At 39.6% G+C, this 493,318-nt stretch overlaps 29 protein-coding genes and 3 long non-coding RNA genes across 63 annotated transcripts; 16 read left to right on the top strand and 16 right to left on the bottom strand.

The window, feature by feature from the left end:
• Positions 1-4,899: 4,899 nt before the first annotated feature.
• Positions 4,900-10,115, bottom strand: LOC143146144 (uncharacterized). Its single transcript, XM_076310154.1, has 3 exons — positions 10,056-10,115; positions 9,918-9,948; positions 4,900-5,997 (listed from the first exon to the last, which is right to left on the bottom strand). The coding sequence occupies exons 1-3, from the start codon at positions 10,113-10,115 to the stop codon at positions 5,624-5,626; spliced, it is 465 nt and encodes a 154-aa protein (XP_076166269.1). The 3' UTR covers positions 4,900-5,623.
• A 13,119-nt stretch (positions 10,116-23,234) lies between these two features.
• LOC143146315 (monocarboxylate transporter 12) lies at positions 23,235-82,552 on the bottom strand. 10 transcript variants are annotated; one of them, XR_012991895.1, is made up of 14 exons: positions 80,282-80,395; positions 56,175-56,307; positions 50,819-51,023; positions 49,494-49,634; positions 48,823-49,011; positions 47,919-48,162; positions 46,618-46,816; positions 46,077-46,253; positions 45,290-45,512; positions 44,398-44,637; positions 44,186-44,311; positions 42,538-43,612; positions 24,311-24,610; positions 23,235-23,621 (listed from the first exon to the last, which is right to left on the bottom strand). XR_012991895.1 is itself a non-coding variant. In XM_076310480.1 (12 exons), exons 2-12 carry the CDS (start codon positions 56,289-56,291, stop codon positions 43,452-43,454), a joined length of 2,022 nt encoding a protein of 673 aa, XP_076166595.1. In that variant the 5' UTR covers positions 56,292-56,307; positions 81,793-82,552; the 3' UTR covers positions 40,523-43,451. The 10 variants fall into 10 exon arrangements, 6 of the variants coding, with proteins under 6 accessions (XP_076166595.1, XP_076166599.1, XP_076166594.1 ...); XR_012991892.1 differs by lacking the exon at positions 24,311-24,610; XR_012991894.1 differs by lacking the exons at positions 23,235-23,621; positions 24,311-24,610 and adding an exon at positions 40,523-42,362.
• On the top strand, positions 68,291-70,664 carry LOC143145695 (uncharacterized). The gene is made up of 2 exons (XR_012991751.1): positions 68,291-69,764; positions 69,845-70,664. It is a non-coding gene; the product is annotated as an uncharacterized LOC143145695 (long non-coding RNA).
• LOC143145215 (uncharacterized) lies at positions 75,323-76,296 on the bottom strand. Its single transcript, XM_076308386.1, has 2 exons — positions 76,197-76,296; positions 75,323-75,675 (listed from the first exon to the last, which is right to left on the bottom strand). The coding sequence occupies exons 1-2, from the start codon at positions 76,229-76,231 to the stop codon at positions 75,333-75,335; spliced, it is 378 nt and encodes a 125-aa protein (XP_076164501.1). The 5' UTR covers positions 76,232-76,296; the 3' UTR covers positions 75,323-75,332.
• Positions 82,553-85,820: 3,268 nt separating the features above from the next.
• LOC143145301 (monocarboxylate transporter 9) lies at positions 85,821-97,399 on the bottom strand. Of its 5 annotated transcripts, none has more exons than XM_076308540.1 (11): positions 96,534-97,399; positions 88,883-89,183; positions 88,660-88,803; positions 88,372-88,577; positions 88,032-88,260; positions 87,482-87,930; positions 87,173-87,401; positions 86,926-87,101; positions 86,621-86,843; positions 86,272-86,519; positions 85,821-86,188 (listed from the first exon to the last, which is right to left on the bottom strand). In XM_076308540.1, the coding sequence occupies exons 1-11, from the start codon at positions 96,624-96,626 to the stop codon at positions 86,039-86,041; spliced, it is 2,448 nt and encodes an 815-aa protein (XP_076164655.1). In that variant the 5' UTR covers positions 96,627-97,399; the 3' UTR covers positions 85,821-86,038. The 5 variants fall into 5 exon arrangements, with proteins under 5 accessions (XP_076164655.1, XP_076164656.1, XP_076164659.1 ...); XM_076308541.1 differs by having other exon boundaries at positions 87,482-87,912; XM_076308544.1 differs by lacking the exon at positions 96,534-97,399 and adding an exon at positions 95,459-96,205.
• Positions 90,261-104,860, top strand: Lbr (lamin B receptor). The gene is made up of 9 exons (XM_076308546.1): positions 90,261-91,297; positions 102,115-102,272; positions 102,347-102,527; positions 102,610-102,890; positions 102,971-103,334; positions 103,418-103,716; positions 103,794-104,047; positions 104,114-104,238; positions 104,311-104,860. Exons 1-9 carry the CDS (start codon positions 91,198-91,200, stop codon positions 104,592-104,594), a joined length of 2,046 nt encoding a protein of 681 aa, XP_076164661.1. The 5' UTR covers positions 90,261-91,197; the 3' UTR covers positions 104,595-104,860.
• LOC143145654 (heat shock factor 2-binding protein) lies at positions 98,976-101,338 on the bottom strand. The gene is made up of 6 exons (XM_076309229.1): positions 100,911-101,338; positions 100,559-100,748; positions 100,361-100,479; positions 100,177-100,281; positions 99,848-100,113; positions 98,976-99,535 (listed from the first exon to the last, which is right to left on the bottom strand). Exons 1-6 carry the CDS (start codon positions 100,965-100,967, stop codon positions 99,214-99,216), a joined length of 1,059 nt encoding a protein of 352 aa, XP_076165344.1. The 5' UTR covers positions 100,968-101,338; the 3' UTR covers positions 98,976-99,213.
• A 536-nt stretch (positions 104,861-105,396) lies between the features above and the next one.
• On the top strand, positions 105,397-106,617 carry Psmg1 (Proteasome assembly chaperone 1). Its single transcript, XM_076308428.1, has 5 exons — positions 105,397-105,601; positions 105,682-105,761; positions 105,833-105,996; positions 106,070-106,265; positions 106,337-106,617. Exons 1-5 carry the CDS (start codon positions 105,504-105,506, stop codon positions 106,519-106,521), a joined length of 723 nt encoding a protein of 240 aa, XP_076164543.1. The 5' UTR covers positions 105,397-105,503; the 3' UTR covers positions 106,522-106,617.
• Cyck (cyclin K) lies at positions 106,302-108,873 on the bottom strand. 2 transcript variants are annotated; one of them, XM_076308426.1, is made up of 8 exons: positions 108,686-108,873; positions 108,247-108,474; positions 108,046-108,177; positions 107,870-107,975; positions 107,711-107,768; positions 107,472-107,644; positions 107,244-107,393; positions 106,302-107,155 (listed from the first exon to the last, which is right to left on the bottom strand). In XM_076308426.1, exons 2-8 carry the CDS (start codon positions 108,463-108,465, stop codon positions 106,758-106,760), a joined length of 1,236 nt encoding a protein of 411 aa, XP_076164541.1. In that variant the 5' UTR covers positions 108,466-108,474; positions 108,686-108,873; the 3' UTR covers positions 106,302-106,757. The 2 variants fall into 2 exon arrangements, with proteins under 2 accessions (XP_076164541.1, XP_076164542.1); XM_076308427.1 differs by having other exon boundaries at positions 108,715-108,870.
• A 1,203-nt stretch (positions 108,874-110,076) lies between these two features.
• On the top strand, positions 110,077-114,199 carry LOC143145117 (ribosomal protein S6 kinase 2 beta). Of its 3 annotated transcripts, none has more exons than XM_076308147.1 (13): positions 110,077-110,452; positions 110,566-110,763; positions 110,848-110,929; positions 111,147-111,307; positions 111,393-111,499; positions 111,580-111,757; positions 111,833-111,998; positions 112,084-112,248; positions 112,322-112,464; positions 112,647-112,895; positions 112,980-113,218; positions 113,292-113,553; positions 113,652-114,199. In XM_076308147.1, the coding sequence occupies exons 1-13, from the start codon at positions 110,324-110,326 to the stop codon at positions 113,778-113,780; spliced, it is 2,208 nt and encodes a 735-aa protein (XP_076164262.1). In that variant the 5' UTR covers positions 110,077-110,323; the 3' UTR covers positions 113,781-114,199. The 3 variants fall into 3 exon arrangements, with proteins under 3 accessions (XP_076164262.1, XP_076164259.1, XP_076164261.1); XM_076308144.1 differs by having other exon boundaries at positions 110,078-110,452; positions 112,322-112,581; XM_076308146.1 differs by having other exon boundaries at positions 110,079-110,452; positions 112,084-112,239; positions 112,322-112,581.
• Positions 114,200-115,375: 1,176 nt separating this feature from the next.
• LOC143145883 (guanylate kinase) lies at positions 115,376-119,688 on the top strand. 2 transcript variants are annotated; one of them, XM_076309666.1, is made up of 5 exons: positions 115,376-116,127; positions 116,946-117,213; positions 117,306-117,529; positions 117,644-117,754; positions 117,841-119,688. In XM_076309666.1, exons 2-5 carry the CDS (start codon positions 116,957-116,959, stop codon positions 117,846-117,848), a joined length of 600 nt encoding a protein of 199 aa, XP_076165781.1. In that variant the 5' UTR covers positions 115,376-116,127; positions 116,946-116,956; the 3' UTR covers positions 117,849-119,688. The 2 variants fall into 2 exon arrangements, with proteins under 2 accessions (XP_076165781.1, XP_076165780.1); XM_076309665.1 differs by lacking the exon at positions 115,376-116,127 and adding an exon at positions 116,698-116,837.
• On the bottom strand, positions 118,211-123,047 carry LOC143145882 (uncharacterized). Of its 2 annotated transcripts, none has more exons than XM_076309661.1 (3): positions 122,996-123,047; positions 121,635-121,674; positions 118,211-121,224 (listed from the first exon to the last, which is right to left on the bottom strand). In XM_076309661.1, the coding sequence occupies exons 1-3, from the start codon at positions 123,045-123,047 to the stop codon at positions 120,180-120,182; spliced, it is 1,137 nt and encodes a 378-aa protein (XP_076165776.1). In that variant the 3' UTR covers positions 118,211-120,179. The 2 variants fall into 2 exon arrangements, with proteins under 2 accessions (XP_076165776.1, XP_076165779.1); XM_076309664.1 differs by lacking the exon at positions 122,996-123,047 and adding an exon at positions 121,912-122,034.
• A 20,210-nt stretch (positions 123,048-143,257) lies between these two features.
• LOC143146143 (uncharacterized) lies at positions 143,258-207,709 on the bottom strand. The gene is made up of 7 exons (XM_076310153.1): positions 207,501-207,709; positions 207,032-207,270; positions 179,516-179,606; positions 146,368-147,593; positions 145,608-145,906; positions 144,907-145,170; positions 143,258-143,571 (listed from the first exon to the last, which is right to left on the bottom strand). Exons 4-7 carry the CDS (start codon positions 147,588-147,590, stop codon positions 143,258-143,260), a joined length of 2,100 nt encoding a protein of 699 aa, XP_076166268.1. The 5' UTR covers positions 147,591-147,593; positions 179,516-179,606; positions 207,032-207,270; positions 207,501-207,709.
• Positions 188,386-210,159, top strand: LOC143145919 (G-protein coupled receptor dmsr-1). The gene is made up of 4 exons (XM_076309755.1): positions 188,386-188,882; positions 207,047-207,158; positions 207,577-207,761; positions 209,034-210,159. The coding sequence occupies exons 1-4, from the start codon at positions 188,386-188,388 to the stop codon at positions 209,440-209,442; spliced, it is 1,203 nt and encodes a 400-aa protein (XP_076165870.1). The 3' UTR covers positions 209,443-210,159.
• A 9,764-nt stretch (positions 210,160-219,923) lies between these two features.
• Bbs4 (Bardet-Biedl syndrome 4) lies at positions 219,924-235,411 on the bottom strand. The gene is made up of 11 exons (XM_076308982.1): positions 235,299-235,411; positions 234,347-234,489; positions 234,145-234,257; positions 233,672-233,766; positions 232,982-233,144; positions 230,841-230,994; positions 229,815-229,937; positions 224,216-224,387; positions 222,828-223,021; positions 220,170-222,759; positions 219,924-220,044 (listed from the first exon to the last, which is right to left on the bottom strand). The coding sequence occupies exons 1-10, from the start codon at positions 235,381-235,383 to the stop codon at positions 222,664-222,666; spliced, it is 1,338 nt and encodes a 445-aa protein (XP_076165097.1). The 5' UTR covers positions 235,384-235,411; the 3' UTR covers positions 219,924-220,044; positions 220,170-222,663.
• Positions 235,412-235,783: 372 nt separating this feature from the next.
• On the top strand, positions 235,784-239,098 carry LOC143145296 (solute carrier family 35 member F5). Its single transcript, XM_076308535.1, has 9 exons — positions 235,784-236,166; positions 236,949-237,165; positions 237,249-237,386; positions 237,461-237,517; positions 237,608-237,871; positions 237,942-238,124; positions 238,231-238,547; positions 238,628-238,873; positions 238,959-239,098. The coding sequence occupies exons 2-9, from the start codon at positions 237,004-237,006 to the stop codon at positions 239,026-239,028; spliced, it is 1,437 nt and encodes a 478-aa protein (XP_076164650.1). The 5' UTR covers positions 235,784-236,166; positions 236,949-237,003; the 3' UTR covers positions 239,029-239,098.
• A 2,187-nt stretch (positions 239,099-241,285) lies between these two features.
• On the top strand, positions 241,286-245,162 carry LOC143145526 (uncharacterized). The gene is made up of 11 exons (XM_076308988.1): positions 241,286-241,349; positions 241,417-241,471; positions 241,540-241,683; positions 241,765-241,884; positions 241,956-242,096; positions 242,185-242,257; positions 242,347-242,628; positions 242,723-243,077; positions 243,150-244,440; positions 244,540-244,751; positions 244,843-245,162. The coding sequence occupies exons 1-11, from the start codon at positions 241,286-241,288 to the stop codon at positions 245,055-245,057; spliced, it is 2,952 nt and encodes a 983-aa protein (XP_076165103.1). The 3' UTR covers positions 245,058-245,162.
• A 670-nt stretch (positions 245,163-245,832) lies between these two features.
• Ras (Inosine-5'-monophosphate dehydrogenase ras) lies at positions 245,833-249,080 on the top strand. Of its 3 annotated transcripts, none has more exons than XM_076308978.1 (3): positions 245,833-245,966; positions 246,040-246,372; positions 246,840-249,078. In XM_076308978.1, exons 2-3 carry the CDS (start codon positions 246,046-246,048, stop codon positions 248,082-248,084), a joined length of 1,572 nt encoding a protein of 523 aa, XP_076165093.1. In that variant the 5' UTR covers positions 245,833-245,966; positions 246,040-246,045; the 3' UTR covers positions 248,085-249,078. The 3 variants fall into 3 exon arrangements, with proteins under 3 accessions (XP_076165093.1, XP_076165095.1, XP_076165094.1); XM_076308980.1 differs by having other exon boundaries at positions 245,867-245,966; positions 246,053-246,372; positions 246,840-249,080; XM_076308979.1 differs by having other exon boundaries at positions 245,873-245,966; positions 246,021-246,372; positions 246,840-249,079.
• LOC143145528 (uncharacterized) lies at positions 247,759-251,416 on the bottom strand. The gene is made up of 3 exons (XR_012991712.1): positions 251,247-251,416; positions 247,912-248,000; positions 247,759-247,809 (listed from the first exon to the last, which is right to left on the bottom strand). It is a non-coding gene; the product is annotated as an uncharacterized LOC143145528 (long non-coding RNA).
• Aimp3 (aaRS-interacting multifunctional protein 3) lies at positions 249,246-250,510 on the top strand. Of its 2 annotated transcripts, none has more exons than XM_076308986.1 (4): positions 249,246-249,441; positions 249,523-249,726; positions 249,847-249,942; positions 250,040-250,510. In XM_076308986.1, the coding sequence occupies exons 1-4, from the start codon at positions 249,358-249,360 to the stop codon at positions 250,169-250,171; spliced, it is 516 nt and encodes a 171-aa protein (XP_076165101.1). In that variant the 5' UTR covers positions 249,246-249,357; the 3' UTR covers positions 250,172-250,510. The 2 variants fall into 2 exon arrangements, with proteins under 2 accessions (XP_076165101.1, XP_076165102.1); XM_076308987.1 differs by having other exon boundaries at positions 249,349-249,483; positions 249,573-249,726.
• On the top strand, positions 251,011-261,166 carry Klp31e (kinesin-like protein 31E). Of its 2 annotated transcripts, none has more exons than XM_076308974.1 (16): positions 251,011-251,357; positions 252,704-253,088; positions 253,166-253,612; positions 253,693-253,801; positions 253,873-254,076; positions 254,171-254,472; positions 254,579-254,822; positions 254,909-255,810; positions 255,875-256,227; positions 256,309-256,497; positions 256,609-256,731; positions 257,897-258,065; positions 258,127-258,232; positions 258,316-258,870; positions 258,946-259,216; positions 260,418-261,166. In XM_076308974.1, the coding sequence occupies exons 1-16, from the start codon at positions 251,323-251,325 to the stop codon at positions 260,494-260,496; spliced, it is 4,473 nt and encodes a 1,490-aa protein (XP_076165089.1). In that variant the 5' UTR covers positions 251,011-251,322; the 3' UTR covers positions 260,497-261,166. The 2 variants fall into 2 exon arrangements, with proteins under 2 accessions (XP_076165089.1, XP_076165090.1); XM_076308975.1 differs by having other exon boundaries at positions 259,414-261,166.
• Positions 260,908-264,852, bottom strand: Psr (bifunctional arginine demethylase and lysyl-hydroxylase PSR). Of its 2 annotated transcripts, XM_076308983.1 has the most exons (8): positions 264,747-264,852; positions 263,464-264,620; positions 263,117-263,383; positions 262,433-262,638; positions 262,062-262,344; positions 261,597-261,952; positions 261,244-261,479; positions 260,908-261,091 (listed from the first exon to the last, which is right to left on the bottom strand). In XM_076308983.1, exons 3-8 carry the CDS (start codon positions 263,187-263,189, stop codon positions 261,064-261,066), a joined length of 1,182 nt encoding a protein of 393 aa, XP_076165098.1. In that variant the 5' UTR covers positions 263,190-263,383; positions 263,464-264,620; positions 264,747-264,852; the 3' UTR covers positions 260,908-261,063. The 2 variants fall into 2 exon arrangements, with proteins under 2 accessions (XP_076165098.1, XP_076165099.1); XM_076308984.1 differs by lacking the exons at positions 263,464-264,620; positions 264,747-264,852 and having other exon boundaries at positions 263,117-263,440.
• On the top strand, positions 264,491-273,353 carry Gpp (DOT1 like histone lysine methyltransferase grappa). 3 transcript variants are annotated; one of them, XR_012991711.1, is made up of 12 exons: positions 264,491-264,622; positions 265,639-265,818; positions 265,908-266,234; positions 266,327-266,594; positions 266,674-267,352; positions 267,426-267,897; positions 267,974-268,597; positions 268,757-269,181; positions 269,271-269,504; positions 269,584-269,834; positions 270,393-270,542; positions 271,400-271,535. XR_012991711.1 is itself a non-coding variant. In XM_076308977.1 (12 exons), exons 1-12 carry the CDS (start codon positions 264,545-264,547, stop codon positions 271,910-271,912), a joined length of 3,912 nt encoding a protein of 1,303 aa, XP_076165092.1. In that variant the 5' UTR covers positions 264,491-264,544; the 3' UTR covers positions 271,913-273,353. The 3 variants fall into 3 exon arrangements, 2 of the variants coding, with proteins under 2 accessions (XP_076165092.1, XP_076165091.1); XM_076308977.1 differs by lacking the exon at positions 270,393-270,542 and adding an exon at positions 271,899-273,353 and having other exon boundaries at positions 271,400-271,759; XM_076308976.1 differs by lacking the exon at positions 270,393-270,542 and having other exon boundaries at positions 271,400-273,353.
• Positions 273,354-273,924: 571 nt separating this feature from the next.
• Positions 273,925-280,043, top strand: Stl (ADAMTS metallopeptidase stall). Its single transcript, XM_076308991.1, has 4 exons — positions 273,925-274,328; positions 274,442-274,654; positions 274,734-275,506; positions 275,961-280,043. Exons 1-4 carry the CDS (start codon positions 274,203-274,205, stop codon positions 277,147-277,149), a joined length of 2,301 nt encoding a protein of 766 aa, XP_076165106.1. The 5' UTR covers positions 273,925-274,202; the 3' UTR covers positions 277,150-280,043.
• On the bottom strand, positions 280,034-283,688 carry LOC143145524 (dnaJ protein homolog 1). Its single transcript, XM_076308985.1, has 2 exons — positions 283,516-283,688; positions 280,034-282,049 (listed from the first exon to the last, which is right to left on the bottom strand). The coding sequence occupies exon 2, from the start codon at positions 282,036-282,038 to the stop codon at positions 280,971-280,973; it is 1,068 nt and encodes a 355-aa protein (XP_076165100.1). The 5' UTR covers positions 282,039-282,049; positions 283,516-283,688; the 3' UTR covers positions 280,034-280,970.
• A 697-nt stretch (positions 283,689-284,385) lies between these two features.
• Positions 284,386-287,228, bottom strand: Atac2 (Ada2a-containing complex component 2). Its single transcript, XM_076310733.1, has 6 exons — positions 286,587-287,228; positions 286,282-286,430; positions 285,983-286,210; positions 285,552-285,905; positions 284,956-285,477; positions 284,386-284,811 (listed from the first exon to the last, which is right to left on the bottom strand). The coding sequence occupies exons 1-6, from the start codon at positions 286,988-286,990 to the stop codon at positions 284,456-284,458; spliced, it is 2,013 nt and encodes a 670-aa protein (XP_076166848.1). The 5' UTR covers positions 286,991-287,228; the 3' UTR covers positions 284,386-284,455.
• On the top strand, positions 284,477-293,687 carry Tous (testes of unusual size). 2 transcript variants are annotated; one of them, XM_076310732.1, is made up of 5 exons: positions 284,477-285,131; positions 287,775-287,898; positions 287,971-289,474; positions 289,545-289,718; positions 289,787-293,687. In XM_076310732.1, the coding sequence occupies exons 2-5, from the start codon at positions 287,846-287,848 to the stop codon at positions 291,548-291,550; spliced, it is 3,495 nt and encodes a 1,164-aa protein (XP_076166847.1). In that variant the 5' UTR covers positions 284,477-285,131; positions 287,775-287,845; the 3' UTR covers positions 291,551-293,687. The 2 variants fall into 2 exon arrangements, with proteins under 2 accessions (XP_076166847.1, XP_076166846.1); XM_076310731.1 differs by lacking the exon at positions 284,477-285,131 and having other exon boundaries at positions 287,567-287,898.
• Positions 291,661-293,253, bottom strand: LOC143146429 (very-long-chain enoyl-CoA reductase-like). Its single transcript, XM_076310738.1, has 5 exons — positions 293,126-293,253; positions 292,986-293,033; positions 292,486-292,796; positions 291,994-292,403; positions 291,661-291,918 (listed from the first exon to the last, which is right to left on the bottom strand). The coding sequence occupies exons 1-5, from the start codon at positions 293,192-293,194 to the stop codon at positions 291,791-291,793; spliced, it is 966 nt and encodes a 321-aa protein (XP_076166853.1). The 5' UTR covers positions 293,195-293,253; the 3' UTR covers positions 291,661-291,790.
• Positions 293,688-294,485: 798 nt separating the features above from the next.
• On the top strand, positions 294,486-296,236 carry LOC143146432 (uncharacterized). The gene is made up of 4 exons (XR_012991935.1): positions 294,486-294,534; positions 294,649-294,750; positions 294,850-295,144; positions 295,260-296,236. It is a non-coding gene; the product is annotated as an uncharacterized LOC143146432 (long non-coding RNA).
• Positions 295,120-477,769, bottom strand: LOC143146430 (mediator of RNA polymerase II transcription subunit 20-like). The gene is made up of 5 exons (XM_076310739.1): positions 477,592-477,769; positions 477,160-477,302; positions 302,079-302,335; positions 295,580-295,690; positions 295,120-295,456 (listed from the first exon to the last, which is right to left on the bottom strand). Exons 1-5 carry the CDS (start codon positions 477,603-477,605, stop codon positions 295,364-295,366), a joined length of 618 nt encoding a protein of 205 aa, XP_076166854.1. The 5' UTR covers positions 477,606-477,769; the 3' UTR covers positions 295,120-295,363.
• LOC143146431 (uncharacterized) lies at positions 296,084-297,629 on the bottom strand. Of its 5 annotated transcripts, none has more exons than XM_076310744.1 (3): positions 297,118-297,229; positions 296,931-296,984; positions 296,084-296,679 (listed from the first exon to the last, which is right to left on the bottom strand). In XM_076310744.1, the coding sequence occupies exons 2-3, from the start codon at positions 296,972-296,974 to the stop codon at positions 296,547-296,549; spliced, it is 177 nt and encodes a 58-aa protein (XP_076166859.1). In that variant the 5' UTR covers positions 296,975-296,984; positions 297,118-297,229; the 3' UTR covers positions 296,084-296,546. The 5 variants fall into 5 exon arrangements, with proteins under 5 accessions (XP_076166859.1, XP_076166858.1, XP_076166857.1 ...); XM_076310743.1 differs by having other exon boundaries at positions 297,112-297,226; XM_076310742.1 differs by having other exon boundaries at positions 297,060-297,192.
• LOC143146428 (facilitated trehalose transporter Tret1-2 homolog) lies at positions 318,371-469,081 on the top strand. 2 transcript variants are annotated; one of them, XM_076310734.1, is made up of 10 exons: positions 318,371-318,473; positions 318,577-319,334; positions 335,637-336,151; positions 453,647-453,748; positions 464,165-464,298; positions 465,933-466,179; positions 466,804-467,088; positions 467,213-467,465; positions 467,593-467,933; positions 468,814-469,081. In XM_076310734.1, exons 3-10 carry the CDS (start codon positions 336,128-336,130, stop codon positions 468,949-468,951), a joined length of 1,524 nt encoding a protein of 507 aa, XP_076166849.1. In that variant the 5' UTR covers positions 318,371-318,473; positions 318,577-319,334; positions 335,637-336,127; the 3' UTR covers positions 468,952-469,081. The 2 variants fall into 2 exon arrangements, with proteins under 2 accessions (XP_076166849.1, XP_076166850.1); XM_076310735.1 differs by lacking the exons at positions 318,371-318,473; positions 318,577-319,334 and having other exon boundaries at positions 335,112-336,151.
• Positions 477,770-493,318: the final 15,549 nt, after the last annotated feature.

Below are 493,318 nucleotides of genomic sequence, written 5' to 3'. Positions count from 1 at the left end.
TCGCTGCGACCGAACTTCGAATCATTTGAACAACTTTCGAGAATTTTTAACGAGAGTTTTTCAACAACTTTCCATCAAACAACCTTCCCGATAAATTCGCCAAGCCTCGTATTTTGTTCCACGATCATCGTCAAGCGCCATTACCGTGCAAACGTCACGAACGGTCACGAAAGGTTCGTCCGTGAAAAATGGCCGCCGCGTTCACTGTCGCGTCGCACTGACGAGATTTACGACGACAAACCGTCACCGTAATTCAGAAGCATCCGCGAATTCGAAATGAAAAACCCTCGATGTCCAGCCGCGGCCGAACTCGCCAAAAATCACGCCCGTGGAATTTTTTGGCAATGGCCGAGGTCCGCACGGATGCCCGGATCCATCGTTCACGGGTCAGCGAGCATCGCGACGACGACAGAAACGCGGAAAGAAATCGGTCGTCGTTCTCTGCGACACGGTCCTTTGCGCTACGTGGAATTCAACGAGCTGGTCGCCAAGTTGGCACGACTTTCACCCGCGATAAAACACGACCGAATGCTGAACCTGGATGGCCTTTGATCTATCCACGTCCTGGGTGCAGCCTGCTCTGGTGTACCGCTAGTTAACTATTAGGATTCCAGTCATGTTTCATTCTTGAGTGGGTAGTCTTGTTTCGTGGATGGAAAATTAGGCGTTCTTTGTAATTCTTTTCTTTTTTTATAATTTTGATAGGTGGTAATTGTGATAAGCGAATGACTAGAAACGATTGGTAAGGTGAGGGAAGAATGGAGGAAAATTTATGGTCGAGGGTGACAAGTTGAAGATCTGGTAGGGTATGTGGTTAATGGAGTCTGTTTCTTGGTTGAGAGGTTAAAATTGAATAGTATTTGTGATCAGCAAATGGGTACGAGAAAAATTTATAGTTGAGGATAACAAGTTGAAGAGCTGGTAGGGTATGTGGTTAATCGAGTCTATTTCTTGATTTAGAGGTTAAGATTGAGTAGTAGGTACGAGGAATTTTTATTTTCTTTGGATTTTAGAAGATAATAATTGTAACCAGTAAATGGGTAAGAATGATTGATGAGAAAAGAGGAGCAAAAATGGAGGAAAAATTGAAGAGGTTGTGAGAAGACACTTACACGGTCTATCTCTACTATTTATGGTCACTATACCAATCACTTTCCCCCTTTATCTTAACTAAGTGACCATCCATTCCATTTGTCAACATTTTGCAACGAACGAGGCTCTAGTGCAATAATCGAGGTCGCAATTATTCAGCTTTTCCTGTAATTGGATCAGAATGAAGATTGATGGACACTTAACCTGTGTAACGCAGTTTACAGAGTATAATTCCGTGAAATTATGTTTCATTCCTAAAGACACTCATGGCGGGAGAATCTTCAAAGATCTACACAACGATTCAAAGCCTGTTGAGTACAGAATTATTATTATTATTTTTTTTATTAACGGACAATAATCCTTTGGTAATCAAAATTTACAGTAAACACATTGAGCCAAGATTGTTCAGCTGAAAGTCGTGAAGCTTTGTAGAGAGTTGTATAATAGTCACATTATTTACAGTTATCTAACTATTGTTAGAGTAATAATTATTTATAATTGATAAATTATTTCACCAATTATTCTCCAAAAAATTTCCTAACCTCACTCGAATCTACCATCTACTTACAATCTCTCTACTACGAATGTATCCAGTTATTGTCATAGTAATAATTATTATAATTGTTAAATTATTCCACGTATTATTCTCCAAAAAATTTCCTAACCTCACTCGAATCTACCATCTACTTAAAATCTCCCTACTACGAATGTACACTATTATGCAAACAGTTTAATCAGTCGACCTGCGCAATCGCTATAGACAACAGTTAGTAATCTCCTCAGCGAGCGTATCTAATACCGCTTTGTCAAATCGAGTCCAATTCGTCGGTGCCTAACTCTATCCTGACACATTTAGCCTTACATGCTACGAGTCCTTCCGGGACAAGTGAACCCTATATCGATCACTCTCGTCTCGAGCGTCTCGTGCTTTGTAGAGCCTCTTACGCAAATTCGGGACGCTAAACGGAATGGGTAAATGCTCGACTGAAAACCGAGACAGGAAAAATTCCAGCCGCCGGTTTGATTAGTCCCATTCACCGACGAGTATCATCTTCCACGGCTGACATGTTTCTGTCCGCGCTACTAGTCCGACTGCTGGCGTATTCCACTGCGAGCCTCTAACGAGCAACGCCCTTATTCGTACCCAGCGGCTCTGCATCGAACATGTTTCAACATCGTGTTACTTTTCATCCTTTAATTTCCATGTAAACATTCTAGACGATATTCCAGTGTAATTCCTGCGACTTACTATAGATTACCAATTCCAGCCACAGACCGCTAGAGATTATTAATTCCAAGTGCACACCTCAAGTTCCATTCCGTGGTATCAATATGTACAGGATGGGTCAACTTTGATCGATTGTTTTCTAACTTTTTAAATTAATTTTTATATAATTAATAATTAGTTAATTAATGAGTAAAGTAAGTAAAGTAAGTAAGTGAGTAAATAGAGTAATAATTAGTTAATTAATAATTAACTTTTTAAGTTAATTTTTAAGGCAAACAGGCGTTGCTCGTAATTTTTGTAGGATCTAATTGTTATTTTTTTGTTTTGGGAGTTTAAAAAGAATTTCATAAAAATTTGTAACCACTACCCAGTGTCCTTTCCTAATGAAAGATTAAAAGTCAATAGAGCGGTCAATTACCAATAAAGATCTGCGTCGAATCTCCGACTACTTACTATTAGTATTCGACCTCTATAACTTGACGAATTACAACGTAAAAGAATTCTAATTTTAAAAAGTTGCAACGCAAAAAAATCCCAATTTCGTAAACTAATTCTAATTCTTTGTAAATTGCGGCGTGACGCAATTTATTAAAATTCCGATTTTAAAAATTACAGCGTAAAAAGAAATAAAAAAAAAAAATAAAATCAACTTTAGAAACTAACATCCCCTCCAAGTTGAAGTCCACCGTATTTATTTGTCTCACGTACTTCAAAGAAACGTTCACTCTCTCGTGACATTTGAAATTACAACGAATGCATGTAAAATTGATGGCTCTCTAAGATACTCCCCCCACTCCTCGATAATCGAAAGTAGCAACGACGAAGTACACGGTGGTACTAAAAATCAACGTTTGTGCAACGTTCTCGTCAAGATCGATTCCCTTGCGAGCGTTTTAGCGACGAAACGAGCCCGATATTATTTACACGATACAACCGGTATGTTTATTCTTGGCGTTCGTTTCGAGACTGAACTTACCGTACGTATTAACGGCGTCCTGGCGGTACGACAAAACTATGAATACTTCAAGGCGGCCGCCACGGAAGACCCGGCCAAGCCGCGAGTTCAGTGCAGAAATCACCGGAACGCATCGATCTGGCAATGTCACGGCGATCGATGGGCCTTGATCTACAGGCTTATCGAAACGAAACGACTTCGTTAATCTCTCTAATGGGCACCGTTCCGCGTTTTCCAGCTGAACGATCCTCCTCCACGAACCTTTACCGTTTCCGTTTCGCGGATTGCACGCCGCGGGGTCACGTGACCGAGAGATGAATCCACCGATTGGACGAAGGATAGAAAACGGTGTAACGATGTTAACCTAACCTCCAAGCGAACGCGATTATCGTAAATAGAAATGGAAACGGAGGAGAACCGAATAATTACTTAAAGAGGAAATTATAGTAAAATCTGAACAAGTTACACGTTTGTTGGTTTTTCTTTTTTTTTTTATTTAACGATGGAGAACGTACGTGTAAATTTACGTTCGTGGCAAAATTGAACCCTTGAGATCGAGAGAGGTTATGTCGGTTAGAATGATTTTTTGTTATCAAGTAAACCTTGTTTTATTTTAATGTAATACAAGTGTGGGGATATTGTAGGTTAGATTTGCCTTTTAGGTTATCTTCATGGTACTTTTATCGTGGAATATATCGGATTATTTATCCTGTAGAAGTAATTCATATTGGTTTGATAAACTGTGAAAGAAACAAACTAAGGTTCAGACAAGTGAACATTTTGAGTAACAAATTGAACTAAATAATACTAAAGTGGAGAAACCAGCGTTGAATATTAATCAATCATCGAGAGAAAAAGTGTAATGTATAAAAAAGTTTAGAAACTTTGTTATAAAATATCGCATAACCTTCAATTTTGATTCATTGCCCAGCAAATATCTACCCGGTACGGGTGAAATAATTTTGTTCGATTTCATTTACAATTGTCGAAAGATAACTGTACGTACACACTGGGGATAATGTTTTGTAACTTCGTTATGGAAAACATTACGCTGAAAAACGTTGAATGTTACCGTTAAATAGTTTTTTACGACCGTAACCGACGTTAGCGATAAGAAAACACGGTTCACGTGCGCAGTCGAGAAGCCTTCCCCTTGCCTCGCCATACCCCTCGGGAGACATCTCTTTCGGTCCCAACAGTACATGTACGGCCATTTTTTGTTGGGGAATGTTTCGCGCGAAAATTTCACCGTAATGTTGTCGCTTAAGTGACTCGATAACAGCAGCCTAGGTGCGTTTTAACGAGGCACGTAACAACTTCTGGTAACCCTGCCCAACACCCGGAGTTTCCGACAAGGAAAGTAGAACAGGAGAGTTAAACTTGAACCCGGGGTTCAAGTACGTGGGTTCGACCATTTATCGTTAATTTCGTCACGTAACAACGCTGACCGTTTTAACTGGGTCAACGAACCCTCGATGCAACCTCGTTGCAATCTCCTTTTTATCTTATTGCCGATGTTATCGTAAGATAATTATTATTATTATCTCCGGTGACTCGAATAAACGAGTCCGCGAGGAAGGTTAGATTTTAACTGGAATTTAAAGCCATGTAAAAATACACGTACATTATTATGTAAATAATAATTATTGCGTAAATTTATGTTCATACATAAACTACATAGGTTTCGAAATATTTTTCAGACGGTGATTTAAATTTTCGTGCAATTAAACCGGTTAGTATGGAAAATACGCTTATATTTTTGTATAAATATACTTTGATGTGTAAACTAGCATTTCGATTGTTTTTTTGCGATCAATTTTAAATAATATTATGGAAAAATAATATTATTAAAATATATTAAAATTTAATATAAAGGGACGATGGTCTATGGCCATCGTGTAAGAACTATTCGAGTACTGCTGAGAAATGTTAAAATTCAAAGTCTCGTAACTTTGTTAATATCCGTCAAAAATTGCTGTAACGTGAAGCAAATTAAAGCTTGAACCTTCTATTTTGTGATCCATTTCATAGAATTTACTTCGATCGGTGTACAAGTGACGAAATCCTCCCTTAAAGAAGGGTCAGTCAAACCACACAAATTTCTCGATGTTTGATACAGAATGTAGCCTATAGAAAATATAGTTAGCAATTTATCGTTCACAGAGTCGAAAAATATGATCATTTATCTTGAAAATAAGCGCAACCACGTTAAAAAGGAACGAGTTTTGACGAAGTTACAGCCATTCAAAGAAATGTCTGCACGTGGTGATTTAAAATTCATAACTTCGTAGATGGTCCACATTTAGGATCGAGATGTGTTTTATGTACGGATGAAATTTGAATAATATTTACATAATGACCATGGGTGTAGAATTTCTTGGAATCCTCAGACTTAAACTCCAATATATTGGAACTCGATTCGAGTCCAGATATCGTCGAGTGTTTCCACCCACGGATTCGAATAGTCGATCGCTATCTCCAAGCTGCGGAGAGTTGGTTCGTCCATAGGTGCACGGATTCACTCGCTGGCAAAAAGACGATCGCGAAACTCCCAAGGCTACGTTTCCAAAATTATCAGCCGTCTCCATCGGGACGTACTTCATCATTGTCAGGATGTAAAAACAAACAGGCAGGACGTAAAACATCTGGTAGTTATCCGTGACCCAAGAGGCAGAAGGTCTCGAGCTTAGAACAGTCTTCAGTTTGCCAAATTCAATGTGATCTGTCGGAAACCATCACCAACGTGTCCGAATATGCTGTAAACGTCGTCACAGAGAGCACTTTTTATGGAAACGAAAGAATTCTTACAACTCGATTTAAATCTACGAACGATACCTCTACGTTAAGAGCTCGGTTTCACCTGCACGTTGAGAGTTGATCCTTCCCCTCGCCAATTCCGACGAACGAGAGCGAATCAGGGAAACCGAGAACGAGAAACTGCTCCGAAATGTGTCCTCTACGTTAAGAGCTCACGGTAGTCCCCACGCGCTCTTAACGAACACACATTGTAACCGATACGACAACGTTGCTTCTTAACAAGCAGTGTACCTTTTACCATTCAGTAATTATTAACGAATACTTGTACACTCGACTGTACACGAAATACGAAAATATTGAAACACCATTTGAATATTCTCCAAGCAAAATATTGTCTCTCCGCGAACGTTTTTACACGTTATGAATCACTATTGCTACTTCGCTAAACGGAGATCGCCTGTACCGTTAAGAATTCGTTAAAAATTTTTTTTTCTCGAAAAGAGTTTAACATCTTCCAGGTCACCAGGTACATCGCGGTGCACCGAGGCGTGTAGCAGAACACGCGCGGAAGCGTTTAACCCTCTCCGCGCCGAAAAGTCGTGTAAACGTTTGATAATCGATAATCGTCACCGGCGACGTCCGCTCCGCTCGACGCGAGCGGCGCGGGCTCAAAGGAGGCTCGGAGTGAACGACACGGAAAATTCGATTTGTTTTTACGATGTCGACCAGGTGAGTAAGGAACGACCGTGGGATCGATATTACCGTCGAGCACGCTTGCGAAACTCGCTTCGATCGAATCCGCGTCACCGCGTGCCACGGATCAGGGGTATGCCACGCCGCGCGTCGTCACGCGGAAACTCTCGCAGGGGGAAAAAAAGAAATTGCAACGCAATTGCACCTGCGTGTGTCTGCATTCCGTGGCTGGCGGCCTTCGAGCGAACTTACCACCCGTTGCTTCGCAATGGCTCTGCGCAATTACATTCTATTTTCAGTACCGACACTCGTTTGTACGCGAACAGTAACACGTGTCGTCGAGTTACGATTTTCGTGGCTCGAGCTCGACGCTGAAAATGGACACGAAACGTCGAGATTGATCCCGGACGGGGACACGGGCGGATTCCTACGGCGAAAATAAGACGAAAACGTGGAATAAATTTTTCGCGTACGGTGCTCCGTTGTCGAGAAAACTCGGCTGGAAGAACTGCCGCGTGCGCGAAAGTTTAATTGGCCGCTCAAGGTCGCCCGGGGATCAGCCGTATTAGTTCAATTTAACTACCACGGCGGTTTATCTCTCGTCCCTTGGCGATGTCTGTGTTGCAAATGGCTGGTAATAAAATGGTCGCGAGTGGAAGAAAATATCCGGAGATATTGAATTCTTTTTATTTTACGTTCCATCTACGTTGCCAATGGATACGTAAACCGGGTATTCGATTTTAATCTATAAGTGCGAATTACTGGTAAATTATTCATGGTATCAAAAATTATTTAGATAGGTATTGTACAGTTTCAAGGACGTAATCCGCTGTGATTAGTTTTTCTGTACGCACGTAGATCTTCTTAAATGGAATTGCATAATTTTTAATGGATCGCTGGATAAAATTTGTTCAAAGAACGAGTAATAGTCGGGATTACGGATAGTGTATTCGTTATTAACAAATAAATCCTTGTTCAACCGTTACCGTTTATTCAATATCCCTAATCTGTATTTAGATAGAAAATTGTTAACTTTCACTTCGAAAGACAGAAAGCGTGCGCCACATAGAATTACGTTTTCTGTCTCTTGAATCTATCAATGGGCGGGGCGAAGAGGTGAAAGGGGTCGGGGGAGCATCACCGTGGCCTTGAGCGGCCAGTTTCGTGCACCATTAAGTTCGATTTATTCGAAGATGATCCAAAGGTGCAAAAATGCACATAAAAATTCGCGTAAATTTCTGCTACATTGTAAAATCATTTATCGAGGTTAGGTTTAAAAGCAGCCTCCTGTGCGAGTCGTTCCTTGCACGAAAATATATCCAAGCAATAAAGATGTACAATAATGATAATTTACCGAGTACACGTGCTGATTCATTCGTCTCAAGCCGCGCGTAAAAGTAGGGTTATGTTCTCAAATTCCGCGGGAACTTGTTCCGTTTGGACGACTATTTGTATAATTTCGCGATGCTTTAAAATTCGAGCTCGGGAATCGGAATAGCCGGCTCGTGGCGAGCGAGGAAGCGGCCAAGAATCCAACGAACGTAAACTTCGGGAAAAAGAGTGAAAACTCGAGATCCACGCTAGTTTTAGCGCGGTCCCCTGTTCAACAAGTAGTAGTAAAACTGGTGGAAGCACGGCACAACCGGTGGCACGGGTTACGATTCGCTCGGAATTTATCGTCCAGAATAAATTCGCAGTTAAATATTTCGTTGCCAGAAGCGCGTTATAACTTACGCGTTAACCAATTATCCTCGTCGCATTGTTTCTCATTTATGTTTGCTTTCTGTTCTCGCCGAGCGAAATGGAAAAACGATACACGGTGAAATATAACCGGCACGGTTGCCAAACGAATCGGGACACAGGCTAAATTCTTTAAGGCGCGACCATAGATCTCGGTACTTCACATTTTCCCTCGTTTACGGTCCGGTTCAACCATGATTCTTTTCAGATAACAATCTTTTCTCTTTTAACCAACTCTGTGGCGAATTACGCGAAGAAAAAGTCTCTGTGTTTAATTAATTTCACACTTTATTTATTGATAATTATACTTGTCAAATATATATATATAAACATACGAAGAAAAAAGAATTTTTACTTTAAAATAATTACAAGTAAACTGAACTGTAAAAAATAAAAAAATATATATATAAAAATTAAATAAAGGAGTAGAAAATGGTGTAAAATTATCCATAGAAGATAAACAGTAGATTTCAGTATAAAATAAAAAAATATATATATATATATAAAAATTAAATAAAGGAGTAGAAAATGGTGTAGAATTATCCATAGAAGATAAACAGTAGATTTCAGTATAAAATAAAAAAATATATATATAAAAATTAAATAAAGGAGTAGAAAATAGTGTAGAATTATCCATAAAAGATAAACAGTAGATTTCAGTATAAAATAAAAAATATATATATAAAAATTAAATAAAGGAGTAGAAAATAGTGTAGAATTATCCATAGAAGATAAACAGTAGATTTCAGTACAAAAATTTCCATTTTTGATCTTTTACAGTTTAGTTTACTCGTGATTATTTTAAAGTAAAAATTTCTTTCCTTCCAACGATTTGAGTGATGAATCAGGTGGTGATTCAGTAATGAAATAGAAAAGCCTCTATGTTTAATTGAATTTTATAATTCATCCGTTGGTATTATACTTGTAAAAATATATATTCGTAAAACTGAACGAAAGAGGTAAAAATTATTACACACTTGGCCACAAAAGGAACAGTTCATACACTCGGTGTTCTCTTTAACTCGAGCATTTCTTTCACTGTTAGCGCAGTTTAAAAAGTTAAAGTTCGCGATTTTTAAAGGACACATTACTGTTTCAACGAACGAACAAAAAATGAGAAGAGATCGTTTCTTTTGGAATTAGCTCACTTTATCTAATTAATTCCAAAAAGAATTTCAATTTTCAATTTTCCTTTCGTTCGCTTGTCTTCGCAAAAATTTTAAAAAATTTTAAACACGTTCCGAGGTATCTCGTCTCGGAATCGATATTTAAATATTCAAAACGTTCTTCGACCCGTCCAACGGAAATTTGCATCGTCGCGAAAATAAACGCAATAACGGGACAAGTTACGCTTTCGCGGATGCATTCTTGGTTATTATGCTCGTAAACAAAAAAAAAAAAAGAAGAAAAAAAATACAGAACCGAGGTCGTGCGCGAAGACAAAACACTTACGAGATGTTGTGCCCTTTCGAGCGTCTTGAAACTTTTTCGAGCGTTTTCAGCGACTTTGTCCCTCAATTGGAGCGGGTTTTTAGCACTCTCGGTCAAGAGTATAATATTTTTGGCAGTGATACACGACTCCTGTAATACATTGTACGCAAACGCGATAAGAGACCGGCAGCCGGAGCCGTTAACCTCGATATTAATCATGCGTATTGGCCCGCTCGAGTGACGCTCGGAATCATGCGCCACGTTGAAAATAATAGTTGCGCCACGTTGGAGACTAACACTTGCGCCACGATCACGAAACAAAAACGAGAATGTCTGTTTCATCGTGACGGATCGCATTCGTCGCGATTTCTCATCGTTCACCGAATTTAGGAGCGTGAAACCGCCATGGATCAGTGTTATCCAAATTACAGGGCACCGAGGACGCAAGGGGGCACCATGGAACGAAAAGGGAGAAAAGATTGTTAATATAACAAAAAAAAAAAAATGGAACGTATCGATTCTTTTTACATCTATGTGTTTGTCGTAGGAGTTTAACAACCGTTTGAATATATTTTGCTCGAGTGTGCAAATTTAAATACACTCGTCTTGTGCAAGAAATAATTCTTAAATTTTAATTCGAGATAATTGTACACGTTGGTAGAATTTCCACGATATTTTTTCCTTTCTAAATGAATTGGTGTCTAGACGAAAGGTGTTGCAGATTTTCTTTTGAAAGATTGTTGCACTTTAGTGTTCAATTTTATATTTGCAGTTAATAAAGTGTCTTTTTAATATTGGAATCTTTTAATATTGGTGTTACTCGTTCTCCGGACACGTTTAAATATTTATTTATTATTCTGACGATTTTTTACATTCAATTGGTGAGAGATTCAATTTATCAAGATCAATGAAAGTGACTTAATTTTGATTCGATTGAAATAAACGTGAACAAATATTGAAATATTAAAACATCATTAAAATAAATATATAAAAAGTATAAAAATATTAAAGCACCATTAAAATAAACATATTAAAAATATTAAAATTCCATTAAAATAAGCATACCAAAAATATTGAGGCACCATTAAAATAAACATATAAAAAATATTAAAGCATTAAAACACCATTAAAATAAACATATCAAAGATATTAAAATATTAAAATTCTATTAAAATAAGCATACCAAAAATATTGAAGCACCATTAAAATAAACATATAAAAAATATTAAAACATTAAAACACCATTAAAATAAACATATCAAAAATATTAAAATATTAAAATTCCATTAAAACAAGCATACCAAAAATATTGAAGTACCATTAAAATAAACGTACGAAAAATTCCTTCGCGCAGATATTTTTTGTTTGAATGGAACGGCTTGCGAAAAACAATTTGGAAACCATTACCATAAACGGTGCCCCGTAAAGTAACTTTTCACCGTTTTCAATTATTGTCGTCATTCATCGAGTCGATTATCCGACTCATTGGCCACCTGTGATCGAAAGGATTAATTATAATAAGCGGCGTTGTCCATTTACCGGTACCGTAGCCAAGACCGTGACGAATTCTTTTACTTCTCTGGTCGGACACGACGATTATTTATTCGAAACGGGCGAAACCGTGCGTCAATGTAACGCAACACGATATCGAGTGTCATTCTCATGCATTTCGTTCCGAGACACCCGCAAAAAGAAAACGAGCAACACTTCGGAGATAAATAATCGTTGCACGGAAACCAACGGTCGAATGGCACTTGTTTATGTCCACCTGGAAGCATAAAATTATACCCGGAGTTGATATTTCCAAGAGATACTTTCAATGAGTTGAATACGCTCGGCTTGGCCCGTTATCTCGTTCCAACCATCTTAAGTGTATCACCTTCTGCATCAAGTGTTATTAATTCAAACAGACACACTCCACTATCGTTAAAATTTCAGATTACGGCACGGAGTGGCTGCAAAATTGCAATCTCGTGCTTAAAATATCATTTGAAACCAGCTGTTGACAAAATATATTGTTGAGTAGATCGTGGAATTCGTTGACACAATTATACCGGGTGGTCCCTTCGTGCATGTACTGTTCGCGGTTCAGAAGTTTACCTCTGACGTTTCAATCGGTCTTTGTAGGTCTGAGCAAACATTACTCGATGTTGTTCGTGTTTGTTTTCTGAACGGTGTTACGTTCCCCTTAATACAGAAGTCATCTTTCCAGGTTCTAGCTGTACTATGGTTCAGTGTTTCTCAACCATTTTGAACGAATGACACTTCGAATCGAATAAGATTCCTGCGACGTGCAATAATGTTTATGATGTTAAATGAGTAATGTTAAATGAGAGAAATTGTCACGATCGTAATACACTTTCACGTATGTTTCTGTTTATTGAAAAATATAGTGGAGCTAAGTATATTTAAAAAAGTTATTTATTTATTTGAATAAAAGTATCAGAAATGTAATAAAATTCTAAAGGTATAAAATATTCTCGAAGCACTACGGTACATGGGTTGAGAAACACTGCTATAATTAACTTTATATATTTTATCAAAGATTTATTTATGTTGTGTTTGTTTTTTTATTTTACGTATTAAATATTATAGAATAAACAGAGTGTTTGGTAAAGGGTTGTACAAGTCTTGGTATAGTTATTCTACGTGAGAAAATGAATTGAAAATGTAGAGATCAATTTTTTAACAGGACACGTTGCTTCCGAGAAAATAGACTTTTAATATTTTTCGTGTTGTAGGGAGAAAGATCGGTCCCAGGAGAAGTTGCAAGTCTTGGTCAGACATTTTAGTCAGCCTTCGTAAAGCCACGAACTAAGGAGAAATTACTCGACACTGTCCACATTCTGCTTACTCGTAGTGCCTCGTTCCTCTGAACCAAAAATCGATTTTTCTCCCTAGAATACTCGACTCCCACAACGAGACGGAGTTTGTTTTTATTTATGTCTTTTTTTGTTAATTCATTTCGGTTCATGAAAATACATAAAAAGCAAAACTTAATTTTTTAAGTAACTTATCGTATCAATTTATTTTCGATATTGTTATCCATTTAAAAATTGTTGAAAATATTTTTTAAGTAATTTATCGTATCAGTTTATTTTCGATATTGTTAGCGATTTAAAAATTATTGAAAATATTTCCCGTTCTACTGTTTGTATAATAACGTTCTTCTTAACCAATAATTGAATAAAGTCGTTTTTCTGAGAAACAAAGCCTTGTAGGAAAAAATTGTATTATACTGTAAAATTTTTTGGAGTGTTCGAAAAGGGCTCGTCTATTTTGAAAATCGAAGGGCTCTTCAAACTTTTGAATAGTAGTGTACATGTAGACCATAAACACAAGCACGTACGTACACAAGGAATAAAATTGTGTTCGTATAAATTCTTATACGAGTGAAAATGAAAATAAAATGAATATGTATTCATTTCACGTACGTACAAATATTACTTGCAATAAAAATTTATTCGCGTTACTTGTTCCACGTTATTGGAAATCAAATTTGTTTTACTTTGACGGTGGAACATGTATTAAGAAAAATGTATGCGTCGGAGAAAAGCTACGAGGTAGCTTTACGGTAGTTTCTGTTGCTAAATTTCTTTAGTAAAACGTTCGTAAATAAGTTTGTGTATTTGTTGTAAATACAAAAGTCAAATTTGTTCCACTCCGAATACTACAGTACGTATCGAGATAAATATTTACGAGCTAGCTTTTTAGGTAGTTTCGGTTGTTAAATATTCATTCGTGAATAAGTTTGTCTAGTCACTGTGAGTATGGAAATAAAGTGTGTTCTACGCCTATGCTACGATATGCATCGAGAAAAATATTTCCATCAGGGACAAACTACGAAGTAGCTTTTTAGGTAGTTTCGGTTGTTAAATATTCATTCGTGAATAAGTTTATCTAATCACTGTGAGTATGGAAATAAAGTGTGTTCTACTCTTATGCTACCATATGCATGGGGAAAAAATTCCACCAGGGGCAAACTACGGGGTAGCTTTTAGGTAGTTTCGGTTGCTAAATATTCATTCGTAAATAAGTTTGTCTAATCACTGTGAGTATGGAAATAAAGTGTGTTCTACTCCTATGCTACGATATGCATCGAGAAACAAACTATGCATCGATACTACGAGGTAGCTTTTTAGGTAGTTTCGGTTGTTAAATATTTATTCGTGAATAAGTTTGTCTAATCACTGTGAATATGAAAATAAAGTGTTCTACTCCTACACCACGATATGCATCGAGAAAAATATTTCCATCAGGGACAAACTACGAGGTAACTTTTTAGGTAGTTTCAGTTGTTAAATATTCATTCGTGAATAAGTTTGTCTAATCACTGTGAGTATGGAAATAAAGTGTATTCTACTCCTATGCTACGATATGCATCGAGAAACAAACTATGCATCGATACTACGAGGTAGCTTTTTAGGTAGTTTCGGTTGTTAAATATTCATTCGTGAATAAGTTTGTCTAATCACTGTGAGTATGGAAATAAAGTGTGTTCTACTCCTATACTACGATATGCATCGAGAGAAATATTTCCATCAGGGGCAAATTACGGGGTAGCTTTTTAGGTAGTTTCAGTAGCAAAATTTTCGTTCGTAAATAAGTTTGTCTATTCGCTGTGGGCGCGGATGTCGACCAACGTAAAGACATCTGCGACGAGTGCAGCTAGACGCGTGCCTGGTCGACTGCACCGGAATCGATTGCACACCTTGATGCGCCCATGCAAAATTTCTTTTTCTCCCTGTGTGCGGCCTAGTACGTATCAACTCCCCCTCCGTCGCAACAACCTTGACTTCCTGACGCATTTAGATCGCAAGCTAGTTACGTTTCTAGAGTTGGAATCGTTTACTCGACATACTCAAGAACTAGAGAGAATGATACAATTATTTTATTTACCGGAAGGAATTATCATCAAACGAAATCTTGTATACTCGAGCCCTGTCGTGCGATAAAATAAACAAACACGTGACATTATTGTCATATCGAACGTTAATGATCAATTATACATGTATTACATTATTTTTTGTCTGCTGTATCGTAAAAAAGATTTTCATGTATAAATAATATAATTTTCTTTTCCTTATAGAAATGACAATTTTATATTTAAATTCTTAAGAAACGAGTCAAAAATGTACGAAACATTTGAATCTACAAATGTTTATCAGTTCAATGGGAAACATAATGGGTGTTCTTTTAGTATTGAAAAAATTGTTCGTAACGTTTCTAAAAGTCCATGAATAGGATCGTTATATTGATTTCACCCCTGAATGTTCACCACAAACACTGTCGTTATTTATTTCCCAGGTTATCGCGTTACCGTGTTTGAAATAATGATTACGTTGTTGCCAATTTCAATAAATTCGAGGTATACAATTTACTAAAAATAACGAGTATAATGCTTCCAGCAGACTGTGAATATTAACGTTAACGAAATAAATCGAAAGCACTCGATAATATATTCTAAATAATCGAAACTGGCGAGAAACGAATCATCGTGTTTGCGGTGTCATTCGTTGGTACATCGATTAACGGTCAGATAAACAATTTTGACGAGGCGCGCTGAACAAATTTACCTGTTCTCGTTGACGCGTATCCAACTCGGTCATACGGGAAGAACAAATTTAATTTTCTGATTCGAAAGGTAATTTTCCGCGAGTCATTTTGCACGCGAGCAAACGATTGACTTCTCGGAGATTTCTATCAAATCTTGGAAAACTTTTTGTTAAAATATTTTGCCATCCTATGACCCGAAATTTTTTATCAAACAATTCTCAACATACTTTTGTCAATTTTATTTCATTCGGTCAATATCTTCTTCACGTAACGAGTGAAGTAACTTTTTTTCAATTTCGTTTGCCACTTTTGAAAAAAAACCATGGGTTAAATATACAAATAAAATAATTTTCCTCTCAAATGTTTACGAGAAAAATCGAAACAGATAAATTTCCACCGTCAGAGTAGTTCCATGATACTAAATGGAAAGTTGCTACTATGAAAATCAAATTTTTCATTTTTCCCCGTTAAAGGTATCCATGATACCCCTTTAAAAGTAACCACGTACCTCTTCTACCTCTTCTGTCACAGTTCTGCTAATACTTTACATGCTCACACCATCTAACACTACCAATTTCCCATTCTAATACCCACAATAATTGTCCAAACAGTAACCAGTAAAAATATTGAATAATTTGTTGTTGACTCGTTATTCTACAGTATTACTAATTACGTTAGTAAGGTAGTAATGTTATTCGAAAGTTTACGATTAAAGTTTGCTTCAGAGAAATATTGTAATTTTGGTGCACCGGTCACCAGTGACCACCATGACGTTCAAGGGTGTTAACCACATTGGACACTTCGACAGTCTCTCGACCCAAAGTTGAATAGTTTCATGCACTATAGTTGAGTGGAGTCTCTGCGACAAATAGTTATCCCTGCTTGGAGAACGATATCGGGAACACCTCTTGACTGAACAGATAGTTTCCTTAATTAGATAGTTCTCGCGTCGCTTCCAGCCTCGAGAGGATTTGTTTGTTTATTCCTGATGTTTATCGGGCGGTTGAAGCACTGCGGAGTTCACGTTTGCTAAACAAACGCGATGATCCGCAGTGGTCGGAATGAGAACAACCGGGCAATTAGCTCTGAACGATTGAAAGGGGCTCTTCAATTTTTCAATTTCTCATTAGTCTTACCAAGCTGATCCATCGATCGTTGCAATTTAGACTCATTGCCAATTAATCGGTACTTCTGTTTGACGAATAACAACCGTTTCGAAGGAAACCGTTTTCCTTCGAAGATATTGGGACGAATTCATTGCCACTGAAGCAAAACGAGAGATTTTTTTCCATTCGAGTTCTGGGACGATCTATATACATGGAAATGCACGATCCATAAATGTGGATTTATAGGGGGCTCGGTGTTCTTCGTTGCACGAGTGTTGGTAACCATTCTTCGTTGAATCCTACGACGAAACACGCATGAATAGAAAATGAGAAAACTTTGACACGAATTCGCGGCCAGGAAAAATTACTTCGACGTAGGTTTACGAGGACGTTGACCTTTGTGTCGAGGATGTGGAACATTTTATGGACTTTTCAACGAATTTTTCATCTCGCGATACCGGTAGGAATTTTCGTATCAACTGTGACGATTTTTAACAATTTATCATTGCGAATGGTTTACGAGGACGTTGAACTTTGTATGGGGGATGTGGAACATTTTATGCAATTTTCAACGAGTTTTTCATCTCACGATACTGGTGGGAATTCTTGCATTAATTTTGACAATTTCCAATAATTTACCATTAATACTATAGATATTATGTTTCTTCTCTCAAATTTGTCAATAATTGACTCTACTTAAAATATTTTGCAATTTTTGTCGTTTCGTTTATACATTTCCTTATGTCCTTTTTAAATTATTTTTTATTGTGTGTTTTGTACCGTCTCGATTAATATTACTACGTAAAATTTTAATTTAAGATTAATTTTTAAGATTAATTTTAGTACGTAAAATTTTAATTTTTAAGATTAATTTTAGTACGTAAAATTTTAATTTTTAAGATTAATTTTACTACGTAAAATTTTAATTTTTAAGATTAATTTTTAAGGTTAATTTTAGTACGTAAAATTTTAATTTCTAAGATTAATTTTACTACGTAAAATTATAGCAACGGAGTTCATACGTTGCAAAGATAAGAATGGAAAATGTTTCGCGGTTCATTTTTTTTTTTTATCACATCCTCCGACAAATTCTTCCCAGCACACGTTTAATCTCGCGGTGCTGGGCTCCATCGTGCAACCCCTCTCCTCTTTGTTTGCGTGTCGCCCATTCGCGAAATCCACTGATAAAGCGGATTGACGTATCTGTCCTTGTCTCGTTAAGTAACCGGCCGAAAAAGCCGATATTTACAGAAGCTGGTGCCAGGTCGCTTTCATTCGTCACGGTGCTGGTTACGCTTCTGTCGCGAGGCGTTGGAAATTGCAATTAATCCGGGAACACGTGGAAACCAACGCCACTAACCATCGTGGCGCATAATAAAACAGACGGTGAATGAAACATGAAGCGACACGGACTCTCGCGACGAACGATTATAAATTGCGTCGCTAGAGAGCGTTTGATCCAACTAGGGGAAGCCCCCGACTAGCGGTGTCTTTTTTCCCAAAAATTTATCATTATTCATCGACTTCGACCGTTAAAATTTTAACGCTCGAGATCTTCTACCCATCGTTTTTTTATTTACACAGATAAATTCCACGTGGATATTTTGACGAAAAGAAACAAGATTGATGGATTTTAGGTAACTCGAATCCAGGCTTGAAGAAGTGGGAGTGAAGTTGTATCTTTTTTTGTAGAAATGTATCGATAGGGGGAACAAAACAAATGGTTTTATCTAAGTCTAACCTAAAAGAAGTGTCTTTGATTGTATCTACTGTAGAAGTATCCAAACCTAACCTAAAAGAGTCTAAATATTTTGACGGAGAAACACTACTGTGACGAATGAATCTATTTTGGACCTAACCTAAAAACTATGGGACTTTGGTTGTACTAACCTAGACGTAATTTCAAAGAGATGGAACTTTAGTTGTATTTATTATTTTGGGTAGAAATATTTAGGCGAAGGAAGAGAATTATGATAGACCTAACCTAAAAAGAATAGAATTACGATTGTATTGTTACTTTATGTATAAATATTTTGGTAAGAAATGTAATTGTGACAAGTGGCTGTACTTAACGTAAACATAACCTCGAACTGAGGTTACATAACCTCGACAAACACAAAATTTGTCGTCAGATAAGTATCAGTGTTGTTTTCGACACCTTGTAGATGTCACAATTGAATTGTGTAGGGACGACCAAGGTATTAATATTAGATTTTGGTCCACGGCAGGCCCACAGTTGCCCCAATTGAAGAGAATGGGACTCATCGTCCGAATCACGCTGGTCGAACCCACCTATTAACCTCGAGAGTAGCCCAGAAAGTTAGGTTACACTCCATGTTTGCACGGTTTGCCACGTGTTGGCTGAACGCGCAACCCCAATTGTTGAGCAAATCGAGGAACCGAATTCTCAATTATGCAAATTCGAGCCGAAACATTGTCTAAAATCTGTCTGGAATAGCACTCGGAAACCATGTTACGTGCAAATGCATGCCCTGGTGAAAATCGTTCGATCTAACGGGTGGTCCCATAACACTTTTCTAAGTATATTAAAATCACATTTGTCCGGAAAATTTTGATTATCATCGGTAAATTTTAACTATCCAAATTTTATACTCGATCGAATTATAATTAATGAAAAAAATATTCTAATTCGAAATGTATCGAGGTTATGTCACGAGACAAAGGTACGACACTACTTAAGTACATTTAATTAATTCTTTATGTTTACACAAAATTTGTCTCGTGGCACATCATTTTGTCTCGAGAAGTATACTTAAGTGGTATTTAATTTTTCACACGGTACATCTTTCGTATGTTTTATCTTCCGTACTCTCGAAGCTCCCGAAAACCATAACCGAGTTACTCGGTGATAAACGAGAATCTCGGTCAGTTTCTTTCGTAGCCTCGTCACGGACACCATAAATTTGCGTTCGACGTCCAGGCTCGTTTATCATATCGAAGTTTTGTACACGTATCTCAGCCCAAAGGTCGTCACGCGGTTCGGCGGCGTGGGCGGTCAAGTTACGCCGGAAACTACGTCCAAACTTCGGCCAGGATATTCGCGACCAACGTTTCGAATCTCTCAGGAATTACGGCGATGGATCACGAGCACCAGGGAGTTATTGTTTCGTCGCCTATAATTAATCTCCGAGCGTAATTGGACACGTGCATGAGACGGCGAGAACTTTGCCCTCCGCGATGGTGGCGCCCTCTCGCGTGTAAACATAATCGTAAGCTCGTCGAACTAACCTCCAATTGGCGCGAAGATCCACTGGTCAACGCTACCGTTACCAAATTAATTTTATCAAAATCGTGGAACCACGTTTCCTTGTAATATACTCCGATCTGACCGTGAAGAACTATAATTCTCGATTAAAATTTAAGTGGCTCCATCTGTACACAATTTTTTCAATACCTATTGAGTCACTCAAATACGCGTCACACTGATTGTTTATTACCTTCTGGTCAGAAAAACGAGTTTATTTCAAAGTACGTTACTTGTTTCAGATTTTGGTTTAGAAAGAATGATTTTAGACGACAATTCGTGTAATTGCAACTACAATTTTTAATATATTCGGTTGTTCGGAAAGTCATTTCGTTTTTTTTGATGTAAAATGAAACACGATTTTTTTAAAGTGTGTAAACATTTTATTAAATTATATGTTCTCCATTTTGGAAAACGAAATCACTTCCTGAACAACCTGATCAAAATTTAGTCCAAAATGGTTCTCTACGTAATTTGTCCAATACTCATTAAGCGTCATCCGAGGGCAAGTCTTCCAAATATTAATGACACTAATTTTGTATCATTCTGTTAATATATAATATTTCTTTCGAATATTAGTGCAACTGATTTTGTACCATTCTTCTTTCGGGAAAATCAGTAGACTGTTTATTTAATTTTGGTTAGAAACAACTGAACGATACTTATGTAAATGTGAAATGGGTCAAACGCAACTGGACATGGTGCATCGTCATACGTAATTTGGATGACGGCGCACAAACGGAATAATTAGTGTCATTCGTGAATGAATTACACGGTGGTGGATGTGTTAACCCTTGAACCGGCAGGAATGAAAATGAGCCATACTGTACACCCAATAGATCTCCACCGTCCACTTCTTATTGAGCTTTGGCCAATGTGCCAAGAAATGGAATTTATCGCGCGTTGGCAGTTTCAGATTGATTTTACACTTTACCGTTTCGTAACAAGTTAATCTAGCATAAGCCCGGGTACAATAAGCGATATTTGATTGGGCTCAAATCGACGCCATTTTGTCAGTAACATAACCGTCATCCCCACCAGTCGAGGGCTAACCTCTTCAAGTATACTGTTGCACGTGCATGCTTTTCAAATTTAAATTATTTTGAATACATTCTAATATACAGTATACATGAAAATTGTGAACAATATATATATATAGGTATGAATTTTGGTTTATTTCAAATGAAAAACAATCAAATGGGCGCACGTCGCGTAAAGAGAAATTAAAATGATGAAATTAAAAACGAAATCGAAAACAATTATGAATTATTCATTGTTCACTGTGACAATTAAAAAGCTGGTGCAATCACTAACAGAATTTCAAAAGGCGTTAAAATATCTCATTCACTTTACAATATACCCCCCTTTTTTTAACACCCATTCGATTATTCATCCCTGAAGAGGATAAAAAAAAAAGGAACTCGTACAGTCGAAAATGCATGCGAGTGGTTCGCGAATTTCTCTCGCGAGCGTAATTAGGAAACTTCGCGGTTTTGTTATTCAGATGAACCGTGAGTATCTAAAGGCCGTTGCGCAAGTTCTCCTTAAAAGGAAGTAGCGATTTAATAAATATTGATGGTGATCGTAAGCCATGGAATAATCGTCTAATTTATGTCCCGTCGTAAATAATGCCACACAGCTTGCCAACCTCCTAACCGGGTATTCCCCCTTGGTTGGAAAATTTATTAAATCGAAAAATGGTAACCGACACACCTAATTAGAAATTGCTCGTTTTCACAACGTCGGAATACGAAGGACGTGTCCCTCCCCCTCCCCCTCTCCCGTGTCATTGTTTTCATTGTTCGTGAGATTTTTGCATGAAAACGAGAAACAAAACTTGTAGTCCCTAGGGATCCAATTAGCAAACACTAGCGCCACCACTTCCATGGCGACGCGGGCACAAAGGCGGTGTCGTTTCCCCTGAAAAGTTCGCGTCGAAAACTTATTTATTAGGCGGGCTTTATTAACTTGGCGGATATTTAGATGCAAAGTAACTCGAAAATCCCGCAAGTAAGGCCGCCGACAAAAGTGCCCGTTCCGATTCGACCGAAACTTTCGACCGCTATAGGAACCTAATTTCCTTTAGTACGAAGTACGACCGCCAAGTTTCGTCGGATCGGCGACGAGATCTTATAGAATACGCGGCCCCCACTGTTTGCATACCGATGGGCAAATAACAAGTAAGTGGAACAGCAATCGTAAGAAGACCCGGAGAAACGAGTCGAGGAAGGGGGGGAAAAGTCTACCGCGAGTCCCTCTTTTATATTACGCGTTGTATTTTCACGAGGAAGCCATTTTCTATCTTGGCAACTTTTAACAGGAAAGTTGTCACCTCTACTTTTAAAGTCCGTCCGAAAGGCCGATCTCCCCTTTAAACGTTCGAGAAGAATCGTACAGTGATTCATTTAGGGAACTACATTTCTTTTTATTCCTTTGTGCGCCACGACGATTCAAATTTCCCGCGCAATACGTGTTTCAGAGACCGCGAAGTTTTCTAACCTCTCGCGAGCGAATGTGTAGCATGCATAACCTAGAAAAACGCCAATTCGTATCTTTTGTGCTTTCTAGCCTATCGATAAGATTCTAAGGAGTGATTGTGCAACGAGAAGGATTTTTAATATTCGTCGCCGAATGGTGGTACTTCTTTTTGCGAATATTATTCGTTGTAAAGTCTCTCGATACGTTTCCATTACGAGATTTTATACCGCTACGAGCTATAAATTATCATTAGTCCCAATTCGAAACAAAAACTGTACTTTCTAAACTATACACAAGCCTTTCGAAAATTGTTTCAGTCTCGAGGCTAGTCCCGCGCGGAATAAACAATAATGTATCCTACAAAAATGATAAAATCGATTGCAAACCGAAGTTCTATTTCCTCACGATCGAAGTTAAGACGACTTTGATTTCAAATTTATTTCCGTTCCTTGAAAGTGACGTATCGCGATCATTTAAATAAAATTTCAATCGTTGATCACGAAATAGCGTTGAAGAAACGCTGCCCCGGACGCAGAGCTTACCGCACAACGCGAGAACGATTACGAATCGTCGGTACAGGATCGATTGGCCGCTCAAGGGCACCGCGCGCGCTCCCCCCCACCACAGCGGTACGGTTGACGCGAGTGGCCTTGAGCGGCCAATTAAATTCCGTGCGCCTGGAACGCAGCAACCTGTGCAACAGCGGCGTTCGACGCGGCAGCGACTCGTACGAGATGAGAACGTCGCGTTTTGCGGCGCGCGGGGTTGCAAGTGACGCGTGCGGTGTTGCAAATGACGCGTGTGTACTGTTCCAAACTGCTGAAAATATTTACTCACCGGTGTCGTAGAGCGGACAGGGCATGTACGCGTACCGTTGCTCCGGATGGACGACGGACTTGTTCCTCTGCCCGCTGGTCATGGTCGCGAATTTGGTCACGTACTGCAGGAACTTGTCATAGAAGAGGAAGAAGGTCGTTCGGATTATCGTTAAGGCGACCTCGCTCGTTCGATCGTAACTCCCGATCCCCGATACTGACGAGGCAACCGGGACGATTATCCTGAGACTGTCGCGGACAACTGCATCCTGCAACACTCGGTCCCGCCGCGATGCATCGGACGACGAGTCTCCTCGCAAATTAACCAATTAAGGATGGCCGTGCTGTTTCCGTGCCAATTAGGCACCGGTGCCACCGGGACTCCTTGCTTCGCGTCCCCTGTGCGTGGACGTCTTCACTTAATTAGCACAGAAATAACCGGCTTCTTCTTCCCTTTGTGGAGAGTGGCTTTCCTTCCAACGGCGTTCCTCCGTCGCGAGATCACCTTATGTGCAAGACAACACACGTACATACACACGGACAGGGCACGTCGGAAAAGGCACTTTGCGTTTCCTTCTAACGGTTATTTTTAGACGGAGCGGTAGACCCGAGCGTTCAGCACGCGCCGTGTTGGGAAAAATTTTTCACGCGTTGACCGGATAACTTTTGTTGGCCGATGATCCGGATTATCGGGTTCGAAAGTATAGAGCAATTTTAGAGGAGCGGTTGTTCAAGTTGCGCGACGATTGACTTGAAAAGAGACAAGATTTGTAGAGTGCTATAAGCGGGGAAAAAGTTTCCAATCGTTATTTGGTAACACCCTGTGTATTAATAATTGTATTGGGTTGTTCGGAAAGTCATTTCGTTCTTTTTAGTGAAAATGAAACACGATGTTTTTTAGAGTGTATAAACATTTTATTAAATTTGATATATTCTCCATTTTGTAAAACGAAATGACTTTTCTAATATATATAAAAATCGGTGACAGTTCAAGAACTGGAGGGAAAAGAATGCTCGAACTGCCCTCTGGTGGTAAGTGGGCAGAAGTACCGCAGCACAACAAATGGTGATAACAGTTTCTTATCAGTGATACGGGAGTACCTATTCGTTGAAACGAGAATCGAGATAACTGAGCTTACATCAGTTCGGATAAGGAAGTCCAGGGTCTCGTCGTTACCTAACTGATCTCCTAACCTCGAAGAGCACCATGTGCTCAAGATGGCGGGAAACACGTGATCCGTTCACTTTGAACTTGACTCGAAGTGCATTCGTCATTGGTCCGGATGAGTTGAAATCCTCGCGCGAGATTGGACGAGAAGTTCGTTAATTCGATTCCATTGCTGGAACTTCCCAGGAGCACGGAGATTACCACCAGTCTCTAACGATCAAGTTTGTTAATTGATCACTGGCCTATTAGCACCGCCCAAGTTCCCTTTCCAGGTGTTCCAAACTTTCATCGAGTGTTCTCAACGGGGGTTCAATGAACGATGTATTCTAGGGAGAAAGAAAGATCAATCATGGTCCAAGGAAAACGTGATATCAAGATTTGGATTGGATAAAAATTCTTTTTCTTTTAAAGGAATGAAAAGTAACGACAAAAATCGAAATAATCGTATTTTTTCTGCAAGATATTAAATGTTGATTATTAGGTTATGAATACATCTGTACACTTAAAAATCAAGTACAATTATCTTTCGTTAAGTAAACGTCGTCCATTAACAAAGACGAGACCTTCTGTCCAGCCCAATTATATCCGACCTAAATACAGAAATTTTTTCCAAGTCTGATTTTTCTTTCTCCCTAGAATACATTGGAACACCTCATGAGAAAACGACACGCACGGTTTCGTGTGCAACAGCTAACGGGTGTTTCCGTTAAATCTCTCACGAACGATACGATATCGTGCCAATTATCGAAACTAAACCTTGGTTCTTCGTGTCCAGATGTGTAATGAGTCCCTCTTAAATAACGCGAGATAATCACCACCAGGGCGGGTGAGTCGCGTTTCGAGGCGGTAATAAAACTCGCATGGTCATTGAGGAAATCGCCGTATCGACACGGTTATCGGAAACGGAAGCAATAAGCGACCGTGCTAAATTGCCCGGTGCCGTTTTTGCGGCTCGCGATATACAGGGTGAGCGAAAAGTTCGTGACAAATTACGAACGCTCGTCGAATTGAAAGAAACTCGTGCGAGGAGAAAGGTATTCGTGTCAATTGCTTGTGTTAACTATAGAAACATCTTGAAGGTTAGGTTCTACGATCACAAAAATGAACGAAGCGTCACAATTAACAACAAGAGTCAAATTTATGTTATAACGCAGAGTGGAAAGTCTCCTCGTTCTCTGGAAGAAATTTAACTAATATCAAATAGTAAGAAAAAATATTCACCCTTTCTTTAAAGTCTTCTCCAAAGATTTTTAGGTTATATTTTTGCGCGGCAAATTGAAACACAACCACGTTGCACTTAATAAACACTATCTGTCGAATAAAAAAAATGACAGTTCCTTTTGTTCAGCCACATATTTTCAAATAAAATTATTCACCGTTTGCGTCAGTGGTTTTTCAGTTCGTTGTAAATTATTGTAAATTCTAACATGAATATTTAACGAATTCAATCGGTATCTTCCTTTTCCACGTATTGTAGTACTATAATACTACCGCATGGTTCGTACTGAATGCACACTTTGGAAGTTTGAATTTCTAGCGAAACTAAGTCGACGGTTCATAACTCTAAGCCTTAAGGGAGCGAACCAAATCCTCTGCTGCCGCAGTCTATAACACGTATGGAGACCGCCACTGAGAGGTTAATAGTGGTGCCGGGTAAGCATACTAATGGCGCGCGTTATGTTTATCATGGTGCTTACTTTAGAATGATGGATAACGCATTAGCTGGTGAGTATCGAATACGGTTGTACTCTGGCTAATAGACGAATGGAAGACTATAATTGAGAATAACTCCGCAACTATCAAGTCTCTCCTTATCCTTGGTTCTACGTCTATCAAACCTCTACTGCGTTTACTTTATGCGTCCGCAGTGGCGTAGCCACAAATTTCAAACTATGATAAAAGTGATAAAATTTAATCCATTTCGGAGGGAAAGATTTTCTCTTGTTTATTTCCATAAATTTTCTAACAGACACCCATAAATTAATACTGTAATTAAACAACAAATGAACGAATCTTCAGAGTTAGTAGATGTGCCCATGAGAAGATAACTCTAACCCAAACCTAACTCTAATTCTCTATAAGCTTCACAGGGATTGGATTTTATTGGGTTTCCAACTAGGCATATTCTGCGATAATTAACCTCTCGAATAGGACACTATTTTGTTATTTTGAAGTTAGCTACATCGATAAAATATAGTGAAAAATAGGTACACGTAGGACTGCTTGCATCGTCCTTGGTTGTTGGAGTTGTATTCGTGGATGAGAGGTGCATACAGTGGTCGTGTCGGAGAGGTTAAATTTTTACTATTTATTCCGACGAATACCACGAGCCTTTTAAGTTCTCACACAGCCTTTTCTCACACACCCTGTATATGTGACCGGTGCTCGATTCGAGTGGCTCTTCCAAGCAGTACCCTCGAGTCGATTCCGCGACTTTATCGACGTTGATCTCTGTTTCGTGAGTGCCACGCGAGATCGTTTGTCGTGATCTCGGCTCCATCGACTATACGAGGCGGTAGAAAAAAAGTGTCCAAACTGACTCCATAAACAGTGACACGGTAAGCTCAGACTCTGGTCGCCAACCCACCAAAGTAGCCGTCTTGGGAGTCGAGGTCACAGCTATTCTGCCATTGATGGACCAGCTAGCTTCGTGCCTTTCAGCCCAATTCTCATCTCTTCCTGAATCTCCTCAACTGTGCCACGTCTCTTTTGAAAGTCTTCGTTCTGGAGAAGGTGGAAAACTGGCGAATGCTCGAATCAGAAAAATAGGAAGAGTTTCCATCTGCTCTAGAGATGGACCGGAGAGGTAATCCTAGAGACTCTGTCAACGTTCAATCATCTTCGTATTAAATTTTTACGGATGACCCGATCAGCAGAACAATGAGGATTTCCATCATCCTTAGAGGGAAGACGCCCTTGAGAAGATTCAGGAAGAAGCTATTAGGTTTATAGACTTGGACTAAGAAGAGACTACAAGAGTTCTACACCAATACTAAGAAGACACTACTACGTTCTAGACCTAGACTAAAAAGACACTACTAAATCTGTAGACCTACAGTAGACTACAAGGACTCTACTAGGTGTACAGATTAGGTTAACAAAAGGCTACTAGGTTTGTAGATCTAGACCAGCAAGGCTTTACCAGGCTCATAGACCTGGATTAATAACAGACCACAAGATTCAAGATCCTAGCAGTTCCGCAATCGCTAGACCACTTTCTGCAAGTCCTCTGCCCTGCTATCTGCGATCCTCGTTCCTGAATCCCCATAACCCAAATCCCCCACGATCTTCGTCCTCGATCCAAACGATATAAAATAGTCACAAACGATCCAAAGAACAGTGTTTCCATCGTTCCCGGAACGAAGACAAACCCCAAAGTGGATAAACCCGGGCACAATCGAGGAGTTCCGGGTGAAAGACTTGCGCTGAGCAACACGAGAAAAGAGGACCCTCCTAAGACGTTCCTCCAACAATGGCGGAATCCTAGCCACCTGGACTCCCTAGAGAATCTTCGAAGTCTCGGGTTAGTCACTTTTTATGAACCCAATTCGAACATTCTTTCGATACCATACCACCCAGCGCGACGTTTCTGATCCCTAGACCCCTTTGGAATTAACGACACTCTTCGAATCGAGAGAACCATGTTAATTGGCTTGTTGTTGCGTGCGTACGGGTACAGGGTTCCCCTATAGACTTGGAAGAGTTTAACCCATTACCTCCGCACTCCTGGGGCACGCTTGGCTGAGCATTAATGGCGCATTCTACTTCGCGAGACGCGAGCCCGCGAACTGCACAATGGACTCGTCGGATCATTGTGGTGTGAACGGTGGATTTCAAGTGACGAACGACGCCGACGTCCTTTGTCTCGACGGCTCTCCTTTGTACGATATCTTTTCATCTATTTTTTTCCTCCTTCTCTTTCTTTTTTTTTTTTTATTTTTTTCTTCCTCCCCTTCTTCGTCTTCCTCTTCCTTCACTTCGTGACTCTTCGAGCAGCTTCTGAGATCGAAGAACCTAGCTGGTGATTAGCACCAAACCCGATCCAACGACAAACTCCGACTACCCTTTTTCTCGATTCAGTGACGTTTCGTCGCCGCGTAAATAACACCGTATAATGCCTCCGTGTTCCACGACTATGAAAATTTTACGGTCGGTGATAAATTATTACACCGAGCAATGAGAAACCATCGAGGTGGACACGCGTCGAGTTTTAACGCGCAATTTACGATATAATGAAACGAACGTTTTCCATTCGAAACTATAATGCAGAAGAGTATGGGGGGGGGGGTTAGTGGAGTGGAGGGGGAGGGGGAGGAGGAAGGTATGACGCAAACCGAGAGACGATTATTCCTCGTTGGTAAAGCGAACGGAAAACGTAGAATAAAGTTTATTCGTCGGGTTGTAAAATACGTTCGAACGATTCCTGGATAAGTGGAATAAAAATTTTATCGCGTTAATAAGATCGCGAGTTCTGGGTCCCAATTTGAAATGAAAACTCACCGATGTGGAAAGTAGTTAAGCAACGTAGAATATTTCTCTCGTTGTATATTTTATGTGAACGAACTCAGCGTAGAATTTTCTTTTTTTATTTATATTTTGCAACGACCTTGACGTAGAACAGCAGTGTAGAATTTTTGTCGTTGTGTACTTTGTATAAACAACCTCAGGGTAGAATTTTTGTCGTTGTGTACTTTGTATAAACAACCTCAGGGGAGAATTTTCGTCGTTGTGTATTTTATACGACAACTCGAGGTGGAACTTTTGTTGTATATTTTATATAAATAACCTCGACGTAAAATTGTTACCGTTGTATAGTTTATATAAACGACTTTAACGTAGAACCTCAAAATAGAATTTTTTTTGTATATAAATGACCTTGAACGATCTTCAAATACCAAAGTGTTCTAAATCAATAAACACGTATTGGAGTGGACTGCACGTTTACTAAAATAAAAATATACAGTTTTGTTGAGAAAAAAAAAACCAAGGTCACCTTGAAATTTCGACAACACGTGCATTTATAGAAAATTTGTGACTGTAAAATGTCCTCTCTGAAATGGGAGAAATTTTATTCAAGGTATGCTTTGAAACGAGCTGCAGTTTAGAAGATAACTTGAAACGAGTCACCCTGTATAAGCACACAGTTCTCCCGAAGCGAAGAAGTCTTTGTAACAAGTGCTCCGACATTTTGCAAAAATTAATTTTCTCGACAAAACAGGAGCTCGCGCGACGTAAAGGTACTCTTCGTTTTCTTGGTACATTTTTTCTTTTTTTTTTTTTTCTTTTCGAGATAATCGGTCTCGGTTCGTTCTGCGCTGTCTGTTACGAGACACCGTGTATACGACGTCGCGCAAGAGAAAAAAGACGACGAACCTCGAGCTCTTTCGCGAAATTAAATTAAGCCACCGTTGGAAACGAAAAGAATAAACGTTGAGACTTTACGTAGCGTTGAGAAGCCGGTCACCGATCGTGAGAATTTTAATATGATTAATACTCCGTGGAGAGCGGCCAGGACCGAAGAGTACGTGGTCATTGTTCGTGTTTCGCCATAGAAGTGCTTGTAATTGAATTCTTTTGTGGGGAGAACGAACCCACCCGCGAGATTTGATTTAATTTGGACGCGATCGCTCGATTAATTTCCCATTCGTGCGTACCTATAGTCTCATGGTACCTGTTTGCTTCGATATTTACGATACCATCGATAGCGAGACGCGTTCGAATCGTTGAGTGGAACGTAAAGTCGAGATAGTCTTGCAAACATTGAAAGTCAGGCAAGTTCGACGAGCTTTGAAAGTCTTACGAGTCTTGAAAGTCTTTAATTTTATACGATCGAGTCTTGAAAGTCTCTATGGTTATTGCAAGTGATTCAAATCTTGCAAGTCTTACGAGACTTGCAAGTATTTTACAAGTCTTGCAAGTCTTGAAAGTTTTCCAAGTATTAAAAGCCTTGCAAACACTAAATTTTACACATCTTGCGAGTATTAAAGTCTGTACAAGTATTAAAAGAACTTATTGCACTTGAAACATTTACACGTCTTACAAGTTTTACAAGTCTTGAAAGTCTGGAGAGTCCTACAAGTCTTTCAAATTTTACTAGTTGTCCATAGCTAGAAAGACTTCACTTACTTTTGAAACTTTCACACGTCTTGCTAGTTGACCAAGTCGTCCAAGTCGTACAAATCACACAAGTCATACAAGTCACACAAGTCGTACAAGTCTCGAAAGTCCCCCAAGTTCTCCAAATTTTACAAGTTGTCCAAAGCTAAAGAGACTTCACTTACTTTTGAAACTTCCACACGTCCTGTAAGTTGTCCAAGTCCTACAAGTCGTACAAGTCTAACAAGTCTTACAAGTCTTACAAGTCTTACAAGTCTCGAAAGTTCCACAAGTGAAACCTTATCTCGAGTCTAACGAATCGCGAAAGTTCTACGCGCCTTACGATCCTTTCGATCATCACCGATCTCTCCCCTCTCCAACCGAGTCTCTCAAGTCCCGATAGTCCTGGCTCGGTCTGTCGTTGTGTCGCACGCTCCACTGTCACCAGATCGAGAACAAACGACTCTCTTCTCCATCGAAATTCCACCGACCGAGCGGAAAACCGAGCGAGGACATTCGTATCCGCGAAGCGCGATAAATTCACCACACTCTAAGCTCCGCGGGACTTCTGTATTTCGGGGAGTCCCCCTGGAAACGTGGAATTCGTGCGTTCTCATCTCCGCGATGGAAAGCTCGTAAAAGTGGCATTACCCGCTAACGTCCCTTCGAGCCTAACCCCGTAAGCTGCTTACGGATTTCGAGACCTCGATTCGACGGTTTGCCAAAAGAGGAAAAAAAGAAAGAAAAAAAAAAAAACAAAGAAAAAAATATGAAATCACAGAAACCATTTGTGGAAGGAGCGCCTGAATAGACCATAGCGATTTGAATAGTGGCCGCGATTCGGGATTCGTGGCACGCGAGGACGATTTTCAATTTCCACGCACGCCTGGCGAGGACCACGTTCAACTGGAACACTAGGGGGACTCCCCGTTAACTCACGTGCCCGTTTTGCAACGTGTCTCCGGATGTGGGAGTGTCCTGCGAAGTGTCTTCCTCGCTAGGCCTCCTTCGCCACGAATAGGTGTCTTGTAACATTTTTTTAAGGGGAGGGGATCTCTGGAAGACTGAAAATACATTGCTTCGGAATAATTAAAGGATTGTTTTTAAAAAAGAAATATACAGTATTTTTGTATCTTGGTAGAGAGGAAGATAAGTGTACTAAATATTCATGTGTGTACTAAATATCGAATAGGTTAGGTTTGAAAAAAAGTAAGAAGAATATAAATTTGAAGTTCTCGATTTGTTAAGTGACATTATTGGGGTACTTTATCTTAGTACGGATTTTATCACAGTTCACGAAAATTTCGAACCGAAGATATCGAAAATGTATTGTTGAAAATATTTTACACCGTGGAGGGGGGTACTTTATGGTGTATATAATTTTTTGATACTTATTTGTCCTAGATAATATTTGTAAGAAACTTTATTCGATAACAATATACTAACGATACTAAACATTCGAATTTGTGGAATAAAAGTATATTGTAATTAAAGTAAAGAGAAAACAAACTCATAAATTAGAGGTTAGAATAGGTCCTGGGTAATTGATTCAATAATTGTGTATTGGATACCGTTAAGTTTTCATTTTTCCGTGAATATTTGAATAAAATACTACTTTTTTTTTATATGTACGAACAATTCAATAATTATTCCAAGCAATGTATTGTAAAGATTTTGGGACCACGAAGGAAGTTCGTAAGGTTGCACGAATGCAAACGTGGAATAGTATAAATTCCATAATTTTCCAACCTTCGTGCGTACTCTCCACGTTGATGAATGTTTAATAATTAAAAAATCTACGAAACAAGGAGATTCCATTTCCTTCGCTCTTTCCGGAATTTTTCAACGTTTCCCGCAATAAACTGTAACATTAAATTCCTCGAGAGCTTCGCGCGCAACAACATAACCTCTTCCTCGGTTCGGAGCACCCTCTTTCGTTGCCATTGTGAAATAATGTTCCTCCATTTCACGGAAGAAAAGTATAGATAATTGAAACGGAAGGAACGTGTCAGGGAATCGCAGACAAAATGACAAGGAAACTATTTGAAATTCCAAAACTCCCAAGTTTTCTTTTCTTTTAACCTACGTCTCTCTTTTTTTTTTGCTTTTTTTTCTTCTCTTCTTTTCAATTGTATCTCTTCTGAATTTTTTGCAGATTCCCTCTATCCATGAATATTCATTCCAAAAGACTCGAACAAAGCATCGAATTGTAACGTTTATACGTTTTCATTTATTGTACTCCGGTCAACCGTTTCCATGCTGGAATCCAACCCTTGAATAAGCATGCTGGAAATGTTTCCTTTTTCGTATCTCCTACTACTTTTGTTTTTATTTTCGAAAAACATTGTTGCGATGGAGTCCAAAGGAGCTACTTAACAAGATGGTTGCGACTTCTCCAGAACAGAGTGCATCACTTCGCTTATGTCAAGACACGACGTACACTGACGTTCAAAAACTTTGGAACACCGTTCGTTTCGAACACGGTTTACCATTTGATGTCAATTTTTAATTCCGACCTAATTCTTCGACTTACAATACAACATAACCTTAAAGAACAAAAATACGATTGTTTCAACAACTTATTGTAACACTCGAAATTTTCGCAGATTCGTAAACACGACGAAATATTGATCTTGATACTTAGCTCTTTCGGTTCATTGAGGTTATGAAAAAAATAATCATAATACAACATAACCTTAAAGAACAAGAATATGTTTGTTTTAATAATTTATTGTAACACTGGAAATTTTCGCAGAGTTGTAAACACGACGAAATATTGATCTTGATACTTAGTTCTTTCGGTTAGTTGAGGTTATGAAAAAAATAATCGATCGAAATGGAAGAATACAAAATTAAGTAAAAAAGTTCCAAAATTAATCGCAGTTGAAAAACATATCGAGTAATACGTCCTATGAATGGAAAATTTTTATTTTTAATCCATTTCTGTTTTTCAAAATATTAAATGGTGTAACGTTCCAGCGAAATTTATCTCAGAGACTTTTGAACGACAGTGTACCTTTCTCGTAATGACAATGCGTCTTGCAGTTCGTGTTACCCTCGAGAAACAATGATTTCAAGAGTAAAAATAAATCGAATACGTGAAATAAAATATTTTTACACGAGACTTCATCCTCGAACAAATGTAGGATATATCACTTTATTAAATGTGCATTTGAATGCCAGTTTGGATCGAGTGGAGTTTAATATAGTCCCATTGATTTAGTTCGTTTTGCGATTTAGGTCGTAAAATAATTCCTATAAGGCAGTTGTTCACAAAGCTTGACATTTGCGTGCATTAATTCAAGAACATTTCAAGACCTCCTCCATGTTGCCATATACAAATTTCCATCCGGTTGATCAAAGACGGACGAAGGTACGCCAATGTGTTCCGACCCTTGAGTCGTTCGAAAGCTCGTAGAATTTTTTCATTCGTTGGCAAAAGATGTTTACCGTCAAACTTTCATTATATTAAGAAAGAAACGATAGAAAGCAAGTTCATACTCCATCGATATTTACAAATACATTTACAATACAACGAGCAGTTTATTCTCAATTAAAACGTTCTCGATTTTATTTCGTCATCGATATAAATGTGAGAACGAAAAATTTATTTCGAGCCAATATTAATTAATGGAATGAAATGCAAAAGAGGGTCCTATATGAGATTAATATCGGTAAATATTTAAACAAATTGTCAATCCTCTTCATTTCTATCCGAATAAATAAAGTTTAATATCCGAGTGATTGTTCCATTATCCAAACAAATTATATGTCTTTATAAGTTCGGATAAGGGAGGTTTTACTGTGTATAGAAGATAATAATGTTATGCAAAAAGAACTTATGTTACACGCATAGTTGTCGTGGGATAATAACCATCGAATTGATCAAATCGAATCGAAAGGAAATTTTTGAATTTTAGGTTAGAATAATCTATTTTCAGTGTGCACCAAAAGGGACTTGAAATTTGAAGATCGAAAGGTGTCTAGACTAATAATTTATGCTAATTCAGTCTAACTTCTCTACCCTTCTTTACTTAAACACAACGAGCGTAATATTGTAACAAAAATCAGGACGATTTACGAAACGTATTTAAAAAGCAAAAAAAAAAAAAATATTCCAATGCTTGAAAAAATCAACCGATATTTCGAAACAGTTATAAAAGAACATTTACAAGTCACGAGATACATTTAAAAAAAAAAAGTCCATTCCAATGATCGAGTAAGTCAACCAACATTTCGAAACAATTACTTTCTACATTCGTTCCCGCTAAAATTCAAACAGTAAAAGCCCGGACAATAGTCGCGAAAAAGTATCCGAGAAGAAAAAGAAACATTGGGTCGTTCGGAAAGTCGTTTCAATTTTTGTCGGTGAAAATGAAACACGATTTTTCCAGAGCGTACAAACATTCAATCAAATTACGTATTCTCCATTTTGTAAAACGAAATGACTCTCCGAACGACCCAATAAATTCGACGATAGAAAAAGTTAACCTTGCGAGAGTCGCGCGGTGGGAAAGTGACCCCTCTGCGGAGAAATCGTCGACGAACCGTAAACCCTAACCGGGTATAAACATATCCGAATTCTCTGCTCCCCTCCCCTCGCTCGACGAACTACCTCCGTCGAATTTTTTTTTTATGAAAATCACTCGTGGTAAGAAACGTTGTTCGTGCGCCACGCTACCTGCCACCGTGTCGAACGTGAGCCGTGGTTCCGTGTCGGGAACCGGTCGTCCAATAAGAATTCGCCCACGGAGCCCTTTCCACCCTTCCACGGGGCGGCGAGCGTTGCGTCCTCCCTTCTACCTTTCTCGACGCGTCGCCACACAACACCACGTGGAGATAGGATTCTCCCCCCCTCGATCGCGCACGACCGCCGCCGCGGAGATCCGGTACCGGCTGGCTGGTGGCTGGCTGGGTCCCCTCCGTCCCCCGCGGAGTCCGTGATCCCCCTCTGGATCCACCGCACGGTTTCTCTTTCTCTCTCTCTCTCTCTCTCTCTGGATCCTCCTCGACGTGCGCGATCCTGCGGCGGTAAGCCGTGGTGCGGTTAGATATCGTCGCACGTCGCGCGCCGTAATTGAACTGGAGGCCGAAACAGAGGGGGTTAGGTACTCCCGACACACGCACCTGTCGTGCGCACGGGCCACGGGGCGAACTGCTCGGTGCACGGGCCGACGCTCGACTGGACCGCGTCGAGGTGAAACCGGAGAAAGCGAGAGAAACGGAAGGGCCAAGGGTGGGGGGAGGCAGGCGCGCGGCGAGAGAGCGGCGTGGGAAAAGGGTGAAACCGTGGAAAAGGTGGGAGGGGGGACCGGAGTACCCCGAGCGACGAAACGAGCGAGCGAGAGAGCGAGTAGGGCGGGGGGAGGGATACCGGCGTGGAAACGAGACGGAGGAAAACGGTGAAAGGAAGCAACGGAGAGGGAACGCGGGAACGCGACCGAGCCAGACGGAGAGAGGATGCTGCGGATGCGGAGCGCAGAGACCCTCGCTCTCTGTCTCCGTTCGGCATCGCCGCAGCGTGTCGCGGCGCATTTCACCATCCCCCTTTTCCGAGCCTCGAGCGACCCGCCACCCGCCGGTCGCCTGGTCCCTTCGCCCCTCTCACGCTACCACGAAACCCCCTACACTAACCCCCGGTTCCATGTCGCAATGTATCTGCAGTCGGAAGCGGAGACCCCGGTGCCTTCGAGACACCGCCGCGAAAGCCGGCTTGTGCCTCACGGTTTCTGCCTTTACTCCTCTCTCTCGCCCTTGCGTCACCCACCGCCCCCTCCCCTCCCTTCCCTACCGATAGACACCGGCGTTGATGCTTTTTCTCCCGATTTTTTTTACGCACGCCACGAGTCCCTTCGTTGCTCCTCCGTTGGGTTCTCGTTGAGGTTATTCTACGAGAAGGGGGCCGAACAGAGGGGACCGTTTCGAACTCGACGAACGTTTGGTAAAGAGTAGGAGGGTTTCGAAACACTGTTTTGCACGGGACAAACTTCGATGGAGATAATTGGTTTATAAGTACTGGAGAGGGTGTTATTGTTTTTCTCCCATTGGGGTAGAGGGTATCAATATCTCTCGGTGAACGCACTCGATGGGGTTAAGGATTAAGGTCCAGGGTGACTGTTTGCGATGGGGTCGAGCATATTGCGGACTGAACGAGGGTGAGGGTGATGGGGTTGTTTTGGAATAAATTTTCAACGTCGAGGTGACAGGATCGTAGTAATCGAGTGTCGTTGGTGATTATTTATGGGGTAAAGGGTATCTGGTGTGTGCAGAATCTTTCGAAATAAATTATTAGTAAAGTGATTTCGTTTTTCAAAATGGAGAATGTGTAATTTAATACAATGTTTATACGCTCTGAAAAAATCGTATCGAACGATTTTTATCAAAAAAAAAAATACGAAACGACTTTACGAACCACCCAATATTTTGTCTTTGATCGTTCATCGATTATTATTAAATTACGGAGACGAATTAATTGCAGTAATAAACGCGAGGCGATAAATACTTTGAGATTTCGATCGACCACCCATTGATAAACATCGGAATTTTTTCGTAATTATTTATGGGGTTGGACGTATCGCGGATCGAGTACATGATGGGCATATTTCAGAATAAATTCTTTCGTTGGACAGACGATAACGATCGCGTACGCCAAACCGAGTGTTATCGTCTATTATTTATGGCCCTGCTCCATTGTTCGTAACAGACACGTCTTCCCAAAACTTTTTAAGGTTAGGATCCATACGGACACCACCGAGAGAATCGAAAATAATTAATCGTAACAGCTGGTTGTTACTGATGTAGCGTAAGATGGTGGAAATAATTTCTGTGGGCATTTCACGGTAACTTGGATGTTACTAAAGATGTTAAAATTTATGTTACAAATGACATTTATGTTACAAAGATTTCTGATAATCTCCTCGGATATTTTTCTAACAAAGTGTATTTATTCTTACGGCTCATTGACGGAAATTGATGCGTATTCTTAAACTGACGGCTAATTAAATCGAAGAACGAATCATTATTTGATCCAGAATTATGAAAGATTCTCATTAATTCACGGAGAATGGGGAATACCGTGTCTAATAAAAGGATTGCTAAGCACTGAATATGCTATTTTAGGTCAGCCGTTCTGACTGTAATTATGATAATTATGATTAAAATATTTCCGCCCTTCTAACTCGAATTGGTAATTAATTTAGTGAACACTCTTAGATTAATTAATCTTGCGAAAGAATGTTATCTTATTCGTGCTGGAAGAGTGACAATCGCATTAATTATTAAAATATTTTACAGTTGACGTATCTTGAGCCAAAAGAAAGCGTCGTACCTTGTGATTCATGATTGAAACATCCTAGAAAATAAAACTTTCAAAAAGTACAATTTTTTTTTGCAGATTAAAAATTGTATTAGCTTGTTCGAAAAGTCATTTCGTTTTCCAAAATGGAGAATATATAATTTAATAAAATTTTATACACTCTAAAAAAATTGTGTTTTCACCAAAAAAAAAAAAAAACAAAATGAAGAATAAATAATTTAATCAAATGTTTACACACTCTAAAAAAATCGTGTTTCATTTTCACCAAAAAAACCAAATGACTTTCCGAACAATTTAATATATTATTAATGTGTGTTCAGCGAAAAGATACTATCGTGCATTGTACATCTCGATCGAGATCTTCCAAACGAGGAATCAAAACAATAAACAACATGGCGTACACATTTTAAGAATTATCGAGCGTCAAATCTCGTACCGTATCCGCAGTAAAAACTGATTTTCAACCGCTGAAGGAGCACTCGAAAAAGAGGGTCAGCCCAAGCAGAGGCGAAGCTCAATGGACTGAAAGTATTCGCGAAAAATGCTCACGTGCTTCGGAGCATTGCTTTTCACCAGTAGATTCGGGGAAGAAAAGGACTCTACGATCAATTTTATCCGACGCGTCTGCAAGGAGAGCCAGTGCATCCGCGTAGAGCGTAAAGAATGCACGCTCGAAGTGGACAATTAACTTTCTCGCGCGAAAGAAATATCTCTACGATTTGGAACAACGTCACGAAAACAAAAAAGAAATGAAATCACTTCGTTCACGGAGAAATTCCGAAAGATTTACCGCTATTACGAATGGCAATGTCCTCGTACCCGGGGGTTGAAATATTTAGGATTTTTTTTCTCCGAAACTACCCTGTGTATCGAATCGAAATTTTTCCCATCGATGGGCGTATTTATGAAGACACCGTATGAATTTTTTCATCGAATTTACTCGAATAATAAACGAGTTATTAATAATACAATGGGGAACTGCGAGGAACTACGACGCTTTATCGTAGAGGGGCGATCATGTCGCCATTTTTTCATACTTTTCGTTCAAAATTTTCGCGAGTCTTCTTCAATGTGTACACTTTCGATCCCAGGAACCCGTGGAAACGTGTATCGATCGTACACTTTCGAAAAAATTTCGTAACGACGACCTATTTCTTAAAAGCTCGCACGTGCTCTTTAACGAGGTGTCACATTTTTTTCGATTGTCTCCTACGGTACGACAATGGTTGGAAAGAGCAATTTAGCCGGACCCAGGCGAAGTTCGGGCCGTAAAATGGGATTGCAGCCCTGCGGTATTTATGACTTTGTTCATTGCACCCGGCCCTCCACGGAAGTCGACGTGTCTTCTCGCGGCGGTTTTTTTTTTTCCTCGCGCGGCCATGCCCGGGCATAAATTATTGCCGTTCGTTAAACACCCGCCCCTCTTTCCGTCGACCTTTTTCTTTGAACTTACACGCCGGGCCGCGTTTTTCGACCGGAGCATACTGCGCCACTGCGGGGAACTTTCATACAAATTCCTCGATAGAGGTTCACCTTGGGCGGGGAAAAGTCCAGAGGCGCGATAACAGGAAGAGAACGAGCGAAAACGATCTGGTAAATCACGTTCTTTGAAACTGATACCGATTGTTCGTTAATTTAAAATACTTGCGTTCGCTTTTCAGGAGCTCTTATCGTATAGCAAACGAAGAATGTAACATTCGAGGGTTATTAAACGTGAATATGTAGATCCTGTTACGTTCGAGTGCTTCTCGATATTATTTATATACAATGAAACAAAAATTTCTTAGTTTTTCAACCTGGGAAAGATTTCTCAATTTTCCAGATTAATGAAAGAAAGATTTTTCTTAATCTTCCAGGTCAATGAACGTGAGCGAAAATAACGATTATAAATGTTTAAGTCCTCTCTCGATATGATTCGTATATAATAAAGAAGATTTTTTAATTTTCTAACTTGCAAAAGATTTGTTGGGTTAATAAAAGTAGTTGGGTTAATAAAAATTTCTAACAACGAAAATAATAGGGTGGATAGGTTATGTGGTGATTATAGAAAGTAGAGATCTGTAACGAAACCATAAGTGACGTCACGCGTAATCCAGAACGGTGACCTTGAGCGACCACTTGATTCGGCGCAGACTGTAGTTATAGCCGATCGGAACAGAGGTCTCTCGAGTCGATTTTTGTTCTTTCAACCGACTACAACCTATCATAAGAACAGTGCCGCTGTACCGGTCGGCTCGAGAACCATAATTTCGACGCGCACGATGCAGAGACACACACGCGTAACAAAATGCAACACGGGACGGTTAATGAAGCCGCCGGCTGGCCTAATAAATTCTAAAGCAATCGCGCAGCTAGTTGTTATTGGCAATGAAAGATAAGAAGGCGTAGCCAATTAGACGACGACGAGCGTTTCATTAATCGCGTATACGCGGCGAACGGCGCGCCGATAAATAATTTATAACATCGCGAGCCTCTAGAATTACGTTGCGCCTCCGAGACGCGAGATGGGAGTGGCAGGACAAAAGAAACGCAAAAAGCGACCACGATGAGGCTAACCGTTGCAAAATCAGTTTCTCTCGATACACTTTTTAGTCTTCGTATTTTGCCGCATTTCATTTGCATATCTACCGGTGTAATTGTATTTAGAAATCGCTCGTTATAAGTACAAAAGAGAGCGGATAGCAGGTGCACCTTGTCGAACGTCTATTCTCATGGATGTCGAGTGTTCAAGAAGTTCGAATGCGACACGAACGACATCAAACTGATACGTGTTCAATTTTGGTACCGTGTAGATGTTTTGCCACCGAATGAAGTATAAAAACGTTCGTATGTGTCTATTTTTATTGTGTACAGGGTATATTGCAACGTTCGGGCATCGCTTCGAGAAGCGGGCGAATGCCTCGTACTATGATACATTTTACGCAAGGCACATCGTGACTCACGGTACGAATAGAATTATTCCTCGTTCGATAACGAATCGAAATGGTGGGATACGTTTTTCTCGTAGGAGGCTTCGTTCATCGAGAAAATCGTGTTCGAAGTTCGTCGTCCGGGGCGACGAATCAGCGCGGCGCACGCGTCCCCACTCCGCAACCTTCGAGGTCACGTATCTCGGTAACGGTGGCTCGGACGAGAAAATGTTACTCCACGTTTTCGATTCGGTTTGTCGCGCGGAACAATATCCGAGAACTTCGAAAAAGATCACTTCGAACAATCGAGACGTCGACGTGAACCGGTTCGACGATTCAAGATGGCGCACGACTAGCGACGATCGCGCTTCGAGACGGATTGCACTCGGTTCTAAAATACTAGGGTAGATAATTAATTAGGAACAGTAGGAACGGATTTCATTTTTGAGCAACTTCTTACGCCTAAGGGGGCAGGACTAAAGGGGAGGATATATCATCCGGACCATTGGCGTCCGGGTATCGATTGTTAATTAACGCTGTAAATAGCACTGCACCTTGTACGAATGCACGGCCTATTGAGATTACGTGTACTTATTTGTGCAAGTACATACGCCTTTAACGTACGGGTCGCATGATCGTGAACTTATTCGTAATAGAAACATACTCCGTGAGGTATTCAGAAGGTGCTCCATCGGTTGAGTTTTCACAGCTTTTCCCATTTCGTCGCGTTGGGCTTCTGAGATACCTCGCGCTGTCACATCGAAATGATAACTAACGCGTTGAAATATACAAACGGTGGCAGGATAAAAAAAATGTCACGACTCGCACGGACAAACGAGTGTCGACGAAGACTACGTTGGAATTAAAATGGAAACTCAATGTCAAAAATTTTTTTTTGTATCTTCTACCTACTCTACTCACCAAAAGGTAAAAATTTGACAATTGAAAATTGCTCTCAGAAGTAAAATCTTCCCCACTGTGTCTCCTGTTACTGTGTTATATTTATTATGCGGTACGCCTTGTACGAGCACTGTGCACTGCAGACGGCGGAGCCGATCAAGACTCCGCCCACTGATGGCATTGGTGCATACGATAGCGGGAGACGAAGTGGGGGGCCAGGACTTCGTTACTCCGTGCAATATGATTGGTCAGGACGTCGACGACACTTTTACGGAGAGACAAATCGTTGATAAATACTCGGTTCTTTTGAAACTGTCCATCTCCTTGCAGAGTACACGAAAATAAAAACAATTCGACCTTGAATTTTATTTTCATCCGCGAGAGCCACGTCAAATATTATCTGTACACACTTCAACGAAAGCAAGGGACGTGGATATACGTAGACCGTTATAAGAAAATTAGAGTCTCGTTGCTCATTATATATATATATACATATATATGTATACTCTTATCGTTAAATAGATTTTAAATATATATATAATCTATTCGTTGCATTGCAAATAAAACCTCCTCTTCGACAACGTTTTCAATACTCTTTAAAAATTTCTCTGTAACAAGGGAACGTACGAATAAAATTTTTTAGTTCGAAACTTTTAACACTCGATAAATGCACGTACAGGACGTTTAAAAAAAAATGATCACGAAGTATTTGTGCGCGTGTACAGGTCAGCACGTTTTCCAAATCTCGCAGGCTGGATCTCTGACTGTAGTAGTTGGGTAAAAAAATATTTACCCAATGGAAACAAAACATTGCAACCCTATTGCAACAATACCGAGAGAAACGTAACTGGAGACCACCTGAAGAATATACCAAGAGCGAGTTCACAATAATGGCGGACAAGTGGAGACCCATTGAAGACGAAACGGCCAGTCATGTCCGTTTTGTGTCTTCGAAAAAATTAACCGTTCAAGTGTTAACACGTTTTCGGAGTGCCCTGTACGTATCTCTGTAGAAGATTTAAAAAAGTCTCACCGCCTCGACCAATCGTTGAGAAGAACATCCAACGGAAGGCACTTCGGTTACGTACACGTCCAGACAGTGTTATCGTCGCAGATTTCCGTTTGCAAACGGCGTAGGAGAGCGCGCGACGCGCCCGTCGGAATATAAAAGAAGTCACGTGTTTCGGAACTGGTTTCGTGGCGATTAACATTCTGCAGAAACGGAGAACTCGGCTCGGGAATCCGCGTTCGCGTAAAGCCACGTTTCCATCTGCGTCTCGGAGACGAATACCTCCTAACATCTACTGTTCGCACCTGGAAAGATGACAGGTTTCAAGAATACGGGTTTAGTATGGATCTGTGCTCGATCGCAAGACCAAGTGCACTTGGTGTCACTTGGTGGTGCGACGAGAGACACCTGTTACCATTTTCAACATCGTTGGTCATCTTTCCAGCTCGGAACAGTAGGTAGAGGCGTCGAGGAGAGCTCGAGCGATAATTGATTCCTCACCGATCGTTGGAAACCTAACCCAAACACCTAGATATCACCGTGTGCCGTACACATGGAAACGTGGCTTAAGGTGCTGTTCACCGAGCTAACGCCAGAACTTTCTCTCCGCGCGCGTTCCTCTTTGGAAGGGCTTTCGGTCCGTGACGCGCGACGCGTGTCCGTTCGTTTTGAAGTTAACCGGCCGTCCTCGGCGTCGCGACGTCGAATCCGGCTATTGCACTGGCTCGAACACACGGGTGGACTCATTAGGTTACCGAGACCCTCCGGTTTCTAGAGTCTCTTCGCTGGCTCGTGGATCGTATTGCGGATCGATATCACCGATCCGAGCCGTCTCGCTATAAATTATTACGCATTAGTATGTACAAAACACATCGCCTGATAGCGAACGGGAGTATAGACTTCAGTCTACGGAGGCGTCTCGACGGTTCCATCCACGATCAGGATTTCGATGGATCGTCGCCGACGTGCTCGCTGCTCTTCCTCGTCTCCCACACGTTGATCCTCTTCAGTGGATAACAGATCAGAGCAGAGAGGAATATCAAACTCCCTGACAGATAGAACGAGGCATCGTAGCTACCGGTGGCGTCCATGAACACACCTAAACAACATGTTCGACGGTATCGTGAGGAATCGGCTCTATCCGTGCGTGAGATAATGAAACGATTTAGGATGAATATTTATAGACCGATTAATCAACCCTCACTTGGTGCAGTCTCGTGAAATTCCTCCCGTACCGCGGATTAGATAACCGTGGAGCGTGTTTACGTGTCTCTAATAGTTTGGCTAGGCAGCGGTTTCATCTAGATCGTATCGTTCGCTATAAATCAAACGCTCGAGGAAATCATAATGTTATGCGTCAGGGACTCGCCTACAGAGTTAAACAAATATGCTTAAAATCCAACCGCTGCCGGATCGACGTCAATTGTCGCGAACCTATTATCTTACGACCGAGTCTCAAGGTAACGCGGGAACGTTTATACTAAACAATGTGATCCGAAACGATTGCGTAATCGCCAACGGGACGAATCCTGAGAGAATTAATCGCGTCGATTAACTGGCCGTGATTGGCTTCGCGTTTAAATCGAGAATGGTATCGACAATGGTCATCGAGACCGGTGCAGACGAGCCGGGTGGATCGCTGCGAGTAACGTGATCGATAGCTTTTAATCACCTGCAAGTGGCGCGCCTATGGCGGCTGCCACGCCTTGAAACAGAAGAAGCAATCCGAAAGCGTTGGTCAGTTTCTCCAAGCCGAGCAGGTCTACCACGAGGATCGATCTCAGGGAGGCGAAGACAGCTGCGAAACGATCAAAGTGTTAGGGAACCTTTTTCATGGTCAGGTTCAGGATCTGCAAGGTTGATCGATGTGTTGATTCCACTCACATATACTCAGACCGAAGCTGGCTGCGTAGAAGAACTGGTAACTCTGGGAGAGCGACAACCCGGAGAACACGGTCAGGAGTCCACCAGCGCTGATGAATATGTTGTTCACCACCAGAGCGTCAACCCCGGGTAAACTGCTCGCCATACCACAGACCACGCGACCAATGGTGTTGCCGATACCGATCACAGAGACCAGGAACATCGCCGTGGATGGCTCCATACCCGCCAACTTGGCTCGATCTGAAACAGTTCAACGCACCGTGTTAATTTACTTCATTCCGAGGTTTTCCAGCCTTCCATTCCGGGGTTAGTGCGGAACGTCTCAGGGATAGGGTCTCTGAAATTTATTTTTCGATTCATGACGCTTTTATCGGGACACCTGGTAAATTTAAAAAAAATCAATCGTACAGCTGCTACCGGGTTTCGAGATTTTACTCGTCGTAGGTACAGGTCATTTCGAAAGTTACGGTGACTCTTGTATTCATTTTTGTTCAGATACTGTACGTATGGTACACCCTATAGATTCTAGAAAGTGAATCACGACGCCATTACCGGTTTCTCTAGCCTCAGACTTCCCGCACCTCGTACGTAACACCTCCAGGTGTTATGGTGTCTTTTTTCAAACATACCTTTGGAACACCCTGTAGATTGGAAAACTATCAATCGTATCGAACGTTACGATTCGTCCCGGTATCAGAAGACCATTTTTCGAGTCTTCGAAGACTCTATTACACGGTAGTATAGGGCATTTCGAAGTGAACGTCCTCCAGAACTTACCTTATCGGCTACGATACTTTTCAAACACCGTGTAGATCGCGTGGAGTTAATTCCATCGCTGTGCCGGCTTATTGCGGACCAAATACGCACGATTTAATGAATCTTGATACGGTACCTGGGACATACATGAAGGGTGTATAGAAGCCCATCATCGTGAGTCCACCGGAGATGGCCAAGATCAGGAAAGAGGGGCTCTTCAAGAGGCTGAGATCAAGCATGGTGGTGAGGATGCGACGCACACTTTCAGGGCAGAGGTAACAACTTCCGCTTTCCTCTTCAGCCACGTCGGTAGCCGTCGGCAAACGGGTGACCGACATGTGATAGCCCACAGACGATTGCTGCAGGAAACGTGTCCAATAACTCGACCATTTTCATTTTACAAGTGCAATTCTTGGCTCCACTAGGGACTTCTATCGTTTCTTTTTATCTCTACCTTGCATACAAAACTGATCTAAGGTTTTGGCGGGAAATGCATATCGACCTTAACCTGCCTGCTCTGATCGAGAGTACCAGAGTAGATGGAATGTCCGAGTTGTTAATACTTTATCAGCATCGACAAAAGTGCATTTACAGAATCAAAAGTGTCTCTTGCTTTTTGTTCGAATCAAAGGTGACGGACTCTTCTTCTGAAGAATCATTGACAATGGCGCCCAACGGTAATGGAAAAGTATATGTAGTGTCTTAGAAAAAAATATCATCCACCGTTTTAAAATTGTTTTGAATAAAAAAAAAAACGTGACAGAATTTCCCGGCAAAATTGGCGCTTATCGACCGAGTTTTCGCAGAGAAATTTTTCTAGGTTAGGTCTTCAGAGGAATCATATTTTTCAGACGAGCTTAAAAGTATTCCTTCTATCTGAACAAAATTCTCTCTTTAAAGATTCGATGAAAATAGTTGCTCACCTGGGACTTGTAATGAGGCAGTCTGTTCAAAGAGCCACCGTAAAAAATATCGTCCCTGTAGAACGGTCGCTGCGGATCCTTGGTGAACGGATTCCGCTTGTTGCCCACCTTCAGGGATTTCTGGCTGCAATCCGAGTCCGCGCGAAGACGTCTGCCGCTGATCGTGTGCCTGCGAATCTGTCAACAACAAAAAACGAAATAAATCCATTTTATAAAAATCGAAACAGTATTACCTATTGCATAACTGAAATTAAAAACAAAAAAAAATCGAAAAACATCTTTAAAGACTAATAGATCTTTCGATAATGAAAAAAAAAATTGATTCGCACTAATTTTCACTTATACTGAGTAAATGAACTCGAAAAAAGTGGTTGTCACGTATGGTGTGATTTACGGTGGGGGGAGTGACCTTGAGCAGCCAATCTATTTTGCCTCGACTCAATCTTCGTTCGAAGACACCTTATCTATGCATACATAAAATTGATACCATCCAACGTTCCTCTGTAAGTGGATCAATGATGAACCAATTCATCAAACTCACCGTGGGTACTTTGCCATTCAATCTCTCCACATCACCACCAAGAAGATTGTTCTCCTCCTCGGCAATCTTCTCATCCATGGTGACCTCCAGTTCAGGATATATAGGGACGGATAGTCTCTTCTCCGAACTGCTCAGCTTCCTCTCCAACGTTTGCAGCTCCACGTGGACCTTGTGCAGCGAGTGCAGTGATTTCGAGGCACTGGAACAAGAAGTTTCCAAGATCAGAGCGCCGCTCGAACGACTTCATCCTGCTTCGCACTTTAACGGTTCTATCTTTACGACCCGACCTACGACCCCCTTTCACGGTCCTCGTTGAAAGTTCGGTTAAAACTACTCCGTTTAAATCCACGATGCAGAAAAGCGTTATCTTCCAGCGAGCAACGCTCTAGACGTTTCCCTCTCAATTATGCGAAACGTCGGAACACGAAATTGTTCCTCGCTAGAGCGCAGAACGGAAAGTTATACGTATGCAGTTTCTACCGATCCTTATGTTGTTGTTAGACTCGATTAAACTACACTCGATAAACTTGTGACACACGATGTACAGTTACCTAAAAAAATAAGGGAAGTACAAATACCGTGATGAGGGATCACTTCGTTGCTTGTAAACGGAGATTAAAATATTCCCGTTAAACTTACGTTACACATCTTACAGTAGGGAGATAAAAAAAGTTGGAGAAACGAGGGTGGGGATTACTTCGTTACTCGTAAGCGAGGACTAAATTATTCCCGTTAAACTTACACCACGCATTTTACAGTAACCGAAGATGAGGAAGGTAGTAAAAACAAAGGTGAGGATGACTTCGTTACTCGTAAGCGGGGATCTCGTTAAATTTATCACACACGTTTCACAGTAACCGAAGATAAAAAAAGGTAGTAAAAATGAGGGTGAGGATGATGGTATTGTTACTTGTAAGCGGGGTTTTCGTTAAATTTACGACACGCAATTCCGCAGTAACCCAAGAAGCTAAGAAAAGTAACAAAAATAATGATGGAAATTACTTCGTTACTTATAAGCGGGGTTATCTTATTTTCTAGCCAAGAGATACGAACGAATTGTACTTCGACGAATCAGAGGATTCAGTGTCGTAACGAGAGCCAAGGGGTGGGGAGTAACCGCAGGATTGGTCCGTGGTATGCCCGTGATGTGGAATGAGAAGTGGAGGGGGAAAAGAATCCTCGCTGGATCTGGAATCTCGCTTTCGCTTGGCCGAGCTGTACATGTAACTACTAATTTAGGGTTGCCAAATGTTTCAGGAACTTGGAAAATACTCAATAGTAAAGGAGATTCAATTTATTACTTTACTATGTTGGGATTGCTGCCCAGCAGCTCGGCAGCCGTGGGATACTCCGTGTTGTTATTGGTGCCAAAGAAACCACTCCTGCCAGGCTGGACGCAATGCAACGAAGCCGTGGACACTCCTCTGGCCATCAAGCTGCTCTTCACCTCTAAACCCGCGTTCTCGGGCGTGGACTTCACCTTAATCCTCGTTGGTTTCAGTGGTCGGAACATCGCACCGAAAATAGCGCAATTCAACAGCATCCCTGTAAAATAGACGACGACTGTCTGATCCAAAGGCTCGTTTATCGTTTCATCCACAGGGTGGTCGCAAAGTTCCGAATAAAGTCAAACGGGGTTCGTCGCTCACAAGGTATTACTGGGTCGTAATGTGGTTTTCCGAAATTAGTCTTGTCAGTTCACTTGTTTCGTTGGAACTTGAATATCGTTACTCTGACTTCGAAACAATATTATTTCAGGTAAATGTACTTAACATTGCAACAGATACGTATCGAACCTCAATAAATGCAACACCGACGATTGCACAAGAACCTCGTTAATTGTGTTGACAAGTGGAAGGCATAACCTTTCACCCAATCGGCGTCATAGTTGAAGTGGCAATGTTGTGGTACAGTACTACCCGGTTACAAGATATCAGGTGCGTTATTTTCCATGTATCCGGGGTTGGTAGACTTTTTTTTCAACGTTTCACCGAGAATCGCTCCTATGATTCTTATTACGTTATATTTACGTTGTAATGCCATTTATTGAGGTTTCACCGTATCAATGACCCCGACTGCCTTAAAATGAACATCTTTCGGAAAACCCCTCGCCCAACCGAAACCATTCGACTTTCCCCGACCCTCATGGGCGGCGAAAGTTTCGATCAACTACACTCGAGGTCACGGTTCAACGTTTTCGATTACCTGCTTGGAAGAGCAACGCGCCTCTCCATCCGAACTGCTTGACGAGCACGTCAGAGATGGGTGCGAGCAAGAAGGCACCGATCCCGGAGCCGCAGACCGCGATCCCCGTGGCCAGGGCTCTCCATCTTTCAAAATAAAATCCGGTAGTTATCACAGCCGGCACGTAAATCAAGCCTGCCCCGATGCCTCCTAACAATTCAAGACACAAAGACTCACGTAAAATGAGGGTAAACGATCAGACTTGGGTAGTGGAGTATTTCTTGGGGGGAAGGGAGGGGTATTCAACTGTGGACGTTCGAAACAATTATTCTTTATATTTTTTTTCTTTCTTTTCGAATCTTTCACGCTAGAGGATATCTCCAAATCGAATCGAACAATCCTAAATGAAAATAAGAAACGATAAATTAAATGATGCACCAATAGAAGCAAACTTCTCTTCTCGAGATTCAATCGGATTTATCAGAAATAGGTTCTCTTCGTTAGTTAGACACTTTCGTCCCGATCGAATTGTTCCGTCGTAGAAAAGAAGAAATTTTAAGGTACCCCCAATTTTTATTACCCCCGAACCGATCTCACCGCGCGCGTGAATGGGGTGCGAGGATAGAGGGAAACTTTTCTACTGAGGCGGCAGCGACACGGGCCGGAAGACATGTATCGGGCAAAGAACTTACCGAGGACACCGTAAGAGATGTAAAGGAACTCGATGGAAGTGCTGAAGTACGACAGGACAAAAGCACCGCAACTTATGACGCTTCCTAGGATCGCGACCAGCCTGAATCCATACCTGTTGGCCAGCGCCGAGACGAATGGACCTGCGTGCAAGGCGATGGAGAAAATGGTAACTAAAAATGGTGAACGGTCCTCTGACGATCTCGTACACGGACAAATAAATTGAGGCAAGTGACGGTACCAACAACGAGTCGATCGAGCAATATTAATATGTTATGTAAATAATTTATATACTATATTTATTTAGGTTGTTTGGAAAGTGATTTCGTTTTCCAGAATGGAGAATATATAATTTAATAAAATGTTTATACACTCTAAATAAATCGTTTTTCATTTTCATTAAAAAAAAACGAAATGACTTTCCGAACAACCCAATATTTTTGAGAATTAAAATTCTATCAGGAAATTGCCAGTCGAAAGGCCAGCAACTGGGCAAAAATTACCCGAGATGGTTCATAATTGATTCACAGATGGCGCCACTGTGTTTCTTAACACGTAACCGATCTTTCTTTCGCCTCGCAGTACATCGTGCTCGCACGATCGCGCGGGAAGCTCCGAAACGATTCATGTTACTTGTTCGAACACTGTACCTTTGCAAACGTGTAAATATTTATATACAGGGTGATTCAGAAATGCATGCCCATACTTCAGAGGGCGAATGCCCACGTTGAAATTAATAAAATGTCTTACGGACGTATGTTTTATATACCTTGATTTTCGAGTTGTCACCGAAGAAAATGTTCAGTGTCCAAAAAGAAAAAAATCGAGTTTTGTGTTTTGAATTATTAAAATACCCTCTTGAGGGGAATGTATTGGGTTGTTCGGTAAGTTATTTCGTTTTCCAAAATGGAGAATATGTAATTGAATAAAATGTTTATACACTCCAAAAAAATCGTGTTTCATTTTCACGAAAAAAAAAAAAAACGAAATGACTTTCCGAACAACCCAATAGTATCAATTTCTTCCAGAAGTCAATTTCTCAAGTTCGCACAGTACATAAATTCAATCGTGCATAACTCGAGAACTAAAGTACATAGGACGTACGTTCATAGGACATTTTTTACTCGTCTTGGTATTTTGATTCATCCACTGAAGTATTCGTTCACATAATCGCTCCGTGATTACGCTTGCGGTAGATATATTTTACGTTTCGAGCATAGATCCGTGTCTGAACGGATAATGTAAACCGAGGTTAAGTCGAGGACTCGTTGTACCGATAAGCACATCCAATTATTCGTCGCGAGACACGCGTCTTCTTGTCACTGACCCGCCATAAGATAAAATCCAGACTGTAACGAGCCGACCAGCGCTACTCTCGCCTTGGACACCGCGAATGCCTCCGAGATGTCGTTCAGGAACACCCCGAAGCTGAAGATGATACCATCCACGAAGAGATTGCACATGAAGGAGGCAGCAACGATCACCCAACCCCATCCTCCATCCGGCGGCACCACCATCTCGACTTCGATGCTCTGTCAACAAGTTTCCAAGAAATTCACACGGGAAAGCTCGCGCGTAAGAAGGAACCGAGTTCGCTGGGAACTTCTCTCGGTTTAGCATATTAATCGACAAGAACGAGACTCGTTCGCGGATCGACTTCGACGAGTGTCATAATTATTTAACGCTATACGACGCTCTGTAAATAGATCCATTGACCCTTGAGTCGACGAGCACCTCTCTTAGACCTTTTTTAACGAAAGTTTTGTAACTTTTGAGAACGGTGAATATTTTTCTCGATTTATTAATGATGCTTCGATTTGCACGAGAGATTGAAAAATTAGGGAAATATTAATATTAATTCAGCTAGAAATTGATGGAAGTATATTTAACTTACTCTGTATAGAGTAAGGGTAGATGGTCTTAGACCGATAGGGAATAATATTCTGTTTATGAAATGTAAATTCTATGTAATCTATAAATATTGTATTATATTAGTTGATTAATCTGTAAATATATTATAATATCATAGTTGATTAATCTAGTATTGGTTTTCAAAATTAAATTACACACATACTCTCCTTACATCTAGCTACCTTAGTATTTTTTTTTCATCTACACACTGCATAAACAACTAAATACTACACAAACAATAAATAAACAAATAAATAAAACTTCTCCGTAAATACATCGACAGAAGGTCTTCAAAATTACATTACACACTCCCTACAGCTACTTTAGTATTTTTTCTTTATCCACACGCTACATAAATAAATAAATAAATAAACAAACAAATAAATAAAACTTCTCCATAAATACATCGACAGAAGTTCTTCAAAATTACTTTACACACTCCCCACAGCTACCTTAGTCTATTTTCTTCATCCATACGCTACATAAACAAATAAATAAACAAATAAATAAATAAATAAATAAATAATAATAAATTCTCCGTAGACATATCGACCCAACGAGATATACGTACCCCGTTGGACTTTCAGAGTACGTCACGGGGCCCCGAAGCTTCGCGAAAAAAAGAGGGGTGGGGGGAGGGGCACCGCTTTTCGCGCGGCGCGAACGATTTCGGTGCGTCGCGTCGGTGAGCTCCATCGAGCGAACGAACGTTTCAACATCGGCCTCCGTGGAAATTCACGAGGTGCTTGAGATCAAGGCCGCGCAAAAAGTGAGCAACTTTCGCGTTTCGGTGGTGCGCGCGTGACCCAAAACTCCGGCAAGTTATCAAGCCCGCGGTGCCATGTGACGCTGATACCGTCCCCCCGGACAAAACCGCCGCGTATGAATTACTACTGCGCGTATTTTTAGTCGTACCGTGCAACAATATCAGCGTCGACGTCGGTAATCTGTCCGAGGAGCATCGAGTTCGACGAGCCTGGATTTCGCAAATTCGACGAAATTTCTCGCCTCTCGATCGAAGAACGAATAACGAATATTGAAATGCGTTCTCGTTTCGTTTCGTTCGTAACTTGCGCGCGAACTCGAAATCGAGATCATTTCGAGGATTGTATTTTACCCCGAGAATGGAAAATGGTACTTTTTGTGGTACGAATACTTTTTTATACCTTGGAAGTTTTCGTCAAATAAATTTTCACGAGTTGAACAATCTTGGGTAAGAATTGGAAATCAAGATTGTATTTTACACCGAAAATGGAAAATGGTACTTTTTGTGGAACGAATACTTTTTCTTCAACTTGGAAGTTTTCGTCAAATTAATTTTCACGAGTTGAAAAATCTTGCGTAGGAATTGGAAATCAAGATTGTATTTTACACCCAAAATGGAAAATGGTACTTTTTGTGGTACGAATACTTTTTCTTCAACTTGGAAGTTTTCGTCAAATTAATTTTCACGAGTTGAAAAATCTTGCGTAGGAATTGGAAATCAAAATTGTATTTTACACCGAAAATGGAAAATGGTACTTTTTGTGGAAGGAACACTTTTTCTTCAACTTGGAAGTTTTCGTCAAATTAATTTTCACGAGTTGAAAAATCTTGCGTAGGAATTGGAAATCGAGATTGTATTTTACACCGAAAATGGAAAATGGTACTTTTTGTGGTACGAATACTTTTTCTTCAACTTGGAAGTTTTCGTCAAATTAATTTTCACGAGTTGAAAAATCTTGCGTAGGAATTGGAAATCAAGATTGTATTTTACACCGAAAATGGAAAATGGTACTTTTTGTGGTACGAATACTTTTTCTTCAACTTGGAAGTTTTCGTCAAATAAATTTTCACGAGTTGAAAAATCTTGCGTAGGAATTGGAAATCAAGATTGTATTTTACACCGAAAATGGAAAATGGTACTTTTTGTGGAACGAATACTTTTTCTTCAACTTGGAAGTTTTCGTCAAATAAATTTTCACGAGTTGAACAATCTTGGGTAAGAATTGGAAATCAAGATTGTATTTTACACCGAAAATGGAAAATGGTACTTTTTGTGGTACGAATACTTTTTCTTCAACTTGGAAGTTTTTGTCAAATTAATTTTCACGAGTTGAACAATCTTGCGTAAGAATTGGAAATCAAGATTGTATTTTACATTGAAAATGGAAAATGGTGCTTTTTGTGGTACGAATACTTTTTTATACCTTGGAAGTTTTCCACGAATAAATTTTCACGATTTGAAAAATCTTGCGCAGAAATTCGAAATGAAGATAATTTTGAAAAAAAGTATCGTTGGAATATTTTAAATATAGGGTAATTTGGAAACAGGTGGGGAAGTTTATGTTACTGTATTTTACACTGAGGATGAAAAAAGGTATTTTTTGTGGCAGAAACACTTTTTGATCACCTTGGAATGTTTTGCAAACAAATTTTCACGATTTGAAAAACTTTACGTAGGAATTCGAAATTTAGATAATTTTGAAAAATATTTTCTTCGTAAACTGTCGTCGAAGCAATTTCGACATTCTTTTTCCGTTGAAAGTAAATATTGTAAACATCTGAAAAGTTTAGTTTACGATAATGCTACTATTTATAGTCCGATAATACTAAAAAAAACCGGATTATCACCGTGTGTGACAAAATTCGTAATACTCCCAGACATCGATACGAGAAGCGTGTATATTGTTGCAGAAGGAAATCATTTACACCAATTTCTTTCACCATATTTTGAACATTTTTTACGATACTCCGTCGTTGACCACAAACATTTATCTCTCGAGAAAGTATAGTTACCAGTTGTACGTTTATACGACCTATTTCATCCTTAGTGAGGGTGCAAGTATTCTGTACATACAGGGTGTATCTAAAATTTTTCCACCATCTATGAATGGAAAAATTATTTATACGGTACAGTATATATACAAGGTGTCTACTTTATCTCGAGGCTATGAAATATTTCACAAGCATCCAATGAAATAAAAAAAAATTCTTATGAATGTTATTTGCTATAGAGGAGGGGGTGGAAAAATTATTTATACCGTATAATCCATATACAAGATGTCCACTTTATCTGGACACTATGAAATACCTCATAAACAACCGATGATATAAAAAAATATCTTTACAATTGTTATTTTGTACAGAAGGGATGAAAAGAATTGTTATACTGTATAATGTGCCCCATCGTACTGAATACATTTGTTCACAATATATTTTTCATACTTTCGAAATTTTTTTTCGATATTCCACCCCATCGAGATGTAACAAACGCCCGGTATAAAACACTATACTGTCGTACACGTGACAATGTTTTATCACGTTCTATTAACGTGTCACTAGGTATGTCGATAAATGGAGACGGGCCAGCTGGTAGTTGTCTCGTTGACAAGTAACAAGCTGTTGGACAGTTGCTCTCGAGATTCCAAAGAGATACAATCTTCTATTCCTCGATTACTAATTTACATCGTTCAAAGTAACGCGTACCGTACGGTTACAATACTCCGCGATTGAACACGTAAAATAAACTCGTTAAATTCCCTGTAACCGGTGTGTGCATACCTCCGCGTTCGAAAGTTATAGGAGACTTACCCGTTTTAACAAACTTTGATTGTACAATGTGAACCACTGATATTATTTTACTACGCTTTTACGTGTATCCTTGGCTTACGTTCGATATTAAATACGAAAAGAAAAGAATATTTAATCGTTCGAATGTTTCAAACAACGAGAAAATAAATAATTTTCAAAGTCACAATATAAGATTTGTGTAAAATATAAGAAAAGTATAACCTTGTGTAATTATATCCTTACAAATTTCTTTGTAAAATCAGTATCAATTATTTTGTTTAAAATAAATTTACCATCGGTGTAAAATATAAGAAAATTATAACCTTGTGTAATTATGTCCTTACAAATTTCTTTGTAAAATTACTATCAATTATTTTGCCTAAACTAAATTTACCACCGGTGTAAAATATAAGAAAATTATAACCTTGTGTAATTATGTCCTTACAAATTTCTTTGTACAATCAGTATCAATTATTTTGTCTAAAATAAATTTGCCACCGGTGTAAAATATAAGAAAATTATAACCTTGTATAATTATGTCCTTACAAATTTCTTTATAAAATCAGTATGAATTATTTCACCTTTATAAATAAATCCAAAACCTACATATAAAAAACAAAAAATAAAACGCTTCAAACACTTCAACGATTTCCATAATTTCCCTTTCCAGGTAACCACGTACACCCCATGAAGTTCGTGGGGTTGTTTCTAAACGGCGATGAAAAATGAAATCGTACCTGATCGTTCGAAGTGTTCGTAGCACGTGCGAAACGGTGTGTCACCTGTCGATTTTCCGTCCACGTTTTTCATTACTCGTCGATTTCGCGTTCACCGATCTTCGTGCACGTTAACGAGCCGTGAAACCGACGGAGCGGCAGCGGAGAGTGGTGGGGGGTAGTGTGATCCCGTGACCCCCCGTTGCGCGAAGTCACGAGTGAAACCGCGGTTCCACGGTTACCGATTAAGTCGAAACACGAAAAAACCCGCGAGCCACCGCGTGACGGCGATTATCGTTGGCGCGTACCGTCGCGAAATAATGGCGACGATAATGGCTACGTGCACATTACACAGACTCCGCGTCGCGAGTAAAACATCGTCGATCGTTGGGACGTCGACAAACCGATCCCGCCCCGTTTCATTTGCATCCAGTGGCACCAGCGGTTGGGGGAGGGGGGCGGGGGAGCCCCGCCGCGTACCGATCTCACGCTCGTACACCTTACCTCGTTATTGTTGTCCTGTATGTCATCGAGTTGCAACTCCTCGCTCTTGCAACCGCGGCCATTCTGTTGCGGCTGCTTGGCGACTTGCTCGTCCGTTTTGTTACCCAGCGACGCCATCGTCGTCCACGGTTGACTGAAACGGAAATCGTACCGACACGGTTAACAATCGTATTGCGAGCCGGTGAGGACGGGGACGAGGTGGAACGTGGGGTGCCGGTTTCGGGTCTTTCCTGACCCGTACACGCGATACATTAATTTTCTGTAGTTAAAGTTGCGTTAACGAAGGTGACTGCGTTTGCGATGGAAGTTGAGAGACACGCTCGGGTCTTTCTTGACCCATACTCGCGATACATTAATTTTCTCGAGTTGAAGTTACGTTAACGAAGGTGACTCCATTTGCGATGGAAGTTGAGAGACACGCTCGGGTCTTTCTTGACCCATCCTCGAGATACATTAATTTTCTTTGGTTGAAGTTGCGTTAACGAGGGTGACCGTGTTCGTGACGGATGTTGAGCAACGCTCGGGTCTTTCTTGACCCGAGGAAGGGGGATAGACCTGGGAGAATACCCAAACGATTTGTCCTGGTAACTTCCTTGGGTCTTTATTGACCCGAACTCGCGATATATTAATTTTCTTTGGTTAAAGTTACGTCGATAAAGTTTGACTGCGTTCGTGGTGAAAGTTGAGTAACATTCGGGTCTCTATTGACCCGATACTCGCGATATATTAATTTTCTTTGGTTAAAGTTACGTCGATAAAGTTTGACTGCGTTCGTGGTGAAAGTCGAGTAACCTCCGGGTCTCTATTGACCCGAGGAAGAAGTAAACTTGAGAAAACATCCGAACGATTTGTCCTGGTACCTTTCCCCGGGTCCTTTTTGACCCGTTCTCGCGATACATTAATTCCCCGTAGTTAAAATCACACTAATAAACGTACGTGGCAAAAATATCAAAGGATATAAACAAATTGAGGGAAGAAATCTGTTATTTTTGAAAGAGAAAAATCTTTTCATTCGTTTGCGCAAAAATGAAGAAACTTCTCGTACAATCCTTCGTAGAAACACCACCTTACCCCCTCCCTCCTCCCCACAATTTATAATTACAATTATAAAATACAATACAATCGCAATTATAATTTATCGCGATCGACAAATTGTAAAATTCCCCTCCTCGTTATCCGTTGAAACGAACGTGTTGTTTAAACAAAAACTTACGGACGAGTACGAAGTGTAAATAAAAAAAAAAAAAATAAAAAAAAAATAAAAAATACCGGATAAAAATAAATAACAGAAACGTCGATGATCGACGGATTTCATTGTTCGTGTAAATCGTTTCGGCCGGTTTCGAAGCGCGGTATAATATTTCAACTCGTGCTTTCGCGAAAGTTATCAACGCGTCACGGAATGATTGATTTTGCAACATCGTGCTCGCATATGCTGCAGTCGCGTTATCCTTGCAAAGTTCGCCGAAGCGCAGGATTTTCGCGCGCCATGTGGTAACGTCTAATAATAATTCCAACAGATCCGGTCACTTATCGATCAATGCGTCGATCGAACGACGAACGTGTAAAAACGATCGAGGAACAATCCTCGTTACGAATGAATGAAATCGAAGCTTTCGCACGTGTAAACCCCGTGGAAACGCGTACTCGAATACTGGTATCGCTCGAATCGAACGCGAACGAAATTATTGTAAAAAAGTGTAGAAATACCTAGAGTCCGGGCTCTCGAGAAAAGGTACTACGAAATCCGTCTGTGCAGCCAACGTGTTGCGAAGAGACGACGAAGAGAGAACACAGTCCAGGAGGCGCGCGATTTAATTATGTTCGCAACAGTGGTCAATCCGTTAGACACGTCATGCAAGCTGGGAGGCTGGTCACAGCGTAAATAAGTGTATTATCATACTTGTAAATTATACATCTGCACGCGTTTTGAAACGAGAAAGGAACGAGCGCGGTTCGCGTATTAGGATTCGGTTTCACTCGGTGCTGGTTCGAGTATAGTATACGGGGTGTAAAAACGCGTACGTGCAAGCGCGTGAAAATAAACGAGAAGGAATCGCGTTATCGAAGAGTCGATTTTCGTTCATTCGATGCGTCCGTGTGTTCAATATAGATTCGCGTAAAAATTAATCCTCATTGGTTTTTATAGCCCTGTGTACGAAATACCTCTATGGAGTATGCACAGTGCAGAAATATTTGAACTAGAATGTCCTCCAGGCCAATTATGTCGCGGTGGTTGCACTAAAGTTATGCTATAAAGGCTACTTTGAAGTTGTATCGTAGAGCTTATTTTATAGTCATGTCATAGAGGCTAGTTTGAAGCTATGTTACAGGGGTTACTGTAAAGTTGTACTGTAGAGCTTACTTTATAGTTGTGCTATAGAGCCTATTTTAAAGTTACATAGACTACTTATTTTATAGTTGTGCTATAGAGGTTATTTTAAAGTCACAGAGACTACTTATTTTATAGTCATGCCATCTAGAGGCTATTTTAGAAGTGTTTTCCAAAGAAATAGGTTAAAAATTGACTTCAAGAAAACCTGGTGTTTTTGATGATTTTCGAAATCGAAACACCACACCTATTGAGTAGACTCACGTGGCCCAATAGTTGAATAGACTTACACGGCCTAATTGTTAAATAGACATATGCGACCCAATTATTGAATAAACTCACACGGCCCAATTATTGAATAAACTCACACGACCCAATTGTTGAGTAGACTCACACAGCCCAATTATTGAATAAACTCACACGACCCAATTGGTGAGTAGACTCACACGGCCCATTTATTGAATAAACTCACACGACCCAATTGGTGAGTAGACTCACACGGCCCAATTGTTGAATAGACTTACACGGCCTAATTGGTGAGTAGACTCACACGTCCCAATTGTTAAATAGACATACGCGACCCAATTGTTGAATAAACTCACACGACCCAATTGTTGAATAGACTCACGCGACCCAATTGTTGAGTAGACTGACACCACGAATGTTGAGTAGACTCGCGCGGATGACGAGTTGCTCCAACGCGGTCACCAGCACCGCGAACAATGTTTCCCTCCGATCAGCCGCAGCGAAAACAGATTAAATCCTAACGGGACGAATCTCAGCTTGGAACTGTACCGTGTCCGAATGCATCAGAGATATTATACGAACTTCCGCGTAGACCCTCGTAAACGCTTAGCAAGTCAACAGCGCCGCGATATCAGAGAGAAAACGTTCTGATAAACGTCATCGAGTAGTCCAGAATCTCGGACCAATTGGATTCGAAGAAATAAACGTACGAATCGCTCTTCCAAGCTGTCTTGAGCGTTTCAATATTCCAACGACCACCCTCTGCCGACTCCAAAGTAGCCTGGTGAGGTCTGACAGACCCCAGATGCCGAAAATATAGCATCTGATAACTCGATTTGCGTTCACTTTGCAACTGACTCATTGTGCAGGTCAATCTGTGCAGAGAAAAGATTCACTGATTTGTCAATGTGATAAGAATTGCATTTGCAAGCTGTCTCGATTGTTTTAATAGTGCAACAACTACCCTCTGCTGACTCTAGAGTAGCCTGGTGAGGTCTGACAGACTCCAAGTGTTGAAAATATAGCATCTGATACTCTGATTGTTGTTTACCTTACAACCAACTCATCGTGCAGGCCAAACTGTACAGAGAAAATACTAAACAGAAAATATTTTACTAATTTGTCAACGTGATAGAAGCCAGACGATTATACGAAGTGATATCCTACTGATTTGTCAACGTAATAAAAGTCAGTCTACCCGAGATGTCATTCTACTGATTTGTCAGCGTAATAAAAGTCGGACAACTCTCCCAGCATGGCGTTCTAATGATTTGCCGACTAGTAAAAACACGTCGACTATCCTGAGGTGGAATTTTAACGACTTGTCAACGTGATAAAAGTCAGATACCTATCCTGAAACAATATTCCACTTGAGAATTGTTTTTCATCTACTACGTAAGCTGGAATCTATCAAATGTCCACTAGACAAATTGTAAGCTCACGATTAACTGATAAAAAAAAAAAATGACGTAGATGTCAATACATTGTCAGTGCCCTACAAAATGTTTCTGTCAAAATATGAGGAGACAGTGAACCCTAACACAGAACACTGACGTAAGTTCTTTTCATCAAAGTCTAATTGCTAAAATGTATATATTTAAGCACACTTGTTTCTGTATCTATCGCAAAATATTTTTACACGTTTGGAGCAGCAGTAAACAGTATATTATTGTCGTGACTTTTGTAAACATACTGTACATTCTTTAGATAAATACTCCTTTCTCTCGTAATGATTTTATATCCCTTTGTATATCAACTGGAGAGGTCTCACGTATCAATGAAAACTTTCATCCACTTTATCACGGCCATGATTTCGTATCAAGAAACAACCTATCGGTAATCCAGATAAATATGCAATATCAGTAGTGACCAGGTTCTATCACGAAACGAGATATAAAAACATTGGTAAACTTGCGCAATGTGTTTCTTCAGCTTATACTATATACGTGACACCTAGTACGATCGGAAAGATTCCAATGTACACGTAAACAACACGTTTGTAAAAATTACTCTTGGAGAGGATCTATTTTGATCCATTTTGGAGCGAATGCAATCTTCTTGAAAAGGAACAGTACATATCGGAAATCGTTTCGGAGCAGAACTACTGTGATCCATTTTGGAGCAAATGCAATCTTTTTTTAAAGGAACAGTACATATCGAAAATTATTTCGGAGCAGAACTATTTTGATCCATTTTGGAGCGAATGCAATCTTTTTTTAAAGGAACAGTACATATTGGAAATTGTTTCAGAGCAGAACTAGCTTGATCCATTTTGGAGCAAATGCAATCTTCTTGAAAAGGAACAGTACATATTGGAAATTGTTTCGGAGCAGAACTAGCTTGATCCATTTTGGAGCGAATGCAATCTTCTTGAAAAGGAACAGTACATATCGGAAATTATTTCGGAGCAGAACTATTTTGATCCATTTTGGAGCGAATGCAATCTTCTTGAAAAGGAATAGTACATATCGGAAATCGTTTCAGAGCGAATGTGTGGAACGAACTTCATCTTCTGATGTCGCGGTGCACTCGAGAGACTATGGAGGTCGGAATTGACCTTGAGAAAATTTCTCACCGTCGATTGGTCGCACGAAGGGACTATTACGGAGGCAAAGAACGACAACTGCACCCGTTCATGGTACGAGTTGATACAATTCGGTCACGTGCCAATTGTTAGGCAAGTTTCGTCGACCTTGACCTTTCTCAATGCTCTTTACACGAACAATCGTGAGTTGAACTCCACCAAGGACCTAATTTCCTCGCTGTTTCGACCGATCTCGAACCACGGTCGCGAAAACGAACGTCTACGAGGCAACGATCGATGAAAAAATATTCGAACACACTGTAGATCGTTGAAAACGCATTCTTGAAAAACGATGACCACGCGTTTCGATCCTCGAGCGTGAAACGGGGACCTGGTGAAACCCGACGAGCTCGGTCGATTTAAAAAATTTTCGTCTGGAATTTCAGCCCCCTCTCCCTCACCCTTGGTAAACAAAAATCTACGACAGTATGGAAATTTAACAAGAGGAAAAACAACACGGAGAATTTTGTGTAGAATGTAACGCGCGCGACGAAAAATGAATAAGGAAAGTCGTGTTGCGGGTTGGTATACGAAATGTTGCTCGTTGGAATTTCTCTAAGGAATTTTTAAATTATTAAACCTGTAACGATCGAAGAAAGCTGGCAAAGGTAAGTCGAAAAATTTGCAAAGTTCGACGTGAACCGAAACCAGTTGTGTAATTATTGTTCTTGAATAATTATTGGGAGGGTTTGCCTCGAAATTAGAAAAATGGTGAGATTTGAAAGGCACTGTTTCTATCGTGAAACTTGATACAATTTGTCGGTGGAACATTTGTGTCCGCGGTCTTGTCAATTGACATAATCAGTCGATAGAGATGGTATAGTATCTATTGTTTTCTTTCGACGAATATGCCAGAAATCTCGCGAGAAGTTCACAAGTGTGTAAGAGGTGAGGTCTGGTTGATAATGCTATTGTTATGAAACATAACCTCGAATGAAAATCGAAACGCGAACCACCAAACCATAGTTGATATCATTGAGTAATACAGTCGTTATAGTTACCCAGTATATTTTATATACTTAAGAAATACTGTTGATATAGTTAAGAAGTATAGCCAGTACAGTTAAGTACAATTGACAGTTAAGAAATACATTGATATAATTAATAGAAGAAGTATATATGTAAAAAGGATATAGTTAGTTTATATAGTTAAAAAGTAATCGTTATAATTACCCAGTATAGTTTCTATACTTAAGAAATACTGTTGCTATAGTTAAAAAGTATAGCCAGTACAGTTAAGTACAATTGACAGTTAAAAAATACGTTGATATAATTGATAGAAGAAGTATATAGTTGAAAAATATATAATTAGTTGATATAGTTAAAAAGTACGATTAATACATGTAGTTACCACAGTCAATAAATCTGATTAATGTATGTAGTTGATACAAATATCCACTATGATTAATACAGTATGTTTAATATAGTCATCAGGTATAATTACATCGAACAATCGGCAAATTCGATATAGTAGACAATATATATGTGTGTGTGTTCGTATATTTATTTTAATAATTTCATATATTTCTTAAAATAAATAGTGACTGTACTTCGTTCTCCACGATGTTTCTCAGACTTAAAATACGCATATTATAAGTACAGTTACTATCTATTTAAATAAACAAAGATTCTTTCGAGAGACGTATTTTGATATTTACCAACAATATAGTACGAAGAAACGTAATCCCTCGACACGCGCAAGCGTGTGGTGACCTTTCGTATCGATACGCGCGTGGAAACTCCGACCGAAGCGTTCACCCCGGTTTCAAGAGAACCTCGACCTTTTAACGTTTCTTCCTTTTAACGGGGTAAGAGAAAAGAAACTCGTCGAGTACCTTGCGTAAATATATTCTACGTACCGTGGCGTGAACTCGCAGACCCAAGTGGATGAAAATAATTTACCAAGGATCGAGCGACGAGCTCGAAACGGGGAACACGAACGCGACAGAAATGTGCAACGTCCCTATGCGCCTAAGCGATCGGCCGAAAACTGGTCGTACATGCAGCCTCTTCGCTAATGAAACACCGCCCCGACTGTCTCCTTGCCCCGGTTCCAGACAATTGACGAACGAAAGTCCCGTTATTCCACCAACCGTCTTCACCAAGCGAGTATATTTTGTAAATCGATGATAAGATACGACCTATGTCAACGAAACAATTTCATTTGCATACGAAGCCAGAAATGGTATCTCGGCAAAAAACACACGGAAATTGCATTTTGTTTACCGCGCGCGGTCGCATACCATTTTGACATCGGCAAATCTCTGACGTTGATATCAGGTGGCATCAACCGGAGGGGGGGAGAGGGGGTGTGGGGTAGAGTAGGAGAGAGAGAGAGAGAGAGGAGAAATCGAAGAAATTTAAACGCTTCGAACGAATAATATTTTCGCCGAAATTATCGCTAGGCGAATCGAAGGAACGTTGTCGAAACCGAGAGATCTCGTTTGAAAATGAAATCCGGTTTCGAATTATCACTCGCGGGAGGGCGATCGATGAAAAATTCATAGTGGTGGACCGGTCGCGTTCTCGCCTATAGAACGTCATAGAAAGGAAACATTCTTCGATCAAAAACAAGAGTTGTCCGAGTGGTCGGTCGTTCGAGTCGTTAACTCGTCTATAAGATTAATTTTAAATCGCGGCTTCGTTCAACGCGGTGAGAAAAAAACTGAAGTCGTTGAGTATGCCGATACCTCGTTTAAAGATAAAATTCCGGTCACAGATCCTCTTCTAACAGGACACATCGCGAAAGTGAATACGATGATTCGAGCCAAGGAATGTCGAAAAGTTTACCGAACGGAGTCACTACCTCGCTTAAAGATAAAATTTTTTTTTTTACCGAAAAAGAGCTCGAGATCGGAAACGATCGCGTACCCGAACGTTCCACGTTAACATAAAACCGAGACGATAACGAATTTCGATCTTCAAACGAGACACTATCGGGGCACGTCCGTACCCTTGAAAGATGTTCGCGCCTCCTCGACGTGTTGTGTACTCGGCTACGTGTCAGGTTACAGACTAATCAAATTTTTTTAACAATCGATACGATTCTTAATTACGACGAGAGATCGTGCACGATCGATTACGATTAATTTCCAACGAATATGTTTACATTCTTGCTTGTTTAATCTTTCAAAATACTGCAATTATAACACGAGATTGGCTTTTATCGATCGAATTCTACCGATTACGAATCTTCGACACTCTGACTAAATAATAATAACATCTTGTTGCATAAAACAAATATATATACATATATACATATATATATATATTAGGTTGTTAGGGAATATATAATTTGATAAAATGTTTGCACACTCTAAAAAAATCGTGTTTCATTTTCACCAAAAAAAAATGAAATGACTTTTCAAACAACCTAATACATACATACATATATACATATATACATACGTACATATATATACATACACAAACACACATAAATTGTTACATTGAAAAAAATTAAATTGAAATCGAAAAGAAGAAAAGAATAATAAGTGAACAGAAATTTTTGGAAAGTGAGCGTAGCCTAACGAACGTATTGCAGTTATGCGATGTTTCTTGCGAACGATCGCGATTAGAATTCATCGGAGAAAACCATCGCGGGTCAACGTCCCTTTCATGTTCCCGTTCCTCCTTATCCCTTTTCACGATCGTTCAGTGCAAGGTCGCGGCAGACGGCTAAATACGTGTGTACGAATGGAGGCGCATAATTGGGCACAATGTGGCCCAGCGCGGGATTTCGACACTCGTTAAACAGCGTACAATAATTCCCGCGACACCTCCACGTGTAAGCGGCCACGCACGCGTTACGGTTGCCGCTGAACCTGTATTGTTCAACAGCACCGCGGTGGATTGTGCAAACAGGATTGTGTAAACTTGGGCTGATAGTGGACCACGGGCGCTTATTTTTAGTGAGTCTTTTTTTCCGCTTCCCTGAACCGGCCCGGACTTTTAAATCATCCGAGCCGCGGGATATCGAGCAGTCACCGAGGTCCAATTCCATTTCGTTCAAGAGCCAACGACGAGGAGCGAAATTCATTCACCGAACGTATGTAGTAAATCGAGCGCAATGGGAGCACCTCGCTTCACCGGTTCCCATTTAACTATGACACCTAACACAGACCTAACTCGGAACTCGGATTCGTTCACTGGAACTTGTTACGTTATAGATAGGGCAGATGATAGCATCTCGCTTCACCAGCTCCCAATTTTGCTAACTATGATACTTTGGTCGAAGATGTGACACCTAATGGGCCTAACTCCGAACCCAATTCTTTCACTGAACGAACGTTGTTAGGTGTATAAATAGAGGGCAATGTAATGTCTAGCTTCACCAGGTCCCACTTTCACTATGACACTTTGGTCGAAGGTGTGACACCTAACCCAGACCTAACTTTGAACCGAAGTTGTTCACTGAGAGTTGTTAGGTATACAAATAGCGTATTATGTAGTATCTAGCTTCACCAGGTCCCAGTTTCACTAAGTATGACACTTTGGTCGAAGATATGACACCTGACAGACCTAACTCTGAACCCAATTCTTTCACTGAACGAACGTTGTTAGATATATAGATATACCTAGGCAGACCTAACTCTGAGTCGAATTCTTTCCCTGAATGAACATTGTTAGATATATAAATAAGGTACAATGTAGTGTCTAGCTTCACCAGATCCCACTTTCACTAAGTATGACACTTTGATCGAAGGTATGACCTCTAACAGACCTAACTTTGGACCGAAGTTGTTCACTGAGAGTTGTTAGGTATGCAGATAGGGTACGATGCTAACATTTAGCTTCACGAGATCCGAATTTCACTACTCGACACTGTATTCGAAGGTATCATCAATGGTTGGGGTACACTACCTCGATAAACTGCTTAACGAAGCAACGCAAACGACAGTTGTGTGACGAGAACTCGAAACTGAATACTTGCGAGAACACACTGCGAAGGGCTCTTATGCCCTCCGGTGAATCAGTGAACACTGACCTTTGAAAGGTTGCACCGTACCCGCTTAATCTACGTGTGACGTTCCTGGGTCGCAAACACTGCGTCATTCATTCACGGGTAAACCATGCCATCCGTGCTCCACGAACCCTGCGTCATCCTTTCGTGTCCTTCTTGAGATTTACTAAACCTTAATCTTATAATAAACTTAACCCAATCAGTCTTTGTACTTCACGAACTGCGGCACGACTCTAAGATGAAATATTACAGTTGTGATCGTAATGTCTTTCACTTGGTACGTACAAATAGTAACAATGATTTAAAATCATCCAAGATCGATAACTACTACCAATCTTGTTCGAGTCATCTCAGCGAGTGCCTTGTTTAAAGATAATATTTCTATTGTGGATTCGAGATCAGGAAGTTTACGTTTCTTTTTCAACGATTGAACTTCAAAGCGACTAGTGACAACAAACCTCGATTTTCGATCTTTAAACGAGGCACCACTGTGCGCATTAACATACTTTCTCGAGACAGAGTACCAAAGCACTTTGATATCAGCTGATTTGTTCTCACTGTCGGAACTTCAAAGCGACTAGAGACAACAAACCTCGATTTTCGATCTTTAAACGAGGCACCACTGTGTGCGTTAACATACTTTCTCGAGACAGAGTACCAAAGCACTTTGATATCAGCTGATTTGTTCTCACTGTCCCTCGAAACTTTGTGCAAGCTCCTTTGAAAGTGTGCGTTATTGTATATCTTATAAACTCTGTTACCCAATTAGCAGTTCGTATATTTCTTTCCAACCATTGGACGGTTACTCATCTGTTTTCCGCGGGATGTCTCACTTGAGGCAACGAACTATGCATCACCGTAGATACACGCTTTTGTCGTGCACGATCGATGCGATCTATACACGGTGACCTATTCGACAAAATTTATTTCTATTTTTATTACTCGCTCGTGTTTGTTCTCCAGACATCTGGCAGGCGTACACCCGTACGGTGATAATCGACATCCTAATTGATAAAAATTCACGAGATCGATGGAAAGATCCAGGAGCTAACACGACCTAACCTGAACGATGATAATCGACGTACTAATTGATAACCGGGGAAGGTGTACGTCCCGGAGGTCAATTACCTGCTGGCGCGAGAAAAGATTCACTAGAACGACGTTGTTACGAAGACGCAGGGTGATACAAGAAACCGAGCACGTAGTTCCTTCTTAAGGAAATGGAGAGAAAATTGGCGGTGGAAAATGTTGCCCGGTTTAATGAGGTCTACTTTTCTACGTTCACGTTTTTTTTTCTCTTTTTTTTTTTTGTACGTAAGATACACCGATGCACTTGCACCTCTTTATAAATGGAAAGATATACATATTGAGGTTAAGTTTAAAAGCATCCTGCGGTCGCTCCTCACTTTCGCATAATTACAACCCACCGTCTTGCACTGCACGTAATAAAAAAAAACGTTACAATAATAATAATATTGTTGCGCATAAACTGATTCTCCTGGTCGGAACTAAATCGGTAGTGCAAACATCCGACAATAATTTACAAGATTTTTACAGTCGGTAAATTCACTCGGATGTAATATCCCTATATTTATGAATGCACATCGAATTATCGACGAACAGACTTAACCTTTTAACTGCTGCACTCGAGCAAATGCGCGGGCGAGTGATAATATTGTTCTAGTTGCTCGAGTTAAAGAAAACACCAGGTACATAAACTGTTCTATGGAAAATTCTGTAAGATTTCCTTATTCGATTTTTTGAGTGTATTTAAAGTAATTGAATAATGTAATTTTAACGTGTATTTAAAGTTATTAAGAAATTTAATTTTGTATTTGTATTTATAATTATTATAAATACGATTCTGGTCATTGATTCAGCAACGAAGAAAACTTAATCGGTCCCAGTGGTTTCGTACGAAATTTAAGTTTGTCAGCGTGTAACAACGAAATTAAGTTGGTAGCGAGTCGATAGACAGCGACAACGACACGAAACAGAATGATCGTTTTCGTAAAAATAATTGAACCGTATTAAGGTAACGCGTGAAGAAAAATTTCTCCCGTAATTGTCAGCTACGAACAATTCGAATCTTGTCGCAATAGAATTTATTTGTTCACGGTCAGATAAACGCCATGGAAAGTTTCATCGTCCGACGAAAACTATTGTCACGATCCCAGTTTCGACATCAGGTAAATACAATATAGAAAACACAAGTAAAATCCACAACGATCGAGCAATCAATGATTCGGTGATCTTGCGACACAGTTGTCACTTATCTGTGTTTCTGAATCTGGAACGATCCCCGGGACTCGATTTCACGTGTTTCTGGTACGCTTGTAATTCGTTTTCGTTTGTTATTAAGAGATACAACCCTCTGCATCGAATAATAAACGTATTGTATATTAACGAATCTATTCTTCGAATACCGAAGAATAAAATTGAATTTACAAATCGAACCCAGAAATACACGAGAAACTGACGTTTGAGGTTAGGGTGTAATAACAATGTTTCGCGCTTCAAGTCTCGCTCACTTTCTTACTTTATTACGTTCTTCGTCATTCATTTTGCAAGCCTTTGTTCTCGCATTCACGTAACGAGAACGTTGCGTAAATAAATCGAAATTAAAAATTCGAAGATCTCGACGATACGACGATGTTACTAAATCTAACCTTCGTTCGACGTCACCGAATCGTACGCGGATCGAAGACAACGAAATCGAACTTGTAATCGCAAACAGTGGCAATAAATAATTCGTTCGTGAAATCGAAAGGTGTTTTTCTGTTTAATTCTCGAAGTGTAAGGAAACCGTCGGGTATGATCGAGACGTGAAACGGTATATCGCAACGATACCGACGAGTACATCTCGAAATAATCCCCAGTTCCATGACTCGTCCGAGAATAACTCGTCGCTTAATAATAGCGTATATAAAAAGAGCGCCCATGGGGAGGAAATTCGTAAGGGGGAATCGAAACGTGCTCATCGAAGATAATCGATGCTCTAGAAACCAGAAGGAGCAATTATCTTCGGAAAACGACAAGATAGGCATTATCTTGTTGCGCTGGACACAATGCAGTGGCCCGTTTGTTCGAGAATTCATTTCTGGCTCGATACCAAACCGGTTCGGCTCTCTCTTTCCCTCTTTCCACCGGAGATAACGAAAACGATAACGAAACGAGGAGAATAGCGATGCACGCGAAACGACGATCTACACAGGCGGCATTAAATCCCTGTTCTACGAGCAATTATCATCGATGCAGTAACACGGACGCATTCCTCGCTTTATTTTCTTCCTCGGAGTTGCACGAACGTATTCGTGTGTCGAGTATCGTTAAGATTCGATGATTTCGGATGGAAGTTGCGAATCGGTTGGAGTATTCGCCGCTAGGTGGATACCGATCAGATTTTTTTCTCGATAGCGAGGCTGAGCGGAGCAATTTATAAGATCCGTTGTACGAAGAGCAACGGTATGTGTGGAATAACGGTTCCTTCGCGATTTTACTTTACTTTATCATAAGAATTTTTGTTGACTGTGCAAACTCTGCAGGGCGTGGAGGAAGGAACACTCCAGTGGGAAAAGTACTTGAGAGAGATTATTTCTGGTGAAAAATCTACCGCCCCTCGATTCGTTGGAAATAATATTCTAATCTGAAAGAGCCTACTTTTTATAAAAGAATAAGAAATATCGTTACACTTTTATCCAATGTTATTATTACTTATTTCGTTGTATTTGTCGCGCACTCGATTGAAATAAGTATTCTCGATATTCACCCTAATAATTGTCTAAATATAATTCTCGATACGTTACTGTTTACCATTGGTGTTTCTTAGAAATGTTTCTCAGGAAGTGTCTATCTTCCACTCAAAACTTTTCCAATCGATGAGTGCGTGCACACAGGGGCACTTATGTTGGTTACTCTCGTTTCTTTGTCTTATTGCTTAACCCAGATAAAAGCCACACGAGATGACCAAAGACATTAATGGTACCATAAAACGATTATTGAAACATCACTCTACAGATAAATGGCTATTACGCGTACACGGGCGCAGCTAAATGGTAATTTTAGCTGTTTGCTAAACGAACTATGTGTCGGATAAGTTGATCTCGGGCTTATTGGTGCCGGGGAGAGAGCAATCCGTTTCAAATACGGCAACAGGGAGGTTTCTGAATCTACGAAACCGTCAATGAAGTAGTAATTATAAACCGACAATAATTAAACAGTAGATAAAATGTTTCACGACTAAACCATTCAGAAATACATACTCAGTGTATTAATCGACTAAAAAAAGTTCTTCGCTCCAAATATTTTGTAAAAAAAAAATCAATACAAATGTATATAAAAAAAAAAATAAAGTATATAAACAAGCTTTCATTTGATTAATTTTTCCAGTACTTTTATATCTGTTATATATATACACGTATATTAAAATATTTCTAATTATATTTCTCTTTCGTGATTCTTTTTACATAAAAATAAATGTGTCGTACTTTTATATTTTTTATATATATATGTACATGTATATTAGAATATTTTTAATTATGTTTCTCTTTCGTAATTCTTTTTACATAAAAATAAATGTAATAACTTTAAGTCGTGAAAAACGTAATGAAGAACGCTCGAATTTCGAGCAAAAATACCAGACTGTCCCCAATGAGAGGAGGAAGTGCGTTTAGCTCGGTCCAAGAAGACGACAGTAGCTGCGACGGTATTCATCGCGACTTCCTGGAAACGCCGCGGAAACAAACCATTCGTTTTGATGTCGGGAAAGAAGCCCTCGTTACGGGACGACTCGTTCAATTCGATTTAGCCGGTGTATTGAGTTTAATTGGAAAATTGTCAGGTTTTCAATTGAATTTTCATGCAACGTTTGCTTAATTGATACCGAGCCCGACGTGAAAGAGCCACGCAGCGGCAAGAAGGATGTCAAGAATACATCGTTTATTGGGCCGCACGACGAAAAAGTCGAAATCCATTTTGTCATTCGCGAATCGTCCGAACGATTAACCACGTTGAAGGTAAAATTTATTAAAGTGATCTCGTTTTCCAAAACGGAGAATATATAATTTAATAAAATGTTTGACACGCTCTGAAAAAAATTGTGTTTCATTTTCACCATAAAAAAAAAAACGAAACGACTTTCCGAACGACCTGATAATTTAGATCGCATAAAAAAAAGAAAACAATTATCCAATTACCGTGATGCATAAAAATTTGCCCAACTTTGCCCTTGTCCTCTCACTTTGCCCAACGGAGACGTTGAAAATAATAATAACAAGGTTTCAAAATTGTTTTTAAAATTAAAATTTAAAAATCTTTAACATCGGTGCATTGAAAAATTCGAAACACCATTACAATTCCAAACTGAAAGATAGAAATTGCAGGGATAAAATTGAACACAACTGTCGATGTGCAAGTATTAAAAAAAAAAACATTTTTATAAAATATCGACCGTTGATAATTTTTTTTTTTAATTTTGAGCTTTAATAATTCACCGATGCGCATCGTTGAGAATCAATAATAAAATTCTTAATTTTTCCACACGGCGTACGCGTACCCGTGCATCGAAACTGTTATAATATATTTTTCAATTACTATACGTGTATTCGCGCGTGGAATACACGTTCCGTGGCTACGGACGATTCCGTTGACGGCCATGAGCTGCAAAAACAAACTCCTTTCGCCTTTATCTCGGCTCTTTCGACACTTGAAACAACAATCGAGTGGAAAATTATATCGTCGCAAATAAATATTGAAACGAACTACATAGAGATCGCCGCGAACCCCGTGGTGACGTCGCGAAATCGGTATCCGAAAATCGATAAATCGAACGAACCAGTCGCCCCAATATTTGCACGTTCTTGGCGGGAACGATGATCGTCGTCACGGTGAGCTGCCATCGACCGCGCGAAAACGGCTTTATCTCTGCAGCTATTTCGTAAATACTCGCCCAACGCAATGTACGCGTGTACGTACAGTGAATCGAAAAAGTATTCGTACGCCATACGTACAAAAGAAAATTTTCTTAACCCACAAGTTAGAATTTCGATTTCGACGAAACTTTGTGCGTGTGTAAAGCATACCGGATCCCGTAAGACAATTTTTTAATGAAAAATCTTCCCGAGAGGATAAAATCAAAATTTGAAAATTCAAACTTTCGTAATTTTTTTCATAAAATTTTCTTCGATCACTTTTTGCACCGTTGAACGACAGACCGCTGAAAACTGAACATTTCTTGTAGGAAAATTTTTCTTCTATCTCGCACGCTTACGAAGTTACGAAGGAAATAAGATTCGTTGTAAACCAGCCTTTACATTGGCACTTGGTTTTCGATTTTTCGAGTACAACTTCTCAACGGTGCGAGATAGAGCAAAACTTTTTCGACGAAAAATGTTCAGCGTTCGATGGTCTATCGTTCTGTTGCAAAAAAGTCCCGAGAAAAGTTGCGTTAAATTAAAAAAAAAACATTAAACAATTCGAGACTTGATTTCACCTTTTCGAAGCAATTTTCTACAGAGAAAAATATATTTCTTTGTATATACTATAGTGTTCCACGCGCACACTTTTTATTAACATTCATTTTTACAGTTAAGAATTTCCTTGTAACGTAGAAATACTTTTCAGAGCCATTGTACGTGTATCGAGCGTCACGAGTGATCGCCGAATTATCGGTTGTTAATCGCAGTTGAGCATCCGTACCAGCGAACACTCGAAACTAACGAAATACTCGTGCAGAGGAAACTTTTCGAACGTCTTTCGGGATCGATTCGTGCCGCGATAAGCAAATTCTTCGTACAAGTTCCCTTCCAGACGCAATAGCTACGATATCGGCTCGTGTACATTCTTTCTGGCTCGCAGTTGGTCCGTTTATCGTAAACCGTAATTATCGAACGTTACCGATCTCTCGTGTTTGACGAGTGGAGATCTAGTATCGCGACGAGCGGACGAGTCCGACGATAATGTAATTAGCGGGATCGCTATCTGTTTTCGAATACCGGGGTCGGCTACGAAATCTTGATGGATTTACGATATGTCACGTCCGCGCGGAGAAGCACGATGGTGGTGTTTGCCGATTTCGGGGCTCCGATCGATACCAGAATCGCGACCAAGTTAATGGGGATGTTGATCTAGAATTAATTTTTTTTTTTTTTTGGAAATGAATTTTTTTTTACCGGTCAATTGTACCGTGAATAAATTTTTTACTTCTCACTTTGACTCAACCAAGATATTGAAAATAAATCTTTTTTGTAAAAGGTAAATTGTACCGTGAACTGAATTTTTTTCTTTTTTTTAAGACGTCGTAAATTGTACCATGAATCGAATTTTTTTTTTTTTAAGACGTCGAAAATAAATTTTTTTTTACCGGTCAATAGTACCATAAATCAATTTTTTTTCTTTATGACATTGCAAATAAATTTTTTTACTGGTTAATTGTACCATAAATCAATTTTTTTTCTTTATGACATTGAAAATAAATTTTTTTACCGGTTAATTGTACCATGAATCAATTTTCTTTTGAAATGTTGTAAATAAACTTTTTTTTCCGGGTAAATTGTACTGTGAACCAATTCTTTTTTCTAAGCTATTGAAAATAAATTTTTCAACACAAAATTCTTTAAAAAATCCATTTTCTAACTTTATTTTCCAACCTTGGATCCATACCAATTAAAAAAAAATTGATTTTTTCAGCAAAAATCGATATCCCTATCGAACAATTTCTAACGTACCTGAACAATATTTACCGACTCCTCGAATACTTGAATTTCACGTATTTGAAACAGAAAAAGAGATCATAGTAAAATCTCTATCGGTTTAAATTTATTTATCATGTTCATCCACCGATCCGCTGTAAGCGAGTTCGAGCTTTCGAATTAACGAGGCTTTCGAACGATATCGAAATCTCGAGTAATTCGGGGGTTCCCCGTTAGTGCGGGGAAATTATTGAACCACTTAATGACAGATAACATCTCGAAACACTACTTAATTTTAAACGATCGATGGACGATTTTCTTAAGTAATGTTTCTTTACGGAACCGATCTTCCGCCATTTTGTTTCGAAGAACTCGAGAACTCGAAGATAAAGAGTAATCAACGCGCCATTTTGTTACGTGGGTAATTGCCGTTTGATGTTATGAGTTTTTCTATAATATGATCGGTAATTCAAGTGTTTTGCTTAGTTCAAGTTTAATTGGATTGTAAAGGAACGTGTTATCGTAACGGAACTGTAGCCGATAATAATATTAAACGACTTAGTAAAATTAAATTAAGTCATAAGATCATGGATCTATCGCATGGATCTGAATATAATAATTATCGGTCCGCCTACGACAAAAAAAAAAAAAAAAAGCAATCGTGCTGAAAATCTCGAGCAATTCACCGACTACCGAAAACACAGATGAGCGATAACAAGACGTTGAGTGTAATTTACGACACCCACGGTATGTAGACACAGGCGCAACAATTTCTCGAAATTCGTCGATTTTCTCGGTATTTTCTAAATTAATGAGCCCTGTGAACGTTCACCAGAGCCACGAGTGATTTACAATAGGTGTACGCTCACTTCTGAATACACAGAGGTGCAATGTATCAACGTGGCGGGAAACCGTACTAATACGTCGAATAATTTACAATGTACGTCTCTAGAAAAGAAACACGGATTACCGAGATTTGTCGACCAACAATTGTATAAAAATATGAGAAACTTGAAAACGACTACCAGGTTCGTGAAGAGTTTAGAATTAATATCGAAAGGTTTGATCTTAAATGGACCCCTTCGTGAATTAAACAAAATAGTAACTTAAGAATTTGTTCTATATTTTCGAGCATTGTAACGAAAAAACAATAATTACTTTGAAAAAAAGGCTAAAGGAAATTATTGTACATTTATTTGTCAATTAATGCATTGGATATCATAAACCAAACAGAGAAGTATTATTCTTTGGTGAACCTACTTTAAAATTTATTGGCTTCGATTCAACGTAATCTATCATTCGGGTACTATCTACATCTTTCTTATTTCTGTTTCCGGTCAGTGTTTCAAAATCTACCGTGAATAGAGTGAAGTAGGCCAATCGAATAGACCTCGAAACGGGAATCGATTCCGGGAAATTTTCCACGCACCGGAGCCTCGAAATGGAAATAGACCTCGATAATAGGAATCGAGAGATCCTCGAGATAAGGGTAGAACGACTCGACGAAAGAATCGCGTTTGTGGAGTCGAACGAACCGCCATTGACCAGGCTCTGATATATCCTTCTCAACGCGATACGCACGGCGGAAGGTCCGCGCCAGATATGTTGGCCGATCAAGGTCGCTCCCCCCCACCACAAGCAAAACTACCGCTTTCCACGGTCCACGCGTCTCGCCGTACGTCCCCGTACTAGAAATACAAAAAGGAAACACGTATAGCGAGAGACCTGCGCGAAGAGGCCAAAAATAAAATACCCAAACGATACAGAGGAACGTATCCCTCGATACTCCGGAGCAGCCGAAATATATGGCGCATTAATACGTTTTTCATGAATAATACAACCGCGAGGAGAAAGTTGCAGTTTCTGAATTTAATTAGCCGATATTTCCATGTATATACCTCGTTTTGTCCAACTTTCCGATACACAATTTAATGTTACGCAATCGATTCGTATTTATCCCACGTGGGAATATTATTACATTTATCCTTACGTTACGTAAAGTATACCAGCCGCGTGAAAATCCCCGGAACTCGTAATGTAATTTCAAATACAATAATTGTACGCGCGCGAACTCGGAACAATTCGCGATGAATCGGTGCATCGATAATTTCGATCTCTGCCGCGTGTTTCGACCAGCGCGATTAATCGACGCGATGCCCCCCCCCCCCCCCCCCCGCGTTACTCGAACAACGATCTCGAAAATATTTACGATATTCGCCGTGTTTCTCGTGCGATCCACCACATAGGGACTGCTCGACGGAACCGCGAGACGAACGGTGAGACCCTTATTGAATTCCTGCGCGCGCCTCGTCGCTCTCGTGGAATTTATTAGGGCGGACTTCTTCGCGTCTCGGCGACGTTACCATTCACTCGGTGTCCGCGGACGTGAATGGGACGCGCGAGATACAGTATAAATACACGATCGTCCCGCGGCAAGAGAGCGGCTCCCGCACACGAGGCGAGGGAAGAGACTTCTCGATCCACGTGCCTAGGGAGGGGGGAGGCCAAAGTTCGAGAGAACTTATCTGCCGATTCGCCGTGCATTTATTTACCAACATTCACGGTCCCGAGACGGCGAATCGTTCGACCGAGCAGAGTTTCAGAAATAACCGTAAACAGGCCAATAAACCCCCGGGCCGTCCCTGTTGCGGGCCACTCGACGACCTCCACCCCCTCTTTACCCCCCCTGGCTCTTTTGTTCGCAGCGGCAGTGAGTTTCACCCAGGTCAGGGGAAAGTGAAAGAACGGCGCAAACTCTGTTTGTCCGTGTCGGCTCGTAACGACCGCTTTATCGAATGTTTTTCGCTCTCAGAAAAGGAGGAGTGGTCGAAGAATCAGCGAGCCGTTCCGTAATGACTCCCGAGGCTAACCGCGGCGCGGAGGCTCGTAAATTCGGACGTGTCCCTACCTCGTGTTTCGTCGGGGACAGATAAACATGGTGGGGGAAACGATCGAGCGGTACAACAATCTCTGTCTCGGAACCTCGGTTTTTTTTACAGCTGCACGACGCAGAGTGCAAACGGTCGAGCGGTACAACAATCTCTGTCTCGGAACCTCGGTTCTTTTTCTTCTTTTTTTTTTTCCTTTTTTTTCTCTTTTTAGAGCCGCAACCACGCAAAGTGGAATTACGCTTTCGTATATCTTTCTTTTTTTTAGACGAATTTTTTTCAACGAAGGTATTAGTAGAACAATCTCTATCTTGGAACCTTGATTTTTTTTTTAAATTGCAGGGTGCAGTTACGCTTTCGTTTTTTGTTTTTTTTTTCTTTTTGGGGCGAATTCTCGTCGAAATTATTCGTACAATAATTTCTTGGAATTTCGTTTCTTTTTTTTTTTTGTTTTTGGGGCGAATTCTCATCGAAATTATTCGTGCAATAATTTCTTGGAATTTCGGTTTCTTTTTTTACAGATGCAGAGTGCAGTCACGCTTTCGTGAATTTGTATAGATAATTTCTTCTCGTTGAAGGTATTAGTACACTAATATTTATCTTGGAATTATAATTTTGTATTCTAGCTGCAACGAGGTACAATTTTACTTTTGTATATTTTTCTTAATGAATTTTTCCAGATTAAGAGAAGTATACCAAGTTTTGCAATATGTTTGGAATTTTCTAACGCAAGAAACATTTTTCGAATCATTTTACCGCGTTCTCTCGGTGGACGTATCTCTTGTTGGTAATTTCGCATACGAAACGATTGCAAAAATAATAATTGCGAGTCATAGCGACGAGCAATGTATTTAAAACGTTTTCGACCTTTGGTTTCAGGTCATCGTGAGTAATTTGGAGACGATAGTGCTGGAATTAAGATAATAATTAGAGCAATTGCACATTTAGAGTGACTAAAATTACCTCCCGCGTGTACGATACTATTAAAAATTCTCTGCGACCACTGTGACTTTCCATTATTATTTTTACTTGTCGATATATATACCCCCCCCCCCCCAAAAAAAAAAAAATACTTGTAAACCTTTAAATATCGTTACCCTCGTTGGTAATGTTATAAAATAACAAGTACCAAATTGACGAATATTACTTTTTGCACCATGGTTCGAACAAATATTGAGGGTATCCTTAACTATAGAAAACTATTGGTTTGTTCGGAAAGTCATTTTCGTTTTTTTGAAACACGATTTTTTTAGAGTGTATTAACATTTATCGTGTTCCAAAAAACGTGATTTTTTTAGAGTGTATAAAAATAAATCGTGTTCCAAAAAAAACGATTCTTTTTAGAGTGTTGTAACATTTATCGTGTTCCAAAAAACGTGATTTTTTTAGAGTGTATAAAAATAAATCGTGTTCCAAAAAAAACGATTCTTTTTAGAGTGTATGAACATTTATCGTGTTTCAAAAAAAAACGAAACGACTTTCCGAACAAACCAATAGTTTTCTACAGTCAAGAATGATTCTTTGGTAAAAATGAAACACGATTTTTTCAGAGTGTACAAACGTTCGTAAACTCTAAAAAAAGATCGTGTTTCGAAAAAAAAAACGAAACGACTTTCCGAACAAACCAATAGTTCTCCACGGTTAAGGATGTCCTCGTAATTCGTTCGACTTTCAATTTTTTTCCTTGTTAAACGAAACAGGAGGCACGTCCTAATTCCGTGACTCACTCTGTATAATTGTTCACGTCCCGTTTCCGCGATACCATTCTGATCGATTCGATCGACTCGATGTCTGAACGACTTGCTCTAATTGTACCGGGCAAGGACGCGCACGGCGATTATTGTTCGCGTTTTTCGTGCGAGCAGCGCGAAGAAAAATGCAACGAGTGACGAACGAACACGTGCGAATTTCCATGGAAAATCCAACGACCTCGGTGACGTCGCCGAATATACGCGAGACACGGGTCGATAAACCGCGAGGAAGACATCGGTGGACAGATGAACGCGGAAAGTTTCCGTAACGGCCAGAAATAGAAAACGACAAGGTCGGTGGAAGACTCGTTACGGATTCGAAATTAATATTCTAATCGGCCGTCGAGTTCCACACGCCGGTCGAGCCTCTCCGTATGGAAATTTCGGAAACGGTTATTTCCTCGACACGTCGTCGGAGAACAGAGGCAATGACATGGAACGAAACGTAATTGGAAAAAAAAAGAAAGAAAGAAAAGAAAAACGAAACGCTGAAACCACTTTTTCGCCAACACGGAACGTAAATACCACTGACGAACGCGGTGAAAAAAAATTAACAAAAACGAGAAACGAACGTGCATCGAACGAGAGTTTCACTTAATTTTTCCCCGATCGTGAAAAGAAACGTAGGATTGTTATATATTGCGTGGAATTGAATTCTATTCGAGGTTTGAATTATTATTTTTCAATGTGGTCGAATAACGAACGTGTCGCTAAAGAATCCGTGACAATTACGAGAATCAATCGTCATTATCGATATAAACCGATTTGATTGAAAATCTAATCGAATCTACCGATTACCGAATCACCGAGTACCGTGAAAGAGTTTCATCGAAATTCATTCGGTGATACGTGCATACCTGGGCGAGACAAAAATTTCGTTCGCGATAAAAATGCGATTAAAAGATTGCGGAACGCGTATTTCCTCGGGAAAGAAATTTGTTCGACGTTTGTCGCGATTGAAATATTTTCCTTCCTCGTGGATCGGGAAGTATATATATATATAAAAAAAAAAAAAAACTGTACACTCTGATCTGACGCAATTTAGAAACTATCGAGATCAGCGAATGGACTTTTCATACGATGGCTGTAGCGTCGAGTAACGCGATACTAAAACTATATCTCGATCCGAACGACGTAACGACCGTCGTTGTTTTTTTTTTTTTTTTTTTGAGATGTCACGATCACCGTATTTCGAGATGCCTCGGATGCGTTAAGAAATTTCCACCTGTTATTCTCTCTCCTGAAAAAATAAGTTTTCGATACTCACATCCCTCATTTCTATGTCAAGGCCATAGATTCGCCTAATCTGACATGCAAACGTACGCGATACATCGCGACGAGAAGCGTTATGAATCTGTGTGTTCTGCTTTTGTCCGCGTGGTCACCGGGAATGTAGGAAAATCGCGCACGTGTGCGCCCGACCACGTGTAAAGGGAAGCGGCGCGACGCGCGTGCGCGAACGTGAAGGCGGGAAGTGCGCGCGACCGTTCGTGGAATACAAAACATGCGAGGAGACGCGCGTATGCGTCTATCCGTACTCGATGCACACGCGTACGACAGGGGCGAGAAGACGATCGTGTGCGCGCGCGCGCGTGCTACGAGAAACGCCACCCGATGGGACAACGGTAAACGGTTAACTTCGATTGAGATTTTACCTTTTCTCGTGAAGCCACTGTCGCAGACTGCCGAAATTCCAGGAAGAGGGCGCGTATATACAAGGCCAGAGCGGAACGCGCGCGTGTTCGTGGCCGCGTGGCACGCGTGTACTAAGACGGGCCGCGCGATGTACTCGAGAGTCAGCGGCGCGATCAGCGTGTCCCGTCGGTCGTGCACGGCTTCCATCGGTCACCGATAACGGCCGAATGCCAGATTGGTCCGCCTCGAACGGAGAGAATCGTCCCGTTGGACACACGCTACGACTCGCAACCACCGGAGGAGGACCTCTCGTAACGAGGTGTGACGTAACGGGCGTAGAAAGCCGCGAGCGTGTGGAATCCGAAGGTGCTCGGAAGCGCCGATCCGCGACCTTTCCTCGTTGTTCGTTTTTGCGCGCGATCTTCGCCTCGCATCGATCGATTCGGGAGAGAGATTTTATGCACACGGGATCGTTCAACGTGACTCGTGTAACGATATTCCCTCGCGACGATTGTATCGATGTTCGCGAATCCGAGAACAGGCAAACGCCGATTGTGCACTGAACGAAAAAAAACGCGTCGGTCCACGATCACAGACGCAGCGAAGGTGTTCGTGAAAAAGGCGGTCCGTTGTGGGCTCCTGATGCGCAAGACAGATGCGCACGGTGTGTGCGTCCGTTAGTGGGTGGAATGAGATGTTTACGTCCAGTGCACCGCTTGGAAAGCCGGTGGATCGTGTCGAGAGTCGCCATCCAGGGTCACCGATGCGAAACGAGACGCGATTCACTGCGTCCGATCGAGAATGGGAAACCGATACACGCACTCTCTCCCCTCGCAATGGAATCGAATCGTCGCGCGCAAAAAATGCTAACGAGCGGCGTCGACACGCGCGGCGCAAGTTCCGTCGATCGTCGATAAGAACTCTGGAGGCGACTGTCCGATAACCCGTTTCAGCGGGAGATTGCGCGACCACCGAACCGCTCGACAACCCGTTTTCGACGGTCCCGGTCCGGTCACGAGACACGGTGATAGTGGACTTTGATGACGTAACGGTGGCATTAAAAGGATTAACGACAATATAAGCCAAATACACAGGTGGTGACTGATAACGGCTCATTAACATACTGAGAGAGTTACAGGCGTCCTTGTCCCTTCCATTTTCAGCAATAGCAATGTTAAGAATTTATCCGTTCGGACGTAGTTAATTGCGCCACTTCAATCTGCACTTGGCGAAAACTGTCAAGCACTGTGTGTGTATGTGTGTGTGTACGGGGCAAGCGTAGGCCCTGATATGAAAATTCAATTATTCAAATACCTTGTATAATTTCACGCTTAATTATTTCGAGATTCTGCTGCTTTACGCGCACAAAAGAATTCGTTCGATTTAAAGCGAACATCCGAGGTGTGGAAAATTATGTAAACGAGTTCGAATCGAGAAACGATGGATGACACTTTCGCGACACTGCAGGTGTTCATTTTTTGCACACGAATTTAAGCGGATTATCTTAGCGCAATAAATAAAATTAAGTCACCTCGATTCATTCGGATCTGTCTTCGGATTGAACGAAAATTCAACGGTCCACGAGTCGGATGATCAAACTGGTTCAAGTAAACCGCTCGGCCACATGCAAGTTTCAACTCTGCTATTCCCGCGTTAAAGGGCGGCGTGGCGCGTCCACGCTTGTATACACGTGCACGATACGTAACCTCGCATCTAGAAGCGCGAACTCGCGCTACACGTAGAAATGCGCACTAAATAACTCTCTTTTCGTATCGTTCACTTCGATTCCATCTAAGAATACGTCCAGTCCTTCTAGCGGCGGCATGGCGTGTTTCCTCCGAGTCAACGTTCGAAGCGAGTTAACTGGCGCGATAAGTTTCATGGTGAATTCTAATTACCCGTCAACAATAACCCCGCGCGATAAGTTTCGTTTGCAGGGATCTATTTGCTCTTCCAAACGGTGTTCTTTTTACCGATGATTGGTCATCCCACAATCGAGAATACATTTCTCCCGCACGATCTCCGTTACGATCACACCGAGAATATATCGACTTGTCACAGAAAAACAGTATATCTGTAACACCGTAAACCTCTCGCGCCGTCAGTAAGCCTCTACCGAACTACACTCACGTGTGTGTCATAATCGTCGACGAACTTCGGTTCACGCTCGCAGCTTGGTGTCGTCCGCTTCGCCTGAAGAAGAAATGAACCAACCGACCGAGGGGGCGAGTGCCATAAGGATGGAACGAAAGTTTCGGGCGCGGGAAAAAGAAAGAAGCCGAGATGGAGAAGACGCTGAAGGGGCGGGAGAGGGACGAAGAACACGCGGCGGCACCACTGCTAGAAAAACACGAGGGAGTCGCGGTAAATGTACGAGACGAGCCACTTGCAATTCTCGCGCGATAGAATGAAGGTGGCGTTCCTCCGAACCTCCGTCCGTTCGGTTTCCTGTGCTTCGCCCCTCCTGTTGCACGGTGGCGTTTGAACGAAAGTGTAAGTTTACTTTAAGGTAGGTCGTGCCAAGAATATACACCTATCGCGCGACGGAGTCTCGGTCCCGTTCGTCCGGAACCGAGGAAGGTGGGAAATGGAACGATCCCTCGGATCCGTGGTAAACGACCGCGAACACGTGTCCGCCCCGAAACCGAAGAAAACAACGATTTCTTAAAAAAAAAAGAGAGAAAAAACGAGAAAAGGTTATTCCTATGGTCTTTCTGTGTTCGCGACACTACGTTTCAGATTTTTTGGCGCGCTTGGCCTTTCACTCTTGTACCGTGACTATCCTTGATACCTTTTTAACGTTTCGCGTTGTATAGGGTGATACTTATTAAGCGATCGATGCGAACGATTAATGCGATAAACCGTAAGATATTCAACTGATCTGAGGAACTCTGCTTTCAACGCAGGAACGAAATAATGTCCCCCTGAACAAAATATTTTACACGACAATTCTTGAATAGGTTTTCAAATTTTGAAGATAATCGTATTGATCAGTTGATAAGAATCACTCTGTAAATAATGACGAATATTTATCAATCGTATCGATGGATTTTTAATCGCACTAAATATTAAGCGAAAATACTGATTTGGTTGCGTATCGATAGTAACGCGTCATTTGAGTTTTTATCCGCATAATTTTCAAGGTTATAATAATACTCTAAATGCAATCAACAACTCTCATATGTAGGACATGGATCAAACGTGTGGGATATGTATTAAAGTTTAAAATATGGTCACGAACGGTGTGCGATGAATGATTGTGAGTAGTAATTATCGGTAATTAGCCAACGTGGCAATAATCGAAACTGGTTGACGTATTACAATATTTTATTGCTAATCGTTTACTGCGCACTCGTGATTTACATGCGGCGAAAAAATTGCCAATATATAGAAAACGCCTGTGAACAAAACGATCGAAAAAGCGTAGAGGGCGCACGTGATTGGATACTCTGTGAAATACGTGCGCCTCGTAGTGGGAACGTGGGGAGTTACATACGTAAATAAATAAACAAGTCAACGCAAAGTTTCAGTAATAAAAATTCATAATTCCTCTTCAATTTCAATAAACGTCACTTAATACATTTGTCCTTCTTTGTACCATAGCATATATATACCTCACTTTTTTTTTTCATTTAACATATGCACAGGATTAAGAGTCCGTGCGCACGTGTGTTAAAACGCTCATACGCATGCATGCCTCTATTATGCACACATGTGACAAACACACGTTTCGTGTATTTCTCCTGCTAAAGTCCCGCCTGTTCCAACATACATACATATGAAAAAACATGCGTATGCGAAATGCCACATGAACACGCGCGTCGATAATATTTTATATACTCTATATAGTGTAACTGCAGGACTCGTCGCGACACGCGTGCACACGTCCACACTTCCGACTGAGTAGCATGTATACATTTTATATTTGATTCAAACCACAAGAAACTCGGTCTCCTGCCCAACGTTCATAAGAATAAAAATAAGTGTCGTAATAGTTGTACTAAGTAATATAGTGTAATAATAATAGTAGTGGTAATAGTGATAGCGGTAGTAGCGATGATAATAGCACTGTTGGTATTTTTATCGACAGCAACGGTTCTTTATTCTTTTTTCTTTCGAGTTGTAAGATTGCATATCGATAATTGATCACTGTAACCGTTACCAGTAACCATCGTATATACAATGTACACACAAGTACAACATTTTTTCATATGCCGTTTAACAAGATTTACAATTAACTCTTCTCTTTTCATTATGTATATAATATATATAAATGTATAAATTTATATACAGACATATAAATTTATACATTTACAAGGATCATAGGCGTGTATGCGTTTTGTAAATAAAAATTACTGTATTATAATCGAATAACGTTTTCTCTACTCGCGATAATCGGTAATTAATTAGTTACCTATACGATATAAGTGATACGACGACCTCTTTCACGTACGCTGGCGCTCGCGTAGTACAGCGTACATTAGTCGAAAATTAGTTTGTGTTAATTAATGTGCTTTCAATCGTTTTATACTTTCCCGACAGTCAATTCTGTTAGCTAAGGGATTAATTTACACAAACTAGCTGTGTCAAACGTGACGTTCTTTTTTTTTTATACATTCAGTGAAATAAACGTTCTAGTTGAATCGTTAATATATTAATTAGTCTCTACCTAGCAGTGTGTTAATTGTTCATTAATCAATATATTAATACAGGATAACCTCACAGTAACAAGGTCCCTAAAAAGAAATCATTCTCTACATGCCTAATTTCAAAATTCGTTATACACTATTTTACAATTGTCTATATATTATTTACAATTCTTTCCGCAACAGCGAATGTATTTTGTGTACGTAATCTAATCCACATACCATTCTTTTTTCTTTCGCCTATATAATATATACATTTGTCGTGTATGCAAGAAAAATATCTCTCTGAATGTAATCAATTGGAATTGTATCTTTGGATTGCGACCAAAAATAGATTTAAGTGACAAGTATATAGGTGGGATAATTCTCGATTAAGGATGGTCGATCGTGAAAGACATTGGCCGCGCTTAGAACTCTACAGCGTCGCATATGATGCTAACATAAATTACTTGCGAAACTTGACATAGAACATTAAATGTCTTTCGTTGTTTTCAACACGTAAATATTAGCTCAAAAATAGAAGCGAGTAAGTGTTCTTAATAGTACTAATGGGAGAGGGGAGACAAAGAGAGCCAGTCATTGAAGTTAAGATTGACCATCCTTATTCTAAATCATAATATTTATCATCATGTATATCTATGATGAAAAGTAATATTCTTTCAATTTTACTTGATATGCAAGTGCAAAAGCATTTTTTTTCACATTTTCAACATTTTTTTATACTGATCAATTTATACTGATTAAGTTAATAAATTCTTCTATCTATCATCTACTATTGACATAGGCAAATGAAGTTTTCCCCCTGATGGCATTTTTATATCGCATGTGTGTGTATATATGTATGTATATAAATGTACATATATATATATATGTATATATATATAAATGTATATATATATATATATATATATATGTGTGTAATTCATTTATTAGTTTTATAACAAAAATTAGATACTATCGCAAAAGTTCTAAATGCGTTAAAAATACCATCAGGTTTTACTCATTAATTTGTGCTTTATCCGTTAAAATGTATAACGAAGAAGTACCTTTTTCAGACCTTCTCAAAGCAGCAGCCCTATCACAGTGTGGCTCGGAGGTGAAGGCGATTCTCTCTCCTTAAGCGGACCAGACTTATAAAACAGACTCTATTTGCTTAATTTCTTTCTCGGGTGGTTCTTGCGGAGATGGCGCAGTTTCTACGATTTCAGGGATATCGTCCTCATTCTCTTCTTCGATATCTTCATCGATTGGAGTCAATGTATCTAATATCACAGGTTGAGTCTGTAACAAATTTGATCTCTCTTGTTACATCCAGAAAAGGTAAATAATATTTATGTCACACACTTCAAACATCTAATGCATACCTGCGGCGTTGTGCATCGTTTCATCGCTGGAGCCATGAAACTGGTAACAGTGCTAACAAAGAAGAAAAATCCTGCCATGAAGAATGGGATGCTGTAACTTTTCGTTGCATCGTAAACGGCACCTGCCAATGGTGAACCAACGATAGCAGCAGCTCCTCTGAATAAAATTAGAAGGCCAAATGCATTCGTTAATTTGTCCAAACCCAAAAGGTCTACCAGGATAATTGATGTCAAGGAGATATATCCAGCTGAAATGTTAAAAGAAAATAAAAAAAAAAATATATACATATATAGTCATAATAAAACATAAGGCAAACAATAAAACAATGCTATCACTTTAGATACTCACATATAGCTATGCCGAAGAAAATACTCATGATGATATAAGCAACAAAAGAATGGCAAAATGGAGTTGCTGCTACAGCAACTGTTGATATAATTAAACAAATGTTGTTCAACAACAAAGAGTCTACTTGTGGAAAATCAGCAATATATCCACAGACTACACGACCCACAGTGTTTGTAATGCCAATTATAGACAATAAGTATGATGCATAATTTCTATCAATTTTCTAAAAATTATATACATTTAAATTATTATCACACAAAAAATAGTTCTTGATAGAAAAAGAAAAATTATAATATTTAACTTACATCTTGAACTGCAGCATCTACTAAATATACGAAGGGAACATACAATCCAGCCATTCCAAATACGTTACTGATACCAATTAAAAGGAATACTGGATTTTTCAATAAAGATACATCCATCATCGTTGCCAAAGCCTCTTTAAACGAGTCAGGTAACACCAAGCAAGGACAGAGCGGTTCTGAAATATTTTTTAGCATTAATGAAAATTCATAAACAGAAATACATTTCTTTCTTTGAAAAACTGCTTACGTTCCGGTGCCTTTTCGACGTCAGTATCTTTAATATCTCCACGAACAGATTTTGGTAAAGAAATAACACTTTGTCGATAATTTGCGAGCGACTTTTGACTCTGATATTCTGGCAAATTAACTACACTGCCACTATAAAAAATGTCCTTTCTCGACAAAGGCCGAATAATCTGTGGCTTTTCCTTTGGAATACTAGATTTACTAGTGGTAAAAGTAATACTCTCACTGTCCTGTAAAAGTATATAATTTATATTGTAAGGTATATCAAATTCATTAAACATATATTCGATTGAATTACAACAATACGTACGTCCACTTCTGCATTATTATTCCGAGAGCCCATAACGCTGCTTGCAGAAAGTCTTAAGTGCAAACTTTTTCTAATATCGCCATTAGAACTCAACGTTGTTCTAGAATTCTTAATCGCACTAAGACTTGGCTTATATCTCTCGCCAGTACTAGTTTTGCGAATTCTATCGAAGAAAGGTACAGATCCATTCTTAGGTAAACCTTGCACATGAGTTGTGAAAGCAGGCTGCGAAGCATTTCTAGGCATAATTGGCTTGAATTCATTTTCAGACTTTTCTGATGCATCTTTGGTATCGTCTATATTCCTTTTACTCTTTGACTTGGTGGAAATATTCTTTAAATCCATACTGCCACTATTACTAGTTGCTCCACTGGATGAGTGCTCTTGTACTTTCACTTCCGATATAGTGGGGAGGGTTGGCACCGTTGGAACTGGTGTTAAAGGAGTTCCTTTAATATTATGAGTATTGAATGATGTGAATCTTAGAACACCTTACTAAATGTCTTTTCAATGGATGTGATTAAATTGATTGCACTAATGATTTTCTTACCAGGCACTAATTGGTCTAAATTGAAACTGGAGTGAACACCAGGATCAATGTTAATGGGCATTTTCATTCTTTTCTCCATGGATCCATCAGGAAGTTGAACCATGAAATAAGATCCTCCAATACTACCGCGCTCCATTTGAAATCTTTTCTCTTCTGCCATTCTTTGTAATAATGGTTTAACAGAAGATGGTTTTGGGTATTCTAATGGCCTCATTAATGCTCCAAATACCTAAAATTCATCGTTATTAACAAATGTAAAATTTATTTTTTAGAATAATTATGAAAATGTAACTAAGTGTTGCACTTTAATGTATATATTCATAGACAACATAATACTTACAGCACAATTTAAAATAAGGCCAGCAAGAATTAAATTTGCCCCCTTCCAACTATATGATTCTAGTAACATTGTAGCAAGAGGTGCAAATGCAAATGTGCCAAATCCTGAACCACATACAGCAATGCCTGTAGCTAAAGATCTTTTGGTTTCAAAATAATAACCTACACAAACTACTGCTGGTAAATATATTAGACCAAATCCAATTCCTGAAACAAGTGATATAATTAAACAAAAACGTCTATAACGTAAAGAGATAAATTACATAGCAATCTAATATGTTACACGCACCTCCCATAACACCGTAAGTCATCATTAGCATATTTACACTAGTTGAAAATGTTGAAAGTACAAATGCCGCTGCACCTAAAAAACTGCCTGCCATACAAACTGCTCTACATCCATATTTATTTGTTAAAGCACTAACAACAGGTCCTGGAAAAACATTAAATTTATTTAAACTAAAATCTAAATACAATTGAAGATGAACTACAATTAAAGTGAAGATAACTACCAGCACTGAGGTACATGCCAGATAACAATGAGCCAACCCATGCAGTTTTGCCTTTTCCTTCTTCAAAATATGTAACAAATTCTCCCAAAAAAACGCCAAATGTGTAGGCAATACCATCTACTATCATGTTACACATAAATGATGCAAATACCACCACCCAACCATAACCACCATCTGGTGGAGGTGGTATATCGTGGTATTCGCATAATGAGCCTCCTTCATCGTCTGGAGATGCTTCATCACCTGCTCCATCGGTACTAGTTAATCTTGTATGTTCTTCTACAGAATATTCGCTTTCCGTCTGTAAACAAAATTAACAATGTTTTTAGAAAAATAGTTGAACTGTACAATTAATTTTTTTGAAGTATCAATATTATTGTTATTAATTTTCACAATACACAAAAGAAAGAAAAATGAAAAAGGCAAAATAATTTACTTCTGCTTCTAAACAGAATATTTAAAAGAATATTTTTAGGATCTTGTTGCATTGTAGCATTGATATTTGTGTTTGCCTTGAGTAAAGTAGTGGCAGTTCACCTTGAGTGCTGCAAGAAAAAGCGTCCTTTTATGCCAGTGCATAAACACATAGATACTTAATAGATGGCTACAGTATCCAAGAGATTGATTAATAGATACTTAGTTAAGAATTCTTAAAGACGTCACAGAATCAAAGATATGCGATTAAGACCTTGTGCATTTTCCTCTTTAATTTGCAAATGAATTTTTTAACGAAAACGAAAATTTTATAAAACTAAAATAAAAAAGAGTAAACTAAATTAATGCAAACACTGATTCAGAAAATGCCTCTTCGAGCGTAGTGTGAAAACGAACGACGGCGTCGTATTATATGATCTTATAACGCAAACACAAGCATAGATATTATATGGCTACTGTGGCTTAACCAATATCTAAGGTATGTGCTTAGCCAAGATAAAATAGCTTTTTCCATGAATCTCTTAAAACAAATGATCCCTGTCATATAATGAAACAACCATATTTCACGAAATACTCTATCATCTTTATTTACATTTTCTAAAAATTACGAAATCTAAAAAACGTTGTTCGTAGAGATAATCCACTTGAATCGATAATTTCGTTCGCTCTTTACTTTGAAAATGTTCTGCGTATTAATATGAGGAGAGATCCGTAAATTTGTTTCGCAGTCATTTCGGACGAACAGCGGCGCCCCGAGCAATGACCTCGAGTGGCGACACATTAGTGAATTTAAATGTAGCGCTAACAGATACAAGTGCATCGATGGACTACTCGATAGTGACTTAGCCGAATGGAAGGAAGGTCAACTCGATCAGCTGATCCGCTGTCATTAGAATCGGCAAGACGTACGCCACCTAACGTCAAGGCGAAGGAACCTCACAAGAGTATATTGTTTTCGACCTTGTTTTTTCGAGACGATCGGCGTTGCATTCACTACGGATGCAAATCGCGCTCAAAGGCGAATGCAGTGGTGTGGACGGGTGCACGCCGTGATGCATACGTACGCGTACGGTGTGGAACTCCGTACTCGTTTCGTGTATTATCATTAATCCCTACGAAAGTGTAAATTACGCCGACTGTCAAGGCTAAGTCACGTGTCGTCCCCAAACGAACGAACGAGAGCGGTTCGTGACGCGGTCAGGCGAATGAGATCACCCGAGGATGAAAGTTGAGGGGCGCGTACTAACGCGCACGGACGGATGCACGCACGCACGCACGCACGCGATTACCAAATAAACACGAAACCTCGAAACGTACCGTGCTGATCTTCCGCACGCGACGCGAGCCGTACTGGCTGTACTGCGACTTGTTGAGCGACACGCGCGACATTCTACGATCGCCTTAATGTCACACTCCGCGCTCCTTCCGTCGTGTTGGCCTCCACACACACCGTGCAGAGTTCTATTTTCGTAGAAGCGCGCAGCTGCGCGCTGTATGTTCTTCCTCCTCGTCACTTTATTCCGCAAGGTTTCCTACGCTGCCGTCACCTCAGCGCGTTTTAAACTGCCCCTGTGCGTTTGCCAGGAGTAGCAGTATCAATCGTCAAAATCTGCTGCCATGTCCTTTCTTGAACACGCGCGCCCCGTGTTAACTTCTACCGTACTGGCATCCCGTGCCCGACGACCTACACGGACTAAGTGGACCAACGTCATCGAACGCAAAAAACAGTGGGTATAGTGGAAAGTACAAGTTCGCGATGAAACCGACTAAACGTTATGTTGTTCCTCGTGCCGCGACACCACCGGTCACGATGCACATAGGCGCGGTGACGCGTCCCAGCTCAGGTCTTTGACGAGGTCCAACTACAAAACATCGGATGCATGCGAACGAAGCGACACTGTACACCTCGTGAAACGACACAACACGCGCGAATTGTCATGACAACTTCTCCAACAGTGAGGCTGCTGGCTGCTCGTAAACGTATGTATAGCTGCTGCGTACCACTGCGCGCTACGGTGATTCTATTTATACGCGAACACCGTGGTATAGCGTTTTTCCTCGAACTTCCACGAACAAAGTAACTTTGTTTCCTCTATGCATGCAACATCCTTTCTTCTGTCATTGCATTCAAGTGATTTTCGTACAGCAGAAACGACGATCGATTAACAGGGAACACAGTGCAACGAGGTGTCAATAATACGGATCATCGAGTTGTTGACGGTTACGAATTCATGTACGAAATTCACTGTTTATCACGCTCGATTTCTGGGTGAATTCGAAACACACGACGATTGAATCCCACGGCCCTCGATGAGGATTTAAGTACTCGACGGACAAAAGAACTCCTCACGACAACGAGAGAGCACAGAGCCCTCGTTGAAGCGGCACTGATCGTCCGTGCGCGAAAAGTTAACCTATAAATGCAAAGCGTCGCACACGCGTCCCCACCCTGTCACAATTACGTGGCGCGACAACCAGACGATACGATACGAATCTACCATCGTCCATGGTTCCGAAAGACGCCTTGCATTTTCAAACGACCATCATTTTTCATTTCAAATACATGCCAGTTGAATAAACTAAAAATTACCCGTACTAGCGGAGTCGAACGAAAGCGTTACAATGCGAGAGGAACGACATTATCGATTTGACAGTTAACGGCCGTTTCGAAAGTTATGCACAACATACACGACAGGTTTTGATACGAAGTGATTCCCTTAAAATGATTTGTGACCTTACAAAAGTGTTACATAAACGAAAGCTATATAGTATTAAGAAGCTCAGATAATGATGTAAACAGTTCGAGTATGTCCTTAGTAGTCTCCTTTTGTTTTACATTTCTAAGATCACTAAGAAATCATTAAAACAAAAAAAAACGAAGATTAAGTAGTAAAGCCATGTTGTAAACATTGTTTAAATTCTTTGTGATCGTGAAGTAATCCCAAGATTCGAAATTGATCCTCAACGGATTAAAACGGAAAACATTAGATCGTGATCGTTGAATTATCTTCTACCGTGCAAGAAACATCAGTGCCGCTGCTTTAGCTTAGCGTATTCTCGGCAAAAAAATTGCACTAATCGCGCGTCTAAAACGATAAACAACGACACGTAATCGTCGATAATAATTTAAAAATTGAAACGCGATCGAGCAAATGAATAACGGGTGGTAAATTCTATTCGAAAATTTTGAACTGGGCCCCGTCAACAAAGGAGCACGAAAATAAAGCTGCTCCGTGACATTGGGCTCCATGCAATGCCAAAAACCTCTTCGTTGCCATACGCGCCCGTCCAATGAATCAATCATCATATTTCAAGGGTTACTTTTCGCGTTACAGGATGTATTTACCAAGTAATCGACACAACACGGCTCAATGTCACTCGACGTTCAACAAGAATGATTCACATTGACTGGTGTAGTAGCGCGGATCGGCAAGTTATTTACTAACGAAGCAGCAGCACGAACTTACGTTCAATGTATCGACGCGTTGTTCCGCGTAAGCCATTAGTCCGGTGTACCGCGTTAGAACGGTTTTTAACGGACACCGGGGAGACGAGCCCACCTCGACCACACCAGTTTATGCAATTTTTAGAGTTAGCCGTTTCGAAACGTTACCTCACCGAGCAAATATTTGCTGGCAACGCTCGTACTTCACGATGAAAGTGACAGTTTCCACTGTGACGGTATTATCAGCTGGCTGCGAGATGTCACGTTCAAGATCGAACGACCGAATAGCCGAACAAGAAACACCGTGTATCGTGAAATGGCCATATCGTAGTGTGACGCGAATGCTAATAATCTAAGTCGATGCTTACACCGCCATGAAATTGATCTCGCACGCGAGCTCAAGCTTACCAAAATATCATATTATCGAGATTACTGGCGGAACATGGAATCGCGGTTAATCAATAGCCATCTACGCTCCCGTTCGTCTACGAAAATCACCAACGATCGAGTTACAACGGCGGTCAAACATGGGTCGGGGAGGAGGGGTGGGGACAAGGAGAGGAGAGCGTTAAGTAAACATTCTGAAGATGATCTCGAGTCAGGTGACAGTGGTGGAAACACTCGAATAATCAGCGCACGACAAAAGGGAATAGGTACGCGGGAAGAGACTGGTACCACTGTACGTAACTTCTCGATCACGCGAACGACTGTGTGCAACGCGTTCCACGATGCTCGTCTGTCGGACGACGCTTATGAATTAATTAGATAATAACCAACGACAATTAGAGTCGGAGGCACGAGCGCATGAAAACACCATCTGCTTCTCATCTCCGCGGAAAAATTAACGGCCTAGCCATGCTGCAGTGTGCTCGAGCGAACCAATTCGCGATAATTGACGAAACACTGTTTGCTTCTAGTCTCGATCCCGGGACTCGATAACCGAGTTCTCGAGATAACCGAACAAACGGGTCGATCCCTAACGACGGACGAGCGCGCGGCATTTCCTTTTGTACTTCCTTGGTGTTACGCGCGTACGTACAAACGTTGATCAACAATTTGCAATAATCGACGGAACATCTGGTTCTCGTCTTCTTGGAAACGCTGGCAGCGACGCCTTGAAATGACTCAGAAAACACAAACGAGCCGCCTTGCGATGTTTTCCTGAATCGCAATGGGGCTATTGTTTACGATAGCGTTCGCCTCTTCTGTGTTGCCCCAGTTTGCCTAGGACCGCGAGATACTAGTAACTGCGATAAACGACGTGCAGAATCAGAAAGGAAGAGCAACGTTCCTGCAGTTTCAATGAATCACATTCGTGTTGTCCGAATACCCGCTTTAATTATCGTAACCTCACCGAATTTTCTCGTCGTTAATATTTTCAGGCTTTTCTTCGTGCGCGTTCGTTGCGTCGTGATAGATTCAGAGAATGTTTATTTAAAAAGATAAAGGCAGCAAAACTACAATTCAATGATTACGTGCTCGAAGAATCGATAAATCGGTGATAATACGTGCGACATTGCGATTGTACGTAATCGAGTTTAATCTGTTGAAAGGATTACGAAAATTTACCATGCGTAATCGCGACGATCAGTATTATTTGTTTTACCTTTATCATTGACAATCATCGCGACCAGGTTCATCGATTTCGGTAATTAAACATTCCACATCGTTAATGGAGGTTATGCGTTTAAGATTCAGGTAACGAATATCGAGATTAATCGACTCGCGTCATACTATAAATACGTGTAAACGCGGGGACCTTCGATACGAAGTAATTGAAACACGTACTCGTGTTGCGTGCTCTAATATTCAGTGACCGAATAGCCCGGGGATAAGGGAAATACATACTCGACATCGATATAAAACGATAACAAATTCAACAAACACTCTAAAGATAAGATGCGTGCACGTAATAAAGTATATACATCTTAATCCACAGTTCTCGGTGTACGCGTCCATTGTAAACTGGCACGTGATACGGTCTATGCCAAGAAATGCGATATAAAGAACAATATAGCTGCCAAAGGAAAACGACTCCACCCAACACGCAAGAAGATTTTAATACGTGAAATCTGCCCTCTGCATCGGCGTTATTAATATCAGAGGGGGCCGTCTGCAACCGTTGCATTATCAATGTTCTCGTCGGCCAGACTACACGCGGGCCACTTTCACTCGTGCGATTCGTGATTAACCCGATCGTGCCGTGTATTTTCTTATTTACCTTGAGATTCCGCGTTATCCGTGGTAACCAGCCGCGCGATATCGCGAACGTTGCGTGAAGTTTGTCGAGGATGCGACGTATCGCGAGAATTTCGAGACTAAGCAAAAATTCCGCGCCCGGAGAACGATGGGAAAACACGCCCACTAATCGTTCGTCGCGATTTCGGTATCGATGGTAGTCGAATTCGTGTTAGATCGATTATGTTACGGCGCTGTCGTTGCCCGGAAGATCACAATGGTCCACGTGGTTAACGGGTGTATCGTTTTCTGTGAAATTTAATAACCGGATTTATGCGCTTCGCGGGGGTTTTAGGCGCGGTCAGTCACGGACAGCACCGATGCACTGCGTCGCGGGCGTGATCGAAATTCACCAACAGCGGCGTTCAGTCTCTTAATCTTAACGATCGCGAAATTACATACGCGCGTAACTTTGCAAAAATATTATGTCCCGCCAGAATTGTAGAAATTTTACGTACCTTGTTCCTAGGCGACATCGCGCAATAGCAACGTGTGACAGATACGTTCTATCTGAATGAAGATGAATACACCCTCGTGGTGAGTGAGTGAACGAATGAGAGGGAGAAGGAGAGATGGCGGACTCGCGCCACCTGAGTGGACAGCGTCCAGCTACGGTACAAGAGACGAGCGATATGAAAATGCGCGCTGCTCAACCACCGGCTGACTTATCGCATCGCGGACGTGGAGTCCATCCCATTCCCCACTCTATAGAATCTCCATCTCACTCCATTTCCCTTGCCGAGTCTTCCCCGTGTCCCATCGTCTCGTTTTGCTTTATAGCCTCCCTCTTTGTTCTCCGATATCCCTCTCTGTGTGCCGATCTTTTTCTCTTTTCTTTATATCACGACGAGTAACCGTCTTCCTTCCGCTACAGATTTCCACGCAGGCATTAGTCACGTTGTCGCACGGATCCGAACGAACAAAGCGATCTATCGATAGGTACAAAGTTCTAGCCGCGTGCGCCCTGATACTCCAAGTATGCACAAGATATCGTACTCGGATGAAGATCTGCCCGCCGTTGAGGCCGATGATACACACCGCTAAACTGTCGCGATACGAGCGAACGTCACACACAATTCGATCCACGGATACGACGTCGGAACGGGGGAAAAAATAAATGAACACCGTTTACAAATGACGAATGGGCGTAGAATATTCCCGAAATGCTACGAAAACCGTTCTCGCCGAGGTATTCGTTGGAACTACGTTTCAACGTGAGGTTATTTTCTCAAGTTATACATTCGGGAGTGTTTCGTCACGGAAGGAGTTCTAGCGCAGATGCGCGAATACGTTTCTGTTTTATGACGAAAATAGAGTGCCAAATCGTGGCGTTCGGTTCTCCTACTTCATGTGTGGAAACACAGACCGAATTCAGTCGGAACTGTATTTCCAACGACTCGAACGTACCCACCCGCGATACTCGCGTCGGATGAACAAAGGGTTGAACCGTTCAATAATTATCGACAAATCGGACGAATAACGGGCTAGGAACAAGGCTAATGAAAACTGTTATTAACGTTCAACGAAACTTACGATGTTGTTGGCCGTAGGTTTCGGATTGATTTGCAGGCCGTCGTCGTCACCGATCTGCTCCCCAATCTGTTCGCGGCTGCTGGCGGGGCCCATCTCGGCGCCGCGGCGCCTACCCGGAAGTCGGTTGTCACTGCCTTAAACCGATTCGGGGACACCCACAGCCACCGGATCCCGGTGTCCGCGTCCCCGAGGACGTGGAACGACGCGAGATCGACGCGATCACGAGCCGGGTGACACCTCCTACGGGCGGTCCGGTGCGCCCGCTCTCGATTTATATGCCCTCCATCGGCGTTTTATGATAATCCTGGAAGTCGCCAAGCTGCTCGACGACAGCTCCTTCCGGACGTTTACCGCGTACCCCTCAGTCCATCGGTGTTCCACCACGACACGAAGATCCCGAACGATCCTCCCCCGAATCCGTGGACACCGTTCGTCGACCGCTGTCACCGGTCGTTTCTCTTCCTTTGTTTTACGACCTACACGACGAACCTGCGACACAACCGCCGGGCACGGGCCACCAATTTCGGATCGTTCGAAACTTGACGACGACGACGACGACGACGACGAGGACGTCGCCTGCACCCCGCACGGGCCGAGTCCACCGAATTCGATCCGCGCTTCGAACCTTCTCCCACCGATAGGGTCCGTACCGTATCAATTCCTCGGTTACAACGCGATCTCGTGGTTCCGTCACGAGCGTCGTTTTTTTTTCTTTTCAATTATTTCCCGCGGTTCAGTCTCCGAAGATAGACGTGAAAATCCTGTTGAAGAGAATTTTCTCGCAGACGATCCCGCCGCGGGTGGGTAGCGCCGCGGCGCCCCGGGATCAATAAAACGACCGCCCGGCCGTCGCCTTCCCTAGGTCCTGCCTGCCTGCCTGCCGTGATCTCCCGTTTGCGCGACGCCGGACGTCGCGACGCGTACCCCCCCTCCCCTTCCCCTCTGCTCGAAGCTCCCACCACCAATCGTTCCACTGCTCGCTGGACTTGGACGCGGTTACGGAGCAAGCGCGATCTTTCGTCGCGCACGCCTCCACGCGGTCTCTCCCCACGAGTCTGCGCAGGTCGATTATCGACGCGATGGCTCGCGTCGGTATTACCATGCGTCTATACGTATCTCTCTTCTCACCGTGTCCTTCTTTCTCCCGTAGATTCGGAATTCTGTCCGTCTCTTCATGCGGGATAATGAAACGGGATAACTCGTGCAGATTTATTCGTTGCTGTTTTCGCTGACAATTTTTTTTTTTATTGTTATTTGCTCCTTTCGTTTTTTTTTTTGTTTTTTTTTTTGCATCGAAACGATCGATAAACGTACACTGACTCCAGCGATTGGTGCAACGTTTCCTAAATGTGTGGGTCTTTATTTCGGGGAGGGGAGAGTGGACATACGTGTAACCAAACACGTTCAAATCCTTTTAGTACCCATTGCAGTTGATCGAGTAGGTTAAATACCGACGAATTTATTTATCCCTACTACTATTTACTATCTGAAAGTTGTTATTATATATGTACATATCCTTGCATGTAGAATATCGACTCGCCAAACGAATCGAAGACAAAGAGTGTTGCGATATTTTCCAAACCGGCGAAAATATTTTTACCGACTTTTTGTAACCAATTTCAGCTGTTCCTTCGTGGTTACCGAATCGGGTCAAACTTCTAACCTATTCGTTCCAGCTCGATTAACTTTGAACACGAAAAGAAGGCATTCGTTCGGGTCACACTGAAAATGATCTATTTCCATTTGGACACTTCGTGTAGTCTATTTATCTACCTGCAGACTACATCTTGGCGAATATATCGATCTGAAACGTATCGATTCAGCCCGTTAGCTGAAAGTTGCAGGAACTTTGCTACTTTTCAACTGGGCCATAGCTATAATTTAATGCGCTGGTAATTGCAGGTTTGTCGGTACGGGAGATCCGTATCGTTTAAAACTGTGAAGTGCACGTATGCACGTGTAAATGTTTTCACTGGGGTTGCGACTCGGAAACGAGTTACCGCAGTGTTCGGTGTTGTGGCGTTGCCGCAACCTTCGAACCCGAAGGCCACCCGTAGAGCACAATGAAATTTAAAGTAACATGTCGAGCGTTTCTAACGTGTTTCTTTACCGACGCATTATGTTTAGTAATATCAATTTTCTGATACAACTCGAGACAATTGAATGTACGAAACGAAAATAATGCAAATTGGTACCGTTGTGTACAATTTTTTAGGTTATGAGAAAATTTCTGTTAAACACAAATATATATATATATATATATATATGTATACAACTTTGGTCGAGTTATTTCAAAAATATTTGTACACCCAATTACGTTTCGCTGCACAATAACTGCGTGAGTAATCAATTTGGACTGTTTCGTACGCTATCCCACGAAATTGCTTTTATTTCATAGCAGCATAAAGCAGATCGATATTTGATAGTTCTCGGACCAGTCACGAACATGTTCCAAGGATATTCTGATGTTTGACATCACCACAGTTGCAATCCAACGTAACGTGTTGCTTCGAACGAAAACACGAGATAAAATTCTACGAATGTAAATATTATCATCGCTATTTCGTCGAAACGCGGTTCGAACGGCGGCGTTTATGGAATTTCGTCCTTACTGGCGGTGTTTAACTTGACTTACGCAATACATTAAAATCGACACACGATTCTGATTGGCAAAACGTATTTAATTCGAGCTTATGAATTTCTGCGAGTCTCTTAAGTGTTTTACAACTTGTTTGGCGCAGTTGCTTAATTCGTTTTTGTTCGAGGTCGCGACATCTTCTATTTTGCTGATCGGTAGGGTCGTGATCAAGTCGTGAATATATTTCGGATTGGTAATACCGTATGTAATCGAGTGCAAAACACGTAGACAAAGCAATTGTATTTTATCCGGTAGCGAATTGTTTTTCAGATAATAGCTCAATACGTCTCCTACTCGTAACTCGAATAGATACTGAAAACCAGTTTTATTCATACTGACGTTATACAATATCATGAGCATCAATCTGCAAAAAGATACGTCACGATTAGGAACAAGAGGAAATCAATACTGCAGTCAGGGCGAAAGATATTAGCCGCTCAAGGTCACTAAGTTGCCATCCCCACCACAGTGTTTGGCTACTCAGTCGCCCCACCTTTCGTTCCTGGGCCACTCCCCACCGTTGCGCTTAAGAAGCAGAAAGTACTAACCTGCAAACAGGGGTTCTCTATATTTCGAACAAAAGAGGAACTAACGCAAAAGTGGGGATTGTGTTTGACCGGTTAAAATCTTTTGTCAACAATCGTTTGTAAATTTGCATAATCCCTGGTAAACTAACCTTTTTAAAGAAAGTGAACCTTGAGAAAGAGGTAGAGTAGGCATGAGCTTCACCATTTTTTGTACAAAACTTCTTCCATTCGGATCGGTAATTAAAAATTCCCGTCCCTCGGGACCTGAGGATATGTTCGTTACAATGCCCAGCAACCCAATTATAAACTGATATTCAACATTACTGGTGGGCGGGAAAGCGTCTCGATAAGTATTTATAAATGCAACGAAACTTCCGTCCGTTATCGATAAAAATTCACCGATCTTATGCTGAACCTGCAACGGGACAATTATGAAGAAACTTTATTGTTTTCTTTTGAGAAAGAACAGAATTTTTACCGTGGAAAGCCATATATCAACAATCTCGGGAAATTTAGAAGCTCGCCAGGTTAGATGGCTCAAAACCGCTCCCAAACTTGTACAGTATGTACTCTGATTCAGTATCTATAAAAAAAAGAAAGAACGAATTTGTGCAAAGATACTACGAATTTTGATAAAAAGTTTTAAATTGTTCTAAAATCACTTGTTCTTTTAGATACTGTATTTCTTCTTGTGCTTTTTTATTCCCTTCTATTTGTTGCTGCAACTCGGTACGCAATCGTTCGCATTCCTGTTCCAAGGTAGATATTTTTTTTTTCTCCTCTGTGCATAACAAAGAAAAGTTTCGTTTTGTAAACTTAATTTACGAAATGCCATCTAATAAATTTGGCGACGTACGTACCTTCCTTATTTGTTTGGTCGGTAAACGTGTTCAGAAACAAATTAATGATACGCTGTATTTTCTGATTTTCCTGTATGGTTAGTTTTCCTAAATTAAAATCTAATCCAGAATCGGCGAGTACTTGCAAAACATCTTTTATAAAGTTATGTATATTGTTCTCCGCGGTAGTCAAAGTGTTCTCCAGGGAAATCTAAAAAAATTCAACGTGTTTATATTACGCGGAAATGAATTTCCTTTAGAGTTACTTCCGGCTACACTTTTATAACACATAAACCGCAGAACGCAGAAGTGATAATGTTGGCGAGCATTAAGGTTTAAAGTTTAAACGTCACGATAAATGTCACGTACGTACCAAAAATTCTTCTTCGTTCTTTAAATTTACTTGGTCAACGTGCGTATCTGTGTCCATATTTACTCGATTGAATTTTGCGTTGGTATAAATAATTTTTCTTTAAAATCAACGAATTGATAGCATTGAGAATACTTCCGTGCGTTAATGGTCTTTTCAACATTGAAAATACTCCCGGTACGTTAATGGTCTTTTCAAAACTTCATGTCATATCGTATTAACTATGATTCACTTTAGTGCAAATGTACTTAGTAAACTGAATTACATATTACACAACTGTGGAGGCTCGTGCATGAAAACGACACAATTAAAAAAGTTTAAAGACCATACATATTATACAAGCGCTTCTTTACAAATAATTTACCGCTCATTTGGACACGCGTATAACTCTTTTACGTATATTACATATATCCTGCAGAATCAGTTATTTAATTGTCTATTTAATATTTTTATCAAAGAAAAAAAAGGAAGTAAAATTGAAGTCTTTCACTTTATCAAGTATTAAATAAAAGTAGAGTGAATGTCATGTAAACGCACCCAAATCAGAAATCAAGTTGGCGACGAAACGTATTACAATTAGTTTTCCCTTACAATATATTCTTTTTATATTACTATACATTTTTTCGACAATCTTCAATTTTGTGAATCCAATAAATACCTTTAAAAATAGCTTTGCTCGAAATTCGATATTTATTTACAATAATGTAAAGAAAGAATCAAATACAAGATTGCTTCTTTGTAAATGCATCATAACGAATGCGACTCCTACAATTATCTAGCGTGGGCTGCATTTTATGCATCTCCGAACACCGTAGCGTGTGCGCGTCTTCGTGTTATGATGCAAAAAAAAGCGTTAATTATAACCTCGCGATTAGAAGCTCTCTTATTTTTAAACCAGCCAGAATCTCGTTATAAGATATTGTTGTTGTCTGAGTAAAATTACATGTAAGTTGTATAAATACGTCGATTACTAGTTCCATACGTTAGAATTTAATTCATGATTTCCCTTTTAGACAATGGTATTGAAGTGAATAAATTAGGAACAATATTTATTTTATTTTCTAATTTGAATTTTAAAACGTTGCTATATGATATTTTTCTATAAATGAAACACAATTTTCTTATATAGTAAAATTTTTCTGCATATTTGATACATTTAACTGTTATGTTACATAATGGTTCCTTAAAGGTCAATATTGATTTGTAGGTATAAAAATGAAGTTTTATGAAGGAGACGTTGTACTTGCTAAATATCCAAGCACAGATGAATATCTTATAGGAAAAATATTAAGTTCATGGGGTGAACGATATAAAGTGTTATTTGCAGGAGGCATTGAATATACTGTTCATTCGAATGATATCAAGGTATTCTTTTGTAACACTTCAACACCAAAAAATGCATTGTGAATGCTTGATCGTGAATTAATCTAAAATTTTAGATGAGTAGGCCATCTAGAAGCACAACAAGATCAACTAGTAAAGGTAGAAAAAGTCCTTCTCGATATTCACCTAGCAGAAAATCTCCAAGTAAACGTTCACCTGGAAGATCTCCATCATCTGGAAATAGAAAAATGCGGGGTAGATTTTCAAGAGTCTTGCCACGAGTAGAAGTACATAATGGTAAATGTATTCGAGAAATAATGTCACATTATTAGGAACTATATTCTTAATGGATATGATTATTTGTGGTTGCTATGTATAGATGCACCTAAAGATGAAAATATCATTAACACAAAAAGTACAAATGATAATGATAACTCTACCGAAACAATGCCTCTTCAATCTCGATTGAAAGAACTAGGAGTTACGCGTAGATCAACAAGGTTTTTCTCGGTTACACCAAAACCTGAATTAGATCATAAAATGGTTATGTTGACAAGAAATATGAATAGAGCTGTCTCACTTCCAGTAGAAAGGAAGAGTCAAGTGCATGATTTTAACATTGATGCGAAAGAAAGAGGTCACTCTGTACAAAGAGATCAAGTAATGTTTTTTCATTTATAAATTATTTATTATAAATTGATTTGAATTTGTTATATGTGTTTATTGGTACTTTGTTTCAGAATCTGTTAAAAATCATAAAGTATGAAGAAGATGCAAAACTAAATTCACACGTATTAGAGAAACGTGAGAAAGAAATAAATATGATTAGTGAACCACAAGAATGGGGTGGATGGTTTGGTACTCTTATTCTCATATTTTTCACACCTCTAATTACAATATTGCCACAATTGATGTGTACACAAAATAAGTGTAAATTTGAGTATCCTGATATACCTACAGATCTAAATTCTTACATAAATTTGAAAGCTTTTGTTACTTATTTGGGATTCTTCTTATTTGTGACTATTGTTTCAATTTCTCCAATTGGAACAAAGGTTGATGGACCTCAGAGTAGAATTGGAAGATTGCAATATCGTTTAAATGGTAGTTCTGCTTTAGTTTTTGAGTTTTTAACCATTTTAAAAACGGAATGTTTGAATAAAATTGTAATTTTTATTGTTTTCCAGGATTTTTATGCGCTCTTTTATCGTTAATTGTATTTATCACATGTGTATATAAAGAGTTTGAAGTCACTGATCTCATTATGCAAAATCATGTACAATTTTCAATCAGCGGTTGGATTATTGGAGTAATCTTGTCATTATTGTTATTCATGAAGGGAAACAAAGCCCCTGTAGTAAATCTCAATATACATGGATCTACAAATAGTGTAATCTATAATTTTTGGCAAGGAAGGGAGATAAATCCACGAATTGGTCCACTGGATATTAAAATGAACTTTTTCCGGACTGCCATGATAGCTATAGTAATATTTTCTTTCAGATGTGTTAACAATTATAAAGCATAGAAAATACATCTTATATATTTATATTCAAATTCCAGATTCTTATAAATTTAACTATTGTGACAAAAGCAATCGAAGAAGCCGAAAGTTATAGTGTAGAACACCTTAACATAAGTGTTATACTAGCTGCTCTGTTACAAATAATCTATTCAATGGATGCACTCCTCTTTGAATCTGCAATGCTAACAACTTTTGAAGTAATGTATGAGGGAACTGGTTACATGTTATGTACTGGTTATATGCTATTTCCATTTTTGCCAACACTTATGACCAAATATATATTGTATAACAAGTAAGTATTAAGAAGTGAATAAAAATATATAGAAAACGTTAATAAAATTAATTATTTCTTTTTCAGGCCACAATTCACTTATTTGCTTGCACTTCCTATACTGTTTTTTATAATTGGATATTTACTGTATAAAATTAGTAACTTGGAGAAAAATGAATTCAGAAAGAACCCCTTGTCTCCGACAGTATCGCGTAAGTATTAAAATCGTTATTCTTTTAAGCTAATATCGAAATTTTAATACATTTATTTATGTTTCATTATAGATTTAGAAACTATTCCAACAATTCGTGGTAAAAAGCTTATAGTGTCTGGATTATGGGGTCATGTAAGGCATCCTAATTACTTGGGTGATATAATGATGTGGTGGTCGATGTCATGTATAAGTTTGGCATGTGATATTCTGCCTTATTATTATGCGATTATATGCACAGGATTGTTGGTACACAGAGCAATTAGGGACAATGAACGTTGTAAAATGCGTTATGGTTTAGCTTGGGAACAGTATATATCACGTGTAAAATATATGATTTTATATCGTATATTTTAAATCAATATATTATATACGCAATATGTTTAAGGTATTTTTAGATACCAAATTTTGTCGTAAAGTTGTACCTTTAAATCTCTACAATGCTCATTATTTTATAGAATGACATTTTGATATGTTTATATATTAAATAATCAAAGTGAGGGTCCAAGTTAAAAAGACCCAAAAACCAAAAATAATCATGACATTTTATGTTAGCTTTAAGTATACAATTCATGTTTAAAAATTTCTAAAGTAATGAGGAAAGTGCTATTTTAGAAAGAGATAAGAATTATCTATATACAAGGTGTTTCCTTATTAATAAGACCTACTTGAATAATGATTTTAGCATTAAAAAAAAAAAATGTACATATTGACATATCAATGATGTAATTCAAAAATAAGATCAAGTAAGTTATATGTTTATATGAACTTTGTTTTTATTATTTTCTAATTGTGAGTGCATTGTTAAAGAAGGCCCTAGCAATAATGAAACATCTTTATTTGATTTTAGAAGAATACATAGAACAAAATACTTGTTAATACAAAATATATGTAGTGAAAAATATATTTCTATGATAAAGACACTAAATAAAAAATTTTATACTTTTATACAAATATGTATAATTAATAACTGACAAATAAATAATTTTTCTAGCAACTTGAGGTTATAAAATTATATAATTTTATTTAAATAGAGTATGTAATATTCTAGAAGAATTAATAAATGATGAAGTTGTATCTAAAAAAACGTTATTTCTTTTAATATCTTTTATTAATAAGCAATATTTAAAAAGTAAAATGAGTCATGACATGCTTGTTTATTTCGTTGCGTTGTGCATGGATGTGCTGTAAGAGCGTGACATAGCAATAAGAACACTGTTTTGTGGTTTTGTTTTGTAGTAATCTTTGCACGTTTAATTAATAAAAATGGTGTCTTTCTTCGGTGAAGTAGTATTCCCAGTTTCGCGAGCTTTTTGGGACGAAGACGATGAAAATGGACCAAGTGGAGATACAGTAAATCAATTGTAAGTTGCATTTTTATTCGACATAACCTCTTCGCAGTAAACATTCGAAATTTTTTGATATTTACAATAAATATTTTCAGAGAATTTTCTATCCGATGGTTGAAAGAAAAACCAACTCGAATTAATAAATTAGTTATGATCGAAGGGGAAATGTTACTTGGTAGTATATATTTATTTTTACCGGTATAATTGTTTCCGACTGTGTTGTAAATGTTTGTAATGAAATTATAGATTTTTCCAGAGAATGTTTGTGTCAAAATTTAGAAGAAGTGTGTCTTATCGAAGATGAGAATAAAAAAAAAATATGTATAATTTATCAAATTAACAATGAAATTTATTTATGCATGGTATCTCCACATTTTAATGTAAAATATTCGGGAAAACTTGTAGATAAGGTAAGTGCATTTAGGTTAAATAAGTGTACATAAAACATTTTGTATCTTATATTAATATTACTAATTTTGTTAGATGTCTGACATCTTATTGAACACAAACTGTATAATCTGTGTAACATGTCGTCATATGTCACAATTTAAACACAAAAATATACTAGCAGTACCATCTTTTCTACGAATGTTAGTCACCAAAAATGGAGAAAACACTTGTAATTTCAAAGTGCCCCTTTTAGAACAGCCAAACATTGTATATGGAGTAACAGCAGGAGGTTGGTATTCAAATAACACAATAAAACATTTTTTAAGATATACTTTTAATAACAAAATTGTTTCTTTTCAGTTTTATCATATGCTGAATTTATGGACCTACCTTCTGTTTTGTACATTTTGTATGCAGACAATTTTGTACTGGATTCATTGTCTGCAGAACCTCTTTTAAAGTTATTTAAAGAAATAAATTGTACATTGCATGATGTTACATTTAGCAGAGAGAACATTTTTAATAAAGGAAATCTTTACATTTAAAACTTCTGCTAATCTTTTATTTAGAAATTTTTTTGCTTATCTAAATTAGACTTTGATGTATGCAGATATTGATAATATAAAAATGTTATAATTGAATACTATTGTTGATAGCAAACCTTACTTATTTACAATATTTACAAAAATTCATTTAGTATTTCTTCAATAATACTAACTTTAATTATGATGACGCTTACATCAGTAGAAATTACATTTTTGTTGCCATAAGTTTCCATGTGTTAAGATTGTGGTGGATAGTACGTGCGTGGCGCAGGCGCTGGAGGCACGGGATTACTTGGAGGGAAATATGATGCATTTGTAGGATAAGGATACGGCTGAAATGGTGGTTGTGTTGTAGTAGGAGCAGGTGGTGCAGGTCTAATGGTACCAGTGGAACCAATATGATGCATAGGTGGGACTATATGATTCATTGTATTCACAGGAGGTGGAGGTACAGAAACATTTGCCGGAGGAAACGCTGGTGGATAGTTGGTACTATTAGGCGGAAAATTAGCTGGATATGTTGGAAAGTGTGGTGGTACATCCATTGGTTTTACTGTTTCTGTAGCATCAGTAGTTGGACATCCATTTGCAGAGACTGCAGTTACTTCAACCTTAGTAGACTTTCCTGGTGTAACTACAATGTAACATTAATATCTAGATAAATAAAGGGTTTATTTCTTACTTATTACACTAACAAAATATTACATTTTCAGTTTATATACCATTTGGTGTGGTAGATGCTGATGCTTCTGCAGGAGGTACTGCTATAGCTCTATCTCTACATGGTTCATTGGATGGTGTCATTGGTGGTGAATCTGGTGGTTTCGTGTTATTAGCTTGTGAATATAAATCTAATACTTGATGACATATATCTAAAAACAAAAAAGAGAAAGCTATATAAACATTGATGTACATATGTGTATAGTTTATAGCACTATAAAGTTAAAAACCTTCAAGAAGATCCATAGTAACATCTTCGACAAACATGTCCCACCAACGTAAATGTTTTGGTTGTCTTCCATTCCAATCTACTACTTCAAATTTACTAAGTTTTCCAGCTAAATACATAAGAGCAACAGCTATAATTTCAGGTTCCCACTGTAATGACAATGTTGTACATAAACTGTAAGAAAGAATAAAGATTACATACACTGTTTTAATTAATTGACAGATAATACTATATTATTACCTATCATTAACAAATGTCCAAGCCATTTGAACCATTTTTTGCAGTTTATTTTTGTCACCTATAATATATCATTGAAATTATCAATAATATGGTACTGTACATCAATATTTTAGGCACAATATCATATAATATAATATTTGCAGAAAATACATTAATTACCTTTAAGACATTTTGCATACTTTAATAAGTAGCTATATGGATGTTCTACTTGCAAATCAAACTTGATAGTTTGTAATAAAATTCTTTCTAATGTCATGACTTCTTCCTAGAAAGCAAGACAATTTAAAATTCTAATATTACTTTGCATATTAATAAATATAATTTAAAAGGCTTACCTTGGGATCTTCCCCAAATGTCATAAATTTTTGTTCAGTCAACAAAGTTTTTGCAGTCTTAATGATGTCTTTACATTTTTTTGGTGTTTCCTCTACTTTACCTGCCAGGAACAAACAACAGCATGCAGTCACCTAAGTGACATCAAACATATGAAATACACACATGTGACATTAAGAACATAGAAAGTAAAAGCTACTCACATATCGTGGAAAATTTTTAAATGAATGGAACATATAAAATCGGTGAAAATAAACAACACCAGTTGCCATTGTATTGTAACCTAAGTCCATCTTTGTGCCTGTATCTATTATGAAACGTGCACCTTCTTTCCTATATCTGCACTCAGTTTCATAATCAATCCCATCTTGAATTGATGGAGTGTTCCGCAATTCCTTCTTCTCATAATACCAGCATGGCATTTTTATGTCCTTGAAAAAGAACATGAACATGACACAATCAGTTGTGTTTACATAAATATAATATCAATGATATTATAAAATTAACTGCTTTTCGTCAAATAAACATTCAAAATAATATGAAATTAATAACTATTAAGAGGAGAAATTGTTGAAAATTATAAGAAAAAGAAAAACTGAATGATATTCTTTTACATGAATTGGTACAGGTTAGAATAGTTACCGATGCGAACAATGTTTTCTTTCACTCACTTATACTATCTTGTCTTACATATATCACAGAAATTTCTTAGTTCAAAAAATAATTTAGTAATTTGTCTTCAAAATATTCTTTATAAACTCGTTTGTATTACTAATAATAAACATTTGCCAATTTTTGCTTTAACAACATACACTCACGAACTTAGCCGCAGTTCGATGCTGTGCACTTACAGTTCTGTTCAAAAGTTTTTGTCACAATTGATGTTTAGCTTTCCATTCAAATAGGATAATTGTGATGAATGTTAGATGGTACGAAATTAAACAATGATGAGTAGAAAGTGCAGGATATGGGTATATTGTCATTAGTAGCATTACTGTTATAAAAGGTAATCGTTTCATTCAAGAGAAATACAATACGTCAAATATTATACATGGCATTCAAATTTTACAATAATAGCTTATCAATTCAACGAATCGATTATTACTTATTAAATAAATATCACTCCATTTTAATACCTTTACGTATATGACATTTAAATAAAGTGTGTAAAATATTGTTTATCTATATCAGAATTCATTCTCAAAATACGGGGTTACGTATTTAATGAATAATAATTTGTTGATTGAATTGGAATTGTATTACTATAAAATTTAAATAAGACCATTTATATAATTTTATCTGCATGACAACTAGAAGCTTGTTAAGAAGGGAAGGAGATGTGTTTAGCATGCTGAGTTTCTCCTCAAATGGCAAAATTTAATGAAATTTTCAATGGAAAATAATTTGTTCAAATTCATAAATATGTTTACATATAAAAGAAAGTTTTTCGACTATATTTCTGTTTTATCTGTACATCATTTAATTTCATATCAAATGAAATGTATCTTGAATTTTCTTTTAGAAAACATCTGTTCGGAATTTTTGAACGCGTGAGCAGCTGAGAAGTGTATGCATACAACTTCGTGTATAGTGTGGTATAGCTAATCACTTGTTGGATACTATGTTCATGTGAATGTATCTTATTATGAATAGTGTAAAATCATACGTTCGATCTTTCCGTAGAATAATATTCTTTTTCTTGTGTATTTTATTAGAAATATACTCGAGTATAATGTTTATCAAAAGAGTTACACAAATCGTTTCTTTGAATTAAGTGTCGTTTCAAATTCTTATTAACAAAAAATTAAAATAATTATAATTGTTTTGTAGTGTTTTAAATATATTAATTGTTTCCACGATATATCTTTGGTTTGTATTTAATTAACGAACTCTATGATTTCATACTTGGTTTTTGTTTGTTGACAGTTCAATCAATAACGTAGTATATGTTAAGGTGACTTCTTATATCTAATTACAATATAAGCTGATTTTAATATAACACACTACTTATTTATAGTATCTTTCATACGCTTTATATACTGTAATACTGCGTTTTGTGTATACATTTTATTAAAGATATGTGTATTTTCTTATTTATTACACGTTTTCGATGAAATTTATTGAAAAGCAGCCATTTCGCTTGGTTTTATTTAAGGTCGCAAAGCAGGTGCTTCCGGTCCGTGTCAGAAATCTGGTTTGAATACGTAGCGCATTATCTGTGGTTTAACGCATTATCTGTGGTCTCGGTTGGGTAAACTAAACGCACCTAAATGTTAATTTATGACGACCGCGCACGCGGGAATATTTTACGACAACGTCTACAGTTTCGCGAACAATAACGCGACATCGAGTATAATGCCGTTGGCGACTCTGACGGTCCCTTGGTCCGACCAACATGTAAATGAGAAGGTAATGTTTATGTGGTTGTCAAAACAATCGATTAATTTTAAAACGTTTTGATTTTAATTCATGAATGTTAAATTATAACTAAGAATTTAAATATAATTAACTTGATTCTTTAGCAAGCTGTAGAAATCCTTCCAGCAGAGGCTCAGGAAGAAGCAATGATTACCCAAGGAAATGTGGTTGAATCACGTTCCAATGGGTGCTCTGAATCACATGAGATTGAAGTACGTGAAGTAGTACGAGATGGTCATGAAAAGGCAGATCCATCTCAATTTGAGCTTCTCAAAGTTCTTGGTCAAGGTTCTTTTGGAAAGGTATTTAAATTTATTATACAATCAAAATAAAATAACACGAATCAAGGCACATTCTTTTATAAATAAAATTCTTGGGTTATTTAGGTATTCTTAGTGAGGAAAGTTGTTGGTAAAGATAGTGGAACACTTTATGCCATGAAAGTTCTGAAAAAGGCTACGTTAAAAGGTATTTATTAAGTTAAATGTATGAGGGTAGCTCTGAAAGTTTTAAAACAAAAACACATGTAACAAGATATTAATTTTAAGGATAGAGTTTAGAAATTATTATTTATTATGTCTGATTTTATGTTAAATGTTAGTAGTGATAATTTTCAGAGCCATTCTCAACTTACAAATTATTTCTCTTTTGTTTATAGTAGTTTAATGTTGCAATATTATCTCAGTTCGGGACAGAGTTAGGACAAAAATGGAAAGAAATATATTGGTGGATGTTGAACATCCCTTCATAGTTCGACTACATTATGCATTCCAAACAGAAGGCAAGCTCTATTTAATTTTAGACTTCTTAAGAGGTGGTGATCTATTTTCAAGATTAGCCAAAGAGGTAGATTTTAATTGCTGAAGTTGATTTGTTACAACAGCAGTAGCATGCTTATACATTTATAGCTTTTTTACAATTATTGTTACAGGTAATGTTTACTGAAGATGATGTAAAGTTTTATTTAGCCGAACTTGCTCTTGCACTGGATCATATACATAAACTTGGAATTATTTATAGAGATCTCAAACCAGAAAAGTTTGTATTATATTATTTATCAATAACATAAGCATTATAAAATTATGCAAACTTTATGGTGTTCGTTTTGTTTAAAACAGTATTCTGCTGGATACTGAAGGCCATATATCTTTAACTGACTTTGGTCTAAGTAAACAACCTTTAGATGACTGTAAGGCATATTCATTTTGTGGTACTGTAGAGTATATGGCACCTGAAATTGTTAATCGAAAAGGACATTCGTTTGCTGCTGATTGGTGGAGTTTTGGTGTTCTTATGGTTAGTCATATTACAAAGAAAGAAATTCTAATTTCAATTTTTATTTTTTATAAAGTATAAATTTTTAATTTTCAGTTTGAAATGTTGACCGGAGCTCTTCCATTTCAAGGTGTAAATCGTAAAGAAACTATGACACAAATATTAAAGGCAAAACTTAGTATGCCACTCAATATTTCACCAGAAGCCCAGGCGCTTCTCAGAGTACTGTTCAAGAGAAACCCTGCAAATAGACTTGGATCTGGTAATTATTTATACTCACCTTTAAGTGGGAAAAATAAGTTGTTGCATAACGAACTAATTATTTTTTGTTTTTATTATTATTTTAGGTGGAGTAGAAGAAATCAAAAGCCATGTGTTCTTCGCGACAATCGATTGGGATGCTCTTTATAAAAAAGAAATAAAGCCTCCCTTTAAACCAGCTGTTAGCCAAGAAGATGATGCATTTTATTTTGATAGTGAATTTACATGTAAAACGCCTAAAGGTAACATTGGTGAATAGTTTTTCTAACATTTATTGCTATCTGTTATTAAATATATAAATCTCGAAATAATAAAATATTTTAGATTCTCCTGGGGTGCCACCAAGTGCTAACGCTCACGAATTATTTCGTGGCTTTAGCTTTGTCGCACCATGCCTTCTTGAGGATCATCTTAAAACTCCTGAATATAAAAACTGTGATAGTCTCAGTGCAACTTTTCCAACTTATGTGAGTCCCATTTCTGTAACTGATGAATATGAATTTAAACAGGAAATTGGTAAAGGAAGCTATAGTACAGTCTATTTAGCTATTCATAAGGCATCCAAGACTGAGTATGCTGTAAAGGTAATATTACGTACTTTTTAATTTATTAGATCAAAATCTACAGATTGATAATTGTTTCATAATAGATAATTGAAAAATCAAAAAGAGATCCAACAGAAGAAATAGAAATTTTACTTCGGTATGGAAGGCATCCGCACATCGTAACCTTGAGAGCTGTTCATGAGGATGATAAACGAGCTTATCTTGTACTAGAATTGTTGCGAGGCGGAGAATTACTTGACCGCTTATTGCAAAGGCGTAGTCTTACAGAAAGAGAAGCTGCTGAAGTAATGTACACAATTGCGAGCGTGGTTCATTATTTGCATGAAAATGGGGTATTTACCAGATTGATTTATTTACTATTCATTTCAACTTGATGTTAATTTGTACACACTAAATCTAGTTTTTGCAATTAATAGGTTGTTCACCGGGATTTAAAGCCATCTAATATATTATACTCTAAACCAGGGGCTGATCCAGCTACACTTTGCCTATGCGATCTTGGTTTTGCGAAACAGTTGCGCGCAGAAAATGGTTTATTAATGACACCTTGTTATACAGCAAATTTTGTAGCACCTGAAGTATTGAAACGTCAAGGATATGACGCAGCTTGTGATATTTGGTCACTTGGTGTTTTATTATACATCATGTTAGCTGGGTAATTAAACGAGTATTAATTAGATAAAACTTAAAAATTATCCACTACTATTGATTCCATTTCTATGTCTTAGATATACTCCATTTCGCAATAGTCCTGGAGACAGTGCGACCGATATATTAGATCGTATTGGACCCGGTTATATCGACACTGAAAGTGGCATATGGTGTCAAATTTCGACCGAAGCTAAGCAACTAGTGAAAAGTATGTTACACGTAGATCCTAATCGAAGGCCTACAGCAACTGCCGTTTTAAAATGTTGGTGGATTGCCAATCGCCACCGTCTTCCTCAGAAAGTATTACCATATAGTACTAGGGATCCACATAGCCTAAAAGTATGTTGTTTCCATTCAATATATGTTTAAAGTATGTTGATGTCTATATAAATTATAGTGTTGATGTGGAAATGTTTTTTTGAAAAATATGTTATCAGAGGGCGGTTGCGGAAACATACAGAGCAATGTCTAGTAGTCCTAGGTCACCGCACATTGGCCCTGTTGTAATGTCTGAATTGGCTCGTCGAAGAACACAAGCCAAACCATCTGGTCCTACTGAAGTTTAAAACCTATCTTCCGTTTTATGTTGGCGAAAAATAAGACAAAACTAAATAAGGATTTAAGTTCAAATAAATCTGCTACGCACACGTGTACGTTACACTAAAGTACAAGGAGAGGACATTTAATGTCACTACTACGACTATTATTCTTACTACATTGCTACTTCTACTACTATTGTTATTCTAACATTTATCGAGTGTGAGTGAGTATCTATATTGAATTGATGAACATAATGTGATATTTATTTATACATTTTTTTTATGTTAAACGTGTATGCATGCATTTGTAAATGTATGCATTGCCATATTGACATTTAAAACACCTTAATCTTAGCAACCAAAACATAGTAATTTAAAATGAAATATATATTGTAAATTTTTAATTATTGTTTAGTTACTCTTTATCAAGGGAGGTGTTAACGAGCGTTTACGATATATATATATATTATATAAATATACAAAAAGACTATATTTTGTCAATTTAATCTAGTATTTCTTGTGCAATGTTCAAATGTAGCTATAGTACGTACTAATTTTATAAGAGTGTTGTTACTGATACAATTGATATAATTCAAAATCGTCTCTATTCTGGTTAAAATTTATGTATGTGTATAGAATAGGAAAAACATACTTAAATTCATATTTTCGATTTTAATATAATATAAAAAATGGGAATATCAGAGAAATTTTAAATCTATAATCTGTATTGTACATGATCATCATTTAAATATTAAAAATGAAATAAATATATGTGAAAAGATATATATATATTTAATAAAATGCAAAGACAAGATACATACATTTTATTTTTGGGTCATTGCTTTGTTAAACTAATTATTAATAACAATAATTTTATTTAACAGATTATGCTTAAAACAAATTAGTTAAGTACTTTCTTTTTATTTAAACATTGATGTTTATAAAACACAGTTTATTTTAGGTTTCTCATATTTTAAAGCAAAAGTAAAATGTGCACATTATTGTTATATAATTATTTACGTAAGATGTGTCATAGTATTGATATTTCCTCGAAACTTACGATATACATACGTTTTATAAATAACAAATAATATGTATTTGCTTTCTATATTTTTACAAGAATTATCTTCTCTTTTGGATATGACTCATGATTTTAAATAGTTATATAAACTTAGAATAACTTAAAAATTATTGCTTCTACTATGTAGCAAAATCAATTGCATTCCTTGTTAAATAAAAACGAGAAAAAAAATTTGTTTATCGCAATTCCTAGTAATCCATTCGTACAACATAAATTCAATTAAATTAAATTCAAACGGTCAAACGTTTTTTTTATTGATAGATGTATATATATATATATATATATTCTTAAAATTGGATATAATTTGTTGGTCACGTAATACAATGCAAAGTATTCTGATTTACAATTCGGTGATACAGAGCGCATGCGTTCAATGTTTCAGAAAGAGCATTTCAACTACCCAGCGCTATAGTAAATTTTCCCACCACTTACCTATGCATGAGCTGTCTGTCAAGAGTTCGGACAGTTTCGAGAAGTTGAGAAAGAAGGCGAATATAAGGCTTTCTCTCTTGTTTTTAATAACTGAAGTCTGATTTGCTAGTATTTACACATGTAAAGGAAAAGGTTTGACCAGTTGACCTTCGTTGACGTTTAAAGACAATGCTCACGATTCGTATACAAAGACAAATTTCGAAATAAAGAAAAATGTCAAATATTCTTTTAATGGAAAAATACTTTGTAAGACTTCTTGGTCACGTTTTGACCATAAAAAGAATATTTTTTGAATATGTTAACACAATTGCATCTAAACGGCTGAATGAATTTTCAAAATCGATCATTGTATTTCATATTTAGTTTCAACCAAAAAGCACTCTGAGGATTTGTATTTTAGTTCTGTCAGAAAATAGAACAGTAAATCGCAATTACATGTCATATATGATAATGGCCTTGTAATTTCCTCTCGTTTCATAGGACGCGAATTAGTAATGTCTAGAATATACACAATCGATTTTTTGAACATCGCTAAAATAAGCTGTTTGCCTGCAAGTCGGACAACTGTGTTAAAAACGAGAGAGAAAGCCTCATATTTGCCTTCTTTCTCGACTTCCCGAAGTTGCCCGAAGTGTCGAGCTCACGGATGCGATTGGTGTTGATGGTGGGAGAAATATAATATGGCGTCGGGTAGGTCGGGATGCTTTTTCTGGGATCAGTGGTGCGCTCTTTATTAGACACATCGTGGTAGCTGTTTTACAGTTTATTCCGAACGTGGATCTTTATACTTTTCATTATAGAAATATTCAGTGCATTTGGCTGTAGTTTTCATTAATTTTCCAATATTAATTTCCGGAAAAGGTGAGACACTTTTTGGTATTTTAAAAATTGTCTGTTCATCTAACGAAACAAGGAATACAAGAGAGAGATAGTTGTACATTTTTACGAACTATAATTTTCTTTTCTTGTTCATATTTGATGTACACCAATGAGAATAAAATAATATGTAAAGTTTGAGTAATTTGAATCGTTTCAAGATAAGACAACAGATGAACATTGTAGTATTTTTCTCATCGCAGTCAGTTAATAATCTATAAGAGAACTTATGGAAATCAATATTTCAAAGACCCTCTAATCTTATTTTGTTCTATGACTTGTAAGCATCACTTTACAAAATACATCAGTTATGTCTGTGAAATTGTCATTTGATATTATGCCCGTCTTTCCGTTACTTTTTGTATAATTTCGACGTTTCTGGCGTTTTTATCGGTTATTCAATTGCTCACAGTTGCGTTTACAACATCGAATCAAAGTAGTCTCGTGATCATCTATTTAGGCAAAATTTTTAATTTTGGTGTTTTTCAAAATTCAAGTGGAACTTATTTGCAAAAGTGTTAATAGACGTTTGCGTTTACAGTTTTCCCTCGATTTTGGAGTGTCATTAAAGTATAACACATAATGTGTGAATGTCTTTACTCTTTTTAAATTTCAAATAATAAGAAAGTTTAAATGACAAGGAATAATTCTTTTAAGTATGCTTCCATTTTCAATTTTTAGAACTTTTACAATAGGTATGAAATTATTTAGTTCAACAAAATTTGTATCATACATAGGCTATAAAGTCTATTAAGTTTAACAATAAATACACAAATCTACAACAATGTTTCAATTATTTTTAGGTTGTCGTAATATGCTCCAGAAAAGTCCACGTCCATTAGTTTTTTGTGGTCCCTCCGGAAGTGGAAAAAGTACATTAATAAAACAACTATTTGAGGAATTTCCAGAAAAATTTGGTTTTTCTGTTTCTCATACAACAAGAAAACCTAGGTCAGGTGAAGAAGATGGAAAACATTATTATTTTACAACTAGAGAGAAAATGCAAAAACAAATAGAACAAGGTGAATTCCTTGAAACTGCTACATTCAGTGGAAATTTATATGGCACTAGGTAATCGTTAATTGTAAATGTTAATCTTTTAAATATCTAAAGAATTACTGTAATATTTATTTAAATTATCAGCAACCTTTATATGTTTTTAGCAAACGTGCAGTGGAAGATGTGCAGCGAACGGGTAAAGTGTGCATATTAGATATTGAAATGCAAGGTGTGAAACAGATAAAACAAAGTTCTCTTGATCCTTTGTATGTGTTTATTAAGCCACCATCTATGGATGAATTAGAAAAAAGATTGAGGAACCGACAAACAGAATCAGAAGATTCACTGCAGCGTAGATTATCTGTTGCTAGCACAGAAATAGAATATGGTATGCATTTAACATATTGTACATTAATCTATTACTTTTTAGAATGTTTTAAATAATTTGTAACTAATACAAAAAATAACAAGATACAACATATATAATTAATATTTAATTTAGGTGAAAAATCTGGTAATTTCGATATAGTAATTGAAAATGACAACCTTCCTAAAGCATACATCAAGTTACGAGAGTTTATTCTCTCAAATTTTGATCTACAATGTAAAACAGGTACATTATATAATTCAAATGTATTTTTATATATATTATATACATCATTTATTATCATTAATGTTTATATTTCTAATACTTCACAGAATGCTAAATGAATGCTTCCTAAGGATGTATACATACTAAATATTAGTGTAATTATTTTTATTTATTATCACACGATTTATAATAATAGGTAATTATTACATGTTGAAAAGTGCACAGCAAACTCATGTCTAAAAGTCGAATTACTAGAATCGAGAATAATCTTAGGCAAATAATTTTTTATACAGCAGTAAGTTGGGTTTAATATTAAAACAGTAAATATATAAAGGATGCTTCAGATTTTTTATGCACATAATAATAGATTAATAATAAATTTATATAATTTTTAATAAAATTGCGAGTAAAGAAACAAAAAAATGTAGAATTAGTATGTAATTCGTTTCAAACCAATACTTAAAGTAAATAGGCGTATGTAAAATAATGTAGTTATCTGCTATATTTCGATTTATTTGCAGTTTTGTATATTCAAATTTTTATTCATTTTATACAAATAGTAAATGTATAGTATATTTTGCACATGACGTTGAGTCGTAAGTTTATAACAATTCAGTGTAAAGTTTTTATAACTTTAAGGAATTAATAGATTTTATTTTACTTTAATGTATTTTCCTTGGAGTAACGGTATATTATTTTGTTCCATTTAAAATTTGTCATGCAATATGCTTGTTGAATGCTTTTAGAAACAAAAGAATGTATTTTTACATTTGCAAAGTGATAAAAAGTGGGTGATAGTGTAAGTTGTATGGTTGTATTTACTTTCAAAGGTTTCACTATATCACGTAAGCATGAAAATATTTAACACGATATACGGTGTTAAACAAATAAAGATGTTTATGACAAGTTGTGGATGTAGGAATCTCAAAAAATTATTTATTATTCGCATGACTAAGAATGTTTTAAACTACATGAAATGTTGCTCCTATAAAAGTCTTATTGTTCCTTACTAATTTTACTGCTATTTAGATAATTATTAAACAAAATTTACGATTCACGATTCTAGGTGCTAGTTAAATGTTTTTATGATTTAAGTTACAGTAAATGAGTATTTGCATGTTGTACGAGTACAAGATAGGTTTTAATTTGTTTAATTCTTGGTAGTGTTATACAAGAGCGTGAAATGATTTTAGATAAAAGATATTTTACTGAATGTATGCGGAGAACCGTCAATTTGTGTGAAGACAGAACTTAGAACAGACTAGATATCCAAAAGAGAAAAAATGGAGAATTAAATATAATATACTAGATGTAGCTAACTGAGACTATTCACCAAACGAAGTTGTGTTCCAATAGTTAGGTTACTTATAAAGTACTTGTGGTTTTGTCCTCGTACTTGTCTTTATATCAACAAACATACAGTTAATTACAGTATTCAGAATCAATTCACAAATTCATTTGTATCAATATCATATTTATGCCTCATTGAAAAGAAAGGAGAATTATCGCGCTAACATTCCCTTCAGACCATTTGCTTTCAATCATAGGCATTTCATATATTTTATTTATTGCAAAACATTTTAGAGATAATCGTGTCTAAAACTTCAAATGAATATACTCTCATATCTTGAGGGATAATCGATAACATTTCCAAAGTTCTTCGTGTTACCTCGCATCATTTCGCGTTTCCATATATCATGATTATGTATTGTATTTATGTTTTAACATTATCTTCATTATTTAATTATCGAATTTGAGCATGTTGTTACTTCTATAATCGCGAAAGGTAAATATTTTCCTGTACATTGTTATTACTTGTTAATACATGTATGATTCATTCATATAATAATAATATGATATTTAAATAGATAAAGCGTAGTGACATATGTACACGTTGTTATAGAAAATTGTACTATTGTTGTAGCATACTATATTGAATAAATATTTAAAGCGAATATATCACTGTTACATATTTTCCTTAACAAAAACCGACGAGATATGTAATATTTAATTAATTAAATTTCATGTTGAAGCAAAATTATTTTGAAATATCTTGTAGTTTACATAAATTCCAGATATAACATAGATATTTTATGAAATGTGCATATAGCATCAAATACGAATTCAGCGCCTAAAATGAATAAAAGTATAGTGAGTGTTTGTAGGTTTGGGTGAAGAGACTAGAGATATAATGGCCCAGGTTAGGTGGGGATAATCCATCAGCGACCTTGAGCTGCTAGCTAGTTTTGTTCAGACTATAGCAATTCTTTTTACGAAACATTTTTTTATTATTTTTGTCCGTTGAATGCACATCTGGTGTTAATTGCGTATAATTAAACACTGGAGTGAATTTTGTGTATTAAATTTTCGAGTTCGAAGAAACCTCAGTTAAAATACCGATCTACAAAGAGTCCAATTTCTTTCTTTAATACCAACTTTCGATTATTCACGGTTGATGACGCCGAGAATAGTCGCGTTTGGGCCAATCTCCGTGATGATGACGAGTCTTGTGCCTAGGCACCTCGCTGACTTCGATGGAGGCTACCTTTACTTCCTTGTCCTCTTGCGTCTTTTTCATTTCCTCTCGGATAAGATTATCACCGTAATTTCTAGGCACAGACTCTTTCGTCGGTTCTTTCGCCTCGGGCACGCTCTGAGCTTTATTCTCCACAGGCATGACCGGTTTCCTCGAGAAAATGTAATTGATCACTTGAGGTCGCGGCGCAAATATATTCTCCGATGGATAAGGGTCCACAATTGATCTCGGATCCTGTGAATTCATCGGTAAAGGTACATTCGTCTCGCTCGATCCTCGAACATTGATAATATCCTGTTCGCGTGGCAATTGATTTTGATATCGAATTGCTCCGAAAGTTCTCATGGTGTCTCTGCTGGCAAGGTCACGTGCAGTCAATCTTCTCACCGCGTTCAGGATCCTTTGATCGTCCGTCGATTGAACTCGACTTGGTAAATCTGCAGGTACCTCTTGAACTTCCTCATACAATTCCCGCCTCAAATCGTGGCCATCTTTAAACGTGTTCGGTAAATTTGGTCTTATTTCGCGAACCGATTGTTCCAACCCGAACTCTGAATCAGGGACGACGATTTGTCGACGATACGAGGGATCCTGGTATTTAGCACGATCCAAGTAGCTCTCGAGGGTGTTCCAGTTCTCTAGGTCCCGGGAAATTGCTCTTCTAGCCAGACTCGAGATTTCCTTTATGTCCAGGGATTGTTGGTTCGTTTGTGGAGGGAAACGATCGTACCGTACATCCTGTGGAAGACTTCCGGTTCGAATTTGGTGGTTGTCCAATTGAATGACGTTGTTTGGGTACGCGAGGCGTTGGGACGGTACTTGATAGGTCTTTTCCAAAACCGCCCCACGGTCGAAGAAACGTTTGTCTTGATAATTATCACGGGGTTCATCGTTATTATCCGGGTAATAGGCTTCGTAGAACACTGGTCCTCTGTCGAGATCGTAGCTTTCGTAGCTAAGGGGAAAAATTAGAGGTTAGGTTTAACTTTTGTTGTCAAATCTTTTAACTCTTTCTAGGTCTCGTTTGTTCGAACATATCCCACGGGGTTTCGATATTATGTATTTGGTTTTATCGTCACAATCGTGAAAAAATTAATTGATTACTCCTACTTTATCGACGTGGTACATTGTTTGTACATCGAGAGTCAAGTAGCATGTGTTTGCAGTTCGCCTAAAGGTTGTGGTGGGGATAACCTCACCGTGGCTTTGAGCAGCCAATTGATTCGGTTCTGACTTCAGTGAAAGGGTAAAGAAGTCGATAACGATAGAGAAAGTTCGTTTTATCACGGAGTCGAAGCGTGATCATTGTTTTATCGAAGATTTGTACAAAAATGTTTGATCGAAAATAAATATTGAATTACTTACCGATGAATATCGGGATTCCACGCGAAAACAGATGATATTCCTAACAGAGAAGAGAAATAATATTAATCGGATGGAATTTTATTGGCATCGATTTAACATTTTTTTGCATATTTCATTCGATCGCGATTAACGGTAATTAAATATACATATTTGAATACCGCCATTCGTCTGGAATTTATTTCTCACCGTTTTGTTAAAATTTTGCGATGCGATATGCATTATTAAATGTTAAAATGTCTGGAATATCTCGCTTCTTTATTGTTTGTTGGTAGCTTACTCTTGCTGCTCATGCAGGGTACCTTTATAAAGCGATCGAGATGATCTACAGAGTTCAAGGACACTTAATGATAGAACGAGAATGTTTACAGATAAAATGTTTATTTGCTCGAAGATTTCGAATAGATACGAACATACGTTTCGTTTCTCCTTAATGGAATATATTTCTTTCCCCTTCTAATACGAATTCTAAAATCTGTATCAATAAATAAAATCTCAAATGTTCGGTGTTCAAATTGACAAAAATACATCAAAGACGACCAATGTTCGCGTTATTTTTTTGGAAGTAAAAAAAATTATTCTCAGGTTAGGTATACGCGCGCGAAACTAAGTACGGCGAATAAACGCCATCTGTTGCAAAAACAACAAAACTTCTCGTGCCGATAGAACGATCTGGAAAGTATAATTTCTTTGACTAGTCGGAGGTAAAGAAGTTTGAATATTTATTTTGAAAAATAACGGCACAGAATGTACGTTTAGCTCTTTCTCGTGTTTTGAATAATCTGAGAAAAAATCTTTCGCGATAAATCGTTCAATTCTCTCCATAAACATTTATCACTCATAGTAAGTAACGTAAATTCGTCCGAGAAAAGGGTGTCGACCTTGAAATCTTTCTTTCGCGAACCAATTCTTTTCCCACAGGTCCACGAACCGCGAAGTCACTCTCATTGGTCGCTTTGAAGTAACTTACGTGCATACTCGTCTACTCGGTGTAGTATACAAGCGAATAATTTAGGATATATTGTACACGTGGTGGTATTAAATTATCCAATGAATTTTATAATGGAGCGAAACGAAACGTTAGATCAAATTACTTCACGGTATCGCCGTTACAGTCGGCCGTTTCCACGTATTGATGGACCGCATATTAAATAACCGAAAAGAATATTATCCGTTATTATTAACCGAAGATAATTATCCGTAATTAATATCCATCATCGATGTTCCAAAATTTAACGAGAATCTTGCGCGTCGGCTCACCATTGTGTTATTATTTTTCACTCGTACGAGATAAGAAAAAAAAAATTATTAAAAATAAAAATAAATCACGTACGGATTAGAAGACGTGAGTTGGGTGTACGTACCTATCGAAATCGTCATCGCTAACGTCGTCAGCAGACACATTTTAAAAGCCATGATCCTATCTCGTAGCAACGACAACTGAACTTCTCCGAGGGACGTGCGCGCGTATTTTCAGATGTCCCTAAAATAAACCACCACCATTTCCTACGGGCCTCGCTGACTAATTCTCACGTAGAAAACGGTGCTGGACAACTCGCGGTTGCATACCGCGAATCTGTCGCGATAACCAGCGAAGAATATCCATCGATGGTTATCTAATCGTTTCCACGAATTCATCGTTGGAAAAATTTTTGCAAATTATTTCTTCGAGAAGATTCCCCCTAACAAGTACTGTTAAATTGTCCAACAAGTATTTACGTGCGATTTACAAATGTAGAATTTTTATTTCTCCATAATTATTTAACATTCTAGAGGACTAATTTATTTCTATCTCTTGTTTTTAAATCGAGCAATTGAAAATAGTAATAAAAATTGTCCAACAAGTATTTACGTGCGATTTATAAATGTAGAATTTTTATTTCTCCATAATTATTTAATATTATAGAGGACTAATTTATTTCTATCTTTTTTTTTTGAAATCGAGCAATTGAAAATAGTAATAAAAATACTCGACGATATTGTTCGAGATTCTGTACAGAGTACGAGCGAGAGAATTCAACGAGACATATTGGATTTGTCACATTTTAATACAGATTTGTGTATTATGGATTCGATTGAAATTTAATTCACGAACGATGTGTCGCGCGCGAAAATTGTTTACTAACCGTCGCTGTAGTGCGCGTGGGTCTTCTCAGACCCAGATATATTTTTTTATTGTACAAAATATACTATCGGTGCTGCTTTTCTTCGAAATGAAGAAAAGTACGATAAAGTAACAGAATCTTCGTTCAAAATATTTGCGCAAGCATGGTCCAGTGAAGGGTCCCTTTGGACCCAAGTGTGGTTTCCCCCATGATCGCTTGAATCACTGGTTCTGCGAAGATTAATATGGCCACGTGAAATAAATGAACGTGAAAACATCACGACGATTACTTAACCGTGAAGTCCGTTCTCTTGCTCGTTTTCCCGAAGCTCAGCCAGCCCTTCTCGCCGAAGAAGACGACAATGGACGACAGTAATCCTGTACCAAGTACTAGGAAGCATACTTGCACGTCGTTCAACTGGAACGGTGCGAATATGCGTTTCGAGTATTTGTGACCCCCGTGCAGGTTCACTTTTGTCCTCAACGCGATCTCCACGATCGAATAAGTCCTCCACTGGGTCGGCAATCCGGCTTGACTTAATCTGCAGATGATGATGTTGATTCTTTCGCGGAGAATCGACTTGCTGGGCAGCAGACAGGCTAAGAAGAACTTGGCTGCAACATTGCACTCTTTGTTAACTTCGAATCTGGATAGGGTGTCACTTGACGAGTGTATTGTAAGGATGAGTCAGGTCAGGATGGGGAGTCACTTGACGAGTGTACTCTAGGGTGTCACTTGACGAGTGTACTCTAGGGTGTTACTTGACACAGATGATGACGTTGATTCTTTCGTGGAAAATCGACTTGCTAGGCAGCAGACAGGCTAAGAAGCACTTGGCTGCAACATTGCACTCTTTGTTAACTTCGAATGTGGATAGGGTGTCACTTGACGAGTGTACTCTAAGGAGTCACTTGACGAGTGTACTCTAGGGTGTCACTTGACGAGTGTACTCTAAGGAGTCACTTGATGAGTGTACTCTAGGGTGTCACTTGACGAGTGTACTCTAAGGAGTCACTTGACGAGAGTACTCTTAGGTGTTACTTGACAAGTGTCCTCTAGGATATTACTTGACAAGTGTCTCTATGGAGACTCTAGAAGAGTTCACAGCTTCCTCTGCACAGTTACACGTACCTGGACACTCCTGCACACGATGAATCATGTGCGTGTCAGTTTTGTCCACCAAAGAATCCCTCATCAGAGAGTAATACTGTTTTCTGAGGAGTCCACTTATATTTCGATACACAGCTGCCTGTCTGATGTTGTCTGGCGCGTGTATCATCCTGTTGGCCAGTCTCCTCAGAACCGGGCTCAAGTCGGGATCATCTTGCGAACCGAACAGATCCTTTGTGCTGTAGGAGAGAAATCCTATTGGCAAGCCAGATGCATCCACCTCGGCCAGGCTGTCGATATCCTTATAGAACATGTCTTTCGCGAATCCCTTGTAGAGGACACCGTTGCATATACCCATAATCGTCATGCTACTGAAGAAGACACCTATCAGGAAACCTCTTTCTGCGTTCGAGCTTGGCAGAGATACCGGGTAGCCTGCGCTGACGAGGAACATGTAGAAGGTTGTGGATTGAATGTTGACCACCTGGGTCCTGAACACGAAAACAGTGAATAGTTTGTCTTGGGAAGCAGGTTCAGGGATGATTCTTTGGAAATCTGAACTCGAAACTGGGACACTCGTTTAGCAATCTTTAGGTACACGGAGTATAGATAAAATAGGCAGGGTAAACTGGCAGGATTTGTTTCTTGAGACAGGGTAGAATTAAGTGAGAATACTCGAATAGATCGTTTCAGTAGGTAGGATTTAATCTAGGCTTAGAGTAGGACAGGTTCTGCAACATAGAATTTGTCTAGGCAAGGTAGGTGGATGAGACTGATTTTCTGGGACAGGGTAGGTAAGACGCTTTGCTAGATTATTAGAATAGATATCACTTAGTGTAAGCTCGGAGCATGGTAGGGTTCTCTTCTGCATTATAGAAATAGGGTAGGTGAGATAAGTAGATAGGAATTACTTTCTGAGATAGGGTAGAACGAAGTGAGAATGCTTGGTTAGATCGTTACAGTAGGTAGTACACGGTATAGCCTCAGAGTAGGGTAAGTTCTCTATCGTAGGACAGAATTAGCATAGGTAGGGCAGGTAGATGGGATTTATATTTCGGGGTAGATGAAACGCTTTAACAGACCATTGGAATAGATAGGACTTGGTATAGGCTCAGTGTAGGATAAGGTTCTTTTCTGCAATATAAAACTAGGGTAAGTAGGATAGGTAGATAAGATATATTTTCTGTGATAAGGTAGATAAAACTCTTTGTTAAATTGTTATAGTAGATAGGAGTTAATATAGGGCTTTGATAGATTCTCTTTCAGGCTTGGAATATGTGAAACAGAATAGACTCTCGTGTCGATGGAGTAGGGTGTAGAGGAAAATTTGGTAAATATTTGACTTTGAATTTTCTAGTGGCCAACTTTCACGCGACAAAGAGTCAAGGATTCGATGACAAACCATGTTACGGCATACCTTTGTGGCGTAAATATTTGCACGCAGTACCATGCCAGGCATACCAGAATGTGCGACAAGAATATGCATAGCCACATTGACGACTCGAATATGTAGTACATCCTGAAACCCTTTGGTATCCTGTTCGCTTTTGGGACTACCACGCAAACATTGTCGAAGCCCACAGTTGTGGTGAATTCAATCCCACTCATGTCGTTCATGTACCTTTTCACGAAAAACGTGGCGAACGACGCGACCACCCTGCGGTACGCCACGTCACCTAATTGGCAATGAGAGAACGTCCATTTTGTAACGTTTCACGAAAAATGGTGACATTTGTGGGAAAAGAAAGAAAATTTTTTCCAAATAATAATATCGAGAAAATCTATTCTAATGGATACTAATAAAGAGACACGATGGAATAATAGAATTGTTAAACAGTAGAGCACGTGGATGATTTTGAAATTTTTGAGGTTATCTTTTGTATCATTTCGCCCATAGAGGGCCTACGAGTACCAACTGCTCTAATATCTGAGATAGCTTTAACTTATTCAACTCTGGTGTACTTATTCTAAAAGTTAGTATCGATCGTTATTTCGTTCGAACATCTTTCGAGGTTTGGCTTTGATCGCCGAGAAAAAAATACTAATTCGAGGTCTTGATGTAAAAAATGGTAAATTTTAAGAGTGAACTTTTCTATTACCTATGGCCCCGCTGATAGCACCGTTTTCTAATTGGTGGCCGTATTTTTCCTCGGTGTTAGGCTCGACGACGTTCACCGTGAAGTTCATTTTTTTTGCTACGACACCCAGTAGAATCCCACTGGGACCGTTGTAACCCCCCGAATAAGCAAAAATGGAGTCAGGATCTATCTTCCCCTGGACTCTGCTCGCCTCGTGGACCTGATCGAAGATTTTGGTTCATTATTATATTCATTTGTATAATATTTGTTCCACAGACATTTTTAAAATTAAAAATAATTTTACTCCATTGGATTCGAAACGGTACAATTTTATATACTCTTCTGGTTTTTACATACTCTTCTGGATTTTTAATCCAGACCTATGTATATTTTATTAATTCGACATTTAATTAACAATTTTGTTTATATCTGTACTTTACATTTTTCGGTGTTAATTTTTGTATAATTTTTTGAAGACTTCGATTCAGGATAGATACGTTAATTATTATGAATAACAATATACATACACCGACTGAAGATGATTCTCTATATTAAATTTTCAACAATTCTCATTCAAATTTAGAAAAATTTATCCGAGAAAAGAAAATTCAAACCGAAACGTCCATCACAAGTAACAATATGCAGAATTTTCTATTTTCTCACCTGATCGAAGATGCTCACGTTGAATTTGTATCTGTTAAAGTTGATGGTGCGCCTATACGTCAACGTCGACAGTAAGTGCAGCATGTGTCTCTTCGATGTTGCGTTGACGGTCTCCAGTTTCCCCCATGCTGCAACGATTGCTCTATTAAAATGCTAAACAAGTATACAGGGTGTCCTCGAAATACATCATTGAGAAAACCCGCCAGAAAGAATATAAAAAAAAAAGAAAAAAAAAATAATCCAAACGCGATCCAAAAAACCATCGTCGATCGATTTTCGACGGAAACAATTATCGAGACCAGGCACAATTATTGATTCTACGTCCACGTTTCACGAACACCGTGTACGCACCACGAATACGAGGACACCATCGCGTTCGATCGTTTAATAAATTCATTATTACGGAATATAATTCTCGTGAACAAAATACACCTCCAATGTCGAATATTTATTTTTAATTACGGTTTTCATCGTCAAATATTCTACCTGTTCCATTAATCATCGCGAACGGATTGTACGTGTATATAACGTTGTCGTCGTTCACGAGTGGTTCGTTAACGAATGCATTTTGGACTTGGTGCTCCAGCCAGAGTTTCTTCAACACACGTTCGATCGATGATCGTCTGTCTTTCGAAATGGTCTTCTCGAATGTATCGTTCCAAATGGTCAGTAGGATGAAATGTTCCCTGTTGGTCCACTGGAACGGTGACTCGAAGTCCAGCAATTCCTCGAACGAGTCGGTGTCCCCCACGAAGATAATGTTCACGTTCCACAGATCGAAGCAGTATGGATCGTTCGTTCCCTGTGTTCCACGTATCCTCGATTTTCGATGAAGAAGTTTCCCCGTGGACGTCAAACCACGTATACCTCGACGTTTCATCGCGTTGCGATCCAACGGGATTGAGTACGCACTCGAGTTTACGTTCTTGGGATACGGTTGCCCCGTGAAGTGAATTTTTAACAAAATAACCGGCTCGCAGTGCTCGTTGATGCTACGGAGCAGATCGTCGAAGAAGTTATACGAAATTTCCGTGCTGTTCGCGAACATACCATGGAAAACGAAGCTTTTCGTTTTTGGTAGGGTGCACAGAATCTCGGTCCAATATTCGATCGCGCGATGGAATTTAATCTCCAGACTCGTGCCTTGACAATTGTTCATCAGCAGACTTCCCAGTAGCAGTATCTTGAGAATGTTGAAAATCATCTGGAAGAGACGAGAATTTTGGATAATGTTAATTTTTCATTTCTTTTTGTACGAATATAAGGGTCAGGGAGGAAAATGTTTATTTCTTGCGATTTTTTATTTTTATTGTATAAGTAGAATATTTTAGGGTTGGGAGAGGGGATGTCCAGTTTTCGTGATTTTTTATTTGGTATAAATATGAAAATGAAAATCAATACAAATTTGAATGTTATGGGGGGAAAATGTCCCCTTCTTTTTCTACTTAAAAAATTGTCCAACTTTTCTATCGGTGACGAAACGTTTCGTTTAAAAACAGACGTATTTAAAACATTCCCTTTCCCCTGAAACGCCGTCAATTTATCAACTTTCAAACATTCAAAAAGTAACTACGATAAAATTTGATAAAACTCTTATTGCATTGTACTCGATGATACTCCAATGTTCAGCTACGTTTGTGCCTACTATTTTAATTCGTCGCTCGTACATTTCTTAGCACTCGAGTCCAATAATTTTTCTAAACAATCTACAATATACCCTCCCCTTGAGAAAAAAAAAATCAAATCAATTCATCGAGCGGTTTTCCAAAAAAAAATTCTCGAAAAAGGTCTATTATACGGTGCGGCTACACGTTCCCTTGCAATTGCATTCGTCTTTATTATTTTCTATCTCGACTTGTTGCGGTGTTAATTCATCGAAGTGGTGGTGGTTGTAAGGGACTTCGACGACGAATCCCCTGTCCCGATACTACGGGGTTCACTGGACTCCCAAGAATCTGAGAAAAATCTCATTCAATCGAACATCGATGTCCCGCGTCGAGACAGCCCAACCCACGGGACTCAAAATATCTCGTGGCACCTATCCATGGTTCTCGGGTGACAACACACTCCACGGGAGCGTGGAAACAGGCAATCACACTTTATTTACCCTGATCCTTATTTACTCGCGCCACAGTGTCTCCGACGATTCAGCTTCGTCGGGTTCGACCAGAAACTTACTGTCCCATTACCTTCTAACTTCGTTGACTCGCTGCGCACGTCTCGATCATCGTCGATGGTACCAACCCTATCGAACAGGATCTGGATCGAAACGTCGCGATTGTATCACGACCGTGATCCCTCGAATCGCGACGAACGTTTAACCGGCGTTGAAAACAACGTAGGCGTCGATATCTCGCACTTATCTGACGCGATCAGGTGCGAGGACCGATGAAAATTTAACGAAGTCACTTCAAAACGACACGATCATCGATAACGGGTCCCGATTATGCTCCGGTACGTGTATTTTTCGAGCAGAGACACGCTGGGGTTGTTGAAAGATAGGGGGGATTCTGATACTGCTCCGTGTACAGCATTTACGGCAGTTCGAAGACTCACCCCGCTTTCAAGAGCGACGAAGAATTTGAGAATGATCGGTAAACGCGTTGATAATGTATAATTTTAAGTTTATGTAGTTATGACGATCACGACGTCGTTGATTTTACGTTTATAGCATTTGTTCGAAGAGTCACCCCGCTATAGAGATCGAAGAAGGAATATTTGTTAGTAAAGGGATTGATAATGCACACTTTTGAGAGTATCAAGGACGTGTACTTCTGGAAGTGTACATACGTTGAATATGTTGGATTGATAAATAATTTTAATACTCGTTTGTAGATTAAATTGCAATTTAAGTAGTCACCCCGCTATGGAGATCGAAAAAGAAATATTTGTTAATAAAGGGATCGATAATGCACACTTTTGAGATTATCCAAGGACGTGTACTTCTGAAAGTGTACATACGTTGAATATGTTGGATTGATAAATAATTTTAATACTCGTTTGTAGATTAAATTACAATTCAAGTAGTCACCCCGCTTTGGAGATGAAGAAAAAATTTTCTGTAGAGATTTTCTCGTGATTGAATTATTAGTAAACGTATTAATAATACACACTTCTAAAATTACATTCGGAATCTTTTAGATACAACCCCGTTTATAGCGTTTATTGGAGTCCAAGAGACACCCCGCTTTGGAGCTCGAAGAAGTTTGTGATTTTTGTACGTATAAAGGAATTATCAGTAAATACACTAATGGTACACACTTTTGAGATTAGATAGAAAAAAGAAACGTTGCAAAATCTAATTCTAGTCAAAAGATAGGGGTCACTAGAAACGATCCCTCTACATAACCATAATAGACTGATGGGTCTTCGTAAAGGTTCTGAGAGAAAAAGACCATATTCTCGAACTGTACAATTGTCACTGTGTCAGATTTAAAGAAAGGTTACGATTCTGGTTTTAGGCGCCTGACTGTATAAAAAATTGGATCGACGATCGGAGGGAATTTGTCTACGGACCGATACGACTGGAGGAGTCGTTTCGGAGTTTCGAAAGGATGTTTGAACGGATTCTCGTAATTTTCTGCCGTCTAGAAACTTTTGAATTTGAACTACCCCATTCTGTACGTCAAATTCTGTACGATAGATAAGAGGCAGCCTTAGAGGGAGGCAATTCGTTGATAATGACATGACGGACTTATTCTTCGTCGTCTTGGATAGTATACTACTTTGAGAGTGATTCAAATAAAAGTTTTTGCTCCGAAGGTCGATCCAAAAGGTCGTGTTGTACGAGGGTGGCTGAATTTGATGTCAGTTACGATCTCTGTGCCCATCGAAATGTACAATTTCTGTAAAAAAAAAAAAGATTGTAAAAGATAACCTTGAAATAAAACGTTACTTTCAACCTTTTTTTTTTCCATCGAAACGAAAAGTTTCATTTTCAATTTCTCGTGTTATCGAACACGATCGAATTTTCGATTGTTATTCATTATCATTCCGAATGAATATCGTTCGCGTTTAACAGGCCACCCGGTACATACAAAGGAAAGGAACTTTGTACACATTTTGTAACGAGAAAAGTGTGTTTTATTTTAAATAAAAATGATCAATTTACGTTAATCAAACGTTAGAGCGAACTTTCTTCGATACACGACGAGGATATTTCGGTATCGAACAGGGATTCATTTAATTGGAAACTACAACATCCTGGAAAGAAAATTAACGAGTATAATCGAACTCACGAGAACGATCAAAAAGATTTCATAATCCATTTATTAATCCACAGAGTACACCGTTGTCGGAAATAAAAATATACAAGGACAATTTCTGATTGGAATTTTCAAATTACGAACACACTCTGAAATTCAAAGCCACGAATAATTTAAAACTGTTATTTATACCAGGACATTGTTAATAATTGCTTAAACTATTTTTATATATCATAATTATTAACAATCGTCGTAGGTTCATAGTTTAAATAATCATTGACAGTATCCTAATATAAATAATGGTTTAAAAGTCGTTAATTTAGCTGGTACCAGCGACGAACATTAATATTTCGTCGAGGATGGCATCGAGCTAATTGGCTGCTAATTTAGAACATTATATTAATGAAAGTTCTGTCGATTGAAGTCGATTAAATGGTACTTCATAGTTTGGTGACTGGTATCCATAGAAGTATATGTTAAAAAAGAGCAGAACCCTGAAGTATTAAACAAAAAATTAAACATTATTCACGTAAAGTGTTCTTTGAAAATTGAGAACGATAGAGCAATTCGTCTTTGGGATTCTTGTTTGAAGAACATGGTTCTACAAGGATCAACCGCTGGTTATTGTAAGGCAAAAATCGTGCCAGACAGTATAATAAATCTCTTTGTTCATCCTTAACCGTGCATGTACCGAATCCATCATCCCTTGACGAAACAAATCAATTCTCTGTAATTCTTAATTTTATTACACCATCCATCATCCTCGAGAAACACACACACGGTACGTTGGTCAAACGTTCTCGAGGATTCGTTAAATCGTGCAAAAGAAATTCTCGGTACATGAAAACAATAGTGTTCACGAGTTACGATTTTGCTCGAGGCAAAGGATACGAATACCTTCTATTCCCTAAGATTAACAAGCACCCTCGATTTCGTATCTTTAGGCGAGGTAACGTATCTGAATTTCACGATACTTCCAATCCGAAGCGAACGATTCTCGTCGAGTCTACAATTCTTTCTCAAACTTCGTCAAACCGTTCTACTCGATTCAGTACGTGTACCGTTCGAATCCCTCGATCGTTTTTTCTTTCTTCTTTTCTTTCCTCAGTTTCGTTTTCAAGCCGAGACGAAAGCCTTTGGCGAAACTTCGCGCGAGGCTCGCAGCTGTTAAAGCTCCCGTGGGGGGGATACGGTTTGCGTGGATTCGATTGGTCGCGTGACTGAAAAATTTTCGCGGGAAATTACACGTCGATTTATCCGTTTCCGTATCATGTCAGCTTCGTGGAAAACCCCTGGCTTCTCGAAACTTCTCGCTTTTATTGCTCGCCGACGCGTCGAACACAGTGATTTACGACAGTTTCGTCGCTCGAGAGCTTCTTTCTCGTTCGAGCTAGCCATTTAGCGACGAAACTGGATCTCTGGTGTTGTAGGCTCTCCTCCTTCTCCCCCTCCACCGATTCTAATCTCGTGACCTTATGTTCGTAGGCTTCCCGCGGTGAACGGCTGCATGAATATTTACACCGTCGTTTCGATGGTAGTAGCTTCAAGTCTTCGACTCTGATCTACTTTGATGTCATCTAGGACGAAACTCTCGAGAAGAAGCGTTAACACCCCCGAGACCATCCATTGCGATCAGTGTTACCATCCAAATGCCTGTTCCGTCGTCGTGGGAACTGTTCGTCGCCGAGATCACGAGTCTCGCCCCGCTTTCGAGACAAACACGACAGGAAACAAACATCACCCAAGGACCACCACCCAAGGAACACCACTCAAGGAACACCACCCAAGGAACACCACCCAAGGAACACCACCCAAGGAACGCTACCCAAGGACCACCACCCAAGGAACACCATCCAAGGAACACCACCCAAGGAACACCACCCAAGGAACACCACCCAAGGAACACTACCCAAGGAACACCACTCAAGGAACACCACCCAAAGAACACCACCCAAGGAACACCACCCCATCACGCGAGGTCACTGGAGGTCACGAGTGGTCAAGGTCACCAGAGGTCACGAGAGGTCACCGGGAGGTCACGTGAGGTCATCGGGGGTCAACGGGGGGTCACTGGAAGGTCACGGGAGGTCACTGGGAGGTCTCTGGGATGTCATGGGAGGTCACCGGGATGTCACGGGAGGTCACCGGGAGGTTACTTGAGGTCACGGGAGGGTCACGTGAGGTCACTGGAATGTCACGGGTAGGTCACTGGAGGTCACAGGTAGTACTGGGTTAGTTCAGGGATTAGGTCCGGGGTTAGGATTGGGTTAGTTCTGGGGTTAAGTCCGGGGTTAGGACTGGGTTAGTTCTGGGGTTAGGTCCGGGGTTAGGACTGGGTTCGTTCTGGGGTTAGGTCCGGGGTTAGGACTGCGTTAGTTCTGGGGTTAGGACCGGAGTTAAGACTGGGTTAGGTCTGGGTTAGGGTGGTGTTCCTTGGGTGGCATTCCTTGGGTGGTATTTCTTGGGTGGCGTTCGATACTAAACGGGGGATCAGCAACGATGATACCCTTATCCAGGTGGTTGACGCTAGTTTGCATCACGGTTTTAACGAAATCCTCCGCGTCTCTGGGGAACTCTCCCATTTGTAACGGATTCCAGCATTTGGAGACCCTAGCCAACCGGGAGACTCTGAACTCCAGGATCCTGTTGAATTTTATCCGGGAGTCACCCGAGTTTCGTCCATTGAGGTTGTCCGTAATCCTGCTCGAGTTTCCATCCACCTCCGTTGACTGCTGTTAGGCATCCTGTTCTTTGGACTCGTCGTAAACAGAGTCTATCAGAGCAGCTTGGTGTCCAGTCTCAGCAAATCATTATCCCCCTTCATTATCCCCAGCTACACACCATAGTAAACGTGATAGACTCGGGCAAGGTACTGTTCACCAAGTACGCGAACTTGAAGAGGGTCTTCCTGAATGACATGCCTCTGGACAAGCGGCTGAGTCAACAGATCCAAGTGGTGAACGACAGCCAACCGACCAAGCGCATAGTCGCATACAGAAACATGATCGCTATGTCCAGGTATTACACGATGGTGTTAGGGGATTACGAGTATTACGACAAGGAGGGTAATCCCCTGCTGCACGTGGTCGATGAGTGTCCCATGATCTACCGGGTGTCTCGATGCAGACACAGATGGTGAATCTCGTGCTCCTCAGGCTGACGGAGGCGGGACTGTTCGCTTTTTGATTCGAGAACGTAACGATCTTCAAGAAGTCGAGGATGGAGGATCGTAAGATCAAGTTAACCATGGATCATTATTCACTGACGTTTTTACTGCTGCTCGTCGGCCTACTCTCCTCCCTGTTCATGTTTTTCGGCGAGGGGTACGTGACCAGGCGTGCGAGAAGCACGGTAAGGGGGAGGAGCTTACCTCGTTCACTTTGAAGTGTATTTTCATGGCGGGAAATTCGAATTGGACACGAATATAACGGATATACCGTTCAACGGCGAAATAAAACATTTTATTGCTGCCGTGAAAGCTTTACGAATGTCGTTTCCTGAGCAATCTTGTCTCGGATTTGGGAGTTTGACGAGGGGTGGGGATAAAAAATGGCTGCTCGTTAAAGTATCGGATTAATGAGAATGTTCGTTCGCGTGATGTTTTTCTTCATCGGTAAATGGATTTTCGGGAGGATAAAATTCGAGACGCATTTAATCCAATTTGTAAGGTTTTTTGGAGATGATATTTTCCAGCTTTCGAGGCGTAAATGTGGCGATATTGCTCGATTTATGCCTCTGGGGAAAGGTTTCATTTAACGAATTTATTGCAATAAAATACAAATAGGACAGAACGTGAAAAGGGAAAGAAGGAAATATAAATATTGATCACGTTCTGCTTTACAACCTAACCTCGAAGATGAGTTACGATCTTGTATAAAAGTTTCTTTTGTATACGCTCATTTGTTTAGAAAAAAATTAACCAGCTTTCTCATCGACTCGATATAAGCGCGTACAAATTAATTTTACATTGTTTTCCCTATTTCTCATTATTATTTATTCAGCCATTTAATTCGAGCGTTTGTGAACAGAACAGCTGTTTATCGTTTACATCGACGTTCGTCGATCCTTTTTACGAGATACATTTACTACGTCGTCGTTAAAAATGTAGTTATACTTTTTGGCGCCAAAAGATACACGATCTTGTTTATTGTTCACCAGATTGTAGATGTTAAAACAAGAGGTGTCGGTTTCTAAAGAGCGTTTCAAAATGTTTTGGAAAAATAAATCGAAAACGTAAACCACGAGCCTTCGTATTTTGACATAACCTTAATATTGAGGTTAGGTCTCATTTTACGATACTTCGTGTTTCAATTTTATATCGTACACGGCTACCCTCGCGCAGTAAAGATATTGAACAAAAAATAATAATACACTTTGAGGGGTTGTTGAGAATATCCGTGATCTAGGTAACCTATGACAATTATTTTTTATTTTACTTTATATTTTACATCTCGAGATCGATCGTCTCGAAAACAAAGGCTTCTGAAAAAGGTTACGTTTCCCATTTATTTTTCCCCCAAAGAATTACACACACGTTAGAGTTGTACTGCATATTTTCGGGACACCTTGTATTTGGAATTAAGGAGTTGGCCTAGCCGCGAGAAAAATCAATTTCCCGAGACAGTGAATTGCGAGTTATCGGGCTCAGCTTGACATTGACGAATCACGAAACGGTTTTATCGAAATCCCCCACCTACGTTAATGTAATTAATATAATTTTAACCGTGCGACTGGGAGAACGTAGGGAGGGGGGGGGGGGAGGGGCCACGTGCTACAGGGTCATTAATTATCAATTTTATTATGTAAAACATTATAATTCGTCACGTTTATTATGCAAATTCAGCACTGGGGGATGATGAATTTCACGTGTGAAACTTCGTTAGTTAACGGTTTCATTCTACAAATTGTAAATGATATATTACGAACACGAGTGGACTGGAAATTCGAATTTAAAGTCTGAATACCGCGAGGGTGTCCAATGGATCTATATAAAGGGGAGCTTTTCTAACAACAATCGATAAACTAATGGAATAAGATTGTTTAAACTGTACATGGTATTCTGGGAACTCCGTGGAAGCTAATTTATAGACTTATAAATTATATTATAGGGATACTCGTAAGTCTCTCTTAACGATGTCCTGCGTAGGATTGTTCACAAGTGGGATCGCGACTTAAGGAGGTATTATCATTTAGAGTAGTCCTCGGAACAGTATTCGATATAAGATATTTCGTAGAATTATGAATCTCTGGTGTCTCGAAATTGTACAGAGTTGTTCGGTTGTCTATTCAAGATAACGCGGTTAAATTTCTACATTATTATCATCATTATTATTCGTTCCCAGCACTATATTATTTCAAACATCAGTCACGAATTGTGTCGTTCTATTCGTTCGAAATAAAAAATTAAATACAATTTTAATCTACGCATCAATGGCCATCGTCCGGAATAAAATGAAGCGAAAAAGATTCCCTCGACAAAATGACAATTGTACAAAATGAAAAGTTATAAAATTTCCATTTTTTTTTGAAAAATAAAATAAAATTTTCGGATATATTTCCGTTCACACTGTAAAAGACAAAAACGGTTTCTTAAGACGATCGTGATAGTCAGTTCGAAATACGGTCGAATACGATTTGAAATTCTTTCGAGAGGTCATCTTTCCAACCGCGAACAGTACATATCGCAGTGACGTGCATCGTTCTCTTTAAACTGTTGTAACTTCGTCGTTTCGTCGAATTAGGAGGTGCAATTTTGCGATTGGATGCTCGAGATAACGTTCTTTGAGAAAATGTACTAAAAAGAGCAATAAACTTTTTTATCACTCCAAACGAGAACAACCTTTAAAGTGGTTTCTCGTTGCACCATGTTTTTCTATAATCGATCGTTTTCGAGTGCGACAACAAAGTATCGTGCTCGCTAGGTTGCACAAGTGACACAGGGCGAATCACGTTCATCTATTTCGAGAGAGTGGGGCGCGTTTAATAATTATTATAAACGAGCCGTTCTCAAAGATTGCAGACTCTGGCAGAGGCTGAGGAGGGATTGGAAATTCGAAGCACGAACTTCATTTCTTCCATGCTGACGCTTCCACTAAATACGATTAAGTTGTACCTGTCGGCGTTACGAAAGTGCTCCTCCATCACTCTTCTCTATTGTTCCTTGAAACACTCAATTGGAATCTGTTGAAATAAATCGGGCCATTCGGTAAGATACATGGTGATCTTTTATCAGGAAGAAACTTCGCTAAAGAGATAGACAACACACGGATCGTTATCGTTAACGTGGATTTTGGTACAACAGGTCCTTGTGGTGGATTGTATACAGGTGTACGCCAGTGTGAACGCAGTTTGAGGATGTTTTGTGCTCTCGTAAAACGAAGCATCCGTTTTATACCTCGGGCCTGCTAATTGTGCTTCAACTTTTAATTGAAACAAAATATTGAAATAAATTACACGTTCTAGCAGACACGAGAATTCAGTTGTCCTCCATTGTACAAAATATTACAAAGCTTTCCGCTACTATCGTAAAACGAAATCGTTCGTTTCGCTAAAAATGACAATATCCTTTTTTTACGTTTCGAAAATCGTGAGGTTCGATTTTCTACATTTACGAGGCTGAAATACTAATACGATGAAGTACGATAAATCGAATCTACATAAATAAAAGCTCTCTAGCTCTGGCGGCCAAAAAGGAGGAACGATGTTGAATATTGATATTGGCTTTTTCAGTTACTTGGAAAAATATTTCGTATTTCTTTTGATCGTTTCGTTGCTTTCTGTTAAACATTTTAGTTCCATTTGCACTGCATTTTGACAGTATAATATTTCAAAGCTTTTCCCTCGAATTCATCTTATAATTAACTAAAGCAATATCTTGCTTTTCCATGATAAATTATCCTATCCAGCATTTCGAAACATCCAAGAAATACTGAAGTTTAATTACTATATTTTTCTTTGTGTCATCCTTCGTTTCTCTTCGTTCAGTTAAATAATAATTTTAGTCGTTGTTTCTTGACAGAATGCATACACTTTATAAATATGTATTACAAGAGGATTATGAATTATTAACAAAGATCAGTAACATCTCTTGCATTACTTCTCCACTTTTGGACTTTAAATACGTTTATTAACGCAAAGGTATGGAATTTTACATCCCCAATGTAAAAAGTTCCACATTTTTTATCGTTAATATTCGTTCCTAGTCTAGTTGAACAACGCTGTGTATGTCAGTTAGACATGAAAGCACCAAGAACGTGAAGAGTAAATTTTACTAATTGAATACAAATGCACGATATTCTGCAAACGTAATTACAGAATCGTGATTTACGCATGATATGGAAATGTGTATTGAGAAACAACCAGGAGCGCAGTGCAGGAGAACATAGAAGCTTTTACGGGTCCTGTCTCAATTACATCTCGTAACGATGCTTTTGCGTCGTACGAACTAAAGTCAACTTATTTTGAATGCGGTTCCGTGGTAACATACTTGATTTCAAGTTGCAACGTTGCAACCTACTCCATAAATTTGACGAGAGAATATCGCACGAGACCAGAGTGAATTTTTAAAAATATTACACTTATCGATAGTCTCGAATGACATTTATCGAAACCGAACGAAAAATGTCACACTTATCGGAGGTCTTGGAAGAAACTCATCGAAACCGAATGAAAAAACGCCATACTTATCTTCGATAACACTTATCGAAACCGAATCTAAAAATGTCACACTTATCAGAGGTCTTGGAAGACACTTATCGAACCCGAATTAAAAATGCCACACTTATCGGAGGCCTTTGAGAACACTTATCGAAACCGAATCTAAAAATGTCACACTTATCGCAGGTCTCGGAGGACACTTATTGAAACTGAATGAAAAATGTCACACTTATCGGAGGTCTTGGAAGACACTTATCGAACCCGAATTAAAAATTCCACACTTATCGGAGATCTTTGAGAACACTTATCAAAACCGAACCTAAAAATGCCACACTTATCGGGGGTCTCGGTGAACACTTATCGAAACTGAGTCTAAAAATGTTACAAACTTATCGAATAGTCCCCCATTTGATATTTCATGCAAGAGATAAGTCATTAGGCCATTTTTTCCATGAGAAGAAGAATCAAAATATTGTTTCTGTAAAATAAAAATAATTTTTGCAAATACTCGAGGGTCTATTTTTTAAAATTAATACCGGTTGCGAAGGATTTTTACCCTTTTTTTTTAGCAAAAAATATATAGGGTGTCATACATCCGAACGGAGGTGTATTTTACAATTGTTTAATCACGCGACAATGCACGGCGGGAAAAGTAATTTTATCGAAAATATTTCATCGTTAAAGACGAGTTTCCTTGTGATAGATTATTTATATTAAAAATTCAGCGTCACCTGCGCCGAGGATAATAGTTCGTTTTCGCCGCGAGTAATTGCCGGCGCGTTGAAAATGACGAAATTAAAAATAAAATTTCACACGTGAATGGTCTGGATTGTTTCGTATAAAGTGAACAAATTCCTGCCTGTTTTAGTCGACCGGTTACTGGAAACTAAAATAACATTCAAATACTTACGATCGTTGGTGGAAACGTTCGCGTACATTTTTCCAATTTTTATAATATTTGAACGTTAAACGAGAATACAACGGAATTTTTTTCCCTTTGATTAATTTTTTAGAATCGCTAGATATTTTTCTAAAAACACCGTCAACACGTGTGTACAAAATGCATTTTCGAAAGTTAATTGCAAATAAAGAAGAATATAACTGCACGCTGAATATTTACATAAATGCTCGCAGTTCGCGTGTATGGGTGCGGTGAAATGAATTTTTTTCTTCATTCTCTGGGAGTGCTGTCGATAAATTAAATTTACGTCCGCTTTTTAAAACTACCTTGTTGTGAATAAGCTTTTTCATACTATTAAGTGTTATTAAGCGCTGCACTTCAAATCTGTGAAAGTTTGATATTAAATTACTGTAGTTCCGCGTTTCTTTCTTTTCATCTTTCTTTCAGTAGCCTCGAGTTGGAAACATACGAAATGAGTTGCGACAGATAATAGATATATGCATAGCTCTTTGTACGTAGTCATATCCGGACTTGTTTTTAACATTACTTTAATATCCAGATTGTATCTCAAAATGATTTTTCAGACTTTCAGTACAAGACATTTTCTCTTGCTCTTTTGGAGCATATTGCGTATCGACACGAAGCGGAAATACGTTGCGAATATTTCATGTCTTTTATTTATTCATTGAGTACCAAGTTTGATGGTAACGTAGGATGAGACTGTATTATCCAGAAGATTCCCAGTACGTAGATGTGCGGTATCGAGTCGTTTTTAGAGGTTAGAAAATTTTTTATTAATGGAAAGAATATTTTTTCTAGATAGACTGTATAATTGACGTCATAATCGATGACCTTGAACGGCCAATTGATCTCGAGTCGACTGTAGTCAATGTACTGACACGATGCTTAAAGATAGCTTAGAGAATACACAATATACGACACGCAGCTTTCTAAATGTGGAGTGACCTTGAAAGGTAAACTCATTTAGATTCGACTGTAGTAAATACACTAACGCAATCTCTAATGATAGTTTCTTGATAAAAGCATGCTTTATACACGATGCGTAGCCTTTTCAAGACGAAGTGAATATACTCCCTCGGTGACCTTGAACGGACAATTCATTTTTACTCGACCGTAGTAAATACATTGATACGATCCTTAACGATAAAAATATGTATTATTCACAGTACGTAGCTATCTCGAGATGGAGTGGATATCACTTTGGTGACCTTGAGCAGCCAATTTATTTCTACTCAACCGTATCGACGCAATCCCTGACGGTAGCTTATCGATAAAAGTTTGCACTGTACACGATACGTATCTTTGGCGGCGGTAAATTAAAGTATGTTAGAGGAAGGAAAGAACGGAAAATAGGAAAAGGAGTGGGGAGAGGGCGTTTCATCCCGGGCCTGCTAGTGGACTCGTCAGTAAGGCATCCTAGCAGGCCCTGCCTTATTCGCCGGGACATTGGAAGATCGGTAAGAGGTCGTATATATAGCGATCGGAGCAGGTACGGGAACTTGCGGGAAACGGTTGGTGGTGAGTTTCCCTCTGGTGGCAAGCGTGGGTAGTGCCGCCACATAACCCCCTTGCCAGTGGTAAACGATACTTTGAAGTTCCGTCCTGATGTCCCAGTGGCGTAGGTATTTGTTCCGTAGTTCGGTTTGTCACAACAGGCACAGGAGGAGGTTGTCCAGAGCGGTGGAAGAGAAGAATGCTTCTTTTTCGTAGTAAGGCCCAGCTGCTGTCGATTGCGGAATACGCGTGGCGAGCATCGTTTGCTCAAGCCGCGTTTTCGCTTGTTGTCCGACGTTGATGCGTGCGCGTACCAGTATTTATGAAACGCATCGGTGTGGTCGGTGAATAATGTCGACAAGCTGCCTGCTGCTGTCCTCCTGGGGTTGATCCTGATGGTTAGCCGGGAGTATAGCGTTCGTGTCGTCGCTGGCAGGTCGAGGAGTCAACCCTCGGAGAGGGGGATTTACGAAAAATCGGCCTTTACGTTGCGTTCCTTCCATCGTCTTGTGCTGCACCTGTACTGCTGCTGTGCTGCTGTCCAGAAGGTTGCGTTGGTTCTTAGACGGGGTCACCACTTTGGCGGCGCTAAATTAAAGTATGTGAGGAAGGAGCGAACGGAAATATAAGGAAGTGGGGATAAGCGTTTCATCCCGGGCCTGCTAGTGGACTCGTCAGTAAGGCATCCTAGCAGGCCCTGCCTTATTCGCCGGGACATTGGAAGATCGGTAAGAGGTCGTATATATAGCGATCGGAGCAGGTACGGGAACTTGCGGGAAACGGTTGGTGGTGAGTTTCCCTCTGGTGGCAAGCGTGGGTAGTGCCGCCACAGTATCTTTCTCAAGATGGAGTGGATGTCTTTCGGTGACCTTGAACAGCCAATTCATTTCTACCGGACCGTATTGAACGTATCGACACTATCCTTAACGGTAGCTTACCGATCTAAATACCAACTATACACCACAAATAACCGTTCCAACATCTTACCAGATATCAGAGACTGCCCACTGACAATCCCTCCGATGAAGTACAGTCCTCGTTTAATTTTAACTCGTCCAAACATTCCATTCGTTCGAAATCGGTACCAGTTTCTCAACGATAAGTACACGAAACACGCGACACGATAACATTCGTAACATTCTCAAATCGTGCTCGCCTAAATCCGCGGGTCACCTTCGCCGCTGTCCAATACACGCACACGTCTGTCCGTGATGCAAAAAAAAAAAAAGTAAGCAACAAGACACATCGTAAATCCCACGTATTCCCGCGACGAAGACAAGCGTGAAAGAGGGGAACGACGCGTTTTGTTTTGTTTTCTTTTCTTTTCTTCTTTAAGCCGAATTCGACGCGTTCGTTCGCTCCATTTGCTCCGCCCCCGCGTCGAACGACGCATTTATTCGCGAGTACGGGTGGGGGGGCTGGCCGGTGGCGGGTAGAGGGGGTGTTCGACGTTTGTTTCGCCTCGGCCGGGGAGATTGCTTTTTTTGCGCTCGTAGATAAACACGATCGTGCTGGTCACCAGGCCCACGTAAAGGATCGCGAAAGGAATGAACAGATGTCTCATCGTGATCCTTCGATGAGAGCTGGATTCGTCCGCACTGTGGTTCAGCTTCTTCGATTGGAACACAGATCGGTACCATTTCCCGTAGAAGCCTCCGTTGTTTAATCTGCCGAGGATGCTATTTATACGGTCACGAAACGGCGATCCTGAAACAATATTTGCGTTTCACGATTGGACGTCTCACTTAGACACCCGACCTAACAACCCGACATGTTGGCATTCATTTCAGAGCAAAGACTGTCTGTTTGAACTTCGTTCAGTCTTGGATGGTGGACAGTGGAATCGATGTGGACAAAAATCCCCGAAAATTCATCGGTTTAAACGAACGGGTACCAATGGATCGTGAAACATCAGGATTTATGGATTTGAAGCATTCTCAGCCGATATGAAGAACTCTCCAGCTTGGAAAGATCAATTTCTTGGAACACTTTTTTTTGTTTTTATTTCGGGTTGTCCGAGTTTCGCGAAAGTAAACGATCGTCAGACCTTTTATCTTTGGTCTGGTAGTCGCGAGGTTATTTATCGCTGAGTTTTTAGCGAAGGATTGAAAAAAAAATTAATTGGCTCGTAAATTTCGGGAGCGATTATATCTGTGACGTGTGTCTGTTCGTGTTTTTGTCTCCTCGTCCTCGTTATCGCGGAGGAAAAACGCTGATTATGCGTGTGGAAAGTGCTTGGCTAACACAGATTTTTCCTCGTGGTAATTTGTGGTTTCCCCACCTCGTTGTTATCTAGCTTTGGTGTGTAGTTTGAGGATAAATCGACGATATTGTTTAGTACATCAAGTGTGTGGAATGTAGTGGAATTAATGAAAGGAATTGTTGTGACGGATGAGGAATTGAGGTTAGGTATTGAGGGGAGATTGAACGCGCGAGGACAATAGGTATCATGGCGTCAATAGTATTAGCTTGTTCGGAATGTCATTTCGTTTTTTTTTTTTGGAGAAAACACAATTTCTTTAGAGTGTGTAAACATTTTATTAAATTATATATTCTCCATTTTGGAAAACGAAATCACTTTCCGAACATTTTAAATTATACTGTATTCATCATTGGGATTGAAACTGTGTTTACTTGTTTCTGATCTAAAGTATAAAAATATTGTGTATAATCTCCAGCTGTTCACCTCTTTAATTCCAGGAATATTTCTTATAGTTCTAAGAAAGTTCTAAGGAAAAGAATACATGAGAATTAATTTTGAACAGTCTTTGTTCGACGATAGAAGAGACTATTACTTAAGTATAGTGATCCTCGCTTTCAAGTGAACGATTCAGACAGTAAATATAACCGGTGGTGTGACTTGAAAGCGGGGATTACCGTATACAGGGTATTCCATCTAAGTCTAGCACCTTGAATATTTTTATTATTTTTTCATGACGGGAAGAAAATGTCAAATTATTATTTAGTTCTAAGGGACGATCCTAGTAAAGGCACTGTCTTTTATACTTCACTGAGGAATGTTGGAAATTGGTCGACACCAACCTTTTGTTATAATGTTGGCGAGGATGTAGACTTTCGGACACTCCTTGACAACATGTAGCTTCTGTCTCTGGTACTCGTCGTAGGTAAAGGGCAAGGTTGTCAGTTGTTGAAGGGACGCAGCATCCTTGGTCTCGAACAGTCGTCTGTCGATCTCAGTGTCATTGGCATACTCCATCCTCATGTGAAGACGTTTTATCAACGGAGAGGTGGAGTCTGTCAACGCGTCGTCTATGATGTCTCGCCAATTGGTTAAAATCGTCAGACCTTGGAGCAAAAGAGTTAACCATCATCAATTTTGACATCCATAGTATACTCATTCACAAGTCAAAAATACACCTAATCGTAGACCCTATTACACTATTAGTGTTCGAACAATTAACACCTGGAATTGTCCATCGATCCTTTTCTTCGAATTGCAAAGATGAACTTGACCTTTTTCATCGTAAACCTACAGATTCGTTAACGTCGTTTAAAAGTTGCTGCGAAGACGAATTCGACAATGTGTAGACACAAGTACAGTTGAAAATTGAGTAAAAAGTTCAAGAGAAAAAAGAACAAACTTTTTCCTTCGCCCATGTGTCTCTTACATCGTTCGTTCACAGTAACAATCTCGAGTGTCAATAATTTTGAAGACTCTGTACACGTGATTTCTGACCAATCAGGTGGTAAGAGACACCTGGGATCAGAGATGAGTCTCTCACCACTCTCCTCGAGTTCCTCCAAAGTATCGATGTCGTTGTAATACAATCTCTTGCTGAAAGTGGACGCGAGCTGGGACGTGAACACCCCGTTCAGAATTAGACTCAGCCAGAGACTGCACATCAGCAGCAATCTCTCTGGAAACCATGGTTGGCTACGCTCAAAGGGCTGCACCAGTTGAAGAACCACCTTCATCAAGTATTTGCTCAGTGTCGTTAGGCAGGACAAAGAGATGCACTTGAATTGCTTCGAATGTCGAGCCCCGTTTTGAAAGTTCGGCGTCGGCTCGAGTGGACAAACTCTGTTAATGGAATGAGAACACACCGTAGAGATAAACAACCGTTGCGTTCGGGACTTCGACGTGGCTTTTCGACGATACAGGAAACCTCGGTTTGTTTTTCTCGTTGTTGACTCGGGGAGCGCCAAACGAATTTACATTTAGGACGGGACGAATTTCCTGGGTTACATTTTTTCTTTCGTATCCCGTGTGGGAATTTATCAAGGACAGGTATGAGGTTCAGGAAACGAAGGACAATAATTTATCTCCCGTTCCCTCATCACTGTATACGTGAGTAATGAGAGCGAGAAATAGGACAAAGTTCTGGGAGAATGGTGGTGATAACTACGTGACAACCTGAGGGACAGTTCTGCATTTAACATTGAGGAACAAATCTTTGCAATCTTACCTACTGATCTAATCCACTGAATTTAGTTACATTGTGACCAGGAAGAGTATCATCCTTGTTTTCATCATTTACTCACCCTGCAACTTCGTGTTCCTTCCTTAAACATCTCGGGACGACTTCAAACGTTGCTCGACTCCGATCCGAGGATCGTGTTGTCTCGTTTCTCCTCTCTTTGCTCGTCATGACCGTGTAGATGGTCGTGATGACGAAATGGCCACTGAACACCAACAACCAAGTGCCGAAACTGAAGGTCTTGAGGATCACCAGGTAGTCGGGTACTGACGGAGCCTTGGGGACCAGGACGCAGAGCTTGTCACTGGTGATTGCCTCTGTGAACTCTATCTGCCTGGTCAGGTAGTCCTTAACGAAGAACTGGTTGAACGAGACGTCCGCGAACTCGTACACCAGCTGACCCAACGCTCCGAAAAACACCCCCTTCTCCTCCCAACCGTACTTGTCCTTGGACGTGATTAGCACTGGGGTGACGTTCAGCATCCTGGTGACCTCTTCCAAGTACTTGTAGTCTATGCCTTCGTACTTGGTACCCTTCTTGAGCATCGTTGACGACGTGAAGATAGAGATCTTCAACGGATAGAGCTCGAAGTTTTGTTTCTGCGTGTCGAAGAAGTCCGTGACGTCGGTCGCGTTGGGGTAGTCGACTATCAGGAAGTCATCTTTGTAGGTCTTGAGGCAGTACCAGTCGCAGCTGTTGTTTAAGAGGTACTTGGTGTGTTCACCGGCGTACAGGAAGGGATCGTACCGGATCGCCTTATCCTCGGAAAAGAGGATCAACCTATAAACCCTCCTGAACCTCCAGAGTCTCTCCATCGCCCATCTGCAAAAACGTTCGTGCTCGTCCATATCGGACGTCTGTTGACGTATCTTCTGGAGGATGTAGATGTTCTCCGGTTGCCAGAACGAGGTCAGATGGGGCGATCCAAATATGTCCCTGATATGATCCGTGTCCGAGAACAGCAATAGCACGCAACTTCCGGGCTCGATGAACTGATGATCGTGTTTCACCTCCATCAGTTTGCTGGATATCAGATGCTTGAGGGTGACGAGTCTAACGGAGACGTTCAGACGATCGAGGAAACCACGGGGGACATCGAACACGTCCAGTTCCTCGAAGTCGTCGAACACTACGGTCAGTAGCCCCGTTTTACTCGCAATGGCCCATTTTTCCAGGAAAGAGTAGATGGCGGAGTAGTCATCAGTGTGATTCGGAGCGAGGAACTCGCAGGTGACGTAGAACAGGATGGTCGAAGACAAGAGGATCGTTGAGAGCTTCGTGGGCATTCTCTAGAATTTCAATAATTTTATAGCTAATAGAAGGTATTTTAAAAAAAATAAACGAAGAAGGAAAAATTGTCTCGAGTAAGTCACTTTTATCGAATACTAATCATCAAGATTGATCCAATTTTTTATTATCTGGACAACTCTGTTTGGATCGTTATACAGTAGTATTTGGGGTTAGGGATTTGTTTACGTTTTTGTTACACTTGTTACACTTTTTTTTTTTTGAAAATTTTCGAAAAAATTTCGAACCGTCGTCCAGCCATTTAATTCTAAAAATATCTGTTTAGTAGTGACTTCTCGCTTGATACGTATAAACGGTGGTGAAGATAATTCTTTTGCTAGAAACCGGGTTTAATGATTGTAGCTTGAAAGCGGGGTTTACCATTTAATACGTAGTGTTTGCTGTCCCCAGTATCTTCCACAATTCACTGATGCAAATTAATGAGTATTGGAAATTGGGGGAGGCGGATTTCTCGTCGCAATTGGTGACATTTTCTCCGAATACTGCTTAGCAAATCACACCGCAAATAGGATTTATCCGGATAGATGTGAACGTTTATCGCTTCGGAACAGTCGCTTTCGCGTGATTCCGTTCAACGATTGAGCGAGTGTTTTTATTTAGAATTGATCCCAAGGGGGTGAAACGTGATTCAATTGCGGCCAATTAGCATGAACAACGTGATTCAAATTTATGAAAACGAGTTGCGACTTATAAAAGCATCGTTCTGTTTTCAGTAGCATCTTTGGGGATGCGACCTATTTCGCTCGGTTTAACGTCACGAATTATTCACACCGGAATAATTGTTCCGATGTCTCGACGTGGGGTAATTTCATGGTTTCGCTATTCAGTGAATTACTCGGATGAAATTTCCTAGTGTTAATTTGCCGGGAGCAGAAACGTTCCCTCGTTAGCTTCTTGATAATTACGAACGAAACACGCCAAATGTTTAACTTTAATGTTTACTTTATTTCACTCTTTATACATTGTTTCTTTGCTGCGTTGATTTTCTGGTCTCTACTCTCTGCTTCGCACTCTATAGCCACTACGTATCATTAGTACTCTCTATTACTCACAATTTACTACTCATCATTTACTACTCGATACTACTACTCACAATTTACTACTCATCATTTACTACTCGATACTACTACTCACAATTTATTACTCATCATTTACTACTCGATACTACTACTCACAATTTATTATTCATCATTTACTACTCGATACTACTACTCACAATTTACTACTCATCATTTACTACTTGATACTACTACTCACTATTCGCTACTCTCTACTACTACTACTCACCACTCACCACTCACCACTCACCACTCACCACTCACCACTCACCACTCACCACTCACTACTCGTTACTCGCTATTCATTACTCACTATTCACCATTCTTATCAATTTTATAGAGTGCTAATTACTCGTGCGAAAAAGCAATCGAAATCGTTTTGCAATTTCTTCGACAATTGGAATATGACGATGCAAGAATTGTATCTGATGGAAAAACATATTGGTTCACAGGACATGGTACAGGTTGATTAAGACCATGCCATCCTCAGAAATGTGTTTGCGAACGGAAAATTGAATTTCTAAAGTACAAAACGTTTAAAATGCACAATGCGCAACGATTCTTAGGATTACGGTTTCTACAAATGTTGAGGTAAAGGAAAAACGAATTTCCAACGGTCTCGAGTTTTTCTGTCTCGCATTATCTCACGGAGCTCTTTGCGATTCTCTCGAACGAAACATTTCCACAGGATAATAAGAAATCGTAACGTCGCGAAACTTTCTAGTTGTCTCTTTTTTAAATATTTCTTCACGCGTCCTCAGCGCGACCGTTGTTCCTTTCTTTCTTCTTGTCGCGATAAATAGTTTGTACTCCTCGAGGTGCAATTTTCGTCGTGCTCCTCGAGACGCGCATCATCATGACAGATAAGAAACGTATTAAGGAAAGAGCTCGTTGTTCGTCGGTGCTTTTTTTACATCTTTCCGCGTCTCATTGCTTTCCCGCATAAATGCACATTTTATGGAAGAGTATAAATTTTCCTAGCTCTGCCAGAAGAAATAAAATAAATACGTGGAAGTGAGACAATTAAAGCTTACACTTTATAGTCCCTATTTTATACTCTATACTCTCTGGTCTGTATTTTCTACGGTTAGGTTCACTGCACTCTATTCTTTGATCTTTACTCTCTACTCTTAACACTGTATTCTACATCCTCTACTTTATAGTAGATATTCATTACTCTCTACTTTACATTCTCCATTCTTCACTTTATAATTTCTACTCTCCACCTTTTATATCTTGACTCATTATTCTCTACTTTCTACTCCTCGATTCACTACTCCTTACTGCCTACTCTGTACTTTCTACATCCTTACTCACTACTTTTCACTGTCTACGTACTGCTTTCTACACCTTACCTCGCTACTCTCTACTATCTTCTCTGTACTTTTCACACTTTGAGTAACTATTCTCTACTCTCTCCTTTCTACACTTTACTCGTTACTCTATACTTTCTACTCGTCGAGTTTACTTTGTATTTTCTACACCTTTACTCACTACTCTTTACTTTCTACTCGTTGAGGTTACTCTATACTCTCCATACCATTACTCACTACTCTTTACTCTTTACTCTGTACATTTTACACCTTGATTCACTACTTTCTACTTTCCACATTTTGTCTCGCTACCCCCTATTCTCTACTCTGTATCACTTACTCCCCTTGACTCACTATTCTCTACTCTGTATTACTTACTCCCCCTGACTCACTATTCTCTACTCAATACTACTTACTCCCCCCGACTCACTATTCTCTACATTCTACTCTCAATTGCATCGGGAAAATTATTCCAACTCTCTACCAAGCGCACAAGTCTGGAACATCGACCGCGTAATTAAAAATAATTTATAACAATTAACGTACACAGCCCGGTCGTTCACTTATCCAAGTGACATGTCAACGACGAATCCCGGAATTCGGTGACATCGTTATTTCACGACGAATTAAACGGCTTGCCGCCCGTTAAATTAAATTCTCCGCGTTGTTGATTGTTTCTAAAACAATCAAACGAACTTCAATGGATGTTTAGCCGTCAGAGTTACCGGGGATATATTTTTGATCCTAGTTACGTTGTCCGAGCGTTTCGCTGTCCGTTCTCCGTGAGAAATAACGCGCACGAGCGATTAACGTCGCAATTAACAGAAATATTAACAACGATCCAAATTATCCCCTCTCTCCATTCTCCACCGAGCGGTTCAATTATTGTCGGGTCGATACGAACACGGATTGTCAATTCACACACACGGAAGGTGGTCTCGTTGAGATCAGGATTTACATTAGTGTCGAGTTCCACGCGTTTTACGTCCACGCTACTCATAATTTACTACTCATCATTTACTACACGATACTACTACTCACAATTTACTACTCAACATTTACTACTCGATACTACTATTAACAATTTACTACTCATAATTTACTACTCGATACTACTACTCACAATTTACTACTCATCATTTACTATTCGATGCTACTACTCACAATTTACTACTCATCATTTACTACTCGATACTACTATTAACAATTTACTACTCATAATTTACTACTCGATACTACTACTCACAATATACTACTCATCATTTACTACTCGATACTACTACTCACAATTTACTACTCATCATTTACTACTCGATACTACTATTAACAATTTACTACTCATCATTTACTACTCTCTACTACTACTCACTACTCACCAGTCACTACTCGTTACTCGCTATTCATTACTCACTATTCACTATTCTTATCAATTTTATAGAGTGCTAACATATATTCGTAACAAACTCGACGTGAGATCGTTTCGCTCGGTTCCTCGTTCTTTTTTCCGGCAGGAATTCATTTGCTTCTTCGGTTTGACGCCGTCAGTTTCTCCAACTGGGGTTCAAGAGGGATTTATAACCACGACGGGAGCGTGAATCGATACAGAACCGAGTGGATGCAAATTTTAGCGACGTGCCGCCACGGAGAAATCTTTCCACCGGTCGAACCATTTTCCTCGTTCTCTCTTTTTTTTTTCCAGCGATCGAACACTCGGGTCCCGGAACGTTTCCGGAAGCAAAAATTTTACGACCACCGGTGAAAAGACTTCACGAGAAACCTAATCGAAGATCTCACGAGAATGGTATCACTCGGGCGATTAATTATTATAAAAACAGGTGCGATACGAAATTTTAATCAATACGAATTTTCGAGTATTGAAAATGGAGTATAATTCAAATATTTGGATAGTATATTATTGATTGTATGTTGTTGGTTTGTTTCTTTTCTCAATTGTTCAGAATTGTTTCAATTGGAGACACGAGAGTGTTTATAAATTTTCGTAGCGTTTGTGGTATTGTTTTTTCGACAATTTGCTATCTGGAACTTCGGAGTATGTATTTTCGAAATTAGTGTTGTTTCCCGGTGTGCGAATACGTCCGTCTGTTGAATTATTTTCTCTTTAACTTCTGAAACGGTTGACCTGTCTTTTCCATTTTGTTGCGTTTCGCTACAGATGTTGCTCCCGGCGGATTAAATGGCCAAACTTGAAATACGAATTTAGAACCTTGAAATAAAAAGGAAATTCCTCTGGAAGTGTGCTAGCAAACGCTTCGTTCAAGATATATACAAGGCTTCTGAACTTATACGACTATAGGAGTAACATTGTTATTTTACTCATTGTAATGAATAAAAAAAACAATTATTTTACTCATAACGAGTGAAACAAAAATATTTTACTTGTAATAATGGAAGGAAAAATTTTTTATTTATAATAATCAAAAGAAAAATATTTTACTTATAATAATCAAAAGAAAAATATTTTACTTATAATAATCCAAAGAAAAATTGTTTACTTGTAATAATCAAAAGAAAAATATTTTACTTATAATAATCAAAAGAAAAATATTTTACTTATAATAATCAAAAGAAAAATGTCTTACTTATAATAATTAAAAGAAAAATACTTTACTTGTAATAATCAAAAGAAAAATATTTTACCTATAATAATGAATAAAACAAAATTACAGATTACAAAAGATTAACAAAAATTATTTCATTTATTGTAATATTAGTTGAGGAACAAACTAAATTTGACAAAACTATGTTCTAGGAATGCAACATTAAGTGAGAAATGTGTCACTGGTATGTAATAACATCTGTGCAAATAAAAGATGAATATATTGCAGTTCTGCTACTATATGCTATTAAACATTGAAACAATAATATCGAAGAAGAAATTACAATTTTCTTTTAGAGAGAAAAGTAACAATAATATTTCCAAGGGATATAAAATTGCACCTGGTGTAAAAGTACTCTTCTATTTTAACCCATCTCGAACATTATGCTCAAAGGAGCACTTTTTACGTTATCTAACGAGTGAATCGACAGAGTCCCGAATAAATTAACCGAGAATGGTGGAATGGACGATACCAAAAATTAGCTGCAACGTCAGTGACCAACGTTTGTTCCCTTTATACGTATATCTCGTTCGAATGCAATTTCATTAAATCGTTAGAAGTTCCAGACTTTTCCCCATACAACTCTAACGAAGTTAAGTAATGCCTCACCGGTTGATTCAACTTGGAGCTCAACTTGTGTTCTTTTATGCGCGCGAATCGATCGTCCCCCTCTCTCTCTACTCCACCCCCCCACTCCTTCCCGTGACAAAAAGAACAGGAGCGTTGCAATTAATCATCCGAGACTAATCGCGCGATACTGCAACAGGCTTCGAGAATTCTGCGTCATTTTACATTTTTTCTCTCCTCCTCTTGTTTCTTTTGAAATTTTTTCGCAGAATTCCGGGGGATTAAAAATTTTTCTTCCTCTTTTTTTTTTCGTTCCGGTGTCGTTGCAAAGAGATTTAAAACAAAAGAAATAAAGTTTCGAAAATGTGTGTATACGCGTGCGGAACTTTTTACCTGAAATTAAATTCGAAAGAACACTATTTTCGGATATTCGTTACAGGCTCCATCCAAAAGAGAATTATTGAAAAGAATATTGCCCAAAATTAATTTCTCGCACGGCTAAAATTCATCGTGGAAAATTGCGTCAAAGTATAAAGTTTAAAAATTTGGCTCCAAAAAATTACTTTTTAAAATTAATTTCTCACACCTCTAAAATTCATCATAGAAAATTACCTTAAAATACAAAATTTCAAAATTTGATGTCAAAAAGCTACTTTTCAAATTAATTTCTCACACCTCTAATATTCATCAGAGAAAATTACCTTAAAATACAAAATTTCAAAATTTGATGTCAAAAAGCTACTTTTCAAATTAATTTCTCACACCCCTAAAATTCATCGTGGAAAATTACCTCAAAACACAAAGTTTCAAAATTTGGCTCCAAAAAATTACTTTTCAAAATTAATTTTTCACACCCCTAAAATTCATCGTGGAAAATTACCTTAAAATACAAAGTTCAAATTTTGGCGTCAAAAAATTACTTTTCACATTAATTTCTCACACCCCTAAAATTCATCAGAGAATATTACCTTAAGATACATTTCAAAATTCGGTGCCAAAAATTACCATTGCATGGCCGTTGATTTTTGCACGAATGCTTTCTCTTGAACCTCTCCTCAACCTTTGGTCCACCATTATTCACGAACAACATTGTCCCTAGCGCTGGAGGGTGGTGTCGCTTTGCATTCAGATCGACTGGAAGGATTGTGCGTTCGATACTGAGAAGTTGTGCTCAGAGTGGAGGGAAACTTCTTGGATTCGAGTCTCTTATTGTTCCTGCTCACTGCGAACCGCCTCGTCGTGACTAATCCCCGGTTATTGGAAACGGACGGTGATACTTATCCCAAAAGGGTCTTGTTAGGGCGTAACTTGACCCTCCTGGATTAACTACTTTAACGTTTTGTCGAGATCCGGATTTAGACCAGCGAGACACGCGCCAGCAGTTCTCACAGTGGGTAATTATTTCACCCCCGATGGGGATAAAAACTACGCCGGTGTGAAATTGTTTAATTGTAACTCTTTTATTCCACAACCTTTTCTACATCGATAATAAGGGTTTTTGTTCCTTGTAATTGTTACGATTAAAATTTAAATTTTATACATAACCTTTTAACCGACATACCGCACATAATAACCCCCGTAATGAGTACGATTAACATAACTACTGAATATAATTTAAATCTTCACGACGAGAATAATAGCACCGGTGATATAATTTTAGGTGCAGGTTATATTTGAATCCCATTATGCGTTCATCTCCAGGTTATAATGCGAGCTTTTACGCGTGGAATTCCTTGGATTATTGTTACTTAAATTGCAATTGTAATGAAAATGTGTAATTTTATTATCCGCTTACGAGAATTTTGTAATATTTTGAAAAAGTATTCATAACGGTGCGGGATTCCCTCCGAATAACAAATAGTAAATAAAACATGGTCAGTATTCAAACAGACGCAACTTTGTTAAAATTCATGTTTACGATGTTTACGGAAAAAGAACATTTTGAATTCCACTGAGAATGCAAAAATTAATACCATTTCCTCACAACACGTAAAAATGAATAATTAACGAACAGTGTATCAGAGAATAATTAAAAGAGAGACGTATACCATAAACAATCTTCACTGCCGACAAAGTACAACAAATAAATAAAAAAATAAATATTCACCAACTTGACTATTAAGATCGACGTTAAATTGATATGAAATTCTTTAAATCGTCATATTCCCAGCTTTTCAAGAGAAATACTCCACTGTGTTGCGTTGTTATTTTTCCGCTTCTTTTTTTAAATTTTCAAGCTACTTACGTGCAACGATAACAACGAGAAAATTGCGTAAAATCGTAAACTAAGATTTTATCGACGATAAAAAAAATTCTGTCGGTTGCAAGTGCACTCGACCACTTACAGAACTCTTTCAACGAGCCTCGTACACGAATCCGGGGGGAAAAGAAGAAACTTACGCGAAAAGTCCTCATTTGATGAGAAAATTGCACAAATCGTAAACGAAGATTTTTATCGACGATATTGCGTCGGTTTCAAGTACATTCGACCACTTACAGAACTTTTTCAACGAGCTTGCAACACGATACGAGCCTCGTACATGAATCCGGGGGAAAAGAAGAAACTTATGCGAAAAGTCCTCCCACGGTGAGAAAATTGCGCAAAACGTAAACAGAGATTTTTATCGACAATGTTGTGTCGGTTTCAAGTGTATTTGACCACTTTCAGAACTTTTTCAACGAGCTTGCAACACGATACGAGCCTCGTACATGAATCCGGGGGAAAAGAAGAAACTTACGCGAAAAGTCCTCCCTCGGTGAGAAAATTGCGCAAAACGTAAACAGAGATTTTTATCGACAATGTTGTGTCGGTTTCAAGTACATTTGACCACTTTCAGAACTTTTTCAACGAGCTTGCAACACGATACGAGCCTCGTACTTGAATCCGGGGGAAAAGAAGAAACTTACGCGAAAAATCCTCCGTTCGTTGCGAACGAGCTCTCGAATGGACTTGTTATCCAAGACTGTCGCGTCGACGGTGGAAAAAAGATGGTAAAAAAAAAAAAATGGTACCCAATATCGGTTCGAAGCCTCTCGAGACGAACTTCGTCGCGATACTGAAACTTAGAGCGAAATTCAAGGGGGAAAGGCGTTACCGTTAGAATCCAAAATCTGATAAGTGGCTATTAAAGAGGGTCGGTATCGTTTCGCATCCTTGTCCGTTTTCTCCATTGCGTGCCCACGTGCGTGTGTACATTTTAAATAGGATTCGGAGGATGTGTTCCACGTGACCGTACCCTAACGATCTGTATCATAATCGTAGGAGTTTGTATAATTTATTATACGTAGCTACGATCGCGCGACATATAATTTAGGATCGTAATCGACGAACGAATCCTTGAATTTCTAACCGTGCGTGCTAACGACCTACCGACCTTAAGTGTCAAGAATTTAAACGTAAGGTTTCGTGAATTATTTCTCGTTCGTTTACCAAACGGTGAAACGATACACAGGGTGATCCGATCGAATTTAATTTTTCTTGTCGGATCGAAGTGTCGAAAAGAAAAATATTTTCAAGGTCAATAGAGTGAGTGTTTTTTCTTGCAACTAATAGGAGATTTTACGTGAAAAAATTCTTGTTTTTTAACTCGATATCTGCTCGGAATACATTACAGGGGTGAAAGAAGTCGAAAGTGACTTTGAAAACTTGAACGAAAGAAAAATTTAAAACAAATTAAATATCACTTCGAAGGTCCCTCGAAATCGTATCATCGGTTATAGAAAAAATATCGATTCGTCCATTGGTTAGGAAAAAATTGAATAGTTCGGTTTAGGTGATCCATTTTGTGTAAATGATTATTGAAAAGAAAAGAAAATCGAAAGGACCTTCGAAAAATGAAAATAAAAAATTGCACTTACTTCTTTTGCGATTCTACGACAAAAATTGAACAAATTTTCCCTTCTGATGTTATTTCGTATACTCGATAGTTTTTGTGTTATCAGCTTGGGGCAATTGGAGATAAAATAAACAAAATTGACGGAGCAAAAATAAATGATCGATCGGTGATGATTGTGGAGGACGTTCTATCTCTGAAAAATTGTAATTATAACGTTAGAAAATTAATTTACGAGTACCATTAGTCGTCCATTTCAATAATGTTCCAAAGACACCGTCAATAATTAAGTAATTCCAAAAAGAAGTTCGAAACAATAAAAAAAAAAAGAAAAATTCATCCCTTTGCTGGTTTTAGTATTACGAAGTAACTATATTTTTCTATTATACTTTAAATATTAATTTACGAGTACCATTAGTCGTCCATTTCAATAATGTTCCAAATCTACCCTTAATAATCAAGTAATTTCAAAAAGAAGTTCGAATCAATAAAAAAAAAAAAAAAGAAAAATTCATCCCTTTGGTAGTTTTAGTATTACGAAGTAACTATATTTTTCTGTTGCAATACTCGAAACACGTAACAGGATAATTTTTAGCATCTGTGTAGATAACCGTGGAACAATTCATTTGTGTACAAATAATCGAATGTTTTCGTAACTGATGCCGATACGTCGACTTAATTGTTGTTTCGTTCATTGGATTGTTGATACGACGCCTACTCCATTTTGCAGAACCCATGCGAAAAAGTATCGGATACATTCCAACGTATTACCGAGAAATGAAGTCCCACGTGTGATTTGTATTTTATTTACGTTGTTATTACGAGCCACGGAATTTTTCACATACCCGTTGAAACGTATTGGCAATTTGTACCGTATTCGGTGGAGTTTTTTTTTTTTAATATTGAAACTTCTTCGAGGGTGTAATTTTTTTTTTCTTTTTTTTTTACGATGGAATTTCCGTGGATTCTTATCGAGTGGCGGCCATTTTGAATTATACGAAACTTACGAGTAACAGGGCCCGCAATGACAATCGTCGATTTTGATGAAACTCTCCCCGTACGAGATGGTTCTTAGAAAAATATTATACGCGTATCTTTTTTTATCAGAGCGTGTTCGTGTTAAAGGGGAGAGTGAACAACCCTCGCAGTTGGGGTGGAAAACATATTCGGTTCAATATCTCGGAAACTATTGAATGCAAGGCGAAGGATCACGCGTGAGAATTATGTATTTCTGAGCAACGAACTCGACCGCGTGAGCAACGTCTCGGAAACCTGATTTTTCGATATAATATATATATTAAAGATGGAATATTCACGCGCGTCGATTCTGAAAAAATATAATTTTTCGAAAGAATGCTCCCGTTTTTCTGGAAACATCATTTCCCTAAATAAAATATATATGTATAATATATAAGTATGAAAATTATGTAAATTATATAAATTATATAAATTATATAAATATATGTATATTATTACTCCATTTCCCTAAATAAAAAATATATATATATAAGTATGAAAATTATATAAATTATGTAAATATATAAGTATGAAAAATATTGTATAAACATACACGTCCCTTTTGCTTGCATCGATTACAAAAATGAAATTTCCTGGAAAATGTTCACGTTGTTTCTTTGAATAATATACAAAAAATAATGTACTCATACACAATATTGTTCGCTAAGAAAAGGAGCTATTAGGTTCGTCGTTTTATTTTTCCAAAGATGGTACTACTGTTTGATGAACGTGTGTGAATTTCCACGTAGACCAGTTCGTATATTTACAATTGTTCAAAGTTGAAGTGTCATAGTTTTTTTTTTTACAATGAAAAAAAACGTCAAAATTTATCGAACAACCTGGTGTGTCAATGTTTATTGTACCAGTTTAGAAAGTAAACGAGACCTTTGCGGAAGTTTGCTCACACGATATTTTGGCAATACCATTTCCCCGAATAATATACAACAAATATTGTATTGGGTTTTTCGTAAAGTGATTTCGTTCACCAAAACGGAGAATATATAATTCAATAAAATGTTCATACGCTCTGAAAAAAATCGTGTTTCATTTCCACCAAGAAAAAAAAAAAAAACGAAATGACTTTTCAAACAACCTAATACATTGCACATTTAGAAGTTTCTCGTTTTTTTTTATTGCACCAATTACAGTAACGTAATTCTTCGAACGATGCTTGCACAGCGCTATCGACCCTCGAAAACGATACACAATTTCCGCGTTGGAACTTTCTTTCGAGAGTATTACCAGATCCCCGAATATTAGGCCACAGTGGCCCTAAACGCGAGGGTTGTTTTCACCCCTTCGATACGAATATATTCGTATCGATATGAGAAATACGCGTCGAATATTTTTGCAACGAGCGCTAAAAATTTTATCGAAGTACGACGATCGTCGCGTCGGGACGTCAAAAAAAAAAAAAAAAAAATAATATATTTTCCCCCTCCGGAGATTCGATGGAAATTGCAGAATCTGCGATTTCACCGAAAAATACGAAAATAAGCCTCGTAACCGAGAAACCATAAACGCCTACGGTTTCGAGTCCCGCGCAGTGATTGCTCTTCCTGAATCGATCGAAGTTCATCTTTTCAGTGGGGAGGGGGTGTGTATTGAACTTGTCAACTACAGTGTTCGACGTGTATTTGCTCTATAGAACGTGTAAACAGAACTTGCACGTTAATCGAGAAGATTAACACGCTGATAGTGCGTTACGTGTTTACATTAACGAAACGTCAACGATGGTTCGGAAACTAGTAGTAGAAACTTGTTGGCGGACAGTGGTATAAGAAAATCATGGTCAGACGAGAATCCAGTGTTCGAATGAACAATCGAAACACTCTGTGTTAATACTAGAACTAACAAAGTGTTCAATTTAACACGTGTCGAACTTCTTTTTAAAATTGGTGCACAGTAGTATAAGAAAAGCATAGTCAGACAAGAATCTAGTGTTTGAATCCTTTTTCGAACAATCGAAACGCTCTGTGTTAACACTAGAACTAACAAAGTGTTCAATTTAACACGTGTCGAACTTCTCTTTAAAATTGATGCACAGTAGTATAAGAAAAGTGTGGTCAGACGAGAATCCAGTGTTCAAACGAACAGTCGAAACACTCTGTGTTAATACTAGAACTAACAAAGTGTTCAATTTAACACGTGTCGAACTTCTTTTTAAAATTGGTGCACAGTAGTATAAGAAAAGCATAGTCAGACAAGAATCTAGTGTTTGAATCCTTTTTCGAACAATCGAAACGCTCTGTGTTAACACTAGAACTAACAAAGTGTTCAATTTAACACGTGTCGAACTTCTCTTTAAAATTGATGCACAGTAGTATAAGAAAAGTGTGGTCAGACGAGAATCCAGTGTTCAAACGAACAGTCGAAACACTCTGTGTTAATACTAGAACTAACAAAGTGTTCAATTTAACACGTGTCGAACTTCTTTTTAAAATTGATGCACAGTAGTATAAGAAAATCGTGGTCAGACGAGAATCCAGTGTTCGAATGAACAATCGAAACACTCTGTGTTAATACTAGAACTAACAAAGTGTTCAATTTAACACGTGTCGAATTTCTTTCTAAAATTGGTGCACAGTAGTATAAGAAAATCATGGCCAGACGAGAATCCAGTGTTTGAATCCTTTTTTGAATAATCGAAACACTCTGTGTTAACACTAGAACTAACAAAGTGTTCAATTTAACACGTGTCGAACTTCTTCTTAAAATTGGTGCACAGTAGTATAAGAAAATTATGGTCAGACGAGAATCCAGTGTTTCAATCCTTTTTCGAATAATCGAAACACTTTGTGTTAATACTAGAACTACCAAAGGGTTCAATTTAATCCGTTTCGAACTTCTTTTTAAAATTACTTAATTATTAACACTAGCGTTTGCCTACAATATTCGTGGACAATTATCGATTGTACGATTTATGAGAAATACATTGTTTTTCTAGTGTCAATAATTTATTATCGTTGTAAGTTAATAACGTACGCCGAGTAATTTCACCGTTTACGTTAAATAATAAATATTCGCGATGAAATTTATTTCGTTTATCGACGATCGTAAAATATACCCCCAATTCGATAATCCTATTCGAACGATTGAATTTTATTGTACATTGAATAACGAAGAATGGAAATATTTTGCAATCCCCTTCGATTAACTGATCGGCTTAAATTTCAGGATTATCGAACAGCTGAATTCAACTTAAAAATTTACCACGTTTTTAGAAGTGGTAAAGAGACACTCTCGTACCAGAGGTGTCGATTTTTTCTCATCGATTCTACGATTGGACGATATCGAAAAGGGAACAAGTTTCAACAACCTCTGAGAAGACAATTCGCCAAATTATGGCGAATTGGTTCCAATCTGATTGATTGTTTCTTCAACTAGTAGCTCGAGGAAAAATTCTAGAGGAACTTCACGAATTGAAAGACTCGAACTTCGTACAATTTCCAAAGTTGAACGTTACGACGATGGAAACTCGTTCGTGATGAAAAATGCATCTTCGTGAAGATACGTCTTAATGCCAGCCACTCGTTGGCCTCTCGAGTATTTTGTTTTTCATTCGTGCTCAGATTGCTGAACTTCTGCCCGATTTGTTCCCTCGATGAACTAATATCGTTGTTGATGTTTGATCGACGAGCTGGATGAACCAGGCTGGCACAGCCCGCGTAATTGTAACTAAATATATACATTTAACAAGTACGTAACTTCTAACCGATGAAAGTTCCCGTACCTTCGGGAAAGTTACAGTAACCGTGTTTGTACGATAATTGGCACCTTATTTCGTGGTTGTAACGGTTAGGCTAGTTTGTACAAGGTATTTCGAAATATATAGACGTAACTTCAGAGGCAAATTCATTGCACCGGAGAAAAAAATGTTCACGCGAACCACTTTGTTTTCGAGTTATGGTTGACGTCTTAATTACTGCCACTTCAAATTTATCGCGTAAGTTTGTTTAATTATTTCGCAAGTTATTTGATTTGAAAATCGTTCCAGATTGAAGGATATTGTTGCTTAATGTTTTTTTTATTTATGAGAATTTTTTTTGACCAATAGATCATCCATTAATCGAAAATATACCACCAAGTCCAAAGTCCCTGATATTGTCACTTGGAATGTTGTCACTCTAATGGAAACGATATTTAGGTATTAACAATACAGTTTGATCCACGAATGGTAAAGTTATCGCCTTTGTCACATTATGATAATTTATGATAATTTACATTAGTTACATTTTTATGCTTGAACTATATTTTAACCTACTGATGTTTATTTTTACAGATTAGGAATAAAGAAATATGCAATGTCTGTGCATTGTTACGTGAAAACAAAGTCCAAGTCGATGTTTATGTGAATTATATTTAAATAACAATTGTTACATCAATTATATTTAGGTATCAATGTTTATATAAATTATATTCACTTATTAATGTTTACATCAATTCTATTTTGATATTAATGTTTACATCAATTATATTCAGATATAAATATTCACATCAATTATTATAAACGCTTAAAGGTATTGAAATGTGAAAAATATCAAATGCTCAGCAATGAATATTAATATTCTTAATAACACCATTTATACATGTATGTTCACGTTACACGTGTGTACACGTTTATGGCACTGAGTGGCAATTATCGTGAAATTTCTATCGAAGAATATTACTAGACACTGATGAGAAGCTAATACAAGACAAGGCCGATACTTCAGTTCAGATAATGATATTACACAAGGCTTTGTTAGCAAATAGAGTATTCTGCACTGTAGGTTTGATTTCAAGGGGCAACAGATGTTAATAATTTCTTAACGCTCGTTGAGCTTTATTATGACGAGGGTGGGGTAAATAATTTCGATTACATTCGGAACCCTTCGTGACACCATTGTGAACGTTCGTGGATTCAACGCAATCACCTTATAAGATTGCACGACAGCTGAGGTTGATCGTTCGACAATAATTCGTTGAAATTTCACGGGGACAACCTGGCCCCCGTGTGTATCGTACGAGAAAGACGTGAAATTCTCCGTAGGTAATTTGTTTGTGAAACTTGCTCGTATCTCTATTAGTTTTCAAGATAGAATCGAAGGGATGGAACTTGTAGAGGGTCGTATCCCTTTTAAACTTGAGCCACCGTGGTGGAAAAATACACGTAGGCGGGCCTTGGGTTCGCAAACTGGCAAAGTTTTATCGAAATCGACGACATTGCAGGAAAATTCTGACCGAAATGACGCAAAGAAGATACAGCGAAACGACGAAGTTAGCGGAGGGATCAACAACAGAACTATCGATGGATCAAGGTGTATTAAAATGTACTTTGTACACGTAATCTGTATCTAAGTATTAGTATCTATGTATTTAAGTATCTAAGTACTGGTATCTGAGTACCTGTATCTGATCTGTATCCAGATTTTTGTACCTAATTTGTACCCAAGTATTGGTATCTAAGTACTGGTATCTGAGTACCTGTATCTGATCTGTATCCAGATTTATGTACCTAATTTGTATCTAAGTATTGGTATCTAAGTATCTAAGTATCTAAGTACTGGTATCTGAGTATCTGTATCTAATCTGTATCCAGATTTATGCACCTAATCTGTATCTAGGTGTTTGTATCTAAGTATTTAAGTACTGGTACCTGAGTACCTGTATCTAATCTGTGTCCCGATTTATACTCCTAATCTGTATCTAGGTGTTAGTATCTAAGTATTTAAGTACTAGTATTTGTGTACCTGTGTCTAATCTGAATCCAGATTTATACATTTGTATCTAAGTATCTAAGTACCTGTATCTAATCTGTATCCAAATTTATACACCTAATCTGTATCTAAGGAAATTGTGAGAAAATATTGAAAATTAAAAAGATTTAAATTCAGAATTAAACTATGGATTCTTTATGTTTGTTTCAGCTTTAGCACACTGAAAGAAATAGTAAGAAAGTTAAGAATTGTTCAGATCCTAATACCGGTGATAAAGACGTACGTGACGAAGAGTCTCTTGTACCTGGTATACTTTTAAAGAATGAAATAAAAAGAAAATAGTCTTATTTAAGGTTTCAAAGTACAATACCCCTCTTAAGACGAAGATCGAATGACGACTGAAACGGAGACACAGGGACGAAGTATTTACTTTGAAAATAGTATTCTTGGTCATCGTGAAACATTCTTTAAAATGAGACTTCAGTTGCTGCGAGGTGCAGGAAGAGAGTTGTTCCACTGAAACAGCACAGAACGACACGAAGAAGTAGAGCGTAGGACAAAGAATATGGTTCGATCGTGATTGTTATAGTAACGTGAATATTATTTCTCCGCTTTAAAACGTACTCAGTTGTCTCGAAAATTTGCTCGACTACACTTTCTTTCACCTTTACATGGTCTAAAACTTGCCAGGTAGCCGAATATAATTTGAGCGAATTTTGTCTGCGGAGCGACATGACTGGAAAGCGACATGACTGGAGAGCGACTCGCGGGCGGTTCAATTTTCGGCCCAATTTTCGTTCGACTTAATATTTAGTTGGACTCGTTTCAAGACTTCAATGACTGTGAAGTAAGTTAATTTGCAATCTTATAATTCCAAACGACATCCAAGAATTCATTTCTGACAGCAAAATACGACCAACGACGTATAATTTTTTTTCATTTGTGGCTAATGTCGCCTATTAGCGAAGTAAGATTATCAGGGAGACCGAGGGACCCAATCAGGAGTATTCCGCACAGAAGTTTGAAATACGCTTTGATATTTATAAAAATAAAGCTTTTTTGCATCTGTATACCTCTCTCTTTGAAAATTGTACCGTGTCACATTGGAGGGACATTAATTAAGTACGGTATAAAATAAATAATACGATATAGGATCTACGGACGCTAAAAATTTTCGAACGATAGTGTATTTTGCACTGTGAACAAATATTCATTTCGAAATTTTTAAAATATGATTATATTTTACGTTTACTTCAAATATCTAAAGATGCTCCAAATTGGCGAGCAACAATGTAAATAGATAGCTTATGTCGTGAAGAAATTTCACATCTCGAAATTTTTCGAGAGAATACAAAAAACGAAATAATTTTCACGAAAAACGTGAGTGAAGTGTTACTTTTATTTAATTTTCTCATTCTCGAGGTGATTCTCATTCTCTCCCCTTCGCTCCTATACCACTCCGAGTAGGGTAAACTTCGTTAGTGAGAAACACGATAGACAGTGTTCTTCCGGGGATTTTTCTTTCGTAGAAATTCCTCGATCGTGCGTACAACTATTAAGGAGTCTCTGAGAAGATGAAGTTCGTCGACGATTCGCGTCTACCAGAGATGATCTGTGTCCGATAGAACGTGGTCACGTTGATATCTCGATTATCGAACGAAATCGATTCCATCGTCGCGTTCGCTCGAGTGCTCGGAATCGGCTCGAACGAGCGCCAAACGCACGGGGCACGTCTTTTCTTTGTAGACATCGTACCAACGAGAGGGGTGGGGGACATCCGGTGTTTTCAACGACCACGTTCAATGGACCGCGAAACAAAGACGTCCGTTAAACAGGAAACGCAATTTTTTTTTCATTCTCAGAGAGAAATTTCGTTAAATGAAAAATACATTGTCCACGTTGAAAAATATGTTTGTTCACTTTAAAATTCGATCCACGTTATTTTCTTATCAAAACATCGTAAATTGTTGGAAAAACAGTAGATAATCGAGGTTAGAAATCGAATTGAAACGATTCCGTTTATTTTTCCATAAACGTGATCGATGGTTGAGGTTAGGTATCAGGTATACAACGAAACGTGTACGCTGCGTGTTGTAAATTGATAAGTGAGGTTACGTATCGAATTATAATGGAACGATTCGTTGCTTGTTATTTCCCGTGTTAATATTCGGGGAATTGTTATTCCCCGCGAGTCTTGATTATTTATCAAAGTGATTGATAATTGAGGTTAGGTATTGATTTTACAGTGAAATGACTTGAATTGTTCTTTTGTTATTAAGATAGTCAGTCATCTTGTATGTGATGGACGCAAGCGTTGTTGATTGTTTGTCAAAATGATCGGTTGTTGAGGTTATGTATCGAATTGCAGCGAAACGATTCGTTTTCTGTTATTTTTTCCTTAAAACATTGCCTTAACTGCGAGCGTTACCAATATCGTTTGTCAAAATGATAATTGAGGTTAGGTTTAACATTTCAGGAGAAGCCAATTCCCTCTGTTTTACATTTCCGTCAAATGATTGCATTTGCACACGTTATGCGTGAGCTGTCCTGATTATTTGCCAATATTATCGATGATTGAGGTTAGGCTCATAAGCGGCCTTCATCTGTACGTCCCATTTATGCAGTTATGCAAGTCCCTTGACGCATATATATTCCTTCTACGATTTCACCGAGTAAATACAATGTATTATTATTAACAACAGAGCGAAATATTTTTTGAACGAAGATGACGCGCGAAAAAGCAAACATTGTTTATTATTCGTCAAACGGAATTAACAATTCTAACAACAAATCTAGACGAAATATTTCTCCTGGATGAAAAATAAACATTAAAGACGAAACATTGAAACAACAGAATTATAACTACAGAATCGAACAGATGAAAATTTATTTAAATAACTGTATACACTGTACTGTGACTGGATGACCAAATTAAAAAAGCTTATTTACATATTTTTCACCCTTGAATAAAACAGAGTACGCCCTCTCGATAAATTTCTCAATCTATTTCCGATTATCAATTATTAATTCGTATCGATAAAGACGCCCTCTGTTGGCACAGAGATTCCCTCGATACTAGGCACCGCGATCACCCCCGTTAATGATCGCGATAATTTAATCAGCTTCTCCGATTACGTTGGAATTTTTCGCGATTGGTAAATACCGGATGATACATCGGATTAAGATTTATGGTCATGGATTCAATGGAACCCCTGAACGCGTAATTTAATGCGCGATAATTCGTAATTCCACGCAGATACGATCGTCTCTCTAATCTGTGGGAAATTCGATCACAGACCAATTTGACGAGAATAACCACGTGATTGGCACTTGTGCGCAAAAATTAAAGGGTTGTGGATTGGATTTTAGTTGTAAGGAGTGGAGTGGCTCAATTTACACGCGTAATTATAGCTTATACGTTTGTGCGTCGATTGGCCATTTGATCGTGGTTCTACTAAAGCGTGAACGCACAAAACCTCGAAGAAGTGATGGTCGTTATCGGAAACAGTTCAATGGGTGTCTGGAAGACGTTACAAATTTGCTTTCCAGAACAGTGACACGTGCACAATCTTACATTCGAGGTTAATAAATTATTAAACTATCATTCCATTTTTCAAAATGGAAAATGGCTACCGTTCGACAATATTGGACTACTTAAGAGTAGTCGCTAACTAACGATGCAATGAAAATGTGTAAAAGAAGTGTCGAAGCCTTATATTTAATCTCGATAGAAATGATCAATAACAATGGTCTTTGATAATATTGAAACTATTGTTGTTCCACGAACAAAGGAACGTCGATTGATCTGCAATAGATTGGCTCTGGTAATTACATTTTCGTTAGAAGAAAATTACATTTTTTTCAATTTTGGTCTCGATGTTGATCCTTCTTTCGCGTTTAACCTACAGACCTAATCGAGTTATATTAATCGTCGTAGATAATCTTGTCAGAATATCGAGACTTAAGCTCACGAATATTCTTTTCGCCTCCTGGGGAGGGCTTAAGTCGCTGAGTACTCGCGAAAGTAATTTTCAGGGGAATTTAGGAAAATGAATAAATAATTGTGCGTGCGCGCGCGCGCGTGTGTGTGCGCACGTATTTGTGTAATGAAGATTTCCGCCCAGTGGTCTCAAAGGGAAGCGGAACATGGAGCAGAAATACCAGGGAAGCCGGAGAAAAGAGAGAAGAAAATAAATCAAATGTCATTTTATATTTGAGATAGTCTTTTTGCTGCGTCGTTAGAAGGTATCGTTATTTTTTTCGCATTCCAGGAATTCTTTCCCAGCAGTGACCTCTCTGACGTCAAAAGAGCGATGGCTGTTTGAAGTGTATTGTACTCCTGTGGCTTTACTAAGAAGTGTTTTTTTTTTCACTTGTCAAACACTCTTTGAGAAAATTCTCTAACGTTAACGTTCGAAAAATTGCAGAAAATATAATACGTGATTATTTTTAAATTAGATTCCGATCGACTGAAACACATAAATGTGCCCTGTTTGGCTTTTTTCATTCGAAATATACGTACATTTCTCTGAAAAATAAATTCGTCCTCTATGTTGTTTTATATTATGAGTTTTGAACATCAGATATGATTTTTTATATTTTGCATTTTATTTTAATAATTGAGAAATTGATTGGACGAAATATTTGATTATTCTAAAGGTGGAATTTTGGTTTTTAAATACACTTTTTAATATTTTTCAAAATAGCCTTTGTTAGGAAACTCGATAAACATACGTGTGCACCAATTAAGTTAAGTGGAGACTTGTTTAATTAAACTCGTTTGTCGACAGACTATTTAAATGCGTAGCTGAGAGATTTATTTTGCAACAAATGCGCACTCGACTTACTTTCACGTTGCCCAATTACTCTTTGTATCTTGAACAAAGAGTTGCCGTATCATTCTACGTTAATTTTAGACAATTTGGATGATAAGTACCTTGTAAAAGCTACAATTTACTACTCTCAGACCTTGCGAAATCCTTAAAATCTGGCAAGCATGATTCATTTTTGAACACTAGTTAAAGTCCTGAGAATTTTGAAAACACCGGCTTTGTTTATTCGATTGTGATTTACAAGTAAATTCGTGTCATTGAAAACCTTTTAATGAATTCACTTTAAGTTTGAACAGAAATTGGAAGTGGCTTAAAAACACTCCCCCTCTGTGTTCTTCTGATTAGACAATTCACGAACAATATTATATATGCTCAATATCTTCAAATTTAGCGAACATTCGACGAGGAAACTCCAACTTGTAACTTATAAACTCAATTCTGTAATTATTCCTGGAGAGGGAGAGAAGAGATGGTGTTATTATTATAGAACCAGGCTTTACCACATGCACAGCGATCAAGATATAAATGTGTCAAATTTACTGGATGTTCGGGACAACTACAATTATACAATCCACGACGAGACTCTTAATAACGTTTGGAACGGAACATTATTATTATTGTCATTAATTTTTTATGAAACAATTCATTCCAGTCTGTGTGATGTAGATAAGAGATTTTATATACAATTTCCAGGTTATCATTATATTATGGGTATTTTCACTGAAAAACGATTTCGAGACATACAGGGGGGATTCGAACCCAGGACCTCATTCGTCATAAGCAAGCGCAGTATCCATCGCGCCATTAAGGTCCTTCACACGATTTCTTTCTTTTGTAATATTTCTCATGAATGGATCTACGATTCTTTCTATAAGTATAAAACACTGTATCTGTCTCTGTATCATATACTATTCGAGAATTATGTATCTCCGTTCGGAAAACGAAGAATCTACTTTTGGTTTTTTTATTCCGATAAAAAGAGGTGGATCGACGAGGGAATCCTAGTCTAAGCTAATAAGTATTATCTTCACTGAACGCTCCGTTTTATTACTTCGATTATTCGATTCGTTTCTCTTCCAGTCGTTTTATGAGAGGTCACATTTCCACAATAAATTATACTCAATAAACTAAGAATGGCTTATAAAACGTCTGAAACCTAATTGTCTTACGATCAAGAAGATCATGTTAATCTTTCGGTTGTTATGTTTATCGATGAACGATGTTCCTAAAATAAGAAGATTACATTTGAAATTGTATTCGTTCCAACGATAACATTCCGTACGAAATCTACTTTTCTGGAAGTGGTCCATCTGACAAGTGGTACATAACTCAACTGACCTAACAGTCACTCTTATGATCTCCCTTCACTGACAGATCGTATTTTATCTGTCAGGTGTGAGTCTACGTGAGCTACACCGAAGTGTAAACACGTGAATTAGGACAAAACAAAAATTAAGGAGGTTCCATTTCCCGTTTCAGTTCCGTTCGTTGGAACCAATTTTTTTACAGTTAACCCTCCACTCACACCCTACGATTTGACACCTTATCTAATCACTTTATATTCTTGAGTACTCTAAAAGGTATCGTTATTTTTAAGTTGGCCGGAACGCTGGAAAAAAAAATTATTCACAAGTTCCTCGAGATTCCGAGAATACATTTCCGAGATTTCCGACCCTCGAGACTTCCAGGATATCCAATAACGAAAAATCTTCCATTTCTTGGAAAACCTGGTGACCTGTAAAGACTCAAGTGCCCTATTGCTTGTCACTTTAGCCAGCCACTGCTGCTCTATCCGTTAAGTTGACCCAACGCTAGAAAAAAGGTTTCCCTTGTTCCTCGAGTTTCCGCAAACTCACTTTCATCCATGACGCAATAAGGAAACGTCTATTGTACCTTTGGAAGACCCGGTGTGTCCACTGAAGGCTTAAGTGCATCAACCCTCCGCAGACACCACGTCATTTGGGACCTTAACAGACCACTGTCTACTTCTCGAGCTGAACCAAACACTACGGGAAGAACTCTCCGCAAATTCCTCGAGGTACCAAGATGACCGAGGTTCCAAGTCCTAGAGTAACCACCCCCGGGGAATTCGATAACAAAAAATCCACTGTTCCACGGAGGATCCAGTGTGTCTGAAGGTTTAAGTGCATCAATCGACGCCGGTACCCTCGTTGCTGGAACAAAGGACCTCCCATGGACGAGTCTCCTCTAATTGCGAGCGTGGATGCTGGGCGTTGTGGAGCGTTGGTATCGCGCAGGCTCCTTCCTGGGGAGTGAGAGAGACAGGACACCGAGAGGGAGCGAAGAATCCTCGTGAATTTTCACCAGTAACCCCGTGACCACCAAACCGTCCCCTACGTGTACCATTCCGCAGTCGTAGTGGTTCCTGGTAACCTGTTGCCCCGACGCGACGTTCTTGAACCCAAAACGCGGAGCATTGTGACACTTGTAAAGAAAACAAAATAAAAAAAAAAAACTACCCACCTAACAAGGTACAATATCGCACGAATTGTTACCAGTGAAGTAGTTGCAACGCTGCAACCGTATCGATAATCTCGAGTCTTTGGGTAGGATCCATCGACGACGATCACAGAGCGAGAGTACCAAGTGGAGCAAGTGTCGAAATTGAACAGAGACATCGTCACGATTTAGTGTCGTTATCTAAGTTCAAAAGAACGTTTACCTCGATAAGAGTGACCGACGCCTCCCTCGATAAAAGTAACCGTTCCAGCACTCGTCTCCCACGGTGTCTCCGTTCTGAAATCTTCGATCGAACTTCGATCCACTCCGCGGGGAACAATTTTCGAAATCGAGTTCGAAAATGTCGTTTCATTTCAACGCGAACGTGTCTCGTTTCACGATCTTTCTTCTCGTCTCTTCTCCCGCGACACACGCGTCGATGTAACCTGTTGCTTAGCAATCTGCTACCGAGCAATTTGTAAAAGAAACGAGGAAGGTAACGAGAACACCTCGTTGGCTAGCGACGGGTGCAAGTTTCGAGGTCGGTGACACTACCGGGGAGAAAGGCGCGCTACTAACCGGGGTATGGTTCCAACGAGTGAATTACGATTGAACTGTCATCTCTGAGGCCTGTTATTGTTTCCTATCGTTGGAAATGCAAATGGAACGACTCGGTGAGTACCAATCACGATGTTTATTCGTTCTTCGTTTCATCGATTCGTCATTTCGAAGATACACGACCGAGTAGGAATGTACGAACAGATCTCCCCTCTTTAAGAGAGATTTATGACACGGTAGTTTCGTCGTTGGTGTTCGAAGTTTCGAAGTAAATCTCAGTCGAGAAGGGGGTGCAACTTTTCCCTACACTGCTCCCTTTAATAATGCATCGTAGTTCTTGACCGAGTTCCTGGGCCGTCGCAGTGTTATCTGTTATGGTACCTTATTAAAGAAAAATCACCCTGATGCGAAAACTTGATAATTAAATTGCACGGCGCGTCTTCTTTCAAGATACCGGGGCGAGTCTCGATCCGCGAGAGCGTTAACTTGGTTTAAAAATGGAATCTCCGTTGATGGATCTGTCACTGTCGTTCATTTTTGCATCCATTGGTGGGGGAGTGAAATAAACGGTTCCATCGATAACCATTAACGTCACCCTCGATACGATCCCCGGATTCAAGCGAAAGTTGCTTCTCGTGCGGACCGTATGATTCTCTTAGACACGTGCTTAATACTTTATCTGTTACACTTATGGAGCCCGTTCCACGTACGAGATGATGAAGAATTTAGGCTTATTTATCAAGGTCAAGTAAATCTTTGTCTTCCCCTCTTTGGTGTTCTTTTAATCCCGAAGCTAACCCTTTCGAACCTTGAAAACCGTTTCAAGTTCCAAACGTGTCGCTGTATCTACGTCGAAGTTCCAAAACTGTTGTGAAATTTATGCAAATTTTAAAAACTTTCTTAATTCGTAAAAGAAGGACATATTGGAAGCTACTCTGATAAATATATAATTTATTCACACGTATAATTATTTCCAGCCGCAATTTTGTTCGATGCAGATTGAAGAGAAAATTATTTTAAAATTAAAGAACGCACCGAAATGCATGAGAAACGAAATATTATTTAATTAATCAAACTGCAGCTCACTAATTTATTCTTTTCCGCGAGACGTAATCCGAGAACTTCGCTTTCGCTTTCATCACGGTGCTCCTTTATAACAAAGCGTCGGAAAGGATTCTTTTGTCACGCATTCAACCCTCATGTATCTACAGGGTGTGACGCAAAGTAAGACCGCTGCGTCAGAGGTATTAAATTTTATTCTAAATAAAGGTTCTAGATTTTATTCTAAACATAAATTTAAGTTCTAAATATGAATTTAAGTTCTGAATATAAATACAAATCCTTAATATTATTTAATTTAGATTCTAAATATTATATTAGTTCTCGATGTTATTTCATTCAAGTTCTAGATATTATTCAATTTAAATTTTAAATATTATTCTCGTTTGAATTTTACGAAACGGAAATAATTTCGTTGACTCGTATTATTTAAACGACGAAGGAACTTTTTTAATTCAACGGAGAAATAATTCAATCTGACTTTCAGTGCAAACTAATAACCCACTTGAAAACTCGGTAAAAGTATTCCAACCGTCATTTCTCGAGATCAATTATCGAGGTACAAAACTAATTCTTACTTCGGAAATAATATTATAACTCTCGAGTGCTAAATTCATTGTCAATATTAAGAAACTCTCGTTGAGGATAAATCAACAATAACCTACATAGGTCTCTTTTATGAAAAGCAAACTTCAATCACGTCTAATATTAATTGACTTTGCCAGTTTTTCAGAAGCATCGCGATATTTTCCGTAAAAGGTATTATCACGATCCACCAGTTTGCCGAATCGACCTTCCCCCCCTCCCCCCTCCTTTCGACGAGAAAAATCTAACGCTTTGAATCTATCTCGTCTATTCGCGCAGCACGTTTATTTTGCGTTGAATTTCGTTGATAGAAAACATGAATTGGATTCTCTAAGCTTTGAACAACATTCGATAACCTAACCTACAACAGTGCGTTACTCCCTGTAGCTGGCTGGTAATCGAATCCCAGATTAAAAAACCCTGGTACTGTACTTTCGGTGTGTGTTCAACGCACACAGAGAAAAGCCTCGAGAGCTGATTGGTTCAAGTGGGGAATCAATTCCAGCACCCCGTGATCGCTAGATAGTAACTGGAATCGCTAATAAGATTGCCTTGGTCGAGTAGGTTGACCGAGACCACCCATCGTTGACTCGAGTGAACCAGAAGTTGGAACGACTTTCGCTTTAGATACCTTATCTAGGCTATGTAGAGGCAAAGTTATGTTCCATGATTTTTTGTCAGCTCTCCTGGTCATCTTTTTGGATCCTTGGCGGATACATTATCGTTGAAGGGTAACAAGGTCAGCAGAAATGCAAAAAGTTTCAACCAGGCCCATAAATCTACGTATAATTCCTAAACGAAGATATTCAGATGTCGTCAAGTAGGGTACTTTCAATTGAAAGATTGAAGATTCGTGGATCCTGTGACGCAGAGCCCGCGGCTGTAAAACTTCGCGTTTGCAAGCGTTGGATGGTACTCTCTTGGAACCACTACGATCTGGTGAGTTAAATTCCAGAGGAAGCAACGTGTTTGGAAACTTTGTTTCAAGTATGAAACGACCCAACAACGCGTCATCGTTTCGAGCAACTCGGTTCCGTTTCGTCCCGCCTCAATTGGCTGGGTAAGATCTCCCGGGGGTATTCAAGTGTATCGTTCACTTCTAAACCCACCTTTATAATAGTGCTCGAAATTCTCAAGATTTCGAACGGTTGACAATTTAATGAATCTTCATTGTCGTGTTTCATGGGATTCCAGTTTCCTCGGAACGTCACTTCCTTCAATGTGAACACGTATCTGGCTATCTATGAGCAATCCTCTGATAATCCTCCTCTCATAATCTAGTGCTTGTGAATCCAATCCTCGCGGTAAATTCTTTTCGGCGCGATCCACGATTGATTCCAAGTGTATAGTATAGCAATCCAATCAGCCTCCTTTCACCAACCATTCGCTTTGGAAGCGTTTTACATTCCGCGTGACATTCAATATACTTGCTTCTGGAAAATGAGGGTTGCGTGCAATCTCTTCCGATATTCTTACACGCTATAATAACGGAATAGCGTCCTCCCATAGCTTCCTCCTAATTCTAAGATGATTCTCTTCGTTTGAAGATTTTTCGTTCGGTAGGTGAAGACTTCGTGTTTATAAGTCATTGAATTGGCTTGGTTTTGGGGTATGGACAATGTGCCCCAAATGTGGTTAGGGTGATTGCCCCTTTGGTTGCATTTTACCGAAATTCACAGCAGTTAACCTAATCTCTAGTTACTTGGTGAATTGAGTACGCGAGTGGAGCATAACTTCGTCAGGGACCTTCCAGAGAGTACATTCTCATAAGAGGTGGCATAGTCATGAATAACTAAGACCAACACGAGTGTGACTTGAGTATTATCCTAAATTACTATGGTATCAACAAAACTCTCGTACAATCTAGGACTAATCGTTTCCATGGGTTTTGAAACTTTTAAGCTCACGACCACAGTTTGGATGAATATCATTAATGAAGATTATAGCGAAATCCCTAGTGACATAGATTAAGAATTAAATTTTGAAATGTTCTCATCTTGCAAACAGTTTTTGTTGCAAGTGTACATAGATTTACCGGAAAATTGCTGAACATAGCCGGTGCATAGTTCATCGATCAGGAAGCGATAGTATGTCCATAATGGTTTAGCACACAGAACGCTTCTCGTGGAGAAACGCCACAAGTGGCAAGGACGAGACCAGGATATGTGTTCTGGAGCGATAGAAATTACCAGGGTACGCAAGCATGCGTGGTTTATTGTCGTAAAAGCGTCCATGTGCTCGAACGTTTCCAAGCTGGATCGATCAACGTTAAGGGTTTAGCCTGGTTTAAAGAGCACTTCCTTTGCGTATTAAAAAAGAAGTATTATACTTGTCGATTTCAAATTTTCCATCCATATTTACCCGTACTTCGACGCAAATTATTTCAAGCAATAGCAATTGTTCATTCTCGGGTTATATATTATCCTGTCAGGAAACACAGACGAGAAATTGTTCGATAGTGTGCACGATTCATCTTATAATAACAATAACAATTTTAGATATATAACCGCTAGTGTACACGGTAGAGAAGCTTCCTCTTTATGTGCGTTTAAAGTTTCAAGTCGATCGATCGACTGCACCCCAAGATATCGCGTCCCCGAGCTTGAAAACTGCTGTTTCGAGATACACGGCTACAAAGTTTCGGCGCACCGTGTTACAGCATACAAAGAGATCCCGTTCAAAGTCCTGTAACTTTGTCAATTTTTCGAATTTCGTGGTGTTTGTTGTCGCTGCGTATTCTTTGGGCCTAGAGGTTCAAGAAAATATGAAAAAAGAAAAATCGACTTTTTCAAAGTTTCAAACCTACCCTCTTCGACTCTCCCAAGGGTTGATCATTGCCCCTAATGATCGATAGGCGTTTTCGTTATTTCCGTTACCGTCGAGATTCATCTGTCAAACGACCTGGGACCCCTTGTAGACATTTTTCACGGTGAAAAATGTTTCGGTATTCGCTCCACGTTGCAAACACGAGGTGTTTCATAATACACGAATACGGTAGTCGAAGTGGGGCCGCCCAGATGTTGAAACCGAGAATATTAAGACACGGTGGAGAGGTAACTTTAAGGATTCCGTGTGAGCCAGGTTGAAGGAATAATGGTCACCCTCTCCGTGAATCTCTGAGCGATTACCAAGCAGCGTGTTCCGCAACGATGAATAATGACGGGGATCAATGAGTGATGGATGAATATCGAACATACGTACGATCGATGTGGCTACTGCGAGACGTGAATGAAAATTGTACGATAGCTACTCGAACAGTCCCGTTAACTCCCAAGAAGACACCAGTACGAAACCAGATGGGACAGTAATGAAGGATTCTCGTTTTGTTTCGCGAAATAACGAGCGTGTAACATCCTCAAAGAGGATTCTCTTCCGCTAGCAGAATAACTCTCAATATGTCAGTGTTACACTTTGCTTTCGTACACAACCAATTATATTCTTCCGATCCTCATCTCTCACGAAGGACTCGTGGTTGTTTTTATGGTGGAATATATAAAGCTTCTCTGCCTGGAAAATGTTAATTTTCTAAAAATCAGTTCCGCAGAAATGCAAAATGTTTTAAACGAACCGCGATTGTTCCCACGTACCCGCTGATCACGTCTAAACGCAACATCATGAATAATTTATTCCTCGTTTATCCACGCGACGACACGGACCCTGATGTTCGACAAATTCGCGCGGAAGTTACGTTGTGGAATCCATGTGCTGTAAGTCATAAATCTCTGCGCTTGTTCGTCCCGGTTTCTTGCAGCATTTTCTCCAAATCTCACGAAACCACGTTTCGGGGAATATTCTATCTTTCAGTGGGAATTCACTGGCGTCGCTATGTTCGGTTTAAAAAAAACAGGAGAGAGAAACGAATACGAAAAATCGTACGACGGTTCGCACGGTAATTCCGTAACTTTATTTCAACGTATAAACAAAATTATGGAGGAACATTTTATGCATTTTATAACGACCACTTATTTCGTCGGAAAAAGATCGTCGAGGAAAATTGTTTACGATTCGTAACGATCTCTTCTATTAAAATTTCGCCCCCAAAGATCAGTGAGCTTATAACGTGTAGTTGTCGCGTTTTGTTTTTAAATGGAACTAAACATTACGAAACTACAAAGTAGAGTAATCATGAGCTCCCTCAAAGTACGATTGTTTCTTCAAAACGACGTGCTTATAAAGTGCAGGTGGGAAGCTTTTAAAGTAGAGATCTCGTAGGCTCTTTCTTCGAAGGGCTTTTCAATCGTTTTTATTATTTTGCCACTATAAATGATATAGAAGATATAAGATGGAACTATAGAGCTCTCTCAAAGTACGATTGTTTCTTCAAATCGACGTGCTTATAAAGTGCAGTTGGGAAGCTTTTAAAGTAGAGATCTCCCTACTCCCTACTCCCCTAAAATTACCCTACTCCCTCCTCTATATAATCCCACACAGTTGCCAGAACCACCTCGTACATCTTCTCTCGAAGGAAAAAGGTTATCCGAGTACCCTCAGCTTGGGTTTCGCGGTTTTGCTGGAATACACATACTTCATACACCAGACTCGCGAACAACGCGCAATCGTTGCGGGTTGGAAATTTCCCCCCAAGTTATTCACCGAAGGAGTAATTTTTTTACGCGATTCTATCTGCACGCAACGGGTCTGCTTATCCCTTCTTCTTCTTCTTCTTCTTCTTTTCTTTTTCTTTTTAATTCCGTGGCTCTTGGGACACGGTGAATTCAATTGCTCATTTTTATCACTCCACCTCTTCTCGACAATTCGTTTTTGTAAATTATTCCGTTTTCAGGGTGAAACCGGGTATCCGCCCACAGGTCGACGAAACAAACGGAATAAACAGCTTTACGAGGCAACGAGCCCTTGGGTTAGCGAAATCGGGCGCGAAATCGCAAACCTCGTAGAGCGTGGCGTTCAACGTAGTAGCGCGATCGTATCGGTGCTTTACGGGATACATTCAAGGGGATTTGTTGTTGCCGTAGCTATTGTCGTAGGGGGTTACATTACGGGGAAGACGAACCGTGGTGACAATGTGCGACCTAGTAATCGCATCTGGGTATTCGAATCGATGATCGATCGGTTATGTGAATTAATACTTCGTGTCACGACCGTTGAGGAGTTAGACTTAGGTGTTGTTTACCTCGAGGGACTCCGCGAACGAAACAATTGGCTTGCTCGTGACAACATCGATGTATTAACAAACCGATCGGGATGTAAATTGTTTGTTTCTCTTCACTTGGCCGGGTTATTGTACAGGACGGTTCAAAAGAGGGTTGCGAATTTTCAGAGGTGGATGCTACTATGTAGGTTAGAACGCTTACTTGAAACATGGTAGATACTCGGGGCAAATAACCTTGTCTAGGTTAGAAAATTCTACAGGGAGTTTCAGAAAAGGAGTTGCAATCATTTAGACCTTATGGTGGTCACTTGAAGAACGGTTAACAACGATTGGAATTCGAAATGTTGCGACAGATGTTGTTATTTTGATCAGAGGATTATACAGAGCGTTTCAAAATAGAAGTTACAAATTTTTCGAGTTCGTATCGATCGTGTAAACTGCTAATACTGATCGAAATATCTAAAGTTCTCTGTCATTGTGTACGTTAGAAAACTATAGAAAGACTTGATTAAAATATGGTAGATTCTCCGAGCAAGTGATCTAGCTTTAGGTTATAAAATTAAACAGGCGTCGAAAACGCACTTATAAACTTTTAAGGGCGCATAATGCTTGTGCAAGGGTAACATTAATTGAAATATGCAAGGACCTCGGCAACAGGTGTCCCTGTTTGGGTCGAAATATTATACAGGCTGTTTCAAAAAAGGAGTTACAAACTTTCAGGGCTTACAATGTTCCTGTAAACTATGATGAATGTTCATCGAGGTATCGAGTTTCGTTACGGTGACTTTGTCTAGGTTAGAAATTTGTACAGAGTGTTTCAAAAAGAAAAAAACTTACAAAACCAATAGTACACGTCTGACTAATGCTTTTAACCTATTCAAATAGTTTACCATTAAGAGGTCTCAAAATTATAATGTACTACGTAAAAGTATCCTCCTAACCTCTAAATTAGCATTAAGTCCAAAGCTTCAAGATTATTCGTACAAAATTATTTACTATTTAACTTTTCATGATTTTTTTCAAAGTCCATTTGCACTGTTCACTTTCTACAGGGAATTAGAATCCGACTATTAGACTTACTGCGTGACATTTAAATACAATTCAACTAGGTTAAGACTCACGGTGCTTATCTAAATTAGTATGAATGCTAATAATACTTACTGAGATATGAGAAATTCTCTATGTCAATGTTACCTCTGCTGTAGGTGTTCTACGTCACTTCCAGGTAAATTTCATCCCATTGCTTTAATCCTCCAGTCGTTCACGTTGTATAATGCTCGTCCCACTGAAATCATTATTATTTCTCAGTTGAAACAGTGACGCCGATTTTTATCTAAACGGTAGCTCAGACAATGATATTCAAAGGCGGAGATACAAAATATCAATTTAAGTTGTTTACCTCGTACAGTTCGAGTAACATGATTACATAACCTTAAAAACCTGATGGGAATGAAAATGTAGCGAAATATGATTCGTGCATCGGTGCACGTTGCTGTTTAAATATCTTTGTGTACAGATGAAATTCTGGTTTATTTGTTTTAGGATCGAGATGCAAATAGTCACCGAATAAATAAGTAATGCTTCTCAAAATTGTACTGAAAACGTAAAACGCTCCTGGGATGTTGGTTCTTGTTTTAATTCGAACGAAATAATACGTAGTACTTTTTCTTGAGAGTACACAGGGATTCGTTCAACTGACGACTACCTTTTATTACGAAAGGATGCGAATTGCAAACGCTTCTGACCAACTACCGCCATTTTTCTTCCGGGCATAGACTTCATCGACAAAAACATCGCAAACTTTTCGTTTCAGAAACATTGCTGCACATGGAGATGTTACGAACGTTACGCAAACCATCATTGCTCGTTCACAAGAACGGGTGAATTTATGAAAAATTATGAAAGTGTACCAGTCTACGCCATTGCATGCACTTAACCTCCTTAAGAGAAAATTATTACTTCGTTAGAATTACACGAAAATTCAAACTGACGTTTACCCATAACATCTATCAACTTTATGACTATTTTAATCATAATATATCTTATAATTGGCGAAATTTATATTGCGAGAAATTTTTTTAAGTACACCAGTCTACGTAGCTGCGTATACCTAACCTATTCGAGGAGAAATTATCGTTTGGTTAGAAGTACGCGGAAATTGAAACCGATGTCAACTTTGTGACTATTTTTCTATGTTACGTAATTGGGAAATTTATATCGTACAAATATCGAGAAATATATATTCCTATTAAATATTTGTTCATAAATTTAACAGTCCCTGCAGCAATGTAATCAGAGAAGAGAATATAGAAAAAAATATTGAATATTTTTCATTCAAATATTCGTGCCATTTGACGATGCAGAAATGCCATTATTTTTATTCGTAAATACACACAGAAACGAATTTAATCTCTGAAATATTGAAAAACAAAGGTATTCTACACTTCAAAGAACCTTTAAAATGGACGTTTCAGAATTTTTCAAATGACATATTTTTTTTGATTCTCGAATAACGAACTTATCGACAAACCAGTGATGGAGTTTTGAAAAGAGTCCGTTGTTTAGTCATAAACTTTCCGCTCTGTTTGATCCAAAGGTGAGAACAGAATTTGAAAATATCCAGTTAAGGGAACTTCCGGCCTGCCTCGACAACAGAGCTTGTTATTTTTTCTACTTTTTCAAACGGAATAAGTGTGTTACTTGTTTGGTCGTTAACTCTTGCCTCTGGACTACAGACAATTGGCTTTAACGCCGGTTGGAAGTTAATCCACTTGAAACTTTTCGGATTTAAATCACAGGAAAAATCCAAAACTTTCAACGAATTTTAACTAAACAATCCGATCCAACGAGTTATTTAACCGTTTCGATACAAATACGCGCAGGTTTTATTCCCCGATGAACTCGGTATTGTACCTTCACAACAATATCACGGATCGATTGCTGAATATTTCGACAAACACGACAGTGAAGACTATTTTCAATTACACATGCCTCGAAATTTTCTGTAATTTATTTTTTTCGTAATTTAAAAATTAACGAACGAAATGTGAACGAATATTATCACGTAGGAATAATTTTTTTCGAGCAACGTATAATTACAGTTGGAAACACTGATTTTGGATAAGTTTTCACCTGGAAAAATAACATGGATGGTTAAAAAAAAATACAAATGACCTTGAAATGACCTTTCGGTCACCTTTTCTCCTTCAACGTTCAGGTATCCCAATTTCAAAGTTCTTTAATTTTTCCATTTGTGGAAATTTATCTTTTTCAAAATACATGCATTTAAAGGACAAAGTGCACTCTGTAAATATTTGCAGCGAAGTGACGAATTACAGAACTTAACAGAGGAAAAGAGTACTCAGAATTAATAGAGAGAATTGATAAAAGAATTGATAGAAATTCCAAGGGAGAGGTAATGATTTTCGAAGCTACTCGGTGGAATGTTTAACGATTTATTCCGTTTGAGAAAGATGAAAAACAGCGGAAAGAGTCGCGGAACGTTATACATACGAGACTTAGGTATGCCGTGAGCGTACCTCAGAGTTTCTTATTTCGTTTTTCAACGGCGGAGTACTAGATCTTGAGTTGTTGCGAGTGGCAACCTTTTGCAGCGGTAAGATGAAGAGGGCGATTTGTCAGGAATGAAAGTTTAATACGAACTTTCGTTCTCGATCGACCGTAATAATTACAGAAGTTATATTTGGTCAGGCAGAGAACAGCCAGATAAATTTCACGCCATATGTTCGCTACTTGGACGCTTAAATCGTTGCCAGTTAATTAGAACTTCGACTTCGATACTTTGAAATTTTGGTACTTCGGTGTCTCGGTACTTTGGTAGTTAGGTACTGGAATATTTATTCAATTTAGTACCGGATACTTTGGTGTACAAGTACTCGAATACTATTTTAGGGTGTGGACACATTGGAACTCCGATACTTTGATCCTTCAGTATTACAATACAACTTACATACACTAATGTAAATAAAACAAAGCTCTTCGTCGCTTTATCCAGAGTGTTTCAAAGTTGATGGGGTCCCCCACATATCAGTATAGTGAATTAAACGTGCATTAAACGCAGACTGTGTACACGTTCAAAGGTCCTGAACAGTTACGTTACTAACAGAGCAGCGTCTTGATGTAACATTATCTCCCTCACCTCTCCTCTTACATTCCTCCAAAAACCTCACGAGGTATAGTTCGTAAATCTTTAAAGATACGTACAGTGCCAAGGATCACGATTGCTCGGATTGAATCACCAGAGGATCTGCGATCGCGATATCGTCCCCTGGCATTTCTATCCCCTCTCGGAGCGAACCTATTCAATTCTCTCTGCAAAGATGTCGTGCTTTTGTAGTTCGAGAAGCAAAGAGGATTAAATCCATCGTCTTCGGGTCGTAATGCTCTTTCATCGAAAGCAAGAAACGCTTCCATGGATTTTGAGAGAGAGAGAGAGAAAAAAAAAAGAAAACGAACATCGTGGACTGCGGATAGCGAGCTCGGGGACTTTTTCCAGGGGAATCCCGATGAAAATGTGCATTTAACCTCTCCGAGAGCAATCCGTTGTCGCACGCCATTTTAATCTCAACGAATCTGATTTTCAACCCCATTTGCATCATTTGCGTGTACACATTACGATTTTCCTGGCCGGGAACATCAAAATGGTGGCGACCGGGGACGAAACAACACGGTTAAATTGCTTTCGTTGAATTTGGCCATTCCATTTAGGGAAATCCCCGGATTTGTTGTTAAAATACACGTGGCCGTATTTTCCAAACGAGAATGAGGGCAAAAGAAGTACACGTGCGTGTACATACTCGTTAAAGAGTAATAGGACACCTACCGAAATGTTCTAAAAAAAAAGTGATGGAAAACGTTAAAGTTTACGCGGCCCAAAATAATCTCTTTTTATATACATATATATCCACCGTGTACCATGAACGTCCACTTTGAAAATTTATTAAAATGACCTTTCAAGTGCCTAATATAAAACGAAATTTACTTACAAACTCTTTATTTTCACTCTTGAAAAATCATTGAAAATATCAAGTTCGGGATATTTTTTCAAATACAGCCGTACTTTGATTTGCCAAAAATAAAAAATTTACCGATGATCTTTCATTCGTACGTACGATGCAAATAGGTCACGCGATCGAGAACACTCCTGAGCTCGTTTCGTGAGCGCCGCGCAAGTTCGCGGGCCGTTTACAACTCGCGAGTCCCAATTCGTAACGACTCTTCGAGTTGCAACGCTCGAGATCCGTGAAGTTCGCGCCGCACGCTTCGGGCCCGTACGGTGGGCGCGCATGCGCGATCGCGTTCGGTATTCCCCAAACCGTCACGTTCGGGATTCCCCGTACTCCCGCCTTCGGTGACGGGAGACCCGTTCTAACACTTACGACAGCGTTGTCGTTCGCTCGATGATCATTTCCACGGGCAACGTATCGGAAATCACTCGAGCGCGAGTTGTTAAACAATTGTCGCAGTTTTTGCGCTGTTGCGCGCGTTTTACTCGTCCCAAGTCTCCGTTTTCGATGGAACGATGTTCGCTCGCCGAAAACACGACGTGGCGTGGGATGCACCCAGTCGTCGCGCAAAAATTAACGCACGTCACGTATTCTCGGCCCGCTGTGGCTCCCGATCTGAAACGAAACAGGCGTTCCAAAGTTGCTCGAGATTGGCTGCAGGGACCCGGATGGAAATTCGGCGCAGCGGGGTGGCTCGATTTGTCGACGCAGGTGCGATAAAATACGTAACATTTTTATACTTCGGTCGATCTCCGGGGATCCCCCTTGATCGTCCAGTTGGAGCAGATACGCCGTAGAGAAGAATATCGACGCGATACCATGAAACCTACCGGTTCGTTTTTCTTTCGGAACGCGATCCATCGAATCTCGTATTGCACAGCTCTTTCACGGTGGCTAAAATTATTTTTTAAACATCTCGATTGCAGACACGAGTAACTCACGGAAATCTGAGATAAAAAATTGGGGTTAATGAGACTATAGAATTCTAGCTTCCAGACCATTTAATCCTTTTCGAAGTATTAAAAGCATTCAGTATGTTAAAATTTCCACGCAAATTCTTTTATGCTTTTGATTGTTCTCGAAAAATTGAAAACGTTTCATTCGATTTAATTTCCATCAAAACGTTTTTAATTCTACGAAAAGGATTGATGATTCGTTCGGGGAGGGGGATTGAAAGCGTTTTTAATTCTTTCGCGCGAAATTTACGTTAATAACTTCGAAATAAAGCCACACTCTCACCTCGTGTATTTTTTAAACTCTTCGCGATATTGACACAGTTTCGAAACAAAGTTTCACTCTCGTTCAATTCCCCTTTGTCGTGTAAATTTCAATAGTCTTCGAAGTAAAGCCACACTTTCACTTATGTATATTTATTCTTGTAAAATTGCCTCTAATACCTACCAAATAAAGCCACACTTTCGCTTAATTTCTTCGCGACAAATTTCCACGGACATCTTCCAACTAAAATTACACGTTCTTCCCTTCCATTTCGTCGCTTAAATTCCAAAATTCTTCAGTTACAAACACTTTCGCTCGACATGTCCATGCCAAATTTTCACCGACATCTTTGAAACAATGAACCCACACATTTGCTTCACTTTCTCTCAGACATGTTCCGTGGACAATTTCACCGACTACCATTTCGCGCGATAACACTTGATCAAACGGAAACAACTTTTTCCAGGTCCTGTCCCTTGAGATCGCCTACAGGGAGCGTTCAACCGAAACCCCATAAGCTCCGATCGAATCGTATACCACGGTAGTTTTCGACGCTGTTCGAGGGAGGATCGATCGAGAAACGAAGGGAACGTATCCAGAGACAGGATCGATTCCTGGATGATGAAACACCGTACTTCGTATCGTCTCTAATCCGTGAGGAGTCGGGCGTTAATGCTTCTGATCGCGTCCCGCAAGATTGTCCCCCAATCCTTCGGTTGAACCACCGTGACCTTCGAACGTGATACGGCTCGAGAATTCCACTCCTCTCTCAAGAAAACGAAAATTGAATCTACCGAAGATCGAATCCATTCCATCTACTAGATTTCTAACAGCCGCGAAGAGAATGAAAAAGATTCGAAGCCGATAGTGTTTCGAGCATCGAAAATTCCTCCAAAGTGGAACAAACTATAGATTCGATCTTGGAGAAAAATCGAGGAACAACCACGATAGTGAATCCCCGAAGACGTGGCTAGAGAGGTGACTGCAAACTGATTTATGGAACAGGAAGAATCCTCATCGGATGGGATTTGTCTGGACAAGGACAGAGATCTTCGAGTCACGAATCGGAGCGGAATGATTTTAAAAGGAGACTAATAGATTTCCAACTGGGCCGGGTATTCGCCGGGAATATAGATCACCGGATTAGCGAGACGCTGGAGGAACGCCGATCACGTGACACCGATACCGCGTCGTTGGATAATTTTCAAGGTGGCTGGGGACGTCCTCGCCGAGGCGTCCTTCGCGAACTTTTCAAGGCTCCGGCCTTCACGGGAGCAACGTAAGCGGATAATAAGGAGGGAAGCTGACAAGGATGCGACGGCCTTCGTGGAAGCCAATCGAGAAACGTGCCGGGCGTATCCTGAGCGGCGCGTCTACGCGAACGAGTCCCCAACGCGCGATAAGTTGGACGCGTTTCCAACGAGCGATTGCATTTTCCGCGAGAGGTACCAAGAAAATACGATCCGGCGCCCCGACAGAGTAGTTCGCCGTGAGAAACAGAGCGGATTTGTATCCCGGTTGCGAGGACACGCGCGAGCAAAACCGAGACTAACAAGGAGGAGTGCCCAACCTGGAAAATAGGGTATTCCCCGGACTGTGGTGCGGGCAGACCGCACAGAGAACCAGGTGCGAGGATAATAATTCGTCGCGAACCGGAGAAGGAATTTGTATTCCGTTGCGGGGACACGTGGCAGACAGGACAAAGAGGAAGACAGGGTATTCCCGAACCGCGGTGCGAGTATATTGGGTGCAATTAGGGGATATTACCGGGACACTGGATAAGGGGATTCGTGCAACGGCGGGGAGTGCAGAGAAGAATAATACGTTGTGAATGAGAACAATAGGTGCTACCTGGACTGACGAAGGACTGTTCGAACGCGGTGGGAGATAGGGTATCTCTGAACTGGGTGATCTTTGATGAGTGATAAGTGGGGCATATTGATGAGACCTTAGATATTCCGATGTGTCGACAGGTAAGGAATTTGTGTCTCGTGCGAGGACATATGTCTTGCTTCCTGGTTTAGCAGAGGACCATTTGACCACGGTGGAGGGCAGGAGGTATCTCTGAAGTGGGGGATCTTTGGCACATGGAGACCACGGAGAGGCTAGGATGCAATTATCTTGGGGAGATTGTGATATAAGGAATTTGTGTCCTGTATAAGGGCACATGCTTTGCTCCCTGATCCGACAAGAGACTGTTCGACCACAGTGGAAAATAGGGTATCTCTGATCTAGAGAATCTCTGGCACGCGGGGACAATATCGAGACTAGGATGCAATCTTCTCGGGGATATTGATGCGAAAAAGAAAAACTCATTGCGAACATGATAAGATATTTGTATCCTGTGTGAGAACACGTGCACTGGTCCCTGGTCTAACAAGAGACTGTTCAACGACGGTGAAAGGCAGGGAATCTCCAGGGAATTTCTATATACGGAGGCTTGGGTGCAATCGACTCGGAGGATATTGCTGAGACGTTGGATGTGTCAGCAGGTCAATATGAAGAACTCTTCGTGATCAAAAGAGGAAATTTAGATCCCGTGCGAGGACCTCTGCCTAACAATTCGACCGCAGAAGGAAATAAGGTATACCTAAACTAGGGGGTCTTCGGCACACGTGGGCTACATCTAGGATGTGATCATCTCGAGGTATTGCTGAGACGCTAGATATTCATATGTCAGCGAATCGATGCGAGGAAGAATAATTCGCCGTGAACGAAAGAAGAAATTTCTATCCCTTGCAAAGACACGTGCACGAACCATTGCCTACGTGACTCGCATCGAGAAGTCACGATTGCAGTCATCTCAGGGAGATCGCTGAGACCCTGGATATCACGATTCATACCGTCAGCGAGTCGTCGCGAGGAAGAATAATTCGCCGTGAATATATCCCGTGTAAATACCGCCCGCTTTCGTACTAACAAAGGACTGTTCGACTGCAGTGGGAGGTAGGGTATCTCCGGCATATGACTACCACTCTACAATCATCCGGGTGACATTCCCGAGATATTCTTATGTCAGCAGATCGATCTGAGGAGGAATAACAGCGGTCAAGAAAAGGAATTTACATCCTGTGTAAAGATCTCTGTCTCCTGCACCAACAACTGCAGCGGAAGATAAGGTATCTTCGAACCAGGTCTATCTCTTACACACCGCTGTAGAATCCTCCTCCCGCAGATACAAGCTTTCCGTAGACGTCGCCAAGAGGCTAGAAATTTACGGTAATCGCGAGAAGGGCATGTGCAAGAACCGTGGCGTACGTGGATTACATCGAGGACCAGTCTGCGATCGTCACAGGGACACTGTCAGGACCACCAGGTATCACGATTCATCCGTCAGCGGATCGATGTGAAGAAGAATAATTCGCCGTGAACAAGAGAAGGAATTTATGTCCCGTGTAAGGACCCCCGCCTCCCGGACTAACAAGAGGCAGTCCGACCACGGTGGTAGATAGGGTGTCCCTAAATCGGAGGATCCTCTGGCCAGGCTTCAATCGTCTCGGAGGATATTGCTGAGACGCTGGATATCGCGATTCGCTTGTCACACGGAAAGAAGAATAGCCCGTGGAGTGTAATTTGTCTTGGGTAGGGCGAAACGTCGAGGGCGTCCACCTCACGGTTCACCTAATCCTCACCGGACACCGGAATCCAGTTTACCCCGGAAACGTCTTGCGGTTAAATATCGGATTGACGTGAAAGGATGCGACCACCACCACTCAGGATGCGATGCTTCGTCACGTGTGCGACGAGGACACCTGGTGTCGTATATACCTGAATGCAACCCTGTTGCACCTGAGGTCACTGATCCGACGCGTGATAGCCATGAACCGCTACAACAACTACACGGACCTCTTCGGCGATATGAACATCACCAACGACGATATCGATTACGTGAACAATTTCGGCATAGACAACACCAGCGTCCCAAAGACCACCACCGATCAGGCTTCATGCTACTGCAACGGAACAGTCAGGGACTTGGCACTCGAGTACAAGAAGTACCACAGCTACGTGGCGTTGATCGTTTGTCTCTTCGGTACCCTGGCCAACATGCTCAACATCGTGGTACTGACACGTAAGGAGATGGTCGCCACGCCCATCAACCGTATACTCACAGGCCTGGCTATCACGGATATGCTCGTGATGATCGAGTACATACCGTTCGCGATTTACGTCTACATCGTGCTACCCAAGAGGCAGACCTTCCCGTACGGATGGGCGGCGTTCATACTGTTTCATATGCACTTCGCCCAGCTGCTGCACACAATCAGCATCGCCATCACCCTAACGTTGGCCGTTTGGAGGTACATCGCCATCAGGTGAGCGAAATCGTTCATTATCCGTATGTGATTTCGCGTAGGAGTAGTCGTGGGTGTGACAGAAGATATTAGGATAATTTTGAAATTGAAATGCACGTATACGGGTGTTGTGGAGGCGGTCGATCAGTGTGATGGACGTTTCGCAGTTACCGGTAAATTGTTCTCGACGTTCGAAGTTCGTATTTGAAAATCCTGACAAGCGACTCGTAATTCTCTATTCCGGTAATACTTGTTATATAATGCCTCGGGTATCGATCGAGTTCACTGCTCGGATTCCTGATCAGGAGTCATCCACACCGTCGTTCGCGTTTTCAGCTCGAGCAGATCGCAGGTGCGGAAATAAAATCCAACCGGAGGAACTACGAACGATGTATCATCGGTCGGTTTGATCGGTTCTAGGTAAACATTCGCCACGAGTACCTCGCTTAATGATAATTAACTTTTCGGTCCTGACTTTCGTACATCGTGCGGGGTGGTGCTCGGTTTCGTCGGCAAATGAAAAATACATAAATGCGGGGTACAAAGGGAAACCAGAGGGAGGAGATATTTCACACACCACGCACCACGAGGACGTAAACCACCCACCCTCGCATCAAGCAAGTACCGCGTATATCTTTGTATTTTAAATGAACTTACTGTGTCGTTGTACGAAACGACGGAGGAAATAATAAAAGTTTACGACTCGACCCTCGACGGGAAATACCCAACGTTTCACGAACAATGCGGATATTACATCCCGATAAAGGGGGACGCGGGTAATTCGCGTTAAATACGACTAAGAACACGACCGGTGCTCGTTCGACGATACATTATAAACGGAAATAACGATTCCCGATACGGTAGGGTTTCGTAAACGCTTCACCGTGAGATACTGGATACTACAATTCTTTTTTTTTTTCTTCTTTTTTCCCGTTACAGTGATGCGGATGAAATAAAACCACGCGGTGGTTCCTGTTCAATTTATTGTCTCACGTGTACACGTTGCTACACAGATTGATACCAATCTGCCAAACAAATAGTACACAAAATATATCAGCAAAAAACAGACGTTTTTTTTTTTTAAATACCGTCTGTTTGGACAACTATGGATGAAAACACGCTCCGGGTCAAAGTTGACCCGTGGCTTGATCTCGCAAAAAATATTTCAAAGGAAGATTTTGTTATTTTATCGCGCTTCATTTAATTTTTGAGGGAAGTTGCACCGACGGTGCGATTGAACGACGTGAGAGCCACTCTGGGTCCGAAGAGACCCACGCTTGATCAAAACGAAGTATCGACGCGGTCTCGAGGAGAAGAATAATTGTACGATCGTCGATGATACGACATTGACGCGACCTTGGCTATAAACATTTACATTGAAACGGTCCACGTAAATTCCAGCAGAGTCGGACAAATCCCTCGTCCCTTTTTTAATGGAGCACACTGTACGTTTTAACGAGATAGGCAGCGCCTTCTAACGAGCCCCACTTTTGGCGAAATTGTTGTAGTATAAAAGGACATCGTTTCAGCACGCGTTACGTTATATTACGCGACGTTAAGCGCAATCTTTTCGACGCTTCGTAAACTTCCGAGATAATATCGTCCAAGGCTGTTTCGTTTCTTCCCCTATCGACTACGAAATTATGCAAACGAAAGTATCGAGAATCGTTAAACGAGCACCCAGTAAGATTCGATTAAAAACATAATTGCGTAAAGGATGAAAATTTCTTCGCGAAGGTGAACATATTTCCACGAAACCAGAAATAAAAACATTTACTGGAAGTGTTCGTTTTATAAAAACATTCGCTCGTTATTTTCTACGAGACGGCTACGCGGTTAACCCTCGATTTACCACGCGTGGGTCTTTCTAGACCCAGAGAGTCTTTTACATCGCTCGTTTTCATCATAAATGCAACTGTCCTTCGAAATTAAAGAAATGTGTACGATAAAATAATCGAATTTTCGTTCGAAATGTTCGTACGAGCGAGATCAAGTTACGGGTCTGTTTTGACCCACGCGTAGGTATTTCTGGACCCAGAGAGACCTTTACATCGCTCGTTTACATCACGAATGCAACTTTCCTTAGAAATTCAAAAAATGTGTACGATAAAATAATCGAATTTTCGTTCGAAATGCTCGTACGAGCGAGATCAAGTTTACGGGTCTGTTTTGACCCACGCGTTGATATTGCAACGAGTTAGTAAACATCGGACTTCTCTTCGATTAATAACTTCCAACTCGTCCACTTTTTGTCAAGTGTTTAACGTTACCAATTCCCCAAGAATCGTTCTGGATAAATGTTGATTAGCAGTACCGATAATTAAGACGCCGAGTGTAACAGCTCGAGGAAGCTATCGATGTCTTTTTTCCTGCAACGGAGAAGATTGCTTTCTCGACGGTCAGTTTTAATCCAACGTGGCCGAAAATTACCTAGATAATCGATATTGCGAGAACCATCCGGAATCAGAGAGAGAGAGAGGGAGAGAGAGAGAGAGACACCGAAAACGACAGATCGAAAATCCAATTTACGTTCCTCGAGGTGTGGTTCGAATTTAACTTTGACGTATCTAATTTCCACGAAATGGCGTTCGTGCCTCGTAACCGTATTATGGTTCTGTTACCAAGTCGTGTAAGACATTTTTGAATTGCAAATATTTAGGTGTCGACGCTTTGGTAACTCCCAAATGCATAACCGTAGGTGTCTGGAGAGTGGTTAAGGGTCTGGTACAAATGCTAGGTAATACCTAACTAGTGGAGGGATCCCCCAAAATTAATTTTCGCTTCCATTTACAGACGATTAAAGTCGAGTTATGAAAACAAGAGAAGGGGGATAGTGGATAACACATAGAAGTCTTATGTGTCTAAGGAATTGTTAAAAAAAAATACCGGGTCCAACGTACAGTCCAGAGAGATAATTATTTCACTCGTGACATTTCTAAAAATAAATTTCAAATGAAACCACTATATTATATATTCCATGTTCGGTTACAAATTAACGTAAATGTCTTTCGCTGACATTTCCCAGGATTAACCACTTAATACGTAAAAATCTACTGAAAAAATAACCGGTAATTTAAAACCACAAAAACTACCAACGTTTTACGCGAATTATTAATCCTCATAATCAAATTCTCCTCTTCCGATCGAGTACCATTGATTGAGCACTTATTCGAAAAATAGAAACAAAAATGGTAAAATTTGTTCCCTTTCGATCCTCTCGTACACACTTCCAACACCACGAGCGTTCACAGTATACCTAATCGTCGACGTTCAAATATTACCTCGCCCTCTAACTAACAGGGAACGTAATTCTGTATAATATGGGTGTTCTGACGTTAACGATTACGTAACCACATTGAAATGACCAAACATTACCAATTACCCGATTATGATCGTTTTCGATACTTAACACGTACACAGTCGCAGACACGTATCGATCGAGCACGGAAGATCGTATGTCGAGATACCATCTAAATTCCCAATGGTGTACGTTTACCTAATCGATACCCTAACGTAAATCTGAAACCGTTGGGTTCCATAGCCACGTACTTAAGGCACACAGTGTCGTCCTAACTATTATACATTAAGTTCCACCTGTACCATTTTGACGTAACGTCGAACTTATCAATTATACACAAACACGATGTTAAAGAGATTGATAACCGTTCTACCACTACCGAATGTTACGTTTCGCGTTTGTTGAATAAACAGAACGAAGCTACCGTCGCAACCGCGATAACGAGACGGTTCATTAAAACAACAAAACAACACCGAATCGTGTTTGCTCGCTCATAATGTGTTTCCCCGTGGTAACACAAGTGGTACGCCTTATCGAGTTTTACTTAATTTAGGCCACAGAATCGACCAGGAGCAACCGCACTGAGTCCCTTCATTTAACGATCGTTCGATCATTTCTGTCTAACCATCGATCCACTCTGATTTTGCATCGTGATTCCTGTCCAAATATCGAGCAACTTTCAATAACAAATGTACATATTTACACACCGAGTTTCGAATCTACGAACAGGCAAACCTGCTGCCGTCGCCTGGGGACATCGGGCTAAATGGAGCACTCGAAAATCCATAAATAGTGAAGATGATTTATTCTTTCGTTACGCGCGTTGATCTTTTTCTGTTTGCTATTTATTTCTTATACGTTTTTTTTTTCTTTTACCAGAAATCGAAACAAGGTAAATGGGACTCCGAAATTTGGGAATATTCGGATTTTTTCCACGAGAACGCATTCGATTGCGAAACACAAATCTCAATCGCAGATTGAATCGAAAATGGAGCAATTCTTCGCGAAACAACATTCGTTCGTTAAATTCAAAGCACCTGGGACGAATCGAGCACCTAAAATGTCGTCTAAACTGCGAATCTTGTGAAATTATATGTGTATAATAATTGTTCAAATTTTGTTTATTAATTTGAATATATATTTAATCTGGAACGAGTCTTGTGAAATTATACGTGTATAATAATTGTTCGAGTATTATTTATTAGTTGTTTGAATAGATATTTTAATCTGGAACGAGTCTTGTGACATTATACGTGTACAATAATTGTTCGAGTATTATTTTTTAATTGTTTCAATGTATATTTACACGAGTATATTATTTATTCAAAGGGTGTCTGTCGTGTAAAAAATATGTTCTTAAAAAAATTATTTGGTGTGCAAATATGCCATTATATGGTATAAATAATTGTTCTATCCCCTTCTATACCAAACAACATTTCTAATGCTTTTTTTAAACATATAAAAAGTGAAGTATTTTAAACCTAGTAAATTGCTCCCACGTAGAGTCCAGATATCGAACAAAAAACATTTGTTAAGAAATAATAAAATATTTTCTTGTTAAATCTCAAAATAGAAATCGTACGAAACATGTATAAAAAAAATTATACAAAAGTATCTTGAAAATAGACTTTGAAACTATAATAAATTTTATGGTGAATGAATCAGGACTACCCCGTTAAAGAGACTCGTGGAACGATAAATCTACTACCCCGTTAAAGGGACTCGTGGAACGATGAATCTGCTACCCCGTTAAAGAGACTCGTGGAACGATGAATTTACTACCCCGTTAAAGAGACTCGTGGAACGATGAATCTGCTACCCCGTTAAAGAGACACATGGAACGATGAATCTCGTGAAATGCTCCAAGTGGGTTTTCGGACCTATTTTCTCTCGTTCGAAATCTTGTGCAATAACTTGTAATAAAAATCAAAGGATTCCACGACAGTCGGAAAAATGTTCAACTTAATCTGTCACCCTGTGGCGACATGACGAAATTTTAATTAACCGATCGTTGCGATAACAACCAACCCGTGTGACAGCTTTTATTTCATCACTAGGGATGGGAGGTGTCGTGTACGTGTCACTGAATCTGAAACAGAATATTTGGAGGTTTTACGAGCGCATGAAACGGTCCATCCATTGCTACGTATTTACTTTACGATTCAATGTAACTCGAGGAAACCATTCCGTTGGCCCTGCTCGTTTAAATTCATCGGTAACGAGTTTGTATTTCATTCGACGAGACACTCGGGACGTTAAATACTTTATAAATAAATGAGAATTAAAGTTGGACTATTAACGAGGAACCTAGCACCTCGATAAAAGGAATAATTTCTCAGACGTGGAAGATCTTAACGAATATTATACTCGATAAGAGTCACTGGTGAAACGTATCGAATTTTCGATTATTGTTTCTAAAGTTAAATACCATTTGGACGAGTTAAAATATATTTAACGTAATTATGTATTAAATCAAACTTATCGTAACGATGGATTAAAAAAGACTTATCATAACGATGGATTAAAAAAGATTAACGTAACGAAGAATTAAATAAAATTAGAGCAAGTGTTCAATGCGAGTGGTTGATTTGTTCATTCGAATTAAATAGAAATTATTAATTGGAAAAGTCCGCATACAGATTTATGAGATTTGCTGCATCAAGCCATGCAATCAGCATACTCGACCACGATTGCAAGATGATAACTGAACTTCTTATCTTTAGAACGAAAGAGAACTTTGAACGACTTAATGTCTCCATTTAAACTGCTGAGTGGTTTTATTTTCTGCCCGAAACTTTTCGAAGAGGTTAATTTTTATACCTCACTCGAGATCTTTCAACTCTGTATGCATATACCACTTAGTAATTTATTTCCAACCCTGTTACCCATTTATGTTAAACTCTTAATGCATGCTCCACACGCTTGAATTTCTTTAATGTTACTACTTTCAATACACGTGTTCCAAAACTATCATAATTCTAATAGCAATTTTCCACAAACGATCATTTTCCTTTACTTTATAGTTTCACTATTGGTATTGATATCAAGTATAATTTTCTTTGACATTCTATTTGTCTATTCTTCTACTGTACCAATGAGATATATCGTTTAAAATAAATAAGTAACAATTTGCAATAATTAAGACTAAATTTACGTAGCATTAATAATAACAGTCGAAGTTAACGAATGAATTATTTTTCTAAATATTACAAATGAAAAATGTTAATTTTACGCCTATTGGTGTACCATTTAGATCTTCGTATTTATAACAAATTAAATATAATTCGATCTAACAATATTTACCTATCCTTTAAATCGAGTCAATTGCTATTAATATCCGATGAATTTAATCAAACCATTACTTTAAGTATTTATAACTTTAACAAATTAAATATAATTCGATGTAACAATATTTATCTATCCTTTAAATCGAGTCAATTGCTATTAATACCCGATGGATTTAATCAAACCGTAACTCGGTTACCTTTTTACTTCGTTAATTTGTTTGTTCGTTTTCGACATTGTTTACTCGTTTCTGGATTGTGCCTTTTAATTCGCGAATTACTCGATATTCGGAAGAAACACGATACTAGGGCGTAAATGATTCCCCTTGTCCGTATCGAATTAGGTACACGGTTGTAAGTATGTGAATTATCGCGATAAAACGTGGCAATTTACTGGTTGATCGCGCGTCGCAATTTCGTTCGATGTACCTCGTTATAAGTCGGTCCAGGTTAATTTCACATTTCGTGTGTTCCGTGCAAATATGGAGAACGTTTATTCGTTGAGGTCAAATTCGGATGCTTAAGGGGATCGTTTAGTTTGATAGTTTAATCCCGCAACCGTGCTTCCTTACAGGAGGGAGGGGGAAACAGTGGTGCAATTGGCGTGAAATTCATGTCAAAGTTGCAGCGACACGGGACCTAGTTTGAGGTTAGGCGATTCAGTCAGATTGGGCAGCGTAAAACTGAAAATCGATTGATTTAAAAAAAAAATAAACTGTGGAGAAAATCAAAGGTTAATATTGATTTTTAAACAACCGTGTTATAAACTATTCTTTTTTTTTTATTTTACTTAATTTTACTTTACTTGTAGTGAAGAATCTTGAAGTAATTGTAGTTTTCGAAGCAATAGACGTGGTATTTAAACTTTTACTGTGTACTTTAACTAAATTGTTTTATTTACTTGTTCGTGGAAATTATATACTTTCTTGAAGGTTACTATTTTCGTGTTCGAAATAAATAAATGCAATTTAAACATTTTTATCGAGATAAAAAAGATACGGAGACTAATATTCTTCAATTGTAGAATTGTAATGTCAAGTTATATAAAAATGAGCTATTTTATATAACTATTTATTTTCTCGCTAATCAACAATTAAGCGAGTCATGTTACGTCCGGTCGTGTTAAAATGGCAGCCAATTCGAGCTCTGATTTTCCCGGAACACCCTATATAAGACACTTATATTGCGTCTATTATCGCCTGGAAGACTAATGAGCTTATTCGAAGACCGTTGCATTGTTCATCCAGTATGGAGAGACTAACCGAAATTAGTATTGCTCGGTTTGCCTTCCGAGAAGCTTATAAAACGAATCGAAGAGCTTACACGCGATAACCGATGACGTACGAACCGTAAATAAACAAACCCTCCACTGCTGTCTGCTTCGTAAGTCTAAAATAACAAATGCCTCTGTACGTCCAATCGTATCAAAATGGCGGCCTACCATTGCCCCCAATGACCAACGAAGCTTACTCGAAAATCGTTTCATCATCCATCCAATGTTTAAAAACACTCCAAAAGCGAGATCGGTCGGTTTAAAGTCTAAGAAGCTTAGAAAACGAATCAAAATGTTTACACGCGATAGCCAATGACGTACGAACCGTAAATAAACAAATCCTTCATTGCTGTCTGCTTCGTAAGTCTAAAATAACAAATGCCTCTGTACGTCCAATCGTATCAAAATGGCGGCCTACCATTGCCCCCAAAGACCAACGAAGCTTACTCGAAAATCGTTTCATCGTCCATCCAACAGTTAGAAACGCCCCAAAATCGAGATCGGTCGGTTTAAAGTCTAAGAAGCTTAGAAAACGAATCAATGGGCTTACACGCAAGAAGATTGCACCACCCTCGTTATAAACGGGAACATTCACGAGAATTGTCTAGCTGGATTCTCGTATTCAACCGATTACGAGACACGAGATTATACAATATAACAAAGTAACAACTCCGATAACTCTCCCGACACTGCGTGGTTGTTCGCCTTTTGTGGGATTGGACGTTGATGTGTACTTTTTGAGAGCTCTCACGGTTTTAGAACGATGTTACCAAGGATTAGAACCACTCCCGACACGTGTCGTAAGCTACTTCTATTTGGTTCGTAACTAGCACGTGCACCCGACGTGGATGTGGTTTCATCCTACTTTTCAAGTAGGTTACACCTAATACAAATTCGAATTACGAATTTAACCAACGTCCGTCCTATGAATAAACTATTCGGCTATAGTCGACGGGGCACGTAAGAAACACGATTAATCGTCGTGGAACGACCGCTCGAACAATAGGTTCCCAACGGTGGAAAATGATCGTTACGGGCTGACCGTGGTTCGTGTAGGGACGTTTCCATTTAACGAGAAATACTACTGAACTTTATACTCGTGACCGGGCCATTTGCTCGCGCAAATAAGGCATCTGCATAACCTCCCGCGAGGAAGCATTCTCGCCCCATTTGCACAGCAGCGAGAAATATTGTACACGTTGCGTTCAAGAAAAAAAAAACGTTTGAAACGTTCCTGCGGTGCCATTTGTGCGTCCAAGGCCACTTTAACACACGAATGCGCTAGAAGAGGCGTTAGAGGTCCCACGACACCGGTTATAAATAATTTTTCACCGTAGAATACATTCTTGTAACGATTAACTCCAAGCGGTCGCCTGTAAGGTGAATTTAGGGTCAATTTTGACCCACGCGGAGAAGTAACATACTTCTGCGATAAAAGTAAACTTTTATTGTCGAAAATGAATCTTTTTTTTATCAAATTTTCATTCTTCCTTTGGAATCTTGATCTTTAAGAGTATTATTATATTGTAAAACGGTTAGAACAAAATGAACGCATTTATAAATAATATTCATCGTGATTTTCACGATGGTTTTGTTATCGTTACTGAAAAGAAGATTGGGAACGACCGTCAGCGTGTTTACATTATATTATTCCCTCAACGAGTGTTAAATAATTTTATTGGAAGTATCCACGAATATGCGGTTAATTTTATCGACCATTTATATTTTTATTCTCGTTTCCAGCTGACCACTGGAACATTGATTCGGAAGTTAAATAAAGTTTACACTGTCGTTCGTAATGGAATTGTTGAAAGAGAAGTGCACGCTTTGCAATTCATTTTTGGTCTGTGAATTTTTTTCCAAGTTGGAAATAAATGCAAAAGGAACTCGTTTTGAAAACGTGGGAACCATTGAAAGGCAAGGGACCAGGATTTTGAATAGCATCTCGGGAACAGAATTTTCCAGATGCTTTCAGTGACCGTAGAAACATCACCGAGTGTGTACCGAGAGAGAAGGGGACTACGTTGAACACCGAATAATAAAATTTTGTCCACATTTAAAAGTTTCCCGGGAACAGCATCGTTCCGAGAACTTCTTAAATGCACTGTATACAATCTGTCCCGTGAACTTTCTTCATCTAAATTTCCACGTTCTTTTCGTACAATAAGTGAAAACGTTACTTAAGAAAGTTGTAAAATCTCGAAGAAAAATATTTCAGAGACAGGATCTCTCGACTTAATTTCATTAAGGTGAGTTCCCTGCACCGAACTCAACTCACACAGATTATACACAACATCGACGAACACCACTCTTCCATTCGTTACTTTAGAAAGTTACTGAAAAAAAAAAATTGTTCGTAAATAAATTTAGTAGAAACCGAGAGGTCAAGGTGACTCCCATAAAATATAATTCTTCTGTACACTCTTCGAATAAAAATGGCCACCTTGTGTCCTTTGAACATTATCGTTTTTACTCCAGTATATTGTTCCAATACGTCGAACATCGTACAATTTTCGTTAAAAAAATGTTCTGTCCTCCCTAACCTCGAATTACCTCTCGAGGGATTGAACTTTGGCGATCATCTCCTGAACTTGAGTCACCATGGCAAAAAACATACGCGTCTACTATTTTTTACCATTTTTTGCCATTCCACGAGTCCACGAAATGTACCCAAATCGGAACTGAACCGTGACTTTACGTTATTATAACCTAAAGCGTAGATATTAATTTCATTTAAGCAAACAGAATATTAATATCGAGTGATTAACCGAGAATCGTTGCCAGTAGACGATTAGAGGAAAGTTTGCTTGGAAAATGAGATTATACTTATGTACCAAATGCTTCCTATTCGTTCTCGAACCGTTTAAATTTACGGTTCGAACCTAACCTCAACCATAGATCTCTCGATCGTGGAAAATCACAGACCGGATGTGTTTCACTGACCACGTGAATTTACAATCGTAGAAGACCACTAATTTCGATGATTTTACAACCCCCATGTACTGACCAACGCCTCGAGGAATCCCCAAGCGTCACCTAATCAAATTAAAGAGGTTAGGTTCTAACCTACATGTAGTCTACAAACTTCTTTCCACAGCCTACAGTGAATGAACGTAAAGATTTGAATCTGGAAGATAGGGTTCAACCAAAGACAGTCGCTCACGAGATAACGTCTAGCAATCAGGTTCTCGAAATTCTCGTAACATAAATGTTCGCAGTCGGATCCCTACATTCCTCTGGAAGTACAGGTTAGGGTTGGCCGGTACAACCGAGACGAGAGTGATTGCTCTTGTAAAATCGAGTCTAAAATGTAAACGAAAATTTTTTTCCAGTAAGATTGAACAGTAGTCGAGCTACCATTTTTGAGGATTTTCAAATTTACAAACAGGAGAAACGTTTCACTTTTATCTTCTATCGATTCTCTTTAATGACACATTGCCTTTATTTGAGCGAAATTATGAAACGAAATAAAGTAGAACAGAGAAGGAGAAGAGATAGTAGAAAATTGTACGAATTTTGGAACAATGTTAAAATGAATATTTTTCACATGGTCAAAAGTAATAATGTTAATTGTTATATATAGTGCAAGTTAATAAGAACTGCTGTCTGTAATGCATTTTTAATTTTGTGTTTTATTTTTAGAAAGTGACCTTGAGTTTTTTTAAACGACACTGCATATTATTTATTCGGTGTTACGATCCACGAAACGATAAATTCAATGACCAGTGACAAAGTGAGCTAGATAAAAAAAAAAACTCAAAATGGAAAAATTTAATAAATGAAGTGCACGAATTGTATGTGAAAATAATGATCATTAGGAAATATTGAGCAGAGAATAATGAATAAATTCTTTCAAGGAAAAAATCAGAAAGTTATTTCTTTTTTCACTCTTTCTGAGCTTAGTAAAAAAAAAAAAGAACTGTCACCTTGGTATTTCGAAAATACAGAACGTAAAAAATTGAAAAAGCATTCGTTCAATAAGTCCTCTCGAATACAAATTGTGATTAATTTATCTTGCCTGTAACAATCGAAAAAATTAATAAATAAAGTGCACGAGTTGTGTGTGAAAATAACGCTTATTAAGAAATATTACAGGAAACATGGAGCAGAGAATAATGAATAAATTCTTTCGAGGAAAAAATCAGAAAGTTTTTTTCTTTTTTTTCTCTCTCTCTCTCTTTCTCTTTCTGTCTCTGTAATAGCGTAACTTTGGGGTTAATGCAAAAGGTGTGTTCGTCATCGTTCAACGCAGGGAACAAAAACGAACGAGCGAGGGTGACTGGATCTACCGATTTTATTTACTCACAGAATTCTCGAGGGTTCGATTGTTTGCGTTGAAACGAACGACGGAAAGAAATATGGCACGAATATCGGGGAAAAGAGACACGTAAGAGACGACTTTTTCCTTCGAGCGTCGTTCTACATACCTTTTTTGATACTTAATCTCGTGAATTTCTTCACCGGGCGGCAGTCGTCCTCCGAACTCCACACGGTACCCTAAAATTTTTTTTTTTCATCACCATGGTAACCGGACCGGGACGAAAACGGAAAAGCACGTTGTCGCGTTTTCCCCGCAAAGAGGTAACTCGTGTTTCCCCGTTACGTATTGATATCGTTATACAGGGTGTGTCTGATAACCGAACCGAACTGTGTCTCTATCGGGATGGAAATAAATTCTAGAGAACAATATTTTTTGCGTCGTTCGATAAGCTCTATCGCTCTGGGAAAAAATTGTAAAATAATCCGTTGTATCGTTTCACCGAACTCAACAACCGTGGAGAAAAAAAAAAGGAATGGTGAAAACAATGTTGCATTGCGGGTGAAAAATTGCAGAGAAAAGTGTCGTGTCGTTCGACAAGCTCTATACGTATCGCGTAGTGCAATTTTTTTGAAGGGTGCACCGGTGCAGTTGCAACGTGCAATTGCACTGATTCTTTGAACGAAAGGCTATAATTTTTCGTATGCGATTCTTTGTGCAATTCCGCATGAAAAATTATCGAGTTGCTCGATGGAAAGTCTCTCGGGACAGTTAATACTTTTTGTTTATTTTGATCGAGAATCGCACGAAGAATCGAATTTCGTAGAGAGTGTCTAAGATTACATTTAAAAAACAAATGCAATTGCGCGTTGCGACTGCACCGATGCACTCGCGATGAAAATTGCATCGCGTGCAAGTTTCCTCTACAATTCTTTTTTTTCTCTCTCTCCACGATGATGGAGATCGTCAAACGTGTAAATTTTCCTCGTTTTCAATCTTTGGTGGGGACAGAGATACACTCGGTCCAGTTGGACTCACCTTGTATACAGAGAGAGAGAGAGAGAGAGAATTGAAACGAATGTACGTCGCTCGAATAGCGGAGAAACATTCTTTGTCAAACCGAGACATTCCCCTCGTGAACGTCGTACGCAGGCAAAGAAACCGAAAAATCAGAAAGGGAATAAAAGTCGAGAACAGACGAGAAATCGAGAAAATAAACGCGGACGATACAGCCGGGCAATAGTTGCTGTTAGGCGAAACGTAAAAATGGAGAGATCGAATCCAACCTGACGCAACTGATTTGCAATTTTATCGAGGGGAAAAAAAAAAAAAGAAAAGGTCGTCCAGATTTGATATATCGTTCGATCTTTTCGTTCGTATTTAATCTCCCTCTGCACGGTGCCGGGTGATCCTGTTTGCTTTAAATGTTGAAAATTTAAATGGCACCAATATATATATATATATATCCGTCACTCGATCACGTGAAAAAACGAGTACGCAGTGTTTATTTTCCAGGCCCGAGCTCAATCATTTCACGAGTACTCGTTAATTGGCAAGGAGCGCAGAACATTTTTTAAGTACACATAGTTAACTACAGTAAACATAATTTGAGTTCATTTTACTGTGAATACTTTTCACGAAACATTTTCACCCATTTTCACCCATTTTCATCCACGATGGATAATCGTTCGAGGATTTTGAATTACTTGTAAGGTATGTTAAGTTTCGGTAAATTCTTTACTCTTCTTCGAAACTATTCTCGAACGAAGATATTTAGTATAATCTTTCGAGCAGTTTAAAGTGTAGTTTAAGTATTTAATTTTTAAACACGAGTCATTATTTCGTATTCGATGAATCCTTTGGCCTGCTTTGAAACTGGTATTATTAATGGAAACGAAATTATAATATCGATTAAAATTAACTCTGTCGCAACTGATTCGACAAAGAGTGGAGTTATTGTTAACTCTAACTAATATCGATTAAAATATGCTCGTGACTCCTCGGTTGCCCTGTCAGGAATTATTTCATAAGGTACAGACACTCCACCACGAAGATCTTTCGTTCATTCACTGTCATACAGGATCATACCACGAGTCCTTCGTCACTAACGAAGAATAATAGAGGGAACGTCACAAAGGAATTCACGAAAATTTCCATAACAAATGGCGAGCATTCCTCCACGACGATCCTGAATTAACGAAAATCTTGTCCAATGGAAAACAAGAACAATGCACGAAACAATACTTCATACTCGACGCGTCACAACCAACTCATTCAATATTCACAAGTTTAGTAAAAATAATTAAGAAATGAATTTCTTTCCCTCGAAAACATACGTGTTGTCCTTCTAATTACCATTTTCCATTGCAAAGTGTTATTAACCAATAACCACGTGTCATATTTAATAAAATAACTTGAAAACGAGAGAGAATTCTACAATTATTATCATTTTACAACGAATAAAATTATATTACGAAACACTTGAAATATTCTTTCTCGAATCACGAATTATTATGATCGTTGATAACGAATCAGTTTCATTGATATATCCAGATTATTAATACTACGAGGTTAAAGGTTTGTTCAATGAAAGGTAAAAGTCGTTGATTTATTGTTCGTTACTCGACACTTTTATCCGGATAAAAGCTTTCACTCGATGGCTGGAATATCGATGAAAAGTTACTCCACAAATATTAAATAATTCCCGGCCCGATGTGTTACACACTATATTTTCGCTCTGGGAATCGCGTTCAAATATTATTATGCTTATCGTGGGCGTGGATGAATCGTCGATCGAATTCAATCGTAAAATCCACCGAGGACTCCGCTCCGTGCCAGTAGAAAGAGTATGTTTAGAGTCAGACGCAAATTTAGTCACGCGTACCGGTAAAATTTAATAACGTTCCAAAATTTTCTGACGATATTCTCTCGAGAGTTTGCCTACTACCGTGACGCTCAGACAAACGATATCGTGTCGAGAAATGGAAAACAATTTCACATCTTAATCTTATTTCGTAGAAAAAGTATCAATGTCGAGTAAATCCCTCCGTGGAATAGAAATCAGGCCCGTTTCGAGAATTCAGTATCATTTTTGCTAATCGTGGAACTTGGATCGAGTAAAAAATTTTATTTTTATTTTAAATAAGAAATTTTCAAATATCGATCACTATAGTGTACAATGTACTTTAAAAATATATATTTTCCAAGAAATTTTATTTCCTGTTAGTATAATTCCTAATTTAAATTTACCAAAGGGATAATGTAGTTCTAAAAGTAGACTAAAAGAAAAATATCTATATTTTTCAAAAATTTCTATTTTACGATACAGTATCTCAGTTTTGTCGATATATTTCCTAATTTCAATTTTACCAGAAGAATAATATACTCTCGAAAGTAGGTTAAAAAATTGGTACCTCGATTAATATTTATATACGTCAATATTGTTCCCAATTTAAATTCACCACAAGGATAATATACGTCTGATGGTACGTTAAAAATTTGGGTGACTCACGATTATATAAATTTATTTTTTACGCACGATAATTATTGGATTGTTTAGAAAGCCATATCGTTTTCCAAAATGGAGAATATGTAATTTAATAAAATGTTTATACACTCTAAAAAAATCGTGTTTCACTTTCACCAAAAAAAAAAGAACGAAATCACTTTCCGAACAACGCAAATAATTTTATATTTGCGGAAACGGCTGACAATAGACGCGGGGCACGGGGCACCGGGCACGGGGCACGGGGCAAGTGAGAATTGATCGCGCGGGGCAACCCGGAAGTATCGTTGATAACGGTGCCCCGCGCGCGTCGACGTCAACGCGATAAAAGTGCAACGAAACGGTAACCATTCATCACGCGAGATATTCGCGACGCAATGCTCGACCGAGTTGTTTCCACGATGTTACAAAGAAAGAACGATCCGCGCATCTCCCGGCAACAACGTGCCCCCGTTTATCGTTAACATCGCGCTCACAAAGCGTCGACGAATGTTTCGAGTCGAGAACAGAGGATACCAGCGATGAACAGAAAGAAGAAAAAAAAAAAAAAAGTAAGAAAATCACGAACGAAACGCGAGAAAACGAACGAGAACTGTCAAAACATGATTTATCGATTTCATTCGTTCGATTCAGTTGCACCGGTCGCTCGCGTACGGGTACGTAAGCCGTTTAATTTTTCTCGCGCGAAATGTCACCTCGTCGAGATAATTTTCATTTTCGTACTATTGCACTCAACGATACGTGGAACGACCGGTGCACTCGCGGAAGGGAGGATTGATGCATCGACACGGAAATACGATTTTGAAACGAACAAAGGTTCTCGTAGGACCCTATTCGTACGACAAAGTGCATCAATGATTAAATTTTATCGCTTCTTCTCGTTTAATGCAGTTCACGTCACCGTGAAGTACGAGGGGTGTGTGTACGAGGAAATGTTGTTGAGAATGTTGTTCTTGACGATATATTTCAAGGTCATCGAAATCGGTAAGATCGTCTCTAATGTGAACAATCACGAATCGATTGAAAAATAAATAAAAACGAGCATTCTCTTCGACCTTTCCATCGAGTTGTTTTCCGAAACAAATTTAGTAAAAACTCGCGATAAAAAAAAGTATTTCGATTTGTTTTTCTCTGTGCCGGCGCTTCGGAGGTTTGTATCGCGATCCGTAGAGAATTGAAATAAAAAGGATCGAGAGCGTCAAAGGGAATTTATTGTGAAGGATTTTTAAATCGAGTCTCTTATGTCATTTTCGTATGGATTTCAAAGAATCAAACGTACGTACGAACGGTACGGTACGAACCGGGATTGCAATTTCTATCGAAATCGAATTTGGAAAGAATTTAGGAAGAAGTCGATTTAACGAAACCGGCACGAGCTACGAATAAAAGTAATGGAATGAACCCGGTGGTCGTTCGTGTGTGACTTTCGGTCACCAGATGTGTGCAGCTCTGTTATAAATATTGGGAAAAGCCATTGGAAATTTTCAATTGCGATTACGCGCTTGTACGGAACGTCACAAAGAGAGTGTACTCGCTACAGTGCTCCAACGATCCGATCTGGCTTCGATCCGCTCGATGAATGCCGGATGCTCGTCCCCCACCACTCCTTGCTTCGCCCCCCACCACGCGAAGGCGAGAGCGAATGGGACACGAGCAAGGGCACGGACAAGGTCTGGCATTGAGCGGGTCAGTGGATCGGTACGAGACGAAGTATCGGTACTTCGTCTCCCTCTGTCTTTAGACGTTACGATACACCATCCTTTTCTCGCAACGTGATTCGTCCGTCTCGTTCCCCCCACTCTCTTTCGTCCCTTCGACTAGCTCTCGCTCCGTCTCGCTCTCGCTTTCGGTAAGAAGGAACCGTGAAACGATTCCACGGAAATAAAATTGTATCCCCTCCACGCTATCTAGCGGCCGTAGTCCCGGACTAGCGGCTCTCGTCGAGAGTGTACCGTATTGAAACCGAAAAATCGTAATTTTACTCCGAAACGATTGAATCGAACGAATACGTACTCCGAATATATGAAATTCCATTTTTCAACGGAACTTCACCACCGAATATTTAGTTCACGTAATACAGAATAGCCTTCGATCACCTTATTTCAAGTAGGTTAATGTAGGCTAATAAGATTATCTTATTTTAGTAGATGATCCTCTGAGCGTTTTAAATTGGATTTGCTTCTCGCGTAGAGAAACGTTACGAAATCAAGGTGAAAGAGAAACGTTGCACGAAAAGGGGGGAATTATTAATTAATATATATAACGTGCTGCTAAAAAAAAATTTCACGGGTAAAATTACAATCTTCATCTATCGGTGTAGCGGTATGAATAATTATTAGTGCGTACCTATACGCGCTAACGTATTCTGTTCGTATAACTTCTTTTCCGGTTATTCGAAATAGAAAATATTACGTCTGGGTCTAGAAATCAATTATAAATGGGAAGGTTTATATATATTAATATATATATATAAATACTAACCATTACATTGGGTGTATTTTAAATTTTAACTCTGTCTCGAGATACGTCGCATTGGTTTCAATTGTACCTACCTTTTGTTGTCGCAGGTTTCCACAGTACAATCGTGCATGGTGCACGGCAGCTCGTTGCAGAATGGCTCTTTTCAGCAGCATCGTGGCACCTTTCTTTGCGTGCGCCCCTAGCTACCTGATATTTGGCGTAAGTTGGTCCCCCGTTACATAATTCTCGTTCACGGGTACGTGGTCTGTCATTGATCGTCAACTTGGACAATTAGATCGGACCTTGCACGATATTTCCCAACTTTATTCTCCTTGAAACGAAATAAACAATTTCACTGTTACCTTCGTCGTCGAGTCGATTAACTGATCGACACCTATTTCATTGGGTTGTTCGGAAAGTAATTTCGTTTTCCAAAATGGAGAATATGTAATTCGATGAAACATTTGTACACTCTAAAAAATAATCATGTTTCATTTTCACCAAAAAAAAAACGAAATTACTTTCCAAACAACCCAATACATTTATAAAAACAGTCGTTACCTTTTTCTCGGTCCACGAACGATGAGCAATTATTTTCTGCTCGAGGTGGATAAACACTCGAATCCTTGATCACCAGATAAGGGAGCAGATGTTGAACGAGAACGGTACCATGGAAATCGCTTATCTCGTCGACACCGATTTCTCACGGAACAAGGATTTCTTCTACCAACTGAACTTCTGGGTGCTAGCAGTGGTCGTGAAGCTGTTACCGTGCCTAATTCTCACCGTTATTAGCTGCTGGCTGATAAAAGCACTTTACAGGTAATCCGGTAACAATGGCCACTCCCCGGTAACGGACGAAAGTGTCTACCACCAAGTGTAATACACATCGCCGTGTCGTTAAATCGAAGCTTCCGTTCCCATTTCCGAAGGTCTAATCGCGAGGCTTTACCCTATCTTTGCCCAAAGATCACCGAACTGACCCTACATTTTGTCGTGGGCAAACATGGCGCGCGATTCTATCATTCGAAGGGATCGCTACGAAAGCTGCGAGGAAAAAAATTCGTTTCGTTCCCATTACGACGGCTTTGCTACGTGGAAAATTAATAATTTCGAGGGAACGTATCGCGGGATCTCTTCGTTCGATTCACCAGGTTCCCTCTCTGATAATTAATTCACTTTTCAAATCTGTTCTTTCTGTCGAGTTATCGAAAATCAAAATGAATCAACGGATTGGACTCGTCTCGTCGTTACAACGAGTAATGGTCACAAGGAGAACATTTTCTGGTGCTCTTTGTTACCAATTTTGACTCTGCATAATTCATTTTCTACGAATAACTGTATATATTATTATTCTTTGTTATTTTTTTCTGTAGAAAACTGTGTATAATTTCCCGTTACCTTTTTCATGGAAAATTGCATATAATTTCATCTTATTTTTGCAAAAAACCATATACAATTTCATCTTATTTTCTCAAAAAAAAACTATATATTACCTTATTTTTTCAGAAAAAAAAACTATATTTTACCTTATTTTTTCAAAAAAAAAACTATATTTTACCTTATTTTCTGCAGAAAAAACTATATACAATTTTATCTTATTTTCTGTAGGAAAAAACTATATATAACTTCATTTTATATTTGCAGAAAAAACTATATATAATTTCATCTTATTTTCTGTAGGAAAAAACTATATATAACTTCATCTTATATTTGCAGAAACTATATATAATTTAATTTTATTCCTTTAGCAACTATATATATAATTTCATCTTATTCTTTCAGAAACTATATATAATTTAATTTTATTCTTTCAGAAACTATATATAATTTCATCTTATTCTTTCAGAAACCATATATAATTTAATTTCATTCTTTCAGAAACTATTGATATAACTTCGCTATATTTTTTCAGAAACTATACCCAATTTCGTCCAATTTCCCCGAAGGAAACTCACGATCCGAAAAATTCAAACCCGAACGTGGAATCTCACTCGAGATCGCGTCGTTATTCTTCCCCAATTTCGTATTATTCTCAAGTTGTTCCATGTGGCGCGAAATGAAATGATTAAAAGGAGTTCGATCGCGTTCCAGAGCGAAAGGCAGGAAACAGGCGTTGAAGAGCTACAATCAATGCAGAACCACCACCACGGTTGGCAACGGACTGGTTCAACGTAGACCGAGCAAATCTGAGAAACGAGCAGACAGAACAACGAAGATGCTGGTGGCTGTCCTGCTCCTTTTCCTGGTCACGGAGATCCCTCAGGGTGTTCTGTATCTCCTTTCCGGGGTACTGGGTGACTGTTTCTTCCGCAAGTGTTACCACAATTTTGGCGAGGTGATGGACATCCTGGCGCTGTTGAACGGTGCCATCAACTTCATCCTCTACTGCTCAATGTCCAGGCAGTTTCGTACAACTTTCGGCCAGCTGTTTAAGCCCAGAATCATGAAGAAACGACAACCCGCCACGCAACAAACCGACGTACAGAGCACTTACGTATGATGTAGGTTGAAGGGTCTGGAGACCACCTGTCTGTAGATACTGGACACCTTATTAGTGAATATATTGAACTGTTTTAATCTTTTTTTATAAATCTCGAAAGCAGTGCCAAAAAATGTTAACCTCTGACTGGTGAGGATGGATCAGTTCTTGCACAAGGTGTACCTAATTGCAAGCAAACGATAATTGCATCTCGAGTATACCATTGGTTCAACAGAGCACTTATGTATGATGTAGGTTGAAGGGTCTAGAGACCAGGTGTCTATAGATACTGGTTACCTTATTGGTGAATGTATTGAACTGTTTTAATCTTTTTTTTATAAATCTCAAAAGCAGTGCCAAAAAAGTTAACCTCTAACTGGTGAGGATGGATCAGTTCTTGCACAAGGTGTACCTAATTGCAAGCAACTGATAATTGCATCTCGAGTATACCATTGGTTCAACAGAGCACTTATGTATGATGTAGGTTGAAGGGTCTAGAGACCAGGTGTCTATAGATACTGGTTACCTTATTGGTGAATGTATTGAACTGTTTTAATCTTTTTTTTATAAATCTCAAAAGCAGTGCCAAAAAAGTTAACCTCTAACTGGTGAGGATGGATCAGTTCTTGCACAAGGTGTACCTAATTGCAAGCAACTGATAATTGCATCTCGAGTATACCATTGGTTCAACAGAGCACTTATGTATGATGTAGGTTGAAGGGTCTAGAGACCAGGTGTCTATAGATACTGGTCACCTTATTGGTGAATATATTGAACTGTTTTAATCTTTTTTTTATAAATCTCGAAAGCAGTGCCAAAAAATGTTAACCTCTGACTGGTGAGGATGGATCAGTTCTTGCACAAGGTGTACCTAATTGCAAGCAAACGATAATTGCATCTCGAGTCTACCATTGGTTCAACAGAGCACTTATGTATGATGTAGGTTGAAGAGTCTAGAGACCAGGTGTCTATAGAACGAATGTGTTGAACTGTTTTAATGTTTTTTTTATAAATCTCGAAAGCAGTGCCAAAAAAGTTAACCTCTGACTGATGAGGATGGATCAGTTCTTGCACAAGGTGTACCTAATTGCAAGCAAACGATAATTGCATCTCGAGTCTACCATTGATTCAACAGTGGATCGGAGATAGGGTAAAGTATTTTAAATGGATGATCACTTTGCACGTTGTAAAAGAATTGTCATCTGCAAAGATAATTGTGACCTGGTTCCTGTCAGTCGAGAATTAACGACATCCAACATCCAGCCTACGTGTGACGTTACTAATTAATGGTTAGTAATATGTTCGTTGAACAAAAGAAAAGAATGAGGAAAAGTTACCAATCCGCCGATACATTTTAACATTTTGACTGCCAAGCTAATTTATAAAGTTTCCCTGACACCCTGAATATTTTCACAATTTTATTATTCTTCTACCGAGACTATTTCAGATCAAATATTGTACACTATAGTTTAAATTGAGAAGAGCCTATCCTCGAGTTTTTCGAATATCACGCTCTTTTATCATCGATCCTTGAAAATGTATTTATTCTCACTCAAGAGTGCACCATTCGTTTCTTTCGATTTTCGTTACGATCGATCTGGTCAGATTTTGAATAATGTAAGAACAGTGGAATATCTCCGTCTCCCTGGAGACTCGATTCGTTTCGATCGATACTATCGTGTATGTAGACGTACGAATATTTTTTGTTCTTTTTCTTTTTTTTTACAAAACTCGGAGTACGTAACTAAATATCAACGCATCGTCGTGCAGTGTGTAGAAGATAAAAAAAGTAAAAAACGAGTCCAAAGGTATAATAAGAATACGTGGTGCGTGTTGAACGAAGCTCGCTAATCGAGCTTAGGTTTGATTGGAATCCACCTAAGTTTCGGGGGCTGTCGCTACGAATTGTACCTGTTAACTCTTTGAGGTACAATGAGTTAATATTTTTCAACCCACTTAGTAAAATTAAAATAATTCCGTATAAATTGTACGACGAGACTGTTGATATTCCATCTCGTGATTAAATGTACAATTAATCTATTTTTTAGTTTCAGTTATTTTGTATCGTTTTACGTGTTTAGCAACTGTGCCTCGAAGAGTTAAACGTCACATGGAAACTCGTCGAACTTACGAAATAAATAATGGCACGCTTTTAATTATTGAAATTTAACACTAGAACTACCGATGGTGTATGTATTACTATTTGTATCAAATCACATACAAATTAATTTACGTGAACCGTTAGTTGTCTATTTTGATAATTGTCCACGAATATTGAAGGCAAAGACATCGTTAATAATTAAATTATACCGTTATAAAGAGTGCACTCTGTATAAGATAAAGAATGCACTCTATGTAAGCTAAAGAGTGCACTCTATGCAGGCTAAAGAGTGCACTTTGTGTAAGCTAAAGAGTGCACTCTATGCAAGCCAAAGAGTGCACTCTGTATAATCTAAAAAATGACACAGTTAATAATTTAACCAAAAAAAATTTGAAATCAAATTGAACCCTTTGGTAGTTCTGGTGTTAATCAAAGCTCAAAAAAGAAATAATAAAAAGAATCGACGATCTTAAATAATCTTCATTTGTAAATATCGCGATAATTTCGTTCGACGTATTAATTGCGCATTTGTATTCTAGTACCCACTGTAGAACCTGTGTACGTCTATTATTATTATTATTAATATAATATCGTTAATATTTGAACGATTGCGATAAATATCCGCGAATTAACCCAGTAAATACAACGAATTAGAAACGTGACAATTTGATATGCGAAACGTGCACAAATCGCCCGCATCGTGATCGATCAATGTTACTGTATTATTATGTGGTGCGCGCAATTTACCATCGTTTTAATAATTTCGAACAATTTGTTGTCGAACGATGCCGTAGCTCGTGTTTGAACGCGTTATTCGGCCACGTCGCCGTATAGACGATGTTATAATTTATTTATTCGAAATACACTTCGCGCCTGAAGCGTATCATACGATACTAAATGATCGCGGGGACAGGAAAGGAAACGACGATTCTCCCCGATAAATTAATATCGCGAACATTACTTAACAACGAACGATTAAGTATTACGAACGCCAGCGTCGTGGATTTATAACCGAGGCCTGCGCGCCATGTAGTCGCGTTAATTAATGTAATTAATGTAGCGCGAATACGCGGAATAAATACCATATATAGATCCTAAGCCAGTCGTACGAAATATAATACGCGAAACCCTGTAAATATGTCAACGAGCGAAACCGTAGTACCGATAAGTTGTTCCTGTGTTATTTTCCATTATCGAGGTTGAAACGAGACGAAGTTTCGGCCAATGAGCCCGGCCGAAAGTCTGCCCGTTTCGATGTAATCGTTAACGAGACATTATTTATATTATAGATTACGAATAAACGTTTCCGTATCGAGCACTGTTTTTTAATCGTACTCCTTTGATCAAATTTACACCCTTTAGTTCACATTCGAGTGATTCGAACGAGTGGTTCGAACGAGTGCATTCTTCGGTACGTATAGACTGATTCTAATTGATGCACTTTTTAGCTTGCACAGAATGCACTCTTTAACTCATATAGAGTGCACTTTTTAATTCATATTTCAGTGATTCAAATTGGTGCAGTTTTTAGATTATGTAGAGTGCACTTTTTAGCTTATACAAAATGCACTCCTTAGCTTATACAGAATGCACTCTTTAGCTTATGCAGAGTGCACTCCTTAGCTTATACAGAATGCACTCTTTAGCTTACATAGAGTGCACATTTTAGTTCATATTTCAGTGATTCAAATTGGTGCAGTTTTCAGATTATGTAGAATGCACTCTTTGGGTTACATAGAATGCACTCTGTAACTTATATAGAATGCACTTTTTAATTTACATAGAATGCACTCTTTACTTTGTACGAGATGGTTGAAACGAAAGCGAAGGTTGTAAAGTTTCACAAATTTGAAAAATAATTCATTTTCTACCTTCTCTTTCTTATTGCAGAAAAAATGTAGCTTATACAATGTTTTTTGCAGCCACGTGTACCAAATATAACATCCCGCAAATAGCCCCCATTTCCTTGCTGGAAAATACCAGCCCTTTTCAGAGAGTATTTTCCATTACCATACGCAAGGTTTCGGGCTGTAAATTTCCAATTTCAGCACGAATTTCATCCTCGAGTCGTTCAATGGTTTCAAATTGTTTTTTTTTTTTTTTATTTTATGTTTTTACAAAGTATTTCCTACACGCTGAGTGTTCCACTTTGATTTTGAATGCAAAGAAACCGCGAACCATAATTGCTCGAGAATATTCGCGTACGATATTTTGAATGTTATTGTTCGAGTAAACGCATTAGTATAAATTTCTGCGAAATGTTTCCACACGTATTCGTTCATCGAGCTTTAACGGAGCCTCGAAATCGGATTGATACAACGAAATTTATAATAAAAACATAAGTGAGTTTCCATTGATCGTTTCGAATACGATTTATAAAATTCACGAGAGAGACGAATCGAGAAATCGAGTGGCACGAACGCCCTTGAATTATTTCTATTCGACGATTATTGAATATAATTTATCGTGGACTCGTTTCGCAACGAAAATTCAAAACTTTGCTACCAAGAAATACTTCTGTACAGAATTAAAAACGAAAAGAAGATTGTTCGCGAGGAAAGTTAATTTTCATCATTTAACCGTGAGTATTAATTATTATCGTTATTACTAGTATTATATAATAGCAATAGACCGCCAGAAGCCTAATCAGTTCTCGATTCGTACATGACTGCACTTGTTTGATTTTGATCTTAAATGAGAGGAAACCGCGAACCATAATCGTCTGAAGATAATTGGAGCAGTATATCGAGTTTGTCTCTCAGTTATTGCTAGCAATGAACGGAGTAGCTGGCATAATGACAACCGTAGAAACCATGCTACGACCGTGCAGCCGGTTCTACAATTATGCAAACGATCGATCCGTTCGATGTTTCACCGGTTCGATGAATATGCAAAGGGTAACGCGTTAAAAAAGCAGAGACTCTCGACCAATCGGTGATAATTTTGCTTTTATCGTGTCTCCTATCAGGAATCGATTTCTGCCACCCGAAATTACTCCACTGTTATTATTGAACTCGCTTAAAATCATTTTATCGTCCGATACCTCTCGAAACAATACGTCTATCATTTGGAAAAATTGACAAAATTTCAACGATGGAAGGAATATTAATTTGTATAATTTATGTAATTTATACTTCGTCTAAAATGCAAAGAAATAATTTTTAACTGCGAGAAGCTAAAAAGAAAAATTTTTAAGAGTGAAACTACCCCCTGAAGTGTCAAGTACCATCTTCGAAATTATTGAATTATCGAATACAAAGTCTTTCTGAACAAGTTTTCCACGGTTTTCGAATATAAATACACGTTCCAATGATTTTTTTTAAATTTTCTACGACCTCAATTTCGATCCATTTTAATAGAAAGGTATTTCCCTTCAAAAAGTTTGAGAATAAACGCGATAGATGAGTCTTTCTTATTTGCTTTTCATACCAGCGCGTACAACGTGTTATTTTTCGCGAAAAAACCACAAAAAGCTTCTCAAAGAGCTTTCACGTATTTCCAATCATTTTCGAGATGACGTTACGGGCGTGAAACTTGGGGTAGTGTGTCATATTATGTTCTATCATGAATAAGTAGTACACGGGGTGAGTCAACAAGTATCTGAAATATCAGATAAGTGACTATCTTTTTCAGTGCTACGTTACAGTCCACAAAGAGACAAATTTAACGATCAACAATAACATAATCTTGAAAATTGACCTTCAAAAAATGTATACTTCTAAACAAACTCAAGATCACCTTGATACTTTTCAGAAAACTTTTTATAAAACCTAAAGATTTGAAAGCTAAGCCTTAGAATGCAATTGTATTTAATATGAAACCTTTTTTTACACCCTTTATGTACAGTGTCGAACGATTTTTGCATAATTGCATACCTAACGAAGCCTGACCAAATGTCTGATCCAATACTACAGTATTCTCCTTCTAGGAGTAATTTTTCCTCCCTCGTACAATACACAAGGTATTTTCTTGGGAGATATTCCCCATTAGAATAATTTTTCGAATGAAAAAATCGAGTTCCATTACATGCAAATAATCCTGACTCAAATGTCTAACACAATGCAGTAGTATTTTCCTTTTAGGAGTAATTTTTCTTCCCTCGTACAATACATAAGGTATTTTCTTGGGAGATATTCGATTAGAATAATTTTTCGAATGAAAAAATCGAGTTCCATTACATGAAAATAATTCTAACTCAAATGTTTGACACAATGCAGTACCATTTTCCTTCTAGGAGCAATTTTTCTTTCCTCATACAATACATAAGATATTTTCTTGGGAGATATTCCATTAGAATAATTTTTCGAATGAAAAAATCGAGTTCCATTACATGAAAATAATCCTGACTCAAATGTCTGACACAATGCAGTACCATTTTCCTTCTAGAAGCAATTTTTCTTTCCTCGTACAATACATAAGATATTTTCCTTCTAGGAGCATTTTTTCTTCCCTCGTACAATGCATGAGGTATTTTCATGGAAATTATTCGATCAGAATAATTTTTCGAATGAGAAAATCGAGTACCATTATATAGTGCACTCGATCGCAATTAGAAAGATGTGTCACGTAACACGATACAAGGGCTTCCTTAGCCAGCAGGCGTATCAAGTTCTAACGTTCTCTCACCCAAGAAAACGAAGATGAAACTCACGGTCTTGATGTACGGTATATCTCGAGATATATGAGCATTTTCGTTGTCTCGAACCGGTGCATTCGGATCCCATTTTATTTGCTGGTCCCTGGGGGCTTTTTCTTCCCCTCTGCCCTCATTTTGTTCGCTCACTGCGCTCCAGCCTGATCATTCTGAAAATGATATTCAACCCTTCGACGTGCACACGTCGGTAAATTATATTCAACGTTATTCCGATGAAACCGTGCGGCTGGATGCAATCGGGAAATGATTTCTAGCTCGAATTTATCATGATCTGAAATAGAAACACATAAACCTTATTACTCGTGGATACGTGAAACTGGACAAAAATATTGAGAGCTAGTCTGTTTCATCCTAGTCGATACGTAAAAGCGAATAAAAATATCAGAAACATGGAAACGTTTCGAGTTTGAAAAATAATTCGAAAAATCATAGGATCGAACCCAAGTTGGTACGAAAACTTGTTCGCGAAATAGAAATTTGAGAAAGAATTGCAACGAACCTTGCAAATTGGAAAGTATGCGAAATAATTAAGAATTGAAACACAAAAGGTGAGCAAATTAATATCTAATCGGTAGATAAGGAGACAGAAGTGTAATCATGTAAATTTTAGTTTAAAATTCATAGATCTAACTTGGAAGACTGAAAGTTTTCCTCGACTTAAAATCTTAGTGGATGTTCACATTCTCGAAAATGAATCTCTTAAGATCGTGTTTCAATTTTTTATTCGAAAACGAATAAGTACAATACTCCGTTTCGAGCATTGGTGTAATAAATGTTTAATCTGATCCACGTAACGTTGAAGAACGTATTTTGCTGTTACGTGGCAACGAGAAAGGAGCAGGTGGTGAATGGATAACTCGTTCCAACTAACAAACCAACATTACTGGTTTTATTTTGAGTTAGGCGACACAACACATACCGTTTTCCTCCAGTCTGGTACCGAACAGAAACAACTGTGTTTTATTTGAACAGATTCCTGTATATTTGCACAGTTGTTCCACGAAAGCCAACTTCCTGTCCTGTACAATCGTTTATAGTGAAAGTTTTCGATGGCTCTTTCGATTCCAGAGTCCTTCAAACTCCAAACTCAATTAACGCTCTGATTGTTCCGTTATATTTGGTAACAATCCCAGCAGATAAATGGTTACAATCGGTATTTCTTAGTTTTCAATCGGAGTAAACGTTGAATGAACATGTTAATCGATTTACTCGACCACATAGGTGTACAGAGTGTCCCAATAATCACGTTGCAATCGAGAATTAAACCATGAGTAATAATCCTATCAGCTAGTGGAAATTGGAGTCAAGGATCCTCCATACCTTTTCAATGATGGATACTAAGGTCTAGATACAGCTATAGTTCACGATCAATAGGATTAATGGCCACTGGCATATAGAATTTACACTCAACGAGTACAACCGAGTGAGAAGTAATAAAATAATTGAGCGAATAAAATAATATCGATTCTCTGGAGGTGAAAAGGTAAGTCGAGAATGTAATGTAAAATTTTGCCCTAAAGGGTTCATTTCCGAGAAAAAATAAATTTGAATATTTTCCTATTGTCTAATTATTTCAGTTTCAACTGTCAGTTTTCACAAAGCTGTTGTTACAGTGAAATAAAATAATTGAGAACAAATGGATACACGTCTGTTTTTATCGGGTTTTATTGAATCGAAATTTTTTTCCCTGGGGAACAGAAACGTTCGAAGAATTAAAAACGTAAAATACATTGGACAATATGTGAGATAATTTAATTCGAAGAGTACAGACCGTTTATGCACGGGTATCAAATGCACCGTGAGGATCATTTTAAACAATTTCTGTATGAATTTACAAATATTAATAATTACACGTCTTACTTATTTTCATTTGCAAGCTCGTTCTAAGCCTCGTGTTTAAAATTATTATTTTACATTTTCGACTTATTTCTTTCACGCGAACCCCATTCCTGGTTATACCATAATTGTTATATATTATAATAGTGTTCCCTGTCGATCACAAGCCAGCGACAATCTGAAACAATTACTCGCGTCGATGTGTTTTATTATACACAACCACCATCGCGCAGTTCTGTCAAACTCTCGTAAAGAAAACGATTATAATTTTAAATAATGTTACTTTCAATCAATCTTCTTGGTTGATTTTCTTCGCGTCTTATCGATCTTACTAGAATCTTGTTATAAATTCTTGATAATGTGATCAGAGTAAATTGTTGTTGTTCTTTTGTTGGCGAGACGGTAATTAAATTTGTAAGAAGAAAAAATGAGAATCGACAATGTCGGAAAATCAAGATCGAAGGAGAAAAGTTTCAGAAGGACAAGTTTCAAAAAAAAATGAGAATTGATAAAGTCAGAAAATCAAGATCGAAGGAGAAAAGTTTCAAAAGGACAAATTCAAAAAAAAAATGAGAATTGACAATGTCAGAAAATCGAGATCAAAGGAGAAAAGTTTCAAAAGGACAAATTCAAAAAAAAAAAAATGAAAATTGACAATGTTGGAAAATCGAGATCGAAGGAGAAAAGTTTTAGAAGGATAAATTCAAAAAAAAAAATGAGAATTGACAATGTTGGAAAATCGAGATCGAAGGAGAAAAGTTTCAGAAGAACAAGTTCCCTGTTAGGGGAGCGAATTTGACAAAAAATTTTCTCCGTGACGTTCGACTGTTCAGTCGAACAAAATTGCAAACAGATATCTATAAGATATGGAGGAAGTATTTGCGTTCACCGATTTTCTGCCCGCTCCTCCTGGCCTCTTGCAACGGTGCATCGTTCTGTCGTCTCTTCTAATTGAATTCTCTCATCAGCAACGAGAGAAGTGCGCACCTCCAATAGTCTTTCCGTACCACCTTACCGTGTGCAGTGCGCTTTCCCTTCAAGAGGCTTTAAATTAATTGTCCCTGGTAAATCCGATCGTATCTGGGCGGATAAAGTTAACGCCTCTGGTCCGTTCGTCGACTCCCTCGATTGTCTCGAGTACTTCGCGATTAACGAATGTCATTTACAGATCCTGGATGGATAAAAAATTGAATATCGTAAACCGATGGTTGTGGGTATTGGTAGGAATCTGAAGCACTTCGAATCTGTATCGAATATCGTAATGGTGTCATCGAAACACTTCAATCATGATTAACAGATTTTTGAAAGTCTTGGAAGTTTTGAAAGCCTTGAAAGCCTTGAAAGTCTTGAAAGTCTTGAAAGCCTTGTATCTTGATTGTCTTGGAAGCTTCAAAAGTCTTGAAAATTTAAAAAACCTTGGAAGTTTTGAGAGTTTTGAAATTCTTGACAGTTTAGAAAGCCTTGAAAGCCTTGAAAGTTTTGAAAGTTTTGAAAATTTCGAAAATCTTGAAAGTCTTGAAGGTTTTGAAGATCTTGAAAGTCTTGAAGGTTTTGAAAGTCTTGAAGGTTTTGAAAGTTTTGAAGATCTTAAAAGTCTTGCAGATCTTGAAAGTCTTGAAGATTTTGAAAGTCTTGAAGATCTTGAAAGTCTTGAAGATTTTGAAAGTCTTGAAGATCTTGAAAGTGTTGAAGATCTTGAAAGTCTTGAAAGTTCTGAAAGTTTTGAAAGTCTTGAAATTCTTGAAAGTTTAGAAAGCCTTGAAAGTCTTAAAAGTTTTGAAGGTTTCAAAAAATCTTGAAGGTCTTGAAGATCTTGAAAGTCTTGAAGATCTTGAAAGTCTTGAAAGTCTTGAAGGTCTTATAAGTTTAGAAAGCCTTGAAAGTTTTGAAAGTCTTGAAAGTCTTGAAAGTCTTGAAGGTCTTGAAAGTCTTGAAGATCTTGTAAGTCTTGAAAGTTCTGAAAGTTTTGAAAGCCTTGAGAGTCTTAAAAATCTTGAAGGTCTTGAATGTCTTGCAAGTCTTGAAAGCCTTACTGAAACAATGTCATTAACATACATGAAATATCGTTACCATACTTAAAATACGTAATTAACAAATACAACTACCACTATAATATGGAAAAAATTCCACACAATTGCAGGCAGAGTTTCTACTTACCTGTCGAGATGTTGTGGTGTTTCATATTACGTGTTGTACGACGTTACCTACGTTTATCACAGTTATTGAAATTTTCCAACCCCTGTATCCTCGTCTTACATCACACTTTATTGTATTTCAAGGAGTCGTCTACCCTCCATATTAATTATAACAATAATGGGGTAGCAGTATATTTTACCCTCTCGTCCTGTTCGCACGGCCCGACGTCTAGAGTGAGGACCAACGGACCGATGTATATTTCATCCTGCCTAAATTTAAGGGTGTCGTAGCTGGAACGTGTCAAGCTACTTTCGACCCAGTTCTCATCGCCAGTTTCTTATTGCGCCGGCATTTTTACAGTGGATATCCCTCGACGAGATCGTCGAGTGGCGAGCATCTACCTCTTCAATCTGACGGATGCGACGAAAATATGCAGGAAGGCAGAAAACACGTTAAGGCAAAAACTCTTTAAACTCTTCATGGCGCTACGAAAGATCTGGGAAGCAGCTTCTCTCTGAAAGTTTAATATTTGAAGCCGGGTCGAAATTGAATTTACATTTTAGAATTCAAACGGAATTTTATGACACATATGACAGAATATAAGAAGGTTTAACGTCTCAAACCCCTGGCTTTAAGCCCTCGCCAGTCTGATCTCTTGAGTCCCTAAGACCATCTAACGAGGGTTCAAAAACGAGGGTGTAAATTTAAGTTTCCATTACAAAACAATTTCACCTTTATGCATCGACTATAACAACTCTTCCTTAAACTACTAACATTCCCTATACATTGAAGAAACCAACTACGACCACTCTTTCTTAAAATACCAATGTTCTCTAGTATCTCTACAACAAGTATGACAGCTCTTCTTTAAAATACTAACGTTCTCTGATATTTGTACTTCAGCTACAACTCTTAAAATACTAATATCCTCTGTCTCGGACTACAAATCGGACCAAATATGCAAATTTCAATTTCGTGAAGGACACTCTAATCCTTAATCCTCTTGTCATTTTACATCCGCAATCGCGGGACAAGTGAGTGAGGAGTTGGCTCGATGGGATGCTCAAAAGCATCAGTCGCTACTGAATAGGAAATCCGCTAACGTATCGACGTTACAAAGAACTTTCTTAAACTTTTAAATAAGACGCTCACGAGCTTCACCCCGAGTTACGTAAAACCGATATTACGGGTGATAGATCGTCCGAAGAAACCTGACACGGCTTATCTCGCGAGGCAATTTACCAAGAAACAGTTTAATTACTTCCGTAATTGGCCGATTTCGTAATCACGGTTCACACGAACAAGGATTATAAACCGGGAGGTTTAATCGAAGAGGGCGGAGCTCGTCGGAAAGAAAGCATCGAAAATGTAGTTCAGTAAAACACCTCGTACAATTCGATCGTAATTATTCATACAAACGTAACAACGGACGAACGATCGGATAAAGTGTTATTAAATTGAGTCAACCATCGTGCTCTTTTCGTTCGATTTAAACAGCGCTGTTCCAGCCGCGAAATAAAAATTCTACCGCGCAAATTTCGAAAAATTGAAAATGGAACGATACTCGACGCAAAAATAAATCGATATCTCGGAACAACATTTTTTCGTACGAGCCTTCCTCGTCGAGATAATAAATTTGGAAAACTATTCGGGGCACGTGCGTCTTCGAGAATTCCTCCCAATGCAAACCGTTTCCAATACTTGAATTCTTTTTATAAATTACTACCTTCACGTGTAATAGACTATATCGTATACAGTGTACGCATAATACACATTGCATTACATATAGTATCATTTGTATCGTCACGTGCCCCGCCATACCTTCGAAATCAATTATCTCAGAAAGGAGAGCTCGTACGAGAAAAATTCACTCGACATTTTCCATTCATTTTTGAACGAGGAACTCGTTCTTAATCGCGCCACGAATTACAAGACACCGTATCTACCGTCCAACGTTATCTATCGATCTTTCGCCCGTCTATTATCCAACTGCTATAAATAACGTTAAAAGAGGGGTAATAGAAAAGGAGAAATGCCATTCCATCAATACGTTTTCCGGGCTTGTAATCCTCCTGCGTCGACCCTCGTAAATCCTTGACACTTTCGGAACGCCGCCCGCTGGGAATAGACGAATTAACGTACAATGGTTGTTCGGGAAAACTTGAAATGAAAAAAAGCCGGAGTCTCCTTGACACGTGGACTCCGTGAACAGCCACGGATCAACGACGGAACGGTACGCGACGATGCAAGGACCCCGTTCTACGTTATAAACACGAAGGATGAAAGTTACTCCAGGAACGAGGTTCCCGGTGACACTCCACCCTCCTCCTCCTCCTCTTCCTCTCTCTTATTAACTGTCAAACTCGTGAACCGGGTCGATGAATTTCGCGCAACCGAATCGTTCGTTGGAAAGTTAAACGGTGAGAAACGTGTTCGACGGGTTTTATAGAAATGAAACGTTTCCATGGTAATCCTCCCGATGAAGATTCTTGCACTCGACGACGGTGATCCAGTTTCAAACTTCGTCCGCGCTAAGGATCCTCTCGTCCTCGTTACGTACGGTCTTTTCCCGTTGAAGTTTCGTCGACAGTTTCTTCGCTGTCTGCGTTATCTAGAAAAACAAAGAAGAGAGAGAGTTAGATAAGCGAAAGAACTCGCGAGATCGTCGATGGGACTCGCCTGAGGATCTACATCGATCACGGCTGCGATGTCGTTCAACGAGGTTAAAAATTCAACGGCGCTGCTCCCGTTCCCCACCGCGTCCAGTATTATGGCGTAATTGATCAGTATCAATGGGTTCTGGGGGGCCAGCTCGTGGGCCTTCTGCAACACCTTCTCTGCACCCTCCAAGTCGTCCAAACGTTTTAAAGCGACTGCAACGAGAAACCGAAACACTTCGTCAATACTTCGTTCTCCACTCGGAGAATTGTTACGGGGATGATAGGCGAAATCGATATCGTTGGAATTTCTTATGCGACAATGACACACATAGATACACACACACATAGACAGAGCCATTATTTTCTCACTTTTGTGGCGATTCGAGCGTTTCACGAGCTCTCTCGCGTCTTTTTGTAAAGTCGATGCGAGCACGTTTCGCTGGCCGAGAGATTTTCTTTCTCGGGGAGAAATTATGGCGTCGTAACGGGCGAAAATGAACAAAGAGAAACGAAAAGGTTGAGAGTGAGTGAGCGGGGGGTAGAGTTGTGGGTCAGGGATGAAACGACGCGACGAATGGAATTTTTATTAATAACGAAATAAATTCGAACTCGAGGCCCGAGAGACACCGGGCTCGGGGAATCCCGAGGGATTCGAGCTCGCGATGGTGAATCGTGGGAAAACGTTTGTCGAGTCCCTGGCTGGAATTAAAATAAGTCAAGCTGTTCTCTCGAAGTTGGGTGCTTCTCTTTTTTATAACCTGACCACTCTCCGATTCTTTGTAACGGTCTATTTGAAACGGTCGTTTAACTTGCGAGGAAGTTGGACCGGTCGGACTGGTGTGTCGAATTTGATGTTTGTTCGCCATTTTGTGCGGTGATCCGTTTCCACAGGGACGGTGCAGAGTGTGTTTCGTAATTTGTGGTGGTTCGCTTAGAAATACGCGCAGAAAGGATGAAAATGTTCATAGAATAGGTTGCTCGATCTGTTTCGTCGTTCGAAACTGTTTCATCGTTTTGCCATTGTAAGAAAATACTGTGACATTTCAACTTTGAACAACTGTAAATCTACATGAAATTTCACACATGTTCATCAAACAGTAGTACCATCTTTAGAAAAATAAAACGACGAACCTAATAGCTACATTTCTTATCGAACGACATAACCTATTCTATGAACTTATTCTATGAGTAACCTATTGTATGAACATTTTCATCGTTTTCGCGTGTACAATTAACTTCTAAGTGGACACCACAAATTAATATTAAATGTAAACATAAAGAAGCTCGCTGAAGTTCTTCTTAAGAATCATTCCACGTATTTTGGCGCCAAAAAACGACAATATTCCATCCGACGGATATCGAAATAATAATTCTCGCTCTCCAGAAATGTAAAGAAGAGCCTCTTACGTCCAAGCAGAAGATAAGGCATAGGGTCCTTGGGATCAGCGCTGACTGCAGCGCACAAATAGATGGCGGCCGACGCTGGTTGTCCCGTGGTCAGAAAAACCATCCCCAAATTGTAGGCCGGCAGGAACGCCATCGGGTTCAGATAGTGAGCCCTCTTCAAACAGCTAATTGCCTGAAAACAAATTGGAGCGTTAAACCGATTTGTATCGACAATTCCCGGCCAGTCGAACGGTTGATAGCGCGGACAAACCAATGGAAACAATCGTTGCGTAAATATGTACACCTAACAATAATAATACGATCGAGCTCTGTGCACGTTAATTTAAAATTGACCGAATCGAACACTCCAATTGTGCAAACATGGTACGAGAAAACACCATATAAGGGTATCCAACGATCATCGGTTCGCGAGGAAAATAATCGAGGGTACCTTGCTAGATGCAACTCGACACCTAACTCGAAATCCCACGAAATAACTGGAATACATGTTTGCTAACTTTCAAACAATACAGATTTGCATATTTTTGTTTTTTAAGGCTTTCAACCCGATACAATTAGAACGATCCCAATCGATGCACTTGCACTTCCTTAGTCTTCTCGTTGCATCGTAAAGTTAAAAACCACAAATTTCAAAAACATTCGGGATCTTTTCGAACCAAAGACTATTATACGATGTGAGATTGTTCTTCTTGTCGAAATACCATTGTACATGAACATACTCAAATTCAAACTTTCGAACACCAATCGGACCCGAGATTACCGATGTCCAACTCACCGCGCACACTTCTGATAGAATCGCGCGCCATTTTGTACCATCGCGTCCAACACACGATTAAAAAATATGGTTCCACGAGTTATCGCACACTCCGTCCATGGTGAAAGATTCGAATCGATCAAGCGTACGGTATTGTTTAAAAAAATTCTCCATTCGTTCGCTCTCGATCTGACGTAATCTCTTGACTCATTCGCGTTATAGTACCCCGTAATAACCACGATGATCGAATATAAATATCACATGGTGAGCCAACGGTGCGCAGTTTTGAACAATTAAACGATAAATATTTTTGCGTTGAAATTCCACGCGCACCATCTCGAGACCGTGGACATCGTAAACAACACTGGAAGACCATTTTCCACGGTACACCATCGTTTCAAGGCAATGGCGCGACGTGATCCGCTCGTTGAACGAATCGACGATCCAACGATCGGATAATGAAAATTAAATTTTTTCTCGAATCGTCAATGGCGGGGCAAAACGAACGCGTGCCGTCGCATGCACATTTTTTCTTATCGGTGGTTCTCCTCGTGCCTCTTATCGGAGACAAGGTAACTAAAGCCGAGCTTTGAACTTAATCCACTTAACTTCGACGTCTCGGCCCCGCTAACAAGTAACTGCGCCTCGTGGAATAATGGGGGAGTGGATTAAGAAACTTCCGTGCACGAGCTCGTCCCTGCATCTCGAACACGGATCCGTAGACTTTCGCCAACCTATACTCCCGTTTCTTTCGCCCCTCGTGGAACGGAGTCTGCTACCTGTTGGGAAAATATTTAATAACGCTCGCTGATTCTATTTATCGCGCTACATCGACCAAGGGGAGGAGAATTTTTTCTCCGGCGTTCCGGTAATTGGGAGAAAAAAAAAAAGGGTCTCCCTTTCGTAAATATCGAACATCGTGCCGACACCGTTCGGCCACTTTTCGAGAGTGGATGATTACTTTGCAGAGACGAATCTTCGAATGTTGTCCAGAAGGAAAGACGATTTCTTTGAAGAAATGAACACGTTTTATTGAAAAGAAATTAATAATTTTTTTTCTGTATTATTCTTGAAGCTTGAAGATTCGAGAGAAAATTATTCGTAGGACGTGTTTCGAAGGGCTGTCGATTAAGGAAGCTCTGTCCGGAAGGAAACACCGGTAATTAATATTTCTTCTGTATTAATCTTTGTTCTGTATTATTCTTGAAGCTTGAAGATTCGAAAGAAAATTATTCGTAGGACGTGTTTTGAATGGCTATCGATTAAGGAAGCCCTGTCCGGAAGGAAACACGATTTCTTCGATTGAGATGAAATCGATAATCTTTTTTCTGTATTATTCTTGAAGTTTGAAGATTCGAAAGAAAATTATTCGTAGAACGTGTTCCAAAGGACTATCGATTAATGCATTAGACTTTAAATGCAATTATAATCTGATGGACGATTTTTTCGAGAAACTACTTTTTTTTAGATATTTGATTAAGACACGAATTGTTACACTGACACGATTTTTGCCTCGAAATGACCAGTGAGTGATTTTTGTAGAGCCACACTCACTAAATACGATTAAATAAAGTACAGAAATTAATTTCGATCGAGATTCGAAGTGAAAGATGGTTTCTGACGTGTTGTTTAAATAAGTGGGGTTTTAAATGGTGAAAAGCAATAAAATTGGAACGAAACGGATGTTAAATTAATGTCTCTAGTAAACAATTGTTACTTTCTATGTTTTAAAACTCTGCTAATAGAGCAGTTTTAAACAATACGTCAGAAACCACCTTTTAATTCGAATCTTCGTCAAAATTAACTTCCATAGGCAAATTAATCATTTATAATACATAGATAGGATGCATATTGTAATATTAATATTCGAAACATGCGTAAATGTTAGTAACAATCGCGGAAATGAACAAACATTGACCGAAACCGTTCGCCTTCGCAGATTTCGCTATATCGTGATGGTTATTTATCATAATTATTAACAACCGTCGTAGGACCATAGTTTAAACAATTATTAACAATGTCCTAGTATAAATAATGCCTTAAAAGCCATCAATTTCTTAAAATATTCGGATAGATCGAACAAAGACAATCGAAGTAACGGTACGTGACCTTGTGGTGGGTATATAAGGAGCCCCCGGTTAACGAACATTTCATTCCACAGGGAGCCTCCGAGGAGGAAGGATGTCTCCATTTTAGGTTTCTGGACTCTTCACGGACCACTCGGTACCACTCGGTGCCACTTGGTACTGACCGCTGGTAGGCGGTAGTCAGTAGTGGCGACCATTCTCTAATTTTTTTTTTTTCAATTTTTCTTCATTTGTTTCAACTTTTTTCTTTTGACAAATCTGTATTTATTCTCTAATTTTAATTTCTACTTGTTTTTCCATGTTTATTTTCTTTGTTACTGCATTACTATAGTCTTGTTTAATATTCATTATAAATTCAATTTATGTACTACCTCGGCTAGGTATATTAAAAAACGAAGAGGACTACCTCGTCGCATCCTCCGCGGGATCGTTAATTTTAAGTTTAGACTAAGTTAGTCTTAAGGCCACCATGTACGAATATCTGTAATCTGCCGAGCAATTAACCAATCTTTAGCTTATTTTTGCTCGCTTCCTTGTCTCACAGTCCGGCCACCTCTGCTTGTTGCATAAGCAAGTGACGGGCCATGTAGCTGGTCCGAACGGTCAGTCGCCGTCTCTTCCAGTGTGTCCGCTTCCAGAGAGGGCATGTTGCGAACACAGGTGCAGGCATTTTTGCTGGTCCCTGCGAAAGCCTCCAAAATAAGACCCTCTCGTCGTAAAGATGGAGAAACGGGGCACTCCTCTAGGGGAGTGGTAGGCGTCGTTCGTTTTCTCTGGAATCGGAACCACGGAGGGGAAACGGAACTGACCTAGTAAGACCAACTACACGGTTCGCGTCGCGTCTTTCCCAATTTTGCCTAATTTTTTCCACAATGTAATCGCTCGGCAGAACTAAACCAGGAGATCGAAGGAACTTTGATTCCTTCCATCTTCATGGTTTGGTAACTTCGTTTGTATGGCATGTCGAGAGAGATCGATGGAACTTCGATTCCATCTATCTCTCTCCGGGTCTCCGCTCGCAGCAACCTCCACGTGGTGAGACCTGGTAATCGGTATTACTCGCGACGAACAATCATTTTTCGTCGCGGGTAATACCGAGCTAATGGCAGCGAATTTAGAACATTACATTAACATTAATTACGAACCACCCTGTATATTACGTAAATCGTTCCACAATGGGTATCTCAACAGACTAAAATGTCCCCTTGTAATCAACAGAACGTTTGATGTTGAAATTATCGAAAATTATCGGGATTTGTTGATCGGTGCGTTACAAGGGCCACGGGGGAAGCTCAAAGGGTTGCAAACGTAGTATCCAAACATTTCGTCCCTCCAATTAATGCTATTAATCGAGGCTCCGCTGTCTCTGGAACTTGGTATCCCTCTTTTCGTAACCTATAGGTTAAATTTCGGTCGAACTGACTCTCCCTTTAGAACTGTTTCGCGTTCTTAGAGAATGGCCCGCTCTTCTCATTAGGGAATACCCTGGCGCGTAATTTGCATTCACCGATTTTCTCCCGTTCCGACTACACCTCGCACCGGTGCATTACGCGCCTCTGTCTTGTCCTCTAATTGAGTTCCTCCGGAACGCAAGTGTGCCCCGACCGTCATTCGAGACCCCGGTGGCGCGTGCACCGTCCCCTTTAATGGACTTTAAATTAATTATCGTCGTTAAATCCGGCAGCCTGTGCAGATCCACCTAGCCGCGGATAAAATTTACGTTGATTCGTCGATTGTTACTCCTCGTTTCGTGGGAGAGAAAAAAACTAACTCTGGGTGTACGCAACGAAGGTACTGCTTGGAGAAAATATTCGAGAAACACTATTCCTCGTATCTGTAATTATTTTCTTAAAATAATTCACGAATAAATTATCAAATACTTATCTCACGTATAAACCTTCCTATCCCCACAACTTTTTCCTTTTTCCAATACCAAAGAACAAAATAAATATGTATCGTCCCTTTCAACGTCAATTGTTCCCTAGATTCTATATATCTAATTCTAAACTAATTCTGGATGTATGCAACAAAGATACTGCTTCGAGAAAAATTATTCCTCGGATCTATAAACATTTTTCTAATATAATTGACGAATAAATGATCAAATACTTATTTCTCGTAGAAACCTTCCTATCCCCACGACTATATTTACTTATATTTATTTTGTTCTTTTTCCAATACCAAAGAACAAAATAAATATGTATCGTCCCTTTCAAAGTTAATTGTTCCCTCGATTCTGTATATCACGATTGCGCAAACATTCTTTGTTGTATGTACGTTCCAACGTTGGAATAAATTCGTTAAGAAATTCCAGTCGGGCGTACGCGAATTGTTCCGCCTCAATCGTGGCGTTGTGTACACACATTCGCCTATATACAATGTGCGCAATGTTTGCGAAACTTATTCAGAGGGTGCAAGTCGTAAAAGAGAAGATAATAATACCGGTAAAACGTAATACACAAATATTTTCATAAACCGGTATCTTCGTAGCCCAACTTCCGCAAAGTGTTGCCGCACAGAGGCAACCGGAAAATATCGGTGCACCCGGGTATTATCTACGGGTCGGCGCTGTTTCGCATCGGTGTTACGATTACGCTCGAATTCCACGCGATTCGTCGTATTCTGATCCAACGTGGAATTCAAATATCTGCGGTGCCAAACGGGGCGTCCCTTTCTCTCTGGTGGCCCGTAGAACCAAATGAAAAGGTGTTCCTCGTGATCACGTGGACGATTACGCCGATCCGAACCAAGTACTTACGGCAACGAATTTCTGCTTCCCGTAAAAGCACATTCCAACGTTGTTCCATAAAACGTGCGATTCCGGGATCGATTGGGCCGCTTGCTTGTACTTCGACAATGCCACGTCGTACTCCTGGTGATTCTGAAATGGACGATGAACGTTTCAGCAACGTCGAGCAACTCAGCGAGTCTCCGTCCCCGTTCATACCCCAACCCGCTCCAAAAAAAAAAAAAAGAAACGAAGTACCTCTAATTAAATTCTTGAAGAACATTGAAGAAACGGTACGCATACTTCAACCCCAAAAACGTGTATTTTATCCGTTACATCGCCCGGTACTTTGTTTACCAAGAATGCATTTCGAGAGGAGAAATTGAATCTTCCTACGAACCCCCCCCCCCCCCTCCTCCTCTCCCCTCACCTTTGCGATAACGATTCAGATAAACGGAGAACGTTATCTTTACGATTGAATTATTCAATGGATACGGGTTTTCTTTGCCTCGGAATTACGCACCGAGGAGGAATATTTTTTAAATAATATTTTTTAGTATTGAGTATGGAGTATTGTACGCTCGATCTTCTTAGTAACACGGTGTTCCGAGAAGACGGAACTTGGATGTAATGCAAAATTTGCTACAATTCTATCGCTTGTTAACAAGGGCCAACATTACCTGCATTAATTTTACCAGTGTACAAAAAAAGTCGAGTGTACATATTTTAAATTAACTAAGTTGATTTTCCGCGTTTACTATGCTTTGTATAAGAATTAAGGTACGATGAGTGACAAACGCTTCGGAAGCAAATTGTTCGTGAGGACCGCGACCAATGGATCGCGTGTCTGGCGTGGCTGCGCCATATTTTTACATTAGCATCTCTCTTCATCGGGAAATCTGTATCCGTAAAGTCTCGTCGGATGACCCAGACGAACCCTGGAGACGCCCGTGGAATCAATTATCCGTTACGCGGAAATTTCTCGTCCCTTTGAATCCACGAATCGAACTCGTGCCTTGCATGCCTCGAAAACTCGTGGCTCCGAGCGTCCCTCACCTGGATCACATAAGCAATCGGTAGAATAGCTCTGGTACAATCCGGAGAATGAGCGAGGGCCGTCCCGAATTGTTGAAACGCTCGTTGAACGTCACCGATTTTAAGATAGAGGAGACCCAGATCGGTCGCAGCTTCGACGCTCTCGGGATTCCCCCTGAAAACAATAAAACATTGAACAATGGTCAATAGCGGCTAATAAGAAGCAAAAAATATCGACGATCGTATTACATTTATCATACAGGTTGTTCGAGAAGTCATTTCGTTTTCCAAAATGGAGTATGTATGATTCAATAAAATGTTTATATGCTCTAAAAGAATCGTGTTTCATTTTCACCCCCCCCCAAAAAAAAACGAAATTACTATCCGAACGAACCAATATTACAATAATCACGCGGTTGAATATCTTAGAAAAATGAAAGAAAGATGACTGGATGGTTAAATAATTTTAAAGTGTTTGAAAAAGTGATTACAAGTGAATGTCAGTTTACGTGGTAAACTTTACACGGTAAACACTTTGCATAGCAAACTTTCAGTAGACAGAAATTGATCGTACCGCGTCATAATTTTCATCCTTTTGGACTTTCGACGTTGCAACGTTCTTAATCGATTCGTCGATTTACAAAATGTACGTGATATCATTTTCTATGTACACGGTATAGATCAATTTGCTGAACGTTCGTACCATAAGGTATTACAAGTAATTTTTAAGTAGTCGTAATTGTGAGTACTTTTTCGATGATTCTGCGCTTCGAGAAACTATTCAAATTCGAAATACGAATTCTCCATTTTGATTAACCGCCCTTTTGCTACGAGCAATCTTCACACCTACACGAGGAATTTCTGACAGCGAGATTGTAGAAGGTACATTTTTCGTGGATTTTCGTGAACGCTCGAACGAACAAAATTTCTCCCCGAGTTGAGTAGAGATGTATATCCAGCTACCGATAACTTGATAACCAGATGCAGTTCGATCTCTGGAATCAAGTGGCCTGAATATATCCGGGGAATTTTCTCGCCATAGTATCGAACGATCGAACGTCACCGACTACACTTCCGACGTCGAGCGGAACCGTGTAAAAAAAAGAGCAATAAATCGGTCAATTGCACACGCAGCAAGTTGAAATTCATTTTAAAACCGCAAATTCGAGATCACCTTTCCGCTACCGTATTTTAACGATTCAAATCCGTTAAGAAACATCGTTTAGATCGAACGATAAAATAAAGTATATACAATTAAAAGTTAACAGAACGAATTGAAACGACCCAGACAGTAAGCTATCGCGTTTACCGTTTCTTTTTACGGTACTCTAGCTAAGCATTGCAATTTTTTCGATGTTTCTTGGTATTCGTTAATTCTACCGATCGGAAGATTAATTGGTAAAGATAATTAGTAGAAGATTAATTAAAAAGTATTCTCGTATGCGCGGCGTACTTTGAGAGAACGAATTAGAAAAAAAAATCGATTCTTTCGAAGGTTATGGAACACCTTCCATAAGTTAGAAACTCCATCGAAGAAGATTCACGCGCGCGAAGAAATTCAAATTTTTCGAAAAATGTAGACTCTTTCCGAATCGTACTTAATTAGGTTAAACTTTACAATCGCGTTAATAATCACGGTATACAGCAATCTCCGGGATCGACGGTGCTCGAATCTACGCATTCGTCGACTGTTTCTCAACAGACGCGATTAAATAATTAATAGAGGGAAATCCCAGAGCGTCGCGGATCATTGGAGAATCTGTACCGATTCGTTTCGCGCTTACAAGAGGTAAAATTAATCGCCTGAGTGCAAGAAAAGAAAAGAGAAAAAAAAAACGCAACGTCGCCTTGAATAAAATAAAAACGTCGACGGATCGAGAAATAATTTCAAACAGACAGCGTTGTTCAAGAAGCTGGAAAAACGCGACGATGATCGCCATCCGCTCGAAACGTGGCCTGTTTGCTCGGCACATTTTTTAAATTCGAAACGGTGTTGCCGCGAGGAGTGGCGGGACACGGCTGAATCGTAAACAAGAGGAGTATTCGAGACGACGATGTTGCGGCGCGGAATGAAATTTGCAATACTCGCGAGGCGAGGTCAAACGAGCGTTAATCGTGGAATACATTAAAAACGGAAAACATCGCTCCGAGGTCTTCCGTACCCGAGTGCTGCGTTGTAAGCGTTCCGTGCCTCTGTAACGTGATCTTCCGTGATGCAGACTCTGGCCAAAGCGATGTACGGTAACTCGTTTTTCGTTAGCTCCATCGATCTCTTCAGGTGCCGTTTCGCTTCGTAAAGTTGGTTCAGCTTCGCGTGACACTCACCTAGAAGAACAACAATCGTAAAAACCTGACTTTACGCGAAGCATGATCCGTTATCGACGGATCCACGATGATCGATTGAATGGAATGTAAATCGTTTGGCGAACACCGACGAAGTTCTAAGACGGTTTCTGATCCATTTCTTCAAGTCGATTCGGTCGTCCAGCTCGAAGTGGAACAGCAAAATGATCCGCAAGCTACGAAACATTGCCTACTTTAATATTTCAAAATTAATTTGATTTATCGTCTCGTCTTGTTGATTATTTTAAATTAATTTGATTTACCGTATTGTTAATTTTTTACTTGTTAAACCGACTCGTCGAGGCCCTTAATTTCGAGATTACCTTGACTTATCGTTTCGTTGATTATTAATTTTGAAATTTACTCGACTTGTCGTCCTGTTGGTTTTATTTGAAAAATTGCTCCCACCCTGTTTGAAAAACGATGCATCGCGATCGGTGGACCACCTTCTATATTTTTGTTTAAGAAATCTGGTGGAAAACAACGTCTATGTGATAACAGTGACTCACCTAGATTGAGATAAATTTCCCAGTCGGGTACAGTCGATATCTTCTCAGCTTCCAAGTATACCTCGATTGCGCGTTTATGGCTCCCCATTATCAAGCTACCAAACAACATGAAATTTATCAAGACCGATGCAACGTTAACGGGTATTTTTTCCGCGTATTTTTCCGTTTGAATTAAATCGAAAAGTCTAAAATATAAATACAATTTTTTTCACAAAAGAATTTAAAATCTATTTTAAAAAGTAAGAATTTAATTTAGTTAATCTAGGAAGTCGACGGGATGATGAAATTCGAGACCTCTTGAATCACGAAATTATTTCATTAACGCGTTGTACACGGTTTTAATGATCGTGCGAATTAATATTTGATACCAATATTAATTGCAAACCAATATCAATATCGAGTCAACGGTCTCTACAATGTCCGAATTCAATTCGATTTCCAGCGCCCTCTGAAATCGAATATCGTTTACTCACAGTGATTTGGCAATTTGTTTCACGTTATTAACGTTCGTCGAATTAACGTTGTACGCCGTCTGAAAGCAATCCAAGGAATCCTGAATCCTCCCCTCACGTCTGAGTATCAAACCCTGCACGAATAAGAAAACAGTTCGATGCGGTCAATTCTTTTTTTTTTTCTTTTTTTTTTCTTAGTCAAACTTAAAATAATTTCTCTTACTTTCAAATAATTGGCGTATTCATTGTGTCCGTTTGATCTCGACAATTCCTGATCGATCAGGATTTTGCAGGTTTTGTACTCGTGCCGCGTGTAATGACGATGCAGCAACCAATTGTTGCTTTCTATCGCTGGTATTTCCGGCGCTAAACCGATAACGAAAACCCAGTATCGTATTACATTACAATCGTATGAGTATCGTGAACGAATCATATAGTATGTACGAGTCACGATTCTCGATGCATCGCGACAAGATTCGTATAAAACAATAATTGAACACGTATTTTGCAACAACAGTAATATCGGCTAAAATACTTTACAAAATGTTTGAGATCTGCAGTCGGTCACGTAAGACTACACGTGCGTTGATGCTTCTTCGTAAATGAATACAATAGGTGTTAGTTGTATTTCCATAATATTTTCAACTCTTAAATTGACAATTTGAAGTGAAACAATTCGATCTCTCGTAATTTCCTTAATATTTTTTACAATAACTTTACACGATGTACGTAGGTTATTGTGGCTGACTGTACGTGACTAATTCCTTTCAAAGTACATAATATGTGACCTTCAATCGGTATCTAAATACGCTATTTGAAAAAAATAACAATCTTCCTTTACGTCTCGAGAAAGAAAATATTTTTGTACGATTCTTGCGAGGAACGCACACTTTCAGGTTGTGTGGAGAGATCAACGATAATCGTTAACAAGAAACCGATTATCATTGCCTCATTATTGTAAAAATCGATACGATAACGAAGTATTATAATGAAGCTGTCTAAAATAATTTTATTACCATTTCGGATCCTTATTTTTTATCAATTCCGATTCCAATACAATTCTAATCGAACTACATCGACAAACTTTTGAACGTTATATACACTGTGTGTGCTCGCGCGCGTACTTGCAATGTGAGCGAATATTTTGCATAACTCATATGAATATAAAAGAACACCTTTCTTCCCTTTATCGCTTCTCGACCGTTGTGAAACAGTCATTTGCTGCTGAATACGACCATTGCTAAGAATATTGTTAGCCATTCTAAGAACACAAAAGTAACGTTGCACGAACACGTTTTGTACTGTTCATCCTGCAACGCTGCCTCGGAAGCTAGCGATATGTTGTCGCTGTTGTTCGTCATGACAACCCTTAGTTAAGCCCCCTTTACACGGAATTATCTTAAATGATTGTAAGCTTCTTCCACTGTCCACGAAAGTAACATAGACTAATGAAACAACGTAAAAATTCATAATGTTTTACCATATCTATTTACTTTTCGATTAAAATACAAACTTAAGAGAATCTATGATATCTATCATACTTTTTCAAAGATATCTCCAAATAGAAACGTACCATGTGATATAAAATATTATTCAGAAATATGCGCTAAAAAAATTAATGCTGCAGAAAGAATTTTTCGGCACAGTCACGAGAAGGAATTATGAATTACGAAAGAACGGTGCTTGAATTAAAATCAGATGCATGAAAAGTACCCTGTGCAAGACACGTAGCGCCATCGGGGTGATAACAAAAATTCGGGACGTCATCGGCAAATCAACATGGTTACGGGTAGTTGTTCCGACGCGATAACGAAACGGAAATGTTAAAGTGCTAGTATATTTGAATTACAGAGAAAAAGGATATTGCAAAAGAATTATAAACAAATTAAGTGTAAAAATTGTAAATCGGCGGCGTGAACAAACAGCTCGTGCAGTCGATTAAGCAACATGCGATACTCGTGGTTCCCTGATATCAAGATGTAGAGAATCTGCCAGTGCATGTATTAATCGCCAGTGCCGCAAAATTGAGGGTTATCGCTAATTGTAAGTCAATTCTCCGTTAAACTTATGTATGATTATCACGCTGGAACGTTGTTATTCACACTCGTTGCAACTTTTATAGGTTATCTTACGTACGACTATGGTTTCACACATTTGCCGCTTGTCCACCTGTTATCAGTCACAGACCAATAAACACTTTTTATAGATATATGTCCCTTATAATTTTATACCGCATTATATTGAACACTGTCAGACATAAACTTGTAGCCAAAAAAAGGACATTAAAGTAGTGAAACCTTGAACATTGTTTTTTTGTCCCTCGTTTTAATCCTTTGCTTCCTGTCTCTACTCTTTTTGTTACCTTCCTAACACACACTTGAGTGATTTATGTGACAATTATTGTGCAACATGTGTTTCATTTGTCTTATTCACTTTGGAGAACGTTTGTTATTAGAATAACGACGAAAGGAATTGTGCAAGTATTTGAATTTATATTTGTTACAGCACATTGTTTGCATATACTTTTTAAAGAACGTTAAACTCTTATATTAATCAACTTTTATCTTAATTTAATGTATCTTATTACTTAGTTTTTGAATAATATATATGTGTACTATAATATTTCTATAATTAAGGTATTATTGTACAAATAACAGAACAATATAAACTTCAGATAGTAATGATTTTGTGTGAAATTATCATTTTACTTCATTTGATCGTTTTATACTCCATCACAATTTCCATGCAAAAATAATTTAATATTTATAAACATATGTAGTATTTGAAATTTGTAATTTCTACTGATTGTAATATCAATTTTTCAGCAATGACTTTTATCATGATGCCATAATCAAAAGAGGAAAGAGTTTTGGATATATCATGAGCTGCTCTGTAGAATTACGACAGCGCAGACAGCAGGGGATGGCGGAGGATCCTCATAAACTTGCAGCAATGATGAATAAATCTCAAAGGCTTGTGCTAGGACTGTTAGTTTTATTGTTAGTTGATATAATTTGGGTCTCCAGTTCCGAACTAACTAAAGTAAGAGTTGCTTAAAACATTAATGTAAAAGTTACAATTATAAAATATAATTCATATCTAATATTATTTATTTTGTATTTCAGTATATTTATAGAGAAGCAGCTTTTGAAAAGCCATTTTTTAGTACGTACGTGAAAACATCCATGTTTACACTTTATTTGCTTGGTTTATGTTTTTGGCCTCCATGGCGAGACCAATGTAATAAACCAGCAACATACATGGTATATTTGAGTGTGTATAATTCTTTCAAGAAATTACTTTTATATTCTCACTTTCATCTCCTTTGTCTTTTTAGTTTATAGATCCTAATGTGGAAGATGATAACTTCTATTCAGAAGCCAATACAAGTTTGGTAAGTAAAAATTATTCTATTTAAAACAAATCATCATGAGCCACCAATTGGTGCTGGCATTAATAACAATAAAAACTTGTACCATTCTAGAGTGATCCAACATTTGTTCCAATAAAAACACCAGACCACTGTGATCGTTCTTCAGGTACAGAAAGTGATGATTCATCAATACGTTCTGTAAGATTTAGTAAGTTAGCAGAAGTCCGACATATGTCAGAATGTGATGCTACAGAAGCATTATTGGCAAGACTTAGTTACCAAGCAAGCTTAAGAGCCGGAGAACACGCGAGGCGACAAGCCAATAAGTTTTCTGTACAAAAAGTTGCAAAGATTGCACTTATATTTTGTTTACTTGTAGGTAACAATTTAGCAATTTACAATAATTGCATGTATATGAAACTAATATAAATATATTACGTTCTAGTGGTTTATGGCAAATTATACTTATCAAATATCATTAGCAAAAACTGAAGCAGGAGTTGTAACAGTATTGTCATCAACTTCAAGTTTATTCACGTTATTTCTTGCTGCAGGCTTCCCCAGCAATGGAGGGGATAAATTTACATTGTCTAAGCTGGTTGCTGTCTCTGTCAGCATTCTTGGACTAGTATGTATAATCTAACATTATCACAAAGTTCATAATGTAAAAAATTGAATAAAACTTTCATACAAGAATTCAATTTACAAAAAGAAACAAATCTTTTCGTTCCTAGGTGTTAGTTGGTCTTTCAGATTTAACAATAGAAACTAATAGGATACCTACAGGCATAATATTGGCGCTAGTCAGTGCATTTTTTTATGCAGCTTATATTGTATTTATAAAAAGGAAAGTGGATCATGAAGATAAGATGGATATTCCAATGTTTTTTGGCTTTGTTGGACTTTTTAATTTAACACTTTTGTGGCCGTTGTTTTTTATCCTTCATTATGGTCATTGGGAAGAATTTGAATGGCCAGATACTCATCAGTGGACATTTTTAATTATTAATGGTCTAATTGGTACAGTCTTAAGTGAAGTGCTTTGGCTATGGTACGTTCATAACATTAGCTTCATTCATTTACTCAACTTTTCTTATCTAACATATTTGTCTTATTACTTTGTACTTATAGGGGCTGTTTTCTAACATCGTCCCTTATAGCAACTTTGGCAGTTAGTTTAACTATGCCAATGTCGATGATAGCTGATGTGTTATTAAAAAAGGTCGAGTATCCTTGCATTTTCTATTTAGGAACCATTCCAATGCTTTTAGCATTTCTGACTGTATCTCTTCTATCCTACTATGATAATTGGGATCCAGTCATGGATTTAATTAAGAAAATTTACATTTGGATTTGTAGAAAAAACAGATCAACAAGGTATTACACATTAAAAATAACTAATCATAAGCGAATTTTGATTTAAATAATGTTATTGTAATAAACTCAATACCTTTCATTTTAGAATACCAGACCTTGAAGCGGAGCAAACAGAATCGCTAATAGGAATAAATAATGGTGAACACGAAGCTTAACTCGACAATACAAAGAACCTATGTAATAAATGTGTTTTATGTATGTATATTTCCTCACCTAACAACAAATGCTTCATCAATAAGCATAAAACGTTATCAATGTACTGTGTATATGTCTTCTTAATATGGATATATCCTTGGATGAGAGGATTCTGTATATATTTTAAACTGAATGATCTGCGCATATTTAACAACAAAGCATTTTCACAAAGACTATGCGAGCAATGTTAAACATTATAAAATAATAGTCATAGTTCTTCTTTATACGAATGCATACGTTACTGTGCTTATTTGCCATAAAAATTAGATTTTACCTTTATGCAGAATGTTACAATACTGCCAGACAATAATTGCGCATTGTTCAATATACACATTATTTGAAAACAAAATTAATTCTCAAACTTTTGTTTGTGCATATCGAAATGTCAACAACAGCCTTTTCGTAAATACGTTATTTTTTTTAGAAAGTTATAAGAAATCAAATCTACTTGATCATAATCTTATGAAACATACAGAATTAAAGCTATTAAGGAATGTATCTAGCTTTTGTATTCATTGTATATTTTTAAGAAGTTATAGTATATGAATGGAAAGTTAATTGTGATGTTTTATGCAACATAATATGTAGATTGTGATAAATTTGTTAAAGGCATTAAGTTTCCATCAGTAACGTTATACTCTTATCTAATTACATGCATTGTTAAACTGTTGTAACTTGTATATTAAGCAACGTTTAATAGAAATTAATTATTTACATACATAATTTGCAGAAACTTATAAAACTATCAGTGCTACCTACACTCTTTGGTTTCTCAATCTTCCTAGAAAAATCATATATACCTACATTCAAAAAAAGGCTGAGAAACAAAAGGGTACTTAGTTTACCTCTTGTAATGTACGTTTAAAATTGATAGTAATTATGTTATAATTGTTATTATTATTGCTTTGTTCAAAGTATTATTTTGGTAAAGTTTCAACATGATTACGTATTCTTGTTATTGTTTAAAAATCGCTTAGAAAAATTGTAAGAATTGTATAAGAGCTTAATTTATGTTTTATTATATATTTTGAAAGCAAATAACTTAGATTATATTGTTCTGTAAAAATATTTGTTAATTTTATGTACTTATTTGTTGTATTCAAAATGAAGTATGCCCTAAACTCTAAGACAATGTCAGTGAGATGTTTGTGCAATTTTAATGACATAAGACAGGAACAAGGGAGAATATATTTAAATCTTGGACCAATTTAAAATTCAGTAATACTAACAAATGTGGTGGTAAACGAAAAAATTGAACATTGATACATTTTATGGCATACAACTTTTATATAAGAGTGATAACTACATCATCTTTCTCAAATCTAGTCAAAATAATTGTACTGAAACATTCCTTCGTTAAAGTAGTTTTTACATACATCATAATGTCTGTAATTAATATATTTATTCATAAAGATACACACATACACATACGCATGTATACTTTATTATATTGATTATATGATTTATTGATAAAATATTAATAATTCTGTTTTAACTGACAATGCGCACAATTTTCTTTAATACATTACAATGAAAAAAAAAAGAAGTCTTAAACATTTATTACATGTTCATAATGTTTATACAAATTTAAATCTTGCACATATACAATATGCATACACATACATAATAAAAAGTTACATTTGTTAAATAAAAAATTTATTATAATATTTTGCAAATAAAATAAGAAAAAAATCACTACATAAATATAATAATATTAGCTTGATATTGTGATATAATTATTATGGTGCGCAAATATACTTGACTTTAGTGTAACATAAATCAAGCTATAAAATACTGATGTAGATCATAGTTAACTGTTCCTGCATCTACTACAGTTGTATATTTATTGTACATACAATATTTAAAAATTAAGATTATAATTATATACATATTATATAAATACATATGTCATTAATAAAACAAAATGACTGATTACCATGCCATCTTAGATCTTTTTGTATATGAAACTATTAATTCTTATTCAAATAAAAAATTTATTTGTTCCAAGCAAAGATTTTTTTTAGTATGTATAAACAGAACATCTGACTTCAGAAAAACAAGAATAGTGCCACTTGAAGTATAAAACAATTACTCCATGAAACATGAAATTAACGTTACATCTATACAGTTTTTGTATTTTTTCTAACATTAATAATTTAGACAATTAGTTCAGGAATTATTTTCACAAATGTTTTAAAAAAAGCAAAAAGTTTTGAAATGTGTGACTGTTTCAACATGGCATATCATGATGAAACAAATGCCTTGCAGTTGAATATAAAAGGTAAAATTGTTTTAAAACATTTTTGTTCAATAATAATGTAAGATGCATATGATACATATTATTTCAGTAAATAGTGAAAACTTAATACCAATTCCTCAAAGGTACCATGCAGGGTCATTGCGGTAAGTTTTTAAGTTAAATGCGCAGTGTTTATGTAAGATTTATTTTTATTAATTTTGAACAATTTTAGGATACCAGCCGATCCTTCTTGGCCAAAAATTCCACAACGAAAATTAGTTGATGATATCAATGATGCCATTGAACCTCCATGCATAGTTACTTTAACTGGAACACCTAAAAAGAGTCGAACTTTGGTTCAAACACCACTAAATCAGTAAGTATTGGTTTTACATTACCTGAAATTTTATATAAGTTACACCAACATTAAATTAAATGTATATATTTTAAAATTCAGATCTCCTAAATCTACAACAACTAAGGATAGTGCATATTCTTCCTTTAATTACCAAAGAGTTACTTCGAGTATGCATACTTTAAAAAGACTTCCTGGTTACGTCGATCCTCGTTTTAAAAAGTATCTTCTTTCTTCTCTATATAAATAGAAATGTGACCAACTTAAAAAGTCACTTATATATTTTTGAGCAGAGTGACGAATACTAAAAGGAATCAAGTGACATCAGTTGATTTATTAGAGAAGGAAGCAAACCAATCTGACTTTACTAGTTCCACAAAACCTTTGCATAATGAAGAAGTAGTGAAATCAATACCTGAGAGGGATATCAATACGTACATACAATTTTTAATAGAAAATAATATATTATTATTATTATTTGCATTCAGTTTGTTAATACGCACAATTAACATTTCAATACAGGCAACAAACAAAAGTACAAAATTTGGAAAAATATCATGAAACAAGAAAAATTGAGGAAATCAATTTAAAAATGGTAAGCATAATATATTCAAACTAAGAATGTTGAAGTCCTAATAAACAACATTAAATGTAATTATATTTAATCAATCTTATTTTTATAAGAATTTATCATCACAAACTCTATATGGGTATGAATCATTCAACAAAAAGAATAACTGCTTTCAGTATTTGAAACAAGATAACAATGTTAATGTAAATGCAGAATCAATTATAGAGAAACAGAATTGTACAAATAGTTCAGATTTAAAAAATCCGGGTAACATTTTTGAAGATATTGAAAACAATGAAATTGCAAAAAAGGATAAATGTATGAAGAACACGAGTTGCTATGCAACAATGAATGATGTAAATACACAGGTGGATGTAACTTCTTTACCAGTGCAAGTATATGTCCCCATGTTTCATAATCATACTCTTATTGGAAATATAAAAGTTAACAGAATAAGATCTCTCATTACTTTTATGTATATATATTTAGGAAAATAATGGACAGTTGTTTTTTGTGTTGGACAAGAAACTACAACCACATCCTTTAAATGCAATACAAGTTGATACAATTACTTTACCTCAAGAATATCTAAAGCAATGCTATAATTTACAAGTTCCAGTTCTTACTTATCAAAACATACCTATGCAAATACCTACTATAGGAACAAATAGTGTTATGCAGCAATGTTTAAGTAATTCAGAATACAGAAATCAAACTGAAACTGCATCTTTAATAAAAAAGGAAGCAGAACAATGTATGAATTCTTCTGACATAGAATCACTGAAACAATTCACACAAACAAATTCAAACCAAATGCAAAATGTGAATAAACCTCTCAGTAATGGTAATAATTATCCTGGAAACTTATTTCTGGTAAGTTTTAATTTCCATTATTTTTGATATCATGTTATTTTAGATGGTGAAAAAACAGTTATTGAAGAAAAAAATATCTATGATATTGAAAATAGGAACAGATTAAAAATACAAAATACTGTATATGATAAAAATAGAGAAAATTATTTAAAATCAGATGGTAATAGGTCTATTACCAAAGATAATCCAAATATACCTGAGAAATTAGAAAATACAAGAATTCAACGGAAACAACAAGAATCTAGTGATTCTGAGTATTATATTCCTAATTCAATTAAAAGAAATGTACATAATAGTGTTTTTCAACATTTGAATACAAAGAAAACTGTGTACAATACCAGTGGTGAAGAAACAACAGATTCTGAATTTATTCCACAGAATAATATTCAGAAGAAAGAATTTAATGATATCAGTAAATCTATAACAAAAATTAACAAGATTAATGCAGATAACTATGATCAGAAAAATATTATATCAAATGAAAAAAATGAATATTCTCAATCAGTACCTCAATCAAATATAATTAATAATCAAGATAGACCATATTACAAGGAACACAAAACAACTATCTATGAAGTAAAAGCAAAAAATAAATCTGAACAAAATTTACCTTGTACAAAAGAGGAATGCAATAAAATGCTTTGCCGAAATTCTGAACCACATATTACATTTAAACAAAAAAGGGCATCAGCTAAATTTTCTAGAAGAGCAAGATCTTATTTTCAAAAAAATTCACACTCTGCATTAGTAGACTCTGATTATACTTTAATATGGCCGAATTGTCAATATAATAAACATAAATCTAGTCAAATAAACATTCACAAATTTAATAATCATAGGACAAAAAGGATTTGTCATCATTCTAATGTTAAGTTACCTATGCATGAAAAAAATGGAAATTCACAAATTGAAAATAATTTAAATTTTACTGAGCAAAGTTATTTGCAACATGACGGGGACATAGATCCACATCAAGAAATAATTAGGAGTCTATCAAAAACAGGCTTAAAAAATAGTAAGTGTAAATATGAAATTTCTCCTAGATCAAATACAAATGATACAATTGAAAGTCCAAAAAGTATTTCTCCCAAAACCCAAGAATTATTGAATAAAAGTTATTGGGAGTATTATAACAAATTAAGGCACAAAATAAGAGATACAAACACCATGGAGCAACAATATCTCTATCAAGCAACAATAGATACACCAGAAACTAAAATGGAAAAAGTAGATGAAGTATATGATAAAGAATTACAAAATCAATTAAAACTAAATCCAGAACTTCAAACTTTGCAACAATGCTCAGCTCTTTCTAGTATGATTAATAAAGCATTGTAAGTTATATAAAAAATAACATTTACTATATCAAAAAACAGGTTTATTTCAGACTTCTTAAAAAAAGAATAATTGCATTATAATTTTATATTGTACAGGGATTCAAATCATCAAGCAAATATTGTAGAAACAAATCAAGTACACCTCAATGGAAATATGAAGTTATCATCAGATCCTATGGTTGATACCCAAAGCGTTACTGCAAATAATGTGGTTTCAAACTCGATTAATGGTGACCCTATGTTTAATAAAATAAGATGTAAAAAGAATAAAGAAAATGACAAACAATTTTTGGAACTTAAATCTATCAGTAAGTACTTTATTTAATAGTTCAAAATTTTTGTTCTTTATTATATTCAATTAGTACATTATACATGGTAATTTCTATTTTTAATTTTTAGTCTTTTTTGGCGGTATGATGTACATCTTAATAATATTTTTACCAATGTTGTATGAATATTTTTATCATGAAGAATATGATGATTATGAAAATTTGGGTTACCTGGAGTTGATTGTGGATTATGTATTAGCATCATTTCAAGAAGCATTTGGTGGCATCTTCAATGGTGTAAAACAAATTTTTTTCTATCCAGTAAGATTACAGACGAAGTTATGATATAAGCATGCTTTAAGTGAATCACACTAATTATGTTAAATTTTATATAATTTTGTATAATTTCTAGCATGCATGTAAGAAATGCAACAATATTGCATAAATTAATGATGATCACCGCACCATGTACAAGCTTAAAAATATTTTACTATGGTTTGTTCTTTGTCTATTGATTGATATGTGTTTTGTAACAGTCAAGTATTTTTGTAATTAATTCTGCATGTGTGTACTCGCATTTTGTATACGTTTGTTGTTTACAATTAAAACTTCATTTAAAGATTTTTTATTTTTAAAAATTATTAATTCGAATGTCATTGAATCATCGATTTGGATTATAAATTTGTGTACACAATTTTCAATTTCTTGTCACATTTATTTGTAAACATAACGTAAATTTTCAAATCAAACATCAATTTATTCGGTAATCTTCATGATACATCGTTCTAATAGTGCTTCTCGGATTCGCTATCTGAAGATTATAAATAATTATAAATTCTCGTAAGTTCTAAAGCATAAAATTTCTTCAAATACCAGAATTTTCAAATTAAAATTCACGTCCAAATGTTTCCGCGTTTAAGGTATATTCCATCTTTCTTATATATTTTTAATACTTCGAGCATCATTTGCGTTATAAATTTTACATCTGTAAATTTGTAGGCCACTACACTTGATAAAAATCTTATTCCGTTAGACAACTTGCGAGAATCGACTGTATTCATAGACCTCTAGTGGTGAGTCCGAGATAATGTCATACTGTAAACGACAATAGTGCCACCACTAGAAGAAAAGAAGAAACATAACTTACCCGCAGACTACAAAGACACTGTCTCCACGTTGTTCGGTCATTTCGACTGGTGATCTGCTATCAGGTGTCCACGAAAGACCGATATTCGCAACACCGGTGCAAAGAACGTAAGCGGTGTTATTAATTACAATTGAAATAGCGTCATAGAAAAATAATTAAAGTAATCGTTGATTCAACAAGCAAACGATGGCAGATTATGTGATCGGTAACACAAAGCCGGCAGATGTATCACTACCGGATGACGGACTTTCGGCAGCACAATTGTTTGCCAACGGCGATGGCCTCACGTACAATGATTTCATCATTTTACCGGGTTATATTGATTTTACCGCCGACGAAGTTGAGTTAGTGTCGCCGTTGACGAAGAGAATTTTACTCAAGGCACCTCTTGTATCATCTCCTATGGACACAGTCACGGAATCGGACATGGCTATTGCCATGTCTCTTTGTGGAGGAATCGGTATTATACATAGCAATTGTACACCTGAATATCAAGCCAACGAAGTGCATAAGGTACATTGCTTTCGATTCAAATTATTTTCATTTCTTCGGTAACAACCCGCGCAATTCTAATGCGTTTACGAAGGCTCTGTAAAGCACTTCCTCCTTCCTTCAATATGCGCATAATAAAAATACAGGTTTTATTCTACTTTTATTCCTGCATATAATTTTTATTCATTTGTGTAGTAAAAACAAAATTGCATAGGAGTAATGAATATAATTTATGAAACTAAACAATGGTTCAGTGTAAACAATTCATTTCTCAATAAACAAGTTTTTATTAGAGAAAACTTTTGCAAGAAATTTTTGTTACTTTATTAGATTATTTATTTTAATCTTATTTATGCATATATTTCTGTACATGCTTATTATATTATAAAAAATGAGACTCAAATTTGTGAATATTGGTATTTCTTTTCAATGTTTGAAATTCATTAATATTTGTAATTTGTAAACTATATTAATTCATGTATTTTTAGGTGAAAAAGTATAAACATGGATTCATTAGAGACCCGGTTGTTCTATCACCCAATCATACATTAAATGATGTTTTAAATGTAAAAGCTGAGCATGGTTTTTGTGGTGTTCCTATCACAGACACAGGAAAAGTTGGGGGTAAACTCTTGGGTATTGTTACATCCAGAGATATTGATTTCTTAGAAAGTTCATCAAATCAGCAACATACAAAGTTGGAATCAATAATGACAAAATTAGAAAATTTAATTACAGCAACTGCTGGTGTAACATTGCCAGAAGCAAATGTAATTCTTGAAAAATCCAAGAAAGGAAAACTTCCCATTGTTAATGACAAAGGGGAATTAGTGTCTCTAATGGCAAGGACAGATCTGAAAAAAAATCGTAGCTATCCAAGTGCTAGCAAAGACGAAAATAAGCAGTTATTAGTTGGTGCTGCTATTGGTACCCGTAATACAGATAAACAGAGACTGCAACTTCTTGCTGCAGCTGGTGTTGATGTTATTGTATTAGATTCTTCTCAGGGCAACTCCAAGTATCAAATCGATATGATCAAGTATATTAAAGCTGAATATCCAGAATTACAAGTAATTGCAGGAAATATTGTAACAACTTTGCAAGCTAAAAACCTTATTGAAGCTGGTGCTGATGCCCTACGTGTTGGAATGGGTTCTGGTTCTATTTGTATCACTCAAGAAGTTATGGCTGTGGGAAGACCACAAGCAACTGCTGTATATAAAGTTTCAGAATATGCAAGACAATTTGGTGTACCTGTTATAGCTGATGGTGGCATTCAGTCCATTGGGCACATTATTAAAGGTTTGAGTTTAGGTGCTAGTACAGTTATGATGGGATCTTTATTGGCTGGTACTTCAGAAGCACCAGGTGAATATTTCTTCAGCGATGGAGTGCGTCTTAAAAAGTATAGAGGCATGGGTTCTTTGGAAGCCATGAATAGGAAAGATGCACGTGGCTCTGCAATGGATAGATACTTTCATAATGAAATGGACAAACTGAAAGTAGCTCAAGGAGTCAGTGGTTCAATAGTTGACAAAGGAACTGTGTTAAAATTCTTACCTTACTTGCAATGTGGCATTAAACATGGATGCCAAGATATTGGAGCTAGATCTATTTCTGCTTTGAGGTCTATGATGTGTAGCGGAGAACTAAAATTTGAAAGGCGAACATATTCAGCTCAACAAGAAGGAAATGTGCATAGTCTTTTCTCATATGAAAAACGACTTTATTAATTAAGTTGGTATTAAATGAAGATCTTGAAAAAAAGTACCTGCATTTAATTGCATATTACTTGTCAATTTTAACAAATTGAGTACAGAATTATACAAAAGCACGTATGCACTTAATAAAAAGCATGTTATGCAAAATTTTATTTCATACATGAAATTGCAATTATTTCTTAGTAACAGACAAGTGAAACTTATTTCATGATGGTAACAATTCTTTTGAACTTTGACTTTGATTGTATACAAATTAATCTACATGTACTTACAAAATTTCACTAGAAACGTAAATACGCATAAAAAATACATACATAAAAAATTTATATGCAAATTAGTTCAAACAAAACTACTTTACAAATGTAAATTCTATGAAAAATGTTGTCAGTTCTTGCAATACTTGAATTCATTACCAGGTGTATGTATGTGTGTATATACATGTATATCATCCTTTAGGTAGAATAATCAATATATGATACTACAGCTATGACTGATTCCTGAAACTAATTGTAATTGTATGCTATTGTAATATTTTTTTCTTGTTGCATTCAGTGTACCTGATTTATCTTACTGAAATATGTAACATTTAAGATTTGCTGGAAATGATACATTTGTATTAAAATCTCAAAAAATTATAAAAAGTTTCTCTTGAATATTTATAATGCGGCAAGAGAAAAACAATAGTACCATAAAATAAATTTAGTAACTAAATGCCAAACTGTGGGATCATTACAAAATAGAAAATTAATCAGCTTAATTATTTATCGGCTGATTATTCATTCCTATTACAGCGTGATAGAAACAAAAACAATATACTAGATTTCTATGTTATTTTATCATGTATTTTAGTGTAATTTATCAAAATATATTTTTATGATCCTGATTTAATATGAACTGTCTTTTGAAACAAAAGATTTAGGTCAAAGTATTTAAACTAAGTCAACAATTTTGTAATCTTGAATATACCGAATAATACAAAAATATTGTGTCATTCTATTATCTTCAACTCACAAATTTTATACAGGTATTGTTATAATAAATTATATATTTGAAATAAACTCTTAACTAATGTTAAAACTATCTGTGTTATATCATAGTTACGTTACTTATATCCCATACAAAAGTTTGCCTTGACCAAGTCAATAAGACTTCCTCTGTACATATTACATGTCTTTCAAACTGTACATTCGGTATATCAAATATTGCGCTCTTTCCAAACATAACCTAAAAGTTCAGCGATCAAATACGAAAAGACAAAAGTTGAGCGTGTATAAAATTTGAAACGATGGTTTTGTGTAACATTCAATGTTTAGAAAGGATTTCAAATTATTTGGATGTTTCACCGGTGCAACTGGAGATGCACGAAAATGTATATATCGAATTTTTATGAAAATAAATCATGTTTTAAGTGGTACGTGTTTGATATGTCTTTTTTGTATAATATATTTAGGTAATTATTACCAATGAACGAACATCAAGTAAAAAAATTGAGGGTTTTAGCACTATAATTCAATCGTTAATCAAGGATTCGAAATGTCCTGATATACTTGGTATCAACAAAGAAATAGAAGCTTTGTCACGTCAATGGCTCGAATATGCAGTTGTCTGTGTCAATTATGCTGATACTCCCACTAACGCAAAAAGAGTCATGCAGGTAACATTAATCTATTTATAAAACTGTATTGAGAAAAAGTAGAAGTTACATAAAGAGTATTATAGCAACTATGTAGTGTGTTAATTAAATAATTATGTTATTTAATTATGTTCTTGGTAGGAATTAAATACTGTGCTGAAAGACAATACATATTTAACTGGTACAAGGAAAACCATTGCTGACATCACTCTATATTATGCTTTACACTCAATAATGGTAATAAAAACGAACACAGTATAATAAGTGGGACACAGGAATCCTTAGTAGATTGCATGGATCAATCTAATCTCGCTGGCCTATTTTTTTGTTACAGCGAGAATTTACTCACCAAGAAAAGGCTCAATACATACATGTATCAAGATGGTTTGATAATATGCAACAAGAAGAGAAATTAAGGCAACAATTAGATTTCATTTCCTTTGATCTGTTGCATTTATTCTTATGAATTAAATAAATATACAATAATAATTTCATAGCTGCTACACATACTTGTTAAAATAACTTATAAGTATGTGAACAAATTAATATACAATAATTATATATTTATTTGTCAGCTTATGAAAGAAAGAATAATAAAATGAGATAGAATGTTGAGCCAAAAATATTAAGTTGATAATATAAAGAATGATGTGTTTTCAAATACACTCCAGTTATGAAACTAGTTTAAAACTTGATGTAGGGTCTAATGTATACAGATCTAAGGTTCTGTATATTGTACAACAAAATTTGTCTAATTTATTGTAAAAAGGATAATAATGATTTCTGATTCTGTCTTAAAAATTAATCTAAACGTATTTTATCAAACTCCTTTTCCTTTAACATAATATATTACTATTAATAATCAAATATCATTTAATTTATATCACTGTACTGTAAAATTTAAATTTGAAAAACGATATTTTGTATACACTAAATTGATACAGAAACCATTAACTACAAACGAAGAATAAAATAAACCTACTATCTAATACTTTACACGGCCTGAAGAGGTCACTTCTCAACCATTAATATTTTACGAGTCAATATTTAAATTGTGACACCAAATTCTGTAAGATAAAATCTATAGATTGCCTATTCTATATCTTGTCTGCAAGTTTATATTTTGTTTGTGTCTATACTTTGTCTATATATTTACAGAATCGAAATATTGTAACTTTACCAACAATCGAAAAAGCAAAATCAAGAAGAATAATCAGTTATCTTCAATTGACCATATTCTTACAGTTCTCGAAATGGTCAACAGATGATGCTCGACACCCGCTTTATACCATAAAGAACCAAAGATGTCCGTCACGTATGATTCCAAGATCCGTGTAGTCCTTGGGCTGTCGCGACTAGGATAGCGATTTTCTTTTCGTTATGAGAAATGTTTGAGTGGATTTCACGGTCGTTTGTACACGCGTTCACAACGAAAAATGCGGAGTTTTCACGGCCACCGCATACAATAACGCGTGCGCATTCAGGATATTCGCATATCGAAAAATTATAACCATCGCTTAATAGTTTCGGCCTAATCATACCAGTTTCTTGACGATTTTTCCATTGAAGTTGTTCCGCTGTCAGGTTTCAAGAAGTTGCACAATATACAACGTTGAAATGGCCGATGACACGAGTGTACGCGTCGCCGTACGGTAAGTAGACAGATATATAAAATAAAGAATCATTAAAATGATTTCGTAGTATCGAAGACTTTCTTCCGTCAAGTAGATAGTATTATCACAAACTAAGACATCCTATGCGGTGACAACTTCTAACACTGATTATATTTGATTAATAATAATCGTAAAGTTCCCGCGAAATATCGTTCGAATTTAAAGTGTCAGAATACAATTTTTAACGACCCTATTATTTTTTGAACTTTTCCCATGATTTGCGTACAGCATATACATATACATATTTGTCCAGTGTATTTTATCCAATTTCTCGTTTTTTGTTTTAATGGAAATACTGTTGTTGCAAGTTTAATGATTAGAATTACGAAACATATCAGCCATGTCACACTTTCACGATTTTAGAAAATTCCAATATGTAGACCGTTTCGTTTTTCGAAAGGACTGTGGATTTCTCGCAGCGATCTTAGTAAAACATTTACACGAATTGCGATTTTTTATTTATATTTATCAAAAAATTATTTAAAATGACAATCAATCTATAATTTCGAAATATCGAAATTAAATTATCTGTTTAATTCTTCGCGTTTCTTACAGTCGAGAGTCCGTAAAATTATCTCTATAGAATTCATGTTTAAAAAAAAACGTTACAATAATACTTTTGTTTTGCTCGGTATTTGGCCTGGTCATATAAATTTTTCTTGCATTTTGATGTTTAATAATGTCTTCTAGTTGAGTCATTTTGTTATTGGAATGCCATAAGCACGTTTTTTCTACGCAGTACCGCATTGCAAACTTTAAGTGCATAATATCTCCTTTTAAAGAGCCAGGTGCGTAGGTTTTATTACCGGTTGTATAATGAACGCATATCACGATTTCCGATGAATGAATTCTATACCTCCCACCACATCCTCTTTGTTTTCGCGTAATCTGTTTAGTTTATGTTTGTTTATATTTTTTATATGTGTTTATTTTTGTTTTTCGTCGCATGTTTTATTTTTCCCACTTTTTTTTTATATGCGCGTGGTTTCCGGGAATGACACGTGAAACAGCTGATACACATGATACCGCCAACTCTTATAATACTTTCGACGTAACAATGATATAACACGCTTATATATAGATATACCGATCGATCGTACTTCGTACATAATAAATAACAATGGTTCGAATTTACTGAAAAGTTAATGTTTGAATTTATGAAAATATATTTAAAAAAAATGATATCATTTTTAATTTTTAACTATAAATATCTATTTCTTAGATATTTTTGTGGTACTTTCTTTACATATATTTTCAATTAATGTTGAGATGGATTAATAATGAAAGTGTTACAAAAATTAAAAATTTTTCTTTGTTAATTGCAGAATAAGGCCTCAAGTAGCACGTGAAGTAATTGACATGTGCAGAATTTGTACCCAAGTACCTCCAGGAGAACCCCAGGTCTTTCTTGGACCAGATAAGGCCTTTACATATGATTATGTTTTTGATACTGCTATTGGACAATGCACAATTTATGACACGTGTGTTGCACGTCTGATAGAAGGTGCTTTAGATGGGTACAATGCAACTGTACTTGCCTATGGTCAAACTGGCTCTGGCAAAACTTATACCATGGGCACTGGTTTTGATGTGGAAGTTGATGAAACTGTAATTGGAATCATTCCCAGAGCTATTACACATCTTTTCAATGGAATTGCAGAAAAACAACAACATGCTAGGGAACGTGCACAGATGCCTCCAGAATTTAAGGTTTGTAACATTTAATAAAATTACTCTCAGAAATGTTATACTTTTATTACTGCTTCTTATATATATTATCTTAATAGGTTACTGCACAATTTTTGGAACTGTATAATGAGGATTTGAAGGACCTCTTAGAACCAGGTGGACCAAGAGGAGGTGCTCGTATTCATGAAGATACTTCAGGCAATATCCATTTAGCTGGTGTTGAACCACGAATTGTAACTAGTCCAGAACAAGCATTAGAATATTTACGATTAGGAGCATTGTCACGCACAACTGGATCCACCCAAATGAATACTCAGTCATCAAGATCACATGCAATATTTACATTGTACATAAGGCAGCAAAAATGCATAAAAGTTGAAGATCCAGATGCTGATGTTGATACAAGTGGCACAGAACCAACAAGTGAATTTGAAACTTTAACTGCCAAATTTCATTTTGTAGATCTAGCTGGTTCAGAAAGATTAAAAAGAACTGGTGCTACAGGAGATAGAGCAAAAGAGGGAATATCTATAAATTGTGGATTGGTAAGATTTTTATAATTCCAATTGTAAATTAAAAAAAATAGTAACTAGCGTTAAAATAAATATACTTTTTGTGTTTATAGTTGGCCTTAGGTAATGTAATTTCAGCACTGGGTGACAAAACAAAGAAAGCTTTACATGTTCCATATAGGGATTCAAAATTGACTAGGCTACTTCAAGATTCACTGGGAGGTAATGTAGTCGTACATATCTTCTTGAAATAAATACTATTGCATTTAATAATATGTAATTAATATTTCTAGGAAATAGTCAAACTGTTATGATAGCCTGTGTATCACCAAGTGATAGAGACTTTATGGAAACTCTAAGTACTCTAAAGTATGCAAACAGAGCAAGAAATATAAAGAATAAAGTTACAATTAACCAAGACAAGAGTTCAAGGACAATAGCTTCTCTTCGAAGAGAAATACAACAACTTCAGCTAGAATTAATGGAATATAGACAAGGTAAATAAATAAAATATAAATAGATAAATAAAATTAAATACTGTGGTTCATAGAATTTGTATAAAAAAGTTAATTTATCTTATTGTTTTTTCAGGCAAGAGAGTTGTTGGTGAAGATGGTGTAAATGATGCTTGGCATGAGAATCAGATGTTAAATAGTGAATTGCAAAGTCTTCGTACTAGAGTTAAAGCTCTTTCAGAAACAGTTGAAGCATTAACTGCAAAAAATGTTCTTTTACTGGCAGAAAAAGCTGCTGGTCAGTGGGTATCGTCAACAGGTGGAAATACAGAAGTAACGAGTTTAATACAAGGATATGTTCAAGAGATAGAAGAACTAAGGGCTCGTCTTTTGGAAGCTGAGGCTATGTATCAACAACTCAAAAAACGGCAGATACAGGTATATATATATTTATATATGTATATAGGAATTTGTTGATTATAATAGTCATTTATTATTGTTGTGCATATCAAATAAACTTTTAATACAATTTTAACTCACACAGGTTAATGCAGCAAATCCTTATGGTGACTCTGGATATATGTTTCATAGTGATTCTACATCAGTATTAAACGATGCCAAAAAAGAATTGCAGAAGGAAATTGATGCATTAACTGCATTGAAGGAGCAACAAGCATATACTAGTAGTACTACCGGTAAAACAGGGGATGAAGGTGAGGGCGATGATACAGAAGTTGGCCAAGACTCTGCAAGTGAAGATGACTCAGATGATGATTCTGATAGAAAAGGTATATTTCAATGTATATCGTTAAAAGATTAACATCAGTATTACGAGCGAACTATGTCAGTAATTATTGCTTGCAATTTTTTGTAGAAGAAGACGAAGAAGAAGCAGCTATGGGTCGTGAATTGGAAGCTTTAACATCAGATATTGATGTAAAACAACGACTAATACAGGAACTGGAGCTGTCTCAACGACGATTACAAACTATGAAGCAACACTATGAAGATAAACTTGCCCAGTTGCAAGCTCGCATTAAAGATACCCAAGAAGAAAGAGATAAAGTATTACATTCTTTGCAACAACAGCCAACAACACCGACAGAAAAAGTGAAGAAATTGCGTGATGAATACGAAAAGAAACTTTCTGCTATGCAGAAAGAAATGCGGATTTTGCAGTCTGCTAAAAAGGAACATGCAAAACTGCTCAAGAATCAGTCTCAGAATGAGAACAGGTTAAGAGGGCTTCGGAACGAATTAGCAGAAATGAAAAGAGCAAAGGTAAAACTTTTGAATAAAATGCGAGAAGAAGCGCAAAGACATAAAGAAAATGAACTGAGACGCAATAGAGAAATAGCACAATTACGTAAGGAAAGTAGAAAAAATGCAAATATGATTAGAACACTAGAAGCTGACAAAAGGATGAAAGAGGTAGTGCTTAGACGTAAACAGGAAGAGGTTACAGCACTAAGAAAAAGAGACAGAGGCCTAAGTCAGAAAGTTGCAGGTAGAGCACCACCTAAGCCAGTTAATCCGAAAGCATTGAAACAAAGATGGCACACATTTGAAAGAACTATAGCAAAACAAGCATTAGCTAAACAAGCTGCTGCAGAAACGGAAAGAGAAATGGAAAGACTTCTTCAAGAACGTGAGGAATTAGGTAGAGAACTTGAAAAGCTTCAAAAACACAGGAACGCTGTAACGAATTCGAGGGGAGATACTTCTGATGTCGATGAAGAAATTGATAATGTGAAAAGTAAAATTAGTTATTTACAGGTAAATTTTTTTTCTTGTATCAACCGATATGTTTTCGCTGTGTTTTTCAAGTTGTTTTTTATAGGATAGCATCGCCGAGTGTCAACGCGATATGGTGGAAATGGGTGATGGAGATGCGGAGAGTGAACCCGGAGTTGAAGCTCTAATATCAACAATTCAAACGGTGGATGAAGCTCAGTACTTGTTGCAAAGAATGCTGGCATTTACCGTCGAACAAAGCTGTGTGGCTGCTCAAAAGCAGCTTGAAGTTCGAGACATGGAATCTCGATTAAACCAAGTAGCACAAGAAAGCGATGTGCAACATCAATTATTAGAACACGTATTACGAGACAGAGATCTCTTATCTCTTACAAACAATCATCATAATAATACATTAAATTATAGTCCTCCAAGTTCAAGAAGCTCATCGCCAGATAAGTAAGTCATGTAACATTTTTCTCTTTCAAAATAAAATAAATTTGATATTAGTAATATATTCTTTTTAATTTGAAATATTAGTGAAACTTTCAGTCAAGTTATAATTGGAGAAGAAAGACAGCGTAATAATAAAGTAAGGCGAAGAACTACACAACCTCAAGAGCTCCTTTATGGAGTTCAAGCCAATCCAGATAATTTAAAGCCAGAAGAACAAAGTCAAAATCATAACCATCCACTTACAAGGGTACCTAGTGCACCAGGTAGTTTAAAGTAAGTACAAATTCTTACAAGGTAAACATTTAAGACTAAAAAGAGGTTTAAATAAACATTATATTCGGTTAAAATATTTGAAACGCGCAATAATAAATGTATGTTTACCAGGGGATTGGTGTTGACGAGAAGTCAATATGGTAATGTAACTGGTGGATCTCCGACCTTAAGTCGACGTGATAGTACATCACCAAGGCCGCTGCGACGTCCATTACATCCTGGTGGAGGCTCCATGTGAGTGATAATCCTGCAGCACATCCTTATTTTTATATTTTTTATGTATCTTTGTCTTGACGCTCTGTTCTACGCACTACTGCCTAGATTTTTTTCTTGAAAAAAAATCTGTACCATTTCAAACAAGTGCATTAATCGGTGCCTTCGCCAAAAATCTCTTGAACCACAGCCAGAAGAAGGTAAATTAATGTGATATAAAGTTTCTGTCATAAACACTACAACACCAAAAAGCTATTGTTGCAACATTAGAAGATATTAACGAAATAACACATTTCTTTATTTAATTAATGAAAAAATTATTTTATAATTTTCGCATTTAAATTACGTAAATAAAATATAAATTTTATTTAAGTTAATGAACTGTCAAATAAGATTACTAACTTATATGAATTATTATATTAGGAAGAAAGATATAATATGTATAAAGATTTGTGTCGTGTTAAAAAAGCATTTCAAAATTCATTAATTTTCGTGCAAGTTGCTAATAATAACACGTTCTACACAATTATTACTACAGGTATTTCCATAAGTTTGTTTAACCTACTACATCTATTTAATGTATTATATTTATATATATTTCAATACATTTGCAATATAAATATGTATAAACGACACGAAAATTTCTATTTGTACGAAATATGTCGCTTCGTGCAAAGATCATGAATTTGTATATATGTAAGCAGTTATTTTGTATAGATGTCAGCTAATAAATAAAAGCACAAACATTAAACGTGCACTGTCCTATGACAACACTTTTGAAAAGGCCCTTCAGTGGATCATTGTTTTTCTATTGAAATTATTCCAATACCTTATATAATGGACTATAACATGTATTTTTTAAAATTAATTCTTTCATACATAAGTTACTAAATCCTTTAATTTTTGAATATTAATATTTAATACTCTTTTATATCAATGTATTAATGTGTTACATTTGAAACAGAAAACAAGTTTGCATATATGTGTAAAAAATTTGATTCTGCAGAAATTAATACACTTACAATTCAACAATATTATTACTAATTAAATTTCAGTCAATTATAACTCTGTTTTACAATGCACTTGCATGATCCATGGTTGTGTCTAAAACTAATGTAACTTAGCCTGGATTAGAAATGACGAGAACCCGGCTAACTAACACGCTAACATAACAAACCTCAACTAGGGAACAGGTAGCACATACAGATGTATCATCACCTCCTGGATCTCCAACCACGTATCGACGATTCAACAGTCGAGAAGAAAACGTTTTCTCCAGGCTAACTGCGAGTAGGCAACCAGCATCAACAGACCCACAGCCTATGAGAGGAATTATTTCTCAATATCAAGGCAAGGTAAAAGTAATGCACATCAATAAATTTGTTGGATGATTACAACGTGTGTAATGATTTTCAGACGCCACCACGAGCCGTTTTGCAATGCTCTCACGTAGCAGAGGGTCACAGTAAAGCCGTTCTAACTATATGTGCGACTGCAGATTTATTGTTTAGTGGTTCAAAAGGTACAAGATGCAAAACAATTTATACTAATGCTTAAAAACGAATCTTGACTCCAAATTAAGTTAATTACGTGTAATATTTTTAGATCGAACTGTAAAAGTGTGGGATCTAAGGACAGGAATTGAAAATATTACATTAAGCGGCCATCCAAATAATGTCGTAGCAGTGAAATACTCACCAGTGCACAACTTATTGTTCAGTGTTTCCGCAGCCTATGTAAAGGTTTGGGACTTGAGAATGGGTAATAGTTGTGTGAAAACTTTATTCTCATCTGGCCAAACCCAAAGTGGGCCAATTGCGTTATCAACACCATCTAGAATGCTTCAAGTTCCTTTTGGCGAAACAACTATCAATGATCTAGTGCTTAGTATGGATGAACAAGAGTTATACACTGCATCTAGCGATAAAGTTAGAGTATGGGATCTTCGCAAATTGACATATATTGGAAGATTAAGCACACCGCATACAGCAGCTGTAATGTGCTTAGCTGTCGCAGATGATGGTAGAGTAATAGCGGGCAGCAAAGATCATTTGATATCTCTCGTCGAACCAAATACATCAGGACAGTCCGTCAGTCTAGCACCCCCTCATTACGATGGAGTTCAATGTTTAACTACTTGTGATTCGACGCTATTTTCTGGTAAATATTTTACGGATTAAATTTTAATCTCTATTACGAACTACAATTGTACAATTTATTTTTGTTATATTACAGGCTCAAGAGACATGTGTATTAAAAGATGGGATTTGAGTAGAATGGAATTAGTCCAGTCATTGAATAATGCACATAAGGATTGGATCTTGGGCTTGTGTATGATCAACAGTGGATCTGTTATGGTATCAGGATGTCGAGGAGGAGTTTTAAAAGCATGGTCTGTACCAAAGGAACAGGGAGGAGAATGTGCTCCCATAGGAGAAGTTCGAGCACATGGTTCTGCAATTAATGCTGTAATAACTAATCAACAGCATGTTTTTACTGCGAGCAAGTATGTATATTTCTTTATATTATTACTTATACTGAACTGATCCAAAGCATACTTAAACTTTAGTAGCTCGAAGATATCTAAATATTTTCTAACATCAAATATTTCATTATATGAAATATCTACTTGAAACGTGTGCTTGGGCTCAGTATGTCTAATTATTTTCTTGAATAGAATAATATCTTGAATGTTGATTACAGCTCTGGAGAGGTGAAGCTGTGGCGTATCCCCGATATCTCATTATCCATGTCTATTTCCACAGTCTCCCTTTAAACTTATTTTTCTATATTGCTGCATATTATTGTTTTGCATTTATAGGTTGTTAATGTGGTAATGCGCATGTTTGTCGAAACACACTTTGCTATTATTGAAAAGTGTGTGGACATGTTTGTCATAAAAACTTATCATAATTGTAACGGGCAAATTTTTAAACCACTGATAAATGTTGATAAAAACAGTCAACATTATTTCAGTTATTTGCCCTTTTTGCTATTTGATATCTCGCTTTCTGATCTATGTAACTTTCGCAGATTCGAAATTTTGTTTTAAAATATATTTATGCATTTATCTATTCCTGATATCTTACTTGAAAAATTGTCTTTTGATATAATGAAAAAACAATATAAGTCTCGAAATAGTAATAACTTTTGTCCTATTATTTAGATATTAAATGTTATACAACATGCGATTACTAAATTTATGTAAACGTAACAGTGAAGGTTGGAAATGTACTTTTTATTTTTGTAATTTTGTGTTCAAATTTGTTATCAAACAGAGTTCATTTATTAATAGTTTATCCTCTCCCACTGTCATTTCTGTTTATAATCATAACATACTAGATTAGTATGCATATTTCTTGTTAGTAATAGCATCAGTTTTATACTTTTAAGATATCTACTTTCCTATTCAACTCTCTTTCATTTCTACCAAAGCTGTGTGTATGAAATATTGCTTCTTAAAAGTATTCGCGCGATTTTGTAGCAAAATTGGGCCAGTTATAGTGTGATTGCAGTCGTAAATGTATTGTATGTAAAAAATTTTGTTTAATTGAATGAGTTTGCAGTAAAAAATAATATTTTGGCGATAATCATAAACTTATGAGTCAGTTCAATATGAAAATTTAATTTAACTTTTTTATTACTTTGCTTCTATGTTGTTTACACTCCAATTTGGTGCTTTGCATGGTCACCGTGTCGACGTGAAGTGACGGAACGGTGAGGCTATGGAGCTACTATAAGAGAGATGCAAGAACTTTCCAGAGAAGCAACTCATTGAAAAGCTAATACATGCACCTATTGAAATATTGTATTTATTTCATAACTATAATGTTTTTATTTATTTATTAGTTTATATTAATTTATGACACAATTATGAACAAAATTAATACTAAAACTTGAAATGATAATGCACCTGACTTATTGCTTGTTGCGATATTAAGTTTTATATTTTATGTTCCTGAACGTACGATGTATCTATCTTCAAATGTTCTGCAATTTAAATTTCGCGCATTACCGCCTTCTTGCATATAGGCATTCAACGCGAATAGAATTTATAAGCGAAACATTTTAAATGACGAACAAAAACATTTTCTATATTATATAGAAATATTATAGTCCAAAAATGTAACATTACAAAATTAATTCGGCAAAGATCGAGTGCATTATCGTGAGACGCCTATGTGTAGGATTTAAACAAAGTTACATAATAAGAATAACTTTGGTATTATCTAGCATTTATTTTATTATGAACATGAAGGTGGTAATAATTATATTTACTCTTAGTACAAACAATAATTGTTGATTAATACTGTACAGTCTGAGGTCTCTGTAGGTCCCAAATGCTTGATATTGTCAGGGTTGGCTGTTGTTTAGTTTTCTTCTAAAAATTTAAAAAACAGTATTATTTCTAATTATGTTCATAATTATAAAAAATAAATGGACTAATAATATTAAATATAGTCTTCTTTCAATAAATTACTTTTATTTATAATGCGAAATACGTATAATACAAATACAAAATATTTTTAATACCTCTTCTTCTTTTTGTGTGCTGTCAATGATTCTTGACCACTGTCGTCCGCGCTTTCGTCTTCCGATTGACTACTAGTACTACTGCTCGAAGAGCTACTTGATGAACCACTAGAAGAATCACTGGCAACGCCCGTATCTTCTTTTACATCTATAGTTTCAGCTACTGCTGCTAGTTCTGGTTCTTTATCCCTGAGTACTTTTAACCACTTACGTGATAATTTTGGCCTTCCCCGTACCTGCAAAAAAATTATTAAAATTTGTTTAAAATCCTCAAATTGTAGATGCCACAGACGTCTGCAAAATATACGTTACTATGTTTTATTAAGTTCACATTTGAATGCGTAAATTCTTACCGTTTTATGCCAAACTACTGGAAAATTGGTACGGGAACAAAAATTTTGTGTAACTGCTATAGTTTCGTCAAGATTTAAAACAACATGCCACCAACCACCAGGAACAAAGACAGTTTCACCAGGATTTTGCAAAATCTCTATTGGCAAACAATCTTGTGGCCAGACAGGTAATTTTGTGTGAGGATAAATAGTGGAAAACCATGTAATAGCTTCATCCCTTTGTTTACCACCCTCTGCTGCAGATACCTTGAGAAGTTCTCGAGGAGTGTGGGTAGGAAATAGACACCATCGTTTGTGTCCAGAAATCAGTGCATTCCAGGCACTAGTTCCTAATGGATCTATATGTATACCTGTACCTGTATATGCAGTATTTATTTCTAACATATTCAAATGTGATATTTTTCAAAAACTAATTACTAAAAATAATTTCATAAATAATACACAAGGTTATATTTATTAACTTACCAGACCTTGCAGGTCCCATAACGAACCAGCGATATGGTGGCCTTCGATGCTCACCAGCAAATTGGAAAAGGTCATCACGGAAATATTTAGGAATAACATAATCTTCTAATAACTTTTTTCGTCTAGGATGTTCACCAAAGGAACTATCAAAGATGTATAAAGGCGAATCATCTTCATTATTAAGCATATAACGTACATAGTACTTCATCTTCATTTTAACACTATATCCTTCATTGTCTTCGCCACATTTAAATTTTTGATTCCTGTACTTCTTTACTAACCTCTGTAGTTTAATAGAAATTGATTAAAAAATGTATTCATAATGTATTTTGCATTTTAATAATACAAAACGTGCTTTACTAATTATGAACCTCTATAGTCCATTTGTATTGGGCTTTCCAGCTATTTTGAACACCTTGTATTATCACAGGCTTGTAGGGTTTCTCATATTTCTCTATAAATTCCTCTGCAGATACTTTAGATTCTTCAATACGATCCACATTATCCGCAACATTCCAAAAGGACTCAAATTTTTTACTGTAGCCATGTTGAGTCCAAGCTGCTTTATCTCCAAGTTCTAAAAAAAGAATTTCCTTTTTAAATAAATCAATTGTTATTTTAAGCACAAGATCAGGACACCTTAAAAACACAAATATAAAAAGTATACAGAATAAACACTGAAGGCTTTATTAACATCCAAATTCGTTATGTATTACTGATACTACATGATATAGAATATTTTATTCTTATACGAGAATTGAAACGGTAAACTATTTACTTGTAAGTACATCATAATACAGCGTTATATTATCATAATACTTTCAGTAAATTTGGAGTTACATCATCCAAGGTCGGCAAAGACAGTTCGGTCTTGTATCACATTTCCAAATTCTGTTTATAACGACGAGCGTCACAAGAAGACAAACGATGTCTCAATTACTTCTAGTCATACTATTAATATAAAATAAAACGTGAAGAACAATTGTTTGTTACAATTAATTTAAGCCCATATCACGTCAGCGTATAGGTTATGAATTAGGTTATGACATGTTTACCTGGTCTGGCCTTCCTTTTAACCTCTTTGATTCTTTTTTTTGCACGGTGATCTAATTTCAGTTCATCCGTCATGGCTACACTTTTATTATATTACCTAATTAACCTACTTTCGGTATATTTACAATTTACAAACGAGAAATATGCGCAACACGTCATTCAATGGTAACTGTACTTTTTAGTTCGCATAAATCCCGTGAGGAGTATCAAAACATTGTCCGATATTTTCACGTGTCGGAGAACATCCAATAGAACTTTCTGTTAATACGCTAGAAAGGACGCAAATATTTATTTTGATTTCATATTACGAAATCTTGTCAGTCATACTTCCGGTATTCCGTGCACTTACTTGTGATTATGTTGACACGACGACCTTAAGTAGCTACGTAAAGTTCTGTGCATTATCTACAGAGGCGCTGATTCTTGTATGTGACTGCCTACGTGACAAATACCATGTTCTACCAATAGGTCACCCCTTAGACGTATATAATTGCGCTTCTAGAAATATCGATATCGGAACTTTCATAGTCACGTGTATGTATGTACCACGTGCACGTATTATTTTTTTTATTCGACACAGATGGACTACCTCTGATAACAAAACAAGCAATTATAAACAATCTATGCATTGACAATCCAAGATTCTTTCATAAACAAAATTTTTCTAATCCTAAGTGTGTTACCAAATTTCTTCATCATGTCGTAACAAGTTATTAAATGTTGTCGTCTATAATGAACCTATCGATTTGTCGAATTGATCGTGATATTTCAAACGAGATCATTTACGCATAGAATCATTGAACGGAATGTCGTTCAAACAATACGAAAATATTACAACAACATTAACGTAACAAGAAAGTTGTATCCGCGGTCGAAAGTTCAACGGTTCTCAAAACGCATGCGCAGTGGGGCAAGTTGGCGCGGAACACCCGGATGTGCTGCCGCACGAGCACGATACGGTAGAAGGAAGAGGCATGACGCCATGTTTTGATGTCGTCATCCCCCCCCAAACCGCTGTTTCTCGAGCAGCACAATAGTCTGTCAGTGTTTTTCTGTTGTGCGCCTCGTGTTCCGTGTTCCTGGTGGCCGTTTTGGCGTGCCTCTTTGGCCAGCCCCATCGTCGCGTCGAAATTGGATGCTTGCCTTCGCGGCTGCGACGCTCATCCTCGTGGGTTGACGGTCGCTGAAGGTGGCCCCCTTCGTGTCTTTTTCATGTCCGGGCAGGTAACTGCGGAGCGGGGGGGTCCGCGAGCGTCGTCTACGTGGTGGTAGTGTCCTAGTGCGGGGAGGACGAGCGACCACGATCCTCCACCGAACGGTTAATTTGAGTGGTTACGTCACACGACCCTGAGCTGGGCTTACGGAGGAAACGCTTGGCTAAAGAAGTGGACGGCGACGACGACGGGGACGAGGACGACGGCCCTGCTAAAATGGAGCTGCGCCTGCACTCGCCAGCCGGAGCAGAACCGATCGTCTATCAATGGCCCCTCACCTCCGGATCCGGATCTGTGAGTAGATTATTTTCGTTAATTGCGCCCGACCCGCAGTTATTGTGTCCGCGAGATGTATACGATATATATTTCACATGAAGGCCTGGCGTGTATGACCCTGTCGTTTATCCCGCATACTCACAGCTGATCGTACATCTATCGCGCGACGTAAATTTTTCCCTCCGACACTTTGTCATGCTGTCACGTTTATTTTATTTACAAATGACAAAATATCTGGACTCCTCATATCTCTGTTACCGCGTTTGTCGTTAATAACTGTCTATATACGTGAATATTAATCGTGTGTTCTACGCGTTGTGCGTGTGTGCGTGTATGTGAGAGAGAAACCAGAAGGTAGCACAGCTACATAAAATATTTCTTTAAAATAGAAAATAGGTTATTTTATTTTAAAATTTGATTTGTTGTAAACATTATAATTAAAATAAAATACTATTTCATTTAAATTAGTTTTCTGACTCCCATTTCATTTTATTGTATAAATATGTTCTGATAAATGTCTTCTTATTATCATAACATTATTGTTTACATTAAAAAAAAAAGTTTTGATAAGAAGTAATTAACTCATTATTATATATTTCTTTCAAAATAAACAGTAGATTTGTTTGTTTACAAGTATTTCTTTATATGGATCCTAGTATACAAATGATTACTAAATAAGTCTGTGTTATAGCAGTAAATATAGACATAATAATTTATGACAGTAAGAAATGTCAAGAATTCAGAGATACATTTTATAGCATGTTGTAAATTTTTATTAGTATATAACTTGTTCCTTATTTATAGCACCTTTTTCTAAAATAATAACATCTATAAAATATATACAAGGAAAAAGTTTTTTCTCCTGATTCAAAAATATTGAATGACAATAAAGTAACTTGATATAAATAGAACTTTTACTTAAAAAAATTTTTTTACTTTTATAATTCAAATATTGTACATTTTGAAAATAGTTTAACAAATCTCAGCAATAAATTACAATTAGTGTTTAAAACAAGTTTATTAATTAATTATAGGATCGTCATGATGGTGCACTCGATGTTGTTGAAACAATGCGATGGGTCTGTGAGGATTTACCAGATTTGAAATTACCACTAGAAAATAACATTTTGTGTGATTATGACACAAGGGATTATGAAAGTGTCAAAAATTTATGTGACAAATTCAATAGAGCAATTGATAGTTTAGTTCAATTGGTGAGTATAGTTAATAATGATTCAATAATAATTTAACAATGTTGTAAATTAATTGTTGGTTTTAACAACTTGAAATTAATCTCATACAGGAAAAGGGCACTAGTTTACCGTCTCAGAGGCTAAATAAACGACCTAGCCGAGGTTTATTGCGACACATACTTCAACAAACATATAATCAAGCAGTAGTTGAACCAGACAAATTAAATCAGTATGAACCATTTTCACCGGAAGTATATGGAGAAACCAGCTATGAACTTGTATGTCAAATGATCGATCAGATTGATGTAACAGAAGATGATGTGTTTGTTGATTTGGGATCTGGAGTTGGTCAAGTAGTTCTTCAAATGGCAGCAGCAACATTATGCAAAATCTGTATTGGTGTTGAAAGAGCTGATGTACCATCAAGATATGCACAAGTATGTCATTCTTTTAATATGTTTTTAATGGTGTAGCTTATTAATTACAATTTTTTACATACTACAAGTTTCTTATTTTTGTCAAACATTAGAGTATGGAAATAAACTTTCGTAAATGGTTAAATTGGTATGGAAAAAGATGCGGCGAATATCGTTTGGTAAAAGGCGATTTTTTAGCTGACGAACACCGTGAAAGTATTACCGGAGCTACAATTGTCTTTGTTAATAATTTTGCGTTCGGTCCGACGGTGGATCATCAACTAAAAGAACGATTTGCTGACTTACGAGATGGTGCACGCATAGTATCATCAAAATCATTTTGTCCTCTCAACTTTCGCATAACAGATAGAAATCTCAGTGGTAATGTATTTCATTTATGAATATAACAAAACTAATATTTAAAAAATATCATGGATGTAATTTAAGTTTTTGTTTGCAGATATCGGTACAATAATGCATGTCTCAGAAATGTCACCACTGAAAGGCTCTGTCTCTTGGACTGGTAAACCAGTGTCTTATTATTTACATGTAATTGACCGTACCAAGTTAGAACGTTATTTCCACCGTTTAAAGAATAATAAACAAGGTGGTGATGAAAACTCTGATTCTGTGATAAGTAACACTGCCAACAGTAATAATAAGGTTACAAATAGGGGAGAGAGGGGTGACAGAGCTAAACGAGACCTTTCGAGGCAGTTAGATAGTCCAAATCATTCTGAGCAACAAGGGACAAATAGCGATTCAGACGCAGATGAGAATAACATTAAAAATCGTCGGCAACCAAACAAAATACGTAGAAAATTAAACCGAAAAACCAACGGTATTACAAGACCTCCAGCTAGAGGCAGACAGAGAGGAAGAGGTGTGAAAAAATCTAAGCCCAAGAAAGCAATTAATATTTCTGGCCTGGATTTGCTGCATAGTCAAACACTACTTAGTACATCTCCGCAGGCTCTGGGGAAAAAACCACCGCCCGCGCCTGGTTGCGTGGATCAACAGCTATCATCATTATCGCTCTCTTTGCAGTCACATTCCACCTCTGTACACGAAGAACTTAGTATACCACCTGCTCCGTCCGCTACTCCATATGCTTTACAAATACTTTTGGACTTATACAGGTATCCTTGTTTTTGTACAATGAGATGTATCTATAGACACAAAGATCTTTTATTCAACGGTATTTATTTACAGGGACCAATTTATGCTTATGTTAGAATCAATGAGAACTCCACAGTACAGAGTATCAGTCAATACAGATATTGCAAAAGAAAGAGAAAGAAATTCAAAACTACAATCAAGAGCCGCGCAATTAGAAAAACAGATTAAAGTATTAATTGATGATAGTGTAGCTCTTTTGAAAGCAAGAATGACTGAGTTAGGTATAAATGCTACATCACCTGGAGATTTACTTGCAAAAGCTAAGGAAATAGTTCTTAGACATAAACAGTTGCAAGCAAAAGCGAGTAAATTACAAGCCCAAGTTGCATCCATGGAAAGTGAACAATCAAGATTAACTGCACTTAGACATCAAGAATTGCAAGAAAAATATAGCAATATTACAAGCGCAAACAGCATATCAAATCCACCACAACCGCTCACGCAGGATTACATATTAAAGGAAATATCTGCGACTCTGTCTCAGCGTAAAAGATTACATTGTCAGGTTAGTAATATTTATATAAAATTGTTATATGAGGCATGCATATAAATATATACTTTTATCTTCGATATATTTGCAGGTATCCAAATTGGAGCATGAGTTGAATGTTTTAGAAAGAGCGAGCAATGAGAAACAAGTTGCCGCGATTGCTCAACAACAAAGGGAAGCAGTAGGCACTAAACATTCACAAAATCAACATCATCATCAACAACAAAATGGAAAAAGTGGATCAACGCGAAAAAGTAGAGAAGGTCGATCTAGGTCACAAGAATGGCCTGATGTTCCTGATATTGGAAAAATACAGGAAAACAATCCGGAAATACTAGCGCAAAAAATTTTGGAAACGGGCAGACAAATAGAAGCTGGTCGAATGTTAAGTAGACAAAATACTAGTACAAGTAGCAATTCTAGGACCAGATTGCCACAGGCATCTCTTAGCTTTTCTACTACTTCGTCATCTATTTCATCCTCGCAACCGCAGACGAATAATAAAGAAACAGCAAATAGAACTCAAGAACCTCCCAGAGTTGCAAACTTTGAAGATAGGTTAAAGAGTATAATTACAAGTGTCTTGAATGAAGATCAACAAAATAGAAATAAGCAACAACAAATGCAGCTACAGGTGCAATTACAAAATCAGACTGAACCAGATAGAAAACGTATTGCATTACCACAAAATGTTTCTACTCCTGATTACACACAGGTAATTCTATGATATCAAGGATTCAATATTTTTTATTTCTGTAATATTATCATTATTTAAAACTCAAAATCATGTTTCCATTATCCTTTGGAAATCATGTCCTCGACAATAAATTTGACGATGGCATACAAGTATGTATCATTTATACTTACATTGTAGGTTTCACCTGCAAAGTTAGCACTTCGCCGTCATCTCTCTCAAGAACGTCTTTCATCTCACTTAACACCATCTGATAGGCCAACAATCGACTCCAGGCAATCGAGTCATGACAATCGTATTGTAGCAGGAGGAAATGGATTGCTCGGCACCAGGACAATCGGTGATTTGGTCAGCGGAGAGATAGAGAGGACTTTAGAGATATCCAATCAATCAATAATAAATGCAGCCGTTGATATGAGTGCGATAATAAGACCGGAAACTGTATATTCTCCTATCAGCAGACCAGCTAGCGCAGAGGGTGATGCTGGTTTATCAACCCTCGCGCATGTAGCAAGTTATGCTCCAACTTCTTCTGCAGTTTCAACATGTACCACCGCTACTTCAAGATCGTCTGTATTATTTACTCCAGTAACTCAACCACAAAGGTATTATATAATACACTTATGTAACAATAGTTATTCCTATATTTATGAGGATTCACGATATTATAATTTAAATATCTTTTCTTATTTAGATACACACCGGTTCAATTACCTCGTGCAGATATTAAACCTTATCACGAGTCGTATTTCTCTGACAATCCTTCTCAATCTCTTGCACAAACCCATCCTCCGCCATCATTACACTCGTCACAGGCTGCATCGAATGGTGAACTTTTGCCGGTGGAAGGATTGGCAGCCTCTTTACATGCTCGTATATTAAATAATCACAACGCCAAAACCGAGGCAATGCTTCCTACAAATAGAAGGTATGGGAATTTCGTTATCTTCTTTATTTTTTAATTTCGTAAATGATCTAATTTGCATTTTTTTTTTTTTTTGTGATAGATTTCAACCATATCCTCGATATGCAACCAGTAGTAACAGTAATGGCAGTACGACAACAAATGGCATTGTAACAGCCATTTGTCAATCGCAGCCTTCGATGTCAGTGAAAACAGAGGCAGTCGTGTCGTCGATAAGCACAAGCGGAGCACCGTTAAGTCCTCTTGTAGAGCCACACTCTAATACATCTACTCCCCTAGTCGATGAACCTCAAATGACAACGCAGAGACAGCGAAACGGTATTGGCGACGATGGTAAGCAGAATGTCCCATATTTTTTATTTTATACCTCCTATTACGCGTTCTGTCAGAGTATTAGATTAGGAAATGCTTTGGAATGTACTCGTTCAAGTTGTTAAATATGCTTTCTATAGTGGCTGAGAGAAAAAACATTGAAGTATTTAAAATTGTAAAGGCACGTAAATAAAGCATACATATTTTCAATGTTGTATTTATAAGTAAATAATAAATTGGTTTGAATAGTATTCAATTTGGTAATGTAAAACCAATCCGACGATAAACTAAATAAAATTTTCAAATTTATGAAGTAATTAAATCCTATCAAACACCAAAAGTATGATTTTATTGATTTCACTGATAAATACTCTTTTATACCTTTACTATACAAACCTTTTACTAAACACTCTGCTTTATCTTTATAAACACTGTTGTATTAGTTTCTGCTATGCATCTTTCATTATTTTTTATGCACTAATGGTTTAAGATTGTTATCTATGGTTTACCTTATCTTACGGAGCTGGTACCTGATCTTTATTTATATTTATTTTTGTTGTTGTTTGCTGTATTTGTTAGATGCACTGTAGCTGTTTGTTGGTTAGCTCTGTCTGTCACATACTCAATCTCACTCACAACCCTTGAAGCTTGTTTTATTAGAGATTGAGACACAAATCAGAGGGAGAAATCAAAAAGTACGGCTGCCTGTGGGTTGGTTCGTGGTTGCTGGTGAGTTGTCCCACAGGGGTTGTTCAAAATTTTTTTTTCCTTTTTTTATTATCGTTATTACAGCCATTCAACAAATAAAAATTTAAATCCTCTTACTATACTTTAGCCAAAAATACAGTTGATATGCACAAAAAAAAGTATAAAATGCTAGTTAAAATATTTCCATGAAAATAAGCCAGACTCAAGAAAATGTCTTCACATAAAGTTATTTAACATTTACAGCATACTCGTGCATATAAAAAAACTAGAAACAAATGGAGCATGCTGAATTTATATGAAAACATTGTATCTTAGTTAATGGGTTTTTGTAATTTTGGTGCATGCTTTTTTGCATGAAAGTATATTGTATTAAATGCGATTAATGTAATACTTCTTGCATTGAGTACTTGTACGTGCTGTACAGGAAACAATGAAATGGATTTTAGAAAGTACTGTACTCGACATGTACACGTACTTATTAGTTCATATATAATTATAATTTTTCAATTACATTTACTAACTATATAATTAAATTAAACTTTGTTACTTCCCTCTTCTTTCAATGTTTTTCCTTATTACAACACACAATACAAAATACTTCACTATTAAAATACATATTGCTCTGCACTAATAGTTTTTTCACATATTTATTATATTTATACTCTTTAATACTATGCTTTAGCACGTACATGTTTACATGTACAAATATACTTGAATACATTAATAAAAATTACATATAATGAATCAATACTCACAAAAATTTCACAAACTATGCATACTGTAATTCAAAAGGGTTATTGGCTTATTTTTATGAAAATTTTTCGTGCGGTCTAACAATGCATAAATGGTACAGTAGCTGAGTAAACTTCTTTTTGCAGATGGAGAGGCAGATTGGCAAGACCGTATTAGTTCTGGATTCGATAGGCTGGTTGCATTTGCTTCCACTGAACTAGACAAGAGAAGAAGATCTACGGAAGGTGTAAACACAAGCCCTGATAGTGGTTTAGGATCAGATAGTACTGTAACGGGACCTCCGCCAGTGATTCCTTCACCCGACGAAGCGCTAGGACCTCCTCGTACCCCATCACCGACCAGCCCTCGTCCACCGAATCCCTCCAACAGTAATACAAGCAGCACATCTTCAGTGCCTCTAAAGTATCAACGGCAACCGGATCCTGAACGACACCATTTTAAGAAAAAGTTTTTTCATAGAGATTGGAATAACTCTGGAAGCACCAGTAAGTTTCGTCCTAAAGGCAAGGATTGGGATTGGAATCATTCAGGACAGTGGCCTTCGAATGACGAACAATCTTAATCTACTTTTTATACAGTATCTTTGAATCTGAAGCTTTTAACGATTTCTCTTACGGTTGTTAGGTTTGCAGAATTGAGAATGCCGTCTGCGTTTCTTGGTTGCGGATGATGTATCGTTTCTTTTGATGATAGAAATGTTATTGCCCCTGCTCCTTGTAGTATGGTTAAAGTAATTTTTAATTATTGATCGCGTACAATGTTGTAGTACATTGTATGCTTGACTCAAGCGCGAAGTGTAACTTGCGTTCGAGTCAAATTCTTTTTATTTTGTGTTGAACAAACTGATGCAACGTTTGAGCTAAATCAAAGAGCTCGATAATTTGTTTTCTTTCCGTATTTCATTGTCGGAAATATATTTATTTTATGAAAAACATTACGAGGCTAAATGTACTGCGAAATTGAAATTAATATTTCAATGGTAAAGAATCTATTTAATATTTAGCCGTATACACACGTATATTGAAAAGTGAAGGTCAAAGGAATGTAAAACGCACTGTTATACATGACTCACTGATAAGTAATTTAACTTAATATTATTAGCCACTACATTTTTTGGTGAGAAAAAACAATTTAGAGGATAATCATTATTGATTCAATATATGACATACGGTGAGAATGTGTTTGCCTTCATAAATATTTGCTATATATCATAGAGATTATATTCCCTGGAGAAAATGAACGACTTGTAATGCGCGTCTGTAATTATGGTACATGATTGTTACATGTGTAATGTAGTAGGGGATAAAGAGATGTGCTGTGTAAAGAATGTGCCATGTATTATGGATGTTGCAGCTGACGTTAGATGGTAAACAAACAAAAAAAGTGGAAAGAAGCTACCAAAACCTACGTGTGTTCGTAGCAAATATTCGCTGCAAATTTTATACGCGATTCTGTAATCTTCCATCGTTTCTGGAAGATTGTACATTGAAGTGTTCACTGTTGCCCATAGAAAGTTATGGCAACAGACGGCGAAGAATAGTCATTTCACTGGAAGTTAAATCTAATTCGTTTTTTTTTTTGTTTTTTTTTTCGGCACAAATTTACTCACTGATTTGTAGGATTGTGCAGAATATCCAAAGAATGATCTCTGCGAGTATCGAATAGATTTTCCCAGCGGTTCGATCGGACTCTTAGCAATCCCGCTGGTAAATTCGAAACAAAATGTAAATAGATGCGACGCGTCATCGAACACGCGTGTCTATGTATAAAAGATTTTTTAGTCATTGTGTCGTATATATAGAGTATCAAAAAATTGTAAAGAAACCACCGAGCAACCGTCAGGAATGAACTTGTAAAAAAGAACTTGATCGGCGCGCCGTATATGATTGTAATTAGTTATCGAATTATTTAATAATCCCCCGTATACATTAATGCATATAATTAATCACGATGTAGGCACCTGCCAAGTTTAGCGTGTTATATACACTGCCGAATCTTCTATTAATTTTATTATTGATCATGATTATTATTTATTGTTTTTATTGAAATATTTTAATACTAAGGTTTTTGTAACAAGCATATTTTCTCTTTCATTCTTACCTTCCATTTACAATAATTCACCGTCTCGATTAGAAATTTTACCAATCGCGATATAATGGGAATAATCAATTGTATTGTTATAATGTTTTTTTTTTTTTCAATTTCTTCAACATTCGAAGGAATTTGAAAACAGCATAGAATGGTAGATACCTTTTTAAGCGTATATCATCGGAGGAAGAAGTTTATAATGACGTTGCCTCATTGTGTTAATCGTTATTTATATACAATAACACTTTTGTTGTAAAAAAAGCTAGTTACTTTTAGGTATTCATTCATTTACTGTGTGAGTGAATAATGTTGAAAAATACTAGTGATTATCGCGTAATACAATTTTATAGGAACGAAAAACAGATGTAAACAGTATCTGTAGATGCAACAAAGTACAAAGTTCTGCCTGAACAGATTATATTTCATACAGTATCTGTTTTGTACATCGAGTAACCAATGCATTAAAATATACTACATTTTTATCTTAATTTATTACATTTTTAACCGTTCCATGACAATATTATTATTATATTCTTAAAAATATTTTCCATGCCAGCTAATGTATATACATGTAAAAAAAAAAAAAGAAAAAAAGAAAATGCATATCTTTCTGTAAATTGCGTTTCCTGTATGCACGAAATGCATTACTCGTAGGATCTTGTTAATTCATTCAAATCTCGGTGTCAACGACATTTGTGATACAGGTGCCAGCATGCACCTCGTATTGTATATGTTTTTGTAAAGATAAACGACATACGGGTTATGCAACGCGTATGCATCAACCTACATATATAAGAACAAGTTTGTCGTTCCTCCGAGTACTTGAACTTGAAATTCAAAATGCGCAATATGGCCTTCACGTTAGAAACTATAATGCTACTTTTACTGCGTATAGTATACGGACGAGTTACGCGGGACACCGAAATTGTTTTATTGCCGTTATGGAATACAGGAAATGATGCAGAGGTAGATGCACTACGCTTATTAATGGAAAGACTAACATTTGTATTTTCTAGATCAAGTACAACAATCCATCCTTTGTTGCACTATTTAAATACATTTGTATCAATAAATTACAGGTACCTTTAAGGTTTACGGCTTTCGACCGGTCTGTCGAGTTAATGTTACATAGAAATGATAAAATCACAGCGCCTCAATTTCAAGTCTGGAAACACACCGTGGAAGACAATATGGAAGAATTATCGGAACTTGGTAAATCAACACCTTGCCACTATCTTCACAGAAATGATTTCGGTTCGGCGGCCATAAGCCTCTGCGAGGAAGGTGGTGTGGTCAGTATCACGATCCAACAATAAATAAAATTATTACAAAGAGAGATCTCTCGTAAAATGATGCTCTTTTTCGTCACAGCGTGGTCTTATTTTCTTGGACAACATCACGTTGGAAATTACACCGCTTCAGAGCCAAGAAATTTCGTTTTTCGGCGATCATCAGCTCAGACAACGTTCAGACTCTTTGGGGCAGCCACACGTCGTCAAGAGAGCACAAACACCTTCCATATTTTTTGAAAACGAACCAAAACGGTACGAATACGACGAGGCAACGAACCCAGACCCGACCAGAGAGTTACTCGAAGAGCCAAGACCGAAGAAGTCCAATGATGCTCTTACGTTGGAGTTGGCAGTTTTCCTTGACGAGCCTGGCTACAATATTTTCTCGCCTTTCTTTGACAGGAACGATGAACAGTTACGCGACATGTTACTGGCCTATATAAACGGTGTGCAAGCGGTTTATCATCATCCAAGTTTAGGTGTTACAATCGATATATCTCTCGTGAGACTGGAGATCATGGAAAGGCAACCACGTGACCTGCCGCATTTTGACGGAGACCGAAGTAGCCTGTTGGATTCGTTTTGTAATTACGCGAAGAAACGGAATCCGTTGGACGAGTTTCATCCGCATCACTGGGACATGGGTTTGTACGTTTCCGGTTTGGATTTCTACGCAATAGAAGCTGGACGAAAGAACACTGCCACTATGGGACTTGCAACGGTAGATGGGCTTTGCATTGATCAATACTCTTGCGTTATTGCTGAATTAGGTGTGACCAATCAGTTTGGTAAACCGTTTCCATCAGCGGGGTTTACGTCCGTCTACATAGCTGCACACGAAATCGGTCACAAGTAAGTGAATATAATACCTCACATACATTTTTAACTATATCAATTTCTTATATGTTCTGTTCATTTCGCTGTTCGTCTGAATCGGTGAAGATTCGTAAACAAATCTGTCGTAAAGTTGCTTTTGAATTTTCACCTTGAAAGTTAAGGTCAAATTTTGTTTGTAACTTCTTTATTTGATAACTTTATCGTCCTGTAACGAAGTAGAAATGAAATAAAATATAAAAATTGCTCGTAAGAGCACGGGTTCAGCGATTGCTGCTTTACAACTTAACTGTATATTGTACCGGACAAGAAGATTAGAAAATCTAAAAAAAAATTATTTAAGTTTCACACTTTGCCTCCACCGATTCCGATGAATAGATTCCTCTTCGTTAGTAATGATAAATATTCTTCCACGCTCTGCACAAAATGCAGTGTCGCGACATTAAATCGATGACTGGCTCCATTTCGAAAGTCTAGGGATGCATCACGATTCAACGGGCAATCTTTGCCCGAAGGATGGCTACATAATGTCACCCAGCAGAGGTATGCACGGTGAGACAATTTGGTCAGAATGTAGCCGCGACGTGGCGCAAACGCTCTCATACAAGAAGCCGTGTCTGATGGACAGACCGACTTTCCAAACGAGTAACCGATTAGATCATACACGATTCTTCGATCTTCCTGGTAGAGAGTGGAACGCGAAGAAGCAATGCGAGATACTCTTGCGCGATAAGGACGCCACCGTCGCGACCCTGTACGGAATCTGCGATTCCTTGCAATGCAAGACTCCACACAGAAGTGGTTACTACTTTGCCGGACCAGCGTTAGATGGAACCTATTGCGCGTCAGGGAAGGAATGCCGTGGCGGTGAGTGTAAGAACGCGTTACAGATTCCTCCAGAAACGAACGGGCCCCTCGTTCAACCGGGTGGCTGGAGCAATTGGATACCAGGACCGTGCAGTAGCGGATGTCTTTTAAAGTCCACCGGTGCCCAAACGAGACGACGATTCTGTGACAGTCCAATTCCTAAAAATACGGACGCTGGTTGTCGAGGATTGCATTACGACGTGGTCCTCTGCAGGGACGACAAGCTCTGCAAGAAGAAACGTAGAACCGTCAACGAATTCGCGACACTGAGATGCGTCGAGTTCAGCGAAAGATTGCCAGAATTGGACGGCCAGGGTGGTGGGTTGCAGGCACCGCACGAGACCGAAAGACCGTGGATGGCTTGCACTATATTCTGTCGGCGAAAAGACATAGCATCTTATTACACGCCGCGTGTGGAATTAAACGACCTTGGCCTTGACCCATACTTTCCAGATGGGACGTGGTGCCACGCCGAGGAGGGACAAAATTATTTTTGTCGGCAGCATCACTGTCTACCGGAGAACTTTCGTTTCGAGAAAAACCTTCTGAAGGATCGTCAGCACGACGATATCGAATTTGGACCTCAGAACGCACATCCCAATGGGCTTCGTCTCGATGATCAGGTGGTTAAATATCTCAGTTTGGGACCGGACGGCTTGCCACTCTTAACCTCCCTTTCACACAGTATTGGATTTCCACCGGACGAAGAAGAATGGATCGATAAAGATTACGTAGAGTTGCCGAAACCGTCGGAAGAGACTATCTCTGTTGTGCAATATCGGATGAAAAAGTAATATAAATGATTCCAATATTATCGTGAATTTGTTGTGTTTCCTGTTTTGTGCGCAAAATATTTGCTCGTTATCTTTAAGGACTCTGTACTGCAGGGACAGCGAACTGACGCCCCATGAACCACATGCGGCTCTTTCCCCTACTTACGTGCTTCCACCACTATTTAACTCCGTTGTAATGTGGTGAGAGCTCGCGAGCTGCACGTTTTTTGTTTCTATCTACAATTATCGAACGTTTCTTTCTATCAGCTGCTAATTCAAGTCTTATTCGATACGTTAGAATTTCGTTACATCTTTTATTTTAGATTTATTAGATTAGCGGTTACTGTTTTACACTTATTTTGCCATATATTCGTTCGTTAAACTATTAAACATGTTTTGAAAATTATTTGGAATATTTATATTTATATAATGATATTCGTTGGTTATGGAAAAACTTAAAATTGATTGTTTCATTTAAAAGACCGTGTAATAGGATTAAAAAGAATAAAATTAAAGTAAATTAACTTTTTCTCTTATGAAATGCATAGATTAAATTTAAACACTGAACTAACTTAATACATAAATCGTTATTTTCTCTACTATGAATAGTAACAAGCCATATTTCTATTGATGTACCAGCACCCGTTAATGAAATGATCAATCCGTAAATTTCGCATTAATTGAATAAGAATATAATATATAAATCCTATTATGTGTAAAATAATATAGTATAAAAATTGATTGTAGGCCCGATAAGTTCACCTTCTTTATTTATTTTTTTCATTGATCCAAATAAACTTTAAATAATCCGACATATAGTTTGCGTTAACATTACAAGCGAAGTTGCCCAATAAGCACCTTGTCCCTTCTGTGCCCCATGAGCCCTATGGTTTTACATAATAGTGGAAAACAGTTTGACCGATAGTGGGGACCTTATGTCTTTTGGTGAAGAAGTTCACTGTCCCTGATGTTCTGAGGGTTATCAACATGAAATTGTTTAGTCTCATTAGAATCTCCCCCATCACAGGACGATAGGGGAGATTTAACTTTTGCACGTGAACAAAGAATACAACTCGGAATTCGATAGATAAAGTCACTATAAAACCGTAACTGTTTAAAACAAAACAAACAAAACAATGAAAAAGAATTTGCTTTTGTTGTTACGCGGTCCACCACTTACATAATTAAGAGTCGTTTGTACCTTGATAAGTGGTTGCAACGCATACAATTTGCACGTATTTGTATTGGAAATAATTATTCAAAGTGGAATTGATGCTATAGAATTCATACATATACATTATTTTGATGATTTCCACCTATTTTTGTTCGCTCTGAGTTATTATTGTATAACCCATTATTTATTTTGTACATACGTTATAGGTATAAATATGTTATAATTCTAGGGAATTGGGAATTGTCTATCAATTATATATATTATATTTTATATAATTATATAAAACATAAAAATGAAGTACACACAACTTTATATACACTGGATCAAAAAAGTTACCATACACTGGACTAGCATTTCTTAATTAGTGTATTGCAGTGTTACAATGTATTTAGAAACACTTTTGTATCGGTTACAATAATTAACGATAAAATTATATGATAAAACTACTAATACTAAAAAATTAACATATTATCTATTGTTGGTAAAATTTAGAAGTAAAAATATTAAAGCGGTTTATTCGACCGACAAAAAAGTGTTCATAGACTATAATTCAGAAATGAGTTTAAAGTAGTTTTAATAAGATATAATACGAAGAAGTCGCCAATAATGGAAGTACCAGTTGCAATTTACCAGCTAATCATTCTATTAAGAAATCAAGGTCAATCACTTAAAAGGATAACTGGAACAGTTGATACATTACATGTAACAGTTCAATATAATTCGCGAAAACTCACGTTAATAAACCGTGATCTTTTTGGGAATTTGTAACATTTAGCAACAAATTGAAATTTAATATTTTTGAATTCAATGGAAGAATAATGTTATGACAAAAAAAGAACGAACATCATAGAAATTATAAACATGTGCCTCGCAGTCAAGTATGGAGACGGTATTTTAGTCTGGGGATGCATAAATGCATCAAGAGTCAGAATTATAAATTTGTCGATATTATAATGGATCAATATAACTACTTGATCATATTAAAGGACAACCTAAAACATAGTGCAGAAAAATTAAATCTCAGACAAGAATTCATTTTTTAGCGAGATTACAATCTGAAATATACCGCTAAATGTGTTACAGAATAGTTGCAGTATAATGTACCAAAACTGTTAAATACATCTCCTCAATCGCTGGATATAAATCCTAGCATACAAAGATATAACATTAAAAATAAGAAACAATTAGAGAATACAATTACAACAAAATGGAATTCAATTAATTTAGACATAATGAAAAACTCATAGGAGAGTTAAAAAATAGGATGTTGAAGGGCATACTAATTATTAAAGATAAGATAAAATAGTAGTAGTTAATTTGTAAGTTGTTCAATAAAAATTATTGTGTATGGAAACTTTTTTGAGCTATCTAATTTTAGATAATTCTATTCTTTACATTTAGTACTATAAAAGCAAAATAATATATCAATTCCTTTAGTACAAATTGTTTTGAGGATTTTGTACGCTATAATCAGTTGAGAAAAGCTGTTTATAAATACATTTAATTATTATAATCAATAAAAAAGTTCTAATCGGATGTATGGAAACTTTTTTGATTTAGTGTAAATACACGCGCACATTTTGCACTGAATTCTACTGTTTCGCCATGCAGTTGTGTGTGAAAGTATCTCGGGAGATAGGACGATGACGTCACCTACTTCGGTGTCTATTTTAGGAGTGCCAGCGTAGGAGCGAATCAAAAGACAAAAGGATCGAACAAAAATACAGATCGTGTAACTTAATTGTATCGATATTATTTTAGCGTACAAATAATTAATCAACCATTAAAATTAAGAAGACGCATGACATAAGAAAACAATCAGCTCAATATTACAAATAATTATTTGTTTATACACACATCTGCTTTTACATGACAAAATGTCCCACTAATCACTGTAAACATGTGGACAACAACGATGAGATTTGTAAGTCTTTTTTTTTAAGAGTATTTTTTTAAATTTACTATTACGTATATTTATATTTTAATAGAAACAAAGAAATAATTTAATCATGATACCGAGATGGAAAAAATAATGGGCAATGACTTGAATATAATGACGATGAGGTCAATTTGTCATATTCCTGCAGAAATTATCATTTACCCAAATCAGGCATACCAAACACATTTACACTATCAACGTAATATTTGTATACCACGCATATGTTCGCAAACGTACATTCATTTACGCAAGATGCATACAGAATACATACTCTGAATGTACATAATGAACAAAGTAATCAAACCATATTCGCAGAGTTGTACAGTAACAGACTCTCACTGGTAAATTGCATAACTTAATATAATATATTTAATCTTAATCAGTATTTAGGATCGTTCTTCTCACGTGTGGAGGCAAAGTATATTTCATTGTACTACAAAAGCAACCTTTTCCTTCATTTTTTACTGTAAATCCTAACGAAAACAAGCCTTGCCAAAATTCAAATAAAAAAAATGATTTTTACATCTGACTGACAATGTGAAAATCATATTTTTCCTAACTATGAGATAAAATTATTATTTGCTTTGCCTCAACAAGTATTATTCACAGCTCTCTAACCACGTATTATGTACTAGAACGTACACGAGTGTTTACTCTCGTCAATTGGGACAATTAGAGGACTGTCGTTGTGATGACATTTATCCATATACTTTTCTTTCATCTTCCTGTTCAATTTGGCAAAGTATCATACAGAATGTCCTTAGCACTTTGCGATAATGTTTCAGGGAATTTGATGTCAAATGAAACCAAAAGATCACCTTTCCTTGATAGTTCTTTTGGGAATGGTAGACCATGACCTTGAATCCTCTTGACTGAACTGGGTTTGACAATTTCTCTTGTCAGATTTAAAGTGATTTTTTCGCCAGTAAGCGTAGGAACTTCAATGATAGTACCACATAAAGCTTGTTTTAAACTCATCTTGCAAGTATATCTTATATCGCTGCCTTCTCTTCTAAATAGAGGATGTGCTTTGTCCCTGATGATGAAAACAATATCTGCTGGAACTTTTCCACGGCCTTGATCACCTTCTTTTTGGAAGGTAATCTTTGTACCAGCTTTCCATCCTGGTTTTACATTAATTGTAAGAAACTTGTCTTCTTTTCTTGTACTGCCATCAGGTTGTACAACCCTCCTAGATATTTTCATTTTCTTTGTACAACCATGTAGAATCTCTTCCAAAGTAATACATAAATCATGCTCTATAGCAGGATCCTGAGCACGATCTTTACCACCTCCTTTAGCAGAAGTAGGCCCCACAAAGTTGAATGAATGTGATCTATAGGCACCACTTTGACCTCCTTGACGCGGGGGTAATTTCAGACCAAATGGATTGTCTGCATCCATATCATCATCATCAAAACTAAACACTTGATTCCCTATAGGGCCACCAAATTCGAAGAAAGTTTGGAAGGGACTAGCAGATCCAAAGAATTGGGCAAATGTTGCTTTTGCATCTCCATGGAAAGTGTATGTTGTACCACCTCCACCTCCTCCTGCTCCTGATGATCCACTTCCTCCCTTTAGACCTTCTTCTCCAAAAGTGTCATAGACTTCTCTCTTCTTTGCATCAGAAAGTACTTCATAAGCTTCAGCTATTTCTTTGAAGGTTTCTTCCGCACCAGGAGCCCTATTTTTGTCAGGGTGAAACTTTAAAGCCAGCTTCCTATAAGCTTTCTTAATTTCATCATCATTGGCAGTTCTATTTAGGCCTAATATTTTATAGTAATCCTTCCCCATTGGTGACTAATCTAGAACAGATCAAAGAAAATATAAAATTGATATACTGCTTTTAGATAGAATAACAGTACATATTTATATATGTGGAGAAAAATAAAGGACAAAGTTGACTAGGAATAAGAATTGTGGAATAAGTATATTTTATTATTATTAACATTTTAAATATATAATATATACATTGTTGTGCAAAGATTATTTGTTTGTATAATTGTTAAATTACGTTTGATTAATCTATTTTTATAGTATTTCTTCAAATTGTTATATTAATTCAATTATGTGCACTTATTTCAATCTACTTAAACTGTTTTTAATTAAATTACGGATAATTCTGTCAGATATAGATATAAGGCATTTCGCTATTTGTTTTCTTTTTTCCAGAAAAACACTTGGCATCAAAATAATCAATTTTATTTTAATCCAATTGTACACATCACCATCATTCGTAATACGCATAATATTCCGCGCCCTAATCGGAATGTTATTACATCATTACAGGTACATTTTTCGAGGGTCTGTACAACGGTCTATATCGACAATTTCGGAAACGTCGTTTAACGCGACGTGACCATAAAAGTACGGCTCTTTCAGAAGTTTCAAGTACGACTTCGACGTCATAGCACAAAGAACTTTTTTTTCGTCTTGTACGAATCACCTTCACACGAGTATGGAAATATTTTTTACCTACATACACGATTCAATCACAGGATTTTGAATCGTCGATTTTACTTTACATTCTACAAATCGGACAACCGTCGCGTAGTACAATTAGCATATATTTCAAAGTTTACCAACTTAAGATACAGAAAATGTCCAAAAGAGACCGTTTTCACAAATCTAATCTTCTACTAAAATCTATCTTGGTTATACTAAATTTTATTGCGAAGTAATGATTAATAACGTTATTATTAGATGACATATGCTTTCTACAATTGAAAAAACAGATAGTTGCGACTCGACATGACTTTCTAAATTCAAGAAGATTATGAAAACGCCGTTTCCGATTGTTAATCTGAACGGATCATTTTTGGCACCGAATTTGGTTCGTTAAAATCATTGAAATACGAAACGATGATCGGGCACAGGTGGAGTAATGGCACAGGGATACCAAACGCGATAATGCCAACGATCTGCCATTTTTTTTCGCATATTCTCAAGAAAAGAGGCATGGATATCTCTCTAACGCACACCCACGTACGTATTTCACCGATATCTATTTCTGGCAATGATGAGCGCGTATAAGCGACGAACGTGTCCGCTCCTACAAGCGTACAACGATATCGAGCAGCGTAAAAATAAATTCAACCATGTCCACTATGGCTGTACTGATCTCCACCTTGAAAATTTCTCTCGTAAAATAACGCGACGAATGTACGTGAACGACTCCTCACTGCGAGACGCCCATTTTTTCCCCCCTGTGAACATCTGACAGAATCGGAATTTGTCTAGAAATTGTTCATGATTTTCATTCGAAACTTACTGCTGTTATTCCTGCGATTACTTGACAAACCACAAAATCCAATTGGCACTGAATTCACTGAGCTCTTTTAAAACGTTATAAAGATTGACGAAACGTACGCTTCTGACAGATCGGTCGAAACAACATTTAACACCTCTCGTCACGTACTAAAGTGTCGCGCAAGCTGCGCAGTCCATATATACAAACTTTCCTTCTAGTGGCTTCCGGAACTTTCGAGAATGGGTCGACGGCAGTTCCGTAGCGCTTATTCGATGACGTCAGTAACCCAACTCTTGATTATAGATCGAAAACGTGACCGACAATCATGCGCGCGTTATATGAAATGTAATGTCGGGACACTGATAAAACGATAATACATTCGAATTATTGAAACATACTTATGGAGTAATTGATATTTTACTATTAAAGAATGGTAATTTTGTACAATCGATGCTCAAATAAAGAAATGCGCAATAAAAATACTATTCTTGTTACAACCTGAACTTAGCCGAGTATTGTATTGATATACACTGGGTAAACATATATCGTAGGTATTAAGAATTTTACGTATGCATATATACATTATGTCGTAAAATTTGAAGACATCTGAACACTGTAATCTAATTAAATATGACAAGACATGAAATACTTTGCCAACTAAAATTTTGCCTTATTGCGTTTACCAGTAATTAAATGTTATGTAATATTTATGTACAACGTAATATTTTTCTCAATGCTTATTTTTTACTAGAGGAGAAATTGCATTTTATTTAACAAAATTAATCGCTTAAATACATCTACTCTCCTTTTCAACCCCCCTTAACAGTTCTAATCTAATTCATTTATGTATAGAAACATATTATGGTAGGGATGTGATAAAAGTCAAACCAATTCAGTTAATATAACATATATTTTACATACATATATATAACAAACATATTACTCAAGAGTTGATTTGCATTCATCTGCTCAATCGCAAAAACAATGCATGTCTGCATTCCCGTGAATTTGAAGGCATATACTTGTCATAGAAATCTTGAACAAATTCTTCTACTTTAAAACCAAACTTCTGGTATAAAATTAATGCAGAATTGGTGGCCGAAACGTGTAATGTGACATCTTTGCCCATACATGTTTGAATTAGATGATAAAGCATAAACGTTCCTATACCACATCTACGCCATTCGGGACGAGTTAAGAAAAATGAGATGTACGCTTCATTGTAACCAACATCAGGAACTAAAATCGCAAATCCTACGACTAATTTTTTGTACAGAACGACGCAGCTAAAGTCGGGATATTGTAAACATTCGGTTACTGAAACGATATATCATTATTTTTTTTTTGTTGAATATAAATTTAAATATACAACGTATATTTACACATACTAATAAAAGTACAAAAATAACTGTCAAATATAACGCTATATATATTCGTTACGCAATTGCTACATTTACTTACAATCAATGCCAGGCCAAAAGAATTGACTACAGAGACTGTTAATCGCGGGAATGTGTTGTGGTCTAACATAAGAATAATCAATTGGTGCTGTTGGTGGTAACTTCCAGTTGGAATTTAATTTATTGGCTTTGATGCGAAGTTCTTCCATTACTTGTATCCACAAAGGACGGCATGAGGTATCTCTTCTTATAAATGGCTTCAAAAGTCTATTCGTATACGGACTGTGTACAGATGTAGGTTCATTATATCCTTGCAATCTTTGTTCAAATGAACCTATGTCATCACCAAAAAACCTGTCCAACACTCTGCCAGACTCTTTTAAAGGTTTATCAGGTATTTCTGTTTTAAATCCAAAACTATCAATATCGAGTACGGGTAAACCGTATTCTCGTTTTAGTTTTCGTACAGTTAATTTTCGGTAAAATCGCCTAATTTCTGGAGGAGCTGAAGTTAGAGCAGATTTATTAACTTGCTGTAATAAATATGTTTCCTCTTGATGTGTCATACGTGGAACTTTTTCTTCTGTAAAACAAAATTTTAAAGATTGTAGTATAAACACGAATTGTGCAACAAACTTGAAAACAAAATATATATACCGATAATATGGTTTTTTTGCCAAGGCCACGAACGCCGTTTTGTCACTTTAAATAAAGAAGTAGGTGGTTGTTCTTGAACAGAACTTAGACTATCACTACTTTCTTCTTCATATTGGTCTTCTTCCTCTTCTTCTTCATCTTCTTCTTCTTCTTCTTCCTTTACCTGGTCTGTATTAATATTAGGAATAGTTTCACATGCAGTATCTGTATTAGATGTCCAATCTGATGTAAAATCCTCTAGTAACTGAGAAAAGTGGAAATTATTAGTTTGATATTGGCAATCCCTTATTAAATCAGATAAAGACGGTGTGTCACTTTGCTCATTAAGAATTGTATCATCTTCAATTTCCATATCTAAAATTAAAAAATACTGAAAAAAAACATCTTTTTAATTTATAAATCTCTATACATTTCATTTGCATTGTACATACTACTTAATTCATCCTCCTCAAGTAAAAAATCTAATAATGTTTTATTAGGTTGTACATAGGCTTGTGAATATGCAGAACATCCTTGACTTTTTATCAATTCATTTCCACAAATGCTATCTTCTCCAACAGAAATGCTTGATTCTGATGGAGTTGGACTATGGTGCAATCTATTCATTGATTTTACTTGATTACCAACTTGCTTTTTACGATCCATTATCATTCTTTCATCTACAGAGAAAAGTTATAAATATAATTATGTTATATCTAAGGATTGAAAAAGTTGTATATTTTATTATTACTTTTAGCAATCAGAACTTCAGGTGGATCATTATCTATCAATCTCCACCAACCAGACTCTCCTAATTCTGTTGTTCCCGATTTAAAAAAAATTCCACTATAATGGGAAAGAGTTCCAGAGATTGTACCAATCCAGTTCTTTTTCCTTTTACTTAAAACAAAAGCAAGCCTTGAATGAAAAAATTGAATACCATACTTTTCCTTATTTTTTAATGTAGAATTATCCCCTGGGCGGTTGTACTATGATCTTTCACCCACCCTGTATATATGTATCAATGAACTTATTCTATTAACATGTATAACTTACACAGTTTTTTTAAATAAGTAATCCCAATTACGATCAACAAAAGTACTGATATCAGATTTCCAATGAAAGTATCCTCTTTTACTGATACCACTTGATTTCTCACGTAAATTATACAGAGTCAGTACAATTACATTAAGCCAAGGCATTCTGTTACGAGCTACGGTTTCTTCACCAAAAGGATTGCAATGATGGCAATTCAATTCAAAAAATACATCTCCAACAAAAGATACTGGTACGCTTCCTCTTCTCAAGCATTCTATATGAATCTTCCTTGAGCATCCATTACAACGTAATGCTGGTTTATTATATGGATCACTGAGATGTTCACAGTTTTTACAAATTTCTGTTTCAGAACAATCTAAAGGTTCTACTTTAACTTCTCCCCTATCAACTGTGTCTGTCATTGTTTATTTACGTAACAAAGTACAAAATTATTATTATTATAATATTTAAATGTACTTTTTAAAATTTAGGTTAGGCAGTTCAAATTAAACATTCTTCGTTCTAGACAAGTTATTATTTAAATTTTGTTATTAAGAAAATGTCATTAGTTACTAAAAAATTGCGTATATGAAAAAATTACATTAAAGACTTTTTGTCTACGCAATTATGCATTTGGTGGTTAGACATTTCAAATGTTTCGTTTCATTACTTCGTGTTTATCCACTGAGTATAACACGATGGTAGCAGGAACATTCAATAGCGGGAAGATTTTGAATAAGTATCGAAAGAGATATCGAAAATTGTAGACATGAATTCAAAAATTGTTGTTGTTCTGCCAATTATAAATCAAATTAGTTTTAATGTCGATAATCATTGTAAATGTATTTTATTGGCATTTCTATCGATATTTCAATCGAACTTTTGAAAAACTATATTTTAGATAAATTTATTTACCTTAGACGTTCAATTAATAAAATTTTGGAGACATTTTATGAAAATTATATAACAAAACAGTATTTTAAATATTTCTATAAACATGTCAAGTAATTTGTTACTATGGAAATGTAAACAACGCGTAGTATTATATGTACATATAACACGTATTTCGTTTATGGAAAACCGAACATATCTTTTATTATTTAATTAAATAAGAAAGAAGAATTTTCGAGATGACTGCTTCTTTGCAAGCTCGAATATTTTATGGTTTAAACACCAATATTATTTCAAACGCACATTACGTTACAGACGCGGAAATTTTATACCCTGTTGGAAAGGTAATAGCAATTCATAATATTCCGCAACGTCAACAAAGATTGATGCGTTTATCCGATAAGTGTGAGATAAATATAATTTCCGTTACACCTAATAAGTAAGTTACAATATAATTTGTATTTTTCTTTTATTACTGTATATAGAGAATACATTTTTTTTTTTAATAAAGGAAGTACCTTGCAACGTGCGAAGTTGGAGAAAAACCAACCATATCTATTTATGATCTTCAAACATTAAAAAGGAAGAAACTTCTTGGAATACCTTATGATGCTCCTAACGTAACTAAATTCACTTGCATATGCTTTAGTTTTGATAATAAATATTTGGCAGCAGTTACAGGATTACCTGATCAAACAATGCTTTTCTATAATTGGGAAAAGGGAAAAGTGGAATCTAGTTTGAAAGTAGGCACTTCTCAAAATTCACTGGCTGTTGTTGAATTATTAGCTTGTAATCCATCTGATATAGGAGTAGTTGCAGTTGGAGGTCCTCACACATTTAAATTTTTAACTCTTTCTGACATTATTTGGCGTCCATATGGATTTTCTAAAGCAGACAATATACTTGCATGTTCAATGACCTGGTTGAATTCAGACAGATTATTGCTTGGAACTAAAGATGGTAAAATACTTTATTTAGAGAATGGTGACTTAAAAAATATTTACAAAATGACCGACACAATGTCCATGAATCTTAAAATTCGAGAAGAATATATTATACCTACTAGTACTTCAATAATAGATGATGGACAAAATTCTCTATGGAAAAATCATATTCGTTGTTTACAAGCATTTTCAAAAGGATTTGTATATGCATTTGGTTTTAAAACGGTTGTTTTGTTTGAAAAAGACGGTCGACATAAATATATAAAGAGAAATATTTATATAATTCCAACACAAGTATCAAAAGAGGATAATCAAGATTTATATCGAGTCAATACTATAAATATTAATGTGAGTTTGGATCATCTGGTAATTACAACAGGATGGCTCCAATTGTTTCATGTAAAATTATGGGGACCAGATTTAAATGCAGATCCAGAACCACAGGAAGTAAAAATTATGGGTGAAGCATTACATTATGGACCTATAAGCAATCTTTCAATGTGTACTTGGAAATCAGTATTCATGACTTGTGGAGAATTTGATTATAGTGTAAGGCTATGGGACTTTGAGTCAGGAAGTTTAATTTTACTTAAACAATATGCTGAAGATATTTGTGGAATATCTTTACATCCTACAGGTCTTTTTTGCTTAATTGGTTTCAGCGATAAATTACGCTTTATGAGCATATTAGTAGATAATCTATTACCTATGGAAGAATTTCCTATAAGATGCTGTAAAACTGTAGCATTTAGTCATGGTGGTCACTTATTCGCTGCTGTTAATGGAAATATTGTGCAAGTATACACCACTATCGGTTTTGTCAGCTTTTTTATTTTAAAAGGACATACTTCTCGAGTGAAGGCCCTATTATGGTCACAAACGGATACAAAGTTACTAACATTAGGTACTGAGGGTGCTATATATCAATGGGATATGAGCACCGGTCGACGTTCTGCGGAAATAATTTTAAGAGACCATAATTTATACGATACTGTTCTATCTGCTAATGAATTGGTTTCATATTGCATTGCTGATGATAGTATTATACGCGAAATAAAGGATAATGTGGTAATACTCGATTCCATCAATATTTTTTGCTTTTTTCTCTGTGATTTTCTTAATGAAAGGTCCCAATTAGGTAGTACGAGAATATAATTTGCATGGAGTAACCATGCATAGTATGGTATTAGGTAAAGAGGATCAAACTTTATTTCTTGTTTGTACTGGAGGTACTATTTTATCAGTGAAATGTCCACTTCAAGAGCCAGTACATTATGCAGATTTTAACATTCATTCTGTTGATATTACAAAGGTAGAAACATACATGTGTTATAATTATACTATTGCGATAAGTTTTATTACTCGTTTTTCTTTTTATAGATTGCTCTTTCTTATAATGAACATTATTTAGTGTCTACCGGTACTAATGGTAGTTTATGTATTTGGAAAGTGTATTATCCCGAAGGAAAACGAACAATAGGTAAAGAATTAACATATACAAAAGAGGTGTTAATTAGTAAAAAAGATCTAGAACAAAAGATACAGACGATTGAAGATTTGAATGTAAGGAGGAGGGAATTGGAAACTGAACACGTGTACAAAATGCGACAGATAGAAGTTCAACATAATGACAAAGTGCAGGATTTGCATCGTGGATATTGCAAAGCCATTGAGGAACTGAGAGACAAGATAAGTAGACTGCAAGAAGATCATAAGAGCGAGCTCAGTGCGATAAATGCCGAGATAGTGCAAATGAAAGAGAGCCACGAGGAAATAATGAAACGAGTGGAAATTAATTACGATGCGAAGCTTATAACGGAATACGATAGGTATTTAGTTCTAGAAAACAATATGAACGCCATGCGACACGATTACGAAAAACGTTTAGAAGAATTAAAGCAACACGGAATAGATGAATTACAGAAATCGACGGCCAAATACGAGGCTCTTCTACACGCGAAAAAATTACAATTGGAAGAAACTCAAGATGAAATGGCGCATCATTTACGAGTGCATAAACAAATGACAATGCAAATAGAAGACGACGCCGATCAAGAAATACTGGATATAAGAACAAATTACGAGACGCTATTGCACGAGGAAAAAGAACTAAACGTACGACTGAAAGGAGAAGCTGGAATGATGCGTAATAGATACATGGCTAGTCAAAAAGATATTGAAGAGTTAAAGAGACAAGTACATCGAGTTCAGAGCGAATTCAGCTATTTTCAAAAATCTATACAAGAACTGGAGAAAGATAAAGAAGACTTAAGGAAGGAGATAAGCGAAAGAGATCTTACAGTTCAAGACAAGGAACGTCAGATATACGAGTTAAAACGTATAAATCAGGAACTAGAGAAGTTTAAATTCGTGTTAAATTATAAAATCACAGAATTGAAGAATCATATAGAACCACGAGACCAGGAAATTAGGGAACTTAAGGAGAAAATTCGAGACATGGAAACAGAACTTTTGAACCTCCATAAGACTAATGTCAGCTTGGAATTACAGCTGCATGAATTGAGAGAAAAGTTGAGTTCCGGGAGACGCGAATTACAATATGAAATGCAGAGGAACAAGAGATGTCAAAAGCTTTTGAAAAGGATTCAAGTAGATCTGCTTAATGCATCAGGGCTTGTGCAAGATCCACAAGCATTAAAAAATGCTGTAACGAAATTATATCATACATATAGTTCAAGTGATGAATTCTTACGCAGTCATAAAGCAGATTTAGATGCACAATGCGAGTTCTTAAAACATAGGGATCATCTAGAGAGGACAATAGTCTCTCTTAGAAAACAAGTCTTTCGCGATACATCTACAAGTGGAAAGGGCATAGATAAAACAACAGAAGAAAATATTACATTGATTGCAGAGACGAATGTTTTAAGGGAACGATTGGAAGCTGCAAGGAAACACATTGCACACATGGAAGGTCTTATAGGCTTAAATGTGAAAAATGTAAAACCATCTGAAGCAAAAAAAAAGTTAGAGATTGCGTGTTATGGATACGAAGAGTTGCAGAATAAATACAAAGTTCAGTTGCAAGAGTGTCAAAATATAATAAATGCATTGAAGGCTGACATAGTAAAATTAATAAATAAATTAACTTATAAAGAGACAGAAGGTAAAATAAATTTTTAAAAACTACACATATTTTAGTAAAACTGCTACTATAGATTAATTAAACTATAGTTATAATGATATAATTTTCAAAGATCAAATAAAAGTAAAATAAGTATGTAAGACTACTGTAAAATTTCAGTGGTAGATTATTTATTCAAAGAATAAAAATATTGGTAACAAAACAAAATCTAGAAGCACGATAATAATAATGACCAGTACCGTGTCTCTAAATTGATATAAATATTATCAATGAAATATTTACAGAATAAATGGAAAAATAGCTTTTCGACTTTTTGGATATTGAGAAAATTCCTTTTTATATGCCTTGTGCTTCCCTATTGCCCAGACAGTCATTTGGTATGCACCAGCAAGAGTAAACACAGCAGCTGAAAGTACAATAATTATAATACAATTGTATGTCCTAGATTTTTTCTTGGTAAATAAAAGAAAAAAATGTATACCTGGAAGACACGAAGTCATAATGGTAAAACCTATCCAACTACCAATTTCATAAGTATAATTTGGACATGACACAAAATAAAATAATGAAGTGAAAGGATTAGTCGTGGGTAGAGGTATTTTCCTTGTAGTAGTTCCTGGTTGCCTCAGGTTTCTCAAAGCAAAATGAATGCTCAGATTGCCCAGTTCACACAGTGTAAACACTGTTAGACCAACATAAAACTTAAATTCACTTGGAGCTATATATAATGGATGATTTACATAATATGCTACATATATAGCAGAAAACCAGTAGTATGAACAATTTTTGAAAAGGTTGCGTACTGGCATTGTTGCATGGCTAAATCGATGCACAAACAATGTTTCCAGTAGTCGTTTTGCATAATGTACTGACCAACAAAGAGCTGCCACACTGAAATTATATTCAGTTACAAATTTGCCATTAAATACTTAAATTTTTTGATTAAGGTTGTATTTGTATTATATGAACTTACTTTACAGTGCTATCAAACTTTGATGTATCAACAGTGCCATAAAACATCCATGGACGTTGATATATCCATAGATATAAGAATAATGGGCCAGCATATTCCACTAAGAATACAGTTTTCCAACTGATTTGAGGTCCAAGGTCTTTTAAATATAACTTTCCACCATCAGAAACTGATAAACTTTTCAAAGTGTCTGAATTAGATAAAATTTTTCCTTTAGGATCTAGTTTTAAGCATTGCCTTAAAATGTATGGTGCTTTCATTGTCCTATGCAATTCTTCTTTAATATCCTGTATTGTTGTAGTCGGTTTTACCTTAAAATTACAATGTAAAGTACATATTACAATTTCATTTTTTTCATGTTTTATTCGATGTCAGTTTATATATTTATTTATTACATGTATATACATATACATATATTTAAACATTGAAAAGACTTTCTAAAATTTATACGCAAATATTATTAAATAATAGACTTTTAACATTATGCATTTGTTACTTACGGACATATTAGCTACGAATTTCGATGATTTAGCGGTCAAAACTTGAATCTAAAAAACGAAAAAGTACATCATTTTGTGAAGTACTATTTAGACGTTCTTATTTCTTATAATTTACTGTATATATTTTGTGCCAGAAATACCTCCATTGTGTCTGATAATTGATCCGATCCTTGTGCTTTCCTAACTTGAAATGTTCCTTCAACGCTCATGCTTCAAACACGTTACAATACTGCACAAGTGGTTGCGATGTGGTACAACGCAGCGCTGTGATCGTTTCATCATACCACATACAAATTTCTTTCACTGGCCAATGAAAATCTTCCGATTTTCAAACTAAAGTAACACTCGAGACGAGTATTAATGAAATCGCTATAGGAAATGTACAGAATTATAGTTTTGAACTTTGGACACTCATTAGACTTTATAAAAGCTTCTTTTTAACGATCATTCGATTACGCGAAATATTTCTAGTAATTTATTTAGTCGAGATTATGCATATTTATGTAACTTCCTTTTTAAATACACACCATAACATGTTCATGCGTTTTTGTGCAATATAAATTTTCTTGCGAATTATTTGCATTGACAATTTGTGACTTAATTTGCATACTTTTTTATATATCTTGTTTAACAAGTAACGTTCACAAGTTGCACAACCTATATTGAAGTTTCTAATAACATAATGCTTATATATATCGTTATGTATATTATGTATGATTTACGAATAAGTTGTATGTTATCGCGTTCGTGAGTTGCGACTAGGTAAATTTTGTTTTTTGAAATGTATAAGTTACGTAAAGTAAGTAAACATACAAAAGTAACTGTACAAAAAGATGTTGAGGTAAAAACCGTTAAAGCAATTTATTTGTATAAAGCAGTTTTTATGGGAATAAAAGTTTATTTATAAACTTTCATTGTAATCTAGATTTGAATTTTGCAATGGAAATATTATGTTAATCGTATTACTCATTGAAATCGGTAATATCGATAAAATATCAATGAAACAACAATTCGGTACACACTGATATTTACGGGAGTCATTAGCATTTGTATAATTATAAAACTGCCATTTCATTCGTTTATAAATATTCATAATTGTGACGCCAGCGTGTTTAAAATGCAGAAGATTTAAAGGTGACAGATTATTGTAAAGAAGAATTAAGTTATATTTAATAGATCTTAATTTATTTTTCATAGATGAAGTTGTTGTACATAAATAAAAGAGTAATATAAGAAATAGAAATAAAGAAATAATTATTATCATGGTTGAATTATTTATAATATTTTTCTTTACATATTTTTTTGTTAGTGACAACAGTAATTAAAGTGAAAAAAAAAATGATAAAGATCGGAATATATTATTTTCGTTATTTTGCTAAAACAAAAACTAAAAAAGGAAAAAGCAAGAAAGTAAGTACATAGGATCGAATATTCAGTAGGAGTTTATCTCACTAACTGAAATACCGACTTAACGATCTCATAAAAAATCAGTGGTTTGCAGCGCACTATACGTTTACGAACGATAAATTCGGTCGAATTATCTAAGTTGGTACAGGCAATAAATGTAGAAAATTCATGTTTGGAAATAATTTGCGATTATATTAAAACTGTAGGTCTCAGAAAATATTGTAATAATAAGTTTTATTCATTTTCATGTGTGGAGTTTGAGACATAACGACGTGAAACTACATATCATAATAGGAAATGAGGTTAAGGGTCAACTCCATGGCTTACGCGAACATTATTCCATTTCTCAAGGCCGATGGTACGTCTGATTTGTGATTCTGATTGCTACAAAAATAATTAATTCTTGTCATGTTTAGTTTTAATTCCTACCTTTGATAGTGCTGAAACTTGATTCCAGGCAGAATCGATAACGTTGGAAGTGACACGAAACGATCGTACCGATTTGTGGGATATAAAAAAGTATTATTGCAACATCTATGCACGAATACCAGCATCAGTTATATTTACCGTTTGAACTATTCATTTTTGTTTTATCGACAAAATCGGCCGGTAATACAATATTACCGATAAAGTTTATAGAAAAAGGTTCTTGTTATATTTTACAGAGGTCGCAGTAATCATTACTACCGCCTGGTAACGTAGCGAGCACAAGTACCTATAGTTCGTCCGAATGAGACGAGTGCACGTGATAAGTATGTGATCAGATCAGGGCCGATTTTACAATACTCGGACCCAATGATTACGTAGAACAATTTTTTTAAATTTCATTTCTATTTTTTTTTGTAATTTAAATTATTCGATTTACAGGCCAGGAAATACATCGATTCAAGGAAATATTTTCGATATAAATTTTATTGGAAAAAAGGTATCAGGTGTTTAGTATACCAATGGCAATGCTGCGATTAATTTTCTTAAATTACACCCGTCGCTTTTCTGTACTGTCCAAAGTGTTCCAAGTATTGTTGTATAGTGTCCATGGGTTGATAGATGTCGTTCATTCGGTTCTACAAAGATAACAAATACATCACGATATATATGAAGATGATTGCTCGTATATCTTTCAACGTTTTGAATTTTCCATTCGAAGGAAAGAATATACAGTTGTTCAATGATCGTCGAATTATTACCTGCAAATATTGTGGAGCTTGATTAGAGACGGTAGGTCCCAGGAACCCTTGAAGAAATTCACGCATCAATTCCCAGGCACTTCCCGGAACGACGCAAGGTCTGTACTCCACCTACGCAGTAGAAAACAGCAATAATTTTAACGATTTGCGTTGTTGCAATATCAAGAGGTAGAAGTATGGTAATTTAAGCGGTGGTAGAAAGACGTGGTGCAAATCGATAGCGGTTAAATGTTCCGTCATTAAAACCGCCTCCCTTTTGCTTCCGGTCGGTATATGGATATACCTGAAGAAAGATATGGAAACAAAAACTTCACACAGCGCTGGGTATAGAATTTGCACTTTTGCCGGGCCATTGGTCGGTCAGAATGAAAGGAGAGGAAAAATGAGGATACGTGTATCAATGTGTGCCCTCAAGCGGCGCATTTTATTCTTCGCTTCGGAAAGGGTTGAGCCAGTCATAAACCGTGTACGTCAAATAATAGAAGACCCCAATTATTTACACACCATTAAAATTTGATTCTTCGTGGCAGTGTATGACCTTCGAGTTCGTTTCTTTTCACTCTTTTATCCGTTTCACGAGTTGATTTCACATATCTAAGACACTGAACACCGAACACCTATAACCTCTAAAACACCGATAACCTTTTCGATACGTTGAACGCCATTAATCGTCGTTCGACACTTTTCAACACTCGTGAGTCTTGTAATATTTTAAATATGTTTGACGCTTTAACAAGCGGAATTAATATTTTTACACTTTTACAGTTTTTAAATTTTTAATAGCTTTCACACTTTTTACAATTCTGACGCTTTCAATGCCTTTAACATTTTTAACATTTATTAAAAATGAGAAGCGAAACGTTCGCAGAGACAGCTAATTTTCGCTGTTCTTAATCTTTCCGTGATCGACGCGCAAGGAGGCTTTCTTTAGCCCTTGAAGAACACATTGATACCCCCGAGAGCTTCATTAGCGATTAGCTTGGGTATTAGTCGGTGTTGATGAGTTGCCCTGATAAGTGCTTGCCACTTCTGTGCAGCGACTTGGAAATGAGGGAGATAGGAAAACTTGTTCCACAGAAACATCGGTGGACAGTACGGATCTGTAATTCGAACAGAGCCTGGATAGTTAAAGAACGAATGAGGTCGATGAAAATGGTAAAGTCAAGGGACGGGAATGGAGGTCCACGACGAAATTAACCTGGCCGAAAATTAAGCTCAGGTAGTATTTTCGGTAATATAATAATTTTAAACGAATTGAAAAACTTGTCGATGACAGTTGATCATTGTCGGTATACATCGATAGATTTGATGTTTGTTCATTTTAAACTAAGAAATTAGAATTAATAATTACTTTTGATTTCCTTCTACCACGTTAGACAAGTTAAGAATCTTCATCTTAGATATTCTGAGAACATTTTATAGAATAGACATTAGACTTGATTTTTTATACATATATAAATACTCGCTAATTAGTACATACAGGAGATAGTTTCGGTAAAACACCATCTACCGGTGCTTTTTCAAAGACTTACACGTACTTCGAGTGCAATTAAAGAGAGCAGATAAGACTAAAAAGTAATCAACGGTAACACTTGGTTGTTCATAGTTTAACATCGGATTCGATCGAGTGACAATCGAGGTTAGAAACGAAACAGATTTCTTCTCCCCGATCCCCATAACGTGGAAGTTGTCTACGAAAGAAAGGACTGCTACAGATATCAGTGCCAGGAGTGTTGAACACGAAATGTTGCTCGGCCGGCCACTAGTGCCGTGACAATGGTACAACTTCCGTTCTACAACCTCGAAACTGCTCGCGCCGAGGAACGTGTTCGGCGACGTAACCTCTAAAGCCAGTGGTTCTTAATCTACGCGAGCTCACGATACGATCAAGAATCGGGTACTCGATGGCCACGCGGTCATCTACGCACAGTTTTCGCTTGACGACAATTTTTCGAATCACGAGGAACGAAAATCGGACGGATCGCGAGATCGCCAAACACTCGCGAGACTGCGCAGCTGGCTCCACGTCGCGGCGGTTAAGTGTCACTGCTCTAAGCGATCCACCGGCCATTCGTATCGGTAACGGCGCTGTTTGTACCCTCCTCCCACGACGTCGAATACGTTACGATAAACCCCTCGGTACCACCATTAATTTCACCAGAGAAATACCACGGCGTCGGACCACCAGCTCTCGCGCTAACTTACGGTCCACGTCCGTTTCTTGCCGCGAAACGAAAAGAAAAATGTCGCGAAGTACTCTACACGCAGTGTAGTTACGAGTAATTTCGTGGCTTCGGGACCGAGCGAACCGGTGTTTTCTAAAGTGGAGAGGGGGGGGGGGGGGGGAGAAGGTGGCGCGAACCCCAGCAGGATCGTCTTACGATCCGAGTAAAGTTTTTACGCCAGCGGATGATTAAAATATTTCTTTTTACTTTGTTATTATAATTCTTTTCTTTATCGCGAGATTCGAACGCACAAAATTTTTAGATGATAAAAATACAGATAAGTACCTTTTCTTTTGTAGAGGAAAACAGTACTCGCGAAGTATTTGTTTCTGAAGGTCGTTTTCCAGAGATTATTAAGGTTAGGTACTAGGAACCCCCACTCTTTTTCTCCACTTCCCCTCTTACCTTTAACGAGGTGGTTCGCGGCTCATGGTCTTTCTGGGGTTATCGCAAGCGTGTCTGTAATTTTAAAAGGCCACTAAATCATGTCGGGAGATAGAACACGAGATCGGGCCGGCGTTTATCCATGTTCGAAGACTTTTGGTCGAATCTCCGGCTTTTCCTTCCGGTTGTGCAACCGACGGAAGCGAAAGCTGCTCGATTTCGATCGGGGCGATAGCGTCGGGCTTTTTCGACACAGCCGGCCGATCTCGATCGGCGATCGCGAGGAAAAGAGAAACGACCGGCGAAGGGAGCATGCTGATCACTCGATATTTATTTCAGCGTGTTTTTCATGCTCGACGCGGAATTTTTTATAATTTCAATAATTTGAAAAATTATTTAATTTTAAATTAATTTAAAATTAATTTCGATTCAATTTTAATTTAATTTTGAATTGATTTAAATTTAATTTTAAATTGATTTCAATTTAATTTTAAATTGATTTCAATTTAATTTTAAATTAATTTTAATTTAATTTTAAAAATTATAAAAACTTTTATAATTTTTTAACCGCGAAAAACTCGACGAACAATCGCAACGAAAATCGTTTCAATTTTTCGATTACAGTCGGGCAATTTTTTCCTTGAATTTCAAGGTCATGAATACTTATCGGGTGACCTTCCCATTCAAGGTCATCCGAAAAACATTGTTCTTCAATACAATCGTCGCAATTCTTCATTTACAACCGAGTAACTTTTTCCCTTGGATTTCCGAGTAACGATGTTACGGTGTAATTTTTCTCCGTTCAAGGTCGTTTCAATGTCAACCTATGTTCTTCGATACAGCTGGCAGTGACCTTCACCCTTGGAACATTCATTATTTCTTTCGCATTTATACTTGTCGAATGATTACAATCTGAAGCACTATATTAATGGTTGGGCGGTCTCCTTCTGTCTATCGTGACTTATCGAAGTCACTTCAAGGTCACTTCGTTACGGATCATTGAACCCTTTTGTTCCGTACCGGTTAAAATATTACAGATCACGAACGGTATCTCAGATACGATTACGACACTCGGATGACGATTATTATTGACTCACCCTGTACGGTACGAATTCCCAGTGTTTTGGGTACGAGTGTCGGGTTAGTCACCCCGTACATATGGTATTAAAGCGATTACAGAGGGCTAGGGGGTGCACGCAGGTGCATCTGTGGTGCGCGCGCGAACGAAATCCTCGCCTGCGAAAGGATGAAACGCATACAGGACCGAATCGAGCGGAATCGAAACATGTTCCGGGACAGTTTGACTTTTAACGAGGTAACCATACGAAACCTTCGAACGATTCAACATTTATCACTATTGGCTTGTTCGGAAGTGATTTCCAAAATAGAGAATATGTTTAATAAAATGTTTATACACTCTAAAAAAATCGTGTTTCATTTTCATAAAAAAAAAAAAAACAAATGAGATAACTTTCTGAACAACCTAATAATTATTTTTCTCAATATCCTCACGGAGCGAAATTTGCAGTGTTGCACACCAGAGGTAAACATTCCTTCGGCAGAAGAAATTAAATACACGAAGACGGACCCTAAATGCCCTAAAGAATAGGGGGGCCAGGTTACGTGGACCCCAGGGGGGCCCCCTGATTGGAACTTTGGACAATTTTTGAAAATACCTTCCAAACGCGACGAAAAGATTAAAGAAGGTTTACAAGAATGTTTAAATCAAAGGTAGGACAAAAGGGGGGGTTCAGGGGGCAGGTGCCCCCCGTGTGAGAATTTAAGCAATTTTCCAAAATACCTTCCCCAAATGTTACAAAGACGATTTAGAGAAATGGAGATGTAAAAAATCTTGCCCCCCGGAACAAGAAAGTTTGCCCCCCTCTCGTTTGAAGTTTCAGGCCCCCCGTTGTGCCCCGTGAAATTCTGATTAACTGTTTATCGAACGTAAGTACCATCGGTGTAAAAATATCGCTCACCGTGCAAAGATTTTTCTTAATGTTCCAGAGGTAGAGGGGGGCTGAGGGGAGCACCGAAAAAAAAGTTCAGACCCACGAAGCGTGAAAAAAAAAAATGGTCTCTGAGATGAATATACTTTTCGAATTGAACCTCGTCGTATTAATTCTCGTTTCTTTTCCACGCGTGTTTCCCCTTCAAGTTTTCCAAACGGAAGCGGAAGAAGATGGTTCGTCCCTGGGCATATCCGTAAACCAATACACGCGGTCCGTGTGTGCATCGGGAATCTCACGGGCGGACCGAACTGTCAATCGATATCGCATGGTCGTCGTCACGTGATCGCCAAGGCGTCCCGGAAGCAGCACCGCTTGTTTTGCCAGTTTCAAACTTTAATCGCGAGTTAATTAGGTAACCGTGGTCCCTCGGGGTTCCTTAGCCACGGAGTTGGAGGGGGTTGGAGGGTGTTGGACGGGGTTGGAGGGGGTTTGACGATGAGTTTCGCGGAAATCACCAGAGACCAGACGTCTGCCGCAATTATTAATTCAACCGATTATCTACGCCCCCCTAAACTCGCCTCCAGCGACGCAGGGGGGGGGGGTGAAGTTTTCACCGGGCGTTTGAAAACTTGGAAATCTTCGAACGCGAAACTGTGATTTAAAACGGAACAGATGCCGCTTCCCCTTGTGAATCTTGCGTTAGCGTTGACCTTAATTGAAGGGTCAGGCGCGCGGAGAGAAGGTATCCCCGTTTTCTGATGAAAATAAGTTCAGCGGGGAGATACTCAACGGTGACACGAAACGAGTTTGGGAAAAAAAAAGAAAATGGAACGACGGTAATTGAGGGGGAAAACGAGAGATCTGGGCTATCGAGAGTTTCTAAAGGGTGAGATTTCGTTTTTTTTTTTTTTTTTTTTGGAATAGTATTCCAGGGAAAAAGAAGGATCGGTACTCGAAAACGTTGAGAGTCGTATTGGGTCTGACGTTGTTCACAGTGGTATTAAAGGGAGAAGGAGAGATTGATCTTGGAAAGAATTGAGAGCGGTGGTGTGTCATTTTTTGAATGTATTGAAGAGAGAAGGAAAAATCGATCTTGGAAGGAACTGAAAGTGGTGAGTCATTTTTGCAATTGTATTTAAGGGAGAAAGAAAGACTGATCTTGGAAAGAACTGAGAGTAGTGGTGTGTCATTTTTCGAATGTATTGAAGGGAGAAGGAAAAATCGATCTTGGAAGGAATTGAAAGTGGTGTGTCAATTTTGCAATTGTATTTAAGGGAGAAAGAAAGACCAATCTTGGAAAGAATTGAGAGTAGTGGTGTGTCATTTTTCGAATGTATTGAAGGGAGAAGGAAAAATCGATCTTGGAAGGAATTGAAAGTGGTGAGTCATTTTTGCAATTGTATTCAAGGGAGAAAGAAAGACTAATCTTGGAACGAACTGAAACTAGTTGTGTGTCATTTTTCAAATGTATTGAAGGGAAAAAGGAAAGATCAATCTTGGAAGGAACTGAGACTGGTGATATATAATTTTTGCAATAGTATTGAAGGGAGAAAGAAAGACTAATCTTGAACAAAATTGAGAGTGGTAGTGTGTCATGTTTTAAATGTATTGAAGGGAGAAGAAAAGATTGATCTTGGAACGAATTGAGTCCTGTTGGGTCAGACATTTTAGTCAGCCACCGTAAAGCTACTGTTGCACATTCTACTTACCAATGGGATTACATTCCTCTTAACTCGAGTCTGATCTTTCTTTCTCCCTAGAATACTTTGCATTCCAGGTGATAGCTACACGAAGGTGCTTCCATTTGGGTTATTTAAACAGAAAGATCAATGACTTGCAACGCTAGAAAAATTGGAGATATCCTTTGTATTGGAGAATCCCCTCGGTTGGTTATTCGAGAGCAATCTTTAATTTTTATCTTCACTTGGCTGCACTTACCTCGACGAGGACGCCTTTGAAATTCTGGTTGATCGTGACGCTGCCCAGTTTCACGCAGAAATCGCCTATCTCGAATCGCGGCCCCTTGGACTCCATCTTCTGCATCTTGTTCGTGTAGATGCTGGATATCTTGTACATCAGGAGATCGAAGAGACCATCCGCTATCAGCGGCACCACCTTGTTGCCGGATTCGAGGATGGCGAACACAGATGCTGGCTGCTCGGAGTTGTGGAGAACGTGCAGGGTCCTCTGAACACCTGGGGAAAAGATAATCGGAAATTACAATGTCATTCGGATAACTGAATCCTAATCGTGAGGTTAACAGATTTCAGAAATTCGTTGCATTTCGTAAGTGGTGATGATAAGTGAAGTGCAAGGGGAAATAAGTAAGACTAATTTTGGTTAATTCCAAGTAACATTATTTAATTTAAAACGAAATAACGATAACATCAATAATTAGTACTAATAGTAATTTTTTTTTACTCATGATAACATTGATAACAGTAGTACCTGTAGTTAGCAGTAGTTGAAAGTAGTTGGCAGTAGTTAGTGGTAATCAGTAGCTAACAGTAGTTGGTAGTGATTTAATAGTAACGAGAACAAGCAGTAGCAGCAGTTGCAACAATAATAATAATAGTAGCAGTTATTACGAAAGAGTGTTAATTGAAGCCTGTGAAAGAGCAACGAATGGAAAGTATTTGTTCAGCAAGTGCCCAGCATTCCTCAAGTGCTCTCGAGGAACTGAGTGTGAAATAAGCTCCATTGATTCTTCCTTTTATCGAGGGTAATATTCGTTCAGTTATCCGGGCAATACCGTATCCCGTCCGTTGTCGTCCCGTAGTACCGTAGGATCTCGTGAACTCGCAGAAAAGGTATCTCATGCATGGAGGAGAAGCACAATGGAGGCGTGCAATCGTGTACGATGATGTACGTCCGGCTCGGTGTGCTCGAACTTGCTCCTGTTTACACCGGCGTGCACGTGCGCGTAACGCGAGCGAGGGAGCTAAACTTGGACGCAACTTGAAGTTCAGCCGTGGCTACGTCGAACTTCTATCCTGGTCGTGTGTTGTCAACTTCCACGCTGAATCCCCGGACGCGAGAACTATCCGGATCGTTCGCCCGCGTAGGAAGGCCGATCTCGCGTTATCCCGTCTCGCTCTCCGATAAATTCAGAATTCCCTGGACGGCCAGTTAACGAGAACTAATATCCAACGTTACTCGACTCGTCCGTTTCCACCTAGCCCTCCATCCGTTGCTCTCGATAAATAACAAATCGCGAGAATATTTCTATTGAAATCGTTTCGACGGGAAACGAACGTTTTAACGAGGTAGTAGCTCTTTCTCGACACTCTTCCTGAAAAATTGGAGCACCATTCTGAGAAATATTTCTCTGTTACCGAAAAGTATAATACGCCTGCGAGAAGATTGCATCTGGAGTTACACGATTAAAATCACTTCGACGAGAAACGAACGTTTTAACGAGGTAGTAGCTCTTTCTCGACACTCTTCCTGAAAAATTGGAGCACCATTCTGAGAAATATTTCTTTGTTACCGAAAAGTATAATACGCGTGTGGGAAGATTGCATCTGGAGTTACACGATTAAAATCACTTCGACGGGAAAGGAACGTTTTAACGAGGTAGAAGCTTCTTCTCGATACTCTTCCTGAAGAATTGAAGCACCATTCTGAGGAATATTTCTCTGTTACCGAAAAGTATAATACGCCTGCGAGAAGATTGCATTTGGAGTTACACGATTAAAATCACTTCGACGAGAAACGAACGTTTTAACGAGGTAGTAGCTTCTTTTGACACTCTTCCTGAAAAATTGAAGCACAATTCTGAGAAATATTTCTCTGTTACCGAAAAGTATAATACGCGAACGAGAAGATTGCATCTGGAGTTACGACGAGTTCTTTTCATTCGGAAGTAATCCTCCCAGGAGTGTGTGCGGTGACCACTACGCGAGGAGGTGACCCCTGAACGAACAGAACCCGCTGTACTGTTGCAATCTTTACTGGATGTAATCTTTTCGCACGCGTACAGTACATTGTCAATTTTCGTTAGTATATTTGAATTCGTATATCATTCCGTAATCGAATTACCTGAAATTGAATAACAGAGTGTGCATTGTATGTGTTTCGCGTTGGTGTCGTTATCGGTGGGATTTTGTGTTTTCGGAAAATTTTTCGCGATATGGTCGGGAGAATGGAAAAATATATGGATGTAAATCCCGCGTGGACTGTAATCTGCTTCACTCTGCATTTTTGTTCCAATACGTTGCGCGCGCGCGCGCAATACTGCGAATGATGCGATTTCTATTTGGACCGTGCCATCGAATGGGATTGCGTAATTAATGGCAGCGCACGGAAACGAGTGGAGCTTTCGGATGTGCAACAATTTCGGGCGGAAAAAATGGTTTCGACGGGACGGGTGGACGTTAAACGAACGTAGCGTGTCGTAGTATCTCGACTCTCTTTGTAAGTGCAACGTCATGTAGTACTAATTTATGATTTACGAAACGCGACGTCACATTTCCATTTGTATCGCGGTGAGTAAACGTAGCGCTACGTTTTGTATCTCGGTAACAGTACATTTTAATTTAATATCAACGTTGCCTATTTTTCCTTTACGCGACGCGATCAAGCACCGTCAAAACTGCTCACTTCAGTTCCTCTTTTAATCACGTAGTACTACGTTTTCATCTCTGGACAGATACAGGTCAATTTAATCTTCACTCGATCTATTCTTTCACGGAATATTACTACTCGGTATTAGAAGTATTTATTTTATACATTTTCCCGAGCACGTAGTACTATGTTTCTCATACTTTAAGATATTTGACAGTGCAGTACTGACTTCGTTCGATTCGTCTTTATATTTAACTACCCGTATTTATAATTCACCTTTTAGGAGTGTTTTCAGCGATCACGTAGTACTACGTGTTTCATGTACCTCCAGTTTCAAATATGCCAGCGACACGTACGCTCGATTTTTAATCACACGAGGCAAGACGCCATTACGATTCATCGTTCGAGAATATTTCCAACGATCACGTAGTACTACGTGTTTCATGTTCCTCCAATTTCAAATATACCAGGGACACGTTCGTCCGATTTTTAATCACACGAGGTAAAACACCATTACGATTCATCGTTCGAGAATGTTTCCAACGATCACGTAGTACTACGTGTTCTATTTTTCGCGGTTTCCAAATATGCACAACGACACGTACGTTCGATTCTTAATCACACGAGACAAGACGCCATTACGATTCATCGTTCGAGAATATTTCCAACGATCACGTAGTACTACGTGTTCCATTTCCCGCGGTTTCCAAATATGCACAACGACACGTAAGCTCGATTCTTAATCACACGAGGCAAAACACCATTACGATTCATCGTTCGAGAATGTTTCCAACGATCACGTAGTACTACGTTCTTCGTAACAGTGAAAACGAACGAGTTCGCGGAGAATTATGACGTTCAACGTACGGGCAGTTATTCCATTTTGTTTCGCTGGGTAATAAAGCGTAACGTTGCCCGAACGAATTTTTCGATACACGTACACGATGGAAGGTGAAACGAAAATTCGATTTCGACGAATTTCTCCGGGGCAGGTTGAGTCTCGCGTGTACCACGGGGATTAATATTGGACACACCGAAACATACGATGTGCGAACTACGCTGAATATTCATAATTCATCCGGCAACCCCCTCACCTGGTTCGTCCACATAATAGCGGGGTATCGCAGCGCGCAACCACCGCCGCATGAATTATTTATGGGGCGAATTATCACGCACCCTCTCCGCGCCGTCAAATGACAAAATTCTTAATTGCAGATCACGGAAGCCGCGGACAGTTTTATGCTCTTTAATTGTACACCATTTACGGTCCTTATTTATTACGGAATTGAACGTCACAGTCGTACGTAGGGGGCATCGTTCGACCGCTCGTGGAAGTATCATTAACCAGTCAACTCGCATTCGAAACAATTATCGCGTATGCGTAATCTCGTATCGTCATACGTCGATCTCGATCCGAGTATCCTGTTGCTCGAGTTCGAGACTGGACGATGATTCCGTTCGTGTTTTGAATTATTATGCGTAATGCTCGGTACGAGTTTCTTATCGGTCGTGCTAATTCTAACTCGTCGCGACCTCGAATGTAAATCCTCCGGATCGCTTCGGGGTATAGTCGCGAGAGGATCGATATTTCGATTATCGCGTCTCCTGGTTCACAGGGGGGGGGGGGGGGTTCCCACGGGTTGTGGATCGAAAAATGGGCCGTCGTTTGTCCCCGTTAATTCATCTACGCGGGACCATTTCAGGAATTTTCCCGCGCCTACCTTTGAAACTCTAATTGTTCGGATAATTCGATAGAGAGGTTATCGATTTTTCACTCGACGCGAGGGAATACCCTCGATAACCACCCGCGGGAGGAAGAGGGCCGATCCGGTTGAAAATCGCGCTCGCGTCGATACGACGATAAACGCAGCGTGCGTGGTTTGGGCCGTGACCCATTTTCCCTCGTAATTTGCCGAAAACAATGCGAATACACGGTTCGCGATTCGGGATTAACGAACAGGCTGATTAGAAGCGTCCTTTCCAACCCCCTCGTCCCCCTACCCTCCCCCCGGCCACTCTACCGCCACTTTCTGGGGTAATTCGCACCAGCCCCTCGTGTACGGCCCTGTGACGCGCCGCATGCCGCATTCCGCATCGTCTGCATCGCGTGTATGCACCGCTACACGGATGCACAGGCGCCGCAGGAGCCGCAAATGTGGTCCTACGCCCCCTTGCGTTCGCAAGGATCACCGAGCAATAACATCTTATCGGTGCGATCACCCCGAAATAAATACACTGTGGATGAATGACGTGACGCGATCGGGACCGTATGGAGCGGTGGACGCACTCGAAAGCTTCGGTGCAAGTTGTCGCGTAGGCGACATTTCGACGACCACCAGTCATCGGCCGCACTCACGCACGCGTGACTTCACCGACCCACCACTTAACGGCCGTTGTCACGTACGCGTGACTTCGAAGACCCACCACTTAACGGCCATTGTCACGTACGCGTGACTTCACCGACCCACCACTTAACGGCCGTTGTCACGTACGCGTGACTTCACCGACCCACCACTTAACGGCCGTTGTCACGTACGCGTGACTTCGCCGACTGACCAGTTATCGGCAGTTGTCACGCACACGCGACTTCACCGGCTCATCGAGTGATTGACGTGACAAAAATCCGTACGAAGTGTCCAGGGAACGTTGCCTCGCGACGAGGAGAGACGAAAATTTTGTTCCCCACGGAAAATTTGTCCGGCCAATGAGTCGCGGTTGAGGATAAGGATTGCCGCAACGGTGGTTGAAGGTGAACTACGAGTGACCACCGACCATTAGAAGGCGGCCGTAATCGAGGGTATCGGGTATTCGATCGGGTGCTCGTGCTCGCCGTCCGTGCAGCTCGCAATTGAGGCTCGTTATCGAGCTGCACACGTCCGACAGCCGTGAAACAGGCCTCATAAAAAACGGCAGTTAGCAACGAATTACGAGATAAAGTCTGGTCGCTGGGATCGCGGGACATCTGTTCGATCCACGTCCCGCGAATCCTCGGCGACGTTCCTGTCGCGACTGTCCCATTTGTTATCTCACGATCACACGGCAACTCTGAGTTCTGTACACCTAACCTTGTTTCTCGTTTCTTGCCCCGTTCACCGTTTCCCAGGCAGTGGAACACCATTTATCCCGAACCTGTCTAGAGTAAGACGGTTCGGGTAACCGTTGCGCGTCTACACTTGGACTTCGGTCTCGCACCGAGCAAGATAAAGCCACTATTCCACGCGTGAAACGTGTACGTACTGACCTAGCGATCAGTTGCGAACACTAATGTCCATACGGTGCAGGCAAGTGTACCTCTGTCACTTGGACTATGATTGGTACCCGAGTTCCTTGTCATTGTTATTGTATTGTTCATTCACATCGTGAGAAAAAGAAGGCAAGTGGGATTGTGGCTTTAGGTAGCTCGTCTTGGGGCTCGACTCGAGGCAGCTATTCCACTTAAACGATACAACTGCCACGATTTTACAAGCTTACGATACTTCATAATCCCTTGTACGTTGAACCTTTAAGCCCTTCTTATACCTGAAAGGCGGTCATACCAGTTGCTGGACTGCATTTGGTAGACCATTCACATTTTCAATTTTTTTAAGTAGGAGAACAGTTAGAGCCTACGCCTATGACCCCAATGATCAGAAGATCGCTAACTGTAATCCCTGGTGTCCGTTACCATCAAGCTGTTTGACTCTAAACTAGTCCTCTCATCGCATTCCAATCATCCAGCACCGAAGCACTCTTGAGTCCAGTCTCCAGCAGTTGCAAGGATGACTCTTTTTGCTACTGGTGATCAACACAATTCCATGAGGGATAATACGTCCCCTGAGTCTGGACAGATCTTGGGTCGACTCTATTTCGTTTCACGATCCTCCTCACCGGGATGATAATTCTCCCGGTGTCGTCAATTAATCGCAAATTGAATTATTTCACGCAGCTTTCATACGAGAAGAGGACTTCTCGCGAGGAAAGTCTCCGTTATCCTTTTGTCTCGCGTCACTATTGGTCTACCCTCTCTCTTCTGACCGTTACGCGGTCCTTCCCCATCCACACGGCACGTTTTATCATTACGATGCAGGTCCGCGGCGCGGCCATTAATTACTCTCATTGAGCGATCGCGCCGTCGAGATTGCACCTGTCTTTGTCCGCGCTATCTGCCGCGCTGATCCAATTTCGACGAAAACGCGTGGGGTTGCGCGGCTACGGTGTTTCGCAGCCGCGAGAAATTATTAATGAAGCGTTACTATATGAAGGGGCGAATTATTTGGCCGATAAATCAGCCGCGTTTTCGGAACGTCGGTTCGCGCTGGAACGAATTAACACGCACTGGAGCCCCCAATTTAATTTATCGTTCCGTGGCCGCGGCGCACTTGCGTGAGTCGCGCCGGCGGCGTTGGGTTGCGTCGCCCCGCTTTTGAGACGTCTTTGATGAAATATCGGGCGATGTATCAAATCACTGGACTGATCTATTTTTTGATAAAATATTTGTATTATTAGCGTGGTGGTAGCATATAGAGCGAGGCCTGGATCGGTAGTCCAACCATTGGGGGCAAAGGGGCATCACCCCGCTTTCATGAAAGAGTTGAACGAATTTGTTCCGATATTCACACGAAAGAAATTTGTAAAGAAATATATACTGCGGACAAATGTATATATATGTATATACAACAATATAACTAGTATTAGAGGTTAGGTTACAAAACCTAACCTCCAATACCGTTACCCATTAGCAACGGAGCGTGAAGAACTGTGCAGCCAAGATCTTGTATCCGAATTTACAGGTGCAAGCAACATTGCATAGAGGATGTTTCTAAAACCGTGAACGAAGCTGGTCTCAGAGTACTCTTGGGTGAAAGAGAGAGAGAGAGAGAGAGAGAGAGAGAGAGAGAGAGAGAGAGAGAGAGAGAGAGAGAGAGAGAACTGATGTTTGTCCTAAGAAGGATCGATTCGAGGAATTCGAACCAACCGATAGAAGGAAGTGACGGACCGAGGAAGAGCGGGACGGAAGCGGTCGATCGTTAATCTTGAAACGTTTGGAGCGTATCGATGCTCCATTAACTTCGCGAGTCGAGGATCACGAATTTATGTTCTTCAACAGTCAACGAGCGGGGAAACGGAGACGTAAATTGATGTTCCAACGTTTCTCGTTCGACCTGTTCACCGGTGAGCTCTTCTAACACTGGGTCTGTGTTCTGTGCGTAGAGTCCATGTCTACCGAAGCTTTCGCTTATAATCTCATAGATCAGAGATCACGAACTATCCAAGTGTTTACTTCCTGGTAACCACCACTACCAGATGGTTTGACTGGGCATATCTCCTGTTTCTAGCACTTGCAAAAGTATTTACCCTTGAGTCATTTTACAAACAATTTCATCACGGATGAGACTCTTCCTCGATGTGGAACATCCATCTGACGTTCTCTACCGTAGCACCCACGGGTCTACAGGCTTTTGTCTATAACTCCATTGATCAGAGTTCACGAGCTACGGATATATCTACACCTGAGTATCTATCTCTGTCCAGAGAGTTTGCAAGGATGTTTACTCTTGGTTCCCAGCTGTAGCACTCATAGGTCCAGAAGCTTTTGACTATTACACTCCAGAGATCTATAACTAAGATCTCTGATCACAAACTATACAAGTATCTACACCCTGGTATTCCTCACTATCAAGTGGTTCGTTTCGGAGTAACGACCAGTCCTCTCATCATTTTCGAATCATTGAGGACGAAAGAAGTTTGTTCTTCTAAGCAGTTGCAAAGTATCCTCTGGTCATTTTTGCTGTCGTGGTTCAACGAGCGATTCTTCGATCGGAGATCTGACTTTCAGTTTTTCCGAATCTTGAAACTGCCTGACATTTGTCACTACCCTCGGTTCAGCGCGCGCCTCTTTGCGACGCGTCCGAGGGCGCGCCGTAGAATTTACGTGGAAGTTATCAATTCGATTCGGAACGCCGCGGGCATGGAACAGTCTGAAACGGGTTTAATATCGGAATAACGATCCGACGGGGCGTCGTTAAAAATATACGACGCGGTGGCGCCTTTTCGCGTTGAATGAAGACGTTTATGGCACGGGCATTACGATATTGGCGCGGAGGAAACAAATTACTAACCAACAAGGCAATCGAAAGGACTCCCGCCGGCTGTGTTCGTTTACCTCGTAATGCGACGGGCACAGTCGCGTCGCCGGGAACACTCGCCATTGTTAACGGAGTTATTGGCGTTGCACGGCCAGTGGATAGTCGTTGGTCAGCGGAACCTACATAGCAATATAGTAGTACTCGATTCCAGAAGCATGTGACAGAATTTAGCACCGTGTTGTTTCACTTTCGACGCACGCGGAATCTTGTATGCCATTATTCTGGATACTCGTAAGACGTAGTAATACGTTATTCTACCAACCCGTAGTACTAAGTTATTCTACACACCCGTAGAACTACGTTGTTCAACATACACGTAGCACTACGTTATTCAACACACCCGTAGCACTACGTTACTCTATACGTACGTAGTACTACGTTCTTTTACACATCTGTAGCACTACGTTATTTTACACATCCGTAGCACTACGTTAGTCTATACATACGTAACACTACGTGATTCAACACACCTGTAGCACTACGTTACTCTACACACCTGTAGCACTACGTTGTTCTACATATACATAGCACTACATTACTCTACACGTACGTAGTACTATGTTATTCTACACACCCGTAGCACTACGTTATTCTACACACCCATAGAATTACATTGTTCAACATACACGTAGCACTACGTTATTCAACACACCCGTAGCACTACGTTATTCTACACACTCGTAGAATTACGTTGTTCAACATACACGTAGCACTACGTTATTCAACACACCCGTAGAATTACGTTGTTCAACATACACGTGGCACTACGTTATTCAACACACCCGTAGTACTACGTTACTCTATACGTACGTAGTGCTACGTTATTTTGCATATCCGTAGCACTACGTTAGTTTATACATACGTAACACTACGTTATTCAACACACCCGTAGCACTACGTTACTCTACACATACGTAGTACTATGTTATTCTACACACCCGTAGCACTACAATATTCTACATACCCGTAACACTACGTTATTCTACGCACTCGTAGTACTACGTGATTCAACACACCCGTAGCACTACGTGATTCTACACACGTAGAACTACGTTATTCTACATACGCGTAGCACTACGTTATTCTACACCCATAGTACTACGTTATTCTACACTGTAGTACTACGTTACTCCACATATCCGTAGTACTACGCCATTCCACACACCCGTAGTGCTACGTCATTCTACCGTTCCATTCTACAGTAAAACGCGTTCACCATCGAACCAATCTCACCCCTTTCGCTATCGATCGTGAGAGTGCTGCTTTTGAGTTCCCCGACGCCCGAGTTCCTATCCATTTTCTCGCCGCGATACCGAAGATGCGCACCGGGACGTATTTTAAATTTTCCGTCCAGACACCCCTCTTCAACCCTCTTCAACCCCCGAACCTTAACCCCTACCATTCCCACCGAAACGTACCAGTTCACGAAGCAGTACCACGAGCGCGTTTGTCTACCGACAGGCTCGTGCCGCGAATGCAAACCTTTCACGGTCCACGGGGCCCACGGGAGTCTTTCCTTCCGTCCTGCCAAGAAGTATACGGATATCGAGTTTATAAACTTTCACTGAGCGCATCGTCGATCGGGCCACGGCACCAGCTGGAACTTTTAATAAAGCGATCGCAAATTTCGTCGATTCGTTGGAGTGGGCAGCACTCGGGGAGAAAAGTGACCCCACTCGATTGGCTACTTTCTCTTTCTCTTTCATCCCCTCCTATCTCGCCCCTTTGTCACTAAACCTCTCGTTCCCTTCGATTATACAGCGTAAGGGTGTTTGCAGGAATAGTTCCGCGAACTATTGACTTTGATAATAATGTTAGGGCTTAAGGAGGAAGTTGGAACGATGTCGGCGAAGTTAAACGGGTCGGTGATCGATAAAGAGCTCGCGCGTCCGTTCTGCCTTTTAATTTCACCGCCGCGAGAGGTGCTTTCCAGTATCTCTGTCGCCCGTTCGACGAATCGATAAAGAAAGAAAAAGGAGAAGTGGAAAAGAAAAAAAAAAAAGGAAAAGAAAGAAAGGACACGGAACCGTTTCGTATCGACGAATCGTAAGTCCGTATCGTTGCTTCCCGCGGACGAGAAAATTAAAATACGGTAAGTCCTCGACTTACGCGGTTAATACGTTTCAAAGCCAGTGATGTATTGCGGGGAGAACGAAAGATCGATTCTGAGCCCGAGAAGAATGCGGTACGAGGAGTATATTTGCCCGTATAATTTCATTTCATTCGGAATTGATTTTTCTTTCTCCGCGGAACACGTTCGGTGTACGATTTTAATTTGAAAAATTAATCCAAGTTGAACAGTCACGTGTGTACGAATATTTTTATTATTTTCAGTTCGATGTAACACTCTTCCTTAAATCGTATCCAAGATCGGAAACTCGGGTCAGAGCGTGTATCAATTACCGTACAGTGATCCCCGCTTTGGAGTGACAAAACTGGTACAGTCAATTCACTTGTAAACGGGGTAGAGTTCTTTATCTCGAATCGAGGCCAACGGGGATCGCAGGAGTTGATGGATCACTTTGCGAACATCAACAGTGAAGCAATTCAAGTACTTGTATCCGACGTAAACATTGTTACCATTTCAAAAATCACTTGTAAACGGGGTAGCGAATTCGATCTCGAGAAAGCGGGAATTAACGCGATTGTTCATCGACTCGATCTCAAACGATTCCTGACATTAAGCCAGATTCTACCAGACATTTAAAAAATGACTTGTAAACGGGGTAGAGTATTTTCTTTTTTTATCTCTAACCGAGGCCAATGGGGATCGCGAGAGTTGATGGATCACTTTGCGAACATCAACAGTGAAGCAATTCAAGTACTTGTATCCGACGTAAACATTGTTACCATTTCAAAAATCACTTGTAAACGGGGTAGCGAATTCGATCTCGAGGAAGCGGGAATTAACGCGATCGTTCATCGACTCGATCTCAAACGATTCCTGACATTAAGTCAGATCCTACCAGCCATTTAAAAAATTACTTGTAAACGGGGTAGAGTATTTTTTTTTATCTCTAACCGAGGCCAATGGGGATCGCGAGAGTTGATGGGTGGTCTCGAGAACATCGAACCTGTAACGAACGATTCAATTGCTCGTAACCGATGTAAAAATTGTTACTAGAAAGCGGGAATTGATGCGATCGGTCATCGATTCGGTGACTCGGACGCCACGAGTCGCCCCGGAACTCGTGACAAATTGGAGTCGATGTCGAAGATTAATCGGGAAAAGTACAGCGTCGGGGCAGATACCGAGGCTCTCCCATTCGTTCTGGCTTACGGAATTCGTTCCGTCGAAGACCTCTGTCCTCTGCTCGCCGACAACACAACAGACGACGGGTCCGGAGTCGCCTGCGCGCACCCTTTCTTCTCCATTCTCTCCCCCTCGTTGGGGAGACCTCGTGACGTAAACAGGCCGAGCCGTGACTCCATTGTATTTTGTATCCCTCCTCGGCACGGGGTCGAAAACGAAAAATCTCGTCCGGTGGGGCACACAGAGGGGGGGACTGCTGGGAGGAACCGGAGCTCATTGTCAAGCAATTTATCTCGCATTCAGGTTGCGACCGATACACGTTGAATCCTTTTTCCGGAGGGGGCGTGTCCTGGGGTCGGGGGACGGAGTTTTATTGCGGCGTTTAATTCGCTATGGTTTTGTAACCGTGGCCTCATGATTCCGCTCAATCGAATGTGTTAATACCATCCCGTTGTCTCGGTCGTGTTTCGACGTTCCGCGTTCCGGTTCTCCCGATGACGATAGCGTTCCTTTTTTTTCTTCTTTATTGTTACCTCTCCATCGTTGAGTAACGTAGAGAAGGGACACGAGGTACGCTTTCGAACAGGAGAAACCGTTAGTCGGAGTAGAGTACGCGACACACTTAGCGAATATATTTTGAATATTATTCGAATACTTGTGTACCATTTGAATGGTCATCAAGTATCTAGGTATTCGTAGTATTCGAGTACTGTGATAGTGGATTGTAAACTGGAAAAACTGATGGAGTAGAATACTCGAACACTTTTGGTTAGTAAATATATTTTGAATGTTACTCGAATACTTGTGTACCGTTTGAATAATCATCAAGTATCTAGGTATTCGTAGTATTCGAGTACTGCGACAGTGGACTGTGAACTGGACAAACCGATGGAGTAGAATATTCGAACACTTTTGGTTAGCGAATATGTTTTGGATACCATTCGAATACTTGTGTACCGTTTGAATGGTCATTAAGTATCTAAGTATTTGTGGTATTTGAGTAGTGCGAGAGTAGACTGCCGATCGAGTTCTCAAAGTTGAAAAATTACGTACTCTTTTTTTTTGCATAGGGTACGAATAGTAATTTACGAACAACGATATATAATAGAAGCATTCGTGCGGCGATAATATTCAAATACTCGGAGTTCGTTCGCGGTGTTGGAATACATATAAGATATTCAATCGAATGGCAGGATATCGACGCAATTTTGCGCCGCTTTGAACCAGTGAAATCCAATCGGGTTTATTAGCTCAGCCTGCAGCCGAGGAGCTTCGCTCGCTAATTACCGCGTTAAGTCTATTGTACCTGTTCCACGGTAATTTTATTGCTGCTTCGGAGAAACTTCGCGCCATACGGCTGCGACAGGATTACACTGTATCTCCGGGGAAACGCGTTTCGGAGACTCTTTGTTCCTTTATCAATAACTTCCCTTTACAGAACTTCCTTGCTCCCCTCGTAATTTTCCGTCATTCGTTTGTGTGCGCGTTTCATAAACGTAAGCGGAAAGAAAGAACCTAGCGCGCAGCTCATAAAAAATGATGGAAAAGTTTCCCCGCTGCGCCAGATATCAAAGTAGGAATCAGAGAAGAAATTGCAGCTCCGGGAAGCGCATTTCGTTTCTTTAAATTCTTTTGCGACGAATATCGCCGTACCCCTATTAGGCAAACATTGTATATTCAGTGCTGTTATTCGAAATATTCGAGTACTCGAATACCATTATTCGAATATTCGAGTATTCGAATACTATTATTTAAATATTCGAGTACTCGAATACCATTATTAAAATATTCGAGTATTTGAATACTATTATTCGAATATTCGAGTATTCGAATACGATTAGTCGAATATTCGAGTATTCAAACACCATTATTCGAATATTCGAGTATTCAAACACCATTATTCGAATATTCAAGGATTTGAATACTATTATTCGAATATTCGAGTATTCGAATAGGATTAGTCGAATATTCGAGTATTCAAACACCATTATTCGAATATTCGAGTATTCAAACACCATTATTCGAATATTCGAGTATTTAAACACCATTATTCGAATATTCGAGTATTCAAATACGATTGGTCGAATATTCAAATATTAAAATACCATCATTCGAATATTCAAAGTATTCGAATCCCATCATTCGAGTGTTCGAGTATTCGAATACCATCAGTCGACTATCCAAGAATTCTCACACTATCACTCAACCAAGAAAGTATCCATATTCACTACCTAATCAAAAGTCACGTGCATAGTCGTGCTATCCAAATTAAAATTTCTCATACTCCTACTGTCATAGATATCAGTAGCCCAAGAACAACTTCTTGGTTCAACGAGTGACAAAATCTACCGAATCCTCTTTTTACTCAACGAGTAATGCTTAAAGAGTCCATCGCAGTTAATTCGTTCCTCGAAATTTATCCGACACGTTCTGTACCCGAATAAATACTTCCCGCGTATCTCTGGCCCCGCAGTTACTGGCGACCCGTGCATCGCGTACGCATGTCGGCTAATCGGGAATCCCCTAAGGTATTTCTTCGTCCGGGACGTGAAATTCGGTGTTTCGTCGTTGAAACTGCACCGTTTCTCGCCGCGGTCTGGCCACCGGCGCGATCAGTGGGACGGGGCGAGCGTTGCGCAGGGGGTTTCCGTGCGCGATGCCACAGCCAACCGACTGGTAGTATCTAGGGGGCTGTTTTCTCCCTCTCAGTTGGCCGCGATTCAGCGCCGGGTGTATGTCCCGCTCGTCGCGGGCTAGACCGACGCGAAAACACGGAACCGGGGTAGCCAGATCTCGCGCGTTCGCTCCCGATTAAACTCGCGTCGTTTCGGGACAAGTTCGGAGTCCAGTGTTCACATTGTTCGCGGTCGGTTGGTACGACGGTGTGATAATCGAGAGGGAGAATCGTGATCTGGTAGGCGGGCCAGCCGTGTGGAGGAAAGGACACAGGGGAACGGGATCGAGAGGTCTTATTTCGTAGGATCAACGCCAGACGTGGGATCGAGTTCAGAATCCTACGTTAGACCCAGATTCCTCTACGGTAGACTCGAAAAGAGTCCGTTGTTTCGACACGACCACGGAATAAACGAGAAGCACCAATCGTCGTGGCGGATCGCGTTCCCAGGTGGCGATGACGAATGATTGATTGCGTTAAAGAGGAACTGGTTACCCTGTCCCAGCACTCCGATCGAGCTGTCGGGTCTACCTGATGTTTTCAACGAATCTCCTTGCAACAGACGTACAACAGACCCCTGTCGAACGACAATAATTAACATCTCTCGATCCCATTTCCCCCAACGAGGTCGAAGATTCCATCATGGGAGGATCTTCCAGGGACAACAATCCCTCTGGAAGCTCTACGGTCTGTAGAGGGTGTCGTTGAAAAAAATCGATGAACACCAGGTTCATCTCTACCTCGTCGGCCACGAGTACGAGTCGCTCTTGACGAAGGTTTTCTCGTCTGTTGGTCTTTTTACCGGGGATAGAGATGGGGGACACGGTGTCGGTACTATGGGGCAACGTTTGAGCCTCTTTCGAGCCAGCAGGGGACTACTCCGTCCAGGTGTTGAGGACACGTCTCCGGGGACCGACTGCATTCGAACGATCGATCCCGGTACTTTGACAATAATTGCTGTACCCATTGCAGCGAGTAGTCCTCTACGCGGCTAGGTAATGCATCGTGAAAGGGTGGCTGCGTGCTCGAAGATTGCGGCTGATCGTCCCAAGCATGAAAGGCACGCGTGACTCCTGAGTGAACCGGGTCGATGTTCAGCTGGCGTGCAATTAATACCGACAGGCTCCTCAGACGGTAGCCGTTCCGTGAACGATGACGATGCTCTCGAATGACCTGGATAGGTGTCCGATCGGTAATTAACGCGGACGTTGCACAGAGGTTGATTCTTTCGAAGGAGGATGGTCACGAGCGAACCGGACAGATGCCCGATCGTCGATTGATTCCGATCTCACCTGGTGGTCAGCTTCGTCGGTCGGTGAATCGTGGACGACGTTTCCGAGTGACCTGGATGGATGTCGAATCGCGGATTAATCCCAACAGTACCTGGAATCTCGCTATTAGAAAGCTGTGGATGATGTTCCCGAGTGACCCGGGTGTTTAATCCCTGATCGATGTTGACGGTTCGGTTCTGACGAAGGATGTGGACGATTCGGGATAGTCTTTTCTAAAATAATTCGCGGGTGATTGTTGAGTAGTGACCTGGACGTGTGATTCGATCGTTCTGCAATTGTTGACTGCCCCACGAGTTCGTGGACGATGTGCCCCGAATCGATGATCGATCGTAGATCGACGTGCTCAGGAAGCTCGACCCAATACACTTTTCTAGACACTGTTCCAATCCTGAACCGACAATAATTTTCATCCTAGCGGACACGGTCGAGAACCACTGGAATATGTTATTTTAACAGTCACCGGTAGACACACGCAACATCTTCCGGTTGCAAGTGCATTTTTATACATCGAGGAATATATTTACAGTACGGTAGGTGCTCGCGACGAGTCAACATATCAGGATTGCTCTTAAAGCTGTGGCAGAGGGATACACCGGTATCCAGCTGGAAGTGGTCTTCTTCCATCGAGCCGAGAAACAAAGTTAAAGACCAGTTACGTCGATCCTCCTTCGATATCAATCATCCTCGTTTATCGAAGCTTTGCGAAACCCCGTACCGTTCTCGCAAAAACTGGTCTGACCAAGGGGGAACATAATCCGACAATACCAGCCAGCAAGCACTCCGGAGAAAAACGTGTGTCGAACATGCATCGCTTTAGTAGGTCAACGCGGGCGGAGAAGAAAGTTCATAACTCGAGAACTTGAGGAAGATTCGTGTCAGCGAGTAGCAACCAACAGGGGCGTGTACAGACAACATTTTGAAAATTCATTCGCTCCGCCCGTTCAACGACGTGAGGATTCGACATCCGTTTGGGGGCAGCACGATTTTCGAACCAATTGGAAAGGAAACGTTGCAAGAGGGGTTTTTTTACGGATGCTGGTAAATCGATGATAAACAACGCGAATTGGCTCGTATGTGGATGGGATCGTTGCGCTGTCACCTTCTAGGTGAACTCTGATACTGATAGGGGGGTGGACGCGTCTTGTTGAAACCGGGCCGTGGTGATTAATCGGCGCTGCGGATACGTTGACGAGTCGATGCGGCCGGATCCCACGATTCATCTACTTCGTCCTCGTCTGGTCCGTGAACGGGGGGTACCCAAGGGGGCACGTGACGAATGCCAATGTAAAGGCAAGGACCTGGATAAACAGCGTGGAATCGCGAACGAGGGCTGACAGGTTCCTGAACGGTTCTAAACGAATGGTAGATTTCTGTTTTAAGGGAATGTGCAATTCTTTTCGTTTCATTATTTTTGTGCACCAGTGGAAAGTGATCTATTCGAAGGATATTTCGTAACAAAGGGGGGGGGGGGTAGCTGAGGGGGCTGAGGGTCGAAGTAAATAATGGTAGATCCTTGTTGAGGAAATATTAAGCTTCTTTAAATTATTTTTAAAAGAGTTTAACTTGTGTAGGTAGTTGTAGTAGTCTATTCGCAGGGTGTTTTGTAACATGGGGGCACCAGAGGGGACACGTGACGTTGTTGGAAAGGCGAAGATCTGGGTGAATAGTCTTGTATAATAATAATAAAAATGTAACAGTGTCTCGTGGTACAGGAGACGTGGACAGAGTGAACAGTGTTGAGGGATTATTATCACCTGAGGCAATTCAAGAGTTCGTTACTTGAATCCGGGGTAAAAGTAGTTACTCGAAACCGAGGTTGCAGAGAAATGTCTACAGCTTTGGTATAAGCGTACGTGAACTTTTCTCGTTCTGTTTGTATCTCTGGATCCCAAACGTTACGTAACACCCTGTATTGTAACATACGGTATTGTAGTCTCTGGGTGTAACGAATCTATTATCCGTAGAAATCAATTATCAACAGATTCTCGACACGGGGAAAAGGTAGAACGTGCAACGCAAATACAGGATGTTATCCGTGTACATCGATCCATAGATCCCATGATAGGTTGCACCGATTCTCTCGCTGGCGAGTTTCTTCGCTGTTCGGAGTCAGGGGCTTTGAGTTTCGTTCGAGGAGGATACAACGGGGGTTTATCGTACGATTTAATGGCGTATGAGAGGGTTATTGATTCGCGCAAACTTGGAACGTTGATGAGGCTGTGAGAACCGCGGCGTGAGCACGTAGCCATCTTCCACGCTGTGCAGGGCTTCGAGGTTTCCCCGTTCAGCGATCGATCGATATATTCAAATTTAATCTGCACAAACAGCGGATGGGTCCAGGATGTTATCGATAGCAGCGGCGAATCCTCCTTTTTCCTCTTGCTCGTGAAATGAGGATTGCCCGAACTCTAAACACCCCAAGCATATTTTCAATCTCGTTTTATGGATCCTATTCCTCTACAACCCTTTCCAGATACTTTCTAGAGGCTGTTCGAGCTTGATTTCTGTTCAAGGTTTAAGAGTCATTACCAGCACAAACTCTAAACACTCTGAGCACATTTTTGATCGCACTTCCAGGATTCTCATCCTCTACAATCCTTTTCTAGATCCTTGGATCATGGTAGAGGCAGTCCAAGCTTGATTTCTCCTCAAATTTTTAGAGTCATGTCCAGTATGAATCCTCAACATCCTAAGCACACTTGCGATTATACTTCCAGGATCCTCATCCTCTACAATCCTCTTCTGGATCCTTGGATCATAGTAGAGGCAGTCCAAGCTTGATTTCTCCTCAAGCTTTTAGAGTCATCACCAGTATGAATCCTAAACACTCTAAGCACACTTTTGATTATACTTCCAGGATCCTCATCCTCTACAATCCTCTTCTAGATCCTTGGATCGTATCAGAGCCAGCCCAAGCTTGATTTTACTCAAGGTTTACGAGTCACTGCCTATCGTCCATGAGCGAAAATTATATGTAAAATTGCGACTCGCTCGGAATGCCTTTGCGCCAGCGGGATTATCACAATTCTAGTCCGAACCCGGTTATTCAGATTAGCCTCTCCTCTCCCCCAAGGTGGAAGACAGAGACACCAGTCGTCAAGCCTCGACGAATCCAAGCGATCGGGCAACTTCCCGCGAACTTTTGTTCCAAAGTCAATTTACGCGAGACAGACTACGAACTAATTTCAACCGATTACGTATAATCGAGCGTATAGTTCGCGGATCCGTGGACTACCGAGTCTCCGCGTCCTGCTCACCGCGCCACACCTCTTGCCTCGAGATATTGACACACGAGGGGTCGCCAGTCTGCTGCTGACAGTTAAATTGTTTAACAATTAAGCGCGGACTATTAATCGGGATTTCGATCGACGTGTAACTGGGTCCAACTGTAGCGATTCCGTTACGTTTAAACGATCATCCGAGTTCGGTGCGCGCTGCGACTCGAAGAGAATGTTTATCAGCATGGAAGTGTGTAACGAGACGAGGGGTAGGAGAGTGGAAGGTTTCGCGAGAAATCGGAGCACAATGGTACCAGATTATGATTCTCCCTTGACAAATCGGTCCCGTGTAAAAGCCACGAGGATTAGGCGTACGACGAAACCCCGTAATTCGCTTGTCGTCTTCCGCGTGATTCAAGAACTCGGAAGCGAGGACCCCGGGCGCATTCCTTCGAGTCTCTTCGTTCCAGGCGCGTTTCACGCAGTTTTGTTCGTAGCACACCGCCCGGTTACCACCGCCTTTTGGGCGCGTTTTCATTACCCGGCCTCGACCACGAAATTCCCAGCCGCGAACAATAATTTAAATTAATCACCGGCGCAGATACAACTGATTTAATGCCCGGCTTAATCTAGGCGCTGACACGTTCAGCGTGCGACTCACGATGAGTTACGGCAATTCACGGGCAAGACAGGATCCATTTACAACGGAGACATTTACGGATTAGCCGTGCACAGGGTGTACCCCTGGTGCAACACCGGCGGGAATTCGCCGCGTTGCGTGTGAAACTCGAAGAAGCGTTAAATTCAACGAATTCCGTTGCTCTTGGGGGGTTTGATTTCTCAGGGGGGGGGGGGGGAGGTTTGCACGGAGGGGGAAGACGCAGCGATTTTTTTTTCAACGGAAACAAGTCGAAATTGGGAGGTGGGGTACAGTTTTTCTGTGCCTGGATTCGTTGTCGAGAGAAGTGGTTTTGAGGTTTTGTTAGATACTGGTGCTCTTAACGTGCACTTGCCTCGATTCTTTGTACGTTTAGGTTAGGTGATTCTTTATGTAAAATTAAGTCAAAGGAGTAGAGTATTCTGTACGTGGATTCGTTGTCGAGAGAAGTGGTTTTGAAATTTGATTAGTTACTGGTACTCTTAACGTGCACTTGTCTCGATACTCTGTGCAGAAATAAGTTGAAGTTGTGAAGTGAACTTTCTTTTATACCAGGCTTCGTTTTCTTCACGACTTTGAAATTTTGTCGAGTATGGAAGTATATATTTTCGTTCAGCATCTAATATTTTTGAGGTTAGGTGGTTTCCCGTGTAAGAATAATTACAAATTGTACAGTAAACTTTCTTCGAGCGAACTTTCTTAAAATGTCATCGAGCGTGGATCTTAATTCGATATTAAATTTTGAGGTTATGTCTAACGTAGACGATTCCAAGTGTAAATACAAATCGAAATCGTGGAGTCTCTCCAGTGCAAGAAACTCGACATGGAACCACCTCACTTTCGAATACAAATCTATCACGGTTGTTATTTCCCTTTTATTTACGTTATGAACGCAACGAAATATTATTACCATTATTATTATACAGAGATTCGAACGCGTCGCACCCGGTAGATGGGAAAATTGGCGCGCGACGCGTGTCCTTTCAGGCCTGCTCCCTTTGAAAGAGTCACGCGCGGGCTCGCGTAAGTGGACGCGAACGTAGGGACAATAACGCGGGATAATTTGCGCGCGTGCGTAAATCGCAGTCCGTGCACGTCGATCCGCGCGAGTCGAATGAGACGAATCGGGCGCGTTCGTGCGCGGGGAAATAAATTCTCGATTCCCAGCCGCCTTGTCGATTCCCTACCTCTCTCCCCCGGCCCTGTTGTCGGCGCAAAAACACTGTGGCTTTGCACTGACAGGGAAAAATGTTCGGACGATAAGAAGTCCCGTTTCCACCGGGGTCGAAACTGAAGGCGTATCGTTACGTGTCGACTTGGGGCGGGTCAAGATCATCGTGTCTCGGTCAGAAAATTTCTCCGATGACTCTTCCTCGGTCCGATACGATTTTCTTTACTCCACGCTACGCACAAGGTGTTCGACAATTATAAAAAATATAAAAATTGTATTCTTTGCGATAAATAAATATTTTATCAAATCTTTAAAATATTCCATACTCTATTCGATGAAATATTCGATATTTTTTTCGATGAGATATTTGATATTTTATTCGATGAAATATTTAATATATTTGGTAGTTTATTTCACGAAATAGTTCAAATACTATACTTTATATTCACTTTTACGAAATCTTTAAAATACTTTGGATATACTTTTACGAAATCTTCAAAATACTTTATATATATTTTTAAGAGATATTCAAAATACTTTATATATACTTTTAAGAGATATTCAAAATACTTTATATATACTTTTAAGAGATATTCAAAATACTTTATATATACTTTTACGAAATCTTCAAAATACTATATATCTTACGGAATAGTTTAATTCTATTCGACGATTACACGAATCGTAAACAAAGAGAGCTCCATTTGAGACACTTCGCGAAACATTTGATACTTCACCGAACAATATAATCTCACACCACAACACCAACGTTAAAAAAAAGGGACGATTCTCGCGCGAAAGTGAACGATGAAAATCAAATTCGCGTCTCGAATCACGGAAAACCGTCTCTCTCGCGTGAGTTCGGTGATCGATTCCTTCGACGATCTTCCGAACGATTATTCACAGATGAAACGAGACGCGCGCGTAAAAAAAAAAAGGAAAAAAGAAAAGAAAAAAAAGCAGCAGCGGGGTCGAGCGAACGTTCAATAAGCAACGCGGAAGCCGATGCGCGTGAAATATCGTACAACGTAATCGCGGTTTGCGTTATTTAGTCGACCGTGGAAAGAAAAAGAAAAGAAGAAAAAAAAATACTACGAACGGTGGAGTGGGGGGAGGAAGGTGCGCCGTGGTCAATTAGCTCCGATCAGGAAGCAATTTGAGACGCGCGTGGCAGATTTTTCCCCGCGAACGAACGACAACGACAACGACGTCGACGACGTCAACGACAACGACGACGACGAATAAACCGTTGCGTTATAGGTTCATTAAGCCGTTTCCTGAACGTCGAAGCGGTTCGCTTTTGCACCGGTGAATAGCCTTTAATTACAAATTTCACGTTGTCCGGTCGGATTCCAAACGAGTCGAAGACACCAATTCCCCGCGAAACATCTGCGTTCGTGTTTCGATCGAGATCGATCGATTTCGTTCGTTTCTTCGTTATTTAAACGCGGACGTGCTGCATTCGTCGCTAAGTTTTACTAGGCCAGGGCTACTTAGCCTCCATTCCGTTGGATCCTCCGCACGCGCAATTGTCGTGCATTTGGCAGAGCACGGAGCGAAATTACACTAAAAGTGTTCCTTGAGGCTTTCACGGTCCAGTTTATGCCGACTGGAGCTTCCAAATGTACTTAAGCCGCGTCGTTTTGGCAAAGTGTGCTGGCGTTTCGCTAGCGTGCAATTAGGTTCGGGTCTGAGAACGCGATAGGTATGACGGTACGTCGGTGTGGCGGGCTAGAAAAGTGGTATGGTAAGGTGGAGCTGCGCGATAATGTGATTCGATTGTATCGTAATGCGATGGTTGGATAGCGTGATCGGATAGTAGCATGATAGTACGATATCGTGGTATCGTGATGTGATAGTAGAGAATAGTAGGATAGTACGATATTGTGGTATCATGATATGATAGTATAGTGTAATAGGATAGTACGATATTGTGGTATCGTGATATGATAGTGTATAGTGGTAGGATAGTACGATATTGTGGTATCATGATATGATAGTGTAGTGTGGTAGGATAGTACGATATTGTGGTATCGTGCTATGATAGTATAGTGTGGTAGAATAGTACGATATTGTGGTATCGTGTTATGAGAGTGTAGTGTGGTAGAATAGTACGATATTGTGGTATCGTGTTATGGTAGAATAGTGTGGTAAAATAGCACGATATTGTGGTATTGTGCTATGATAGTATAGTGTGGTAGAATAGTACGATATTGTGATATCGTGTTATGGTAGAATAGTGTGGTAGGATAATACGATATTGTGTTATCGTCTTATGATAGTGTATAGTGGTAGGATAGTACGATATTGTGGTATCGTGTTATGAGAGTGTAGAGTGGTAGGATAGTACGATATTGTGGTATCGTGCTATGATAGTATAGTGTGGTAGGATAGTACGATATTGTGGTATCGTGTTATGATAGATAGTGTGGTAAGATAGCACGATATTGTAGCATCGTGTTTTGATAGTATAGTGTCGTAGTATATAGTACGATATTGTGGTATCGTGTTATGGTAGTATAGTGTAGTAGGATATTGCATCGTTATAATACGACAGTATTATAATATGATACCGTGGCACGATCGTATAGTAGAACGATAATATCGCAAAATATTAATATAGTAGTGCAATACTAGGATAGTATCGTAAAGTAAAAAGATATGATCGTATGGTAGTATGATAGAATAATAATAATATAATACCGTGGTGTCACAATAGCGTTGTGATGGTACGATAGAATCGTAACATAATGCAAAAATACCATGGTTGTACAGTGGTAGTACGATAGAATCGTAATACAATACTATGATATTATATCACGATATTATGATAGTATCATAATATAATACTATGATATCGCGTTATAGAAAGACCATAGCATCGCAACGTAATATAATTTCCCAGCATACGGTAACATATTTCGACAGTATGATAGCAAGATAGTCACGATAGAGTATCGTGATAATACAATCATATTCTCTGCTACTTTAACAGCGCAACAATATAGTAATATTATAATTCCAGTATAGTAGCATAATTAAAATCCAGTAATTTTCTAAAAAAGACGGCTTCGAATAAACTTCCGAACCGAATAAACATTGAACGGTGGCTTCTTACAAACACTGTTAACTCGATTCGGTGGAACCCCGTTATAAGTACGTGTTCCGTCATCCAAGATTGGAGGAATAGTAGACGGCGGTGATCGCGTTAAACGGGGGTTCCCCCTTGTCGTCGTCAGCTTTCATTTATTCGCTACCAACTCGAGTTATTTCAAGCGCATCGTCCTCGATGCAAATTCGATAGCCGATGTTATTCGATTCAGGTGAGAAGCTCGCCTCGAGTCTGTCCGATCGCGGTGGGTCCTTGATCCCCGAGGGCGAGAGCGACGTGGGTGCGGCTTAAGGTTCTCGTTGCGGGAAAGAGGGATCAAAACTTTTTATCCGGCCGGGCGTTTCATAACTTATTCCTGTACGAGTGACAGGGACACTTTGTGGAGGCTGCCAGCCAGCATAAAGACGGAGGGGGATCTCCTCTTTTTATTTGCGTCCCGCCGCGGCCGTGCCACAAATCCCACAAACGAGCCGGGACAAATTATGTTCGCCCCTTTTTACGTACAACTCGCCTCTCTTTCCTCTCCTAATTACCCATCGGAAGGAATTACTCGACCGACGTGTCGCGCAATCTGTTTCGGTAACTGGACGACTGAGAGTCGATGGTGCGTACAAAACTGAAAAAGAAACATCATACGAGATCGTATGAATAAATTGTTGTACCTTGTAACCTAGACCTAACCTCTCGGAAGGAATTATTCTACAGACGTGACGATGATTAGTGCAAAATTGAAGATGGAAATGATATCAATATGTAGGATACGCGATCGTGAAAAATTTGTAAATAAATTGTAGTACTTAATCTAGACCTAACCTCTTCTAACATAGACGTAACCTCTCCTAACCTAGACCTAACCTCTCGCAAGGAAGTATTCTACAGACGTGACGATGATTAGTGCAAAATTGAAGATGGAAATGATATCAATATGTAGGATACGCGATCGTGAAAAATTTGTAAATAAATTGTAGTACTTAACCTAGACCTAACCTCTCCTAACCTAGACCTAACCTCTCGGAAGGAATTATTCTACAGACGTGACGATGATTAGTGCAAAATTGAAGATGGAAATGATATCAATATGTAGGATACGCGATCGTGGAAAAGTTGTTGATAAATTGTAGTACTTAACCTAGACCTAACCTCTCCTAACCTAGACCTAACCTTTCGGAAGGAATTATTCTACAGACGTGACGATGACTGGTTGAAAAATTGAAAATGGAAATGATATCAATATATAGGACACGTGATCATGGAAATTTTATAAATAAATTGTAGTACATAATCTAGACCTAACCTCTCGGAAGGAATTATTTTATAGACGTGTCGATGACGAGTGAAAAATTGGAGAAAGAAAATAATAATAATAATACGTAGAACGCGCGATCGTGGAATTTTAATAAACAAATTGTAGCAAAAACGTGAAATCTTTGGCTGGACGTATTTAATGAATTTTCGAGAGTTTCGAATTTTTGCTCGATTGTTTATCGGCGAAATTTTGTTATGAAAAAAAATCAGGGCAGAGAGACGCTTCGAGTCGACGTGCCGGGAATTTTTGTAGAATTTTTTTTTTTTTTATAAATTAACAGCGAACCGCCGAGAGAATTTCCACGTCGACGTTGCAGAAAACACGCGTTGTTTCTGACAGGGTCACGTGCCCCGTGTAATTGATGGCTGATCGATGCAATTGCAGTTACGAAGACAACCGTGTTATCCGCGATGCCGTTCAATCTTTCATTATGCAAATTTCTCGGTCCACCTCGGGGGAAAATAAATATCGCCGTGGATGCGTCGGTTCGAATTAAATCCGCTCGATGGTTTCTTAAAATTCTGATACTTCGACTGGAAAAAAAAGTATTCGGCTATTGGAAAATTAAATCACCGTTCTATAAATAATTCGAATCGGCGCTTTCTCCCTAAGGCCGATTACTGCGGATATCTACTTACGAGCGCATTTCGTTTCGCTGCTCTGATGTTGGTTTCGCCCTGGAACGAATCCTTAAGCCACGTTCGCACGTATAGAAAAACAAAAATACGATAAACAATCGACGTACCTCGCCAATGCGACTATTTGTCAATCAGAGACGCACTTGTTATATTTTTTTTTACTTTTCTTTACTCAAATATTTATAATTGTATAAATACAAGTGTATTGCAATTTATAGTAATTTACGAATATGAAAAAACATATTATTCCATTTGTATTGTCTTTTTATCTTGTCTTTTAGTATTGGACATTTGAATAAATATTACGTGGAGGAAGTTTCTTATTTAAATAATAATACTCGAAGTTTATTAAATATTAAATTGTTTAATCATTGAGCTGGTCAAATGTTAAGTTATTCGATTATTGAACTACTGAGGTATTAAATTGGTTAAACAGTTTCAGCTCGATTTTAAAACGTTGTACGTTCCGTGTTACCTAAGTGAGAACGTGGCTTTAGACTCGCACATTATGGTCAATTCCACACCGCCCACGCTAAAGGTTACACACTCTTTTCTAGCGTCTCGATTTTGATTCGTCTCGAGTCGAACGTCCAGTAGAATCTTAGGCCGTAGCGAATACGGTAACGAACCAAGACGGTTGCAAAATGGTACGGGAAATCCTTTTCGCTCGTTAAATTTATGCCCGGTGTCTACCGGACAGCTTTACTCTCGAGAGTAAGACACTTTAGTGGAGATAGGCATCGAGAGTAAAGGTTTCTTCACACGGATACAGGGAAGATGTCAATAACATTAAAAAACTAATGACAGTTCGACAGCTCAGAGACAATATCATCAATTTTTCAATATACGCATACATTAGTGTTTTTCTTGTCTCGATACGGTGAAACATCTCACGATGAACCGAAGGTATCGAAAGTATATTCTTAAAAAAATTATTTACCACAGAGAGGAACATTGAACGGCATAAATAATTTTTTCACCGTAAGATCTTTTCACAGGATGCACCGAATAAAACACTTTGAAATTTTTCAAAGCCATTTTTTTCTATTCGGTTGTATCGACAAAATTTAAAAAAAAAAAAAAAACACTTCCCTACTTTCGTCTTGTATTTCCACGAGTAATCGTCCCCTTTGCGAATCGTGTAATCACGATTTCTATTAAAAAAAAGAAACAGAACATTAACAAACGGAAAACATTTTTTAATCGTTTCAATACGTCGTCGTAAATACCATTGACGAGACAACGCACGATAATATTGACCATGTGTGGGCACCTTTACCCTGGTTGCCGCAGTCTTGCACCCGAGAGCGAAACTCTCTCCGGTGGACATTGGGCGTTACGGTGGCGGATCTCGGTAGCTGGCCGACACGTAGCGAAGCCCACTCCTCTCCCCCCTCCGTGGCGCCCCGAAACGACTGCCTAATCCACCGGTAATTACGTTAAATTCAATCGAATCGATGCGTCGGTTGAGTTATCACCGGCTGCCAGAAACAGTGCCGGACCTTGTGACCCGATATCGCCTCCTCGTTCCGATATTGGCAGCACTTCGGCCTCTCAGGAACGAAGAACAATAGGAGCACCGGCGTGTGTGCCGCTCGCTATCTGCAGAGCCCTCCCGGTCCCGTTTTGCTTTCGCCCAACTTTCCGCCGAGTTTCCCCCACGAGTCGTCGCCGGGCGGGGCGGTGGGGGTACGGAGTGGGTGGGCAGCGCGGTGGGGGAGGGGCGCCGGCGGCGTGAACGCAGCCCCTCGCGTTCCGATACGCGGCATACATCACGTGACCTTCGTCGTCGCGCGAGACGATCGCATCGCGCGCGAAAATAGGCGACGCGAAAACGCTCCCGACCCTCTTTACATTCTTTCTCGATGACGAATGGATAACGCGGGAGAGAGAGAGTGAGAGAGAAGGAAAGAGAGAGCCCCCTCCCCCCGCCCAACCTACGTGTAGGTCCCTACGCGGATTCTTCCTTACAATGTTTCTTCGTCGCTTTGATCTCTTTTAAGTAAACGTTTACATCGCCCGCGCATTAGAAGCTTCGCGGCTGACAGCGCGCAATGCTCACCGGCTTGTTAACATCGTAAAATACCTGCTACCCTGGATGGTTTATCGCGGGGTGGTCGAAGGGTGGAGTGTGTTTCTCTTTCGCGCGAGTTTTTAACGCGCCCGATGAGGAACGAGTGCTCTCGTTCGAAAAGTCGATGATAAATGGGACCGGGGGGATATATTTTATTTTGTACAGTACGCGTCCGAGAAGAATGCAGACGAGGTTAATAACTTTTAATACGGTGATTGTTTTCGCGTGGGTGAAGAAAGTCACGTCGATGATGAATAACGGGGGATGTATTTTGTTCTGTCGCAGCTATGTGTGTACGTGTGTTGCATATATAGTACGCGTTCGAGAAGAATGCTGACGAGGTCTGGTAATTGTTTTCGTGGAAGTAGAGAGTCACCAGGTTGGGGAGAGGGACTCCTTGGGCGGAGTTTTCGTCGGTGTCGGAGCTGGCCACTTCCAGCTCACGCGGATAGAATTTACCGAGCCCAGCGGCATTCTTCTCAGGCGCCAACAGTACATACCGGAGCCTCTGGAATTATTTTTTCGTTTTCTGACCTACTGTGCATCTGGCAATCACTGACGCGACGCGAGTACACGGTGGACCAATGAGTCTCTACTCAAGGAATCATCCGTTGTTTACGTCCGGTCCATCTTTAACTGCTTCAAAGTAGATCTAAATTCTGTATTCGGGGAACGCTAAGAATTGAACCATCGTAACGACAATTTTGCAAACTGCTATCGTGATTCTTCGAAAACTTATTATCGTGATTGCACTGTATATTTTTATCTACCGATATTTAAAAATAATATTTTCAAGTTCGCAGTTCGAGAAGCTCTCTGCGTTTGGGAATGCTTACACTGGGTCCTCCTTTGTCGCGTTCCTCGGTCAGCGCTCCCGAATTTTCGACACACCCGGTACGTGGTCGCGGACGTTTCGTCGAAACGTTCAGGCCAGAGAAAACGTTATTAAGCGGCCTGCGGATTTTTGCACGCGCAGTCAGCTGCGGTGACGTTCGCGTCGTCGCGGGCACTAATGGACTGCGACGTTTTTACAGGCGGGACTAAAAGCTCCGGGCCATAAAAGTGACGTTTCGCGTGCAGACTATTTATTCGCGCACTGGTCGCGGGCCGGTTGTTACTCTTCGCTGTAACGATAAGCACGCGAAGAGCCGCGTCTCAGGGCCGCGATTTCCGCTCCAAACCGCGGGAAGTCCAAGCTGGAAATCGTTCGAACCGATTTGGCCACCAGAGGTCGCAGAGGTGGTACTTCTTTAACCTTGAAGGGCACTTTCGTTCGAGTGCACACTGAAAGTCTTTGGGTAAAAAATACTCCGCATACATGAAACTTGTATTTTTAACTTCGTGACAAATTGAGGGGACTGAGAAAATATAGGAGCATTTAGTAACTATATACTACAGTAACTTTGATTATAGAAAAATCGTACATTGGGAGGACCTGACGGGTCAAAAAAGACCCGAGGAACACATTAAAATCAGAGAGGGTAGTCTGATACGAAGGGCGAAAATTTAGATTTACTTTGGGAATTAATTAAATAAAAAGTATTTAACCTATAAAATTCAAACTTCGTACACGTGTTTGTGCACACTACGAGTACTTGCGTACATTTTTCCAAACGTAGACGATCCTTCGTTCTCGAGTTACTATCGCGTCGAGGGAAGTACAAGAGAAAATTAAGGCGCTTCTTCCGAAGTAAAACGACCAAACAGATTCTTGTTTTGCACGTGGCTATCGTAGGCACGTAGGCGTTCACTGCAGGAACTGCACCGATGCGACGGAGCTCTTACCGGCTCCCGAGGCATCGAAGGGATTAAACGATAGGAAAAAATTTAAGTTAACCGGGTTTTACGACTTACAAGGGATGGACCCAGCCTGTCCCCCTACGATTTTAATGTGCTTTCGCAGAATGGCTGAGCATAGGTCTCTATGGTGGGACGCGTGGGACATTAAATCCAGATACGCGATAATTTTAGAGATATAAGTAATCGAGGTTTAAGGTACCTTTTGTCATACCAAGGCGAAAAATCCATGTATACCCATGTTACAAATAGGAAAAATATTCTTAAGTAAATACTGAATAAGAAACCAAAGATATTCCCCTTGCTTGCAAGAGCTTTCGTAACATTTGTGATGTAAGTCTTTTGTTTTGTTTATATCTTAGCAATTATCGAGTATCTACACTTAATATTTTACACATAACGACAGAGGACTATCCTCTATCATTCTGCAAAAGTACGTTCAAATTGGAGGGGGACAGTTCGTGTCCTCCCTTTATTTGTGTCGCAGATCAAGACTTGCTTCGCTTGCTCACGACTCAAGTAACAAAGGCAAGAGACTATTATTATTTATATCTCAGCAATTATCGAGTATCTACACTTAATATTTTACATATAACGATAGAGAACTATTCTCTATTATCCTGCAAAAGTACGTTCAAATCGGAGGGGGACAGTTCGTGCCCTCCCTTTATTTGTGTCGCAGATCAAGACTTGCTTCCCTTGCTCACGACTCAAGTAACAAAGGCAACTCTCTATTATTATTTATATCTCAGCAATTATCGAGTATCTACACTTAATATTTTACATATAACGATAGAGAACTATCCTCTATTATCCTGCAAAAGTACGTTCAAATCGGAGGGGGACAGTTCGTGTCCTCCCTTTATTTGTGTCGCAGATCAAGACTTGCTTCGCTTGCTCACGACTCAAGTAACAAAGACAACTCTCTATTATTATTTATATCTCAGCAATTATCGAGTATCTACACTTAATATTTTACACACAACGATAGAGGACCATCCTCTATCACCCTGCAAAAGCACGTTCAAATCGAAGGTGGACAGTTTGTGTGCTCCCTTTGTTGGTGTCGCGCGAAGTAGAAACTGGCGAGACGATTTCCGTGTCATCGGGGTATCCCATCCGAAGTGAAATTCTTTCTCGAGAAGCGAGGTTATCCGTACAATTTCAACGTTCGTTTCTCCACCGTGGAAAAAAGGTATTTTTTCCCAGAATTCTATTTAAGAGAGGATCCGCGTACTTGGCGCGCGAACGCGCTCGCTGGAACGCTCGTAACACTTTCGAGGCCCGGTACACGTAGAAGCTACGCTGGTCCTTTCATATGCTAACTTCGAGACCCTCTTAACGACTATTGCCTCTGTTTGCGCGCAATCGTCCGCGCTCAATAACCGATTACACGTCCGTAGCGGTGGTACCTGTACCACCGACGCTTTCGTAAATTAAATATTCGCGGAAGAAGCATCCGCGAGGTTACGCGCTCGGCTCCGTATTTCACGCGGCTCCTTAAGATGCGTCGCTGGGATCCTCTTTCGAGACAAACGGCTTATTCACTTGGCCCGCGATTTCCCCATTTGGAAATACCGGGTGAATATGCATACCGCGCGTGTATCACGTTTCTCGGGGCTTTAAAATCGTTTATTCTGTCGCGCGTTCCAGGAATAGTGACAGGACCGAGACAGGTTTCGGTATCATAGAGACATCCACGTTCGGGATTGACATTATCGTGTCAAAGAATCATAAGAAATGTCTTCGGGGGATTTCAGTCACGGAGTAACTTCAAACAGGGGGCTGAACTTTCCATAGTATGGAGGGGAATACTCTTTTCGTTTTAAAGTACACTTCACGGTGGGTTAATATTTACAAAAGTATTTTTTTTTCTTTCGTAGGGGGCCTTAAATATTTTTAATTCTTTAAAAAGGTCCTAAATACTATTTTTTTTGTACAGGGCCCTAAATATTTTTTATTCTTTCCTTAAATATTTTTAATTCTTTAAAAAGGCCCTAAATACTTTTTTTTTTGTACAGGGCCTTAAATATTTTTTATTCTTTCGCAGGGACCCTAAATATTTTTTACTCTTTGCTCGAGGGCCTTAAATATCTTTTATTCTTTCGTAGGGGGCCCTAAATATTTTTTATTCTTTTGTAGGGACCCTACATATTTTTTATTGTTTCAAAAAGGGCCTTAAATATTTTTTTTTTCTATGCAAGGCCCTAAATTTTTTTTATTCTTTCGCAGACACCCTAAACATTTTTTATTCTTTCCTAGAGGGCCTTATATATTTTTTATTCTTTTGTAGAGGGCCCTGAATATTTTTCATTCTTTCGTAGAGGGCCCTGAATACTTTTTAATTCTTTCGTAGATAATAGGGAGGGCCTTGATACCCCATTCGTTGGAAATGAACGAAGCAATGCGATTCGTTTATCTGTTAAATATTTTTTCTCTAACTTTATACCGATTATTCGAGAAAATAATTACACTCACAGTGGATTTTTCTTTTTAACGAACTAACAATATACACTTTATTCGAGGGGAAGAATTAATTGGTTTTCGAAAACTTTGAATGACCCACTCGGATACTCGTTACGTTGTTGTCTTGTCGAGGGCCGACACTCCACGCTCGAATTGCATCGATATTACGATAAATGTCAATATTTTACAAATAACGACGGTGACTTATTTTGACGCGCCGATTCGAACACAACGAATTGGGAAATAGACGCGTTATCGGTATTAAAACTAAAACTACCAAAGCGATCAATTTGACCTGTTTCGAACTTCTCTTTAAAATCACTCGATTATTAACGATGCTTTCGCTGAAGTATACGGTGACAATTATGGAAATAAAGGTGTTATTATATTTGTAAATTAATTTGCCTCTCTCACTTTTTAATTTCAAGGATATGTACAGGGCAAATCAGAAATGTTCATATGTCGCATTAAGACGAGTAAAAAAGACGACTATATATTTTATTTTTCGAATTTTTGATGATTAAAGAATTAAATGCCAACAATGTACTGTGCGCAGTTGGGAAAATGACCTCTGGAAAAAATTGAGAATCCTATCGAGTCAAACGTTTTAATCAGTCTTCGAAGGCCTGTGATTAACAATGAGTAGAAATTAATTCCCTTGTAACATAGTACCACATTCCTTTTAAGAGTCATCTTTCCAGTTCCCACCTGTACACGATACGTAGAACTTTGTAACTCGGAAACTACAGTATATAGAAAATACATTTATAGGACACTTGTGATTCGTTTTATCGTGTAGATTCATCTCCTGAAGTATGGACCGCGTTTCTGGATCACCTAGTATATACAATTTTTTTACTTTAGGCACTGAACATTTTCTTCAATCCTCAACAACTCGAAAACCAAGGTACATGGGACATAAGTTCATAGGACACTTTTGACTCGTTTTAGCCCGTAGATTCACCATCTGAAATATGGATATTTAAAAATCACCCTGTACACGTGATCTGGTGCGAGAATACGTTCACCGTCGATGGTTGTAGCGTTAACGAGCGTCGATCGGTCCCTCGTCGATAAAAGCCAATCGGTTCGCGATTCCACGATACGGCTCGCGCAAGCTTTGTCAATCGGGGACGCTTTTCGCAGGAGGATCTCTCTCCGGGTTACGAAGAACGAAATCTGAGGTGAGCAACGCGGTGACGGAAACGAGCCGCAGCCGGTGACCCAGATGCGCGCGCGACACAAACGCGCCCAGGAAAAAAAAAGAAAACGACAATAATGAGGAGACCCAGAGATTGACTGGAACCTCGACAATAATCACGTAAGACTGACGCAAATCGATTAGCTGCGAGTGAAGGAAGACTCGAGAGAGAAAAAGAAAGAAAGAAAAAAAAGAAAAGAAACAGAAGGGAAGAGAGCAACGCGAGAAGAAAACGTACGTTCTCGTCGGTGTTTCTTCGAGTTCTCGCGTTTCGAAAAAAAAAAAAAAAAAAAAACGCAAACGAGGAGGGGTGGTGAGGGGCGACAAGGGGGAGAAAAAAAAATGTTCGAGTGCCTCTGAGAAGATCACCGCGCACTTCTGCGACACTTTCCGGCCGAGAAAAGGGTGGCGTGGCTGAATCCAGAGAAACGAAGAGATGTCACTGAATCACAGATATTACGTGAGTATCAGACATGCTGCCTTTCAGAGCCCCTGGAAGTTCCGGGGGTGGAGATCACAGGCTGGTTTTGATTTTAGCATTCAACTTTTTCCGATTAGAGCATCTCCCCTTTTCCTTTTTTCTTTTTTTTTTTTTCTTGTGGCACATCGCAGGAAAGAACATCCTTTGGGATGTTCGAGGGAAGCTTTGCCCTCAGAAGGGAAATTTAATTTTTGGTGTTCTTGACCTTTCTCTTTACAATTATCCAACCTTTTTTTTCGAATTATTTGTTCAGCACGTTCCACGAGGAGAAGGGAAATTTTGAAATTTTATTTTTCGAGAACTGACCAAGCTACCTTTGCAATTAATTTCCCAATGTAATCTTTGTTTCACCAGAAGAACCAGTTCGAACGTAACAGCTTTTCGTTTGGATTAAATGATTTTCGAATGAATTTTTCCAGGTGTTAATATTCAAAATATATATACGATCACGATAAATGTGATTAAATTTGTTCAAGAATTTGAACGTAATCGACTCGGTTAATAACGATTGTACGCTTGAATAAATAAAATTAACAGTTCGTTTTTCCAAAAATGACACTCGACGACGTTCAAGGTTTGTTGAAGGGTTCGTCGACGAAACGATCATTTTTTAGGGTCACGAATGATCTGCGAAGCAATTTTTCATTTCAACGGAGATCGTATTAATTAATTAATTTGGTCACACGTTTGCACGAGGGATGGTATCGTCTTTGGAGATTGTCGCTGGTCCGGTATTCGATAAATGTTACTCCGTTTCCGATAATATTTCTTTTCGCGGAGCAATCGCGCTTAAGATGTTTCCAGCGAGCCACGGACCGATAGGAGCGTTGTTATTTCCCTCTTTTTCCGTAGGCGGAACTTTTCAGTCTTAAGAGCCCCGAAGGAGCTGCAACGAACGAGAACGCCGGGCCAGCGCGAAAGTCGGTTACTGGGTTGAAATCATTCCGAAAGCGAAAGACAAACCGTCCGGGCTCGACCGAAATATTCTGCAGATGATGCTTTGGAAGCGAGTCGTTAACCCCTTGTGTCTCGTAATATCGAGTGAGACTACCCTCTCCCCTTCATTTTCGTTTTTTTTTTTTTACACAACCAGAAACAGACTGGAGATACAAGAAGTACATACGAGACGTTTGCCTGACGAGGGAACAGAAGTGCATTTAAAACAACAGGGGAGAAATATTAACTTTAAAATTGTTAAATTCCAATGATTAATAATAGTAGAAATTTTACTAAAATTTTGGTGCATTGTAAATTATCTTACGATTTCTTCTTCTAAATGTTCGATATTTACTTTGGTAAACATAGAATTGAGCGAAGTGAAGGGTTACGGAATTTAGTTAACTTAAAAGCGAACAAACTCGTAAAGGAATGTTCTTTTGAAGAGCCCTTTTTATTGCAAAGTATCTCGTGTTGATACAATGTGGCGAAACTTAAAAGCATACAAACTCGTAGCAAAAGGGACGTCCCCTTTGGTATTGCAAGGCGTCCCCTTTAATGATCAAACCGAACTTAAAAGCGACCAAACTGGTAGAAACATGTCCTTTGTTCCCTCCTAATGATTGTGACCCCTATTTTGGAGAACGTTCGATGAAATTGTAAGGCAAGGGATATCAACATCACAATTGGATTTAACCGAACTTAGAAGCGACCAAACTGGTAGAAAAATGTTTTCTCGTCCCCTTTCCCTAATGATCGCAACCCCTGCTTTAGGAAACACCGAATTAAATCCCAAGGCAAGGGGTCAACGATCATAATTGGATTCGATCGAACTTGAAAGCGACCAAACCGGTAGAAAAATATTCTTTCGCGCCTCCTACCTCGGAAACCCTCGAATTAAGTTACAAGTCAAGGGGTCAACGATGACAATTGGATTTAGGTGAACTCAAAAGCGTGCAAACTCACGAAAATTTAATCTTCCACCAACCGGAATTATTGAAAGTTATCTTAACCCTCTATTGCTTTCCACACATCTCGTCGCCAGCTCGGATCCTGGCATAAAGGAGTTAAAGCGGAACGCGTCACGATTTCCTCTGCACTGGGTGCTTCGTCGTTTGCATCATTTTATCATACATTACTTCTTGTTCTATCCTGCCGCAGAAATCCGACCTCCTGCGGAATAATTTCCGCTCGAGATAGAAAAGTTGCACGTCGCGATCACGGGCTATGATCAAAAATTATTTTCGAAAATTTTTCTCCCCGCGTCTTTAACATTTAGATGAAACATTTCGTAGCTTCGAAAAATATATGTATGTACGTACAGTATGTATATATATATTCTTTGAGGACAGCAATCTCGGAGGAATGACGCGTGGCGGACGATTTAATCTGCGTAACATTAAAATCGAAAATCGATCGTGGACGAGGGAGGGAGAGAGAGAGAGAGTAACATGAAAAATGTGCCGAGCACGGCGGTAAAAGTATTGCTGATGCGTTGGAAAAATCACTACCGTTTCTGGGGGAATAAATTATTGATATATGGGTCCCTCTTTCTCTTACGGCTCACCTCCTAGCCGAGTTCAAGAAGTTAAAGGGGACCGCGCGGTTCATCCTTAAGGACGTCACCTGAACCAGACCTAACCTAGCGATTTAAACTTCATTTTTTTTGTTTTTTTTTTTCACCAAAATTTTCACAATTTTTATCAACCGTCTCTCGATTTCGATATGTAAATTTTACCATCAAATTGTTTTCAACGTAACGAAAAGTAAGAACAACGATGTCGTTTTAAGGTTCCTCCATTTTGTTGAGCGATATTGTACGTTTTCAACCGAGCGATAAAGATGTATTATTATTATTATTATTATTATTATTATTATTATTATTGTCGTTGTCAGTATTTAACAAAGCACTTGCAAAGCCAGCGTGCGCGGAAGATATTTTTCTTCGAAACTCTGCAAACGAAATCTATTATTTACATTAGTCTGTTTACACAATGTCACGCAACACCTACGTGTATATTTGCATTTTTGCACGTGGACACGCGGAGGTATGCAATGCCATTCGAGGTACGAAGTTCTCGACGAAGTTTGCGACACGTAGATCTACCGAGAAACAGGAAAAAGGTTCGCGTTCTCTGAGTTCTAATTAAAACGTCAACTTTTTCCAGACGTAAAGGCGGAAGCACGTTGTTGTCGCGTCACGTGAACGCGCGACGTCGTCATCGGAAATCTGACGGGGAGTTTACAATTGTTTTTAAATTCCGAGTCGTCAACAGCAAAAAGGATTGAAGGAACGCTAATAAAAAGAGTGCTACGCGATACGAAATCTCGCAATTATAACGATCAGAATATTCGACGAACAGGCAGAAATACGAACAAAGGGAGAGAGAAAATAAATGGAGGTTATGTCATACCGTGTGACACTGGTGTCTTATAAAAGATTTCACAGGTTTCACTGATTTCTGTTAAATCTAAACAGAGATTTAAAAACGAGAGGTTATGTCACATATAACGTGACACTAGTATTCTATAAATGATTGTCACAAGTTTCAAGGTTTTCTGATTTCTGTTAAATCTAAACAGAGATTTAAAAACGAGAGGTTATGTCACATATAACGTGACACTAGTATTCTATAAATGATTGTCACAAGTTTCAAGGTTTTCTGATTTCTGTTAAATCTAAACAGAGATTTAAAAACGAGAGGTTATGTCACATATAACGTGACATATTCTATAAATGATTGTCACAAGTTTCAAGGTTTTCTGATTTTTGTAAAATCTGAACAGAGGTTTAGAAACGAGAGGTTATGACACATATCATAGGATACTAGTATTCTATAAATGATTGTTACAAGTTTCAAGGTTCGCGTCATCGCGTTATTAATCTGCCTAAGCGGAGACTTAAAAACGAGAGGTTATGTCACATCACGTGACACTACCATGTATCTTACGAGTTATAGTATGAGTTTCATGGTTCTCTGCGTTTCGTTGTGTTGCTATTCTGCTTGAGCAGGGGTGTGAAAATTAGAGGTTATGTCACATCACGTGACACTAGCACGTATCTTATTAGTCACATGATACATTTAAAGATTTTGTACGCCACCAGTGATCACGTGATACGACAATGATACACTCCCTGCTTACAGAACTAAATTCAAGAGTACCGAGGCGAAGAAACGTTTGAACAAAGTCCCAATATACGAAACACCGAGGGAGTAACATTGTCATAAATTCAATTCACGTCGCAGACATTGACAAAGGACTCTTCCAGGAATACTTTTCAAGCAGATCCTTACCAAGTTCTCCAGCGGATCTAGGACGAGGCGCCGTAATATTTTCACTTACCATAACCAAAGAATTCACTTCTTTTACGTACTAACCTCCATGACGAGCAAATAAATTACCAAGGCATTCTTTCCGCGAGGAAAACGGATTCCGTCTGAAAAGAACGCAAGTTAGTGCAGTACGAAAGGATTTTTATCGTATTTTTATTCTCTGTTGGTGGCCAAAGGATTACGTCCGGTAAAAGGATACAATAAAAGAAAAAGTGACGCAAAATCTTGAAAAAGTGTCCAAATTATAATTAATCAACGACGGGTGGGATAAATTTATAATAAATTTAATTTTTTCGATTTTATCGATGACGAACAAGACGATACAATTTTCTCACGAAAAGAACGCCATTGTTGTTAATTTTTGATAAATAATTTAATCAACGAAAGTCCCGAATCGATCCTCGGGTTGTCCACGAAATTGGACGCGTTCATTTCTTTTCGGTTCGAATCCTTCGCGTTTATTCATAGCCGCGCGGGCACGTGTGTCGCAGACGGTCGTAACGCGCATGCGCGATCGCGAATGCCACCGATATCGCGTCGCGGGTTCTTTTGTTCCACGCCGAACCATCGACCGCACTGAATCAGCTTCTCTATTCGTAGAGCGCACCTCGCGACGCCCACACCGACTCTGTTTTCCCTGTCTGTCCGGCGGTCGGTGCAGTTTTGTTGCGGCCATCAAGGCCCCGTCGCGGCCGGATGCCCCGCCGCGTCCCGACGCATTTCGCCAACTCGTTTTGCTCGATGTTCCCGCGTTGATCGACGCGCTCGCGAGTTACACTTGACGCTGGACGGGAAAATGGACGCTATCGGATGCACTTGACCGACCAGACGTCGAATTTTCGCGTGCAGGGATCTAGGGTATCGGCCACTCGAGAAACAGCGAGACCCGCTTTCAAGTAACGAGATCGGAACAGTCGCTTGCATGTAGCGCCAGGACCGATCGGATAATTTAGCGTTCGAGTGTTCTAGCGTCACGATTGTGGTATTGTGGAGCTACTCGAACAGAGAAATGATTTTTAAGTACTCCAAGTTTTTTACCTGAACTGAGATATTCGAAAATGTACTCGAGTGTTAGAACAGTGATGTTCGAAGAACTACTCGAGTGTTTGAATAATGATACATGAAGATTGACTGAAGTAATTGGAATAATGATATTCGAGTATGTGTTCAAGAACAGAAAAATCCGATAAGTAGCTTCGGTTGTACTTGAAAGCGGGGTAGGTATTTTTATCTCGAACCGAGGCAACAATGGGTCACTCGTATTACAGTTGTACAGTAATGTTCGTGTCGATGAACAATGGTAGAAATGATTCTACAATCCGGGGTAAAATTAGTTGCTTGAAAGCGGGGACGACTGACATTGTCACCCTTCAAGCACACAGTATTGAATTCCAAATAATTCCAAAGTATTCACTCATTGGTAGGTATATTGTTATTTCTTCTTACACTTGTACGTTAACTTAATATATTCCTACCCTCGCTATACCGTACGTTGCGTGATATTTAACGCTCTTAAGGGACACCGTTCCCAGTTTCACCGCGATCGAGTGTCCGAAAATTGTCCAAACAAATTTACACTTCGATCTCAACGAAACCGGATCGGTATTTTAAGCCTCTAGGCTCGGTCTCTATTTCATTCTCTAGTGTACAAGCAGCGAAACCTAACCCAGATGGTCACCGAAGATAAATATAATTTTGGATTTCCATCGCGTGCGCGTTTGCCAAATGGGATGCTGGTAGTCGAATAATCTATTATCGTCCTGGGTTACGACTTATTGTGAAGTTTTTCGACTTTGATAGAGCGGAAAGTTTCAGGGGAGGGTTTTCCCGCGGGAAGACGAACGACGATGGTGTACCCAATCGCTCAAGCGCTATCGAGGAAATATATCCTTTAACGAGATTTCCCTGTTCCCGGCGCGAATCTGCTCGGAAATCTGCGAAAACTTTTTTCATCCTCGTACTCGGTCTCCACCTCCCCTCGCTTCAGCGCTGGTCATCGCCGTGACACACGTCGACTTAATTTACGAGCGACCGTGGAACAATTCTCTTTAATGAAATCGAACACAATACACTCTCCACGGTTTCGTCGCTCGCGTCGAACTTTTAAAATGGTGGCTCGATATTCGCCTAGCGGAAATTCAATCTCTTTTGCGTCGTTTTCGGGGGACCTCGTGCTTATATCGCGAACACTTTTTCCACGAATCGAATCTCTCCGTTCGTTATCACTATTTTTATTTATTTTTTCATACTTTTTAGTTAAATTACACCACGTTTAACCCCCGATCGGCGCGATAAAGAGTGTGAGTAATTTACGGATTTTCATCGCCCCGGTTTATTGCAACCTCGAAGAGAACGCGAACTTTACGGAAGCTTTCCGCGGCGAGAAGTCGAAGAAGAGGGGGGTGGTGGCGTGATCGTTGAGCCGGTATCGGAGAAATACACTTTAACGAGATTTTTCAGCTCTCACGTTGATTCTTTCGTGAGTAAGACGCGTTCCCCGGAGCGTTTCTCTTTCGCCCCGTCTAGGTGATTGCGAACACCTTTGACGTCCGCTCGATGTTTCGAGATTATTTCTATGATATACCACCGGGATTTCGGGACGAGTGACAATTTTAATAAATAACGATCGCCACTGGGTCGTGACAGTTACGACAGCTCCTGGATATCCAAGCTTTAATCGAGATTATTGTTTGTACGTTTAATCAGAATCCTGTCGTTCCAAATAATTAGTGCAGTGTTTATTTGTTGCACCAAAACTACGATTAAAATCGGTGGCACCGAGCGAATCTTTACCCACGTTCGTTCTAAAACTTAAATACATCTATTCGTTAAGAGCTCGGGGTCCTCTTAACGTAAATGGAACACATTTCAATTACGAATTGTTCTCGTCTTTGCCAAAGCAGAAGTCAGTTAATAACAGTGGGGAGATAGCCAAGCTCTTAACGTGTAGATCGAACCGAACTCTTAACGAATACTGTGTCTCTTTAACTCGAAGCGTTCTAATATTTCTTTATCAGGGTTTTTCTAACACTTCTCGAAACATCTGTACAATACTTCACAGGAGACACTCTGGAGATCCCAGATTCTTCAGAGCAGTGGTTCTCAAATTTTTCCTGACACTTTTACCGGTCATTCGGTAGATCAGGTTCGATCTACGATAAAATCTCTCGACTTCTCCCGGGGCATTCTACTCGCCGAGGCAACGACACTCGAGGTCGTCGTGCACACACGCCAACCTCGAAAGGCATTATGGTTGAACGGTTAGGTTCTAACAGAATGAAGTTCCGCGATAGGCTGCATTATCAATCCTGATACGCAGAGATCCGCAGAACTCGGTCACAGCCGGTGAGATTCGACCGAGATTCGAGTCCCTCGAGCGATCTTGCCGATTTTCGATACCAGCAGAATCTATCCCATGTGAGCAACGCGGGAGCTGTCTACCCACGATCGGAAAAACGGTCGATCGACGGTCCGACTTCCTGTTTCCACGACGCAGACGACCGCCCCGGCTCGCGTAACTGTTTTTCCACGGTTCAGTTCCGGAGAATCATTCCTCTCGATTATTCCGCGGGGAATTTATTTGCGCCATTGAGACGGTCCTGAGCCATTCACTGGAAAGGTGATTTATTATCGGACGAGCGCAAAAGTCCGTCTCGATACTTAAAGGGGCGTTTCACTTTTCGCGCGGACAAAAACACAGATTTCTTATCGTTGCTCGCTCTCTCGCGGTTTATGATCCAGGGAACGTCACCGTGAAGTTTTATAGATATCTTCGAGCGTGATAAATTATCGATAATAAATTATTTCTCGTAAGAAATTCTGAAAACTTTTACGCTGGAATTATTACACTTCTCTATGGTTGCGGAGAAGTAAACAAATTTAGGTGAGTTCGTTCTTTTTTCAAACACTTTAGTTTCGACGGACGATTGAAAAATAATCTTCCATTTCTGAGGATTCGTAGGAGAACAATTCGAATTTGATCTAACCAGCCAGAACGTTTAGCGGCTATACAAGGAGCGCAGGTAAAAAATCCACAACGGTGATGATCTCTCCTTCCCTAGTAGCAGTAATCATTAATCTTGTTAAGAAGCTGTTTCGAAGTCTGACGCGTGTTCGTGAGGAGCAATCCGTTGGGATCAACAGCCCTTCGGTCCAACAAAATGCATTCTACGGGATTAGTTGTACAGCGTGAAATGAACGAATCAATAGACACGTAAACAATTTATGTTGTATGAAGATGGTGGCCATTCTTCGAACTTTGCATACGTGTATTCTTCGAATCGAACTTAAAGACGTAGTACTACGTTAAATGTTCCGAAGTTGTTCAGAACCTACAGACGTAGTACTACGTTAAATGTTCTGAATATTATAGAACCTAAAGTCGTAGTACTACGTTAAATGTTCTGAACCTGTATAGAACCTAAAGTCGTAGTACTACATTAAATGTTCTGAACTTGTACAGGACCTACAGACGTAATACTATGTTAAATGTTCTGAACTTGTATAGAACCTACAGACGTAGTACTACGTTAAATGTTCTGAACTTGCACAGAACCTACAGACGTAGTACTACGTTAAATGTTCTGAACCTGTATAGAACCTACAGATGTAGTACTACGTTAACAGCTTTGAACTTTATAGAACATAAAGTCGTAGTACTACGTTAAATGTTCTGAACCTGTATAGAACCTACAGACGTAGTACTACGTTAAATGTTCTGAACTTTATAGAACCCAAAGACGTAGTACTACGTTAAATGTTCTGAACCTGTATAGAACCTACAGACGTAGTACTACGTTAAATGTTCTGAACTTTATAGAACCCAAAGACGTAGTACTACGTTAAATGTTCTGAACTTGTACAGGACCTACAGACATAGTATTACGTTAAATGTTCTGAACTGGTACGGGACCTACAGACGTAGTACTACGTTAAATGTTATGAACTTTATAGAACCCAAAGACGTAGTACTACGTTAAATGTTCTGAACTTGTACAGAACCTAAAGACGTAGTACTACGTTAGCAACTCCGAACTTTTTCCACACACACACATTTCTCTCCATAATACATTCCACTTCGCCCCGTTCTCGACACCACAGTTCTGCTTCGCAAGATAAATTTCACCTATCGTCTCCAAATACCTAAACGTAACAAATATTTATCATAGAAAACTAAACCTGTTTCGCTTTCGATAAAATCGTGCGAACTTAACCCAGACCCGATACATTTCCACCGTTTCGCCAATAAATAACAAGAGGGTGGACAAGCGAGTTTCGGGGGACCGTAAACTTCGCGAGACGTCGATGGATCAAAAAGGAGAGAAGAAGAAGAAGAAGAAGAAGAAAAAAAAAAGAGAAGAAAATGAAAAAAATCGACAGGCCATCGACGTGGCGGCATCCACACGCGGAATTAAAATAAAACCGTGCCAAGCAGATCCGATAATCTCGACTCTCGACAGTTTCCCCGGGCAAGTCTCTCTCGATTGTTTACCGAGATTAATCGATGGCCGCTGTGGCGGCCGCCCTGCCAGTGAGAGGAAAAGAAGCGAAATGAAACTCTCTCTCTGCGTAAATCCGCAGCGGATATAGCACAGCGCCGCGTTCTGTGAGCGGAGGGATGATCGCCAGCGAGAGAGGGAGAGAGAACGAGAAACAGGGTGAGGAGAAGGGGTTGGTTGGGCTCGCACTGCCAAAACCCGCGACCCAGATACCGATCGACCCACCGACACACATTAGACGGGGGGTAGGGGGTGCAGAATGCACCCGTGAGCGAGACGGACAGAGAACTCACCCCTTTGGCGCTACGTACGTTGCGTTACGAGGTGTTTCTCTCTCTCTCTCTCTCTGTCGGTTGGTCTCGGTTTGTCTCTGTCTCTCTATGAGGTGATCCTCGAGGAGCGTGGTCCTGGTCGGTCTTGGAGCTATTTAAATTTTCTTCGTTGCTCTCTCGTCTCCTGGATCACCGTTTCCAACGTCGTTAGCTCGAGGTTCATTGTTTCGCGACTTTCTTTCAACTTTTGCATCGCTGGTGGCGCGTGGTTCGTTGCATCTTAATGTTTCCCTTCTTCCTGTTACCGTCGTTATTATTTCGATCCGATACAAAGACGAAATTCATGGGGTTCGTTCGGGAACGAAACCACCGGGTGGGGGAAACGTTCAGCGAGAGTGGGGACAAAAGTTTCATTGTTGCGTATTGTCGCAAGGAAAGGTCAATTTAGGGTCTTTGGAAACAATGGGTGAAATTAATCTGGAAGTGGAATAGTGTAGAGAATATAACGAAGGGAAATGTTTACAGAAGGAAGGAAATATTGGTGACGGGACAGTTCTGAGATGGTAACGTAGTACTACGTTCTTAGGTTCAGTAAGAGTTCACTACATGCTTAGGTTCTGTGAAAGTTTGTAACTTTTAACGTAGTACTACGTTTTTAGGTTATCTACAAGTTCAGAACATTTAACGTAATACTACGACTTTAGGTTCTATAAATTTCAGAACATTTAACGTGGTACTACGTCTTTAAGTTCTAGAAAGTTCAGAGCTGTTAACGTAGTACTACGTCTTTAGGTTCTGTACAAGTTCAGAATATTTAACGTAGTACTACTTCTGTAGGTTCTATACAGGTTCAGAACATTTAACGTAGTACTACGACTTTAGGTTTTATAAGGTTCAGAGCTGTTAACATAGTACTACGTCTGTAGGTTCTATACAAGTTCAGAACATTTAACGTGGTACTACGTCTTTAGGTTCTGTACAAGCTCAGAGCTGTTAACGTAGAACTACGACTTTAGGTTTTATAAAGTTCAGAACATTTAACGTAGTATTATCTCCTTCGTACCTCGTTAGGAACTGTTACCTACGATTATTTACATTAGAAATTCACTACGGTTATCAATACTCGTGAATGGATAATATTGAATACTTCCACAAGAGCGTGCAATTGTATTTTCCGAAAGTTCCGTTTAAAAAGAAAAAAAAATTCCAATAATTAGCTAATTAATTGCCTTCCTAATGGAACTCCCTCTACCTACCTTCTACTCCCCGTTAACGCGCCCTGTCGAGTACCGCGCATGCGTACACGCGTGGGCGCGCAAACACTCGCCACGGACACGCGCGATTCCCGACGGCTGATCCCAGACACAGGCTCGCCCGCTCTCGTGCACGGTTCCGCCTTGATGCGTCCGCACTCGGCGCACAGAGTGCACTTAAAGCGGAGCTGCATCAGCGACTGCTTCCTCTCGCGTTAAACGCGGAAGCCCGGCGAAGACGAGGCTTCGAACGGTGCGCGCATACCGCTCAGAATAGAATCGCGGTTACGTTGTTCCGTGGCACGAGCGAGGACATTCGAACGAGCTCATCGATGCCATCGAGCCACTCGTACGTCGTGTACCGGGGTTTACAAAATCGCGAAGCACTAATACGTTTTTAGGTTACATGCAAATTACCAACGTAGTACTAAATTCTTGAGTCTCATAGAATTTCGGAACGGTTAACGTAGTACTACGTTTTCAGGTTCCACGCAAGTTTGAAACTGTTAACGTAGTACTACGTTTTCAGGTTTCACGCAAGCTTGACACTGTTAACGTAGTACTACGTTTTTAGGTTCCACGCAAGTTCGAAACTGTTAATGTAGTACTACGTTTTCAGGTTCCACGCAAGTTTGAAACTGTTAACGTAGTACTACGTTTTTAGGTTTCTCGCAAGTTCAATTCTGTTAACGTAGTACTACGTTTTTAGAATACTACGTCTTTGAGTTCCATAATGATTTCAGAATGGTTAACGTAGTACTTCGTTTTTTTAGTCCTCTTCAAACCACGTGGAGTAATCCTTGGAACGTAGTACTACGTTTTTTAGTCCTCTTCAAACCACGTGGAGTAATCCTTGGAACGTAATACTACGTTTCTTATAAGGTAACTCTGAGCATATCGACGTTAATAATACGTTCTTCAGTTTAGTATTGGTTTCGAACGTAGTACTACGTTTTCTCAAACTCTAACGTGCACCCCAGTACAATGCAACAAATACTCGGCAGGAAAGCGAAAATTTCATCCGCATTGAGAAAGACACGTCGCTTTTATAAATCAATTTGTTCACCTGTTTGAAAATGTTTGAACTTGTTCGCGATTCCGCGTACAATCAAGTACCAATAACTTGAGCGATATCGAACGACGAATACACTCGTAACAGCGCTTGTCAATAAATACGCGATATTCGTGTTTCATATTTTTCTCGCAACTCCCTTACCAAACATTGTATCCAATATTTGCACAATATTGTTCCCCGGTTGTTTGTTCTGAAAATTTCCAAGCAATTCATCCGCGTAACTTTCCATTCCACTCGAGAGTGTGTTCGTCCCTTAGCTGACCAATCAATGAAAGCGGCCAAACCGATAACCGTAAAATTTGTTGTTCCAACACGGAAACTGGACAGAGTCCAGGATCGCGTACTCTCAACGTTGCACCGCTTCCTCCTCCCCCTCCCTGGCCGCGGTTAATCAGCCATCGTGGTAAACTTAACCCTTACAAGTTTGTGGGACAATCCGTTTATGCATATTACTGTTCTAAATGTGGCGCTGGGGTTATAGGACTTCGTATCTCGTCAAATTTAATGCGGTTACGAGAAAGTTCAAGATTCCGCGAACCCGCGATCGGGAGCACCTAATGAAATTTATTTCCTCTTCCTCGTCAGACGTACCTCCAGGCTGATCGACGGATACTTTTCTCTCTTTGGAAGAACAAACTCCGGAGGAGGAATTATTTACCAAACTACTTACGACGATAAGGAGCAATGGATCCTTCTTGGCTCTCTTTGTATCTTTCTTTTTATCCGCTGGAGTCTACGCCATTGCATTACTTCTTAAAAATATAACTCGTATATTTGGACATATTGGGAATGTGGTGGCTCCAATTGTTTTATCGATCTAAATTATATTTCCTTAAATGTTCAATAACACAGATGTGCGAGAGATAATACAAAGTAATTAATAGTGCTAAAGTGGTGCAATTTCTCTCGCCTTGTGTGTTTATATTTGTAAAATATCGTTCCTCATTTGATATCACAGTTTACTACTATCGAGGACTAAAATATGATGATCGAAACGATGGTACTAACAACATGCTTGTCTTACATCCAACCCTGTGCATTCGCCAAACACTTATAGGCGTTTACCGAGCTCCCATAGGCGTCGCCAGCAACGACAGAATTAAACGTTCTGCATAGATTGCGAATATCCTACACTCATCGACCATTTCTAAACTTTCGAATTGACATATGTAATAGTTTCCTCAAGAATAAATCTTAAGCGTCCCAATTTTTGCAACTATCCATAGGCTTTCACCGATCTCCCATAGGCGTCACAATCAACGATAGAATTAGATATCCCACAATCTTTTAGATTCCCTAAAAATGAATGTTCCTTCAAAAATAAATCTTAAACGTCCCAATTCTCGCAACTATCCATAGGCTTTCACCGATTTCCCATAGGCGTCACCACCAACGATAGAATTAGATATTCCACAATCTTGTGGATTCCTAAAAAATGGACGTTTCCTCAAAAATAAATCTCAAGTGTCTCAATTTTGGCAACAGATCCCTCCTCAGTCCCCTTATTCCTCACACATATTTATATTTATAAAATATCGTTTCTCATTCGACACTACTGTTCATAAAAGATCAAAATGTGGTAATAGAAACGATGTTACCAAAGACACGCTTGTTTTACATCCAATCCTGTGTATTAGCCAACCGCTCATAGGTGTTTACCGCGCGCGGTCCATCGAGCTCCCATAGGCGTCGCCAGCAACAAAAGGGTTAAATGCTCCGCATGCTTGTACCGCAGGATCGTCCACGGTTGGCGAGCCCCGTCTCCGGGGGGCGTGTGTCTTTAGATTTCTGTCGGGCGGTGCGGGCACGACGGGTGGCGACGACGTTTGGATTAAATTTAGGGCACGCTTTATAAATTTAGCTTCTTATGCACGACATCGCGCGGATACGTGACGCTTTAAACGAAACCGGAGAGCGCGAGAGCGAGCCTCCCGGGCGTTATTCCGCCTTAACAATCTGTCGATAATAGGCCTGGAGGGTCATCGAGCGGGGAAAAAAGGAAACCGTGGATTGGCCAGGGTGCCAAGATCCAGCGCAGCTGGGTCAGCCCGTCGAGAGGGTTGCTCCCGTTAACGTTCCGATGATGGTGTAAAGAGACAGAGTGCGAGGAACAGTGCCTCACCACGTTCTCTACGTGCTCCGGGTGTGTTCATAATTTCACGTAGTTCGGCTTCCGCTAGAAAGAGAATTCAGAGGCGGCCAGCATGCCAAGAACGTATCTGGCACCGTGTACCCTTATACCGGATTATGTCCACGATAAATGATGAAGTTTTCAAATTTGTTTGCACTCGACCTGATCGCGTAAACGTTGCGGTTGTATCGGGGATTAAAGGACGATGATTGGATCCAAGTTCAGAATAGAACCTAGTCTGGAATCCCCTTGTCTTTGATTTTTAACCGCGTTGAATGTATCCGAGTTGGACTCCGTTCAGGATCTCTGCTGGGTAGCTTCGAAGCTGCTCTGATGTTGTATGAAACTTCTTTGGTTACTTGTTTCTATTCTGAGCTAATACTGAGTTGATAAATCCTCATCCAAAGACACCTGGTTTCTCTAACCTTGTTCTGGCCTATGGTACTTCTTTCCTGAATCCTTCTGAAGGTTTAACCAATTGGTGAATGGACATTCTGACTCTAAATCGTCAATTGTATTAGTCCGTAGCGTGGTACTTCCGGGTTGTCAAACACAGTTACGTAGAAGATTGTCCTAGATATGGTTACACGATGTTCAGTTCTACGTCCTCGGTATGTTGTTTATCGTGCTACCGCATTGCGTTCGTCTCTGTTTAGGTTATAGACGCCTTGGAAGTTTCCTCGCATTACACTCCTAATGAATCTGAATTGCGTCGGGATGCAACGATGATTACTCGACTTCGGGCATGGCGTCACTGTGCTTAGCTTTGTCCGAGTCGAGTTTGGGTCATTTGCGACTACATTCCGCGGAACTTTAGACACATCGTTCAGAGGTCTTCTCGAATCTATTTAGAGACTCTCGACGAGTCTGAAAATTACTGCTACCCCCCGAATCGTGAATACTTAACTCCATCCAAGCACAGAATGGGCTCTTCGTTCCTGGATAGATTGAAAGAGTCTCTCACGGTTAGACTGCTTGCATCATAGTCATCTCGATCGGAGATCTACCCATGTAACGAGGTAATTGCACTCGTATCTCGAGGAATCCCAGTCGACGACTTGTCTTACGTGTCACGTGCTCAGCTTTACTCAACGACTACTGACGAATCTGGAGTGCCTAGGGGTGCATCACCCGCACCCTGACTTCAGACACGGATATCACCGTGCTCACGGCTCTACCTAGGTCAAGACTGGGTTGCTCATCCCCGCGAGTACGTTCTGCGCGACTCTGTTTGCATTCTAGCCAGCTCGTTCAAAGATCTCCCGGCGTCACAAAGGAGTTGCACTTGAATCTCGATGAATCCTAGCCGACAGCTTTCGTTGAGTCTTGCGTGTCACGTGCTCAGCTACGACCAACAATGGACGTGAATGCCTCCTGATGAATCTCGAGTGTACGAGGAGTGTATCAGCCGCAACTCGACTTCAGACGTGGCTAGCACCGTACCCAGTGCTCTACCCAGGTCAAGAGTAGATCCATCCCTACGAGTACGTCCCGTCTAACTCTATTTTCATTGCAGACGGTTCAGAGTTCCGTTCGAGTTCCCTCTGCCCTTCGACGACCACGTTTCCGTTTGCAGGTGATCGCTCACGGTTCTCTTCCGTCACGGTCACTTGCAATCCTCGTCAATGAACATCAATTTCGTCACACTGTCTGACTCCCTGTTGGTACGTTACGACGATTAAAGTGTGATGTCGAGCCACGGTGACGGTTCTGTTTACAGCAACCCGAGTGATTCACACGGTGGCGCTATCGTCGCGTTCTTGTAATTGAAAAGAACGAACGATACATGGTATCGCCTCTAATTAAGATAAACCACCCACCGAGCACGATACACGATAAACGGAGAAAGTATTGACGACGAGTTTGCCAACGACTCCGTGGTTCAACGGTTGGACAAGACCGCGTTTAGGACCGCTATAGACGGTGTTACGTCCCAGCCCGTGTGGCTGCTCGTGATAACTCCACTTTTCGTGGTTGGACGACGAATTCGAAAGCTACCGATTATGAGTGATAACAACGCCACGGTGTATCGGCAGTCGGGCGGTTTGTCATCAATTCAGTCGCGTCGGTGAAAGTGCGATTTTTAACGTTAATTACCGTTAAGTCCACGCGGTGGTTTGATTTACGAGCGGAGATTGTCTCTGACATAACTGGGTTGATTAGCAACCGGGACGGATCGGGTGTTCTTAAATACGGTCTCGAAGACACTTCGCGGACGATCCTTGCTCGCTTTCACAACAACAAGGCACAGAAGCCCCCTCTACCTCGTATTATCTCTACGACTTTACGTTCTAATTGATTTCTAGCAATGAGTCCCTCCGCCCCTCTCTTCATAAAACCAAACGACTCCGATTCGCTCACGGGGAAACCGTAACATTAACGATCACCATTTTCTGTGATTACTTTTGAGCTCGGTATATACGACGCTTTTAACTTCTATGGAGAGTATTTTCTGTTTTGCTAGTGATCTAAAAAACAATATTGTTTGTTTCTTTTTTTTTTTGCTCCAATAGTACCACATTTCGGTTACTCGAAGGTTGGATTTCACCTTCAGACCGTAACCGGGACAGTAGAATGAGAGGTAATAAAAAACGAGGTAATTAGTGAAAAAGAAAGAACAATTATGTACAATGATTGTGTGATCAAAAATTAGATGTATCTTAACTTTTCGAAGATGTTCTAGGTTGTGTTCTATTCAAGATTGAATATAAAATCTATAAAAAAGAAAACTCGTATTTGTAATGGAGCTTGATATAAACAATGATAAACAATACGAGTTACATGATAAACAATTAAGTAAATACGAATCCACGAATGAAAGAGATGTGTTCTAGGATTTCGAGTTTATTCAAGTTTGAGCAATCACAAAAAAAAAAGAAAATAGTTATATACAATACAAATTACGGTTTTGTATTTTCTTATTTGTTATAGCTCTTCGAAGATTGAAAAGGAGTTACGAAAACGTGTTTAAAAATTTCCGCTCCAATTTCACGTACACCTCTCCGTATTTTAATCTTCGACGTACCGTTTGTCGAGCATTGTTTCGGTTTGTTTATCTTGGTGAGTGTGTTTGCCCGAATTAACTCGGGCGCGTTTAACGCAAAGATTGGCAAGCGAGTGTAGCTAATTAGCGCGGGCTTTCGTGCTTTTGCGCGAAGTGGACCGAAAATAAATATAAAAAAAGAAAAAAAAGGAAAAAAAAAGAAAGGACCACGCGACAGGAGATCGCCGAGCGAATCTCTCCGATTCGTTGGAAACGTTCTGCGGACTCGATCAAACTTTCGCCGGAGGATCAATTAGATTAAAGGAGAACGTTAGAGGAGGCTGCTCGTTATCGTTTCCGCGACGAGGCGAGAACGAGGAAGTTCTGAAATCGTTTCGAGTCCAATTAAATCCGGACAATGTTCGGGTTACCGACTCCTGGCCACTCGTTACTCCATTTTGTTAAGGGAGAGAGAAGAAGTCTCTCTCTGACGACGTTTCTCGACATCTACAACACCGAGAGACTTCGATCCTTCTGGTGTTTACATTTTCTCAAAGATTCGAACCACGAACCCATTATTTGCAAACCATTGGGAAACATTTCGAAAAATGAACTCTGAAACTCTGAACTGAATTGTAAACACATATTCCAAGGGATGAATATATTAATCGATTCGAATTGAATTTTCTAAATTTACAATTTCCCAATATTTTAATTATTTTGTTTATTCTAGTCCGAACGATAGCCAAACGCGCAATAAGAATCTTTCTGATTTTTTTTGTTTGGGATTAAAAATTCTCGACGATGTATCACTTGGAAAAAATTGATAGTTGCGCTTGAAAAAATTCTGGTACTTTGGAAAAGTATGGATAAATATGTGTACCAAGTTTGAGATCGATGTGTTTTATAGTTGTCTGGGAAAAAAATCTTAAACGCCTCAAAAATTTTTGGAGCACTCATGTCGTAGGGTTCGGTCTGCTTAGGGTTAACCTCGAAAATCGCAATTCTCCGCGTAGCTGCACGCATATCTTGTAGTCGAATTTCGATTTCCATGTTTTTGTTGGATGGTCCGCGTTCCCGTATCGCGTTCGTCGATTTTCATTCGTTCGAATATCTGCGGTATTTCTGGAACGCAAGATAAACATTCCAAAAACTCGGCGCAAGCCGCGAACGAAATAATGGGAAGTGGAAGCGACTCGGCGAAAAACGCGAAATCCGATAAATTCCGTGAGTACTCATCGTGGTTTCCCGAGCTCAAGGGATTGTAGCCCCAACGCACATACGAACGGCCCGATCTCGCGCAGAACGATTTTCTATATAATTAGTCTTGAAATTTTTCTCAATTTCATCCAAACGAAACCGCAATACCTCTTCATCGACCTGCTAATTAATTTTCTATTCAAACATTTTTGCGAACTAATTCTCCAATTCATCTTTCAACTTGTAAATTTAATCTTCATTCCTACCTAATGTACAGTGCACACTTGAGAAGATTGCAGTTGCAATTATACGTTGTCTGCAGGTACGTTAACTGGAACGGCCCCTGAACGAACAGAACCCGCCTTGCGTATGCAATCTTCTCGAGTGCGAACTATAGATTTCTTTTTTTTTTTGTAATTCCAATGTTTCTCTGTTTTCTATTATATCATTTTTTTTTCTCCTACTATCTCTCCCTCTCTTTTTTTTCTGTACTTGTAAATTTAATCTTCAGCCACTCCTACTTAATGTACAGTGCACACTTCAGAAGATTGCAGCTGCAGTTATACGGGTCCTATTCAATGAGAAGTTGTTTGCAGGTGCGTTAATTGAAATGGCCCCTGAACAAACAGAACCCGTCTTGCGTATGCAATCTTCTCGGGTGCGAACTATAGATTTCTTTTTTTTTGTAATTCCAATGTTTCTTTGTTTTCTATTATACCATTTTTTCTCCTACTATCTCTCCCTCTCTTTTTTTTGTAGTACTTTCTCTTTTTTTTCTGTACTTGTAAATTCAATCTTCAGCCACTCCTACTTAATGTACAGTACACACTTGAAAAGATTGCAGCTGCAGTTATACGGGTTCTGTTCGGTAAGAAGTTGTCTGCAGGTACGTTAAGTGGAACGGCCCCTGAACGAACAGAACCTGTCATACTTGCGTATGCAATCTTCTCGGGTGGGAACTATAGATTTCTTTTTCTTTTTTTTTTATAATTCCGTTTTCTCCCTGTTTTTGGTTATACCATTTTTTCTCCCGCTATCTCCCCCTCTCTTTCTCTCGTAACATGACTTTCCCTCCTCCTCCCTTTCTTCTTCCTTCCATTTCGAATAGAACTTTTCCTCCTTTTCCCTGCTTTCTCTTCCACTCTCGTAATACCACTTTTTCGATCGTACTTATTTATAGAATCGTCATCCATTCCCGAAGTGGGGAAAGTTGATAATAATTTATTAACAACCACTGCGATTTATATACGACTTCTAACACCTGAACGGCAATCCACGCACAGGTTTTATTACTCTTCCGAAGCGATCCAGGGAAAAAGAGATTTCCAATGTGTCGTCGCGTTTGTGAAATTATCTGTGCGGTCGATGCGTCAGGTGTTACGGCATCGTGGGGTCATTGCTTGACCCACGAGTCATAGGTTGTCGAGCACTGCCCTATGCAACACTTACGTAATGGAAATCAAAGACAGTCGTTGGGCACGAATACCCGACGCAGTCTAGCTACGATCGCTAAAAAAAAAAAAAATTCGCTCGACGAGCACGTTGCATCCACCCACTGCATATCCTCGAGCGAACTTAGAGCCAGGACGACGTCCCCGTATTATGCGAGGGCACGCTAGGGCCCCCCATTGTCCAAGAGGCGGCTCGGTCGTTATCATCTCCGTCGAGTGGAGGGAATAAGAATCCTTTGAAAGGTCCAGGAGAAAAGGCGGGGATGATGGCCGGTGCACAGCCGACCGAGGGCTGCGATGCACCAGGATGCATCGGTGAAGTAACGAGGTCTATACAGAGAACGGGGTTAGGCCGTGCGAAGGTAAGACGTGATTTATGAAACAATTTCCCGTATCCCGAGAGGCTCGACTCTGTCTAGCTTCAAACTTATCCACCGGGTGAGCGGACAGTGGTTCTCAACGCGAGATCCACCCTGGGAGCTCCGGTCAATCTCTTCGGGGACTAATTGTTTCATCAGAAGTGTATAAAAATTTATCCTAGGGATGTTTTTTTTTTCATAAAATTAACGAACATTTTTGAAATAATATTTTAGGTTCAAGAGACCGTCCTTGGACACACGAAAGTCAATTTTCGGACCTCTTCAGGGAGGAACTATTTTATCAGAAGTGTATAAAAATTGATCATAGGGAAGATTTTTTTTTTATAAAATTATTGAACTAAAATGTGTTATGCACATGTAATTTTCAATATTTATTGCAACATGGAAGAATAATCGTGACACTTGTACTTGTTTACCCTGTAAAGTTCTATAAAAACATTGGTCACTCAAAATAAATGGCCTTCAAGTGTCCTCTAGGATCGAATTCCACGAAAAAATTAGTCATCCTATACCAAGAAACCAAGTGACCTTCAAATCTCCTCTACGTGAAGAAACTGTCGCCACGGTATCGTCCCCCTCCAATTTGCACAACTTTCCTCACCAATATTTGTTCTTTTCATTCAGTGTATCAAGAACATCAAGGTGTACCGTTCCTGGTGGGCAATCCTGTGCAAACATAGGTGACTACCTTCAAGATTCGGGAGCGAAAATATTTGTCCTTTGTCAGTTCTCAATGATATTAAGTCAACCGGTGATAACAGTGTTCGTTGATAAAAGCGAGCGACACTGGTCACTGGAAGCGATACGTTGTTAGTTATCGAGAAATGAGTTTTACGATCCTGGTCGAGCGTAATCGTCAACGGATGACTCAGGGGTCGGGAAAATTTTCAACGGCCCCGCGAAACTCCATTTTCCCTCGGCGTAAATTTCGTTTCGCGCAGGAAATGGCTTGACACTGAGCGATTTAGAAATAAATGGAGCCGCGAAAAAGTTTTCTGGCCCCCGGTACGCTGGGAATAGAAACAGTTATTGGAAGAGAACTGGTACGTCTACTCCTATTGCGCTTTGCGACAGTATTAGTAAAACTGTGCCCTCTAATATTATTTCCGTCGGCGGAGAGCCTGGGGATGCTTTGCACCGAAATCAATAAGACTCAACGGCGCGATGTGTCTGCGTTTCTCGCGAAAGTGGTCGCCATATTAACGTTATTAGTGCCCGAAAGAGGAACGAAAAAAATCGATAAACAAGGGAAAAATCAACCACAGTGGAATTTGAAACGAAAATAGAAAGTGTGTTGCAAAATTACATTATACGTGTACACTCATTCCACGAGAAAAAAAAAAAATAATAATGGAGCCAAAGTGGCGAGAAACGACAACGAAACGAAAATTCAGTTGGTCGTGCTCGATGTACGGTAGAAAGATATCGAGAAGATAAATTAAAAAAAATGTGGAACAATTTAAATTCCATTTACTTAATCGTTTTTTTTTTTTTTTTTTTATTATTATTAAAGTGTGAATCGTTTTATTCGTTGAAGCTACATCGCAATCTACTTTCGAATCCTGCAGGTTGAGAACCACTGACGTGTGTACGATAGCACGTTCGAAAAAGAAATATGAAAAATTATTGACTCGGACCACTTTCGTAATCACCGAAGCAATTAAAGAACAGACGTACCACGAGCTGACGAGAAGCTGCGGAAAACCCGGTGTTTGCGCGCGGTCCACAAATTCTCGATGACAATATCTGTTTGTCGAGTCTCCTTTCTGTCTTCGAGAAGACTGATCGCAAACGGAACAACAAAGAAGTCGGCTGGTTCGTTCGGTCGAATCGCTCGGAGCATTTCAGACGAGTTCGAACAGGGAAATCTTGTTTTGCGACTGCATACATCTACACCGCAGAAAGTTCTTGGTGAACGACCAGGACTGTATTCGGAAGGAGGTTGTTGACACACCCGGGGTGTACTATATTCACCGTGAGGCAAGTTCAAAGCTACCGTATTAAATTCGAGGGTAACCCCGCGAAACGGTGAAATATTTATTCGGTAAGTGCGTGCAGGCCGAGGTCCACCTACGCGGGCCTTCTTCTCTTTGAGGGAAAGCAACGAACGTTAATGCACGGTTAAAATATTCATTTTAAAAACCGGTGCAACCGTGACGTTGCACGTCCCATATAGAGCACCGAGTAACATTACACGAAAAAGAAATATATTACTCGCAGAGAGAATAAACGCGGGAAGCATTAAAATTAAATTTCATTCATCAATGCCAATTGAAATTTTCTTATTTCGCGTTGTATCTTCGCGAGAATATTACCAATGGATTACCGAGCTTCTCCCGATGAAAATGAGTACAAACACGACCGCATTCGGTCAAACTCGAATTTTTCGAGTAATAAACAGGGGGGACCGGGCCCCAAACACGTGCAATTAAAAGTAGTCGGAATGTAGTCGTGTTTGTACTCATTTTCATCGGGAGAATCTCGCCGATCTATTGGCAATACTCTCGAGAAGATATATCGCGAAAGAACCATGGAGAAAAGTGCACAGCTTTGTCAAGGGGATCGAATATGATTAAACAAATAGCCTACTTTGACGATCGAATTACACCAATAATCGACGTGGGTGTCGCTCGAAAGTAAAGGGTCGTAACCGACGTCAGCAGCTCTCAAAGTGACCCAACGTCAAAAGCTGACCCGTTTCTCTTTGCTCTCGAGCGAAACTGAAACATCAGCGCCGAAACATAGGGTGCGACAAGGTCGACGCGATTTCGATAGCGAGGCTACCGATCGCGCGCGTCCAAGGAGGATATTAGACGCGTCCACCACGGACGTTGGGTCGTGGAACGAAGTGGACGTGCAATTCCGGTGGACTTCCGGTTGTAAAACGGACTGGATCGATCGACGAAGGTCGAGTGACCCGAATAACCCCCCCGATTGAATTTCAGCGCGATTATTTATTTAGGCGGGCCTCGTCGGCCGTGCAATCTCGAGGCGTTCCGATGGGCAGGAAGATGAAGACAGAGGACGAATAGAAGGGCGGAGAAACGATCCGCTCGAGATACGGGCGGGCAATGATCGATTTTAATTTCCGCCCGCTCGGGGAAATAAATTGAAATTGTCTGTACCCGGGGCTCCATCGACCCCGCGCAGCGTGGCGCAGCATGTGTGCATTGCATACCGGTGCCGTGGAATTATTATGAGTTCATCCTGTTTGACACTGTTTGCACGACGCTTCTTTGAAGGTGGTAATCTCTTCGCAACGGCTGCGTCATGCATCATCTCGATCCTACGAAGAGTGAAACGGTGTCGGGGCACCTTTTTCGAGAGGCATAGTCAAGGCCTCGATATAATGATGCAGTCGGGTCTGTTTGTATACTTACATCGAGGGAGGATGGCGATTTTATTCTGGGAATTGTTTCATTCGTTCGAAAGTCGACAAGGTGAACACCGCACATCACAAGGTGATCATGGATCGTTCGTTGATCGGGAATAAAAATTTGTATATTTTGCAAAATATCTTCGGGAGATTGTCGATGGGTTATCGATGGATCATCGTTGAATTTGTGAGATTCTCCCGGTGAAAATGAGTACAAACACGACCTTGTTCGGATTACTTTTGATTTCACTTTTGATTTTTTTTTTGGAAAAATTTTTGATACCACGTGAGCGAAAGTGGTCCGAATGGGGTCGTGTTTGGACTCATTCTTGTCGGGAAAATCTTACCGATCTATTGACAGTTATCGTGCGAACGTACATTGAGAAATATAAAAAGTTGAATTTTTGTTACTGGTCGCTCGATCGGTCGACTTTTCTTTTCATTCTTTATGAAAGTATTGTCAATAAATCAGAGAGCTGTTCCTGGTAGAAAAGAGTTCAAAGACGACCTCATTGGGACTATTTTCCATTATACGTTATTTTAATCACTTCCTTAAGACTGCAATCTTTAAGAGAATGTAAAAAAGAAAAACCGATTTTTGTTTACTTCCAAACTAGGCAGACTCCTTAAGGACTCGAGCGCTCCACTCCAGTGTCCCAGTTTCGCGTCTCGGCGCGGAGCACCAATTTACGACAACGCGAATTAGCCAGCAATAATTAAAAGGGTTTCAATATTCAATAATAGGTGTCTGGAGTTTAAACGACTTTTCTTAATTCACCCGTCTCGTGCATATGCATGGCGAGACTGGTAATCCGCGCGAGTGTTTTGCCGAAAGACATGGAAACCGTGGATTTTCATCCTAAAGGGGAACGATGAATAAAACTGATTGTCGGGGGCGGAATTGGATGGGAGGATCAAAGCGGATCTGGAGACAAAGAATGGGACCGTGCTTGGTAACCCCGCGAAAATCGATCGTCCTGATGTCAACAGATGATTTGATATTTTCTCCCGAAGTGGTAGAACCGCCGCTAATTGCGAATCGTCTGAAAATCGGTATTCAAATTTTATCAAAATACGTAGCGATATGAAAATTATACACTATCGCTTGCAATTTTTCGACCGAATCAATAGAGTGGACATTTGGCTAGGGCTGGGAATATTCGAGTGGTTTACTATTCGAGTATTTCAATATTCAAAGATCATTATTCGAATATTTGAATATTCATAGATCATTATTCGAATATTTGAATATTCAAAGATCATTATTCGAATATTTGAATATTCAAAGATCATTATTCGAATATTTGAATATTCAAAGATCATTATTCGAATATTTGAGTATGTATTCGAAAATTACTATTCGAATATTTGAGTATGTATTAAAAAATTACTACTAAATATTTGAGTATGTATTTGAAAATTACTATTCGAATATTTGAGTATGTATTCGAAAATTACTATTCGAATATTTGAGTATGTATTAAAAAATTACTACTCAAATATTTGAGTATGTATTTGAAAATTACTATTCGAATATTTGAGTATGTATTCGAAAATTACTATTCGAATATTTGAGTATGTATTCGAAAATTACTATTCGAATATTTGAGTATCTATTCGAAGACGATCATTCGAATATTTGAGTAAGTATTCGAAGACGATTATTCGAATATTTGAGTAAGTATTCGAAGACGATTATTCGAATATTTGAGTATTTATTCGAAGACGATTATTCGAATATTTGAGTAAGTATTCGAAGACGATTATTCGAATATTTGAGTATCTATTCGAAGACGATTATTTGAATATTTAAATAAGTATTCGAAAACTGTGATTCGAATATAATTACCCACTCAAGTATTCGAGTACGAATTCGAGAATTAAATGAAAGTAAAGTTGAAGTTAGAGTACTACGAACATCCAGATTTGTTATAAATCCATAAAATATTCGAATAGTCAAATATACGAACAACACTATTTACTCATCTGTACGAAAAAACACCCAAACCCAAACTTTCGAAACTAGCATCGAACTTCTTACTCGTTTCAACAGAAATTCAAGGACTCGAATGGAGACGGTTGTGGAGGGGGAGAGAGGTATCAGTTCCAGCGTCTCAATACCTAAACAATACATCTAAACTCAAGGTCAATCGGTTTATCACAAACAACAGTGCGCTCGTACCTAACTTCTTACCCGTTTCAATAGAAACTCGAGGACTCGAGCGGGTAGTCGGATCCGCTCGAGCGCGGAGACGAAGCCGTGGAGCAAGGAACAAAGAGGGGGCGGCGAGATAAAGGGGAGTCCAGCCTGGAACGGGACACCGACTCGCGACCGAATTAATTATCGGGTTTTCCACGGTCTCTCCTAATTTTTCTCTCCCACCCTCGTCCTTCCGGTATCGTTCTCCACCGGGTCTCCTACGTCCGTTTCTTCCCTACTTTCGTCGGATGCAGTAGTTTAACCCAGAAAGACAAAAAAAAAAAACCTGCATCACAAAGCAAACGCGCTGAACGTGTCCCTTTCGAATTCGCCTAACGTTCTCGTTCCCCCTTTTATCGTTCTCTCGCTCTCCACCCTTCTCAACCCTTCCCCAATTTCTACAGCCACCGGTCCACCTTTTGTCCTCTCTGCAGGTCGTTCCAAATTTTTCGACTCCACCCTGAGGTACGTGGGCGTAAGCACTTTGACTCCGCGCTACATTGGCTCGTTTTTCACCGCGTGTCGCTTCTGCCCCGTCGCCTCATTTCGTCGTCCTTTGGGCCGCGATAAGCCGACCGGGGTGAAATCGTTATCATCCGCGCGAGAGGAACGTAAAAAGCACGTCGCCCGACACGGAACATCCACCAAATCCCCCCACTCGTTCCCTACACCCTAATCCAACCCCCTACGATTTTGATGAAACCTACCCGGTTTTCATTGCAGAACGAGGTATACAGACTTTAGCTACGATGATTCGTGTTCGAGGAGCGATGCTTCTCCCTTTCAAGGTTTCAACCCCTGAGTATCATGTTAAACAGTGGGTTCGAGACACGGGGTACATTTTTCATGAATTCTTCGAGTTTTGTACACGCTCGAAAGAAGAATTAATTAAGAAGGGTTGTTGTGTAATGATGTATCGGGTTGTTCGGAAAGTCGTTTGGTTTTTTTTTTTTTTTTGTGAAAACGAAACACGATTTTTTCAGAGTGTGTAAATATTTTATTGAATTATACATTCTCCGTTTTGGAAAACGAAATGACTTTTCGGATAACTGAATAATTTGTAATAATAACGATTGTGGAAATATACGAAGCTGCTACTTTCGAGGCTTTGATCTCCAAATGTTGTGTTAAATATTCAAAAAAATGAAATAATTTAATTTATAACAATGATCATTGTACAAGTATATTTTCGTACGCAAAGGCACTATTTCGATATTTCAAAAGGTTGGAAAACCCATTTCGCGTCTTTGAAAATTCCCCTCGACTTCGAAGCAATTTTGAAGCATCCCCCCTTCACCTCCCTGTAAAATATCACGGATGGAACTCCCCTTAATAATAACCGAAACGAACGATTTTAAATATTCAAGAAGCAACGACCTCTCGTTCTCGCCTCGTGTTCGATATAAAAATTCGACTAAAAATCTCGTAAACTAGCGAGCGCGAATTCTAACCTCAAAGTTCGCTGAAAACAACAATCGAACTTTAATTGCAATTAAGACGCACCCTACGAACGCTCCTCGCCGCGGAGAAACCGTAAACTCGTCGGCCACTCCTACGCGAATTATTCGATGCCCACGCGCACGTTGCCCCCTCCACGGCCCCCCACCCCCCTCTACCGTTGTTCGTTTACAAAACGCAATAAATTGTCGCAGTAGCCTTTTCGTTCTCGGTACACTCCTTTGTCCTCGACGACTGCCGGTGAAATTTTTTAGCTTTTCATCGCGAATTCAGAAAGAAGGGAGGGGCTGGGTGGGTGGGTGGGTGGGAGGGGTCTCGTCGGTGGAGAGAGAGCGAGATAGAGAGAGAGAGAGAGAGGGGAGGAGCGCGAGTGAGCATTCCAAGCGGTTCAACGACGGTTTGTTTTACACTTCCCACCCCGTCGCTTTCCCCCCTCCACCCGGGCTTTTCGTCTTCCCGGATCCCAACAGCGAGCGCGGAATGAGAATTACCGCTTACCGTCGCGATCCTGGGGACTCTCCTCTACCGCAGTGGCCGTAAAAACGCCGCACTGCAGAGCGCGAAGGACTTTGGAAAACGCTCGGATAGCGTGACCCAGATGCACACACACACACACATATACACACATACACAGACCCTCCCCTACCCGCCAGCCCCCGTCGAACGATACGCGCTGAAACACGTGTCAGATACACGGGGCCGCTGTCGGAGGGGGACACACGACGTTGCTTCAAACGCGAGTCATTTTTCTCTTGGCTTCTGCCTCGGTTTCTTTTGTACGTTTTCGTTAGTTTTGTTCGTCCGCGCGTGCGCGAAACGATGGTGTTTTGTTTTGTTTTTTTTTATCGTTGAAGAACGATGGCGCCGAGAGACTGAGCGGAGCACTCTTTCGAACGTTTCGTGGGTAACTGTTGCGGGGAGGAATCAATTTGGAGTGTTCGAGTGGTCGAATAGGAGAGATGAATGCTGAGGATTTGAGTAGTTGAGTAAGGGGGAAAATTTGGAGTATTTGAGTAGTTGAATAGGAGAGATGAATTTGGAGTATTCGGGTAGTTGAGTAGGAGAGATGAATTTAGAGTATTCGAGTAGCTGAATAGGAGGGATAAATTTGGAGTATTTGAATAGTTGAATAGGAGAGATAAATTTGGAGTGTTCGAGTAGGAGTGGTTTACTCCATAAACGTGGAGTGTTTGAGTAATGAAATAGGAGGTATAAATTTGTAGTATTCGAGTAGTCGAGTAGTGGGATAAATGTGGAGTATTTGAGTAGTCGAATAGGAGGGATGAATTTGGAGTATTTGAGTAGTTAAGTAAGGGGGAAAATTTGGAGTATTCGAGTAGTTGAATAGGAGGAATAAACTTGGGGTATTTGAGTAGTCGAATAGAAGGAATAAACTTGGGGTATTTGGATGTTCGAATAGGAGGAGTGGTTTACTCCATAAAGGTGGAGTGTTTGAGTAGTCAAATAGGAGGAATAAATCTGTAATATTCGAGTGGTCGAATAGGAGGAATAAATTTGAAGTATCTGAGTAGTCGAATAGGAGGAATAACCTTGGATTACTCGAGTATTTGAATATTATTATTCAAATATTTAAGTATTCAAACATAACTGATAGAATATATGGGTATTTGAATATTACTATTTGAATATTTGAGTAATCCAATATTACTATTCTAATGTTTGAGTATTCGAATATTACTATTGCAATGTTTGGGTATTCGAATATTACTGTTCGAATATTTTTTCACTCAAATGTTTGTGTACTCGAATAGTTGAGTATTCGAAAAATACTATTCCAAATATTACTATTTAAATATCGAAGCTTAAACATCCGAACCCCCGTATCCAGTGAAGAGCACTGACCCTTTCCCCACTTGCTGCAATTTTCGGAACAACCTCAAACTTCGTGTTCGTGAGCGTCTTCATTGTTTCGCGACTGCAATGCGGTTTCACATTATCACGATGCAAGAAAAAGACTGTTCGTACACGGACTAGACACCGACCCGACCCAGACCACCGAATAGCGGATGGTCGCGTGATTTTAACCTCGTTCTTCGCGGAACTCTGCGGACGCGAGACCTCGTTTGTCGAACCTCCTAATTACCCCGTACAATTTTCACTTAAAAACAAAATTTTCCATAATTGACAATAACAAAAAACATTCTTCCCAAAATGTTCATTCCCTCCTGATTTTTCAATTCTTTCAATTACCCTAAACAATCTTCCCTCAATTTTTTCTAACTGACACTAACAAAAACCATTCTTCCAAAAAACAATCTTTTTCATCCAATCTTCCAACAATCCCCCCTCCCCCCGTTCCTTCGAAACATGGAACAATTCCACTAAAAAATCATCGACAAATTCTTCGATACCTTCGATCGAAAATCGCGTAGAGATATTTTACCAGCGGATTAATTACCTGTACCGACACCTTGAAACTTTAACGAGGAGCGTCGAGAATAGAATCAGCGGGAGCAAGTCCGGCTAAAATAAGAAACACTACGAAATGAATCGTTCCGTACGGGGCTGCACCGTACCGACAACAGAACCGGATTAATTTCTCTAGGCTCTGCGACGAGAAGTCAATTAATTAGTAACGGGCAGCCAACTTGGTGAGAGGGGGGAGGGTGACGGTGACAGTGGTGGGGAGAGACGATCGGGGAGACGTGGAGGGCGAATAAGAACGAACGCGTCGACGTCGGGGAACACGACGGGACGGAATTAATTATCCGGCAAACCGAGGCGCAGTTGAACTCGTGTTAGAAGCGCGAAACAATTCCAGAGACACGCTCGTGTCCCTCTATTGTTCACAGTCGGATCGGATATCGTTGTTCCGAGCTCGATACCCCCCGAGTTGATCGGGGGCTTGCTTTTACGCGTGGACTCCGCCCCCTCCACCCCCTCCGTGTGCCCCGCATCCACGTGACACATCGAATCCTTAGAAAATGGATGCTGGAACAGAGAGACGATTTCTTCTCCCGAGAGAAGAAATCGTGAAAGAATCGAAAGGTTCCCTTTTTCTCGTGAAGACTGTCGTTTCGCGATACAAGTCGGGAAACTATGCATTACGAAAGAAAAACATTCGTAGAGGGGGGAGGGGCTGGGGTGGGGTGTTTTATTCGACGGAATGTATCGTCGTGAACAGTGTATTAAAAAGAGAGTATGCATGGGAAGGGGATCGATAGCGCAAGTAAGGACAATGGACTTGCCAATGGCTCAGAATTTTAGGTTATGGAACGGTTACGGTAGAGAAACCGGAACGGTCGGTTTTAAGAAAAAAAAAAACACGCGATGCACGATACTGGGTTTTATTTCAGAGAAGAATTTGCGTCGTACGAATCGCCTCGGTGATTGTCGCGTAACTAGGTTAGAAAATATGCAACGGTACACGTACGGTTATTATAGCGAGGTTATAAATGTTATCGCGTTGTCTCGATGATTGTACGCCAAGAAGAGGAGTGGAACTTTATGGGTGGAACTTTTAACTTTCGTGGCAGAAACGTTACAATGGGTTCGGTATTGTTGATTTTAGGTTAGGAATATTGTAATAGTATATTATCGGATTTTAGACTTGTTACAGGGAACAATGAAGTACCACGTTGATATATCTTGGTTATTTAGTTTCGAGGAAAGATAATTTTTTGATGTAGACTCAACGAATTGGAGGTTATGTAAGTCATGGGGTTGCACCAATGGTGTTCGTGTTCGATGTGAAAAGGAAAACTGTTATACTACGTTGACAATGTTTATACTTTACGAAGAGACGCTGTAACAAGTCTAGTAGTTTTAGGTTAGGTTTCTTTTTCCAAAAAAAAAAAAATACAATACCATAGAGTAATTACATCGAGGTAATCGATATTGTGCGTTGTCAATTCTTTCCACATTCAATACAAAAAGAAAACAATGCCAAAAAACTTGCAACTTTACGAACAAAATTTAATAATTCTAGGATCAAAAATGTTAGGTTAGAAAATTCAAAGACAAAACCCTGACTCATTCTTCGCGATTTAATTTCCATAATCGATACTGGAAGAGAACACAACACACAACATGCAAATTTTTCGAAAAGATACAATTCCAGTATGAAAGTTTGAGGTTAGAAAATGACCAGTTCCCGCGCTCGTTCCGCGAAACAACGCGTGGCACCACGCGGAAACGTTGAACGCAATGAAAGCGTTACGGAAATCTTTTACCACCAGCATCGAATTAATTATCGTGCAAATACTCCGTACCGCGGCTTTTCTACGTGCTTCCGGTCTCCCGTTGCGGTTCCGCGAAATTTAATGGACCGAGAGACGCGGTAGATTTCCGGGTGCGGTGAAACGTAAAAAAAAAAAAATAACCTAAAAATCGGACCGATCATCGTTCGGTTTATTCTTCGACACACTCTCCCCGATGAAAGCAAGCATCGAGGAAGGGAATGAAAGAATTCCACGCGGGAATAATTCCGGATAGAAGTTTCGAAAGAATTATTGTCGGGGACGACAAACCTGAACGGTTCGTGTTTCGTGGTGCGCGATATTTCCGCGCGTTTTCTTCCGTTCGTGATAAATAACAGTACGCATTCCCGTGACCCCGTTTTTAATAATTCCGCGCGAATCCCGATTCCCCGATGCGGTGGAATAAATTTTTATTCATTTTCCAACGCAACCGCCACTCCCCCCACTCCCCCCTAAATGGGAAAGCGCTCCGTTTTCGCAGTCGCGTGACACTACGGTTTTCGCCAATATGCGACCGCGCGGAGATTGCACGCCCCTAGTTTCGCCGATAAATGTGAATTCGAGCGACGATTGCGTGTCGACGCTCCCACCCGCAGCGTTAATTCGCGCCCAACCTACTCCTCCGATCCTCTGTGGCGGAGAAAATTGAACGGTTCCAGAACGAACGCTTTCATCTCGGCTACTCGTTGACACTGGCCCGTTTTGTTGATAACTTTTTAGCGGAATGTTCCCCGTATCGATTCGGTGCGAAAAATGTACCTCCGTAAGTCGGAAACGTGTTCACAGTTTTGGGCCGAAACGGTTGTGAACGAGCTTTGTGCAGTGTTCATAGTTTGGGGGAGAAACATTCGAGAACGATTTCGGTGTGGAGTTCACAGTTTTGAGCAGAACAGATTTGAGAATGATTCTGACGTAGACTTCACAGTTTTGAGAAGGACAAATTTGAGAATTATTTCAAGGTAGAGTTCACAGTTTTGAGCAGAATAAATTTGAGAATGACTTTGATGCAGGGTTCACAGTTATGAGGAGAACAATTTGAGAATGACTTTGATGCAGGGTTCACAGTTTTGAGCAGAACAGAATTGAGAATGATTTCGATGCAGAGTTCACAGTTTTGAGAAGGACAAATTTGAGAATAATTTCAAGGTAGAGTTCACAGTTTTGAGTAGAACAAATTTGAGAATGACTTTGATGCAGGGTTCACAGTTATGAGGGGAAAAATTTGAGGGCGATTTCGGTGTAGAGTTCACAGTTCTGAGAACAAATTTGAGAATGATTCTGATGTAGAGGTCACAGTTATTAGGAGAACAATTTGAGAATGATTTCGATGTAGAGTTCACAGTTTTGAACAGAACAAATTTGAGAATAATTTCGGTACAAGGTTCATAATTATGAGGAGAAAAATTTGAGGACAATTTCGATGTAGAGTTCACAGTTTTGAGCAGAACAAATTTGAGAACGATTTTGATGTGTAGTTCATAGTTTTGAGCAGAAAAATTTAAGGATAATTTCAGTATAGAGTTCAGGATTCTGAGCAGAAACATTTGAGAACGATTTCGATGTAGAGTTCATAATTTTGAGGAGAAATATTTGAGAGAAGTTTGAGATCAGAGTTCAGTTTGGAGCAGAAGAATTGAGAACAATTATAATTGGTAGGTTAAGCTAATAAAACAAATAGACACTTTATGTGGCTAGTTACATGTAAACTACAACGTTGTGGTAGGAGATGTTGCCCCAGTTAATTTATATGTCAATAAAGACTATGATCCAATTTAGGATCCGGTCCAAGTTAGGGAACTTTCCCTTACTAATTCTGAAATAATATCCCCCTCCTTCCTTCCCACGAAACAAACTCTGCGTTTGCAAGCTTTAGAGAGGAAAGGAACCGTTGCACATTGTTCACCTAGATCAGAATTTCAATTTTGATCCTTCGTTTGTCCCACCCCTGATCGGATCGAGCCAGACCTAGATTCCTCCTGAAACTAATATTCCAAATGGTCAGCGGTCGACGTTACATAAATTATTTTGGTAGATTCCTTAAATGATGGTCCATTTCAGTGTTGCAATAAACGCATACAGGTGAGTTGATTAAATTACACCAACGTCCCCGTTCAAATTCAAACCATTCGATTTGTTTTATTGGCTACCATTTTCTTTCAATGTTCATTTATTTCTTATATATATCTATTATAAATAAAGCGGCGATTATGGCACAAGGTCATAATTCTGAGTCGACAAATTTTACGAACAATTACATTCCAGTGAAAAAATTCTGCTCAATACCATGAACTCTAAATTGAAATTGTTCTCAAATTTGTCTGCTCAGAATTATGAACTCTACACTCAAATTATTCACAATTATTTCTACTCAAAACTATGAACCCTACACTGGAATTATTCACAATTCTTTCTACTCAAAACTATGAACCTTATACTGAAATAATTCTCAATTCTTTCTACTCAAAATTGTGAACTCTACTCTGAAATAATTCTCAATTCATTCTACTCAAAACTGTGAACTCCACACTGAAATAATTCTCAATTCTTTGTACTCAAAACTGTGAACACTACATTATAATAGTTCTCAACTTTTTCTGCTCAAAACTGTGAACTCTACATTACAATAGTTCTCAATTTTGTCTGCTCAGAACTATGAACTCTACACTGAACCTGTTCTCTTTTCACAAATGTTTCTCTCTTTGAGAGCTCGAGAGACCTATCCTTTTAGGCTCGGAAGGGGGTTGCAGATAAGACGAAGATGCAACGAGAATTTTTATAAAGGGTTGAACACGATCGTTCTGGGGGATGATGGAACAGGATAAAAGTTACGTCCACGTGACAGGAAGGGGTCGTGCAAAGACGCATTGTACGGGGGAGCATTACAAAGAGAAATAGTAAATCACCAGTGAAAATGGGTAGCTCATTAATAAGGAGATCGCGGGGTGGGGTCGGGGCAGCGGCCACTGTGCAGAACTTGCGACTGGCATGGTACCAAGTCACGAACAATACACCCTGGAATTCCAACGCGTTTCCCATTGGTACCGATCGAGGCTGACTCGTTCGTTGAAAAATATCCTGTTTCAACCGGTACCGTTATTTCCCTCGTTCGTGTAGGGAACACTCCTTCGTGACATCAACCACCCGAAGAGACAGTCGTGGTTTTCGATTAATTCCCACCAACCCCTTTGAACATCGATTCGCAATTCATGGAAAATGCTCGATTCTCGCAAAGTTCTCGTAAATTTCTCTACTATTTTGTTTCACGCACCGAAGAATTTTTTTTACAAAACAGAAAAAGAAAATCTCACTGTAAATTCCACTCGAAGATTATAAACTCGCGCTGGAAGATTTTCAATCGTGGCCTATCGGAGAAGAAGAGATTTCGAACTCTGCAAGTTTTAAGCCTTCCAGTTTCACGGTTGAAACGAGGAACTCTCCAATAGCTGGCTTTCAAACTTCCAGGTAGTTGGTAATAGTATTACCAGAATATGTAATTTTCCAAACTTTCCAACGGATTTTACTAATTTCTTTCGTGGATTTTTACGATGTTCGGTCCGAGGGATCATTTTAACGCGAGAATTCTCTTGTTTTTCGTATCCGATGAACTTTGTGTTGCATCCCGTTACGTATCTTGGCGGAATGTAGATTGTCGCGTTTGACAGTTCACCACAAATTGCCCCCGTAAAACCTGATCTTTATTTTCTCGTCCGAGACTGAGCTTCGAAAGCTATTAGTTCGCGCGAAGATATTATTACGTTTATCCATTCCGTATTAACGCGTCACAAAGCCACTGCCCTTGGCACCGTCTTAATTCGGAGTGCAACGAACAACGTTTCAGGCAGTCGTTCACAGGATCAATACGGGGGGTATAATGTTGGCCAACGCGGCAGATCAAAGCGGTCTGCCTCTTCTAACGCGCTGTAGCTCACGGCTATAATCACAGTATGCATATAAACGCCTTGCGCCTGCACTTCGACGCGTCCATACGCGTGCACTTCGATCTCACAGATCATTCTATATAGTGTGCTTGGCTAACTCCGCTGCGAAGAGCATTTCATCGGTATAATCGTACGAACTTTATTATACGGAGTATGGCACTAACTGTATTCGTCTGAGAAAACACTGCTATTTTCACAGATCAAGAGGAAGTGAAAATTTCAAAATTCGAAGTTCAATTATTGGGTAGAAATGTAGTAAATTGAACTACGATTGTTTTATAGATTTCTGTGTTTTTTTTTCGATTTTATTGTTCGATCGTAGGAATATAGGTATACGAAGGAGAAGAATTAACCTCAAATTTACATACTTGCAATATTAATAAGTGGATGGAAAGTTTAACCTTTGCGAAGATTGAAAGATAGAATTTTGGGATTGGAGGTTCAATTATTGGACAAAAATATAAATTTACTATTGAATGTTAAGATCATTTTATACATTTTTGTTTCCTTTGACTTTATTATTACGCGACTATGAGAATATGGATGTGTGAAGGATGAGAGCTAACTTCAATTTTGAATATTCGTAATACTAACAAGTAGACTGAGAACCTAACCTCTTTCTGTACTATCGATACTAGTAATATTTATGTCATAAATAAATGAATAGAAAATCTAACCTCGATATGTACAGCAGACAGCGCCAATTTGCAATGCTTACGCAGCAAATAAGAGAATTAAAAACCTAACCTCAATATGAATCGCTGATAGTACCAATGCCCACACTGCAAATAAGTGGACAGAGAATACTTTAATTTAAAAATTACACGAAACAGTACATCCTGTAAGATATTATCTTAAATATGGAATACTTATACCACTGATAATTGGAAACCTAACCTTATTATGTATAATACTACCGGTACTGGTAATATTTATGTCGAAAATAAGTGAACGGAAAACCTAACCTCAATATGAATCGTTGATAGTAGCAATACCCACACTGCAAATAAATGAACAGTGAACACTTTAATTAAAAAATTACGCGAAACAGTATATCCTGTAAGCTCTTAAATTTAGAATACTTACATCACTGATAATTGGACGGAAAACCTAACCTTATCTATAATACTACCGGTACTGGTAATATTTATGTCGCGAATAAGTGAACAGAGAACCTAATCCCAATATGTACAGCAGACAGCGCCAATTTGCAATGCCTACACAGCAAATAAGAGAACTAAAAACCTAACCTCAATATGAATCGTTGATAGTACCAATGCCCACACTACAAATAAGTGGACAGAGAATACCCTGATTTAAAAATTACACGGAACAGTATATCCAGTACGATATTACCGTACGACATGCGTGATTCAGCGACGAACTTAGCGAAACACCCTGTGGGCATGTAACATTGTAAATGCGCGCGCCATTCAACCGTGACGTGGGTGTCGCGAGCAGCCGGAGCTTTGTGCCAACAGGAAATAGAGCGGCGCTTTGAGCAGCGCAAACTTTCTTACGCCTCTTTCGCGTTTTCCTATTGTGCACACCGGGCTATCGTAACCGGAAGGCGAAAAGAGGACGGAATTTCTCTTGAGAACGAAACGCGAATAGGTGGGGCGAGAAGGGGGTGTGGTGGGGTGGGGGGAATAGAATTTTTTAGTCTCCAAAGGCTTTTGACGAAGAGTCCCTTCCACGGAGAGGGTGGACGATCGCGAAGGAATTCCAATGGCGTACGAAGATAGGAAATCTTAACGACCGAGGTTGGATCCTTCGGTTCTCCTTATTACTACGTTTCTGTATTAAAATACATTCGTGGTTTTATTCCTCGTTATACAACAAGGGGGAAACGATTTCGACGAAATTACAAAAGGAACCCAAAGTCAGTTTTAGGTTAGGAGGAACGCGATGGTGTATTTTAACGGGGTTCAAGATTTATTTCACGGGACGACGTGGTATATTGTCAACTGTTACAGTACAGGTTTGAAAATATGTAGCGTTCTGGGCTACTAGAGTTTGAGGTTATGAAAATCATGGCGCTGTATCGATGATTTTTATACTTAATAGGAAAATAATGCTCTGTTGGGAACATTTGTAAGTTTATGAGAGGATGTTACGGTAGGTTAGGTTGTACCAAGATCTGGACCAAGTTTTAGGTTAGTAAGGGGGGAGGGTGATGATGTATTACTGGGTTTTGAAATTTATTTTACGAAAGAATTTAATATCGTGTTAATGACCTGTTTATCTATGTCGAAAGAATATAGTAATATATTAAGGACCTTTAGATTGAGGTTATGATACACAAGGATACAAAAAAGTGGCTGGTACTAGGAAATTTTCAAATTGTACGAACAAACGTTACGATAAGTCCGGTACTATCGGTTTTAGGTTAGAAAGGACGCGTTGGTGTATTATCGATGTTCAAATTTATGTAACGAAAGAACTACTTCCATATATCTTGTTTCGAAAGAATGTAACGTTACTTACATTCGAGGTTACCCGACCGATGTTACGAAAGTTATGGTGAGCCGATGATTTCCCATGGACACCAGCCTTATCGAGAGCTCCGTAGACACTGAAGCAAGGACAAGGGTCTACGCGATACTGAGTACGAAATTCCGAATCGTTAAACCGCACGAAGCTCGCTCGAAGGTCGAATAACAACAACGATAGCTAATTCAACAATCGTCACGTTAAATGGTACACTTGCTCCAGGCTCCGTGCTTATTGTTAATTACTTTTACATTTTACTAAAAATGTAATTGTACTGCAGACCCAATTTGTGGTAATTTATTCTTGTACTAAAGAACATATTCTTGTAGTAAATTTAAATTGGAAACTACGTCGATAGAATTAAGATGTTTTGTAAAATATAGTTTCCCAAAAGGTATAACTTTCTAAAGTACTTTACACACCACCAAAGTATTTTAGAAGTGTTTCACACTTGGAAAAATTGTATATTTTTAAAGTAATTATATTTTTGGTACACTCGTACACTCGTACACTAAATGCAAATATTTAAATCCAAATTTGATTACTTTTTTCATACTTTTTCTAAACAGATAACTTTTCCAAAAAAAACTTACTCGTACTACGTTCGATACAATTATTTCTTTCACACATACAAAAGACTATTATAATTTGAACATTTTCATTTGTAAAATTATTACACTCGTAAGAATTTTATTAAATTACAAATGTTTCGACGAACGAACAATTTAAGAACACGAAGCACGTTACACTAATCGAAGCTCGAAAACGTTTTAATTGTACACGAATAGGAGTAACGGGCCCCGCAGTGTCTAATTACGGCACTGGTACCCCGTGCCCTGCAGATTCCACAAATAATAGCGCGACGAGAGAGTAACATTCCCGCTGGAGGGGCTGACGAAACGTTTATCGGGTCAAAGTTGGGCAGACGCGAAGGAAAACCAAAGCGAGACGTTGAGGGAAACTCGTTCGAATTTCCGCGCACCTGCGGAGATTCCGTGAGATCGAAAACATCGGCTGCGGATCGGATCGGTGGTTTTGGTTGCTCGTTCGAACTGCTGCCGCGTTTCCAAGGGATTTTCTCGGTTATTCGGAAACCGAGAGACATTCGAACATACGAAATTCCTACGATTCCCCTTCGTTTCCATGGGATTTTCTCGGTTATTCGAACATACGAAATTTCTCTGACCTCGATTTTCTAGGCTACCCAGTATTTTTTCGTACTTCTTCGTTTCTAAGAGATTTTCTCGGTTATTCGAACATACGAAATTTCTCTGATCTCGATTTCCTGGACCATCGAGTATTTTTTCGTACCCCTTCGTTTCTAAGAAATTTTCTCGGTTATTCGAACATACGAAATTTCTCTGACCTCGATTTCCTGGACCACCGAGTGTCTTTTCGTATCTCTTCGCACCGAGTCGGACCTTGGACCGTTATTCTCGTGGCTAATTAAATTCTTCGTTAACGAACGAGATAATTATAAGCGGAGGCTCTGCTTTTTCACCTTCCTGCCCGAGTGACTGTTACCTCCCTCCCCCCTCGTTTTCTTTATTCGGTTGTTGGTCTCGCTGAAGAATTATGCCCCTTTAATTCTCTCCTCGAGAGTGTTATTCTGCTTCTGTTGGAATTTATGACTTGTTTTTTCGCGAATTCGGTACTCAATACTTGGGTAATTAGCCGAGTACTATCGTCCATAAACGTAATTATGTCATTAATAAGAACGAGCATTTTACGCGTTTAATTCGAAACGATTATTCGAGTTACTTTTTAACCTTATTCTTTTATTCGACGAGAAGACTATGTTTGTATAACGTTGGAGCGTTAATATAATATTGGTTTATCGTTGCACGATCATCAATGCGAGTGAATATTATCAATATCCGAGGCACTATCCAAAAATCGTTTAATACCATGCGTAACAATTTTAATAATTTGAATACAATATATTCTTAGAAATGATAGTAACTAGAGCCAGAGAAACGCCCTGGTGTGGATGAGTCACGATCACCAATGCGAGCAAATATTATCAATATCCGAGGCACTACCCAAAAAACGTTTAATATCACGCGTAACAATTGTAATAATTTAAATACAATATATTCTTAGAAATGACAGTAACTAGAGCCCGAGAAATACCCTGATGTGGATGAGTCACGATCACCTATCCGAGCAAATATTATCAATACCCGAGGCACTATCCAAAAAACGTTTAGTACCATGCGTAACAATTGTAATAATTTGAATACAATATATTCTTAAAAATTACAGTAACTAGAGCCCGAGAAATACCCTGATGTGGATGGGTCACGATCACCAATCCGAGCAAATATTATCAATACCCGAGGCACTATCCAAAAATCGTTTAATACCGCGCGCAACAATTTTAATAATTCGAATACAATCGAACGAAGCACCGATCGATTCGCGACCACCCCTCGCGAGATTTACAGAGAATTAAGACAAATCGCCGTCACTTTTTGACGAATAGTAACCGCGAAGGGGGTGGTACCTACGCGATAAAGATGCCGAAAAGCTGGCTTCGAACCGAGATGCGCATTAGATCGCATCGTAAATATCGGGTAAATTCGATAATTACGATGTGGCCCGAGCCAAGGGGTCTCTAAGATGCGCCGCGATGGGCCAATTTGTCCAAATAGGGAACCCATTGGTCTTTCGTTTCTTTTGCTCGTCGAACGGGAACCGCCGCGAGGAGAAGCTTCGAAATAGCTGCAATTAGAATTGTCGGGGGCCTCCTTTCGGAGAATCTCCAACGCAGCGCACCGCCGACGGCGTTGTCTGTTACAACGCAGACCCGTTTAGAAGATTTTGGCAGTGGGTCACGTGAGCGAGGGTGCGCGAACTGGCTGCGCGCGAGCCGACGAATCGCGTGCGAGCGCTCGGGAACGCGAAACAAATGACATTCTCGAGCCGAGTTGGTTACCGTGGTGTGCAATTCGCGGCCCATTATTATTATTAAACGTTACGTGGAAAAGTGTGGAGAAAATATTTTACGCGGAATTATATAACCCAACTGTCCTGGCTGTAAATTCTCTTGGAAGAATTTTATAAATGAAAAAGTATACTCTCGGAAAAATACCTTTCCTAATTTTTTCTACTTATATTTCCTACGTAATTACGTTCACTACCTCCCCCCCTCACTCGAGCTCTTTCTTTTTACGCCGGAACGAAATTACGTTCCTTTAAATTATTACCGATGCCCCGAACCAAAGCTTTGCAATTTATGTAAACTGACGTGGATTTTCCAAGACTTGTCGTACATTTTAGAAACATTTTTCAAACATTATTCCATTCTACGAAATAATTTCCTCTTCATAAGTAACTAATCTTAAATTCAATTTTCTTTTTCTCACTCAATTTCTAGAAAATATTTTCCATCCTTTTTTTTTACTTCTATAATTACGTATACTCCCACGCTTCTTTTCTTTTTATCGAAGAACGAAATTACAATTTCATTACCTTCCCCCTCTCTCGACTCTTTTCTCTAATTACACATATTTTCTCTCTCTCTCTCTTCTTCTTTCTATCGTAGAATGAAGTTACACATCCGTAAAGTATATCCAAAAAATGCCTCGTACGAGCTTTTGAATATTTATGTACACGGTTGAACGTATCACTCGTTGAATTTATCCCTCGATTTATATTCTCCGTACACCTCTTGCAGATATTTTTAAAAAAGTATAAATTCAATCCGTTCGACTCACCCTCCCGGTACTTTTTCTTCTGAAAGAACGACTTTAAGAAAATGTTCCCGTGCTTTGATCGTACCGAAACGCTCGCCGGGAAGCACGTAAATACTTTCCTCGCGATGAAAATTCCACGATCCGTTATTCTTTGCGGAGTTGTTCCGTCACGGTCGGCGAGCGCCATTAAAATACAAGAAACTGGCTCGCGGAAAATTCAAAAGGACTCGAGCAGTTTTTGTTCATTAGCCGAACGACTCTTTCTACCCCCCGCGGGGATCTTATATTTTTTTTTGGTCTTTTTCTTCCTTCTTCTTCTCTTTTTCTCTTTCTTTTTTTTTTGCTTCTCAACGGGCGAGAAAAAGGCAGCCGCGATAAGAGGTCTCGCGACGACGTTTCAGCATTCAACTCGACTCGCGGGGCGAAGTTTTCCGCGACGGAAATTCCATCGACGCGGCTGGAAACCGGCGGAAAAGGTTAAGCAATATCAATCCATGATGCAGCGTTCCGCGTTCTCGATGCGACTGCACTTATCTTAATGAGAAATATTTCACGTGCACGTCCGCCGCACGGGAGAATCTGCCTTCGAAAATTCGAACGTAACGACGTAGGGTGAACGACGTTACTTTTACATGAAAATTTTGCACGAAACGGTGTCGATTAAGTTTGAAAAAGGAATTCGATTTACAGGCCATATTGCAATGTACATTAAAAATTTGGAACACCTTTTCTATATAGAAATAAATTCTTCTTTGTGTAGTAATAATAATAATGTAATTGTATACTGGTAAAAATATTTTTTCTATACTTTTTTTTACTGAAAATTTTATTCTTTGGAATTTGAATTATTCGTGTATGTGAGATGAAATGTTTACTATAGTTTAACAGTGTTGATTAAGTTTAAAAAGAGAACTCGATTTACAGACCATAATGCAATGTGCATTGAAAATTTGGAACACTTTTTCTATATACAAATAAATTCTTCTTCGTGTAATAATAATAATAATAATAATAATGTAATTGTATACTGGTAAAAATATTTTTTCTATACTTTTTTTTACTGAAAATTTTATTCTTTGGAATTTGAATTATTTGTGTATGTGACATGAAATGTTTATTATAGTTGAACAGTGTCGATTAAGTTTGAAAAGGGAACTCGATTTACAGGCCATATTGCAATGTACATTGAAAATTTGGAACACCTTTTCTATATAGAAGTAAATTCTTCTTTGTGTAATAATAATAACAATGTAATTATATATTGATAAATATATTCTTTCTATAACTTTTTCCTCGAAAATTCCGTTCTTTGGAATTAGAATTATTGTGTAAATTTATTCTATACTTGTTAGGGGGAAAGCTGCTCGTTAATTGTTAGATTTGCACAAGATTTGTGCAGCATTAATTCGTTAATTGTGAAATACTTCCTCCTGTAATTTTAATTCCAATCTTTATTCAACGAGTCACGGATTCTTTATCTATTATTCGAAATTTGTCTTTATTATTCACACAGGTAGGTATAGTGCAGGTACATTGTCTTGGAAGAATAATTTGCACAATGGCGAGATAAGCCAGAGGCTGCTTTTCAACCTGACCTCAAAATATTCGTTGCACGTGTAGGTACAATGCCACTCGAAAATTTGGAGCACCCTTCGATTTTTAAAACAAAACCAAGCATTTTACATACGCACGCGAAAATCCATTTACGTTATTCGAAATTGTTTAAATATAATTTTCGACGAAATTACAACTATCCCAATACTATTACAAAATTCTTCTAACAAATAATATAATTCTTAATATGAGATTTGTATCTTACACAATTACAATAATACAATTATAAAAACACAATTATAATAAATTGTATCTCGTGTAACGTAATTATAATATTTCGTTTCAAATACGCAAATAATTTCAAAGCAAACGTCACGAGTGACAATTCGCGAAGTAAGTTGATGGTTCGCCAGTTTAGGGTTAAAAGTCACAAGTGTTCTCGATAATCAGAGATAGGGCAAGGGTGTACCTCGAAGGTCTGGGAAGTCTCTTGTCGGGACCACGACGACCCATAGCTCGTGTTTTCCTAAACTCCTTCGGCGTGCACGGAACGACAGATTTAGCGGTCCGTTCGTCGCGAGATATCTTTGATATTTATTTAGCTGGGGCCCGGGAGCCAATAAATTCGGCGAGGAAACTGCCGCGAGCTTATTTCGACCCTCCAGATAAGGGTGCATAATTTAAGACGGGAAGAGGGCTGCGTGCGTTGCGCGTGAGAGAGAGGGAGAGAAAAGAAACAGAAAGAAAAAGAGAGTTTTGAGAGAAAAGAAGGGAGAAGGAGAGAGGTATATAGAGAAAAGAAAAAGAAAGAAAGAGGTGTACGGAGAAAAGAAGAAGGTAGAAAGAGTGAGAGTGATGTAGAGTAAAGAAGGCAGATGGAGAAAGATATTGAGAAAAGAAGAAGGCGGAAAGTGAGAGGTATGTAGAGAAAAGTGAAAGAAAGAAAGGGAGAGGTATATAGAGAAAAGTAAAAGAAAGAAAGAGAGAGAGAGAGAGATATTGAGAAAAGAAGAGGGCAGAAAGAGAGAGAGAGAGAGAGATATTGAGAAAAGAAGAGGGCAGAAAGAGAGAGAGAGAGAGATATTAAGAAAAGAAGAGGGCAGAAAGAGAGAGGTATGTAGAGAAAAGTAAAAGAAAGAAAGAGAGAGAGAGAGATATTGAGAAAAGAAGAAGGCAGAAAGAGAGAGAGAGATGCATAAAGAAAAGAAGAAGGTAGAGAGAGAGAGAGATTGAGAAATTTAAAAGTAAGAGAGAGAGATATAGAGAAAAGAAAAGGGTAGAAAGAGAGAGAGAGAGAGAGAGAGAGAGAGAGATATTTATGGAGAAAAGAAGAAGGCAGAAAGAGTGAGAGAGATATTGAGAAAAGAAGAGGGCAGAAAGAGAGAGGTATATAGAGAAAAGTAAAAGAAAGAAAGAGAGACAGATATTGAGAAAAGAAGAAGGCAGAAAGAGAGAGAGATATTGAGAAAAGAAGAAGGCAGAAGGAGAGATTTAAGAGAAAAGAAGAAGGCAGAAGGAGAGATTTAAGAGAAAAGAAGAAGGCAGAAGGAGAGATTTAAGAGAAAAGAAGAAGGCAGAAGGAGAGATTTAAGAGAAAAGAAGAAGGCAGAAGGAGAGATTTAAGAGAAAAGAAGAAGGCAGAAGGAGAGATTTAAGAGAAAAGAAGAAGGCAGAAGGAGAGATTTAAGAGAAAAGAAGAAAGCAGAAAGAGAGAGATATATAGAGAAAAGTAAAAGAAAGAAAGAGAGAGAGATATTCAGAAAAGAAGAAGGCAGAAAGAGTGAGATATATAGAGAAAAGAATAAGGCAGAAAGAGAAAGATATATAGAGAAAAGCAGAAGGCAGAAGGAGAGAGATTTAAGAGACAAGAGAAGGGAGAAAGAGAGACAAGAAAGAGAAGAGAAGGAGACAAGGTAACGCACTCGGTTTGAGATACGTCCCCTTACCTCAACCGTAAGACGACGCCAAAGGTCCCTGAATGGGACTTCTCGAAATCTCCTTAAGCGCCTTATAAATCCCTAGTCGGTTTCTATGGGGCTGCTACGGCCCCCTTGTCGCCTGCCACTCGAATTTTTGGGTAGAACCTCCACGGTTAAAGCGAAGAGACTAGTTTTTCGTGTACCGGAGAGGATTGCTTTATGGACCACAGCTTCGGTAGTATAAATGATCGCTCGCGATCGCTTTCTTTGGAACCCCTTCTGCTTACGTTATGGATAAACCGTGATGTACTAAGACAATAACTAACAAGCTCGTGACGGACCACGAATAGGCTACGAAAGCAATCCACGGTAACTGGACGTTTTTTTCTCTTTCTTTTTTTTTTTTGTATCAAAATTCAGTTGTGATTTATCGATACGCAAAGCTGTGTAAATAATTGCCCTCGGATGGGGTCTCGCGGAGAAAACGAAATACGTATTAACTGGTTCACTTCTTCGGGAAACGAGTTCGTTCGGTGGTAGAATATTCCTACGCTCCGCGCGAGTGTTAAAATACGACGGTGATGAAAAAAGAACAGTCCTTACGGACTATTTTGTGTAAACACTCCACCCTACGACACCATGGGACCTGTTTGGGATACCGGAGAACCTTGCGTTACGATTAATTATACTTGGGCTTCGGTGAAGATTTTTAAACTTTGTCTTCCAAACGTGATTTGTCACGAAATTCCACGAGGAATGTGAAATAAATCGTACAATTAATGTGGATCTTATAACTTTGTATATTTTTCAAAACATTTTTTCACCTTGAGTCGTAAAGTTTTCTTTAAAAATTAAAAAAATAAAAAAAATCCCAGTGCGTTAATTATTGTACCAAAATATAAACATTCTTTTCATATCGAGTTACAAACTTTTCCTCAAAAATTAACAAAATAAAAAAAATCCCAGTGCGTTAATTATGATACAAAAATATAAGCATTCTTTTTACATCGAGTAACAAACTTGTCTTCAAAAATTAAAAAAATTAAAAAAATTCCAGTGCATTAATTATGGTACCAAAATATAAAAAATCCCGGTGCGTTAATTATTGTACCAAAATATAAACATTCTTTTCACCTCGAGTTACAAACTTATCCTCGAAAATTAAAAAAATTTTTAAAATCCCGATGCGTTGGTTATGGTATTAAAACAGCAAAAAAAAAAAAAAAAACTCAACGAATCCAACAGGTGAGGAATAAGATTCCCAAGACAGGAAACGGAGTCGTGGACCCGTTGGAATCGCTTATTAACCGAAAGATGATAATCTAAGCTCGAGGGAACCACGACTTCCGGGTGGCTCGGTTTTTTGTCAACGACGAGTGTGGATTCTCGAGGCGAGGTTCAGGGTGGTCCAGGGCGAGGATTATTACAGGCGCCGGGTCTCGAAACCAAGACAAAGCCAGCCCCCTTGGGTTCTCGGGACGAAAGACTCCCCCTTCCCCTACCCCTCTCTTCGCGCGTTAAAACTCACTGGCGAAACTATCTCCCTACCCCCTCCATCGTTCTTAATATTTACGAGGCGATCGACATTTTTATTTCGAGCTTTGACGCTGGACAGACGTCCTTCTCGCCACTTGACCCTGGATAGGGTTCGTGATGTGTTTTCCCTTGGAAAAAGTCGGTGACACGATAATGGTTCACCATGAGAAATAAACGCCCCCTTGGTGCTGAGCTCGCGGTGTCAATTGTGCGACGGAGGTTCTCGTATTCGGTGACTCGTCGCTCGAGTTACGGGTCGACGAAGAATTCCGATCGATGTTTCGAAACGAGTGGCGCGAAAATTAAATTGGGTTCGATTGTTCGAAAGTGGTTGATTTTGGTTCTTCGATCCCTCGATTTAATTATGTATAAATAGAAAATTATTTCTGCAGGCTTTAAATTTGGATCACGGATAAAGTGTAATAATTATTGAAAAATATTTAACTAGTATTTTTTCTATTGACCGATATTCACTGTCTGAGAAAACTAGCAGTAAATATCGATAAAAATGTCAAGAACTAATAAATGGAAGAAAATATTCAATACCGTAAATTCTCGACGAGTAATCGTAGCTGTACCCGATCAAACATTCATAAAAAACGAAACTGTATATATAAAATACGTATTAAAGAGAAGACAATATTTCCGACTCGTTTCAAAATCCCATCAGGATTTCCATTGTCCACCGAGATCTCCCCATTAGCCCAGAAATGTAACGAGCGTCCAAAAATGACACGCAGTAGTCTATCTAAAAAAAAAATCTGTGTCAGTCCCTTCCCGAGCACGCTAATGTGTATGTACAATGCACATTGTTCCCGGTGAATTATCAGACGAATTACCCGTGAGGACGTGCCGCAGGATCAACCCGCGCGACGAATGTATCCCCTCCACGAGTGGATCTTTCCCAACATGGACACACCGTTCGTTTATTCAGACGCGTCGGTGACTTACGAAACCGGCGAATTAACATCGGAGCGTTGTTCAAACACGACCGCCGACGCAGCGAGTTTCACCGCGCGCAGCTCGGTGCGCGCCGGCCAACCCCCACCACTGCTCAGCCGCGCTCCCCCACTACTCAACCGCGCCCCTACTACTCCTGCGCGTCCCCACTCTCTGACGGATTCCAGCGCGCCGATGGTAGTGGGGGGAACGCGAGCTCCCCATTGTCGTCTCACCACTTTCCTCGCTGGAAAGCGAGCCATCGACACCTGTCAATAGCACGATGTTGCCGGCGAACGACACGCGTTACGAACGCCGGGGCGGGTAGGGGGGCCCCCGCGCGGAAGACGCGACTCGAGTTTCCGTCCACGGAACAAAACCCCCGAGCCCCCTCCACGGAGGTAGTAGCTTACTTAATTGGCGGCGTTTAGCATAATAGCCGGCTCCCCGAGGGGAGGGGGTCGCTGAACGAACCTTCTTTCCCGTATTGCCCGTTGTAACCAATTATTGTTACCGACAATGGGCCAGCGTACAATATTAACGGCCGGAAGAGCGACCGACACGCCCGTGCGAGCCATTTCGCGGGCGAATCGCGCGGATATCGACACCCGGCTATATGTATTATTTATGAAAAGAACTATTGTCGACGTTGCTCGTAGTTTGATACTTTTACTCGTATCAATTTTAAACTGTTGTTAAAGTTTCTGTTATCAAAACTGTTATCACAATTGTAAACTGTGAATTAAAATTTCTAAATTTTCGACGCATTGAGATCCACCGTGGAAACTTTTATCGAAGTTATTGTTCACGGTGGTAACATGGGCCCTGGTTTTTTATTTTTGCATAGTTGATTCGTAATTCATACTTTAGATACATTTGGAAGGAATAAAATTATTCTTTCGGAATAGATTTAATTTTTTTAATACAATTATTTGGTCTTTTCAATTTCTAGTGGAGTTGTATTATCACTTGGAGTGTTTACACGATTGAGGAAATATTTTGTTATTTACAATTTATGTTTTGTTGGTTATTTGGTAGACTAGAATCGATGTTTGACAATTCTGTTTCATGGAAAGCGAGAGAAAAAAGTTTGAACGAAGTTTTTGCGAAGATTTCAGAGAAAACCAAAGAAGACCGCCCAGTCGCATCGGTCCGGCGCGGTGGGCCACCAAGAAATCCACACGTCCCCCTCCCTCCCTAGTGGGACCGCGCTTTGAGAAAGGTTGACCTACTAAATTATAGATTACTCCGATGTAACGAAGAAAAGAGCACCGACGAGTCTTAACGTATAATTTACATCGCCGAAGAAAAACAAAGTTGCGTTATCCGATTAGGTTGAATACCACACACATTGACCAGAAAATTACTTTCTAATTTGAGAACAAATTAACTTTCTTACTTAGTCGCACGTTACACGTTATTACTATATCACTGGTACTCGATTAGGTCGAGTGACGTGAATTAATTTTATCAACGTCGTTTACTACTTCTTCGAAATCCTCTTGGCAAAAAAGTAACAATTTCCTAACCTTTTCATCACTGAATTAAACCAATAACAAGATCTCTATGTTTCAATTATAATTTCAGAAGTCACTTTTTAACAATTACACTCACGAACACATATATAAAAATCAAACAAAATAACAAAAAAACTTTACTTGGAAATCTCGCTGCAAGTGATGCAGCAGTCTGAAAGATCAGTGATCCTTTCTACATAGTTATCACTCGGTGGTGTGAGCAACGATGGTAATAATAAATTTAATTCCTGTACTTGTGGCACAGCTGTGTACTTCGTATTGCCCTCCGTAGACTATAATAACCCTAAATACAGATCCTGGCCATCGATCGCCGTTTTATCCTCGATGTATCCCGGGGTGCCGCAAATTTGAAGAGATAGAGAACCATAGACTCGATCGATGCGCGATTGCAACACGATATCGCCGCAAATTCTGTTTTCCGTGCGATGTTTCCTCCAGTACCGCACCTTGGGCGCTTCCAGCTGGACTAGGAGAGTCCGTGTGCCAGCCAACGAGTTATTGGAGAACTACGCGGGATTATTAGCGGATTAGTCGAGCGACGAACGTTTTCCATTTCGCGATTCTGACGCGGGATTACCGGGGACACGTTCTCGATGGATCGAGCACGGTATTTGGGTTGATCAGATGCAGACATCCGGGGAACTCGTTGTTGCATATATTTTTTCCACCCCATTGTTTAACCCATTCGCCATTACCGATGTAGTATCTCGCGTCACAGTGTTGTAAAATACAAAAAAAAAACATTAATTTACAAAATATTCTTCGTCTATCATTTTTGAATCCCCTCTTATCAATTATAATTAATTTTAGAAATGGATTTTTTAATAGAAATTTTCAGTTGAGAAGTTTCACTAGATTTTGAGGTACCTTCTATTTGTTAATTATGACTGTTGGATTTATGGTATAAATATCGTTTCAAATTTTTTTCTCAGACTTCTTAAGAATACTACACGGTTCTTCGACCTTTCATCGGCAATCGTCATTGCAATACCATTCGAACACTCGAGTATACATTTTATAGTTAATCCTTGCTAGTTTACCGTCACTTAGAATTCTGCTCGATCATGCAACGTAATTTCTCGGAAGAGGAGCTCCGTTATGCCACTGCTCGCGAGTATTTACGTAATTGTTCGTAATAAAATAATATAAAAGTTCCACAGAGAATGAAAATAATATGAAAATAATACCACCCTTAAGATGACACCCCTCGATACATAATACAAAATAATTTTTTCTTTTTTGGGGCAGTAGTCAAAAATTTGAAAACCGGGTCAAAGTAACCTAAATTTTGTCTCCATCGAAAATTTGTTCCATTTTTGAAACTCTCCATGAAAATACCACCCATAGGATAACTCTCCCCTCAATATATAATACAAAATAATTCTTTCTTTTCTAGGGCAGTAGTCAAAAATTTGAAAATGGAGTCAAAGTAACCTAAATTTTGCCTCCATCGAAAATTTGTTCCATTTTTTAAACTCTCCATGAAAATACCACCCTTAGGATGACTCTCCCTTCAATATATAATACAAAATAATTCTTTCTTTTCTAGGGCAGTAGTCAAAAATTTGAAAATGGAGTCAAAGTAACCTAAATTTTGCCTCCATCGAAAATTTGTTCCATTTTTGAAACTCTCCATGAAAATACCACCCTTAGGATGACTGGCCCCTCGATAAAGGACACGAAATATTTCTTTCTTTTCTCACGGGGGGAGGGGGGGTAGAAAAAAGTTTACAAACCACTGGTCCACGTCGTAGGAACCTCTCGAGGGATTCGCGAGAATCGTCTCGCTAAAAAAGCATCACGGAACAAAGAATCTGCGTCGAGTCGAGACAGAAAACGGGGTGGGGGGTTCCGTGTCGACGTTAACGTTTCCATTAACCTCGGTTTAAGTCCCGTGCGTGACTTTGACGAGGATATATCCCCCCCTTCGCGATCACCTCTTTTTTTTTTCTCTCTCTCTCTCTCACTCACTCGATCGTTCTTACGGCGCGTTATTCGGGAACACTTGGGAGGTCGGGTGGTAATCGGGCTCGCGGCCATTGGCCCATTCCCGATTCCTTCTGTCGGCGGAGCCATCGCCACTTGATACGCTCACCTCCTCTCGATAACGGCCGACAGATCGTCAGGTAACCGTGGAGCTTATTCAAAAGGTCTCCGAGGGCTTCCATTCAATTTCACGCCTATCCACTTGTATCCAATTTACCGCGAAATATTCACCGTCGTGAAGAAAATACGTGACTTTGATAAGTGTGCACCAGTCCAGGGAAACCTGTCCGTTGATCCGATGATGAGCGTTTTCGGTCCCCGGTCGCGGCGGAATTTTACGCGCGGTTTGAACGCATCGAAGACGTCCGCAATACTTCGAGGCTGGAAAAATCGAGAAACGATGGAACACGGACAATTAAATACACGCGAGCAGACGCGTAACGAAGCTCAAGTTCCGTGGAATTACGCTGCATGATCGAGCGGAATTCAAAATGGTGGTAAACTGGCTGGGATTAGCTCGAACGGTATCGGAACCGCACCGGTGCTCTTTGACAAGGATGATGATAAGTACTCGCGAAAGAAACATTTGGAGTATTTGTTCAATCAATTTACACGATTAATTTCTTTTTTTTTTTCACTGAAAATATTACTCGTTATATTCGACGTTACTCGAATGTAATTTGCGGTGAGTATTGTAACTCTGGAGTCGATCGATTCGTTGGATGACAAATTAAAAATATTCCGAAGTGTTACTCGACTGTGGGACGGTCCTCGGGTCTTTTTTGACCCGTTCGGTTCTTACATTGGATCGACTTTCTATGTTGAAGATTCAGAACTGAGTGTTCTTGGATCTTCACGGTTCTTTAAGTGCATTGTAAAGGTAAACACTCGGTGTTAGGTTTAGCTTAGGTAGGACGAAATAGTCATCGAGACGAAGATCACGTATGGTTGTGTAAAAGAAAATTTTCAAGTTAATAATGGAAAGCTACTGTCGCTTGACAGGAAAATAGTATTGGACTCGAATCAATTGTTTTAGATTATTCAGCGAACGATAAACCTCGATATCTGTCGTGAGTGCTCCCTCGATAAAGAGCAGTTCGTAAACTTTTCGTGTTTTTCTAACGAAAACCCCTCTCGAAAAGGAAAAATTATTTTGTGTCGAAAGCAAAATACCAAGATCTCATGGTCCTAAAAATGTTTGCAATTTTAAGGGGCGCTATTTCACATACAAAGAACACAAAATCTACTTTTTTAAGTACACGTTTCATTTTACAAATACGGTTAAACGTTTCTTTACCGGTGGACCAAGATATCAAAACTTCCATTTTCTCGATAAAATCGTTCCGTGACATTCCACGTTTTCTCCCCCCCTCGCCCCTCAATGGATGACAGTACGTATTAGTCAAAACCGAGACTAGCGCGTGTTAGGCATACCGAAGTTGCTACCGTGCAATCGATCAATTTTTACCCGATAGACATTGACGAATTGACCCGTGGACAGAGACACATAATACGAAGACTACGCCATTGCGTGAACGATTAACATTTCCCGCGCATTTTTCCCGTGACTCAAAGACGCGGTTACGAAACGACCCAGTATCTCAGAGGTGAGATAATTGATGACCGTGTGAAGTGAATATCTATCCACCCTGCCCGATGAAATAAAAGGTCCCGTTGCAACGATTTGCAAGCAACCGTTGATAAATATGACGCCACGCGTTTTAACGGTCCCGCGTCCGTCGTGAATTATGACAGCATTAACAATTGCACGTGTCTATGCTTAATGGTGGGATAAATTAAGAAATTTCACTTTACCGTGCGCGTTGAAAAATGGCGCCCCGGCCAGACTCGCGTACCCGGCGAAATAAATGAACACGCGAGCGCGGGACGCTCGTCTCTTTCTTATAGGTCATTTCACGCTTGAGATTATACACGCTGATACAAAAAGTGACCGCAAGCGGGGAGAGAGTGAGATAGAGGGAGGGGGAGGGGTGATACGGCGGTCCTGATGCCTGGATATTCTCAACTTTACGACGTGTAATAACACAATCGGGACCCCGGGTGGATAACTCCCCCACCCCCTTCGCTCCTTCGTAAAAATGGCCCTCCTTTTTGCGCCAACGTCACTTTTTTCCCGGGTGCTCGAAAAGCGCTGTGTCCTTGAACGAAACAGGGAGACGCATTCTTGTCGTCTGCGAATTCGCGACCGAGAGAATCGGGACCTCGAGATGTGGAGCGAAGGACGCAGGATGGATGGGGGGGAGGGTGTCAATGGCTGCCAAATTTACAGACCGAAAGACTCTCGGTGCGATACGTCGAGGTTTCTCGACTGTGAAAACCAGATGGTAGGAATGTACCAAGTCTTGGCTCGCGAAACGCCTGTATCGATGTCGCGACGGCGAGAAACGTAATATTACGTCGGAACTTTCGAGACTTTGAATGCAGGAAGGATAGTGTTTTATAAGTAATCTTGTGCTGGGGCTCGTGAGACATGTAATGATAATATTGATAACTTTGTCTGTTGGAGAACGGAGGACGTAATATTACGTCGGAACTTTCGAGACTTTGAATGCAGGAAGGATAGTGTGTTGTAGGTAATTTTGTACTGGTGCTCGTGAGAAATGTAATGACAATATTGATAATTTTGTCTGTTGGAGAACGGGTGACGTAATATTACGTCGAAACTTTCGAGACTTCGAATACAGGAAGGGTGTTATTACGTTGGTAACATTATACCTTAATGAGAAATCGTAACGTCGATAACTTCGTCCCTCGATGAACGAAGAACGTAATATTACGTCAGCATCGATGACACGACTCTCAGTCGACGAAAGAAGGTAACATTACGTTAAAGATGTAAATTAAATCGTTGAAGAACCTTACGTCAACACGTTCGAACACGAAGTCGATTAATCGACGAGGGGAACGTAATATTACGTCAAAGAGATCGAGATTAAATTCTTAAAGCACCCGGTATCAGTATCCAATCTTAGCCGATGAAAGAACGTGGCGTCACTTCGAGTCCTGCGACTCGGAATTCTCGAACGACGTAATATTACGTCAGACCCTTTGGATCTACCTCGATAAAAGAAAACTACACACAACACCGCGTCTCAAAGCAACACCTAATGAAAGAACGTACCGCTGTGTGTCAGAGTTTTCGATCCTCGATCTCACAGAGAACGTGGCACCGCGACAAAGGCACCGAGTGTCTCAGCTTCGATATTCTACCGGCTAAGAAACCATAGTCACTGCGTCACGGATCACCAAAAATGTTAACGTCGACAATTTCGACCCAACTATTCCAGGATTCCGGTTAGAACCTTCCCAGAACCTTTTCGTCCAGGACCTGAAATAATTTCGCCCGAAAATACCGCTAGACCGCAGCTCGGTCGGTATCATTGAAACAGATCGGATCCGGAGACCCCTGGAGGCCCAACTCGATGAATAGCGTGAATTCTAACCGAAATCGGGTGTCGTTTACCCCCACCCAACGTCAAGTGGGATGTGGTGGGGGATCGGGAAAGTTTATTTTCGATCGTAGAATCGGCGAGAGGATACGGCTTCGGCAGCCGGATTTAATTAAAACTTTTACGACAATGGACCGAGTCGAGGCCCGGCTGGAACCAAGGGTGGGGGAAGCGGCCACCGGGCGTAAGAGAAGGGAATCCCCTCCCTCCGGAAAGGAAGACCTTGGAGTCGACTAATCAATCGACATCGCGGTAATCAAGAGAAAAAGTGTGTCAGCCCTCAGTCGTGGTGACTCGCTAACGAGACCCGAACGAGAGTCGCGGAAACTGAAGGTGGGGGTTCTGGGAGAAGAAAGAGGCGATAATGAGGAACGTACCGCGGGGTAACGGAAGGGAACGATATCGGTCATTTCCTGGTCCGTGGAACCGCTGAAAAGTTTCCGTTCGCGATGGCCTCTCCCCACGTTCTTCGTATTTTATTCAACGGCCCTTCGAGTCGTTTATGCGAGGACAGTCGAGAGGACCTGGCTGTAAACTACTCGCGGACAGTCGTGATTCGTTTAAGAGGTTATGTCGCGTTTTACGGGGAAGAAAATTTCCCTCTTTCCCGTCGTATGATTATACGAATGTTTGGAAACAGGTCTGGTTGATAAATCACACTAGTGACAGTAACGTGACTTCTAAAGTGACAACTCCTTGTCGATGAAGGGGTGATGTTTGATATTTTTTTTTTTTGAGAGAGAGAGAAAAATTCCTTCTTTTTGATCGTTTAAATTTTTGAAGATAGTATACAACAGATAAAAATTATAACATTAAGAAAAGTAGGAATCTTAAAGCGATAGTTGATCAGGAGCCTCGAAGCTTGGGTGAGATTCAATGTTTTTAAATATAAATAGTTATACAGAAATGATTACCTAGTGTAGAAAATTTAAAATAAAATTTAATGTGTATACTTTTTAAATTAATACGCGAAGAAAGTTCAAATTCGCGCCTTCGAGACTCTGACAGCCCTTCGTGAGATTAAAAATATAATTGAATGGGAGGGGGGCCATTAACTTCATTTCACGCGGAATCGGTGGCGCGGATAACAGTGTTCCCGCGTCAGAGTGTGGACCGGTTAACGAGCATGAAATTGGTGTCGACCGGGTGGAGAAGAAGTGTTTCTCCACTGTTCGATGATTTCTTTTTTTTTCCATTTCAGAGATGTGGTCATCGAACCAGACCTCGTGTCTCGAAAATTACGGTGCACCTGGGGGTCAAGGGCTGCGAGTCGCGCAGTTTCACCGAGACACTTGAACAGGCAGTAAAGTAGCGTAAAGATGATCGATGATTCCTTTGGACAAAGGGCCATATCTTTGTTATTGCCCCGGAGTACATCGACGGACGCGGATGGTGCACGGTTTTACGCGCGTGTTCCTTGTATCGCTGTTAAATCTGCGGCGAGGACGACTGCGAAGCTGAAGCTACCAGGGCGCGAGTAAAAATTGGCAACGAGCGCCAGACTGCGTGGCGGGTCGGTTTTACGGGTTCTTACGATTTAACGGGCTCGCCGCGTCCTGCAAATAACGCGCTCTCGAGATTATCTGCGCGCGACGCGAGAGAAACGCGTCACGACCTACTCGAGAAACGGTCCAAGCGGAATCAATTGGCTGCTCAAGGCCGCTGGAGGCCTCCCCCACTCCGGCGCGCTCGATCCCCACCACTGGAGGTTTTCTCCACTCCGACGCGCTCGATCCCTACCACTAGAGGCTTTCCCCACTCCGACGCGCTAGATCCCCACCACTGCGACTTCGCGCTACGCTTCGAACGCACAATGCCTGTCCCTTGTCTCTTTCGGTACAGCGAACAAAGGCTCTGGAACCACTCGTCGAATTTTTCGGTGATTGAAATAGTCGACGAGTATAGTTCCAATGTGCGAGTATAATTCGAGTGTATGCATACCCGTTATTTAACGTGGACTGTAAATCGAATCGTCGTTCTTCCAAAACTTTCGCACGGTGTTCCTAGTTCGGGAAAGAAACTAACCTCCAAATGAATAATTTCATTCGATATTTTCAAGAAAAGTTCACGATTGTTGTGTCGTTATTTATTTTTTCAATTGGCGTATAAAATTAGAGTCCAACCGTCGAGTAAATAATTCCGTTCGATATACTTTTACAAATACATTTAAAAGTTGCGTGGCGTGCGTTGTCGCGTCGCGCGATATTTATAATTCCCTCGAAGAAAACTGTAACCCGATCTTTGAGTAAGTGATTTCCATTCTAAAAATTCAGTTCACGTTCTCCCGTCACGCGTATCGAATGCGTTGTTACATTCCTTCGATTTTGACGAAGAGACCTGGAACCTGACCTTCGGATGAATAATTTCGTTCGAAAGTCTCGACGCTGAGAGCGTCGAACGCGACTTCCCGGACGCATGCATGGTCGTGTCGCGCGCTTGTGCCTATAACGGTACGCGGCGGAGCAAAATCGTGTGAAAATAGCAGTCGCGCGTGACACGATTCGGGGAGTGGGGGGGAGTGGCCTTGAACGGCCAGTTGATGCGACCCGCCCGCGTCAATGAGAATTCTTCGACGATGGCCGCGAGAAATTCTCTTTCGCGGCTGCGATTCCATCGTTCTCTCCTGTCCAGTGATTCTATAACGGTACGAACCGAAATAGGGGACTCGGAGTCATCGAGGAACACGGAACACGGGGCACGCGATTTGTAATAATAAAAATGAAAAGCAAAAAAAAAAAAGAATAAAAAAAAAAAATATTCACCGTCCGGTCGGTCCACGGGTTATTCTCGCCAACGCGTGGCGAAATTTAGGAGCAGTGGGTGCAGATTATCGGTACGGCGCACGCCGCTCGTTGCACTTTCCTCTCGGCAATAAACAGCGCGAGTTATCACGCCACGCTTCTAAACGCGCGTAACTTATGCCCGCGAGCACGCGAACAGCGCGTTCCATCGACGCGGTGAACCTTTGAAGCCGGCTCCGCCAACTTTTCCGAGCGGCGGGATCATTCGTTTCGTTGACAGGCGCGCTTTTAGCGCGCGAGTCGGTTCGTCGGCCCTCGGCCACCATTGTTGGACGGGCACTGGGCCTGACAATACGAATCAATTCGTTCGGGGCACGCCGCTGTGCGTGGAGGCGTAAATAACGAGATTGAATATTTTAAGCCAACCGAGCGAACCAACTTATCGAGCCGGTCTATTATTTTCTATTCGAGGAGACTCGAGCGACCTTGGAACGCCCTTGATGCCACGAGACAAACAATGATTTACGATATTTTTTTTTTTAAGTGCCCACTCTTCGTTAACAATAGAATTTTTGGGGTTTTCGAGATTCGTGGACGAAGTTTGCATTATTTTTCTTCCGATTAATTTGGAATTAATTTAACTGGTTCTGATTAACAAATTGTGTCGTTTACAAACTTTTCTTGGAAAGTGTAAATCTTAAATTAACAACAGAATTTTTGAGGTTTTCGAGATTCGTGGACGAAGTTTACGTTATTTTTCTTCCAATTAATTTAAAATTAATTTAACCGGTTTTTCAATTATTTGGTTTCGAAACAATATTCTCAACTCGTTGAAGTATAAAAATTTTTCAGGGTACGTTTCTGAAGGGAATCGAAAGTTTGCACAATTCCTGCTGCGATAAACAATTATTCATTGCACCGACCGATTTTTGTGTATATTTTAAAAATAAAATTTAGAAATGTCGACGTTGATTAAACGATCTGTGTCGTGTACTTAATACGATATAGGGAAATAGAGAAGTTACGATGATCGATGTATTCATAGAATGAGATGTTCAAATCCCCCCATATATTTCATGGTGCTCCGCCTATGGGACGCAGCCCCTACTTTAGAAAACACCGATGGTAGTCATTTTAGGGGAATTTGAATTGGGAAGGTGTCTGTAAGGTGTTTCTAAATAGTCTCGTCCAACATTAGGCGTGCACCGATTGTAATAATGAATAAACATTAAATAAACATAGCTTCGCAAATTCTACCTCTGCGGGTAACAACCTTTCTCATTAGGGGGACACGTTCGAACGGAATGTTAAGCATGTCGCTAAGATTCTAATCCGCTTGAACAAGATAACGCAACCTAACAATCGTAGGTAGGTGTCGGAGAATGATAACAATAACGATAACCAATCTGCAAAGGGTAACGTTGCGAAGTATCCTTGTTCGCCAAGGCTGCTTCGACTTGTAAGTCTGAAAGGCTGTAACTTGGCAACAAATCATTTTCAGGCCCGTGTGTACGTCTAGACTAATATTTTTTCATCGGTCCGATTAGTTCAATGCACCCGTGAAGATGGATGAGCCTGTTAGACTTCGAAACTCCTATCGAGAATCGTGCGAGTGAATAGTGAACAACAGGTGACAACTTGACAGATACCGTATCTTGTAAAATCGTACAATGACGAATGTTGGTTTTTGTCGGTCAAGAAATTATTTCAATTTTTAAACGGAAAGAAATTGGGTCAGCCCACTGGAGCGTGTTGTATCGGACTAGTAGTAGACTGTCCACCATTCTTCGTCGAAAGATTAAAGAACAATAAATCATCGTCGTGCCTCGGTGTTTGCCAACGCGAAGTATACGGCTACCTCGCATCGACGTCCAATTAACGCCACTATATTTTCCTTTGAAAGTGTTTCCGCTCGCCCAGCGTTCTTCTCGGCGCCTCGAATACGAGAAACGACTTCCCGCGGCTTCGAAACGTTGGCGACCCTTGCGCAACAGTCTTAATTTAACCCGTAACCATTTTTTTCAGGCTACAATCTCAATAGACACTAGTGCTATAGACGACCAACTATTGTTCAACTTCGATCTCGATCTACAGTAGCGCTCGAGGTGATTTATTGGTTCATTAATTTCATTTTACCGGGCATTTATTATCAAACTTTAATGGCAAGATATAGCAGCGATCTATGTGACCGATTTTATAGAGCTACGAATTCAATATATAGTAGTGCTCTATGTGACCAATTTTATAGAGCTTTAAATTGAATACATAGTAGTGCTTTATGTGACCAATTTTATAGAGCTTCAAATTCAATATATAGTAGTGCTCTATGTGACCAATTTTATAGAGCTTTAAATTCAATATATAGTAGTGCTCTATGTGACCAATTTTATAGAGCTATGAATTCAATATACAGTAGTGTTCTATGTCACCAATTTTATAGAGCTTTAAATTCAATATATAGTAGTGCTCTATCTGATCAATTTTATAGAGCTACGAATTCTATTTATAGCAGTGCTTTATGTGACCAATTTTATAGAGTTACGAATTCAATGTATAGTAGTGCTCTACCTGACCAATTTTATAGAGCTCCAAATTGAATATATAGTAGTGCTCTATGTGACCAATTTTATAGAACTTCGAATTCAATATATAGTAGTGCTCTATGTGAACAATTATTTAGAGCTTCAAATTCAATATATAGTAGTGCTCCATGTAATCAATTTTATAGAGCTACGAATTCAATGTATAGTAGTGCTCTATGTGACCGATTTTATAGAGCTTCAAATTCAATATACAGTAGTGCTCTATGTGACCAATTTTATAGAGCTTTAAATTCAGTATATAGTAGTGTCCTATATGATCAATTTTATAGAGCTTTGATCATAATGTGTTGTTCCCTATATGACCCACTACTCTATTTAATCTCTATTTGATACTCTATTTGACCAACTATTATTAAGCCTCAATCTTAACACATATCATGGCTCTCTACAACCAATTACCTTCTAACCTCGTACGAATTAAATTCATTCGATAGCTGGAGAAACAATTCCAGCGTTCAACGAAAAGTTCGTACGTTATGAGACACGAGAGAACAAAGGAAACCCAATCTAAATTGAGTCTTTTTTTTAATAAAACGAATATTTACATCTCCGCGAAGACGTTTATCGTGCACGCTATTTCGATTTAACCCGATAATCGCAATCGTTCGCACTGAAATATGTTTTTTCAACGAATCGAGCACATACTTGGAACAAGCTGCAATCAAAACGCTCGGTGCAAACTAGCTCTCAATCGAATCGTTGTTCAACACGCATCGTGGGGCTACGTGTGACCGATTCCGTGTGGGACCAGACACGCAAACGCGAAATGTAGATGAACTTTTACCGCGAGAGAAGTTGCCACTTCGAGACCCCGATGAATTACAGTCGGGACGCGAAGTTGGGACGGTAAATGTCAGACGTAACTTTGATTCACAGACGGGATAAGTTCGGTCGTCGAAAAATGTCCCCGGTTATTTATGGCAGTAAGGTAAGTGCACCTAATTTCGACACTAACTCCAGCCACGGACACTTTCAATTTATTTCATTAACGCGATCGGTAACCATCTTGGTAACACCGGTGTCTTACTCGTTCCTCGAGAACGTAACAGTGAATTATTATTTTGATTAAAAAAAAAAGTAAAAAGTATCGATCCATAAAAAGCTCTGCACTTCCAGATTACAATACAGGCGAAAAAATGGTACTCGATATTTCCCAGTTGCCCTACAAAGTGAAAGAACGAGAGAGTAAAAATTATTTTGAACAAAAAAAAAATGAAACATATCCATCGTTAAAAAATATCCTTCGCGTACCGTGGAATCCTGTATCCACTCGTACAATGAAATACGTGAAAAATTTTACCCAGGGTTTTCTATACATTTTTTTTTATATAAAGAATGAAAAAAACGTCGAAACCACTTTCATCAAATAAGTGAAAAATATCCTTCGCGGTTCGTAAATGTTCTCGTGCGATTACTACGGGTGAAAAATCGTATCGAAGATCTTTTGTTATTGCACAAAGTACAAAAAAGACGAGAATAAAAAAATTAAAATGTAAAAACTACTTTCTATCGATGAAGTAAACGAACAAGTAACCACCGTTGCTCACAAAATGCTCTACGTCCTCGTATTATTATATTGCATTAATACAGGTAGAAAATGGTACCCGAAAAGGTTCCATTACCATACAAAGGGACGATTGTCGTTAAATGTGTCGATAATTGGTACGTTTACGTATACAGGGGGGGATGGGGGTTTTCCAGAAGAAGTCTCCAGTAACGTCGCGGTCCTTTATCTCGGGATCGTTAGGTAAATTACAGGTGTCGAGGCGCACAAGATTTCGGTGAGGACGCGTTCGAATTCTCGAAGAATCGGCCCTCGGTCGAGCCGCGACGGAAAAGTAATTAATATTCATGGGGCACGAGTTGTATGGACATCGTTCGGCGCCATCACGTGCATGGAAAACGGTTACACGCGGAAGGGATATTAAAACGGGGGAGGGTGAGGAGTGGAGAATGCCTTTCGCCCCTCAGTCTCGTTTTTTCGATGGCCCGTGGTGTTCGGGGACGATTAAAAAAAAAAATGCATCCGACGATACGCCATAGTTGGTGTCTCTTGTTGCTCTTTTGAGTTCCTACGAATTTGGTTTTTCAAGTATAATAAAACACCAATTTTATAGAACTACGAATTCAATGTATAGTAGTGCTTTATGTGAGAGCGAGAACACTGTTGCTCCAGCTTGAGTGTTAACAGGTATGAATGTTTATTTCATGCGTGAGAGAACAATCTTAGTTTTAGTATACTCTGTGATTGTTATGAAATAGAGTATGAGAGTTTGGTTAGTGACGAGAGATGTAGGGTTAGGTGAAAGAGAAGGAGTGTTTAATTTCAAAATATTGTAGGTAGAATGGGTTAGTTTGTTCTTGCATGTTTATTTTTACAGTATTGTATCGATAAATTTATTTTCGTTAGATTAAACATTGTATATTTGGCTCGCAGAACCTGCACACCATGTGAATCACATTGGTGCACTTCGGTGCATCAATTGACTCGATAAGTGTTCAAAGTCACCACTGCGATCGCAGCGCTACGAGGTGCGTGGATTTATGTGTCATTTTGATGTATTTCGATTGACGAGGAAAATTACAGAAACCGTTTACAATTTTCTTTCAACACTTGTACAGACTTTTATTCATTTAACGAGACGAATATGTATCGAAATTTATTTTCTTCTAAGCTTTTTAATTTTATAATTTTATCTCTTCTTGACACGTGATAATTTCATCCAAGAAATATTAGTGTCAAGCACCTAGTGTTAAAGCACGATGGAACTTCATTTCAGTGAGGGACGAGTAGTTCATTTAACGGGATAGGTTTGTACAGTGACTATCCTCGCTAATTGTAACTCTTCATTCAAATAACCGAAATTCTCCTTCTCGATAAGCGAATTCGATGGTATTTATATATATTTTGCTCGTTTTTTCGGATTATAGCAATATTAAAATTTTTATAAAAATTTATTCCATTTTAGATTCGATTTTTTCGGTATTTAAGAAAATTATGAGAAAATTGAACAATAAACATAGTCGAGCCTACTATACATCCACGTAATAATAATAGCTGTATATATTAATATTAAATTAAACATCCACATAGTAATGATAATAATAACAGCTATATATATTAATAATAAAAATAGTATGAACATGTAAATTATGTCACTGTAATAATAGTAACGTGTAACTATACCTACTGAGTATTTTTATTTTCTTTTTTATGGCAAGAAAATAGTTCGAACAAGTAAATTATATCACTGTAATAATAGTAACGTGTAACTATACCTACTGAGTATTTTTATTTTCTTTTTTATGTCATAAAAATAGTTCGAACAAGTAAATTATATTACTGTAATAATAATAACGTATAACTATACCTACCGAGTATTTTTATTTTCCTTTCTAAGGCAAGAAAATTTATTTAAATTTACCAGTCTACACACGCTTTGAAAATTGAAATAAAAAATGTTAATCGCCAATCGGAGAATTAAATTCATAGTTGCTCTCTAATTCCCACTTATAACACTTCCCATAGACTCAGTTGGTTGCACCATCGCGAGTATTACGTTCAGTGACTGGCTGCGTTCATCGTTTAGTAACTCGTATTATTTTCAACGGTCGTCGAGGTCTTTTGCAATAATTGTAACGGTCCATGTACGATTTTCTCTCGACGCAATGATTTTTATCGCAATTTTCCCCGGCGGTTCCACGCGTAACCGACAACCACAACCAGCGATTAACTTAGGCGCCTTCCCATATCATAATGGTTATATCAAACCACTGTCGACGCCTACCACTTATCAACATCATTCTAAATCTATCGTTATCGAGAATCAATGCACCCGAGAATAGAAGAACAATCTCGGTCCCGATCTTCCGATTTAACAACATTTAAAAATTATTCTTACCAGGTCGACGAGTACGCGGGTATGCGAATATATGGAACAAAGCACGATCGTGGCGACCCCGTTAACATTATCTACAATCTAATAGACTTAATCGAAACGTTGACTTTTTTCTCCGATTTAATGGGTTCGTTTAGACGTTACATCAGTTAAAGATATTAGTCGCTGTAATTATTCTCGTTCTCCGCTTTGCTTTTACCCACGTCGTCGAACACGGTGTCATTAATTTCGTTTCTCTGTTTTTAACATTTACGATCTCGGTACAATTAAATCGTGTTATTATTCCACGAGTCTTGTTCTCGTTGTTATCGAACGATAAATAGGTCTTTTCTTTCTTTTTTTTTTTTTTTTTAATTTCAACGGTCGCGTTGATTTTATTGTAACATAAAGTTCCGTTGGAACAAAGTTACCAACGTGTCTAATAATAAATACACACGAGCTCTCTACGATTCCGCTTGCGCAACGTTCCATCGCGGACGAATCGAGTCTTCACCGAGTCGAGCGGACCGACATAACCGGCGAGCTACGTGAGCCGCCTCCAATTGTAAATTACCATAACGTTGTGTTACTTTTTCTTTTTTACATCCGCGACACAATTTTCAAATTAACGTGGTGCTGCTTCAACCCCCTTACTCATCAAACTTCTGTAGATATTATTTATTTCATAGAAAATTCTTTAAATGAATAAACATTCGGTAACAATAGTGTACAGGAGTTTTTTCCATTGGAAAAAGCCAATTTTGTGCATTCTTTCTTTTTCTTTTCTTCTACTAAAAAAAAAAATATCAAATATTTGAAAAAGATTTTTCATTTTATTTCTAAATCACAAAACAAAAATTATGCAATGAAACTTCACGTTACACGTGTCACCTATTTCCAAATCATGTACAAAAAAAGAAATAACACAAATTTACAAGTACGCTTCTCTTCTTCTTCTACTTAAAAAAAAAGTCTCACCTATTTCAAAACCATCACAAAAAACAAAAACAAATAAAAAGAAATTATGCAATGAAACTACTCGTTACTCGTGTCACCTATTTCCAAATCATCATAAAAAAAAAAAAATTAGAAATTATGCAACGAAACTTCTCGTCACACGTGCACGTTCTTCAACGTGGTGATATCACACTTGGTTCACTGGGACGCAATCGTCGGTCCGGGATAAAAGTCGGCCGAAAGGTGTGGGCCCTTCGTAGGTCCCAAAGCTCGGTGAAAAGCTACCGGTAGCCAGGGCAGAAGCGTCCTAAAGATAATATTTGTTCTAATAACATCTCGACGACGGTCCTTATACGCGGTTGAAGCGGCTCGAGTGCCTCTCAGCGACTCGCCTCCTGGAAAGGACGCTTTTCAGCGTCTCGAGACGATGTTTGATTTGATTTTGTGACTCGGAAGAAGCGTGACAAGGGTCTTATCGCGCTCACGGCAGCTGGGTTACGCGTGGTACCGTCTTACAACCGAGTCTGTCCTCTTATCGTCAACGATGAAACGGAAGTCTCGAGAAAATCCGTGACTACGTTGGAGATTCGTTCCCGTTTCGACCACGTTACCCTCGTGGCGTCCGTGTCGGGTGAAACCTGACGTGTCCGCGTCGATGAACCATTCAGAAGGGGGAAAACGCGGGCTTGCGACATTTCTATCGGACCCACTCTTTCTCTCCGACGACGAGGAAGGATTTAATTTACAATTGGAAGCCGAGCGTGCGCTCGTTGGTTACGTCGAATCGCTCGACAACGTCAAGACGCGATTCTTCCGCGATGGGACACGTTGCGCAAGCGGAATCCTAGAGAGCTCGTGTCTACTTATTATTAGATATTTATTATTCCTACCCCAATGGGAAGAAATTTTTATAATTTCTTACCTCCACGATGAGAAGAAATTTTAATCGTTTCTTACCTCCACGATGAGAAGAAATTTTAATAATCTTTTACCTCCCCAATCAGAAGAAATTTGAATCATTTCATACCTCCACGATGAGAAGAAATTTTAATCATTTCTTACCTCCACGATGAGAAGAAATTTTAATTATTTCTTACCTCCACGATGAGAAGAAATTTTAATAATCTTTTACCTCCCTAATCAGAAGAAATTTTAATCATTTCTTATCTCCACGATGAGAAGAAATTTTTATAATTTCTTACCTCCACGATGAGAAGAAATTTTAATCATTTCTTAACTTCACGATGAGAAGAAATTTTTATAATTTCTTACCTCCACGATGAGAAGAAATTTTAATCATTTCTTAACTTCACGACGAGAAGAAATTTGAATCATTTCTTACCTCCACGATAAGAAGAAATTTTAATGGTACGAGGTTACGGAACACCTTGAGTGAATCTCAAAAACTGACAGTTGCAACGAGAGATGTATACAACCCGAATTAAACACGCTTAAAAAAAAATTATTCAACCCGTAACGAATATTAATTCGTGATTAATCTTCGAGCGATCGAGCATAAGGACAATTTCCAGTACGAGTATTTTAAACCAGAAACAAGAAGCAACAAGCGAGAATTGGCGGATAATTTAGAGCTGTGGGTAGCCGAATGTTTGGCACCGCGGTGGCAAACTTTCGGGCAATCTAAAAAAGTGTAATCGAGTCGATTCCACGAAAGCGTCCCGCGGATTCTCTCACCTTCTGCCGCGGATCGTGGCCGTAGCCTTTATTTTCATCCGCGGTGTGTATATTTAACCGTACCAATGACGCTGTCCGTGCGTTGAACGTAATTTCTTTGAACCGGCTGAATCAGTATACTCAGTTTACGAAGAAACGCGTTTTTACACCGGGCAGTTCCCTCACCCCCTCACCCCCACTCAGGACCACTTACCACCGCATCGATCATTTTGATCAATTACCTTTAATCCGCGCGTGCTACGCGCCGCTAATCCTTATCTATGGACCGTGCTGCGCAGAATGCGCGCGTCCCCGTGTGGATGGGATTAAAATAGAAAACGCACCGCACGGCCCACGGTAAATAATAAACCGCCAGTCTGGAAGATTAATCGACGGCGTACGGCAAAGGTTACTTGTAATCGCGTTCACCGCTGCACGGGGTCTACAATTACGCGCGGGAAATGTTTCTCGCGCGACTGGGATATCGCGGAGGTGTTGCGATCCGTTCGATAACTCCTCGGTTCGTCGATAGTTTTTTTTTAGATATCGGACGATAATAGCCGGACACGAGTGAAATTAAACGTGATTATCACTCGTCTAGGCGACGATCGTACGCGTTGCATAGAGAGAAAGTGTTATGGACGCGAGGGATGTATTGGCTGGAGCACGAAAAATCGACCCCGGTGGGTGGAGCAGTGTACTGGATTGATAGTTGTCAAATATGGAACGTGATTGTCATAGTCGAAGCGATGATGGTATTTTGTATAGGGAGAAAGTGTTATGGATGCGAGGGATGTATTGGCTGGAGCACGAAAGATCGACCCCTGTGGGTGGGACAGTATAGTAGATTGATTTTCGTCAAATATGGAACGTAATTATCATAATCGAGGCGACGATAGTGTGTTGCATAGAGAGAAAGTGTTATAGACGCGAGGGATGTATTGGCTGGACCACGAAAAATCGACCCCCATGGGCGGGGCAGTGTACCGGATTGATATTTGTCAAATATGGAACGTAATTATCATAGTCGAAGCGACGATAGTGTGTTGCATAGGGAGAAAGTGTCATAGATGCAAGGGATGTATTGGCTGGAGCACGAAAGATCGACCTCGGTGGGCGGGGCAATGTACCAGACTGATATTTGTCAAATATCGACAATAATAATTCGAACGTCGATAATTCTTTGAAGTTCTATACTCATACTTGCAGTATATATCGAGGGAACGTAACTTTAATTTTTTCCATCTTGTAAATGATTGAACAGCATCTTGTAAACTTTTCACTGGAATGCTTACAAATCTGAGAGGTAACATTACAAAGGTTTCCTTTGTTAAATTGACCGAAATTAATCGTGCATCAAGTTCTGTTTATAAATTTCAATTATTCGTATCTGCCTGTATACATTTAATATCGAAACATTTTTAACTTCAAAATTATACTATTTATCGCCTTGATCATGAGTGAGTATTATCGAGATAATAGTTTATAACAGATTACCCGAGTCGTTCTGTGTTGTTGATGTTTCGTTTACCAGATCCAATTTCTAGCTTACGAAAATCAGCTTCGTTAGCAACGTATTTGCCTCGGACTCATCTAACCGGGGCCAGCATAGGACTCAGCGTAGAAAATATTGAAAACGGAAGCCCCGCGCCAATGAATGAGACGAACACGCCCCAAGGTTTCCTCGGAACATTCCAATTATTCCGCCAGAAGTGTTGTCCCGTGAACAACCTTCGTAGAGCACCTTTGGCACGGTAGCAAGCCGATGTATATCCACGGAAGCTCGTTAAGGAATAAATAAACATTTCTTTTCGTGCGACCGAACTTCCACGTAACGCGCGAGCATTCGTCGCGTGTCTCCTTTTCCACGAAATACTCGGATACGACGCGGGGTACTAGGTGTCGGGGTTAGGTATACTCGGTGGAACAATTATAGCGATCTCGTAAAAACTACGGGGCACCGAGACGGTAGGGCCCTTCCCGCACGATGGTAACAATTTAGGACCCCAAGGGATCTTTTATGGGCCCTAGAATTTTTGGTCACTTCGATAGTAGGTTTGTCAAAATTTAAAATACTTTTAAAGCAAATACAGTTTTATTAAATTACCACGACTGCAGGTTGATAACTATTTAGGGCCCGAAGGAATTTTTTATGGGCCTTGGAACTTTTGGTTACTTTGATAGTAGGTTTTTCAAAATTTTAAATAGTCTCAATGCAAATAGATTTTTATTAAATTACCTCGACTGCAGGCTGATAACTATTTAGGGCCCGAAGGAATTTTTTATGGGCCTTGGAACTTTTGGTTACTTTGATAGTAGGTTTTTCAAAATTTAAAATAGTTTCAATGTAAATAGATTTTTATTAAATTACCTTGACTGCAAATTGACAATTTAGGACCCGAAGAGATCTTTTTACAGGCTCTAGAATATTTATTTACTCTAGTTTAAAATAGCGTTAATACAAATATATTAAAAATAACCAATGTTCGAATTTCTTTTCTTTAAAAGATTCGATCCTCAACTTTTTCGATCCCTTGACATTGTTTACTTTAAAAAGAAACATAATATCGTAATATAGGAACAAGTGAAAATGATAAATATTAACAAACTTCCACAGCAAAGTAAAGAAAACGGAAACATAAATAATAAGAAAACGGAAACATAAAGATAAAAAAAAAAAAACCAGGCAACTTGCAAAATAAAAATTTTCCAGAGTCTCGAGGTTAGGTAACACGAATCGAAAATACACGTATGCAACTTACAGAATAAAAATTTTCCTAGGTCATAAGTTTTGGTACTTTACCAAGGGCGTGAGCGTTCCAATGCGAGCAGACGTGAGTAGCAAGCAGTACGTGCGACTCCGTAGCCAACGGAGCACTATCGCTCAGAAAAAAAAAAGAGTATTTAGCGATATATATCCGAGTGGGGTGTCTCTTAACGGACCACTCGAAAGCGACTAAAGTAGATATTTGTTCCAGCAACTATGCCGTTTCGACGCTACCGGGCCACGAATTTTTCGTTCCAGTTCCGAGCTCAACCGAGGTGGATTCTTTTCGTTGATTCGGGAGGCAATTAACTCGAGGGGTTAACGGTGTTGCAGCTGCTCGCCACGTGGCACACCGTTGCCAAAACGGAGTCGTTTCCGAACGTGCCAACTGTTTTATCGCGCGGATCAACGCGATTTATTTTTCCGCGCGAGGAATCGGGAGTTGCTGGCACCGAGCCGTGTCGTCTTCTCGCGCGAGGACTCCGCTTTTGTTACGCGTATAGAAGAAAACATATACAGGGTGTATCGTAATATGTGGGACCCAATTCGACGGTGGATCGAGGCCACGAAGGGGGGATGAAAAAGTTCGTACGTGTGTCTACTGTTCGACCTTGTTCCCGAGTTACTTTGTACCGAGTTTTCAATTGCAAAATTGTTACAACTAATTTTATTCAACTGTTCCTATAATATATAATATTATAAGGCAAAAAGTATTTTTATGCTCGAAATCCATCCAGTCAATTTATTTACCACTCTGTTCTCTATAAACAATTCTATCGATATCAGTCAAGTAACAATATCAATAATTTGATTTTTATAAACCAAGTTTTAACGAAACATAATTAAAAAAATGTTTAATCAATTACAATTATATACAATTTTCATAAATTTTAAATTGATCGAAATCGACACATTGGAATAATCGAGCCGATACATCGGAATAGAAATCTGAGATTCAGTTCCTGATAATTCTCTTTAAAAGCTCCACAGAAATATTAAATCTTCTTAAAGAAAATGATCTACGATACAATCTTATAACAAATAAAATGAATCAATGCAAAAGAGTCACGTATCGGTGTAAAATCACTCTGCACGGGACAACGAGCGAGCAATAATCGTAAAGCTGGTGTGCGTTTGTGTTCTGGAATTAGAAAGCACTCGATCCTTAGCCTTCTGTGTAAAATCACTCAAAGATTCTTGTGTCAAACAATAGCCGAGTGTCTTTCACGCGATCTGCACGGGACAACGAGCGAGCAATAATCGTAAAGCTGGTGCGAGTTTGTATTCTGGAATGAAAAAGAACTCGCTACTTTTCTGTGTAAAATCACTCGAAGATTCTCATGTCAAACAGTACACCAAAGTGTCTTTCGCGCGATCTGCACGGGACAACGAGCGAGCATTAATCGTAAGGCTGGTGTGTGTTTGTATTCTGGAATTAAAAAGCACACGATCCTTAGCCTTCTGTGTAAAATCACTCAAAGATTCTTGTGTCAAATAATGGTCTTTCTGCACGGGACAACGAGCGAGCAATAATCGTAAAGTTGGCGCGCGTTTGTGTTCCGGAATTAAAAAGCACTCGATCCTTAGCCTCCTGTGTAAAATCACTCAAAGATTCTCGTGTCAAATAATGGTCTTTCTGCACGGGACAACGAGCGAGCAATAATCGTAAAGCTGGCGCGCGTTTGTGTTCTGGAATTCAAAAGCACTCTGTCGCTACTTTTCTGTGTAAAATCACTCGAAGATTCTCATGTCAAACGGTACACCAAAGTGTCTTTCGCGCGATCTGCACGGGACAACGAGCGAGCAATAATCGTAAAGCTGGCGCGCGTTTGTGTTCCGGAATTAAAAAGGACTCGGTCCGTATTCCCTCCCCACTGGCGAGAAACGACGAAACAACGATTGCTTCAAGATCGATCTGACACGGTCCGTGAAGGAACTGCCAAATGAAATTCCATTAAGGACGCTAACTCGAGGAACGTTGGACGACTGACGATCGTCATCGGGGGCCTGATATGTATGCGCGTCCGTCTGTCCTTTTACTTATGCGCGTTGCGCCCGAGCGACTCGCGACGAAACGGACACGCGATTTCCGACCGATGTTTTCCCAAGGATGCCGTAAAAAACCGATTTCACCAGTGTGGAATATATTTTTCGCCGGAAGGCATGCTTGTTTTCCCACCCCGTCTCGTCTCGCTTCTTTTTTCGCGAACCGATTTGGAACGTTTCGGTTGGAATATTTGCTCGATGGCTGTTCGCTGAATGCACTCGTCGAAATGTTGGCGGAACGTCCGGGGTACTGCAAGTGCGATTCGAAACGAATTCCATTAACGCGTTCCACGTTGTTTAATTTTCGAGCGAAATCGTATTTCGCGGGCTGAAGTCTGACATGCCACCACGGAGAAACAAACCCGGTTGTTAATTCAATTTTCTGTTATTGTACACGGTGAGCTCTTAACACACAGACGGAACCGAAGGGTGTAAATAATTGTCAACGATGTACGTGCGGTATATCGAGGTTCTTGAGCGCGTGTATTTTTATCGGTGGAGATAGTTTGAGTGGATGATTCGATATTATTCGCGTTTAGCTTCGATTTCTGTACGGTTTAATACACCATTGTACGTAAATTTACGCGACATTGAATCTCGCGTGTCTTTTAGTGGCGTCTCGTAAATACATCTCGCTTTAACAGCTACAAAGTATTTAAGACCTCCTGGATTATCGACACTCTCTTATGTTCCATAATGTTGCAAATTTATTCTATATGGAATGTCGTGACTGGGACGATAAATTATGCGAGAAGTACGAGAGCTTACGGGGAGATTACTCCGTACGAAAAGTCTCGTGTTTTGACAGCAGTATTATAGGTAGAATTGCCAAGATCTGGTGCTATTTTCAACATTGAATGCAGGGGCGTCGATTGACCGGGATTTGATTTTTCGTAAGAAATGTATACAGAGAATTAAAGACATTTCGGTGTTATATTTACTATCTTTTATTCCGATAAATTCATTCCGTCGATAACAGTGAACAACTATATTAATCATTCTTGAAAATTACAATCCTGATAGTGTGCATCTGCAAGAAATTTATCTCAAATAAAGTTATATAGAACTTTAATGCATCGAACTATAATATTATATAGAACTATAATATTATATAGAACTTTGTTATACAGAACTTTAATATATAGAACTATAATATTATATAGAACTTTGTTATACAGAACTTTAATCTATAGAACTATAATATTATATAGAAATTTAATATATAGCACTATAAAATTATACAGAACTATAATATTATATAGAACTTTAATATATAGCACTATAATATTATATAGAACTTTAATATATAGCACTATAATATTATATAGAACTTTAATATATAGCACTATAATATTATACAGAACTTTAATATATAGGACTATAATATTATATAGAACTTTAATATATAGCACTATAATATTATACAGAACTTTAATATATAGGACTATAATATTAAAGAACTATACCCCACAACGATCGAAGTTCCCAAAGTGCAAGGGGCTGCCGTATTACTTACCCAACTCTATGCACATCGTAACACATAAAAACTGGTGTATGCACTGAAAACTAACCTCAGCAACGATAAGAAACAAGACCTAATAAACCCATAAAATTAATAATCGTGCAGTCAACTGGGACGTTAAACCTCTAAAAAAAAAAGAAAATAAAAAAACTTACACACCAAGACGAAAATTCACCAAGATGAAATTCTCGGTAGTGAAACGAGCCTCGTCGTCCACACCCGTGAACAAGCCTCCGATAAACCCCCGTTGGGTGGGTACGGGGCCCCAATAAACAAACCCCACGCGGAGTGTCACTCGACGCGTTTCACTTTGTTACACGGAGTCGCGTCCGTAACGGCGCGCCATGTTTTAAGATTATGCGAGTATTTAACGATTTGCATTTATATTTGACTCGTCACGGCGCGTCGGGCCATTGTAAACGCGCCGCGGAGCGTCCCGGCGCGCATAATCGGCGCGGAAACGCCTCGCGCCACGGTGGTTTTTTCAGGAATATTTTTAAATAGGGCCAGTTTCGTTTCGACAGCGTTCTCGAATGGCGGAATACCAGACGGTTCAAAGTTCCCGCCGAAAAATCCGCCCGTGCCGCGGAATCGTTCACGGAACGGAATCCGTCCCGTCTGAGACGTTTCTCCGCTCCTCCTTTTCCAGTCGCGGCGCGCGCATATTTTCGTGCATGAATCATTGGCCTGACTGCGAGATCGGATCGCTCCTCGCGCGATATTTCTTAACCTCGAGCAATTTGGATCGATCGACGCGTGAGACTAGCATCAGGGATGGGATCAAGCATAGCGCAAGTCTCAAGACGATGACGATGACTTACACGTGCTGGAATTATTCCGCGCGAAAACGAATAATTTAAACGAAAGGGAGAGCGATGGGAAAATAACGGAGAGGAACGAAAGATTTCGATAATTGCGAATTGAAGACGATTTTTCACCATAGTGTTTCTTCTAGTGACCAGTGTTTATTGTTTATTATATTCTCGAGAATGTTCTCCGTGAAATAGATTTTCTAGGATCAGTGTTTATTGTTTATTATATTCTCGAGAATGTTCACCGTGAAATAGATTTTCTAGGATCAGTGTTTATTGTTTATTGTTTATTATATTCACGAGAATGTTCTCCGCGAAATAGATGAAAAATTAGACAAAAGTAAATAGCGATTATTTTTATTTACAAATCTAGATATAACGAAATTTTCGATCATGGAAGAATTTGGAAAATTTCGAGTGATATTTAATATTTTTTGTTTCGAAAAATTTTTATTTGCGAATAAAATAAAAGATGTATTATTTTTAATTTTGTGAATACGAATGCCACAAAATCCCTCCCCTTCGCAATTATCCGAAGATTTGTCGTACTGTAGGAAAATTGAATTACGAATAATTTAAGATCGATGTAAAACGATAAACAATTAGGAACGAATAGTACCATCGTTAATAGGTTGTAATACGACTTGTCTAAATTGTGTACCACGAGAGTGAAAGAGTCGTTCAAATTAAGTGGGTATTTCGCGGGAATAAAAAAAACGCAGTAACGGTGGTTTACGAGTGTTACTCGAAAGCCATAAAGCAAAACTTGGGTGTCAGGATTGATTCGACTGCGTGACTATAGATCGTAGTTGAGCCCATCCCTAGGCACGACTGAACGATCGCTGTTCCCTCGCGTTTTTCCTTTGACGATCGTAGGGGTCGAGCGGATAAAATGGATAGAAACGATGCGCACTTGACCTTCGTCCATATGGTATAAATAGCCAATAAACGTGGCTACTTGGCGCTCACACACGCATCGTAAAGTTTAACTGTACTGTAATAGATTGTGGAGTGATTTACAGTAATGAAGGTGGCGACCTCTGTGTCTCCAGTAGAACCGACTGTATAAATTGTATATTTATGTCTTCCATCCGGGGTGCAGATAATTGATAGGCGTGGTTACTTGGGCGCACAATGCGGCTGGTAAAATGCGAGCGAAGCGTAACAAATGGCCGATCGATTCGTAAAAATCAGTCGAATTCGGAGCAAGAGTCGAGGTACTGACGAGCGAGGAGCGCGACGAATGAATTGGCCGCTCGCGGTCACCGGGAAGCGCTACCCCCACCACACCGTCCAGTCATCCCCTCTCCTGGTCGCTCTCTAGAGACGCACCGAACATTCTTCTAAACGCGATATCTCAGGAACTAATCAACCGATCGACTTGAAATTTTGGAGATGCACAAAGTAAACGTTTCCAATTTTTTCCCTTAATCTGTTCTGTTTTCAATTATGAGGGTGTATCAAGGTTGCTGATTACACTTTCGATACGAATTTGGAATACTATCGATAACTCGGTTATTATCGACACAAATTACGTAGAAAAAATGGGAAAACGTCTTCTTATGTGTACACGTAAGGGCGAAAAATTTCGGTTGAATGTGTGGCGTACTTTTCCTAAAAAAAAATCTCAAAAATTCTCCCAGACGGGAGACACTTACTTCGTTGCACGAGCTCAGTGAGCACAAACGTTGTTGTAGAAATTACAGGCGTTCAATGTAATTCCATGCTCGGAACATTTGATTACCGCTCGTGTAATTGAAACTTCGCGTACAAAAACCCACGATCGCTTTAATGAAACATACATATGTACATCTGTGCCGGCCACTTCGCTTCGGGATTCGAGCGCGGGTCTCGCTGTTTATCGATTCGGCGGGTACCAGTCGACGAAGTTACGGAAAAGGGACGATTCCCTCCGCTCGCTTAAAAGTTTCGACGAAAAAGCAAGTTTCACGTGTAATGATAGCCCGAGCGGGAAATTACGTCGCGTCCGAAACTCGGTTCTTTCTGTCCGGGGCACCGCCCCTCGTAACTTAAAGGAATTCGATACTTTCACGACATTTTCCAGGATGAAAATCTCGTGTCGCGGCCTCGTGAAAATTATCGTTAAACATAAACGTTAAATCACACCTGGTCCGAGTACGGTTCACACGTCGCGAATAAACATGAACGACGATCGGAACTCTATCGTTTTCAAGAAAATTCTGACCTTTTATCGAGGGACAAGGACAGTTCCCTCGACGTTAAGGACGAAAATACCTTGCTAATATCTCCTGGAGAAATTATTCATTGTGGTTTCAAAGTTCCTACGCGATATTTTAGGTGCACTTTGCTAACCACTTTCAGGTCCGTTTTATGAAACTTAAATTTGAATCTTCATGAATGATTCATTAAAGATTATTTTCGAAGGCCCCGGGAAAATGTTGCTTCTATAAAACGAGGGTATATTAATCGTGGGATGTCGAAATTTATAAAATTGCCGGAATTACTTCTCCTCGAGAGGGAAAAGAAGGATATTTTTTTTAATTCGAATATCTCCCCCATGGTATCCTCTAGATTCTCTCATCTACTTAAAAATTTTCCCCAAAGATCACCCTCTTCTATTTCGTGCTCCGAAAAATTTTCATTAACGTCCAAATTTCCCCAAAAATCATCCTTTTTCCAAAGTATTCCCAGAAAATTCTTATCCACATCAAAAATTTCTTCAAAAATCATCCCTTCCCCAAAGTATCCCCAGAAAACACTTATCCACATAAAAGTGTCCCTCTCTTCTATACTATCTTCTGATGAAACTCTCATCTGCCTAAGAATTGCTGTCAAAAAACTTCCCCCAAAAATCATCCCTTCTCCAAAGTATCCCCAGAAAACTCTTCTTCACACAAAAGTGTCCCTACACTATCTTTTGATAAAATTCACATCTACCTAAAAATTCCTCCCAAGAAACTTCCCCCAAAAATCACCCCTTCCCCAAACTATCCCCAAAATTCCCCCCACCAAAAACTTTCCTCCAATTCATCCTCTCCCCCACAGTACTCCCTGAAAAATTCTGCTCGACTTAAAAATGTTCCCCAAAACTCACCCTCTCCCTCTCTCTCTCTCATAAAAGTATCCTCCGATGGAACGGTCTCAGCCACCTGAAAAATGTCCCCGAGTAACCATCATCACCCTCCGTCCGTTCTCCGTGTCCCCCGGAAGCGTAGGGAAAAACGCGGCACCGGGTGCGATGGTCGGTCGCGTGTGCGCGCGGGCCACGTGCGTACACACGTGGAGCAGAAATACCGGCATGGAGGGAAAGAGAGGCATCGCGAGCGCCGAGCGCGCGGGACAAAGAGGGAGGGTGCCACGACGAGGGACGGAGCGAGACGAAGAGGCTGGCGGTACTCGAAGCCCTACGGCTCGTCGCTCGAAAGAGAGCTCAGTGCTACGATGGTCAGCGATCGGGCAAGTCGTGCTCGTGACGGCAGCTACCAAACGTGTCTCGCCTTCGGTCCATCCGTCGCTCGAACGCAGACGCGGGAGGAAAGAGCGTGTCTCGCTTAATCGCGCCTAATTAAGACGATTCCCCGTCCGGCGTGGCTCTACTCGCTCGTTCGCTCGCTCGTGCTCGTGCGTCCACACACTGTCATTGACCGTCTGCGGTCCGTTGCTCGTAAATCATCCGTGAGCTTCCCTCCGCCGGAATGCCGGGTGTAATTGTGTCACGGTTGATATACGAATTTATTTTCGTCGGCTCCGGGATTGATTAAGCGAGGGAAAACGGTCGACGCGTTTCCTTTCCGTTCGACGCGACAACAGTCATTTTTACAAGAGCGATACCGCTGACGGAGAACCGGCTGACAATTTTCGTTGCGTTTCGTCCGCGTGGACGCGACACGACGCCCGCGATGCGGAAACTTCGATGAACCGCGTGTGCCGGACCGTTCGGAGGACTCGCGGTAACAGGAAGAGGACACGTGCGCGGCGATACCACGTGGCCGGTGACAGCCCGGGGGACTCCACACGACGTAAGTTTGCGAACCCGTGACACCAAACCGAACGCGCCAACCGACGCGACCTCGCGTCACCGTGGACTCTTGTTTCGACCGTGACGGTGAATGTCACCGACGTTCAAGAGGAGTACAGTTCCTGTCTCGCGAGATCGTGATCGGTCGGTGGAAATATTTCGAGAACGCGCGGGAAATTCGAACTTACCGGACAATTGTAACTTATAAGTCAATGCGTGCAAAAATTCTCATTCAGAGATCTACCTGAATTAAAGCAAGTAGAAATATTCTATTCTTACAAATTGGTACATCGAAAAGTTACCAGGGGGTAATTTTCTTTTTGTCTTTCTTTAAGTGTATATTCACTAACCGCGAACATTTCGCAAAAAGTTCGTATTAAGTCCGAGGAGAATTGAATTGTACGTAAGGATACACTTTTTCCTCGTATCTTCACTAAGGAACAAATTGAACGTGATTTAATCGAATTGGATTTTCGTCAAGACACAAGTGTAACATTCGCGCGTGTTTATTATTTTCCTCGGTAGGACGAACCAGGTGATTCGTTTCACCTCGTGACCAGGAGATTTCGATTTCTTCGAATCGCCGATGTTCAATCCGGATATAGCGCGTACTGGAAACAATGTTTCGCGTCGGCCGGGAAGAGCGACGTCCAGACACGCAATCTCGGCCGCGAGAGGCATAAATAATTGCGCACTCGAACCGCATTAAGATACCGAGTTATCGTAAAACGAGCAAACACGGGCCGCGGCGATAACGGGGGCACGATCGACGAAAATAATTCTTCCCCGGTTGACACGGATTTTTTTCCCTCATCGTCCGACTTCCGTGCGCCGCGCGTGCTCCGCCGATTGCGTAAAACCGTCCCCCGCGGTTAATGGAATCGTGTTAACGTATGGGACACACGGAACCGGTCCGTCCTTAAAACGTCCCGGTGAAACGCGCGCGAGACAAACTGTCTCGCGAACGGTGCCGCCCGATCGGTTTCAAACGACTCGCGGATCGATCGATCGATCGAGCCAGCCAGCGAGAGAGCGAGCGAGTGTCGCTGCGAAATGCCGCTCGGAGGGTTTAAAGACGGGTTCACACTATTCGCCAATGGCCTCAGAAATAATTAACTTCGGTAATTGTATCCGAGAACGGTATCTGAACATTTCTATTACTCGTGGTGACATTTTTGCATGGGTGAAACGTTTCGAAGAATGAATCAGAAATTGAGAAGTTTTGGAACATTGGGACTTGGGTTGGGGAAACTTTTAAGGGATGTTACGAAAATGTAATGTATTTGAAAATTTTTATTGCACATGGTGAAAATTTTGTCTGGTTAAAGTTTTGAAGAATGAATAAGAAATAGAAAATTTTTTGAAAATTGGGACTTATGTTATGGAGGATTTTAACAAACACGACTAATTGTTAGATGTTTTCCTTCATTTTTGACTTCACTTCTCAAAAGAATGTTTTACACTATTTGTCGCGCGGCCATTTTAGCAAGGGTGTTGAAAATAATTAACCGATTTTAGTGATTACGTCAGAAAATATTCAGGAATTGCTCTGTATGGCAGGGGACACAGAGAGGGTGAAATTTTTTGCCAGATAGAAAGTTTCAAACCATTGGTAAAAGATAAACAATTTTTCATCCGTTATCCGTTGCATGAAAATTAGAATTTCAATCATGGAATATTTTCAATAAACGTCGCGAGTACTCGCTCCTCGTTGATTTTATTCGTCACCCTTTATCGGAATAAAATTTGACCCGTCTCGTATAATACGTTATTGTTTTCATCTTCTTTGCTTAACTGTCCAATGAATTTTTTTCGTCCGAAAGATATATAAAAAATTATTCACGTCGAAGTGAATAATTTCTTCTAAACTTTCATTCCGAGTTAGTGCTTCTAATTAAAAAATAATTGTATCGTTTACCACAATGTTAAATTTAGGTGTCAATAATATATATATATATACAAAAATCTTTAAAATACAATACTTTTTCCCATAGATACAATAAAGATCGACCAAACAAAGGAATCTACCAAAATTGCCAGTATAAGTCAGAAAGTGTTGTATTTCAAAAATCGACTCTCATGAAAACGAAGCATTAGTGTCAAAGAAAATTCCATTCTTCGAATTTTATTTATTTTCAAGTCCTCATGAAAACGAAGCATTTGTGCAAAAGAAAATACCAATCTCCAAATTTCATTTATTTTGAACTCCTCATGAAAACGAAGCATTCGTGCAAAAAAAATACCATTCTCTAAATTTCATTTATTTTGAACTCTTCATGAAAACGAAGCATTCGTGCAAAAGAATATCATTCTCCAAAGTTAACTTATTTTCAAGTTCTCATGAAAACGAAGCATTCGTGCAAAAGAAAATACCAATCTCCAAATTTTATTTATTTTCAAGTCCTCATGAAAACGAAGCATTCTGTTTTTCGATCGTGGCGCTGATTACCCCCTGCGTACGAAGATAAAGCGCGCGAAGGGGATAGATCGTCGTATCTAAACCTAACCTCCATATGTAGACGAACGGTAGACGCACGGTGGCCCGACGGATGGTGTGGGTCCGCCTTAAAGCGGTGATCTACGTGGCCGAAGGAACGGCAGTGTGAATGGCCTCACCGAGGCTGCGTTCGTTAGCTGTCCACTCGCTCGTATAATTTCTGGGCCGTGCGTAATTTAACGCACTCCCACTTACGGCGCGCGATTATATCGTTTCCGTGGCTGTTTATATACCACCGTTCAGTTTTAATTGTCGCACCGTATTGTCCCGCCACGGAAATTGCTACACGCTGGACCGCGGGAAATCGTTTCCGAAAGTGTTTCGACGATGATTGCTTTCGTTCGAAACGCGGCGTTGCTCGATACTGACAGCGTGGGACGAGAAAACAGCTGACTTTTTTCGAGCAATCGCGCGAAAACGCTCGATTCACCGCCAGAGAAGGGATTTCGAGTTTTCGAGAGGCTTTGTAGCGCGGATAAATCAAAGTGACAAGGGGAAATTTAAAACGAAATTTAAAAAGAGACTGAAATTCCTAGTCCGCTGGTGTTGAAAAGTGTTTAACAACGCGTTACGACGAGGCGCGGAAAGGAATGATAAACATTTTTTTTTTATTTCTATTGAATACAGTTAACCCTCGTGTAATATCACCCATTGTGTAAAAGAAGCAGGTTTTCATTTTGGCAATATTTCGACGAATTTTAGTATCGTTATATTATTATTTATTGTGATTAAAAAATATTCCACGCTTGGTTCTTTACTTTTTTTAACGAGTTACTTAAAGGGGGGAGACTAGGAATTTTAATCGACAGTTTTTGAAAACAGGTTGGTACTATTTTATGCTTCACAAGTTTGCGCTGGTTTGGATAAAAAAAGTAAGTTTGTTCTTCAAATATTCAATATTCCTCTGTGAGTTACCTTCTTGTAAATTATTTTTTTTTGGAGACGCAGATAAAAACCACTTGGTCGACAAGGTTTGCGCAAACATTTGTTCCGACTTTTCGATCCTGCAAAGATTTATGGCGGGTCTGAAAGAAAGTTACTTTCGAATTCGTGATACTTTGTGTACCGTTAATTTCTGTATTTAAAAGCACGAGAAGTGATTCAGACGGACAAGGTTTGTACAAACATCCGATTTGACCTTTCCTGGTTTCACCGTAGCAAATCCGCGAAAATTTACGACTTATCGCGAAATCGACACAAGTCTCAGTTTTACAAAACTCTCGGTCGAGGATAAGTTGGGACAAGTTTATCTTCAAACTCATAAACCACGTCTATTGTCGGTCAGTTTTTGAGTAGGGTTGGTGAAGTTTAAAGAAACGTTTGTCTTGACTTTTCCAAGTAATCTCGCGTAAATATCCAGTTTATTGCACAGAAAATCCACTCACTAGAACGTCTTCAAACTGAGTCAAACAGAACTGCAGCGGAACGTCGATTGTTCGAAATAACGAGAGACAATATTTCCAATAAACAAAGTTTCCAATAATCTACAGAGACAAGAATAGGGTATTTAAAACAGGAAAATATGCAAGTTAATTTCCTCGAATGATACTTATTTCTTACGTAAGCTCGTAACTTGCAAACTTTCCACCCTGTCTACTTTTAATAGCCATAATTTATCTTCAGATGATACGTCTAATAAAGACGTGTAAAAATAATACAAAATATCAATAATTTACCTTGGAAGATTATTCTCGACGAATTACTCATCAAACACGCTCAAACGATCTCAAACCGATGATATTACACCCAAGTTCCACCGTATCTCTAAACCCATAAATCTTCGGTTATTGCCAATTTTCGAAATAGTAAACGATTCAGGCATCATTGTCCAATGATACGTTTGACCAGAGTTTCCTCAGTAAACACACAAAACTATTTTGTTTGTACAAATGACCACGGATATTCTAGCTTAGAGATAAGTTATCTCCGAGTTGGTGAATTTTTTTTGCTTAATTTTCAACGATTTACCGTTGACACGTCAACCTTGCACCTTCGACGAGAGCAAGAAGGAACGATGTAAAAAAGTTGATTTACTCGAAAATTGTGCCGAGAAACGACACAGATCGAGTTTCGATCCCAAGAAACGTCTTCGAGTGGCTCTCTCCAAAAAAAATTATCAACAACAGACGAACGCAATTTCCTGGAAGAGTTTACAATTTTTTGATTCCAAGAAGTTAACAGAAACACGTGCTCCGTGGAGAGAAGCACGTGCACACGGTGTTTGTCGAACATTTCGAGAAAGCACGCGTAATAAGCTCAGCTTAAAAACACTTGGAAACTAAAATCGATAACGTTGGCTGTTCTCTGTGCGCGAGTTCCTCGACGTGAACTTTTTAAACCTCCGCTGCGTGAATTGTTTTTAAAAAAGCTCGAACTGAATTTATTATGTGGATCGCGATAAAAAAGCTCCGGGAAGAACATTTTGAATTGTTATTGCTCAGCTGCATTTTCAACTAAGGGACTTCTATGACAGTACGAACTTAAAACGAGGTAAATAATAACGAATTAAAAATATTGCATTGTATTATTTGATAGGTAGAAATATGGGACGAATTCTCTCTAAACGATAAAGGTTGAAGAAATAAATTTTTTAAATATACTATATTTAATAATAATGTCTTTTTTGCACCGGTTAATATTAATAATAATATATATGTATTGCATCGATATTGTACACAGAGAAAAAATTAGGTATTAGATTGAAAAAGAAATTGAAAATTAATGAACAGATCTATAGTTTGTTATTAACTTGGTCTCGGAAACGAATTAATAAGAACGCGATGAAATGACGTAGAATAAAAACGAGAGTAAAAAGAAGAAAGATGAAAGAACGGTATGTCTTTCGTGATAAGTATCTGACGAATTTTGAATATTTAATATTTCCCTACGACAAAGAACACTAAACAACAGAATTCCACGCATTTCCCAGTATCGAACTTATCTGCGACAATAAATATTTAACGCATCGGGACCATAAATTCTGACTCCCCCTGACAAGATATATTTTACAGATTAATCCCATGAATCTTCAGTATCTAACTTTTCCCTGACAAAAAACATTTTACAGATCATTTCCATAAATCGTCGGTATCTGACATCTAACCAAAGGCATCCATCGAATACATCGATTCACCGCGTTTCCAGTATTTTATTTCTCCCCGGCGGAATAAATTAAGGGGTCTCCCAATACCTGGATATTTCTACAAAAAAAAAAAAAATCGACTCTTCAAGTTTTTTCGAGAGTACAACTTCTACAGAGATTAAAAACTTTCACCTAACAATTTTTTTTTTTTTCGTGGAAAATCTAATGGGTAAGAGAAACACCATCATCGAGCACGAATTTAGAATCCAAAATTATAAGAATTGCTCTAAACAATAAAAGAGAGATTGATTCGATAAATACCATCGTTTCAATCGAAAATTTCCAAACTGTTGTACCCCCTTGATTTCTCTCAAGTATAATTAAATTACACGTACGTTACTCGTACATTATGAAATAATTTCGATATTTAAAACCTACACCGGAAAATAAATATTTCCAGAAATATTTCCACCCCGAGAGTTTCTATTTCAGCTTAATATCGAACTACACTTATTATCTCAGTCGCCGAGCGCGGTTCCACTTGTTTATCCGGGGGACTGTGTTACCGGAGTTAATTCGGGCCCGGCAGTTCGGTGTTTAATATTACACCAACCTCCTCAAAATTAGATTTTACTGCGTAACAAATCAACTGTTGCACTTCCTAAACACAAACGCCGGTCGTGTACCGCGGTATCGTAACAACGTTGAGAACACGACCGGTAAATTTACACATTTTATTGTATAAATGATTACAACGATTTATCAACGGATAGCATCGTCGGGAAGGTAATCGTCTTGGACGTAATACGGCAGTCAACGTCCGTCGAGGAGATCGATTCGATAAGTTTAAGTTCCCAATCCATATCGATCCTTTCATCGTCGAAGGCGATGAATGAACCGGGTGAATGGACTCTGCGAATCCCTGGAATGCTCGATGGAGCACCGATAGGTGAAAAATTCTCGCGTGTGCGCGAGCGCGCGAGCCCGAGCACTTGTCGTTTGTCAACGACTCGCTCGGGGGAATCACGGTCGTTAAAGAGAGTCGATCGCCCGCGGTTCGCGGTCGATCGTCGCCGGTTACGATCGGGAAGAACGAAAACGGCCGAAGTGGACGCCCCGCCCCGCCCCCTCGTAGCCCAACCCCCACCACTCCGTTCCACGTGCGTGCGCGTGAGCGAGGCCCGCGTCCCGCGAACAGCGACGCGCTGAGTATCTTCATCTATTTCAGTGGATTGCCTTGTCGGAAGTATCACTCGACGGGTGCTTCCTATTGTGATAAAAGCAGGACCGTGGATTCGTATCTCTTGATCCTCGTGTCGTCTGAACCGCGAAACAGTGGCTGGGGAAACAACGACGGACGCCACCGTCGACGAGAAACGATAAACACGACGGGGAATAATAAAATAGTCACCCGGTATCGCGAATATGGAATACGGTGGGAACGATTGCGCAACGGTTTTTAATAGGTTCAGTAAGTTTTGCAATGTTGAAATAATGGGACTTTAGTCGAGCAGGTGAATAGTATAAGATACGGTGAATTTTAGAGGGGCGAAGTAGTGATTTAATCCAATAGGGTGGTACGATCGGGATTTTTGAAAATAAATATTTGTCACGGTTGGTTAATTGACGATAAAGTGTCAGTGGACCGATTCGAACGACATAATTTTAACATCGTGATTAAATCGAGTGTAGGTGAATTTTAGAACAATTGGAGGAGTAGATACACTAGACTGTAAGTGGAAAAATTAGGTCAGTCAGTGCACAAGGTGGAATATGTCGTAGTTTGCGAAACCAGTTGGACAATTGATTTCCAAGGTGGTGGCAAACCTGTTTTAAGGTCAAGTTGCAGAACAGGGGTCAAAATGGATGCGTAATTAATTTTTATTCGTCGGTATCTTTGAGATGGAAGTAGGTGCGGAGAAAAATATTTAATACCAGAGTGCACGTTCGCATTAGACTGAGAAGTATCGTACTTTGAGATAAGAAAAAGAATCTGAAAGTTAAATTTTGGCGCGAAAAATATTGAATATAAAAAATATGAAGTCCCTTCGACCACTAAGTAATCACGGTAGAAATTTAGTTCGAATGCATAGTGAGGTCGTTTAAACATCGTGAGCAAATTTATGTACGAAACGTGACCCTAAATAGGGCCACAGTTCTATGTCGGTCATGAGTTTAGTCCCCCCGTAGAACGTGGTCACATTGTTGTCTAATATTTTCGTTGTTCGTTCTCTTTGGAGATTTCCTTCTCTAATTATTGCGACAGAAGGATGTTTGCAAACTGGTCCAGAGAGAAGAATCGGTTCGACATAATTTCACCCTTGTGAACACGCAGCACGTGCCGTGCCTTTCTAGGAAGCATTCGCGTGCTTCTGTTTTCTTTTTTTTTTTGGCACTACGTCTGGAACAAAGCTACGACATTTCTGCATATTCATTGGGTCGATGACGGTCACGCCACCACCCTCTCCTGGTGCTTTTATTCGGAAACGAGAGGGAGCGATTAGGAACCGGTCGGACCCTTCGACAGCCTAAGGCCGTTCTCCCACCTAAACGACGTGATCGAACGAATCATCGTTCGATAGTCGTCTGCACGTCGAATACTTAAGCCGTTATTCCACCTCGAAGACTGGTACCTGATTGAAAAAAATATCCCTTAACAATTATCTGAGTGTCGAATATTTAAACTACACTTCCACCTAAAAAAAATTATCATTCGACAGTCGTCTGTTCGTTGAACCTTTAAGCCCATCTCCCACTTGACTAATGTCACTGATACGTGATCAAAAAAAGTATTCCTTAACAATTATCTGAGTATTGAATATTTAAGCTACACTTTCACCTAAACAAAAATATTATTCGATAGTCGTCTACTTATTGAAGCTTTAAGCCAATTTTTCACTTGAATAATACGATTGCAACACGATCGAAAAAATAATCACTCGATAGTCGTTTCTATGATGAACCATTCAGCCCATTTCCCACTTGACTAATGTCACTGCAACACGATCGAAAAAATAATCACTCGATAGTCGTTTATAGGTCGAATGCTTAAGTCCTTCTTCCACTTAAGAAGCGCGACTGGTACAAGATTAAAAATATAGTCACTCGATAATCGTTTTTACGTCGAATGGTTAAGTCGTTCTCCCACCTAGAAATTATGATTGGTAAACGGTCTAGAAAATCTCACTTGACGGTCATTTGTAAGTCTTTTTGCCGCCTAGATAACTGGATTAGGACACAATTGAGCTATCGTTTAACAGACGTTTTGACGTCGAACATTTAAGCTATTTTTCCACTTGAATGCTCGTAATGGGAAAATTATCACTGGACAGTCCTCTATTCAGAGAATCTTCTAGCTAAGGAGCACTACACGACAGTAGCTGTCACGATTTTTCTCGATCGTGTGGATTAAGTGGAAGAACGGCTTAAGGCTTCGGTTACGGAACCACTAACAACTCCAACCGTTATTAATTCTATACAAAGGTTCTTCTCATCCACCTCGAGTGTCAAAATGTAAAAATTGTTACCGTAGTTAAATCACCGTTCAATGACACTCGGTGAAAGACGAAAACGAAAATAAGTTTAACCGTTAAACGGTCGATTCGCGTTCCACAGCGTCGCTACCAATCGCGATAGAGGAAACGATCACTTCCCAAGGCTCTTATCCAACCAGGAGTCACGACTGCGCCGACAGCTGTCAAAACTGTCACGAATCGAGTCGCGCGAGGTGCTCCAATGAAATCGGATCAATCAAACGTCTCGTCCAATTTATATTTGGCAAATTGGACTCCCTCGTTCGCGGACGATTTTTCCATTTACGACGGATATTTAATTCTCGATACACGGCACGTTATTCGTGGCTCCGAGGTTGGAATTCATAAGCAGCGGTCTGGAATACCCGCGCCCGGGTCTTTCTAGACCCACGCTACAATTAAATCTCTTCTTCCTATTCATATTACACACCTTCGTTCCTAAATATCGTACTTTTAGGATATTCTATTCCAAATATCTTAAACTATTTTCACATTTACACACGAGATTTGAAAAATGTTTATAAAAAAATTAGTTTCTTCTCGCAGAAAGGATCACGCACCGACAGGTGCCCCGAACATCATATTACGATATTCGATGTTAAGAAGTTATCGTTAAATGGAAAATACATATAAAAAATATTTCAAGCGATTTCAGGAGTTCTCTACTTGGGTCTAGACAGACCCATAGTCGACAACAACGCGGGCATTGAAGAGTCGGATAGAAACTGGGCGGGGTCGTTTCCTGATCTTTGTCTCGGTAGAAGGACCTCGACGAAGGTGACAGCTGTCATCGCAGTCAGCCGGACACGGAGGGAAACCCTCCGCGGGGCTCTCGAGCGAGAGGATCTCGCGCAATTTGCCAATTTTATGCACACTTCGCGAATAATGATCGAAAGTAAAACACGTGACCGCGGCGCGGCATTGTTCGTCGCGCGACAATGGAATCGGATGTTTTGTTGGGGATAATAGAGCGCGTGGCCCACACGCTAATGAAAGGGTTGCACCTTTGAATACATCGAACGCTTATATACGAACCTATCTAGGGTTCAGCGGTGCTCAGACGCGTCTAGCCGTGTCCAAGGACGCGTTGAATCGGGGGGGGGGGGGGAGAGCATCCATTGTCCTCGATTGGTAACTCATTTAACAGATCTTTGATCGGACCTGGTCCAGACAATTAGAGCACTGTTCGGTTGAACAACAGCTTATTGGGTTTCCAATGTCAGGCTCGCACCATACGGGGTGTCTTGACTCGCGACACATAATTAAAAGTAAATTAACCTATCTTATCGATGTCCCTTTGTATTAAAAATTATTTTCTATTCTTACCACCTGGTAGAATTGGGACACTTTTTCTAATCATTGATTTAATGGGAACTACACCTAGAGATGTAGTTACTACTATTGACCTACTACCTACTATGACCCTACTACAATTGAGAGATTCTTTTCCTAATTATCGGTTTAATGGGAACACCTAGTACAATTGAGAAATTTTTTCTAATTATCCGTTTAGTAGGGTACATCTCGTATAATTGAGAAGTTTTGCTTCAATCATCGGTTTAACGTTCTTTTTCTGTTAGAGAAGATGAGAATAGATAAGCGAAGTAACTAGTAGAAATTAGGTTAGGGACGTATAAATAAACACGAAGTGTATCGAGGCGTCGAAACTTAGAAATAGTATTATTCTATTAAACAATCTTATAGATACCCTACGATTAACTTCATATTCGTCTGGATTACAAATTTACAAATTACAGTGAGGTACAATCTCGATTGTTGCACCGGAGTCTCGTTGGTTGCGCTATACTGACAAGTGGAAGGTCGCAGAGCATCGGGTAAAGTTGGAGGGGGAAGCAACTGGTAGTAGCGACCATAGGTGGGGACATATTTCATAAGTAGGGCTTCTAACCGGATTGGTCGACTCCGTGACTGCACGAACCTCGATACTTGCAAGAATTCTCATCGACAATCCCAATTCTACCGCACGGAACATAAACTCCAATCTCGAACTAACATCGTTCCAACAGACCTAATTCGATATTCAGCTAGGCTTCAATATACCTCCAACGAACCCAAGTCGGTCAGAACCCCCGAAATAATATTCCGCGAATTCTTTAACAAGAAATTTCTTCCAACGGTGATTCCCCGCTTTCAAGCGGGCTGGGTATCGATTTTCCTTTTCCATTCACGGAATATCCGACCGAGGTGCGAACTGAACGACCAACGAACGTTTCTCCGATCGACTCGGAAACGCTACAGTCACGAAACGAAATTCCTCGAAGAAACGCGAACACGAGACCTCGATATACGTCGCGGCGATCTGTCGGATCGTTCGGAGAAGTCGCTTAATTACTCGGAGTAGTTCGCCGAGCGATATTCAGCGACGAACGCGGTCCAATCTCAATTTCCATTATCAATAGTCCAAACAGCGAATAGTCGAGGAATCCTCCAATCGTTGACCCGCGACCCGCAGGCCGCTGGAACGTCGACGCGCGAAAGGAAGCGAGCGTAATTGTTTCTCAAGTAATTGCGCCCGGGCGAGCGCGTTGCGCGACGGATCGGGAACCCGGGTGGTGGGGGTAGAGAGGGAGTGGCGCGCGGGAGGCGGCGCGGTGGGGGGGGATTACTTCGACGAGCGAGATACGAGCACCCTCGTTTATGCGCATAGTTGGCTACTGAAACTCACCGACCCCGGGGGCCAATGTCAGAGTTCGAATGTGTACTTTAAAACTCCCGCTGGAACAATAGGGGCCGCGCGTCCAGGTCTGGAAGTAAAAGTGCCACTGCCATTTGCAAGTTCCGATTGTGCGAGCCCCGGTATATATGTATATACGCGCTCCTGTGCGCGCGATAGCGCCGGCTGCACAATGCTGAATAGAAGAAACCAAAAGTGCGATTACCACTTAAACGGGGACACGGCGAAACGTTATTCTCAGCGGTTATCTGCCGGCGTCGACGGGAAACGACGCCGGCGCCCCCGAATCGACGATAAATCGAATTCTGACGTTGTTTCTACGATGATTGTTGAGGAAGTGTTCGAAACTATGAGATTTTCCGCAGGGATCCGAAACGAGGGTTTTAGGAAACTTGTTTTTTTTTTCGGAAGGGAGAATTCCTTGAGTGGAAATTAATTTTTGAGGGAGGGCTCGTGGAAAAATTTTTTTAGACTTCTTTTTGGAAAATTGAACGATTTAGAGGGAGACTATTGTTTGTTGGATTTTAATATTTTTTTTTTTTAATACAAGTTTTGTATTTTCATTTCCGGACAAAGTTCACTGTCATCGATCGTAATAGTTACTCGCGAGCGGATTAATTATTTGAGGGAGGATAGTAATTTTTGTACCGTGATTTTTAAATTTGGAATTACGACAGATACGAGCTCTGATTTTTAATAAATTTTTATACGATTTCTAGGTGACGATGTTTCATTCTCTATACTTTTCGTACACATTTTCAAAGTCATTTTAATAAATTTCTCACGCATAACGCTACGAAAAAAAAGATAAATTTACACACAAAAAAAAGAACCGATCTTGAAAACTCACGCAAGAAAAAATCACACAAAATAAAAAATTCAAATATCATCCCTTCGACAATCCTTCAAAACCGTATCATCTGTACCAAAAAAAAATAAAAAAATTCGTTCCCTACTTTCGAAATAAATTAAATCGCGTCAAATGGTTCACACAACCCTACACGAGCTATCGAGATAAAAAACGACACGTAGCTGTAAAATTCTCCGATCGAGAAATAAATATAAAAATTCCATATAGTCGCTTAGAACAATGTTATTCGATGGGGAACGTTTTTCTAATTTTTTTCATACCGTGCGCGTGTCTCGCTCGCGACAGAAGAACGAGTCGACGAATAAACCAACCGTGAGGAGCAAGATTTCGTTCGATTGAAATTTTCATCGTTTCTCATCGACGATAACGAGGAGAACGCGAGTTGGAAAAGCGACAGATTGAGTTCCGCGTTTCAGGGCGAGTGGTGGTGGGGAGGGGGCAATTAAGGATCTCCTTACGGTGATTGTTATTTAAACGAGGAGGAATCGATCGACGACGACTGTCGATGAGAAACGGCTGCTGCCGATTCTACGCTCATAAAAGCCGATTATTTATTCAAGTCGACGGACACTCGACGTTCCACATTTAGAGTATCCCGTCTGCGGAGCTAGTGAATGACTTCCGTTGGTGCGTGAACGGCATTTCACTTTAATCTCCGTGACACCCGACGTCGGCGCGACGGTTCTCTGCTTTCGAAAATTGAGGGGGACCGGTTCCAGCACTCCAAAACTCTGCGTAAAACGTGTAACGAGACACGACACGGCGATATTCAACGACAAAATTATTGCCGATATAGACTATCTTCGAAACGTGTCGCTCCCTTTGCTGCGTCTTCGACTCGAAACGATTTTCCCCTCTTATTTATAGACACCCACCGACGAGCCGGGTTTTCGAAATCGCTTTTGTTCGAAACGGAGCCGCTCTCGAGAAAATATTTTCTTTCGAGTTTTTTTTTACTTTTTCTTTTTTTTTTTTGTAATTTATTATTTTTTTTTTTTTACTTTGTTCGACGAAACGGACCACCGGGTGAAACAAAGCTGTCTCGAAATTGCAACCAGGCGGTGGATAAAATTGGAAACGTGGTCTTGGTGAGAAGAGGATGGAAAGAGCGAAATATCAGAACGCCACTTTGTTATCGAGTGAATCGGTTTTCTCGACGTGGAACGATTCCGTGGAGATCACTTTCGATTCTTTGTCTCGAAACGAACATTTTGGGAATTTTCAGAGATTCTTGACGTCTCTGCTCCGTTCGTGATTATTGTTACAATTTTGATCGAATTTCTGAACAGTAATCTTCGATGAAGATTGTTCTTTATTATTTTTGTAGATTTTCGAATCTACTAATTTCTGTAAAAATATTATTCCACGTAGTCCTCGAAGAGATCACCTATTAATTTTCAAAATTATGAAATAGTAAATTTCTTATGAATTTTCAAACTTTATATTCGACAAAACGAAGTCGACACTTTTTTTTATTTCTCTGCTGAAAAAAAACAGTATGTATACATTCATATTTCTTCACAGAATATTTACATAAGCATTTTTTATCTTACAATGTACATATAGTAAACATATAGAAGAAATCACCTGTCAATTCTTAAAATTATAAAACAGTAAGTTTCCTATGAATTTTCGAACTTTATATTCTGTTTCTCTGCTAAAAAAACACTGTATAAACATTCGTATTTCTCCACAGAATATTTACACGTGCAATTTATATAAACATATCAAAGAAATCACCTGTCAATTTCCAAAATTATAAAACAGTAAATTTCCTATGAATTTTTGAATTTTATATTCGACGAAACGAACTCGATACTTTTTCTGTTTTTCTGCTAAAAAAAAAAACAATTTTTAAATACTTGTATTTCTCCACAGAATATTTACACGTGTAATATTTATAAACATATCGAAAAAATCACCTATCGATTTTCAAAATTATAAAACAGTAAATTTCCTACGAATTTTCGAACTTTTTACCTTTTTTGTTTTTCTGTTAAAAAAAAAAAAAAAAAACCAGTTCGTAAACGCTCATATTCCCACGTGCAATTTTTATTTTACATCATACACACAGTAAAGTTCTACCAACGATCGAGTTAAATTTCCAACGAACACAAGGGCGAGTAAAAAAAAAAAAATGAAACTTGTCCAAGCGTCGATCGAAAGATTTGGACGACAGTGTACACGTATTTATCCCCCGAAGAATTAACACGAGCTTCCCGAAGTTGTTCGTAGCTGTTCGTTCAACCCGCGCGGCCATTTATTACAAATTCATCGCCGCCGGTTGTCCAAGCTAAAAACGATTTCGTTTCAGCGTCGTGTCGACGTGTTCCATATTTATAAACTTCAAATTGCACATTGTTAGACGGCCTAATGAAAATTTAACGAAGTCGAGCAGGAACAAGGGGCGTTCGTGACCCGGGCGCGGAACGGGACTAATTTCGCGTGTAAATATCTAAGATGGAAGAGCACCGTTCGTCGCGGGCGTCTACGAATAAATTTCAAGTCGTCCGGGGGACGACGAGTTCGCCAAAAAACCGCGAGAACCGATCGCGTGGCTTGTTTGCGGCCAGGATTTCCGTGCTTCGGGGAACGCGGCTCGCGAATGTGTGCGGAGGAGAGTAGCTCGTGCCCAAACTGCAAATATTTGCTCGCGACAAGGAAAATGGGCGGGACGCGTTCGTCTACACGATTTTTCGATGTTGGTCCCGAATCGATCATCGGGAACGTACGGTAATCTTAGAATTTTTCTTGACACTCGACGATTTTAGTCGACAAGGGATACTTTTTAAATTATTTTTATAATTTCTTATTTTTTTTTGGAGAAAATTTATATGAAAAATTAAGAACGAACGATAATTTAAGAATCTTGCTTAGAAATTTTATGGATTTTAGTCGAAGAGTGATATTTTTTAAGAAATTTTTTATGATTTTATTTTTTGGGGTGTAATTTTTGAATATTTGTGCTTTTCTGTTTTGACTACTTCCTTGGAGAAAATTTATGTGGAAAATTGAGACAAAACGATAATTTTCGAATGTTTCTTGGATACTTGATTATTTAAGAAATTTTCGTAATTTTTTTTGGGGGTGTAATTCTTGAATATTTTTGCTTTCCTGCTTTGATTTCTTTCTTGAAGAAAATTTGTCCTTTGAGAATTTTAGAAAATATTAATTTTTTAAGCAGAAATGATTTTTAAGTATTTTCGATCTTTTTTTTTGAAGAAAATTTGTCCCTTGAGAATTTTAGAAAATATTGTTTACTTCGAAAAATGTATTTTTACTAATCATATACCGTGTTTAGTGAATACACTCTGGAATTACAATTCCTTCGATGTTAAACTTCGTTTATTGATATAGAAACGAAGAAAATTGATCTTGTTTAAATATTCAAGGATACTATATATATTCGTGAGCAATATTTCGCGAATAATTGTACGTTAGAATATTAGGATATGGAAGACCAAGAAATATTAATAAAGAAAAGAATTTTCAATTTAAAAAATATTAAAAAAATATAAACTTCCAAAACATTGCAACAAATTTCTTACAATCAATCAAGTATACTTCCACATCGTCGAAACATCGTATTATTCCCCCCAAAATAAGAATCATTAATTAATCTTGAAGAAATTACACCTTAAAATCAATATACACTTTAATAAAAATATAAGCTTCCAAGGGACAGCAACAAATTTCTTACAATCAATTAAGAATACTTCCACATCGTCGAAACACCGTATTATTCCCCCCAAAATAAGAATCTTTAATTAATCTTGAAGAAATTACACCTTAAAATCAATATATACTTTAATAAAATTATCCTTCCAAAGGACAGCAACAAATTTCTTACAATCAATCAAGAATACTTCCACATCGCCGAAACATCGTATTATTCCCCCCAAAATAAGAATCATTAATTAATCTTGAAGAAATTACACCTTAAAATCAATATACACTTTAATAAAAATATAAGCTTCCAAGGGACAGCAACAAATTTCTTACAATCAATCAAGAATACTTACACATGGTCGAAACATCGTATTATCCCCCCAAAATAAGAATCTTTAATTAATCTTCAATTTTATAACTTCCATTAAAATATCTCCAAAAATCAATACACACTTTAATAAAAATACAAGCTTCTAAAGGACAGCAACAAATTTCTTACAATCAATCAAGTATACTTCCACATCGTCGAAACATCGTATTATTCCCCCCAAAATAAGAATCATTAATTAATCTTGAAGAAATTACACCTTAAAATCAATATACACTTTAATAAAAATATAAGCTTCCAAGGGACAGCAACAAATTTCTTACAATCAATTAAGAATACTTCCACATCGTCGAAACACCGTATTATTCCCCCCAAAATAAGAATCTTTAATTAATCTTGAAGAAATTACACCTTAAAATCAATATATACTTTAATAAAATTATCCTTCCAAAGGACAGCAACAAATTTCTTACAATCAATCAAGAATACTTCCACATCGCCGAAACATCGTATTATTCCCCCCAAAATAAGAATCATTAATTAATCTTGAAGAAATTACACCTTAAAATCAATATACACTTTAATAAAAATATAAGCTTCCAAGGGACAGCAACAAATTTCTTACAATCAATCAAGAATACTTACACATGGTCGAAACATCGTATTATCCCCCCAAAATAAGAATCTTTAATTAATCTTCAATTTTATAACTTCCATTAAAATATCTCCTAAAATCAATACACACTTTAATAAAAATACAAGCTTCTAAAGGACAGCAACAAATTTCTTACAATCAATCAAGAATACTTCCACATCGCCGAAACACCGTATTATTCCCCCCGAAATAAGAATCTTTAATTAATCTTGAAAGGATTACACCCGACAGGATTCCGAATGGTCCCAGAGGCATTCCAGCGGGGAATTAGCCGACCAACATTCTTCCTTGGTTCACCCCGAAGAATCGGCTTATTTTTCTAGCGAGGTGACTTCGGTAGAGGTTAATAGCTCTTCGCTCGACGCTCGACGAATCGCGCTGACAAAGTGTCGCCGTTGAAAAACACGGCCCGGCAATTTATTACGGCACTATGTTCGAGGAAGCATCCGCGAAAAGCGTTTTTAATCCCCCCTAACAGGATCGCGGGAGATTTCTCGTTCCGCGACTTGGGGCATACATCAAATTAACGTTAAAGAGGTTAAACCGCGCTTCTAGATAAGTCGCTATTCAATTTAGAGCAGCCGGTCGTCGGTTTCGTATCTGTGATGGGTTGCAGGGATGCTTGAATTTATTTTTAAACGTCTTGGCCTATGGACGTCATGACTAAACTGACAGCTTTGCCGCGTTTTCGCGCTGAACTCGCTTTGTTCGCTGCAATCGCAATCGGTAACGCAACTACGCGCGATCTTTCGATAAAAATTCTAATCACTCTCGTGGAAAGTGTTAACCCTTAAAAATTTAAAACGTTTCTTTTCGAATTTATTCAAGATTCGAAATTACACTTTGTGTAATTTAAATCTAACGTTTAGTAATTTCGACGAAATTAAACAATCGTGGAACGAGGTAAGGTTCGAGAGGGTGAAATTGAAAAATTCACAGGTGCTCCGAAATTGAATATTGAGTGAATTTTTTTTTTATACTTCTTGTTCGATTCGTCCTCCAAAATCTGATATTTAACTCGAGTCCACGGGCTCGAATGGCTCTGATTATTTTGTCACGCCCCCCCTACCCCAACCTATTGCGGTTAATCGCTCGAAATTAATCCTCTGAATTCGAATAAATTTGTCGGTAATTAAATATGACAGATGGAAATGAATTTCTCAGAATTGGACACGATGAATTAACGCGACGAGGCAACGAAACGATAACGGATTATCATACTACGTGGAAAGTTAAGGAGTCTTCCGCTACTTTGAATGCGCCAATTCCGAAAGAAAGCACGGAACCGTTAGCTGACAGCTGCTGGACACGCGTTGAATCGCTGGACAAAACGCGACCGAGATATGTACATAAATTTAGCTCTGTCTCGTTACCGAGTCATTGGAAATACAGCTGGAGCAATTGTGGCGTTACTTCGCGCGTATCTATAGAACAACTCGACTTCTAAAACCGCGACCCCACTTGTGCGAGAATCGTCTTAAGCACCTGTTAAAACACTCGAGTTGAAACACTTCGCGTCGAACGCAATCTCGTTACATTTACAAAGAAACATCCTCACGTGTGTTCCAAGAAGCGATAAATAACATTTACCGTGTCTAAATGGGAGTACTCGAGATAAAACACTTCGTGTCGAACGCAATCTCGTTACATTTATAATAAAACACCCTCATGTGTATTCCAAGAAACGATAAATAACATTTACCGCGTCTAAATGGTAATAGTGACCATCTTCGGTATTCCACAAGTGGGATTGTGGCTTAAGGTACACGGCCCGATAAAATGTACTATATCTCGCTGAGGGTCACCTTTACGATAAAAACGTATATAACCAATGTTGTCGCAAATGAAATTCTGGATCTTTTTTATTTCATGGAAAATTTCAGTAGAATCGATAGTAACCGAGATATCGAGCCTCGAGTGGACGAGCATCGTTCGTTCGTGTTTCGCGAATGGAAACGTGTACGCGGCGGAGGAAAAAAATTAATTTCTGAGTTAAAATGACTTCGAAGACCCAGTGAGAGTTTCAGGATTATTGTCATCTTGGTTCCAACGTTCAAGTAACACCGTTTCCAGCCTCGAACGAGGTAACGATCGACGGGTTTGCGGTGTTCGAAATACCGATCGCGATCGCCGTTCGATCCGGACGTTCAGACCACGAAACATCCGTCCAATTTCGCGGACGAGCGACGTAATTCGAACTAGAGGCGGTCGGCTGTCGTCGGTTCGTTTGGACAGCGAGCGTCACGCGGTCCGTCGAAATGGAACACCGATCCAGACGGAAACGAGAGGTCGACGACGACAACGACGACGACGACGACGGGGCTATAGAAACGCTCCGTCCCGAATCCGTACGTACACAATGCCGCGGGTAGAACCCTAGAAATGCAGCCGGTAGGAAGGGACGAAGGGCGCCGCGCGTCCTCCCCGACGACAGAGAAATTACATCGTGCTACATCGTGTTACGTGCGCTGTAAACGATACCCAGACCGTGCCGCCAGAATGCGAAACGAGTTACTCCCGCGACGCCGTGCTCGCGACGATCTAACGGTGTCCGTGAAACGCGAAACGGATCCGCGAATCGAACGATCGCGCACGGTGAATTGGTGGGGAGGGAGAGAAAGGGAGAAAGAGAGAGAGAGAGAGAGAGCAACCGCGAGCGAGTCTCGCATTACATTCGTTCGATGGAGCTACGTTCGACTTATTGTGACAAGGAACGAGCTAAAGATGGGTTATCGTGATGAGATGTGTTATCATGGTGTGATGAGTCGTGAAGATGAGTTATCATGGTATGATGAGTCGTGAAGATGAGTTATCATAGTAAGATGAGTGAATGGAGACAAGTTGTCATGGGAATATGAGTGAACGAAGATGAGTTATTATGATGAGATGAGTCACGATGGAAATTAGTTATGCTAAGATGAGTCATCACGGAGATAAGTTATGTTAAGATGAGATATAATGGAAATAAGTTATGCTAAGATGAGTCATCACAGAGATAAGTTATGGTAAGATGAGTCATAATGGAAATAAGTTATGGTAAAGTGAGTTATAATGGACATAAGTTATGCTAAGATGAGTGAAGATGAGTTATTACGACAAGGTAAATCATTATAGTAATATGAGTCATCATGGAGATAAGTTATGATAAAATGAGTCATAATGGAAATAAGTTATGATAAAATGAGTCATAATGGAAATAAGTTATGCTAAGATGAGTGAAGATGAGTTATTACTGTAAGGTAAATCATTATAGTAATATGAGTCATCATAGAGATAAGTTATGATATGATGAGTCATCATGGAGATAAGTTACCATAGTAATTAAAGGTTTCATTGAATTCTAACTTAACGGAAAGTATTACTCTCGCACTGGTGAATATCCAACCCACTCGGACTATTCTTAACTGTGGTTGAATGTTTGTTTAAAGATTTGAGTAATGTGGAATTAAAAATAGCGGGGACAAAAATAAAATAATTATTTTCGATCCGGTGTATCTTATCGTTCTCCTCTGGGACAGAAGCAGCGTTGGAGATAATTTCGCTTCAGCGATTCGGAGAAGAATCGTATCAGTTATCCGGAGATTACTGCAGCAGTCCTCTGGGAGAGAGAGAGAGGGAGAGAGAGAGACTGGTGTCAATCGCCTCGACAACTGGAAATAAAGAACTTGCGGTTTTAAATAAAAATGTAACTAATGTACGAGGATGCTTGCTGAAGCAACTCTCGGTACAATTGATCAAAATAACGTTACGGAGTGAAAAATATAAATTAGGAAGAAACCTAAAATAAATTCCAGTAGAAGTTTTACCAAATCAAACTGATACTACACCGATGTGTCTATATTTGGAATATTTACCCACTCGTGATCAACTATTACAAGGTACAGTTGGAACTACATGCACAAGTATACAGACCCCGGATAAATGATCAATGGCAGTCGATTCGTCGCGAATAAAGAAATCTGAGCGTTAACGAGTGACCTAGACGAGACTCACCCACGGAACGAATGTCAATGCGAATTGAAAATTAGCCTTGGGAGGGAACCCGATACCCTTGAAAGAGCTCCGTCTCGCGAGCCAGCGTTCAACAATAACTAAAACGACCAAGAATTAAAAAGTAGCGATAACGGAGCGCCAATAAAACGGACTGTCTCGCGGCCGTAATTAATTAACCAATCGGCCCTCCTATCAGCACGCGGTCGACTCGCTCGGCGTGCACGAGTAGCGGTGCAGCAAAGTGCACATCGATGCACCGGACGAGCGCGAGCCTCCGTCCCCGGGGAGGGACGATTACTTATCAACGGGCAGCGTACCCAAAGCGACCTCCACGACGGCTAGACCGGGCCGTTTATTCATGGATCACGGGCCACGTGGACGAATAATTCTCTCTTACGGTCACCACGAGCCGACGTGTGACTTCTTCTGTGTCGTATCTTGCCTTGAAACCAGTCTCGAGTGCACGCGACGCGGGCAGGGTTGAGTTAAATATTGCCCGCCCCGTAGCTGTCGCGTCTCCAGGAAACGTGGAATGTCGACGCTTGGGAACTGTTTTATCGGGGCAATTCCGAATCGAATTTAGAACAACGAAAGAATCTCTCTTGCGACAGACACGATCGAGAGGTTAGAAGCTTCCGAACGAAGTTTCCAAATTCAATACGTTCGTGCGATATTTCACCGCGCCACCACGAATAAATAGAATTCTTCTCCTCCGATAACCGTAACCTACTTACCATCAACACACCGGACTAACTTAACGAGAACAATTCAAACTCGTAAATTTTTCAATATTTCCTCGCAAAAGTATAATCAACGTATTACGGACGTTCTCCCGAGGAAAATGAGTACAAACACGACCCAATTCCGACGACGTTCGAAACTATCGAATTTCGCGCGCGACGCTCGCGACGGTGTCGCTCGAAAATGCAAATTCGTTCGAATACCGTCGTGTTTGTACTCGTTTGAATCAGGAGAGCCCCGCCAATCCGCTACCGACGTTCTCGCGACGCTGCAACGAATTTTAATTTTCACGTCCACGAACCAAGACCGAATATAACCATATATTGGCAGGTTCGTTTCGTTCACGGAGCTCAAGGGTGGGCGAGAGTGGTGTTCCGGTTGCGTCTCACGAAACTCGCAATAATAGTGCGCGAAATCAAGGGGGTAGTGCCGCGGACCAGGTTTCAGCTGTCTAGAGCCGGCCGGTAGAAGTAACACGGCACGTGGCACCGCGACGCGAGCTATTCTCGTCGTGGATTTCCGCGGCAGCTTCTTTTTGGGGCGGGGAACAAAAGGCTGGTGCGCGCCGATGGCCACGCGCAACGCGCAACGCGCCACGGCGACTCGTCGCGAATCGAAAGGACAACGTGAAGAACCGGTGCGGTTTTATTTTTCCACCGGTACGCACGTGAGCCGTAAACGCCGAATACTGGCCGCGGGAACGAGGTAGGAATCCCGACGATGCTCGTAACACGGGGAGGACATCGAAACACCGAAATAGATCCGATGAAGGAGACCGAACGGGGGGGCTAAGGGGGCAGGGTGGGGGGCAAAGAGTTACGATGATTTATGGTCGTCCCGTACCAAACGCGAGGATACCAGTGCCTGGAAGGACACGTTGTATTATTCATAGACGCGACTGGTCCGCGCGAACCCATTCAAGGCCAAAGGTTTAAATTAATAACACGCAGCGAGATAAGGATTATGCAGAGGCGACCGGTATCAAGGTAGGGGACACCACCGATGAACGAGGATTGTGTTCACGTAGCCGTTCGGAAGGTGTGTCGGGAATATACGGAGGAACACGGAACGGAGCGCGCGCGGGAGCGTTAAAGCGTACAGTCACGGTAAAATGACGAACGCTTCGCGGCTAGCATCTCGGATCGATTACCTTAACAAATGCAAGCGCGCCTTGACGAACGACACTCCGAGGACGGAATACAACGTGGATACCAGGACGCGTAGACGCCTGCGGTGCAACGAGCCCCGAACACGCGAACGGGTGTTCCCGATTATTTCCAGCCTCGAGTAGTCATCGATCACGTGGCGAGAACGGTTACTGTCGATACGATTGGTCACGCAATTTCTTACCAGGGCCTTGTAGCGAGGGTTGGAAGACTTTTCGGCCAATGTTAACATCGTTAGCTGCGGTGGTCAATCGTTTACTAGGGGGTAGTTCTATGAAACGGAATAGTAGTGAACTATGAAATCATAGTACTAAATTATATAGTAAAGTATACTATTTGAGGCCTTGTAGCGAGGGTTGGAAGACTTCTCGGTCAATGTTAACATCGTTAGCTGCGATGGTCAATCGTTTACTAGGGGGTAGTGCTATGAAACGGAATAGTAGTGAACTATGAAGTCATAGTACTTAAATTATAAAGTAAAGTACACTGTTCGGAGCCTTGTAGCGAGGGTTGGAAAACTTTTCGGCCAATGTTAACATCGTTAGCTGCGATGGTCAATCGTTTACTAGGAGGTAGTGCTATGAAATAGAATAGTAGTAAACTATGAAGCCATAGTACTAAATTATGAAAAGAAATATAAGAATTTATGTTTATTACTACGATAATAAATTTATAAAAAAACAAATCGATGAAACCTCGTTACTTCGACTGTGGGATAAATTTGTAATTATTTAATTTCATTTTCTTGCAACTACAAATAATCGAAACCGTATCTGCTCGATTCACTCTTCAAATAGGATACTGATCGTAGAAGGATCTATCGTTTCGAAGTTATCGATACTTTCGGTTCGAGGTATATTCGGGAGATGGTTACACGTGTTCACGAGACCCAAATCCAGCCGAATGTGAAAGTTAACCGGATAGCGACATGGTGGAACAGGATCGCGTCTACGTGACAGCGGCTGGCAACCGCCGGCCGTACGAACTCACGTATACGTGAGAGCGGCCGGTGAGCGTCGGTTCGCCGGGTCACGTACGCGTGATAACAGCCGTCGGGTGTTAAGCGACCAGGAAAAATACTCTGGGCTGCGAGAGATCGAAAGAGACTCCGGAGGCCGGCTCGTGACCCCGGGGTCGTGACTTAAATCGAGTTCTGGTCATTACCCGGCGAGTTCCAGGCCGAATGCATCGCGCGACTCGGGGATTACGGGGTAGACGTACCCTCGGTATCGAATCATCCTCTCGACGTCGATTCATAATTCCACGAGAATTTATTACCGAGCTCGAGATCTTCTAACTTCGCGGTACCTTTTTTTCTTTCTTTTTTTTTTCTCCCCTCTCTTTACTCCCCCTACGTCGTCCCATCGAGTTCTCGGCGAGTTTCGAACGTAGCGGGGAGGGTGTGTTCCAATTGCTCGCGAAGATACGCGTCTGAAAATCTTTGTTCGCGAGGAAAGAAATTTCGATCCACTCGCGGCCTTCTCGAGGGGGATACGGTATAGAAAGACAATGAAAATTAATGTTCGTTCACGAGCGTAAGACCATTAGCCGTTAATTAAACGATTTGCATACAAAGACTCTGTTTCATTGGCGAGAGTCAAAGTCGTAATTTAACCATTTTTCTTTAACCGTGCCTCGTTTTGTTGCTTTCATAAACTACGGCCAGGTGGTCGTCCCGAATGTATAATATTTCGTGACACCTGTCGGTTTCTAATATTATGTATTTTCTTTCTCGTCGGTAACAGTGGGAAAACTCGCTCGAGGGACCGGGTAAACGAAATGGAAATGAAACGAAACATTGGACGCAATTGTGCAATCGAGAGGGGTGGGGACGAATTTTTCGAGAATTGACAAAGTGTGTTAATTTTTCATGGGGATATCGCGCAGTCAATTGGTATTTTAGAAAATGTTAAAAATAAAAATTTATGCGTTTGGATTACACGAAAGAACGGAGTCTTCAAACGAAGCAATACAGTACGAGAAATATTGTAATTTAATAGTAGTTTTGTACAGATTGTAATAATTATTATCGTAATAGTATATCTTTATTACATGTTAGTCACAAATGAAAAGAAAGTGGAAGAAAAGAAAGAAATGTTAAATTAATAGAAAGATAATAAATAAGTAAAAAGTATCGTTATTAACTGGGTCTTTTCTGACCCATGAGACTTTTGTACAGTTCAATTATACAGTTAGTGTATAAAAAAATAAAAGAAAGGTACGATAAAGACAATAGAATTTTCGTTCGAAACGTTTGTACGTGTTTAAATTACGGGTCCATTTGGACCCACGCGTGGCCTCTCCAGCGATCACCTAAACGACTAGCACCCCGAAAATCAGTGTTCCAAAAGAAAATTGATGTTAAAAAAAATTCCAAATTAAATTTACCCACCAGAATTAGTCTCCCCCCTGCCAAAGAAACTTAAATTTAAGTTTCAACTTTAAACTTAAATTTTGTCGTTATTTCCATCGTAAAAAATCTTTCAAAAAATAAAACGACGAATCCAATGGCTCGATTTCTCATCGAACGACGAGACTTATCGAGCGACCCGTTACAACCGTTATTTGAATCACCACCAAGTCAGATATCGAATAACGACTGTAAACAAACGTGAACGACCACGTCGGACGAATTACCCGTGGAAACAAATATTTTGCCCGACGCTTCCCGAATGCTCGTTCCGCGTCCGGACGTCTGCTTATTCCGCGTTCTATTATTTCCCGCGAGTCCCCCGATGTCCCGCGATAGAACACGATAAACGGACATTTGAGAAAAGGAGAGCGAAGAAAAAAGGGAAAAATCGAAGAAAAAAAAAAGAAAAGAAGGCAGAGGAGAACAAACAAAAATAACGAACGGAGAGAGAGAGAGAGGGGTGTAGAGAGGGTAAAAAAAAAAAAAACAAAACAAAACAGCGCCGGGAAGGCGGTGAAATATGGCAGACAAATTGGTCGGTTGCTTTAGACGGCCACAGTTGGATACAGATATTCATAGCCACTTGACCCGAATGCACGGGTGAAAGCAGCCAGCGCGGCGGGAGCAGCCTAATAAAACGTAAAATACGGGGTGTAAGCTGCATTTCATTACAACCACCCCGGGGCCTCGCTGCACCGGGGTACATTTCCTTCCTTGGAATTGATACGTCTTCCATCGAGATGCCCGTTCGACATCGATTGACCGTTTCCTTGTTCCCCCGTTTCGCGTACGAACGGGACCGCGGTTTGAAATTCGAAACACGACCGGCGTGGCGCGACGGTGTGCACCGGGGGAATAAATAAATAAAAGTAAATGGGGAGGAAAGTGGTGCCAAGGAACGGATAGATAAAATTGGTGGAGAAACGACGCTGAGGGACGGGTGAATAAAATTTTTGTGGGAAAAATGACTGTAAGGTGAACGAATAAAATTTAGGAAATATGGTAGTGGGAATTAATGAATCGAACGAGGGAAAATGGTATTAGGGGATGAGTGGAGAAAATTTACAAAGAGTGGCAGTGGGAGTAAGTGAATGGAATTGAAAAAAAAAAATGGTAGTAGGAATAAACGAGTGTTATTAGTAGAAAAAATGGTAGTGGGAATAAATTAATTAAATGGAAGAAAATGGCATTAGGGAATAAGTAAATAAAATTTAGAAAAAATGGTACTAGGAAGAAATGAGTGCAATTAAGAAAAAATGGTAGTGGGAATAAATTAATAAAATGAAAGAAAATGACATTAGGGAATGAGTACAGAAAATTTACAAAAAGTGGCAGTGGGAGTAAGTGAGTAGAATTGAAAAAAAATGGTACTAGGAATAAACGAGTGCTATTAGAAGAAAAAATGGTTGTGGGAATAAATGAATCAAATGAAAGAAAATGGCATTAGGGAATGAGTAGAGAAAATTTACAAAAAGTGTCAGTGGGAGTAAGTAAATAAAATTGAAAAAAAAAATGGTACTAGGAACAAATGAGTGCAATTAAGAAAAAATGGTAGTGGGAATAAATGAATAAAATGAAAGAAAATGGTATTAGAGAATGAGTGGAGAAAATTTACAAAGAGTGTCAGTGGGAGTAAGTAAATAAACTTGAAAAAAAAAATGGTACTAGGAACAAATGAGTGTAACTAAGAAAAAATGGTAGTGGGAATAAATGAATAAAATCGATAGCACATGACAGTAGAAACGAATGAATGAAATTTAGAAAAAAGAAACTTAGGAATAAGTAAATAAAATTTACAAAAAATTACAGTAGGAGTAAATGAATAAAATGTAGAAAAAGAACAGTAAGGATTAATTGAATAAAATGTAGAAAAAATAACAGTAGGAGTAAGCGAATAAAATTAAAAAAAATGGCACTAAGTAATAGAGAGATGAAATTGAAAATTGTAAAAATGGTACAACGAGAATAGAATGTCCCCCGGAAGAGGTACCGTCGCGAGATTCGGAGCTCGTTTAGTAAGTCGGTTGGTATAAATTTCGCAAAACACGGTCCACCGATGGGAAAACTCTACAAATAACGGGCAATATTAATGACCGTAGTTTCAAGCGGATTCCAAAATAGTTTCGGAAGTCCAGCTTTCAGCGGAGCCGACCGAAAATTCACGGGAGGTTAGCAATCATCGGTAAAGGGGCAAAACACGGGCCAGACTTCCCGGATGATCAGTTCCAAGAGGAATCGGTGCGGTTTCGATGGAAAAACTTGGAGAACGATCGCCAAAGCTCGCTAAACTTTCGACTCGATCGATCGCCAGGTTAGCTTGCTACGGGGTGTCCCGCGCGAAACGGACCAGGTCTTTCGAAAGCGGAAAATTTCGAAAGTTCTGGGAAATAAATTATTTATAGACGTACATGTACGTGTACCCACTCGATCGTTGCCTCTCATTCCAGTTTCTTCTGTTACGAATAACAATTTTTCTATACGGTGTTCTATTGCAATAGACACGAAACGCTTCAAGATAATTTACTCGTCCACGATAGATTTACAAACATGCGACAAAGATAAATTATTTCTCGTTTAATGGAATTTTACCATCCCGTGGATATTAAATACGCCATATTTTACGAAAATTTCTACCCAACAAACATCAAATCAGCTAAATCGAGGGTTTACTGTACAAAAGTTTTTCACTCTGTTCATCAAATTATAAAAACTATCTTGAATAAATGAAACTCGCATTTTGAACATTTCTATACAACGCGAAACCCAAGGAAATATAAGTGCACCTCGTCTGCTTTATATAAAAAAAATTACAGTTTCAATTATATAAAAATAACGTAAGAACACAACGGGTCGAAAAAGACCCGAGTTCTTCGCACCATTCTTTTGCAATTTTCCAAGGTTTAGAAACGAATTTAAAAACCTACAAATTTTTCTTCCACGAGCGAACCTGTGCCCAACAAATCGTGCTTACGAACCCTCCTTTTCAAATTCACCCTGGAAACTCGATTTCCAAAAAAAAAATCGTTATTTCTCTAGATTCTCCAGATCCAACTATCGAAAAATCGATCGCGCAGAATTCCAGTTCCGTTGATATTATTTCACTCGGGACACCCCGTACACCCCGAAACGACTCCGAATTTCAGCGTCGGGACTCTGGGGTGGAAACGGATGACACTGTTTCCTCGGGTGGGGGGTGGGGGTTAGGAAAGAACGATCGTTAACGACGAGGGCTATACCGTACGAAACTCGCGGACGAAAGTTTGCAATAAATCAGCCCTCTCGATCGCTGCGGGTTTAATCGAACGTACAGATGCGGCCGTGTCGGTAATTAATTGGCGCGCGTTTAAAGGCGACCCGCGATCAGGTAAACGCGATATTATCTTGTCGCGAAGAATTACGGCCGGCGGGCACCGCCGATAATATTCGCGATATTTAATTAACATCGTGGGCGAGCCGCAGATAGGACACCGGTAGCGCGCGAAACTGGTCCTTCGATAAGTTTCGCGCCAGCTCAACCGTGAATATTAATTACGATATTTTCGGTTCTTTTATTCGTTGGGTGTCTCGCCGGGGTGCACGCGACGCGCGATACCGAAGCTATCGAGAAAAAATTCGGCGTTCCGAGGGAATTGAACGACCGTCCTTGGTCGATGGATTCTTTCGTAACGCGATTGGTAATTTTCATAAAGGAATCGAGAAAACGATCCGCGCCCGGTTAGACCTCTCTCTCACCTACTGCGCGGTGATCGCGAGTTGCCAAGTCGATAGAGGGAGTGGGGACTGGGTCTTGGCACCGCCCAACCCCCACCACGTATACCCGCGATTAGGTGCTAAACGGTCGCGGTGCATAGGAGTAGAATCTTCGAATCCGTTGGGAGTGTGTATATGGTTTCCTTTGCGTTGAATATTTGACATTATTTTTCAGCGTGTAGAATATTTGATATTAGTTTTCAGCGTGTAGAATATTTAATATTAGTTTTTGGTGTGTAGAATATTTAATATTAGTTTTCGGTGTGTAGAATATCTAATATTATTGTCATTGTGTAGAATATTTAATATTAGTTTTCGGTGTATAAAGTATTTATCATTATTCTTCATTATGTAGAGTAATAATGCTACAATGTTTATTATTTTTCAGTGTGTAGAGTATTTAATATTATTTTTCAACGCGTAAAACATTTACGATTATTTTTCAGTATGTATAGAATATTTATGATTATTTTTCAGTATGTATAGAATATTTATGATTATTTTTCAGTGTGCATAGAATATTTATGATTATTATATTATAAACTTACATTTGACGCATATATGACGAGAAAGTTGTCGAAAAAGCAGATAAAATGATGAGTAAACATTTTACTTGTTCACGTGTCTACGTCAATGCGTTCCAGTCGTCACTTGTTATGGCTTTGTCTCACTTTGCATCGATGCCTCCTCCTTCACGGCTTCGTCACGCGATAGACTTGTATACGAGATCACTTCAGCCAATAACGAAAATGCGTGTAATCCGAGGGCAACTAATCTGATTCGTTGGCAACTTACGATCCCTGCACAGTACACGATACGAGCTTACGCCGTTCTCCTACTTCAGCAGTTTGAAAAAAGTATAGTCCCCGTTGTTTCCTAAGTCTTCTAATAAAACATTTTTTTCTAAATATTTCCTCTTCGTTCGCATCTCATCGAGAACCGTTTGTAAAAATTACACGGTTCATTGTCAGACACCTGTCAATTTCAATAATTTTTAATCAAAGTTTCTATCTTTGCCACGATAAATGTTCCTAACCTATTTAGAACGATGTACACATACATCACCATAGAGATACCTGTCATATGCCTGTCGACATACTTTTCGTATACGAGTGATGCCTACGCCTATGTTCACACTAGTTGAAACTTATTACGAAAGTAGAGAGAATAATCTACGAAATGGATACTCCAAGTTCATATTCACGTTTTTTCATTCGTAATACAAATACTTTATTGCTCGTGACGTACCATTGTAAAAAAACTAACACGTGATAATAATAAATAACTTTCTCTCCGATAAGAGACAAGTAACTGTCCCGAACAGGTTAACGCGAGGAAACTTCGTAGCACGGTCTCGAGTCAATTTGTAAAGCAGAGTGTTCGTCTACTGTAAATATTCCACGCGTTCAATTCCAACTGAAAAATATCGACCATTCCATCGAGACTCGTTTCGACGACTGTTCGAGTAACGAATATAAAGCAACGATGAGCGTCTTGCACTGTAGCGTTACTTAGGTTGGTGTACAGGCTTACATTCCACGGCTCGTGTTTTCGTTAAAGACGGACCACTCTCTCGCTAATGAAATCCGTTCTCAGAAGATCTCCTCGTAAAGGCCTGTAACGAGCGCGCCGAGGGAAAAGGGCTCGGAAATTAAAAGTTGTACGCCGTGGCGCTCGCGCCTCTAATCGATTTCGCATTCCCGCTCGCGCCATGCTGGAATCCACGATATTACTACGCTCTCGAATCCTCGTCATTGTTGGAGATAAAAAGTTCTGGCTTTCTTTGATAATTGTTCATTGTTCGTTCCTTCAATTCGGCGCTGAGAAATTATTCTTGAATTCTTTGCCGGCTTACCCCGATAAAACAAATGAAAATTATACACCATCGGGGACGATTCTCTCTTTCCCATCGTTTCGAGTGCAACGCGCATGATTTTTATCATTCACGGGACTAATATCGAGGTCCCCTTCTACGACCACGTGACCGTTTAATATAATCGTACTCGATGTGACATATCGAAAAGAATCAATAGGTTGATGCAAAAATAATAAAGACAAATGTGATCTTGATTTTTATAACGTATCGAATATGTCATACATCGAAAAAAATCAGTAGGTTAATGCAAAAATAATAAAGACAAATGTAATCTTAATTTTTATTACGTATTGCTTCTTTTTTTTCATTTAAATTCAATCTACTCGTGCGCGATATTTTCGTTACTTTTAGAATATTAGAACTGCACAATATAGACTCATTCGTATCTTCGTTATTTATTATTTATCTTTAGTTATCAACTAATGCATCGGTTCTCATTGTTTTCCTCGTTTTTTGAAACCCAAGTAGCAACACACCTGCGAGTCATCGTTCGTCTTTATCATTTTCACACCATCGTTTTTACAACTCGTTAATATACCAACTGCTTGGTCACGATTAGTTCAACGTATGAAATACTTGTCAGGGGAGATTTCCATCGGGTGTAACAGCTCTGTTCCAAGCGAGTAACAATCAGCGAGCCAATAACGTCCCCGACAGCGAGTATCGGCTCCACGGGCCGACTGGACGGTGATTCACGTTAAGAGCTCGCGACGATTACGTAAGCCCAGTGACGCCGGAAGAGGGGGGCGCGTGAGCGCGAGCGAAACGAGACGAAGAAAAATCGTACGCGAGTGGTTATGAAGCGGTTATGGTCGTGAAGACGTTCTAAAAATAAACGACGGCTCGTTACGTTTTCAGTGCGAGCATCGAGAGGTAATCGAACGTATGCACGTCGACGCGAATAGAGGCGCTCGAACGTAACGCGGAACGCGGCTCGATCTCGATGTAAACATCAGATAATTTCGATGATTAATTTACGCGGATGAATCGCGATGACGGCGCGGAATATTCGTGATCCGAGAGCGGGGCAGGTTTTCTTGTTATCTTATTAGAATCGAACGAGGCCCGCGCGAGGAGCCGCGCTCGTTGCACGCTGATTCATCCTGACAAACTAATTTGCACGCGACAATTACGAGGAATTACGATGCCCGGGCTGTGTGCACGCCGTGCGCGCGCGCGCGTCTACGTACTACCAGGCCAGAATGATTTTGTTCGGGGCAGTAACCGTCGATAATTAATGCCGCTCGAATCACTGTCGATTACTGCACACATCGAATTACAACTGTAACGATTCGGTGGATCGATGGTGGAAAAGCACGAATTTCACCCGCCCGTGAATCACCGAGTCGAATACGAAAAATTCGTGCAACGAGGTGTCCGTAATATTTCACCTGACCTTTACCAAAATCGGTTGATTTTGAAATTATTTTTTTACGAATAGGTACGAAAGATTCTCCCAGCGAATAAATCTGGCGAGAGTTCTTCGCGAGTTGCAAATAGTTAATTGGAAATTGAAAATCTTTGTGTAATACTTTTTTTGGGAAAATATTTTTGTTCGCACAAAATGTGTGAAAATAACTATGATGGAAGAAGTTCTAGATTTACTTTTACAGTTAGGAATATTCGAGTAACGAATATTATAGAATATATTGAATTTGGGGTACACAGATATATCGATTAAAAAATTTTTGATTCGAAGGTCGTCGATTTCGAGGTTTCGACTCGAAAAATCTCGATTCGAGGATACTTCGCTCAAAAATCCTCGATTCTCGATTCCAAAAAAAAAAAAAAAAAACCAAAATACACGCGGATCGTTCCAACCCATCGCTATTTCCACCGAAACTCGTCGAAATTCGATACAAGTCGTTCCTAAGTTGATTTTCTCGTCGATTTCGTGATAGCCTGTCGATGATGATTTCCCTAACCAATGTTTCTTGGCAAAGCAATGTTTTTGTTTATCGCGTGTATCAGTAATTAAGTTACGTTTCTCTCGGTTGCAGCGATGCAACGATTCCGAAGCATCGTCCAACCCCCTTGGCTCGCGGCAGCCATTCTTCGCGGCAAGCAAGCATCTCTTATTAAATCTCGGCATGAAATTATTATTAACCGTGCACTATCGTGGCGTCGACGATCCTTCGGGGCGCATACTTCGGGTTTATGCAGACAGAGAGGGAGGGGGTAACTTGTCTAGGGAAAATATTATCCGACTCTGTGTGCACGCTCACCGTGCTCCGGAATACTCTCTCGAATTCAGATTCATCTATTCAGATTAATCCCTCCCTCCCTCCCCTCCCCTCCCTCCCCTCCCCTCCCTCCCCTCCCCTCCCCTCCTACCTCGAGTATAAATCTCGTACTCTCTTTTAATTTTCTGCAATCTCCAACGAGACGATTAATCGTTCGTGAACCTCTCGATGCACCTTCCACGACACAGGTTGTGGAACCCAGACCTCGAAAGATGTACCAAAATCTCCAAACCTCGAAAGATGTACAAAACTGCAACTAATAAAATTCGATGAAGTATTCGGTGGAATTCGATTATTACAATCGGTTGGCTGGAGAATACTCTGGGGAAGATTAATTAAAAATTAATGTGTCTACTGTGATCGATCTTCGATTTTTAATAATTACACTTGGAAAATTTTCACTGAATGGATCTTTACTAAAAAAAATGTATTTTTGACCAAAGTATATCTTTCGTCTTCTGTACAAGTATACTGTTACAAGTTTTTGCGTTAAACAGTGTACATATGTAATTGTTTGTAACAAATTGAGTTTGATAGTGAACATTCTTTATCCTCTGGGTATTGTCAGTAAACAAAACAACCCCCTTCTACACCGCTTGAAATATAAAACTGGAAAGTCATGACGAGTACAAATTCGAATTCGAATTTCAAAAATAATTATTGAAATGTTCAACACGATTGTGAAATTTTCTAGAAATATCTTCCGAAACCCTCGAACCTTTAATACACCGTACTTTGCCCTAATGCTTCCTCGCTTAGAGCATTGTCCTCCTATCTGGAACCCTCATCATGGAGTCCAGGCTGCTTCTTTGGAAAATGTCCAACACGAGTTTTTACTTTCTGCTACGTTCATACTTGGACAACTTAGTACAACTACTTTCTTCGATAATATTTCAAATTGTCCATACCGTATTATAACATCCAGACGTGTTAATATTACACTATACTATAGGTATTACATCAAAGGATTTCAACTTGTTCAGTGTGTACCAAAATGATGTGCAAAGACTATCACAGTTGCATCCTATAGTTTTACATACCTGTGATAGTCTTTGCATATACTTTTATTATACCTTGTTCAATGATACATTTTTTTCACGAGATCAAACCAAAAGTAACATTAAGTAAAGTCAATTTTTCTAAACCTATCATAGTGCCTCGACAAAGTACAATATAACACTTATTACTGTTATAACTCACTCTTATTAGTGTTGGAACAACGAAATAATCGCGACATCTTTACGTTACCGTTTGTACTATTTACATAGAGTTTATATTTATAAAGTAACTAGATATACACACGTAAATACATATGTGTGTGTGCTAGTTCACCTTGCAGAGAGCATTTTTGTCGACAAGTTACTTCTGCGTTGCGAATCGAGCGAACATCTGCTTAAGAATACAAATATAAAATATTAACGAACAGTGACGAACCACTTGCAAATTGTTTAAAACGTAAATGGACCTAGCACGTTTCCACTAAATCGCTCTCCTTAAAAATTTATTATAAACATAAAGTACAAGTGGACAGATAATTTATCGGGTTATTCAAAAAGTGATTTCGTTCTCCAAAATGGAGAATATGTAATTTAATAAAATATTTATACGCTCTTAAAAAATTGTGTTTCATTGTCACCAAAAAAAAAAAACAAAATGACTTTCTGAACACCCCATATATAGTAGACGAATCACTGGTACATTATCGAAAAAGCTAACGATTAGCGCGTATAAAAATCGAATAATAATAATAACGCTACAGTTCACGATCGCCAGGAGAGAAACGTGACACTCTTCGATTGAAATTCTCCGCGTTCTGCACGCCTCGATAATAACAGTGGCGAACGGTTCGCCACCGTGGAGAGTTCGATTAGTCTTCCAAATCGGTTTCGATACGATCGTTCAGAACGGTGAGCGCGTCCCGAAGATATTGATTTCAGCCACGATTTGCCAGGTCGGAGCCACAGTGCTCTGGAAACCTGGAGGCGAATCTTCAACAGGGAGGTGGTGGGTGGAGGAGGGGGGGGGGGGGATAAATCCCAGAGGATGGGGGTGGTGCTTCGAGGGAGAAAACGTGAGAAATCGCATCTGAGGGGACCCACCGAGCTTATCTGCTATCTTGTCGGTTATTGAAAATCGGCGGTACGTCTCTCGTGGTTCGCGAGGGGGGAGCAAAGTGGTGTCGAATGGGGTTGGAAAGAGGGCGTACGAGAGAAACAGTTCGAACAATCGAAAGATTGCGCTTGAACCCTCCGTTTCGTATCGATTTTTATTCTACTTTTTAACGCCCGTACTGTAAACTTTCCGAGAATAATTTTCCAACTCGAAATATTTTTTATTAGGTTCTTCGGAAAGTTATTTTGTTTTTTTTTTTTTGGTGAAAATGAAACGCGATTTTTTTAGAGTGTACAAACACTTTATTAAATTATATATTCTCCATTTTGGAAAATAACTTTCCGAACAACCGAATACAATGTAAAATTACTTACAAATCTTCCAAAGGAGATAGTTGAACGTAACTATGAGAATATTAATTTTTAATTCTTCAAAGGGATAAATTTTTGAAAAGACTGATCAAATATTCATGAAGAATATATAAAAACTATAGAAAGATTTCGTAATTTTTAAGTTAACTTTTGACGTCTTGATTTCTTAATTGTTTAGGTTAACAAGAAAATTTGTTACGTGTTAAAAGCTATAGAAAGATCTTTTAATTTTTAAGTCAACTTTTGACGTCTTGATTTCTTAATTGTTTAGATTAAGACAATTTCTTACGTATTAAAAGCTATAGAAAAATTTCTTAATTTTTAAGTCAACTTTTGACGTTTCCATTTCTTAATTGTTCAGGTTAAGAAAATTTCTTACGTACGGATCATCGAAATGGGTACCTGAATGCAATAGACTATGCACGTGAACGATTCCCCGATTTATTTTTATAAACTAACAGAACTCGTTTCGTCCAATGCTCCATCGACGACCATAAAACGTGATCTAGGTGGAACGAAAAAACGGAGACAGTTAAATAGAATCGTTCAAGTGCTTGGGTGAAGGTTGATCCACAACTCTGGTAACTTCGTCGATCGTGTAGATTTCAACGTGACGCTCCAGGGACGTGTTCTCGCGACTTTATGCTTCGGGGGGAATGCAAAACGCGGGAGAATCGATCCGGTCGAGGTGTTCAAGTAACCCCTTAAGTCGAGCACGTTCGCGCAATGGACGCTCGTCCCGTCATCGATTGTCGCTGATGGGTTCGGTTATCGCGGGTCTAGGAGGATCGTTCGGCCATCAGAAAGTCTTCAACGAAGGTGGAGGATGCGTGGGAGGAAGGTGGAGGAGTCACGGCAGTGATTTACTCCCCCTATTGTGCAGACCTAGACACATGTTCCTCTATCGGTATCTTAATTGTAAGAAGTATCTATCTCGCGTTTCTCGACCGCTCGTCTATAATTATCCTACTCCATCGAGCACCTCGGTAGTAGAGTCGGGGTACTCGAGCCCGGTTGCAATAAACAACCGCTGTAAAAAGCCGCATTCCCGCGCTGCGAGTCGATAGAGCTAAAAAGGGAATACTGCGGCCGCGTGCACGCCTTCTAAATTTCCTTATCAGTGCCCACGCGCGCGCACACCACCCGAGGGTGGAAGGATACCCGAACGACTTGCAGGAGGAGCACGCACCTGAGAATCGTTCGAATATTTCTAACATTGGATCTACCAGACGGTTACCCGGAACGTGGAATTTTTACTGAACGTTCGTTAAGAATATTCGTGCGTTATCTCCTTCGCGGATAAAATTACATCGTTTTCGATCAATTAAATAAATTACATCGGGGAAAATAACTTCTATAATTTTTCTCACGGGAATACGGAGAGCGTTGGTGAAAAAATTTGGAAGATTTTTCGGGGATCGATTTCTCGTGTAAAAAGGAATCGAAAAGTCCTTTGTCACTTTCCGATCCGATGCTTCCTTAACGAGATACAGCGGGTTCAAGTTCAAGGACGCGACATCTGGTGCGCGCCATTTGTATTTCGATCAGCTGATCGCGCGCGGTGGCGACAGCGCCATCTAGCGTCGCGGCAACCGCGCCACACCGTGAAGCGTGCCGCGACGCGGAAGGGTTAAAGTGAAATCATCGGGCGTACATTTCGCCATTCTGCGTTTCTATTTCGGACATTGGACAATGGACACAAGTTTCTCTCACGCACACACTGAACCCTAGCCACCGATGGGAGCGACAATTCTATCGGTAACTCGTTACGACAGTCATATCCCGTGAACGTTTTATTCTTGTCGCGGTTAATAAAGTTTAGCCGCGGGTACGATTTGTTGGCCGGTGTGTAACTTTTCGCGTGCACGCGTCCCTGCCCCTCGCGACCATTGTCGTAGGAGCGGACCGGCGAGCGAAATTTTGTCACGTGAAACCAGTCCACCGTAAATCACGAAAGGCGTGAACGGAACGGACAGGTCGTACAACCGTTACCATCGTTCACTCGATATCTAAGGGGTCCAGAATGCGGCTCCGGGTTCTCCGTATCCAATATCGTCGGAGTGCTAAATGCACGCCCCCGGTGACAGTTTCGAGTCGACTAGTAAGCACGCCGCGAGCCTCGCGACCGAAACACCGCTCACCCTGGTGCTCGTCAGGTGGATGTGAATAAACAAGCCGGGAGGCGTGCAATAATCCGCGCCCGAAAGTGAGGGAGCGAGACAGCCAGAAACATAGAGACGACTGTCGTGGATTTAGATGTAATAAGCCTCCGAGCGAACGACTTGATGGCCTGTCGGGGGCAAAAAAAAAGTTCCGCCGCTTTTCCGTGCCCGGGACACTCGTGTGGGCGTCACAATTGCCAGTACCAACCAGGGACAATTATCTGTCCAGGGGTCCGTAGACAATGGTTCCGCGGGAACTGTCTTATCGTGGGCCGGCTCGGTTACTTACAACTGCTCCCCCTCTTTATAATTTCTGGGAGCTCGTAAACTTCGGGACACGATGTCCTCCTCCCTCCCCTTCCTTGGTTTGACTTTCAATTACGCTCGAGGTCAGTGCCGCCCCTAGAGATCACGGGACCTGCTGTTCCTGTTTGGACACGATTAGAGAGAATCTTCAGGTGTTTGACGCTATAATGCACAGTGGAGTGATCCTAAGTTGCCAATGAATCGGATTAGACCTGCCTTCCTCCACCAATTACAAGCGTTTTCGTTATTGGTTAAGGCGATCGCGCGTACGAGTCTATCGCGCGACGAAGTCGCAAAGGAGAGGCATTAAAACGGATCAAGATGAAGCGATAACGAACGATCGCTGTGAACGCATTGGCGTAGACACGGATCAAGTATATTAACTGTCGGTGGAACAGAAAAATTTCTGTGGCTTTCGTAATATGTAATCCCGATAAATTGTACGTAATAACAGTTATCGAGAACAAGTATCCCGATTGAGTAACATTCTCTGGTTTGTTTACTCTATTTGAACCGTTTCGTCTGATTTTTTAATAACTTTCCCGCCATATTTGTGGCGAATGTGTGTTTACGATTCCTTGGAATTGTGACCGAATACAAACTGAATATTTTGAACACAGAAACTATCCAAATACCGATTACTCTTTTAATGTTCTTGTTTAGACCGTGCTAGAAAAATAATATAGTTGTAAATATATAATTGTTTATAAAGATGTACGAGTAACGCAATAAGTACGGGGCCCAGAGCAAGTGTCCCATTTACCCAGTGCTAAGGGCGGTACTGTTGTGATTGACGATTGGTTAGGGTAACGGGCTACCATTGGCAACTAGGTATCGCAGTCAGCGATCTGTGTACAAATAGCGAAAACAATGCCGGAGGCTGACACTTAGGCGTGTTCTTTGGAGGAGAAAGATAACGGGTACGGGGCTAATGGTTAGGCGACAGGGGCAGGCTGGACTAGCTGTGACTAATCCTGCTGTGGGGAGAGGGGAGGTAGGGATCTATTGCCAGTCGAAAGTGGATATTCAAAGTTCAGCGATAGGAATGTCCGGGGAAAATTCGACTTGTGAGAAGGGTCAGGGGGAATTTGCTTGTAAGTTTGATGGATGGATGCTGTATAGAGGGTGCGCTGTCATTGAGGGTTCGTGATCGGTATCTTTTTCTGCTTCAGGTAACAACCGTGCCGGACGAGGGCGAAAACAGCTTTAAAATGCCCAGGGCTTCCGTGGTACACATGACGTCGACGGCGACGAGACCTCAGCACATGTCACAGGTATTTAACACAGCTATCTTGATCAACTTGATGGTAACGTTTACAAATATTTTTAATTGTATCTTTATGAAAATAATATCGATGGATTGTCCAGGTTCTCCCAATGAAAATGAGTCCAAACACGACCCTGTTACGTCTACTTTTAATTTGACGTGTCTAGTGGGGGGTGGGAGGGGGCGATCGCGACAGTGTCGCTCGAATACTGAAATTCGGCCGAATGGTATCGTGTTGGTACTCATTTTCATCGGGAAAGTCTTGGCAATCTATTGGTAATACTCTCGCGAAGATACAACGAACGATAGAAAAATTTCATGTTATCTTATTCGTTCTCGGTGTACCACGACTCGAGATAAAAATAGTTCGATTGATGGGCACGATGAAAGTACAATTCGTTTAAGTATTCCGCGAGGGGATTGCAAGGGAAGCCTAGAAGGTATCGAATCGATCGATTTTCCCGGGTATACGTTGAACACGGTCCCGTCGTTGGAAAAACAGACTTAAACGAATCCGGGGAATCGAAACCGAATCCGATGCAATCGCGATTATTAGCAACGGGCTGGATTTCCCGGTCCCCCGCGATTTACATCCACGGGGTCGCGTGTATCCAGCGAGTTCTCGAATAATCCAAATCCAGCGAGCGGAGCGAATCTTTCCTTCTTGGCACGGGTCCATATTGATATGCAAATACCGAAGATAGCCGCGAGCTTAATTGAGTGGTCCGGCTTAAAATGCATATCGAGCACCGAGGCGGGTCTTTCGACTTAAGCTCCCACCCACACCCACACCCCACCACCTGGCCCCCGGTATCCGTGTCTACCAGCTCCGGTACAGACACGTGCGCACTTGGCGTGCACTTTACTAGCCCCTGGACTGACCAGCCATTTTCATAATACCGCCACTCTAAAGACTTTCGAAGCTCTTCCACCTCACTCCACCCTCTTCCCCCACCATCGTTCACCGGTTCTTTTTCTCCTTCGCTCTCCTTTCGCTTAGGGGCTGGCTAACAGTTTTAAGCTAATGGCTCTCTCGGTTAACTTCGACCTAACTCAAGCACATCCTTTCTCGGCGTGGCTTGGCGTAAACGAGCTTTTAACGTCGTGCCGCTGCCAGAAGAAACGCACGGGAAACCTACACACCGTCGCGCCGGGAAATTCATACTCTCCCCGGTGGATCGTTTGCTTGAATTTTCAGTGTTCCAGCGCCGGGTGCTGTTTGCACGGAGCATTTCACCCGATTCCCTATTGCAACGTTCGCGGAGCTTTACGGGACGTCAGGTTTCATGCGCCCCGATGGATAGGTCAGCAATGGAAAATCGCCCCGATATCCGTTCCAACGTTACATTCGCATGTCTGACGTTACGGAGAACGTGGATCCGGGGGGAAAATAATGGATCGCCGTGGAATTATTCGAGAAAATGGAAAAACTTGCCCGGTCGTGTCGGTTCGCGATCCGGAGTGACAGTACTGTCCGCTAGTTGGCGCCACGACTGACGAATTTCGCGACAATCGGAAAAAAATCCTCCGGTCACATCGGTCCGCAATTCAAAATTCGAGTCAGTAATGGAAAATCGTTCCGATATCCGTTCCCACGTTATCGTATGTGATACAGTCGTATGTGTGACGTCACGGACAATGTATACGCACGGAAAAAATATTGGGTTACCGTGGAATTATCCGGAAAACGTTAACAGAATTGTCCAGTCGTGTCGGTCCGTGATCCAAAGTGGCTCGTCATTTTGGAAGTGACGACACAGTCCGCTAGCTGGCGCCACAGTTGTTGAGTTTCGCGAGAATAATCAGCCTGCGATTCAGGCTCGTCCCGGTCGCGAAGTTAATGGTATAATCCACTAAATCGGATCGCGAGAGACACAGGAAAAGCAATCACTGTGAAATTTCGCGAGAGAAGAGGAAAAATCGTCCAGTCGCATCGGTCCGCGATCCAAAATCGTTCTGACCATCGGGTGGGTATTATGTTCGGTTAGCTGACGTCACGAGCAATACGTGGAAACTTAAAAACGAAGAAAAATTTATCCTGACTCCAGTTTCCTAGTCGATCCTCTCGAACGAAAGAATTACAACGGAAGACGGAACTTTTACAATTAATTAACCGCATAATCGAGCAGCTGGCGACTTTAAAGCGACTTTCGTTGCGCTTGGATCTTCCTTGATCAGTGAACGACCGATATGGGGGGGGGGGGGGGGTTGAAAGTTACCCATCGTGTGGCGTAACGCCATTTTATTATCGTTGGTGGCTCTAACGGCGTCATCAATATTTGCACGGTAGAACAAACTAAACGTACGCGCGCGATACAAATCCATTTAGCGGGCCCCCTGGTAGGAATTAGATTTCAGTATTATCAAATGCAGGTCATGCATCAAAACGGAATCGGGGTTCGTGGCCCGTTCGAGTTGCGCCCCGACCTGAAATTACCGGGATCCGTTCGTGCTGTTTCTAACTTTGACATTGTCCATTATACACCAATTAGACGGGCGAGGATAATCGCATCGGGGCACGGTAACTAGGTATCCGTGTTATCGGACTTCGAGCAGAAACCGAATCGCTTCGTTACAACGCCGTTGCTGTCTTTCATTCGATTTTCCGCCTAGCGAAGCTCGCACCGATTATCGTCGGTGGAAATTTTCTGGCTTAACCCCAGGAAAAAAAAAACAGAAAAAAGAAAAACGGGGGGTGGGACACGTGGAACCCTTCGTCACGAAACATTCAAAATATACTATTTCTCCCGGTTTAAAATATTTAAAAATTGGTATTCGTCTCCAAGATAATTATTCAAGACGATTCTCTTTCGTATATTTACTTTAAATTTAGATACAATTTTTAAACGTTTAATTGAAATGAGTTTATTAAGAAATTATTTATTCAACTTTTTCGCCAAGACGGTCCTTCGTATATTTCTTCTTTTTTGTTAAGTTAGGTACAGGGTTTTTAAATGTTTAATTAAAATGAGCTTATTAAGAATTTTATTATTTAACTTTTTCACTACGAGGGTCCTTTGCATATTTATTTTCTTAATGTTAGGTACGGTTTTTCAGCAAGTTTTTTTCCCTGAGAATCTTCACGAGAGCAATATTTTTAGAGATAAGGCAAACCTAAACGCTGAAGACTATCCACGAACAATGTATACTTTTGGGAAGGGGTGTCGTAGAGGAAGGGTTAAGAATCGACCTCGATTTAACGAGAATAAATTTTATCAGTCGATTAAAGCTGCTAATCCGCAACCCATTCAAATTATTTGACGAGCTCGGCTCGTCGAGCCACTGCAAGGCTTTAAAATCGCACGACGACCACAGCTCGCAATGTTTACAGTGCTCTGTACAGGGTGCGTCAAATAAAGCGTTACAAACTGTTTCATCGGAATCCAATCGAAGATACTATAACATTTGTTCGAACCATTTTTATTCCACTTTACATAATTCCAGAGTTATCAAAAAATATTTATTAATCAATCTTTTACGATTTTTTCAAAGTCCAAAGTACGACAATGACCATTTTATTTAACCCTGTTAATGAATATTTGAATTAATGATTATATTCTCACAAATACGATACGGTAGATTATTTCTCTAGAACCCCCCCCCCCCCCCCGTGTAATTATTTAAATATTTCCAGTAACTTCTCAGAAAGATCGACTTATTAAGAAACTAAATAAATTGAATCTTTTACACTAAAATTCCCTAGTGTCTGTCAGAACTCACTTTACCTTCTACATATAAATTATTAATACCACAATTACGTGAATATAATAAATTTGCAATAATATACAGCAAAAAAATAATTTACCAAAAATGAATTAATTATTCTGGAAGATCCGTTTTCAAAAAAAAAGAAAGATTTATCAAAAATGAATTAATTATTCTGGAAGGTCCTTTTTCAAAAAAAAAAATGTACCAAAAATGAATTAGTAATTTTGGAAGATCCCTTTTCAACGTACGTATCTCGAGTCCTCTTTCTCCACCCTCTGGGTGTATCACGATGATCCGTGGTTATAGTCTTCCTAGGGTTAATCGTAGCCGTAATTCGGTACAATGGACGAACCTATTCATCCCGTGTCAGAGACACGCATGGACGTATGACGGACATGCTCAACGTGCTACGACTGTAAACACTCCGCAAACGTCGCGCGCGTTACATTCGAAGTCAGCATCAAAAGGGTTAACGCGTTCGGGCCGGGTCACCGGTTGGACGCAATGCTGTTTCGGTGCAAACGCGGCCCATTGGTGGTTTACAACAACCTCGTGGTTGTCAGATGGCGTAAACCGCCCGATGACTCATGTCGCTACTTCTTCATGCCGGTTGTCAGGGTTTGTATTCAAGTAACTCCGCAAGACAAATATACGGGGAATCGTTTCCCTCTCACTCGAAGAGGAGCAAATGCATTTACGTTCGTCTGATGCATCTGGCGTGGCCTTGAGCACTCTTGTAACATATTGTATGCAAACCATCGGCGAGCCAGGTCGTTACCTTCTCGCGTTGGCGTTGATTTTGAGTACGAGAAACAATTGCACAGTGTGGGAAATAAAAAAAAAAAAGAAAAGAAATATTGAAAAGTTTTTCGATGTTACTCGACACGATAAAAATATAAAATATAAAATATAAAATATAAAATATAAAATATAAAATATAAAATATAAAATATAAAATATAAAATATAAAATATAAAATATAAAATATAAAATATAAAATATAAAATATCATATATAAAAATCATAACGTCCTTAGAAAACATGCCATGGAATTTAAAGTAAATTTAAAGTAAATTTTGTTACGAAAGCAGTTGCAACTAGTCATTTTGACTGGTTGGTAAATCCAGTGTTAAGTCTGTTCCAGAGAGCGTGCCAAAAGTGTTTCTATATTGTCAAGGTTCGATTCCGTGTTTTTAATCCGGTTCGAAAGGTAGAATAAATTTTTAATTCGATTCGAAAGGTAGAATAAATTTTTAATCCGGTTCGGAAGGTAGAAAAAATATTTTTTTTTTTTCATAGAGCGCTTCGTTTTCGAGAGAGACGACTTCGAAGATGGATATAGGCCGCTGATTCAATCGTCAAACGCAGCTTCCTGATAACGAACGGACAAATGGCCGATTCGGAAAGCGCTAGACGACCACGCGTCATTGTTCGACAATCAGTTGCTCGCGCGAGGTCGCTCCCCAGGTAGCGTGTTACAGTTTCCGCGAGATCAGATCAGGCAGGCAAAAAGCTCGCCGATTGGAAAGCGGCCGGCGACCCACGCATTATTGTTCGCGTACGATAGATCGACGCGAGCGGGCCGTCTCGCAGCGGAAAGGTCAGCCAGGCGACATGTTTAATCGCGCATAATAAGTTCGTCCGCGTCTGCCGTCGGTGGGAGCGAAATATTGAAAGTCTATGCAAATTTACGTGGGATCGGCGCCGCGAGTGTCTTTTAAAATTCCACCGACCCAACGTAGGAAAACTGTAACAGGGCCAGCCTCGAGTTGCCTGCGTTTTTTACCAACCGTGCATACAGGGTGTCCTGGAATTCGTGACGCGAGAAACACGCGCAGAAATAAACCGAACACGTGAAATATAGTAGCTTTAATTTGTCTCTATCCGAGGACAATTTTTTAAAAATTAAATTTGGGTAATAAAATTCTATCGAATACAATTTTGTGTATTTACCTTCGTTATATATTTAAGACAGCGTCTTTCACGAATTCGCGAGGTTCTCCCGATGAAAACGAGTACAAACACGACCATGTTCCGATCATTTTGAATAATTATTTTGAATTTTGGAAATTTTTTTGTATCCTCGAACGAGGTCGTGTTTGGGCTCGTTTTAATCGGGAAAAATTTTCCTGTTCATTGATCACGGTTTGGTGAAGATTTAACGAATGTTATACAAGTTTTTATTCTGTAAAGTGTCCAAGAATCCAAGTTTTTTTCATTTTTAATCGGTGCAACGGAGCGCGATTTATCGAAGATCAAGTGTAGTGAGATTACTCGAGGTTTTTTAAGTGGAAAAATATATTCAACGCTGGTAGTTAATCCAAGTTTTGTGTTGAGTAACTTCGAACTCGATTTTCTCGAAAACGGAGCCCTGAGAAGTAGATAACTTTTTGCACATTTTCGATTTGTTTTTGCGCGTAGAATTATCTGTTTCTCCGGCACCGTTTATCGCGGGGCACACTGTATATGCACGACAGGAGAACGGACGTCCGCGTGCGCGTGTCGCGTGTGCGGGCCGGAGTTTAATATGAAATATCGACAGAATTTTACAACAGGTGCGAGCGACACGGCTTTACGGATTCCGCGGGAAAGCTGCACCGTGTATACGCGACGCATTCGCAATTTTTCTGCGACTTTTTCGGCCCAGTTGCAGCCTTCCAGCGTTCGGCATGAAAGATTTATTAGAAGAGCTCCACGATGCTCCGTGTCTAAGATATTAGGTAACATAATCTGGGGCAGTGTCTCTTGCTATCCTGCTCGTATAAAATACACATACACGACATCCACGGTGAATTAAACGCACAGAAATAATCATAAAAAAAAAAGAAGAGAAAATATTCGTACAAACATGTGTTCCATCCACCCTCATTTGCAAATTACAAGCCCTTTTATATCGTACATCTCGATGGAAAAATATCACCGGCGATATTGAACGCACATGCAGTCGCTGTTAAATGGAAATGATTTACAACGAACAGTATGCAAGATCATGCTCGATATCTCGAACGTAGAAATATCTGAATGAAATTGAGTAATCCGTCTCGGTATACGGGGAACATTATCGAGACACTGGTTGGAAAAGTCGAACGGCATAAATTTTCTTCCCGTGAACATTTTTCTTTCTCTCTCTCTCTCTCTTTATTCGTAATTCGTCTCTGAAATTATCTCGGTGTTTCGTGAAACGCTTTGCACAAATAAAACATATCGAAGACCACGATCCCGAGAATGTATCCCGTTTTTCCGCGAGCTCGCGACTTGCGTAACCTAGCAGTTACTTTGGAGACCGGTGGCCAATATAATGTACCGTACCGAAATTCAATTTACCCCGTCCCGTGATTCAATATCGTGTCAATTTTGCTCTCTTTCGCGTGGAATTAATCCGTTTATCTCGCGATCTTTAAGCGCGGTAATGTATTTCGCGCGAAGCAACCCGGTCGCGACACGTTCCCGCTTATTGCACAATAATTGCAGGCACACCTTGCATTATCCGCTATTACCGCTCGTAAATAATGCTTCACTCGTCTGACCGACATACGTGCACGACGAGCATTTCGGTAAAAATTCTCACGGCGAACGGGAACTGAGGAAACCTCGAACCTCGACACGAATATTATCGCCTAGATTGTTTGCACTGGATGTTGGTTGATGTCATCTCTATTTCTCTCGTTCATCTGACACGGATACCGAGCTGGAAGCGAGCGAATCGAGATAACAGAGTGGATGCCGGTAGCCACGGTTGGTTTTCGAGCGCAAAAAGCTGAACTCGAGTGTGCGAGACTCGTGCTCAGAGTAGACATCCTTGCGAAATCCTCAGAGGCGTTCGAACGCGTACGGATGGGCGTAACGGGCACCTGGATCGATCGGGGAGATTCCTCGGACTCGATGAAGATTATTGTGGACCCACCAGGCCCGATACCGATGATTCGAGACTCGTGAAACACGATACGGATCACCACGTGAGAGTGGCGAGTGGATACGAGGGACTCGACACCGGATACGGATAACCACGGGCCCGAGAAATTTGATACCGATGACCCCAGAAGTGATGATGCAGGATACAGACTACCCTGGGAATTGTTACATCGGGTACAGGTGACCCAAGGGGTCGTGACACCTGAGACGAACGATCCTAGCAGTCGGGACGATCGAGACACTCGACTGTGGGAGCCGTAACATTCGATGGGGACGTGACTAGGTGTTTTAACACCAGGTCAGGAGACCATTGGGGGTCCAACACCTGACTGGGTGACTCTAGGAGTTGGAACAGCCGATTAGGTGACACTGGAAATTGTAACTTTGATGTGGATGACCCCAGAAGTGCTGATGTAGGATACAGACTACCCTGGGAATTGTTACATCGGGTACAGGTGACCCAAGGGGTCGTGGCACTTGATACGAACGATTCCAGCAATCGGGACGATCGAGACACTCGACTGTGGGAGTTGTAACATTCGATGGGGACGTGACTAGGTGTTTTAACACCAGGTCAGGAGACCATTGGGGGTCCAACACCTGACTGGGTGACTCTAGGAGTTGGAACAGCCGATTAGGTGACACTGGAAATTGTAACTTTGATGTGGATGACTCTAGGAGTTGGGACGTCTAATTAGATGACTCTGGGAGTTGTTACACCTGGTCTGACGACTCTAGGAGTTGTAACACTTGGTACACATGACTTCAGGATTCGTGACATTCGATGCAGACGACTCTGGGAGTTGTGACATCTGATCGGACGACTCTAAGAATCGTAACACTTGATTGGGTGTAACCTAGAACTTGTAACGTTTAATGAAACAATCCTAAGAGTCCTTAGGAGTCATGACAAGTTACCTTATTCGATTATAGCCGACTTTAAGAATTGCGGACGACTCTAGGAATTCTAACACTTGATCAGATCACTATAGCAATCGTAACAATTAACACCGACGATCCTAGAAACCCTGACACCTGATCCAGAGGACCACAGGAGTCGCAACACCTGGTACAAAGGAGACCAGGAGCCAAGACATCCGATACAGTCCACCCCAGGAGTCGTAACACCTGTCAGGACGACCTCAGGCGTCGTGACACCCGATAGGTACAGCCCCAGATTTGTGTCTCATCGTCGTGGAGAATTGCAGCGGTGTCGTGTAATAAAGGTGACAGCGAAGACAGTGGCGCACTTGCACGTAGGAAGTCGAGAACCCCGAGCTACGATTTCCGTACTCTTTTTGGAGTACTGCGCGACAACACGAGGATCCAGGGCGTACCAAAGACGTAGGCGTGGCAAGTTTCCGCGCCCGTATACGGCGAAAACACATTTGGCGGTTTCAATACCGATTGAGCGTGCCTCGAGTACCTCGCTATATGCCTACCACCAAGAATACACCGCTGTGTGTACATACGTACGACAGCATCAAGGATATATAAATACACGTACGTTTGAGCGCGTAGACCTCCTAGCCGACATTCCTCGCGAAAACCCAACGAAAACTAGAGCCCGGTTCCATGGAATAATGGGAATAAGTTCGTCCACGGTTGATCCATACCCGGAAAACTAATCTCACGTCGTTGGGTCCCTTGTGTCGTTTGTCTCCGCAAATCCAAACAGTGCTACGGCCAAGTGTACAACAGAGACGCCAGCCCGGGGTGGATGCCAGCCACGAGGACGGTTTTTGTTACGTGCATACCGTCAGCCATCGTAGAATACCGTCGTACGCGTTTCACGGGAACCAGAACGGAAAAAGGGGTATATCTGGCTGGCTCTCGAAACGCGTCTCGTCTGTCATCGAAAAGGCTCGACGATGCGCGAGGCCGAGGCCTCGGTTTGCAACAACGTTTCTCGCGTTCCACCGCGCGAAATTCCATCGTTCCGTAATTTCGGCTCCGCGCGACCGTAAAATCGGCAGTTCCGCTACATACAGGGGAACTCGAGCACCCGACCATTGTCACGCGGCGGTATACGTGCGCCCGTTGCACCACGTGCAACGGGGAACGATCGTTGCGGAGATGCATACACCGGGTCCGGGCTGCGCGAGATGTTTAGTATTCCTCGCGAAGGGTCGAGAGCACGGGCTTTCAATTTGCGGCCAACAATTTGTCCGGCGGTTGCAAGCCGCAGTATGCGAGCTCGTACGATATACACAGCGTTCGTATATTTGCCGATGAACGAATTCGCGGTTCTCTTACGCGAACCCCTTGATCTTCCTAACCCAGACCTAACCCATTAGGGGGTGTCTGCCCAATTTGAAGATTAAAAGGATTCATTTTTTTATTACCTTTCACATTTTACGTTACACACTCGTCGATAGGTGGGGTCTGTTCAGTTGGGAGATAAAAAAGATTCTTTTTTTCGTTTTCCATTTCTTTCCTTTCTTTCATGAACCAATTCGCGATTCCTCGGTTCCCCCTTCTGCGATACTTGCCATCAGGAGGGTTGATCAGTTTGATGATAAAAAGAATTGATTTTTTTTGCCATTTTTTCAACGGCAAATATTTTTATCCCTAATCTAGGGATAACGAAGATTGCTTTCTTTAATATTTTACAAACAATTTATACTTTCCTTGCATATTTTTACAAAGTGTCTCAAGAACTCTCGTGCCTAAAATGTTACTGTGAAATTTGAAAAGTTGGCAATTAATCGCGAGACAAGATCTCCACCTTCCCCGCTTTCAAGCAATTCGATCCCGATGTTGTTTCTCCACCGATCCCCGATACAAGTGATTTCGTTTTCAGGTGTTAGCCACCTTGGCGCTGTCGATGGGAACACTGTCCTCGGGTCTGGCAAAGGGTTACACCTCGCCGGCCTTGGACTCCATTCTGGACAACCAACCCCCTCACCTTTACCAATCTTCGAACAACGACACCTGGTAAGTCTCACACGCCACGCGCGACGGTTGTAAACTTTGCCCGGCACGCGTTAAGAAATAACCAGCAGCGGTGTAACAGGCGCAGCGTGTGCAGCAAAGGTGAAACTTCGTGAGTAATTGTAGGTTATACGTGTCGTGTCCGGTAACGATTAGTGTCGGTTCGCAGATAAGCAAATTAAATAAATGCCACGAGATATTCTCTCTCCCCCCACCCCCTTATCCTCGCGTCTGACCGCGGTAATAAAGCGGAGGGGGCGAATATCTTAGATAATTCGCTTAACAAATGCATTAACAGCCGCCCCGTTTCTTTTCGAACGGTGTCGCACACTTTCTCCAGCGATAGTGGTTCGGTTTATCGCGCCCGCTGCAAAAGAAGCACGCTACATAAAGTAACAACAAACCACGCTCATTAGTTATACCACGCGTGTAATATTCGCGGTACGATTTCTTTACGTAACGACGAGATTTACGAGCGGCGATTTGTTTCTGAATTTACCAGATTGGAATAAACTTATCGTGGACTACTCTCGAATGTTTTCAATCGAGTCAGTATCTTGTCTTGTTCCCACAGAGGATACACGGGTGCCGAAAAATGTCTACCAGTATCGGTTACGTAACTCTCGGTATTCTTTCGAGTATTGGAACGTTTACAGGTTGTCGAGAGTTCGGAGACAACATGACAGTGGGTGTAATTTAATAACTGGTACACCTAGACGTTTTATAGATTAGGGATGCGAGTGAGAATTAGTGAAAGGTGGGTAGGAAGGTGAGACGACCTAACAGTGGCTAAAATTTGATAGCTGATATCTTTAAACTTTTTATATATTGGGAATGTGAGTTAGAAATAGTGAAAGGTAGGTAGGGAGCTGTGACGACCTAACACTGGCTACAATTTGATAGTTGATATCCCTAAACTTTTTACACATTAGGAATGCGAGTTAGAAATAGTGAAAGGTGGGTAGGGAGCTGAGACAACCTAACAGTGGCTAAAATTTGATAGCTGATATCCCTAAACTTTTTACATATTAGAAATGTGAGTTATAAATAGTGAAAGGTGGGTAGAGAGCTAAGATATCCCAACAGTGGGTATAATTTGACAGCTGGTAATCCTAGCCTTTTTATATATTAGAGATGCGAGTAAGGAATAGTGAAAGGTGGGTAGGGATGTCCCCCGTGACAAAACAGAATGCCGGTGTCGGAAACGTATAGAGAATTTACAATCTTAGTCGAAGATTTGCAAGATCAGAACCAAGAAATAGACACCCACGTGCATAGCGGTTCTAGCTAAGGGGTTAACGTACCGTACAACGAGAACCGACTAAATTCATATTTCCCGATTCTATCTTCTCCTTGGCTGATCCGATCAGCAAGCACATCCATCGTTCACGCGCGACCATAAGCCTGAATCCTCCATAGACGTAGTGGTACGTATTCTCCGACGTAGTATAACGAACGTAAGCTATCCTTGAACCGGTTACGAAGATCGATTGTACGCGCGGAACGATCGATCGTACTCGCCAGCTTAATCGTGGCCATCCTCGTAGACAAGGCGGGCCAGTATTAGGGAACGATTAGGTTCCAGCATTACGTTACACGGTCCCTGTCATCCGTAATCGTATTGCCATTTGTCCCAGGTCGGCTTTCTCGGTGACGCAACAAGAAGCCTCGTGGGTAGCGTCTCTGTCGATGCTTGGCGCGTGGTTCGGCGCTATGATCGGCAATTGGATAATGAGAAGAGGTCGTCGATTGGCACTTCGAGCTACATCGTTGCCTCTAGCCGCGGTTTGGATCTTCACCGGTATCGCGCCTTGCGTGGAACTGGTCTATGTCACCAGCTTCATCGGAGGCCTTTGCTGTTCGGTCATCACCATGGTCGCTCAGGTAACGTACCAAAGAATCGTTTCAGCTGGGCACTATCCACTTAGTTACGGGGTTAACAAAGTAACCAAAAATACCGAATAATTCTACAGAATCGTCGTAGGAGGTTAACACTTGCGCAATATTGTTTCTAAAATTATAGAAGAGCAAATTTAGAAATCCATAATATCTATTAATACGAATACATACTTTACGAAGACTATTAAGTTGGGAACTTTGGGGACATAAATGTACATTCACAAGTGGACGAAAAAAAATCTCGATACGGTCAATTATTTGGGATTCGATATTTTTACCCAGACCTAACCCAGAACTCGACAGTAGAGTCACTTGTTTGAGATTCGTGAAACATTTTAGTCCAGAACTCGATAACAGGTTAACGTCTCGTATATAACCCTAACGTAAATTCTGTTACGAGTGTAAACGAAGAAACCTTAGCATTTTTAAACGAATCTTATATCGTTCGATATGATGGCGCATCTCAATTTCCTACAACGTTCTCTAAAACCTCTTATCTCCGTCTCGCTATAAATATTTCCCCCGTCGACATTTCCTACGGAACCGTGGGTTTATCGATGAAGTCTTTTGCAACGAATCTTTGACGCTCGATTTCTCCCCACGGCTCAGGTGTACATATCAGAAATCTCGATGCCGGGTATCAGAGGCTGCCTATCGGCGATGCTGAAGGTGCTCGGTCACGTCGGCGTGTTATTGTCGTACATAGCGGGCACGTACATGAACTGGCGACAAAGTGCACTGCTGGTGGCTGTGGCGCCGTCGATGCTCTTTTTGGGGACCCTCTTTATACCCGAGACACCGTCGTACCTCGTTCTGAATGGCAAAGACGACGAGGCAGCCAACAGTTTGCAGTGGTTGCGGGGGGATCACGTCGATATACGACACGAGCTGCAGGTAATGTTCTCTCGACTACCATCGAACCGGACCCCAGTATCCCCTTTACGACCAAGAACGAAAGTGTCTTTTATGTAACGCAACAAACGAAAGTGTCCTTCACGAATGCACATCTCGGTTGCAGGTGATCAAGACGAACATTCTGGCATCCAGGGCGAAGAAGTACGAGCTCACGTTCAAGAACAGCATGTTCACACCCAGGCTGTACAAGCCCATCGCCATAACGTGCGGTTTGATGTTCTTCCAGAGGTTCTCCGGAGCTAACGCTTTCAATTACTACGCGGTGATTATATTTCGACAAACACTGGGCGGCATGAATCCACATGGAGCGACCATTGCGATCGGTTTCGTACAACTATTGGCTTCTCTGTTGTCAGGTACGGTGTCAATGAGGGTACAGTATCGATCGAAAGAACGATCGTAATGTCTTGGTTGATTTAAAAATCGATAACGATTTTCGTTTCGACGATCGAAACGTTTAAAGTCCGCTCCGTGTGTTCTCAGGATTCCTGATCGATATCGTGGGCCGGCTGCCGCTTCTGATCGCCAGTACCGTGTTCATGTCATTGGCGTTGGCAGGTTTCGGCAGCTACGCCTACTATATGTCGCAGACGCAAAATCTGGGCTATCCAGACAACGCGGTTGTCGGCCAGCACGACTGGATACCGTTGCTCTGCGTGCTCGTCTTCACGACAGCTCTGGCTCTGGGCATATCGCCAATTTCGTGGTTATTGATTGGCGAGCTCTTCCCCCTGGAGTATCGCGGCCTCGGCTCGAGCATCAGCACGAGCTTTAGCTACTTCTGCGCGTTCGTTGGGATTAAACTCTTCATGGACTTTCAGCAGGTGAGACATACTAAAGTCCAGACAATGGAAACAACCCTCCCGAAACATCGAACTGGATATCGATATCCGGCATTCTAGCGACCCTATTCACTCTGTATCACCTAAACGCGTAAATATTTCGGTACCTTGTTATTGTGCCTCGTGTCACAGAAACGTTGACGAATGCTTCAGTGTCAGATCGTGGAGATCGAGTGCTTTGGATTTGGATCTACAGAATGCCTGATGAGATACCGTATACTATCTGTTACTTTTGAATTTTTAACTGTGACAGTACCTGGGATTCCAACTTGCCCAAATAATACCTATTACCCTTCTGGGAATATTGTAGATCGAGTAATATCTGATTAAGTACCATACTATATGCATTGTCAGTCGAATAGTACTTGATCAGGTATCTCGACGTACTGATCAACAACCATAGTACCTGGTCAAGCAGTTTCGTATACGATCGACACAGTATTGAAGCATCTAAATATCAGATTATCATATCCAGTCGAGCGTCTGAATCTCGACGACCACCGTGACACTTGAACAAATATACTGTCCAGGTGTTTAGTCATTACCTCCTCGACTATACGAGTATTTAATCATCGTAATAGTCTTAGTTCCAGTACTTCCATACCCTAGGGCAACGCTGTTCAGCGTAGGAGGCTCCTCGAACGCCCGCCTCTACGTTGTCAGAAATGACATACGAGTTAGCGTTGCGTCCAGGGGGGAGCTGGAGAACCCCATAGGTCTCACTAGGTCCCGCTCGAACAGCGCTGCCCCGCTGGTTTCAATACACGAACCGCTATTCCGGCCTACACGAGTTATGTAATTGTGCTAAACCCGAGAGGATCAATGAATCGGAGAATAATTGTCATGGGACGATTTGTTGCAGACGTTCGGGCTACACGGGGCCTTCTGGTTCTACGCGGCGGTGGCGGTCTGCGGATTGTGCTTCGTGGTATGCTGCGTCCCGGAGACGAAAGGGAAGCAACTGGACGAGATGAACCCGGACTACGCCCAAGCTCGGTAGTATAAGGCCTCACTGACAGGAGGCCTGTCGAATCTGGAAAAGGCCAACAAGCCCCTGCCAGGTGGAGCTTATCCCAATCAACACGATCCGCGGGATCTCTACAACGGGAATCCAGCCACCGACGTGCCGACAACGTCCTGTCAGACGTCGGCCAACCGAAGCAGTCATCGAAAGTTGTCCGACTACTGCAACATCTTCGCAGAGAAGACGAACAGGATCGGTAGGAACGTCGAGAGCTTCATGCAGTCCCGTGGTTTCTTCACGGATCGATGTTCCACCGACGAGACCGTCAGAAGCAACCTCACCGGCCGCAGAAGCAACGGTGACGTGATCAGGACCGATTATCGGTTCCCAGCTCGATCTACAGACCGAGGAGACCCACACGAGGTGAATCGTCAACGTGGCACTCGAACGGAGAGGAACCATCGCGAGCGAACCATCTATCCGAGTACCTATCCCCAGGAGAGGATCACCGATGGGAGGACACAGCCGCGCAGGGACAGGAGACGTGACCATGTGGCCACGTACGAGGACAGACACACCTGGAGAGACGGTTTCGGTGATCTGAGCGCCACCAAGCCGATCCTGAGGAACGGCGTTGGCCACGCAAGGGGCGAGAGACTCTACAGCTCGACCCTGCCCAGACGAAGCAGAGCCATCGATTTCAGGGATCAGCCAGGTTCTCTGGAGTCGCGTCGCTGTTATCCCAAGAGCATGCAGGACCTCTCTGACCTGGAGTTGGACGATAGGATCCGTGAGTCGAGCGTGGGCTCTCTGCAGTCACCTGGCTTCAGAGACTGGAGGACGGAGGACAACTACCGTCGACGTCGCGAGGAACAACTAGAGGACGACTATCTGAGACTCTACAGGAGCCTGTCCAGGCTGGACAAGTACACCCAGGGTGCAAGGTACGAGCCCGGTCAGGTACACTACGAGAGAGAGTGCAGGACATTCGGGAAGGACATGGTCGCCTTCATCTACTACAAAACGTGTTACTTGTGATGCACGAGGAACGACTGGGTCGACAGCTTGTCTAACGATCGTCGTTCATCCGCTGCGGCTCGCGATCCATTGAGGAGTTAGTACACGTTTGGATTTTAAGATGTTCCTTCGAAGGGTTAGAGGATCCATTGTTGTACGGGATCGCAGGGAGCATTCGGTGATGTCCTGAATCTTGCTACTGTTTCTTTGCGACGTCGTGGTGATCGCACATTGATTTCTGACCGGGACGAGATCTCATTAGCTGACACATTTAGGCTACTATGTTCCTTCTCGATTTTTTATTGAAACGATGTTCTCGGGTTCGTAATAATACTTAACGACCTCTGACCGGTACACGGGTCACGATCGACCGTGTCCCGCGAAATCCCCTTCTCTCAACCGTGTTCTTCGAATACTCGACATTCTAAAGACTTGTATCCGTGTAATCGAAAAATGGTACAATTTATACGATGTAGCATTTAGACGACGTTAGATAACTCGTAACAGCGCGGGCGAGATGTTTCATAATCGGTGTTTCCGCGACCAGTGTTTTAGCTCGCACAACGCGATCGCGAAGCGAGGTCGGGCGAGTCGCACCCCGCTTAGAGGACACGACTGAATCGCGCCACTCGGTTCGCGTTAGCGATCTTCGTATCTGCCTTGAAACGTCGAATCGATATTTTGACCAAATACCCGCGCGTCGAATTAACCGGTAACGTTATTTTCCGGAGTAACCGTCGTGTTCAGCGTAACCAGAAAAATTATCTGAATCCCATGCGTGAGGAGTGGGGGAATATAGTACGAGCGGAGTGGGGGAAGACGATATGGCCAGCGTGGGGGAACAAAGTATGGCTGGAGTGGGGGAAGACTGTATAGCTGCAGTAGGGGAAGACAGTATGGCTGGAGTGGGGGAAGACAGTATGGCTGGAGTGGGGGAAGACAGTATGGCTGGAGTGGGGGAAGACAGTATGGCTGGAGTGGGGGAATACAGAATGACCGGAGTGGGAGAAGTAACGGGTGTTTCTATTATATTTAGGTGTATAGTTTATACCTAGTATACCAATGCACTAGGTACACCCGTTATTTCACCTACTCCACTCGTACTGCTTACTCCTCGCACATGGGACTGAACTTACTTTTCTGGCCACGCTGGTCGTGTTACACCGTCTCGCGAAATTCCTGCGAACTGCTCGAAAGGATCTCGTCGGAACAAAGGAAACACTCTTCCGTGCAACGTGCCTTCTCAGAGAGCACGCAAACTACAAGTAGACGTACGCGCACCGCGAAATGCCCGCGTGCATGTAAATACACGATGAGAGGAATGGAAGGAAACAGTAGTACGTACATTAGAATAGGCTCGATAGACTGGTTCGTCGATGATCGTCGACGTTTAATTAACTCGCGTTAAAAGTCTCACAGTGATATACGATATTTCCACGGTAACGTCTTCGAGTCTCGAGTCGCGACAATATACACAGCATAAATGAAAACAAACAAACAAAAAAATATATATATATATATGAATGAATAAAGAGACGAAGAAAAAAAAAGAAACTCCTAGAGGATATATGGATAGCATCGAAGCAGATTTCACTTCTTCCGGAAACCAACTTCTCGTTCTTTCAAGCGTAACGACTGACCTACGCGTATTAAATTTAGAGGTTAGTTTGGTCGTAATTGGGACCTGCAAGTACGACGCACGCTGGAAACGTTGTTCTCGGCGGTGATCTCGAACGCTGGTTCAGCGTTCGCGGTGAATTGATGGGGAAATAATGGTAATTTCTGTCCCGCGTACGGCGCGGCTGTTTTCTATTCAGTCGGCGAACGCGTGGAACGGTCGCAGGAACGTTCGTTATTTTTTCACCGATTCGACGCTATCTGTGCATGCGCAATACACATGGCAGGCGTACAGTAACCCCCGCTTAATTGTCGCACATAAAGTAACCGAGTCATCCGCGCCGTTATTTATTCGACGCGGTCGAGGCGAGTGCGGGATCGAGTTTCATCCGCGAATTAAAATTAATATTTTTATTTGTTGCGTTATATTGCGACGAGAGTGTCGTCAACGGATTGGCGAGATCTTCCCGATGAAAATGAGTACAAACACGGCCATATTCGGAACATTTTTAATTGCACGTTGCCCGAACGATTTTCGAAAATCTTTAAATCGTGTGTAATCAAAAATAGTTCGAATATGGTCGTGTTTGTACTCGTTTTCATCGGGAGAGCCTCGCCGATCCATTGGTGACACTGTCGTGAAAATCTGACGGACTAAAAAATTTGATTTCGCATTAGTTATTCGGTCGACGCCCAAATAACTGTAAACGTTTCGGTGACAATTAACGAGGAGTTAACGTCACGCTCCCGCTGATGAAGAACGCAGAAGTATGAACAAGTATGAACACACTCGGGGCCTCGTTCTAAGGACTTAGCGCGGGGGGCCATTGACTTAATGATGACAATATTAATTGTAGATACTATACATATACATACATATATATATATACACGCGTACTATCTTTCATACTAAGTACCTATTGTGTAAATCGATTATCGTTGTACATTGTATACACACGGGGTGTCCGTACGAACGCGTTCCTGTTCGGACTACGCGACACCGATGAACAAACTTTGCGACAATACTACTTAGCCATTGCCAAACCCGTGGAATCGTCTTTTTTGTAACGTCGAGGGCAGTCGTGTCTCGAACGAAACAATTTTCTTTCCCTGGTGATCCAAATATACAGAGTGTCTCACAAACGACGTCGCATTAATTGTTAAATGGTACAAAAATACGTGGTAACCAATATTAATAAATCACGGCCAATGTAAATACAGCCGATATCGTTTTCCTATTAGAATTTTCGTATTATTTGTTTCAAGGTCGTTTCAAAGTCAGTGTAAATTCCTATCAACGGAATACTTAACATAACGAGAAACATCGGTTGGTCTTCCAATGATCGAAGATCACAGAGAGATTATTTTACTTTTCGAGAACAATGTAACGTTAACGAACATTTTGGTTGACCTTGGAATAATTCGAAGGTCTTGAAAATATTTTTCTTGCGTTGCACCGCCACATGGGACGAGCACGTTAAAAATGTACAGGGTTCCTTTGCAAAAATAAATACGAGATGACCTCAAAGTGACCTTGAAGTGACCTTCAAAGAACAAAATAGAGAAGACACGTTCGAGATACTCGAGATATATATTCTAAACAACGACGTGGAACGGTTACTCCGGTTTCTCATCGGTTAACCGTTTCCGAGACACTCTGTACATGTATCGAGGTTTAACCTCTCTCGACGCTTTGAGATCCGGCTGCCGCCGACGGTCACGCAATTTTTTACAATTCTCGTCGGTATAAGCGTTCGTATAGCGTAACCATTCGTGCAATGATACCATCCAATCTCGAGTTTGAGAGAGGAGTCGCGCGTCTCTTAGGAGTTGCGGGGGGTAGGTATTCGGAGATGACGAAGATGATGATGATGATGATGATGATGAAAAAAAAAAACGAAAAAAAAAAAAACGGCATTTGTATTTTGTATTTTTATATAGTTTGTAGAACGTCAGCGTCGACTTCGCGGAAAAAACGATGTCTGCATCTGTGATCGAGCGCCTAGTCTTCACGGACGAAAATATTTTTCACGAATCACGCTTGTTTCGTAGACCGGGGCGGGTGGGGAAACGGGTGTACATAAAACCGAGCGGAGCTCGCCAATCGAGAATCAATTCGAAGTCGTATCGGTTCCGATCGTTCTGATATTTTTCTACCCACATCGTCGAATCGTGAGTCCAATTGTAATTAAATTAAGCGCCCGAGATCAGGGGATGTCGAATTTAGCATATCAACGATATATATATACATACTTTGTCGCGCGATCAACGGTTCGTTTATTTTGATTTTCGGCGGGAGAAGGAGAAGCGAACGAAAGAAGAAAAAAAAAAGAAAGAAAGGAAGAAAAAAGAGAAATCAACGAACTGCGTTTCTTTCGACGAAAAAACCTCGAGTCGATAATATTTTTTTCCGTGCAGTCTAACGGCAGGACTTCTTACATCATGTGAATCATTTACAACCCCCGTGAGTCATATCCCCTGCCATATCCGATATTCTAACGAAGCGTGCTCATTCTGCGATGTATAGGATCGAACGAAAAAAAAAAGAAAAAAAAAATAAGAATAAGAAAAATTGTGTACTTAAACCGTGAACAGTGAACACCAGCTTCGTGGACAGCGAACAATCTGAAAAATACTATCGAACCGAGAAACAAAAATCCACGTCTTTCTTGTTCCTGTTCGAATTAATTCTATTCTATCCTACGTTCGATCTTGCAAACGTACAAAACTCGATCGTAATGAGTGAACAAAAAACAAAAGAAAAAAAAATTAAATTAAATTAAACATATCTCCAGAGCTAACAGAGACCTCTACAATAGTTTTCGCTGTCTACGAAGCGCAGAAGAGGGCAGCACCTTCGACTCCCATATCTAAATGAATCTTACAATGCTCAAGGGCTTGGACGCAGTATTGAATAATAAATTCTACAATTAAGTTAGCGCAGGTGCAATGCTCGTGAAACGAGTGCACGTAGAGTAAGTGAGAGTGTATGAGAGAGAGAGAGAGAGAGAGAGAGAGAGAAAATACTCCAGGATTCTATATATACAACTGTACAGAAAGATTCTTCGACCATCGTAATGACTATCTCGTTTTCTTTAGTATACTGCGCCGAACAAAAGTATATGTAGTGTCTTCTAAAGATCTATCGTCGAAGATGGATCGCGAAAAATCTCACCGAACGCCTGTTCTACGTAGCGACCTTTTTCCTAACCTAATCGGAACGCCCCTTCTTTCGACTAAGTAGCTAAGTTAACCAACGAGGAAACGAAAAGAAAAGAAAAGAAAAAAAAAAATTGTAACAAAAAATCTGCACTGCGCACTCTCGTGAATTGAAGGTTTATTATAATCATAGGCGTAGCGATTAGCGAGTCGAAAGTCAGATATAATTCATATTACTGCACGCGTAGTTGCGCGATCGATCGATGATCTGTAAATTGTTTGATGCAGGCCGTGGTGATGGGCGGTGGGCGGAGGTCCTCCTCCCCGGTGGGCGGGGTCCCTCCCCGCCCGGTGGGTGGGGTTTCTCGCCCACCCTCCCCTTGGAGAAAAATTCGCCGAGAGAGCGAAAAATTTCGAAACGCAACGATTCTGGAATTTCTAATTAATTTCGTTCGCTCCCGGCGATAAATTGACAACAATGGGGCACGGTGCAATAGAGGAATTTATTCGTTGAAATAAATTAACGGATCGGAAAAACTTGAACCGCGTGAAACGTTGGTGATTTCATTGGGAGAAGCAATTTCGTGAATTCCACAGGGAATTTGAATTCGATGGTAATATTAAAAATCAAAATTTTGTATTCGAGAAGTGTAAATAAAAAATAAAAGTAAAAGAAAAAAAGAGAGAAAAACGATCGGGAAAATTATTCCGTGGCCCGCATCACACGCGCGTTGATATGCGTGTTTGTAAAAATTCTGTGTAGCGTGTGCGCGCGTGCACGTTTGTGTATATACATATATCGAGGTAAGGACAACGGAAAGTCGCTTTTAGGTGTGCGTATTCGTGTGTGTATCTTCCCGGAGAGAATGGAAGTCGCCGAAGCTTGGAAAATTCAACGTATCGCGCGAATGAGTGGGTGTTAACTCGGCGTTGAGAAATGGAAAAAGAATGTACAATTGGTGAAAAATTAGTATGATAAGTTTCGATCGTTGAAAAAGGAAAAATGGTGAACACCCGGGCATTAAAAACGCCACGACCTGCCGAGTAGGCTATACACATGCATAATTATGTCTTCTATTTATCGACAATAATTTAACGCGAATTATTTACAAGTTAACGACAATAATGGGACACTCGAAGGAAGCGCTGGCCGTCACCGAAGAGGGATGTTCAAACGTTGTAGATACGCTAATCGAGAAGAGAATATTCCGAGAACGTATTTTCCAAAAGCTGCGTACATTAAGATTATATACAGTACTATAAATATATACATACACACATATACATATATATATATATATACACATATGTGGAAACAAAAAAAAAATATATATATATACATATATCTGACCTAACCTAAAAAGGTCGCGCCTAGCTTCGCTTGCTAGATTTAATATTTTTGTAATGACGCTTAGATGTAGTTCGTTTGTACCTTAACAGAGTAAACGTGTTTACTTTCGCGCGCAGTCGTCGCGCCGGTCGATGGACGCGTGAAAATCGAACGAAATGAAAGCGATTGACTCGCGAATATAGCAGCTGAGCGTACGTTTCAATGACTACCGTACGATGATATATCGTAATCTTTGCTCGTGACGCGAACACACTACGCGATAGGGGAATGTAAAATACGACTCTGAAGAAAAATTCGTGATCCTTCGATTCAAATTAGGCTTCTCCTAGAAAACCTTACGGACGTTAACGGTTTCCTCCGATCATATTAAACGTAGCCGCGCCATCTACCATCAGTACGTGTCCACGTGCCGGGACGCGTCGAAATCTTTGATCATTTGTAAAACAGTAAACGAATCGGATTGCTTAAACGTTGTCACTGCTGAAAGTAAACGAGATCGATACAGACTGCGATGAACCAACTGTTGAACGAATAATCGATCGATGAAATACCAAGGAGCACAAAACAATCCTGCCGATACGGTGGCGCGAAATCCGCAGTAAAAGAGACGTGCACTTCCCAAACGGATGCACCGTGTAATTTATGTTACGCATAAGTATGTACTTAAGTCATAATTCGTTAGCGTCTGCGTTTGTACCTCTCTAGAAGTAATGAACTGGATATACGATCGCTAAACGACCTTCGGCGGAACCAAACTATTGCGTGTTTGTATAGAAATCCATATACACCTACGTAAATGCCAAAAGAAACCAGATATAATCGTCAAACAACAATCGATTTTATTATTTACATCCCTCTACCCAAATTAACCACTTCCAAAAAGTAACGTGTACTTCCGTAACGTGTACGAAGATTTAAATCAAGTATTTACACGTCCAAATACGACGTTGGTTCGTTAGGTTCGATTTCATTATTTCGATCGAATTTCTTTTTCGTAACGTACAATCACAGCCATCTGTGTTCAAGAGATTGTACTACGCCGCACCCGATGTGGAAAGCAACGTTCCGAAAATTCAATTTCAAAATGTGGAAACACTCACCTAATTGCGGCACTGACACGTAGGTTTCACAGTCCACGAGAAATTGGCCGGTTTGAACTGCACCGAGGGCAACGACTCTCTTCGTTAAAAACTCGATCGTTTGCGGACCAGTTCTATTTTCTATCATCGGGTACTGTTGCAACCTGAGAAATATACAAAATGACGGTCACGAAAGGGTAACGAGTATTTGAACTTAACAAATCGAAATGCAAACAATTGACAATATCGTTTTAAAGAAACACGAACAATCGAAACGATTTAACGAAACTATTGTAGTAGGTTTTTCGCTTCAAACATGTGCCAAGCGTCCTACATAACCTCCAAACGTCAAGAATGTGAATAAGCGCATACAGTACGCAAAATGAAACAGCCGCGATCGCGCAAATCATGCGAAAGATTACGATAAATGTTTTTGATTATAAAATTACTTACACTGTGACACCCATATTTTTGAGGGTGTTTTTTCGGCACAACACGCCGGGACGCACACACAACACAGAACACTTGTCAAAAGGAAAGAACGCGCGTCACTTAAACGCGTTCCCGGTGTTGTGATTTAATTACACTCTCTCACGATGGATGGCGCTGCGTGGACAAAAACTGACGACCTCTATGATACAGGGAGAATATTTTATGGATTTAATTCCAGACGAAATATATCGTGTGTGATTTAATTTAAAAATTGAGACAGGATACAAAATAGGTGTTTCATTTTACGGAGGTTGATATCACAGACGAAATACAGAATAAACTTACGTGAATTGAACTCCTGCGATCCGGAATATCGATCTCGTAGAATATTATTGGTCTCGTGGCGCCATCTCTGTTTGAACGCATTTAATGTAGGAACTATATTCAACCGAACCACTAATATTGGTAAGGGTAGTAAACCTAAACAAATTAGCCCTGTGTATCCTCTGTAGTTATATAAAATTTATCAATCTAAAAATATTTTCAAAGTTAAAGCTTCCATGATGATTTAATAACATTTTAAAAGTTCCATTTATTCTCAGACTCTTATTCCATTATACGTAAGGAAAATAATGTAAGGAAGAAGTCTCATAATGTAAGGAAAAAATAATCAAACAAAGGTACAAAGTTTAATACAGAACTGTGGGTATATTTAGTTATAATTCTTATCTAATCTTATTCCACTCAATAATGTTGGAAGTGTTACGGAAATGAAATGGACGATCGTGAGCTCTGTTAACTTACAGGGTCGGTATTTTAGCTCGTGTGACACCAATTACCGTGAGATAAAACGTTTATTTCTATTTCGACTGCAGTCTTGACACATTTTTGTTGGCTGCTAAATAGATCTACTCTGTAACTTTGTGTTGAAATTACTTTTGATAGTGAATATAAATCTGTGCGGCATTTTAAACGGTGTGTAGTCCTTCTTTCGCGAATAAAACTGATTTAAATACTTAATATCTTCAACGTTTCGTAAAATGAAGTCTCAATATCTTTAAATGGTTTCAGAACTCGTGCAAGAGATGGCATTGCACGCGCAACTCAATCATCGCAAAATGAAACCATATCGATAACGGGAAATCTATCGAGTATAATTTCATTTCTCATAAGAGATGGCGATGCAATACTTTCAAGCAGAATCAAAAATGGCGATTTCTATCAAAACGTGGTCCAAAGCATGTTTATACTTCCGATAGATTTCCGGCATTGAAAGGAAGAGATGCATGTGACAAGTTTTCTCAAGAAGGGACGGAGACGTCAATATGCAGGAGAACATTTTAGAAACGAGGTGAGAATAATTTGCACTCTGTAAACGATCGATTCTTGATTCTGGCCCGTGTTTGGACATCTATGCCGACCGTGCGTTTTATTTCAAAATGCGTGTCACCGGTACAATAGATATGCAATCGTATGCAATTCGTGCGCGATTTGTATGCGTTTAATCCATCACCGAGTTTATAAAGTATCGCAGAATGAATATTACAAATAGCATTGCTCGAAGAATCATGAAAGTTTTGCGATCTGAAAGGGATAGAGACTGAATATATTATTAACTGTTCGTGACTGCGATCGAACATGTAGGTGAATTGAATAAGTATCGAATGCACACGTTACGGATGCTTCTATTAACACGTTCGACGCCGAACGGTATTTTACTCGGCTGTACTTTCATTGCTCTCGAAAAAAACGTACTGCATGTTTCATTATACACGATTTGACTCGAACAAAAACAATTTGAAAGAATCAATCAAATATGTAAAATAAATGCTTGTATATCAACTTTCGTATTCGTGGTAATCGCGTGGAAAGTGCACGCGTTGGACTAATTGAGCATTGTCTAAATATAACCTCAATATCTCAAACTGAACGATCTAATAGAACTATTCGAATAGTGATCAAAATATCGATATTTTTTAACAAGGTTACATATTCAAATATTATCGAATACCAATCGATCGACAATAAATTTCAACTCAAGCAATAGTTTGTATCTTTGCATATTTCTTCGTAAGTATGTAACCTGAAAACATAAATTCTAATGGCAAATTATGATAGGTTAGATACGTATATCAGCATCTGTGCGAGCGGATGTCAGTCAGGCGCGTAATGCTCGCATTTTCAACGTGAATTTTCTCGAAAACGGTGGCTCGTGCGAAAAAAAAAACTGTGCTTCGCGCTTTCGACATTTTTTTTTACAGAGAATCTTCTTCTCTCGTACCGCGCGTCGAAACATCGAAACGCGCGGTATCACTCGTCATTCGCAACCTCGATACGACGTCAATTTAAGAACCGGGTCGTGATTTTCCAAGCATTCGTTGCAAAGGTGTAATTAATTGACTCCGCCTCTCTTCTCCTCGACTTCTCGAGCCAGAACAGAGGCGTTTGAAGACGCAAAGGGTTAGTTACTTTGCCGTGCGTTCTCGTCCCAAGTGGTTGACCTCTTATCGGCGCAATTTACGCGGCAAAGGTGCACCGCGCGCGGCGGAGAAGGGACTTTGATGATAAAAAAAAAACAACTGCGGTTCGCGGTTCCCTTGTGAAGGAAAAAAAAACGAGAGGTTCGGAAGGCGCGGGGGGAGTGATGGGGAAAAGGAAACGGCATGGAAATACGGGTCATTCCGATTAAGCACGCTCGTTTCTGGGGTGCGTTAAAAACTGTGCTGGCACACAAGGTCTCGTTTATTGAAACCGCGCGACCGGAATTGACCTTAATCGCAGGGTCTCTTTCGGCCATCTTCGTCGCGATTCCGCGAATACAACGCGCCGATCTCGCGAAAGTTGCCCGTGTACAGTGCGGTATAGTGAGTTCGCGGTGAGCAACGGTGACGAATGCATCGAGGAAGTTTGGAAAGCCCCGTTTTCTTCGGCCACGTTTTCCCGAACTCGGAAACAAATACCGCGACCGTTTCGCTTCTCGCGCGAACTCGTCCGCGGTACTCGAGTACACGCGGAGACATTTTTCTTTACTTTCGATACGGTGTTCGCTGTCGCGTGACTCACTGGTGGGTCACGCCTCTTCTAAGTAAGAATTCGCTATTTATCGACATCTCGGTGGCCATTGAACAAACGATCTGGAAAATTTGAATATATTTATCGCTCGTTGATACGGGTACGGTGAAAAATAATACGAATTGAACCGGAAAGCGGAGACCAAGTGTCTGTTAGTCGTGGATAAAAAATTGCAATCTGAATTGTAAAGTATTTTACGGATAAACGAATAAAAAATTGAACCGTTAAATCGTTACACGTCGGTTTTATCCGTCGTCTTTTATTCGACGAAAATTCTGTTCTCTGTCGACGATATTAGAATTACAAACAGCTTTCAAGTTTACATTTCCAATGGTAGAAAAACTTGCAGCATTGGCGGAAAATAATAATACCTCCCCGTTGCGCCAAGATTGTATACATTAAACAGAAAAATGCAGCACCCAAGGTGGAAAAAAGAAAATGCAAATAAAGATGTATAATAGGAGTAAAAATTCACCCTCGGATACCGGGTAATAACAGTGGAATGAAATAATTCGAAACGAGGGAAAGATACATATATTATGTTCGTATTTTTTACTTTACGTATACTAAGTTGTTCAATAAGTTTTGTCATTTTTTCCATTGTAAAAAAAAAAATACTATGATACTTCAACTTTCAACAATTTTAAATATACGAATGAGTCGACAGATCTACGCGAAACTTCACACATGTTCATCAAACAATAGTACCAACTTTAAAAAAAATAAAACAACCTAATAACGCCATCTCTTATCGAACGACAAAACTTATCGAAGAATCTATTATTTTTATTTTCTAATCTATGTGTATTAAGTTGTTCAATAAGTTTTGTCGTTCTTTTCATTGTAAAAAAAATACTAAATGATATTTCAACTTTGAACAACTGTAAATATATGAACATGCCAACAGATCTACGCGAAACTTCACACATGTTCATCAAACAATACTACCATCTTTAAAAAAATAAAACAACCCAATAACGCCATCTCTTATCGAACGACAAAATTTATCGAACAATCTATTATTTTTATTTTCTATTCTACGCATATATTCTTATTTTCTATTCCGGGTGTGCTGTATTCTCACTTACTATTCTGCACTGTATTGTTCTCAAGGTTAGATCAATATCAGTACACTTATTCTCACTTCCACGCACCCACACCTTTATTTTCTCTTTTCCTTACTTTCTTCCTACATACATCCAAACTAACAATACACAAAACGTTCTACGTATACCCGTACACGTTGATCTCAACCTCTGGGTCAATTCTGACCCGTGATTTGAACACACACCGGGTAAAACGATAAAATTCTATCGTCTCGTTCCCCCTCGATTAGTATTCCAACGCGATTAGTAATCAAGACGCGGACATTTATTCCGTTTAAAAATCGTTGCTCCTCTGGCCGCCGATTGGTCGACATTGTACTTGTTGCCCAGAGGTTGGAGGTCGGTTCTCGTTCGAAATTTAAGCTGTTCCCCGCTACTGTCGAATATCGACGGAATATTTAACGATCCACCTTATTCCCGGTGCGAGCTGGTTCCGCATTCGAGTCACGCGGCTCCGAACATCCGGTCGTAGTTTCCTGCCGGTGTACATCTCGGCCGTGATTGGCGCCTATTTTTGTATTTCGCTCGATAGTAACCAGTCACCGTTGTATTTTAACCTCGAAGGGCGATTGTCGCGAGCAAAGGGACTCGCGTTCGAGGTGTTTCGTCTTTCGTAGAACGCACCAGCGGCCGTTTCCTTGGCACAAGGTATGCGAACCCCGTGTCGATTTTATCGCTGAATAGGTGGCGGCTCTTTGCGCGCGCACGGAGCTCGTGGATGCGCGCGCACCGCGGAGCGCGCGTAAAAAAATAAAAGTTCGCTACCCGTTTTGGATAGTTGATTGTTCGCGAGCACGGCGACTCGTTTTTCATCCTAATCGGGATATTCGTGACGAGGTGAAGGGCTCCGAGAACACTTCCGCGCGGTGAATATCCTGAGAGGAGAGTAGAGGTGAGAGAAAGTTCGTTTATTTATGTATAATTATTTGTTATTTATTTAATATTTATTTTATAGAGTACAGAGTATTTTGTAGGAGTGCATGGATAGAGAATGGTGCTACGAAGTAACGAAAATGTGGGATATAGGTGCGAAGGAAGGTAAGTGATAAATGTGGAGAGGACTGAGGGTGAAGGTGGAGATGAAAGTGAGAAGAAAATGAAAAGTGAAAATGAAGGTAAGTAGAATTTTAATATTTGGAGTGTTAATATTGTGGAAATTATAAGAATGTAAATAATAAAATGTAATAATAAAGAATGTAGATAATAGAAACGGAGGGAACAAGAATTTGAAAATATGGAAACGAAGGTTGTTAGAGTGTAAGTGATAAAAATGTAGAAAATGGGAATGAGAGTAACCAGGGTATAAAATATAGAAATGGAAATAATAGGAGTATAAGGAAACAGAAATAAAAGTAATGAAAATATACAAGAACGAGAATAGAAGAAAATGAAAATAAAAGTGATACACAATTTTATATATATGTCTCAAGTAGAGAAGAGTGACTAACAGTAAACATAGCCAGGAGTCAGAAAAGGGAGGCATTTTTACTCCAAGTAAAAATAAAGAACGAGAAGGAACTATGCGAAGAATGAGAGAGCAAGAGGGGGAGATTCGAGTAAAAAATTCGCGTGTGTTGCGCGATATGGGTCGAAGGTATCCATCTTCGGAGAGATTCAGAGAAATGCCTTCCGTGTTCCATACCCGTGGAAACCGACCGTGGATCGAATTTATGGAACCGCGGGAACGATTAATGAGCACTGGTCGATGGAAGACTATGGAATCGAGGAAAGAGTGAGGGGAGTATAATAAATTGCGAACATCGGTCGCTTCGGCTAATCGAATATCCGGTGGACAAGATACGACTGGGCTTTGCTTCTTAAAATCCGATCACAGGTGTCTGAGAAGAACAAATTGTTTAAATCTGGCCAATAAAGGAGGGGATTGTTTGTATTTCACCCGTACAATATACTTTTGCCTTGGAAAGTACGTTGGTAAGCCTGAGGAAACGTATCTTTGTTAAATATTGAACATTAACAAAGAGGGAACTTTTGATATCCTCAGTTTTATGTTACTTTCTCGTGTCTTTTGGCCAACAATGAATTTAGTAACGATGCTTCAAACTTACTTAGTAACTTTATGAAGGATCGTCTTGAAAACATCTTAATAAAGTTTGATTGTAAAACTAAGGGGGCAAGAGTGTTTTAGTTTTCGTCTAAACTTTTGTTACACACTGTACAGTAATTCCCGCTTTCAAGTAAACTGCAAAGAACGTCAAAAGAAGTGACGTCAAAAATAAAATCTCTCAATTGTCCTCTCAATTTTGTAATTAGATGTTTTACGATATTTTATATACGATCCCGCTTTCAAGTAACAGACTTCCACTTCACTTGAAAGCGGGGTATCAATATTTATTTCGAACTCCACGTTCAACGGAAAAAGTGAAAGGAATTACATTCCAAGAGCGAGTGAGATAGACGAACAACGAACGAGTCTCGCATTACATACACTCGATGGTCGAAACTTAAACTCAGAGGTGCGCAATAATAATTTTTATATTTTCTACCCTTTCGAAAGCGTCATCGACGAATCAATCTTTCTCGATAAATTTTGCCACAAGACTGATGTATTTAACAAAAAGAAAAATAGTTCGAAATTTTTATAAACGAAATTCACTCACCATTATGACTACGTATAAATTGTTTCTGGACGCACTTTGAAACATACGTGTCGTCGAAGCCCTAACAAACTCGTTACTCAGACCCGATACTATCGTGCAATTAATATAGCTAAGGAGATTACATCGTTTACCGTAGTCGGCGAGGTACCTAATTCCTAGCAACTCGAAGTAACCCCTTTCGATGCGTTGCAGAAAGTTGAATTCGTCTCCTTCCGAAATGCTCTTATCTACTTTGAGTAACACCAAGAAAGCCGCTTTGCGCTGGCTGAGAGTGGCTCGGGTTATTGGTCTGTTTAACGTTGCACAGAGCCGAGCGTGCACGATTTATTTCGTTGGTGCTTAATACGACCTACTTACTCTTGTGAAAACAAACTGAACCCAGGAAAAATGCATAAATCTTCGTGTCTTGTGTAACTATTCATCCCGTATACAAGTACGGTTTTCAGACATATTTTTAGATGTATCGTTTCTCGTCCACGAGCATCAAATATACTATTTTCTCAACGAGAACGATTTTCATCGAGATTTGTAGTTCAACCTATTCAGCAACATTGCAGAGATTTAGAATCGATTGGAAACAAGAGATCCGAAGGATAATCAAGAGGCTCAGAGGACATGATTCATACTCCGTTTCCATTTAAACGCTTTGTACCGTCTCTCTCTCTTTGGATTCTATGTACGCGGTGATGTATGTTTGCGCACAGGATGTTTCAAGATAAGCATCGTCTCAAGTGACGTTTAAATTACCGATTCTATGAGACCATGAGAAAGGAAGAATAAAAATGGCAGTTGTTATCGCTGGAGATCTCTGTGTTTTGAAGGTTAGTTCAAGGTCTTCATTTTTTCAAAATGGCTCTCTTTTTCAGTCACTATATATCACTTGGTTGAGATACGAGGTGAAAGTTATATTATTGTATTAGCGGCATTTTTCCAGGTTTTATCAATTTTATCGTAATAAATTCCAAGGCCATAATCTTGCGACTGTAGCCTTCTTATAAGTACTTGGTTATATTTTTCACTTCTTTGAGATTGTATCATATCCTCATAAGTCAGATCTAAAAACTCGACTTATGACCACTTTAGCTTTCACCTCCTCGCATAATAAATAATCTGGTCGTCAAATTCCAATAACCTGACCTACACGATAGCTCGTTGAGTACTCCAGGAATCGAGTCTCCGCTGTGACGAAACGAACATGGCCGAGTTCGAGTGATACATCCCGGTAATGAAGGTGAATCCTACTAGTTCAGCAAATGAATGCCCGGCACTGTAGTCTCGAGACGATATTCGCGTTCGTAAAAACCGATACACTGAGCGATCATAAAGCGGGTCCAGATCCACGGTACGGAGTCTTCTTCGTTCAATTCTGTACCAGGAAGAGCGATCTAGGTTTGAACCAATTTCTACAGGCTCTAAAGTTTCCGTCTCGTCGACGTAGGCGATATAACTTCCACTCCTAGCAACATAAAAGGTTCGTAAAATGACCACGGTTGTCAGCACCGAGATTTATGTATGACCGACGATTTACGGATCCACCGCTCGTAAACAGAGTTCACGCTTTAATTAGTCTACCGGTCGCTGGATCCGACAGTCATCCACCTCGACAACCGCGGCATATTTGCATTTGTCGCTGGAAGCGATCGAATATCGAACGTTCTGGTTAGTTGACCCGGTTAAAATGCATTTTCATTTCAATATTTTTGCATGCTCTGATTATTCGAACGACCCAGCCACCGATTATCTTTCGTTTCACGTAGCTGCAGTGGACATAAGAAAATAAACGAGCTACGAGTTCGGTGGCAAAGTTTCAACGTGACCCGCGCAGTGTTTCAACCGTAACGCTAGGTCTGAGATAGAGTCGAGGGTATGGAAACGATACAGTGATTGGAAAAGGTACGGTGGTTGAGCTCCGTGCGATAACTCCTCGTTAAAACGTCGCGTTTGTCCCTCTGTAAAAGCTACCGAACGATTTCCACCATTGTTCACGTTCTTGGGAACGAACAGCAATTGTGAATTGAAAAACCGGTTGACTAAACTTCACCTATCGGTGTAACAGCCACTGACCTCGATTAAAAATATTAAAAATATTGTCAATGAATTGGAGAGATTCTCCCGTTGAAAGTGAGTCCAAACACGACCTTGTTTGGATTATTTTTAATAATGCGAAATTAAAAGTTTTTCAAAAAACTTTCCAAAAATCTCCACGTGCATGGAACAATAGTCCGTACCGGGTCGTGTTTGGAGTCTTTTTCATCGGGAGAATCTCACTAATCTGTTGACAATTCTCTCGTGAAAAAAAAAAAAAAATACAAAGTTGTTAGTTTGTTCGTTGTTGTTCGGGGTATCTCGTTCTAGGAATAAATTCGCTACCCTCCCTCTTTAAAAGGTTCTCCACGTACCTCACATCTTTGTAGCTTCGTAGCCCTTCATTTTGTACCTCTCAAATTGTTGTCAATCACAATGTCCTTGAGAAGTCATTAATATCTCTCGTTACCGTCTAAAATTTAGTACTACACACCAGTATAAATTCATTTCGAGTACTTCTCTCAAAGGTAACCACGACTGGAGTACAAAAATAGATTGGAAACAAGGTCGAACACGACACTCGTCTGTGCCATGTTCCACGAAGGATTTTCGAAGCAGCAGAAGCGGTAGGGCATGGTTTGGAAAGTTTGAAGGAAGATGATGCAGGGTTTGTAGGACGACACGGATGACACAATGTTTACAGGGATAAGCGACGCGATGTTTGCGTCCAAGTCGCGCACAGACCAGGCAGTTTCATTGCGCAGCGATGACGAGGATGATCGCGGACAAATGACCTGTTATCCCTGAGGCAAAAGTTACCGGGAAGACGGACGTTAGTGCGCTGAAAAGTATAATTGATTTTCCAGTGACTCGCCTACTTTCATCGAGGAAGGAAATCGCATTCTCAGCCTCGTTGGCGGAGCTGTGTTTGCATGCAACCCACGCAGTCGGCTTTCTCATCTCCATCGCGGAGGAGCACTTCGGGTTTGCTCCGAAACGCTTGGTGATTCGAGTTCTCGAATCTCCTGGCGAGTCCTCGGATCAGGAGAAGAGCGATCTCTTCTTTCTAGGACCATTGGGAAACAGTGGTTGTCATGATCAAAAAAGAAGATTCTTTTATTTCTGGAAATCAAGCTTTGCCGGATTCATTTTCAAAATTCACGATAAATTAATCGTGTACAATTTTCCTATAGATAGGAACTTTCGATAACAAAGTAATGAAACAATAGTAGATCAGAAGATTGACGGCTTCCTTCGGCCACTAACAATCTAAGCTACTCATAAGTATTCCATGGTAATGTATAATGCTGGTACTATCTACCGAGGGTAACTGCTTGTTCTGTGAAGTTGTTGAATAATGTAATGGTATGATAAAAAGCAATATTTGTGATTTATGTACAACGAGTATCTGTGCTTGTATGATCTCATATGATAACACATGAAAAATAATGGATGCCAAATGCACAACCGTATCTACTACATCTTTTAGTCATCCCCTCTGAACTAAAAACTTAAATGTCTGTCAAATTGTTTGCTTCTAAAACCACATAACGCAACCTTTAATATTCGAAGCACTGACAGTGTGACAAAGCTCGTGAAAAGTGAGAAGTGCACGTATCATCGAACAAATCCCCAAAGTTTATACCTTTTCAAAAGTTGGACACACTCTGGCTTTGTGCGACCATGTGTTCGCGTATGCATACCGTGTGTTGAAATCGGTGTCGGCCATTATTGTGTTCACCCCTTCTAAGGGCAAAACCCGATCTATGGAGCTGTCTATGCAAATAGCGATTATTTTGGGCGCGTGTTTATGATGAACTCGCAAGCAATGCGAGCAGATGCCCGAAGGGAAAGGCCGACCGCCGACCGCCGTCTCCGCTGCTCCATTATGTCTGGAATTTGATTCGAGCTTGCACTCGGGGGGCTTGCAATAACATTCCATTGGGCCGATATAAGCGTCGACGGGCTCAGCACACAAGGGTGGTGTGGCGAGATACAGCCGACGATGCCCAAACAAAATAAAATTCCGCGGAACGAGGTGAATGGAACGCTCAACCTTTTTAGCGACTTTGGAAACTCGATAAAGCTACCTACCGACGAGCTGTAACGAGATCACCCGGGAAACGAGAGTTCCAGCGATACCTCCGATGTTGGATCTGACCCCGTGAACGATACGATTCAGGCCAAGCAACCGAGTTCCTGGTTTACGCTCGTCAGCTCGAACAGGGGATGAACGCGAAGATAAGAACGAAAGCTGGCCCTTGAGGAAGGAGAGAGAAAGAGGAAAAGGATGAGAGAGACAGCGAACGAATTCTATTGCCCGATTCAGAGCGAATTTCGAGGGAAAACGTCTGAATTATTTCTAAAGCTTAGAACCGACGGTGCTGCATCAAATTGTTCGGTTATCGATTATGTTGATTATAGATACGGACAGGATTAGGAATGTGAAACATTGGCGTTGAAAATGGATAAACGTTTCATTCGGTCTCTCCGGAGCGATAGCAATGCCTCGGATATTGGTAAAATTTCTTGCCCGGATTCGTGATCAGCATCACCACCATTTGTGTTTCTCCGACTCGACTGTCGTTTCCAAGGATATGGCACGAAAGAGTAAGTACAATTTTTGTATATGCCTCGTTTAATGATAATGTAATTATAAATCTAGAATTATTATAATATGTAAGATGTGTTAACTTTTAAATGCACATGGTTGCAGAACTGCAACATATATGAATTAACATATCGATGTTAGGCAGTTTTAATTCATTTCATTGCGAAAGCAAGTAAAATACTCTTTTTCAATTTGTTTTTAAAGTTTAGCAAAAATTATACATTTAAAGTTTATAAAAAAAGTTATACATTCTTCAGTGTGTTTTGCACAGAGGTATGTACATTATTCGCTACTGATTCCTTTGAAGAGTTCTAACGAACGATGTTCCGCGAATGGCATAAATTCGTCTTTAACCTGACGTCGTTGAAATTAAAGTAAATATTCCATCCAGGGGAAAACGCACAGGCTGTAAACGGCAATAAATTTTTTCAGCGACTCTCCGACCAATCGTCACTCGTTTCGTGTAACCGGATTCGTTTCATTAGTTGCTCAGCGAGCCTGAAAAAGCTCGTTACGACGTTCGTTATCCTTGGGTAGAAGAAAGTCCTTTGGCACACAGGCAGATTGTATCCGTGAAAAGATCGGTCGACTTTAATACTTTATCGTCTGTGTCGTAAAATCCTAGATGGCCTTTGCAATTAAACCCCGGTGTCCACTTAACCTTGATCCCTCGTTCTGACCCTATTTCGAAGATTAAGGTACCTATCCTTCTAATGCCTTTAATTGCTTCTCCGTGTCACCGACGTAGCACGTTTCTTTTGTCGCGTTTTCGTTTCGTAGTTGTTCTACTTTTGGAATGATTTGTTTTCATATTCCGTTGGGAATCTGGGATGACACTTGTTCAAACTGTCAGACATATATAGACGTTGTCGATTGGTGATAAGTCCAAGGTATTCAGATCAATGTGGACGGATTTCTCTAGGGTATGACACGGTGGTTATCCATCTGAAAGTTGCTATTACTGATGATCTGTCAGGAATAATCTGTCAGTTAGATAAGTTCAAGAATGTGTAGATGCTGTCGATTGGTGGCAATTCCAAGGCATCTGGCACAATATGAACGAGTTTCTTCTAGAGTAGATTATTCATCTGAAGATTGTCACTACTGGTAATCTATCAGAAATACTCAGTCAGTTAAATAAATTCTGGAATGTGTAGACACTGTCGATTGGCGAAGATTCCAAGACATTTGACTCACTGTGGACGAGTTTCTTTTAGGGTAAGATACGGAGGTTAATTATCCGTAAATTGGCACTGCTAGTGATATGTCAGGAATAATATGTCAATTAAAGATCCATCGATCAGAAATTAGACACTGCCGATCGGCGACGACCTCAAGGTATTTGGTGCGCTGTGGGCGGGTTTCTTCTAGGTAATCTGTCAAGAATGGTCTACCATTCTTAGATAAGTTCCTCTTTGGGTCCGCAAGAGGACCCCAAAATTAAGGGTCGGAGCGCTTGGCTCCCATTGACCACGCCTTTTACTATCTGCTCTAAAATATCTGTGAAAGAGGATTCCCGAAAACGACCGGGCGTCAATCATTGACATTACCTCCGACGTTAACTCTGAGCATAATTAATCGACGCATGTCAAAGTACCGGAGCTGCACGATGCGTTACATTGGCCGTGTTCCATCCATCTGTGTTGGACGTCTCTGCTTATTTTTCATCCATGGTGATTCGAATTTATTTCTATGTATACGGTGGTTTTTCAGGATTAATGTCTCATCGAGTGCCTTAGTTCTCTAAGGCTAATCCAAATCTAAATAGACTAAGTCTAAGTAGATTTATTATTTAAGTGTGGTAATCGTTTGAAATACTTGGGATATAATTAAACAAAATGCGATTCACTTATGCCCATTGTATTACTACGTATCGTTGAAGACTTCGTGTTTCTAAATATAGTACTAGGTTGTTCAATAAGTTTTATCGAACGACAAAACTTATATTAACTTACCTTTACAGTACTTCTAACATTGGAATTAAGTAATCAACAAGATCCCAATCCTATGCTACATCTAATATCTGAATTGGGGGTTTAAAATAAGCCTGCTTTTGGGGGATTTTCGTCAATTGTGCGACGTTCAGGTTGTTTCCCCGACTTCCTGCATCGACAAACGTCACGTATATCCTCTAGTTCGCGGGGATGATTTTTTTTTTTTTGCCTCGAGTGGTGACCGAATCGTCGATCACAAAAACGACGATGCGTCAATGCCAGACCGGGACATCTGGCGAGGTCGTAAACATTCTTGGTGCGTGAAACCGCTGAAACCGACGGACACCGCGTAGAAAAGAACGACGAACAAGAGAGAAAAGGGAGGAAGTAACGAGTAGGTGTCGGTGGGAGATCGCTGCGAAGACCCGGGAGAGTGAAATGCGGACCAAATGGAAACAAAAAGGGGAGGAGAAAAGCGCGGGACGCTAGACGGCGCGCGTGAGGGAAGAAGCGACACGAATGAGAGGAGGGAGGTGAAGCGGGCGGGGGCGGAATAAGAGAGGTGCAGCGGCACTTAACGCTGGAGATGAGTTTGTCGAGTTGAACCAATTCTCACCCGGTGACGTGATCGTTCCCGTGAACTCTGAACCGTCTAATGAATCAGCCAGCGTTTATAGGAGTCATAAATAATGCGGGCCAAGCCAGACGCGTCTCGGACCAACTTCGGGGAAAGAAGCTGCGTTCACTTGCGTGCGCGCGCAATTATCTGAATCATCCATTTTGCGAGTTCGCGTCGTTTGAGTCCTCCCTTAATTCCTGCCTCTAATTGCGCGCAATCGATTGCAGCTGAATTCGACGATTTCTTCTTCGAAAACGAATATTCGAGCGCGATGTATTCGTTTGAAAGGTGTCTACACGATTAGAGCTCAATCCGCGAGCTTTTAACGCGTATATCGACAAAAGAAGAATCTTTATCTTTTTTTAATCAACGACGGACATTGGAAAGCGATATATTCGTACAAAAAGTGTCTACACGTTTAGAGCTCAATTATCGAGCCTTTAACGCGTAGATCTGTGTAAGATGGATTCGTTTCTTCTTTAACCCGCAAGACAGGCGAAACGAGTTCTCCGAAAACAAAAGACGTCTCGCGTGAACTCAAACGCCCTCCTTGAAACCCTGAAATCGTTTCATCGTGGGGATGATTTAGCCCTTGACATACAAAAGTGCAAGTAGCCCGAGCCATTGTGGAGGGAGACTGAAAGATAATTCCGCCCGGCGCCACGGCGTGTTCCTTCTAGTCGAAAGTCGAGCAGCCTTTTCATTCGCCTCTATCCGCGTTGCACGCGTTTTACGCGCGTTGATTTCGTTGTTCGTTGGCTTCAAATATAACCTTGCCGGTATGGAATCTAAAAGTATCACGGTTGGCTCGTTGTGAATCACCGTGTGCATCGAGCAAGCTGCGTATAACGGAGGCGAGCCACGAGGTCTTGAGTCACGTAAAGTGTGTACCGCGAGCACGTACGCGAAATAATTAAGGTGCCCTCACAATGACTTCTGACGTGGTACGTTCAACGAAGGACACGGCAGATGTGTACAAAATATCCTTTCATTTCTGGGATCCACTGGAGGAGTTGATTGTACGCCCAAAAACAACGAAAAAGGTTTACACGAAAGCGTGTTCATTCTCTCTTCGTTTATAAGAAATCGCTATGTGTGCAAATAGTACTTGACGTCTTTCATACGACCAGAAATCATTGAAAGGAATAGAAGATCAACAACGAGACGTTTACGAGCTTGCCTAGAAATAGAAGCTAGTTGTTTCGAACGACTTCTGTGAAGTTAACTGGGTAACGTAGAACCCGTTACATTTCACAAACAAAAACGAATACGACATATATTTCTACGAACTGTTTTCATTGTTTTTCAGTTTAGTATGAAGAGTTTACAAGAACGCAATGAGAGTACTTACCCAAATGTCTCTTAAGAAATTGGAAGATGTTTCGATAGAAGAACGAAATAACATTCCTCTGCACGAATCTATTCTGAGAAGGATCAGAGTTGCGCTAATGGCAAAATACACAAATTCAAAATGCTCTAACTCAGACCTGATGTAAACATCACGGAACCACTGTGGAGAGTTTAGAAGAACGGACTGAGATTACCTACCCCAACATCTGCTCCAAACCCATTGGAAGACACTTGGTATAATAATGGTATTCGTATCAAAATGCAAAAATTCGAAACGTCCGTACACCAGGATTCCCCCATACCTCCGCTCCTCAAATACTGGAATCTTCTTCTCAAATATTCTCGTCCCTAAATCAAGAAGAAGTCCGTGCGTTTATCCGCGGCGACAAAATCGAGCAACGTCGTTGAAGCGG

Source organism: Ptiloglossa arizonensis, chromosome 4 (assembly GCF_051014685.1).
Source record: "Ptiloglossa arizonensis isolate GNS036 chromosome 4, iyPtiAriz1_principal, whole genome shotgun sequence".
Lineage (NCBI taxonomy): Eukaryota > Metazoa > Arthropoda > Insecta > Hymenoptera > Colletidae > Ptiloglossa > Ptiloglossa arizonensis.
This window is presented reverse-complemented; position numbering and strand designations above follow the sequence as displayed.

What these genes read in the sequence shown, in the direction of transcription:
- LOC143146144 (XM_076310154.1), bottom strand. Translation starts at nt 10,115, where the DNA reads ATGATTAATATCGAGGTTAACGGCTCCGGCTGCCGGTCTCTTATCGCG. An exon ending in TTATCGCGTTTGCGTACAAT is followed by an intron (nt 9,949 to 10,055) that starts GTATTACAGGAG and finishes CGCTCGAAAAAG; the next exon opens with TTTCAAGACGCTCGAAAGGG. An exon ending in TCGAAAGGGCACAACATCTC is followed by an intron (nt 5,998 to 9,917) that starts GTAAGTGTTTTG and finishes GGTTTCCGACAG; the next exon opens with ATCACATTGAATTTGGCAAA.
- LOC143146315 (XM_076310480.1), bottom strand. Translation starts at nt 56,291, where the DNA reads ATGGCGTCGCTGGGTAACAAAACGGACGAGCAAGTCGCCAAGCAGCCG. An exon ending in TGCCTCATTACAAGTCCCAG is followed by an intron (nt 45,513 to 46,076) that starts GTGAGCAACTAT and finishes CGTTTCCTGCAG; the next exon opens with CAATCGTCTGTGGGCTATCA. An exon ending in CAGCTTCGGTCTGAGTATAT is followed by an intron (nt 44,312 to 44,397) that starts GTGAGTGGAATC and finishes ATCGTTTCGCAG; the next exon opens with CTGTCTTCGCCTCCCTGAGA.
- LOC143145215 (XM_076308386.1), bottom strand. Translation starts at nt 76,231, where the DNA reads ATGTGGTGGATCGCACGAGAAACACGGCGAATATC. An exon ending in CGAGAAACACGGCGAATATC is followed by an intron (nt 75,676 to 76,196) that starts GTAAATATTTTC and finishes TTGTATTTCTAG; the next exon opens with TACGGGGACGTACGGCGAGA.
- Lbr (XM_076308546.1), top strand. Translation starts at nt 91,198, where the DNA reads ATGCGAACGAAGCGACACTGTACACCTCGTGAAACGACACAACACGCG. An exon ending in GCTGCTGGCTGCTCGTAAAC is followed by an intron (nt 91,298 to 102,114) that starts GTATGTATAGCT and finishes ATTGATTTGTAG; the next exon opens with GTATAAAAATGAAGTTTTAT. An exon ending in TTCATTCGAATGATATCAAG is followed by an intron (nt 102,273 to 102,346) that starts GTATTCTTTTGT and finishes CTAAAATTTTAG; the next exon opens with ATGAGTAGGCCATCTAGAAG.
- LOC143145301 (XM_076308540.1), bottom strand. Translation starts at nt 96,626, where the DNA reads ATGGGCCCCGCCAGCAGCCGCGAACAGATTGGGGAGCAGATCGGTGAC. An exon ending in TTTAGACCAATTAGTGCCTG is followed by an intron (nt 87,931 to 88,031) that starts GTAAGAAAATCA and finishes ATAATATTAAAG; the next exon opens with GAACTCCTTTAACACCAGTT. An exon ending in AACGATGCACAACGCCGCAG is followed by an intron (nt 86,189 to 86,271) that starts GTATGCATTAGA and finishes AATTTGTTACAG; the next exon opens with ACTCAACCTGTGATATTAGA.
- LOC143145654 (XM_076309229.1), bottom strand. Translation starts at nt 100,967, where the DNA reads ATGGACACAGATACGCACGTTGACCAAGTAAATTTAAAGAACGAAGAA. An exon ending in TACAGTATCTAAAAGAACAA is followed by an intron (nt 100,282 to 100,360) that starts GTGATTTTAGAA and finishes TTTTTTTTATAG; the next exon opens with ATACTGAATCAGAGTACATA. An exon ending in TTGATATATGGCTTTCCACG is followed by an intron (nt 100,114 to 100,176) that starts GTAAAAATTCTG and finishes GTCCCGTTGCAG; the next exon opens with GTTCAGCATAAGATCGGTGA.
- Psmg1 (XM_076308428.1), top strand. Translation starts at nt 105,504, where the DNA reads ATGGTGTCTTTCTTCGGTGAAGTAGTATTCCCAGTTTCGCGAGCTTTT. An exon ending in CGGGAAAACTTGTAGATAAG is followed by an intron (nt 105,997 to 106,069) that starts GTAAGTGCATTT and finishes TAATTTTGTTAG; the next exon opens with ATGTCTGACATCTTATTGAA. An exon ending in ATATGGAGTAACAGCAGGAG is followed by an intron (nt 106,266 to 106,336) that starts GTTGGTATTCAA and finishes GTTTCTTTTCAG; the next exon opens with TTTTATCATATGCTGAATTT.
- Cyck (XM_076308426.1), bottom strand. Translation starts at nt 108,465, where the DNA reads ATGCCATGCTGGTATTATGAGAAGAAGGAATTGCGGAACACTCCATCA. An exon ending in CATTTGGGGAAGATCCCAAG is followed by an intron (nt 107,976 to 108,045) that starts GTAAGCCTTTTA and finishes CTTGCTTTCTAG; the next exon opens with GAAGAAGTCATGACATTAGA. An exon ending in AGCATCTACCACACCAAATG is followed by an intron (nt 107,156 to 107,243) that starts GTATATAAACTG and finishes GTTACATTGTAG; the next exon opens with TTACACCAGGAAAGTCTACT.
- LOC143145117 (XM_076308144.1), top strand. Translation starts at nt 110,324, where the DNA reads ATGACGACCGCGCACGCGGGAATATTTTACGACAACGTCTACAGTTTC. An exon ending in ACCAACATGTAAATGAGAAG is followed by an intron (nt 110,453 to 110,565) that starts GTAATGTTTATG and finishes TTGATTCTTTAG; the next exon opens with CAAGCTGTAGAAATCCTTCC. An exon ending in TTATACATCATGTTAGCTGG is followed by an intron (nt 113,219 to 113,291) that starts GTAATTAAACGA and finishes TCTATGTCTTAG; the next exon opens with ATATACTCCATTTCGCAATA.
- LOC143145883 (XM_076309665.1), top strand. Translation starts at nt 116,801, where the DNA reads ATGCTTCCATTTTCAATTTTTAGAACTTTTACAATAG. An exon ending in TTTTAGAACTTTTACAATAG is followed by an intron (nt 116,838 to 116,945) that starts GTATGAAATTAT and finishes AATTATTTTTAG; the next exon opens with GTTGTCGTAATATGCTCCAG. An exon ending in TAGCACAGAAATAGAATATG is followed by an intron (nt 117,530 to 117,643) that starts GTATGCATTTAA and finishes TATTTAATTTAG; the next exon opens with GTGAAAAATCTGGTAATTTC.
- LOC143145882 (XM_076309661.1), bottom strand. Translation starts at nt 123,047, where the DNA reads ATGGCTTTTAAAATGTGTCTGCTGACGACGTTAGCGATGACGATTTCG. An exon ending in AGCGATGACGATTTCGATAG is followed by an intron (nt 121,675 to 122,995) that starts GTACGTACACCC and finishes CTTCTCTGTTAG; the next exon opens with GAATATCATCTGTTTTCGCG. An exon ending in TGGAATCCCGATATTCATCG is followed by an intron (nt 121,225 to 121,634) that starts GTAAGTAATTCA and finishes TTTTCCCCTTAG; the next exon opens with CTACGAAAGCTACGATCTCG.
- LOC143146143 (XM_076310153.1), bottom strand. Translation starts at nt 147,590, where the DNA reads ATGCCCACGAAGCTCTCAACGATCCTCTTGTCTTCGACCATCCTGTTC. An exon ending in GGAGGAACTCGAGGAGAGTG is followed by an intron (nt 145,171 to 145,607) that starts GTGAGAGACTCA and finishes TTTTGCTCCAAG; the next exon opens with GTCTGACGATTTTAACCAAT. An exon ending in CGCCAACATTATAACAAAAG is followed by an intron (nt 143,572 to 144,906) that starts GTTGGTGTCGAC and finishes ATATTGTTTCAG; the next exon opens with GATCGCCGTTTCGTGACCGT.
- LOC143145919 (XM_076309755.1), top strand. Translation starts at nt 188,386, where the DNA reads ATGAACCGCTACAACAACTACACGGACCTCTTCGGCGATATGAACATC. An exon ending in CTAGCTACCTGATATTTGGC is followed by an intron (nt 207,159 to 207,576) that starts GTAAGTTGGTCC and finishes CTTGATCACCAG; the next exon opens with ATAAGGGAGCAGATGTTGAA. An exon ending in CTGATAAAAGCACTTTACAG is followed by an intron (nt 207,762 to 209,033) that starts GTAATCCGGTAA and finishes ATCGCGTTCCAG; the next exon opens with AGCGAAAGGCAGGAAACAGG.
- Bbs4 (XM_076308982.1), bottom strand. Translation starts at nt 235,383, where the DNA reads ATGGCTAACAATATTCTTAGCAATGGTCGTATTCAGCAGCAAATGACT. An exon ending in GGAAATTTATCTCAATCTAG is followed by an intron (nt 233,145 to 233,671) that starts GTGAGTCACTGT and finishes TTGTTCTTCTAG; the next exon opens with GTGAGTGTCACGCGAAGCTG. An exon ending in GCCTTATCTTCTGCTTGGAC is followed by an intron (nt 223,022 to 224,215) that starts GTAAGAGGCTCT and finishes TTCTCGTTGCAG; the next exon opens with TCGCTTTAAAACGTTTGGAC.
- LOC143145296 (XM_076308535.1), top strand. Translation starts at nt 237,004, where the DNA reads ATGAGCTGCTCTGTAGAATTACGACAGCGCAGACAGCAGGGGATGGCG. An exon ending in ATAAACCAGCAACATACATG is followed by an intron (nt 237,387 to 237,460) that starts GTATATTTGAGT and finishes TTGTCTTTTTAG; the next exon opens with TTTATAGATCCTAATGTGGA. An exon ending in CACTTATATTTTGTTTACTT is followed by an intron (nt 237,872 to 237,941) that starts GTAGGTAACAAT and finishes ATTACGTTCTAG; the next exon opens with TGGTTTATGGCAAATTATAC.
- LOC143145526 (XM_076308988.1), top strand. Translation starts at nt 241,286, where the DNA reads ATGTGTGACTGTTTCAACATGGCATATCATGATGAAACAAATGCCTTG. An exon ending in CTTGCAGTTGAATATAAAAG is followed by an intron (nt 241,350 to 241,416) that starts GTAAAATTGTTT and finishes ATATTATTTCAG; the next exon opens with TAAATAGTGAAAACTTAATA. An exon ending in GTCGATCCTCGTTTTAAAAA is followed by an intron (nt 241,885 to 241,955) that starts GTATCTTCTTTC and finishes ATTTTTGAGCAG; the next exon opens with AGTGACGAATACTAAAAGGA.
- Ras (XM_076308979.1), top strand. Translation starts at nt 246,046, where the DNA reads ATGGCAGATTATGTGATCGGTAACACAAAGCCGGCAGATGTATCACTA. An exon ending in AAGCCAACGAAGTGCATAAG is followed by an intron (nt 246,373 to 246,839) that starts GTACATTGCTTT and finishes ATGTATTTTTAG; the next exon opens with GTGAAAAAGTATAAACATGG.
- Aimp3 (XM_076308986.1), top strand. Translation starts at nt 249,358, where the DNA reads ATGGTTTTGTGTAACATTCAATGTTTAGAAAGGATTTCAAATTATTTG. An exon ending in AACTGGAGATGCACGAAAAT is followed by an intron (nt 249,442 to 249,522) that starts GTATATATCGAA and finishes TAATATATTTAG; the next exon opens with GTAATTATTACCAATGAACG. An exon ending in ATGCTTTACACTCAATAATG is followed by an intron (nt 249,943 to 250,039) that starts GTAATAAAAACG and finishes TTTTTGTTACAG; the next exon opens with CGAGAATTTACTCACCAAGA.
- Klp31e (XM_076308974.1), top strand. Translation starts at nt 251,323, where the DNA reads ATGGCCGATGACACGAGTGTACGCGTCGCCGTACG. An exon ending in GTAAAATTAGTTATTTACAG is followed by an intron (nt 255,811 to 255,874) that starts GTAAATTTTTTT and finishes TGTTTTTTATAG; the next exon opens with GATAGCATCGCCGAGTGTCA. An exon ending in TTTCTCAATATCAAGGCAAG is followed by an intron (nt 258,066 to 258,126) that starts GTAAAAGTAATG and finishes AATGATTTTCAG; the next exon opens with ACGCCACCACGAGCCGTTTT.
- Psr (XM_076308983.1), bottom strand. Translation starts at nt 263,189, where the DNA reads ATGACGGATGAACTGAAATTAGATCACCGTGCAAAAAAAAGAATCAAA. An exon ending in CAGTAGTTTGGCATAAAACG is followed by an intron (nt 261,480 to 261,596) that starts GTAAGAATTTAC and finishes ATTTTTTTGCAG; the next exon opens with GTACGGGGAAGGCCAAAATT. An exon ending in GCACACAAAAAGAAGAAGAG is followed by an intron (nt 261,092 to 261,243) that starts GTATTAAAAATA and finishes TTAAATTTTTAG; the next exon opens with AAGAAAACTAAACAACAGCC.
- Gpp (XM_076308976.1), top strand. Translation starts at nt 264,545, where the DNA reads ATGGAGCTGCGCCTGCACTCGCCAGCCGGAGCAGAACCGATCGTCTAT. An exon ending in TTGATAGTTTAGTTCAATTG is followed by an intron (nt 265,819 to 265,907) that starts GTGAGTATAGTT and finishes AATCTCATACAG; the next exon opens with GAAAAGGGCACTAGTTTACC. An exon ending in AAACGGTATTGGCGACGATG is followed by an intron (nt 269,835 to 271,399) that starts GTAAGCAGAATG and finishes TTCTTTTTGCAG; the next exon opens with ATGGAGAGGCAGATTGGCAA.
- Stl (XM_076308991.1), top strand. Translation starts at nt 274,203, where the DNA reads ATGCGCAATATGGCCTTCACGTTAGAAACTATAATGCTACTTTTACTG. An exon ending in ATACAGGAAATGATGCAGAG is followed by an intron (nt 274,329 to 274,441) that starts GTAGATGCACTA and finishes AATAAATTACAG; the next exon opens with GTACCTTTAAGGTTTACGGC. An exon ending in TCTGCGAGGAAGGTGGTGTG is followed by an intron (nt 274,655 to 274,733) that starts GTCAGTATCACG and finishes TTTTCGTCACAG; the next exon opens with CGTGGTCTTATTTTCTTGGA.
- LOC143145524 (XM_076308985.1), bottom strand. Translation starts at nt 282,038, where the DNA reads ATGGGGAAGGATTACTATAAAATATTAGGCCTAAATAGAACTGCCAAT.
- Atac2 (XM_076310733.1), bottom strand. Translation starts at nt 286,990, where the DNA reads ATGACAGACACAGTTGATAGGGGAGAAGTTAAAGTAGAACCTTTAGAT. An exon ending in TACTTATTTAAAAAAACTGT is followed by an intron (nt 286,431 to 286,586) that starts GTAAGTTATACA and finishes TTTTGTTTTAAG; the next exon opens with TAAAAGGAAAAAGAACTGGA. An exon ending in GCAAAAAAACCATATTATCG is followed by an intron (nt 285,478 to 285,551) that starts GTATATATATTT and finishes TTTGTTTTACAG; the next exon opens with AAGAAAAAGTTCCACGTATG.
- Tous (XM_076310731.1), top strand. Translation starts at nt 287,699, where the DNA reads ATGACTGCTTCTTTGCAAGCTCGAATATTTTATGGTTTAAACACCAAT. An exon ending in GCGAAATAAAGGATAATGTG is followed by an intron (nt 289,475 to 289,544) that starts GTAATACTCGAT and finishes GGTCCCAATTAG; the next exon opens with GTAGTACGAGAATATAATTT. An exon ending in ATTCTGTTGATATTACAAAG is followed by an intron (nt 289,719 to 289,786) that starts GTAGAAACATAC and finishes TTCTTTTTATAG; the next exon opens with ATTGCTCTTTCTTATAATGA.
- LOC143146429 (XM_076310738.1), bottom strand. Translation starts at nt 293,194, where the DNA reads ATGAGCGTTGAAGGAACATTTCAAGTTAGGAAAGCACAAGGATCGGAT. An exon ending in AATTATCAGACACAATGGAG is followed by an intron (nt 293,034 to 293,125) that starts GTATTTCTGGCA and finishes TTCGTTTTTTAG; the next exon opens with ATTCAAGTTTTGACCGCTAA. An exon ending in AAGTTTGATAGCACTGTAAA is followed by an intron (nt 292,404 to 292,485) that starts GTAAGTTCATAT and finishes ATATAATTTCAG; the next exon opens with TGTGGCAGCTCTTTGTTGGT.
- LOC143146431 (XM_076310740.1), bottom strand. Translation starts at nt 297,256, where the DNA reads ATGGGGATCGGGGAGAAGAAATCTGTTTCGTTTCTAACCTCGATTGTC. An exon ending in TAATTGCACTCGAAGTACGT is followed by an intron (nt 296,680 to 297,111) that starts GTAAGTCTTTGA and finishes TTCGAATTACAG; the next exon opens with ATCCGTACTGTCCACCGATG.
- LOC143146428 (XM_076310734.1), top strand. Translation starts at nt 336,128, where the DNA reads ATGTCACTGAATCACAGATATTAC. An exon ending in CACTGAATCACAGATATTAC is followed by an intron (nt 336,152 to 453,646) that starts GTGAGTATCAGA and finishes TTTCTGCTTCAG; the next exon opens with GTAACAACCGTGCCGGACGA. An exon ending in GACCTCAGCACATGTCACAG is followed by an intron (nt 453,749 to 464,164) that starts GTATTTAACACA and finishes TTTCGTTTTCAG; the next exon opens with GTGTTAGCCACCTTGGCGCT.
- LOC143146430 (XM_076310739.1), bottom strand. An exon ending in CGTGTCAGTGCCGCAATTAG is followed by an intron (nt 302,336 to 477,159) that starts GTGAGTGTTTCC and finishes TCTTTTCCCCAG; the next exon opens with GTGTTCAGAGGACCCTGCAC. An exon ending in AAGCTCCACAATATTTGCAG is followed by an intron (nt 295,457 to 295,579) that starts GTAATAATTCGA and finishes TTATCTTTGTAG; the next exon opens with AACCGAATGAACGACATCTA.